The sequence below is a fragment of the Manis javanica genome, chromosome 3 (assembly GCF_040802235.1).
Source record: "Manis javanica isolate MJ-LG chromosome 3, MJ_LKY, whole genome shotgun sequence".
Classification (NCBI taxonomy): Eukaryota; Metazoa; Chordata; class Mammalia; order Pholidota; family Manidae; genus Manis; species Manis javanica.
Genome location: NC_133158.1, coordinates 98547153 through 99123868, shown reverse-complemented (window position 1 = coordinate 99123868; position 576716 = coordinate 98547153). Strand labels below are relative to the sequence as shown.

At 36.2% G+C, this 576716-nt stretch overlaps 2 protein-coding genes and 2 pseudogenes across 11 annotated transcripts; 3 read left to right on the top strand and 1 right to left on the bottom strand.

Annotated features, from left to right (window-relative positions):
- The first annotated feature begins 105577 nt into the window (after positions 1-105577).
- NRIP1 (nuclear receptor interacting protein 1) lies at positions 105578-197635 on the top strand. 4 transcript variants are annotated; one of them, XM_037012637.2, is made up of 3 exons: positions 147983-148106; positions 184111-184202; positions 190422-197635. In XM_037012637.2, exon 3 carries the CDS (start codon positions 190774-190776, stop codon positions 194242-194244), a length of 3471 nt encoding a protein of 1156 aa, XP_036868532.2. In that variant the 5' UTR covers positions 147983-148106; positions 184111-184202; positions 190422-190773; the 3' UTR covers positions 194245-197635. The 4 variants fall into 4 exon arrangements, with proteins under 4 accessions (XP_073087927.1, XP_036868532.2, XP_036868530.2 ...); XM_037012631.2 differs by lacking the exon at positions 184111-184202 and adding an exon at positions 149544-149593 and having other exon boundaries at positions 148029-148106; XM_073231826.1 differs by lacking the exons at positions 147983-148106; positions 184111-184202 and adding an exon at positions 105578-105707.
- Positions 105579-554047, top strand: SAMSN1 (SAM domain, SH3 domain and nuclear localization signals 1). Of its 7 annotated transcripts, none has more exons than XM_073231830.1 (19): positions 105652-105707; positions 122595-122675; positions 233151-233228; positions 260109-260226; positions 408490-408578; positions 426730-426861; positions 443325-443362; positions 446092-446129; positions 448222-448308; positions 454928-455007; positions 470035-470161; positions 471348-471700; positions 525844-525915; positions 529793-529942; positions 533917-534043; positions 536220-536371; positions 539372-539578; positions 541706-541853; positions 553177-554047. In XM_073231830.1, exons 5-19 carry the CDS (start codon positions 408537-408539, stop codon positions 553377-553379), a joined length of 1956 nt encoding a protein of 651 aa, XP_073087931.1. In that variant the 5' UTR covers positions 105652-105707; positions 122595-122675; positions 233151-233228; positions 260109-260226; positions 408490-408536; the 3' UTR covers positions 553380-554047. The 7 variants fall into 7 exon arrangements, with proteins under 7 accessions (XP_073087932.1, XP_073087931.1, XP_073087928.1 ...); XM_073231828.1 differs by lacking the exons at positions 105652-105707; positions 122595-122675 and adding exons at positions 148018-148106; positions 149544-149593; XM_073231831.1 differs by lacking the exon at positions 122595-122675 and having other exon boundaries at positions 105579-105707.
- On the top strand, positions 299241-349550 carry LOC108383688 (RNA-binding motif protein, X-linked 2 pseudogene; annotated as a pseudogene).
- On the bottom strand, positions 328806-332216 carry LOC140848424 (glyceraldehyde-3-phosphate dehydrogenase pseudogene; annotated as a pseudogene).
- Positions 554048-576716: the final 22669 nt, after the last annotated feature.

Genomic DNA, 576716 nt, shown 5'->3' with positions numbered 1-576716 from the left:
TCCAGCTGAGAACCGTGTGCCCACCTTGTCTCACTGTCCCAGCTGATTCTCCCTTGGAATTTCCGTGAAATAACAATGAGGATAGTAAAGGTCCATCCCATGGGCTTTCTTTCTTTAGTGTTTGCTATGAGACTTCTGTAACAGGACTTGGCCTTTTGTTTTCTTTTCATACAACTACTTACATTATTTTCTCCTTGATAGTAAAAAGAGAAATCCTTGGTTAGTTATCAACTTATTCTTATCTGCTTGACTGCATGTTTTGCAAGCCTCTTCGACATTTGGGCAGCAATTCAGTTTTGATTAACAAATTCTAATATATGGTTGAAGTAAAGATTAACTAATTTGTTAAAAATTATAGGCACAAAGTATTTGGGCTTTGGGGGAGCAGGGGGCCACAAGAATTGTTGATAATCACAAATTTTTGCATTAAAATTCTAACTCATTAAGTAATCAGCATGGGGGTGTCTGATTGGCTGATTAGATGCAGAGACAAATCATTTGTTGCTTTTTTAGGGAAATTTCCATCAAAGTAGTTCCATCTAGGGAATTTAAATTAATGTTATTTTAAATCCATGTATATTTATTTCCAACTGAGTTACTCTGCAGAACAAAGGAGTTGGGTTTTCATCCCAAACACCCACGGCTTCCAGCATGGTGGCAGGGCTGTAAAAAACCTTTTCTAAGCATTATTTCCACACGGAGCACCAAGTTGCTTCTCTACAGTTGCATTTAAAACAACCTCTCCCTCTCCGTCTCTCTCTTCTCTGTCCCTCAATGTCTCCCTCCCTTTCTCTCTCTCCCGCCGTCTCTCTCACCCACCGACCCAAATCCTGCATCCTAAAGTTCCAAGTTTGCCTTTTCAGGCCTACTTACAAAACACCTGGTGTGGAGTAAAATGGAAGAAGCAGGGCTCTGAGCGGAAGTCAAAATAATCTGTTAGTATTACTTACAATTCTATTTGTTGTTTTTTCTATGGCTTTATCTTTTGAATTTAGTTCAAGTCGTTTCAGTTGGCAGTAGTTCAACCAAGCAGCCCACATTTTACGTCACCCTTCAGAAATAAGGAAGTCTATCCATGGTGGCTAAGGAACCCCTTTGAAGGCACTTAGACACAAACTTCAGCAAGTCATAATACTAGTTTAAAATGTGGGCTGGGAAACGTAATGTACCCTCACCCCTGGCTAGGATTTCTCCCAAAGGTGTATGCTGTCAGGCTGGAAAGGGCTGTTGCCAAAGTTCAGAACCACCCCATTGCCCCAGGCCTGCTCACCCTATCTTACCTGCAGCTGCCTGAACTAGGAGCTCTTCAGAGGCACCAGGAGAGATGCCCACTAAGATTCTCTTTGGAGTCCTGAAGAAAAAAATCACAATTTGCTAATATCCTGACACCTCCGGCAACACCCCTTGGTGAGCCAACACTGGTAGGAAACAACTTTTTCCCTCTGCTCCACTTGGAACCTAGGAAGCAGCTAAGCCTACCAGACCTCACACCCCTGCTTATTCTCTTCCCTGCCTGATATCCAAGGCCCTTTGACCATCTACCCTCTACCCCACTCTTAGTTCCAAACTTAACTTCTGCCTTTCTGTTTCTTTCTCCCTGCCATTTTTAGCTGTGGTCTCTGCACTCCCCATTCTATGACCTGGAATCCCTCCACTGTAAACCTCTTCACAAAGAGCTTCTGCTGCCTTCCTGCCTTCACTGAAATCTAATAGAACCCTCAGGCCAGCATTTCCTTTGTAGACCTTTTTAATGAAGAGGAGTGCTGATATCTTCTCCTCCCACCATTGAAGCTTTCACTCTAAATCATTATCCTTCCAAATATCAAAAACCACCTTTAGGGGCTGATGCCAACTGCAGTTTGCCTTGTTAATGCCTTTAACTAACTTCTAATTGGGCACCTAGGCCACATATTTCCCTTCAACTTGCCAACTTCTTAACTTCTGCTATTACCCTGGGTAAGTTAAACAGCCATTTAGGTGATAGTTCCTAAACACTTTCCTCACAGTTTCCTCTTTAACTCCAAATCTTCTATTTCTGCTTTACTTAAACTACCTCTCACACATGGCTGTGTAGTAGCCCTTGAAATCATTCAGAAGTACTCCATGTTTCAAATCTTAAAAGCCAGTATCCTATTCATGCACCAGAACCTCTTATATGCCAACTCTCTCCATTCCTTAAACCCACTGGGCCAACTTGGACCTAATACAGGCCTATATTGCCTGGACCATTCCATGTCTTCCAATCAGCCAGCATCTTCCTGTCACCCCCTAGAACTTCTGATGTGATGTAGCTCAACTCAATAATCCATCTCCAGTGCCCTAGAGAACTGGTTTGTTGGGTGCTGCTGGAGAAAAGCACACCACCGTGAAACAGCACCACGTTGGATTTGTGGTCTCTGTTCTTGGGGTTCATGCTGCATGATGGTCGTTCAGTGGGGTCTTGCCAGTAAATGATGCCATGTTGCCCAAAACCTATTTTGTGCCTTCTCAGTTCTCCCCCTGGCCTAACATTTATACCTTTCCCATTGCCATACTTTCCCCCTGAAATGAAAACAAAATGGTTGCAGTGTCTCCATCATTTTCAGGAACAGGTTTTCATATGGTGAGATTGCTATGAATTGATCTCCAGATTCTTGTGTACTGGCCCATTAAAACTCCTCCCACAACAGAGGACTTTTTTAGTCCCTTCCTTGAACTAAATGAGTCCATGCAAGAAACACACAGACAAAAAAAGGTGTTTCCTACTCAGTATCTTAACAGTTACGGAAGTAGTCAGATGCCTGATAATATAACCCTGAGCCTATCCATTTCCCACATATGTTGTTTAATATATGTGTGTGTGTGTATGACATATATTATTACATATTATATATATATATAACTATGGAAATACATAAAAATAAATAAAATGCTTTAAACTAATACTTATTAAGCATTTATTAAATGCCATTCACATGAGAAGGTAAATGCTATAAGGTCAGTGACCTGAGTTTCTCTTATTGCTGTTTTTGTTCCCAGTGCCTATGGCTTATAACTCTGTATAGGTTCTAACATTATTTGAATTTTGAGGATCTTTCTTTAAATACTGTAAAAGCAGTTGCTTTTTCTTGATATCCTCAGCTATCTCAAGACAAAAACAAATCAAGAAATCATAATTTTAGGTTACTTTCCCCTCCTCTATGGTCTCCATCAAAATGAAGAAATCACATCTGTAGGTTGGATAGATCCAGTTTTGGCAAGTTTCAGATGTTTCTCTGTCCTGGTGTCATATAGTTGAGTGTTCAGAATGGTTCCCTATTGATGAGATCCAGTTCAAATGATGCAATAGGCCTTCTTCTAGAAGGCATATGGTTTTCTCTGCCTAAAGTCTCTTTCCTCTCATATCCCTTGGCTCCCAATGAGCCTAGGAGTAGCAAAGGTTATCCAAGACCTTGTAGTTAATAGTCACTAGCAAAATACTCTTAGGAAGCAGACTTCACTTGCAATCTTACTCTCTAAGGCACAGTATTCCAAACTTTGTGTCAAATGTCCCAAAACATCATGTAGTTTCTGAATCCTTTGAAGACTTTCCTTACAGATGAGATATAATGAGCTATTTGCTACCATGGTATATAATCATGGTATGGCTCTGATGAAGGACCCAGTTCCTCATTTCTCAAGGAAGTCATACATGAGCTAAACTCAAAAGGATTACCAGTTCATTTGCATTAATTTATCAGATATGCAGAAATGTAACAATACTAGTTTTCCAAAACTGACCTCAGCTGAACTATGAATCTCTCTTTGATTACTGACAAAAAATAAATAAATAAAAGATCATGTACCTTTAAGGCAGTTTATCCAATCACATCCTATTTAAAATAGTATCTTTGAGGTAAAAATTTATTCATATTCAGTATTAAACTTATTCAATTCATAGTTTATCTCCTTAGCATGGCTGTTCTAACCTCTCAGATCTCTTTGCCCTTTCTGCAGCTTACAGGATACATGAAGAATTCTTATAACATCACAGTGTTATCTGCTGTGGGGAGAGTCAAAGGAAGGGGTGTTCAATTTTCATTTCTTCCTCCAAATTGTCATTAGATAGCTTACTCGTCTTCTGCTGCATGGTGTATTGTTACTGGTTCTTGGCCTCTGACCTTGCTATATTTGCTGCTATAACTGTTCCTTCTTCACCTTCACCCCTAAAAATTGGTCTCTGCCTTGGCCTCCAGCCACAAGGACTGAATATTGTTCAGTTCTTATTTGCATCCCAACATCTTGCTATCCACTGGCCCCCTCAGCATTTTAACACCCCTACTAACTTCTGGAGCAGCTTATGAATCCCTTCCTTTTCTGCCACCTAACACAGGTCCCAGGGCAAAAGCATAAACAGAGGCCAAAATATAATAATTCTAAATATTATTGAGCAAAAAAAAAATTAAATAAATATATTCTATATTTTTACCTTGATAAATATATTTTTAGTGACTTAGGTCATTTGAATTTAGAAGCATGAGACCCCTTGTGATTCTGAAATGTGTTGATATAGGGAAAGCAAGGCCCAGCTTATGACCCACTTTCTATTCTCCTCCCACCACTATCTCCTTTCCCCATGGCCTTGAACACACCTATGTGGAAATCCCAGCCCACATATTTAAGCTCCCAACTATACCCCATACCAATCTACCACCCCCCCCAACACACACACACACTCTTAGACAAATAACCACCTCTTAGCTACCATCCAACCCTATGGGCATGCACACTGGTGGTATGATTTGTCCTGCAGAGACTAAACCCAGAAAGAGACATGCAAATCCTGGATGTAGGCTGAGGTCAATCTTGGCAGAATTTCCAGGATCCCAAGGGTACAGATTTTGACCTAGAAGAGTAGGAGTGGGGTCAGCTCTGAGTGGGCAAGTCCCTTTGGTTCCAAGGACTTCTAGCTCTGTAGGAGAGGACCTGGTCACAGAAAGTTCAATGTGCAGCCCTGTAAAGTATGAAGGCCAGGGCAGGGGTCTAAGGGCAGTATTGTTCTCCTCCTGCCATGAAAGACCCTGATAACTGAGGGGATAGAGAATGTCTCTAAAGGCCCTGCTCTCTGTCTCACACACCATTTCCACTCTGCTGTGGCCATCGAAGTTGTAGAGATGCTCTCAAAGTTGTCAGTAGAATATGGGACATATTCTACATTAATGCTAAGATTCTCAGCCATGGTCTCTACCTGCCCCCATGGCTTTCAAATTCATGAGGTGAGCCAGAGAATCAGCACCAGACTGGCCCCTCAACCCACTTGTTTTCTCTTCCCCCCTTTGCAGACTTCTCCATCTAGCCCCAAAGGGTGGTTATGGCCACCCACATAGCAGGAATCTACCCTTATGTTAGAGCCTGCATTGTTCTCTATTCTTCATGGTTAACTATTTATGTTGGTGATATTGTTGTTATGGATGTATTTGGATTTTATTTATACTTTCATAGTTTAAAGGGCTAATCAATTCTAGATCTAGATACTACAATTAAGCATAGCTCCATAAAAGTCTTCCATTTTCCTTTCTCCAGAGGCAATTTCAGTCTTTGAGCTTATTCTTTCTGTATTTGTCCATAAAATTCTAAATAGCATATTATGTTCGTTTGAATTTTCAGTTTTGAACATTAATCTGGAATGACTTACCAGTTTCTCCCCCATCTCTCACCATCCCCAAATACATACTTACATCTACACAATAAACTTCTGCCAGCAAAAATTCCTACTCTTATGCCATCCCCCCATCTTCTGCTTCCTTCAAGATTAGCATCAGTATTTACAATAAAAGCCTGGCAGGATTATGAAATGACAGCCCTGTCTCCTGAGCCAAGCAGGTCTCCAAGTTCAAAGGTTCCAGTCAAGGTGACTAAAAGGTGTCCTACCATGAAAAGAGAGTTGTATAAAGAGGAATTCCCCAGAGGAGAATGGATGCCATCTCTAAGTTAAAAGGGAGTCACTGAATCTCGTTTTACAGTGGCATTGGAATCTCTGAATTAAAGTGCTATTGTGGACTGTTTATGTTACACAGAAGCTGAATATCTGAAGTTTTGAGTTAATTTTCCTAAACTATTTAGAGGTGACAGCAGGGAAAAGAAGCAACAGTGTAACAGAATTGGGAAGCTATAGAAGCATGGGAGCTAAGTTTGAAAATTCATGGACTGATCATATCACAAATTCTCAAAGATCAAGATCCAAAAATCGAGTGTATTTAATGATTGAATTGTCACTGTTAGATCACAAATGTAGTTCTAGTAGGTTTGTGAAGATAGAAACAAGCCTGCAAGGGATTAGGGGAGTTTGTGAAGATAGAAACAAGCCTGCAAGGGATTAGGGGAGTTGGGAACTGTAGAGTTGAAATGAAGAGTGTAAGTTATTCTTTTGAGAAGTCCCCGGGTAGAAAGGAAGAAAGTAGGAAAAACAGGAGAGAGATGAGAGCAAAGCTTGAGATAATGGCAGGGCAAAGGGCAGGGTGAGCAGTGATATTTACAGACTGGAAGTTACCAATAGAAAGTAAGACACTGAAAATGCAAAGAATGTAGATAATCAGAGGCTCAAAGGGTTTAGTTTTGAAAAAGAAGACAATCTTACCCACTAAAATCAGAGGCAAAGATAAAAAGAAGCTGAGGAGATAAATTGAGAAATAACTCATTGTACCTGAGGTTGTAGAGAAAAGATGTTTTAATGAAGAAAGGAGAAAGATTAAAAGAGAAAGCTCCTATCAGATGGTTTGGATCTTCTTGTCCACTTTCATAGTTTAAATTCAGAGATATGGTTACCTGTTGAGAATAAGGAGTCCAAGGAGGTGAGACTTGGAGAGGTTAGAAAATTTGTTAAAGTAATGGAAAATTCATGGGGAAAAATTTTTCATAGGGAATCGATAAGAGGTGTAAATTTCCACAAAAAGAACATTTGTGGGATGTAAATTCCAGTCCTTTATTCTTCAAGGGTGTTTTAACCATAATACTCCTTTCAAATTGTCCCATATAGCTAGTCAAAGCCATAGCACAGCCAATGTGAATTTGATTCCCCAATAGAGAGATCTGAATTCCTTATGCTTTTTAGCTATTTTATTTTTTTCTACATTTCTTCATACTTTCCTATAGAATCATTGTGTATAATTTTTTGAGGCTCAAGAGAATCCATTATGGTTTACATAGGAATTGCCAAGATATGGTCATGTTCATAGGACAAAATCAGTTTCAGAAATGAGGGAAAGCATGGAGAGAGTTTGTGTTTGAGTAGGGGTAGTTGTACATTGCTAGGGGTGGAGAGAGAAGAGAGCAGAAAAATGAAATATGAGATGAAAGATCCATGATTTGTTTTGCGTCTAGTCTTTTGGTTCTCAGCTGGGAGCACTATTGCCCCCCACCCTCCCAGGAGATGTTTGGCAATGGTGGTCATGAGGGAGGATGATACTGATATCTAGGGGGTAGAGGCCAGGGATGCCGCTGACCATACTGTAATGCACAAGACAATGCTGCACCACAAAGGCTTACCTGGCCCACAATGGAAATAGTGCCAAGGTTGAAAAACCCTGGTCTGGGGACCCTGGAGGGAAGCAAAACTTTGACAGGCACAGTGTCTTTTTTATTCAGTGCCAAGCAACTGACAGTGATGGTTGAGGGCATTGATTTTAATTATAATATAACATAAAACATTCTCATTATTTTTCCAAGAGACATGATTGAGTAATGTTTAAGGATTTACTGGCCTAATTCAAAAAATTCTTAATTTTGAAGCGTGACAGAAGCCCATTTTTATATTCTGTCCATACTATGATGTTTTGGCTGCCTACCACATAGCTATCATTGAATGGTAGGTTGGCAGCCTATCGTTGGGGCATCTATTATCTATATTGACAATAGATATCATGTCATGAATATAGTGGCACATTGTACCCACTGGTTATACCCTGGCCTTGTGTTACTATCTAGGTGCTACCTTTAGGATGTCAGCTCTAGAATCCAATGACTCTATCTCCTTAGCTACTGCATCTTCTATAGCTATGTTCTTTTATTATGTCACAACTTCCATAGATCAACAAGAACAACACAAAATTCCAAAGTATTACAAGTCTAAACAGAAAGAGAAGAATTATATTTATTGTGGCCCAAAGAGTCTGAAGGTTTTAGCTTAAGGGAAAAGAGCTATAGGATAAAAAGAAAAAAAAAAAGAGGAATGGGAGGGGCAGAGAGGAGAGTTTCCATAAGGCATGTGAGAAAAGGAGGGGAATTAAGGATTGAGAAGAAAGAAGAAGGGCCTGGCAGCTTAATAACCTTTTCCAGCAACAGATTTATATTAGTTAGTGGTGCTTCAGGAAAATAAAGGAGTATGCCTGATGCCTTTTGAAACAGGAGTCTGTTCTCAGGTTTTTATCGTCTGTGCCTCCATTATACGTAAATTGGGTTTCATGGCATATTAGAACTGTGAAGATGATTTAATATGCCACAATGTATCAGGGATCATTTGTGCATCAACTCTGATGTTTAAAAAGTAGTCACTGAATTGAAACTCAAAACTTCTTTGCCAAATCAGGATTAACTCAAATGAATGTAGCTCCTCTGTCTGAAGAGGGCCACAGCTTTCCTCCACCTGTTCCAGGTGCATACCACAAATGCTCAGCATTTTTGTTTGTTTCCTTTGCAAGAATATGAATGAGACTAAAGTATAAATATTTTCTTCCTACAGTGTTGTCGATGTAGACCCTAGTTCTCTTACCATGTCATCTTTGCCTGGTCATCAGAAACAGAAGTTAAGATGAAATGCAGCATCTAACTACACTAACCTTTTCAGGAGCAACCTGAAATCTTTAATATTAAAGAATAGACCATTTACAGGAGAGGGAGTTCAAGACTGGAAATGTTGGACTGTTTCTTTTTCTTTCGCTCTTCCTTTTTTTTAACTTTAATTACCTATACTCCCATAAAGATGATTTGAAAACTCCCATGCACATGATTGCAAAAAAAATGATTGTGAACTAAACATGGTTTTGACAACTAAGCTTATTTTATGAGATGAATTCTTTGCTAACTATGCAATATCATTTGTACATACTCAATTACGGGTTATCATTGCAGTAAATCTAAGATGTTTTGTACACCTCGTGTTCTGCTTCTATGTCCTAAACCCTGATTTAGGGCAACGTATGAGTGGGAACAACAAAGGACTATTTCTCCAACATCTTCATCTCACTTGTGCTCACTGGCTACATAGCTAGAGGAGCAGTCAAGAGCTGAGGCCAAACATAGACAGCTCTCATGAACATATGACCACAACATGGAGGAAGAAGATGACTTTAGCTGGACAGCTATGGGGTTAATTAAGAGTTTCTCATATACCCTGAAAAACTGGCCCCAAAGTTGCCCCCATCCCTACAGTCATCAGTTTGTTGGCTGCTCAGTGATCATGGCAAAAACTTTGTTCTAGGAGTTTCTTTCCTGACTCCTCCTGGGGCTATTCCAAGTCTTGAAATCACACTAGCCATGACACAAAATCACACATGCTGTAGGTTGTGGTGGGGACAGAGGTTGGAAGGTCTGGATCAGAACAGTACAAGAGAAATTTCAGTGTTCATGAACATGTTCCCTATCTGTATTCTCTGAGACAGTAGCTACTAGCCACATGTGGCTATTAAGTATTTGCAATGTGCTAATGTGATAAGGAGCTAAATTTGAAATGTCATTTAATTTCAATTAATTTCAATTTATACAGCTGCATGTGTCTGCTGTATAGTACAGTCTAGTTCTAGATATTGTCCCTCCTCTTTGAATGTTTATTCACTTTTTGACAAGTATCTTCTTGCCTTAGACCCTTATAATTTACTATTTTCTTTCAATGAACAAAATACAGCTAATGTTCTCAACTTTATTTGGGAAACATATCTACTAGGGCATTTCTGTAATATTTCAGCTACTAGTTAATGAATGAACTATATAAATTGCTTGTATAAAACTGTTGATAGCTCTTGCAAATGGATTCTAATAAGTTTAAGTAATATATCAAGTCTCATTCTGACCACATTTAAATTCTGAGTTTTGAGCATACTTGGCAGATCATTTTGCTCTGAGTGTGTCCTTAGCTAGCCCAGTTTGGGCTCCATCCTGAGCTGAAGGATTAAGTCATCTAATTCTTATTAGCATCACTAGGCGTTACCTTATAGAAACCTTCCAAGCACTAATGAGAGGAGGTCTCCCTGACTCTTTTGGCTTTTAACTAATCAGTATTTTAAAAAAAAACTCTCATGCACTGTGTAACACCCAACATGCAAGATGCATCATGGTTCAGAGGTAAAACTCACGTTGCGGTAAACCTGAGTGTCCCTTTGTTCCTTGACTTGACATTTGTGCTGGTAATACTCTCTTACAGTGTTAATGAATTCCTCTTCTGAACATGCTGAGAAGATCTGCAGCTCTCAATTAAATTGTAGGCAGTGTGCTATTATATCACTGTGGTCATAAATACTAATATTAAGCAAATGTCCTTTTTTGATTGTGTCATATCATGTCAATGTCAATTAAAATTTGTAAAGTAAGAAGTGATAGAAATAAAATAATAAGCATAAGCATTATAGACTTTTCCCCATGATAGATGTAAATCTTGTTTACCTGATGCTTTCATGTCCTAAATGAGCAAAAGACAGTTCTTAGCTTCTAGACATCTTGGCTTCTAGACATCAAATACTGAGTTACGTGATACGAGATCAGGCCCTTAGAATACATTCAAATGGCTTGTCTAATAAAGGATAAAAAAATGTAATAGTAATATGAAAGAACACATTCACATCCTTTGAAGGATGGGTTTCTGTTTTGTTCCAGGTCCACAGCAAAATTTAAAGAAAGAAGCAGATAATTTACTCTACCTTAACTCATCTCTCCTTCTGCTTTGGCAAACTCTTCATCTCCTTCTTCATCTCAGAACCCAGATGACTCTCTAACTTCCAAGTTTTCTTTAAGACCTCCTTTCCCCATATCCTTTCTGGGGTCAAAACACACTCACCAAGTCTTGAGCCTTCAGTTCCTCCTTATTCTCTATTATGTCATTGATCTCCTTTGTGGTCAAACTGGAACTAGACCTAGTTGTGGCAATTTCTGCAGTTGTTTTCTGAAAATTCCTTTGCCCGATTAAAATACTTTTTTTCCAGATGATAAATGTTATTCCAACCATGCTATAGGCAGAAGGAAACACAGACCAATCCATTTAGAATATCAATTCTATTAAAAACTTTTTCATGTTGTTAGGTCAGATTTGGGACTGAGCCATTCTTCTCAGTAGACATCGCCTTTAGGGGAGATTGCATTGATAGTGAAGGACAAAGGGTGAGAGAATGGGAAAGATTAGAATACGGCTCTTACCTAACTTTGTCATCAGGGTTAAGAGTTAGTTTCCTTCTAAATATTCCTTCTCTACCCAATAGAAATTCCCCTTGTGTCTACTTAGCAGCTATTTTCTGCAAATACAGAATTGACTCACTCTCTTAGTGCATTCAGTCTGGTATATCAGAATATCACAGACTGGTGGTTTATAAAAAACAAAAATCTATTTCTAGCATTCTAGAGGCTGGAAATCTAAGATAAAGACCCCATTAGATTCAGTGTCTGGTGAGAAGTCCTAGTTTCCACTAGGAATGTTGCTTCCTAGTTCATAGAAAGCCATCTTCACACTGTACCTTCACATGGCAGAAGGAATGAGGAAATTCTTTGGGGTCTTTTTCATATGGGCACTAATCCCATTCTGCCCTTATAACCTAATTGCAGCCCAAAGTCCTCACCTCCTAATATTGTCACACTGGGAGATTAGGTTTCAACTTAAGAATTTTAGAGAACATAAACATCTATCTATAGCACTCACTTTATTGGGTATCTATGGTCTGCTGAGATTTCTCCCACCTACCACCAAAAGGTCTTGATTAGCTCTTACTACTTACGTCACTCAGCTCAGCCTGCCTTAAGTGGTAGGCATTACCCATTTATCAGCTGGAAAAATATTGATTGGATGGTGCTGATCAACCTTACATTGCTCGGTCATAATGCAAATGTTACCCTTCTAAAACAGGCCCTCTTCTATGAATTCCGCAGCGTCAAAGAGTTCAGTTTACAAAGGAGTCTGTTAAGATGCTCTAAAGAAAAGAGCCAGAAGACCTTCTCTTCAATAACACACAAACATTTTTCCTATGCCTTTTTGAGAATCATACCTTCTGTGGTGAATTTCTCCGTTTCCAGAGCTTTCCTTCTCTCATGCTGAGAATATCAGGCTGCAGAAGGAAAAAAGGAGCACCTGGCAGAGTTGGGGGAGAGAGATTTGGAGGCAAGCAGGTCTACATAATCTTAAAGGCCATTCTGTGTAGGTAGTAAGTTACTCATCTCACATACATGTAGGGGCACCACCTCCAAACTGAGGTAACTGTCAAAAATTGAAGGCAACAAAACTGAATAAATCATGTGAATGCAGGCCTCAGGTCCAAGTTACTCAGTTTCCTAAGTCAATTCCATCTGGCTTAATTTTGCCCTTAGAAGATGGTTAACTGTGAGAGGAGCCGTCAGAGCACCTTTTTCTTTTTTTCTGTGTATGTGGATCCTCGGATTTCTCCCACAAAGGCTGTATGTTTGGTGCTTGAAGACCACAGAGTGGCAGCCCCAGAACAAGTACGATCTCAGCACGGTGGATGTCAGCTGCCTCCCTTCCTTGTCAGGTTGCCCTGTGCCTCTTGAAGAATAGGCCAGAATATCCCTGGCTTTTCTCTTTGCACCATCTCATTGCATACAAACGGCAAACTAATTTGCTGTCTCCTGAATACCATACATTCCTTAGCTATCTCATTTTTGTCTGATTAATTTATCTTCATCTTTCTCACAGACTTTATTCATTTGCATTTTCCCTAAAGTTGTTTAACTATGTCATCTCCTTAGGTAGAGCCTCTTTCGATTGAGAGAAGCGGGAAAATGCAGAGGAGAGCAATGGCTCAATAACATTATTTGAAGCCTCATTTTTATTCTGTTAATGAACTCCTAGATTACCTCTGGAAAGTCAGTGGGCCTCTTTCAGCCAAAATTTCTTTACCTTGAAAAAAATGAGAAAAGAATAATGCACCTCTTGAGGTGACCATGGGGAACAATAAGCAAAATGAAATTAATAAAGTGAAAGTGATGTTCAAATCAGCATTTCTGAGGAATATGTTTCTTTCCTTGCAGATTAATTGCAGAATCTCTTATTTTGGAACCTGACCATTTTGATAGCATGTGGGGGAAGAAACCTTTTAACTTGTTTAAGAGTTTGCTGTTCTTCAATGCTTCAGAAGGACAATTAGTCAGCCAAGAGAAAGAAGGAAATACTGCCATTTGTGACAACATGGATGGACCTTGAGGGCATTTTTGCTAACTGGAAAAAGCCAGATAAGACATACAAACATTACAAGATATCACTGATATATAGAATGTGTAAAAAAAAAAGAAGTGAAACTCATAGAAACAGAGTAGAAAAGTGAGTTGCCAGGGACTACAGAATTGAAGGAAACAGGGAGAGGTTGGGAAAAAGGCACAAACTTTCAGCCGTAAGATGAATGAAGACTGAAGTTCTAAAGGCTAACATGGTGACTGGAGTCAACAACACTACATTATATAATTGAAATTTGCTGAGAGTAGAACTAAAATGTTCTCACCAAAAAAGGAAAACACACAAAGATAAATTCATGAGGTGATAGATTGTTAATTAACTAGATAGGAGAAATCCTTCAACAATGTGTACATATATCAAATCATCACAACATACACTTTAAATATTTACAGTTTTGTCAATTATAACTCAATAAATCTAAAAAATAGTCCATACTTTATTTGGATTTTCTTAGTTTTAACCCCAGGTGCTTTCTCTGTTCCATGATCCCATCAAGAATACCATATTACATTTATTCTTCATGTCTCCTTAGGTTACTTGTAGCTATGACAGTATCTCAGACTTTTCTTGTTTTTGATGACCTTGACAATTTTGAGGCATGCTGGTCAATATCCTGTGGAATGCTCCTTAACTGGGATTTGTCTGATGTTTTTCACATGATTAGACTGGGTTTTGAGGGTGGAAAAACCACAGAAATAAAGTGTCTTTCTCATCACAACCTATCAAGAGTATATACTATCAACATGACTTATCAAACTGGAAAGGTAATGCCCCTGTATAACAGCATAACTTCAGGGGGAACATCCCAGGGCAAAATACCTTCGAAACCAAAATCAGTCAAAGGGAGAAATACAGTTTAAGAAACCCATTTATTTCTTACAAGCAGTCGTCCTGTCTCTTTCTTGACCCGGCTGCGTCAGAAAAGAGCTCCACCCAACCTTTCTGGTCCAGATAAGCCCTTGTTCGCCCCCTGTAAATTACCTATTGATATATAGATGGGCCACTTCTCTCTATCCCTTGAAATACTTGTTGATATGAACATGGGCTACTTCTCTGCACCCCTTGGAAATCTATTGATATGCAGATGCACTAAAGTCAGGTGAGATATTCTGGAAATACTGCAATTTTACCCATAAACAGGCAACTACAGCGGAATCATGATGGCTACTGTGTGGGAATCCTGCCCAGTGTTGCCTGATCTTGATTTTTCAACATAGGCCAGAGATCTGTGTTTATGTGAAATATCCAACTTTTAAATATTCACAACTAATTCAAATTTAAAACACAATGGTTCTATACTTGTGTGGACCAAAAAAAAATATATCTGTGGGGCAATGTTAGCCTATGGTCACTGGTTTACAAACTCTTTTGTAAGTAAATGGGCATCATTAAAGTTTTCAAAGCAAGAAAGAAGCATTATCAGATTTGGCTGTTTGCTTCATGCTTTACAAACTATTTCTGCTAGTAATAGGAGGCAGAAAGGTGGGTGGATTGTAACTGGGGAGATCAAATCAACCATTGCTTTGTCACTACAAGAGATAATGGAGATTTGATCTCAGGTACTGGCAAGGGAATTAAGAGAAGGTGATAGATTTGGAGACCATGAGGATTGGTAATACATTGGATATACTGGGTAGAGGTGAGGAAGGCTTCAAAGATAACGTCAAAGTTTCTGGCCTGGAAGACTAAAGCAACAGAACGTCAGGGTCCAAGTTCCAATGTAGGGAAGGAGCAGGTTTGTAAGAGCAGATACAGGTGTCTCTGAGTTATCCAGTTGGACACACTGAATAAGCAACTAGAAATGCAAATCAGTATCTGAAAAGAGATGTTTGGGCTAGAGATCTAGGTGAGGTTGTGTCTTCGAAGTACAGGTGATAGCTGCAGTCATAGAAAGATATGAGCACATTTAAAGCAATGAGCAAAGTACATAGTCTTTCTTGTAGGGGGGTTCAGAGATAAGGGAGCCAATAGAAGATGACATTAAAAATGCATTTCACACAACCCTTTTCTCTCCATCATCTTGTGTTATAGAGATTAGGAGATCTTACTTGGAGATTCCACATTTTCTTCCTCTACTTCTTCACCAGCCACCTGCTGCCTCACCTGTTGGTTTCTCATCTCCATACCTTTGTGTCCAGAGACTCACATCCATCTTGCTATTCAGATTACAACAAATCTTTGCCTTCCTTCCTTTCTGATAATTTACTTTCTCCCCTTGGCTGGATTTATTTTTTTTTTCAATCTCTACATGGACTTTGGGTGGAGAACTGGCCTCAGATCCATGTTTTATTCTTTACAGGCTATATGGCTTTGGATGAATATCTTAACCTGAGTTTCAGTAGTTGTCTGTAAAATGGAGATAATACTTAATTCCCAGTGTGGATGCATGAATTAAAAGTTTTAACGTCTGTCAACCACCCATTCTTGTACCTGATCCTGAGCAAGCACTCAGTAAATAAAGACTCAATCCTAACTTTTATTGCTCTTCGTGTTTTGTCCCTTAGTGTTTTGCTTGTGTCTCTCCTTTTGTACCAGCTAGGTACATTTTTACTATTTTCTTCCTACTGCAGTTTAAGTTTCTTAAGGGTTATGAATGGAATGTATCTGAATTTATATTCATGCCCTTTTCCTAGCACACAGTGTGGGCACACTAAGTAACTAAGCAAATATTTATATGTATAAACATCAACAAGTAAATAGCTCAATAATTATCTAGAATATTGTAGGCCCTGACAGGTATCTACCAAAGGAATGAAACTTGCTGATATTCTTAAAAATTTTATTCTAATGTAAAGAAAATACGTGAAAAGGAACTCTTAGCTTAATTTTATGAATCACAAGCAGATCAAATCCTAAATTCTATGCCTTTGGGGCCCCAGTGTATCACCATTGGCTGTGCTCCTTCCTTTCAGAGGTAAAATATTAATCCATGCTATCACTGGGAGGAACAGTACCCTAACCAGCCCTCTGGGTAACTAATCTAAAATCCTGCCTCCTTGGCACTCATGGCCGGGAGAATGCGCATGAATCACAAAAGCCTGGTGCTAGGCCAACATTGGAGTCAGACTCTATTTCCCTAAACCCTTACCTGAAGCACTCTTTCAAATCCCATTTCCTGAACTGCCTGCCTTCCTATGTCTTATTTTGACTCTGTTCACTTCCATGAAGAAGAACTTTACTTAAAGAAAATTGGTGTCAGGAGTCAACAGTGGAGAGCAGAAAAAGTACTGAAAGGAAAGGTGAAAAAAAGATGGACTGTGTTCTTGGTTCTGCGGTATGTGACCTTTCTGACCTGGGGCAACTTGCCAGCATCTCTAAGTCTGTTTCCTCATCTGTAAAATGGGTTACTAAGTAATGTTTTGCCACCTTCCCAAGGCTCTTGCAAAATCAAGTCCAAAAATGGGAACTATTTTAAAAAATGAATTTCCCTCCTAGTTTTTAGATAAAGGAAAACAACTAAAGAGGGGTGTTCCATACAGAAATGAATTAATACTGATTGCTGTCATCTGGGCAAGGGTTAGCTCGATTCTCAAGGGTAAATCTAGTATCTATTTGATCTTTGATAGTTACAGAGGGAATCTCTGACCTGTCTTGAAATTGCTTTCACAAGTACTCAGTTCAAAGGGCCTCCATTTTATATGTCTACTTGGACCATAGTTATTCCTTGGAAATATATTTTTGACCTAGTCTTTCCTATGTCTTTATATCAATTGCTTTTGTACATACACAAATCCTTAAGAAATTAGTTGGTACCATTTAAGCTTGCATATAAAGCATAAGTGCAAGAATCTGGGAAAATAATCTGCCAGTTGTATGTAATAATCGTCTTAAATAAGCAGTTTGAGGCTTATCTAAAGCTAGCCCCTGCTAAACAAAGAAGGCAGTCAGCAGAGCCTCAGACACTGAACTCTGAACCCTGGCTGGACCTTGCACTGGGCAGCCTGGTAACAGGAAGACAGCAAGACACACTTTGAACCAAGGGTTCTGAGGCTGTGATGGGGTTATAGACAGGGTGACAGCTGCACTTTGCAGTCTGAACTTTGTACCTAGATGGAGGGCATTTAATCTCCATAACAGGCCCTTTGTTTCATTACTTATTAACAGCTCCTCCCTGAGTAAAGTTCTTAGTTAATGGAGCTTTAAAATACAATCCCTCTCCCCTTTATTCCTGCTAAGGGGATGGGCATTTGTTCGTGTTTGCACAGTCCATCCCAAACACGGGCTGATCTTTCCACAGGGAAAGGCTTTTCCTCTGTTCAAAATCGGCCCTTGTAGAGGTGCCACTCGGTAATTACTGCTCCAAAGGCCACATGCTCACTGCTGGCCAGTTTATACTTGAGAAGGTAACCAGGGTCCTGGTACCATTAAATGTCACACCAGATGTGACTGTGGTCACTTCCCTTCTCCCTACCACAGCAGCTCTTTTCCTTTTAGCTCTTTCTTTTCACCTATTCTTTTTCCTTCCCCATTTTTTCCTCCTCTCTTTATTTCTTTCTACACATTCAGCCTCTCAATGGCACTAGAGTTAAAGAATGGTGACCCCTGCCACATACATCATTTCCCAGGCTCATGTAGCCAAGATATGTTTTGTTGCTGGGAGTCAAGGCAGTTTAAGTGCACATTTCAAATACCCTCCTTCCCAGATAAACACATTTGTACTTAACTTCAATGCAACGATAACTGATACTTAGTAAACCTGAAGGGTTAGCTATTTAAAGAGGATCTGGACTCTAGAAAGGGAAAGTGGATTGTTGGCAAGCAAAGTCTTAGCTACTGTCTTTAAAATAAATACCAGTCCTACAGAAAAGATTCAGACTCCCATGCCCCCAAACCAGAGAATATAGAGACACTATCTCAATTGCTAAATTTTGTTCCGTACTGATCAATAAATAGGCTTTGGTTTCTGGGACTTAAGAGGGGGCAACTACAGACTATTTATTTAGTAACTAACAAAGACCAAGGAGACCCCTTGGAAGATTTGATTAAGGGTTTGGGGGCCTAGAAATTAACCTTTCACCACTCTGCTACTTTGTTTTAGGAATAGTTGAGTTTAGTTCAGACAATAATTCACTCTCTTCTCATTTTCCTTTCTAATGTGTAAAATGCCTGTGTGTCTAGTTTTCACTCACCAAAAGGTCAGCCCTGGAGTCAGCCCTGTCTGGGCACCAGGCATCAAACCCCCCTCACCCCAATCCTCCCTGGGCTTTCTCTTGTCCTCACGATCACACACACAACCTCCAGAGTGGCTTAAGCCTACCCACCTATCAGCCACCAAGTCCATTTATGCCCAAGCTGATTGACCAAAATTAATTTGAAAGCCAGAGCCTAAGTTTGCACATCCCCATCTTACTTTCCCCTTTTATTTTCTCCTTGTTTTTCCTCCTTGTTTCTCCTCATCCCACTCACTCACCCCTTCTCTTTTCTTCTACTTTTCTGCCCTTCATTTTTTCATTTTTTTAACTTGCTCACATACATAGTTTTCAAACTCATTGCTGGAGTGCAGATGAAAATGTACTGGAGCAAGGCTGGCTTCTGTAGGCATCTTGCCCTCCTCATCCCACTATATTTTTGCAGGCTTGCCACAGCAAGGGGAGGTGACTCAGTCATTTATCCTGGCACCTGAATTTGGATTATTTATAAGAAGAGAAGGGAAATTAAAAACAAAGATAAATCCTTTGGAAACATTGAGTCTCCAGCTTTTATGTTTCATGTCATTCCTGGATGATCCACAGACCCTATATATCTCATCAGGCTGGAAGGAGTGTCCCTACCCCCACACCAGCCAGGCCTTCGGTACTGAACTGCTGCCCAGGCGCCTGGGGCTTGCTTCCCCTGCAGCCCTGTCTTTGCTCAGGGCTTTCCTCTTGGAGTACGCCAACATCGGCTGAGGCTCTCCCGCCGCTCCTTCCAAAGTCTTGGATTAGGACTGCACCTGCTGGGGATTTACTCAATCTAAAAAATAGGAAGACTCCTCAAGAAGGCCTAACTACCTCTGGCCTGAGAGCAATATGGTCAGGTGTTTTGGCAGCACACTTAGGATGGCCAGGGCTGTAGGCATGGCCTCCAAATTCAGTCCCAGTCACCATAAACAGAACGCCAATTACCCTGAAAAGAATACAACAATATAACAAGTGAACCTTGATTTATAGCCCCTCTCCTCTCTACCACCTGCCTCCCAATCCCAGAATCTTGCCACCTGCTCCAGGCAGGAAGGTTTAGCAAAGTACAAGCAAAGGTTATTATAGTTTCCATGCTGACAGCTATAACAAGACAAAGTTACTCTGATTTATATATATAATAATCCAAGCTTAAAAATGAGAAACATGAAGTTTGTTGATCTTTTTGCCTTTCTTTCTTTTTGGGTAAAGATGAATTCCATGAAGCAAACATGATTAATCCCATTTGGTTCTAGTTCCTGACCAATGATTGAGAATTTACAAACTAATATGAGTTCAGTATTTCATGAAACTTGTATGTATCAACCACTCTTTTTGTCCATATCGTTCAGTCTCTTCCACCATGCACCACACCCACAGGAACGGGGAAGAGAAATGGGAAAGCAGAGTCATCTGGCTGTAGATTAGAAGGAGCGCTGGACAAGCTCAGCAAACAAGGACAAGTGTCCGCACCAGAATCTCTATCAGCCACCTGAGTGTCAGGGACATTCACTCACACTTTGGGTGACCATCTGTAAAATGCAGTCACTGGTTCCTGCACTGAAAAGTTGAAAGAAATGAAGAAAATGAAATTAGCAAGGAAAAAGGCATTGCCACACTGAAGGCAGGGAGATGAGGAAAGGAAACCCCATTCTAGAAGGTTGCTGCCAGTTTGCTTGCTCTGACCCATTATGTGAATCTCTCCTGTAATTTCTTGACAAATCCTCTTTCCTCTCATCATGTTCAAATTACTTCCTTATGAAAGATACATTAATACTATAACAACAACAACAACAACAACAAAGAAAAACAGGAATGGAGTATAGTGGTAGATTTTGCCAAGTACAAAGTTGGACCAACTAATCATTACTTGACATAATCAATCATCCCCCCAGCTCCCTAATTTCCACTGGCAGATTCTGCTTGGTGCTAATTTGGCATTTACCTTTGGCGTAAATAAAGATGAACTGCCTTTGATAATCTAAGAAAAGTTGCTCTGGGTGGAGAAAAAAGTAACATACCTTTTAAAATGTCATCTAGTTGCTGGTTCTCAATATAGGTGTTTGCATGGATGCCTAGTTCCTGCTGAACATCTTTCTTATTAGTTACCCTATTTCTAAAATAGTGCTCCAAAACTATTTGATATAAAAAGTCCAATCTCATATGTTTTCTCTTGTCGAGCTTCTTCATCCCTTATCTATCTTAAGTTGTTTTTACCAACTTCACTTTTAAACTATCTATTCCCTTTTGCAGTCATTTCTTCCATTTCTGAGGTCTGTGTAAATGTAGCTAATAGCTCCATTTCCTTTAGTGCATCCTTTCCTCACTTCAAGTCATTGAAACACTTATTTACTGACATATGTTCTTTCTACATATTTTGAAATGGTTTTTCATCTTTCCATATGTGGACTTAAATTTCAGTTCATTGCTGATAGACAGTGCTTTCCCTGAGATGTATCTGTCCATGCTGCAGTAGCAACAGTTCCTTGGTTCAGGCTCCATTTATTATACTTAGTAAGGGTACAAAGAAGGCAAAAAAAATTCGAGTGTGGGGTTCTGGTGGGGAGGAAGGAGTGAAGAGAAAAGCTGGACCATTGACCTACTTAAGCTTCAGAAGCCTCAAGAAGGATGGAAGAAAAGAGGAGTCCAGAGTACCCAGAAAGAAAGGAAATTTGCCATTTATTAAGCACCTCCTATCTAGCAGGCATTATGCTAGGCTCAAAGAGTTTATATGTATATTTCCACCTGGAGAAAGAAACCTAAGCCAGAAATCTGCACAGAACATATAGTGTTTACCAGAATTAGAGTTTTAGCCAAGAACCAAAAGTTATCTAAACTTTTAATCCTGGCATTCAAACCCCTCCACACTTCATGTGACTCATCCAAATTTATTACCCATCATTATGCATAATGTATCCTCCCTTCAAGAGACCTCATCATGACATTTTTTTATTTCTGTACTTATGCTCTTTTACAGTAGAAAATGTGATCTGTGGAGCCAGCAGAACCTGTGTTTGAGTCCTGCTTCTACCATTTGCTAGCTGAGACATTTTTGAGCCTCAGGTATTCATCTTAAAATGGGGCTAATGATTTAATGTAATGTAGAGGCTTAGAAATATACATAAAGGCCTTGGCCTTATATGTGGCATTCAGTAGACACTCATTATCTGCTATTATGTCATCATTATGATTAGAACCAAATGTCTTCTCCACACCCATCATCTTTTAAATTTTATTCATCAACAGTTTAATGCTCAAGTGTTCTTAAAACCATTTTACTTTTCCAGTTCAAATCAATATATTTATTTTCTTCACATATTTCACACTTAATCATATACTATTTTGTATGGCACAAACCTGATCTTAAATTCCTTGAATGCAAAAGCCAGATCTATGGGTCTCTGTTGAGTCTTGGCTTTCAATAAACGAGCAATAAATATTTGTTAACTTTTAACCTGTTCAGAGAGTTTGTACTTATTGAACTTCTTAGGATCTAGGATCATATTTCATAATATTGGATCATAATGTGCTACAAGGTCTTAATTTTAAATAAATTAAAATTATACAATGCATTTACCATAGAAAACATAGCATTGCAACATAATGGCTCTAATAAACTATTTTTTAAAAATACCTGATACATGGGTTCACATATTCTAAGAACTTTCTATACCTGGAATTAAAGTATACTGGAAATACGCCTTAGTAATCCTTCTAACAAAGCACAAAGCCCCACAATTAATGTAAAAAATGCTCCTTGTGCTTATTTTCCTCTTAACTACTCAGTGAAATGAAATAAATCAAAGGAATGTTCTGAGAGCTGGCCCTCTATATAAACAACCTGTGGTTTGCTTTTGGTTTAATACACTGATTGACACAGCACATGCAAGATTATAAATTACCTTTGGTAGATATAAGTGAACAGTTAGAAGTGATGACTATATTGCATAGTTTAAAGAAGGACTAGAAATATTTTTATTTCCACTATGGGGATCTTAAGAAAGGTTAAGGGGCAGTGATATATAAAGTCTAGAATGTAGATTAGTCTTCACCCATATCCCCAAGATTAACAAACTTTCCTCCCTAAACTTTACAGGTTTGATCCACACCCAAGAGACACACCCACCTCTACCTCTGGGATCTGCCCCAACCAGCTTTCTTATCCAGGACAGGCTGTAAGAAACTCCTTTTGTTCCTCTTTATGTGAATCAGTTTGTCTCACCATTTCCTGCATTTTTCAGAACTTACTTCAATAGGTTATTTTTAGGAGCAAGTTGGAAGTTGCCAGCAGTTATGACATTATCTACAAAACCCAGAGTCAAAAACTAAGGTGCAAAATTTACCTCTGATGTCAATCAACTTTCTAATCTATATAACCAAATTTCTATTAATCATTAACACTATTTCCTTTCTTTCACAATGTTTTGAGTTTCCTCAAGTCTTTTGCTAACTGTTCTATCTACATATCCTTTGCCACAAGTCAAATTTGGAGGGGGACGGTTGATAGGGAGGATTGGAAAGTCTCAAACTTCTCTGAAATATAAAGAAACATATGCTAAAAAAAAATCTATGACAGAGATAAGAGAACCTCCAAAATAAATTAATCTGAATAACTAATAGAATCCAAATGGTTTATGTTTGAGTAGCAAGTTTGGGTTCATACCCTCACCCAAGAGTGGTAAGAAATTTCAAGTACATCCACACATCATTGATTTGTCTTGTCCAGTTGACACAATATCTGATTAGAGTATCTTGCAAATGACAAAAATGCTACATGCCTAGAGCCATCCTCTAAATAAGGAAAGTTCTATGTCACCATATCTGTTCTATGTGAAAAGAAAGGGCAATGGACCAAATCAACACCTTACCCAACAAGTAGTACCCAGTATCTACTGTTCTCTGCATGCAAAGCAGTGTGCTCTCAGCCTGGGGCGCATCCAGACCAACACCGTGTGCCCATAGAAGCAGCTGCAATTAGGAAAGGCAGCGCACACCTAAAAGGCAATCATGCACACCAGTCTGCTGTGCTTTTAGAAGCTCTGAGTGAAACACCAGCCAGCTTCTGGTCTCAGTTCCATCATCTCAGGAATGACATTTAATTTCCCTAGGTCTCAATGTCATTCTTTTTTTTTTTTTGAGAGGGCATCTCTCATATTTATTGATCAAATGGTTGTTAACAACAATAAAATTCTGCATAGGGGACTCAATGCTCAATGTACAATCATCAATCCACCCCAAGCCTAATTCTCGTCAGCTCCCATCTTCTGAAGCATAACGAACAAGTTCTTACATGGTGAACAAGTTCTTACATAGTGAATAAGTTCTTACATGGTGAACAGTACAAGGGCAGTCATCACAGAAACTTTCAGTTTTGATCACATATGAACTATAAACAATCAGGTCAAATATGAATATTCGTTTGATTTTTATACTTGATTTATATGTGAATCTCACATTTCTCCCTTATTATTATTATTATTATTATTATTATTTTTAATAAAATGCTGAAGTGGTAGGTAGATGCAAGATAAAGGTAGAAAATATAGTTTAGTGCTGTAAGAGAGCAAATTTAGATGATCAGGTGTGTGCCTGTAGACTATGTGTTAATCCAAGCTAGGCAAGGGCAATAATACATCCACGGATGCAGAAGATTTCTCTCAAAACAGGGGGGTGAGGTTCTAAGCCTCACCTCTGTTGATCCCCAATTTCTCACCTGATGGCCCCCTGCAACTGTGCCTGTCTTAGGTTGTTCCTCCTTTGAGGAATCTTACCTGTCTCTTGCTAATCAGTCATCTTCCGGGACCATACAGGGAAATGTAAAGTTGGTAAGTGAGAGAGAGGCAATATTGCTTGAAAAGGTTAGCTTTTCACTTCTTTGCAGATTTATGCCCTGTGGCTTTTATGCCCAGTATTTGTCTTGAGGTATCTTTACCACTTGGAAGAATTATGATACTTGGTAAATTCGATATGAGGCACGAATTCTGTTTAAGGGTTGTAATTAGGAAGGAAGAAGAAAAGCTATAGGAGTAGCAGATGGAAGATAACATGGGAAGATTGATTATTTCTTTGACATATCTTCTTGTGCAGTAACTTAAGCATGTATAGGTTTTAAACTACAAATTAAATTGTGTACACACATTAACATAATAGGAATACAGTTACATAACCAAAGCAGACCTATAATTACCAGCCATCTCCAGTGAAACCAAGAAAACCAGTTAGGCACCCTAGTCATTTGTGAAAACTTATCTATGATATAGTGGATATTGTCCAACTGAACTTGAACAGTCTGAGAGAAATCAGACAAATTAAAACAACCCATTCCTGGGGACTGTTCACATCCCACATATTCTTTTAACAGTAGATAGTCTGTAGTTGTAAGATTTTGGAGCACTACAACTTGCACTTCTCCTAATTCTTGGTTGAGTTCCAACAGTATAGATCCAGTCAAATTTGTTGTTTTACTGTATGCACAGGCCAGCTTAGATATCTCCTTCTTCATTCCAATGGCAAGTCCAGGAACCGGTGGGATGAATGCAGCTACCATTGCAGCATCACCTGGATCATTGTTGAGGTTTTTTGATGATCATCTTCTGGTACGACTCTTCCAGAGAGTGCTGATGTTGGAAGTTCTTCTTCATATAGTATCTTAGTTCATTTTCTGGGTAGCCAAATTAGGCTTTGATCCTCTGTATAAACACAAACAGACCCTTTGCCCACACTTTGATATGCCCTTTATACCATTGTGTAGAACTCATTGGAGGTCACCACACAGGAACTGCTTTTTTTTTTTTTTTTAAGAGAAAGGAATATTACCAGAAAAATGTACCTCCATAGCCGATCATCTGACACCCTTTAAGTGATCAAAATTAAGGATATTTAAAGCATGCAATAATCGTTGATTTACATTTAGTTTTATCCTATCAGGGAGTAATCCCCCTTTTCTTTCTTTCTTTTTTTTTTGTTATCATTAATCTACACTTACATGAAGAATATTATGTTTACTAGGCTCTCCCCTATACCAGGTCCCCCCTATAAACCACTTTACAGTCACTGTCTATCAGCATAGCAAAATGTTGTAGAATCACTACTTGTCTTCTCTGTGTTGTACAGCCCTCCACTATCTCTATCCCCCCCTAGGCATGCTAATCTTAAAACCCCCCTTCTTCTTCTCCCCCCGTTATCCCTCCCTACCCACACATCCTCCCCAGTCCCTTTCCCTTTGGTACCTGTTAGTCCATTCTTCGGTTCTGTGATTCTGCTGCTGTTTTGTTTCTTCAGTTTTTCCTTTGTTCTTAAACTCCACAGATGAGTGAAATCATCTGGTATTTCTCTTTCTCCTCTTGACTTATTTCACTGAGCATAGTACCCTCCAGCTCCATCCATGTTGCTGCAAATGGTAGGATTTTTCCTCTTCTTATGGCTGAGTAGTATTCCATTGTGTATATATACCACATCTTCTTTATCCATTCATTTACCGATGGACATTTAGGTTGCTTCCAATTCTTGGTTATTGTAAATAGTGCGGCGATAAACATAGGGGTGCATCTGTCTTTCTCAAACTTGATTGCTGCATTCTTAGGGTAAATTTCTAGGAGTGGAATTACTGGGTCAAATGGTAAGTCTGTTTTGAGTATTTTGATGAACCTCCATACTGCTTTCCACAATGGTTGAACTAATTCACATTCCCACCAGCAGTGTAGGAGGGTTCCCCTTTCTCCACAGCCTCGCCAACATTTGCTGTCGTTTGTCTTTTGGATGGCAGCCATTCTTACTGGTGTGAGGTGATATCTCTTTGTAGTTTTAATTTGCATTTTTCTGATAATTAGCAATTTGGAGCATCTTTTCATGTGTCTGTTGGCCATCTGTATTTCTTTTTTGTAGAACTGTCTGTTCAGTTCCTCTGCCCATTTTTTAGTTGGATTATTTGTTTTTTGTTTGTTGAGGCATGTGAGCTCTTTATATATTTTGGACGTCAAGCCTTTATTGGATCTGTCCTTTACAAATATATTCTCCCATACTGGAGGGTACCTTCTTGTTCTATTGATGGTGTCTTTTGCTGTACAGAAGCTTTTCACCTTAATATAGTCCCACTTGCTCATTTTTGCTATTGTTTTCCTTGCCTGGGGAGTTATGTCCAAGAAGAGATCACTCATGTCTATGTTTAAGAGGTTTTTGCCTATGATTTTTTCTAAGAGTTTTATGGTTTCATGACTTATATTCAGGTCTTTGATCCATTTTGAATTTACTTTTGTGTATGGGGTTAGACAATGGTGCAGTTTCATTCTCCTACATGTAGCTGTCCAGTTTTGCCAGCACCATCTGTTGAAGAGACTGTCATTTCCCCATTGTATGTCCATGGCTCCTTTATCAAATATTAATTACCCATATATGTTTGGGTTAATTTCTGGAGTCTCTAATCTGTTCCACTGGTCTGTGGCTCTGTTCTTGTGCCAGTACCAAATTGTCTTGATAACTATGGCTTTGTAGTAGAGCTTAAAGTTGGGGAGTGAGATCCCCCCTACTTTATTCTTCTTTCTCAGGATTGCTTTGGCTATTCAGGGTCTTTGGTGTTTACATATGAATTTTTGAATTATTTGTTCCAGTTCATTGAAGAATGTTGCTGGTAATTTGATAGGGATTGCATCAAATCTGTATATTGCTTTGGGCAGGATGGCCATTTTGACGATATTAATTCTTCCTAGCCATGAGCATGGGATGAGTTTCCATTTGTTAGTGTCCCCTTTAATTTCTCTTAAGAGTGACTTGTAGTTTTCAGGGTATAGGTCTTTCACTTCTTTGGTTAGGTTTATTCCTAGGTATTTTATTCTTTTTGATGCAATTGTGAATGGAGTTGTTTTCCTGATTTCTCTTTCTATTGGTTCATTGTTAATGTATAGGAAAGCCACAGATTTCTGTGTGTTAATTTTGTATCCTGCAACTTTGCTGTATTCCGATATCAGTTCTAGTAGTTTTGGAGTGGAGATGTTAGGGTTCCTTATGTACAGTATCATGTCATCTGCAAATAGTGACAGTTTAACTTCTTCTTTACCAATCTGGATTCCTTGTATTTCTTTGTTTTGTCTGATTGCCGTGGCTAGGACCTCCAGTACTATGTTAAACAACAGTGGGAAGAGTGGGCATCCCTGTCTAGTTCCCATCTCAGAGGAAAAGCTTTCAGTTTCTTGCTGTTCAGTATAATGTTGGCTGTGGGTTTATCATATATGGCCTTTATTATGTTGAGGTACTTGCCCTCTATTCCCATTTTGCTGAGAGTTTTTATCATGAATGGATGTTGAATTTTGTCAAATGTTTGAATTTTTCAGCATCTATGGAGATGATCATGTGGTTTTTGTCTTTCTTTTTGTTGATGTGGTGGATGATGTTGATGGATTTTCGATTGTTGTACCATCCTTGCATCCCTGGGATGAATCCCACTTGGTCATGGTGTATGATCCTTTTGATATACTGTTGAATTCTGTTTGCTAATATTTTATTGAGTATTTTTGCATTTACATTCATCAGGGACATTGGTCTGTAATTTTCTTTTTTGGTGAGGTCTTTGCCTGGTTTTGGTGTTAGGGTGATGTTGGCTTCATAGAATGAGTTTGGGAGTGTTCCCTCCTCTTTTATTTTTTGGAAAATTTTAAGGAAAGTGGGTATTATGTCTTCTCTGTATGTCTGATAAAATTCCGAGGTAAATCCATCTGTCCCGGGGGTTTTATTCTTGGCTAGTTTTTTGATTACCATTTCAATTTCTTTGCTCGTAATTGGTTTGTTTAACTTTTGTATTTCTTCCTTGGTCAATCTTGTAAGGTTTTACTTTTCTAAGAAGTTGTCCATTTCTTCTAGGTTTTCCAGCTTTTTAGCATATAGGTTTTCATAGTAGTCTTTAATAATTCTTTGTATTTCTGTGCAGTCTGTTGTGATTTTTCGACCCTCATTTCTGATTCTGTTGATGTGTGTTGATTCTCTTTTTCTTTTTATAAGTCTGACTAGGGGCTTATCTATTTTGTTTATTTTCTCAAAGAACCAGCTCTTGATTTTGTTGATTTTTGCTATTGTTTTATTCTTCTCAATTTTGTTTATTTCTTCTCTGATCTTCATTATGTCCCTCCTTCTGTTGAGTTTAGGCCTCATTTGTTCTTCTTTTTCCAGTTTCAATAATTGTGATGTTAGACTATTCATTTGGGATTATTCTTCCTTCTTTAAGTGTGTCTGGATCGCTATATATTTTCCTCTTAAGACTGCTTTTGCTGCATCCCACAGAAGTTGGGGCTTTGTGTTGTTGTTGTCATTTGTTTCTATATATTCCTTGATCTCTATTTTGATTTGTTCATTGATCCATTGATTATTTAGAAGCATGTTGTTAAGCCTCCATGTGTTTGTGAGTCTTTTTTTTCTTTGTAGAATTTATTTCTAGTTTTATACCTTTGTGGTCTGAAAAATTGTTTGGAGAATTTCAATATTTTGGAATTTACTGAGGCTCTTTTTGTGGGCTACTACGTGGTCTATTGTGAAGAATGTTCTATGTGCACTTGAGAAGAATGTATATCCTGTTGCTTTTGGATGTAGAGTTCTATAGATGTCTATTAGGTCCATCTGTTCTAGTGTGTTGTTCAGTGCCTCTGTGTCCTTACTTATTTTCTGCTGTGTGAATCTATCCTTTGGGGTGTGTGGTGTGTTGAAGTCTCCTAAAATGAATGCATTGCAGTCTATTTCCCTCTTTAGTTCTGTTAGTATTTGCTTCACATATGCTGGTGCTCCTGTATTGGGTGCATATATATTTAGAATGGTTATATCCTCTTGTTGGACTGAGCCCTTTATCATTATGTGGTGTCCTTCTTTATCTCTTGTTACTCTCTTTGTTTTGAAGTCTATTTTGTCTGATATTAGTACCTCAACCCCTGCTTTCTTCTCACTGTTGTTTGCCTGAAGTATGTTTTTCCACCCCTTGATTTTTAGTCTGTGCATGTCTTTGGGTTTGAGGTGAGTTTCTTGTAAGCAGCATATAGATGGGTCTTGCTTTTTTATCCATTCTATTACTCTGTGTCTTTTGATTGGTGCATTAAGTCCATTTACATTTAGGGTGACTATTGAGAGATATGTACTTATTGCTATTGCAGGCTTTAAATTCGTGGTTACCAAAGGTTCAAGGTTAGCCTCTTTAGTATCTTACTGCCTGACTTAGCTCACTTATTGAGCTGTTATATACACTGTCTGGAGATTCTTTTCTTCTCTCCCTTCTTATTCCTCCTCCTCCTTTCTTCATATGTTGGGTGTTTTGTTCTGTCCTCTTTTTAGGAGTGCTCCCATCTAGAGCAGTTCCTGTAAGATGCCTTGTAGAGGTGGTTTGTGGGAAGCAAATTCCCTCAGCTTTTGCTTGTCTGGGAATTGTTTAATCCTGCCATCATATTTAAATGATAGCCCTGCTGGATACAGTATCCTTGGTTCAAGGTGCTTCTGTTTTATTATATTAAATATATCATGCCATTCTCTTCTGGCCTGTAGGGTTTCTGTCAAGAAGTCTGATGATAGCCTGATGCGTTTTCCTTTATAGGTGACCTTTTTCTCTCTAGCTGCCTTTAAAACTCTTTCCTTGTCCTTGATCCTTGCCATTTTAAGTATTATGTGTCTTGGTGTTGTCCTCCTTGGATCCTTTCTGTTGGGGGTTCTGTGTATTTCCATGGTCTGTTCGATTATTTCCTCCCTGAGTTTGGGGAAGTTTTCAGCAATTATTTCTTCAAAGACACTTTCTATCCCTTTTCCTCTCTCTTCTTCTTCTGGTACCCCTATAATACGGATATCATTCCTTTTGGATTGGTCACACAGTTCTCTTAGTATTGTTTCATTCCTGGAGATCCTTTTATCTCTCTCTATGTCAGCTTCTATATGTTCCTGTTCTCTGGTTTCTATTCCTTCATGGCCTCTTGCATTTTATCCATTCTGCTTATAAATCCTTCCAGGGTTTGTGTCACTTCTGTAATCTCCTTCCTGGCATCTGTGATCTCCCTCCAGACTTCATCCCATTGCTCTTGCATTTTTCTCTGCATCTCCATCATCATGTTCATGATTTTTATTTTGAATTCTTTTTCAGGAAGACTGGTTAGGTCTGTCTCCTTCTCTGGTGCTGACTCTGTAATCTTTGTCTGCCTGTAGTTTTGCCTTTTCAAGGTGATAGAGATAGTTTGCAGAGCTGGTACGAGTGACAGGTGGAAGAGCTTTCCTTCTTGTTGGTTTGTGGCCTTCCTCTCCTGGGAGAATAGCGACCTCTAGTGGCTTGTACTGGGCAGTTGCGCACAGACAGAGCTTCTGCTTCCTGCCCGGCTGCTATGGAGTTTATCTCCGCTGTTTCCGTGGGTGTGGCCTGGCTCGGGCTGCTGCTCCAAAATGGTGGAGCCCCATTGGAGGGGAGCAGCCAGGAGGCTATTTATCTCTGTAAGGAGTCTCTGTGCTCCCTGCTGCCCAGGCAGTTAGAGTTCCCAGAGATCCCCAGATTCCCTGGCTCTGGTCTAAGTGTCCCACCCTGCCCCTTTAAGACTTTCAAAAAGCATTCGCCAAACCAAAACAAGAGCAACAACAACAACAAAAAAATTAAATAAATAATTTTTTTTTAAAAAAAGAAAATCTCACGATTTTCTTTGTCCTCAGGCACCAGCCTCAGGCACCTGCTCACTGGTCTTGCTGCCTTGTTTCCCTAGTATTGGGGTCCCTGTCCCTTTAAGATTTCTGAGAAGCACTCGCCAAAAAAAAAAGAGGAAAAAAATAAAGAAAGAAAGAAAAAATGTCCACTCCTGTTTCTTTGTTCTCCAGTGTCGGCCTCAGGCACCTGCTCACTGGTCCTGCCACCCTGTTTCCCTAGTATCCAGGACCCCACGCATTCACCATGTCTGCGCTCTGGTGTGGATGGCTGGGTCTGTGTGTTCATCAGTCCTGGGCTCCCTCTCCCTCCCTGCTGTCTCCTCTCCTCCCACCAGGAGCTGGAGGGAGGGCACTCAGGTCCCGTGGGGCTAGGGCTTGTATCTTACCCCCTTCACAAGGCACTGGGTTCTCACAGGTGTGGATGTGGTTTGGATGTTGTCCTGTGTCCTCTGGTCCCTATTTTAGGAAGAGTTGTCTTTGTTATATTTTCATAGATATATGTGGTTTTGGGAGGAGATTTCTCCTGCTCTACTCATGCCGCCATCTTGGCTCCGCCTCAATGTCATTCTTTACAAAAATCAAGAACCCTATGAGGCAATCTTTCAAATTTCCTTAAGATTTGAAATTTTATGATTTTTTTAAGCAGAATGAAAGACAATATATAACAAATACTAAAATTCTGTGGTGCTTGAAAATAGAGAATCAGACTAAGGAATTAGACTGGTTTACTGTTAATCAAGGAAGGTCAGAAACCCCAGTGAGTGTCCTCATGCTCCTGTGGCAGCACCAAATCTTTGGGAAGATTAATTGAGTAGTGATGGTAGTAATGTCATCTATTACTGACACTGGGAAGCCAGAACTGGGCCTCACCCCATCATTTTCTTTGTCACTACTACATTCCTACCACATTGTTTCTTTCTGTCCCAGGAAGACAGAAATGCTCCTTTCTATCATGTCAGATGGAATGATAGATCCTCAAAGATGTCCACACCCTCAGGACTTGTGAATATGTTAACTTACATGGCCAGAGAGACTTTGCTGGTGTGACTAAATTAAAGATTTTAGATGGGGAGACTATCCCAGATAATCTGGGTGAGCCAAGTGTGTAATCACAGGGTCCTTAGAAGTGACGAAAGAAGGTAGGAATGTTGGATTAAGAGAGATTTGAAGATGTTGCCCTGCTGGCTAAAAGGTGGAGGAGGGGGCCATGAGCCAAGGAATTAAGGGGGCCTCAACAAGCTGGAAAAGGCAAGGAAGCAGGTTTTCCCCCAGAGCTTCTGAAAGGAAAACAGACCTATTGACATCTTACTGTTAGGCCAGTGAAACCCATGTTGGACTTCTGACCTCTAGAACTGTAAGAGGATAAATCTGTGTTGTAAGCTGCCAAATTTGTGGTAATTTGCTACAGCAGCCATAGGAAACTGATACACCTACCTTAAGGGCCTTTCTACTAACCATCCTCAGTCTCTGGAATGCCCTTTTGCTGGAATCTTTATATGGCTGGTTCCTTTTCATCATTCTTGTGTCAACTTGTATGTGGTCTTCTTTGACCATATAACCTAAGGAGATTTCCAGGCATTCAGCCAATTCTCTGTGTAGTGTATGTATCATCTTCCTGATTTGTTTATAATGTCAGCTCCATGAGAACAGAGACCTTGTATGTCTCAGTCACTACCCCATTTATAGTAACAGCATCTGGCCTTTATCAATATTTGTTGAATGTAGGGTTTAGGGAACACAATAAGGGTTCAGTGTATCTGTATCTTACAGAAAGTTTCTGGGACACAAACAAAGGGGTCACAACACCTATATTTTCATCATCTTTTAGTCACCTATATTTTTGCATCTTTTAGATTGAAAAAGCCATCTGTTACCACCAAAAAAAAAAAAAAAAAGGCAGGCCTTTTCCTACATTTTGATTCTCTCTCCACATCCCTACCTGTCTCACAGAGCCAAGTTAAGTAAATAAGACAGTGATCTGGACATTCCCAGAAAGCAAACTTTGGTATAAGTATGATGCCTAAATTTCTCTGGGTTTTTAAGGATTAAGTGGCACTATATAAATGTTAAAATACTACAATTCCCTTAAATTGAAAATTTGCATTTTACTTAACCATTTGATAACTTTGCAACATTGCCACTCCAGCAAAATTCTGTTGCAGGGGGAAAAAAGAAAAAGAAAAAAGGGGAGCACTTTTCTCCCTCTCTTGAAATTTATTAAAATGACATTTCCCTTGTGTTGCATTTCCTCAGACCTGTGCAAAAACATCTCCTCCCAAGATAGAAAGCAATGCGCAGCTGTAGCCCTGGGAAGCATAATGTTGTGCTCAGAATATCAGATTTTTAAATCTACCAAAGCTGGAAAAGAGATGAAGAGTTAAGGCTGAAAGTCTGCCTTTAATGTGCTCTATTATGCACCAGGCATTACAGTTAATATGTCCCTTCAGATTTTGATGGCCTACTTTTCCAGGCTTCCAGATGCGGCAGTGCCCATTAAGGACAGCAATGCAGCAAAGACTGTGGATTTCTTTACTGCCACTGATGGACCTCACACCCCTAATGTCCTGGTGATGTTTCATGTACAAGGAAGAAAGAGATGGTTGGTGAGGAAACAATGAGAGAAATAGAGAAGAATAAATTTGCATTTATATAATCACCAGAAATAATACAACATCAAAAGGGGGAAGAGAAGATAGACTTTAAAAAAATTGTCCATGATGTCTCAACCATGCTTCCATTTTTTTGTATTTCAGTATTTTAGCAATATTTTCTCTTTAATTGCATTTGAAGATTCCAATGGGGGTTTTTAGGCTTTTGATTTTATTTTTCCCTTGACTAGAATCTGCAAGCTGGCAGTTATTGGACAACTGGTTCTTATAGACATGTTTTATCCAGCTGCACCTTGCTTATTATTTTTTTTAATTCGGAACACCTTGAGGTGGCCATATCCACTCTAGTTCTAGTAGATTTGAGCACTCACCATTTCCTTCTATATGGCTGCTTCACACATTTACTTTCAGATCTTCCTGGCCCTAGTGCAAGAAACCCTGGTCTTGCCTATATCTGGCTCATAAGTGAATCTTGGAGCATCCTGCTCTAGATACCTCCATATATCAGCACCAGACCATTTATTTACTTTGTTATTCCTGTTAGGTATAACTCATATGCATTACTTATACATATGGCAACCTTATTTTTCAGTACCCAACCAGGATTTCTTCTAATTTAGGACTTTAAATAGTGGGAATATATTAAAAATTTAAAATTCAGATCACAATTAGATTTATTAACAGTTCACCTTTTTCCAGAAAGGATTTGGGATGGCTGTTAGATAGAGGTGTAAAAATCCATGATGAATTACTTCTATTTGAAAGCACAAAATAACATAAAATCTGGATAATCTTGGAAAATCCTGGCCATATTGATATCATGTGCCTGGCAGAAGTCAGGCATAAGAGATGGATTTCTGTGGAATTTGTTAGAAATGCAGTTTTGAAGTGGGAGGCAGATGTTCCATTTTCAAAGCATCTGACATGATTGATAGACATAAGATTTCACACTGAGTCAGAGAAGACTCTGGGAATTCATGTAGCAGTGATCAGCACACATCTGTTTCTAGAGTGAGTCTAACTGGGCAGAGGAGCCCACGAGAGACAGTTCTCCATAGAAAGTGCAGAGTGGGAGCAGAAAGGCAGGTGGAGAAAGTGGAGTGGGTGTTGAGGCTTCTGTGGAAACTACCACCCAGTGCAGAGTCAGCACTGATTCGTGTATACCAGGAAGGAAAACAGGCTATTTTGTAAGAGCCAGAAAATCCTGAAGAAAAGCACAACTCTTTCTCTGGAGTCCAGTTATTTTCTCTGCTTCTCCGGATCCAATTCATTCACTCCCCAGTTCAAAGATTAGGAAGTGTTAGGATACATGTTTAAAGGAAAACTAGGTCCCATCTATCATCATTTCATCTGACTTTTGCAAAGGTCTGTGAGCTGCTCTTCCATGCACAGCAGCCAAAGATGATTTTTCAGAAAGCAAATGCAGTCATGCCACACTTTTTCTTACACTCCTCCAGTGGATTCCTCTTACTCTTAGGATAAAGCACAATGTCTCAACCTGTTCTTCATGATTCCATACGATGATCTATCTATCCCAGCATTCTCAGCCTCAGCTCTATTGACAGGTTTAGCTCAATAATTCCTTACTGGGGGCTGGGGGGCTCCCCTCTGCATTGAAACATGTTAGCAGCATTCTTGGCCTCTCCCCAGTAGATGCCAGTGGAACTCTCTACCTCCAGTTGTGACAACCAAAAAATATCACCACACATTTCCAAATATCTGCCCCTGACTAAGAACAATCACTCTATCTGGACCCTGCCCTGACTCCATCCTAATTCTGCACCACTTCCCCCATCCCCCCAACCACCCCCACTACTCTCCTCTTCTGCAGCCACACTGTCTTCCTTTCATCTCTTCAAATGCATTTTTGCAATTTATCTTTGTCTTCTTAGGCTGCCATAACCAAACAGCATAGACTGGGAGGCTTAAACAACAGACGTTTTTTTTCTCTCACAGTTCTGGAGATTGGGAAGTCCAAGATCAAGGTGCCAGACAGTTCAGTTCCTGGTGAGAGCTCCCTTCCTGGCTTACAGATGGTCACCTTCTCAGTGTGTCCTCACAGGGAGGAGAGAGTTCTGGTTCTTCTTCCACCTCTTAAAAGCACACTGACTCTGTTGCTAGGGCGCTACTCTCATGATTTCATCTAAGCTTAATTACTTCCCAAAGACCCTACCTCCAAACACCATCACATTGAGGTTTAGGGCTCAAATTCAACATAGAATTTTGGGGGAACACAAATATTCAGTCTGTAAAACACCATTTTTCTATTTACTTGTTTTCTATTCCCCTACCCCTAACTCTGGGCATCTAATTCCTACTCAGCCTTTAAGATGGACTCTTTCCTGATCCTGGTCGTTACCCCCAGACCTTACATCCTTTCATAACACCTGTTCCTCACAGAGGGCTTATCATCATCGATGCTGCTTTTGTAATTAGTTCTCCCTCTTGTTCTTTCTGCCCTGAAAGGCACATCAGGATAAGGGAATTTGCCAAAGTAGAAGTAGCCATGATTTGTTGTTCACTTTCCTTTTCTAGCTCCTAGCACAGTGCCTGATGCACAACATTCTCAAATAAATGAAGACAGAAAAATTAGACAGAGTACTAAAATCCAAGAATGCTCAGAGAGGGATGTAACCACAGGTAATTCCAAAGCTGTCCACTTGGGGATTCTGGTAGATGGTGTTATAATGTCTAAATGGTTATGCCTGCAGTAATAGTAATAGCTAACATTGACTGCGTACTTAATTTATGCCAGGTACTGCACTATATATTTATTATATCAATGAATTTTTAAAACCATCTTATAAGGTAATAGCTATTAGCCTTCCCATTTTACAAAGAGGTTAAGTAAATTGACTAATATTACACAGCTCCTAAGTAGCAGAGTCAAAATCCACACACCCAAAGTTGGACCCAAAGGCTGTTTGTTATTCCACATTCCTTACTGTATTGCCTGTCATGAGTTAGGGAGCAAGCGGTTAGATTCTTAGCACTTCCTCAAACAGTATGATATGAGATTAAGTATACCTGAGGTCTACAGAGTCTCTGTACCAAGGTATATAGTCTCAAAAATAGAGATAAAGAAAGAAATCATTCAGAAGCAGAATACCAATTGCCAACTAATTTTCAGCATTCTTTGGAAGCTCATATGTGCACCCATGGCTGCAGATGTGTGTCCATGTGAGCATATGTGTGCATGCACAATGCATGTGAATATACTAATTATGTACCCTGGGGTCAGGCAGGGTAGAAATGAATGGGATAACTCAGAGAGGAGTTGGAAATCCATTAGCTTTGATAAGGCTACTAAATCCTTGATTCCAGAAAAGTAGGTGGGAGAAGGGCACTGGATATGAAGTGGAAAACTGCCAAAAGTAATTGCTACCCACTTTACAATTACTCCCAGGGCCCAGAGGCTGAGAAAAATCATCCTTAGGGCTACCTTTGGCACTGTAAGCCTGCAATAGAGTGTTCATGAATAATTCACTTTGCCAAAGTAGAAGTAACCATGGTTTGTAGTTCACTTTCCTTCCATTAATTTAATCTATGACTTTCATTTTGTCTATCTGTAAAAACAAAAGGGATACTAATATTTAGCTGTGAGCCAGAAAAGTAATTTATTAGGCAACATTTATAAATCATTATTTATGGCACACTAATAGTTGAGCAAAAGTCTTTTAAAAATAAGATTTTTACTGAGAACAGATTCAGGAGAAAGGTAAGTATTATGTACACAGTCAGCTGACTATATCTCTTTGGCAGTTAAAATTTCAACTACCCAATTTTGATGCATGTACTCAAGTGCCAGGAAAGGCTCAAATAAAGTCCACCTGTCTAAGGCAAGTTTGGCCTATCCATCAAATTTGTCATTACTTGGATTAAGTTGTTGAGATGATCAGCTTTGTGGAAGATAAGGAAGTGGAAATACCATAACAAATTATAGTGAATTGTAGGGTCATTTATAAATGACCCTATACAGTAGACATCCAAGATCTTGTTACCTGGACTCTCTTCAGAACTGTTAGAAAGAAAATATTCTCTCAAATGTGGTGCCTTCATCCCTTTGGCATCCTCCAGAGCATCCACCCTTGTCATCATGTTGACAAGGTGCCCAGGGCCTTGCCTATTAGTGCCCTCACAACTAATTAAAAACTTGCATAACAGCAATGTTAACGGCTCAGAGTTCTTCCCCTCTGAAAGCAGGACTCCTGGTTCCAAGCTTGGGGCTTGCTGATACCAAGCTAATTCCACCACATGGACGCAGCTATTTTGGGCCAAAGCCAACTCCAGTGTCTCACTCCCTTTAGCGGGAACAGGAGCTGACCTTGGCTGACCCAGGGTGGCCTGGACATTATGGCTTCTCTTGAAAAGTTATGCCGTGCAGTTCAGAAAACAATAAGGAGTGTTGTCTACAGAGGTCATGGTGATGTATAGCCGAAATAAATCTAGACCCTCTTAAGAAAGGTATTTTCACATCACACTAGGAGCAAAGGGCTTTACTTCCTTTCCTCCTTTTCTCTTCGTCTCTCAGAAGAGGGTGGTGAGATAAATGAAATTACAAAATTGATCCTAAGCTTATGCATGACGTAAATAACATACTGATCTATTTAAAAAGAAGTTTGGTTACTTGTTTAGTTCTGCAGGGAAGTCCTATGTGTTCCTGTTAAATAAGTTTTCTAAGACATGGAAAGGGAATTAATTCCCTTCTTGAAGGAAAGGAAATTGCATACTTAACTGTGTGTGTGTATTTATTTATATTTATATTTATATTTATATTTATATTTATATTTATATTTATATTTATATTTATATTTATATTTATATTTATATTTATATTTATATTTATATTTATATTTATATTTATATTTATATTTATATTTATATTTATATTTATATTTATATTTATATTTATATTTATATTTATTTATATCTCTGACTGGGTTACTATTTAATATGTAAATATAAATTATTTTATACCCAATCAGTGAAAGATTAATTTAGTTTAGGAAAATTTGCATCAACACATGATTATCAGACATTCATGCAAAGTATGTGCTATTTTTCCATAAAGGACAAAGTTTTAGAAAAACAAAATAAAGAAAGAAGGTAGTGAGCTATCACCCAATTATTTTCCCTCCTTTCCTTTAGTGAAATGGAGAAGTTATCCAGCAGTGCTGTCTCAGACCACTAACCCACCTTATTCCACATGTCATGTGGGTAAGAAATTAAGCAAGATACTAGCTATCTTTCTAAATGTATTCTGGGGGGTCCTGTCATCTCTCTCCTTATCCCTGCTGAAGTAAGGAGATGAATGGCTACAAAGATGACAAGGAAATCATGAAGATAAATGATAATGCAAGTTTCTCACTTTTATTTTTTATGTTATCAGATTCTTAAGGAAAGTAAAACTAAGTGATATATATACAGTTTTGAAAAACAGTGAAAAACAATAGTAAAGAACTTTTGTATTTCAACTAATTTGTGAATATTACCAAGGCACTAAAAGGATATCAAGACTGGAGTGATTATTTCCTAACTGTGTTAAGCCTAATAGATTTTAATTATGAATGGAAAACATGCTTAGCAATTTTGTTGTACATATTGTCTTTGTGGTATAGTTAATTGTCTATTTTTTTATTATTATATCATAATATTATTCAACAAATATTATTGAGCCCTTACTTTGTGTTCTGGATAATGTAAAGCATGGTATGATATTTAATATACCAGAAAGAAGACATGACATAATATACGCCTCTTACAAATGTTGTAAGAAACACAGTTTTAGGAGTACTACAGGAGTTAAAAAGATTACTTTCCAGAAGTCTAATCATGAAACCCTCTTTAAAGACAGCACTTAATACAAAAATATAATGGTTTTTTATATTAGACAAAATTTGTGTCGATGTCTTATCTCAACTACACCATAATCTTCTAGTTGCTAAACACTGGATATATTATACTTGCTTTTTTAAAAATTATCTTTTATTCTTTTAGGAAGAATCAACTACCTAGAAGAACCTTCATAAATAATTGTTTCTTAATACTTGCTAAATGGGAAGACAAAAGTCAGAACAAATGCCAAAAATTCCGTCTGCACCTTTTAGCTGACCAGGTTCCAACAGAGACTCTTGATGAACACCATGAGGTGGCAGATACTCCAGTTCCTTTCTTCTCTACTGTAAATTGGGAAAACTGGATTCTTCTGGCTCAATCTATGATGTGGATCAGGCTTCAATTATCTTACTAAAAATGCACCTGCTAACATCTTGAAGATTTAATAAGTATCATTTTATGTCTCAAAAGAGCTGTAAGGTTATTGGGAAAGACATTATACAAATACAAGATGCCATTATTACTACCACAACTTGAGTGTGATGTTAAGCTCGTTCTTGACAATAGCACAGAGATTTCCTTAGAAGCATGTTACCACTTTAATTTTTTATTTCACTTTTATGTTTCAGCTGGCTCATCTTTTTGAAGTCATTTTCCGTGTTTAAATAATTTTGTATTGTACCTTTCTCTCAAACTGGTTTTATTTTTGATGGATTTAGTTTCTCTGGGGGAAGCTGCATATGGAAAAAATCCTAAGAACCATTGAACTGCTAATAATAATTATCCTCTGCCCTTTCAGAGCCTCTTTTATCTGAGGATATCAAAGTACTTTTCAAACTGGTATCTATAATTACCACCATCATACAAAAGAGTAATTGGCAGTGAGGCTGAATGACACAGGAGGTTAGCAGAGGCAAAAAGCAGGTGCCCCCCACTCCATGTCCCCTCCCCCTTCCTCCCTCATCCCCCAGACTTCAAGACTCTTAGGGGGAATGAAGTCTGGCTTAGTCGGTGAGGAGATTCAGAGAAAAGGGGAGCAAGTCTTCATGACCTGTAATTCTAGTGGACACCTAAAGATGCTTCCCTGTGATGGCTCATAGCCCAAGGATAAAGGAACACAAATGGCACGGCATGGAATGAGAAGTCAGCCAGCGAAGGGAGAGGTCATTTTGGGGGAGAGGCAAAAAAAGGCTTTGTGAGGTAGAACCTTAGTCACCCTAAGCCAGTCAGTGGCTGGTTCTTCACACTGCCTTCCTTGTCTTTGCAGTTTTCTTTCTCACCTGGAAAAACAGAGTTTATATTTGGTAAAAGGCAGGGTCCACTTGTTCCTCTTCAGGCCAAGTTGAGGACAAGCAGGATGAATTTCTGGGTTCCCCTTAAGGGTATAATTTAGTCCCAGAGTTCACTGAGATTCAAAGTGCTTTAGCAATTGACCATCCATTCTTTGTAACTTTCAGATTTTCTTTCTGGGTTCTTGTGGCAGATAGAATGATGTTTCTCAAACTGGCAAAGTTCCCCTAAGAATAGGGAAAATGAATAATGTGAACAGGGATTGGTGAGCCAGGGCATTTCGGTTAAACATGGGATTTGGGAACTCACGGAAGTCTGGGTCTGACTAATGACAAGGAGGGCTCTAGGGCCTCCAAACTAAATGAGGAACTAGGGACCATAAAAGAGATTATGTAGTGAAGAGCTTCAGCCATCAAGTTATTCTAAAATTGGAGTGGGGCATTTTACATGTGCGAAAAGGGCACTGATTGTTATCTGAATAGTGCTAATATGCCCCATAGAATGTACTTGGAATGATTTTTTACTATTAATTTGAACAAGAGTGCTGAGACTCTCTATGTACAATAAAGCCAATTTCTATGTTTAATAGAGACTTATTTTTAAACATAAGAAGAATCAGAATCTTATTCAATTTTAGATCTGAATAAGACTTTTATAACTTTAGGATTTCTTTTCTGGGTTCTATTTGGTGATTAAAATGCTCTCATTTCAATCCCCATAGATTAGGTTGAATTTATGGTGTCACTATTTTTCTCCTATATATATCTTGGTTGCTTTTAAAATGTAGTGTTTTACAACAAACCGTTTCATGCATTCATTTTCATATTTGCTCTCATACTTTTAAGTGATTGCTAATGGCTTTATTTTCCAGATCAATAAGGAATTAATGTTGCTTGATTTTAAGGAAATAATGGCTATTATTTATGAAGCATTTACTATATGCCTGGACTTGTCTTAGGTTGCATACACTGTCATTTAATCCTTAAAACAGCAATATAAGGCAGGCACTAGTATCATTTGCATTTTTGTAGATGAGGAAATAGTGGCTCAGAAATTTAAGTCATTTGATTGATGCCCCACAACTAATAAACAACACAGCTGTCATTAAAACCCAGGTTTTAGGCTCTCCAAACTCACTGTCTTATAAGCTGCAACTTTAACCTGTTTCATAATTGATTCTTAAATTTCTAGTTCTATGACCTTCACTGTGTTTAGCTAAGCCACCAGAGATCGTGTGCCCTTACTATCTGCTCAGACATCTCCGGCCAGCATGTTGGATCAGTACCCCTGCACCTCATGCCTTCCTTGGGCTTAAGGACCCTCTGCATATGGTTTTCAACTTGAATAATTATAATGTCCTCTGGAAAAGAGATGACCTTACTAAGTGTCATTTCTTGGTAAATAAAGCTCTGCTGTTGTTGATTTTGATTCATCATCACACTGATATTTAGTGTCAGTCCAGTGTGCTGGATGAGGCAGTAGTCTTGAGCTTTTATAAAGGGAAACAGGTGGCTGGTCACATTGGCCATATTCCCTTTGGCAGAGGTGGGGAAACTGTAACTAGTATTTAGCATTTTAATTGATGCTAGTGTTTGCAGAACCACTTTTCTCTTTAAAATGCTTTTCAAATGAGAAGAAACCAAAATAGAAAGTATTATAACTTCTTCCTGTGTCATGTACATTTAGCTCCTTCAGAAGATGAGACTTCCCTTTTCTTTGACTCAAATAGAGCACACACATGCTCCCAAGCTAATACTCAGTCGTCGTCAAAACTAATACCTGCAGGTGTTTAGTATATCAGGGAGATAAATATTTTTGTCAACTTTTTACACAGCTTCCCCCACAATCACTAGCGCTCTCCAAACAGAATCTGCTGACTTCGATGGCAGGTCAGTGTTACAGAGTGACTCACTGCTGGATGGAACAAACAAGTTCAATAAAGTCTACTTCAAGACATAATGCTATTTCCTCACTGCTAGTGAAAGCTAGATTTTTTGCAAAATACAATAAGTCTGTGTTTGGGGGTTCCTGCTGTCTCAGATATCCCTGGGCCTCAAAAAATACACACACCCTCTAACAACTGTTCCCTCTTCTTCTCCCAACTCCTAGAGTGCACCAGATGCATTGAGTTCCTCAGTGGAAATACTGCTGAACCTGCTCCAGTCCAGCTCTAACCCACGCCACTTCCCAGAAGCTAGCCTTGCCAAGGTCTCCAGTAACATGCTCACTGCCAAAACGAAATGGCACTTCTCCATCTTGATGCTCCTTGACCTATGTACAGAATTTGACACTGCTGATAACCAATTACACAACTCTCTCCTTTTGGCTTCTGAGCCTCTTTCCTCATTTAGTCTGCCTCTCACCTCATCTGCTTTATAGACCCTTCACCCCTCATCTCCCAGCTTCCATTTCCCATGGGGTTACTTACCCCCACTGCTTTGCAAATTCATTATGTCTTGTATGGTTGTCTCATTGCTGGTAGAGGCTGAGCTTTATTCATTTTGGAACCCCAGTGCCTGGACAGTGCTTGCAAAATAACACGGGTTCAAAAAAATGTGTGATGAATGAATTTTCATAGCTAATAGATCAATTTCTATATTCACTACTATCTGCACATTGCATTTGGCTATATGAAAAGTTGCACGACCAATTCATATTAAACAGAGACTTGTCGTCTGTCTTTAACTTTTCCCATACCCCACATCTATGTCTGTCAGTAAAGAACACTGATAAATAATGATTCCCAAATAAAGCTCCTCACTGACTCTTGGTTGATTTTCAGTTCTATTTCCAGTTCCTAATTAAATCTGCTTTTTCACTCATGACATTTTTCTGAATTAGATTTGCCTTTTTTTCAACTCTTCCGATGGATTTTTTACATAATAAATTTTAAAAAGTACTTCTGTGTGCAATTGGCATTTTGTATAGTAACCACTTGCTCTAATGTATTGCAAAGAGCAACCAGTTAATATTTGTTGAGTGATGGCCACACAAACAACAGGATTATGTGTACTGTTTCTCAATTTGATCATTAAGGTGGCCCGAACAAGTGAATTAGCTGTTCCATTATCTTAATCATGGACTAAAATCCATGATTTTAGTCATTTTAATAACCGAATCATATTATCAGAGGTGATTTAATCAAGGTAAACCAATTTGTAATTTCAATGAAAAATAAGAATTTGACTCTATAAACCATTAATTTTCTCTTATGGTTTATAGTAATCCTTCCTCACCTATTTAGAGAACCATAGACTCATTTCCCATGTTACAATATTTCTTTCGTCAAGTCTTCAGTTCTTCTGCCAAAGTTATCTTTTTCACCTGTCATTGTGTATATGCCAGACTTTTCTGAGGCCATATAATTTTTTAATCTGTTCTATAAATCATGTGTAAGATCACCTTGCTCAACTGCAAAGTCTTTCATTCTAATTTTTAAAAATCCCTTACTAGTCATTTTCTCTTATTGTATGCCCTCTGATTGAATCACATTTTGTGTCTGCTTACTACCCTCCTATGACCATTTCACTTTATATCTTTTCCCATTGGATGGATAGATAGGTAAAGAAATTTGTTTCTTATAGACATTAGATTTGTTTGATAGAATCTGCTAGCACCAAAAACTTACTTTCTAATTACAGGTAAGATTTTCTTTTTATTCCTTCATTATAAGTAAATTTCTTCCATATTTCTAATGCAACAAAGGCACTTACATTTGAACTTTGTTGTATTTGTGGTTTAAAAGTTATCTCTCCTGTGTGCATTTTTCCGTTGTATTATCATCAGTCTCTGACTGTAAACTCCTAACAGGAAAAACTGATATTAATTAACCATATCCTAAATTGTTTCCAGCACTATAATATGAGGATCTAGGCAATTAAAATACTGTTTATATCTATTAACAAATTATCATGTATTATCTGAAACTATATAGGTATCTGAAAGCATAAAAGTCAATTAATTCCTCTATCTTTCACCAGTATATTCATTCAACCTTGCTAGAGGGGATATGTTTAAAAAAGAAAAAAAAAGGACCCCCTCCATGATCCAATGGATCTTGTTAGATCAGTAGTATTTTGCATTTAGCAAAATGTGATGTTTTAGGATTGTTCATATCAATCTGTATAACTGCAAGGGATTCACTTTGATTAACATGGAAGAGTGGTACATCATATGAAGCATCACAGTGAAATACAAGAGAAGTCTGTGATGACATTTCTAACCCTTCTGAGTTTCCAAGATAAATAATTTTAGGAAACTAAAGAGTACACATTTCCAATTTTCCTGATGCTTATCATTTCTTCTAGTTGATTTTGTTAGTATCTTTTAGTTATAAACTATGTACATTCCCAATTTCTTTCTCTGCTCATTGTAACCACACTCGTTTGCCCAACATTTTAAATCTTCAATAAAATATAAATGAGCAACAGTTTCCTGCTAACCACAAATCCCCCTTCTTGTTTTGCTTTGTCTAAATGCTCTTCTTGAATGCCCAAAGGACTTTCTCTTCCTGCTTGGCACAGTCTGAAATTAGTTTGAATCACATTATTCTTACATCCAGTGTACCTGCATTATGATTCCAAGGGTAATTTGTGTCCTTTAACCATAGTGTGCTTATCATCAGTGCTTCACGGGACTACAATATGGCCTTGATCTTACTCAGTTTATGAAGGCTGCTTGGGGGGTAGAGCTATTCACCGGTACAATATTGGTTTCATTCCTGACAACTCGAAAATCTATTTCTCAGAAAAGCCAATGATTTCTAACAGTGTATTTTCTTAAGTCACATTTACAAGACAGAGCTAATACAACAGTGTGCATCCATTTTTTCCCCTTAAGTTCAAAGCAAGCAATTCTTCTTACCAGCTCTCCTTAAACTTCAGTGCTGACCTAAAAATTCAGCCCTTGAGTATCAGCTAAAAATCTTCCTCTGCCTCTGTTACTTTTTTTAAAGAGTGTGTATTTCCTTTTAACTGTCTCATTATAAGATTAAGACATTCTATTATTAGTTGCAATAAGTGGGTACAGTTTGTGTTGCTTATTGCTCATTCATGCTTTTATCTTCTCCCAGCTAGATTACTCTAATGCTAGGTAGGTTGATCTGCCAAAAAGACTGATTATAAACCTTTCTTTTGTGCAATATCCCCAGTGTCTACAGGATGTGGTACAGCGACCTTCAACCATTCTGGAGCTGTCATAGCATTATTTTGCTTTTTTTGTGAACAAACAGGTCTACTTTAAGAAATTATTTGTGATCAACAAGTTTGTTTCACAGCCAACTATTTTCCATGTGTATTTCTGGGCACTAACCTGGTAGCTATCCTTTCAGCTCAGAGTCATCATCACAAATACACTGAAGATAGTTAACATTCTGCTAAATTCTTTGAAATCCCTACTTAATAGCATTTCTTACCTTGTATTTACCTCAAACAACTAATTACAATGTGGAAAACCTTGCCAAAGCCTTAATTTCACATCATGTGTGGAAAAATGTTTGTATAAATCATTTTTTTTTACTAAAGTCAATCAAGTCAGTTTTGACATAATGATAGTACCTCAGTAATGGAGAGATTTTTATCCAAAATGTGTAAGTGACCAAGTTGCCATTATACCAGCTTTGGAGATGGAAGTTTTCTCAAGAAACCAATCATCTGAAAGATCTCAAAAGATTTGAGCTCTAGATCAAACCTTGACATTCTTTAACAAGTTGGATGACACAAGGCAAACCAGCTAAACTCTTTGTGTCTCAGTTCTCTTGCTGTAAAATTGGAGGGTTGGATGACAGCAGCTACTATCTGTTCCATCTGGCAAAACTCAAGTCAGAGCACAGCATTCCAGTGTTGGCACCAGGTAGAACAGAACCAAACCCAAGCTTACATCTATCATGAGCTACTGCTGCCAGAGGAAGTGTGTGGCACAAAAATGTTAGCCCTCAGGTGCAGATAATCTCCAAGATATCTTTAAGGATATAAATTCCTCCACCTAAAGTAAGTTATTGGAATAAAAAAAAAGTTGACAACTTTTTTAAAGAGACTGAGTCTCAGAAATAAACCTGGGGCTATGCCACATGAAAAATAATACATCTTTGAGGGGATGGGATTACAGAACCTTGTCAACAAAACATATAAGAAATACTGTCACATTGACCACTTTCAATCAAAAGCAGTAGAACAGTGGAATATCAAGACTACTTTTCCAGAACATAGTCCCTGATGAGCGAAGCAGCATCCATCCTAGTGCAGGAGGCAAACATGTTTTCAAACAATTAAAATACATGTAATGCAAGTGATTGAGACTAACTGTGTAGGGGCTGGGGGAATCACCTGAGAAGGCTCTTGAAGCATGAGTAGGAGTCCATTAAGAAAAGAAAAGTGACATGGGCCTTACAGGGAAAAGAAATTGATTGCACAAATGGCCTGTGTGTTTGAAGAAAGAAGTTCCCTAAACCTGGAGAATTAGAAGGGTGGGGATACCATCAAAAGAAAAGCTGAACACATGGGTGGAAAGTAGGTTCTCATGAGATAAACTAAGGAGCCTGGATTTTATCTGAAAGGAAATAGGAATCTTTAATGATGTTTGTTCTTACAGTATTTATTTTTACAATTCACCTATTTTCTCCTTTTATGACTACAACTGCCTTCTAAGGAGGGTGGATCGAATAAAATGGAGGGCCATTTTTCTGTGTCATGATGGATTTTACTGAACAAGTTTGATGGGCTTTAATGTACATACATGAGGTTGGGAAGGGGCCAGCTGAATTACTCTGAGAAATGGAAGAAGAATTTGGAGCACTTAAAAAAGGAGATCAGGAACAGAGAAATAAGGGAATGTGAGAAACCAACAAGATAAGGAAGGGCAAAAAAATATCAGGTTCATAAGCGTATTGGTGAATACCAATACTTGGTGAATCAGTAAATATTCACCAAGTAAGGGTAAATGAAGTATATTTTGCGAATGATTCCTCTGTTCCCTTTGAAATGATTTACACTACTGTTGTTTAATTCACTCTTCAGGCTTTCTCCCAAATTTCCAAATCAATTGAACTTGTATTTACATGAGCAGGTATTTTAAAGTTTGTGAAATCAAGGGGTGGGCTGAATTAGTGTTAATATAATCCATTAAAATAGCAGGACCCCAGAGGCTGAGGTCACTTGAGAACTAAACTCTCACAGACTTATGTAAAATTCCCGGGGAAGGGTCTTGATCAACAGGTCATGGATTTGGAGGAGACAAAGAGTTTTTGCCAATTTTATCCCAAAGTCAAGTACAGGGTTGGTGGGGATGGAGGCCCACTGAATTTCTGCTCACAGTAGATTTTTCAGAAAGAGGGTGGCATGGCCAAATTCATTGTTATGTGGAATGCTTAGCAGTATGGGAATGAACAGAGACTATGAAACCTGAGACAGTGGGAGAGTACATCAAGAAGCAGTCCTGACATTGAAGCAATAGACAGGAGCATAAAAAACAAAAGCAGGCTTCAGTAAGTGCACCAATATGTCTAACTTGATAGATCTGGAAAACGGTTGCAGGTTTCCATTTCTGGAAATGTGTTTAATGAAACCTATCAATGTAATCATTGCTTTTTCTGTAACCCACAAAAGAATGAAGAGTTTGTCAACATACTTTAATCTGAATTTTCTTTGAAAGCACTGAAGCAATTAGAAATCATTTGAAATCACCTTTTTAGAAATTAAGGTACTTTTAAAGACATAATTTTATATATATGGTATGTATTTCATAGTAAGATAACAAAATTATGTAATTATAAAAGTGTAATGCTTGTCAAAACATTACTTTTTGGTGAGAAAAGCTAAAATGCTTGCAGAAATTGGTGGCAACTATGAGGACTAGATTTTATTAAATAAAAATAAGATACACTATTATTCAACTAATGATTAAATACTTATGCATGTTGCTATTATCGCAACAGAAAGGTGACTTTTATACATCATATTCCAATTTTTTTTCAGAAACTCCATTCCTACAGATGCATTCCAAACATTTATAATGCTAACAATTTATACCGACTTTTGAAAGCCCGAGAGGACACAGACCTTACTGTAATACTTTTACCTCTCTAAATCTCTAATTAAAATGTTTTTTTGTTATTTAGCAAATACAAAATAAGACAAAGGACAATTATCACCATGTAGATTTTGAGATATTTATTCTGAAAAAGATTGAAAATGGCAGTCACTACTTAGCAGTTATTCAATTATATCTTAAAATCACCTGAATTTGAATATCATTTGTTTGCATTATATATTTCTTCTGAAGAACTCAAGGTGTTTCATTATATGCATATTACAAATCAACAAATATTTATTGAGACAACAGATACAGAATACTCAGAGATAAAATAATGGAAGTGGTTATTTCCATTAAAAAGAATCAATAAATTTTCCCCAAATTTCACATGAAGCCAGTAGTAGAACTAAGTAAAAGAATATATGCGGCAGTCCAGTATATAATTCACTTCTAAGTTCACACTATTTCCAAATGTTTTATGATACATGTGTGAAGGATATACAAAATTTGGGAAAAGTACTCTTTTGGGAGAGAACTCTTACCATTTGATTAGTGTGAACAAATTCTCCAGAATGCAGTCTAAGCTTTTATAACAAGCACCTTTTCAGTAACCCTTTCATGAAAAGGTCATTGCCATTTAAGCTCACCCTTCTTTCTCCCTTATATATTTTTATGTGTTATTCAGAGCCCTTCCCCCTGCTTGGAAAGCTATCAAGAACTTTAATCTTAGGAGTCAGTTGCCAGTTCTGTTTAATGAACCAGTCAGCAGGATTCTTGAGAACCATGAGTATAAGCTTGTCTGTGCCCTTTTTCCTCAGACTAATGCCATTACCTCAAAAGCTAGCCATTGGGAAAAAGCCTTTAGAACTATTCACTGAAGTAACACAGCTTCGGAGCCCACCCGACAACCTGTTCCTGGGTATACAGATATTCTGTCTTAATTCTGTAAGTCTATTGACACATACAGGTTTAGCAAAGCAAAAAAAATCACTGAAAACTTTTCCTTTCTACTTCTTTGTTATCTTACCCAGTATGTGGGTACTGGAGATATTAAAATACTTTTGTTAGCCTACTGAGTGGAGAACAAAAATTCAGAGTCTTCAAACATCTTCTGTTGTTTCATTCCTCCTCTAGGATATTAGCATATTTGGCAAGATGGGGCTCAATTCCACTTACAATGATGGAATTAAACCGCCAGCCTGCCTAATGCTTGGAATCTATATGCTCATAGAAGCATAGTTAAATGTAATCAGATATTAGGTCATAAAATTAATAGTTCTACATTTGGAACTAAAGCAGAGTTTTGAGTTTTCATGGGACATTTTAAGAGTGAGTTAAAATAAATACACAGTAGAACACCAGGCCCATTAAATCAAAATATTTCCTAGCCATATTTTATATTTTATGGCTTTTACAGTGTTATAAATTGCTAAGCTATATTTCAAGTATATATTTTAAGTATATTAGTGTATGTATACAAAATGATAGGTAACAAAGTAAAGAAAGCAGTGTGGGCAATTGGAATTTGGGAAGAAGGTATAATGCCACAAATAAGGTTTATGGCTAAGGAATTAAAGAAAATATAAAGAGTGTGGAGTTGATGCTGTGGCAGCTCTTTTCAGAGCTCAATCATCCCTTAAATTATAACAGGAAGTTTCAAATTTTCTATAGCAGTTTTTCAATGAATGGAATATACATGTATTCAGAAAGGCTATATCCCTTAATTTTTATAAAACAACTTAACCATATTGTAGATTATCAACTCCAAACTCTAGGGATTGATTTTTTAATCTCATTGCTTAGCTACTTCATCATATATATTTTGGAAGCACTCTCCCTAGTCAAACTGTACCCCATCTCCTCCCAATCTTTCCACTCCAGTTTTACTACCAAATGCAATTGTTTGCTTCCTCTTGACAGTCTCACATATTTTAGGAAAAAGAATAGTAAATTTATGAGACAAAAAATCCTGAAACTAGATTATTAAATGGTTAAAAGTCCCTTCTTGCCAATTTTGATAAATACAAAATTGAAGCTAGTTTATTCTTAGCAATTTTTTATACAATTCTCAATTTCATGCATCAGTATATGACATTCACTCTAACATCACCAGTCATGACTTTTTACAGAGGAAGGAAAAATTGTGTAGTCATTCATCAAACAGTAGGCATTCATACTACTGCTTTCCTCCTCAATATGATGGTACTGTAACATTAACTTTTGCCTTTTCCACACTTTGCAATTTTCTGGAGTGAAAGAAAGTCTATCTTCTATTTTCCTGCATTCCTTGGAGAAGTTTTTTGTTTGATCAGTTGGTCGGTTTTGTATTTTATTGCAGTTGTTTATAAGATTACCATCTAGGGATCCACAATCCTATTAGGCATGGCTAAGAACAGAAGATAGTAAGGAGATAAAGAAGTGTATCTTCACTTTTAAGACAGAAAATCTTGGTTTTCTCAACATATAAAAGAGGCAGAGTGTGGGATGTACAATTCTTTATTCTGTAGTAGTTATGGAAGGGACACTAACCTTTACTAAGCACTGACCTTGACTGCCAATAGACACTGTCTTTATTCAGCTTAATTCTAAAAATAACTCTGTTAGGTAATATCCTGAGTTTAAAAAAATATATTCATGTATATTAATTAAAGAAAAATGTTAGCAAGTACTGAATAGAGGGGAAAATGTTTTTCACTAGTGCCATTTTAATGAATTTTTTTTCCAATTTACCATTTTAATGACTCCACTGTTTTATCTACAAATGGATATATAATTCTTCTGTAGTTTCAATAATCTAGTAATCATATACATTCACTTTTTCTTTACTCAACATGGTAAATATAAACTACTTCTGCATTATTATATTATTGACATATATAATTAATAAGTAAATAACATCCCTCAGTATGCAGTAAATATACAATTAACTGTTTCTCATAGATTTTAACTTGTTGCTAATTTCTCGCTATAGTAGATATTTCTAGAAGAAAAATCTTTGTCATAAAGCTTTTTCGTTTGTTTGCTTGTTTGTATTTAGGATTTTTCCTTAGCATAAATTGTCAACAATGAAATAAAAGAGAAAGAATAGTAAGATGCTAATAAAGTTTAAAGGATAAATTTAGATTTTCATTTTAAATTAACAAAAACAGTTGCTTTAAAGATATGACTAGTAAAACTATTACTCTTACTTTCATATTGTGCTGGTGGTATCTTAAATGGCACAGATCTTTGGAAAACAATCTGATATAAACGTTTATATCCAATGACTTAGCATTACATTCCTGAGAGTGTCCCCAAATAAAATAGTGCAAAAGTGAGAAATTTATCTAGTGCAAAAATTATCATTGCAGCTTTGTTGATTTCTTATTAGTTTAAATCTTACAGGTGAAAATTACTCTTTTATTATTACAAGAACAATACAAATTCATGGTAAACAACTTGAGTAGTACATAAGAACAAACCATACCCATCCCCTAGGTGCAGCTGTCCCTGACAGTCTCTTATGCAACCTTCTAAAAGATTTCTATTCAAATTTATGTGAACACATATATTTTTTTTACACAAGATCACACCATACAAATTCAATTAGTTCTTTAATTTACTATTTTCACTTACCAGAATACCTTAGGCATCTTTCCATTTCAGTACAAACAGCCTTAACTCATTCTCTTGAACGGCTTAATAGTTTTCCATTTTACAGTGCACTATACGTTATGTATTCAGTACTTATTCTAAGTTGTATGTAGTTTTCTCTATTATAAAGAATGTGGGAAAGAACATCCTTGTATGTAAGTCTTCCCACATTTAAAAACATAATTGTAGAATATTCTTAGCAGTAGAATGGCTAAGTAAAGGTATATGCATTTTATATTTGGGTAGATTATTGCCCAATTGCCCCCTGAACATTCAGTCTAAATTCCTAACAACAGTGTTTGACAAGACCTGCTTCCTCACACCCTTTGAAACACTGGATATTCTTAAACTTCTAAGCTTTTGCCATGATAGGACTTCATTTTATCCACAAACATTGTACTCATTTGGACACCTAGGGGGAATTCAGTGGGGACATGCACCCAGTTCCAAAGAGATAACCAATATAGCAGCAGACAAAATATATGTCATAAAATCGACACAACCAGAAAAACTTGTATCCTGAAGAGTTATTTAGAAGTGATTAGTTTCAAATTTCTCATCTATTACTGAAAACATAGCTTATTTATTAACTTTACACAAACACAGACACACACACACACAAACCTAGGAACAATGACAAACCACTTATACTCATTTCACAGATAAGGAGACTTCAATCCAGAAAGAAAAAACTTCCCAATGTCACACAACTACATGTAGACAAAATAAGAGCTTAAACTAACTATAAATACAATATTATTTCCAAGCCAACATACAAGTATAATGTGGCTTTATGTAAAGCCAGTGGGGGTATTTTATCAGTGGAAATCTCTTTTAACTCTTACAGTAATAACTGACATTTATAATGAAGAATTGACAAAAGATTAATTTTTCTCTCTAGTTTTTAGATTTATTTTTGTTTAGTTTAAATGCATTTTGCTCCAATTATTTGAAATGAATCATAGATTTGTGTCAGATTTAGAAACCAGAATGTGAATTTCCAAAGAAATCCCCAACTTTCCCAGATGCAAAGTTTTATTGAAAAAAATGCTGAAAGAAAGAGGAAGAGTGGAGAAAGAGAAAGGAGCCAGGAATTGGTCTGATACGAACAGGATGCATACAGTTCTGTATTCCCATTTTGTTATTACAGCATGAGCATTTTCTTATGCCATTAAATATTCTTTGAATACTTAATTTTAATGCCACAAATAAATTTATTAATTTATTAAATTCCCATATTGCCACAAATAATACTGCAAAGACTAATCTTATATGTAACTTTTGACTCTATCTCTAATGATAATCTTAGCAAAAATTCATGTAAGTGGACTTCCTGGGTTCAAAGATATAAAAATTTTTAATTGTCCAAATGGCTTTCCTAAAAGATAATTCTTAACTAAAATATGTACCAAGAGTATGTTAATGTGTTTATTTGACTTCACCCCTCCAAACATTGAGCATTGTCATAACATTGAAAGATTTTTGAAAGGGAACATCTGGGTAATAGATGTTTCCACTCTACCCTCCTCCCCCACTTTACAAACTTTCTATTTTGTTATTTTATTTTAATACTTAAATGGTTAAATTTGATTGGACATTTATGACTAAGACATGTAACAATTTGACAACCATTAAGTCTCAAGCTGCATGATCCTGGAACTGTAGCAGGAAATCGGTTAAAGAAGGTATCAATTCAATAGTAGGCTTCATAAGATGATCTTACACTATACCATACAGGATTGGTAGAATTCAGGTTGGCAAAGAAGAGATAAGGCTGCTTTCTGGGGACAGAAAATACACAGGCAGAGACCTAGAGGTTCAAATGAGCAAAACACCCCTTAAGAATAACTGTTTTGACAAACTGGATTACATCAGGACCAGTGAGATTCTAAAATCTCCTTGGTGTCTTTGTTCTTTACCTCATATAAAGTGCTACTCAAACCTTTGAGAGGCACCCACCTCCTCCCTCAAAATTATTGAATTAAATGTTATCAAGAAAGTGAATGCAAATGAAGTAGTAACATTTTTAATTTTCAAGACCATATTTCCTCTGGTAGGAGACCCCTGCTCTCTGCAGAGATTTGGCTTGATTGGAATTCTCTTAGTGTGTTATGCCATGCCTGCTGATTTAAAGAAAACCCAATACACTCATGCTTTCTCAGTTTGTTTTTCTGCATTCTTAGTCAACACACCACTAGGCAGAATCTTCCTTAGGTTGCAGAATCTGAGCTGACAGTTTTTAATTTGGTGCTTCCAATAAAATCCTTTTGCTAAATATAAGTTTTTTTCTCAGTGAACAGAGGGAAGAGAAGTTTTTATAAGCCTTTTTTTTAGAGATTATGTCTTAATTAGCTATCTACAGTATAGAGTACCCCCCAATCCATCTGTAAACTAGTATTCAAATATGACTACCTCATTATGTGCAAACAGTTAGATTAAAAAAATGGAAAATAAAAGGCAACCATCTGGATATCTGATATAACACCAAAAGTCAAAGTCCTTGAAATGCACTGGGTTTATATTCAGCTTCCTCTAACTTATTTATTCATTCATTTTTGCATTTTTGTAGTCTGAGTCCAGAAAGGGTTTCATTTCGATTTTTTTTGTAATAACCCCAAACTGAAAGTAACCCAGATCTTCTTCAGTGACATTTAATGGTTAAACAAACTCTACTTGCAATAGAATACTACTCAACCATAAAAAGGAACAAACTCTTTATACATGCAACAACTGTATGGGTCTCAAGGGCATCATGATGTGAAAAAAAGCCACTTGCAAAAAGGTTGAATACTGTAGGTTTCCATTTATATAACATTCTCCAAATGAGGTGATTAAAGAGATAGAAGACAAAAACGGGCAAGGACAGAAGCATCAGTGAGGTTTGGAAGGGAAAGCACCAAAGAGATCCTTTGTGGTAAATGGAACACTTCTGTACCGATTGCTGTGGTGGTTACACAAATCTTTACAAGCGGCTAAATTGGATAGACAGTGCTCACAGACACACATCACAAATGAATGCATGTAAAAACTGGTAAAAACTGAGTGAAGAAACTCAGGAATGAAATTAAGATGGAGATTAAATCATTAAGAAATACCATATCTGAAATAAAAGATACAATGGAGGGATTTAAAAGCAGATTAGATGTAGTAGAAGAGACGGTAAATGGAATAGAAATTAGAGAAGAGGAATACAAAGAAATTGAGGCACAGAGAGAAAAAAGAATCTCTAAGAATGAAAGAATATTGAGAGAACTGTGTGACTAATCCAAATAGAACAATATTCACAATTATAGGGGTACCAGAAGAAGAAGACAGAGAAAAAGGGATGGAAAGTGTCACTGAGGAGGTAATTGCTGAAAACCAGGCAAAGACAGCACAAAAAAAGAAAATTACAGACCAATATCCCTGATGAACATAGATGCAAAAATACTCAACAAAAAATTGCAAACCTAATTCAAAAATACATCAAAAGATCATCCATCATAATCAAATGGGATTCATTCCAGAGATGCAAGAATGGTACAACATTCAAATATCCATCAACATTATCCACTACATCAACAAAAGAAGGACAAAAACCATATGATCATCTCCATAGATGCTGAAAGATCATTCAACAAAATTCAACAATGATTTATGATAAAAACTCTCAGTGAAACGGGTAAAGAGGGCAAGTACCTCAACATAATAAAGGTTATATATGACAATCCCACAGCCAACATTATACTTAACAGTGAAAAGCTGAAAGCTTTTCCTTTAAGATTGGGAACAAGATAAGGATGCCCACTCTCCCCACTTTTATTCAACATAATTCTGGAGGTCCTAGTCACAGCAATCACACAACACAAAGAAATAAAAGGCATCCAGATTGGTAAGGAAGAAGTCAAACTGTCCCTGTTTGCAGATGACATGATATTGTACATAAAAAACCCTAAAGAATCCATTCCAAAACTACTAGATCTAATATCTGAGTTCAGTAAAGTTGTGATACAAAATTAATACACAGAAATCTGTTGCATTCTTATACACAATGATAAACTAGCAGAAAGAGAAATCAGGAAAACATTTACAATTGCATCAAAAAGAATAAAATACCTAGGAATAAACCTAACCAAGAAGGTAAAACACACATACTCTGTAACTACAAGACACTCATAAGAAGATACCAATAAGTGGAAACACATTCCATGCTCATGGATAGGAAGAATTAATATTGTCAAAATGGCCATCCTGCCTAGAGCAATGTACAGATTCAGTGCAATCCCTATCAAAATACCAACAGCATTCTTCAATGAACTAGAGCAAATAGTTCTAAAATTCATATGGAACCACAAAAGACCCCAAATAGCCAAAGTAATCCTAAGAAGGAAGAATGAAGTGGTGGGAATTATGCTCCCTGACTTCAAGCTCTACTACAAAGCCACAGTAATCACGACAATTTGGTACTGGCACAAAAACAGACCCATAGACCAATGGAACAGACTAGAGAGCCCAGATATAAACCCAAGCATATATGGTCAATTAATATACTATAAAGGAGCCATGGATATACAATGGAGAAATGACAGCCTCTTCAACAGCTGGTCTTGGCAAAACTGGACAGCTACATGTAAGAGAATGGAACTGGATTATTGTCTAACCCCATACACAAATGTAAACTCAAAATGGATCAAATACCTGAGTGTAAGTCATGAAACCATAAAACTCTTAGAAGAAACATAGGCAAAAATCCCTTGGACATAAACATGAGCAATTTCTTCATGAACATATCTCCCCTGGCAAGGGAAACAAAAACAAAAATGAATATATGGGACTATATCAAACTAAAAAGCTTCTGTACAGCAAAGGACACCATCAGTAGAACAAACAGACATCCTACAGTATGGGAGAATATATTCATAAATGACATACCCAATAAGGGGTTGACATCCAAATTATATAAAGAGCTCACACACCTCAACAAACAAAAAGCAAATGAGCCAATTAAAAAATGGGCAGAGGAGCTGAACAGAAACTTCTCCAAAGAAGAAATTCAGATGGTCAACAGGCACATAAAAGATGCTCCACATCACTAATCATCAGAGAAATGCAAATTAAAACCACAATGAGATATCACCTCACACCAGTTAGGATGGCCAACATCCAAAAGACTAACAACAACAAATGTTGATGGAGAAAGGGGAACCCTCCTACACTGCTGGTGGGAATGTAAATTAGTTCAACCATTGTGGAAAGCAGTATGGAGGTTCATCAAAAAGCTCAAAATAGAAATACCATCTGACCCAGGAATTTCACTCCTAGAAATTTACCCTAAGAATGCAGGAGCACAGTTTGAAAAAGGCATATGCACCCCTATGTTTATCACAGCACTATTTAGAATAGCCAAGAAATGGAAGCAACCTAAATGTCCATCGGTAGATGAATGTGGTACATATGCACAATGGAATATTATTCAGCCATAAGAAGAAAACAAATCCTACCATTTGCAACAACATGGATGAAGCTAGAGGGTATTATGCTCAGTGAAATAAGCCAGGCAGAGAAAGACAAGTATCAGATGATTTCACTCATCTGTGGAGTATATGAACAAAGTAGAAAAACTGCAGGAACAAAACAGCAGCAGAGTCACAGAACCCAAGAATGGACTAATAGTTACCAAAGGGAAAGTTACCAAATGGGGAAAATGGATGGGAAGGAAGGGATAAGTGGGAAAAAGAGGTATTACGATCAGCACACATAATGTAGTAGGGGGTGATACATAGAAGGCAGTATAACACAGAGAAGACAACTAGTGACTGTATAGCATCTTACTACACTGATGGACAGTGACTGTATGGGGTATGTGATGGGGACTTGGTAATAGGTTAAGTCTAGTAACCACAATGTTGTTCATGGAATTGTACATTAATAATACCTAAATAAAAAAAACTGAGTGAAGATTGTACTCTAGTTACTAGTGTAACACAAATGTTAATTTTCTGCACTGTTGATAGACTGCAGTCATGAAGCTGTCACCATATTATACCATAATCATAGGGTATCACGGTCTTGTGACATAGTCTATGTACTCTTTTTACAACTCCTTGTGAGTCTATAAGTATTTCAAACTTAAATGTTTAAAAAATACATGACAGTTTTTGTCCATGTTTTCCCTCTGCTGGAACCATTAATGCCCTGCATCATCCTTTGACCCCTGCAAAGAAAGTCTTGCTAGGCTCCCGAGATTAGATTTGTTTCCCACTGTTACATGTTCTTATGACACTTCATATTTCTTCTTTGGGCCGAGCATAATGGCTATTAAATACTTCCATTAGTGTAACATAGTGTTTAATACCTGCCTTTCCAGAGTATAAATTTTAAAACAGCACCATGTCCACCACTGTATCTTAAGACACTGTAGGTGCTTAGTCAATATTTGTTTCAAGAATGACACAGCACATAAGCAAGCATTTCTGTAAGCTACAGCTGGGGAATTTCAGTCTGAATATCAAGATGAGATCATGGGGAAAATCAGTACGAGCTGATAAGTAGTTCATCACATTTTCTACAGATGTCTGTTACCATAAATTAAAAATGTTAATGACACTATGCAAAAGGTTCAGTTCATTTAGAGCCAGTCAAATGTGGTCCTTTGAATATTTCCATCTTGTCAAGAACATTTTGACTATTTTCTAAAATGCAGTCTGCATCCATATCGTCTGTCCTTTAGGATATACTCCCAACAAATATGTTAGAACAAATTCTGATAATGAGGGCATTCCTGGCTTTCAGTGACTTTCAAAGTTGTTACTGCCTCTAAGGTCTTGATAAAATATCAAGAAGATAACTGGTCATTGGCACTCTTTCACCTCAGCCCACCTTCTGTCTTCAGGAATGTACTTTCTCTCAACTCACAGTGTCTCACTCTTTCATACTGTCTTCTAGCTATTAAATACCTCCAGTGTGGAATGCCCATGCACACATGCACACACGCACACACACACACTCACACACACACAGTACTGTCCCTCCTTACTTTCCCACCAAATCTTATTTTCTCAGTGTTCAGGTCAACGCACAGGAAGAAAGAATCTGACTACTTTGATTAAAGTAAAGAGCAAGCATAAATCCCAAGAACAGTGAGGAGAAGACATTTTTGAACAGTGGTGGTGGCTATCTAATCCAGCTTCCTGTCGCCCATTCCCTCATCAGACACCAGAAGAGGGATCGAGATGGCAGCATGGCAGCTTGTTTTTCAAAGTTTTCCAACCCATAAGCTATAAATCAAATGAAAAGTGCCGGAGACATCTGGACATCCAAAATTTTGCAATGCTAATATGTGTGTTCTGGAAGCAAGTACACAAAAAGACATGTCTCAGATCTCAGTCTCTTTCACAAAATTAGTTCAGAGCTGCACTGTGAGAATAAGGCTATCTGCAAAACTAAATGCCAAGCAGCACTAGGGAAATTCTACAGAATGTCAAGATTGGCAAGGAAATATTTCCAAAATAGGTTTTTATGTAAAAGAACTTGATTTTGCTTCATTGGTGGTTTAGTTCAGAGAAGCTAGATGACTATGCCATTATGTACTCACTACTGCTTTCTCAGACATCATTATTTTAACATCATACATTTGTGATGTTTGTATATGGGTATCACAATATTTGTATTGTCAGTTACTTGAATCATCATTCAGACTGTGGTAGCACCAGGTAAAAACTTGTTTTGGGTACCAATACTGTCAATTACTTTATGAAAGGAAAAATTAAAACAAATTTGTTACTTAGAATTTTCACCCAGAATAACAAATTGCCTTTTGTGTTTCATTTCTCACTTAGAATTTTCTTTTGAATGATACAAGGGTTACATCTGGAAATATTGCCGTGTACTGACCCAATTCTCTGGTTTTGTTGATCTCTTCACTCCAACTTAAAACCATTAAACTATAATCTCTTTCCAAGTATAAACCCTCCATCAGTCCCTTTTGTTATTCCTGAAGTCATTTTGGAACTCACTATTGAAAATAGAAATTAATATCTTTAACCTCTGTAGTAACTATCCAGGAAAAAAAATGAGTGTGAGACACTTAAAGAAAATGAAAACATCAACATTCATTCTCCTGCATTTATGACACTCATTGTCAGAACCAGAAAATTAACATAATAATAAAAATACAGACTCCAATAAGCAAATGGATCTTGTTTCAAAAAATCTTATTTGCAGATAGGTTGTTTACAACATTAACACTTATAATAGAAATAATGTTGTGTGAAACAGGACCCTCAGGAATTCCATGAATGCATATTCACTCCATCTATTTAGTCCAGAACCATGGGAATCCTAGTCACAAATGGGTCTCAGGATGAATAAGGAATGAAGAGGAAGAGAGAGTGTAAGAAGAAAAGTATGTTTCCCTCTATGGGACAGGCCAGAGCACATTTTTGAAATAACAGTTCAGCTTTGGCCTCTTCACAATCCCATCCATCTTTTGGTACCTTTAGGTTTTGGTTTCCAGATGCTTGGACCTTTATATTTCCATAAGATCCAAATTTCAGAAATCTGGACAGATTGGGCTGAACCACATGCTCTGTAGTAAAACATCACCTATCATCTGACAAAAAGGTCCGTCCTTTCAGGTGGTGTTTGTTTATTATTATATCCCCCACAGCTAGACTAATGCCTAACAGACATTAGGTGCTTAATAAATGTTTTTCAAGTGAATAAATGATGAGGTATAGCTGGCAACACCACCACGTGAAACAGGGATTTCTGAATCAGGGAAAACCTGTATTTGCTGGAGTTCCTGACTTTGTTGGAATTCATTTACAATTTATTTTGTTCTCACTGCATTATAGGAACTGGTATAAAAAGTTAGCCTATTTTCCATAGTTTAATAGTCATAGAATATTATATTCTGTTATCCATAATGGCTTTCTCAAATTCCCTTTTAATAATAATAACAATAATAATAGGTAACACATACAGCACTTACTGTGTGCCACTTTGCTAAGCGTTCCTCATAGCTTAATACAGTTAATGCCCTTATTAGCCCCCGAGGCATGTACTATTACTATTACCGTTTAGAGGTGAGCAGCCTGCGCATGGCTCCAGCGGTGTGCCACCCTCACACAGCTACTCTGGTAGTCAGGCTTGGGTCTGAGCTCCGAGCTCCTTGGCCTCTCTGGGCTGCTTGGGCCTCCTTTCCCATTTGCCGTTATTCATCTTGATAGCAAAGTTCCTTAATGAGAAGGGACCAAGCCAGACAAATAGGCTGTGTTCTGTTTGTTAGAGGCAGTGATGGTGTCACCACTGTACGGTGACGATCCCAATGACAACAGGGCAAAAAAAGAAAGTGAGTAGTGTACAAAAGAGGCTACTGTCAAACTTTCTAGCTTTCTCAACATTTTTCTAAGCACTGGATAGAATTAACTATTTCTGGACTGCAGCATTGATTATTGATACAGGAAAATTTTTTAAAGTGCTGCTTTTAATATTGCCATTTTTGTATCATCAATGCAGGCAGCTTGGCATGATGATTCTAGTTAAGTTTCTTATCAGTTATATTCCCATTCTTGGACTAACATTGAGATAACTGACTATCTTTAGTCTTGTAGACTGTGAAAACAAAATCCAAACTTGTATCTTCCATTACTAATAATTTCAATACGTTTTTTCTTTTATTTATTCTCAAATTACTTATATGTTATATGATAAAATAGGGTAATACTTCAGGGACATCTCTCTTGAAAATAATTTGGCTTTAAAAACAATAAACCACAAAAGCTATATTCCCTTATTGCTTTTTAACAATAAATTCCTTTATATATCTAAATCATCACATAAAGTCAACCTCTCAACAAATTTTTCAGTAGTGTCTGATAATCTTCTTGCTGCCAGGTAGTTATATCTTTATTTTGGTGTTCAACTTCCCCTATTTAAAAAAACAGCTATCTACTCACGCCCAAAGAGTATCTATTCAGCATAGCTACTTTTCTTCCTCCCTCCTTCTCCCTCCCTCCCTGCCTCTCTCCCCAACCCCCATCTCTTTCTTTCTTTCCTTCCTTGTTTTTCTTCAGCTACTTAAAAACACTCTACTGATTATTTTGGAACTTGGCTTATCTGTCAGCTCATTAATTAGCTTCAGCGCATTCTACCTGACACTTTTTCCAGTCACAGTTCAATTTCATATCTCATATGTTTCCCTCTGAGAGTTGCATGCCAATTTAGTGATTTAATTTTTAGAATATAATTGTTTGTGTCATGAAATAAATCAATTCTGGATTTTTAAAACAATCCCAGAAAGCAACAAAAAACAAAATATATACATATACATATATATATATATATATTTATTTATAAAAGCAATGATAACCTTGCATAATGCTATGTGAACCCAAGTTCACAGAGCTAAAGAACATAAGAAACTGCATGATTCCTCACTGAATTCAGAGCCATGAGCCTGCCCATACTCACTCTTGAGTTATCCAGATACCAGAGGGATGTTCCACCTGGGTTGTACAGTCACTTATCTCATTTCTCTTTTTGCCAATGTAGTATGAACAAACCAAAAGTATCAAAATATAGAATGCAGCCTTTCTCTTTAGCTTTAGAAAATATGTTAACTGAAGAAGGTTTACTAAAATACCTTATAGAATAAAAACAGGAAAGGAAAAGTCATGATAGGAAAAGGAGAAGGAATATTGTATAATGCCCTCTTTCCACTACCTTCCACTACAAAGAGGTCCATAAATGACAAAGAATGAATCTCAAGTCCAGAGACCAAGCCTAAAACCACTTAGTACAATATGGATACTTGGCATTTCATTGATGAATTAAATCAGTAGAGATACATAATCTATTTGAGTCCAGTGGATTTTAGGCAGGATGTTTATCATCTGGAAATTTGTACAATCTCCACTTTACCTAGGCTAAAGGAAAACAGTCAAAGAATTAGACTCCTTGAGAGTGGACACTAATGTGATGAGTTTTTCTCTGGATCTTTGAGCCTTTCTAAGATGATACTTAGCTGGTAGCACTTTTGCATCAGTATTCTGAGCATCAATAGTTACTGAATATCCAACACAACAAATGAAGAAGGTGCAGAGGATTAACCATGGACGAATCATAGAGTATAACACATGGCTTCTGTGAAGGACTTAAAAATCAAATTCATTATTACTGTTTGCTTTATTTGTCAAATATAGGATACAAACTCCTCCCAACTAAGGTTTCTGATTAATCAACTTCATGCTTATTCACTCTTAATGATATGCTCTCTGTCTTCTGTTTCAACAAATGAATCTTTGGTATTGTTTTGGTGTTGGATCTGTTTCATGATTAAGTAGTGAAATAGCTTTGGCTGATAGTGTCATCTATAGCAAGCACTATGGTATTTGTTTTATTTCATCAAAAGAAAAATAATGAACTGCTTGCTTCTAAAGAGGAATTACAAACTAATAGAATTTAAAATAGAATTTAAAAATCAAACTGCAAAAGTTTTGTGTCACTCACCATTTAATTTGGAAAAAAATTTGACTCAAACAAATATATCAGACTTTAAATAGGTTTAAGTACTGAATGTTACGACCAGTCACAGAGTTTTTATTGCTGCCCTCTGGGCAACAGTACCAATCTGTCAGCCTGGACTTTGACCCAGGCCCCTGGGGACTCATATTCCAAATATTTGACTGCTACAGTAAAGTTTGAGATTAGAAGCAAAACAGTGTAAATGAAAGTCACAAACTGTGGATGTTGGAAAAAAGAGATTTGTTTCCTGAAACAACAACTTTTTTAAGGTATTGTTTGTTTTGTTTTGTTTTTTTGTCATTACTGCTTTTGCCATAAAAGTAAAAACAAGTATTATTTCCTTTCAAGACAATGAGTAGTTTAGCTTCTTACTTTGGAAATCCTGACACTAATGTGCTGCATTAAAACAAATGTTTTCGTACTCAAAGACTGAAAAGAGTGCTAAGTGAAGCACGAATGGTTTATGGGTATTCATAAATTCTACATTAAATGTGAAGGAACAGCCCAACTTTTGAATGCCAGTGTTTATAACTGTTGACTTATGTACACAGTAAATTCTTTATTCTATCTTTTGGGTTTTAATTCTTAAGCTTGGTTATAAAATGCACACTAGACAATTTAGAAATATACAAAAGATCATTTTTTGGACTCTTTTTCCCTCTGTGTTTCTACAGTTAAATCATAAAATGGAAAAGATTAATGTGAATAGTCTAATCAAAGATACAGTGCAAAAGTCTCACTAAATTGATACACATAAAACTAATTTCATTAGCTGCAATGTAATTTGTAAAACATTTCCATTGGTATTCTAGGCCAGTCTCCTCAGTATCTGATATAATGGAAGGCTCTGGATAGATACTTGATCCTGCACAGGCCAGCAGCTTAGGCCCATAGAAAGAGATTGCATAATGCATGTAGAAGTTTTGCAAATGAACACAGTTGTTGGCAAGGTGGGGCTTGGAGAATGTGTATGGCTCTGCCTGAGCCTCAATCCAGAGTTCTTGGGGCTGTCAAACATGGGGCAGGCTGTCAAGGGAGTAGGTGGTGGTGAAAGCCAATCCATGTTTTACTACCCAAGAAACAGCCCAGATAGGGTGTCTTTTTCTAACTTATCCATCCAGAGGTACCCTTTTCTCTGAATGGTCTGCCTAAAGGTCAGAAGTAGAGCCTTTAGTAATACACACACAAAGATATTATGCCAATTGTGACCTTGACTGGGTCCACATAACATTTTCTACTAGAAACATAATTCAAAATGCATGTCATGAAAATGACAATGACTCCTCTTTTGAATTTAAAACCTGGTAAATTTTAAATATTATTGAAAATTGAAATATTTGGTTTAGCTTTAAACATACTTGAGTCTATATATTGTCCATATGAAATAATATGGTTAAAATTAATAACATATTAAATGTTAAGTAAATGTAATTTTGAAACTGATACTTCTAGGTAAGTTTATAGTTTATCATTTTAAAGGTTACTGTTCACATATCAGAGATGTAGACAAACTAAGGAAGCAGTTAAGAATGAAATCCCAAGAGTCAGCCCTGGGTTCACATTCCTGGCACCACCAACTGCTGGCTTGTAACCTTGGGTAAGAAACTTAGTTGCCTAAGCCTTTTGCTTTATCCAAAAATGGAGCTGACAATAGTATCCACCTCATAGAGATATGATAAATATTAAATAAGCTAATCCACATGAAGCACCTACCACAGCACCTGCCAGGCAAATAACAAGCACTGAATAGAATGTTGGCTAGAAGGAGGAGGAAGAGGAAAAGTGAGAGGCAGAACTTCTGAAATGGTCTTCAGAGTTGTCCTGCTTTAATCCCTAATCTCCAGAAACTATGAATTTGATAAGATATCCCTCCCATGACTATATGCTATATGGCACAGTTGACTTTAAGAATGGGAGATTACTCAGGAGGAGCCTGATGAACTCACATGAGCCCCTAAAAGCAGAAATCTTTCTCAAATGGTGAAGGAGATAAGATAAGAGAGCTTCCAAGCATAAGAAGGACACCAAGCAGCACTGCTGGCTCTGAGATGAAGAGGTACAAATGAGAAGGAATGCAGGAATAAGAGCAGATGCCTGCTGACACCCAGAAAAGAAATGGTGACCTCAGTCCTACAACCATAGGAACTAGATTCTGCCAACTTGAATGAGCTTGGAAGTGGATTATTTCCCAGAGGTCCACAATCCAGTCCAGCCAGGCCAGTGCCCTGATTTCAACCTTGGGAGACTCTAAGCAGAGAACTCAACTGTATCTACATAGTCTGCTGAACTTCACAAATGTGAGATAATAAGTGCATGTCATTTTAAGCTGTTAAGGTTGTAGCAATTTATTACACAGCAACAGCATACTAATGCAGGTAGTCTGAGGTATGGCTTGACATCTGGAAAGGATACCTGTTCTGTTAAGATTAATTTCCAAAAAAGAATTTACATTTTCATAAACATGAATCATCCACCCAGTGCAAAATGAAACAGTGTAAATGAAGGTCACAAACTGTGGATGTTGAAAAAAAGAGATTTGTTTCCTGAAACAACAACTTTTTTAAGGTATTGTTTGTTTTGTTTTGTTTTTTTGTCATTATTGCTTTTGCCATAAAAGTAATGTTTTTTTGTCATTACTGCTTTTGCCATAGAATCTTATGGGGGAATTTTAATCAATAATTAGAAGTACTGAAGAGTAACATTTTGATTTTCATAATAACATACAAAAAATGGTTTACTATAAAGGACAAGTGTCAACCTTTCTGAGGGTGTATGGCACTGCTATAAGTGGCATTGCTACCAAAAAAATAGACAAATAAGGGTTATATCTAGAAATAATTTTTCAAAATAAGTGTATAGTATAAAATCTTCACTATGGGTCCCCATAGAGGAAACAAAACAATTCTTTTGTATTTACATTTTGCTTGCCCTAGTCAAATACATTAAAAGAAAGCATAGAAAAAGTGTCAGATTAGTACCTAGGATATTACTACTCAAGACCATCTCCACACAGTAAACAGCTAATACTTTTTGGTTTGCCTGGCAATTTTTTCTCTGGGGAACTGCCCATCTTCCTGATGGGCCAATTACATGACACTGTTTCCTCGTTGACACTCGCTTCATATTAGCCAATCAGAAAACAACAAACTACACATAGTTAAGCTCTGTGCAGCGATCAGGTCACAGTTGTTCATAGTCCCAAGCACCAGTCAGGGAGAGAGAGGAAATGCAAACAAGCAATAAATACCCCTGCCCTCTGTGGGTAAGGGTTGATTGTATTGTATGTCAAACTGTTGATTATCCAGCCCCTGTTTAATCAAAGTTATACTCTTTCCTTTTTACTTCTTCCTACAACTTACTTTCTGGGATTTCACTATGCAATTATTATTTTACCTTCTTTTGAGGTTGGGAAAGGACAGGAAAAAGAGAAAATGTGTATTTTTCACATTGCCATTTTGAGTTTGGTGAGAGCTTACCTGGGAATTATGTGTAGATATTGTGCACAAATATTATTCCTGCATCTCATTTCCAGATAATTTAAACTGGCTAAACTACCCCTTCACTTGCTAAGTGAAGTCTCTTCAAATTGCCTATATTCCAGGAAGAAAAGCTTGGGGTTCAGCATCTCTCTGTGATTTGGTCACAAGTGAGGTGACTAGCTAATTTGGCAAATTGCTGTTTGAGCTTATTTTCAGTTGAACTTGTGCTGAGAAAAGAAAGAACAAGCAGGCAAGCAGAGAACATACTATATGCATCACTGAACTTATTGCTTATCTTTATTGCATTTGAGTAAATGCTCTTTTTTTTGCTGTTGCCAAGTAAGTCATCATATTTTAGTTCTGCACTGAATCCCTCAGCAGTAGACGAGATGTGAATAGATCCAGGGTACAGGAAATAAAAAGAATGCACATTTTGACTCAAATACTTGTCTCCCCAGCCTCTGTCTCACTCCCTTTATTGGTCACTTGCATATTTCATACTATTCTATGTGAGGCATTTTACAGAAACAATGGTGAGGTTTTATGTTGGTTTTAATCTAATCAAAATGTATCTTTATTCTGACAGAAATAATACATACTCATTGTAATATATATATATAAATGTACAAGGAAGAGAGTAAAATTTACTTCAAGCTCCACCTCCCAGAAGCCCATTAACATTCCAGGGGCCATCACTTCACATCTCTGTGTATATATACCTACATATTTGATATTATTCAAATATGATCATAGTAATATGACCTTTTAAAAATCCCATGAACAGCTTAATTTTTTTATTGGAGTATAATTGACATACAATATTCTACTAATTTTTGGTGTACAACAGTGATTCAACATTTCATACATTGTGAACTGATCACCACAATAAGTCTAGATGCCGTCTGTCACCATACAAAGTTAATACAATATTGTTGACGTTTTCTCCATGCTACACAATACATCCCATGACTTGTTTATTTTATAACTGAAAATTTCTCTGTTTGACCTCCTTTAACCATTTTGCCCACCCTTCCCAATTCCCTTCCCCTCTGGGAACCACCTCTGTTCTCTGTATCCATAAGTCTGAGTTTTGTTTCATTCTGCTTGTTTTGTTTTTTAAATTCTACCTGTAAGTGAAAATATGTGGTACTTGTCCTATTCTGACTTATTTCACTTCGACAGTATTACATTTTGTACATTATTTGCCTCCCCTCCTTTCTTTCCTCCTTCCTTCCACATCTTTCTCCCAAACATATGCAAATTTATTAGATTTTTTTTATCCCAAAATAGACTTATATTCCACATATTTCTCTGCACCTTGCTCTTTCCATCTAACCACACATTGTTGACATCCTTCAAGGGCAACTGGGATAAAATGAACACATTTCCTTTTAATGATTGTGTAATAAACCCTAGTGCAAACATAACACAATTTGTTCAATTACCACCCTATGTATGAGTATTCAGATTGCTTCCAGTTCTGCTGCTACCACAAACAACGATGCTATGGACATCTTTATAAGGTGGTGCTTTTATTTTTATAGAATAATGTCTCAAAGAGCATATGGGTATACGTAAACACAGATGTATATTTTAAACTACCAGATATTGCCAAAGTGCTTCCCAAGGTAGCCTAAACAATTCGCATGTCTTCAGCAAATGTATAAGGATGTCTTTTTCCCCACAACCCAATGGACAGCTGGATAGAAACCATTTGTTTTCACCATTTGATGTGTGAGCAGTGATATCACACAATTACTTAATTTTCATTTCCCGAGTGACCAGTTAGGTTGACAAAATACATTTTTCTCCCATGTTTACTGCCCATTTAGGTGTTCTTATCTGTAAAATGCCTACTCATTTCTTTTGCCCATTTTTCTCTAGGCTATCTTTATTTTGCATAACCATTAAAAATCACAATGACTGTTATTTGAAGAGCCTGAAAGATACTGTGTTCCCCATGTTTGTCTTTCCTGACATTACCCTCTGTTCTCATTTCTCCTTACATATGGCACAGTTGGCCAACTGCTGTCTCTTTAACTGTGTTTACTCTTTCTCTGAGAGACCTGAAAACCCTCCTACTGGGACAGCTTGTTTGGGCGAAAATGGCTTTTGCTCTTCTGGGCTTTGGAGAATATTGCTACATAGCAATTGTCATGAATAGACTATAAGCCTTTGGAGGAAGAAAAAGATTAACTTGCTTTGTTATAAAAACATTTTATTTCTTGTTTATCCAGGTATCTATCTGTAGGAGAACATAAAAAAATAGTTTATTTCCCTAAATTCCTAGAATAAGTTGTGAATAATTCCCTGATGCATTCCCAGCCTGGGATGGTGGGCTTTGGTGCTGTTATTTGCAAATATGCTGTGAAAAGGACATTGCATGACCCAGTTCCTTTCATTTATTCCAGGTCATTGGAAACCAGATGAATTCTAGTTGTGTAGAAGGTTTAGCGTCTGTGTAGACATGGGTAATATTTCAGGTCTGTAGCTTTGTTGGAAAGCATTATGTTTTTCAGCAAAGTAGGTGAAAGCTTGAGAGTTAGTGAGCAACAGAAATATGTGTGCATTTAGCTCTGTTTGTTCTGGCAAACTTCAATGCTCAGACTCGGCTTTCTTGGCTCCTAGCAGTGTGTGGCCAGACTTCACCTATGCCTGCGATCATATCTGACTCTTCATTTATCTCTCGGATGCCTCATTCTCGGCACTTCATCCAAGACAGAACTCATACTCAGCTCCTTACTGACAGAACTGACACAGTGGCTGATAAATCTTCAGTCTAAATGGCAGATTCAAAACAATATAGCCAGAACAAGTACGTCAGAGCTGGAAATATAATATGCTCTCTCGTTCTCAGTGCTCTCTGGTACAAGGTAGTACACACATATGCTGACAGCAGGGTAAGTTTTAAGAAACTTGGAGCTCTGCACAAGAAATAAAATGAGATCAGGGTTTTCTCAGGTATGCCTGTGAGTCACAGAACAGTCTGCACTCCCAGCCACATGCCGACTGTGGCACACGAATTGTGAGCTCCCCTCATTTACTCATAAATCTTGTTTTTCTTGAAGCAATTCTTTCCCTTGAAGGGATCTTTTAATTACCATCCTCTGGACTGAGTAACCAAGCTGCCAGCCCCCGAAGCTGCCGAGAGCCCTCCTTCCACAGCCGCCATGCAGCCTCAGCAGCTTTCCCTGCCTAGGGAAGCAATTTCCTTCAGCCACTTGCTGCCAAAGCACCGGACTGAACAGTGTGTTGTTTCAGATACTACTTCGTTATCCATAAGATGAGAAAACTCGAAAGGGAACACTCACAGTATCTGAAGATTGTCACAAGACTTTCACATAAAATAAACACAATAGACATCACAGGCCCTGGGGGGTTAAGAATAGTCTTTCCTTGTGAGGGGAATTATTTTGCTTCTCTAGTGTAGTGTGATGTTACTATAGGGAAAGTCATACCCGAGATTTGTTATGCAGAAGCAACCACGAATTTTCTAGCCTCACTCTAGCTGGGCTGCTCCTGAATCAAGACATAATATAAATTATAAATGGCAGTGAAATAAAGTAACACTATCCAATATTAAATTTAAACTCAATAGCACCCTACTCTAACCATTTGAGCAATGACCGCATTGCTGATAACTACAGATAAACATAGAAAACATTTGTAAATGAATTTGGATTATGTGTTTTCCCACGCTTTGTCAGTATATAATGGTGACACAAAGCCACACAGTCTACCAGTAAGAGAGAGTCAGCCAGGTCCAGACCGTCTCATCTCCATTAAGAAATGTTGCCCCAATCACTTGCAGGTTTAAGCTTAGTGAAAGGTTGTGATTACAGTTTGTAATAAGATGAGTCACTGCACCAAACTTAGTCATGAAACAGTAGAGCTAGAAGAGGCTTGTAGATGAGATCCCAAGAGATCAAACTTTTTTGTCTGTCTCCATGCTAAGTTAATGAAACCATCTAAGGCTATATTATTCACAGCATATTTCATGAAACACAAGCCAAGTTATACACTCTGCCAAAAAAGAAAAAGAAGAGAGAGAGAAAATAAGAGAGACAAAAATGATTCTGGATAACACGGAGATTTACAATAAATATTGTAATACTAAAAGCTTTATTATAACCTTCAGTACAGAAAATAATTTAACTTGACTTAGCGTAGTGTTTCTCAAGTGGATTTGACATAGAACCCTTCTTTTTACATGTGATCCCTGTTAATATCCCACAGAACCACTATAACACAGAAACACACTTTGAATACTGTTGATCAAATGATCATGATTGCCAGGAGATCTTTATGGAAAATTTTTAACTTTCCTTGAGAGAGTTGTACCATTTTTTCCTAAATAGTCAGTATTATTCTTGATTTCAAGAGAAACTTTCCTATCAACTTCCAATACAAGTTGATCTATGTATTAAGAAAATGGGGATCCCTGGTTCCTACTGTCGAGGGGAAGGGTAATGCTGTTCCTCAGCTCCCACCATTTTCTACAGAATGAAGAGCACTTGAGCCCCCCTTTCTGGAAAGAAGCACAGAGGAAGACACTTCCTATCTGTCTGTCTTCGTTACTGCTTTGCTTCTTGGTAAGACTAGGGCAAAATCACTGCTATTGCCTGGCCTGGTGTCTTGCTTCCCTTTTCCTTGAATTACACGAGGACAGCTGTGAACATCCCAGGGCCAGTGAGTAAGCGTAAGTAACTTGCTTTGTACATCCACCTCTGTCTTCGATTTGGTCCCTGAGTGAAGATTTGTGCAGTTGAACAGTGGAAATAGACTGTTAAATGGAGGAAAGAAAGTAAGCAAAGGAACAGAGCACATAACTTGGGTCTCAGCCCCAAGCTGTACCCCTGACTCAAGACTCCATGACTTCTTGGGGTAGTAAAGCCAATTCTATGCTTAAATTCTCAGCTGGTTGCTTGTGTCTGTTCTCAATTTGGTTCTGGAAATTTGGAAATTGGAAGTGAGGAGGAAAATAATTAATTGGCATCCTCCATCCCCAATACCTATTATCCTTATAATACCCTTTCATCAGTTGAAAATGATTATGAGGTCACCCTGCAGCAATTTCTTCTCCAGCTCAAATAATTCCAAGTTTTTTTCCCTTTTGTTCCTCATAGGTCCATTTGCCAGCATTAATTATTTTTGTTGCTCTTCTCTGGGTCATTTCCAACTTCCCCAATCACTTAAAAAATAGAGAGGCCCAAACGGGACAAATCTTTCTGTGGGTCTGGCTTAGTCTGAGCTTCTAGATGGCCTGCTGGCCACTGCAGCACTTTATGCTTAGTGGTGAATGCAAGTGTGTCCCATGTTATATCAGCTTTCATAACACTAGACTGGCACCACTGGCTCAACTCTGTGGCTTACTATAATTTGCAGTCCTATATTGTGAGATTGTTTAAAACCCATGATCTTATGACACTGGCACCAGCTAAACATTTCTGACTATGTACCAGTATTGCTCACATTTTCTGTGTAAGTGCTTCATACAACATGCTACTCAAGTGGATCCTGGCGTGGACTAGAAAATTTTATCATTCATTTTATTCTATTTTTTTAATAGAGCTATAGTTGATACACAATGTTATGTGGGTTTTGAGTACACAACACAGGAGTTCAATGGTTACTCATGTTATTAAATTCTCACCCCTCACTAGTGCAGTTACTCTCAGCACAGAAAGACATTGCAGCACCATTGGCTATTTTCTCCATGCTGTCTTACCATTCCTGTAATCAACCTATATTATGATTTCAAGTTTTGTGCCCCTTTATCCCCCTCATCCTCCCCACCCACCTTCCCAAGCCCCTCCCCCATGGTAACCTCCAGTCACTTCTCACTGTCTATGAGTCTACTGATATTTTGTTCATTTTATTTCATTTTGTTTTTAGATTCCACAAGTAAATGAAATCACATGCTATTTGTCTTTCTCCACCTGGCTTATTTCACTTAACCTAATACCCTCTAGGTCCATTCATATTGTTGCAAATGGCAGGATCTCTTTTTTTCTCATTGTTGAATAATATTCCATTATGTATATGCACATCTTCTTTACCCATTCATCTATTAATTGACACTTTGGTTGCTTCCATATCTTGGCTATTATAAATAATGTAGCAATAAATATAGGTTGCATATATCTTTTCAAATCAGAGATTTTGTTTTCTTTAGGTAAATCCTAGAAGTGGAATTACTAGGTTATACGGTATTTCTCTTTTAGGTTTCTTGAGTAACCTCCATACTGCCTTCCATAGTGGCTGCACCAATTTACGATCCCACCAACGGTGTAGGAGGTTTCCTGTTTCTCCACATCCTCCCCAAATACTTGTTTTTTCTTGTCTTTTGTAGAGTGGCCATTCTGACTGGTGCAGGGTGATATCTCATTGCGGTTTTGATTTGCATTTCCCTGATGATCAGCGATGCGGAGCATCTTTTCATATGCTCATTGGCCGTCTGTATTTCTTCTTTGGAAAAATGTCTGTTCAGGTCCTCTACCCATTTTTTAATTCATTTTTTGTTTTTTTGGTGGTGAGGTGTATGAGCTCTTTATATATTTTGGTTGTTAAACCTTTATTGAATAAATTGCTCACAAACATGTTCTCCCATATTGTGGGTTCTCCTGTTGTCTGTTGATGGTGTCCTTTGCTGTTCAGAAACTTTTTAGTTTTTTGTTTTGTTTTGTTTTGTTTTGTATAATTAATGTACAATTACACGAGCAACATTATGGTTACTAGACTCCTCCTATTATTATCGAGTCCCCACCATATTCCCCATTACCGTCATTGTCCATCAGCATAGTGGGATGCTATAGAATCACTCCTTGTCTTCTCTGTTATACTGCTTTTCCCATGTCCCCCCACACATTATGTATGCTAATCATAATGCCCTTTTTCCCCCTTATCCCTTCCTTCCCACCCATCCTCTCCAGTCCCTTTCCCTTTGGTATCCAGTAGTCCATTCTTGGGTTCTGTGAGTATGCTGCTGTTTTTTTCCTTCAGTTTTTTCTTTGTTCTTATACTCCACAGATGAACGAAATCATGTGATACTTGTCTTTCTCTGCCTGGCTTATTTTACTGAGCATAATACCCTCTAGCTCCATCCATGTTGTTGCAAATGGTAGAATTTGTTTTCTTCTTATGGCTGAATAATATTGTATTGTGTATATGTACCACATCTTCTTTATCCATTCATCTACTATGGACAATTAGGTGGCTTCCATTTCTTGGCTATTGTAAACAGTGCTGCGATAAACATAGGGGTGCATCTGTCTTTTTCAAACTGGGCTGCTGTATTCTTAGGGTAAATTCTTAGGAGTGGAATTTCTGGGTCAAATGGTATTTCTATTTTTAGTATTTTTAGGAACCTCCATACTGCTTTCCACAATGGTTGAACTAATTTACATTCCTACCAGCAGTGTAGGAGGGTTCCCCTTTCTCTACATTCTCGCCAACATTTGTGGTTGTTTGTCTTTTGAATGTTGGCCATCCTAACTAATGTGAGGTGATATCTCATTATGGTTTTAATTTGCATTTCTCTGATGACTGGCGATGTGGAGCATCTTTTCATGTGCCTGTTGACCATCTGAATTTCTTCTTTGGAGAAACATCTGTACAGCTCCTCTGCCTATTTTTTAATTGGCTCATTTGCTTTTTGTTTGTTGAGGTGCATGAGCTCTTTATATAATTTGGATGTCAACCCCTTATTGGATATGTCATTTATGAATATATTCTCCCACACTGTAGGATGTCTTTTTGTTCTTTTGATGCTGTCCTTTGCTGTACAGAAGCTTTTTTGTTTGATATAGTCCCACTTGTTCATTTTTGCTTTTGTTTCCCTTGCCAAGGGAGATATGTTCATGAAGAAGTTGCTCATGTTTATGTCCAAGAGATTTTTGCCTATGTTTTTTTCTAAGAGTTTTATGGTGTCATGACTTATATTCAGGTCTTTGATCCATTTTGAGTTTACATTTGTGTATGGGGTTAGACAATAATCCAGTTTCATTTTCTTACATGTAGCTGCCCAGTTTTGCCAATACCAGCTGTTGAAGAGACTGTCATTTCCCCATTGTATATCCATGGCTCCTTTATAGTATATTAATTGACCATATATGCTTGGGTTTATATCTGGGCTCTTTAGTCTGTTCCATTGGTCTATGGGTCTGTTCCTGTGTCAGTACCAAATTGTCTTGAATACTGTGGCTCAGAAGCTTTTTAGTTTGATGTAGTCCCACATGTTCAGGTTTTTATTTTGTTTTCCTTGCCTGGGGAAATGAGTCCAGAAAAAACTTCTCATGCTAACATTCAAGAGATTTTTGCCTGTGTTTTCATCTAAGAGTTTTATGGTTTCATGTCTTATGTCTAGGTCTTTATCTCATTCATTGTAAAACCTCCAGAATATTTAGTCAAATTTAAAATGGTAATTATAATCTTGAGTTTGTGATTCTATTTCTACATGTTGCATTGTTTTGCTTATGTATGCATTATTTAAGACCTTTACATATGTAATGTAAGAAATACTTTTATAGGTTTGCAGTTTGAAAATTGTTTTTATGACCATGTTCTCCTTTATTCTTTCACTATACAAATGCTTATTGACTATATTTCAGGAACTAGGCTGGGCAGTAATGGGATAAAGGTGAGTACAACATTATCACTGATCGTAAGAGGCCCACAGTCTTTGGGGCAATGATAACAACTGCAGTACCACATGGTAAGTGCATGGAAGTGGAAGCAGTGCTTTTTACATCAGATGGGAGGAACTTCTGCAGGGAAAAAAGCTGTGAGTGAAGCTCAGAGTAGAAAGATCAATAGACTACAATAGGGGAGTGAGGAGAAAAAGTTAAAGGAGACACAGATTTTGTAGGCTTTCATATGGTGAGTACTAACTCACAATTAGGGTGTGCATTATCCAGTTTTACAGATGACAAGTCTGTAGACCACAGAGACACACAAATCAAATGTTAGATGGAAAATTTCTAGTCTTTTCCTAAACCAATTCTCTTTTACATGAAATGTCTATGGTAAAAATAAATGGAAGACTGCAAAATGGTTATTATTTTAGTGTCCAAGATTTTTCTAAAGTTATTTTTCAACATAGAAATTAAAATGTGTTTATTGTAGAATATTTGCCAAATAGAGATGAAGAATAAATAATAACATTTTGAAATATTTCCTGCATCACTTAAACACATAAATATGTGCACATGTTTTATAAAATTAAAACTATTAGGCCTATACTTTATCGTATCCTGCTCTTTTCCTTTAACAAAAAGTATTATGAATATTTTCTTCTTGCAAATAAATATGCTTCCATACTATGATTTTTAATGACTGCAAAGTATTCTATTATTTTTAATGGTTATCAAATGCTCCATTATATGGAGCTAATGGCACTAATTTGGCCATTTCACTATTGTTGGACATTTAAGTAGTTTGTAATAGTTTGTATTATGAATAGCACTGCTGTGAACAATATGTTCTCATTTCTGCTTCTTTCTTTAGGATTAGAAATTGCTAGGTCAGAAAGTATAGTGCTATTAAGGCTCATGACACTTAATGGAAAATTGTCGCAAAATGCAATCCTACTAGAGGTGAGAAAAATGCCAGTTTCACCACCTTTGCCAACATTGTTCATAAGATAAACAACTTCTCTTTTTGCCAGCAAAGAGCTTTTGTATTTCATTCTTTACTACTTTTGGAGGACATGTATCTCAGAGGTAACAGGTTTAAGAATAGTATGTAAAGGCTCCTGGGGGAGAGGCAGAGGGGAAAAGCAAGGTGGGGATATGGGGCACGTATGTACTTTCCAACCACATTTGCATCTGACAGCAAGAGCCCTTCTATTTCTTACTATCCTAGGCCATTAGTGGGAGATGTCCATCTGGCATAACCATACAGAGACCAAACAAAGTCTGTGTCATCCACACCTGGCTGTGACAAGTAAACTGTCAGAGCATAAGTCCTCTCCCATCCCAAGAAGAGGAGCAATTGTCGCATGGCCTGGAGCAGGCAGCAGGAAGATCTCCTTCCAGGGAACACTGCTCTGCTAAAGGCTAAACACTCAAACAGTGCCCTGCCAGCATCCTGGCTAGCTGCCCACCCACTAGGTTCTCCTCACCAAATGCTGACCCCCTTCAAGGGCAAACTCCTGCAACCATCAGTCAGACTCACTCCCCAACCACCACCATCCACCAAGTCTTCTCCGTCTCCACCTGCCAAAACAGTCTCTACCTCCTCCACCCCGAAACACTTTAGTGTCTTCTACATGGTATTTGATAGCACTTTTAAAAATATATTTAAGGTCTTAAAATTATGAAACTTTCAAACATACAGAAAAGTAGAGATTAATATAATACAGCAAATACTCTTCTTCCCACCACCCAAATATAACAAATACTAATATTTTGCCAAATGTGCTTCCAATACTGTTTTCTTTTCAATAAATAGAATGTTACAAATACTGTTTAAGCCCTTTTATACCATTCTTCATTCTGTTCCTTTTCTTTCCTCTCTTCTCAGAAATAATCACATCTTAGGTGGTGTGGATCCTACTATAAACCAGGTAATAGTCAAAGGAAACTGCTGATTCTGCTAATTTTCCTTTTCTGGGTCAATCTTATTTCTTATCATTTATGCAGTTGAAGACACTAGGCACTAAAGAGAAGAAGAGTTTATTGGGGAAAAAAAGAGTTATTTTCTTACTCATTTGTAGTATCATCAAAATGAAATGATGGCAGTAAGCCCCTTCACTCTGGTCTTGACCAAATACCTATGATCAAGGAGACAGTAGAGCCATTAAACATAATAAATGTGAAAATCAGAACATAAATGGTTGGGGTGGCAGACTTACCAGAAATGTGAATGCAGAACAAAAATGAAATAAATTCTGAATGAAATCTTTAATGTTCAAGACAAAGAAATATGTAAACAAAATACAGTCAGTATTTTGATTATGTCATACAAACTATACAATCATGATTTGGAAGATTACTTAATAAGTATAAGGACATGCCCATACACAATTTTGAAATTTTAAAAAGATTAGAAAAAGGGAAAAATGAGTTTGTATATATAATGATTCATAAAATATATATACTATCCACATATTCAAATAAATAGACATGGATGCATAGATAAGACAGATAGGAGCCATTTTGTTTATTTCTGTATGTGCATGAGTTTATGCTTATATCTTAGAAAAAAGACTGTGCTAAAAAGCAAAATAAAATTTAATTGTTGAGTGATAGGATTATTGGTATATTTTGTTCTTTTTTCCTAAAATTTCCCAAGATTTTTCCTGAAATTTCTATAGGATTTTCAGGTATTTCTTTATATAACATGTATAGCTGTGTGTGTGTGTGTGTGTGTGAGAGAGAGAGAGAGAGAGAGAGACAGAGACAGAGAGAGACAGAGAGAGAGAGAAGTGAAGTTACAATAGGTCAAACATACTTCAATAGTAAAGGTAATTTTTGCATTCTTTTGAAGAAACCAGCTTATTTGAGGGCTTACTCCATGGTCTGCAGTCATGAAAGTGAGAGAATTTTGATAAATTTAAATGAATGGATGCAAAGTAGATATTTACCCTGAGTTATATGGAAGAAGACCTATTTACCAAAAAAAAAAGCTGATTTTGTGATTTCAATGGGTTTTTCACTGAAGCAGGGTTACTAAATTACCATTGTGATCCACTGAGCATAACTGAATCATCAAGATGGGAAAAAGAAAAAGAGATTCAACTAAAAGTAATTGATCCAGTAGGCACACGTAGACACAGAATCAATTTCAGGGTCAAGATAATGAGAAAATCAAGATAAGCATTTGTTTTGTAAAACCTATTCACATATGCTTGGGAACAATAATGGATAATCCTAATTTTCAATAGCGCAATTACTCTATTTCAAAATGACTAATTATAATGTTCCGTGACAGGTAATATGTTTTTAAAGTCCCCATTTTGACAGTTTTTATGGTTCTAATTTCATTTCTTCACTTTTGAGTGGTTGCAGGCTGCCAATCACTTTAGAGTATACAGCATCCTCCCTTTGTTCAATTCCTCACTAGTCAAACCACCAGAAATCTCAGTTGGGCAAGGAATTGCATGTTCCCAAAGAATTTTCTGTGGATGGGAGATTCTATTTCCTTATGTTCTTCCACTTTTATTACTGTTGAAATGATTTTTGCTCAGAAAAATTCAATTTCTGATAGCTTTAAGGGAGAAAGTAAACTAGCTTTTACTGAAATGGAATAGTTATTCATAAAAAGAAACTTAGGTTGAAAGTTATAATAAAAGGCATCTCACCTTGGGTAAAAATGAAATGTCTCAATAGATGAACACACATAAACACATTGTCATCCACTAACATATTAACAGGGCTTAGAGTGCATTAGTAAAATCACAGTGTCTTAGGGTAAAAAAGGAATTAGACATTATCTAAGTCAATTCCCTCCTTAGTCTTTTTTTTTTTAGGTTAAAAAAACAAAGCCAAGCATTTGATGAAATTCGGCATCCATTCATGGTAAAAAATCTCAAGAAAATGGGTATAGAGGGAACATACCTCAACATAAAAAAAGCCATATACTACAACCCACAGCTAATATCATAGTCAATGGGAAAAAGTGACAAAAAATTTCTGATCTTTCCCTGTAAGATCAGGAATAAGACAAGGATGTCCACTCTCACCACTTTTATTCAACATAGTACTGTAAGTTGTAGCCACAGCAATCAGAAAAGATAAAGAGATAAAAGGCATCCAAATTGGTAAGGAAGAATTTGCAGATGACATGATTATATATGTAGAAAACCCTAGATACTCCACCAAAAAACTATTAGAACTAATAACTGAATTCAGCAAAGTTGCAAGATACAAAATTAATAAACAGAAATCTTTTGCATTCCTACATATATATATATATATATATATACTAATAATGAACTAACAGAAAGAGAAATCAGGAAAACAACTCCATTTATAATTGCATCAGAAAGAATAAAATACTTAGGAATAAGCCTAACCAAGGAAGTGAAAGATTTTCACTCAGAAAATTATGAGACACTCATGAGAGAACTTAAAGAAGACAAGTAAACAGAAATATATCCCATGCTCATGAATAGGAAGCATTAATATTGTCAAAATGGCCATCCTGCCCAAAGCAATTTACAAATGCAATGCAATCCTTATCAAAATACCAACAGCATTTTTCAATGAACTAAAGAATATAATCCTAAAATTCATGTGGAACCACCAAAGACCCCAAAGAGCTAAAGCAATCCTGAGAAAGAAGAACAAAACTGGGCATGTTACACTACCTAACTTCAAGCTATACTACAACATTACAGCAATCAGTAGTATGGTACTGGCACAAAAACAGACCCATAGATCAATGGAATAGAATAGAGAGTCCAGATACAAACACCATGCATACATGGTCAATTAGTATATGAAAAAGGAGCCATGAATATTAAATGGGGAAAACACAGTCTCTACGGTCTCTTCAATAACTGGTATTGGGATAACTGAACAGCTACATGAAAGGAGAGGAAATTGGATTACTGTCTAACTCCATATACAAAAGTAAATTTAAAATGGATTAAAGAACTAAATGTAAGACATGAAACCATCAAACTCTTAGAAGAAAACATAGGCAAAAATCTCTTGAACATTATTAGCATAAACAATTTTTTCTGGACACATCTCCCCAGGCAAGGGAAACAAAATAAAAAATGAACATGTGGGACTACATCAAACTAGAGAGCTTCTGTACAGAAAAGGACACTATCAACAGAACAAAAAGACAACCCACAGTATGGGAGAATATGTTTGTGAACAATTTATTCAATAAAGGGTTAACAACCAAAATATATAAAGAGCTCATACACCTCACCACCAAAAAAACAAAAAACGAATTAAAAAATGGGTAGAGGACCTGAACAGATATTTTTCCAAAGAAGAAATACAGACGGCCAATGAGCATATGAAAAGATGCTCCGCATCGCTGATCATCAGGGAAATGCAAATCAAAACCGCAATGAGATATCACCCTGCACCAGTCAGAATGGCCACTATACAAAAGACAAGAAAAAACAAGTATTTGGGGAGGATGTGGAGAAACAGGAAACCTCCTACACCGTTTGGGATCATAAATTGGTGCAGCCACTATGGAAAGCAGTATGGAGGTTCCTCAAGAAACCTAAAAGAGAAATACCTTATAACTTAGTAATTCCACTTCTAGGATTTACCTAAAGAAAACAAAATCTCTAATTTGAAAAGACATATGCAACCTATATATATTTATTGCTACATTATTTTATAATAGCCAAGATATGGAAGCAACCAAAGTGTCGGTTAATACATGAATGGGTAAAGATGTGCATATACATAATGGAATATTATTCAACAATGAGAAGAAAGAGATCCTGCCATTTGCAACAATATGAATGGACCTAGAGGGTATTAGGTTAAGTGAAATAAGCCAGGTGGAGAAAGACAAATATCATGTGATTTCATTTACTTGTGGAATCTAAAGACAAAATGAAATAAAATGAACAAAATATCAGTAGACTCATAGACAGTGAGAAGTGACTGGAGGTTACCATGGGGGAGGGGCCTGGAAGAGTGGGTGGGAAGGATGAGGGGGATAAGGGGACACAAAATTCTAGATCATAATATGAGTTGATCATAGGGATGGTAAGGCAGCATGGAGAAAATAGCCAGTGACGCAGTAATGTCTTTCTGTGCTGAGAGTAACTGCACTAGTGGGGGTAAGGATTTAATAACATGGGTATCCATTGTACTCCTGTGTTGTATACCTGAAACCAATATAATATTGTGTATCAACTGTACTTCAATTTTAAAAAACATCCAAAAAAATGACCTGCTCTGATGGTAGCCAAATTTTCCTAAATCTCAATCTACTCTTTAAAAAATTATCTTCCAAATATTTGCATGTAGTTACCTTTTTGTTCAAGTTTCACACTGTCTTAATCCTGGGCTGTCAGCACCAAGCAGATGCATGTCACTAAACCAGTAGAGCTTTGGGGAACAGACATGCTCTGAAAGCTTCCCTGACCTGGGGACCTTCTTCCCATCCAGACCACACTGTAACTGACCAAGACAATTTAGTTTGGTCAGCAGGTGAATCTGGTGATGTTAAAAAAGAGAGAGCAAGAGACTACTTAAAAGCCTATTGCTTTCAGAAGGGCTTCTTTAATATTGGAGTCAACTATAAAATCGGTGATTATTGTATGTCATTATAGGAGGCCAATTTTTATGTGAAAAATCTATTTTGTTGATTAAATGAAATTCTTTTTAGTGCCATTAGGTCACATATAACATATGTCCAATCAATTATTTTAGAAGTAGTTGAAAATTTCTCTTTTCACAGCAATAATTTTTTTGGCAATCAACAGAGCTTTGAAGAAACATTTTTCTTGATAATGACCTAGATATTTTTTACTGGAGTTTTCCCCCCCCCCAAGATGGATAGAGTTGAGTCATGGGGAAGGGTGACTAAACATGCTTTATTGTAATTTTTCCATAAAGATCGATGGTTTTGCATTCCAAAATGATAGTCAGTATGAAACAATAGTTTTTAGAAACTTGGGATGAGTGAAAACAAATGTTGGCTTGATTTGACAGATGTCAAATAAAAATATCAATTCTAAAAAAGTAGCCATCCTTTTTTCAAGAAATTTCATCTCTTTCTATCTCACTTAGAGCAATAAGATGAATTTAAGTCATATCTAGAAGAGTCAACATTAGATAAGTGGGAATTTAGTTTCACGTCTAACTTCAACACACTGATTTTCTGTGGAGCAATCATTTAACTTTTAATTGCATCACAAATAAACTTGCTCATTTTTAGTTACCATTTGTGTTTATGGTATGGTAAAAAAAATGACATGTTTACTGAAAGAAATACTTTTATTTATAGATGATTGTTTTGCTTTCAGCTTGTGCTCAGATTAAAATAAATATTTCAGGGGTGTTTGTTGACCTGCCCTTTAGTTTATATATGCAATTTATACTGAATGGTATTTTCTCCTGAATGGGTTGAAGGACTTGTACTGAATGACTTAACTAGCAACCCCTTTCTAAACAATACTTAAATTGGCAGTTTGGTTAAACATCTCTGGCAAACCTGTTTGAGCATTATCACCTGTTTATTTATGACCAGGAAACCCTCATGATCTACCTTTTCCCTCTTCTTTTCATTCTCCAAGCAAGATACCTGAAGTTGTAACCAACTTGAGACCTATGGATTGTAGCACTAGAGAACAAAGTTAAATGTTAAAGAATGTCTTCAGGCTACCCTAATCGCCTATGCTAGAAGAGGTCAAACTGTTATAATGGACGACTGTGTGTGCAGGTGCCCAATGCAAGAGTCACCAAACCACTAAAGAAAGGGGCAGGCTAGAACTTCTCTCATATCCTCATCACACCCTGGGCAGAGCAGAGAGACACATGTTCTGCATCTCATGAAATTAAAGCTAGAAGGACCCACATCTAATTCTGATACTGGTACACTCAGAGGCACCCGATAGCTGCTTTATCCAAGAAGTGGACCCAGCAATTAACCTAAAACAAATCTGTTCCAACAAAATTTGGCAGTTTCACGAGGGTTCAAAGTTTAGAAATCTGGTAACCCAAACTAGGCATGGGAAACTATTGTGTGCAGCTATTTCTGCCCATTACACAGATTTTAGCTCAGCAAGTGTTATTCACTTTGTACATGTTTAGAATGAAATAGAGACATGCATTTAAAGCTAGTTAAGCTCCTTAGCATCCCTTTTGGCAAAGAAAAGAGAAGTTTGGGGGTTTCCCCCCACATTTGCTATAGCCTCTTTGAGATTCCCTTTTGGGACCCTTACCTATATTTGAGCCAGCTCTGTGGAGTTTGGGATCATCTGGCTTCATCTTATTCTTGCATCTGCAAACTGAACCCTTGATCTAGACACCAAATGGAAGATAGTTTTCCAAACTTTTGAATGCACTATAAGTCCAATACTTGTCCCAACAGCTGATTCTAAGGATTTGGGACCAAATCAAATTTTAAATGTTGTCATCTTGACATATGTCAGTGTACATATATCATTGTACTCCTTTCCACCATTTCTTGACTGAGACTGTTCTAAAAATAATGTAAACATATCATCTCTGCACTAGTAACAGTAACATGCTGAGAAGTTTGGAGGTAGAATTTTTAGAACAACACAAATGTCAGTTTTCCTGGAAAAGAAGAACAATCAAGGATATCTAACAATTCCCATGATTTTCTAGATACAAACAGTGGTTTGTGCCTTACCTTTTCACTGACCATCCAATAAAGACTTTCTCAGAAACTGAAATGGGTAATTTGGCCCAAAATAATGCCACAGCTTTCCAACAGCTGAAAACTCTGACCCTTATTCTGACACTGCCTAACTTTCCACTACCACTATAACTGATGCTACAAGAGCATCCTGGCAAGAGAAATCTCAGTGCCCACATGTCTAGAAACTTGGTCCTGCTTGACATCAACACTGCTATTGAGCAGGAAGTTCTGGCAACAAATGCCAAGTCTGAGTTAAGTCTCCAGGCAAGCAATAAGAAGGCATCTAAGTACAATAGCCTAGAAAAGTTGAGGCAACCAAAGTAGATAGGTGACATGGGCTATGTTCATTAAATGCTTCAACCTGCACACTGTCTAAATCTTGGGCAGTCAGCACCAAGCAGATACCAGGTCATACAAACCAGCAGGACTTACAGAAAGCTCTCCTGACCCAGGGAACTTTTGCGCATCCAGACCCTACTGTAACTGAGCAAGAAAATTCAGTCTAGACAGCATACAAATGCCCGATCATGTCACTGCCTAACCGAGGTACTACTGGTGTCTTTCCTAGACTTTACAGGATCCTTATTTTCTTACAAAAGTGGCTGCATGTCCCGGCAGAAACATAGGTATATCTCCTTATTCTGGGCATGTTCTGGGTCCCGAGCTAAACTCTGACCTATTCTTCTGCTCTATGTCAATCTGAAGATGTTTGCTAGCTTTGGTACCTGTGACCCTTATCATTTGGCAACTCTCCCCTCAGCATTTTGGACCTCAGTTTCCTTCCCATTATAGAAAAACTAAGGAAAGAAACACAAAGCAAAAATAAGAATCCCACCTCTCCTTTCAGAGATAATCACAGTAAATATGTTGGTAGCATATACTTTCAGATGTTTTCCAGGTCTATTTGTACAAATACACACACACACACACACACATAAGTCTGCATATATATGCACACATGAGATCATACATAAAAAGTGTGTATCTCAGTACCTGGCACACAATAAAATATTTATTGAACATGAGCTATTGTTCTATTTCTGATTTTTAACTTGCTCATATTACTCACCAACATATAGTGAATATACTGCAAGCTAAATAATTTTCCCTACATAATTTTTAACAGACCAAGAGGATGCACCATAATTTAATCTTCTGTTGTTAGATACAGGTTGTTTATACTATTTTGCTAGTATAAGCACAGCTACAGTAAACATTATTCTAGTTAAATTTTTATATTCTAGGATAAATTCCTAACAATAGCATTGCTGGGTCAAAGAGTTTGCATAGTTAAGTCCTTGCAAAGTGATAAAGTTGCCTGCAGAAGACAAGCTTATACCAGCTGACACTAAGTCTTCAGCAGCACCTATGGAATATCAATTCATTTATTAATTCTTTTATTCAACAAATGAATATCATGAACTATGATAAATGCTACAGATACTTTGGGGACCTTGCTCTTCTGGGTATAAGGCTTAAATGGAGGAGGTGAATGAACATTAAATAAATATCATGATCAATACAAATATCACAATGGTCACTTACAAAGCTTAACAAGTACCATAACTATTAAAAAAAACATGCTATTAGATGTGTATTGGTTCCATCTGTACAATTATATTGGTGCTATTAGATGTTACATCAACATGTAACAAACTGCCCCAAACCACAGTGGTTTAAAACAACAAACATTATCTTACAGTTTCTGTGGGTCAAGAATCTGGTTGCAACTTAGCTATATCCTCTGAAGAGATTTAATATGTGCATTTTAGAGGATGACAAAGCAGGCCTTAGTGAAAGATTAACATGGATGAGTAGAGAAACAAATCAAAAAACATTTCCGGGTTTTGGCTTCAGCAATTAACTATAGGTATTAAAGGTTTTATTATTACTAAATTTTATTGTTCTTATTATTTACTTATTCAATAGGTAAAAATTATTTTCTCATTTGATTTTTATTTTGCATTTTTTTCCATGTGTTTGCTGGTCAAGGGTGTGTTTTGGTTTAATTATTTAATGCCTACTATCATAGCAGTTATAATACTGTTTTTCCAAATTAATTCATATTAGGGTTTTCAACACCTTTGTTTGTAATTTAACCAGTAGAAAATTTTAAATGTATGTTAATAAGTGAAAAAGTAAGGTACATAATAATGTGCTTATAAATACATATATAATAATAAATTTATGTTGTAGAGATTATTATGTTTGCAAATACTTAGATTGTCTGTAGCAAAATACATAAAAATCTGCTAATAGTGTGTTTTCCTGTAGAGAAGAACTGGATAACTGAGGGACAGAGAAAAACTGACTTTCCTTGTATACTTTGTCAATTTTTTTTAATGCAGTTCCTTATGCAATATTATCAGCTTTAAAAATTGCATTCTACTAACAAGTCATATATTGTGGTTCTATTGAAGTAAACATATGACATTAGTATCCATTCTATTATCATGTAATGGCTCTTTGACCAAATGAGAAAGCTATATCCAATGTCCTCCAGGAAAATTCATTTTAGAATATGCTGGTTCAAAAGCATGAACTGTATCATTGTAAGAATAGAACATAAAGTCATTCTTGGTGAATGGTAGCTGGTAAACTGAGACATTAGTAACAACAGTATTCTGCTCTGTGTATCAGTGTCCTGTTTGTATACTGTCTACACCCAGATATCAATTATTTAGCACTCACAAGAGCTCGTGCATTATCTAGACTCCTTGGTTCACATCCTTAGCTCCTCGGCCACCTGCCTCTTAATCATTTTCTTTCTCATTAATAGCTCCAGTAGGCATAGTTTTAAAGGGGAGGCAAAACTCTAATAAATTTATTTGTTATTGTTAATTGCACATATAAAAAGGCTTTATGAGGAAAAGGTTCAGTTTTGTGATTAAAATGAGATGTTTCAATAATTTTAAATTATTTTTTCTTTTCATTCTTAATTTTTTCATATCTGTGAACTCTGCTTACCACTAAGCACTGGTTTATCTTGTCTACTACCAAAAAAATATTATTTGCATAAAAGACTATTTCAATGTTATTTCAATGTTGGCCACTCATGCAACATTCCAACATTTGTCCCTAAATCTAGGCAATTTAAAGTGCAGAAATAAATGCAGTAGCAGTTGTTGAAATAGGATGTTTCAGGACAGTAACCTAAGAAAACAACAATTACAAAATTTAATAATACATAAAAAGGACAAAGTAAAATTGTGTGGGCATGGCCCAAGGATGAATATAGAAAGGCCAAATGTAAGATGACTGCTCAGAAGCAGTTTCAAAGAAAACAGAGACTATTTAGTGTGCTTGCCAAAAAGAACTGGGAAAAGAAAGAAATGGAATATATCCAAAGATAAAAAGGAGTAAAATGGCTAACTGAAAGGGCACTCTAGTGGATGCATATGGCTAAGTAGGTGCCCCATATCCATTCATCCTATTCTGATAATTATTTCCGATTTATCTATTTAAGGATCATAAGTTTCAGTTCTTATGTCCCTGGTCAGAAAATGCTACCTTGACTCCAGAGATGGCACATGATCCAGGACTGGCCAATCAAAGCATCACATTTTCCTAATAGCAGTAATTGGTTCCCAGTGATCCCAGGTCCAAGTCAGGCCAATCAAATCCAATCACACTAATTTTGGAAATTTATGTTATCCTTTTGAGGAACCAAAGTTGTCCCTTTCCATTTGACTAGGAATTTGGGGGATTTAAAGTCAAGAGATGTTTCCACCATCTTGTCTCTGTGATTGAAGCTAATACTTTGAGGGTGGAGAGCTATGTCCTGCCAAGAAAACTGAATGAGAATAGTCAAGACCTGCAGGACATTGAGCTCTTGACTAAACCAGCGCCACATAAGTCCATCCCTAACCTGAACTTAACCGTTACATAAGCTCATCCTCATCCCCTTACAACAGTTTAGATTGAGTTTTCATTGTACAGAAGAGAATATAAATGATAGGTTTATTCACGTAGGGCACTGACGGAAAGAAATGTGGTCTCATTTTTGTCTAACTAATCGGTAGATACAGGGAGGAGTCCTGTGTTATGAAGATAATTTGCCATTCATTCCTTAAGAAAACAACCCAGTTCTGGTGGGGCCATGAGGAGAAGGCCCTTCTACTGGGCAATAATTTATAGTGGTTTTACTTTTATAGATTTAGAAAGTAGCAGACCCCAGTGCAGGATCTCCGAGAAAATATCTGACACTGTATCATCTAAAATTCTATAAAGGGGAATAGTGACTGTGAAAGACTGTAGTTTGTTTCCTTTTCTAAGGTTGTAAATTTGAGGCTGAATAAACAGGTAAATAAAATTGGAGGCAAAGAGATGAGAGAGTGAAATTCAGAGTAGAGGTGTGGGAAATGTACAATTCTTTCCATCCCTAACATAATTGAAATCTCTCTGAACCTGGCAGTATAACTGATGCCTGGAAAACATGGTGAATTTCACCGTGACATTGAAACCTGATGAACTGAAACATTTTTGCTTTCATCACACTTTGAAATCATCATCCTAGACCTGAACTTTTGGGAAAACTTGAACAAGATCAAAGACTCTGAGTCACTTATGTGATAGCTTGATGCCAGGAAGCAATGACCTCTTCAGAAAAATGGAACAATGACATCAATTTGCAGTGGGTCACTAGGTATTATGCTAGGTAGCAAGTTTTTGTGCACTATCCAGTAAGATACTTGCATAAAATATGAAACCAGAACTCTAATTCTAACAATGTTATGAACAAACCTATGCAATTAAAGTCTAGTGCATGACTGGAAGCAGAGATAAGCTAATAAGATTATGAACCACCTAAATAGATCCTGAAGCCAATGATGACATCATGAAATTTTAGAAGATACAGCTGGCTTCCAGTGATATTTCTGCAACTGAAAATATGTAGCATCTGGTTTTTTGATTATCATTCTTTGCTGAAGTAGTTGTCATCTTAAGTTTCTTTTTATCATGTAGATGTGTTAAATTTAAAAATAAAGTTGGAAAATTTGATGGAGAATTCCATCCAATTTCAAGTAGAAAATAAGCAAAAATTAGTTAGAATTTCATAAAGTAACTCTTTATAAGAGGCGGTGCCCCAAGCCTTTGCCCTTGCATTAAGCAATTTTGTACTCTTGGAGCACCATTAACCCAGAGAATGTCTCTTATGCAAGTGTAGAACAATCAGTCACTCATTCTTGCGTGCTTTTGGTATTGGGAGGTAGTGTAACATATTGGATGTAGGTTTCTTTGGTTCAAATCCCAATTTTGCCACTTAATAGCTGTGTAACTTTGTACAAGTTATTTAATCTCTCAAGTTCCAATTTACTCATCTGTAAAATAGGAATAATGGTAACTACTATGAAGTGACACAATATTGTAAAGTATTTTTGCACCATGTCTGACATATATAAGCTCCAAATAAATATTATTTATTATTAATCACTTAACAAATATTTATTGAGGTCTAAATATGGCTCAGACACTGTGCTAATCCCTGGGAATCCTTGTCCAAGAAGAAAGAAATAGTCTCTTAACAATTCACTGGTAAGCAGGGATCATCTCTGACATTTTAATAGTCTGATACCAATCTGTTCCAGTCCCTGACACTCAACTAAGAAGATTCTTGAAAAACTGTGTTTCTGGCATCTAGGGTTATAAATGGAAAGGATTCATCCAGAGAAACAGTGTTAGGTGACACCTCTATGGTTAAAAAAAAAAGAAAATTAGATGCTATCATCAAACATTTAATTCTAGGTGGTAGCAATGATGTGGTAGGAGGCACAGGAAAGCATTCTAGCTTCTGAGTCTGCTCTAACAGACAGACCTGAGGCCAGCCTCACTGATCTCCTCTGGCTCTCCTTCTATTACATATTCTCTGCTTCTTCAGCCCCTGCCACTGTTATCGCTGCTGGCAACTTTACTTTTGCCTCAGCACTAGCCATCCCTGCCATGTGTCTCTATTACACCCCCTTAAATGCCATCCCCACTGACACTGCCTTCAGCTGCTCCCATACTTGATAGGGTCTCTGCCTTCCAAGAACTTGGAGTCTAACAGGGGAAATCCAGCCGTATTCAAGTCTGGATGAAGTAAGTACTAACTAAGAAGTATAAAAAACCTAGAAAAAGGAGAGTTTTATGTAGAGAATGGTATTTGAGCTGACTCTATCTTTTGATAGACAAAAAAAATAAAAAAGAAGGCCATCTCAAGTTAAAATAATGGCAGAAGTTTCTAAGGTCATCTTTTGTTTTTCTTTTAATAGCACAAAACCCAAAATCAATGAAAGCTTTCAAACATGATGATCTACCTACTTATATCTTCTTAAAAGGCATGTCCAGATCAGTTCTTCCAAGTACACATGTGATGCTTCTGTATTTGGAGGGCGTCAGAAGATGCTCAAAGGATAGCTTTTTTGATTCGTTCTTGTCCACTGCTTACTTGCTTACTGTAACACAAAGGTAGAGGTTCACACAAAGTCCATTGTAATACGCGTGTTTGGGGATGCTGTATGTATACAAATATATACATATACACATACTTTTATAAAATTTAACACAGCAGTTTAGAAACAGGAACAATTTTGAATTCCAAAACAATTAGTGTAATTTTTATAAACTAATAGTATATAGTGACAAAATGAGTTATTTCTATTTCTTACTGGTATGAGCTTCTGGATTTATTTTGTTTCACATGGCAGAAGTATTATGTTTTCATTTTAACTACCATATGCTAATTCAAAAAGCATATACACAGTATTTGAACATTAATTACCAACTCTTTTTTTGTGATAACTTAACTAATATTGCTAACCTTCATTACTCACCTGAGCCATATAATCATGGTGCCTTTGATCCATAAGATGTATAAAAACAAGACATGACTAAATGAGACAGAGCAGCCTTATGGTATTTAGTTAGCTATGTCAATGAAAAACCTTTAAAGCCATCACAATAACATTTCTTATCTCTCTTCACCAGAGTAGAACACAACAGAGCGTGAGAAATGCATATGCCCAGGTTTTAACAAAGTGCCCATTACTAGATTAGACTTAGCTGTGCCAGTTAACTCTGAAGGATCAGAATACCAGCAAATGGTCCAATGAGTGCACTTTATTGCCAAATGTTGTCCAAATTAAATAGATTATTTTAGCAAATGTTTCATTAGTGTATGACTTAAGTGACAAACCACTATTTTCCCTGTGAGCATGTTTTAATCAAAATAGAGAAGACAAACAGATGTGGTTTGATAGTTTTCAAACCTATACTAAAATTTCTCCCACCATCAAATACATTTCAAGTTCTTTTAAAGGTGATATTAAGAATGCTTATGCTCAAATTATATAGCTCAGTTCACTTGAGAGATTTCTTGCTATTTTATGTCAGTTATCCTTCACATATTCAAACAGGATTAAATTACACATGCTTTAAACATACAAGGCATTGAAGTAGTGAAAGTCAGTCTGACTTCCCAGAAAAAATAATTAAGTACATCAGCTTCTTCCTGAATAGAAAAACATGTACATTTGATTCTTTGATGCAGAATCGAGCTACCTCCTCCAAAATGGACTGGAAAAAAGTGTTGATCATAGGTAGGGCTATCCTAAAATTGAATGTGTTGCTCACATTTTGTAATTGAATAAATTTGAAAGACTGACTAGCCAAAACTAGCCCCTTCATTTGGGCCTACTGAATATCTCAAATTCCCACTCTTCAATTCACCCCTTGTGAATTTTCTAAGACTCCTTCTGAGGTCCAACACATGAATTAGCCAACTTTTTAGCAGGGATTACCTGAGCCATGGTATATCTGTCTGGATAAAAACAGGCCTCTAGAAGAATGAATGAAATAAAAGTTTTCAGTATTTTTCAAGAAATGAAGCACTATGGCAAAGCTTTTTTCATAATACCCTGAAATGTTGCTGCAGTAAATCAAAAATGACTATATATGTTTTATATAAATTCAGTACCATATGGAACAAGATTCTAATATGGTCAAATGGTAGCAGAAACTAGGCTTAAATAAAAAATATATGAGAAAATTTTTTATTTGGAAAACTATGTGATAGTTGATTATTTTTCCTTGAAAATCTGGAATAGATAACCATTATTTGATTTTGAAAAGCAAAAAAACTTGGAGCATCAATATATTTGTAGAGCGTAGTTTGTAAACTGTTTGATTCAATTTTTCAATGGTTGAGGATAAATGCTAAGTAGAAGGCTGAGATTCATAGTGTAGGGCTGCGAATAACTAAGAAGAATGATGAGAAGTAGCATGAATTGGTGGAAAGATACTTGGATTTAAATTAAATACCCCAGTTTTACTGGAGTACCAACTGTACTCCTTATAAGATTTGTGTCATTGTGGCAAGTTACTTCTTTAGGGAGCATCCAGTAGTTCACTTGTAAAGTGAGAATCAATGACTCCCTGACTTATTATGATGATATTCCAGGCACAATGTATGCAAGAACACTATAGAAGTTATCAAGTAATTTAATATGTCTTTGATTCTATGTCCATACCACTGATTCAGTGTTTGATGTTTTAACATCTCTAAAATAGGAGTGTGTCTTACAGTTGCTATCTGTGAGTGTCATTTGCCAGTGCATCTACATCAAAACAATTTCAATGGAGCCTGGAATCTTGGGAAAATAGTCCTAGAGATAGTAGTAGAGTATTATTTTAAGAAATGCTGTATCATCAATGCTTCTTGATCCTTTCTTGATGGCACAAAATATTAAATTGTGTTTAAAAACAAAACAAAACATGGGCATCAATGATTGAGTCAAAAAGTGATTCTTGGAAGACAGATTCAATGAGAAACCTTTTAGCAATACCTTAAAGAAGGTATTTCACTTATATTGTCCTTTTATTTATACATAAGAGTGATAAAAGATTTTTAAAATTCATGTACAAGTAAGCTTAAAAGGGTTTTTTCCAGTAAGTATAAAATTAAAATTCTATGTGATAAAAAAGCATCTGTCATTATTTGATTGCAATCTTCCTTCTTAGCAGTACGTGAAACAATTAATGGTCTGTTGGAAATAAAATTGGTGCATAAATATACAATTTTATTACAAAGTTGTACTAAAAGCCAGTTAGAAAAAGGACATGTATTGGTACCAAAGGTAAGGTTGTTACATTTCACAATAGTGTTTAAGGCTGGTCTTGAGACCAAAGAAAAGATCATGGAAATGACAATAAACCACTGCTACTAAGGGATCTAAAAAGTTTTGATACATATACAAGCCATCTGGCTCTTAGAAAAACAAATTTTACCCTATGGGAGGAATCTGAATCTGTTTCCAATTGGTAAATACCATTTAACCCTACCTATTAACACACTGACAATATATGAATCACTGAAGCTTCCTTAACAGCACCTGCAAAATATCATATGGTGATGAGATGTTTTACTAAGTAGCACTTATAAAAGCTAATCAGTGATCACCTTAAGAAACAAAGCATGGTGGTAAATCACTTATGATCTAGTTCAATAATCCCTTCCTCAAAGGACAAAGCCTTTCCTTGAACCCCCAAATATGAACCAAAGCCTCTTTCCCCCAAAACACCCATCCTAACTATGTCTTTATTAAAGAATAAATCAAACTAAACATTAGCTGTCTCCTCCTATGGGTGTCACATAGCAAGCAACCATGGTTTGTTCATCTGATATCAAGAGAATTTGATATAGTGCACCGCAGAGTACTTACTAGGCAATCAATAAATAATTGGTGAAAGAATGAATATGTTTAATGTATTTTGTATATAAGAAACACAGGCATTAATTTACAGGCAGACAGTTTGTAAATAAGATTAATGATGCTGTTACAATATTACAAGTGTTAATTTATGTGATGTAAAGATAATGACTGTACTAGAAACATTAGTTTATTGATCTACCACACCCATCTTACCCTTCTAGTTTTACCAGCCCTATTCACAGGCTTGGGAATGTCAATCCTTTGTACTAAATGAACTTTCCCTCACCTCCACTCATGCCTATGGCTAATTAGACCAGGGGTGGATACACAATTGTAAAAGTAGTCCACTGGTTGGCCAATAATCAAATCAAATTTTCTCCTTGGAGAATTGGACTAGTAAACAGTCCAAAGAAGTGAAGAATAAAGGCACATTATTGATGGAGAACAAGGAATAAAGGTATAGGGTCTCCTGGGGGCTAGTGAGATAGCACTTTCTTAGATTTCATGTGTCTTATAATTTAGAAGTTCCTTTTTCTCAAGTTAATTGGCACAGTCTCTCTTCCTTAAAACCAAAGATGCCCTATCCAAAGTAAGGACATTTTTTTGTACCCCATCAAGATCAAGATATGATATACTAGTTAACACTGGACCAACTTTCCAGCAGCTAGAATACAGTGTAATTATGATTAATGAAAAATTTACCGAAATGTAATGATCCTTGGATGAATTATTGTTTATTTTACAATCTAAAATAGTTTATGTGCTTCAGAAACTTTGGGTCTTGCTCTCTACCAGAAACAAACCTTTGACCACTGGGCAATGCTGCAGAATGACACACTAAACACCACTCTAATCTTTTTCTTGCATGCTTTCCTACTTACTAGAGACTGGAAAGCTGAAAGTTATATACATCTCTCAGACTTGAGTGAAGCTAGAGTTTGCATGCAAACTGGATTCTGCCAACCAGAAGCCCCTAGATAAGACATGGAAGGTGGGTATGAACAGTGAGACGCAGAATCTAGGGGCTGTTTTGGTAAGTAAGGTGGTTGAGTGATAAGTTTTTCTATAGAGTTATAGTGGAGGCTCTAGTACTTAGTCCATATCTTCATTAGTTCTAACTGACAGATGGTAGGTGGACTTTCCACTTGCCTGTCTCATTGTACAGCTGGACATTTCTCCTGAGAATCATCTAATGTTGGTTTCTGGGTCCTAGAAAAACCATTGTAAATTTTTTATTATATTATGTTAAACCCTTTTCTACTTGAACTAGCAAGAGTTTATTTTGTTTCTGAAACTAAGAACTATGGTCTAGGTAGTAATTGGTACCAGAAATGAGATTCTGGAAAGTTCAGGTTAACACTGATTTAGTAGAAGGGGTTGGGTAGCAAGTGGTGAGGGTCTAGTTTCAATGTGTTAGCCAAATATTTGGTTCAACTATCATTTGCTTACCTTAAAAAGCAGGCTATTTGCTGACTGAGGCTATAATGTTAAGCTAAATAGCAAAACAAATTCATAGTGTTGGTGATAATTCATATCTTTAGAAAAATCTTCTGGATTAGATGAATTCAGACTGGAACCAAACCTCCTGGAAACAGAAGTGGAAAGAAGCAAAGATTTACTAAGTGAGGCATTCTCTGACCATACCTGCTAATGACACTGATGGAGAGCCCAGTGATTTGGACTTTGCCATTTTAAGAAAGTCACCTGCTTCTGTACCTGAACTTGAGTAAGTTTTAAGCTGTGGGCATGAAATTAGTCTTAGCAGGAGGTAAGACTCTTGCTTTGTCATAAAGTGGCAGTGATATTACTAGCAGGTGATAAATTGTATTTCTTCCCCATCTAAGCCTATTATTTTAGGTGATCTCAAGGCAGCTACCATTAATTTATGGGCCAGAAGGATGGGCAGAGCACAGAGCCCAGTAAATAAAAGATGAGACTCTTCGGGCTCAAAAATCATGTTGGGGCAAGACTTTGGCTTTGGTGGTTTGTACATGGAACAGAATGGAAACAAATTCAGTCTGCTGAAATGTTTGAAGGAATTATATTCCCACAGTAATTCAAACTTAGTCTGCAGCAGTCTGTGACTGTTAAAACTTTAGAATAATCCCTGTGCCCCAATATTTCAAAATCCATGAGGTCTCCAAGAAGGCATCCTCCCATGTGCCCTCCTCTGATATATTTGTTAAGGAAAATCAACACAGATGAACCTCTGAGGGGCAGATCCAGGAGGAACAGAGGGCAAAGCATGAAGGAAAATATTCAAGAGAAAAATTCAAGAGCTGCCAGGTTGGCCAACCAAGGAACTTCCTGCAGTGGTTAGGGCAGGGATTCCAGGCTGTTCCTGCTCAGTGGGTTTTGAGATTACCATGGAGTAGTGACTAATGTTTCTCATTGTCCCTTTCCAAAAGGACAGACTTCTCCACCATTGAAAACTTAAATGTGCTGATGGCTGAAAATGTGTCTTTAGTATCCTAGTTGCCAGACTACTAGGAGCCCTATCTGGAGAAGGGGAGAGAATGGCATGTCATCCAGAAATCTTAGGCAGTACATTTGATGCAGAAATAGGAAGATACTTACGTCTTGATCCCTTGGAGAGGCAGGGAGACCATTCTATGTATGACAACAAAGGTGTGCATGTTGATTTTGAAAACCAAAAGGGCAGATCATGACAGAAAATGCTAATCATCTACTGTGATGGTTTTAAACTATGTCCACAGATTATTTGATATCCTTTCTTCAAGATGAATTTCCCCTTAAGAGTGGAATTTACTTAGTGGCTTACTTCTAATTAGTAGGATGGAGGGGAAGTATCCTGTGTGCATCAGACCAACTCATAATGCACACTGTGACTCCATCATTACTTTCTCTTTGATAGCTCACGTGGTGGTGGTGGTGGGGTAGTCAGTAGCCACATTGTCAGGATCCTCAAGCAGCTTGTGGAGAGCCTCAGATGGCAAGACCTAAGGCCTACTGCCAACAGCCTTGTGAGGGAAGTTCTTGAAATTGGATCTTTCAGTTTCAAGCAAACCTTCAGATGACTGCAGACCCTGCCAATATTGTGATTGCAACCCCGTGAGAGACCTTATTTCAAAACAATCTAGCTAAGATGTTCCTTAATTTTTTATCTACTAGAAATATGGAATAATAGTGTTTCTTGTTTTAAACTACCATTTCTTCGGTGATATGTTACGCAGCATGAATAACTAACATACCCACTCAATATCAAGTCTCATCTTCTTCTTTATAAGCAAAATTTTTATTTTATTTGAGTGTTGTTCTTAGCTAAATACTCTACACTCCATACTCCTTCTGGATACATCCAGTGAGTGTTAGCAGGAGTTGTTGGACAGTCATTTCAGGAAAACTCCTTAAAAAGGTGGTATGCCACCCATATTCTTCCTGCCTAGAATGCAAACTTGATAGTTGGATCTCCAGGAACTGATTGACATAATGAGGCAATCTTTAGGATGAAAGCCAAGAGTTAACAATAACAAAACAAAAACAATCAGGGTGCCTAATGAAGATGACATCATCAAACCAGCTCCAGAAAAGCACTTGTGGACTTTTTTTACATTGGAGAAAAATAAACTTCTAACTTGGGTAAGTCATTGTTATTTATTGTCTCTGTTACTAGTAGCCAAATGTAGTTACTAGTTGACGGCCAAATGTAGTTACTAGTTGATAGTCAAATGTAGTTACTAGTTGATGCAAATTGGAATCAGACTTATTAGGTAGCTGGCTTTTGGGAAGTATATTGCACTGAATTACCCAACAGGAGTAATCATTTAGCTTTGTAGGAATAGTAATGGTTATAAATTACTGAGTTATGTTATCTGGTAAAAGCTGGCTTTGTGGAACGTGAGTGGTATATGCTATTTGTCCAGGATTCTCTTCCAAGGTCACCCCTGGAATTCCACATTGGCATTGCAGAAAGAACTCACACACACACACACACACACACACACACCCTCTTGGTATGGTGTACACTAAATTACCAACTCTTGATAAAACTGTCTTTCGCCCTTACTGTACTATGTGATATAAGAATCATAAAACAGCTGCAGTTCTCTGGTTTTCAGATATATATACTGACTTTTGACAAATCATATCAGGGGAAGAATAGTTTTGAATTGTAGCACTTTTTAAATATTTACAGACTTTGTTTTCTGATGCATGTCAGTAGTTTTGGCTTTTCTTAAAAAAATGAGAAGATAGGAAGTTTCTTTAGTGTTTATTTTAGTTTTCTTAAAAATATTTTATTTAGATGTTATTCATGTACCATACAACTCACCTATTTGAAGGCATACAATTCAATGGTTTCTAGTATCTCCACAGAACTGTGCAAATATCACCAGAGTCAATTTTAGGACACTTTAATCACTCCAAAAAAAATCTTATACCATTAGTAGTCAGTCGTCATTTCTTCCCAAACCTTACCCCAACCCTTGGTGATCACTACTTTACCTTCTGTCTCTATAGATTTGCATTTTATGGACATTTCATACTAATGGAATCATATAATATATGGTCTCTTGTGACTGGATTCATTTATTCAGCATAATCTTTTCAAATTCATTCATGTTGTAGCATGTATCAGTAGTTCATCCCCTTTTTATTGCTGAGTCGTATTTCATTATAAGGATATGCCACATTTGTTTATTCATTCATCAGTTGATGTATATTTGAATTATTTCCCTTTTTTGATTTATGAACAATATTACTTTTGTGAAAAATAATGCAAAAATTTCTGTCTGGAGATAGAGCTTTCATTTCTCTAGGGTATATACTTAGGAGTAGAATTTCTGGGTCATATGCTAACTCTATGCTTAACCTTCTGAGGAACTGCCAGACTTTCTTCCAAAGTGGCTGCAACATTTTAAATTTTCACCAGCACTGTATGAAAGTTCCAATTATTATGCATCCTTGCCAACACTTGTTCTTTTTTTTTTTTTAATTATAGCTATTCCTAGTGAGTGTGAAGTGATATCATATCATGTTTTTACTTTGATTTCCCTGATGGCTAACTGTATGGACCATCTTCCCATGTGTGTAATGTTTATCTTCTTTAGAAAAATGTCTATTTAGATTCTTTGCTCATTTTAAAAATTGGGTAGTAGTTTTTTCATTATTGAGTTTTAAGTGTTATTTATATATTCTAGATACAAGTCTCTTATTAGATATATAATCTGCAATTTTTTTCCCATCTTGTGGGGTTTTTTTTTCATTTTCTTGATAGTCTCCATTGAAGCACACAAGATTTTAAGTCCAATATATATATTTTCCTTTTTGCCCCTTATGCTTTTGGTGTTATATCTAAGAAGGCTCTGCCTAACCAAGGCAATGAAGATTTATTGCTATATTTCCTTCTAAGTGTTTTGTAGTTTTGTTCTTACATTTAGATCTATGATCCATTTTGAGTTAATTTTTGTGTATGGTGTTCATATTTGTGTATTTGACCCTTTCTAATCCAATTCTTTATTTCTTCCATGTGGATATCCAGTTGTCCCAGCACCTTTATTGAAAAACCATTCTTTCTTCATTGAATTATATAAAATCTAAGGGGTGTATGCATGTGTGTGTGTGTGTGTGTGTGTGTGTGTGTGTGTGTGTGTGTGTGTGTGTGTTTGAGGCTGAAGGTAGTTTTAGTTCAGTTATAAGAAAAGGTAAATAAACTACATTAAGAATTTTATGTTTCTTAAAGTAAACAAATCTAAAACAAATATGTCAGTCTGTCAATTTTTTCGAGGGTCAAACAATTGCACAAATGGTAAACATATGTCATGTTTTCTTTGTAGTTTTTTCCCTAAGATCTCTGAATAATTTGGGAGAACAGATACGTACTTCACTTAAGTTAAAGGTTATCTGAATAAATCTCTAAAAATTAATAGGATTATGTCTTATCCAGTTGATTTATTATGTGGATGTTTGTGAAAGACCAAAAATAAATTTTGTATTCATTTATGACTTACATAAATGATTGTATTTACATAAAAGAGATTGCTTAATGAGATCTATATAACCCATTTCTAGCCTATAAAAAGGATAGGATTCTGTGCAGTATTTATTTTCAATCATTTAGACATGTTAACTTGACACATCATCAAAACTGACAGATTTTCCTTAGATTCATTGGGATTTCTTTGATTTCTGGATCCCTTCTAGACTTCTCTTATTTGGGGAATGAGAAGGCATAATCCCCATGTGCATTTTACTGAAGTATCTGTCTTTTTCTTGCATACTTTCAGCTGTTTGTACACAATTATTTTCAGACTTCTTTTCTTAAGATCCAGTTTTGAGGATTCATTTTAGTGCAGAAACTGAATACCCTGGTTTTTCCAGTCCTTGGCACCCACCCCCCACTGACAATAAAAGGGCTCGATCTCATTAGGGAAAGTTGCAGAGTAACCTGCAGACAGGATATCTAAACATCTTCATTTAACTCTTCAGACTCTTCTCAGTACTTGGCTATGCAGCACATCCTTACTGCTGTAGCTTCAGGCAAGTGACTGCCTCCAACAAAGGCTGGGGTATTTTACAGTCCATAAGTAAGTGGGCATGAAGACTTGAAGAGCAAAACTCTGGGCTTCTACAGCCAGGAAGATGCTTGGCAGTAACTAGCATAGAGGTAGTTTGGTGTTTTAGGAAATACTTTTTTTTTTAAAGCTTATTCAACCTCAAATTTATAGTGTTTTATGTCTGCCATAAAGCCAGTTTATATTTACAGTCCACCACTGGAGTTAACAGGAATAGGAGTAGTCGTAACTACAGTTTGGTTAACTTAATGAAGACACAGTAAGTAAAATGTAAACTTTTCTGATTTTCTAATTGGCATAATAGTCTAGACTCAAGAAAGTTGTTTTTACAACACAATATAGATAAACACGAGTAATCAACACAAATGAAATCTTGGATTAATGAGATTAAATTTTCAGTTTAAGAAAATTTCCTTTAACTATATTATTAAAGATTTCATTGGTTCTTTAGAGCTGCGCTGTCCAATTTGGCAGCCATTAGCCCCATGTGGTTATTGAGCACTTGAATTAGACTGGTCCAAGTTGAGATGTGCTATCAGTGTAAAAGCTACATTAGCTTTTGAAAACTAGTGTGAATAAAAGAAATTATCTAATGAATAATTGTTATGTTGTCCGTGCATTGAAATAATATTTTGATTGATATATTGGGTTCAGTATATTATTAAAATTTAATTCTACCTGTTCCTTTGTATTTTTTTAATGTAGCTACTAGAAAATTGAAAAGTAGATATATAGCTTACATTTGTGTTCACTTTCTATGTTTTCATTAGACAGTGCTTCTCTAGAGGCTAAGGTACTCTAACAGTACAAATTACATCAAGTTCTATCTGTGTATATATTTTTGTCAAGTTGTCATAGTTCATGAGTCACTAGTTCATAGCATATAATGTGGGTTCAATACTTCTCAATGTATATTTTTGTTTTCTTCACACATCTCTACTGTTAAATAGTCTTTTCCTCTCCAGAGAACCCTTTTCACACTTTGCCTACTTGGCAAATTCTTTTTACTTTTTAATAGTCAGCTGAGGCATTATATGCTCTGTAAAATCTTCTCTGACACCCATACCCCACTTAGAAATAAAAACTTTGTCCTCTAGGCTATGATAGTGTCTTGACCAGTAACGACTAATGCTTACTGTTTGCTGAGCATAGGGGTAGGTGGTGGAATACAGACAAGGAAATACCCAGTCACAAGATGGTGTGAAAAATGCTACAATGGGAGAAATTCAGGGAATAAATCATAAAATTACCTTTCCCAGACTATGTCTTTTTCATGGATAAATATATTGAACCTGAACTATAAGTATCTGATGCCATAGGAACCCTAGGTTTATAAAAATACTTCTGTGTTTAGTATATAAACTAAAGGACATCTTTTTCACATTACAGTTGGTTAAAATGAGAGTTGTCTTCAAAATACAAATTACTGAATAGGCATTCTCATGTTACATATACACCCAGTATCCTTGCAATGACTCCCTTAGACAGGAAATTCAGGTATTGATTTTGCAAAAACAAGGAACAATAAAATAACCCCAACACAATTAGCATGATTAAGTAAAAATGTATTCCACTAAAGGTGTGCAATTAACACTAATACACTACTAAAAAGAGTTCTGGATTTCAATAACTGGATTTCTGTGGGGTTAAGAAGGCAGATTAATAATAATAAGAGGTGAGTAGCTTTGTTAAGCCATCTAACATGTGTCAGTGGCCTTTTTAACACTAGAGTTGGAGGGCAGAACCAATACTTGGCTTGTTGGGTTAACTGTGTAATCTCACTTATTACCAGGTTGTTTATCTACCAACCTCAGTGACCCAAAATCCAGTGAGAAGCAAAAAGAATGCTTTACAAAGCAACATTTAAGTAATTCATTTATCTGTCCTAGAGTCCATGCACTAAGGTTTATATATCTTACTCCGTGGTGAGCACATCAGTCCCTTACAAGAGGCCTATTTAGGTTTACTTTAGACTGAATTGTGACAAGTGAGGCTATCTGGATTCACAGTCTGCACCAGACTAGAAGTTGCTATTCAGAAGAGAAGGAAACTGCTAGAAACAGGCACGCTAGCAACAGAGAAAAAGGACAACAGATTGCCAGTTAGTGAATGGGGAGAAAGAGAAAACACAAAAGGCAAAGATAATCACTAAGTCACAGACAGTATCCTGCAGTCCTTCAGTGCAACCATTGATAGCTCACAATTTTCCTGTTCGCATCCCTAACACCTAGGAAGAAGCCTGATATAGAAAAGGAACTCCATGTGTTTGTTGAATCCACTACAACTTACTACAATAAATACTTTAAATAAAATTAACCTTGAAGTTTCAAGAAAAAGCCAAATGAAGTCCAATAAACAGCTTAGGAAAACAAAAACATGCATAACACATTTTAGAAAATCTTTGTATAACAGTTAAAAGTTTTTTGAAAAAGAAGTTTGACTCCTTAAAAGAGTGAGCTCCAATTATGTTGATCTTCACTTAATTGAAACAGTTCACTTTGCTTTGCATGAATCCTGGATAAATGATGCACTACTGAACAGCAGACTTTACTAAACTGCCTTGAGCAAATTTCAACTGTATATATACAAATAATAAGCTATCATATGAGGTTTAAGCTATATAAGATGGCAACAGATTGCACAGTTGCATCACTGGAGTGATGTAAAGTAACTGTTCTAAAATGCACCATCACAATTAGGCAAAATATTCCTACCATGTGCCCAGTACTGTGCTAGGTGCTGGACTTATTAAGCAATAATTTGAAAATATGCTTTCACTTTTAAGATTGTGAAGGTATTTCCTTATTCATATTTTTCAAGGTTAGGTGAAATTTTAAAAGCACAATACAGCCATTACAAAACAGGCACAGAGTACTGTTTTATGACGTGGATAGCTATTTTTTAAGTGCACTAGCAACTCTATTTTCAAATGCTATAGAATCATTACGGTTATGAAAATCTACATGTAAGAATGGAGTCCCTCATCCATTCATTTGTTGTGTGTAATGTGTTTTAACACAGGCATGCCATTTCGGAGTTTAGGGTGAGGCTAAATTGTACTTTTAGCGTCTTTGTATAAAGCAAAAACAATTTCAGCAACGGCTCTCATTTCCCCTGGTAATTTTTTTCATGCAGAATTACTAAATGATAGATGCTAGAGTGAAAAAGAAATCTGACATCTGGGGAGGTGTTGAAGGGGCTTTAATAGTTCTAGTTAGGTGTTTGGGGAGCAATGAGGATAAGATTTTAAAACACTAAATACAAGAAGGGGGAAATTATGGTTTCGAACGACTCTTTGGCCTGCACTTCCTCTCTTCACCAATCCATCTCCCCCCACCCCCGTGCCAATTTAGAGGCGGGTTCATCGAGATTAGGCTGCGGGGAACCGAGAGGATCCACAGCGCTGCCACCCTGGCTTCGTGATGTTATTGTTATTTCTCATTTGGAGACTGAGGCGGGGAGAAATGCCGAAGAAGTGGCAGCCCTGTTCCTTCTGCCTCGAGTTGTAGGGTCAAATTCTTCCCAGGGATGGAAATTTCGCTGACAGACTCCGCTGGAGACTTCACAGTGACAAAGCAGCTGAAGATAAACCCTGCTTCTGGGTCCTACATCCGTGCTAGGAGCTGAAAGGGGCACTCCTGAGGTCTCCTTCCCAGTTTGTCTTGGAGTCACTCCACATTTATTCCTGGGTGTCTACTACGTGCTGAGCGTGGAGTCAAAGTGACCTGGAGTTTGTGCCTGTGACCCCCAAGATTAAAGCAGGACATACAGATTACAAGGTGGTAGAAGTTCGGGGTGGGTGAGAGGGAGCCAAGGGGATGCGTGTGTGGGGTGAAATTGGAGGAGGGAGACGCCTAAGGCACCAGCCCCAAGGGGGTACCCTGGACGTCCCGGGCCCCAGGCTGTACCCCAAACGCGAGCCTTTGGCCTGTGTAACGAAAACAATCCTCGGGCTCGAGGGAGGAGCTGTCCAGGCGCCTTCGGCGATCGGGGGCGGCTGGGCAGATCCGGGAGCCCAGAACTGCTCGGGCGCGTGAAGCACCCACCTCTCCCGGCCGCCGCGATCCTCCCGCCTCCTCCGCCCGGCCACCGGGAGGGCGTACACAAGGAGGAAAACAACAAAACAGAGGTGGTTCCTCAGCTCCCGAGAGCTGCTGGGACACCAGCCGCTTCCGCCTGCCCGGTGACAATGGGAGGGAGGGGAAAAAAAGGGTTAAGAAACTTGGCTGAAGAGCTGAATGGCGTGGAGCGGCGAGGGGAGGGACTGGGCCGCGGCGGACTCGGCGGCGGAGGGAGGAGCGCGATTGCAGGCGGGTGGCGAGCGAGGCGCTCAAAGTCAGCCTCGCAGACATTGCAGCAGAGCCCCGAACTCGGGAGGAGGCGGTGGCGGAGGAGGAGGCGGCGGCCAGGCGGAGGGACGACGCGGCCCCGCGCCCGCCCGCCCGCGCGCGCCCGCCGGTGGCCTCGCGTCCGCCGCTGTGCTCGGCAGCGCTGCTGGTCAGAGGCAGGAGCTCGCCGGGGCGCGAGGGAGGCCGGGGCGGAGGGGCGCCTTCGTGGAGTGAGCCTGGAGCCCGCGGTTCGGAGCCGCGGCGGCCTCGGGTGAGTGGCGGCCGCGGCCGGGGGCTCGGAAAGCGGCCGCCTGCGCCTCCGGAAACGGCCCGGGGCGGCGTTGGCGTTGGCCGGCAGGGCCGCGGGGGCGTCGGGGCGGCGAGGACGCGCGGCCCGCCGCGGGGTGGGCTCAGCGGCGGGGAGGAATCGTTTCCGGGGAAAGCCCGCCCCTCCTGCCGGGTCCGAATCTCCCCAAGCAGTCGGGGGACCCGGGCGGCGGGACAAGCAAGTTGTGGAGTTGGCCCCGTGCTTACCCACTCGTCCGTGCCAGTGCTGGGCCGAGGGGCGGCCTCCTTGTGTCCCCGGAGGCGGGCCAGACACGGGTGGCCGAGCCGACGTCTCGCCCCGCTCGGCTGCCCTCTCGGCCCTGAGTGCCGGGCGCTTCTTGCCGCGCTGCTCTCGCTCTTGCTGCCCGGGGCGTCCTGGGCGGCGCTGGGCGCAGCTGCCCGCCTCTCGCCCGGGTGCCTCCCTGCTGTGTTGCTCGCCGGATTCCGGGCCAGGGAAAGTGAATGGGAAAAGGGCAGCGTTGCCGGTCCCCACAAGCGCTCCTGGCCCGGGCCGCCGGTACTTGTTCTTCCCCTCCCGAGAGGCTCCTTGGACCCGAGGCCTCAACCATCACTTTACCCCTGAGCCAGAAGCCGGGCTCACGGTTAAGGTGAGCCCCGTGGAGACGGGAGGTTTTGGAGGCTTCTTTTCTCTCCTCTTCTATCTGTTCCTTCCTGATTACTAGTGGAAATTGTTGTTTTATGAAGGGTTTCTCTGGAAATGTTCTACAAACCCTCCCATCTTCTCCAAAATAGTTTCCAAATTTTAATCAAGAGTTGCTGTTAAGTCTGAAGGAACAAAGGAATCAACTGTGTCTTAGAGGCGAACAAACTGGGAGCCTGTGACACATGTTGATTTCTGAAGCACTACAGGAGTTTCTGTCGTGTTTATCCTTAGGCATACTGGGCTCTGAAGATAGTAAAAAGACCAGAATAAATACTTTTGCGGTTTTAAAATTTTTAATAGGACAACTTATTTTGGAAAAAATTTATGATGTGCCAAGTTGTAAGGACTTTTCACCCGGTGGAACTGAGTTGGAGTTAGTCTCTATCACATGAACGTCTAAATGTGAGATTTTGCGGGATGGGGGAGACTATTTTAAGAGGAAGAGAGACCGTCTATAGGTGTCCAGAGTAAAAATGGTTGCCGGGTTATATGTGATGAATGCTCTTTACATTTTGGGGGCAGGGGAAATTTGTAAAGCAAAGGGCTTTGGTAATTTACTCCTTAAAGTTATGAATTGCATTGAACCTGCTTATTAGTGAATCAGAGGTTTAGCAAGTGGGTGGCATCTTCCTGATGTGATTATTCAATGTTTAATCACCAGTTTGCCACCTTTGTTGAAGAAACACTGAAATAAATGGACTTTTAAACAAGTGCTGCTTCAGCTGCCTGGCACCTAAGTGTATGTTGAAATGTTTTTCAACTTGAAAGTAAGTTGCTTTTGTTTTGCCTGGCAGTTTGGTAATGTTTATTGGTTTTAATTGGTTCAGAGTAGTGGCTTCAACCAATAGTTAACTTTTCTCTGCCTGAAATCAGTTCCTATAGACAAATACAACAGACAAATACCCTGCAGGCTGTAGGATTTGTTACACTAGTCTGTTTCATACACTCTTATGGTGAAAGACCTTTCCATACTTAGACCTGAAAGTGCCCTAGGAGTGAAAATAAAAAACATTATATATATATAAAGGATTGTTCATTGTTGGTTTTACTCAAATGAATTCTCTACGGTGCCTTTGAGGTAGTTGAAAACCAGGTTTAATGCCTTTGGGAAGACTGGACTTAGATCCACTTCTTACATCGCCAAACTGCAGAAATTAGATTTTGTTAATTTAAACACCCCAAAATATTGCAAGTTCATAATAAAGAAGTGTCTGAAAAAGAAGCTTAAGGCTCTTCTGATTCTTGCAGTTTTAAGAGCATCATGATAAAAAATAACCTATACTACCACCTAGAGTCTGTTTGTTAGTTTATTGCTCCTAAAGTTTGCTTAAATTGATGTATCTCTTGAGGTTCAGATACGGCCAAAAATGATTAAGAAGTGCTATCTTTCAGAAGACCAGCCAGGAGAACAATTATTTGTGTCATAAATAGCAAGTGTCATTGAAATACCACTGTTGCTTTAGGATTGAAAATTATGACATAGCAAGTTGAATGGCTATTCTCCAAAAGATATTAATTCAGAAGAATTTAAAACAGGGAGTTTTTAGTTTGTGCTCCAAGGTAGCTCTGACTGCTTAAAGACTTTTGTATTGTTACCAGAGATTCAAGAAATTGTACAGATGAAATGCGGGCCATTAGGACTTTTTGAGGTCTAGGTGAAACAAAAACAATGAATAATGAAAAATATAAGGGAGTGTTAAAACCCCAGAAATTCTAGAAATTCAGACGGTAAGAGAGAGTATAGGCTATAGTAGAGTTGTGGTTCAGAGATGTGAAAAATGAAACCAGTGTGAAATAAAGTGGTAATCTGTCTTGCTGGTAGTTTATACATAGAAAAGCAATCTGTTAAATGGGAGAGTTTAAGAAGGCAGTTTTGTTGCCATGTGGCTTATCACTCTGTCCATGGAGGAAGTAACTGTCCTTTAAAATTGTATAACCTGAGAGAAAGATAGTCTTCAAGATCTTTAATTAAATACCAGTTGAACAGAGAGAACTAGAGCACTGTATTAATTCTGTCAAACATCACTACTTTAGAACATTGAGGACAAGTAAAAATGAATTAACTCATGTCTGAAAGCAGAGTTTTATGGAAGGTGACAGTTGAGGCAAAATATGTCAATCTAATGGAACAAATAAGAAGATAAGGAGATATGTCATCCTTGGCTCTCTAGAAAGATGAGAGGGAAGAAGGTTATTACTAATTGTACAGATTTCAATGCAAACCAGTTCTAGAAGATGATGGCATAGAAGTAATTTTAAATCAGAGTTGCTTAGGATATATGACATTAAAGAGATTAGATTTTTAATTTTAATGCTTAAGATTGTGAAACTTAAAAGCTCATATTTTAAGTGTTATTTTGGAAAAGCAATGATATTTTTGTATATCAGGTTAAAAGATAATTATGCCCCAAATAAGTTAAAAAAATCTAATTTTTATCAAGAAAAGATTGTTTACTTTAAATTCTGAAAGGTTCAGTTTTACTTTTACTTTTTAGAAGATTGTCTTGTAGAGTTAGTTTTTAAAGTGTAGGTTTAATAGAGAAGAAGGAATTCTAATTTATCTGTTAATGATTTTGCCTCTCTTTTTATTGCTCTCTCACTCTCTCATCCCCTTTTCTAAGATTAGTAGCTTCTATATCTTTAGATGTTTTCTTCCATGAAAATTGCCTTCATTTGTAGCTTACCTTCTTGGCTGTGGTGGGGGGAAGGTTCTTTATTTTTGTGTGTTTTTCCAATTCGCCTCTTCAAGGGGCTAATACAAAATCAGGGTTGGTTTTGGTTTGTGTTAATAGTGATTCACTGTTACATAGATGAAGACTGGGTAAGAGCATTTGCCATTCTGCCAAAGACCTTTGTACAAGCCATGTTTTCCAGCTGGAGTAATGTTTTTTATGAAAAGCAACTTTTGATTACAACTGAAAAGTCAAAGAAACATTTTCAGTAGAATGTGAGGAAGATTGGGCTTTCAGGTTAATGAGTTGAAATCTGTGAATTAAATAGTTGGAGATGCATTTCCTTAAGTTGTGGTTTTCTGAGGGGACTGTCTGGGGGTAAAATGAGCAAACTCACTCTGTAGTATTTAGATAACACAGTTGGAGAAATACAACACCAGGGTGGTCACTAAGACTTGAGAAGGTAAAAATCAGAAGTGGCAGATGATGAAGTGGGCCAGTGGAATGAACTGAGGAGTATGTCCAGAGGTTGGAATGAACAAAAAGTAAATGGAGGAGAGGGATCTTGTTTCTTGATCCTATTTACATCTGATGCTGAAGCAGGGACATGACTTGCTGATGGTAATGGATTCCTCCTTGTGAGAGAAGCAATATTATATAAATAGTGGTTGTTTGAGGGGGAGAAATGATAATTCCTCATTTGTGCATTTGCACAATTCAATTCCACATTGCAAATTGAATTGTGCATTCAAAACACTTTGTTTTGAATGTCTCTTAGGTATGTCTAAGGTAAAGGATCAAAATTGGGTACCAGAATAGAAATGGTAGTTGCAGTTCATTTGGAAGAAAATGAATTAATAGTAGATCACCTTTTCTTTATTCTTTTAAGATCTTGTGTTTTCAAGGGTCATACGCAATGTGGAAAACAGTGCTGAGGCTTGGGTGGTGCACTGGAGAACTCCCATAGGATTTCTGATAAAAATAAGTTGATGTAAATAACTGCTGAAAGAATGTTTTCTTTAAGCATATTATCTTACTATTCAGAGGTGGGGAGAATATTGGAGCCAAAGAGTCAGGGTTTCTTTGCAAATTATAGTGAAGGTGCCCATCTTTTTGTTGTTATTACTGTTGTTCCTTGAAATTTAATTTTCAGTTTGATAGCTATGGAGTATTGAGGGTTCTAAAAATTAGAGTTCATGTAGAACAGAACTTTCATTTTGCTATAGGTATGAAGGGTAGTTTTAATTTTTCGTAATACAAGTATTGAGATAAGTAGGATGTTAATACCAATTGTCACTGTTACAGTACGTATTCTGTATTATGAACCTTGATTCCTATACTATCTTGCAAATATTACAATTGTATTATAAAATCTGGGCTATTTAGAGGTATCAGAACCCCTGAAACATAGATAATTTTTCTTAAGTTCATAAAATATTGAAAAGAATAAGAATGAGGAAAAATAAATGTGATACAGTTTACCATTGTATTAGGATTTTTCTAGCAGTAAAATGAAAATCAGATTTGAAGAATTTAGAAGGCTTGGCAGCTCAGAAATGTAGGAGGGAGTCCCTGTTTAGAGTTAAAATAAGGACTCCACTATTGTTACTTATACATAAAGAAATTTTAGTTCATCTGATTTGTTTTTTGGTTGATAGAAATTCAAAAAGAATTCTGGAATATGTTGAAACTTTGGCTAAGAGGGTGTTTGTGCCCATCTGTTCATCCATCCATCCTCCCTCCTTCTTTTGTTCCTTCTTCAATAAATAGGGTTAGGATTTAAAAAAAAAAAAGAGCATTTTGTTAAGAAACTTGGAAGTAGAGTTGCTTCTTTGACAGGGTTAATGGTTGTGCTTGAAAATCAAAGCTAACATGGTTTACTCTCCCAGAAAAAATTTTAACTTGGTACACCTCAGGGAATAAAAGCTCTAAATTAAGTCCCATCTTGCCTTTTTAACTTTATGTCATTTAGCAAAAATATCTTTTAAGGATGGGAGGAAGAGACACTTACTTGCTTTAGATTCCAGGTCACTGTGTGACTAAGCCTAGTGTTTCAAGAAATATTAAACTACAAGTCTGCTGGGATTTGAGTCATCAGTTTAAGATACCCCTGGGACCAGTACAACTCTGGTTGACCTGATGTAGGTGTTCATTCAGTGATATGGTGGAAAGGAGTCTGTCACTCTTGGACTTCTAATGAAGAAAGTTATTTTTCAGTCACCTGTTAAATGAGTCAGGGCTGCTGCTTTTTTAAAAATCTTTAACTGCTAGTGGAGTGAGGACAACTCAGTAACTAAGTAGTTATAGTCCTCTTATTAGTGGTATGCTTTGATTATTTTACTTTTCCCTTTACCAGCTATTTGAGGGTTCTAGGCAAAAGTCAGGTGATTGGCTTTCGGTGGATAAGAGAAGAGCTTAAGTCACATAGTGGCTGAGCTAGTTCTCCTTGTAGTTGTATGTTTTAAGTTGTTGAATTTGCCTGTACTATACATAATAACATGTGAATGTTAAATATGTTACTGAATTTTAGAAAGTCAGTAATAGATAGGAAATTATGTTTCTATGCCATCTTAAATGAGAATAGTATCATAATTGTTGTGTGATTTAATGACAAAATGTGGGGATAAGAGTGCCTAAAATATTACAGGACACAGTTTGAGAATTAGAAGTTCAGAATGAAGAAGGCACTTCTCTCTTGAGGAGTTTGACTAGAAATTAAGAGATATGAAATATGTAAGGGATGGTAACTGGTTTTTGAAAAGTATACTGCTTTAGGTTTTTTTTGATTCCTGAATTTGTGAATTTATAGTAATCTACAAGAGAGTAGTAGATTTATACACTGGGAATGAAACAAGTTAAGAGAAGGAAGAAAGACAGATGAAGGTGGAGAACATCAAGAAAAAGTATTTGAAAATATGTGAAACACTCCTAAAAGGGATATAAAAAACATTCTCAAAATGAGCTAATCACAGTTGCAGTGTTTTCCCTAAAGGGAATATTTGCACAGTGGGTCATGTAGGCTCAAGTTTGATTTTTGAAAAACATACTTTTTAAAAAGTATTTCTGTTTTGTAATTCTACACATACTTTTCTAGCTTGTATTCTACTACCTAAACAATGTATGATACAGATAAAGGGAAAGTATTTTTATCTGTTTGGATAACATCTATAGAACAAGGGAGTTAGATTTGATTTCTGAATTCTGAAACTCTCTGTACAGCAATATATACTATATAGTGACAGTAAGCAGTAAAGATTTCAAGCCTCTGTTTTTATTTATTTATTTATTTTTATTTTGATATCATTAATCTACAATTACATGAAGGACATTATGTTTACTAGGCTCCCCCCTTCACCAAGTCCCCCCCACATCCCCGTTCACAGTCACTGTCCATTAACATAGTAAGATGCTGTAAAATCACTGCTTGTCACCAAGTTCACAGTCACTGTCCTTCAACATAGTAAGATGCTGTGAAATCACTACTTGTCTTCTCTGTGTTACGCAGCCCTCCCTGTGCCCCCCCCAACACTATACATGCTAATCGTAATGCCCCCTTTCTTTTCTTCCCACCGTTATCCCTCCCTTCCCACCCATCCTCCCCAGTCCCTTTCCCTTTGGTAACTATTAGTCCATTCTTGGGTTCTGTGTTCAAGCCTCTGTTTTTAAAAGGAGTAGAGGTGAATATGTCCCTTTTGACCTATAGGTGTCATTTTCTCTATTTTACAGATAAAGAAACCTAGTCTGACAGATGCCTGAGGAACTTGTCTAAGGTCACACAGCTAATTTCATTGAAAATGATTTGCTTTTTCATGGGAATATGCCACTGGGATAATCCATCTCTGTCCAGTTTTTAGAAAGCCATCCAAAAAAACCTGCTCCCAACCTGATAGCCACAGAACTCATGCAACACATACAGCCCATACTGGATTTGCGAAGACCAGCCTCTCTGAGGGGACACACTGTTTGCAGCTGATGAGTCTGCAACAGTTGATGTTAGATCTCAGAGAGCTGATACCCTGCTCTCTGCTCTTACCTGAGAGAGGAGTCACCAGCAGCAGCCATGAAGGCTCCTTCCCTATGCAGACACTAGTCCTTGTGAAGTGTACCACAGAATTACCCTAGAACATGTTTCTTGATCTAATTCATTAAAAAAGCTTGTCATGATCTTAATCTGGATATTCCCAAGGCCAGTTATGTTTGCCCACTTCAAAGGGAAGTTACAGCAAATTCAGATCCATAGCTCTTCTCATTGAAAAGTTAAAACTCTTGACTATCATGGTTCTTAAAATGTCAGCACTTTTGTGAATTTGTTGGATGAAGTGGAAATAGGGAGATGAGGAGTATTCTACTCATTTTGGGAGTATACCATGGTCAGGAAAGACTTTTAGCTGGAGAGGTTTGTGGCCTATAGTGTATTGCAAGTTTACATTAGGCATGTTCTTTTATTTTTGAGGCCATGAGAAATGGAGTTATAAACCTCTCCACCTCTTTTTATTTGCCTCATTTAAAATTTATGGAATTTTGAACCCAGAAGAATCAAACTGAGGGTTCCCTTTCCATTAAAAGGCATAGTCAAATTGAAAATATATTGGAGATGCAAGGATGAGTAATAAGGCTCATATACATAATATTTCCTTGTGTGCTTTGGATTTTGAATTGCCAAGAAAATGTTGGAAAAACAAAAGGGTTTGTATAAAAGCTGCAGAGGAATGTTTTGCAACAATCTTTTATTAAGAGACTATATCATATTGGGCCAAACAAGAGAGAAAATATGTAAGTGAACAATCTGGGTGAAGAAATCTTTTTGGAGTTCAGATATGTGTTTATATTATTTCCCTAACCTGCCCATGCCTTTTAAAAAAGTTTAATTGAAATAGACTGGATTTGTATGAGGCCAAGGATTGAAGATAGAAATTGTTGATTCACCATCTGGTTCTTTTGCAATATCTAGATGTTTCATGTTATTGAGGCAAAACTCAAAGCAATGCATTATTAACTTTGTTAGTAAAACACTACTCTTACCTATCCTGGTGATTCTTAACTAACCTGAATTAATGTCACCTTTCTTCTGTATTTTTGCTTTTTTTTTTTCACACTTTGAATTTCTTTTGTTTGGCCTTTAACAAATTGAAGTAATTTCATAGACTCCTTAGATTTTCAGGTTGGAAGGGAATTTGGCAAAAGTTGTGGGTGCTCTGGGTTTACCCTTACTTGTTCTAGAGGTACCTTGTGCCACTTCCCCATTTTCCCACCAGTCTGTTTCTAGAGGCATCTTGCTTAATGGAAAAGTATATAGGATGGGTAGTTTGTGTGAACTGTCAGTCAAGTAGTGATAAATGCTACCATTTAACATTTATATATTTTTTTCTTTTCTCTTGATCCTTCTTCTTTCTCTTATTTTCTCTATTCCACTCTTGCCTGTCTTCTTCTTTTAATTGACAGGGGTATCCTTGTGAACCAATGGAATAAGTGATTACTTATCTTACAACATTTTTGTCATTGTTAGTTTTAAATTTCCAAACATTTATTTTTTAGAGAGGAGAAACTAAAGCCCCTAAGAATTTAAATAAATTTAAAATTCATACTGTTAGTAGTTGGGTAAAGCCAGTATAAGAAATGAAGTCTTGATTTATTGCGCACTTTTTGTTTGTTTGTTTTGCTAAGGCAATTTGAGAAAGAGGGGCATGTGTACTAGGTGTTAAGGAGTAGGTAATTACTTCTGGTGAAGGGTCTAGCAGTAAAGTCTAAGCTAACCCCTAGAAAGGGGCTATGACAACCAGAAGGACTGGGTCTTTAGAAGTGAAGTGAGGAAGGGCCAGCTTTATCACCTTGCTTTTGGAGCTGGTTATCTTCCCATGCAATTAAAATATTTTATTCAGAATAGTCTTATGATTCATTTGACATCTAGTACTGAGAATGTACTTTCTAGGCTGAAAATTTAAAAGAGAAGTTTTGCAGTACAGGTGTGCATCTGTTCGTGCAATGACTTTGTTTTTACATGTTATGTACATTTTGAGTTCTATTTAAAAATCAGTAGGGGAACTTTCTGTTTGTAGGTTTGCAGAACCAGGTGGGTGCCTTTAGTTGACTAGTGTGATCAGAGCACTCACAGGCCAGTAATGTTGTTAAGACCATTAGTGAAGGTGGTGATTGGGTCTATTGGCTCAGTTGGGAACAATGCAAAGGTTATGGACACCATTCCCATATTCTCCTATCTATGAAAGGTAACAAATAAGATAAGAGAGCACTGTCTGAGCTAGTGGTGATAATGTGCCCTGAACCAAGTACACCTAGGTCTACCCCTGCTGGGAAGAGAGCAAGAGAGAGAAGAAACTTAATGGTAGCCATTTATATGAGCCATAGGTTGACCACATTCTGACCTTGGTGAAACAAATTGGAAAGGAGTATCCTCAGACAAGTGAGCAAGAGGGTGTGGTGCTCAATGTAGACCCCAAACCTCTAACAAGATCAGATTTGTCTCATAGTGCTCTGTATCCCTGATTGCAGTAGTCACATTTGTTTGATGTCTGTCTTCCTCAGTAGATGGTAAAGCTGCATAGAGTGAGCTTATTCTTGTGTATTGTTGGTGCTGTAGGAGCCTGGCACAAAGAAAGCTGCTAAAAACATATGCTGAATTGAACTGTACCTGTCCCAGCTATTAGTAGAATCTGGCTTTTTTGGGTCAGGAATGGAGCCTTTATGTATTTATACATAACAGCTACTAATTATTAATTCTAACATGCATACTAGCTGCTGTTCTACATTTTTTTCTTTAGTCTATTTAAATTAGAACTTCTAAAAGGAATAACATTTCTTCCTTAAAATTGATCATCTTTTTTCCAGGCATATTAATTATGAAGGAAAAAGTGAAATTGTTGGTGTGACATAATAATTACTTGGCACTTGAAATCATTTTGTAGAAATACACAAATTACAGTTAATTAGAAAACATGTTCTGAAAAATCTATGGGGGCAACGCTTACATTTTTTCTTAAGGAAATGAAACAACATATTTCTAGAAGCTGTTAGTAGTGTCCTTTAGCTTCACTTCCAGTAGTCATAAAGGTCCACTAGTTCAGCACATTTAACTGAATTCGATTTGGCTAGTTGAGAAGATGGAGGCATTTCAAAATCTCCTGTCTAGAGTTAATTCTGCAGTTCAGTTATCTTAAAAGTTAGATGGTATCAAGAATGTCTTTGTGATTCAAAACCTATTAAGTTATAGAACTTAAGTAGTATATGAAACCTTTTTGTTATTTTTTTAAAAATTATTATTTGCTGTTCACTAGAAGTGGATTTTTTGCTTGTTAGAACACTGTTACGTTCAACTAGATTAATAATGCCAAAGCAGAAAAAATTATTTAAAAATGGACCTCAGGAATTTCTAGACCAGCAGTTTTCAGATGGTAAAGAAAATGTATAGATAACCTGGGATTTATTTACAGGATTAATAGAGATTTAACAAATGCTCTTAAAAAGTTTAACCCAGTTTCTTGCTTTGTGAAGACAAAGTTTTTTACAAAACTTTATGCACTGCTGCAAGTAGATGTCTTTTGTAAACAAAAAACAGCTCTAATCACTGTCTACATATTTGTCCATGTATCCACATGATTATAAATCATAGCAAAAGAAGAAATACAGGCTAATGAACACCCAAAGTAAAAGAGTAGAAAAATTAGCACATTTACTATTTATGTGTTATATTCTGTGTTTTCATCAACATTTACATCTTGCATATATGAACTGCCTTTGTCTTTCATTGTTCCTTTGTGTCAGTCAATGTGAATTAGAGTGCATAAATCTATATGATTTTCCTAGATTCATAAATCTAGTATGAATTTCCTACTGTTTAATTCCTTAGCAGAGCCCCAACTTAATTTCTCTTATAATGTACTGACTCTTGTAAGTAAGGCATGATACCTCATTTAAATTAACAGTATTATTCTTTGCAGTAAAAAAGGCAAATGAGACTCTGAATCATTGGTTTGCTGGTAGTTGTCCCTGCTACAAGTGTTATATTAGCTCTGACTATTACTCATCTATCCATGTATTTTACATTTTATACATCTTTGTGTGTATTCCTTCTGATAATGCCAAGAGATGTTTTCCTTTGAAGATATCATTCTAATAACATGAACACATTCACTTTGAGTTTTAAACTGTTGTTTCACATTCTCTTATTCCTCCTTAAATAAATAAATTCTGTCATTGGAATTACTCATCATTTTAGCACAACTACAAAGACTAAAATACATGATGATAGCATGTTACTTTAGGCTACATTCTATTTACAATCAATTTTAAAGTTTTTTGTTTTTATTTTTTGGAATTCTGATGAATGTGAACTGCAATCCATATACATATATGTGTGAAGAAAATACATTTTAAAAGATATCCAGCTGTGAATTTGTCCACTGGGAATAAATAATAAGTGGTAATTGATTTCTGTAGCTGAAGTCATTTTCTTTTTTGAATGCTTGAATGAAGCATCAGGAAAGAAAAAAAATATATATTTGTACACAAATTGCCTTGTGAGTATTGCAGAATTTAGCAGTTTTCAATGACTAATACTTTGAAATAGAAAAAAAATAGTGATGAGATAGAAAGCTTTGTTGTGAGGAGGAAAGGAAAAGTTCTTTCTAAACATTTTTGACATGCCCATTTATTTTGCTTTAGGCTATTTGTGTAGTGTATTCTAGAGGGTGGTGATAGGTAATAATTTGTGCTGAAAATATTAATATTCTTAATGCACTGCTCAATGGTTTAACTATTAATCAGAGATAACATGGAGAGTAAAGGATTAGAGCTCGAGATTAGATAGGTTTCAGTGTGGCTCTGCTGAAGCTATGAAATGAGAGTCATTTAATGTTTTCTGGCCTCAGTTTGTAAAATAAGGTGGACTAGAATGATAATTTGGTTCTTCTTGACTCAATGAGAATCAGTATCACTTTGAAAGTGAGGTTTTACTGTTGCATTCAGTGAGTAACGGTGCATAGAACTATGGGCTGGAAGGATGTGCCTTACGATTTTTTGAGCTTAGCATTTAATATTTTACAGCAAAGTTTTTAGTTTAACATAATTGAACTTGTACTAGATAGGGTTAATAGGCTAGAACAAAAGGTCAAAGCATAAGGCATTAGGCTTAATTAAGGGAGAGCAGGAGTGGCAGGAGTGTGTGACAGTTAAATGGGTTTCCCACAGACTAATGTCGGTTACAGTGCAACCATGCCTCAACTTAAGTGGGTTATTTTGTGCAAAGGGCAGCAGTGATTAGCAGTTTGACATGCCAGACACTTCTGGCCGATCCCATCTGTTTTAGAGGTTAAAAAAGCACACCTTTATGAGCTGATGGATTGATTTGTGTGCCGGTCTGGTAAAGATTAGAAGTCCAAGGCCAATGCAGTAAATGTCAGTTACAGAATATTGTACTTTCTTCGTTGGCTCATTGTTTTAACCGTCAAGTGTTTTATAATGGGGAATAACTGCTGTTTATGGTCTTGAATGCAGGAGGGTGGGGTAACAGGTGAGAGAGGAAGAAAAATGTTTCCTAGATGGAATTGTGAAGTGACATATTCTGTAGCAGGTGTTTGAAAAGGAGATAGGGCCTAGTCTGGATACCCTTGATTTTATGGAGTGGTTTCTACAATTTGTGTCACTTTTTTTTAGAGTGTTACCTGAGCAACCCTGTCGGTCCAGAATTTTACTTTACATACAGTATTGATGTTTAATTAGGTACTTTTTCAGACAGATGGATAGCTTATCTTCATACTGCTCTATAATATTTTAAAAGTGTAACATTTTGTTGATTGACCTCCTGAGGAAGAGGAACAGGAAGAGAAAAGAGAAAATAGGAAGAGGCATACATACATACACACACACACACACACACACACACATACTTGCTTTCTAGGTAGGAGTTACTACATGCTCACCTGAGGCTGATTCATGCCAATAAAATGAAGTGTGTTTGAGTCTAGACTCAGACTTATTTCTTTCTTCAAATTTGAAAGCTGTGTGATGCCATTAATGTAGTTGATTTTCAGTTCAAGATTGTAGCTCATTTAAAAGATACACAAAAGCTAACTTGTGGTATAAAAATTGGCTTTAACATATTCTGATATCCAAGGAAAGGAAAATCCTAATTTTTGTGGATGAGATAGAACTTTAGATACTGTGATCATAATCAATGAGCTTTAGGAACATAAAGCATTAAGTCTTTTGGATGGACAGAGGGAAGTGTTTGAGAAACAACAAGAAGTTATCTTTATCAGAAAACTTTCATCAACCTGAGATTTGAGTTCAAATAGAAATATGACCAGGAACACTAGAAATAATATTAGAAAATTCTGATTAGCTCCCATGCTTTTATCTTTGTCAAAGGATGTGAACCTCTAATTGCCTATTACGTATATATACAGATTATATATACCATGTTAGACCCTGAACTGTTTCTAATACAAAGAAAATTAAAGTATCTAAAAGAAGATATGGCCACTGAACGTTATAATGTGGATGACAATAATAACTAGTACTTTAAAAATTATATGTAAGAATTTATTTTACTACAGAGCCATTCCAAAGTGAATTGGCTCAATTTATAGAGAGAAATTGAGGTATATTCCCATTTAAAAACTACAAAGGAATAGCATTGTATTGGAGTTTATTTAGGAACATAAGACTTAAATAAGTGTGTATTCATCCTCTGTTCTTTGTGCAGTAGCATCAGTTGAAGTGATTTGGATCTGATACAGATTTACATGAAAAAGTCTTGCTCTTCTATGAAGAGAGGTAAAGAAGCATACATTTTATATCATGAGTTCTTTTCACCAAACCATTTTTAAATTGCAAAAGACTGGCTTGAGTAGTATAAAAGCATTGGGTAGTAAATTAAATATGGGACAGAAACTTCTTAAATGAATCTCCTAGTGATGTTATAGTAAACCTAAAACAAATATTTGTTACTCTACATTTGTACTAATATTATAAACATTTCTAAAGTACCCTAGATCCTATCCTTTCAGTTCCCTTCTCTTCAGTAAATTCAAGTGTCGATAATCACTAGGTTGTGTTAGAATTTCACAAAAGGGAAATACTGTGTAGGGTTACCTTGTTTTTGTGTGTTTTTATATATTCGGAGGTTTTTAAAGAATATGCATTGTCCCTTAAAATTTGTGGTAGTCAGTTTCTGTCAGTGTTCTGTATATTCTTACTTTTGCTAATGTGGTATTTTGGCTTTAAGACATAGAAAGTCTGCTCCTCTAAGCAAATTAGTTGAACATATGTTTGTTTAGGTTATAAAAATTGAAAGCAGAAACTCTTAATATTCTTAGGATGCTGTGTTTGCAATCCTTGTCCTAAAATTTGTTACAGCTTTGTAACTGGAATTTTAGTTGTTATAAATTTTTATGAGACAATGGAAAAAATTATAGCCTTATTTCATCTTTTGATTTTGAATACTATTAGGGCATAGAATTGCCCTTTAGGCAGATTGATTTTAATAAGAAAGCCATTAAATACGATGAACTTATTCAAATACACATTTTTAGTATATTTTATCTATATACTTATATTGATACAATCAGTGTTTATATGTGTCATATAGTTCAAATAGAGATGTCTGCACCTGTTGATTGCATTAAGCATTTGGTGTCTCCTATGGAGGGAAGAAGTTGCTACCACACTCTAAATGGATTATTCCTCCCTAGTAAATTGTGCACATTTTACTTTTTTGTATTCTGTGACATTTTAGCCGGTGACTTCAGCCCAGAATAGTTTCACAGTCATGTAAATGGATGCAATTAAGGTATTGCTTATCATCTTACATAGTTCAGATGGAACCTTATTGGATAGAGAGGTTTGTTTGTTTTATGAGGAAGGTCAAAATAAGGTTAAATTTTATCATGTAAAGTGATTTGGTAATGTTTTTATTTAGCTACCGAAAATGTAGTGTCCTAATAGGAAATGATGATTTTTTTTTTAATTATTAGGAGTTCTCTTCAGGGTTTGTTTTGGGGAACATTTTTCCCTCAGATATAATTCTAAGTATCTTTGATTTACACATGTAGATGTAATTCCCTGCTGTTGACTGGGGAGTAGTTTAGGAGCTGCTGATGTATATGATTACAGTATTTGTGTCACTTATCATGCTGGTTGATACAGGACCTCAGACAGCAGGACTAGAGTCCCAGTTCACCATGGCAGAAAGGAGACCTGCCTCCCAGCAGGGCTGATTGTCTATAGGGATTAGGAGAGTTCTGACACAGATAATAGAAGTCTTGCTGATGAAGTACTGGGGTGGGAAGTGGCAAGAAAATTAAAAGAAAGGCAAGTATTCTTTATTGTACTTTGGCCCATGTAACTGCCTTGTCATTTTATGGTGTTAGTTTTAATTCAGCATAATGTATTGATAAAGTCTCAGATTGACTGATTGATTAAGCAGACATTTACTGAGCATCAGCTCTGTGCCTTGCACCATAATAGGTATTGGGAGATTCAAATGTGAATGAAGGGATCACAGTCACTTAATTAACAATAAGCAAGATGCAGAGAAAGTGACCTAGAGGCATAGAAATTGAAGAGCCTGCTTCTCCAGGATGTTGAGAAAGCATCACTCAAAGAAATTTGGTACCAGTGTGTGGTTTTAAGGAGACTGAAGGGTGCTGATAAAATGAAATGAGAATGAAAAATATCTCCTTCATTTTGAGAGCTTTATGTTGAGGTTTATGAATTTATTTGTGGGCTAACCTATAATCCTTGAAAACTGTTCATAGGCTATGGGATAGAAATTGAGAATTCTAGAAACGTAAACCAGATACAGGTGCAGTGACTTGATATAAATGAAGTGCTGCTATAGAGGAATCAGAGTTCTCTCATGCCTTCATCATCAACTGCCTTCAGTGTCCATTGGCCTTTTGATCAATATAAAGATTCTTGCATCACCACAGTATACTTCAAAGTATAAACTATGTCTCTTATTGGTCAGAAACTTTTTCACCTTCTCTTTTGTTCCTGAGAGTATAAACTTTCCCACATGCTGATGTCATTCTGTATCTAGGATGGTTCTGAATTTAATGTTTTTTGTTCCTAGTGTTGTAGGGAAAAAAAAGGAAGTGTTTCAAACTATGTCTTGACTACCAAATAACTCTAATACTTTTTTCTCCCAGAATACTTCACCAGAATTCCTTTTCATAATAGACATTAGCTTCTCATTTCCTTGAGAATAAGTGATAGTATTTATGTAGCATAAAGATAGTATATTTTGGTAAATAATTTTATAATGCAGATTTTTCATCAGATGTAGTCAACAGCTGTGCCCAAGAAAGGCATGTATAATTAACAATATTTTATAATTAAGAAAATTACGATGTCTTTCAGTACATCGTTTTTTGTTTTTTTGAGACAGTTTTAGTTAATAGTTAAGATTCTGTTGTAAAACATGCTATTGAAATTCTCTGAGCTAAGATGCACTGTAAGTAACACTTCTCTTAATTTTCAGGGAGTGTGTCGATTGTGAGCTATTTCAGAACTCTGTTCTCAGGACTCATTATTTTAACATTTGGAAGAAACACATCCAAAGGTATTGTATTTTGTCTCATTGCTTCATTTTTAATAATATAGTTAAGTCTTTCCAATTATAGGAAAGAAGGAGTATTATTCCCATATTTTGTTACTTGCTTTTAAGTTTCAGATATTGATAAACTATTTTGACATTTGTAACAGAAGAGAGGGATATAGTTAAGTGTCAGTAAATTCTGAATTTTGTGTGAGCTAAAGAAATCTGGTGTTGATGGAACCAGATGTGCCTATTTTAAACATCTAATGTTAAATGTTTTCATTTCAATATAATAATGTATATCAGTTAATAATTAAAAGAAAGATTCCTGTTTAAGGCATCGTGAAATGCACATTAAATAATCAGGCAGTCTTAAAATACCTTCTGCCTAGGACAATTCTACCTTCTAGTATAGGTATCAGCTGCCATCTGTATTTCCATTAGTCTTTCGCCAAGATCCATGGACTTTTGACCAGGTCACTTGACTCTGTCTATGAATGTCCAGCTACTATCTGCATTATGTGGTTAGGTTGGTGTGGCATAATTATTCATCTGATTGCAGACCCTGAGTCTCAGGACCTGTAATGCATTACTAGGAAGGAAAGATATTACAGTCATCAGTTAAGAAACTACCTGTTTTGTGTTATTGTCATTTGCAATCCCGTGACCCCATGTGGCTACACCAGTTGATTTGGCTGAAGTCAGCAGTGAACACTGTCCCCTTCAAGGTTTCCTTCTTGGTGTCTACCTTTATACCTCCCCTAGGTCTTATGTTTTCCTTTTCAGAAACTTGCCAGATGTCTTGCTTAGAGTAGAAACAGACAAAGGAAGGACATATAAATATATTTAATAAAATAATGTGTTTATTAAAGTTGTGGTGAATAGGTCAACTTCTTTGAGTAAAACTTATTAACTGAATATCCATGGTTTATATTCACATGAAATAACACAAGTCAGTTTTACAAATTTTGTGAATCATTTCTTAGGCAGTATGATTTTCTAGGATTGGATGAATATAGTCTTTTATGTTTCATTAGCACATCATATCAAACTGTTTTGTGGAAACTGTTCAGGATTATTCACTTTTGGCAAAACAGCATTTTCTCTTTCCTCCTGTCTATAACGGAAGAGGCTAAGAGCAAATATAGTCAACATATGATAACAGATAACCATATATATGACTGTTTCAAAGATCATTTTCCTAACAGGAAGAATTCCAAGTTTTGGTTTCTTTTATTTTTCACCTTCCTCTTCCAAATTCAAGCTTTAGTACTTCATGATTGTTAGACAGTTACTGCAATAGCTTTCTAATTAGTCTTTTATTTTTTAGTTTGTATTATCCAACACATTCTACACTCTATAGGACAACAGAACTTCCTGATAAAATGTATCATACTCTGAACAAAGGTATTTGCTTGCACCATAAACCTCAAGTCCTATTCCTTATAAGCCTTATGCATAAGCTATTTGCCTTATCTATTTCAGACATGTTAACTGAGCATTCGTATACTGCTGCACTGTTTTTTGCCATCTTCCTCTGAGGTGTCTTGTGATTCCCACTTGTTTCTTTTACCATAATACTACCCATCCTGTGATTTTAATAATCACCCTAAAGAAAGGAACCTGTGCCCTCTTTCACTCTCCCTTTGTAGTTGATAAGTACCACTCACCCTGCATTTATATATTTATTTCTTCAGCAGGAATGTAGACTTCTAAAGGGAAGCGTGCCATACCATTTATAAATTTGTAATTTACAAAGCATCCAGCTTGATGCCTCACATATATAGGGTGTTAAATCAGGTGTTGAGGAGACAACTCCAGGGTCTATCCTGGAGCTTTAGAAACAATAAAAAAGGGATAAGAATTCATCCTCTGTTACATTATGCGTTATTTAGACATATTGTTCAATGGTTTTTGCATATGCTTTGTGTGAAGATAAAATGATAGCATGAGTGTTAGACTGAATTTGTAGGGTCCATAGTGTGATACATGTAATTTGTGATAGTACCCAAACTGCAGTTTGTTGAATACTTAAGTTCCTTTGGCTTAACTTCATGTGAAACATATAAAGTTCCTTACCTGAATAATGACAGGATTGATTTCAGATGTTAGCTGAGTGTTTACTATAATAAGTCTCTACTAATTCATCTGAAACAAGAAAACACAGATGCCTTCAGTGAAAGCAACAAATTATCTGTTTAGAATGCAACCATTTCAAAGATGAATGAATTTTTTAGTTTTGTTAACTTTCCAAAATTGATCCTTAATTCATTATACTGAATTACTTTGGGGTAAAATACATTTTTTGAAAGGTATCATTTCGCAGATTTCTATAAATTTCTCAAAGGTGACTCCATCCCTGTCAATTAAATTTCCTAGGAGTATTTAAAACTAAATAGCTTACCTGTCTAGTGGAGGTTCTAAATGGGAGTGAACTTGAGATGTTGAACTTTTTTTTTAAAATTTGATTTGGATATAGTTCTGGTGCTTAGAACAGTATCTAGGAATGGAATAAGTTTCTGACTTTGAGAAATTTTTTTTTCCCCCTTAAAAATAAAATCTGAGTATCATGTTTCCCTGGGTGGTAGGCTCTAAATTAGTTCATAGCAAGATAGGTTGAGGTTCAGGGAGGAAACAACTTTCATAGAACCAGCATCTTAAACCATGAATACTATCATTACACATAAAGTTGGCCCTGAAAATGCAGGCCTGTGTGGTCTTGTGTGTTTAAATGGGCAGATGGTGATACAAAGTGGTAACAAAGACTAAATTTGTAAGGAAGAGGCAGTGGTTGTGGTTCCTAAGTCTTCCTTACTCATAACAAAATATGTTACTCAGTTTGGATAATACTCTTTAGGCAACTAAACAGGTTTGGGAAGGGAACTTTATTATAGGCTACTTGGATATATTTAGGCAGTCAGTATCCAGAGCCCTTATTTTATTATCAAGGTCATAAAGTTTAGAAAATATGTAGCCTTTTTCTTTAATGGTGTCTGAAAAAGTCAATCCTGTGGTTTTACTTTATATTACAAACAAAAATTTTGAAAGAATGTCTGTTTACCCTAATAGTAAATGGGTATAACCTGACAGTGAATGTTAATAAAGTTTCTTTGACAAGTGTATGAAAAATATATGCTACAGTAGTGTAACCGCTCTTCATCTTGGTTACTGTAATATAAAATAGGGATCATCATGCTGACTTTTTTTTTTTTTACACCAAAATGGTATGAAACGAATTTATATAAACTGTTTAAAACAGTCTGGCATTTAGCTTTGTTTCTGATAGGCTCATCACATGATACCCAGTCATTTACCTTGTAACCTTGTATTTTAAAACAAATCATTTATTAGGGAAAGGATTCCTGTTTTTACCTGAGAGAAGGCAGGAGGATTTATTTTCTTAGTTTTATTTAAAAAAAAAATTTAACCCAAAGGATTTATTTCTTATTACGTCTTGTGTAGACACTAAGAGTAGCCATCATCATGGCCACATTTTAATAGTGATGTGTGAATGCTGGTTTTAGAATCATATGATTTATATTTGAGCCATAGCTTACACACAGTCTATTAGCAGATCATTAGCCTGAGCCTCAGTTTCCTGATCTGTAAAATGAGGATACAACCTACCTCACAGGAATATTATGCAAAGCAAATAAGGAAATAAAGTTTGTTGTCACCAGTGTAATGTTCTAGAAAGATAATATGTTGTTGACAATATTGTTAATTCTATAATTTCAAAAGAAAATGTTTTGGATGACTACTGTTTTATTCAGTAGCACACCCTTTTACATTAGGACCTTTTCTTCCACAAGTTTTTCATTTTTCTTTCTTAGCTTTTCTTTCACTTTAAGAGTTTTCACGAACTGTGGTCCATGGTTTTGAACTACTTTCAAGCTGGAACCAGTTAACATCTGCCACCTACTGACCCAGTTCTTTCTGCTTCCTCCATCTCTGCTCTCCCCATAAGCCCTTGCTTATTTTTGTTAGGTGGTTAAATTGGCCTTCGTTTGATATTTTCAAAGATCTAGATTAATTCAGCATTAGAAACAGAAGGTTCTGTATTTGTTTGAACTATAAAGCAAGGTACATAGGAGCCATTAATAACACTCTTTTTTTTTACCCTAGGGAAAACAGTTTTCAAAGGAAACAATTAGTAAAATCCCACGTGGTCTTGCTTTTCCTTTAATTGCATAGTGGTTACAGTATTTTAAAGTGATTTATGGCTACATATCAAGGGTAAAAAAGTTTTCAGTGTAAAGAGTATGTTCATCCCATAATGCAAGTACTTATAAATTAATGTCCTTAACTACTATTTACATTTTTGTAGATTTATAGTTTTTCTGACTTCATGAAAATAAACAGCCTAGTGCCAGTAGTTACTGGGTCAAGATTTTTTTAAAGTGTCAACATTTTTCTCAGCTTTTTGATGTTTACAAAACATCCTAGAGATTTTCCTGCAAAAAAAGGTTTAAACGGCTTTATTCCAGTAAGGACAATTCATGGTGCTGTCTTGGTAGTAACAAAAGCAATGTACTTGTTGAATTTGGTTATAGAAATTGTCAGTCCCCAGACTACCCTGGAGAAATATTTTTATTTAAAGAGGCTAGTGGGGATGGCAAGGACTATTAATTATATTTTGTCTTGTGTAATGTGCAGAAAATTTGAACACTGACTTAAACAGATGGTTAGTCTTTCATGAAATGATCAGGAGATGGATTTACTAAGGCAATTGGTCTGACAGTATGGAGACTTTATTAGGTAGTGGTTTCTGGAATGCCCTGTAACCTGAATTTGAATCCTGCGTCTACCCTGTACCTGTTGTATGACTTTGGGCAAGTCACTCTACCACTCTGCCTTAGTTTTTTCATCTGTAAAGGAGGATAATATTTATTTTATAGGTAATGATTGAGATAATATGTGACTTAGCACTGTTACCACTCACCAGTATTTACTTACCATCTACTATTACCCCTTCAAAAGATTGTTTTAAAAACTTGGATTCCATGTTGATAGTCATTAAAGTATAGAAATACATTTGAGATTTCTTAAAAATCTTTAGGATACTGAATTAGAGTCACAGTGTGTTCACAGCAGTGTTTACAGGTACATAGATTGAATTTGACAAGGATTGAGACACTGGTGTGGTGATTTTGAACAAGTGTGAATCCTAACTCTGCCATTTACTTAGTGACTGTTGACATTGATATCCACTAAAGCTCAGTGTTCTTGTCTGTAAAATGTGGATAACCTTATAGGGTTGTTCTGAGAATTAAAGGAATTAAACTTAATGCAGTTTCTAGCACATAGTGTTCATTAAGTATTAGTTATTGTTGTTAGTCCATAGATACTCTTTTGGACATGATCTTGAGTACGAAATTTAGTGCTGAATTTTTTTGGTGTAATGGTTAAAGTTGGAATTGTGGGATTAAATACTTTTTTCTTTTCATTTCTATAATGCTTATCTAGTTGACTTACATTAAAATACTAAAATATTGTGTATCTCTTGTAGTCAAAACAGCACCTTATTTATACTTTGTAAAAACAGGTTTTTACATTACATCTGTTATTATCTGAAAGTTTGTGTTGCTCCCAAATTCATGGTTGAATTCCTAACCCCTAAAGTGATAATATTAGGAGGTGGGGTCTTTGGGAGGTGATTAGGTTATGAAGGTGGAAGTTTTCACAAATAGGATTAGTGTCCTTTTAAAAAGACCTCAGAGAGATCCTTGTCCCTTCTGCTTTGTGAAGAATAATGAAAAGATGGCTGTCTGAGCCAGAAAGGTAAATTCTTACCAGGCACCATATCTGCCTGCACCTTGATCTTGGACTTTCCGGCCTCCAGAACTGTGAGAAATAAAGTTCTGTTGTTTAGAAGCCACCCTGTTGGTGCTATTCTGTTGTAGCAGCCCAAATGGATTAAGACAGCATCTATTTTTTTGGTCATTAATGTCTGTATACTTTCAATCCAGCCTTTATTCTTGCATCTGTTTTCCCTGCTGCTTTCCCTACTGTTTTCCTCATTTCTTGTATGTAGCTTGAGCCAATGAAGAAACAGTAGAGAGCATGAGGAGGCAAGGAGTGTACCTGAGGTCAATAGATAGCCTTACCACCAGATAAACTCTGGACTGAAGTCCTCAATTAATGACAGATTTTTGAAGTTTTACCAACAGAATAATTTTTATTTCTTTTGGTTGCTATTGTAGAATACGATGAGAAGATTTTAAAGAAAATCTCTACTTAGCAGTTTTTAATAATTTTTTTCAGAGCCATAATTCATTCAGTAATTTTTCAAAGTAACAGCTAATAAAAGATTGGTAATTAGATAGTTTCCATATTAAGTATAGAATTAAGTTACTTACATAGTAAGTTAATTTTTTATATCCTATCTTTTGGGCCCATTATGTCTAGAGTAAGTTATTTAATAACAGATTTTATAATTACTGAAGCTTGTAAGATTTATGTAGAGGGAGTGTGGTTTGGTAGGTTGTACTGAGAACTTGAAGAGTTATAGTTTCAGATAGTTGTAGTTTAGGTTTTGTTACTAATGGTTTAGGTTTGCATTAAAAATCAAAACCTGAGGAGTCTTAAGCCCTTTGCCACTGATACACAACTTTTCTTCCCTCCAATCTAGGATTATTTCAAGGATGAAGGGGAGCATCTCAGATGAATGAATGTGTCCCCCCCATCTGCCTTCCCGTGTGTGTACACACACAAAGGACACATAATTATTTAAATCATCATGTCCTGATTTTGTATGGCCTGGACCTTCCACCTCCCTCCTCCTTATCCCCTAACTTCCTCTCCCTCTCCTTCCCTTTCTTCCTTCCTTTGGATTAGTACTAGTATTTCTGCAGAGTCTGGTTAGGCATATGGTTTAGAGCATAATTTTACTATTTAGGTCATTTTAAATTCTGTATTTGGACTACCTTTGCTTTGGTCGATATTTTGAATTCTTAAGAACAAATTATTCCTATGAGAATATTCCACAGTGAGAGTTCTTGTTTTATTGTCATATGCATACAGCATAAAAAAAGGGGAAAAACACCTGGCATCCATCTTCATTTTAGCTTGACTTAACACACTTCAGTAAACTATGTGAATATTTGGAAAGTCTTTCTATGTTAATTAAAATATAATAGAAGACTTTACAAAATAGCGAGAATAATGAGGGGATATATCACACAAAAGGAACTATGGATTATAGGTGGTTAATTAATTGTCATAATGATGTTATCAAGAACATGTATAGTATAGTATTTCCATTTTCTGACTGCCATCTTGAGTGTTATGGCAGTGTTTGCAAGATGATCATTTTTCCACGCCACTTTTTTTTTTAAAGCAAAACATTTCCTTCTAAACATCATTGGCTGTAATTGCATCATATTCCTGTGCCTACAACTCTGATTGGCATTACTTGTCAGTGACTCAACCTAATCAGGATTCACCTCAGGGGAAGAGGGTGAGAGTGTTCTGCCACTGAGTAAAGCAGGAAGAGGTGTGTGTTTGACAAGGCTACCACAGTATCTGTTACAATTTGGGAAAAATCAGTTTTGTTAATTTCTTCAAACTTTCTTATGAGATCACAAAATATAAACAGCTATACCTTAATTCATTTAAAATATCATTGTTGAGTGCCTGCTGTATTCCATTTATTCTTCCTGGCCCTGAAGGTAGGACAGTGAGCAAAAGGGAAAAAGTATTGCCTCCCCCTTGGAGCTTACATTTTATTGTTGAGATAGACAAACCAGATAAAGCAACTCGATTTAATTGTATCTATGAACAAATGCTTAGTAAAAACTGAAGCAAAGAAGGGGACATGGAAGATCTGGTACAGGTCAGGGTGGGGCAGTGGCTGGTGGTGCATGAATTTTAGATTATGTTCAGGGAAGGTCTTACCTAGAAAATGATTTGAGTAAAGACTGAATTGGTGTAGGAATTAGTGATGCAAGCTATTTGTGTAGAAGAGGATTCTAGTCAAAGGTCCTGTGTCTGGAGTGGGGTGAATGAGGGAGATTCACAGCAAGTGAGGTCACAGTGGGGAGCCGTTAGATAGTTTTGAGAAGAGGTGTGACCGAATACAGCATTTTCACAGAATCACTTTGCAGTTGTGTTAAATAGACCAAAGGGCATTAAAACAAAAGCAAAGAAACCATTTAAGAGGTTACTGTAATAATCCAGGAGATGATGGGGGAAGTGAGAAGTAGCTGGATTCTGGATATTTCCAAAGCAGAGCCCACAGAATTTGATGACAAATTTTATGTGGGCTGTGAGAGGAGAGAAATCTAGGATGGTTGCCAGATTTTTGTTGTGAGCAAGTGCGAGAGCAGAGTTCATAAATCTGAGATCAGGAGGAACAGGGACTCAGTTATTGACATGTTACATTTGAGATGTTAAATAAACAATTTTTAGGTGTTAAATGGAGATGTCAAACAGTTGGACATATTAATATTTTTTGATGTTGGATCAACATATTTTTAAGAAGGATTACACTGGTCATTAATAATAGGAAATGACTTGTAAAAGAATGTAAATTCAAAAAGTAACAATAAAGAAAATAGGAAATGGATAAAGAAGGGGTGTTGTTTGTTCCTTTGAGCAAGAAATATTGGAGGTAGTTTTATAATAAGAGTGTTCAAAGAATCATTTATACACTGAGCATTTATTTACTGCCTACTATATATTCTAGTTTCAGAAGTTGCATATTAAATATATTTATTCTTTGAATCAATGCTTCATTTTGAAGCCCCAAATAGAAATATATATAACAAAAGAAGTATACCATGAGGATCTGTGGTATGGATATAGTTTATGTCCATTTCCTTTGTAATGAGCTCCAATGATCTCTCTAAAGGACATGTGTTAACAAATAGGTTACCTTTACCAACCCCACCTTCATCAATATTGCCCAGCTCAAGTTAATGCTCAACAATCTCATTCAATAGCCATCCAAGCTGAAAGAAAGAATTGGTATATCTTACGTATATAGTATTGATATGCATGATAATACTATATTATTATTAATACTAATAATACTAATTATTGCTATAATACTATATTATAGTAGTTGTATAATACAGTATATATATACTATATTATAGTATGTAGTATTGTTTATAATATATGTGTAATCATATGTAGTCATATAGTATATATGCTATTATATAATACATAGCATATATGTGTATTAGTATATACAGAGTAATTCCTTTTCAAAAGAAAAGCCATTCATCCTATCAATCCAAGATGCTTTTTAACCAGATTACTGTACTTGTTTGCATTTAACAAGGTTGCAGCACATAGCTAAGATCTTCAATCTGTGTGTATCATATAAAATACTACAAAGCACATTATTATAGGTATACTCAAAAAATACTTAGAAATTTTTATTTAAAACACCATTAACATTACTGATTTAAAACCATAAGTATTATGCTGCAAGAAGTAGATACCGCTTGATAATAGTTGCCCTACTTACAATGCAAGGTTATTGAGAAAACTGACTTACAATTGTTTTGTCAGATGAAAGTGCTATGGAATAAATATAAGGAATGATTTATTGAGCGAAGAAATTTTGCTCTTTAAAATGGTTTAGGCTTTTCTCATTACACTTCTGGCAATCAGGGTGCATACATGACCACTGGCCTTCATGACCAATGAGGGGAAACATTTATATTTAGAGGGGAAATACTGTCTGTTAAGAACCTGGAGCATATTGCATTACTTAAGTTTGCCTATTTCTCATGTTAAGTAATTTTTGCAAAATGACCACCTCCCATGAGAAAGTTCTGCAAATTTGCAGTTAAAATTAAGGCAGCATTTCTTCTAGTTTTATTTAAGACCTAATTGATGGTGTATATGACTTAGCCCTATTCTTTGACTGGCCGAGATAAAATTTTTATTTGTACATCTGTTTTTGAATTCTTTGGAGTTTCTCTCTTTATATACTCCTTTTGTTTTTAAAAAGGGAAGTTAGGAAAATCTCTTGTGTTTATTAGCATTTGTTCATATATGCAGATTAAGATGTTTACCTGAACAATATTCTTGTCAGAGTAAAACTTATTTACCACACTCTAACAGCTTATTTTTAATCATGTAAAGAGGAATATGTTTAAATTGTGAAGCACAATATCAAAATGATCTCCCAAGAACCCACTTAATACCTTGGGACTTAGAACTTCACTAATGAAGTCCCACCGATCAGTGTGGATTTCCTGCCTGTGCCTTTGCCCCTGCTACCCTCCCTGACCCCCAGCCATTCTTAGTTTGTGTTAAACATTTACTTTCTTTTTAATAATACTGGTTTTATCACATGGATTCTTAAATAAAATGCTGCTTGCTTTTACTTTTCTGTTGTTTTTTAAAAATTGAAGCATTCTGTATATAGTCTTCTGAGACTTTTCATTCATTTGGTTTTTTGAAGTTTATATTGTAGTTCATGTATTTACTGTTGAGTAATATTCTGTTATATGAATTTATTATTCTGTTGGTGGATGTCTGGGTTGTTGGGTGTTTTTGTTGCTTGTTTTATTTCTGATCTTTCTCTATCAGAGTATCTAGATCAATAAAGATATCTCTGTGTATGTATGTATATATATATTATTATATATACAAAATACATATATGTGGCTTGTACAGCATTGCTAATGTCAGAGTTTTCTATGTGTGTCTTGGTGTACTAGTGTAAGACTCTAGGATATATACCTAAAAGTAGAGGTATAAAGAATGTTGAATTTTACAAGATAATGCCAAATTGTTTCCCATAGTCATCGGATCAGTTTTACATTCTGTTAGTAAGATATCAGAAGTTCCAGCTGAGCCAAGTCATTGCCCAAACTTTCATGTTGTTACCACTGGTATTTTTCTTTAACAAATTGTTTATGCCTTTTATCTATTATGTACTTAAGTTTTTAAATAATAACACACTTATAGAAAGTTGCAAGGGCAATAAAGAGGAAATTTTTTTCCCTGAAGATTAGATTTGATGTCCCATCACCCCTGAATAAATGAGTATATATTTCCTAAAAACAAGGGCAATGTCCTACAAACCACAATAAAAACATCAAAATCAGGAAATTAACATTGATGTATTACTACCATCAAATCCTCAGATCTCATTCAATTTTCACAAGTTGTCCCAGTGAGGTGCTTTATGGCAAAAGGACCCAGTTTAGAATCATACCTTGCATTTTACTTGTTAGGCCCTCTCAATCACCTTCAGTCTGTAACAGTTCTGTAGGCTTTTTTTGACTTTAAAAGACCTTAGCACCTTCCCAAACTATTTAAGCCTGTCATTTTGTAGACTGTCTCTTAATGTTTGTCTGCTGTTTCCTAATGATTAGAAGCAAGTTTTGAATATTTGGCAGGAAAACCACAGATGTTATGCTGTCTTCTCTTTGTGTCTTATCAGGTCAACACAGTTTTCATTTTGATCCATTACTGTTGATGTTCATTTGAATTACTTGCTAAGATGATGTCTGCCATGTTTTTCTACTGTGAAATTACTCATTTTTCCCCTCTGTATTTAATAATTATTTTGTCTGGAGGTACTTTGAAACCATGTATATATCCCCTTCCTGATCAAACTTAATTTAATTAATGTATATGAGTTTATGAATCTGTTTTATTCAGTGAGATTCTATATTTTATTATAACCAGTTACAACATTCCTTATTATTATTTTTTAATTTTTTATTAAGGTATGATTGATATACACTCTTATGAAGGTTTCACATGAAAAAAAAAATGTGGTTACTACATTTATCCATATTATCAAGTCCCCACCCACACACCAATGCAGTCACTGTCCATCAGTGCAGCAAGTTGCCAGAGATCCACTATGTCCCTTCTCTGTGATAACTGTTCTCCCTGTGATCCCCCACACCATGTGTACTAAACATAATACCCCTCAGTCCCCTTCTCCCTCCCTCCCCATCCCCCTCCCACACCCCTCCCCTTTGGTAACCACTAGTTCATTCTTGGAGTCTCTGAGTCTGCTGCCATTTTTGTTCCTTCAGTTTTGCCTCATTATTGTACTCCACAAATGAGGGAAATCATTTGGCATTTGTCTTTCTCTGCCTGGCTTATTTCACTGAGCATAATGTCTTCCAGCTCCATCCATGTTGTTGCAAATGGTAGGATTTGTTTTTTTCTTATGGCTGAATAGTATTCCATTGTATACAGGTACCACATCTTCTTTATCCATTCATCTACAGATGGACAGTTAGATTGCTTCCATATCTTGGCTATTGTAAAAAGTGCTGTGATAAACATAGGGGTGCATATGTCTTTTTGAATCTGAGAAGTTGTATTCTTTGGGTATATTCCAAGGAGTGGGATTCCTGGGTCAAATGGTATTTCTATTTTTAGTTTTTTGAGGAACCTCCATATTGCTTTCCACAATGGTTGAACTAGCTTATATTCCCACCAGCAGTGTAGGAGGGTTCCCCTTTCTCCACATCCTCGCCAACATATGTTGTTCTTAGTCTTTTCGATACTGGCCATCCTTATTGGTATGAGGTGATATCTCATTGTGGTTTTAATTTGCATTTCCCCGATGATTAATGATGTGGAGCATCTTTTCATGTGTCTGTTGGCCATCTGAATTTCTTCTTTGGAGAACCATCTCTTCATATCCTCTGCTCATTTGTTAATTGTGTTATTTGCTTTTTGGGTGCTGAGATGTGTAAGTTCTTTATATATTTTGGATGTTAACCCCTTGTCGGATATGTCATTTACAAATGTATTCTCCCATACTGTAGAATGCCTTTTTATTTTGTTGATGATGTCCTTTGCCATACAAAAACTTTTTAGTTTGATGTAGTCCCAGGAGTTTATTTTTTGCTTTTGTTTCCCCTTTCTCGAGGAGGTGGGTTCAGAAAGAAGTTGCTCATGTTTATATTCAGGAGATGTTTGCCTATGCTGTCTTCTAAGAGTTTTATTGTTTCATGACTTACATTCAAGTCTTTAATCCATTTCGAGTTTACTTTTGTGTATGGGGTTAAACAATAATCCAGTTTCATTCTCTTACATGTAGCTGTCCAGTTTTGCCAACACCAGCTGTTGAAGAGGCTGTCATTTCCCCATTGTATGTCCATGGCTCCTTTATCATATATTAATTGACCATATATGGTTGGGTTTATATCAGGGCTCTCTAGTCTGTTTCATTTTGTCTATGGGTCTGTTCTTGTGCCAGTACCACATTGTCTTGATTACTGTGGCTTTGTAGTAGAGCTTGAAGTTGGGGAGTGTAATTCCCCCTGCTTTATTCTTCCTTCTCAGGATTGCTTTGGCTATTCGAGGTCTTTTGTGGTTCCATATGAATTTTAGGATGATTTTCTCTAGTTCATTGAAGAATGCTGTTGGTATTTTCATAGGAATCCCATTGAATCTATAAATTGCTTTAGGCAGGATGGCCATTTTGACAATATTAACTCTTCCTATCCATGAGCATGGGGTGTGTTTCCATTTATTGGTATCTTCTTTAATTTCTCTCAGGAGTATCTTGTAGTTTTCAGAGTATAGGTCTTTTGCTTTCTTGGTTAGGTTTATTCTTAGGTATTTTATTCTTTTTGATGCAATTGTGAATGGAATTGTTTTCCTGATTTCTCTCTCTGCTAGTTCATTGTTAGTGTATAGGAATGCCACAGGTTTCTGTGTATTAATTTTGTATCCTGCAACTTTGCTGAATTCAGATATTAGATCTAGTAGTTTTGTATACAAGTGAATTCTTTAGGGTTTTTTATGTATAATATCATGTCATCCGCAAACAGGAAAAGTTTAACTTCTTCCTTGCCAATCTGGATGCCTTTTATTTCTTAATGTTGTCTGATTGCCATGGCTATGTTGAATAGAAGTGGGGAGAGTAGGCATCCTTGTCTTGTTCCCCATCTTAAAGGAAAAGCTTTCAGTTTCTCTCTGTTAAGTATAATACAACATTCCTTATTTTGATGCTCATCTTGCCCTTGATTTAGCCAATGGAATCCCTTTTAAGTTGGTTTCTATGTCCATTTAACATGTTACTCATTGCTTTTAAGCTACCTCCAGTTTCATTCCCACACTGTAGAGTTAAATCACATTTTCTCTCCTTTTTTTGTACCTTCTTTTCTAACCGAGAAATTTATCTACCACTAACCTAAATTTATTTACTTATTTGATAAGTCTCACTGTATATAATCAATCTGCCATATCCATTGTATACTCCCAGTCCCCAATTTTTATTAGAGCTTTGAAGACCCTTTACATGGAAGCCCTCCTCACCTACTTGGGAACCTTATACAATGTGATGCATCTTTTCTTGGGCAGCCTCCTCCCCCTGCTCAGGCATTGATACCTACTGTTGAAGCAGTGCTGTGCAGAGTTCTGCCCAACTCAGACTACACTTCCAGAACCTGGTCTCTGATGCCCACACTGCAGTGTGCTCTCCACTCAAGGATGCCGCCTCATCCTGCTTGGACTCTGACACCCCTTATTAGAGGTACCCCCTTGCATTTTGCCCATTTTAAATTAAAATGTTATAGGATACACACACACATATTCTAGATTTAAAAACCATTGTTAGTAGTGTGGCTTGTGGTGATAAAGGTAGTCCTCTCATTTTTCTTTGTTGTATTTGTTGATGAACATAAATTTTAAATTATAATGTGGTTGAATTTATTAATTTTGTGATTTATAGTAGCTATTCCTGTGTCTTAAGAAGCCTTCCCTGCTCTGAATTCATAAAGATATTCTCTTATATTTTATTTAAAAAATATTGAAGACTTGCCTTTGCTACTTAAAACTTTAATCCATCTGGAACCTTTTTTTGTATGTTTGACAATAGGGGTTTAATTTTTCCCCTAAATGAATAACCAGTTGTTTCATCACTATTGAATGATTCTTCCATTCTTTAGTGATCTGCAGTGCAACTTTTGTCAAATATAATTTTTCTTATGTGAGAAGGTCTGTTTCTTACAGCAGTCTGTTTGTTTTCCAGGAGCACACTAACAGTAGCTTAATTGGTTAAGTTTTATAAATACAGCTTTATAGTAAGTCTCAATATAGGCAGGGCAGGTACCTACTATATTCCTTCTCTGGTTGGATAGTTCACCTGTTACGGACTTTTGCTGTTCCATTGTAAATTTTATAATCAATTTATAAACCTTTTGGATTTCCATTGGCATTGCATTAAATATATTCCTTCAGTTTGGAAATAATAATGATTTTATGGTATTGAGTCTTTCTCTCATGAACATGGTATGTCATCCCATTTGTTTAGGTTGTGTTTAGTGTTCTTCAATATATTTTTTCTGTACAGAACTTGGAATATTTGGAAGTTAATTTTATTCTTTAGATGTGTTTTGTTATTGGATATTAAAAAAAAATTTTATTTAATTTGTATATAAAAATACAGTTGATTTTTTTAAATAAGTGAATTATATTTATAACAATGAGCTAGATACTAACAAAGTTGTTCTGATAAATGTAAGATATGCTCAAAAGCAAATTGGATTAGAAGAAGTCCAGGTTTTTACTTTTGATATTTTAATAAATACTGTGTGAAGTTATCTTTGTTATATTTAAGAAATCTTTTTACAGCTTTATCTTTATTGAGATGTAATTCACATACAATAAAATTTACCCATTTACAGTGTTCCTTATACCCATGCAGATATGCAACCACCAAGACCATTTTAAACATTTTCATAACCCTAAAAGGAACCCCATACCCATTAGTGGTCACTCCCCATTCCCATCCCCAGTCCCAACCCTAGGCAACCACTAATCTGCTTTCCGTCTTTGTATTTGCCTGTTCTGGACATTTTACATAATTGGAATCATAGTTTTTTGTGACTGGCTTCTTTCACGCACCATAATAATTTCCAAGGTTCATCTGTGTTGTAACATGTATCAGTATTATTTCATTCCTTATTATGGCTGAATAATATTCCATTGTACTGAATATATCACATTTTATTTATCCATTCATTGGTTGATGGACACTTAGGTTGTTTCCAGTTTTTTGCTATTATGAATAATGCTGTTATGAGTACACATAATCATTGAAAAACTAATTTTTGTGTGCACATAACTTTTCATATCCTTTCCATTTATATGTAGATGTAAGAATTTCTGGGTCAGATCATACCTGTGTTCAACCTTTTAAGGAACTGCCAGACTATTTTCCTTAGCAGTTATACCATTTTACATTTCTAGTAGCCATGTATGAGAGAGGTGACTAGTCATCTTAAGTCTACTTCTGCATTCCAAAGAATAATTAGGTTTACCTTTAATTATAATTTATTTTAAATAATGAAATGACAGTTTATATCAGATTCATTTTGAAGCAGTTTATGATTTTGTATAGAGTCTGTCTGTTTTTTTTTTTAATAGTATTAGTGAGGTATAGTTTGCATATCATACAACTCACCAATTTTAACTGTTTAGTTTAATGATTTTGAGTCAATTTATTCAGATGTGCAGCCATCACCACGGTCCGGTTTTAGAAAATTTTTATCACTCCCAAAGAGTTCTTTCCTTCTCATTGCAGTCAATTTCTGTTTGTATCTCCTGTCCCAGGAGATGATCTGTTTTTTTATCTCTATAATTTTGACTTTCCTAGACATTTCACATACAAATGGAATTACACAACTAGGATCTTTTGTATCTAGCTTCTTTCACTAAGCATTATGCTTTTGAGGTTCATCCTTGTATGAATTATTAATGCATTTCCTTTTTTTGGTTAACACTTTATGCTTAGCCCTTCACCAGTTGATGTGTATTTACCTTGTTTTGTTTTGAGAAATTATGATTTATGCTGCTATGATCATTTGCTGCATACAAGCTTTGTGTGGACACATGTTTTCCTTTCTCTTGGTTAGATACTCAGGAGTAAATCTGCTGGGTCATATGGCTAATTGTATAAATGTTATGTTTAACATTTTAGGAAACTGCTAAACTGTTTTCCAAAGTGGCTATGCCATGTTATGTTCTCATCAGCAACGTTTGAGGGTTTCAGTTTCTCCCTATCCTCCCCAAACTTTGAATTTTTTTAGTCTTTTAAAACACTTTAAGTATATAATAGAATCTCATAGTGGTTTTATTTGCATTTCCCTAATAGGTAATGTTAATGAGGATTTTTGTGTGTGTTTACTAAAAACTTTTATGTATCTTTGGTGAAATATCTTCTCATCTTTAGCCCATCTTTTAAAAATTGGTTTATCTTCTTATTCTTGAGGCCAAAGGATTGTAATATGCTGGATACAATTTCCTTATCATGTGTATGATTTACAAATATTTTCTCCCATTCTGAGGCTTGTCTTTTACCTAAGTTATATCTGTTCAGTAATTTGATGGAGTCTAATTTTTCCTTTTTTTAAAAAAAAAAATTAATTTTGTTTCTGTTGTTTTATTTAAGAAATCTTCTAAGGTCACAAAATTTTTTCCTATGGCTTCTTCTAGAAGTCTTGTAGTTTCAGTCCCAATTCAAACTATGACCCATTTGAGTTATTACTTTTGTATGTTGTGAGGCACAGGTTTATACTTGATTTATTGCATGTGAATATCCTCCTGTATAAGTACCATCTGTTAGAAAGACAATTCTTTATCCATAATTAAGTGACCATGAATTTGAGAGTTTACTCTCAGCTCTCTGTCCTGTTTTGTTATCTATGCATTTATCTCTATGCAAGTATTACACTATGGTGGTTATTATGGCTTGCTTTATGGTTAAGTTTTGAAATTAGGTAGTTTAGTCCTACAACTTTAATCTTCTTTTAAAATTGTTTTGGATATTTTAGGTCATTTAGACTTTCATATATATCTTGTGACCAATTTCTACAAAAAAACATGATGGGATTTTGATTGATCAATTTGGGGAGAATTGCCATTTTAGCAGTATTGAGTGTTCCAATCCAAAAAATATCTTTGTTTATTCAAATCTTCTTTAATTTTCTCTTAACAGTGTTTTATAGTTTTTAGTCCCTGGTTTTGCACTTTTTTGTTACATTTACTCTTAAGTCTCATCTTTTTGCTATTATAGCGAGTAGAATTTTTCAATTTCGTTTTTGGATTATTTATTAGTATATAAAAGCAATTGGTTTTTGAATATGGATGTTGTATTCAGCATACTTTCTTAAAATTTCAAATTAATTTTAGTAGCTTTCTTGTAGCTTTTTTAGCATTATTTACATACAAGATAATCTTCCTGCAAATACAGTTGTAAGTTCTTTTCCAACCTACATATTTTTCAGTCTTTATATTTCTTACCTGATTACAGTGAGTAGACTCTCTGGTACAATTTTTTGGCTAGGGCAGACATCTTGCCTTTTTCCTGGCATTAGAGGGCAAGGCATTCAGTCTTTCACCATTAAAGTGTGGTAGTTGTAGGCATTTGTCCTAGAAAGAAAGGGTTGTTTTCATGTTGAAATAATCAGTTTCAACTTCAATAAGGTATATAATGTAATATGCCTTATTAATAGAATAAAAAACAAGACCCACACACATGTATCTCAATAAATGCGGGAAAAAAAATCAAGGAAACATAAATTCACAATTATTGAAACTGGAAAAAGAAGAACAAATGAGGCCCAAAGTCAGCAGAAGGAGGGACATAATAAAGATCAGAGAAGAAATAAATTGAGAAGAATAAAACAATAGAAAAAATTAATGAAACCAAGAGCTGGTGCTTTGAGAAAGTAAACAAAATAGATAAACCCCTAGCCAGACTTATCAAGAACAAAAGAGAATCTACACACATGAACAGTATCAGAAATGAGAAAGTAAAAATCACTATGGACACCACAGAAATACTAAGAATTATTAGAGAATACTATGAAAAATTATATGCTAACAAACTAGATAACCTAGAAGAAATGGACAACTTTCTACAAAAATACAATCTTCCAAGACTGAACAGGAAGAAACAAAATCCAAACAGACCAATTACCAGAAATGAAATTGAATCAGTAATCAAAAAGCTACCCAAGAACAAAACCCCCAGACCAGATGGCTCTACCGCTGAATGTTATCAGACATTTAGAGAAGATGTAATACCCATTCTCCTTAAAGTTTTCCAAAAAATAGAAGAAGACGGAAAACTTCCAAACTCATTCTATGAAGCCAACATCACTCTAATACCAAAACCAGGCAAAGACACCACAAAAAATGAAAATTATAGACCAATATCCCTGATGAACATAGATGCAAAAACTCTCAACAACACATTAGCACACCAAATTCAAAAATACATCAAGAGGATCATACATCATGATCAGGTGGGATTCATCCAGGGATGCAAGGATAGTACAACATTCGAAAATCCATCAACATCATCCAATGTATCAATAAAAACAAGGACAAAACCACATGATCATCTCAATAGATGCTGAAAAACCATTTGACAAAATTCAACACATTCATGACAACTCTCAACAAAATGGGTATAGAGGGCAAGTACCTTAACATAATAAAGACCATATATGACAAACCCACAGCCAGCATCATACTTAACAGTGAAAAGATGAAAGCTTTTCCTGTAAGATCAGGAACAAGACAAGGATGTCCACTCTCCCCACTTTTATTCAACATAATACTGAAGGTCCTAGCCATGGCAATCAGACAACACAAAGAAATAAAAGGCATCCAAATTGGTAAGGAAGAAGTCAAACAGTCACTGTTTGCAGGTGACATGATATTGTACATAAAATACTCTATGAAGAATCCACTCCAAAACTGCTAGAACTGGTATCTAAATTCAGCAAAGTTGCAGGATACAAAATTAATACACAGAAATCTGTTGCATTCCTATACAGTAACGATGAACTAGCAGAAACAGAAAATCAGGAAAACAATTCCATTCATAGTTGCATCAAGAAGAATAAAATACCTAGGAGGAAACCTAACCAAGGAGGTGAAATACCTATACCCTGAAAACTACAAGGCACTCTAGGACGTGAATAAATGGAAATTCATCCCATGCTCTTGGGTAGGAAGAATTAATATTGTCAAAATGGCCATCTTGCCTAAAGCAATCACAGATTCAATGCAATCCCTCTCAAAATATTGACAGCATTCTTCAACAAACTGGAACAAATAGTTCTAAAATACATATGGAACAACAAAAGATCCCAAATAGCCAAAGCAATCCTGAGAAGGAACAATAAAGCAGGGGGGATCTCGCTTCCCAACTTCAAGCTCTACTGCAATGCCACAGTAATCAAGACAATTTGGTACTGGCACAAGAACAGACCCATAGACCAATGAACAGAATAGAGAGCCAGATATTTACCCAAGCATATATGGTCAATTAATATATGATAAAGGAGCCATGGACATACAATGGGGAAATGACAGCCTCTTCAACAGCTGGTGTCGGCAAAAGTGGACAACTACATGTAGGAGAATGAAATTGGATTGCTGTCTAACTCCATACACAAAAGTAAACTCAAAATGGATCAAAGACCTGAATGTAAGTCATGCAACCATAAAACTCTTAGAAGAAAACATAGGCAAAACTCTCTTGAATATAAACATGAGCAACTTTTTCATGAACATATCTCCCTGGGCAAGGGAAATAAAAGCAAAAATGAACAAGTGGGACTATATTAAACTAAAAAGCTTCTGTACAGCAAAGGACACCATCAGTAGAACAAAAAGGCATCCTACAGTAAGGGAAAATATACTCATGACATATCCCATTAGGGGTTGACATCCAAAATATATAAAGAGCTCACACACCTCAACAACCAAAAAGCAAATAACCCAATTGAAAAATGGGCAGAGGATCTGAACAGACACTTCTCCAAAGAAGAAATTGAGATGGCCAACAGGCACATGAATAGATGCTCCACATTGCTAGTCATCAGAGAAATGCAAATTAAAACCACAATGAAATATCACCTCACACCAGTTAGGATGGCCAACATCCAAAAGACAAACAACAACAAATGTTGGTGAGGATGTGGCGAAAGGGGAACCCTAGTACACTGCTGGTGGGAATGTAAATTAGTTCAACCACTGTGGAAAGCAGTATGGAGGTTCCTCATAAAACTAAAAATAGAAAAACCATTTGACCAGGAATTCCACCCCTAGGAATTTATCCTAAGAAACAGGATCCCAGATTCAAAAAGACATAAGCACCCCTGTGTTTATAGCAGCACTATTTACAATAGCCAAGATATGGAAGCAATCTAAGTGTCCATCAGTAGATGAAAGGATAAAGAAGAGGTGGTATATATAAGCAACGGAATATTACTCAGCCATAAGAAGAAAGGCAGTTGGATTGCTGTCTAACTCCATACACAAAAGTAAACTCAAAATGGATCAAAGACCTGAATGTAAGTCATGCAACCATAAAACTCTTAGAAGAAAACATAGGCAAAACTCTCTTGAATATAAACATGAGCAACTTTTTCATGAACATATCTCCCTGGGCAAGGGAAATAAAAGCAAAAATGAACAAGTGGGACTATATTAAACTAAAAAGCTTCTGTACAGCAAAGGACACCATCAGTAGAACAAAAAGGCATCCTACAGTAAGGGAAAATATACTCATGACATATAAGAATATAAGAAGAAAACAAATCCTGCCATTTGCAGCAACATGGATGGAGCTAGAGGGTATTACACTCAGTGAAATGAGCCATTTGGAGAAAGAAAAGTACCAAATGATTTCACTCATTTGTCTGTTGAGTATAACAACAAAGAAAAACTGAAGGAGCAAAACAGCAGCAGACTCACAGAATCCAAGAATGGACTAACAGTTATGAAAGGGAAAGGGACTGGGGAGGGTAAGTGGGAAGGGAGGGATCAGGGGCTTAAGGGGTATTATGATTAGCACACATAACGTAGCAGGCACATGGGGAAGGCAGTACAGCACAGAGAAGACAAGTAAATGACTCTATAGCATCTTACTATGCTGATGGACAGTGACTGTAATGTAGTATGTGGTGGAGAGTTGATAATGGGAGAATCTAGTAACCACAATGTTGCTCATGTGATTGTATATTAATAATACCATAATAAAAAAAATCAAGGAAACAGAAAACAAAATAATGAAGTAGTTTAAACATAGTAAGAGGTAAAGAGGAAGTACTTTATTTACATAAAGCGATGAGGAACAGCTTCTCTGAAAAAATACATTTAAACTGCTATCCAAACAATCTGAAGGCCCTAGTCATGTGAGGAATACAATGAAGAGTAGTTCAGCATTTGGGATTGCACTTTTCTTGACTTTGTAATCCCAACACCTAGCGTAGTAGCTAGCCCCTAAAATTTATTCAACTGACAAATGGTTTATTTAGTATCTTGCTTTTTAGCATCAGATTCTGATTATTTTGCCATGTCTATCATTAAATATTCTTGGATCAATCCAAGAGTATTTTAGTGATTGTGTAATATTCCACAATATAAGTTATTTAGATGTTTTCTTATTCATAGACATACTTCCTGCCTTAATGATTTAAAACACATCTGGCACATTAAGTTTTATTGACTGGATTTAAGGCTAAGTTACCTATTAACATGAGGCAATACTTAAATATTAATCTATAAGAGTATTTTATATTACCTTACACTAATTTTTACTTAATATTCTTGTAATTTATCATTCACTTGGTCATGTTTAGCTCAAAAGGTTAAAATAATGCTTTAATAGAGAGCCCAGACATTAAAACAATTATAAAAAGATGTGGCAAAATATCAAACAAAAGTTCTGGGCTTTGGATATTTTTAACTCTTTACATAGAAAATGTAGACTCAAAATTTCCTATACCATTGCAAGTTTTTGGCACTGCCTGAATTGAGACCATTGTAGGTAGGTAATATTAGAGAAAAGTTCTGATTTATGTTACAGAGAACTGCCAAGGCACATCTTTCAAATATTTCAGAATTTGAATTCCATTTTCAATTCTTACTAGTGTTGTGGTTTGGGGTAACTTGAACTCAGTTTCCTCATCTATAAAATGGAGATACGAATAATAATCTCACAGGGTTGTTTTAAAGTTCATGTATGCAAAGGACTTAGTATAGTGCCTTACACAGCATAACTGCCCAGTAATGAGAGCTGTCTTTACCTCTTAGGTCTCTCCATGGTCCTGGGAGTGTTGTTAAGCGTGGTGACTGTAAACGTTCCTTATGCTTCAGGGCCTCATCAGCAGATACTGACCAGCTTGTTAATAATGTTCCTCTGAAGATGTTTACTTGTACTCTTGTCAGGAGTTGGCCATTTTTTTAATTAAATATGCCTTGCCTAGAAACTATTGTCTGCATGTATACCAAAAAGGATTTGACCCAAAAGATGGTATTTTAAAGTACTATTAGGTTAGATCTTTTGACACCATCTTGTAGGTCTGTATTTGCAACAGTCATAGATACAGTTATGATTACTTTCTTTTCCTGACTCAAAAGGTAATACTTTTATTTTTCAGGGAGGAAAGACAAGTAATTGAATACTCAGCAGTTAAATTCTACTTGAATTTCAGTGTTGATTTGGTAGGTAATGTTGACAAAGGGCAAACAGCCTTGGGTATGACTTCTGAAGTTGGGGACTGGGGATTTAGGAAATTTCCAAGGTCCCTGGCACATTCTAATAGGAATACTAATGTGATTGCAGATACAATTTTCTTAAGTTCACGTGTAAATCACTGCTTTCTCACTATAAATAATCAGGAAAATTTGTTCCCTACTCCTCTCAGAATTCCTATCAGGATTTATAGTCAAGGCCCAATTTGAGTCCAAAATCTCTATAATTTGGGGGGTATGATGCTTAACAGACCCTGCTCATTGTCTGTGTCCCCTCCGAAAAATGAGATAATGCCTTCTGGCTCATTTCACTGAGTTATGAAGATCAAATGAGGTCGTATCCATGAAAATGCTTCATAACTGATAAAGCATATAGCTTACTAATTATTGCTCCAGTTCATCTTGTCAGACCTGCCCTTTTTTAACTCCTGTTTGGTGGGTCATTGGTGGGGGTGCTATGCCCAGAACTCTGTACTGTGCACTACCTCTTAGGAGTGCTTGTTTTATACTTGTATTAGGGAGTGGATAGCTGTAGACTGTTGGTATTTTCAGCCTTCAAATTATTTTACTTATTACAGAAGTAATATATGTTTATTAAAGAAACTAGAAAATATAATCAACAAAAAGGAAAAATTAAAAAATACTTATAAATCTGGAAATAGTTGCTGTTTTATTTTTGTACACTTTTGAAACATACAGAACATAAGGTATTCCTATTTTATCATTTAATATGTAATAAGTTATATGATGCATATTATGACATTCTTGTGGCTAAATACTGTACATATCCAATTCTTTTTCATTATGATAAATCTTAGAACTGCTACATCAAAGGGCATATAAAATTTTAAGAAATTTTATTTTGTTGACAGCTTTATTGGGGTATAACTGACATATAAGAAACTGCACATATTTAAGGTGTACAGTTTACTAAGTTTCAACATTTGTATTCACACACGAAACCGTCACCACATTAATATAAGGCCCTTTGTAATCTCTCCTTCCTGCACTTTCCCACCCCTCCAACCACAGGCAACCACTAAGCTGTTTTCTTTCTGTGTAGATTAATTTGCACTTTTAACAATTTTATGCAAAGGGATCACACATATATTCCTTATTGTCTGGCTTCTAGCACTCAGCATAATTATTTTGAAATTCATCTGTGTTGTTTGTATCAATAGTGTGTCCTTTTTTGTTGGTGAGTAGTAAATACTCCATTGTATGGATATACCGTAATTCATTCACCTACTGTAGGTCTTTGAGTTGCTACCAGTTTTTGACTACTAAAGCTACTTTGGACATTGTTGTACAAGTCTTTTTATGGACATAAGGCAGTTGATATTTATGATAAATTTTTTGCAGTAAAGGTTACATTGGTAGTATTTTGATAGGTAGTATTTTGAAACAGAAAAAGCTTAATTTTATAAAAGAAACTGTTGCAATTTTTTTCTTCCTTTTTTCCTTTAATTTTTTGAAAATATACCTTTGGGAGAATTTAGAATTTTTAGATGTAACTTGGTTGTTAACTTTGACAGAAATTTAAATTAACAAAGGTTAATAAGCATATCCCAGCAACTATAAAACTTTATCACAGTTTGGTTTCTTGAAGCATATATTTTTATCAAGTAAATGTATTGTTTAGAAAAGAAAGATCTGTTGCTTTCCTTTAATGGGCAATTCATATTTCATAAATCCTATATTTCTCTGTCAAATGATGACTTCAACATTGAACTTGAACAAGACAAGGTACTGGGAAATGTTTACAGAATTTAACAAAAGATATTCCAGAATCTGGTTTGGAATAGATGCCAAACTTTCTTTTTCCTCTTCTTAAGATGCACACCAGACTGAAGGAGGAGCAAGGAATCTGAAAAGGCCAGATGACACCAGAGCTACTTTTCAACAGCCTCCTCAGTCTCCTTTCTCAGAAAGCAGAAACTCAAACCTTGGAGACAGATGGTGAGAATCTCTGAGTTCTTAAGGCTTAACCATTATGATTTTAATATACTTCAGACAATCCCTTCTTCATTATAAATTAGGTTGTAATCACCATATTTGTATTTTGTGTTTTATCTCTTCAGATTATTTCACCAGGCATAATGTGCTTTTTATGAAAAAGTAAATACAATCCTTCAGTTAAAGAATTTACAGGCAAAGAATAAATAGATAAATTTAATCGAACAGTAGAAAGAGGTTTAATGCCATAAGAAATACACAAAAATACTTCTGAGAAAGTTGGTCACAGGTATAGATTATTACTTCTGGAAAGAGGAATCAGGAAGCTTGAAGTAAGAAATAATATTTATGTTGATATTTCATTTGTTTTTACCAAAAACAGAGAAAATGGACAGTTAATACAAAACTTAAAATAGCAATCTGATTTCAGATAAAAAATTAATTACTATTTTGAGGTAAAATAGAACCATGTTTGGTTATTGTGGATTCATTTTGGTCTAAGGCAATTATTACTTTATGAATTATATGAAATGGTTACTTCTTACAAAGCAAATACTACATTAGCATTTCAGAGAAATGATAAAATAATCTGATTAAGTTAACACAAGTAGATGGGCAGTGCAACAGAGAAGAGTGAGCGCTTAATTCTACTTGGATTAACACTCCTGTTTTCTAGTATAGCTACAACCTGAATAAATCTGTCATGTCTTAAGCTCTTGTACTTTGTGCTACTTACACCTGGGCAGAAGCACTCCAACTAAACTGGGAAAAGACAAAGTTATTGATTATTGTGCTCATAATTAGTCATGAGTGGTTCACTTTCAATTAGCTAGCTGAAAAGTCTGGTCAGAAAAGAGACAGCAAATAGAATATCCCAAAATTCGCTGCGTTTTAGTGGACTGTGATGTTTGAAAAGGGGGGATGGCAAATTTTGACTTCTTTACTGCAGGCATAATATTGCTGGCACAGTAAATAAATCCCCTTTTCTTCACTGTTCTGATTATACTTCGAAGACCTAGTGGTGAAGTTTTAATTTTAATCATTCTACTTTTATTTTAATCACTCTGCTTATCCTTTCTTGTAATTGTAGAAAAAAAATCTTCAAAATGTTAACATTTATTTAAAAGACTGTAAAAATTATTAGTAATTATTTGGTTGCTGTCTTTTTTCACAGATTCATAGATTGTTTTTCTCTAAATTGAGATTTTAAATCAATTATACTTCTATTAAGAGTTCTTTCATTCTTAAAATTATATGCTAATGACTGTTTGATGGTCTGAAACATGCTTTTATATTTAATAAAACAGTTGATATTGAGCTCCAATTCTCAATTTTTAATTTTGTTAACATGGAAATTATAACCGTGCATATTTATTGTGACCTGCACGATACAATCTGTTTGTTGTTGTTCTTAGTTTGTCAACACCATTGTTTTACCAGGTAACCAGTAACTACTTGCAACAGTTGGATAAATCATGGATAGTCAGCTGGTAAATATACATAGCTAATAAGTTGTCCTTGAAAAATGATCAAATTTAGAACTTTTTCCCAGATAGAAAAGAAGATAATTTAAAGTGTATAGTGAACAACTTGGAAAGCATATAAAAATATTTGGAAAATAGTCACGTTTTATTTAAGTATAGTAATATCCTTCTGAATGAGAGGCCAAAGGGTGATTAGGAAAAAAAGGGAAAAGAATTTGATGACATGAATATTGCAAACCATATACAACATGAAGGGTTTATAAAGCTGCTTAGTGTGTTAGGCCATATTTTCTTTGCTCATTTGTCAGCTTCCTCTTTTGAAAGAACTAGTCATCCCATATAGCCAACAAAATAAAATCATCCTTGGTTATATTTTATAGGACTCCATATGCTTTCTGTGCTCTATTTCGATAAATACTGGTAATACAAAAAACTGAATATCTCAGGTAGAGTTAGGTAATTATAAATTAGCTTAGCCTCTTGAATATACTCATTTTCTCACTAAGTGGAGTTTTTATTATATCATAATTTCTCATTGGGAAGAGTTCTTTATTGTACATTTTTTTCTAGTTCAATTAAATTGTTGAGGACTTTTTCAACAGATGTCTTAAGTGTTAAAACTTGTATGTGAGCTATAGGAGTATCTGTATGAGGAAATAAAAATGGCCAGTGATTCAGCAGGTTCCAACATATTTACATACTAGGTTGGTTAAGAAAGGCTGATTGTCTACATGGAATGCCTTCCCCAAACTTTATAAAACACTCCTTAATTTTAATTTAAGAAATAACACTTTGAGAAAGTATTTAAACTCCTATACAGAGTTTTCAGGGAGAACTTGGTACTGGTGAAAACAAGATCAATTCAGAATCTGGTTGAGTCATTTTAGTTGGAATTAATTGCCATAAACCAGTTTAGCTATCTCACTAATAAGCATCCCTGGCCTCATAGACAACCCATGCAGGAAAATTTGGATGCTGGCTCAAACAGAGCATTGTCAGTTTTCCAACATTGTCTTTACCCACTCTCTAATTCCCTTTCCCACAGGCTGCATCTTGGTTCAGAGTTCATTTCTCATCTGGAGCACTTGTGCTACTAAGTTTCCTTACTTCTGTCCCTGCCACAGTCTCTTGCAGCCACCAGATCTTCCTAAAACTCCAACTTGCTTGTATTACTTCTCTGGTCAAAATAGTTCAGCCATCCCAGTAAGGTAATGACCATAGAAAAGTAACAGGTCTTCCTTAAACCTAATTTAGTGTTACATTGGGAAACATGAATATAATTAACATTTTTCTGAATTTAGCACCCTTAAAAATTGATTTTCCTTAAACCTTTTACTTGATTTATTAGTTGATATAACTAACAACATTTAGGGAGGAAAATTATCCTCCATGTCAACTCGGATTTTTTTTCTCTCCCATGAAAGATTTCAAATGAAATAATTAAAATAATTTTAAAATGTGTTGATCAAAGTGTCAGTTCACTTTCTCTTACACAGACTCTGGGCTTCCATTTAAATTAACTGGGGTGAACCTGATACTCTCCTTGATACTCAACTACAGCCATGTGGCCTGCTATTTGCACATCTAAAGTAGTGTGATTCTAACAATAGAGCTTATCAAGCATTTTATTTAGATAACTAGAACTACCCCGTTTATTTTTTTCTTTGCATTTGCTTCTAGACAGATTATTAGTTCAATCTATGCCAGCTCCTAGCTTAAAGCTTTTATCTCCTGCTGTTGTCACTCCTCCTCCCTGCCATCTTGTAGCTTGTTCTCTAAGCTTCTCACAATGGTGAAGGACCAGTTTTTGTTTGTTTTCACTTCATTTTTTAAAATAAATCACTTTCATTGTATTTTTTTAAAGTTTCTGTCTACAGAAGATTGGAAATTTAATAAAAGACCTATAGATTACAAGTCCAGATCTTTCACCATTAAATTCAACAGACATTAAATCACTGTCAAATTCTATAAAAGTTTCTAATTACAATTCATGGTTTTTGAGCAGATTACTTAAAGTTTCTAAAAACATACAGTGTGCTACTGTGCTTCCCTGCTGGGACTGATGACTCCTCCCACTGCTTAAAGGGTGCTTTTTATCTTCTTTTCCAGTTGGCAAAGCCTTGATTACTGCTCCTGCTAAGTCAATTCACATGCCACCTCCCAAGTGCCTTTACAGTGTTCCCTGCCTTCTTCCCTGTTCTTCCCAAGAATGTGCCCTTCCATGCTTCTTCCACTTTGTTCATGCCTTTTCTTACTGTAGTATCTCATTATGTTGCTGATTGTATTTTTCCTGGCAGAAATTTGAGGCCACTAAGTGTTGGTTTACAACTTAGATATCCTTCTGTCTTCAGCTCTCAACAAATAGCAGCTTTATAAATATTTGTAGATTGGTTACTTCTTGATGGCAAATTGAGAATAACAGTTACTGTGCAGAGATGGGAGATAGTTCATGTCGCCTTCAGTGTACTAATTTTTTTAAAAAAGTAATTCATTTTTTTCTCATGGGTTTTGGAGATATTTCTGTACAGTGAGCAGTATTTATCTGCCATAGTTAATAGTGTAAGTTCTTGAAAATTAAAACCAAGATTGTACTTCCTGACTTTACTTCAGTAGACCACCAACAGTTCTCCAACTTTTTGGTCTCAGGACCTCTTTAGACTCTTAAACCATTGAGGACCCAAGAGAGCTTTTGTTTATGGAGATTGTATCAACCAGTCTTTACCATAATAAAATTATAAACTGAGAAAAAAATTTAAAACAAGAGAATATACAAGGATGCATTCCATTAGTTATCATTGCAATGACACATATCATTAGTAGAGCCTCTGGACAATTCCAATGTCCATTCATGAGAGAGAGAGAAAAAAATAGCAGGCAACAGTTTAGTATTATAAAGATAGTTTTGATCTCATGCGCCTTCTGAATGGATCCATAGGGACCCTTGGGAACGGACCACACTTTTCTGAGAACTGCTGCTTTATAGGAATTTATTTGTCTAATTGCCAACAGAATATTCTGTGTTTTTAATTCAATAATGTTGTAACGAAGCTTATGTGTTTGTGGATAAGTGAATTGTTGGTTTTTTAAAATATCTGCAAGGCTTATATTATCCACCTTTCTCTAATGTCTAGACATAGAATGCGCTGGAACCTATTACCAGTAAGATGGAGATGCTTACTCAAGAAGGTGTAATTGTATTTGTAGATATTTGGTATGATTATTCCCAGTTGTGCCTTATCAGTACCCTGGCTTTCAAGTGCCAGCCCTATTTATGACTTGTCAATGTCCAAATACGTCTCCTGTAATGATTCCTCTTACTACAGAGTATGTAGAGGTAGTGATTTCACTGTGTAAAGTTTACCTCTTTAGGGGAGTGAGAAGTCTTTCCTGTGAAATCTTTGCTTCTTCTCTCCTTTGTTTGACCTCTCCCTCCAGTTGCCTTAGTCTGATTCCTGGTGCTGTCTCTCCTTTTCTGAAAGTACAGTCTGCTCTCTGGCAGATAGTTGCTTGGCCTTAGTGACTCCTGTTCTTTTTCACTCTCTACCCTCTTGCCTTGGCTGATATTCTGTTAAATTCTTTCTGAGGTCTTAGCAGGACAGTCAGTCTCTAGAGTATTTGACGACTATTTAATTGCATGGATACTGGGTCTTCCCAGAGAGTTCTGGGATTGCACTGTTCATGGGTCAGCTGCATGAGAATACCGAGATGGCTGTTAATTCATAATTAATTCACTGACAGCTCAATATTCTTTTTACTTATAGTCCTTTTATTGTGTGCTGGTGTCATGGTGTGAGCTATAATTTAGGGACTTAACAAGTTGTACACTAGAAGCACAAAGCTGATAGAATGTTGGAGACTTTATTGTTTAATACTGTGTCCTAAATATAGTAGGCTCTCAATAAATATTTACTGAGTTTATTTTCTTCTCATTAGTGTTGATAAAACTCTTTGCTGCTGCAACCACATTGGGTTTAAGTCAGACATCACTCTCTTATAGCCAAGGAAAGTATGCCCTTGCACTGTTCTGAAAAGGTATATGTTGCTGCCTTAATAAGTAAAATCCTTAACTACCTAATGAAGACTGTTACTAGAAATGTTCCAAATTGAAATCTCCAATAAAATTTGATTCTGTCTTTCTGTTAAATACCTCTATAAAGGGCTCTTAGTTTTCATGAACCTTTGTACAAATCATGTCAACATAGTGTTTTATAAACCTTGGCTTGAGATAAAATTATTTTCAATGAATTTGCTAATAAAAATGCCCTATTTTTATAGCACTACTTATGTTATACAGTTGTTTTCTAAATATTCAAACGAGCCTTCATTGTTTTTCAAAGTTGTCTTTGTCTTCAACTCTCTTGCCCTTGCTTCATTTTTACTGTATTTTCTTCTCTGCATTAATTCACCTCAATTTTTTCTCCCCTCCAGCCCATCAGCAACTCTACAGTGCTACAACAGCTGCTTTTGTTTTTGTTTTTAACATGCATTTAATCATACCATTGCCCGTAAACCTTCTACTACCCACCAGATAAAGGCCAGCTTCTTGGCATGGCCTTGATTCAAGGTCTTCAGTCCCAATTGTGTTTCCAGTCTAATCTCTAAGTCACATTGGACTATCCCCTTCCTGTATCACAGTCAGCTCTTCCCTGCCTTTCAATGTTATTCTGTAACCTGGAGTGGCTGCCATTTTCTTCTCCCTGGCCACCCCTTCCTCATTTTTTAAAATTATCACTGACCACTACCTAAGGCACATATACATATGAACTGAAAGCCTACTTACTGCCCTCTTTATGTTCTTAGAGCACTTTTTACAGACTTCAGCGCTAGCATTTAGTGTAGTATACGTTCTTGTCTCCTCTTACATGGTGACTCAAGAAGAAATTGATTTGTACTGTTTATTCTCATGTGTATTCTACTTAGTAGGTACTACTTGACTTTTCCCTGTCCCATTCAGGAAAGCACTGAAATTCATGTACTGAAAGTATGGTTGTTACTCAGTATAGTCTTGAATTTACTTAGTTTAATTTTTTAAGTGTATAATTTGTAACCTGTTGGACCTTAATAAATTCTTACCTTTCATTAAACACTCTTTAAAACTAATCATGACATGCCTTATGTCTGAGGATGACAAACTTATCATGTCATATTTGGAGGACCACTATGGAGATTTTAAGATACTGCCTTTTAAGTATTTTGGCGGTTTGTTCCCCTAGACTATTTCTGGAGAGCTGTAGTTACTAGATTAAACTTTGAGAGCATTGCCAAGGAAGAATCACACCCTCTGCTGACATTAGTATGTTCTCTTTGGGCCCATGCATTAGAAGTAGTACAACACGGTAACAAAGTGTTATTCTGATTTCTTATAACGAGACTTAGATTGCTTTGTCTTATTTTACTTCCACTATTTTGATTTTTTATCCCCCCTTAACAATTATCCATCATGTTAGGAATAAGGAATTTAGCAACAGAAGATGTGATTTTCTTTACCTGTTCTAATTTTAGTAAGCTGTATGTAATATGCATGAAGTTCGTGGCTTAACCACTGAACAGCTTATTCTTAAGTGGAAAAAAAGACAATTTGAGATGTTAATGTTGATGAAAATATTTCCTACTCTTTAAATCACTGAGCTACCAATCCAAAAGATAACAAAAAGACATTTAAGTTTTACTACACTAAAATATGGCCAAGAAATTTGATCCGAATTCTTTAATAGGCACAATGGAATGGTTTAGTTTTAAGGACTAATAGCTGCCCCATCCTTTGTGATTGCTGGCTTACATAATTTGTTATGAAAGAATGCTTCTAGGTAAACCACCTCTCCAGAATGCTGGTGATTTGTTTTATTCTGCTTGGGAAGGGTTAAGAGGAGACAACATCCTGTCAAAGACCTTGTTTTTAATTTTGTTTCTAACACTGGCACACATCCTGCTAAGAGCAGCCCAGATTAGTTCGGAAAACCTTTGAAGAGATTTAAGATGTCCTTCAGCCAGTTTGAAGGTTTTTGTCTTGCAAATCCAGTACAAGGGCGCCTGCAGGCATCTCGACCCTCGCTGTGCTGCTTATGCAGCTCAAGGTCACGCTAACCCGCCCTGTGACATTCAACAACAAAAAAATTATGCGGTGAAACTGCTTCAGTGTTTAGCCAACCAACAACTTCCTTCAGTGAGGAACTGAGGAAGAAGTCATTTTTCCCCCTGTTTCTTTTTTGGGGTGCTCTGTGAATTTTTGCTTTAGGAAATAATCCCGGATTTATGGTGTGTGTGATGACAAGGTCATTTCTTAATTAGAACACATGTAAAGAACAAAACTAAATGGCTTCAAAACAGCTTTGTAGTTGATGGAGAGGATTTAAATTATTTAAAGAGATAGTCACCCATGTATGATGGAAACTGAATTTTAAAGGCATTAACTCCTTCATTCCTGTCTACTTGCCATTTCTTTTTTTTAATTTCTTATGTTTGACTTTAGAAGGTTGCATACTAAACTTAAGGAATCTTATAAATGCCCATTTTTTAAAAAAAGGTGAAACGCAATTTATAAATCAAATTTCTCAGATAAACTTTTAATGGAGAAATTTTCAACCATGATATTAATCTTCTGGAAATTTTATTGAATGGCTTGCTTTAGGAACCAGGAATTATAAACTTTTCCCTTTGGCAACTGTGATTTATTTATAATTTGTTGGCGGAGGGTGAGTAAAGTGCTTCTTTATTGCCTCACCTTCTCTTCCTTTTACCTATTTGTGATTTAGAATTCTGCTTGAGCAATTTATTCTTACTTCTTTAGAAATTATAGCACATATCATTCAGTTTTCTCAACTTCCAAAGAATTGGTTTGGGATTTCTAAGAAAAAAAGTAATTTTGGTTTAAAATACACTTTCAGCAAGTTTTTTCTGAACATAGGTAACTTTTTTTTAAGGCACAGTGAAACCATGTTCATAAATACTTAATAAGCATATTAAATTCCCTTTTCTTTGTGGGGCTTGTTTCCCCTATTTTATTCTTCCTTTGCTGCCTGAGAGTGCCAACTACCAAAGACATTAGTTGGATGGAGTCCAAGTGAATTGGATTTCTATGCTTGAGACTTAATGCATATCACCTCTGAGGATTAGAGCAGAGTAAGAGAGTGATAAAGAGTTTGTATTTTCTTTATTTATATCATATAATAGAAGCACACATTGCAGTTATTTTCTTATATACAGAATCACATTGTACAGAGAAATTTAACTTCAATATTAGGATATAAGCATAATAGTTTTTTTCAGAATTCATAGCCAGCTGCTTTCTTAAGAGATGTTTCTTAAAGTGTGACTAAAGTAGAATCAGGGCAAGTACTTCATAAAGGTGGATAATATTTTTTTTTCATTAAGGTATCATTGTATGCAATCTTACGATGGTTTCACAAGAAAAACAATGTGATTAACTACATTCACCCTTATTATCGAGTCCTCCCCCATACCCCATTGCAGTCACTGTCCATCAGGGTAGTAAGATGCCGCAGAGTCCCTACTTGTCTGCTCTGTGCTACACTGTCTTCCCCGTGACCCCATACACACCATGTGTACTAATCCCCCCTACTCCTTCTCCCTCCCTCCCCATCTGCCCTCCCCCACTCCTCCCCTTGGTAACCGCTAGTCCCTTCTTCGAGTCTGTGAATCTGCTGCTATTTTCTTCCCTCAATTTTGCTTTGTTGTTATACTCCACAAATGAGGGAAATCATTTGGTATTTGTCTTTCCCTGCCTGACTTATTTCACTGAGCATGAAATCCTCTAGCTCATCCATGTTGTTGCAAATGGTAGAAGGTGGATAATATTTTAAGTGTGATTATTTGAACTAATATTTTGGATTGTTGGCCACACTTCAAATTGGAGGGAATAACATGATGGATTTTATAAGAACAGTTTAGAATTAACTAGACTTATTATTCCAAAGGATTTTTCTCAAGTCAAGAAACAGTTTTATCTGGGTCCTCCATGAAAAGTAAAAGTTTTATATATATATATACATACACACACACATGTAATGGGTATTTTAAAAGATTTTAGGTTTGCAAAAATAAAATGCTAGAAGGGAAATCTATGTGCAAGGAAATGGTTAGTGTGATTCTGGGTATCCCTGCCCTTGCCTGGAGTCTGGTGCCCTTATGTTATGTATGACCTAAGCTCACCTGCTAGTAATCTCTAATTTACTGTCCTAATTCATCGATTTGTTATCACTAATTGTTCTTCATTTACTTCTGTGTAGCTTCCAGTACCTAAAGGGTTGAAAGGTTGTTGTAATTGGCACCCGCAGCTGCTCTTTCTTTTGACAGGGGATAATTTTGCAGCCTATGCTTTGTGTGACAGCTGCCTAATTGGGCATTCTCCCCTTGTAGCAAGCCTGCCTCCTCCAGCCTCCCTGCTGACAAATGGTGGTGGATTATAGATGAGGACACACTGACCCATTCGACCTTGCTGAGACAGCGGGGAGGGGCCTCCTGCTACTTGAGGGAAGCTTTAGGTCATTTAGAGGACAAGGTCATGAGCCAGGTGGGGAAATGACTTGATATCATATGACAGTAGTCTGATGACATGGTCAGTGTGTCAAGGACAAATGCATCAGTATTGATTAAGCATTACTGCAATACTTCATTGAAGGCCTTAGTATTTCTTAATTATTACTGCTGATTTTTTTCTTTTTTTTTTTAAGAAAGGAAGGGTGCACATTAAGACACAAGTACGTTAGTAGTGTTAAAGTAATGTATACATAAAAGAAAATAAAACTAGGAAGCCACCTCATAAGCTTCTCTGGTTATCTAGAATATTTTATTCTTAATTATTGCTTAGTTTCAGCCCCTAAGCTAGCTATCTGTTATTTCAAGAATTATTTGAAAATTAAGGCAGGGAAATTAAAATGAGGTAATGTTTGTTGTCAAAAAATATTTAACAACTTCTGTCATCACCGTACTCAGTAATTGGCATACCTTTTCATATTTTGAATAAAAGAAAAATAAACCTTATGAAGATGCTTAATTGAAAGGAACCTCTCAGTACTCTGAATTTTTAAGACAAATGTACCACCATGCTATCATGATGATAAAATGTTAAAGATTTTTTAAAATAATTTTTGAGGCCTGAAAATAGTTTTTAAGTAACTTGGGGTTATACTTAATGTAGAAACATTAAGATAAATGATCTTTTGGACATATTTTCATTATTGGTAATGTACATGCTTTTCTTGAAGAAGTAGATGAGCTACTACAGTACATTTTTTAGTACAAAATATGAAGAATCCTTAGTGAGTCTATTAACCCTATATTAAAACTTGGAAGTATAAGTACATATAAACTGTCTTGGATAGGCCTATTAAGAAAAATACCATGTTTTAAAAAACACTGAACAATTTAAATCAGAAAATATTGATCATGATTCTTGTTTCTGGAATAACAGTTGTTATTGGGTACTGTTGGATCTAAGCCTTCAGTTCAACAGGAGGTGATTTTATGCTCCTGAGATAAACTATCAGTGGTAAAGTGTGATGAATTAGTTCACTGAAATAGATACATCTGTATTTTCATGGCTTATGTATGGTGTGTGTGCATGTTTGTGTGTGTGTGCACACGTGCGTGCATGTGTTTAATTTTGACAGTGCTATGCATGTGTTAGCTGCTTTCAAACCCAGACTCAAGCTTGGAGGTTTAATCCTGTGCCCTTGTACACGTAGACTTGATTAGTAGTTGTGGTTATCTCAGCAGAAGACATACCGCCCTCCTCCGTGTATTGGTCAGGACCCGTGCATTGGGGTGTCAAGGCAAAGGAGAAAGAAAAGAGATTTTACATTAGTATTCTATGAAAGCCTTACTGTCTGCAGAACAAATTGATTGCTCCGTTGTACCTGTGCTTGGCACCACTGCTGTGAAAGAAAGGTAGGGTTGTAATCTGTTTTATTGTATTACATATTGTGACACTCTAGGAATATTTAACATGCACTTTTTCTGTGGCACGTGCTATAAGTCTGAGTAAAAGAAAAAGGAAAGAAATGAATGGAAAGTATGCAAGAGCAGTTGGGCTACAGCTTTGTTTATGTCAGTCCATGAGAGTTCATTCAAATAAGATAATTTTGCAGAAAGCGTCAGTAGAAACATAACCTGATTGATACGGAAATCCTATAAAGTGTTCTGAGGCATTAATGTGCCTCACTGCTTGAAATGACTCAGGCAGAGATGAAATTCAAGCTAGTATTGTAAGATTTTTAACCACAAATGAATGGGAGAAGTCATGGAGATGGTTATGGACCTAATTAGCTTAAGGAAATGATTTTTAATTGTTTTTCCATACATTATATTGTTAAAGGTCCTAAATAATATGGTGCAGAGGGAGGAAAGAAATTTTCTTTAAAGAAAAAGAGGTAACCACTATACCACTTTAAACTATATTAAGGAAATTAAGAAATGTTACTCACTTATTCTTTTACTACTCATTTGCATAAACATTGAACTGTTTGATTCTGTTGTGGAAAAGGAAATTGCAACATTTGTTTTAGTGTTTTTTTTTTAATTCTGTGAGTATTTATCATACAGAGACTTGCAGTATAAAATTTAGGATTGCTTAGTGTGAATTGAATAAATATGTTAATATTTCACAAAATGATTGAAATATCTGTGATTGAGATTTGACCCCTTACCATTTTCTGGCATCTTTTAAATGTTGTCATAGTTGCACTTTTTACGTTACATCTAAATCTGGACTGTGAGGGGAGAGTAAAAATTCCTCTTGTCTAAGCTTCTTCCCACATGTGAACTGCAAGTACCTCCTCTGTCCCCATCCTGATGCTTCAATTAAAATGGGTACACTTGATTTAGGAGAGACAGTAAGCAAAATAGCTCACTGATGGAATTAAAGTTGTTTTCCATTGTTTGCTTGTATATGTTTTAAGTCATCATATAGCTTTACGCTTTTGGGTTTCATTTCATTTCCTTGTAAATGTGTGAATAATTGTTCTGTATATACTAATTATAGATTGTAAAAACATCCTGATACAGATCAGTGTAATCAGAGGCTGTGAAGATTAGTCTAGACTTGCTCACAGATACTTTTTTAGAAAATGGGTAAGTGGAGAAACATTTTTAAGCATTCATTAAATGACAAATACAAATATTCTAAGTCCTGACATAAAATATTTTTTTAAATTAACTATTTCAGGTCATGTTATCTAACAAAGGAAAAGGGATGTTTCAAAGAACTTTTTAACCCAATGGCAAAATTAAGACTATTAAATGTTTCTAGGTGAATATAAGCCATCAAAATGACTAGGGTCCTATTTTCTTATATACTTAGTTTTGTAGGAGGTTTTTTTTTCTTATTAAAGGAATCTACGTTGAGAAAATGTAGAGGAAAAATAAGCCATAGAACTGGAATCAGTATTTTATTTTCCAGAATAAAACATTCAAAACTTTTTCTGGTTCTTAGTTTTTAATTTTATAATTATATTACAAATTTTGAAAATTTTACAGTCTTTCATCCTTGTAAAAAAAAATACATGACTTGTATCTATTTAATAATTAGCCAACTCAGAATGGGAAGATAAAGAAGGGAATACCAAGTAAAGGAAATTGATATTTATGTTTTCTTTTTGTTACTGTAAATTTTTTTGGTGGAGTGGGAGGTGGTTTTTTGTTTACAAAGTATCTATAATGCTTAATACTGTAGCTGGCACATAATAACTGTTCAATAAATTTTTGCTGGGCAAATGAATAAAGAGCTAATCCCCCACCTCACCCCAGCCACACACAAATACTTTGTTTTTCCTCTCTTGTCTATTTACAGTTTCAATTTGTGCTGTGCTCATGCTCCTCTTCTGAAAGTATTCCAAATGTTGAAGGAATAAGACTTCAGTTTTTTAGAACCAGCCTAGAAACCACACTTATGGAATTGTTCAAGTGACTGACTGCCTTAAATTGTTCTTCCTCCAACAAACATAAACAAGCATATATAGACAAACTTAGAGTTCTTCACCTCAGATTGCCTCCATCTTTTTTTCCACATATACTGACCTACTATGATGTTGAGTTTTTTAAAGCTGTGAAATATTTCTTAGTAGATTCATTTTGTGAATCTAAGTACATTATGCTTATTTATCAATATCAACAAATTATTTTGAACATCCAAGAAAACCACATGTTAACTTTAGTTAGAGACCTAAGTATATTATTAAATCAGTGGAGAAAACAAATGTTTGGCATATTATTATGTCTATTAATTTAAACATGAAATGAAAGTCATTTATGAGTACATCTTTAAATATGTGGATGGCTCTTCTCTAAACTGAGTTTATGAGCAGATGTTTTTTATTATTTGGTGTTCAACATTAGCAAGGCTTGGACCCAAGTTTTGAAGCAGTAGGAAACTTAGGAATCAGTTAATATAAAGAGCACACTTAACAAATGAGAAAATTGGGCTTTAGATTGCTGCTTGGCCCCTGTTATAAAACTATTTAGTAGATGAGCTCAAGCTACAATGCAAATTTCCTAGCTTTATAAAAAGTAGTGATATTTTCACATGATATCAACTCTTTTGCCCACTTTTATTCTAAAATAGTAATTGTTATGTTTATATTAACCAAATTTTATAGTCACAGTAAAATTTAATATATAGCCAAATAAGATGTAAATTAAAGCAAACTGATATTAAATCACTTTATATTATACACATGCATACAATACGCTATTATGGATTGCTCCCTATGAATCTGGACACAGATTATTTGTATATGAGAAAGAGTGACAAAAAAGGGACAAAAAATATTGAGTATCACTAAGAAAGTTATTAAAAACTAAGAAACAAATCCTTGTATAAAATTACAGTGTCTCTATTAGAATAAACATAAATAGTACAATCACAAAAACACTAGTTTATTAATAATAAATATTTTGTGGCAGTGTTTTCTTTAATCGTGTGGGCTCTGCTGAGCAGAGAAAAGGGGCAGCTAACTGTGACTTGCTGTGTAGGGACTTCAAAGTGGAGGTACCAGCCAGGCATGGCCTCCTTCAGGCATAATTAAATGCTGAATGGCCAAAATCAGGAAATACTCTGATTCAGATTGTTCTTGGAAAGATTAGACTCCAGTGAATGGAGTTGGGGTTTGCAGATAAGTCCCAGCAGTATATATCAGATAGGCATCCAACTTAAAGACTGAGGTCTGTCCAAAAATCAGTATCTACAGGACTACAACTTGCCTTCTTCCAGCTGAGCTGAGATTCATAACCAGATTTTATTTCCAGTAGAGAAATGAACAAGGAGCTAGAGACACTATCAGAAAATCAAATTGACCAAACATGGAGGCAGTGGGGAAACTAGTGGGCAGTGTATGAGTTGTTTGGGAGTCATGGCTGTCTTATGCTCAAAATTAAGTTTATATGAAGCTTACAAGTCATAGAGATGGTAGTAAACTGTTAATAAGCCTTTCCCTCCCATTAGTGAAAAACATTTCCATACCTAACTGTTCCATACTTAACTTTTCCATATGTAACTATTTAACAGTTGGAAAGAGCAGTTTTCAGGCAAACTAATTAACCCCTCTCCAGAAACTCAGTTTGCCCATTTTCAAAATGGAGATATTATAATATTTACCTCTTTAGATTAGTGTGAAGACACATGTATAGTGACTGGACCATTTTATATATATATGATAACTATTTTTGGATGTGTATGTCTAAGACATGCATTGTCCTATCCAGATGTATTCTTTATACTGCTAGTGGTAACAGAGGATGAATAACTATACTACAACATAGTAAAACTGTTTGAGTATTTCAAAATGAATGATATAGTCTCTCCATCTTTTATATGCAGCATGGTGAAGCTGTATACAAACTCTTATTCCTTTTTTTTAACCTGTCAATTTAGTCTAAGACTTCAAAGTTTTTTAAAAATGGTTTGTAACTTTAGTGATGTGATCCCCTCTCAAAAGTACATACTCTTTGTCTTGATCAGTTATGTAATTTTTATTTGTATTGACTATATTAGATACGTATTAAAATCTGTGCAAAATTTTCAGTAACCACCTTTATACCCAACAATATAAAATGCCTAAGTGAATCATGGATCTCACTTTAATTTGGAAAATGAGAAGCTAAGGCAGGTAAGCTAAAGTTAATTTATTTAAAATTTAGCTAAAAAGTTTGGCTTTCTTCAGGTGCCACTTGTACTTTCCAGACTTTTCTTTTCTCCTTTTAATTGTAAAAATTACTTAACAATTATAGATTTTTATAGATCTGTAGGAGACTGGGGGGAATCTGAGTTTATAAGTGTGAATGCCAGTAAACAACAATTAAAACTACATTTTTTTTGAAAGTTTCAGAAAAAATAGTATTAGAAATGCTTTATGATTTTATCTGAATTTAAAATTGTATTTTTTCATTAGATAGTGCTTATAATTTTAAATGAACTGATTATTGCTTTTAATTCTTATAAAAGTATTTTTACTTGAAAATCAAAAGGATTTCTTAAAGTTTATATATACCTTGTAAGCATCTTTACTTGGCTTACATGATAAATTTAAATAATTGCACATGTTATTTCCTGTTCTGCCAACTGCTTTTCAGTATTATGAGTAGAATTAAGTGGTCAGAGAGAAACTAAGAATATGTATAGATATCCACTTATTTAACAAAAGTTCAACGTCTCTGGCATGCCTGTGGCAAACAATATTGTCCTCATGGAGCAATAGTAACAGTGTAGTGGTGGAAGACAGGCAATAAACAAGTATTAAAAAGCAAGGGAAGGCAAAAAAACATTACAGAATGAGCAAACAACTGTAATCTCCTAGGTGCTCTGCTAGGGAATAAAGGAGGAGACCTGTTCACCTAAGGCCATTGCGAAAGGCTTATTGTAGGATGTGACATATAAGCTGAGTTGGGGAAGGAAGCAAAGGAGCAGCCAAAGGGCCTTCCAGGAAGAGGGAACCACACGTGCAATCTGGAAGGCTGGAAAGAACTTCTATTCTAAGATCGAAGGAAGTCTGTATGGCATAGTAGCCATGAGCCGCACATGGTTGGTCTGAATTGAGATGTGCTCTAGCTGTAAAATACATACAATTGAGAAGACTTAGTATGATGCAAAGAATGTAAAATATCTTAAGAGTTTTATATTGATTTCATATTGATGTAATATTTTGGATTTATTGGGTTAAATACAATACACTCAGATTAATTTTACCTTTAACTTTAAAAAATATGGCTACTAGAAAATTTAAAATTATATTTGTGGTTCTTACCACGTATCTATTGAACAGTGCCTGAGTAGAGTATAATGATAACGGGACTAAATGACTGACATAAGATTATTTAGATTTCCTGGAGTCAGATTATGCAGGACCTTGTAGACTTTAGAGGGGAATTCAGACTTTATTTGAAGTGAAATAGGAAATCATTTTGGGTTTTTAGCCCCAGGGATTTACATTTTACAAAGAGCATTGGCTACAATGTGGAGAATGTATGGGGGTGGGAGAGCCAGTTAGGAAGCTAGTACAGGAGTAGTACACACACACAGCTAAACCAGTTATCACAACGGTTGTCAGGTAAAGTTGTATAAAAAATAGTCTGTAATTATCAATGAGTTTCTCAAGTCTTACTTGATGGAATTCCTTAAGCCATGGGAGCAGGCATTTGCTTAGGTTTACATATATAAGAATTCTCTTTCCTCTGTGTTCATGGTATATTAAAATTCTTACAAAATTAAATCTGTACCAGCCTCCCAGAAACTGTAATTTATAGAACTATTAGTATTTTTAAATCATTTATAACTTTAAAGAGTTTCAGGAGTTTTGACACCAGCAATTTTTCTTAATATTTATTGGTTCAAGTAATTATTTGATGGAAACTGTCAATATCACAGGTCCTGCAGGCTAGTACCATTCAGGAGGCCTTGGACCCCATATTTAAGAAATATCATCATACTGTACAGCCTTTAATCTCCCAACTATTCTCTGTCGTAGAGCTTGTTCTCACTCTTTTATAAGTGAAGAAACTTGAGACTTCAAGTAATTAAGTAACCTCCCAAAGTCATAGGGTGGTAAGTGACAGACCCTATGCTAAAACACAGATCTTTCAGATATATATTGTGACTTCCTCTTATCTAATTATTACTTTTGTGTGTGTATTTGTGTGCGTGAATGTGAATTAGATTTGCTATTTGTTTTATTTGCCTCAGAAGCTGTATTTGTACTACTAGTATTTAATTTGTATAAAATTGGAATAATTCTTAACCTTTGGTTTTTTACTGATAATTGTACCTCTGTATTCAGAGTACTTCAGGTTTCAGATTATTTTTCATAGTACTAAGGAAAATGCAAGATGTGTCAATCTAATATAGGTTTTTTTAAATTGTTCTTGGTTTTTTGCTATAGAGGGAAAATACGTTTTATTTGCTATAGAATCTGCTTCCACATATGACTCCCTAGTGGATGCCAGCCACAGTTCTGTGTACTTTGCATGTTTTATTTTATTAAGTCTTTTTTACATCCCTGTTTAATAAGTAGCGTTATAACTTCAAATCTCAGAAAGTTCAATATCTGAACTAAGATTTAAAGCCAGAACTCTTAGCTTCAGTGTTTATCCACTCTTAGGTATCTTCAAAACTAATTATCTTCACAGTATGCCTGTTATGGAGGCAGCATTTATACTGTCAGCAGTATTTTTCACTGTAAAAAACAAAGGTCATTTGAAATTCAAATGAACAGTTTCAGATTTTTAAAAATCATATTTCTTTAATGAAATTAAAGTTGACCCATGTCTTATCTCTAACAAAGCTGATAACTTTAGGTAGACTAATAGTTTTATTTCCTCTAGTTAAATAGAGATTTAAAAAAATCAAGTAACACTTAAGTAAGCTCTCACTGTATACATAAAAATCCAGCAGTTTTTAACGGATGACCTTACAAACAATGAGATAATAGACTTAGTAGGCCTGTTGTGACTAAGCAGTGTCATATAACTTAAAGAACCAAGTCATAGTAAGATGAATAATATCTGGTTCTATTTTAGATTCAGATTCTGTTAGTTAGAAATTAGAAATGCCAGATACTTGGGATGTGATATTATTATATGAAAGATTGTTTAAAGTACTTGAGAATCCAAAACATTGACGATATACTGCCGCTTATGTTAGTTTCCATTACACTTTTGATATTGAAAGGGATAGATTTGCCTAGATCATATAAAACTATATTATAGCAGTTATGTAAATTAACATCAGTATCTATTGGAGAAATAAGTAGTACAAAGAGGGGGAAAGTAACATTTCTTGCGGACTTGCTGTGTTGGATATTCTATATAAATACATTTTTTAATATTCACAACTATCCTGTTGGATAAATTGGTATCATACATATTAAACTGAAGCTCAGAGGGATTTACCCAGAGTCACAGAGCTAGTGAATGAGCCCCAGTGTTAATGTTTTTTAAAGCTCATGGTTTCTTTCAGAATTAAAATACAGTATTCTTGATTATACAAATTATTGTGTAAAAGAAGCTCTTTAAGAAATGATCTGTGGAAAATGTGCTGCTTAGATTTTCTTCATTTTAAATTGTTGGGATTAATAACTGGTGAATTGGAGTGGTGTTTAGTCCTGTGAGTAGTCAATACAGTAACATAGTTTATGAAGTTGAATTCCTCAGTTCTGATTTGTTTTTGTTGTTACTAGCCTCAGTTTTCGTTGGTTACTTTCAATCATCTTTTGTTCCCAGGCCCATCACCAATAACAGAAAGATATGAATCCTTAACAGTGCAAAATACAGAGATTACACTCCGCAATTGTAGAAGTGTTCTTCCTATTGGCATTTTTTTTTTAATAACTAAAAACTGGTAATTGAACAGAGGTTTTTAAGAAGGTTTAATTATTTTTAGCCCTTCCTAGTCATCATTGTACTAATAATATTTCACTAGTGTCAGCTATCTGATGACCATTTTTCCTGATTATGAAGTTAAAAGTAGAGATTCAAGGCACATTCTTAACCTAGTTTTGTTCCAGTATGCATGTTTTAATGTATAATTTTGTTCCTCCATTTGGTGATTATACAGAACTCCCACCTATCCCTTTGATTCTGAACATGTGTTCTAACCAGTTCTACTTGCTAATGTTCATGCCTCTGAATAATATATGTAGAACCAAAATATGGCCAAATTTGGGGCCTTTTTTTAGTATACTGTAGATGTTTTTAGTATATTAAAGGAGTTTTTTTTCCCCTGTATGTCACTCTTCCTGACGGTATTCCTATACTTTTTGAGGAATGAAAGAGGATCTTAAATTAACTTTGGTAATTGTAGCAAACCCATGTTTATAGTTATAGTTTTTGGGGAGAAAATACTGTTTTTAATTTTGAAAGTTTGAATAGTATTTGCTTATATAAATGGATTCAGAAACTTATCAACCATTTCCATCAATGTATCATAAACCACAAAACTCAAGCTAAATTTGTAGGTTAAATTAAATGATACCCATGCCTTTGTAATTTATTTCAAAAATAGGCTGAGTTCCTATTTTTAAGTACTTTAGGATACTCAAAATGGAAGAGAAAACATAGGTCAGATACAGGGAGGAAAAGAAAAAAAAATTATTAAAGGAAAAGATGCTTTTTAATCCTGGATGAGGTTTCTTACCACCTTAGATATACATGTACAATATTTTTAGTTATCTTCCACTTTAATACTGGGAGTATTTCGGCAAGTATTTGTCACATGCCTGGGCTTCTAAGAGTCTTGTGAGGAAAGTAAATAGAACAATGAGCACAGTGTTTCCTCTGATTTCTTCTTTCTTGTGAAAGAGTATATTAATTTTTTTATTCTGTTCACTTTTTGAAAATTTGGTATCATTTATGAAGGTACTTTCATTTCCTTTTGAATATCCATACTTACCTCTAAAGCTTAACTGCAAAAACATTGGAGTGATATTTATAAAAAGTCTCTCTTGTGGGTAAGAAGGAAGGTGAAAGAAGGCTCCATCTAGAGTGGGAACACATACTTATGCCTAAAAGGAGCATACTCCTAAAAAAGGGAGAAGAGAATAAAGGCAGAGTGGTTAAACTTTACTAAGAACATTCTCGAGAAAGACGTTAAAATAAGGAGCTAAAATAACTAGCACCTGGGGAGATGCAATAGAATCCTAAAGAAAATCTTGTTGAGCCTTCTGCTTCTAAGTGAATAAAGTGAGGCACAAAGAGATAGTACCACAAGGTCACTTTTTTTTTTTTCCAGTATCTCTCATAGCCCCAGAATTCTGGGAGTTGGTCCACGTTGCCAGATTCAGCATCTTCCCTTTGTTGATCCCACCTAGGTTCTGTTAATAGGAAGAGGCATTTTACATGAAATGCAGAAAGGAATTGAATTAGGAAGTACTTAGAGAATTTTAACAGTGGAACCTTCTGCTTATCTTCTCTTATTTATTCCACCATGGAATAATTGTTATTTCTGACTCCCTCCTTTCGACAGTCATTGTCAAACCATTTTGGGCCAAGATTAGGATCAGAAGCCACCAACGTTTATTTAAGAAGAACTGGAGACTGGTGGAAACCCAGTAGTTTATACAGTAGCAAAGGAAACAAGAGAAGCACCTGGAGCCCTTAGGTAAAACCTAGTCTTACCCATCTAGGATAACCCTGCTCCTTGAGCTTCACTGCAGTGTAACTGCAGGCACTGCAACAGTGTGGTGCTGTTTAGTGTTCCTGCCGTGCTCATTTCCCAGTGGAAATAGGGGCATATTTTGCTAGAGATGGTAATGGTTAGCTGAATCACAATCCCCTTATCTAATATTTTGCTATCTAGCCCTCTAAGCAAGAGCCATCGGGTCTTTATCGGCTTGCCAACTTCAACATAATCAATCCACCCTTTGCATTAGGTTCCACTTTAGGAATTCATTTTCCAGATTCTGCTCACATACAGCTTGAATATCAGTGTCTCCCTTAAGATTTCATCACCTGATTCCTGCTATAGCCATCCATCCCTGGCATGGATCCTTATCCTTTGCAAATTAATAGATACAGTACCTGAATTGTGTATTTTATTAGGTAAAGGCACTGCCTCTAAGCTTGCCATTCTTTTTCAAGGCTTTGAACCTTGCTCAAGGCTCATCATCTAGTGCCTTGGACAACCCTAGTCTGACCCATTCTTGGGCATTAATGCTTGGTATGTCTATACATGATTCCCAACATAGGAGCCTTTGTATTTCTGAATACCAGTAGTATTCATGAGTAAGACAGGTAGAATTAATTTGAGATTTATGAATTAAAAAATAGAAAAAAGAAAAAGAGAATAAAGCATCTGAGAGAATGGGAAGAGAGTAGAAGTAGTAAGGAAAATAGACAAAGGAATTAATTCATGGTTCCTTTTTCCTTGATTGAGACTAATATTTTAAAGAATAACGAGTATTTTCTAGTGGCCATGTTCTAAATGAATTGCTTTCTTTTGCAAGCATGAGAAATCATTTTTAACATTAGAAAATTTCATTCCTCTATGCTCACGCACATACATAGAGTATATGTGTTCATGTAGATTCCGTAATGTTGGAGTCAGTTAAACTGCTTGACTAGTATGAAAATAAAGATTTATCTACTTTTAAATTGAATAGAGTAGAAGGAAAGTAATAAAGCAAATTAAACTGTAAAGTTCCTTAACATGAGGAAGTTTCACACAGCTGCAGGAATAACTTGACCAAAGGACATGTTCATCCAGATGGCCTGTGCTGGCCTACTTCCCATTCCTGCAAAAGACATGTTATTCACTCCCAGGGTAGCACAGGGAAAGAACTGATTATGGAACTAAAACAACCAATGTCCAATTAACCCCTGTTTTGGTCAGTGTTTCCTACATAGTTTGGATAATTAGCATACTTTAGTTTCATCGAAGGAGACAGCTGGTTTATTGGTTATCTCAGGCTCCTGGGAATAAGAAATCTAAAATTCTGTTACCAACTCTGACCCTACAGACTCTAAGTATGACCTCAGACATCTTTATTTCTGTGTCATTAGCTTTCTTCATGTGAAAATCAGAGATACATGTTGCTCTTAGACCATAACATGAGGTGGAAGTACTGTAGGAAAGTGAGGAAAAAGAGTGTTTTGAAGAAGTCTTTAGGACCATGGATTAAATGGTGCAGTTTTTGTTTCACACAGTATTAGGACAGTATCTTAGGGATGCTGTGATTTCACAGAACAGGAGCCCGCTCACCGCCAAAGCTCAGGTACAACGGCATTTTATTAGAGGTAGGCATTAGGCTGTCCAGAACACAGGGATAGGAGGCATTACAGCTGCTTGAAACTGGAATACTGTTCAGCCACTCCTTGTCTCTTCTCTCTCTTCCTTTTGCCTTTCTCGCCTGTGCTTCTCTGTATGTGCCACATCATCCACTTCTTTCAGCATGTCTTCTCTGTATACTGATCTGTCAGATGTAGCCCCGTTAAAGCAACCCCAGAATGAATGTTTTCAGTCTCTGAATTCCAGATCCCAAGAGAGGAAATGAATTGATCAGTTTAGTCAGGTTCCCAACATTGATCCTGTGGCTGGTGGACTGGGAACAGGTTTAGGAAAGAAGATAGGCCAGGAATCTTTTGTACATGAAGTTATTTTTTGGCTTAAGTAAACATGTCTTACAAAATTATGAAATCAAAGAAATAAGTAGCTAGGTTATTAAATTATTTTACAGATCCATAGTGTTTTTTTGTTTTTCAGAATATACAGAGAATATGTTAAAGTATTGAGCAGACAATTTTGAGTGCCTCTGAACTCTCAATCATGGAGATACAAATGCAAAAGACAATCCTAACTATCCAAGAGCTTTATTTAGGGTGACTGGCAAGTAAAGAATATTATTTTGAGAAAGTCCTCTGGTCTGATGCTATGTCCATGAGTAATAGAATAGTTAACTTTAATCAAGTGCTTGGAAAATGCCAGGTATTGAATAAAGTATTTTACATACGTATTTCATTTAATACAACAGCTTTATGAGGAAGTTACTATTTTGATTCCTATTACACTTAAAGAATCTTAAGCCCCAGATTGCGTAGGTAACTCAACCAATGTCACCCACTGTTCAATTACAGTCAAGAATCCAAAGACTATTTTCTTAATCACTGTGCTTTGTGGCCTTTCTAATGAAAACAGACTTAAAACAGAGACGATTTTAGAATAGGAAAAATAACGTGAAGTTCTCAAAAGTGCTGTAAAACGTTTGCCTACCATATGTTTCCAAATTCACTTTTATTATCTGTGGCAATTTAATATACTAATAGGAAAGGCTCAAAGTCCCTCATTTGGTTTGGATGAGCTACTGACTGGCCAGTTTAGCCAATCACTCAATTTTTCTGAGCTTTAGTATCCTTGTTGTTAAAATGTAAATGAGGTTAATGTTAACCAACTCCATGAGAAACAAAGTATTTCTTGGTATTGCAGTTGGGAAAGAGGTATGGCTTAAAGCACTGAAGAAAAAGCAGGGCTTTTTTACAGTAAAACAAACGCTAGAGGAATCAACAGTCTGGCAGAGAGCTTTTATACATTATTTTGGCCACTGAAGAATCTGTAAACGAATTGCATCTTTGCAGCACCCACCACAGACTGGAACCCAAGAAATTTGTCTTCCTTTGTTTGCCCTTTGCTAGACTACTGTTAACAATGAAATTCGATTATCTTATTTAGACCTTCACAAAGTGATAGACTTAGTCAGTATAATATAGCAGCTAATTTCTAGTGTTTGAAGAATAGTTGAAGAATTAGCTTTGTTTTCTGTGGCCCCAAAAGAACCAGTGTCAGACTATAGGAAACATTATAACCCAGTGCTGGGAAGAATTTCATACTGTTGGAGTTGTGCAAATATGGCATGAATTCTTGGAATAATGGATAACCCTGTGAGCACACGCCCTGTGCCCAGCCAAGCACTGTGCTAAGCACTATGTAAACATTGTTATATTTACTCCTCACAATGTCTCTGTAAACTGGGTATTGGTTTTTGCATATTTGTGCATAAAACTGTCTAGAGTAGTTAATTTGCCCAGTGTCCAATGATTTACCAATTATTTGGTAAGAGTAATTTGATAAGTGGTAGAGCCAGAAATTGATCCCAGAACTGTCTGATTCCAAAAGATACCACCTTACTTTGGAAGGCAGTCCATGGTCATTAGAGAGTTTCAGAAATAAACTAGATAGTCAGAATTAGCAAATAGGTTGTAAAGGGATTTAATTTAAGCATTAGATGGGATGAGTGGTTAGGCATGACTTTTGACCCTCTTCTAACCTTTAAAATCTATGATCCAGTTGTGTTTGTAGAATTGGTTTGTGAGACATACTGTTAGGAAAATGACAGCTAGTGGTAGAACAATTATAGGGAAATAGGTTTCTCTTCATAAAAATTAGTTGCTCTGCTAATTTTATACAAGTTCTATAAATTTCTATTCTCGGTATTACGGAGGCTAGGATGTTTGTCAGCTTAGCTTTAAATAGAAGTCATCAGTCCAAGTGAATAAAATGTCTGCCAAAAAAAACCCAAAACATTTTATAATGATAGACAAGGAAATTTGATTTGATAGTGTGGTAATATCTTTGAAACAAATGATTAACTAGCTTTTAGAATACAGTAAGATGATTTTTTTTCATGTATTTTAAAGTGTCTTTATGTACATTTTAGAAAACTAGGTCTTCAAAATCTTAGCCATCTTCATCAAAGTTAGATTTTCTGGACCCACATGACTTCTTAGACTCCTTAGAGCAGAGAAACATTATTTAGGCTTAATGCCATGCCACGAAGGAAGAGGGGACCTGAAGCTTACCTCTTCATTTAGGTCAAAGGAGTAAATTTCATTTATTTCTGTTTTGCTACTAACAGCAACATGCAGATATGGTAAGAAGAAGAAAAGACACAGTAATGACATGTTAACTTTTCTTGCATCAGTTTTTTTCAAGACCTGCTTGAATAACATTTGTGTTTGTTTGGTTTTTGTTGGACTGGTTTTAGTTTTTCAGGTTTAAATCTTTAAGAAGTAATTTGATTACTTTCATATACTCTAATTCAATCACTTTATGGTAGGGTATGTTTTTATTTAGCTAAACACAGTGAAAACTCATACTTGTAGTTCTTCAGCAAATACAGGTTCAATGAAAATGATCATCCTAAGAATAGCTTTGACCAATTTGATATGATCTTTATCACACAATTTAAAGGGTTCACATTCTTTAGTATGTGATGATAACCTGCTTCAGTGATTGATTTTTTTAAATGGGTATAGAGAAACTGTATCTCAACTGTAGTTGATATGCTACAAAGTTAATTCATAAAGGCTTTCTTTCCCTATTTCAGGGCAACTGTTTTTTAGGAGAATTTGATTTGTCTGGTTTTAGGAGTAAATCTTTTGATGTGATACTTCATTTATCACTACATATCCATCATATGAGAATTTAAGAAAGTAATGTTTTAATGTTAAATAGGTTTTATTCAACATTCTATAGGATGAGTAGTTTGAGAGGGAAAAATGATGAAAAGCTTTATGGTACCAGTATTTTGAAACGTGCTATTCTTAATCTAGTCCATGGGCACATTAAATCTCATAAACCTTGATTGAGGAGACTCTCACTGGTTAAAGAAAACCAAATGACTATGATCAGTTTTTAATAAACATGCTAAAATAAAGATCCTCTTCTAAAAATATACATTTCTAAAACTTTAAATTTTGTGTTTTTCTAACAGAATACTAGTCACTCATGTTTTCCAAACCCACAGAGCTTCCTTCATAAGATAAAATACTTCATTACTCTTTAACTTTGTGATTTTTTATTAGTTTATATTTAGGGGGGGAAGATCTATTGAATTTAAAACCAGACATCATAAATAGCGTCATCATGCCATTTTAAATCTTAAGTACCTTGGAATTATGACAACCCACCTCCAATCTTACAGGCTGAGGCACCAAGAAATGAACTAGTTGCATGTTGTACTGTGAATGCCATCTCTACTAGGTACTGGGACATAAGGGGGACAAAGATGTAATCTTTGCCCATAAGGAGTCTACACTGCAGTTAAGGGCTTAGGCATAAACAAACCAAAATACAATTTTGTCATGATATCTGCTGAGTGCTATGGAGTCTTAGAGATGAAAAACTATCCTTAGCCCATGGAGTTCAGGGTAGGCTGTCCAAGGAGGGAGGGAGTTCTTAGCTGACATAGAATAAAGAAAATGTCTTTATTCATTTAACCTGATTAGGAATCCATTGCCTCATAGCCTGTAGGCAAATAAGGATTACTATATGAGTCAAAAACGCATTATTTGATTCATTTTTAAGTCTGATATTTTCATCAAATGATGATGATGGTAGGGATTAGGTGAACAGGGGAAGGGCACAGAGTAGAAGGTTCTTTACTGTCTTTGATACCACATTATTTCTCTCAGTGTTGTCTCATTCACATCCCCATGTGTAATGACAAGAATTAAAATATAAAGAAAATTATTCATTTTGTATAAATGATATAATTAAAAGCATGATAGGGCAAAGACAACAAAGCAGTATATAAACAGGAAATATTGATGTAAGAATGTAAGTGATATGAGTTGAATTAACTGCTAAACGAAAAAGTGATCACTGTTGTATATATGTGCCATTTCACATATCATAATTCTATCTTAAAAGCAATGATGTAGATAGTAGATTGAGATTCTTATAAAGCTAAGGTATATATTTTTGGTGTTAAAATGTTCTAGTTTATTAAATAATGCTAATAGATAGTACTTTTTAATGGTCTTAATTGCTAAAGTAAAAGTTGTTTTGAAATATTTTTAGTTCATAGTGAAGTTATAAAAGCCCTAACCATGTTAGGTTAGATTGTTATTTTTCTTGTTTCTTCTCCAGCTCATAGAAACATCTTCTAAAATCTCCTTAAAATGCCCCACTTGTCTGTGTGTGAACGTCAGGTATCTTGGCAAGGGCCATGTGCTAGCTGTCTCTCCTGCATAGACTGAATATGCATTAGACCTGGACAGCCCCAAAACTCGGTCTCAGATTGGCAGTACTGAGATTATTGCTGCAGACATTTGCTAATGTGTGTAGATGAATAAAAGAGAGGTCAGGGAAAAGTATGGGCGGCAATTTGTTCAATAAAAGTGAAACCATTTAAAGTAAACAGTCTACTGATGATGTACCAGTAGCTTCATCTTCCTAGTTGAAGAATGTATTTTAATGTCACCTGTTAATATTTAAAGACATTGGAATTCTCCAGGTACATTGTACACATTCTAGGTTTTTGTTCATTAAACCCCTGGGGTGAGACTCACTAGGGTTTACTGACTTCTTCCCTTCACAGATATTGTTAATATGTCTGTCTGTCCATGAATTATGTCTGTATTGATATTCCTCTGTCACAGGCTAACTAAAACCTTCACTCTAGAAAGCTTTGTGTTCTGGGCTATATGAGCAAGAATAATGTCATAATGTTTACCATTTCTGGAAAACCAAATCAAAGTTCATGGTCCATTTACAGAAGACAGCACTTTTACCTAGGCAACTCATAAATAAGAACATATTTTTTTAAATGATAAGTGATTTCTCTAAAAAAACTTTAAATTGCATATTTTGGAATGTTTAAAAAAACAAAGGAATTCTATTTGTTTTTAAAATAAAATATGTTGGTAAATTTTGTGATCAAAGTTTGATATACAAATTAGCACCCATTACTAGTAATTTTGAGATATACAGTCTATTTCTGCCTGATAAAGAAATTCCATTTTCAGTGATAATTAATTTGATAATTTGACTTTTTTCTTTGTACTTTGTTACTGAAAAACCAGCAATCTTTTCTAGATAGTACAATTCTGGTATTTTCGTTTAAGCCTCTTAATTCGTCAAAAAATAATTTTGCAAAATGAAAAACTGATAATTGAGATGATTTTTGTGTGCATACGTTATAATTTGCAAATTACATAAAGCTACAGTAGGTGATACTTGATTTAACGAGGCAAGTTTTTATATTATAAATTTACCCTAACAGCATTCTGTATCCTTAAAGATGATTTCTTGATCAGAATGTTTCAGTAATAACAATCATCATAAAACTCTTGGTTTCATAAATGTAATTTAAGATAAATTCATTATCTTGTTTGAACAACTGAAACAGAAGTCATGATTTTGTTAGAAAATTGCACTGTTCAATAATATAGCCCATTAAGAATCACTGTTTTTGATATCCAAAGCTGCTTCCTATATGTATAATTTGGAAGTTATCATGGAAGACTATGGATACATTATAAAACTTTACTATTTGAACCGATTTTTAGCAGTTAAATATGTGTGTTTGAGAAGAAGTGGTCTAAGATATTAAGTATACAATTAATTTCCATTTCAACAGAGCTTGGAGGTATGGGAGAGCATGGTCAATTCAGGGACTTGCAAGTTAAGTTAATTTCAAAGTTGTTGCATGGCAAAGATAGGTTATAACAAACAAATAAGAAAATAGACAAGTATACATATACATACACCTATAAAAATTCATGATTTTGAAACACACATTCACTAGTTTTTACTCTCATTCTATGATCCAGTGTAACAGTTTTAACAAAATATGCTTTATAACAAAAGTACATGAATATCTTGTCTTAAAGGATGGGGAACACTTTTAAAACAGTGTACCTTGTGAGTAAATGCAGAGTGTCTGGTAAGTGTACTAAAAACCCCAGGAGCTTTGATCAAATGCCAGCTGTTAAAACAGTTCTGTTGGTAATCTTTCTTACTGATCTGTGACCTTGACCTTTTTGCTTGTGTCTGTGTCATCTATTTTAAGGATGGGAGACCACAATTGAACTTAATAGGATTTATGCTTCAATCTCAAAGGATGTTCATACACACACACACACACACACACACACACACTATTGTGTATATGTATTTTTTTCCAACATATGTATTACTATATGTATATACTGTAAACAGTTCCATTAGAAGAAAGAACTATTTTCCATTATAGTTCGTATTTTGATAGAGATTAGAAAATACTATATTTTTGAAAATTGATAGAAAACCAGTTACTTTGAAGAGCTATTGGAAAAGGTTAGGAGAGCTATACCCTCTGTTCATTTTTGTATTTAAACCCTTTTTTTTCATACTTAGTTGCCACCGAAGTAATTTGTTAATGGTTATTTTGTGTTCCTTCAGATAAACTATTGTTTTTTTGAGAATAGTAGAAGGCAGTGAACAGATACTAATATTAATGCTAAATAAATGTCATATGTATTCTTAATCATATAATAATTCTCTTCCTGTTTCTTTAAGATTTTAGTTAGAATTAACTTTATATAACAATATTTTGTTTTTCTTTGTTTTCAAGATAATGCAACACAGCATCCAGGAAGGTAATGCATTTTTGTAATAGAAATTATTTGACAGTTAAGCTCTTTCTTTAGCTCCTTTGATTCTGTAAACCTTTTTAACTTAAAATCTCCAACTTTTTTTATCATAATTTTTATTTAAAATTAATTTTTTATTAACTCTAGAGGCAGACTAAAATGCATAGTAGATTTTATTGAATCCGTGTAAACCTTCAGGAGATATTTCAGAACAAAGAAGCTCTTTATTTCACTGTATCAGTTACAGGGAATTCTTGTTTCTGTCACCAGGACAGTTATTTTACATTTCTCATGCATTTGTCTCAAAGATCCTACATTTTCACTATTATATTCTATTCAATATATAGCTATTGTGAGATAAGCAAAAGCTCCAGCTTGAATATAAACAGCTATTTAGCTTTTAAATAAACATTTATTTGAAATTCTGTGACCCCACTGAAGAAGTAATGAAAGACTTTTGAGGGTTTGAGTGGGTAGGCTCTGTGACTATTTCAGAATCATTTCCTCACCCTAGAATTCACTAAAGAGACTATAAAGCATATTGGTCAGGGCTATTACCATAACTTTATGACAGCATATCATCTTACTAGTTAAAATGCTTATCATTTTTATCAACTATAATTTGATAAATTACTTGGAATCATAGAAATAAAATTTTAGAGTTGAAGAGGTCCTCAGATACATACGTCCTTGTGTTGAACACTTGAGTCAGTCAAGCACTAGTGCATCCTAGTGAGTCTTTTAATAGGGAATGTGAATGATGCTATTTTACTCCTGTGGAAGCAGCTGACAGCAAGTTAAAGCTGATGGACCTGGAAGTCAGGAGCAAATTTGGCCTTGGGCAAAAATATGTAAGTCCCTCTGGTTGCAATGGAAAGCAAATTGGGCAGCTGTTTTACTCACTTAGGTCTTAAGTGGTTTCTGTTACCAATCTCTGAAGACTATTTACATATAAAATGAGAACCTCAGAGAGAGGGCAAGAAGCTCTTATGGTCGGATTTCAGTTGAGTAAAATATTTTTGGTACCCATCAAATTGTATAATTTCACATCCATCTTTTGATAGAGATAATACAAAGAAAGTTACTATCTTGGAATTCAGATTATATCAAGTACATACACTAATTTTGATCCCTTTTTTGTTTTCTGCTCTCTAAATTAGAAATAGAATCTAATAAATGAAATTTCAGGTCTGCTCCTTTACTACTCACTCATTGTTCTCTGCTGTGAAATGGCAACAATTAAATGTTTCTTTTATTCCTTGATTATTTTCAAAAGCTGACCTTTTTATTTCTCATTTCTGTCACTTCTTCATTATGCTTCTGTCATAGTGGTAGTAAATCTGTTATACTTGGTTCTAGTAAGTTTACTTGTATTTTTATATAGAACAATTTTGAAAAGGACTCAACATCATGATCATAAATAGCAAACAATATTTTAGGCAAAATAACATTCATTTTTCAAATGTTTATGATCACTTGGAATAGAATTTCTTTTCCAATTTTATTGAGAAATAATTGATGTATATCACTGTCTGAGTTTAAGGCATAACTCATTAAAAAAGGCAGTTTGATTTACATATACTGTGAAATGCATTACTGCAGTAGGTTCTACTAACACCCATCTTTTCATACAGACAGAATAAAAAGAAAAGGAAAAAGGGAAAAAAATTTTCATTGTGATGAGAACTCATAGAATTTGCTCTTGTAACAACTTTCTTATGTATCATAACAGCAGTGTTAGCTGTAGTCATCATACAGTACGATACATCCCTACTGCTTATTTGTCTTTTAACTGGAAGTTCGTACTTTTTAACCACTTTCCTCCAATTTCCTACCCTACTACTCTCTGCCTCTGATAACCACAAGTCTGATCTCTTTTTCTAAGTTTGTTTGGTTTGGTTTTGGGGGATTTTTAGATTCCACATGTAGGTGGGATCATACAATTTTGTCTTTCTCTGACTTCACTTAGCATAATGCCTTCAAGGTCCATCTATATTGTTGCAAATGGTAGAATTTCCTGTTTTTTATGGCTGAACAATACTTCATTTTGTGTGTGTGTGTGTATGTCTATGTGTGTGTACATATATATGTGTGTGTATGCACACACTCACATACATACCACGACCTCTATCCATTCATTGATTGACACTTAGGTTGTTTCCATATCTTGGCTATTGTAAATAATGTTGCTGTGAACACAAGAGTACAGATCTCTTGAAGTTAGTGTTTTCATTTCCTTTGGATATATTCCTAGAAATGGAATTTTTCTGAATCATTTGGTAATTCTATTTTTAGTTTTTTTAAGGATCCTCCATACTGTTTTCCATAGTGTCTATACCAATTTACAATCCCACCAACACTGCACAAGTGTTCCCTTTTCTCTACATCCATACCAGCATTTATCTCTTTTTGATGATGGTCATTCTAACAGGCATGAAGTATATCTCATTAGTTTTAATATATCTCTTATCTCAAATATCTCAGTATATCTCATTTGGTTTAATTTGCATTTCCCTAATAACTAGTGGTTGAGCATCTTTGCCTGTACCTGTTGGCCTTTCATAAATCTTTGGAGAAGTGTCTGTTCAAGTCCTTTGTTCATTTTTTAATTGGGTTGTTTAATTGCTGTTGAATTGTATGAGTTCTGTATATATTTTGGATATTAACTCCTTGTCAGATACATGGTTTGCAAATATTTTTTCCCCACGTAGTCTTTTAACCTTGTGGATTGTTTGTTTGTTTGTTTGTTTTGCTGTGCAGAAGCCTTTTAGTTTAATGTAGTCCCACCTGTGTATTTTTTATTTTGTTGCTGTGCTTTAGATGTCATATCCAAAAAAATCATTACCAAGGTCCATGTAAAGGAGCTTTATTCCAATTTTTTCTTCTAGAAGTTTAATGGTTTCAGGTCTTACATTTAAGTCTTTAATCCATTTTGAGTTAGTTTTTATAAAAGCTGAAAGATACAGATCCAGTTTCATTCTTTTACATGTGAATTTCCACTTATCTCAGCACTTGCATTTATTGAAAAGACTGTCTTTTCTCCATTAAATATTCTTTATTCCATTGTCAATATTAGTTGATTGTATAATCTTGTATTTATTTTTGGGCTCTCAATTCTGTTCCTTTGGTCAATTTGTTTTTATGCCAGTACTGTACTGTTTTGATGACTGTAGTTTTATACTAACGCTTGAAATCAACAAGTGTGATGCCTCCTGCTTTCTTTTTTCTGAGGATTTCTTTGCCTATTTGGGGACCTGGGATTCCATATAAATTTGGGGAGGGTTTTTTTCTACATTTATCAAAAAATGCCTTTGAAATCTTGATAGGGATTGCATTGAATCTAGATAGCTCTGGTAGTATTGGCATTTTAACATTATTACCTCCTCCAATCCATGACCTGGGATACCTTTCCGTTTATTTGTGTCTTCAATTTCTTTCATCAGTGTCTTACAGTCTTCAGAGTAGAGATAGTTGATCTCCTTAAATTTATTGTTGTTTTTGATGTTATTGTAGATGAGATAATTTCTTTTACAGAAAATTCATTAATTTATAGAAATGCTATTGATGTTTTCATGTTAATTTTGTATCCTACAGCTTTACTGAATTCATTGGTTATATCTAACAGCATTTTGGGTCAAGTCTTCAGGCTTTTCTACCTATAATGTCATCTGCACATAAAGACAGTTTTACTTCTTCCTTTCTAATGCTAATACCTTTATTTCTTTTTCTTGCCTGATTTCTCCTAGCTATGACTTCTAGTACTATGTTGAATAGGAGTAGTGAGAGTGGGCACCCTCATCTTGCTCATGATCTTAGAGCAGAAACTTTCAACATTTCACCATTGATGAGTATGATGTTAGCTGTGGATTTGTCATGTATAGCCATTATTATGTTGAGATATGTTCCTTCTATGCCTAATTTGTTCAGAGTTATTATGAAGGGATATTGAATTTTGTCTAATCAGTTTGCTAGTATTTTATTGAGAACTTTTGCATCTGTATTCATCAGGGATACTAACCTGTAGTTTTCTTTCCTGGTGGTATCCTTTTCTGGTCTTGTTTTCAGTATAATGCTGGTCTTACAGACGGAGTTGGGGAGTGTTCCTCCTCTTTGATCTTTTGGATGAACTTGAGTAGCAATTGTTAATTCTTCTTTAAATGTCTGGTAAAATTTACCCATGAGGCTGTCTGGTACTAGGTTTTCTTTGTTGGGATATTCTTGAATACTTATTCAATCTTCTTGCTAGTAATTGTTCTATTCATATTTTCTGTTTCTTGATTCAGCCAGTTAGTAAGTAGTATGTTCCTAGGAATTTATCCATTTCCTCTAGGTTGTCCAATTTTGTTGACATATAGTTGTTCATAGTAGTCTCTTATGGTCCTTTGAATTTCTTTGGTTTCAGTTATAATGTCTCCTTTTTCATTTATAACTTTGTTGATTTGGGAAAAAGCTAACTTTTAATTTATAATAGAGGACTCACTGTAGTTTTGACTTTTCAATGAATCCCCAGGCTGCTCACCTGAAATGCTACTTTCCCAGTCTTGTTCTGAGAAATAAAGTGTTGGGTTTTTGTATTCTCATTTTTTATTGGCTCTTGATTTGGAAAGTTAATGTCATCCATCTGGATAAAATGTTTGGTGTTACATCCTCTTGATAAATTTTTCTTGGGTTTTTGTTTACTGCTCAACTTTTAAAACTTTCTTGCAAAGTCTCACCTTACACAAAACCAAGAGTTTTCTGAATTATTTAATAACTACCTCAGTTATTTTGGAATCTAATTGTACTTAGATATTATTCCTCTAATCCTTAATGAAACATCTTAATGTTTTCTTATTCTTTTGTATAAAAAGCATCCCTAAAATAATCCACAGTGTAATTTAGATAACATTGTCCAGTAGGAATTATTCTTGAATGGTACATTTAAGTAGCCTTTTGATTACTTCTGCATTTTGAGGAACCACCACCAAGAATTCAAGTGTTCATTAAAGCAGCCTTGCAGACATACCTTTAAATTCAATACTCAAAAATGTATTACTGAATAATGCAGAAGTAATTGGAGGAATATCTTGGAAACAATTAGAAGTTAGGAGGTATTCATTAGATATAATTTATACCATACAAATTGACTTCATAGATGTTTAATTATTTCAGTGTTTTTAATTAACAATTTGATTTTAGTAAAATACTGAATCTTTTCCTTAAAAACAGGGAGAAAGACCTTTCTCAACACTTGTTTATTCTCAGCCAAAACTAATCCCACATAAAAGAATCCTGTAGATGCATCCTTCATTTATCCAAGTATAATCTTATTATTTGGACATAACCATTTTAAGAAGTATTTAAAAATTCAGCAAACTTTCCCTTTGTTTAATAAACCATTTTCAAGTAGAAATCGCAAAACACATTGCAGAGGAAATGGTTTAACTACTTAAGAAATTAATTTAAGACCCATTTGAGAACTGCTAATATGCAGATTATTTACAACTGTCTTACTGATGAAAGCTGTGAAAAAAAGTTTAATTTCAACATGGTTTCATATTTTCAGATACTTTAAAAGAAAAGAAAATGTAGCTTTTAAAAAATACACTCTGAATTCAAGCAATATTCTAGGTATTTCCCTAAACTAGTTACGCATTGAAACTTGGTTCTTTCCCAAAATCTATGTATATGGTTGGATTCAATGGTACTTTTCATGGTTTAGTTTGATCATATTATTTTTTAAATAATTCTGTCTTACCATAACAATTTTTTTCACTATGTGCTGATGGACCAAGAAACTCTACATTTTGTAAAATTTTAAAGGTATATTTATGCTTATAGATAAGTTTAACTTAACCAAAGAAAGATTCAGTTTATAATTTTAACACTGTAAAGTAGTTATATATGAATTTCATTAAATTGCCATGAAATGCATTATCCCTTGGCATACTATCAGGGGTCTTTGGACCCAGTTTATGGTTTTTTTTTTGGCTCTGGTTTTTAAAATTTCATACTGGTGGAAAGGATTAACATGATTTTTATTCCTTTCTTAAAGTTTTGATGAATGTGTGTTTTATAGAAAACATATTTTGCTATTACCACACGTGTCCATTGAAACCTTTTATAAATCAAATTTTATATCTTAGTGATCTTAATTTTCCTGTATCTTTAAGCATTTTTCCATTTCATAATCTTAGGAGTTAATTCATCATTTATTTCCAACTGTGCCAAAGAAAGATGAAAATAATAGGCCAAAGGGAAGTACCAAGAAGGATGATGCAGTAGTGGAGTAAGTTATATTACTGTATCATAAGTTGTCTTATTGCATAGCCCGTTAATACTGTATCCTCTTTCAGTAATGTAAAAAAAGAAAGTCTGGAGACACTACCTTTGTAGTCTTTACATTTTGTTTTTAGTTTTTAATTTTTAGTAAACACAACAGAGAATTCAGTATTTTTCATTTTCCATCAGTAATGTCAGAAAGATAAGAAGTTGGCCTAGGAAGGTGCTTCAATTAGAGAATCAGGATGAATGTAGAGGCTGCTAATAGCACTCTAGACATGAATGACAATGGTGATATTGTTTAACACCATCTCTGAAGATTTTCTTTATATAACAATATCATAGATTAATTTTCTCAAGCTCAGGAATCAATTACTAAATAATATAGTTCTCTTTTCATACAGTTTTGTTGAGATATAATTGACATGCAACATTGTGTAAGTTTAAGGTGCACAACATGATGATTTGATATGGATATATATTGCAGAATGATTACCAGTTAATACATTGATCACCTCACAGCATTACCATAATGATATAAGTTCTAGAGACAAAAAGAAAAATACAGGATTTTTATTCACTTAGTTGCACAACAGGAAGGACTTCGTCACTCTGTTTTATGACAAGAACCTCAACTGTTGTTCAAACAGTGTATGGCAGTATTCATTCTTCTTTTATGATGTTGGCACTCTCAGATTTATTTGAAACAGTTCATAAGTGGACAAATACTGATGGCTGATCTGTAATAAATGAAACCCGAAGAAAATACTTGTCATGGAAATGAAATAATTCATCATACTGGTGATTGTAATTGGTGTTAATAAATCCAAAAAATTTTTTGCAATTATAAAACAAGGAAGACTTTTCTCCTCTCTTCATTATAATTATGAGCTGTTGAAGTTTTTCAAACCAGCACACTTTGAATTGTACAAGTACAAAAAGAAGACCCAAAAGTAATAATAAAGCTACAACCTCTTAGACACAAACGTATGTGAAATCTGGAAATCAGTAGTGACATGATATTTCTGGGTACATGTATTACCCTTGATGAGTTATCAGTTTCAAAGTGTCTTGCCCATTTTGGATATGTTGTCCTTCAAAACCAGGAAAATAAAAATTAAGAATTGGTTTGCTATCTGTAAATTCTAGTGAATTTAAATTAAAAATTCTAATGAAAGTTGTTTAACATTATTCCTTCATTCTCATTCTGTAAATTATTCATAAATTGACTTGATTATTATTAAACTGTTGGACCTAGGTGGTGAATAGTGAATGACTGCTTTTCTTGGTGTATGGAAGGTTAGATGAATTAATTAAAATTGTAAAAAGCTGATTTTGATATATGATGGTAAATCTAAAATCAAAATGTAAGTCACTTCTTGGTATATTGAATTTTACACTAAATGTTATGGTACCACTCTACTAAAATGACACCTATATTGACACAAACATTTTCAGTCAGCTTGTATTTTATCAATGGGCAGATTTTATTTTTCCCCTTAATATGTATGTATTTTTGGTGTTCATTAAGAAACCTGTCTTTACATTGCTTATCATATCTAAAAACCTAATATTTAAAGACAGGATATTAATACAATTTATTTCAGTTTCTAAACTAAATTTTTTCTTGTAAAACCTCATTAGAGTTGCAAAATTTGTGAGATTTTAAATTCATTTTTTTTCTGCCCCCTCCTTACTCTTACTCACTTTGGTCCCTATAAACCAAATGTCTTGGATAATTCTGTTCCCTTTACACAGATATCATTTAACAGGCATATATTACATAAGTAAAGTATCTCCCTTATCTTGTTTATGAACAGAATATCTTTAAATGGACATGTACATAGGCTCTACTAAAATCATTGTGGAACTTAGCAGCAAACCCATGCATCTACTGAGAAGCAAATGCATCACAATATTTTATTAAAATATTCCACTTTTAAATACACAGTGTGCAAATGTCTAAAGAAGTCCAATTTTTAAATATGTATTGATAGTTAGATATTTTTAACTGAATGTTCTCAAGCACAGGAATACCTCAGAGATACTGTGGGCTTGGTTCCACAACACCCCAAAGAAAGCAGATACTACAATAAAGTGAGTCAAATGAATTTTGGGGTTTCCCAGTACATATTAAAGTTATTGTTACACGACACTGAAGTTTGTTAATTATGCAATAACATTATGTCTTGAAATATAATATACATACCTTAATTAAAACATAACCTCTTTACTAAAACATGATAACTATCATCGGAGCTTTCAGCAAGTCCGTATTTTTGCTGGTAGAAGGTCTTACCTCCATGTAGATGGTGGTTGCAGGAGGTTGGGGAGGCTGTGGCAATTTCTTAAAAGAAGACAAGAGTGAAGCTTATTTCGTCACTGGGCTCTCCCTTCCAGAAATCATTCATCTGTCGCGTGAGATGCTCTGATAGTGTTTCACCTGCAGAAGGACTCTCAGAATTGGAGTCAGTCTCTCAAGCCCTGCTGCCATGCTGCTTTCTTAACGAAGCTTGTGTAATAAGTCTAAATTCTTCATTGTCATTGCAATGGTCTTCACAGCATCTTCACCAGGAGGAGATTCAACCTCATTAAATCACTTTCTTCACTCATCCATAAACAGCAACTCCTCTTCCATTCAAGTTCGATCATGAGGTCACAGCAGTTCAGCCACATCTTTAAGCTCCACTTGTAATTCTAGTTCTCTTGCTATTTCCACCGGGTGTGCAATTGCTTCTTCACATAAGTCCTGTATCCCTCAAAGTCATCCATCAGGGCTGATCAGCTTCCTCCAAACTCGAGCTCATGTTGATACTTTGACCTCTTCCCATGAATCACAAATATTCATAATAGCATCTGCAGCTTTCCAGAAGGTTTTCAACTGCCTTTGCCCAGATCCATCAGAAGAATCACTGGCGAAGTACACAATGTACTCCTTAAATAATAGGACTTGAAAGTTGAAATGACGCCTTGGCCCATGGGCTGCAGAGTAGATGTTGTGCCAGCAGACATGAAAACAACATTAATCCCAGTGCCCATCCCCATCAGGGCTCTTGGATGATCAGGGGCATTGTTAATGAATGTGAAAGTTTGAAAGGGATCTTTTTTTATGAGCTGTAGGTCTCAACAGTGGGCTTAACATATTCAGTAAACCAAGATGTAGGCAGATATGCTGTCATCCAGGCTTTGATAATCCACTTAGAGAACACAGGCAGAGTTGATTTAGCATAATTCTTAAGGGCCCTAGGATTTGCAGAATGGTACATGAGCTAACTTTGGCTTCAACTAAAAGTAACCAGCTGCCTTGGCCCCTACCAAGAGAGTCAGCCTGTCCTTTGGGGCTTTGAAACCAAGCATTCATTGACTTCTCCTCTCTAGCTATGAAAGTCCTAGATAGCATCTCTTTCCAATAGAGGGCTGTTTCATGTACATTGAAAATCTGTTGTTTACAGGGTTGCCACCTTCATTCATTATCTTATCAAGATGCTCTGGATAACTTGCTGCAGCTTCTCCATCAGCACTTGCTGCTTCACTTCACACTTTCACGTTACAGAAATGACTTCTTTCCTTCACCTTCATGGACCAACCTCTGCTAGCTTCCCACTTTCCTTCTGCAGCTTCCTCACCCCTCTCAGCCTTCATAGAATTGAAGAGAGTTAGGGCCTTGCTCTGCATTAGGCTTTGGCTTAAGGGAATGTTGTGGCTGGTTTGATCTTCCATACAGACCACTAAAACTTTCTCCATCTCAGAATAAGGCTCTTTTGCTTTCTTATTATTTCACTGAATTTCCCTCAAGTTGAAGAACTCTTTCTTGTATTCACAGTTTGGACGTTTGACTCAAGAAACCTAGCTTTCAGTGTGTTTTGGCTTTCTACATGCCTTTTTCATTAAGCTTAATCATTTTTAGCTTTCCATTTAAAGGGACAGATGTGTGTCTCTTCCTTTCACAGTAACTCTTGGAGACTACGTAGAGTATCAACTGGCCTAATCTCAATAATGTCATGTCTGAGGGAATAGGGAATTCCGAGGAGAGGGATAGAGACAGAACGACTGTCCATGGAGCATTCAGAGCCCACACATTTATCAATTTATTACCATCTTATATGGGCAGTTTGTGGCACCCCAAAACAATTACGATAGTAACATCAGAGATCACTGATCACAGGTCACCATAACTAAAACGTTTGAAAGAATGACCAAAATGTGTCAAAGTGACACAGTGAGCAAGTGCTTGTTGGAAAAAATGTTGCCAATAGACTTGCTTGAGACATGGTTGCCACAGACCTTCAGTTTGTAGAAAATGCAATATCTGGAAAGCACAATAAAATGAGGTATGCCTATAATGGTAAATATCTGACACTATTCTTTAGTAATACATATAAAAACATCAAAAAGCAAGCAAATTATATGTTTGTGATTCAAAAATAATGTGGTTGTCTTTTTGATAAAATGACTCAGGCTGATGCTAATTTTTAATTAAATTGTTTTAACCTTAAGTAGTCTTAATTATTAGGTGGCTATACTATTTTACATTATATCCTATTATGCACAGGTCCCAATAAGCTGTACAGTATGCAGGTATTATGCCTTCTTTTCTTTTTTTCTCAATTTCTTAACTAAATTCTGTACTATAGAAATGAGAAGGCAAGACTTATTAATGACTCCTCCCACTTCAGTATTTTGATGGATAGGAAAGGAAGTTACCTGAAGTAATTTGACCCACCCAATTCCCTGAAGTGTTTTCAGTAGTAGGGTCTGAGTGAATTTGGGCCTTAAGTAGTCTCAGAATTCCTTTCTCAGGCATTTCATTTTCTGCTGGAATGGTGGTATATGTTGCCGCTGAATACAGCCTGAAGCAGTATCTCAGGAAGCACAACCTTATGTGTACAAATTCATCTTATTTAAAAGCAGGTTTCTGTGAGAATCTCTTTTTTCCTCTCACAGCTTCATGTAATTGGTACTATTCATAGAATTTCTTCTCAAAAAAATTAATGAAGAAAGGAATTACTGAAAAAGGATAAAACTGAATATACTGATAAATAAAAAATGCAACAGAGAAAAAAAATTAGTGAAAATTAACCACCTTGACTTAGACAGGATTTTCTGGAAATAATTACTCATCTTCCCTCAGTTTCTTATCCATGGGATGATGTACTAGCTTAATAATGTACACACAGTTACACTGACACATATTATAGTAACCACTCTTACTAAACCAAAAATTGGTACAAGTACCCTAACATATTTGTTTAGGTATATGATTTTCATTTTAAAACTTTTGAAAAAGTTTTTTCAAATTACATATAGTATTTTAATTTATTTATATTTATAAACGAAGTCATACAAAAAAAGTGGCATGGGTGGGGATAAGGTTATTTTATGTTAGGAATGTTCTAGAAACTTCGGGTTACATTTTTGCTTGTAACCTGTCTCCTGCATGTGCTAGGAATGAACCTCACGTTAAAATTTCTACATAGAGCATATGAGTAATGATTTAAAAACAGACACATTAAACTTTTGATAGACCTTCATGAGAATGTTAAGAATCAGTCTCTTCTGTTTTTAATATTCATAGTGAAAACTATGGGTGAATAAGCTTGTGATTAATTATATTTAAATGCTTATGGATATGACTGATGATACATATTTTGTATGAGCCTATAAAATAATCTTATACTTGTTAGTGCTTCCACTTCTTTGAAAATAGAAATTCTATGAATTAGTTGTGGGATGTCTGAGGTTTGGAGGATAATGTAAGAAGTGAATCTGTTCCATATGCCTCAGTCCCATGTCACATTCATCAGATGAGAGATGTCATATGTTTCTCTTTTCCTTTCTCTGCAAGCTCCCAGTAATGTAAGAACACTCCTCCTAGCTTCCTTATAGAGCTATGTCGCCCTACAGGAGACTTAGCATTCCCATTACTTTGCCAAAAATGTGCATATGGAAATTCAAAAACTTGGTGAGCTTTGGAAGCTGGTTATATAACACTAAAGTATGTTCTCTTCTCTAACTTATTTGATTATTTTAACACTATGGATTAATCCATAGGATTTCCAGTAGAGATTTCCAATTTAATAGAAATAATGATCACTAAAAAAGTGGCTATAATGTATATGTGTGAACACATGTAAACTTTCAAGTACTATATTCTTTCATTTATAGGTATCATTGCATAATTGTAGTTCTGTACCTCCTTAACAATTTTTTATTTTTATTTTTTTAGAACACTGACATTTGCATTCAATGGGGAACAAAAGATGAAGAAGGAGAAGCAATATATTCACTAAGGATTATATCTGCTTGCTGCTTCAGCCCTGTGTGTTAAGGAATTCTTCTGCTTCTTGCTTAGGAGTTATCAGCTCTGTGGTCAGACTACATTGGAATTTGCCTGCCTTTTATTTTGTCATTGCCGGGAGAAATCCTGGTTGGAATATAACAGTACAACTCAGTCTAATTACTATGGAAGGTGATAAACTGACAGTCACTTATTAAAATAAGTTATATATCAGTCACCCACAGAAAACCATTCTTGAAAGTGAAAAGAAACCAAGCCCTTGTGAATACTTCTATTGAACATGACTCATGGAGAAGAGCTTGGCTCTGATGTGCACCAGGATTCTGTTGTTTTAACTTACCTAGAAGGATTACTAATGCATCAGGCAGCAGAGGGATCAGGTACTGCCATTGACAAAAAGTCTGCTGGGCGTAATGAAGAAGATCAGAACTTTAACATTTCTAGTAATACATTTCCCACCTGTCAAAGTAATGGTCCAGTTCTCAGTACACATACATATCAGGGATCTGGCATGCTTCATCTTAAAAAAGCCAGACTATTGCAGTCTTCTGAAGACTGGAATGCAGCGAAGCGGAAGAGGCTGTCTGATTCCATCGTGCATTTAAATGCAAAGAAGGAAGCTTTGCTGGCTGGCATGGTTGACAGTGTGCCTAAAGGCAAACAGGATAGCACATTGCTGGCCTCTTTGCTTCAGTCATTCAGCTCTAGGCTACAGACTGTTGCTCTGTCACAACAAATTAGGCAGAGCCTCAAGGAACAAGGATATGCCCTCAGTCATGATTCTTTAAAAGTGGAGAAAGATTTAAGGTGCTATGGTGTTGCATCAAGTCACTTAAAAACTTTGCTGAAAAAAAGTAAATCTAAAGAGCAGAAGCCTGATACCAATCTCCCTGATGTAACTAAAAACCTAATCAGAGATCAGTTTGCAGAGTCACCTCATCATGTTGGACAAAGTGGAACAAAAGTCATGAGTGAACCCTTGTCATGTGCTGCAAGATTACAGGCTGTTGCAAGCATGGTGGAGAAAAGGGCTAGTCCTGCCACCTCACCCAAGCCTAGTGTTGCTTGTAGCCAATTAGCATTACTCCTTTCTAGCGAAGCCCATTTACAGCAGTATTCTCGGGAACATGCTTTAAAAACACAAAATGCAAATCAGGCAGCAAGCGAAAGACTCGCTGCTATGGCCAGATTACAAGAAAATGGCCAGAAGGATGTTGGCAGTTTCCAGCTCCCAAAAGGAATGTCAGGCCATCTTAATGGTCAGGCAAGAACATCAAGCAAACTAATGGCTAGCAAAAGTACAGCATTTCAAAGTCCAACAAGTATTGTTCCTTCTTCCCAAAAAAATTCAGGGTATAAGAACTCACTGGAAAGAAACAATATAAAACAAGCTGCTAATAATAGTTTGCTTTTACATCTTCTTAAAAGTCAGACCACATCTAAGCCAATGAATGGACACAGTCATAGTGAGAGAGGAAGCATATTTGAGGATAGTAGTACACCTACAACTATTGATGAATACTCAGATAACAATCCTAGTTTTACAGATGATAGCAGTGGTGATGAAAGTTCTTATTCCAACTGTGTTCCCATAGACTTGTCTTGCAAACACCGAATCGAAAAACCAGAACCTGACCAGCCTGTTTCTCTGGATAACTTAACTCAGTCCTTGCTAAACACTTGGGATCCAAAAGTCCCCGATGTAGATATCAAAGAAGATCAGGATACCTCAAAGAATTCTAAGCTAAATTCACACCAGAAAGTAACACTTCTTCAATTGCTACTTGGCCATAAGAATGAAGAAAATGTAGAAAGAAACAACAGTCCTCAGGAAGTATACAGTGATGGGACAAAGTTCAGTACACAGAATTACATGAGGACTTCTGTGATAGAAAGCCCCAGTACAGATAGGACTCCTCCAGTGAGCACTCCACCAGTACTTGGATCTACCAAAGCAGAGTCTCCCATCAATCTTTCCCAGCACCCTCTGGTCATCAGATGGAATTCCCCACCATATGCCTCTGGCTCTCAGTCCGAAAAGCCAACAAACACTGCATCTAACCACTTGATGGACCTTACAAAAAGCAAAGAATCACAAGGAGAGAAACCAGTCCAGAATGAAGGTGCACAAAGCTCTGCAACTTTCAGTGCCAGTAAACTGTTACAAAATTTAGCTCAATGTGGAATGCAGTCTTCCACAGTAGGGGAAGAGCAGAGACCCAATAAACAGTTGCTGAATATAACCCCAGATAAACCTGTAGGTATGATTGATAGATTAAATAGCCCTCTGGTCTCAAATAAACCAAATGCTGCAGAAGAAAATAAAACATTCAGTAGTCAAGCAACAGGTCCTGAATCAGGACTTTCTGGTTCTGCAATAGAAAACCTGCTTGAAAGGCGCACTGTCCTTCAGTTGCTCCTGGGAAACCCCAACAAAGGGAAAAGTGAAAAGAAAGAGAAAACTCCTTTGAAAGATGAAAGTACTCAGGAACATCCAGAAAGAGCTTTAAGTGAACAAATACTGATGGTAAAAATAAAATCTGAGCCTTGTGATGACTTACATATTCATAACACAAATGTGCACATGAGCCATGATGCTAAGGGCGCCCCATTCTTAGGTATGGCTCCTCCCGTGCAGAGAAGCACAGCAGCCTTACCAGTGTCTGAAGACTTTACATCGGAGCCTGTTTTGCCTCAGGATTTTTCCTTCTCAAAGAATGGTCTGTTAAGTCGATTGCTGAGACAAAATCAAGAGAGTTATTTGGCAGATGATCTGGACAACAGTCACAGAAGAAATAGGGAACTGACACTTCTAGAATCAAAGAATCTTTGCATGGTTCCTAAGAAAAGGAAGCTTTATACTGAGCCGTTAGAAAATCCATTTAAAAAGATGAAAAATAACATAGTCGATGCTGCAACCAGTCACAGTTCTCCGGAGATACTGTATGGGTCCTTGCTTAACCAGCAGGAGTTGAAATTTGGCAGAAATGATCTTGAATTTAAATATCCTGCCAGTCATGGTTCAGGCAGTGAAAGTGAACATAGGGGTTGGTCCAGAGAGAGCAAAAGCTTCAATGTTCTGAAACAACTGCTTCTCTCAGAAAACTGTGTGAGAGATCTGTCCCAACACAGGAGTAACTCTGCTGTTGAGAGTAAAAAGAAAGGACACAAAAATAATGTGACCAATAGCAAACCTGAATTCAGCATTTCTTCTTTAAATGGACTGATGTACAGTTCCACTCAGCCAAACAGTTGCATGGATAATAGGACATTTTCATACCCAGGAGTAGTAAAAACTCCCATGAGTCCTCCTTTTCCTGAGCACTTGGGCTGTGTGGCATCTAGGCCAGAATCTGGGCTTCTGAATGGGTGTTCCACGCCCAGTGAGCAGGGACCCATTAAATGGGTTATTACAGATGTGGATAAGAATGAGTATGAGAAAGACTCTCCAAGACTGACCAAAACTAACCCAATTCTATATTACATGCTCCAGAAAGGAGGCAGTTCTGTTACCAGTCGAGAAACACAGGACAAGGACATTTGGAGGGAGCCTTCATCTGCTGAAAGGGTTTCACAGGTTACAGTCAAAGAAGAGTTACTTCCTACTGCAGAAGCTAAAGCTTCTTTCTTTAATTTAAGAAGCCCTTATAATAGCCATATGGGAAGTAATGCCTCTTACCCACATAGCGCAAATGGGGAAGTTTATGGACTTCTGGGAAACGTGCTAACAATAAAAAAAGAATCAGAATAAAATGTACCTACCATCCAGCTTTGGATCTTTTAAAACTAATTAGTATGAACTTGAGATGTATAAATAAGAGCATGATTTGAGAAAAGCATGGTATAATTGAAACTTTTTTCATTTTGAAAAGTATTGGTTACTGGCGATGTTTAAATATGCATACTACTTTTTGCTTTATGTTAGATGTAATGAGGAAACTATTGAACTTGCGATTGGTTCTTTTAACACTTCTGTATGCAGAGCAGCCTATGAATGAAATTCTTATATAAAATAAGAAATAATAGGCATAAATTAAAATGGAAATCTCCATCTGTTGTGGATTAATGCATTTTGCTGCCTTTATTACTTTATTTTGCCTTACAGAAGTCAGCCTGTGTAACACATTTTTTAAAGTCCAGATTGTTAAAGAACTCTTTAAAGAATAATTATTGAATTAAAAAACCTAGTGTTAATTCACTTCTCATTATTATCTAATTTAAAAATTTATTCAAAAAAATATGCTTACATTTTTCACTTTTCCTAAAAAGCGTATTTATTTTTAACTCTTGGAAGGGGTTTTGTGGTTCCCAATGTATCTGCCCCACCAAAGTCCTTTTCAATACATATTTCTTTAAACCTTGTACTACCTTGTAAAAAATTGATTACAACTGATGGAAATTTGATAGGCCCTAAAAAAAAAAAGGCAGATTTCCACTTTTGTATTTTAACTACTTTACTAAATTAATATTCCTCCTTTTGCAAAATAAGGAAAGTTAACATTTATCTTCAGGTAGTTCCCTGAATAGTTGAATATTTAAGATATTATTTTTAAGGTAACAAGCAAAATGGCTTTTCTTTGGACAGTTTTCACCATCTCTTGTAAGTTGCTTTCACCATCTGTGTGGTACCTGTGAGTTTTATGACCATAATTTCTTAAAGTTGAACTCGGACTACCTGCATTACAATCATCTAGAGAACTTGTTTTAAAATGCAGATTCCTAGGCAACATCTCATCTACAGAACAAGAATATTTCCTAAGTGGACCTGTGAATCTTCCATTTGTGTCTTAACATACTTCCTGGGTATTTCTGTTCACTAAAGTTTGAAAAACATTGATTTTGACTTTTCTCAGAACACAGGATTGTAAAAAAAAAAAAAAAAAAAAATTGATACCTGTATTTTCCCCAATATGATCACACATCAACTCAAAATTTGCAATATTGTAGTTCACATATAACCATTAGATCTTTGGAAATAGGGTTCAGAATACTTTTTATGACAAAAAAATTGGGTGGAGGGGACAGCTTTCATATCTGGCTCAACATCTCAGGAAAATCTGTGATTAGTGTTCTAATGATTAACATCTATGTAATTAGCCTTAGGAATAGAATAACAGGGCCACTTACAAACTCAGGTGATTCCAGGATGATTTGGAAACTTCTCCTGAATACATTCTTCATTCCCATTAAAATCATTGTCCCAAGAACAATGCTGACAAAGATGAAAGAAAGTATTTTATAGTTTCAAACCCAAGAAAGGCACTAAACTCAGATCGACTGAACAAAAAAATACATAGGGCATGTACACAAGACAGATTTGTACTCTATATTGGATCTATTATTTTAAAATAACGACTAAAATACTTATGTTGTCTTGAAAGAACTGGATATATTATTGAGCCACATGAGTTTTCAGTTTTGAAACAAGTCCATGTTTTTAAGTTCAGTTTTTATACTCCATGGTTCATTCACCAGATATTTTTGTTTTTAATTGTGTACCAGATAAGCAACTGACCTATCAAAAAATTGTTATGTAATCAACTACCAATTAGAAGGAAATCTATGTGAAGTTGTTTCTAAGATTTTTATATTGAAAATGGGTGGTATTTCCTAATATATAGAACCTTAAATGATTATTTTTTCTCAAGATGGTTTGTAAATAGTTACTGGACATATCATAAAATAGGAGTGAATATTACACTACATCATGGAGAGATGAAGGCATATGCTTATTCTGAAATGAAAATTCCACTGGCCAGTGAATATATTCTACTCCATCCCATATTTACTCTGTTGACAATCTTACTGTGTACGCTATATAAGAAGCTTTTAAGCGAGTCATTTTTTCCTGCCATTGGTCTGGAGCATTAGAGGCATGCTAGAGAAAATGTTGGTGTTCCCCCTTGATTAGAGGAAAATGGGTTTTTACAAGGGGATGAAATTTAGGTCAGGAAAGAAGAAGGGCCAGCATTGTTGTTTGTTCCATTGGTTGGTTGGTTAGTTTTGTTGTTAGTTACAAGAATGAGGATATGTGATAAGTAAATAAACATGACTACAGATTGATGTCTGATTTACTAGAGATTGTCCCCAATTTGTTTAGAATGATTTTTAAAGAGCACTGAGAAAGGGCATACATTCATAAATTCACTTTGTTTATGCATATGTATATACAAGGATGCACATAGATGCATTTTCAAGGACTATTTTATATATCTAGACAATTTCTTCCTATGTCATTTGTGAAAGGGTACTACAACAATCACTGACATCAGTAAGGTAGCATTACCCATTTACTCTGCTGCATCTTACAGAAGAGTAAACTGGTGAGACTATATATTTTATATATATATATACACACACATATATATATATATAATATGTATATATATATATATTGACTTGTTACATGAGGTTAAAATTGGTTTTTAAAGGTGATGTAAATAGTGATTTCCTTAATGAAAAATACATATTTTGTATTGTTCTAACGCAACAGAAAAGCCTTTTAATCTCTTTGGTGTCTGTATATTCCATGTATAAGTGTAAATATAATCAAGACAGGTTTAAAAATCGTGCATGTATGTATACAGTTGCAAGTCTGGACAAATGTGTAAATTAAACTTTTTATTTAAGTTGTGAGATTACTTGCTGCATGAAAAGTGCATGGGGGACCCTGTGCATCTGTGCATTTGGCAAAATGTCTTAACAAGTCAGATCAGATGTTCATCCCATCATGACAGTATTCCATTTCTAGACATGACTTCTGTGGTTTAAGCTTTGTGAAAGAATGTGCTTCAAATCCAAGGGTCTTAAGACTTTTTAAAATAAAGTCAGCCACTTTTCAACATAAAGTTCACGCAGCTACTCTCATGAATTTTTTAATCTTATTGGAAATGTAATATACCACGAGTATTCCAGTATACATACTGGCATTCAGGCACATCACCATTCATGGTATGAATTCTAGGGTTTACACAACCAATTTTGATGCGATCTCAGTAACATAACTTGTCATTTTTATTAGAAATTTAATTTCTTCATGTGATGTCATGAATCTGTACATACAGCAGTGTTGAGTTTTTTCTTTTTTTAATCTTTTAGTGTTTACTTCCTGCAGTGAATTTGAATAAATGAGAAAAAATGCATTGTCTTGGTTTGAAATGACTGTTATTTTGTGCACTTTCTCTGGTTTTTAGGTTTTCCAGAAACATAAAAAGTTTCTCGTGAAAATAGCAATTAGTCTTCAGGGATGATTTACCCTTCTCAGAAAAACAAAGGGGAAAACAAAGATGTTCAGCAAGTTAGTGTATCTAGTGATGGGCAATTGAAACAGCTCAAAAAGACAATCAGTCAATAGCCTGTCCTACTTATCTTTGAGTCTGTTGTTTGGTGTTTAAACAGAATTATCACTATTCAAGGGGAAAAATAATTTGTACAGTGTTAAAAAAAGAAAAAAACTATTATGAACTGACGGTCTGGAAACAATTTTACAAGTACATGTTAAGTGATAATTTAGAAGGAAGTTGTTTTCTCAAAGATGAGTTTCTACTTTCTGGTACTAAATTAGGTCTATTATAATCTACAAGTGAAAATTTTGCAGCTCCTAACAGGTTTGTAAGCATTACCTGAACATTATTCTAGTAGTAACAGAAATCTAGTTATTTTATGTTATTAAGATGAAAAGTTAGCTGTGCTGTAATGTACAGACACCATCATGAGACTCAGATGCACAACTATCTCTGAGTTTTGTTACTGATTTATATGGTGAAAAAGCATAAAGAATGCACTGAGTAATAATTGTCTAAGAGGGATTTTTAAGGAGAGAACCTTTATTCAGTAATTTTTGTCTATAAGATAGTGCCAGTGACTTAAATACAGAGTCTTTAATAGATCGATTATGATCACCCATGCTTTGCAAAGTTCTATTTCAAAAGCTTGTTAATGTGGAAATCTTGGCAAAGAAATAATTTTGAAAAGAAAATTTTCTACCACTGGTATCACTGAACTGTGACCTGTTTGATGATAGAAAATAGGTTTTAAATGTTCTTTGTTAAGTATGCCATTTTTTTATTCTGTAAAACTTAGAAATATTGAACACCTAATGTAAGAGTTGGAGGAGAAATCTATTTGTTGGCATCATTTAGCATTAATTTATTGTTCCATTTCTCTAAATGGTTGGTACAATATTTACAGCATTTTAAAGGTGCCATCTTAATAGGTAAGTTAAAGATATCTGCTCTGATAAACCAGAATTAGTGTACTCTCTTTAGTAGCAGAATAATTGGAAATAAAATTCAAATCTTATAAATTCTAGTCCTGGGAAAGTGCTGCCACACTTAGAGTGCCCTCTTTTTGAGGTTATAACAGCAAATATATGAACCTTTCTAGCAATAACCAAAATTGTAAAATAGTACACTTCTATAGTCAGAAGAAGAGGATTTTAAGACATTCTAAATAGTCATTTTACTACCTTTTTTATTGTCACAAATAGACAAGCTTCTATTTTCCAGTCTTTGCTTTTACCATACTTCATTGGTAGGTGTTCCGAACTTTGAGAAAAGTTTAGTCCTTGTGGACTGCCCGTATCACTCATTTTTGCTGATAAGCATTGACCTCAAGATCACATCTGGAAAAAGAAATAGCCTAACATTTGTGTAGGTGTTGTAGCTGTATTTTTTTTGAAACCACACAAACAGCCACAGAATAGAACCTCTTTGTAAGTATATTGTCTGAGATTGTATTTTCTTTCCCTTAGCTAATTGATATGAAATAAATGATGATTTAAGAGTGAATAGTTAGATGATTATCTCATAATTTAGAAAACTAAAAGACTGGAAAGTTCACCTCTGCAACCCATTATAGCTAATCTTGACACAAGCTAGCTGCAAATCCTAAAATGTATAGCACCCCATTGAGTGTCAGCTAGCTTTGTATGCAAAGGGCAGTAGTATGCCCTTTCAATTCTGGCCCTGCCTGCATTTTCACATTTTTCAGCTCCTACCATTTAACAACTTACTACCAATCATCACTAGTCATTCCAGTGTTCAAACCTTTCCAACAAGAATTCACTTTCCTGAGAACATCTGCATTCTTGGCATCACATGCCTTCAGTCATGTAACATTCTCCGCCTGAAATACTTCCCTCCTTTGCCTTATCCCAATTGCCAGCCTCTGTTTGCCTTTAAAACTTAGCGAATACTATGTCCTCAAAGAAGCCCTCCCTCTATGATTACCCTGGCAGAGCTGTGAAGCAGCCCTCTTCAGTCCCATAATGCCTTGCGTAGATATCTGGTGCACTGACTAGTTGTTAACAACATATCTTCTGTTCCTTCTAAAGACAAGTGTGCTTTAATCTTACATTCAGTACCGAATCTAAATCCTGATACATAGCAGTTACTCAATAAATGTACACCCAGTCAGAAAATAAATGAAGGGTAATCTCTTCACACTCACTGTGAAAGGCTACCTCCACTCCCTGGTCTAAGACATGAAGCAGTTTATAAGGTAGGGATGCATCCATTTGCCTAAAGCAATGGCTAATCTTCCAGCTACCTCTAGTCCAAGGGTTCATGATCTATGTGGTCCGACCCAGGCACTCTCCCTTCTGCCTTCTCTAATCTTCAGAAATGCTATAAGCTAGGAAATTTCCTGGTTAACATTAGCTAGTTTTGAAAGGAGAATAGGAACTGGGGATTTTGCCAATAAAAGTCTAATTTACCTGTTGTTCCATACCTTCCTACAAACAGCAGTGAGTGCCTTTGAAGCTGCCTTTTAGCAGGAAAGCTTTCAACTCTTTCAAACACCACTGTGCTGAAGTAGGCTTGGGACAGGAATTCATGGCCTCTCCTGCCCACCTCATGTTCCAGAGGGCTACATGCTCCTGAACTATCCAGAATCAAACCCAGGTAGAATGTGCTCTCATTGTGAGTATGACAACTATCTCCTCGACAACAAGACCTTCACAAGGGTTAAAACTGAAATTAGCATTAGGCTAGTTGAGATTCTCAAGGAAATCTGGATCCCTGTGGTATGGAAATGGAGGAGACCAGTGCCATACATGAACTAGTCCACTTGCAGGACCATTCATTAGAGGGTTCTGACAGTGGCAACTTAGCTGTAAGACCAAATTGCCAGGTTTGAAGAAATTAGAAAAGTAGTACATATGTTCAGTGATTCAATAGGTGCTTAAAAGTATTTTAAGTTGATGTGAAAGCAGAAGCTCATCTTTCATATGTGTAGAATTGGGCTGATAGATGACTTTCCTTTTATTCTGATACCATAAAATTAATATAAGAAGTGTTTTAATTTTTAACCATTGCATTTTATTTGACCAGAAAAACTACTTTCCTATACCCAATCTCCAAAAGAGGGAATAAGGTCTTGGTTTAAATCATGCTTATCATTTGTCCAAGTGGCAGTGAAAAGTTGAAATATAGAGAGGGCATATTTGGGGTAAGGAAATTAGTTTGCAATGGAGATGGAATAATTGAACTTTCCCTAGCCAAGTAGGACTGATAAGCATGTTTTGTTATGATTTCTGCCAATATAAGCCCGTAGGGAAGAAGTAAATGGAAACCACTGTCTTTAAGACTGTCTCTCAAAGACAGTTTCAAGTCGGTGTTTATGTGATTAGAGAGACCGTGGAGATAGCTACATGTATTTAGATTGGATGGAGAAGTTTGAAGCACAGTATCCGTAGTTTTGCTGAGGAAAAGGGTACTCTCCTTGAAGCTGTTCTCTTCCTATGAACTCTTTTCTAGCTTGAGCAAATCAGAAAGGCTTCTAATCTTAACCATATTAATAGAGAGCAATCATACTCTTACATTCTTTTCAAAGATAAGTTTCTACTCAGTCTAGACATACAAAATCAATTTTCCCATCATCTCTTCATCCTTGGATAAGGTGATAGACTTGAAGAACTGGGTTATGAAACCATGAAATAGAGTGATAAGAGGCCTTAGCAGCTTAACATTTATCCCCAAAACCAAATTCAACAGCAACCTAACAATCACACCGTCATAACATGCTTATTTACCCACCTGGCCTTAAGGATTAGCAAAAAGGGTGAGGTGATCACAATAAAGTTTTACTCCATGACTCGTTTTGCTCCAAACTGTAACTTAGTGTAATGTGTGTGGGAAGGTTCCAAGAAGCTTGAGAGTTTTTGAATGGTCAAAGAGCAGCTTTCTAAAATAATGATAATGATGCCACTAGGTGAATGTGGCAATATAGCACTTACTTAACAGCTGCTTTTGATCATGTTGTAGCATGCATCAGCATTTCATTCTCTTTTAATGCTAAGTAATTTTCTATCACATGTATATGCCACACTTATCATTTATCAGTTGATGGTTTTCATTTTTAGCTATTATGAATAATTGTGCTGTGAACCTTGTTTTAGTCATTCAAAACAGGACAGACAACCAAAATTTGGTTTGGATATTGCCATGCAAGCACCATGAGGGTATAAAGTCAATTTACTCTAAAGGTGAGGGCTTATTTCTGGACTCTCAATTTTATTCCACTAGTACCATGCCATCTCGATTACTGTAGCTTTGTAGTCATGTTTGAAATCAGAAAATGTGAGTCCTCCAAACTTATTATTTTTCAAGATTGTTTGGGCTACTGTTTTGTTTTTGTAAATTTATGTATGAATTTTAGAATGAGACTGTTAATTTCTGCAAAAGTAGTAGCTGGGATTTTGATAGGGATTGTGTTGAATTTGTAGATCAATTTGGGGAGTACCATCATCTTAACAAGATTAATTCTTCCAACCCATGAAAATACTATGTCTTCCCATACATTTAGATCTTTACTAATCTCAACACAGTCATCCTGGTATGATGTTGGTTTTAGCCCGGCTGTTTTTGACTTTCTCTTCCTCTGATCTCTGTTAAACTGTCTGTCTCCTTTGCAGTGAGACCGGCTGTTAGGCTCCACTAATTTCCCTGGCTCCTTGCTCTGTTGCTGTATTGACAGTGCCTTGGGGCACAAATAGTTTCATTGTCTGATCCAGTTAAATTTGTGCTCTTTTACAAGAGTAGTATTTGATGCCAGTCTTTAAGATTTGTCTGTTTCCAGAAGGGCTCTTCTTAGCCATTTCTTTTCCTGGTTCTTTCTGGTAAACTAGCTGCTCTGTGGTTTAGCTTATTGTTCACATGGCGCTGTCAGCCTCCTCTCAATGGTTTACCACCAAGACCTTCACTATTTTTGAGAACACTTTGCACTTGAACTCACTCTTTATTCTAAATGAAGGAGGAGCTTTAGAGCTCTTAGTTCTTACGGCCTGCCTTATCACTTGGGCAAAATTTCTGAGCCACTACTACATAGCTGAAGCAGAAAGAGGAGTCTGCTTCTCTCAGAGTAATAACCTTCAGTCTTCTCAGCTTACATTTCTGGTTGGGAACCTCTATTCTATGTGTGACCTGGAGTTAAGACAATCAAAGCAAAGTATTCTTGTCCTGCCACACTTAGAGTGGACTGTCTGTCCTCAGAGTGGAAGCTGGATAGAGGAAGGGAATCGTTGACTTACAGGGGCACTCACTTGGAATTTAACCTCTGAAACATATCTTTGCAGGGGTGAGAAATGCTGCTGACTTGTTCCTTCCAATGATACTAATGCCTTTAACTGGGAGCTCGGGAGAGGGATCCTCATCTTCTCAGCCACACCCAACTTGAGTGGAGCTTCCATCACACTAAGCTGTGGTGAGAGAGAAGGAGCAGATATGGCTTAAATGCCAGACTCTAACTGTTCTTGCCTAGATTTAATAGAGATTTTTTGCATAAATGTTTATTCATTTGCTATTGTGTCCTTAGGAAAATTTTCAGAGTATGCTTCAAAAATAACTTTTTGCTGGTTAGTTTTGCTGGGGATGGGTTTGCAGAGTTCGTCATGTTTCCATTCCCAAAGTGGATCCCTCCTACTTATCTTATTTCTGATCATCAAATAAATGTGCTCAAAACCACATTCCTCCAGGGTCACCAGCTTTAGCAGCATTATTTCTATCCAGAGGATGGCATGTTTCTGGCTCTGAGGACTAAATCACATGCTTTTTGAAAAACTCTTTTCCTCCCTGTCATTAATCATAATTTCTCTAAATCAATGCTCTTCTCTCCAAAAATTTCGTTTCATTTTTTTCATGTCCTGTCAGAATAATATTCAGATTCGTGACTCTTCTTGCCCACAAATGTTCCACATTGTACCCACCAGACCAACCTCAACATGACTACTGACCATCACATATTTAACTTATAATAATTTACATCATTAATAATGCTTTGAAATTTAACTTACTAAAATTGTTCATTGTTGTTATCTTCTTATTTAAATTTTTTGAGCAGTTTCAGGTTTAGAGAATAATTGAAGTACAGATATTCCCACAAGTCTCCATACCACCATCCCTCACAGTTTCCCTTATTATTAGTATCTTGCCTTACTGTGGTACATTTGATTATAATTGATGAACCAATATTAATACATTATTATTAACTAAAGTCCATAGTTTATATTGAGATTCCCTCTTTGAATCATACGGTCTATGGGTTTAATGAATGCACAGGCATACCTAATTTTATTGCACTTTGCTTTATTGTGCTTTGCAATGTAGCATTTTTTATGAAAAGGGGTTTGTGGCAACCCTATGTCAAGCAAGTCTACTGGAGCCATTTTTCAACAGAATTTGCTCTCTTCGTGTCTTTGGGTCACACTTTGATAATTCTTATAATCTTTCAATGGGGTGTTACTATGGTAATAGTTTGGGGTATCATGAATTGCACCAGTATAAAACCAGGAACTTGATGATAAATGTTATGTCTGCTCTGACTGCTCCATCAGCCAGCATTCCCCTATCTCTCTCTCTGTTCTCTCCCTCTCCTCAAGCCTCTCTAGTCCTTGAGACACAACATTATTGAAATTAGGCCCACTAATGACCCAATGATGGCCTCTAAGTGTTCAAGTTAAAGGCAGAGTTGTACATCTCTCACTTTAACAAATCAAATGCTAAAAATTATTAAGCTTAATGAGGAACATGTCAAAAGTCAGGATAAACTGAAAGTTAGACCTCTTGTGCCAAACTGTTAGCCAAGTTCTGAATGCAAAGGAGAAGTTCCTGAAGGAAATTGAAAGTGTTCTTCAAATGAACACACAAATAATAAGAAAGCAAAAGAGCCTTATTCTGAGATGGAGAAAGTTTTAGTGGTCTGTATGGAAGATCAAACCAGCCACAACATTCCCTTAAGCCAAAGCCTAATGCAGAGCAATGCCCTAACTCTCTTCAATTCTATGAAGGCTGAGAGGGGTGAGGAAGCTGCAGAAGGTAAGTGGGAAGCTAGCAGAGGTTGGTCCATGAAGGTGAAGGAAAGAAGTCATTTCTGTAACGTGAAAGTGTGAAGTGAAGCAGCAAGTGCTGATGGAGAAGCTGCAGCAAGTTATCCAGAGCATCTTGATAAGATAATGAATGAAGGTGGCAACCCTGTAAACAACAGATTTTCAATGTACATGAAACAGCCCTCTATTGGAAAGAGATGCTATCTAGGACTTTCATAGCTAGAGAGGAGAAGTCAATGAATGCTTGGTTTCAAAGCCCCAAAGGACAGGCTGACTCTCTTGGTAGGGGCCAAGGCAGCTGGTTACTTTTAGTTGAAGCCAAAGTTAGCTCATGTACCATTCTGCAAATCCTAGGGCCCTTAAGAATTATGCTAAATCAACTCTGCCTGTGTTCTCTAAGTGGATTATCAAAGCCTGGATGACAGCATATCTGCCTACATCTTGGTTTACTGAATATGTTAAGCCCACTGTTGAGACCTACAGCTCATAAAAAAAGATCCCTTTCAAACTTTCACATTCATTAACAATGCCCCTGATCATCCAAGAGCCCTGATGGGGATGGGCACTGGGATTAATGTTGTTTTCATGTCTGCTGGCACAACATCTACTCTGCAGCCCATGGGCCAAGGCGTCATTTCAACTTTCAAGTCCTATTATTTAAGGAGTACATTGTGTACTTCGCCAGTGATTCTTCTGATGGATCTGGGCAAAGGCAGTTGAAAACCTTCTGGAAAGCTGCAGATGCTATTATGAATATTTGTGATTCATGGGAAGAGGTCAAAGTATCAACATGAGCTCGAGTTTGGAGGAAGCTGATCAGCCCTGATGGATGACTTTGAGGGATACAGGACTTATGTGAAGAAGCAATTGCACACCCGGTGGAAATAGCAAGAGAACTAGAATTACAAGTGGAGCTTAAAGATGTGGCTGAACTGCTGTGACCTCATGATCGAACTTGAATGGAAGAGGAGTTGCTGTTTATGGATGAGTGAAGAAAGTGATTTAATGAGGTTGAATCTCCTCCTGGTGAAGATGCTGTGAAGACCATTGCAATGACAATGAAGAATTTAGACTTATTACACAAGCTTCGTTAAGAAAGCAGCATGGCAGCAGGGCTTGAGAGATCGACTCCAATTCTGAACTGCAGGTGAAACACTATCAGAGCATGTCACGCGACAGATAAATGATTTATGGAAGGGAGACCCCAGAGGGAAGCTTCACTCTTGTCTTCTTTTAAGAAATTGCCACAGCCTCCCCAACCTCCTGCAACATGGAGGCAAGACCTTCTACCAGCAAAAATACTGAGTTGCTGAAAGCTCTGATGATAGTTATCATTTTTTAGCAAAGAGGTATGTTTTAATTAAGTTATGTATATTGTTTTTCAAGACATAATATTACTGCATACTTAACAGACTACAGTGTAGTGTAAAAATAACTTTTATATGCACTGAGAAACTCCAAAATTCATTTGACTCACTTTATTCTAATGTTTACATTATTGTGGTGATATGGAACCAAGCCTACAATATCTCTGAGGTATGCTTCTGAAATGACATGTAGTCAGTCAACTATAATCACATCATAAGATTTGGTTTCATGTGTTTCACTGACCTAAAACTTCCTTATGCTCCTCCTATTCATCCCTTCCATCTACTTCTGTTCTCACCCTACCTTTACCCAGCCCCTGGTATCCACTGATCATTGATCACTGTCTCTATAGCTTTTGCCTATTTCAGAATGTCATAAAATTGGAATCACACAGTATGTGGCCTTTTCGGATTGGCTTATTTCACTTACCAATATGCATTTAAATTTTCCTTAATGCCTTCTTGTAGTTTGATAGCTCATTTCTTTTTATTGCTGAATAATATTCCATTTTATGTATGTATCACCATTGGTGGTTGCCTCCGAAGTTTTGACAATTATGAATAAAGCTGCTATAAACATTAGTGTGCAGGTTTTCTGTGGACACAAATTTTCTTTCATTTGTGTTTGATACGTGTTTCAGAGGGCAGAGCTTACCTTTCAGTAATTCAAAGTTCCCACCATTCCTGTAGTCAAGAAATCTTTCACCATCAATTCCAAGTCCATCAATTTCATTGGATGTATTGATCTGGATAGGCTAAGTAACATTGCAGTATCATACAACCTACACTCCTAGTGACTGAAAACCACAAAGGTTTGTTTCATATTCTTGCTACCTGTCCAACTTGAGTTGGCAGGGTCCTCTGTCATGGTCTTGCCCACTCTGGGATCCCAGGGTGGTAGAGCCTTCACTGTCTAGAAATGTCATTGGTTGTCATGGCAGAGGGGGAGGAACATGGTGAATGAGTACTGACTTTTAGAAGACCTAACACTTCCTTGCATGACCAGAAAAAAAGCTTTGGTCTGCTGAACTTCAGGGGAGCAGGAAATGTAGTCATATTGTACCTAGAAAAACAAGAATTAGAAATATTGAAGTGCATTCCATAATAACTACATTCATTATTCAATTTGCCTGAGCATAGACCAATGCTCTCTTGATCACTAAACTTGATTAGATTTTATTTTCGTGTCTGCCTTCCCTTATCAGACTATAGACAATAAGCTAGAAGCTAAAATTAACTAGTCTTAAGTGCTTGAACAATGTTTACTAACCCAAAGGAAAAGGCTTAGGTTGTAACACAAACTCTCTAGGCTTACTGTAAGGAAGTTAGCAGGAGTTTGAGCATGAGATCCAGAATGTGATTGGTGGTTGGCACTGTTGATACTATAGGACTCAAAATGAATGAGAAGGAGGTGTATTCATCTGTGCTCAGTATAACAGCAGATAGATACTCACTCATGGCATATATCCATATACACTTATTCATTTTATTATTTCTGTTTATTTATTTGATTAAAGCTTTTCTTCTCTTTCCAAAATGGTATATTCAGTTTGAATCTAAACATATTTTGAAGCAAATTTCAACTCAGAAGACAATTTTGGTTTAGGTCATTTCAAATTCATGTAATTGCTCTTGAATTCTTAAGCTAAATAGACAACTTTTTTTTTTTCAAGATTTGCTGGCAGTTTGACTTATGAGCCCCCTTACTGACTCTTTTACTAGTCCATTCCCAGAAACTTCTCCTCTTCCATACAGAAACTGCCATTCTTGGGAAAGTCATCTCTGTTTCCTTTCCTCCCATCTCTCTTGTTTCAGCATCACAGTGGTCAAGATCAAGACCTGTTCCTACCTGTGCATCTTGAGCCCATCTCCAACAGGAGCTCAGATCATCCCTGTACTCCCCCTTGTTCTCCAGGGCAACAGAATTTTCCCAAGTCCCCATCCCAAGCTTTTTCACCCTCATCCTTTTTGACCAGAACCTTTTCTGAAGCTTCTTAAGGTTTTATTTAATACTCCTTCTTCCCAAAAGCTTACCTCTAGAGCAACAGAGATGGCATAAACAGGGAAAAGGAATCAGTTTTCTATCGTGGTGATAATAAGGACCAAGAAGATGGTGTAAGAGACTCTCCCTAGAGGTTGTAGTATATTGGCTACAACTTCCAACCCATTTTTAAGGAGAAACCATGAGGACTATGCTACAATGGAAAAGAAGACTTTGGGATCAAAAGCCTGGAATTTGATGTCTAGATCTACCACAAACTAACAGTGAACCTGTCTTAGTTTCAGGTTCTTGGCCCAAAAATGAGTTTTGCATCTCTTGCCCACTGGAGTATTGCTAGGATCACATAGTATGTTGTATATGACAATGCATTAAGTGCTGTTCTCATGTTCTCTTTTCTAAAAAGGATGCTTATATTTTTACCCATAAAAATTGTATTTATTTACTCATAAAATTTATGGGGAATTCAAAAAGTACATGAAGAAGAAAAATAAAAATTACCTATAATTCTAGGTAAATACGATTAAGTTATCTCTGTTAATGTAACTTTCTTCTAATCTGCTAGGAATTAAATATTTGTTTTACCTTGTCAGGATTATGTTCTGTATATATGTATATAGCTTGTGCCCTTGTGTGGTAGACTGTATTTTCCAAAAAATTGCCACAAACTATTTTCTGGTGCCAAAACCTTGCCTCTCCATCAAGAGGTAGAGTCTTACTTTCCTTTCAGAGATAACTGGCCAAGGTTTGCAACTGCACTGATGAATAGAACGTAATGAAAGTGATGTTGCATGTCTTTTAAGGCTAGTTCATAAAAGGTGATACAGCTTCTGCCCTGCTCTCCTTAGGACATTGATCCTAGAAACCCAGCCACCACATTGTGAGGAAGCCCAGGTCACACGGAGAGCCTACACTGGGTGTAGGAGTGACTGAACCTTCAAATGATTCCTTGGAATCTATGAATGTCACCTTATATGGTAAAGTAAAATCTGCATAAGTTTAGGATTTTGAAATGGGAAGATTACCAAAGATTATCCACATGGGTATAAAATACAAGCACAAGAGTTCTTATTTATAAGTGAGAGGCAGAGGCGAGACTTGACACAGACAGAAGAAGAGAAAGTAATGTTACAAGGAGGCAGAAACTGGAGTGGTGCAGCCACAAACTACAGCAAGCCAGAAGCCCCCAGAGCTGGAAGAAGCAAGAACAGGTTCTCCCCTGAGGCTCTGAAGGGCCTATGGCCCTGCTAACACCTTAATTCTGGCCCAGTGTAACTGATTTTGGACTTCTGATCTCCTGAATAGTGGAGAGAGTGAATTACTGTTGTTTCAAGTCACCAAGTTCATGGTAATTTGTTACACCAGTCCTAGGAAATTTATACAGCACTTGCTGCTACATAGGAAATATATGAAATACAAGGTAGTCAATTTTAAGCTTCTGTACCTCAAATGTCTTCCTAGGATAGGTACAAGCTCCAGTAAGCATGCGCAAAACACATTTGAGATCTTTGTCTTTTTTATGTGTGGGTGAAAATTTGTTACATATCAAGTTCTTACTGTCCTATAGAGAATAACAAAGCAAAGAAGATTCTTGTGCTTGAGGTATTTATATTCTAAATTGGGCACACACACATACACACACACGCACACACAAACACCTGGAGCAGAGTACAGAGCCCTGTGTTTCCTCAAAGTCCACCTTTAGGTACACACTTTGAAGTATGTTAGAATTCAGAGCATATAAACATGAAAGTGTAGTTTGAAAATCCTCTCCCTTTGGAGACATAATCGCGATCATAGGAAAATAACAAGGAGTCACAGATAATAGGGTCCCAAAGATCTCAAAGAAATAGGTTAATCGCACTGTGCATCCTAGCATGTCATAAAACATCAGTGTACACTAGCTTCTCTTTCCTTTCCTTGGTTAAAAATGTCCCTTTATTGTCACAGTCTAAAAAAAGGCAAGACATAACAAATGAATCTGCAGTGATGTTTGAAAAATATGCCCTGACACATTTGGAACATACCCACTGTTCAAAATCTGCCAGCTAAGAGAAGCTGATTAGAACCCCTGATGGGCCGCGGGGAGTGCCATCCAGGTGCCTGTTACCTGCTGCTGTCAGCTCTGCCTTGGGCCAGCATGGAGCCAGAAAATCCAGTTGCCTGTCATCTTCACATAAACAACAGACCAGAAGGCAGCTACAGTTGCTGAATATAAACACGAAGGGAAGGTTGTACTGCCTGGAGAATATGAGGAGGCCCGTTTCTTTCTCTTTCTTGGTATTAGACTTTAGTTGGGCCTTCTGGTGATGAAAGCATCATCCTTTCTTCATGAAGAGCCTTGACTTTGGTGATTTTTGTATATCTCTTCTTTTGGAATCATAAAAGTTGCATTCTACACACTCTGCCTTGATGCTTAGAACCAAGAGAGATTTAAAATGATCATCTGTTGGTAAGTGGATTTAAAATTAAAAGGGCAAGTCTGAGGTTGGCCAAAAGCCTTGCATTCCATCTCCACATGGTGAATTTTAAACTTATTCCTCATCCACATCTCCTTCCTGACGGTGAAGATTAAAAAAACCTGCCAGATTTCATTTAGCATATATCATTTTTACACTGCAATATATTCTGAAATAAATCATTAATATGATTATAAATAATAAAGCATAGGAAAAGTTTTTTAGGAATGAAACAAGTCAAAATGGAAAAATTGATTCTGTAAGCTGTAGACAAAGCAGCCATGATCCATGGGGTAGAGAAATTCTCACTAGGAGAAAAATGATTCATACGTATATTCATTCATTTAACGAAACATGTGTCAGTGCCCACTCTAGAAGGCATTGAGTAAGGTCCTGAAAGTACAATAAGTATTAAGAGGGGTCTTGTGTCTGCTGTTAAGGAACTTAAAGACTAGTTTAAAAACAAGTAGGAAAGACAAACTGCAATTACCAGTTGGTACTCTGATAGGGTTGCAGGAGGAAAGCATGTAACCTAAACTTGCTGGCAGTTAGGCTTTGCAGAAGAAATAATATTTACCTGGAACTTAGAGGATGGAAACAGTATAATCAGTAGTTTGGAGGAAGAGTATAACTTGAAATGTAGTAAAAAAAACAGAAATAGGACCACAGTAACTGAGAGATGAGGCTTTGGAGGTAAAAAGAGACCTACCTATTCACAGCTTATAAATAAAGACAATGAAGTTATTAAATTATGTTAAGTAGCTTATTGATGTGATCCAATTTACCCTTTAGAACAAGCTGTCTACAATGAACAAGATGTCTATTGGAGCTATTGTAGTAAGAGGTGACAGTGGCCAAGCTACGGACAGTGATAGTGAGGAAGCAGATAACTGTATGATGAAAGAGATACTGAGGAGAGATAACTGTCACCCTTGGTGACTGAGTGGGCATGGAGTGGAAAAGGAGAAGGATAAATCAAGGTTTTCCAAACCAACAAGTAGCAGGTGAAGTGAATGAGCTGTTTCAGATGAATGAATTTAGGATGTCTAGGTTATGTTCAAGAGAAGATGTTCAGCAGATACTCGCATGCACAAGTTATTTCAGGAGAGAGATTTAGACCAAAGGTATAGATTTGGGAATTGTCAGCATGTGTTTGATAACTGAAGCCATTGGAGCTGAAGACATTGCTCAGGGAACCTTGTAGGTTAAAAAGAGATGATCACCTGGGACAGAACCTGAGAAATATGGTGTTTAAGGGATGAAAAGAAGAGAATACTGCAAAAGAAAAGAAACTACTGGGTAGGAGAAAAACTGGAAGAATGTGTTATCTGGAAGCCCAAAGAAGAGAGTGCTCTAAAAAAAGGATGACATGGTCACAAATGTTGAATGGTGACTTGAACAATATCCAGTGTATTTTTAATACCCAGAGAGGAGTCCCTCCTTCATATTGCAAAATTATTTTCAATCATCATTGTGTAGGAATCAGTAATCATCTTCATTTTCTTGATTTGTTCTTTAATTTAAAATGAACACTTCAGCTTTAAAGATATTTTTTAAGCTCAGTAGACTGTTTCATGTATGGATTAAAATTTGTACTTCCCAAGCAAATAACACCTCACAGTTCACACTGTTTTGCTGTTTTAATTTTAAATACAAATAAAAACACCTACCATGTGGCAACATAAAGTGACAGAATTAAAATAACTCAATTTCTGTTCCTTTGTCTTTACAATCTCTGGACCATCATGGTTTATTTTGAAGTTACTGATTAAACATAGAAATATGTGTACTGCAGGGCTGGAGAAACAAACCAACCCAAAACAAACCTGAATGATCCTGAATCATATGTATTTACTCTTGAAATGAAAATGCATAGCTGAGTCCCTGTGTGTCTAGAGGGAACTATGTAACTGAAGACTCCTGAAATTAGCTTTCATGTAGAATATATTTGTTAAAGGACAATTAATAAAAGTGTGCTTATTTTAATTTTGTATACATATACATATAAACATGTAACATACTATAATATACATATATAATAATAACATATATAGTATTAAAATGCAATAGTAACCATAGCAATTTCATAGAACTTAGATCAACAGAATAGTTACATTGTTCGAATTGATGGTTCATTGTGATAATAAAAAATCTAAGTTTTTATTATTACTTTTGAAATCTTTATAGAAAATGCACCCCCTTATTGCCTGTACTCAAGATAGACTCTACTTGCACTGCCCAGCCTCTGGTACACAACTGACTTAGATGATAAGGAAAATGAGACCTGAAAATTGTCCATGTATTCAATCCTAAGAAAGTAGTTTCAGGGAAGTGGTAGAGGTGAAGCCTATCACGTTGGACTAAGAAACTAGCGGCTGAGAAGACATTCAGACAGTGACCTACCTTACTGGCCTTTTTTCCTCCAGTTCTCTGGTCACTCTTTAACACTTCCCCTTCATCCTTGCCAATGCGTCCTGCCTTCCAGGCATATTGAACTTTTTCTCTCTTCCTCAATCATACCAAGGCCTTCTGTGCTTATTTGCCTTTATACCTACATTACCCCTTCTCAGAGTGCTCTTTCCTCCTGGTTAATTCTTATCTTCCCCTCCACTGATTCTCAAAGACAATGATCCACTGGAGGCTTCTTAACTCCCCTAGACAAAATTTCAGTTCACCCAGTCTGCTCCTCCACCTCTGTTTCCATAACTAATAGGGCATGGGCTACCTAGTTGTACAAAATATTTTGTTTTTCACATCTCCATCAGTTAGCATCATGCCTGCCTGTTCTACTCATAAAAGTTTGTTGGATGGATAAATGGAGGAAGGAAGAGTGAGTAAGAATGAATGAACAAGTGAATACAATGGAAGGAAACCTGAGACCTTTCATTCTCCTTGTATAACTGTGGGAAGGCTAAGGGGGTTAGTGGCGATGTGATGGTGAGCCACAATTACAGTGATGAGCTCAATCTAATTGTCAGACGATTAGCTCAATCTGAAAAGTACCATAATACTATAAATAAAATCATTCTAATAGTATAAATAAAATACTATAAATACAAAAGGCCTACTAGCACAGACCTTTAGGCTATGGGTGCCTCAGCGCTGCTTGGATCCCACAGCCCTTCTGCTGTGATTCCCGGGCACTCTAACCAGGAGGGACATTTTAATTCTGTTGGCAAAAGGTAGCAAGGCCAGGTTTCTGCAAGAGCAGTTTTGTCAGCTCAATCTTGAAAATCAGTTGAGCAAAGCAGGAGTTATTGTTGCTTTAATGTGACCTACTTGTCCAGGAAAGGCTCTGTTGGGTTTTCAAAATGAATGATTCAGATGCATCTAAGTATTTACATTTGTTTGGGAAAGATTGAGATTGCAGGATGTAATTTGATATGTACCTTTCCCCCAATACCTCAGCCTCTTTTTTCCTGTGCTTTGTTGTGTGTTCAATGACATGAAACCAGGTGGCACTTGACCCTCTAAATAGCTATAAGCAGGTCATTGTTGACTCCAAAGTCAATCATTTGCCAGGAAGGAAAGCTGAGTTGTGACTTCATTTCCTAATGCTTCAGGCTTAGGTTTTCCTCTGCCCTCCCCTTCCCTGTTTCTTAGTTCTTTTGTGGCTGTTGTTAAGTGTAAAATGGAATATTTATATGTCTTGAGCACAAACAATGTGAATTTAGAAGGACTTGCTGATGATGGGACTACTTGAGGCTGGTGTCCTGGGTGTAAAATTGGGCTCTTTATTCTGAATATTTGTTTGCAGACTGCCAGTGGAGCTCCCCAGCCTACTTATGCTGATTCACTCTGTCTCCAACAAGAGCCATTTAAATATTTGTAGTACAGTTCTCTTCAGTGAGTTCAATTGAATGAATAGTTAAATAAATAGTAAAAGGATTAATTTCTGTGAAGGCACAGTAATGTTCAATAATATCTTTTTAAGTATGGTAACCTTTATGACTTTCATATATTAGAAAATCTTTAAAAAGTGCAGCTGGTAAGTGGATGCCCTTTTGATAATTGAATATTTTTCTGGGATATAAAGCTCTAGATTTAACAGATGTCCGGTCAACAGCGAAAGCTATGCTCAGTTTGTGTAAACACTGACCTTTTCTAATCCAATTTTCCCCCTGAGTTTGTTGATACATGTCTGAGCACTCTTCTTTACTATGGCCTATCTAAATCTTGAACAAATTTCTGTTACTTACTAGCAACTCAACTAGAGTTGGACACAGTAATGCCAGGATGAGAATAATAGAATCTTGTTATTTGGTGATAACACATTGCAATTTGGTAATAATTTTCAAGGGAAGATATTCATGCTAAAATGAAATTTGGATATGTGGTGATATAATGGAAAGACATTAATTCCAATCCTGTTTTGGCCATTAAAGCTACCATGTGACTTAAGAGAAATTAACATCTCCGGGCCCCAGTTTCTTCCTTATAATGAAAATAGATTAGTTCACTAGTGTCCCACTGTGTCCCTAAAAGCTCCAAAGCTTTTCAGTAGATTTAAGTGGCTTATGATTTGTTTTCCCTCTCTTTTCTGCAGCATATTGCTTTAAGGGCTGGTATAAATCTTGGCCATATTCTGACTTTGCTATACAACTGATTGGTATGAATTCTATCACTACTTATAATACAGTCAATGTTCTACCTCTCACCCCCAACACCATCCCCACCTTCAACCTTATGTCTTTTTGATTTAGCTTAACCTGTATCCAAGGACAAACTCAAGAACTACCTCTTTTATGATACCTTTATAAATTTACCAAATTACATAAAGTGTTTCTTTTCTCTGAATATCAATAAAATAAATACTTTGTGTCTTCTTTTGTATAATTTTATTCTCTCTGTATTACTCTAATACAGAGTAATACAGTAAGTAGGTTGTAAGTTCCGTGAGAGCATGACTACAGCAGCCTCTCTTTGCCTCCCAAATACTCTTTGCCCTAAGATGCAACTTAATGGGTCCTCTGGGTAGGGTCTCATCTAAAGCTGGTGATTCATTATTGTTCTAAATCAATTATGGAAACCCTGTTCCCCTTTCTCAGGTTCCCAATACCTGAACTTGACCATATGACTTAGTTCTGGCTAGTGAGATTTAAACTAGTAGAAGTCTACAGGGAAGGTGAAGGGAAAGAAAGATTTTATTCTCTGGGGAAATCTGTTTCTTTTTTTTTTTCCTTTCTCATTCTTTCTACCTTGGCCACAGATAAGATACCTATAATAGCAGCAGCCATATTGCAACTTACAAGGCAACCAACATGCAGGAAACACCAATGAAATCTCAAGAGACAAAGGGCCCTGAACTTGTTAAACCATAAAACCAATGACAACAAGGTATCTCTGGAGTTTTCTTTTGCAATAAAACTTATTTAAATTGATGGTTAGAATTTCACATTTGCTTATTCATTCAACAAATATTTCTGATGCACTTATATCTCAGACATAGTTCATGAAATACATTAGTAAACAAAACATAGAAAGTTCCACTCCTCACAGAGTTTACATTCTAGTAGGGAGAAACAGAAAATCAGCAACAACCATAATAAGTAAATTACATACAATATTAGAAAATGCAACACAAGTTAATACTTTCTGATTCAAAATACCTGCCCAAAAAAGTAGGTAGTAATTATTTATATTTGACCTAGAAACTTTGCAGAATAACTGAAGGCTCTGTAGCATCTCATCCTTGGTCATTTTGGGTCCCCAAGATAATACTAATATTATATAATAATAAATGTGTATGTGCATGTGTGCCCTAGTTTAATGATGGCAGATCAAATTGGGTCAGCTGTCTACAAAGTGTGATACTGGCAAGGCACGTGCTTGTTGAAAAGACAAGGCATAATTCTAGATAGCATTTCAGTTTTCCATTGTACTGAATGAGCTTGTGCCATAAGAGTAAGGACAGTGATATAACAGCACTCAGGTATATGAGATGTACTTACGGGCTATTTTCAGGCTATAATGAACTAAATAAAAACTACAGGGCAAGCAAAGGCATTTGCAAGCTTTTTAAAGTTAAATCTGAGAAGAAAGGCTCATTATTAGATCTGTAGGTGAGAAAAAAGTTTTCCTTGACCCCGTTAGGGTACCTGACTGGGACTGAAAATTAAACTGACACATAAAAAGGAGAAAATCATAGAAATTTTATTGAATTTTTTCATGTGTTTGGGAGCCTTCCTAAGAACGAAAATCCAAAGAGACCAGAGCAAGAACCTTCTTTATATCTCGTAGACAATGAAACAATAAATTTGTGAATGATTGACAAGACAGAGGTGTTTGGCTGGGATTAGTAAATAGTGAAGAAGTAACCAGAAAGATAAGTGTTAGTTTGTACAGAGAAAGTTTGTACAGATTCTTGGCCCCCCAGTTCCCTGTCTCTGGTGATAAGAAGAGATACCAGAGTTGCCTTCCTTCTGTTCCAGGGAGGGTAACTTTCCCATGGAAGTTTTATGATCTGTTTCAGGGAAGAAAGGCGAGGTAGGTAGATCAGAGTGACTTTCCTATTTTTGCCATTTTCTCAAACTCCTTCAGCTTAAGATACTCAGTATATCAAGGTGCCATGTCTTGGGATAGTATGTCCTGAATCCTCAGATCTTTCTCAAAAATGCATAAATTCTGAATTAAATATTTCTGGCTATTCTCTATTTACTGATCCAAATACAGAGCTTCTTTCTGAGATATTTGGCTTTTAGTTTTGTTTGTTATGTATGTTGAATAGTTTTAAATTTCCCAATATTCATCCAATATTTGGAGACCACCTACTAGATGGTAAATTTAGCATATGCAGTGGTGACAAAGATGAACATGATCCCTATTCTCATTAAGTTTTTGTTTTTCTATTAAATGTCCATGGAATTTGTGGAAATGTTCACAAAGGATGCAGTGGGCTAGAATATGAGGGTTTTAGATCTGGAAGAAATCCTTACAATGTACAGATGATGAAGCCAAGCCAGGATGAGGAAGTCGAGATGGCTAAACGACTGGCTGAGGTGAGGTAGCAAGAGCCAGGAAGACCGTCCAGGTGTTCAATCTTCCATGCTCTATGCTCAGCATAGAGTTACGGTTCTTTGGAAAGAGAAGATAATGGGAGAAGTTAGGGGGTGGCGAATCTCTTAAGTTAGTTATCTAATTTTCCAGCAGGACAGATACAATTTTAAAAATTAAATCAAATGAATATATGAACATTGAAATGAATCTTGGAACTGACTCACCAATTTTGAGAACCTGTTTTAATGGTGCAACCTAGCATAAGTAATGTGAATCCTGCCCAGATGCATTCTAGTTTTGTTGAGCTGAGGCTCTGACCTCACTCAAGATACAAGATAATATCCACAATATGGCTTCTTCTGTGGCACTCAAATAGTTCCTGTCATGGAAAAAGCCCAGTCTTAATTCTTGTCTTCTACTCAGAGGACTACCTTATGGAGTATGTGCTTATGTCTTTCAATCTTGCTGAGAAGCAGTTTAGCACAGTGAGAGACAGAAGAGTGGCAAAACTGTAGACCTTGGAGGCTGCCTTCTGAGTTTGAGGCTTGGCTTTCCACTTATTAGTAGTGTGAACTTGAATAAGTGCCTTAACCTCTCTAAGCCTTAGTTTTATTGCATAACCAATGTGATTGTAATACAGTTGTTGGGAAGATTGAGTTAATATACCTAAACCACTGAATACTGTCAGGCACATAGTAAGATCTAAATTATGGCTATTTTTTGGAGTAATCACCAGCATTTATGCAATATAGATTAGGGCTACAAATAGATACCCATGTGACAACATTGTGTTGTGTGTGAATTGTGTGTGTGTCTCTGTGGTAAATGTGCATCCATGACAGATTCAATGTTTGAGACAACAAAGCCATTCAAAGTAGAAACTCCAAAAAGTATTCATTTTTTTTCTCAGTTTAAGCCTCTCACCTTTCTGTCAGATAGCTGGTAAAAAGCAAACGTTTACTGTGTACGCCACAAGTTAGCAGGCATGACATAATTTTTCTGCTTTATTAAAAAAAAACAACCAAAACCAGCCAAACGAACCCAGAAAACTAAAGTACCAAGGTGGTTCAAGCATTTTACACGGTGTTATTAAATCTAGGATTTCTGTTTTCCTTCTCTACATAGCAATGGATCTCGAAGTCTGGTATTGTGTGAGTTGTAAAATACTGGATCTTCCAGGGCCTGTGGATCTCAAACAGAAATTCCCCATGTCACCCCCGAGCACCCATGTCACACCATCCATTACACATTGCCACTGCCTGCATGCTCTTGTTCCCTGATTAAATTGTTTGCTATTGTTGGTAGAGTCAGTACTTGGCCATATGAGGGGGGCCTTGCTGGACGTATCAGTAACTCTGTTTCTAACCTTACCTCTTCTTTTCCAAGGGCTAGATTCAATACATGAAGAATCTTCCATTACAGGAAATTTCTGTGTGCTGTTTAACATCACTGAGTATTTGCTCATCCTTGTAAACTCTATTCTCTGTTTTCTTTAAGTAATTTCCAGCCCTTACAGGAGAACAGCTAGAGACAAATATTCAGTAGATTTCATCAACATATGCCTCACAAGTTGCTACTGATTTCTTAGGCTTATTAAAATAAATCCAGTGGGGAAGTTTTAGGGATTTGTACTCCACATAGATTTTATTAAAAATGATGCAAATTATAGAGAAACTGAAATAAATAATTTTGCCATTCACATTGTATGTATGAATGATACCTGTGAATATTCAGCTAATTAACAATTACATTTACTAAAATGTCAACACTGGTCTGATGATAACTTTAAGAGCACACATCTGTGATACAGCAACCATCTCTCAAAACTTTCCAAAAATTACCTTGAAATGTGTCCTTGAGTCACAAAAAATCCAGGTACAATGTACTTATATGAATAATATCTTTGAGCACCACAGGGGTCTAGTGTCTGCTTTCAAGACCACCCTCACCCCTCCTTCTGCATGACCCTTCATTGGACCAACTAGGGACAGACAAGCTCGTGTGAACAGCTGCATTTTATGATGTTATAATATATTAGCTGTGATTTTTCTTTCCTCATTTTCCTTTTTTTGTGTCTAAATAGACTTAAAGGAAGACTGTTTTCTACATATCAGGATACATTCCTCATTTATGAAAAGCATGGGATGCTTTCCAGATTTGGGTTTATACCAGAATGCATGAACTGGATTTTGCACAATCCAGAGGATGGTGTTAGAGTGCAGCACTCCAGTAATGGCTGGTATGGGAGGGCTTTTTTTTTTTTTTTTAGAGATTTTTCGAGTGCACTGCAGTGGACCCACTGATTAAACTTAGCTTGAAGAAAGTTGAAGACATATGGCAGCCTGTATGTACTGCCTAGATCTAAAAATCTCCTGTAGTTTTAGAGAAGTGTAAATTATCAGGGAATTCTTGGGCATTGTGACATGATGTAGCATATATTGCAAAATAATATACTAATGGACAAATAGCCAGAAAACATTTCAGCAACAGTACTGCATTCTTGGCAGAAAATGACTGCATTTGGCATCAACCTCAAAGGTACAAGAGGAAGACTGAAAGCATGATCATTTCAAGTTGGTATATTTTTCTAAGATCCATTTATTTTTACACTGTGATTGAGAAGCTATAGATCCTATTCTTCTAATATGTACTCTTAAAACCTTAACATACATTTAAAATTTTATATTTTTCTATTGGTATTTAGGGTTAAAAATTATTGCCTATAATCTGTATATGCTCCCCCGAAAGAATAAGAATCTTGTCTCACTTTCATTTTCTTCTTCTCCACTCACATTACCACCTTTCATACTGAGTTTAACTGGAATTTTTTTCCCAAGTGTTTATTTTGCTTTTGGTTTTGCATTGCACATCAACGATTATTTGTCACTATAAATTTGCTACTACTCTTTTGTGTATTTAGGACCACATCATTCCTTTTTTTGGATTCATTGCTTATTGTTGGTATGCTTCCTCAACTGTTTCTTTCAGAGATGGCTTAGCTTGGTAAACACTCAGACTTTGTTTTTCTGAATATTATCTTTCACTTTAATGCTAATTTGGGTGAGTATAGGATTATAGGTTTGAAATAATTCTCCCCTTTAAACTGAAAGACAGTTATCTTTATCTTGTAGTATTGTATTGTACTCATGAGAAGTCATGTTGATGGAAGGCTGATTTTTCAGATTTTTTTTAGGTTGTCCATTTTTCTCTTTTTTTTTCTCTCTAAAACTCCCTAGGATTTTATTTATCCTTGAAATTCTGAAATTTTACAGTGATGTACGTGGCTTTGGCTCTTTTTAAGTTTAGCTTAGCACTTTAAATTTGAAGATCTATGCTTTCTTCCTGAGAGTTTTTTTTTTGCTTGTATTTATTTGATTATTTACTTCTCTGCACTTTCTCTTATTTTCCATTCTATAATTTCCATAATCCAGATTTTGGAATCTCGGTTGGACTCTTCGTATCACTTAACTCTACAGTCAAGTTTTCCCTCCTTTTGTTCCTATGTTCTACTCCATGTGAGAATGTCTCAACTCAATTTTTCAACATATTAATGTGTTGAACTATAAAGTATGTATTACTATAAAGTACAGATTACTGCTATTATTGCCTATCTATTGAAATCTTCATTTCTGTTTTGTTTTTATTCTAAAAGCCCTAGGAAATGTATTTCATAGATGCAATGTTCTTTCAAATTTCTAACTATATACTTATTCTAATCCTTTTGTTAGGTTTATTAACTCTTTCCTGGAAGTTCATTCTTCCAGAACTCAATAGGTACCTGAGCCACTACAAGATGTCTCCAACCCTGTTACCCTTCTTCAGCCAGTTGTGGAAGCCCAAATAGCTCAACAGAAGGAGAAGGGAAGAAACTGACAAAGCTGCTGCTCCAAATTCTGCTAATTAAGCCTCCTTCTAAATGTTCCAGGGTTTTCCCTTAAATCTTGGAACTGTTGATACTGAGCTTAGAGACTTTCAAATTTAGAGACTTTTCAAACTTCCACCCCTGGCTTCTCCAGATGTTTTATGGTCTACAGTTTCCTCCAATTTTTGTTTTGCTGAAGTTCTCATTGTATATACCCTTTATATCTCAGAAATTCAAAAACAAAAAAAAAGTGGCTCGCTGTTACTAGTTTCAACACTTAAAAATTTTTTATACTTTTAAAGATGCTTTTACTTTTTTGTGTTATTTTGTGTGATTTAGAGAGGGATGATATAAATGTATGCTCAGTCTACCCTATGTCAGAAATCATCTTTATGAGAAGAGCTTAGAGAAGTTAAATTATTTCTGCCAGGTTTAGGGTAAATACTTCAATTCAAGAATTTATTTGGCTGTCAATATACAGCTTTCAAATATGAGCATGGGCAATTGTATACACTAGCAATCTTGGATGGAAATTATTTTTTAGGTCTTTCTGTGAGACAATAAGGTGAAGAGAAGGTTCTTTCAATTCTTTTTTTGACCTCATAACCTGCTATTTAGGGATATTTTTTCCTAGCAATGTTCTCATTACAATAAAGTTTCACCACAATAAATGTGAAATCTCCTTACCATTTATTGTAACTGGTTGAGATATTAATTTTTAATGGAGTTCTTATGAGGACAAGGAGACATCCTTTGGGATCATGCAGTGGTTTTATCCTCAGAGAAGATGAAGTCATATTGAATATAGAGCATCCTTTAACTTGCTTAATGGAATCATTGACCAATAACTTTCTATCAGTGACCTGACTTGACTTCAGTGCTAAGTTGTCTAAAATATATGCAAGACTGTGACATTTAATTACAACACAATTTTCAGAAATAGTATCATTACATGTTAGCCCCTGGATCACGTACCTTTGGCAGTGGATATGGCTAATTTCAATGCAAACTTCTTTTTTTAAACCACAGTTACAGATAAAAAGCATAGAAACTCTTTGTGCTACTCTAAGTGGCTATAATCCTAGAACGAGAAACCATTGCAATGGTTGATAAAGTAATGCTAAACATTAACTCCATAGTGATTCCCCTTCCTTCTTTTTCTGTCTACCTCTTTCTTAGAGCAGGTTGTGGATACCCATGTTTTGTGTCTTTCAGCATGCTTCTTCAGTAAAGTATCACACTTTATGAAATTTGGAAAGTCACTAGAAAATTGAAAATAATTTCAGGAGTCCATATAGTCTTTCATGTGATTGGGCGCTTCCACTGTCTGTCTCTTCTAATAACTCAAACTTAATACTTTCTGATTTGTAAGGAGATGAGCCTATAGCAGAAAAATGCTGATTTAATAATTGCTCATTCAACATTACTGGATTTAAAATATGAATGAAAAAGATCAATCTAAGAAGAATATTTGATTTTCTTACCAAATATGACTTTGACTTTCACATTCAGTTCACCCAGAGCAAGTTGTGCTTCTCCTACGTGCATGTTAGTTCTTTAATGTTAAGTCTTCCTTAGTTTACATGGAAGTTGTGATTCTTACTCTATTTAGTAATGAGATGAAAAAGTTCAGTACGTTTACCCAAGTCATACCATCAGTCATGGGGTAGGTCCAAGGTTAAAACTGAGGAATTCTGGCAGAAATGCAAAGTGACTCAAAAATCTAGTTACAAGGCTATAAATCAAAAGAGAGATGGCCCATGGTTCAGAAAGCTGGAAGCTAGGTGCAAATTACAAAGAAATCTCCAGAGTATCACTGGTGCTAAGATTCCCATGCACAACTGAAGGGAAATTCCTGATCCAGTTTCAAATAATTTAAAACCAGTGGTGAACTTAATCCAACTAAACTTACAAAAATATTCAAACAAAGCTTAATTATAGATTAAATTGACCCACCTCACCAAACTTGCACTCTGACAGAAAAAAGGTATGAATTTTCTGTGAGAAAATAATGTTTTACTTTAGTCATTCCTATTCCTTAGCACACAATGTCCAGAATACAATAAGCAATTATGAGGCAAATGATGAAAGAAGAAGCATAATCCAGGTTAAAGAGAGTACATCATCAATAGGAGCAAATACCAAGGTGTTCCAGGAGTTGGAATTGCCCAACAGAGACTTTAAAGTAACTATGATCAATATGTGGAGAGGATGGATTACACATGTGACTAGATGGGAATGTCATTAAAGACATAAACATTTTTAAGAAGTCATATAGAAATGCTGTAAATGAAACATACAATACAGGAAATGAAGAATCCATTCAATAGGCTATTGACAATTGCCTGAGCAAAGAAAAGAATTGAGGAACTTAAAGATAGGTCAGTAGAAAATATCCCAAATGAAACACACAGAGAGAAAAATACCCAACATTGAAAATAAAGGAATAGAGTATCTGAGATCTACCATATGTGTAATTGGTGTCCCAGGATAGGAAAGAGAAAATGAGTGAAAGAAATATTGAAGATATAATGAGAATTTTTCGGAGTTATTTAAAGACATCAAAAAAGCACAACAAGCCCTAAGTGGAGTGTATACAAAGAAATCTCCACCTAAGTACATTATAGTCAAACAATCATAAATCAAAAGTAAAAAGAATATCTTAGAAATAGGCAAAAGAGACAACTGCAAACAGAGTAACAATGATATGAATAATAGCTGCCTTCTTATCACAAACAATTAAGTCTAGAAAGGAGCAGAATAATATCTTTAAAGTGTTTCAAAGTGCCAAAAAAATTATTGGACTGAAATTCATATCCTATAAATATAGCTTTCAAAAATGAAGATAAAATAGACAGTTTGAGAGAGAGAAAAGTTTGAGAGAATTTTTCTGAGCAGAACTCTACCCCAACAGATACCTAAAGAATTTCTTTGGACTGAAGAGAAATTATACACTGTGGAAATCAGGATCTGTAAGAAAGAACAAAGAGCACCAGAAAGAGAAAATATGTGGATAAATATTTGAATGGCTTTCACTACTTATATTCCACATTGTACAGGAAGTCTCACTTACTGCAGTAAGGCCAGAAAAAGAAATGAGACACAAAGATTAAAAAGGAAGAGAAAACTCTCACTATTCAAAGATGACATAACTGTATGTGCATAAAACTCCATGGAATTCACACATCAAAATAACAACTACTAGAATTGGCAAGTGAATTTAGCAAAATCTCAGACACAGGTTCAATATTCAAAAATCAGTTATATTTGTAATTATTATCATTGGTAAAATGAAATTTAAAAATCCCATTTCAGTAGCCTCAAAAAATCTTAAATATCTAGAAATAAACCTAATAACAGATGAATAAATTATAAAACATAACTGAAAAAATTTTGATATACCTATCAAATTCATGAATTGGAAAACTTGGTATTGTCAAGATGTCCATCTTCCCCCTGAATATTTGTAAATTTGATGCAATTTCAATAAAAATATCAACAGGCTTTTTTGAAGAAATTAGAAGTTAATTTAAAAATGCAAAGACCTAGAATAGCCAAAGCAATATTGATAAAGAAGAACAGAGTTGATAGATTTACACTACTTGATTTCAGGACTTAAAACAATGTCACAGCAATCAAATTAATGTTGTATTGGCATAATATTAGATAAATTGTAGATGCAATAGACAATACTGAACAGATTGATGGAACAGAATAAAGAACTCCAGATGTAGGCAGATATACATAAATGTGATATATACATGCATTATTTGATATGCAGACATATATATGATATATACATACATAAATCTATTGATAATCTGACCAAAGTGGCAAATCAAATCAATAAAGAAAACTCTTTGAAACATAAGGTAGAAACAACTGGATATATCCATTAGAAAAAAAAATTGAATTTTGACCTTACCTCACTCAGTACTCAAAAATTTATTTGGAGATGAACATGAATGAAGGGTGGCAGAATATGCCATCCCAAAATATGCTACATTGGTATAAGGATTATTTTGAGCTCAAAGCATTTGAAAAACAGCAGGTATGAGAAAGGCACTTTAACCTCCCCTTTTCTTCCTGAAAGCAAGAGATAAAACTCCCATGTGAAAGATGCCCTTCTTATACCAGGAGGAAAAATGTCCTTATCTCCAGAGGGGGAATTGAGGCTAAGAGAAATCTGTGTAAACAGACTTGTTAAGATAACTCTTATCTTCCTTCAATTTTCCTATACATTTATGTTTTTTGCAATTGTCTCTCTTTGTTCAACCTACTGTATAAACATTTAGGCCTAGCTACTTCTTGGAGTCTTAATTTTGCAATGGGGTTCCCATGCATATGTAAAAATCTGTGTGCTTTTCTCCTGTTAATCAGTTTCATGTCTATTTAATTCTCAGAACTAGTCAGAGACTCTAACAGTGTAGAGGTAAAGTTTTGCCTCCCCTACACAAACTCAAATATAAAAACTTTAATAAAAAAACTTGTAAAATTTGTGAAGGAAAACAAGTAGGAATATATGTGCTACCCTGGGGTATAAAAAGATTTATTTACAGATTTTAAAGGATACCATCTATGAAAGAATATTTAGAGTTCATCAAATTAAAGAATTTCTGAGCATGAAAATGAAATAGGCAATCAACAGATTGGGAAAATATTCTTATCATTTCTATTTCATGGCTAATTCATACCTGAACATATAAAGAACTTCTACAAGTCAGTAAAAATTTTAACAGCCTAAAATGGGAAAATAATTTGAACAGACACTTCACAAAAGAAAGCGTAAGAATGAGCCATTATACATGAAAATGAGGGCAATGAGCACATGAAAAAAAACCCTCAACATTGTAAGTCATCAGGGAGATGCAATTTAAATATAATGAGATACCATTTCACACTCACTAAAATGGCTAAAAGACTGACAATACCAAATGTTGGTGAGATTGCGAATCAACTTAAATATACATTGTTCAGTCACATACAATGTTACTACAACAGTTTTGGAAAATGGCTTGCTAGTTACTTAAAAGCTAAACATTTTATGTATCAGGAGTTCTACTAGATATTTATCCAAGTAATGCAAAAACATATGTCTACAAAAAGGCTTGTATAAGAATGATCAAAGAAAACCTGGAAGAAACTTGAGAATCTACATTCATGAAAATGGATGAGCAAATTGTGGTACAGTCATACAGTGAAATATTACTCAGAAATGAAGAAGAATGAACTACTAATATATACAACTACATGAATAAATCTCAAAAACACAATATTGAGCAAATGAAGCCAGCTATAAAGAACATATAGTACCTTCCTTTAAGGAAGGCAAAAATAATCTGTGGTGATAGAGGTCAGTTTAGTGGGGCTTAGCTGGAAAGGAGCATGACGAAAATTTCTGGGGTGGCTGAAATGTTTTATATCTTGTTTTGGGTGGTATTACATTAGTGTGTGAACCAATTGTCAAAACTCAAACATCTGAACACTTAAACGTGTGTGTTTTATTTTAATTTTAAAATTACATAATTTTAAAAAAGTTAAAGAAAAATACCACCAATAACAATTTCAGGCATCATGATTCCTTACAAACTGTCATTTTTGAACACTTGGTTTTTATCTAATAAATGTGTTTTAAAACACTAATATTATGATGAGTATAGGATGCTGAGTTCTCTGGTAGAAGGAAAAGGTCAGGTTGGCACCACCTGTTTTTGGCACTTTTCTGACTAGACACCAGATTGCCTACTGGCTTATTCCAGCTTTTCTGAACACAGGGAGAGTGGCAGTAATACCATGGAGACTTATGCTAGCAAGGTGCACACCATATGTTTTTACTATCATTTCATAGCTGTCCTCATCTCTCTTCTGCCCTTTTATCATCTGGGGTCTGGTGACCCTGAAAAATTTAATATAAGGAGACACCATGAATGAAATGTTAATTTTTTTAATCAAACATGAAGGGGAGACTTATATGTGTTTGCTCCATTCAATTGTCCAATAGCTGTTACTTATACAGTTACTAAAACTTCCAAACTATATCTTAAAGTGAACATCCATGCATTATATAGACAGCTGTGAAATTTTATTAAGAATTTCTGCACATATTATTTAAAGATATCATTTACACATGATAGGAATCCTAAAGAAAATATACTGTCAGAAAAATAACAGCATGTGGTAGAATTTTCAGAAAAAAAAACAAATTAATACTCAAAGAATACATGCAAATAAGTAAATTACATTTTTAAGGGGATGGTGAAAGGTTTTCAAACTGGGTCTTTAAAATGACTGGATTAGAATTTAATCACAAAATAATTTATGCATAACCTGAGATCTCAAAGAGTATTGCTGTTAATATAAAATGGGCATTTCTGCCTTCCTTTGACTCCTTTTGTATGATTTCAGAAAAATTTATAGGCAAAACTTTGTGCTTTTGGCCACAGGCCATCTGTTTACAGTTCTTATCCTGGAAATATTTGAAGTGCCTGAAGGAGGAGGGTGGGAAGGGTTGTTGTGTGTGAAGGGTGATAGCAGTAAGGAAGGACAGGAGGGCAATATTTGCAGACTGGTTCTGTGGGCTTGGGTAAGTTTTAGAATTTCATTCTAAGTGCAAGCCCACAGAAACATAATACTGTCAGCTACATTATTATTATTTTTTCAAACTGCCCCTTATTTTTGAGGTAATTTCTCAGCCACTAAAAACCATTACTTGCCTCTTGAGCCATCCACTGTAGTAACAAAACAATGAAATTTACTTACCAGGAAAAGAATCTGTATGTAGCTTTAACACTACATTTAATGCCTACAGTTTCAGAATTTCTGTGAAGGAAGAGAAATCTGCAACTGTTTTTCAATCTACTGGCATGTTTAGTGTGGGAAAGCCACCTCCCCCAAAGCCTTAGGAAATAGCTTCTCTCCCCCACTTGATACATAGAAATTACTTGTCTCACTTTATTGTTTTATCCTATCTCCTTTCTCTCTCTCTCTTTCTGTGTCTCTCTGACTCCTACTTTTTTTTTCAGCCCACTCTTACTTTCAACTTTTTGATGTGTGTGATTATAGCTATTTACAATGTTCAGCTTTGGGTCATTGTGCTCTTAGGTGGTTACAAAATATGCTGCACCCTAGAATAGTTAGTAAAAAAGAGTGATGCCACCTGAAAATAAATACTATTTGGAAAAGAAGAATTGGAACCCTGAGAAAGTTTCCATACCTCAGTCGCAAATATTTGTGACTGTGATTCAGATGGAACATCTAAGTTTCCCTGTGCTTTTCTAGTCTGCGATGCCCAGCCTCTTACAGCTAACTAGAAGCAGCTGGAATGTAAAAGCCAACATGTGTCACATAGCTTGCATTCACATGCACCATATTCCCATATTTCTAACCTTTGATAAAGCAGCGCTCCCCTTTTGCTATCAACTCTGGAGGTTGGATTTTGTCAGGGATCACAAATTTAGGTGATTTGTGATAATTGGCTAGTTCCCCCTCCCCAGACACTGCAAACTTTCACACAGTTCCTGTGGCATTTACTATATGTGGAAGGCTGTACTTATTAAAATGTCAAGAGTAGAATAACTGGTTTTGTACTTGCAAAGCCAGAGTGAGCTTCTCTGTACTTTGTCCCTCAGTATGATTATCATCTCTATTAGTCAGGTATTTGTGAGCATCAGGTGTGTATGTAGTGAGTTTTTAAACTCGTTGATGCTTTCTGCTTGCTTATCTGGTTGCCAAGGAAATTGGAAGGCGACTCTGAGCTCCTTTATTCACTTTCTGTCAGTTTGTTTATTATTCAAGGTTTGCTTTGCTCCAGAGTTTGTTTTATGTTCTATAAAACCTGATACTTCTCAGAGTGAATTTTGAAGTTCCTCTTTTGTTGCTTGCCTACTAAAATCCCAAGGCTGGGCAAGAATAGACCTGAAACTTCTGTTAGCATAACATACAGAATTGGGCTTGTTCTCAGGGTATTTGAAGTCTTACTAGGTGCTCACTCAGTTAACTCAGACCTATGTCCCCTGCAAATGCCACCTGGCCAGTGGTACTGTAGCCGCCTGGAGGGACTGCCTCGCAAATGTAACAAGCTGTGCTTGCTTTGGCCTGGCCTCTAACAATCCAAAGGTATTTGAGATACTTCTTTACTGATGATAATTCTGCCCCACTTATTCTACAGCAACTTTGTTGCCTTGATATGTAGCAAATATTTGAGATACACTTTATAATGTTAGTATGTGCTTTATTTAGCCATGTTAAAAATTTTATTGTCTATAACCAGTACACTTTTCTTCTTGTGAACATTTGGGTCAACTGCAGGAACAAAGGTTCACAGTTTTCAAAAAAATACAAGAATTTAGGAACATAGTTGATAAGAAATTTATTACATGGATTAGGATATATTTCCTTAATCCTAAACTACTTATAGTAAAACACTAAACTTAAATAAGCAGTCCATGACCAGATGTAAACCTCTTCTGTAACTTACTGTCAGAAACTTATTTAGAATATGGAAATGGTCATTCTAAAGCAATGGTTCTAAACTCAGGAGCGGTACTGAGGGAAGATTTTTGTCCCTAGGGTGTACTTAGCTGTGTCTGGAATCATTTTTGGCAGTCACAAGTAGGGGTAAGGATGTTAATAGCATCTACTGGTTGAAGGCCAGGGATATTGCTAAACATCTTATAATGCTCAGCATGCACCCACCCCACCCCCAACCAAGAATTATTTGGCTCAAAATACCAATAACGCTGAAGTAAAGCAACCCTGCAAAGGAGACTGCGTCGTAGAGAAATAATTCCCTCTTTTGTCTTTTGGCAAAATAACTACATTAAATACAATTCTGAAAGAAAGAGACCTTCACCCAAAGTCCCCCACCTTATTGCAGCCATGTCTCTTTCTGTGCTGCCTTTGTTCCCTTACTGCCCTGCACATGTCCACTGTATTCCAGCTGTAGTGCTCCCATCACTTTTGACTTTGATATGGTTTGACTTCTGAAACACATCCTCTCTATTTAGAAAAAACAAGTTAAATAGTAAGGAAAGACTTAAGACTCCAGCTGGACCATGGTAAACCTGAAAGACAGTGGAATGTACCTCCTACAGCCTCTCTAGGCTTTAAGGATTTATGACCCACATTCTACAATCTAATATATTGAATAATTATTTCAGAAGCTACAAAACACCCAAGTCAGCACTCTGCCAATGAGCACTGTGGTAGGAGAAATATTTTGCATAATTAAGATTGGCTGAGTTGGTATAATTTAAAGGCTGGTGCAATGGTTGTATTATGTCAAAGTTCTAAAATATAAAGCAAACATTATTTTACTGCATTTGGTGTAAATAAGTTCCCATACAGATCGTAGGGGAAAAAATGTACAAATACTAATAGTTACAACTGAATAGCATAGGAGTGGTTATAAAACAATATTTTCAAGAGGAAAAAAATCTTCAATCAAATAATATGGTACTATAAACATTATTAAAATTCCTGCCAAACTATCTTGCAGAGTGGACCTTTATGTAGAAGATAGAAAGAATTAGCTAAAAGAAATCTCATTTTGATGAATCTTTAAAAAATTGTATGTTTGAGTAGTTGCAAGTATTAGTTATTAATGGTGGATTAAACTATATCTGGAGCAAAATTTTTTTCCTGCTAAATGTAAATGATTTAATTTAGTAAATTCTCTGTTTTTGCCCTCGAATGAAACACACAAACAGACATTAACCCATTCTCTTCATTAGGAGCCCAATTCAGGATGTTACTAATTTTGAAAGTGAAGGGAGCAAAATCATCTCAAAAACACTTGAAAGTATGAGGTATAGCAAAATTAGTAGCTCATAAAAGGTAAAAAAAAAAAAAAAAACCCTCAGAATACATCCAGACAAAGCTTTTCCAATGTTCATCTTACCTTTTCTTTAATGATATTGCATGATTTAATTATTTCCTTGTTTTTAAGATTTACTTTTGATTTACTTTTGGTCATTTCTAAATCATATTTATACTCACAAGATGAAGCTACATTACCACATGGACATTCAAAAAAGTGTGGCACAAAAAATGAGGGCCCTCTTCAAAAAGAAACCTAAACAATATTAGAAGCGATGGCAGCCCTCTGAGAGTAAGCATGTGGTCCCCTCCGTCCTTTAAAAGCAACAACACACACTTAACGTGTGAATTCGGACTTTTTGAAAGTCATGCCCAGTTTATGCCTCATAATTTTGCTAGTAGTGACATTTCTTTCTTGGAATGTTTACAGAGAAAAGTCTGCCTCTTATCCCACCAACAAGTATGTTTGCACGCACACACATGCATGGAATTTAGGAAGGACACTTTCTCTTTTGTAAGTAGGCCAACACAATATTGTGATGTCTTGGAAACATCTTTAGGTACTGACTCCAAAAAAGAGGATGGCACCAATTCAGACTCCATGAAAGCAGCAGAACCTGATGATCCAGTCCGTGTTTAAGATATCAATCATATCTCTGTTCACTTGATCAGAAATTTTCCTCTGAAAATAATAAGTCTCGCATCTCCAACATGGTGAAAAACAGGACTCAGAAGATTTTGCATTCAGTGTAGATATTCATCTCTATTTTGAAATAATTAAATATTTTTAATTACATTGTTTTAAAACTACTTTCCTCTTTGCACTGATTGACCATTTATAGTGCATATATATATATATATATATATATATTAAGTTCTTCTTTCTGGCAAGAGAATCATCATTTCTAATACGTATTCTTCCTTTTCAACTATTGTGACCTTCAATTCAAACATCTATTTCCTTTTCTTCTGTTTTAGCTCCCACTTTGCTAGTTGTTAATAGAGCCACTCCTTGTCCTGGGTCACCCCTGGGTCATCTCACTATTTGGTAGCACACCTGGAACCAGTGAACCGACTCAATATTTCTGTTGAAAACTCGTTTTTTCCACTTCCAAGTTCCTTGTACTCTATATGCCATGCATAATATCAGATGACATAAAATTACACTAGTAAAACAGATTATCTCCTGTTGTAGTAATAAACCACTTCAACCAATCTCTTTAATGTATAACACTTAATTCTCTCAGTGGAGTTCACAACTGGTCTTTATTCTACCGTTTCTCTCTTTCTATCCATTCCTATTCCATCTGTTTGACAAGATGGAAATCTTTCTGTTTGCCATTATTTTCTGGGAACAATATCACTTGTCATTTTACCTAGCCAGCACAAAGTTTTGCCCCTGGTTCAGCACATTTCTATTCAAATATTTTGGCAAGCTTGGAAAAACTATGATAGTCTTAATGAAAATACAAAAGACTAAGGTATAAAGGTGACTGCATTTCATCTTTATTAACTATTGTAGTCTGGTGTCCCAAAGGAACAAATGTAAATGTAGATTGTGGTCTCTTCTTAGCCTACACTGAGAACAGCTTTTTGGATTCAGCAATCCCCGTAGGCGTGTATTTGCATGTCTGATTTGCATTTGGAGAAGCAAGGAGAGGGGAGAAGGGAGGAAGTTTTGTGTCTGAAGACCTGAGAGGGCTTTGAGAGATGAGAATGAAAGAAATACAGAGGATAATGTATTACCTCATTGCTGTCAGGAGTGGGGGCAATGAAGAGTTCTGAGCCCTGTGAATTCAGGAATTAGAAATATTTACCCCATTTCTGCCTTTCAGGGAGGACTGAAGGGAAGATGGTGCCATGATGACACAGTGCTGTGCAGCACTGGGGACACCAGAAACTTCTTGGATAAGGTATTCATTCTCCTTAAGGATCAGCAGCCTAAGACAGGCAGACATGCTGATGCTTCAAAGGACTGTGGCAAAAAGCCACAACAAAAAATTGGCACAACCAGCTGACTTCCCAAGAGTCAAGTCACTGGAAAAGTGCCAGAATTTCTTGGGTGGTAGGAAAGTCTGCCTGAGAATCTTTACATGCAGGTAGCAGAGAAGCCTGTAGTTTTATGTGCAGATATTAATGTGCCTTCCTGTCAGTTGTAGACCAAGAACTGAGAATCTTGGAGTTTCATGTATAAAGAAAGAGGAAGAGAATTTGGGTCCATTACATGGGGGGAAAATAAGATCAAACTGGAAATATGTCAATATACAAATATCTAAGATAAGGGAACATGCTTTTCAAAATCTCCTTTATTTCCAGTGACATATGACTTGCAGCTAGAATATGTTGTGCATCCATTAGTCTCAGTTTGGAACTGTATTGGAATTTCCAGAAATAATACTTTTTAATAGTTCTGAATATTTTCAATTTTTCTTTTGTAACTTAAAAAAAATTTTTTCTGGGCCAAATCTGATTCTTTTCTCTGGGCCAAATGTGATGTGCTATATGGAAAATCATGGACATGATTTGGGTTCTGTCTATACAAAAAATTATTAAACAAGTAATAGGTATCCTTTTTGACTATAGCAAGAACGTCTCCATTTGCCTTACCTTTGGGGGTGAATTGTTTGCAGTCTTCTTTTTTTCTTTTTTTCTTTTTTATGCCTTCTCCTTTGGTATTGGTACGACGGCATGGGTAGTAAGAAGTAACAAGTAATTCTTTTCTTATTATTCATTATTGATTGATTGATTGATTGATTTATTTATTTATTTATCATTAATCTACAATTACATGAAGAACAGTATGTTTACTAAGCTCCCACTTCACCAAGTCCCCCCACACACACCCCATTACAGTCACTGTCCATCAGCATAGTTAGGATGCTATAGAATCACTACTTGTCTTCTCTGTGTTGCACATCCCTCCACATGCCGCCCCCCGACATTGTACATGCTAATCGTAATGCCCGCTTTCTTTTTTCCCCACCCTTATCCCTCCCTTTCCACCCATCCTCCCCAGTCCCTTTCCCTTTGGTAACTGTTAGTCCATTCTTGGGTTCTGTGATTCTGCTGCTGTTTTGTTCCTTCAGTTTTCCTTTATTCTCATACTCCACATATGAGTGAAATCATTTGATACTTGTCTTTCTCTGCCTGGCTTATTTCACTGAGCATAATACCCTCTAGCTCCATCCATGTTGTTGCAAATGGTAGGATTTGTTTTCTTCTTATGGCTGAATAATATTCCATTGTGTATGTGTACCACATCTTCTTTATCCATTCATCTACTGATGGACACTTAGGTTGCTTCCATTTCTTGGCTATTGTAAATTGTGTTGCGATAAACATAGGGGTGCATCTGTCTTTTTCAAACTGGGCTACTGCATTCTTAGGGTAAATTCCTAAAAGTGGAATTCCTGGGTCAAATGATATTTCTATTTTGAGCTTTTTGAGGAACCTCCATACTGCTTTCCACAATGGTTGAACTAATTTACATTCACCCCAGCAGTATAGAAGGGTTTCCCTTTCTCCACAACCTCGCCAACATTTGTTGTTGTTTGTCTTTTGGATGGTAGCGATCCTTACTGGTGTAAGGTGTTCTTTCATTGTGGTTTTAATTTGCATTTCTCTGATGTCTAGCGATGTGGAGCATCTTTTCAAGTGTTGGTTGGCCATCTGAATTTCTTCTTTGGAGAACTATCTGTTCAGCTCCTCTGCCCATTTTTTAATTGGATTATTTGCTTTTGGTTGGTGGAGGTACATGAGCTCTGTATATATTTTGGATGTCAATCCTTTATCGGATCTGTCATTCATGAATATGTTCTCACATACTGCAGGGTACCTTTTTGTTCTATTGATGGTGTCCTTTGCTGTACAGAAGCTTTTCAGCTTGATATAGTCCCACTTGTTCATTTTTGCTTTTGTTTCCCTTGCCCGGGGAGATATGTTCATGAAGAAGTCACTCATGTTTTTGTCCAAGAGATTTTTACCTATGTTTTTTTCTAAGAGTTTTATGGTTTCATGGCTTACATTAAGGTCTTTGATCCATTTCGAATTTACTTTTGTGTATGGGGTTAGACAGTGATCCAGTTTCATTCTCTTACATGTAGCTGTCCAGTTTTGCCAACACCATCTGTTGAGGAGACTGTCATTTTCCCACTGTATGTCCATGGCTCCTTTATCAAATATTAATTGGCCATATATATTTGGGTTAATATCAGGAGTCTCTATTCTGTTCCACTGGTCTGTGGCTCTGTTCTTGTGCCAGTACCAAATTGTCTTGATTACTGTGGCTTTGTAGTAGAGCTTGAAGTTGGGGAGCAAGATGCCCCCATACTTTATTCTTCCTTCTCAGGATTGCTTTGGCTATTCGGGGTCTTTGGTGTTTCCATATGAATTTTTGAACTATTTGTTCCAGTTCATTGAAGAATGCTGTTGGTAGTTTGATAGGGATTGCATCAAATCTGTATATTGCTTTGGTCAGGATGGCCATTTTGACGATATTAATTCTTCCTAGCCAAGAGAATGGGATGAGTTTCCATTTGTTAGTGTCCTCTTTAATTTCTCATGAGAGTGTCTTATAGTTTTCAGGGTATAGTTCTTTCACTTCCTTGGTTAGGTTTATTCCTAGGTACTTTATTCTTTTTGATGCTGTTGTGAATGGAATTGTTTTCCTGATTTCTCTTTCTATTAGTTCATTGTTAGTGTATAGAAAAGCCACAGATTTCTGTGTGTTAATTTTGTATCCTGCAACTTTGCTGTATTCCGTTATCAGTTCTAGTAGTTTTGGAGTGGAGTGTTTAGGTTTTTTATGTACAATATTATGTCATCTGCAAATAGTGACTGTTTAACTTCTTCTTTACCAATCTGGATTCTTTGTATTTCTTTGTTTTGTCTGATTGCCTTGGCTAGGACCTCCAGTACTATGTTGAATAACAGTGGGGAGAGTGGGCATCCCTGTCTTGTTCCCGATCACAGAGGAAAAGCTTTCAGCTTCTCACTGTTCAGTATGATATTGGCTGTGGGTTTATCATATATGGCCTTTATTATGTTGAGGTACTTGCCCTGTATACCCACCCACTTTGTTGAGACTTTTTATCAAGAATGGATGTTGAATTTTGTCAAATGCTTTTTTAGCATCTATGGAGATGATCATGTGATTTTTGTCTTTCTTTTTGTTTATGTGGTGGATGATGGTGATGGATTTTCGAATGTTGTACCATCCTTGCATCCCTGGGATGAATCTCACTTGGTCATGCTGTATGATACTTTTGATATATTTTTGAATTTGGTTTGCTAATATTTTGTTGAGTATTTTTGCAAGTACATTCATCAGGGATATTGGTCTGTAATTTTCTTTTTTGGTGGGGTCTTTGCCTGGTTTTAGTATTGGGGTGATGTTGGCTTCACAGAATGAGTTTGGGAGTATTCCCTCCTCTTCTATTTTTTGGAAAACTTTAAGGAGAATGGGTATTATGTCTTCTGTATATGTCTGATAAAATTCTGAGGTAAATCCATCTGGCCCGGCGGTTTTGTTCTTGGGTGGTTTTTTGATTACTGCTTTAATTTCTTTGCTCGTGATTGGTTTGTTTAGATTTTCTGTTTCTTCCTTGGTCAGTCTTGAGTGGTTGTATTTTTCTAGGAGTAGTCCATTTCTTCTAGGTTTTCCAGCTTTTTAGCATATAGGTTTTCATTGTATTCTCTAATAATTCTTTGTATTTCTGTGGGGTCCGTTGTGATTTTTTCCTTTCTTGTTGGTGATTCTGTTGATGTGCGTTGAATTTCTTTTTCTCTTAATAAGTCTGGCTTGAGGCTTATCTATTTTGTTTATTTTCTCAAAGAACCAGATCTTGGTTTCATTGATTTTTTTCTATTGTTTTGTTCTTCTCAATTTTATTTATTTCTTCTCTGATCTTTATTATGTCCCTCCTTCTGCTGACCTTAGGCCTCATTTGTTCTTTTTCCAATTTTGATAATTGTGACATTAGACTATTCATTTGGGTTTGTTCTTCCTTCTTTAAATATGCCTGGATTGCTATATACTTTCCTCTTAAGACTGCTTTTGCTGCATCCCACAGAAGTTGGGGCTTTGTGTTGTTGTTGTCATTTGTTTCCATATATTGCTTGATCTCTATTTTAATTTGTTCGTTGATCCATTGATTATTTAGGAGCATGTTGTTAAGCCTCCATGTGTTTGTGAGCCTTTTTGCTTTCTTTGTACAATTAATTTCTAGTTTTATACCTTTGTGGTCTAAAAAGTTGGTTGGAAAGTTTTCAATCTTTTTGGATTTACTGAGCCTCTTTTTGTGGCCTAGTATGTGGTCTATTCTGGAGAATGTTCCATGTGCACTTGAGAAGAATGTGTATCCTGTTGCTTTTGGATGTAGAGTTCTGTAGATGTCTATTAGGGCCATCTGTTCTAGTGTGTTGTTCAGTGCCTCTGTGTCCTTACTTATTTTCTGTCTGGTGGATCTATCCTTTGGAGTCAGTTGCGTGTTGAAGTCTCCTAAAATGAATTCATTGCATTCTATTTCCTCCTTTAGTTCTGTTAGTATTTGTTTCACATATGCTGGTGCTCCTGTGTTGGGTGCAAATATATTTATAATGGTTATGTCCTCTTGTTGGACTGAACCCTTTATCATTTTCTAATGTCCTCCTTTATCTCTTGTTACTTCCTTTGTTTTGAAGTCTATTTTGTCTGATACTAGTACTGCAGCAGCTGCTTTTTTCTCCCTGTTGTTTGCATGGAATATCTTTTTCCATCTCTTGACTTTTAGTCTGTGCATGTCTTTGGTTTTGAGGTGGGTCTCTTGTAAGCAGCATATAGATGGGTCTTGTTTTTTTATCCATTCAGTGACTCTATGTCTTTTGATCGGTGCATTCAGTCCATTTACATTTAGGGTGATTATTGAAAGAAATGTACTTATTGCCATTGCAGGCTTTAGATTCATGGTTACCAAAGGTTCAAGGTTAGCTTCTTTAGTATCTTACTGTGTCACTTAACTTGCTTATTAGGCTATTATAAACACTGTCTGGTGATTCTTTATTTCTCTCCCTTTTTATTCCTCCTCCTCCATTCTTTATATGTTGGGTGTTTTATTCTGTGCTTCTTTGTGTTTCCTTCAATTGCTTTTCTGTGTAGTTAATTTTATTGTTTGCCTTTAGTTATTGTTTGGTTGGTCTGCTTTCTTTGCTGTGATTTTATTTTCTCTGGTGACATCTGTTTAGCCTTAGGAGTGCTCCCATCTAGAGAAGTCCCTCTCAAGTACCCTGTAGAGGTGGTTTGTGGAAGGTAAATTTCCTCAACTTTTGCTTGTCTGGGAATTGTTTAATCCCTCCTTCATATTTAAATGATAATCATGCTGGATATAGTATCCTTGGTTCAAGGCCCTTCTGTTTCATAGCATTAAATATATCATGCCATTCTCTTCTCGCCTGTAAGGTTTCTGTTGAGAAGTCTGATGATAGCCTGATGGGTTTTCCTTTGTAGGTGACCTTTTTCTCCTCTCTAGCTGCCTTTAAAATTCTGTTCTTGTCCTTGATCTTTGCCATTTTAATTATTATGTGTCTTGGTGTTGTCCTTCTTGGGTCCCTTCTGTTGGAAGTTCTGTGTACTTCTGTGGTCTGAGCGATTATTTCCTCCCCAAGTTTGGAGAAGTTTTCAGCAATTATTTCTTCAAATACACTTTCTATCCCTTTTTTTCTCTCTTCTTCTTCTGGTGCCTTTATAATGCTGATATTGTTCCTTTTGGTCAGTCACACAGTTCTCTTAATATTCTTTCATTCCTGGAGATATTTTTATCTCTCTCTGTGTCAGCTTCTATGCATTCCTGTTCTCTGGTTTCTATTCCATCAATGGCCTCTTGCATCTTATCCATTCTGCTTATAAATCCTTCCATAGTTTGTTTCACTTCTGTAATCTCCTTCCTGGTGTCTGTAATCTCCCTCTGGATATCTGTAATCTCCCTCCAGACTTCATCCCTTATCTCTTGTGTATTTCTCTGCATCTCTGTCAGCATATTTATGATGTTAGTTTTGAATTCTTTTTCAGGAAGACTGGTTAGGTCTGTCTCCTTCTCTGGTGTTGTCTCTGTTATCTTTGTCTGCTGTAATTTTGCCTTTTCATGGTGATAAGAGATAGTTTGCAGAGCTGGCACGAGTGACGGCTGGAAGAACTTCCCTTCTTGTTGGTTTGTGGTATGTACTGTGTCTGTGCTCTGGTGCAGATGGCTAGGGCTGGCTATTTAGCAGTCCTGGGCTCCCTCTCCCTCCCTGCTCTGATTCCTTTCCTCCTGTCTGGAGCTGGGGTGTGGGGCGCTTGGCTCCTGCCGGACTGGAACTTTTACCTTACCCCCTTCATGAGGCGCTGGGTTCTCGCAGGTGTGGATGTTGTCTGGCTGTTGTCCTGTGTCTTCTGGTCTCTCTTTTAGGAAGTGTTGTCTTTGTTGTATTTTCAAAAATATATGTGGTTTTGGGAGGAGATTTCCACTGCCCTACTCATGCCGCCATCTTGGCTCTGCCTCCCTGATATTTTTCTTAATAAATATCTTATATTAATGGTGAAATTGCTGTGGTTGTGAATATCTGTCTGGGAGGCAACAAATAAGAAAAAAATTTTGAACAAAAATCTAGGAAAACAGCATGAAATGTACAATTGTATTCTCCATTCCAATATGGTTAGGCAATTAAGGGATAAATAACCAGCTCAAATTGCAAGTTCTTCAATTTTTCCCTAAAATACTACTGAGTCATAATAATCTATCAGTGATAATCATTAAATTATTCACTCAAACTCTTCATTGGAAAATGCAACCATTCTGCATGTAGTTTTCTCTCCATTCCACTTTTAAATCCTTCCAGAGATTGTTTTCTTTCTGTATTCTCCCTCCCTACTTTGTCCATTAGCTCCTGTATTTTTCTCTGCAGCTCCATCAGCATGGTGTGACCTTTATTTTGAATTCTTTTTCAGGAAGATTGATTCAGTCTATCTCTCCAAGCTCCTTCTCAGAGGTTGTCTCTGTGATTTTGGTCTGGATCAAATTCTTCTGCCTTTTCATGGCAATAGAGGTAGTTGTGGGAAGCTGGTGTGTGTGTCGGCTGAGAGAACATCCCTTCTTGCTAGTTTGTGACCTTCTTCTCCTGGGAGAACAGCGACCCCTAGTGCCTTGTGCTGGGAAGCTGCATGCAGAGGGGATCTGTGATTCTTGCCTGGCCGCTGTGAAAGAAGCTCTTCCCTGCTGTTGTGGGCATGGCTGGCCTCATGCTACTGCTCCACTATGGCAGAGATGTGCCAGAGGGGGAACAGGCGGGAGGCTGTTTATCACTGTGAGGGGCCTCCGAGCTGCACTGCCACCCTGGAGGTTAGGGTTCCCAGAGTTCCCCGTGATTCCCAGCTGCTGAGCTGGGTGTGCTAGGGCACTTCCATCCAGCTGTGGGGTCCCTGTCACTTAAGACTTTCAAAGGGTACTCGCTTTTCTTTTGTCCCAGGGGCGCCAGCTATGGGGACCCGCTCACAGGTTTTACTGTTCCATTTCCCTAGTATCCAGCACCCTATGCACTGTGTGTCTGCGCTCCCGGTGTGGATGACTAGGGCTGGGTGTTTAGCAGTCCTGGGCTCCCTCTCTCTCCCTGCTCCGACTCCTCTCCTCCCACTGGGAGCTGGGGTGAAGGGCACTCACATCCCACTAGGTTGCAGCTTGTGTCCTACCCCCTTCATGAGGTGCTGGGTTCTTGCAGGTGTAGATGTAGTCTGGGTGTTGTCCTGTGTCTTCTGGTCTCTCTTTTAGGAATAGTTGTATTTGTTGTATTTTTAAAAATGTATATGGTTTTGGGAGGAGATTTCTACTGCTCTACTCATGCCGCCATCTTGGCTCCTCCCTCCTGTTTGCAATCTTATTGCTTGAGTCCCAGCAGGAAACCTTATAACCTACTTTTCAAGCTGTTTTGCTAAATCTTAACAGAATAAGCATTCCATGAACAAAATTACCAACTTTCTGTATTCTATAAGTGATCAGGTCACCCAAAGATTCCTTACAATCTCACATCCTCTCTTAAGCATAACTGTTCATAGATCACAGTCTCAGGAGCCTTTAGTTCCTAACCAGACACACTGCATGCAAGTAAGGACTCTAGGGTCTGTCTCTTCATGGAATATGTAACCTGTTGCCTTTTCTTAATGAGACTCTCCAGAAACAAAGTATGGTAAGCCACTGACAGTGGGTTGTGGGGGGTGCTTCTGCTGCAGTTGCTTCATCTTGCTAGGTCTAATTCCAAGTACTTTTGGGATGAAAGTCTGAGTGTTCCACAGCAAACAGTTTCAGATCATTGAGGTCATTTGGATGACCTAGATGTGCAAATTAAACACTGTAGCTAGGGGCAAAAAAAAAAAAAATACAAACTACCCAACAGCCAAACACATACCAGGGGTTAACTTTCAAACAGTGAAGCCCCTAAGCTGTTTTAACAAAGCACTGAAAAAAAAAAATGCTGGGCAGTTTGATCAACTATGTGCTAAAAAATTCTGTTCAACCTTGTCCTTGCATTGTGAACATGAACAGCTGGGTAACTAATTCTTTTTAGAACTTTCCAATGGGGTTTGGGCCTTGCATAAATGCTACATTTGCAAAATTCACATAAAAGCTCTGTAAGACTGATGAAATATTTCGCTTCAGTAAATGTTTCCATTGGTAGCCCAAAATATTCTCTTCAGAGTTATAGATAGTATTCTTACATGCTTATTTGAATGGAATAGAAACTCACAAGTACAATGAATTGCTTTTTCCTCTTGGAATTACTGCAAAAATCCTATGAATGAATGTGAAATCTCTTAGCATAATTTCTAAGCCAATATCTATATTATTTAAAGCTAAGGATAGACAAATTACAATGGGAAAAATAATAAATTATTGAAAGGTTAGTGTTTGAATTGGACTCTTTTAGTTGTAAGGAATAGAAATTGGCTCAAAGTAGTTTAAGTGATGTCTCACTGGAATCTGTATAAAACTGAACACTGAAGTTATAAGACTAAATCAGCTCTTCCCTCAGAATAGGTTCCTCCCCCCTCAAGTTGTCTCTCTTTCAAGGACCATGTTTTTCTGGATTTCTTAACCTGCTTTTATCCCAGTTGGCTTCTGCTTATTTTCCACAGGGCCACAGATGGCTGCCTTGGCCTTGATCTTGGATGGCCACAGGCTCCAGTGCAGTTTGTCACAACCCTCTGAGTCTCTTAGAGTTAATTCCTAAGAGGGAGAATCTGATTGCCCAGCACATGTGAGTCACTGCAGTTTGAGCCTCCAAGACCACCAATATTATTATTGGATAATTGGGTTTTTTACCTTTCCATCTTTTCTACACCAACTCAATATAGTTCCTATCATGTGCATGAGACAGAGTGAAAATTGAAATGTCACTTGTGGAAGATGCCAACCAAGTGTTGGACAACATCCTCCAGGATCCCAAACAAGATTTACTTCTTCTAAAAATGTTCATTTGTTCATTTATTTATTCACACTTTCAGTTACTTGTATTTATTGAATATTTAGTATGTGCTGGACACTGTGCTAGGTGCTGAATTACCTCTCATCTCTAGGCCATTTAGAATTTCTTCTACACAATTTAGTGCTTAAAAGAATATAAGGCAGTATATAATTATGTTTCCTGATTGCTAATCTTGTACTTATAACTGGATTGTTTGTTTCTCAGGGGCACAGGATATCATAATTTATATTCTAGGACAGACTCAGTGAACATCTACTAAATAGTAAATGTTCTTGCGCTGGCTCTTTACCCATCTTCTTCTTTGTCACCATGCTTTCAAGATTAAAGCCTTGAGAAAGATAAGGTTTAAATGTTTCTGAAAATAAAGTCTGATTATAGTTTCCTAGAGTGGCAAGTAGCCTCTTTTCTCTTTTTTCTCTTCATGCCACTGTTCCATTTTTCTAGAAAAATTTTCTTTCCTTTGTCTTGAAGTCTGAAAAGAAGTATACTGTAAGTGAAGATAATACAGTATTCTATCTGAAATCCGACTCCAAAAATTAAGTCAAATTTTGTCTTACTTCAAAAGAATTTATTCTGGTCTTGGAAAGATCAACATGATTTTTTTTACCATACCATAGAAAATTGCACTTGGAAAGTTCTTGTATGTAATATTAATCTAAAACCACTACAATCCTTCATGGATATTTTCTTTCTCTTCATTATGAGAAGACATTTCTGTGCACATTATGCTGGGTACAGGGAAGGTGTGGAATGTCACAGGTAAGAGACCAATTTAGAGTATGAACTCCTGAGGTTGATTATTAAAATTACAAATCACAACATGTACATCCTAATTATGGTTTTGGTCATCGCTGAACTTATTTATTAATTAAATACATATGGAGCATCTATTACATCATAAGCACTCTTCTGGGGATATACTAGTGACTGGGACAAGAAAAAAATACCTTTTTTCATGGAACATGTCTTCTGGAAGATGAATTTCTGAAGCTTTTCCAAATATATGATATGTGTAAACAGCTATTCCAAAGCAAGATGTAATCTTTAAAAAACTGCTTAGTCATGCTCATATGGATGTTTAATATCTGAACTGTTTTTTAAAAAATTATGTATGTGACCTTTCATGCACATCTATTATTTACTAAGTGCCCCTTTAAGAATGCAGCTTTAGCATGGTCCAAAGAAAATCCACACCCCATATTGTTAGAATCGTCTTCAAAGCTTTTTGTGGTGATTCTTAGCTTCTATTCACTTATTTAACTAGAACTTGGGAAACAGGGAAGGGGGTTAGTGAGAAGGTTACTAAGTTTATTTTAATTAAATACTTTTTGTATATATGTATATGTATCTGTGTTTTTTATTTTGATCTTTTAAGTCATGGGTTTAGGCTTATTTTCATCCTGAAATAAATGGAATGTACTCAGAATTTACAGATGGAAAAAGTTTCAGTGCTGCTGGTGCACAATGTTTTTTCTGTTATCTGGATTTTAAAAATTTACCTTTGCATCACTGGGTGACTCTGGGCTTTCTGTTCAGTTCACTGTATCTAGTGACCTTTTGTGGAGTCTGTTCTTTCAAAGCTTTTGAGATGGGAACACACAGCATGTTGTGTTCCACATCATGTCAGTCATTACTCTCTTTGACTTTACTTGTGTTCTCAAGTCAGTATGTTCCAGATTAATGAGGCATTTGTTTTTAAGGAACTGTTGAATACACTTTTAATTTGAATGACCCATTTATGATTAATTTTTTTTACATGCCCTTCTCATACTTGAAGATATTTCAGAGCTGCTGTCTTTCCCCTAAACAATTCCCAAATGCCTGGACACTGGTAGTGGCTATGACCCAGTGTTCTCAAGGGACTGAACAAACACTTATTGATTTCCCTAAGAAACACCATTCACACAGTCTCCCTAAACTAAAAATCACTTTGAATAATAATTTTAAAAAGCAGCAGTTAAGTAAACTACATGGTTATACATTATATATTTTTAATGTATAACCTTTAAATGTATAACCTTTAAATGTATGTACCTAAAGAGGTCCTACTGTTTTATGAGGAACAAAGTCAGAAATAGTTTGTGAAGTAAACTCATTTTCCCAACTGATCAAAATTATGCCATTAGCTGATATAATTAAAATTTACTTTGCTGATTAATGTTTTCTTTTTTATTTAAATAACTGACAGGTTTGTGTCTGTGCATGAGCATGTTATTTGAAGCTACAAACTAAGTGATCTCTGACTTCTTAATAATAAGAGGTAACATCTATTGAATGCTTACAGTCTAACAGGTTTTGTTCCAAGTGTGTTGAATCTATTGATTCATTTATTATTCTCAACTACCAACTGTGGGGACTGTGAATAAAATGAAAGTTCCTGTGGCCAGGATTCTCACCTGGCCCTGGTTGGCTAGCTCACTATAACTCTTTCACCCCAAGAATGTCCTACTGTCATTTCTTTGGTCACACTGAATCCGTAGTGAACTTGTCCGGAGCTGAAACCCATTGGCAAGACAATTGGTGACAGTTGGCAGGGTTCATTGGTGACCAAGGAAAAAGAACAGGCTGCCCTCATGGAAGGAGTGTTTCAGCGGGCTGGACGGGGAGGCACTTGAGTCTCCCCCCCTGTGGACATGTGGTACATGTGGACATGTGGACAAGAGAAAGCTGACCAAAATGGCATCACTATGAAGTGCTGTGGCCCGAGAGGAAGCAGCCCGAGAGGAAGCAGCCCGAGAAGGAGCAGCACGCAGGCTGCCAGGTGCTGGGGGGCAGGTGAAGGATGTAGCAGAGCTGTCAGCCCTGAAGTGGAGGAGCAGAGGTTTGATGAACAGGTGGGTGTGGAGGCCCTGCTGGTGCCGGAGTCATCAGCCCCTCCTCAGTTGAGATGCCACCTGGTAGAGAGCTGGTGGAAAGCCCAAAGGACATGGCCACCGCAGGTTCTTCCAGGAGAGGTCCAGCTCCCTCCCCAGGTTGTGGCATACCCCATGCTCTGCTTCTGCCCCAGGCTCAAGCACAAAACAGGATGTGGTCTGCTTCTTGAAGGAAGAATTTAAAGGACCCTGTGAAGGTTGTGAGGACCCAGATGTGGCTTGGTTTGAAAAGGCAGGAGCAGACAGAAAGAAATTAGATGACTGGAGCAGCAGTTCCTGCTGCTGAGAACGAACAAGGCAGAGATAAAGCAACAAGATTGGCCTGTGTGTCTGCAAGACTTTTGCTGGAGAGGCTGGAGAAGGTGGGAGTTGTAAGGCCCACCCATGGTCCTTTCGTTTACTCCTTTGAGTAGAACTGGTTTAAATACATCCAGGATGACCACTTGGTGGCAATGGATCTCCTCAGGCTTGAGGGTTATTGTAATTTGTTGTAATTTTTGTTGTTTGTATATTGTCATAGCCTCTGTTGTTGTTATGGAATTTGGTTACAGTGCTCCAGCTTTCTGGCACAGGGACCATTGCAGAGGATTGAGGGCACATAGGTTGAGAGGAGAGAATCCTGGAGGGGTGGAATGTGGATAAAATGAGAATTCCTGTGGCCAGGATTCTTACCTGGCCATGGTTGACTAGTTCATTGCACACCTGTGGGCAATACTTGGCTGTTGACTCTATATAAAGAGCTCTGCCAAGGGCTCTGGGCACGACCCGGTGGCAGAGTTGCAAGGCTGCAGGAGAGCAGAGCAGAGGCCAGAGGCCCAGAGGATGGCTGTACGGGCAGAGGGACCCAGAGGCAGAGACTGGCTTGCTGCATGCAGACTGGCTCTGAGTGAACGGGATTTTAGTGACTGACCTGCCACTGTGGAAATAAAGTTGGGTGTAACCCTTTCTCCCTAAGAATGTTCTACCGTTATTTCTTTGGTCACACTGAATCCATAGTGAACTTGCCCAGGGCTGAAACCCATTGGCAAGACAGGAACAGAGAGCTCAGAGGCTTCCTTCCTTGCTCCCTCCCTGCTTCAGTCTGTGTCCCTCCTTCGCCCCAGGCCCTGGGGTGGGCTCCTCTCAGGCCCCACCTTTCACTGACTGACAGCTCATTCTTCCCAAGCCCCTTCCGCCGCAGGTTGACGCCCTCTGTTGCCAGTCTCTGGTTGGTAACCTTCCCTCTGTTTTCTTAAGCCTGACAGCACTTCTCTCTCTCATGGTGCTTTCCTTAGAGTTTATTCCTTTGGCTACTTTATTTTTTGCTTCTGGAATTCTGATCATTTACAAGTGAAGGAACTGTGAGAACTTTGTGTGTGTGTGTGTGTGTGTGTGTGTGTGTTTGTATGTAAAACACTATGTATAACATGTATGTGTGTGTATGGGAGGCTGGTGAATTTAAAATATGTAGGTCAGGTCAGCTTGGCAAGCTGGAAACTTGGGCAGGAGCTCATCTTGCAGTCCTGGGGTAGGATTTCTTCTTCCTCAAGGAAACCTTAATTTTCCCATAAGGCTTTTCAGTTGATTGAATGAGGCCCACCCACACTGTTGAGAGTAATCTCCTTTACTTAAAGTTAACTGATGGTAGATGTTAACCACATCTATAAAATATCTCCACAGCAATACTTAGATTAGTATTTGATTGAATAACTAGGTATTATAGTCTAGCCAAGATGACATGTAAAACTAACGATCACACCAGGCACATTAGGGAGAGAGCTTAGAGAAACCAAGAGGAAAAGTAAGCTCTTTGAACTGCCAGAGACAGACTGGGAAGGAACCAGACTTGGGTGATTAAAAAAGAGATCTGGTGTAAAATAATTGACAAATAAGATACAAAATGGAGAAGATCCTCTTCCAAATATCTGTCCAGATGTGAGGTGGATATGTGGATGTGGAGAAGCTTCCTACATTCCTCAGTGTGGCTTTGTGGTACCCAAGCCTCTGTCCGTGCTCTGCCAATGGGGGAAGGCTAACATGAAGGTGCAAATCCTGCTATTCTAGTTCCAGGAGGAAGGATGGGAATGGGTTTATGATTTTGTGAAGGAGTTCACAAGGCTTTGAGAGTAACGCTGTGGTGTGTGCACTACTATTTCTGTTTAATACATTTTTCTCTCTCTGGAGTTTTTCATGAGTCCAGTATCATCTGGCATCTGTCCAAGGTTGCTTTATTTTTTTGCTCTTTTTTGCCGTAGAGGTCATGTGTTGTAATTTGGACTTTGATCTGCAGTTCATGTTACAGCATGTGCTGTAAATTCAGTCAACAAGCCTTTATTGAACAGAAAGTACTTTGAGCATTGTGTTAAGAACCCTGAACTAAGTATTTCAATTGGGAAGTCATTGACTCATAGAATAGCTCTAATCTTTATAGGCTCCAGATTGTTCTGTCTGTGAGCACTGGGCTGGGTGGCAGGAGGTTGTGGACCAAACCCTGGGAGAGTTTCAGACAAAACCTGAGACAAGGCTTTTGACCCATGTGGGTCTAAAATTCCAGTGGGCCACACAGATGAAAGCCAGGGGAAAAGAGACTGAGCCAGAGGAATCAGGAAACAAAGACAAAACAGTTATAATTAGCAAGAGACAGAAGTTAGGTAAGGAAGTGGATTTAAGGATCAGGAAATAAAAAACAAAACAAAACAGTAAGAATTCTCCAGTCTCAAGGCTAGTGCTTCTGGTGGAGTTTGGAACCAATGTGAGCCCCACTATCTGGAGATTTAGAAGATAAGAGCTGGCTTGCCCAGGGATTGAGAGACAAAGCAGATTCCACCCTCAGCTTCCTTTACAACCCTCTTGGCCTGTTGTATTTAGAATATTTTAGATGAGCTTTGTTTGAATTCATCTGAACTCTGACCAAAGCTGACACTTGTCCTACCCCTCAGGACATTCTGAAACAGCAGATGTTTCTGAAGTAGGTTATGCCATCACCCACAGACCAAGAGATAATCAATGTCAGACACTAAGCAGCATGCCTGCCATGTAGTAAGTGCTCACTAAATGTTAGTAATGATGATCATGTGATTACGGTTTCTTTTTTTATTGCTGGTCCCAGTTAGATGCTGCCGCACCAAGTGTAAGTCATGCGAGAGTCAATTGCTTGTGGCTCGTTCAGACTTCCTAATTATTTAGAAAGTGCATGTGAAATAACATTTTCATTCCAGACTAGATTCCAGGCACACTGTAACTAATCTTTTCTCTGACCTACATACACTACAAATGATTCTAATTTTAGCTAGTTTTAGATGCAAGAAAGCATCTATTACTTCATTCATTTCAAACCTTTTGAAAAGCCTAGCACATGATGTTGCTCTCCACTACTCATTATCAATTTCAAGGTTGGACAATTACTGCAGAGTTGATGGGAACCCCTCGGATTTAAATCCCAGATTTTATTTAGTACTGTCTTCAGACATTTTGTTTCCCCCAAACATTATCCTAGCACCAAGACAAAATTCACTTGTCTGAATTCCTCGTATCTCTTTTGGTTTCCTATTTAAAAAAAAAAAAATAGACATTGTATTAGAAATTGGGCAATCTTCAAGAACATCTGCTATTTTTATGAACATAGTATATGTCCTCATCAATGTCAGCTGATTCACACCTTATTTCCTTCAGAACACTCAGATAAAGACCATCTGGCCTGAGTGCTTTATTGCCCTTTCCTTCTTCCATTGCAGCATATCTTCTTCATTGGAAACTCTCTCTCTCTTTCTAGTGAAAAGCATTCTCAGAAATTAGAATTTCCCCATCGTTTCCTAGAGTCAAGTGCTGCCAAAGAAACAAACAAACCCCCGTCTCTCTGGCTTGCATTCCTCTAACCTTATCATTCACTCCTGACTACCTACTGCACCGACCAGCAGTTTATATGCTAGTGAATCTGTTATCTGACCAAGCAGGATTTCTGCTTCAGAAATCTGGCTTTTATTCACAATGCCTTAACTGTCCTCTTTGAAGAGTGGTTCTGTTCCATCTTCTGGTTGTCCTTTTGGACTCTTTCCTTTGAGATACTCATGTCTCCTTTCTCCCGGTTGTCTGCTTTTGATGAACAACCAGTTAATTTCTTCGGTTGATATTTTGGGTAGGAAGAACTAGAGGATATTTAAGCTCTCTTTGCCCCTCAGATTCTATGGTTCTGTAACTTTTCAATTCATGTAATTTTATTGCTTCATTCCAAATAGTTTTGGTTAAATAGGACTAGCATCACTGGTAGATTTTTGGATCACATTTCTAGATTATCTGATTTGGGATTTTGTCCCTGCTACTTCTAGGTGGTATGATACTGGCTGAATTGTTTAACTTCAGTTTTCTTATTTGTAGAATGGGAAAAGTAAAATTACCTATTTGTTAGGTTGTTATGATAATTCTTATATATTGTACATTATGACTTAATAAACAAGATGCCTAGAAGGTGCCTGACACATTTTAAGTGTGTAACAACTGTTGATACTATGTTACTACCCTTGATTCAGAGGATGTTAGATTAGTCACAATCAAATACTGCCTGTCAGAAAGCTGATGTCTTGGATGTAAGATAGAACAATGTCATGGTGACAAAGGAAAGTCACTTTGTACAAATGTGAACAGGAAATCAGACATATCTCACAATATTATCAAACATAGGCCATGACTAAGAAAATTTGGGAGATAAATTTAGATGACATTAAAACAAAAATAATGCATGCAAAAGGCATTATATAGAGTACTGATAGGTAGTAAATTTTCTAAGACATCTTATACAATATCTTAATGACCTCATCGTTAAAATCATGAGTGAAAAGATATGGGCTTAAATATTTATTTGGATGATATGAGGACAGTTCTTCTCTATTCCATGGTGACTATGTACTCCTGGGCAACTCATTTTACTTAGTAGTTCTTTCTGGTAAGACAAATAGCAGCATTTTGGCATCAAATCAGATCTGTCCCTTGGAGGCCTGAAAGCTCATGGAAAGGAGTCATACACAGCCACCTGTGTCTATTTTTAACCTACTCTCCCTCAGCCTGGGATCTCTGGTTACACGGAGCCTGGTGTCTTCAGTCTTGAAGGCTGATCTCATTCCGGCATGGATAGTGAGAGAGCAGGGTTTGGAGAGTCTGTAGCTGCCACAGAAGGATTCATTTGAACCCTCAAACTCTTTCAATGGCTGGGTTAGTCATAATGAGGGCAGTCCATGGACTCTGACATCTAAGGTGGGAAATACTGTTTCCAGGCCATTCTGTGTCTAGCTAGAGCTCTACCAGTATAGATAGAAGGGAGGAGCTGCTGCTCTGGAGGAAATCTAATACCCAAACATGTCCTTTTTTTTTTTTTTTTTCCTGTAGTGAATATTGGCAATTACAACTTCCATTATTTCAGAAGTACAGATTAGCTTTGCCAGTAAAACAACTGAGATGTTAGTTAAAATTCTGGTTATGTGAGGAACTCTTTGACTGAATGGTAACCAAGCTATCTGGGATGGAAAAAAAGGAGAAAATTAAAAAAGCTTTGTGTACAGGGTGAAGGAAGAACAAAGAGGTTGGGGAAATACTGCTTCCCTGCTGCTGGCCTGAAGAATGGCCATTAAGGCCCAATTGAAGGAGGGGTTAGCAGTAGAATCCAAACGATCTGTTTCAATGTATAACTAAAGTTATGGTGATAAGAATGATGAATACGAAAATATTAATGACTATGCCATTTGTTGAGTGCTTACCAACTTATTGCACTATGTTAAGCACCCAGTATATTAAGACAGTATTATTTAATCCTCACAATAATCTTACAAGGAAGGAATTATCATTTCTATCATATTGAGGAAGTAAAAAAATAGAACTTCAGTTTCAGTAAGGCTTCATTTCTTGCTGAAGGTCAAAGAGATAGTAAGAGTCAGGGACAAGTTTGGGATCTGGATGTCATTTGACAGCCAAATTCGAGAGCACCAGATTACGGTGCTCTGCCTACCAGTTAACAAAGTGTGGCTCAGAAGCTGGGGGAGGGTTTATTCTTAAACTTTTTAAAACCCTCCCTTTCCCCACTTACACCACTTCCTGTCACTCCCTCAATCATCTTCTCCCAGCCCCCCCCCCACTCCCCAAAAGACTCCTGTACAGCAGCAGCCTGGAGCTCTTCCAAAGAAGATGGTAGTGCCCAGGGAGGGCTGTTCTCAGGGGGGCCGGGGCAGCTACAATGTCAACTGGCTTGTTTCTGAGCACACAAGAGCTCATGCTGGGACTTCCTGGAAATAGTTAAAGAAGACCATAGGAGGGGATGCAAGTTCCTAGATGATTTGGGTGTTAAGGTTGGCATTTCCTCTGATGAGGCTTAGAACCAACCAGTTACATGGGTAATTGCCAAAGACTGCACATTCCCCAAACTTTTCCCAAACGCTTCTAGGCTGTACAATGGAGGGATTGGATGATATGACCCATAACATTTTTTTCTCTAAAGAACTACAAAAATGTAATTAATTTCCAGCTGGAAACAAAATTGGGAGAGGAGGACTAAATGCTTTTATACTGATTATGATTTTATGAGGAAGAACCAAAGGCCAGTGTGAAGGGAGGAAAGGACAAATGGAAAGCAGTAAGAGCTAAGGGATCACCTAGGAATATTAGCATTATTCAACTACAACATGACTAGAATGTTTTGCTTCTATTTCTTTATCTAGAAAATCCTAACATAACCAAAGAAATCACGATTGCAATCCTTTTACCTGGGGACACCTGCCCTGGACTGGAATGTCTAATCCCTGCCAATACTTTAGGATGTTGGGTCTCCAACCTCTGGAAGATGAAGATAAAAAATATATAATGGGGAGATATTCCTTTTGATCAGTGATGAATATCCTGAAAATTCCCACTGATGTTAAATAGATGGATTTAATTTATATAATCATCTCTCTGTGTGTCCATCCCTCTATCTACCCTTCCATCTACATATTCAGTTGCCACTCACTTAGCATCTACCATGTCACACACTGTGCAGGATATTACAGAAAGTGAGTCTAGAGGAAGATACACTTTCTGCCCTTGGGAATCTAAAACAATTCAATATAAGAAACAGACAGGCGCTAGTTTTAGCTGGTGTGTTAACTGCTATAACTGAGTGGTGACCCAAGTCATGTGCATCCCAGAACAGGAGCACTTGATAAAACCAGAGGGACTAGGAAAGGCATTCAGAGAAGGGCAAGCCTGAGGTCAGTTTTGAAATAGTATGAATTACTTGGAGAAATATGAGGAAAAGCATTCTTGGAAGCAGACACATAGGAAAAGAAGGGTTTGCAGGGTATACTCAGGCAATAGCAAGCAATTTTTGGCAGACACATAGGAAAAGAAGGGTTTGCAGGGTATACTCAGGCAATAGCAAGCAATTTTTGGGTCTTAAGTACATAGATATTAATAAGGAAGAAGTAAAATATGGGACCATTTCATGGAGAGGCTGAAGTATTATGGCAGGTCAAGATGGTTGACTTTTATCATGAGAATAGAGAGCTGCTGAATCAGCTCAGATGGGAAAAGTAACTTATTCCTTATGAGAATTATGAAAAATAAGGTACCCTTATACTGACAGTCCATTTGTGACTCCCAATGACAATCAATGGTAACTTCCAGAAGCTATTCCCATTTAAGAGCATCTTCTGTGCAGCGGTCCTCATCTTAAGTTCTGACCATCACAAGTATCACTTGGGATCATTTTAAAACCTTAGCCAAGATCACAGGAAGATGGCGGCATGAATAGTTCAGAGGAAATCTCCTCCCCAAAACATATATTTATGAAAATATAATAAATACAACTATTCCTAAAAGAGACACCAGTGGATGCAGTACAACAGCCAGGATACATCTACATCTGCGAGAACACAGCATCACATGAAGGGGGTAAGATACAAGCCATGGCCATGCGGGACCTGAACACTCCCCCACCCCAAAACCTGGTGGGAAGAAAGGAGTCAGAATGGGGAGGGAGTGAAAGCCCAGGACTGCTAAACAACCAGCTCTAGAAATCCACACCCGGAATGCAGACACAAGGTGCATGGGGTGCTGGATATTAGAGAAACGGAAAAGCAAAACCTGGGGGCAGGTCCCCACAACTGGCACCCCTGAGACAAAAGAAAAGTGAGTGCTTTCTGCAAGTCTTAAAGAGACAGGGACCCCATAGCTGGATGAAGTTGTCCCGGCAGCTGGGAGTACCGGGGAAACTTAGGCACCCTAAATGGAGGCAGTGCAGCTCTGAAGCCCCTCACAGGACAAGGCAGCCTGCCAGTCATTCCTCCAACTGGTGCAGACCCCAACACACGGGCCCAGTAGCAGGAGAGTGGCAGTGCGCACTGGGGACGGAAGCGCTAGAAGGAATTGAGAGCAGATCCGTGTGCTGCAGGGCTAGCCTGCAGCGGCGTGACCAAACAGCCTGGGCGTGGCTCTTGTGCACTGGTGGCAGTGAAACCAGAGCCCGGTAGAAACCTGCACAGAAAAGCCCCGCGTGTACCAGCAGCGGAGCCAGAGGGAGCGGGTGTGCTCCCAGGAGCCAACTGGAAACCCAGCCCAATTCACAGCCACCCGGGCCAGACCCAAAGGCTGCTGCTGCTACACAGCTGCCTGGCAGGGTACCGCTAGCACAGAGGAGTGCACCTGCCTTGCCTGCCACTTCCTGTAGGGCTCCGTGCTGCTCTGACGGACACTCTGCCCACAGCAGCTTAGGAGATTAACCCGGTGGCTGTTCCAGGAGTGCAGGTAGCCATCACAGGCAGCGGAGAAGGGCAAGGCATCCAGCAAGCAGGAAAGGACTTTCTTCTCCCAGCTGACACAGCCACAACCTGCCTACAGCCACTGCAATCACCATGAAAAGGCAAAAAAATCTGGTCCAGACCGAGAGAGCTACACCTGAGAAAGGATCTGCAGAGGCAGACCTAACCAGTCTCCCTGAAAAAGAATTCAAAATAAAAATCATGAACATGCTGACAGAGCTGCAGAGAAATATGCAAGAACTAAGGGATGAAGTCCAGAGGGAGATCACAGATGTCCGGAGGGAGATTACAGAAGTGAAACAAACTCTGGAAGGATTTATAAGCAGAATGGATAAGATGCAAGAGGCCATTGATGGAATAGAAACCAGAGAACAGGAATGCATAGAAGCTGATGCAGAGAGAGATAAAAGGATCTCCAGGAATGAAACAATATTAAGAGAACTGTGTGACCAATCCAAAAGGAACAATATCTGCATTATAGGAGTACCAGAGGAAGAAGAGAAGAGAAAAAGGGATAGAAAGTGTCTCTGAAGAAATAATTGCTGAGAACTTCCCCAAACTGGGGGAGGAAATAGTTGATCAGACTACGGAGGCACACAGAACTCCTGAGAGATGGGATACAAAGAGATCAACACCAAGACACATAATAATTAAAATGGCAAAGATCAAGGACAGGGACAGAGTATTAAAGGCAGCCAGAGAGAGTTGAGATCATCAGACTTCTCAACAGAAACCTTACAGGCTAGGAGAGAATGGCATGATATATTTAATGCAATGAAACAGAAGTGCCTTGAACCAAGGATACTGTATCCAGCACGGTTATCATTTAAATATGAAGGAAGAATTAAACAATTCCCACACAAGCAAAAGTTGAGGGAATTTGCCTCCCACAAACCACCTCTACAGGGTACTTTAGAGGGACTGCTCTAGATGGGAGCACTCCTAAAAAGAGCACAGAACACAACACCCAACATATGAAGAATGGAGGAGGAGGAAAATGAAGGGAAAGAAATAATCATCAGACTGTGTTTGTAACAGCTCAATAAGCAAGTGAGGTCAGACAGTAAGGTAGTAAATAAGCTAACCTTGAACCTTTGGTAACCACAAATCTAATGCCTGCAATGGCAATAAGTACATATTTTTCAATACTCACCCTAAATGTAAATGGACTGAATGCACCAATCAAAAGACACAGAGTAACAGAATGGATAAAAAAGCAAGACCCATCTATATGCTGCTTACAAGAGACTCATCTCAAACCCAAAGACATGCACAGATTAAAAGTCAAGGGTTGGAGACAGATATTTCATGCAAACAACACAGAGAAAAAAGCAGGTGGAGCAATACTAGTATCAGATAAAATAGACCTCAAAATAAAGAAAGTAACAAAAGATAAAGAAGGGCATTACATAATGATAAAGGGCTCAGTCCAACAAGAGTATATAACCATTATAAACATATGTGCACCCAATACAGGAGCACCAATATATGTGAAACAAATACTAACAGAATTAAAGGAGGAAATACAGTGCAATGCATTCATTTTGGGAGACTTTAACACACCACTCACCCCAAAGGACAGATCCACCAGACAGAAAATAAGTAAGGACACAGAGGAACTGAAAAACACGCTAGAACAGATGGGCCTAATAGACATCTACAGAACTTTACATCCAAAAGCAACAGGATACACATTCTTCTCAAGTGCACATGGAACATTCTCCAGAATAGACCACATACTAGGCCACAAAAAGAACCTCAGTAAATTCCAAAAGATTGAAATCCTACCAGCCAACTTTTCAGACCACAAAGGTATAAAACAAGAAATAAATTGTACAAAGAAAGCAAAAAGGCTCACTAACACATGGAGGCTTAACAACATGCTCCTAAATAATCAATGGATCAACGAACAAATTAAAATAGAGATCAAGCAATATATGGAAACAAATGACAACAACAACACAAAGCCCCAACTTCTCTGGGATGCAGCAAAAGCAGTCTTAAGAGGAAAGTATATGGCAATCCAGGCATATTTAAAGAAGGAAGAACAATCCCAAATGAATAGTCTAATGTCACAATTATCAAAATTGGAAAAAGAAGAACAAATGAGGCCTAAGGTCAGCAGAAGGAGGGACATAATAAAGATCAGAGAAGAAATAAATAAAATTGAGAAGAATAAAACAATAGCAAAAATCAATGAAACCGAGATCTGGTTCTTTGAGAAAATAAACAAAATAGATAAGCCTCTAGCCAGACTTATTAAGAGAAAAAGAGAGTCCACACACACCAACAGAATTAGAAACGATTAAGGAAAAATCACGACGGACCCCACAGTAATACAAAGAATTATTAGAGAATACTATGAAAACCTATATGCTAACAAGTTGGAAAGCCTAGGAGAAATGGACAACTTCTTAGAAAAATACAACCTTCCAAGACTTACCCAGAAAGAAACAGAAAATCTAAACAGACCAATTACCAGCAACAAAATTGAATCGGTAATCAAAAACTACTCAAGAACAAAATCCCTGGGCCAGATGGATTTACCTCAGAATTTTGTCAAAACATACAGAGAAGACATAACACCCATTCTCCTTAAAGTTTTCCAAAAAATAGAAGGGGAGGGAATACTCCCAAACTCATTCTGTGAAGCCAACATCACCCTAATACCAAAACCAGGCAAAGACCCCACCAAAAAAGAAAACTACAGACCAATATCCCTGATGAACGTATTTGCAAAAATACTCAACAAAATATTAGCAAACCAAATTCAAAAATACATCAAGAGGATCATATACCATGACCAAGTGGGATTCATCCCAGGGATGCAAGAATGGTACAACATTCAAAAATCCATCAACATCACCCACCACATCAACAAAAAGGACAAAAAACACATGATCATCTCCATAGATGCTGAAAAAGCATTCGACAAAATTCAACATCCATTCATGATAAAAACTCTCAACAAAATGGGCATAGAGAGCAAGTACCTCAACATAATAAAGGCCATATATGATAAACCCACAGCTAACATCATACTGAACAGCGAGAGGCTGAGAGCTTTTCCTCTGAGATTGGGAACAAGACAGGGATGCCCACTCTCCCCACTGTTATTCAACGTGGTACTGGAGGTCCTAGCCATGGCAATCAGACAAAACAAAGAAATACAAGGAATCCAGATTGGTAAAGATGAAGTCAAACTGTCACTATTTGCAGATGACATGATATTGTACATAAAATACCCTAAAGACTCCACTGCAAAACTACTAGAACTAATATTGGAATTCAGCAAAGTTGCAGGATACAAAATTAACACACAGAAATCTGTAACTTTCCTATACACTAACAATGAACTAATAGAAAGAGAAATCAGGAAAACAATTCCATTCACAATAGCATCAAAAAGAAAAAAATACCTCGGAATAAACCTAACCAAGGAAGTGAAAGACCTATACCCTGAAAACTACAAGACACTCTTAAGAGAAATTAAAGAGGTCACTAACAAATGGAAACTCATCCCATGCTCCTGGATAGGAAGAATTAATATCGTCAAAATGGCCATCCTGCCCAAAGCAATATACAGATTCGATGCAATCCCTATCAAATTACCAACAGCATTCTTCAGTGAACTGGAACAAATAGTTCAAAAATTCATATGGAACTGTCAAAGACCTGGAATAGCCAATGCAATCCTGAGAAGGAAGAATAAAGTGGGGGGATCTCGCTCCCCAACTTCAAGCTCTGCTACAGAGGCATAGTAGTCAAGACAATTTGGTACTGGCACAAGAACAGAGCCACAGACCAGTGGAACAGAATAGAGACTCCAGACATTAACCCAAACAAATATGGCCAATTAATATTTGATAAAGGAACCATGGACATACAATGGGGAAATGACAGTCTCTTCAACAGATGATGCTGGCAAAACTGGACAGCTACATGTAAGAGAATGAAACTGGTTCACTGTCTAACCCCATACACAAAAGTAAACTCCAAATGGATCAAAGACCTGAATGTAAGTCTTGAAACCATAAAACTCTTAGAAAAAAACATAGGCAAAAATCTCATGGACATAAACATGAGTGACTTCTTCATAAACATATCTCCCCAGGCAAGGGAAACAAAGGCAAAAATGAACAAGTGGGACTATATCAAGCTAAAAGCTTCTGTACAGCAAAGGACACCATCAATAGAACAAAAAGGTGTCCTACAGTATGGGAGAACATATTCATAAATGACAGATCTGATAAAGGATTGATATCCAAAATATACAATGAGCTCACATGCCTCAACAAACAAAAAGCAAATAATCCAATTAAAAAATGGACAGAGGAGCTGAATAGACAGTTCTCTAAAGAAGAAATCCAGATGGCCAACAGGCAAATGAAAAGATGCTCCACATCACTAATCATCAGAGAAATGCAAATTAAAACCACAATGAGATATCACCTCACACCAGTAAGGATCGCCTTCATCCAAAAGACAAACAACAACAAATGTTGGCGAGGTTGTGGAGAAAGGGAACCCTCCTACACTGCTGGTGGGAATGTAAACAGTTCAACCATTGTGGAAAGCAGTGTGGAGGTTCCTCAGAATGCTCAAAATAGAAATACCATTTGACCCAGGAATTCCACTTCTAGGAATTTACCCTAAGAATGCAGCACTCCAGTTTGAAAAAGACAGATTCACCCCTATGTTTATCGCAACACTGTTTACAATAGCCAAGATATGGAAGCAACTTAAATGTCCATCAGTAGATGAATGGATAAAGAAGATGTGGTACATATACACAATGGAATATTACGCAGCCATAAGAAAAAAACAGATCCTACCATTCCCAACAACATGGATGGAGCTAGAGGGAATTATGCTCAGTGAAATAAGCCAGGTGGAGAAAGAGAAATACCAAATGACTTCACTCATATGTGGAGTAAAAGAACAAAGGAAAACTGAAGGAACAAAACAGTAGCAGAATCACAGAACCCAAGAATGGACTAATAGTTACCAAAGGGAAAGGGATTGGGGATGATGGGTGGGAAGGAGGGATAAGGGCGGGGAAAAAGAAAGAGGGCATTACGATTAGCATGTATAGTGTGTGTGGGACACGGAGAGGGCTGCGCACCACCGAGAAGACAAGTAGTGGTTTTACAGCATCTTACTACACAGATGGACAGTGATTGTGAAGAGGTATGTGGGAGGGACTTGGTGAAGGGTGGAACCTAGTAAACATAATGTTCTTTCTGTAATTGTAGATTAATGATAGCAAAAAAAAAAAAAAAACCTTAGCCAACCTGCTGTATCCTGGTTCGATCAATTCAAAATTCCTAGAGCTGCAACCTAGACATCAACGATATTTTAAAGTACCCAAGTAATGTCAAAGCTCAGCCAAATTGAGAAATGCTGTGCTGATGGTATTCTGGAATACTGCAGGACTGCATGATTTCACCCTGTGCTACTCCTTGTTGAGTCTGAGCTCACCTTTGCCATCAGTTAAGGTACACACCTAATCCTGACCCTGCCAGGTTTCATTCTGTATTTCTGATAAAAGACCTCTCAGGGAATTACATGGGAGTCCTTTCCCTCAGTTTGATCATAATTTATTGTTGGAGGTAGAAAAACTAAACATTACAAATGTGGTTAGATAGTTACTCTTATGTTACTCTTTACACAGATGGCTGCAAAGAGGAAGGGGGAGATGAAATGTGAAGGAAGAGCAGTACTGAGGCAGAATATAGAGTTCCAGGATTCAAGGAGAAGAGGGATATTCCAGGAAGAGGGATCAGAATAAGGTAAGGAGGCATGAGAAAAAAATGGCAAAGACCCAGGGTTCTTATGACACTTTGTTCATACCACTTACAGTATAGTTCTCACATTGTTGTATATGGTTGACTCTATAAGGGATGTAGGCTTATTTCTATCCTAATAAAACATAGAGGGTGGGTATGCCCATGACACAGCATGGTCTTACTCTTAGACCTCTTAGAAATTGAAGAGGTTTGCAGGAAAACAAAAAATAGTTAATAGAGAATTTAGTGAGATAGATTGAAAACAACCAGCTCAACTATGAAGAGGTGACTTAAAGATAAAAAGGAAGAAACACAAACATCTGTGGAAGTATATTCACAAGATGAATTGAAACCGTAAGTTATTTTCATGAATGTAATACCAGTCTAAGTGTCTGAGCAGTGTCCAAATTCCCTTTACCTTTACTTCCTACTAATCTGATTTAATACTTGATTTTCCTTGAATATGCTAAGTGTAGTGACTTCCTCTCAGTCAACATCCTAATCAATATGATCACATCTTTCAAAGTTCATCCCTCACTTTGAAGTCACGCTTTGACTCATAAGGAATTTCCACCCCTCCTTACAGTTGTTGAGAGGGGAGTCCGAACAAGAGGAACTAGCCTCATGTGCTCTTCCCACTTCCTTCCTGTGGCTGTGTGCATTCCTGGGTCTGGGTCATCCAGCTGCATCCAGAAGTCCCAGAGGATGTCCTGAAAATTTCTTACAGGGTTAATGGGTATAGGTTACAACATCTTCAGAGCCATATCCTCTAGCTTTGATTTGTATTAAAATTAATACAAAAATCTAAGAACTTAACTGACATTGTCAAAGCTGACATCAGTGAAAAATATTTATTATGAATGTGTTTATTATATATCTTTATTTCAAGGTTCTCACCATTTCTCTATTTCCTTTTCAATTTTTTACAAAAATTAGTAAGGTAGAAAAGCAAGTGGTATTATCACCATTTGTATAGATAAATTATGACAAAGGTGCTTTCTTAAAAACTTTTTGGAACAAATGTTGATTCTAGGGTAGGACTTTATTTTTACCAAGTGGAAGCATTCCCAATAGGTATACATTGAAAAAAATGGACACTTATATAATTTACTTTATTAGAAAAGAACACTTAGAGGTTGAATGCAAAAACACCTTCATATGATGGGGGCTAAGAGAGCTTTTCTAAGCAAACTGATTGGCTTGGGTTAATATTCAGTTGATGACTCTTCTATACATCTTAAATTTACTACTGTCATTTCAAGAAAGTTAGTCTTGTCCTTAGTAAATACATATTTAGACCTTGGCAGCTGTCCTCTTGGTTTCTTATTTGAGCTTTAACATTTGAAAGTTCTCAAATGTAGTCCATTCCTTAGTCCCATGAGGTTCATTGGGTTCATTCATCCATTTCTTCATTCTGTCCACATCCCCAAGCATTTTCAGTGCACAGCTCTTAATTGTGATTTAAACCACTTTATTATTCTTGAACTCCTGTTTGAGCAAAACAAGTAAACAAACATAAATGGTATAGAATTAGTTGTAGAAATTGCCTTAAGACAAGACTTCAAACACAACTATTTATAAATGTCTTAGGTTTATCTTTTCCAGATATGCTGATCTCAGGGCAGAGTAGGTGAGGAAAGAGGTTTTGTGACTGCTCTTTCTCTGAGATTCAAAAAATAAGAAAGTTAATTTGATGTTCAATTCCAAGGCAAGTGATAAAAGATCAAAGACGCATTTTATTACAATATTTTCATTTTTATTGAACAGATTCACTTTGGGTCTTGGCTTGCATTTGGAATGTTTACCTTTTAATAAGTGATCTGTTTAAATGTGAATCAGAGAACAAGGGTTTCTGTTTTACAGTTCAACTTTTGACCTTGGGGGATGAATGGGTGGAGGCTAAGAGGAAAAGTCCACTGTGTTTCTACTGAACTTTTTACCCTTAAAATAAAAAAAATTAAAAAAAAGCAAGTTTAAAGTTCACACAGTGCACAAGAGGTCTCCACTGGGGATTTCTGGTATTATTAACTTCCTGACCTCAGATAATTAAAAAGAAAGAGCAGAGCCACCTTAGACTATGACTCAACTTTGAACTTTTAACCTCCCAAGTAAAGTATTTAAATTGTAAATGGTAGACCCTGCAAGCTTTCTTATTGCTATTAACTTTCTTCATCCCTGGTCATGAAGTTGTAATTTAGGCCAAAAGCATAGCCTGTTCTTCCTTTTTTATTTACTTAACCTTTTTTAGCAGAAAGGACTGAGAACACTATTTACCTAGAAATGACAGGTATTCCGGTGAAAAAAGTTAAGCTTAAAGGGTCATTGAATTTTGGAACTAGAAGCAACCCTAGATGATCTGTCTAGCCTCTGCAGTTGTGAAAGAGAGAATGCTGAGAACCATAATCATGATCGACTTTGTTAAGGTCAGACAATTAATAGAAGACCAAAAGAGCATTTCTAATTCATTAGCTGTATTTGTTTCAGTAGTGGAGGGATTCAAGCATGACTGGGGTAAGAAATATTTACCTGTATAGCATAGGGGTCTAGAGGATCTGTGGCTTTTATTTTACATTAAAATTCATAAAGTGGAGGAAATCGCTGGATAGGGAGTCAAGAGGCTTGGGTCCTATGTGAGCCTGTTCACTCTATTGGTTATATAACCTTATGAACTTGTTTAATTTTTCCAAATCATGATTTGCTTGGTTACAAAATGGAATATAGTTGGGAGGAGGCAATAAGCATCTAAGACTCTTTTCTGTTATAATATTTTTTGGTTCAAGGAGTCTTGCTGAGATTCATGTTTAAACACTGTATAGAATAGATATACAATTCTCAGCAACAGCTGGGTTTTCTTAACATGGAGGATAGGACTAGATGGCTGTCATTTTAGGGTAATTGGTTATATTACACTGGGTTGACACTGATTATGATGTTCTTACTTTAAGAAAAGACAGAAATCCCAAGGAAAAGGGAATTGTTGTGTAACCAAGGCACAAGACAAGGAAGAGAAGAACAAAAGAATCAGGACAAAGAAAGAAAGGATAACCAGGAGAATAGGTATTAGAAAGGAGGGTGACAAATTGCTGATAGACCCCTTAGTTGAATGGGGACCTAGCCAATGCCTATGATACTGAGAAAGCCAACAAGTACATTGTGACTGTGCCAGAGCCACATGCTGTTAATACCAAAGCTTAGACAGACAGCTCTCACTGGCATGTATACAACACACAGCATGTAGGAGAGCCAGGAATCGGTGGAGCCCACTCTTCTCTCCTGCTATTTGCTAACACCTTTATTGCCTACCGTTAGTTACTCACACCATTCTCATTTCCATCTGTTAAGTAGAGTTCCTTCCAACATTCTGTTCTCCTTTTCTTATATAAAAGGAGGGTCCCTCCAATGTGGCTGCAAAACCTGGAGCTGATACCAGCTCTGAGAAGAGGAAAGTTTGGAGTGGGTGAGCAACAATTTTTTCATTTCCTGGTCCCAAGAAGTGAGGGAGATGTGACTATAAGATCCTGCCTGACACCCTCATACAGAGATAGCTGGAGGGGCGGGAGAAAGTGATGGCTGGCTGGCTGGCTAAAGACCTGCCTGCTTGGCCTGAAGGCTAAGGGTCCAAGGTCCCTGCCTGGTCAAAGTGTTAACAGCTATATTCAACTACCATGCACCACAGATGTTTATCCACCTACTTAGTTACTTTAAACTTACAGTTGCTTAATTTAGTTGTACTTTACAACCTCCTCTGCTCCTTCTCCCTCCTTTGAAGGCCAGCCAAGGCAGGTGATTACTATTGGAGCAAGAGACTGCACTAATGTGAAATACTTGATCAGGTGATTAACGTTGCAGACCAGTGGGCTGCAAACAACTGTTAATCGAGAGTTTGGGTGGGCAAAATTACTCAGTTTCTCTCTGCTCAGTAAGTCATATTCATTCATTAAATTCCACCTGTATCTTCTAGTCTTGAGTACATTCTTTCTGTAGAGTCCAGTGTACAGTTATGCTAACCGTAAGATCCCCTAAGGAAAGAGGTCACAGGTCACAAGCAGAGCATGACTGTTACGAAACAACTCTTATAGCCTCACTGACACTTACTTTCATCAACATCTAGACAGCAAATAAATAAGACTGGGTTTTGTCTGCCAGCTACCCCCACAATGGAAAACATCATGATACAAATAATATATGTTGCACAAATGAAATAAAAATATCTAAAGGTTTATGCCAGTATTGTTAGTGACGGGCTAACGCAAATTCTAGGCAGCTCCTTGAGGGCAAAGAACACAATTCTATTTTTTAAGAATTTATTTATTTTTTCATTTTTAAGCATCTGCATCTTAACAGAAAGTTAAGTACAATCCAGAGGCCAGTGCCAAATAATTCAGTATTTGAATTATGTATAGTGAGGTCCCTCCTAAAGCTGAGCCCCATCATCCCCACTGGAGGTGGGAGAGTGTGAGTACTGTGACGTGTAGCCAAGCCCTTCACCTCATTTCTGAGATTCTCCAGCCCTACTGTCTTGCCAATGGATTTCAGCCCTGGTCAAGTTCATTATGGATTCAATGTGACCAAAGATATGATTCTTGGGGTGAAAGGTTTATACCCAACTGTCTTGCCAATGGGTTTCAGCCCCAGGTAAGTTCACTATGGATCCAACGTGGCCAAAGAAAATTGACAGCGGAATGCTCTTTGGGGCGAAAGGGTTATACCCAACTTTATTTCCAGGTGGCAGGTCAGTCAGTAGAATCCCGTCCACTCAGAGTGAGGCTGTATGCAGCAAGCCAGTCTCTGCCTCTGGGCCCCTCTGTCCACACAGCTGTCCTCTGGGCTTCTCTCTGCATAGCCGTCCCAAACAGCCATCCTCTGGGCCTCTCTGCCTGCACAGCTGTCCTCTGGGCCTCTCTGCACAGTCGTCCCTCACAGCCGTCCTCTGAGCCTCTGTCCTCGGCACTGCCACCACTCCAACCTTTGCTCTGCTTTCCTGCAGCCTTGCAGCCCTGCCACCATGTCATGCCCAGAGCACTGGGCAGAGCTCTTTTTATAGAGTCAACAGCCATGCAGTGCCCACAGGTGTGCAGTGAGTTAATCAATCACAGCCAGGTGAGAATCCTGGCCACAGGAACTCTCATTTTATCCACACCAACTTTATTTCCATGGTGGCAGGTCAATAACTAAAATCTCGTTCACTCAGAGCGAGTCTGCATGCAGCAAGCTGGTCTCTGTCTCTGGGCCTTTCTATCCCTGCAGCCATCTCAGTCTGTCCTCAATGCTGCCCCACTCCAGGGCTCTCCTACAGCCTTGCAGCCATGCCACCATGTCACCCAGAGCACTGGATGGAGCTCTGTATACAGTCAGTAGCAACGTATTGCCCACATGTGTGTAATGAGCTAGCCAACCAGGGCCAGGTGAGAATCCTGGCCACAGGAACCTTCATTTTATCCACATTTACCCAAGGTAAGTAGAAGAGCAGGGTGTAGCAAGTAGCCTTTGGTGACTCAAAATATCTACACCCCCACAATCTCAGCTCAGCTGAGAAGCTAAGACCTTGCTTCCAGAAGCAGCCAAAGGGTGATGGATTCTCTGCAGTTGTGTGTTGTCCCTGGAAATATTACCTCTTTTGGCATGAATATTTGACTTTATGATAAAACTGGTAAAAAAAAGTTTGGAAAATGACAGCAGCAAAAGCCCCTTTTCTCTGCTTCCTTCCTTCATACATTTAGATAAAGTAGATCACCATAAATTTGTCTGATATTATTCTTTTGGTTTGATGTACCCAGCTGGCAAGAATGTCACCTTTGGTGATTAAATTTAGTAGAGTATCCATGCAAGAGCCAGGAGCTCCAGAGCCCTTAATGGAACTTTGGCAGGCAAGACAGCAATAATTATATAGCAGGTAAAATGGAAGTGGGAGGCCGAGAGTGCAAAGGACTGTAATCTTCTCTCTTCTTTTTTGCCAGCAGCTCTGAAAGTGAACTAGTATCTAAATTAGGTGTTACTTAGATTACAGCTTGTCACAACTAATGGAAGTAACACCATCAAGCAGCCAGATGCCAGTTGGGAATTTGTTGATATCTAGGGATGGCAATTGTTGGCTCATTTATTCATTCAGTCATTCATTCAACTTACATATACCATATCCATCAAAACGGTGTCAGTCTCTGGACACAGGGATCTTTTGGTGATCCCTGAGATATAAAAGAACAAGTTAGGAATTATCACTGCTAAATGCCTATTTATCGAGGACTGCTATGTAGAGTGCATGCTCCCAGAGAAGCTCTGACATTCTGTGCAATATTGAAAACCAGATTTGATTCTCCCTGTGGAGGACCAGAAAAACTGGTTCACTTAACTTCTGAGAGGAAAATTAAAATGTTCACCTTTAAATTTATGGAGGGCCACTCTTTACCTCCTACCACTTGGAGTTGAGGTAGGTACAGTAAGAAGCCCAAAATTTTACTAATTTCTGTATTGAATGTCTACCAAATGCAAGACATCAGATGGGTTAAGAGATAAATTAAACATTTTAACCCAAAGGGAGAAAAACTTTTTCATACATAACTGTAATATAAGGGTAGTTCTAGTATAAAGTGTATGAAAAAATGATCAGCCTATGGTAAGTTGTTTATAAGAATCTCCAAGAGAAAAGTTATTTTTTGAGCATGAGAAGATAGATATAAACATATATTGAAAATAATAATAATAATAACTATTATATGGATATTTTAAAGTCACAGGCACTGCATTATAAATACAGGAAACCAACTGAGGCAGGAATATTAAAAATTGAGCAAGATTAACTATGCTAATGTAGTACATAATAATTCCTTAGACTCTTAAAAATGGTAGGTTATTTTTTTTAAATTAAAGATTCCAGGAAGCCAGAGACTTCTGTGTAATGTTTAAAGCACTGGGAATTGATCTGACATTTAATGGTAAAACGTTGACTCTCTAAAGCTGTAACAAGGTCAATGGGGTCAGAGGACCTCCATTACCAAACTTAGCTGTCCTCTTTATACTACATATCAGAGTATTGATCAGGATTGTTATGTGGGATTAGGCATAGAGTTTATATCCCTATTTTAATGTTCTTAAAAAACTGGGTCTAGCCAATATATTGTGCATTCTGCTATGAGCTTCATTTTTGTGTGTTCCCAGTGAAGGAATTCTGTTCTGTCTCTTGTTTATCTTCCTGCTTTGATTTGTCTGTCCTTCAGGGACAAAACTTAAAAGTCTCATCAACATTCTGTATCCAGGGTTCATTTATGGATGGCCTTATCATTCTCTAGACTTCCCCACTATATTTTGCCTTCAAACTACACTGATCCTCCAAATCTTCAGTGATGCTGCCAGAATGGTAGTCATTTTGGTGTTCTTAGAGCTGTGACACTGAATGACTGAATAAAAATGGTTGTCTGTATCTCTAAACCTGCCTTTATTTCTGTGGCCCATTGTCAATGAAAGCGTGCTAGTTTGTCACTTACATGTATTCTTTCCTTGACTACGTTCTCCTGTGTGGACTCTATTTGAGGATTAATCGCTTTCTCAGTTTACCGGTTGGTCATTATATTTTATTTGATTATAGAAATGTTAGGCATTGGCTTTGTGGGCTCAGACTAACTCCTTCTTTGATTTGATTTGAACAAGGGAAAAATAATTCAATTTAATTTCTAATGCTATAGAACTATAAATTGCTCTCAGTTTTTCCAAACAGCTTTCATATGTATTTACTCATTTTTTTCTAACACATTTGTGAAATAGGTGTATATAATAATTCATTAAGCAAATACATTCCCCTTGAAAATGGATGATACAAGCCAATAGGAATAGTTTGTTCTGCATGGGACCCAGCACAATTGATTCTTGTGCCTACATCTTATCTTCATGTTCTTATTAAAACCGTGAAAGGGCTTAGAAGGTGTGGGGGAGATCACAAGCTGTCCACCAAAATTTTTGTTCCATTGTTTCCACAGTAAGATAGAGTCATAATGGGGACAGAGCTGCCCAGACACAGACTATATTTTTCTGCTCCCTCTGCAGCTTGTGGGCATAAGACTAAGGTCTCTCCAATGAAGTATGAGCAAAGGTAATGAAGAGCATTCAAGCCTTGCCTTGAAAACTTGCATACTCACTGCTGCAGCTCTTTCTTCTTTCCCACTGGCTGAAATAGTGATGACAAGACAGACCTTAGAAGCCACATGCTGAAGATGGAGGGAATATCCTTATTCTGGGTTGGGTTCTTGCATAACTGAGTGGAGCAGAACCCCGACTCAGAGGGTGACTTGAGAGATAAATCCAATGCTATTTTATTTCAAACATTATATTTTCAGGGGTATTTACTTCAGTAGTTTAGTTAATTAATATGTATGACTACTTGATTTTACTAGGAAAAACTTTAAGAGCATTAAAGCCAGGGTTGGTGATGAGACTGTCTTCACTCCCTTTCTCCATCTGGTATTTGACAGGGAGAGGAAAGGTTAGGAGAATAAGAGAGAAGATAAAAGAGGAGTAGGTCAAGGGTGGAGGAGGCCATCTGAGCAAGAGTTATACTACAGAAATATTTACATTTCCTCAGAAATGAGAGTTAAATAAAAACATTAAGAAAATAGAACCAGAAAAATCCCCCCCAACCACCCCCCTTTTTTACCACATGAAGACTTTTTTGAGTATTCTGAACTTGTTAAATATTACCAGCTAGTGAATTCTAAATTATTTGTGTTTGATTTGCTATTCACTACAGTGAATCAAAAACAGGGAATTTAGCAAGGATTCTAAAATAAGCACTGGAGAACAGTAACCCTGGACATATCCTGCAGAAAGTAACCTCTGTATTTTCTTCTAAGTCTTTTCCAATCAAATCATGTTTTTTCTCTTTAACACTTGTCACTTAGATCTCTATCTTAGTAGGTCATCTCAAATGTCTTGCATTCTAGAATCCAAAGAAATAGAGATAAGTATCACCAACATTTATTGATGATACAACTACTTAATAACTTGAGGTACTCACACATCCACATCCACATGAAAATGGCCGAGAGTAGAAACTTTAAAGGGATCTCACAGGAGAAACTATGAGGATAGTGTGTGCAGTAACCCGCAGGTATCACTGCTTTAATAGTAACTGATCAGAATCTGGCATAGCTTCAGAAAATGCCATGTGTTCAGGCTAAAACAAGAATGAGAAAAAAGGAGAACCTTGCTTTCTTCTAATGTGGTAAATAGGGCATGAAGACATTATAGTTTGCTAGTAGAACCAGTTTTACAAGTTCTTAATTACCCATGGTGCTTAGTCTTAAAGGAGGAAAATATTATTATTCAGAAAATACCTTAAGACTTTTAGTAAACTATTTAGATTTAGTATCCAGAATAAAGAACTGCATTAAAGTTGTTATGTCCACATTTATTTGGATAATGTTTGAAACTGAAACTATTATATTTTAAAAGTTTTTCATGAGTGCAATACTTCCCACTTCTGTTTTTGACATGAGGAAGTGATAAAAGAAAGCTTACTTTGTATCCTCCTAATGTGTCCATTATTATTAAGTTTTTGGTAGATCCCTCATATTCATTTAAATTGCTATCCTATATTGTTCATTTTAAATGTCAGAAATGATAATGCATTTAATAGATCCAGGTCTTGACTCTTCTCAGTTTGGAGAGGAAATAGCTTTAAGTAAGAAATTCCCACAAAGTATCAATATGCACACCCCTCAGGATGAGTATCTATCAGAGAACAGCTAAGCCCACAGCTGGCGGCAGAGAATGTGACACAGAGAGAAGAGACACAGACACTGTGAAGTTTTAAGTTTCAGGATCTCTCAGCAGAATTCAGTTGCCTTCTCAGTATGGTTGCTACTGCAAACAGCACTTGGGGGAAAGCAAAGCAAAAGACAGATGAGGAGAAAAAGAATGTATGTGTTTTGTATGTAAAGTTCATTGCATTCATTCTGCTCCTAGTTCAGTTAGTGGGAAGTATTCTCACACTGATTCCTTCATTTAAAAACTTGTCTGCTTGACGAAGACAAATCAACTTCAGCTTTTTGTGTCCCTTAGGGAAATACTCTAGATTTAATGGTAAAACTGATAGATTTTGTTAAAGCAACTGTGAAATATGTTCCCCCAGAAGAAAATTGTATTTTTCTTCACTGAAGACTGCATAAGAATAATCTGAATAAATATTATCTGTCATATTCAATTTTAAAAGATATAAATAGAGAGGGTGCAGAAATGGTCTTCAAACTGCAAATTTGGAACTCTATATAAATACATATACATATATATTGTATTCCTAGTGGATAATACTAATAAAATTATGAAGATTTAATAACAAGTGTTTTTATCCAGTCACAAATTAAAGTTTACATTGCATTTAAACAATATTTTTTCTGAATGAGGAGCAAAGTGCTTTTCTTCCTTCACTTGAGAAGCTGAAACAAGTTTTCATTCTTTTATCTTAAAAGTCTGACTGTGTAGCTGATAGCTGGCTTACCAAGATATCCTCACATCCGCTTCCACAAAGACCTCTCTGATATTTTAAGTCAATCCTGTGCAGCAGTTTTGAAATTCTAAAGCAATCACAAAGTTTTCTTGTCTCTGATGATTCTCCAGTACTGAGAGAACTCAGGTATTCCAGAAAAGCATTTGGAGGGACAAGAAATACAAGCATTGGCTTTCTTCCATTCAAATTAGAACAGCTACTTTACTGCTATATATATATTTTAACAGTAAAAGCTGTTTCTATGTTTTTCCTATCCCTCAAACATCAGCCTTCTGGCTCACAAATAATATGTGACAATCCTAATAACAAACAGCCCATATTTTTATTATATAACTGGAAGAAAGTAGAATTGATTCCCTATTACCAAAAAGAATCCATTGTCAAAATAATAAGTGACCATTTGAGCAAGAAGGAGAAATTCAGCTTGTTGCCACCATCACTCAAGGTGAGGCTGCACTCGGCTTAAAAATTAAAAAGAGACAGTTGAAAATGAAGATTTTATATATTCTTTGGTCATCTACTCTTCTCTCACTCTCTCCTAGGAAGGAGAATGTGTTTCTCCTTCCAAGCAAGGAGCAGCAGGGGTTATCTTTTCTTGGACAAGCTAAAATCTGTCTCCTTGTGAGAGGAGACAGACGAGGTTGGAGAGGGCTTGCCTCCCAGAAGCAGAGTGCAGAGCTGTGGTTCTGGCTCCTGACAAGAACTATGCGTTCTCGTCGAGAGGGCAATCAAGCAAAATGCCATCTCACCTGCTGCACTGCAAATCTGCAACACTGGTTTAAAAATTATATATAAGACTCTGAGCCATACCAAGGACCCTTTCCCATTCAGAGGTAACTAGTGGTTCGTTTGCTTGTAAAGTGTAGCATCTTTTTTAAGAGCCATGAAACTAAGCAAAGAATAGAAAGAACATATTATGACTGGGGATACCACTGCTCGAAAAGCAGAAATGCTTGTGTATTAAATATGTGTCAAGAGGGATTAGGAAGAGTAAACTATTTGAAGCAGAATGAATGTGATTGGAAGTGTTTCTATATGTCTTTTCCCTCCAACTTCTTATTTTGAAAAAAACCTACAGAAATTTGCTAGTACCACATGCATATATCCTTTATGTAGATCTGTGCTAATAGGGTAGTCACTGTCCATATGTGGCCACTGGCCACTTGAAAAGTAGCTAGTCGAAATCAGGTGTCCTGTGCCACATACCTTTCTAAAATTAAATAGTTCCTAAAGTTTTCTGAAAAGTGAATAAAACTTGGGCCATAAACCAAGCAGATTTTTACAAATGTATAATACGAATTTATGTAATATACACAAAGGACAAGTATATGTGTATCTCTGTATGCATGTTTACCCATGGATCTAGTCTTCATTTTCAATAAATCACTCAGAGAAAAGTGATTGTTTGGAGAGGCGGAATGAAGGTATAGGCATCTAGCTTTTAAAATGCCTTTGATGTTTTCCCTGAGGAATAGATCTAGGCCTAGTAAGAAGTTTATTTATTCTCACATGAAATATAGAATAAGTTAGAAATAACAGAACCTTTCTTTTCTAATAAAACAAAATAAAAACATAACTTAAAAATGGAAATCTTTAAGATGTTTCATTTTAGTGATTGTGATTTTACTAAAGACCTTAGATATAAAACTTACCTGTTTGAAAGCTGCTTTGTTTTTCTATCTACTCCACTGAAAGGTAAAAAATAATATAAAATTATTAATGTTTATGTGAGACAATTCTAAATCCAATAATCAATATCCAAAGGTCCACATTAACAAAGCTGTGAAGTTATTTAAAAAAGTCTAAAAGCCTGCAGTTAATGACTTTGAGCCTCTTTCAATCAACTCTCTTATAAAGTATGACCAGATTGTTGATTTAACAAGTAAATAGAACATACCCAAACAGGTGGTGTACACTCCTAAGTACTCCCTCCATTTGTAGGAGGATTCTCTCATGAAAGTGGCTTTTTTTAAAAAGCATACTTCTGTTATTACCCACAGATATTTCTCGCAGATCTGGAAGCTGTAAAGTCCAAGATCAAGATGCTGGCAAGAGAGGTTTCATTCTGAGGTCTCGTGGCTTGTGGGTGGCCGCCATTCCACTGTGTTCTTTCATGACTGTCTCTTGGTGTGTGAGGAGAGGGAGAGGACAGGGAAACAGGGAGAACTCTCTTCCTCTTCTTATAAGGCCACCAGTCTTGCTGAATTAGGGCCCCACCCTTATGATCTCATTTAGCTCTAATTTCCTCCTAAAGACCCTCTCTCCAAATGCAGCCACATAGTGGTTTAGATTTCAATGTATGACTTTTCCAAGGAACACGATTCAGTCCATAACACTATCTGAATTTCTGACTCCAGAAAGGGCACTAATTGTAAAAAACAAGGCTAGTTTTATGCATTGGTGTGTTTTTACAGCTTAAGCCCAGAATATACTTCCAAAGGAAAGCTTCAAAAATATTCTATGGTGTGCCAGTACTGTTGGAAGAAATATATTAACCACTTCTCTTTCTTATATTTTTAATCAGTAAAATATTATTTCCTTTGAAGAAAATTTGGAAAATGAAGGGAAAAAATGAATAAAATTGAAACTATCATACATTATTGAAATTCTCAGAGAATCATATTTTTCCAGTACCTTTCTAAATATATATAATATATATATATATGTAAAGATTTTTTTTTTACAGACTCGGAATGGTATATCTGAGAAATGTTATGTGTTCTGCTATTTTCCATTTAAAATTATATCAGTAGCAATTTCCAAGTTAAATAATTTTTTAAAACTCCTCTCCTTGAGGAATTTTGTTGTTTTCATTTTTCACTGTTGTTCATAAGGCCATGGGTTAATCCTTGCTCTTATTTGTTTATCCTTGTATGTAAATGTTTGTTACAGGTCTGATTATTTTCTCAGGATAATCCCTAAAGAGTAAAGTTTATAGGTCAGAAGATATTAATAATTTTTAGATATTTACTTTATGGTTCTGAATAGCTTCCCAGAAAAACTTTATCACATGAAACTCTCACATGATACTTGAAAGGGACAAATTCATTTGCCAACACTGGTCATTATACTTAAAAACTTCTTTGTCAGTTTGTAAAGGAATCTGCATCTGGTTTTATTTTGCAAGTGAGAATTGGCCTTTTTTTTTTCTTTTGGCTTATTCATCTTTTTCTTCAGTTTGTGAATTGTCTATGCCATCCTTTGCCGACTTTTCTTTTGAGGAAGTGAAAGCTAATTTTTCTGTTCATGTATTATTATTCAACCCTTTGTTATATAACATTGCTTTTTTTTTTAAAAACAGGTTTTCTTTTGACTCCTGATTTTGTATATGTATATTTTAGAAATAGTCACATCTGTAGTAAATCTATCAATCTTATACTACCTGACAGTGATTCTCAAATTTAATGTGCATCAGAATCTCCTACTGTATTCGTTAAAACACAGATTTCTAGGCCTTACCATCAGGGTATATTATTCATCAACACTTTGGTGTATATTTGGCAACTGTTCTAAGCAAGTAACTTAGCTGATTCTAAATGAAGTAGTTAATAAAGCACACTATGAAAATATATTTTGCAATTTTTGCTTTGGGTTGATACTTAGGGCTTCTCACAGTAATAGCACTTGAATAGCTGTCTATATTTTCTTTCATTTTCTCGTGTTTTCATTTTTCTACATCCATCTAACTCAGCTGAAATCTATTTTTTTAATATGGTTTACCCCAAGATGTTGAACCATTTCTCCTTGCACAATTTATTAACAACACATTTCTTCAATAAGTTACAACTCCAACTTTCATCACTTAGTATAATTTTATTTATATTTTAGTCTATTGCTGAGCTTATTTTTCCTGGCCCAGTGATTTAGCTATGTAACCCAGAATATTGTTTTAATTACTACTATAGCTTTTGAATATTGCTGATACTATCAGTTAGTTAAAAGAATTTTCATTAATAGTTTAATGATCTGTACTTTTTGTTTATAGAATTCATATTTAGCCATTGTTTAACTCTTTGTTTGGGCCCTGCACCTATCAATTCTCCTACCTGGCATGGCTTAAAACAAAAAAATAAAAACCCTGCTGTTTTTGCATAAAGTGCATTTTTTGGATGCCAATATATAGGAAAAGGTGTTTTTAAAGAAACTACTTGGTTTGGAAGCTCTCAAAGTAGAGAGCTGGATTACCTCCCAATGTTGCAGTTTTTAAAAACTGTTAAGATTGACACTGTCCAAATCAAAATTTGTCATTGCTTTCCCTCTATCCATTTATGATAAAAAGAGTTCATTTGGAAAATTACAAATAAATAAATGCAAAAAGATTTTTCCTAATAGTTGAAAACTTTTTATACCACTGCAGTTGTCCCACAGCAGGATAATTTTTAGTTTAAAGCTGTAAAAGAAAGGAATTCTGGATGATGAACATTGATGAATCCCTTCCTGGTGGCCTCCAGGGCAGACACTCTGTGCTTTGCTGTTTCCTCATCTCAGTCTCACCTACAGCCCTCCCATAGGCATCTCATCTGACTGGTCTCCTGCCAAAGAGAGGGAGAACACTTGTTCTCATACTCAGGCCCTTTTGAAACAATCCTGGGGTTCAAGAGACATCATGTTTCAGTTGCAGTGAGAGCAATGGGGGAAGGGAAGGGAATACATGCCAAATTTGTCAGTTTTTAAGACCTTTCCAACTCACCTTTTGTCAGGGATTCACAAAGGTGTATCTCTTGTTCTTAAGGATATTATGAAACTTGTTACAGAGGAAGTGATCAGCCTCATTGCAGAACTCCCAGGGCACATTAGCCTTAGGGACAAGGACGATAGAATGGTTAACTCTTGATGATTGAGGCTTCTGAGTATTAATGAGTGTGGTGTGCTGCAGGGAAAGATGGTCAGTCGATTGGCCCACAGAGCTTTTGAGAGGTTTGAACTGAAGATTCGAACTTAAGAGGCCCTAACATATGGGTGATATGTGAGACTACAGGGTTGTTTGAATTCTCTCAGGGAACATCAGAACGTGAGGGGCAGTGAAGAGTCTGAAATATGTAGATGGTCTGCTGGAATAACATGTGCTGAAACCTGTGGATCAAAGGATTATAAGAAAATGTGGTCAAGTGAAGGTTAACAGTATCTATTAGTTTCCTGAGGCTGCCAAAACAAAATACCATAAACTGTGTGGCTTCAGATAACAGACATGTATTGTTTCACAGTTCTAGAAGCTAGACATCAGAAACCAAGATGTTGGCGTGGTCATGATCCCTCTGCAACCTGTAGGGGAATCCTTCCTTGCCTCTTCCTAGCCCTGGTGGTTTGCTGGCAATCTTTGGCTTGTAGCTGCTTAATTCCAATCTCTGCACTTGTTGTTACACAGCATTCTTCCAATTTATGTGTATATGTAGACGTATATATATAGTTATTAAAATTTTAGTAAATTGGGATATTTTTTCTATTACTATAAACCCACAAGCTATTCCAATCAGTATCAAAACACTGATACTGATATGTTTGTTAAATTCTCTCTCTCTCTCTCTCTCTCTCTTTATATATATATAGACTTACATACATGTAAATATAAATGTTTTTCCATTCTTTGTACTGTTTCCCAAGATTCCTAAATTTCATAGTTACTAAGGCAGGCAATGTGGTCGTAAGATGAAGTTCTGAAATGAGAAAGGCAATTTACAGTTTATAACCTGTTTTTCCTTCAGAGTTTAGAAAATTATGTTATTTGCTTTTTCTAGCATTAAAATCTCTTTCATTAAAATTCTCTTTCCCCCCAAACTTTCCAGAATAATGAAGACCACTGAAAAGTTTAAGATTGTCTCTGCCAAGCATACTGCCTATATTTAAACATTTATGAGTATATACTGTATGTGTACCCTCTAAAACACAAATAGAATGTGTTTAATAATTTATTAATGAATATTTTGATGAATTAAAGATAATGAGAATTGTACATCACTTTAGGGTTGTTTGATTCAAAATATTTGGTTTCAGTGATACTTAAACCAAATCATCATGAAAACACTTAAAAATGTGATCTTATTTCCTTCTCATAATCTCTCTTCAGGAAAGTAAACAGGAACTGTTTAAGTCGCACCTTGTGCTCTAGGGGCTACTTCACTGGCTCAGTCCCACTTTCAAGCACACTGACATTTTTCCTGTTAAGGACGGTGAAGTTCTATCTGTGAAGGCCGTTGTGCCCTGCACAGAGAAGCCACAGCCAGCAGGAAAGCCATCCCCTGACCAGGTTCAATATTGCCCCCATCAGGAGCATCTCTGTAATGGACGGTTTCAGTTACCATCCACCAGTGTAAGGAATAGGGATGCAGTCAGGCCAGAGAGAGAGCCTCTATTTTTATAAATTACAGAACAACAAATATAATACAGAGAAATCATTTTTCCCTATCTAAACCGGAGGCCCAAACAAATCCTCCCTGGCTTAGTGTGCTGATTCTGGCTTGACCCCCACATCCTTCCTTGATGTCCTTTCCACACAGCCGTGGGGGCGCTTTCTGTTACTGTGCGTGTCAGCTGCAGGGACTTTTCTAACTCGCTCATGAATCTTGAATCTTGGGCAACTTTGTCGTTTCATTTGGCTTTTAGCTCTGCAGGCTAAAGCCTTTTAGGGTTAGCTTTCAGAAACTGCCCCCTACTGGGCTCCAGTTGGTAGAACTCCTGAATTTAGGTAGCTGCTGTAGTTGCCCCTGAATGGACCCTGGACTTTGGAACTTTCTGGATGACACAGTTGCTTACCATCTTGTTATCTATCTGAAAACCTAGTCAAGTGATACACTTCCAATCCCCTGACTGTCTCATGACCAACTTGTAGGTATTAGGCAAAGTTTAGTCCAGAAGGACTATCATAAAATTGTTGACTGGGCTCTGTCTCAGGAAAGGTTTAGCATGTCCTGGCAACCTTTATGCTTACACCGCCAACTCTGAGAGGTCAAGGGTATTAAATAGAATAGTAATATTCTTAAAACTGACTCATGAACTGGGTTGTGAGGAACCAACTCATCCCTGGACTAACAGAGACGATGTCAAATGGCCCAGCAATGAATTTGCTCGAAGGTAATGACAACAGGGATGAGGAAGGGGTCAGTCACACAAGAGAAAGCCAGAGTAAAGGCCTAGTTGATAGCAAAGAAGCTGTCAGTCTCTCTACACTTTTCACACATGCCCAAATGTTCCACTTAGCAGATACTGGAGCGACATGCAGTTAAATGTTGTATGTAGTTTGTCTATAACTCTCAGTGTCACAGAGCACAAACTCTCTGTGAGAACACTTCTGTTTCACTAATCATGCTTTCTTTTGAAAATGTAACTCAATGTAAGTGATATCATTTCTACTGCTGCTTTTAACATTTCTACTGTTTACTTTCCTGAAGAGAGATTATGAGAAGGAAATAAGATCACATTTTTAAGGCAGTAAATTGAGGATTTAATTTTGTATGATAGATGTTAATACTTCTGTGTTGGACATGAGAAAGGTCATTATAGTATGCAATTTAGTAAGATATTTGTTTTATGTAAAGGGAAATGCTCAATCATTTTTATTGACATTCCTGTGCAACTTGGGTCAGGATGCCCTAAGGAGTTCTGTTTTGCAAAGAAGTCTATGGAGTGACTGCATCAGATTTAAGCTACAGCATGAAACAAATACAGTCTTAGGACTTTTGCTATGCATGGTACCCTTAATTTCCTAGAGCAAGACAAAAGACAGTTATTATAAATATTTTGAATCAAACTCTTATTTATGATTTTGTTTTTAAAGACCTCCATAAGTTTGAAATAACCAGCACAGACTTTTTGTGCTTTAAGAAGAAATAACAGAAAGAAATCTATTATTGATATAATTTTAAATGAAACTTTAAAATGAATATATATTTTTGACAGACTTATTTTTTTTTATGATCAGAGAAATACAAGTTACTGAATTGCCTTTAGGGAGTTATGTTGATGTATATCATTTATTTCAGTTAAAGAGATATTATTACATCAAAAATAATAATAGAAGGTTAAGTTATGTCTAAATTATAGGTAGAAAAGAGATTTTATTTCTTTTTTTTTTAAGGAGCAAATAGGGTAGAAATTAGAGTGGCCAGCAGGGGGCTCCTTTTAGGTTTCTTTTCTCCTTCTAAGAGCTAAGCTGAAAATGCATTTTACTCTTTATTTTTATAAGTAAGGAATAAAATCTAAACAAATCATTTTCTTCTCTTTAGCTTATGGTCCTCTCTCCTACTTCCCTTCCCACTCTGGTTCTTTCTCAAGACCTGTAACATGTGATCCCTGCTGCTCTGTCCCCACCCCCAATTAAAATTCTTTGCAAACTGCCCATGGGGGATTTGGATGATGGACTTCTCACCAGACAAAAATTTAAATTAATTTAAGAGCAAAAAAAGCATATTCTGGTTTGATTATTTAAATGGTAGTTACAGAAACCTGGTTTTACCGCGAATGATTTGGGAAGAACTTTCTGAAAAGATGGACTTGAATAGTAGTATGAATGGAAATGAATGGCTATGAAGCCTTAGGACATTTAAAGAGTGTTATGTTTTCTCAGGCATTTGAGAGTGTGTGAAAGGCCTCCAGAACTCACAGGCAGATTCTGACCCATTTTGGAACATAGCTCCAAACCATCTTCTCACTCTTTTGACTTGAATAAAGTTTACCTACTCTTTACTTCCTTTTTAGGGCCCATTTCAAAAATGTAGGCACAATGCCTTCAGCAATGGTGCCAAACAATTCACCAGATAGTAACTTGGAAGTTAAAATTGTGACATTTATGTTATCCAAGTGAAATCTCAAGAAAAACTGAATCTGACCTCATGTAATTTTTCAAATAAGAATTGGGTCCTGACAGAGGAGGTATGCAAGATATCTATAATGATTCTGAAGTCAGTAATTCCAGGTTCAATACCCAAAACCACAAAATTATATTAGGATTTTGCTTCAATTTAGAGAAAGTGAACTCAATTGCCAGGATGGTACAGATAGTACAGAACAGGCTGACTTGGAGTCAGGTTTCCCAAACTGGGATTCGTAGCAGTGAAATGGGTTACTGACACTGCAACGACGGGCCTGCACTTTGTACTGTGCCAATTTGAATCAGGATTTGGAATGAAAGAAGATAAGTCATTTATCTGGCAAAAAATTTCAAATGCTTTCATGCTACAGTAATAGGGCCATTTTATGAAGTAGAATATAAATTTCAAATAATCTGTCTAAGGTGAAATATGAGCCTTCAAATAATTTTGAACATGCAAAAGGCCCACTACAGATTGACTCCGCCCCTGCCACCCCAGGTACATTACTTAGATAAATGCTTTGGAAGCCAAGCTATCAGATTTCTCATCTTGGCATGGTGGTCAATTGATGTCACTTAACTTTTCATTCATCAGTAAAATTGGTCACAGCTTTTAACTCGATGAGGAACTCTTAGAAAATTATTATAGAGTAGAATATTATCTTAAGCTATTTGCATGGGTAAGGGTATAAACACCATGATACATGTGTTTTGTTCAAAGTCTTGGGATCTACCTGAGAGGAAAAGTGGAGAGGGGTTGGAAGCAGAGATATCACAACTATTACTAAAACATAGTTGTGATTTATTTGTGCTTGTATAGCTTCTTCCTCTACCATACCTTAATTCTCAGGGTTATCCTTCAAAAAGGGAAGAATTGCGTTGTTATTACTGGATGATTTAACCAGTGACCAAGATTATGACTTAAAATCTTGGATTCTAAGATTGTCTATGGGCATAATTTGAGTCTGAAATGTAATAGGTTCCCTCTCTGGTCCTAAAACAAGAGGTCAATAAACAAAGAATTCTTTTATTTAGATGTGGTTTATAAAGTAATTTCTGGGACTGACATCACAGTACAACTTACTTGGTCCAAACTACTTGTCGATATCTGCCAGTTCAAAGACTCCAAAGAAAAGATGTTCTTTGATATTAAGGAGACTCTGATGAGCATCAAAGGAAATGTGCAAAAATAAGACTCTTTCTTTTAAAAATGCATCATGGTGGTTAGGACCACCATGATTTGTATTTGCAGCTGGTATTTCACACAATATTGGGGAAATAAATTCCTTAAATTCTCAATTGTGCATAGCTTTGCAATAGCTAGAGGTATAAAAAGAGTTAATAAAGACTTTTTTACACGACATTTTGATATAAACAATTCTGGATATTGAGAATTCTCTGTAATTATCATTATAGGTTCTGATAATATAAGTAGCTGGCCATCCCAACACAAACTAGGTTAGAGGAGCAGACTGAAAGGCATAGAATCTAGACCAGGCTAGGTCAGAAAGATTTCTCTTCCCCTTTCTTGACGAAGGTTTTCATCATCTGCCTAGTATAAGGTTGAGGCAGACATTGCTAGGGCTCACAATATCCATTCTTTCCCTCCAGGTTCAAAGGAGGGTACACTCCCCAGCAACTTTTCAGTTAGGCAACAGCATGTGACTTCCTGGCCAATGAATCATAAATAAAAGTGACATGTCACTCTCTAGACTGAAGTATGGAAGAATGGGTCTGAAATCTTCATGTACTGTTCTCCCTCTGCTGCCAGTAAATCTCAAATGGAAACTCTGTCAACCCAAGTCCTTGACTGACCATATACAGAAAAGCCCCTGTACTGTCCAGTGATGGACCCGTAGCATGTCTAAAGTGATAACTCTTTTTAATGTTAGGACTCTTTGTCTTAGTTTCCTATTGCTGCTGTAACAAATTACCTCAAACTAAGTGTCCTAAAGCAATGCAAATTTATTATCTTAGACACGTGAAGATCAAAAGTCCTAAAAATCAAAGTTTTCTTAAGGCTGCATTCCTACTAGATGCTTTTGGGGAGAATCTGTGTTCTTGCCTCTGCCAGATTCTAGAGGGCACCGGCTGTGTCGTTCCCTCCTGCATCTTCAAAGATGTCAGCAACACATCTTCAAATCTCTGTCTCCCTTTTTTTCCTCTTGCCCTCTGTTCTCTGCTTCCATCTTCACATTTCCTGCTTTGACTCTGACCTTTCTGCTTTTCTATTATAAGGACCCTTGTGATTACATGGAGTCCATTCAGATAATCCTGTGTAATTTCCCTATTTCAAAATCCTTAACTTTATTTGCAAAGTTTATTTTGCATGTAGGGCAACATATTCTCAGGTTGTGGGCATTAGAGGGTGGACATTATAAGAAACATTTACCGCATTTTTGGATTTAGGGGTTTATGTGTTACTGTAGCATAGCTTAGTGAATACTGAGTAATACAGAAGCTAATGGAAGTTAACAATAGAACCTCATTGTGCATGAGTATGCTTAAATTTGCTATTAAGCAGTATTAACTACAGGGGCATGAGTATGCGTTAATTAGCTCTTTAGTGAGTTCAGCTAGTCTCAACCTTTATCTTTATGAGGTTGCAAATTACAGAATTGTTGATGAAAGCTATGTACAGAATGCACAAAACTGATAATTATGTATCATTCTCAGGTTTCTGGTTTTTGGAGTTACCAGATAAACACCAAATAATACGAAAACAAGCTTCATCACTGTTTGGGTCTTTTATATTACACAGTACTTGTTGTATAGATGCACCAGAAGGAATTATAATTTATGACGTTATATGAAATGAGTGTATTTTAAAATTTCTGAAGTCTATTTAAAATTTTTCCTAAATTTTTCTGCAGTCTATTTCATGATAGTAATAACTGTATTTTGTTTATTAGGTTGTTTTCCTATCTGGACAAAATAATGTTTAATCTGCACATCTCTTATGCTTGGCTTTTCATTATGTAATTACTTTCAGTAGTATTATTTTATGTTCTACTAGGTGGTATCTTATGATATGGAAGGACTCATTTAAAAAAAAAACAGTATTTTCATGGTAGTTATGTTCAGGATACAAGCATACAAGGACTGGGGTTAAGGCAATGTCTCATATAAGAGGAACCTAATAGGTGTGGGGCTTGCCCTAGTGTTTTTTTTATCATTTTGATTCCAGATTATAAATTCAACCATTCACTTATTAATTCATCCATTTATCTTTTCAACATTCCTTAGACATCCACTAGGATGATATTGTAGTTCATTTATAGGTTACAGGCTTCAGAGACAGACTGACACTTATGTTTTAGTCTCAGCTTCTCCACTTACCAACTGTATGGAGCTGGGCAAGTTTTACAAGGCAATGGAGCAGGATAAGGGGAGAGAATGGTGGCGGAGCTCTGAACTTTTCTCCATATGCCTGAAGGAGCTGGGAAGAGCATTGCACAGTCAACACTTGTTGTTAAGTAATCATAAAATGGTAATTGTCTGTGATTGTTTAGGGCATTCATTTGGAGGTATGGCTCATTTTTTCAAGAGACATTTACAGAGAATGTGTTATACGACTAACACTGGGATAGATGTTTCCACGTTTACACTATCATTTTATCTGAAGGTAGGTCTTTGATCCCAAAGGGAGATATAACAGTGGGGCTGCAAAGCAAATGTGGGGATAATCTTTTGGGAGGAAAGGCCTCAGAATTTCTTCGAAGTGCTTCTTGGGGTGCAGGTAGGCTGGCGTGTCTCCCACCTTGGAAAATGGCCCACCCAGTGTGATCCATGTACATGGAGATGTGGTAGTGGTGGAGGACCATGTAGAATTCTCATGTTTTGGGGACTCCAGGTCACAATAATTATCTTTGCTTTAGGAATTTAAACTTAACAGCTTTGAATGCTCAACCTGTCATCTTCCTCAGGCTGTTCTAAAAACCACTCATACTGGCAAAGTGCATTAGAAAAACGTAGATATCCGTAATGAATGATGTATGTACCATGCAGATGAGGACCAAGGTTTCTTGTTCCAGGTTCATAATTCTTCCCATAAGGTCACAGTCATCTTCATAGGAGATTCAGTTTGAGCATGAAATGACAAAGGTCTGCTTTGGGGAATTTCATTCTCATTGTGTTAAAACATTTATGAATTTTCTCATTCTACTGTTATGAAAGAAATTAAATACAAATTAACTAATGTATTTCATAGATGAGAATCCTACTTCCTAAATAGCGTTTGGGCTAACACAAATTTTTCTTATTCCAATATTTACTTTTCAGTGGTCAATGTAAGATAAAGAATTTGTTTTAGTTCACTGAGCCTTACTCTGCCATATCTATTTATGTAATAGTCTAAAGCTTGTTTTAATATCAACCAGAGTGCCCTGTTTCTATTGACTTTTCACCTTCTCTACATTTGTCTTCAGCTCAGTGTCCCTTTGTCTACTTTCAGCAGGCATCCTCTTTTATTTAGGACCTTTAAATCTGCCAGCACATTCTTTTTGCAGAACTAAGTGTTTAACCACTGTGCTGCAGGATTCCGTGTTGTCTTTTCCTCTATTCACTTAGGTAAATGGCTAAAGTTAGGGACTTTTGTACCTAACTTAACAAGGGAAAGGGAAGTGAGAAAATACTTCAGTGAGAAGAACAAATGGGTTTCTTCAGGAAAGATAAAAGGGTTCTTAGGGAAACAAATGGGAGATAAGAAAGTTTGTGATAATGTTTGTTTATGCAGGTGTGAGGGATCTTTTCTGTCTTCATGTTCATGGCCAATGAAACTCCCCCAGAGAAAGGATTGATGATAGTTGAATTCTTTGCGGAGGCTCTGCTTTTAGGAAGATAAGGAGAGTTCAGAAAAAGATTCTTCATATCCCATAAAATGGATCCCTTAATTTTTCCTGTCTGAAACTTCCTTATAAGTTTCACAGATAAGAAGCTGAGTTGTTTGACTGTTGCATGTCTCATTGAACGAGTCTCCCACTGCTGGGAACAGGTCAGTCTAGTTAAATAGTTGTGTCTCATTTCAGGAGTCCAGGGTGCAGGTGGGGTTGGGCCACCCACCAAAGTTAGCCCTGTATATGGTACAAACAATTAGGTATTCAATGAGGGATTTTCTGTGTAAATTAAAAAAAAAACGGTTAAGGTGGCACACACTGGCAAAACAAGGTTTTTGTCACTTTGTTTTGTTTTGAAGTTCACTCAGTGCTCTTGATGTGCTGGAGTGAGGATGGCAGTGGTGGTGTCACAGTCATGGTTGTTTCCCGAATCAGAGTATGGAAGATACAGGTGCCCCAGCGAATTTCTGAGTGGTTCCGACTGTTACAGTGATAAATACTTTGTATTAAGTCATCCAGCTTCAGATTTCAGGGCTTTGGGGAAAGAGCGGTCTTAGTCCTCAGTGATGCCAAGTCAGGAAGGTGGGTGCAAAAATAGAAACAGTAATTGCTGACAAAATATACAAGATTGCAGGAACAATTCAGAAAGAGGTAAAAAAAAAAAAAACAGTTCAAAAACAATGAACAGGACTAGAATCTGTTACCCAAAAGGAGGGGTAACATTGAAATAAATTTCTTCTCTATAATCACTTCTATTTTGATGACAGAGTCAAAGTAAGATTACTGACAAAGGGAGTCTAGTATCATTAAATTTGGCTTAATCCTTTACATAAATGGAACAAAAATGGAAATTAACTACATAGACCTTTTGAAGTTTACTTTGCTGGGATTTTTAAAAGGAATCTCAGATTGGATTTTTAAAAGCCTCTTGAGGCTAAGAACACAAGCCAAGAACTCACCATCAGACTTCACTTGCTGTGTCTATATTTTTGGATGAATTCATCCCTTCTTGGGGTCCCCAAAATGTTCTGTTTCCTGAGCTTCTCAGGAAGTGATTCTCCTTGCTCACCTGTAAAGCTTGTAATCCTATAAACCAGATGCAAATCCAGTTTTTACAAGAGGGCTTTGTAAGCATTGGCTTCAAAAAGTCAACCCAATTCCTTAAAACTGTCTGGTCATGTCTGATTTTATACACATCATTCTCAAATATGATATCATAGCCAAAGCCTTGGTAAATAACCAGTACTTCTAATTATGTCTTGTTACAGGGTATTCGTATTGAACTTACACAAATAATAATATTGCCAGAGTTTCTGAATTCTGGAGGGATGAGGTAACAAGAAAAGATAAATGCTTCATTTTATTTACAAAGGTATATACTCTGTTAAATTGTTGTATATAGATAGCTTAAGAGAAAAGACAACCCTTTGTTCCTTATCAATAAAACAGAATATTAAAGAACCAGCAATATTCCGAGAAAAAGTCATGAAAGAAATTATATTCATTCTTGATTAGTTCATTCAGTCCCACATAATTAGTTCTTTCTCTGCTTGATCTTAGGTTAGTGACTTTATGAACTCATCAGCTTCTCCTTTATTTGTGGAAATCTTTACTCAGTTCAGTGTGTGAATTTTAAAGTTACCTAATGCCATCTGAAGCTTGTAGCTTAATATACCTACCATAGTCCCTTCCATGAGTTTCTGAGACAGTCCTTTTTGTTGAAAAGGAAGCACTTTGGCCCTTAAAGTAAAATGATAACTATCTCTGAATGACAAAAGGCTTAAAATGGCTGTGGTTAAAGATGAGTCAATATAATAAAATTGAAATGGAAATTTGATTGTTTTTGTTACCAGTGTTTCTGACACCAGTGTTAAGACAATAGCTGTTATGACTAATAGCATTATACTAAGATATATCATAGACAGCAAGGACATCATCAAATTTCTAGGAACTTTACTTAATGTCTGAAGTACTTATATTAATAATATTGTGGGTAAAATTACAATATCTCCAGAATCTCTCACCTGGCCTTAGTGCATCTCATATCAATAGGTGTTTCCAAGGGATGGAGAGTAGTAGTCGTGTCCATATCAGTAGGTGATTACAAGGGGGGGTGGAGAGTTGAGCATGGATCAGAGAGGGTTTTTGTGTTCTTCCCAGCCAGGAAGGAGAGAAACACAGGTGAGCAGGAGTAGGCACTTCTTGTGAGCAACAAACAAGTTTCTCCCATGTTATTTTTCCCTTTGCCTGATTTTGGCTTCAAAGGTTTATTTGCCCTGGGCTGGGAACACATTTTCCCTCTGGTAGTTACAAGCCATACAAATATAACCTACGAAGATTAAGTATTTCTACTTATTTGGTAAAGCTTCCTATGCAATTTTGCATATCAAATAAACCTAATTAGTTTAACATCTCTTTTTAGGAGGTGAAAGAACAAATCCTTTGAGATTTTCCAGGGGCCTCTGGGATAACTCAAAGTCAACTTAAGGTCAAGAAGACTTCATTAATAATTTGATTTTGGGAAGTCATTGAACATGTCAAAAGCTTGAATTCTTTTGACTTAAATAGGATCAAAGATCATTATGAAATAACAGTTATCTATTCAAAACCAAACTTTTAATAAAAGATTTTAAAAGTAAATACAGGAGGTAACATGATCATAAACAAACAAACAGGCAAACAATGAGCTCTTTTAACAGTGAGAGAGCTCCATAAGATTTGACATAATTATTGAAGACATGATAAAGGTAACAATAAAGCCCAGGAAATTATTTTGATAAGACACAGAATCTTTGTTTCCTAGGTGGGTTAGACATTAAAGTTCATTTTAAAACCTTATAATAAATCCATTCAATCTTAGTGAGTTTGACCCATAAAGTAATCTTTTTCACTCTCTTCTCTCTCCTATTTCTTTTCCGCCAACCCTTTATAATTTCCCATATCCCCTTAGCTTTTTATTCATTTTCTTCTTTCTCATCCTGGAAATAATCTTTTAAAAACCTCTAAATAATTACTTTAGGACAAGACTACTCTCCTTTTTTCCTTAATAAAAACATTCTACATGCTTTGAATACCTTGCATAGAGCTTTTTTTTCATTTCATTAATATTATTCCTACTAGTTTCATATACATTTATTGATTAAAATGTTTAACTCCTAGTATCCTTAATTTCTAGAGAAAAAGAGAAAGTGGACAATGTTAACTATCTATCACAAACCAGCACTCTGTTGTAGATTGGCAAGTTTATGAATACACCATTTCATAATTTCTAGAGGCATGTGTTTCTTTATAGTACAATTTTTCAATGCGGCAAAAAGAACATTTTTATTGATACTTTTTATCTCTGTAATATTAAGAAGCCAAAGGTAGATAAACTTATGTTTAGTAATTAATGTTTCAGTATTTTATCTTAGTCAGGAATGTTGTAGACAATGAATATTCATCATTTAACTTAATGTAACTTTAAGGTTTCAATTTACCACAAAGATTTTGGAAACTACTTCTTAGCAGCTATAGTATAGAACACAATTACTGTTGAAATTAAGTCTGTCAGAACAATGACTCAATTTGATAAAAACCAAATCTATAAGTTTTATAATCTTAAGCTTCTAATAGATATGACATGAGCTTACTTGACTAGTAAACCTAGGTAGAATAAAAATTGCACTTCTATATGTAATTAGCACTAAAGACAAGTCATTTTTGTTAAACCAGTAATACCAAACTAGTCTTATTTAAAGATTTTTTCAAACCATGTGCACTTGAAAAACATTTATGTTAGCTTCTATATTTCTGAGAATTTTAGGAATACTTCATATAATAAGCACTTATGGTTGTCATTTTTTAAATAAGCATGGAGGGAGCAGAGGAAATTCTTTGTGTTGGGAATCTGCAGTTTTTATAGACCCAAGACTGCAGCCTAGTTGAGAAGGCCCGTAGGAGAGGAGACTGAGGCTCAGGGCAATTATTTTTTATGTTTTCCTTTCTTGTAAGTGCAGGATGGTCCTTTTTCCAAGGTACTGTTTTTTTTTACAGTATCTTGAAGTACTCAGATGAATGGGGAAGGCTTCGTGGTTGGTAAGAAAGATGAGTAGGCTTTGTCACCCCAGAAGTTCTATTTGTGTCTCTGCAAAGACCCAATTTATATAGTGAAAATTATTTATTTTAATTCCTTATTTTTATTGTTTTCTTGCAAGCTGTTTTCAAAGAATTGGGTGGCAACCTCAATGATAACACTTAGGGGCTGACCTGCCCATCCAACATTATTTTGAGTTTTTTTTTTAACATTAGGAAGATTTCCAACAAAGCAGAAATAAAAAAAATTATGTGTTCTGAGGCTCTTGGATTTAGAGCTGTGTGACTTTGGAATGTTTATATAAATCATTTGACAAAGGCGTTAGGATATATTTCCTCCTCCTAAGTACATAGTTCCATTTTAGCTCAAGTAGAATTTGGAAGGAAGGCTTGAAAATAGTTCCCATCAGGCCCTGAATATCAGCCTCCAACTTGACCAACTTTTGATCATTTATAGGAGGGCCTGAAAGAGAATCTGACCATTTATTATCTTGATGAGGAGGGTTTATTTTTTCAGGGGCCATCTAGTTTGTTTAACTATAGCGTAACTATTGGTAAGAGGGCTTATGGTGGGTGGGTTTGGATTTAAATTTTTGTTCTAAATTTGATTCCTTCTCTTTAAGTCTGTTAAGGGCATATTTTAGGTTAGCCATAGTACTTTTATCTTTCTTTCAATTTGATCCTTGTATAGGTACCAATAGGACATTCATTTAGGAAAAGATCTCTCTGTTTTCTAAAAGTCCTTTTAAACATAAAAGCTTTTTCAAATCGAAGTATACATCATCTGGCCATTGATAATTTAGGGTTTCCAAAGGTATAACTGTTCCAAAATGTCTCAAAACCAGTAAGCCTTGTGTCACAACCATGGACCCAGGAGACACTGCCCAAAAAAGATTCAGAAGATGCAGCCCATATGATCCAGAGTTGCTCTTGGAGAGTCAAAGAGCAAGGCAGAGACTTAGATGATCAAACTTGAGAGCTGGCAATGGTCTGTAGGTTGCCTACTGTAAATCCAGGCTACTTACTTTTCTGGCCAGCCAGCTGTAAGATCTCAGGGCCTTCCAATCTGATTGCTGGCACCAGCACAGACAAGGATCTGTAACAAGAGTACTCAAACCAAAAGTCGAAGTGCTCAAAGTACTAATTCCTTTTTGTGTTTTTCCTACTAAAACCTAAATCTTGGAAAGAAAAGACAAAGAGAGTTCTTAACTGCTGTTGCTCAACTGGGCCCTGAGCAGAGATCCAGGAGTCTAACTGGTAAGGAAATTTACCTTCTCCAGCATGACCAGAGGTTCCAAGATCTCAGCTGCAGCCTCCAGAGAGGATGAGTCCCAACCATCCCATCCTCATCACTCAACTGTCTGGGAGGAAAAAAATTTTATTCTACCCGCTTAGATTATGGGACAGGGGTCCTGTACATTAAACTAACAAAAGACAGATTAGAAGAGAAAAAGAAAAGTTTACTCATATGGAGCACACAAAAGGAGAGGCTCACTAATGGCTAAAGGTAGGGGCTTATACATCTAATTAAAAGGGGAAAAGAAGGGAAAAGAAAATTCTGGGAAAAACAGTTACTTTAAGGAAGAAAAGTATGTTCCTAAAGGAGCAAATGGTTAAGAAAAGGTTGTGATAATGTTTGTTTATATAGGTGCAAGTGTTCTTTTTCCATCTTCTTTATGGCCATAAAACTCTCCTGAATAAGAGTTTTATGATGGTTGAATTCTTTTGGAAGGCTCTGCCTTTGGGCAAATAAAGGGAATTCAGGGAAAGGTTCTTCACATTGGAATATTCTGGATCTCTTTACCACAATCCCATTACTGCTACTATCCACCTCTGCTTCCAAGATTGTCTTGCTGCACTATGCAAGACATAATTTCTGAAAGCCTCATATCTACTATCAGTGAGGCCTTGTGTATTAAATATACCATATGTTATGTGTTTTTAAGCCCCTGGGTAATTGAACTAATTAGGTTTTTAAGTTATATGTATTTATTTTTAAACCACTATGTGATGTAGGAAGTACATGAAAGACATCAAAAATCTGACTTATGTTCCATTTTCTCACAAAGTTGTATATTCTAGAGTTTCTTCTTTGAAACTTTTTCTTTCATATGTAAAATGGGGATAAGAAAACCATTCTTACAGGATTGATGAAAGAACATGAGCTAAAGACGGATGAAAGAACTTAATATAGTGATTGGTACATACTAGGCATTCAATAAATTTTAGTTGATTCCAAATCTGGTGGAACCCCACTTTTCGTGACAGCAGTGACCTAACCCATTATATTTTCTCCTTGTTTCCATTTATTCCTTGTATTACTTTTAACAGAGTTTTCATTATATAGCAAAGATATAGTAGTGTATTTTACTTTTTTCACTAGATTATCTGATACATAGTTATATGTTAGTATGATGCTTATTCCTTTTAAGGTCACTATACCATGTTGTCACTAAAAATCAGTCAAGTGGAATTACATAGTAATTTGAAAGGGCTAGTTATATGTTTGGCAAGGTAGAAGCTTATAGTTTTACATCATAAATTAATGGATAAGATAATTGTCCTTTTTTAATTAAGAAAAGTCAACTAAGCATAAATGTTGATTAAACAGGTGATGGTACTGAGAGCAGCATATAGGTAATATATGTTACACAAATTACTTAGCTTGTGTCCCTCTGTGAAGAGTAAAGAGGGAATCAAGGTGATTATCTGAAATATATAGGCATAGAGTCTAACAACATGGTATTTATTTCAACCGTATCTGTGAATTTTTCAGGAATTATCTGTTTAATTGCTTCAGTAATTCACCAGCTTCTAAAAATTTTATCTAAGCCCTCTTTGTTTTAGTTATTAAAAGTGATTATATTTTTCTTCACTATTTTATACATGTAAATATTGAGACAATAAATAACAAAGAGTGACTGATTACTAAGCTCTTTATAGGTGGTACTAAGAATAAAGGCAAAATGTAAAAATAAAATTTTGAACTGCTCACATTATTTTAGACAGGAATTTCCTACTGTTCTTGGTCAGTATTTCTTTGTCTTGGGACAAACTTTAAGGAATCAGCATCCTAAATAATTTTTATGGGGTGTAAATTTATCTGCTGTTACTCCAAATAAGTTGTTTATTTTTAGAGAAAAATCAATGTTGAAGTTGAAACTTTATTAGGGTAAAAGGCAGCTTAACCTCAGTGATGAAAGTGCTATCTCTTATTTGCCCTCTATCAATTCACATTCAGGTATCTGTGAACCTTTAGGTATCTTTGCTTTTATCTTTATCTTCCTGCTAGTCTCATGGTCAAAGAGAAAAGGAGTATAGTAGTTGTTGTATAAACATCAAACATTAATTGAATTGTTTAATGGATATAGATAAAAATGAGGCATTTCATTTCCCTCAAAGAATAAGATAGCTTGCACTCCATCCATTTGGTTTTCTACTCCATTTAGTAAGTACTCTTTTTCTCTTGCTCTCACTGTTTATGTTCAAACATTTAAATGCATTTATCAGATTGCCTTTGGAGACTGCCTGTGAGACAGAGATTTGCATTCACTTTCAAAGATCACGGTATCTTGTTATAGAAAACATTCATACTGCTATGAAAAGCAGCAGTATAAAAATATACTGTATATGTTTATATAAAAATACATAAGTGTCACTTGAAATCTAAGCTCCTAAATAAGAAGGAAGACATCTGGTCAAAATCCTTGTGCTCCCTATAATCTCACAGTCTGGAAACTTGCAGAAAATTTTCTAGGCAAGTCACCAAAGAACTATGCAGTACAATAAAATCTCACTAATTTATTCTCTATTGATAAAAAAATATGAACAACCTTAAGGAGGTGAAGTTTAGTTTCGAGTCTTAATTTTGTAATGAAAACTTCTAAGAGTTTAAAAAGTATGAATAAATGTTAAATGAACAATATCATCAAGGACTTTTGCAAAACTTCTAAGAAAATGAAATAGTACACAATATTTTAAAGGATTCATAATTCTGACCTGTTCATTGCTTGGGAGTAGATGTCTCCTGTAAGTTACTCTTGATCAATCATATTTACAAAGGACTTTATTATGCATTTCATCTTCTGCCTGGTACACTCTTTTCCCCAGATACTCATGTGACCTGCTTCTTTATTTTCCTTTTAAGTCTCCACTCAAATTTCAACTAGACACAATAGCATCCCCACTGTCCCCAGGGCACATTCTAGCTCTTACCTTGTCCTATTATGTTTTTCTCCTTAGCTCTTACCACCTACTTGACACACTGTATATTGATTTGTTTATTGCCTTTAGTCTTCCACTAAAATGTAAACTTTATGAAAGCAGGAACTTTACTGGTTTTGTTCATTCTTTGTTCTCAGTGTCTATAGTAGCTCCTGGCACATAGAAGGTACACAATAAATATTTGTGGAGTGAAGGAATAAATGGAGTGTGCTTGACTCTGATGCAAAAGAAAATTGATTAAGGAAAGACACGAATTGATAAATAACTGACAGAACATTAACACAGAGAGAAGACCCTTTCTATTTGTGCCTGATTTTCTTGAATCTATTTGTTGCTTGTTTTTTTGCTGGGCTTGAAATATCGGCATTCAGCCAGGAGGCTCTATGCTGACTAATGAGCTAGAGATACAGATCTAGCCTAGCAATATTCATACATTCTGTATGCATTCATTTTTCTCCAGTGACATTTTAATATATTTTGGTGAAGATATTCCCCAGATAATGAAGATATGTCGAGTGAGCATTGAAAGTGATGAGTCTTTTTTTCCATTATCAAAGACAAATACAGGTGTGTAATATATGCAGAGACTGAAAATAGAGAAAGAAAATGAGAGAATCCCAAGTAATGAGAAGAAATTAAAGCTCTCTAGTAATGAAAAGGAAGGCCAAACTGCAAACATAAATCCCTAGACTCAGCAAGAATTTATACTGATGTGGAGAGCGGACCAATGACTTTCATGATGTGATTCATTTTGAAAAAATGTCATTGCTAATGCCAAGTAGAGTTCATGGTTTAGTGAAAACTTCATCTTCAGTCCAACCACATGGGCCAGATTCTGGCCCATATATACTAATATGAGAAATGAATTAATTCTTGAGTTTTTTTGTGAAATTCTAAGAATAGTATCAAGGAGGGGTGGTCACAGCTAAGGTGAAATCTTCGTATATTTGCATTAGGCCTTACGCTATACACTGGAACTTATGTGTAGCATGACATTAATAGCATTAAGACCATTTAATTCAAGACTGCTTTAGACTCATCCAAATGGCTCAGAAGAGGTCAACTCACTTACAATGCAGTCCTAATGGTCAGACCATAGCATAGGTGATCACAAATTATTTTCAGCAGAGACTGAGAATAGCAAGGCAAGGGAGAATCTAAACAGGTGATTTTCAAGCATGACCAAATCTGAATCAATCCAAAGAGATATCACTACACTGGACTGTAAAAAACAACCATCATTGATCAAATTTTTTTTCTTTAATTGAGCATATTGCAGTAAATCAAATTATCACATCTTCTCTAAAACTAGCTATGTAATAGCAAAATTAGGGCAAGAAGTTCACATAATTTGTACCTGAGGGTGTTGATGATTAAAATGAATGCAGCTATTTTATTGGGAGGATGGGCAATCTCTCTGGATGTTAAGTTAGGCAGCAATAGCTAATACAAATAATATTCACATAGTGTGAGTCATTCTACATTGGTCCACTATAACTGGATACCATATATTATACAGTAAAATTTTATTTCAGTCCTTTTCCAAAAATTGGGATTGGGCTGTTTAAGTCAGTCACTTATAAATTGCTTTCCAATTTTCCAACTCTAGTTGGAGTAGGTGAATAGTTTTGTAGAAGTAGAGAAGAATAAATGGAAGGCAAAGAGTAGATATAAAGACAGATGTGCAGGGAAGCATAATGGTGGTGCTTGTTGAGCTGAGATTTAGATCAGGAATGGGAATGCTTAGTACTCGTCCAGATGACAGCAGCCATATACATGGCCTTCTGTTGAAAAATTGTCTACTCTATCATATGGGAAGTGACTAAAAATCACACAATTCTGTCAGCAGCTTTTTTCAAAACTCAGTAGGTAAAGTTGTCACACTCAGGAGGAATATATTTAAACAAGATTGTTATAAATCATGGTGTCACCTCCTTGAGAGATCCTCTATATGTGTATCTGCCTGCAAGTCTCTCAGTTATTGTTATAGATTTACCCAGGTTTTGTTCATTTGTTTGCAGAAAAAGGTACAAATGGATGTAGGAAAATGTCACTTGTTTCAAGCCCTAGCCAGTATTTCCATTTACTCTACTCTGAAATCTCCCAAAGAGGTCAACTTCCAAAAGCAAATATAGAGCATTTAATCATAAATCACAATCTGAAATACAACATATATTTGAAAAGCTTATTCTTTTATCTTATTACAGAGTGGAACTTTTGCAAGATAAATAGAATATATTTTTGAATATGATATTTAATCAGTATAACATTCTTTTTTTTCAGTCAAAATTAATTTAGCTATATTTTTATTGGAATGAAATGTGCCGAATGCGGAATAGAAAACAAAATACATTTAGGTCTCAATGAACTTCCAACATGGCTTTCTCTAATAGTTGCATAGAAAAGAAAAAGAAAGCTATACAAAGGCTTGTTTTCTTGAAACACCATCTGTTATTTTTGTTTTGAGTTAAGCTCAGTGCTCTAAAGGTTATGAGTTCTGTGCAGTAATTAGCACCATTATGGGAAATGTTGTTACTTCTAGGTATTGGACGTCCCCAATTATACAAGTATAAAATTCCAAAACGATCTCTATTATCAGAGCTGTGACTAAATTTCTTGCTTGCACTATATCAGTAAAGTAATAATGCATTGTCAATTTGCTCACTCTAAAATGCAAATAAAGATGAGCTTGTTTTGCATATTTTCCACCCTAATTGTTTTCTTTATGTCACATATATAGAGACTTCCAAGAAAGCAGTCAAGTCACTATCAAATATCTATAAATTCTATTGATTTCTCTCTACATTAGGGAAATTAGTTTTCTTATAATTAGTAAAAAAATTCAATTCCTTTCCCCAAAGGAAAGTCAACAAATTTCAAGTATCTCTGTATACTGTAAAAGTATTAATACATGTTTTGTACATCATTTTCCTCCTGTTCTTTGGGAACAGTGGTCCAGAAATTATTAATTGCATAGCATTTGGTTATTCATATTTTATATGGAAGTTATATGTGTTCTTTAACTCACAATTAAAATGACAATTTCAAAATTAATGGTCCTCAAGCATTGCTCTCAAAATATTTTTAAAAATTTAAACTTGAAACAAACCAGAAAAGAAACTACTTATACATAGGCAAAGCACACTCAAATTAGGGTTTTTGTCCTGACTGTGAATTTCAAGAAAGTAGACAGTCACTGAAAAGGCAGTGAGTGGTCTAGCCTGGGGTCCGGCACTGGTCTGACCATGAGCTTCAGCAGGGCCAGTGCTACGGCTCTGGTTGCTCTGGTCAGTGTCAGGGATTGCCATCTGGTTAATTCACCTACTGATGATGATAACTAATTTAAGGGTGCACGTGGTATGTACTGAATGCTTTACATGAATTAACTCATTCACTTATGACAGCAAACTCCTTACAGTAGGTACATTATTATCTGCATTTCACAGGTGAGGAAAAGGAAATAACACACTCCGTGGTCCTGGGGAAGTAAGTGGCAGAACTGAACCAAGCTGGTCTTAAGTCTGTGCTGCCAACTCCTACCCAAAGAAGGCAGTCAGCACCTGAGGTTTGCCTTATGACCATCTTAAATAGTAAACTTCATGGCAGAAGAACAGTGCGTAAACAAGGGCTCAGTCTCTACAATAATGACAAGTCGTTTGATGGCACTTGCTCTGTGCTGAGCACTTTACATATATCAGTTAATTTAATCTTCATAACACCTCAAAGAGTAAGGTACTCTTTGTAGTTTTACTTTATAGTTGTAGAAACTGAGACTCAAAGAGTTTAAATAGCTTGCCTACAACTGCGCTATAGTGGCAGAGGTAGGCTGAGAACTCAGGCAGTTTGATTCTCGATTCTGTGTTCTTTCCTGTTGTGGGATATTGTATCATACTTTGAAAATTTAAGACCTTAAGTGATTTATAAAGAAAATTCAGCTTATGGGAGCCAAGTTTAGGAAAAGGAGGAGAAAACATGTAAAGCAACTTTTAAAATTAAAATTCAATAGAAATGGAAGAAATATGTATTAAAAAATCAATGGCAATAATACATGGGCATTCTACAATTTAATTCACAGTTACCATCTTGATGGTACTTGTTATAGGTTGAATTGTGTCCCCCCAAATTCCTGTGTTACACATTTAACCCTGAGTACCTCAGAATGTCACCTTTACTTAGAGATAGGGTCTTTACAGAGGTAATCAAATGAAAGTGAGCTTATTAGGGTGGGCCCTAATCCATTATGACTATTCTAAGAAGAGGAAATCTGGACATAGACATACATCAAGAAAGGACAATATGAAAGGATATCGAGAGAAGATAACTGTCTAGAAGCCAAAGGGAGTGGTGTGGAACATAGCTTTCCCTCAAGGCCCTCAGAAAGAAACCTGATAATGTCATTCCAGACTTCTAATCCCCAGAACTGTGAGGCCATACATTTCTTTTGTTTAAGCCTGGTATGGTGTTATAGCATCCCTAGAAAACTAATATAATACTCTTCAATTCAAAATAGTAGGAAATAATTTAAAACAGCTTAGCCAGAAAATAGAATTTAAGAAAGGATACTGGGAACTTCATGGAATCCAGGAAAGCCTGGACAACCAGCCTTCAGTATACAGAGACCAGAGGGCACCAGAATTCAGGCAGCAGATCCAAATGTCATTATCCCTGTCTCACAGGCTACATCCCCTCTTGTTCTTGCATTTTTTTGCACGTATGACTACACCAGAGCCTACAAGGGTACAGGTCCCTACAAACTAACAAATACTTACTAGTAAGTTTAAATCTCAATTTTAAACTCATAATCAGAATCTGATAGGCCTGATAAAGGTAGGTCAAGTATTTATCCCTATTTCAATCAGCTATGGCCAGGGAGGCAGGGCTACATACTATAAACATGGCATTTGGGAGTAGGGCCATATTGTGACTTTGCTGGGCTGTAGGTACTTTTGTTTTCATGGGCCTCATCATCTCTTAACAAATCATTAAAAGTTATATTTCATGACTTTATTGAAATAAAGATTATCACATAGTAAAACATATTTTTTGATATAAACTTTTTTGATTCTGGTTTTAAAGAATTAAGACATTCCCACAACACTCTAAAAGTACTGGGCCCTAGGCACTGGACCTGATATGCCTAAAACGGCTTATTTGTGAAGTGGACTTTTTAGAGAAAGAGGGAATCTGTATGGATAGCTACATGTTCCTATAAGCTCCTAGACACAGCTGAGTATTTTCAAATACCTTTTCCAATACACAAGGCTATATTTTATCATCTATATCCATGATAACATCTCACTGAAGCATATACCACTAGTCCATCTTTCAAAAGTAAAATAAATCAAGAAGCCCACTTATTCACTAGGAAATACATATATTCTACCTTTAAGATGACATTTAATAATGGGTCAAAATGAACAACTGTAGAGGTGTGTTTTCTGTGATAGAGGCATGAAGAGGCTTCTAAGACTTAACCAACTTCTCTAATTATTATGCGCCACTTTAGAGTCCTTCCGTTTTTGCTGGCAATAATGATAGAAATAACAAAGCCAGGATGACAAGTGTACAGTTATTTTCCAAATTTCAAATCTAACAGGTAGAACATATGACATTGAATATGAGCATTACACCTAAATGACTATTTCATGGAGCTTTCAAGTGGGACTACCATCATGTAACTTGAAAAACCCAGTGAATCACACCTTTGGGAAAAAAATTGCAGTTCTTATAGACTTGCAGGTTCAAGAAATAGCAGTAGTTTCACAGAAATTGCATGGCTTGTTTTGAGAAATGAAATCAAACTAAGGCTCTGCAAAGTGCCACCAGAGCTGCACACTAGAGTCATTACATATGTTAGTAGGTATTGGTTATTCATCGCCATTTTAGGCTATATTCACAAATGTGTGTTGCATAACTGCCATTGTTGAGAACAAATGATCACGTTGTACAACAATGATATACTTATGAAAAGGCAAAGCAGAATTATCACTGGCTTGGGGACTCTGGAAACATGTTGGGTATGATAATTAATCGTATGTGTCAACTTGAGAAGGCTACAAGGTGCCCAGATATTTTGTCTAACATTTTTTGGGTGTGTCTGTGAGAGTGTTTTTGGATGAGAGTAACATTTGAATTGGTAGACTTAGTAAAGCAAATGTGGAAGTAGAGCCTCCCTAACATGGATGGCCCTCATCCAATCAGCTGGAAGCCAAATAGCACAAAAAGACTAATTCGTCCTTCAGTCAGAAGGAGCTGTTCCTGCCTGACTGCTTTGAGTTGGGACGTCAGTCTTTTATGGCCTTTGACTGGAACTAAAAATCAGCTCTTCTTGTGTCTTGGGCTTGCCACCTTTCAGACTGGAGCCACTCTATCAACTACACCATTGGCTATCCTGGGTCTCCAGGTTGCTGACTGCACATCTTGGGACTTCTCAGCTTCTGTAATCACATGAGTCAATTCCTTATATTAAATCTGTTTATATATAGATAGGTATATGTCTAATCTATCATCTATCTATATCCTATTGGTTCTGTTTCTCCGGAGAACCCTAATACAATGAGTATCTATTAAGTAAACCTCAGTCTAAGTCCCTGCCGTGTAACATATCAAATATTTACTTTTTATAATTAGGCCAAAGTGAAACTAGTACTTTGTAGGGTCTCCAGGTGATTTATTATAAGGAAAAAAAAACCAAACCAAAACAAAAACGACAACTTCCATGATCAGACATTTCAGAACAGAAGCCTTTGTTTCAGCCTAGTCATCCCATTTTGTAACTGAACTAGATAAGGTTTCAAACTAGTGAGCAGTAACACACTTCTGCATGGCGAATGGAGTACCCTGAAGTTGAAACTTACAGGGCAGCAGAGGAGGTGAGGGGAGGGAGGTGCACACTGAAGGTCTCGCCGGAAGCAACGCCCTCCTGCCTCACTTCCGGGGGAAGTGAGCTCTGTGCTGTCAGAGGAGCGCCATTGTGCAGTGCACAGCCCATGGAGATGAACCCGTTAACCACGGTGAGACTGATTAGCAAGCTGAATGAGTGGGAGGCCAAAACAAGCGTGCCAGCTAAGGCATCATGGCACTCCGTGTACAAGGACAGTGCCTGGATCTTTGTGGGAGGGCTTCCGTGTGAACTGACCGAGGGAGATATCCTGTGTGTATTCTCCCAGTATGGGGAGATTGTCAACATTAATCTCGTGCGGGATAGGAAGTCAGCGAAGTCAAAAGGATTCTGTTTTATCTGCTATGAAGATCAGAGGAGTACAATTTTGGCTGTCGACAATTTTAATGGCATTAAAATCAGGGGAAGAACCATCCAAGTCAACCATGTATCTAACTATCGCCCCCCTCCGGTCTTTGAGGATGTGGATGGCGCCACCAAAGAGCTCTGGGAGCAGGGCTGTGGGCCGCAGACCCCATCGAGTTCATCTGAAAGTTGCGATGACAAAGCACTTTCCCAGCAGCAAAGACGAGGAAAACGGAGCAGAAATAAGATCAAAGGGAAGGCTGTACGAGTTAAAGACAAGTAGGGACCTACAGAGCTGCCATCTTCCTGAGGCCAAATTAAAAGGAAGGATACACTTCCTAAACATACCAAGGTGAGGTTAGACTCGAGAGAGGGCCAGAAGCCCTAACCCAACAGCTCTGATGCCAGAAAAGCTGCTGCAGGGGACAGTTTCCAGCAGGGCACAGAGGGGTCTGGAGAGGGTACTGAGGAAAGAGAATCCAGGGTCTGAGCCCAGCCCTTTATCAGAGGCGGGAGGGAGAAAGAGGCAGAAAGCTCAAAGAGGGACAGAGGTTGAAGTTCAAAGATGTTTTAGGTGATGGGAGATGCAGCTATACACATTTTCCAAGCCCGTGATGGCAGGTTGGACCAGGGCTGCTCAAATCCTCATATTTTCAAATCAAGTGTAGTATTTAAAATGCTATGGGCCAGAACTCGTTACTAATTTGATGATTTCTGTAAATAAAGTATCTGGGGCAGAATTTCCTTAAAGTCTGAAATGTTTTTTCTACAGTCATTCAAAATTTTGCAATAGTTGAAATGACATTATCCTGCCTAAATATTACCATTTTCTATGTGACGGGATTTGCAAAAGTTTAGAAGCACTGAACTAGATGATCTCTATAGTCATTATACTTCTAAGCTTCTCAGGCTATGATGGGAGAATTTCATCCAGTATGGAGGGGACTTGCTGCTATCATAGAATATTTCCAGTAAGTAATAAAAAATATTTAAAATATTTAGGTTCCTTCTGTATGATTTTATGCTTCAGTAGTAATAGAAGTTTTTATTTTTTTTAAATTTTTTGTAACAACTAACTAAATGATAAAAGGCAAAGGGTATTCTTATGGAAAGTAGTATCAGTAGAGGATTGGAAACTAATTATAGGGGATTGGAAAGAGTATTTCTGATGGCACATTCTTGCTGCTCTTCTTTACTTTATATATATGTGTGTGTGTATGTGTGTATGTGTGTGTGTGTGTGTGTGTGTGTGTGTGTGTGTGTGTGTGTATACATAAAATTTAAGAAAGCATGATGTTTTATTCTCTGCCACAAGAAGTTGTTTTATCTGCTAGGGGGCTTGGGATATGTAAAGTGATATAGCATAATTGGAAATGCAAAGTATTTCCTGGATTCTGTTAGTATTTGATGTTTGATGAGTATTTCATTCCCATTTCTAATTTTGTATTCTGTATATGAACAGAATTGCATATATGAACTTACAAAGCTTGCTACTTAGGATGAAAACCTTAAGCTAATGTTTTGGAAATTGCCTGTCTATTTTAGGTAAGAAAAACCCCCATGATTCTAGTATCTTGAATTATTTTGAATATTGTGACTTTGGGCCAATCATTCTTTATATAAATATATTTGGCCTAAAGGTTTTCTTAGAAAACCTCTACTGTTTTGTACTAGTATATACAGAGGTTACTGGTTAAAAAAAGAAATGAGAGTATTGCTAATGAGCATTCACTCATCAGTGGAAATTTAGAGTAGGCATTTACTTTGGATTTTAAAGATCTTTATTTATTGTAATTTTTAAATAAAAGTAACTGAAAATAGGATAGTTATCAAAACTGTTTTCATTTTCTCATATTTATGTCCAGTGTTTGCTCTCATATACAAAGTTTCATGTCTTTCACATATTCATTTATTTAAGAAATATTAAATGTTTCTAATAAATAGTAGGTGCTATAATATAGTTGGGACTACAAAAAATGTATATGACATAATGTCTGACCAGGAGAGGTCATAATATAATGGAAGAGATGCACATGTAAATAGTTAAATTAAGAAGTATGTGAAGAGTGTGCTAGAATTGTAAAAGGAGTCATTGGTGAGTGAGTGGAGCAAATGAGATGAGAAAAGAGATTACAGGCAGGGTCTCCAGTATGTGCAAGATCTAGGAGAGATGTAAGTAGTTCAGTGTAAGTGGGATCACAGGATATTGCACATAAAAATGAGAAAAAAGGATGTTCTTCATGCTATACCAGCTATTTGAACTTATCTGCCTTTGAAGGAGTCACTGATTTTTCAAGAGAAAATGGCATGAGGAGAAATATATTTCCAAAAAGAGCACATGGTGGAAAGGCAAGGATGAATTAGGCTGCAGAGGAACTGGAAGCAGAGAGATGAATAAGAAGACAATTGCAGTAGTTTAGAGAGATCATGAGGGCCTCAAGTGAGGCAGCTTAGTGCAGGAGACAAAGAGGAACTCAGGGTTTCCACAGATACTTAAGAGAGAATATTAGGAGAAAAGGGAGGACCCACAAATTTCTGACAAAGGAATGTAAGAAGAGGAGCAAGGTGTATGTGAAGTGTGAGTGAAGTACATGTGGTAGGGGAGGAGTGGAGGAATGGAGGGAGATTATAGAGAAGACGGAGTTCACTTTGTTTCTTGTTGAAGTCAACCATAAAAACAACCATCAGGTTGACAGTGGCACAGAATTTAACAATTAGGAAATTATTGGAGACCTGAGTGTGAGCAGTTCACAAGATAAGTGAAGGAGAACACCATATAGCATAGCCCTGAGAGATAAGCAGATATAAACAGCACTTCAAATATTGTCTTTTGCTTATTTTATATAACAGTATAGTATCCCTTTGCATAATTTCAGTAGCTCAAAATATGCCGTATAATGAATATAGAATAGTAGACATGTAGAAGTATTTTCCCCCTGAAATAGTGCTTTGAGCATGTTCATGCATATGCTTATTTTGGTGCTTTTGTTTTTTTACATTATCTCCATAGGATAAATTCACAGGAGCTGAATCATTGGGTCAAAGAATATGAGTGCTTTTGGCTTTTTGGTTTTTCCAAGCCATTTTATCATCATTTATACATATGGTATTAGGGAATGGAGTCAGTCAAAAATAATTTGATGAGTGAAATAAAATGACAGAATTCTGAACTGAAGTTCATAGCCTTGAAGAACATGCCTATATATACCAGTCATTTGGTTTAAGGCTAATGTGATTGTGGAGAAGTTGGGGTTCCTATGGCCAGGATCCTCCTTGAACTTAAACCACCTGAAGATATAACTGGCCTGTTGCTGGCCTACTGCTTCCACACCTTTAGGCAATAAGCTATTATTGTGCTACGTAGAGAGCCCATCCCAGTGCTCTGGGCTGAGCCAGAGGCGCTAGTGCTCAACCCACGGCTGGGAGAGCAAGCCGGGTAATAAACCCTTTCATCCCAAAGAAAGTTTTGCTGTCAATTTCTTTGGTCACATTGAATCCATAGCAAACTTGGCCGGGTCTGAAGCCCATTGGTAAGACAGTGATTTTTCTCAAATATTATACATTCAAAATAAAGTTGGTCTAGAGCTAGTGAAACTCCCAGCAGATGTTGTTTCTTGACTTCGTAATACTCTTGCATAATTACTTTTCATAATTCTCTTGACTTTATAATATGTAATCAACAAGGATGACACATTTATTCATTTATTTAATAAATATTTAATATTTCTAATAAATACTAGGTGCTGTAATATAGTTGGGAGTACATTTATCTTGCTATTTATTTTATTTATCTTGTTATTTAAAATTCTAATAGAAGGAAGCAAATACTTATCAATTCTCTAAGTTGAGAGTGAATTGTGTCATTTGAAGCTTCCTTTGTGGAGTCCTCAATGGCTGCCTACATCTCCTCACAGTAAACTGCCTCTGATTGAAAGAGTTAGCAGGTTACATTTGTGATGCTTTGTATTTATGTGGAGGAGTCCATTTATTGCCTAAAACATGTGACACTAAGTAACCATAGATTCAAAATTGAAGATAAGCCATAAGTTAAATAACAGTATCTTTTATCAAGATGATCACTTTATAGGAATACATAATTTTGGGTGAATCTTACATAAGATTCAGTAATTTGTGCTGACATAATTAACTTGCCTTGAGAGGCCTAATGTTGATTTTACTGTCTATTTTCCCTCAGTGTTTTTGCTTTTCATTTGTACAAGAGAAGAAGACACATGATACGAGTTTGGCCTAGGTGTCTGAATATGTCTCCTTAGGGAAGTTTTGATACAGCTGAAGTTATTGCTTTTTAGAGACCTTTTATTTTGAGCAGCTGCTTTAACAGCCTTCATTTTGTTACATCACATGAGATAAAATGTATCTCTATAGTAGGAAGAAAGCTATGACAGCAATACTGTGACTAAAACCTAAAATTGCAAAACCAGAAGCAGATGTGGATGTTCCTGAGGTTATATTTTTATAATATATGATAGATACACACTTTTCCTATCTACTCTTAAACCATTCCCAAAACCCCCACGGGGTTTTGTTTTGTCTCATTCACGTAGTCGAGCTCTTTGTTTGCCATAGACTATTGCTTTTTGGCTCAGTAATATGAATCCTTATCCAGAAGACATCTCGAAGGGCTCATCTAGAAAAAATAGATTTCAGGGCCTCACATTCTGAAGGACAATTCAGTGCTTGCTTTCCTTTTGTGCTCTTACATGCAAATAAAGAACCTGAGTTCATCAGCTGTTAATGTAATATAAGGGATAAATTATGCTTGTTTATCTAATTGTGCTTAGCCAAAGACCTAGGATGGAGACAGCCACAGATTTATTTGTGAGATGTGGCAAAAGTGGCTTTTCACCCGTAATACTTAAGTCAGCTGGAAGCATAGTTGATGGCATTGTCAACATCTTTTAAGCATTTTTCATGCCTTTGAATTTAGAAATTCATAGGTTCTATAAAAGCATCAGTAGCATACAAAAGTAACACATAGCATTCCAAACTACATTTACATAATTGCAGTGAATATGATTAATATCAATTACATTGATGCTTGTTTGACCCCTTATGTCTGATTGACTCAATTTAGTAGTTGGTATGTTGCTTTGTATATTCAAGAAATGGTTCAGATTACCTTTTCATTTCAATTAAGGAACTAGTCAGAGAAAATACACTTTGATTTGTTGAAAGAAGTTGTCTTCAGTGACAATCTCCTTGGCCTTAAATTGAGCTGCAATGTATTTTTTGATGCTTTGCTTCTTTTGCTTCTTTTATTCTTTAATTGAAAGCCCATCTTTAACTGTAATACAAAGAAGACAAAAATATATTGAGCGTAGGAGTTTGGTCTGCTCAGTGGATGAGGACTTCAGCTTTTCCCCTGTAAACATTAGTTTGGAAAGAATAGCATATAATAAATGTAAGAATAGAAAATAAAACACGGAAAATGTGGACAGCAACTCTGATAAGATACTGCTTGTGCCCTGTAGTCCAACACAAAAGGCTAAGCAGTATTTCAGTGATGTGTCCTTTCTTTTGTGTCCACTCCAGTGAGGTGGACCTGGAAGAGGGTAGGCCTAGAGAATCCTCTTCTGACAGGACTTTCCTTTGAGGTTTGCTTGAAGACAGTTTTGTTAGTAGCTAGAGCTTGAATAACAGGGTAAGTTTCATAGCACCGTTTCATATTTACACTCCAAAAAGTTTGACACGTTTAAGTAAGCTTGAACATAGATTGGACTTGGACAGGGAGCTGAGTTACAGGAATAAAATCACAGAGCAGTAATAGATTTGGATGTGGTATTTTTATATTTTAAGTAGTTACTTCTCAGGATTAGTATTGTTTCATTTGACTTAATATGTAATGAGTAATATTAAGAATAAAGGTCTTATAGATTTAATTAAACTCTTAACCACATTTTTCATAGGAATGGGCATTGTTTTGTCTTTAGAATTTTAGTAAATAATGATTAGCATACGGCATGGTAATTGTTGAAATACTGTGTGAGTGCCGATAACAAAGCCTTCTTTTAAAATGCTAAGAATTTACTGTGTAGAATTCCCACTTTTTTGTAGAAAAGTTTTCATCATGATGTTTTTGACGTATTTCTGGCATGTTCAGCATCTTGTTGGATTTCTGTCGAGTATTTTTCTGTATTTGTGTTATCATTGATATAGGAAACAGCAGATTGTTGTTAACATTAAAATGTTACTGAGATTTGAAAGATGGAGGACATGATCTTGTCTTATTTTTCTTACTAATGCAGTGTTTTCAATGTAGTGTTCCCAAAATAATAAGCATTTTTTGGGGAAATAAATTTAGTAGATCTCCAAGTAATTTCACATATAAAACTGATAAAGAAAGGTAGTGTTATCAGTACAATAGTAGTTACTCACTATATTGACCAATCAGAGCTTATCCATTTATATTAATGCTGATCTAGCTATACATGTTCGGGATAAAGAGAGATTGTCTTCATTTTTCTATTGGTTACAAGTGGAAGTCATTAATATTTTTTTTCTGACTTTCATCATAATGGCTTGAAATAGAGTCAGATGCATGGCTTTTCAATTTCTTTTACTACTTTATTTTATTACTTAGTTATTTTAAGGTCAAAAGATTTCCATTTCCAAAATACATAATAGAAATAATAAAGCAGTAAAATTTGGACTTAGATAATATAGACATTTTTCTTAAAAGTGTCAACATGATTTATAAATTATTAAAAAGGCAGTAAAATTTGAACTCACATAGCATAAACTTTACCTTAAACTGTCAGATACATAATTTAAAAGTTATTTTATTAATGTATCACTAATAATTATTTCTCTTAACAGAGAAAGTGAAGTAAAATCTAGTTACCTAAGAAAACATTAGAATTGGAAACACTGGATGTTCATGTGTAATTTGTGGATTATTTACCTAAAGCCTTTATTTCTTCTGTGTTATCTAAGGTCAAGTATATATATAATCAAATTGCTGAAGGAAAGGTGAGAGGGTTTCCTAGTTAATCAAACCCCAAATATCATTTTTATTTATCATTTGAGAATTGACTAAAGGTTTCTTTTAAAGATGTCTGTAAGAGATAATTGCTTCAGTTTTTCATTTAGAGTCATCCTTACCATAAAATCCTCTTCTGTTGAATTTTTCTTCAAAGCAGTGTTCCAAAATCTGCTAAAGCTGATCTTACAATATTGCCGTGTTCAGCTCTCCACAAATAACCATTGTGGCACATATCTATGGGATTCATTGAATGATGAACTCAATGCTTGTACAATCATTTTATTTGCCTTCTCCTTTAATACTATCAGCAAATCGGGAGGCAGAACTTTCTTTTGTGGTGTTGCTTAAAAGATGAGGATTTTACACTGTAAAAAGTGCTTTCATATCTTACCCACTGTCTATTAAAAACACAGCCAGTAATATTGTGTCGTGTTACAACCATTTTCTAAATCAAAATTATTTTCCAGATCATTAGCAGCTATGTTAACATTGTCATTGCCTTAAAGTATTTTTAAAAATTGAGTTGAGGGAGGCTGAGTGGATAGAATTTAGCAAATGATAAAAGGAAAAAATGACCTCTTGATTGTTAAATCAAATGTAGTTGAATTTTGATCTGTGTTTGATGGCCTTGTCAACAGTTAATGACTAGATTGATCTATTTTTTGTTGCTTTGGGGTTTTTTGGTCAGCTTTAAAGATCAATTTTTGCCTTATTGCCCAGGTTGTCATGTGCTTTATTTGATTTTATCACTGAAAGATAAAGGATTACTCACCTGTCAAGCTGGGATGTATTTAGGTAAAGATGGACAATAAAGAATTTAGATCCTTGAGTTAAAGAAATCACTGATGTTGAGGAATACACTTTTTTAGTGTTTTGTTTAACTGGTTTGGCTATTTTATCAAATTTTGTAGCTAATGAATGATTTGCACATTACTTGTTAAATGCCTCTTGGTATATGGTGATGATCTAGAGAATATGCCAAGTGAGGCAAATAACCTCCTAGCTTTTGATTTATAAATTAGGACAGAAAAAAACAGCGTACTTTTTTTTATTAAGGTATTATTGATATACACTCTTATGAAGGCTTCATGTGAAAAAACAATGTGGTTACTACATTCACCCATATTATCATGTCCCCCCATATCCCATTGCAGTCACTGCCCATCAGTGTAGCAAGATGCCACAGAGCTACGACTTGCCCCCTCTGTGCTACATTGTCCTCCCCATGATCCCCCCCCACACCATGTGTGCCAATCATAACACCTCTCAATCCCCTTCTCCCTCCTTCCCCACCTGCCCTCCCCCACCCCTCCCCTTTGGCAACCTCTAGTCCCTTTTTGGAGTCTGTGAGTCTGTTGCTGTTTTGTTTCTTCAGTTTTGAAAACAAGCATACTTTTAAAATATAAATTTAAATATTATATTTGTATGTGGAACAAGAAAGAGAATTGCATTTTGGGTTATCAAAAGTTAGTTTAGGAGTTTACTTTGGCTTCTTGTTAGTAAATTAAGTTATCAATGGGGCACATTTTCAAGAGGAGTTGGGAAGAGAGGGAAATGGTGTTGGTAGGCTTTATTTGTGATAAAAAGAACATTCTTGGAATAGACTTTAATATGGGAAAGTACAGACATGGAATGATAGCACTGGAGAGGCAAAGTAAAATGTGGATGTGGCAATAGATATAAGTAAATAGAAGGTGGAACTAAACATTAAGGACTTTCTTTAGTCTCTGAATGACAGTGATCTTTTAATGAAGCCAGAGTGCTATGGAGACTCTATTTGCACCTGGAAAAAAAGGTACAGAATGTGTTACATTTAAATTAAAGTCTCTTCCTGTATCAAATTAGTCATGAAGTATATTCTAAAACACTTTACTAACCTGTCTAAAGTACCTGGAAAACAATCATTAAAATCTCATTTATATTTGGTGATAGGCAGATGATTCCCTAGAACATTGTCTAAATGCTGCTGAGAGATGTAATTTGACTAGTAAATTAATGGTTTCTGGTGATCTTAATGTTAACATAACATTTGGAGGCCTTGCTCATCAGGGGTGCAGTATTGTGTTTCACAAGATGCACGAGACAAAGGCACTTAATGAGTTTTGGCTGTGCCGCAAGTATTGCACACAACTCTGTTGAGATTGTTACAGGCTTCCTGCCAAGATATGTAGGAGAAATTGCCTAAAAAATTAGTAGCTGGGAAAGTGGTCCCATCCCCTGCTGTGTTCCCTTGTGATTGGTTTGTCAATAGCTGGAAAAAATTTGGTATAGATAGTAAACAATTAGTGTCAGTTCATGGGAACACTGGACCTCTGAATAAAACTTATGAAAAAGAAAATAGTGACTCTACTATAGTATTTTTTTTGTGGTAAGTTTTAATAGGTAACAGCTACTCCTACTATTCATGTTCATTCACATTTTTAATAAATATTTCCTGCAATCAATTCCATTTGATATACTTATAGAAAATGAAGGGCTAGATAAATTGCAGGCTTAATATTATATATATGTAGAAAAAATGTAAAATTATATCTTCATGAAAGTTTAAACATAAATAAATAATAGTTAAAGTTGTCCATTAATAGTCTGCAAATAAAAAGTAGCAAAAGCAGTTTGCTATCCTACATGATCTAGTGCTTAGAGGACATACATACATAAACATTATTCCTTTTTGTAGAGTTATTATACTATGTAAAGTAAGTCTTCTATAAAATTTTAAAAATATATAACTGAAGTAGTTTTATTAAAAATTTTTTTTGCCAAATTCTTTAGCATGTTATCTTTGCTGGTTATCAGCATTTTTTATAGTAATTAAAAGCATCCCTCTTTATCAGCATGTAAATACTTTACATAGTGACAAAACTAAACTTTTTTGCTACACCATTACAAAACATAAATGGCCAACATTTATTGAATGCTTGCTGTGTAGCAGGAACTGTTCAAAGCACTATACATATATTAACTCATATATTAACTCATAACAGTCCTAAGAGGTTATCGACATTATTTTAGAAAGAAAAGTGAGATACTGGTAAATTAGGAAGCTTATCCAGCCTTATAGCTGGCAAGTGGTAAAGTGAAGATTCAATCCAGGTAGTCTGACTACTGAGTCAGTCCTGTTGACCATGTGTATATTATATTTTTCAGATTACCTGGGAATAAATGTTCAAGGTTGGTGGAATTGAATTGTAGAATATTTTTAAATTTGAGGATCTTCTAAAGAGATTTTCTCCTTTGAAAAAATAATGGCCAAACTAAGATTTGAAATAATTATTTGCATTCAATACTATTATCTTAACCAATTAAAGTATTACAGTTCAGTGACATTGATACATTCATATTTTTGTGCAACCATTACCACTGTCCATCTGCAGAACTTTTTCATAATCCCAAACTGAAACTCTGTGCCCATTAAATAATAACTTCCCACTATTCCCTCCCCTCAGCCCTGGGTAACCACTCGTCTATTTTCTTTCTCTGTATTTCACTTTTCCTTTCTATAAAGTGATGCTAATAACAGTAATTACCTCTTAGAATTATTGTGAGTTAATAATAGGGTTAGCATAACATCATCTCTCTTCCGAGCTATGTTAGACTGCAAGGGAGTCACTGGACAGTGAAGTTCTTTTAAGATGAACCTGCCTTCATTTGAATTGCTGCTATTTCACTGTTTTCTGCCCAAAGAGAAATGCCTCCATGGTTCGTGTGTGTGTGCGCGCGTGCGTGTGTGCATGTGTGTGTGTGTCAGGGGCCCCGGGTGAGGGGAAGGAGGTATAATGGAAAGTTTGAAGAACCTACTATCAGGAATGAAATAGAACCAGTCTAGGAAGGATCAGTGGACCCAGGACTGAGGCCATGAGGTATAACCTGTAGATTTATCCATGAACACATAAACAGACCCATGAAAATAAGCAAAAAATGAGTTATTTTTTAATGTGTTCTAAGACAAAAATTTACTTTTAGAGATTTGATAATTTTATTTAGAAAAATTTTTAAAGTAGATCCCTATGATTCATTAGATCCCTAATTCAATTATTCTTTTAGATAGCATTAAAGAAACATGTCTTGAGTACAGTTCAAGCAGGGTTGCCAACTTGTCTTGGTTTCCCGGGACTTTCCCTGTTTTAGCATTGAAAAAAATCCTGTGTTTCTGGAATGCTTTAGTCAGTGGCTACTGATGGTGGTTGGTCACCCTAAATTCAAGACTTTATGATATACATTTTTAATTGTATTTTCCTACTGTGTTTTGTCTATTTTCAGCTTATCCATAAGAATAGTAGTAGTAAAAAATAAAATAAATTTTCTTTAAATTACAAAACTATAGTTTTGAAGCAGACATTTTGCCTTCAAAAATGTTAGTGAAAGCCATTGAATTTAATGTTTAAAGTGTTATTTCCTAAATTGGATGCCTGGCTAGTGATGAGATGTTCTAGGAATGCTTCTTAGTTGATTATAATGTCTGGCTTCAAAATGTACATGCATGTGTTTGGAAAATCTTCCTTAAGATAATTCATTCTGTTGGAAAGGAAGAGAACACAGGTGATAAGGTTATTGTTCTTAGCTGATTCTCTTCAAACCCTTCCTTTGTTTTCTAATCTAAGCACTTTGCGCTATGTATTTCCCTCCAAGCATTGCTTTAGCACCTGCCCACACATTTGATACATTGTTTTTATTTTTATTCAGTTCAAAACATGCTCTGATTTTCCTTTCAACTTGTTCATTGACCCATGTGATATTTATTTTATGTATATATATATATTTTTTGTTGTTTTATTGAAATACAGTTGAAATACAGTATTGTGTTAGTTTCAGGTGTCTAACATAGTGATTCAACATTTACATATATTATGAAGTGCTCACCCCGTTAGTGTAGTTACCATTTATCACCATATCAAGTTATTACAGTATTATCAACTATAATTCTCATGCTGTACTTCATATCCCTCTGATTTATTTATTTTATAACTGCAAGTTTGCACCTCTTAATCTCCTTTACCTATTTCATACATTCTTCCACTGACAACCACCAGCTTATTCAGTTTGTTCTCTGTATTTATGAATCTGTTACTGTTCAGTTTTGTTTATTCATTTGTTTTGGTTTTTAGATTTCACATAAAAGTGAAATCATATGGTATTTGTCTTTTTCTGATTTACTTCATGTAGAATAACACCCTCCAAGTCCATCTATGTTGTCACAAGTGGCAAGATTTCCTGCTTTTTTATGGTTGAGTAGTATGTGTGTATGTGTGTGTGTACACGTGGATACATTCACACATCCAACTCCTTATTCTTCTATTGATGGATACTTAGATTGTTCCCATATCCTGGCTATTGTAAATAATGTTGCACTGAACAGGGGTTGCATATTACTTTTTGAATTAGTGTTTTCATTTTGGTGGTGGGTAAAGATCCTGAAATAGAATTGCTGGATGGTTTGGTATTTCCTTTTTTTTTTCTTTTTTGAGGAACTTCCATACTGCTTTCCATAGTAGCTGTAACAATTTACATTCTAACCAGCAGGGCTTTTCCCTTTCCTCTACATTTTCTCCAAAATTTATTTCTTGTCTTTTTGATACTTGTCAATCTGACAGGTGTGATGCAATATCTTACTGTGGTTTTGATTTGAAGTTCTCTGATGATTAGTGATGTTGGGTGATTTTCATGTGTCTATTGGCCATCTCTGTGTCTTCTTCGGAGAAATATTCAGGTCCTGTGCTTATTTTAAAAATAGATTATTTTTTGGTGTTGTATGAGTTATTTATATATTTTGGATATTAACCCCTTATCAGATACATCGCTTGCAAATATTATCTCCCAGTCAGCAGATTGCCTTTTTTATTGTTGATATTTCCTTCACTGTGTGAAAACTTTTTAGTTTTATATAATCCAGCTTATTTTTGCTTTTGTTGCCCTTATCCAAGGAAAAAGATACAAAGAAGTATTGCTAAGACTAGTGTCCAGAAGTTTATTGCCTGTGTTTTCCTTTAGGAGTTTTATGGTTTCCGATTTTATATTTAGGTTTTCAGTCTATCTTGAGTTTATTTTTGTATATGGCATAATAAAGTGGTCCATTTCATTCATTTACATGTAGCTGTCCAGTTTCTCACACTACTAATTGAAGAGACTGCCTTCCCTGTTGTATATTCTTGCCTTCTTTGTCAAAGATTAACTGACCATACTTAGCATGGGTTTATTTCTGGACTCTCTATTGTGTTCTACTGATCTATTTTTCTGCTTTTGGGCCAATACCACACTGTTTTAATTACTATGGCTTTGCAGTAGTTTGAAGTCTGGAAATGTGATACTTTGAGCTTTGTTCTTTCCCAAGAGTACTGTGGCTATTCAAGGTCTTCTCTGGTTCCCTAAAAATTTTAGAATCATTTGTTCTAGTTCTGTGAAAAAATGTTATTTTGATAGGGGTTTCATTGAATGTGTAGGTTGCTTTGGGAAGTATAAACATTTAACTATTAATTCTTTCACTCCATCAAGATGTCTTTTCATTTATTTATGTTTTCAATTTCTTTCATCACTGTCTTATAGTTTTCAGAGTATGAGTCTTTTACCTCCTTGGTTAAATTTATTCTTAAGCATTTTATTCCTTTAAATGAAATTATAAATGGGATTGTTTTCTTGGTTTCTTTTTCTCATAGTTTATTAGCATTTAGAAATGCAACTGTTTTCTGTATATTGATTTTGTATCCTGCCACTTTACTGAGTTCATTCATCACAGTAGATTTTTGGTGGAATCTTTGGGGTTTTCTATAAATAGTGTCACCTCATCTGCAAATAGTGACAATTTTACTTCTTCCTTACCAATTTGGATGCCTTTTATATTTTTCTTGTCTTATTGCTATGGCTAGGACTTCCAATACCATTTTGGATAGAAATGGTGGGAATGGGCATTCTTGTCTTGTTCCTGGTCTTAGAGTCAAAGCTTTCAGCTTTTCACCATTGAATATGATGTTAGCTGTGGGTGTGTCATATGGCCTTTACTATGTTGAAGAATGTTCCTTTTATACCCACTTTGTTCTGAGTTTTTATTATGAATAAACACTTTACTTTTATCAGATGCTTTTTCTGCTTCTACTGAGATAATATGATTTTTATCCTTCATTTTGTTAATGTAGTATTACCATGTTGATTGATTTGTGAGCCATTCTTGTATCCCTGAAATAAATCCTGCTTAATCACAGTGATTGATTCTTTTAATATATTGTTGAATTTAGTTTGCTAACATTTGTCAAGGATTTTTCCATGTGTATTCATGAGGGATATTGACCTGTAATTTTCTTTTTTTGTAGTGTTTTTGTCTGGTATTGGTGTCAGGGTAATGATGGTTTCACAGTGAATTTGGAAGTGTTCCTCACTTTTTAACTATTTTTTTTGGAATAGTTTAAGAAGGATAGGGATTAACTCATCAACTATTTGGTAGAATTCACCTATGAAGCCATCTGGCCTTGGACTGCTGTTTGTTGGGAGTTTTTTGATTACTTATTCAATAGTAATTGGTCTGTCCAGATTTTCTATTTCTTCCTGATTCAGACTTGGAAGACTGTATGTTTCTAAGAATTTATTAATTTCTAGGTTGTCAAATTTTTTACCACATTTTTTTTCATACTAGTCTCTTATATCCTTTGTTTTTCTGTAGTGTTGGTTGTAACCTCTTCATTTCTGATTCTGTTTGAAACCTCTCTTTTTTCTTGAATCTGGCTAGAGGTTTATCAATTTGATCTTTTCAAAGAACTAGCTCTTAGTTTCACCGATCTTTTGTAATTTTTTTTTCTCTTTCATTTATTTCTCCTCTGATCTTTATTATTTCCTTCCTTCTATCTTTGGACTTTGTTCTTTTTCTAGTTCCTTTAACTGTAGGGTTATATTGCTTTATACTACTTCAGTAAACAAGAAAAATCTTAAATAGGTCCATGGAATGTTTTAGAAGTATATTGTTTAATCTCCCAATATTTGGAGGCTTATATATATCTTCTTGTTATTTATGTATAATTATATTATGATTGGAGAAGATACTTTGTATGGTATCAGTTATTTTCAATTGATTGAAATTGAGGTCTTTTTTATGGCACAGATTATGGTCTGTCCTGCTGAATGTTCCATATTCACTTGGAAAGAGTGTTTAATCTGCTGTTACTGTATTAAATCAGTTGCTATTGTTATTTCAATCTTCAATATCCTTAGTGGTTTTCTGTTTGTTTTTTTCTATCACTTGCTGAGAAAGTTGCATTGAAATCTCCATCAATAGCTGTGGAATTTTATTTTTCCATTTAGTTCCATCAGTTTTTACTTCATGTATTTTGAAGCTCTGTTGCTAATTGCATATATGTTTAGGATTTTTATTTCTTCTTTGTGACTCTAACCTTTATCATTATGTAATTTTTTCTTTGTGACTAACCTTTATCATTATATAATTTCCCCCTTCATCCCAGGTAAGATTCTTTCTTTCTTACAATTTGTATTTGCATTGTGTGTGTTTCCCATCCTGTGTTCCTATTTATGTCTTTATATGTAAGATGAGTTTCTTGTAGACAGCATACATTTGGATCTAACTTTATTATATGATTTGATCATCTCTGTATTTTAATTAGTATGGTTATATCATTAACCCTTAACATAACTGTTTATGTGGTTTACTTAAAATCTGTCCAGCTTGCTAGTTATTTTCTGTGTGCCACTTACTTTTCTCTTCCACTTTTCCTTTTTCTGCCTAATTTTCAATTATTTGTTCTGATTCCATCTCAACTTCACTGTTGGCACACAATTTATACCAATTTTTAGGGTTTCCCTATGGTTTACAATATACATCTTTAATCATAGTTTACACTTAAGTAATATTATACCACTTGATGTATAATGTCAGAAACTTAAAACGGTGTATTTCCAGTTTGTCCTCAATTTTTTGATATTGTTGCCATTTTTCAGGCCTTAGAAAAATACAATCCTTAGGCCAAAGCTTCATTTATGTATAACTAATGGCTACTTTCATGCTACAAGGACATAGCTTAGTAATTATGGATAGGAACCTTGGTTCTCAAAGCCAAAGATATTTACTGCCTGATCCTTAAAGGAAAAGCTTGATGACTTCTGCTTTAGATAATCAGTTATCCTTTTTAGTGTTAATAAGAAAATAATGTATTTTATATTTATCTTTATTTTAACCATGTCAATTTTCATTTTTTTCTATAGATCTAAATTTTTGTCTTACGTCATATTTCTTCTTGCTGAAGAACTTTACTATTTCTTATAGTTCAGGTGTATTGGTAATGAATTATCTGTTTTATTTAATCTGAAAAAAATATCCTTTATTTTGACAGTTATTTTTGATAAACGTATTTTTTTCTGGCTGAGCAGTTATTTTCTTTCTGCCACTCCATTCTTTCTGCTACTGACTTGCATAGTTTTTGTCAAAACTTCTATAATTCTCACTTTTGTTTCTTTGTATATAATTTCTTTTTTTCCCTCTGGATGTCCTCAGCGTTTTTGCTTGTTGTTGATGTTCAGTTATTTGAATTTGATGTGCCTGGGTGTGGGTTTTTTCCCCTGCCCCTTTTTCTCTTTACTCCTTCTTCTGGGATTCCAGTTAGGCTTATGTTAGATTATTTTATATTTTCCTATTGATTTTTGATGCTCTCTTTTGTTTTTGTTTTTCATTCTCTTTTATCTTTGTGTTTGAGCTTGGATTATTTCTATTGATTTATTTTCAGATTTATTGATTCTTTTCTTGACCATGTCATATCTATTGATGAATCTCTCAGTCATTCTTCAAAACTATTACCATTGATTTTTATTTAAAGCATTTCTCTCAACTCTTAAAATTCACATTTCTTTTGTTTGCTGAAATTCCCCATCTCTTTGTTCATGTTTTCCACCTTTTACACTAGATGCACTAATATATTAATCATTGTTCTTTTGTTTGTTTTTTGTTTTAAAAAAAGGCTTTTATTAAATTCTGTTGTTTTTATTCATGCTAAGATTTTTACCAAGAATGGTAGAGAACATTTTATGTTAATATATTAGTTGCATTTCAAATGAAATTGTGAACTGTTTTACTTGCTTCCCAGAAATGTAACATATTTTGTTTTCATTTTTACTTAGTTAATTATATATTCTACTTTCCTTTGTGGTTTCTTCTTGACACATCAATTATTTACAAGTATGGGAAATCCATATATATTTTTAAACAAAACAATATTAATCATTGTTTTTAAAAAATTCTGTCTGATAGTTCTAACAGTTCCAGTGCTTCTGTTTGGGTAGTTTCTAGTGCCCACCTTTTAAGTTTAATGATCCTTTTCTACCAATTGTCTAAATGTGTTCTATAGAATACTTTTCATTTCTCTGTTGAGATTGCCTATTTGTTTACTAATTATGTGTATATTTTACTTTAAATCCTTCAATATATTTTGAATCACTGCTTTACAGTCTTTTTTTTTTTCATTTTGGGATCTGTGCCTATTTACTGATTTTTCTTATATACATTGTGAGTGATTTTTTATTGGATGACCCATGTTGCTGGGCTTACACTACTGAGTGTCTTGATTTTATGATCATTGTTAATAGAGTGTTGAATTTTGTTCAAGTTGTTAATTTTCTAGAGTATGTCATTTGTAATTCTGAGGCTTGCTGTTAAGCTTTATTAGGAAAAATTGAGGCTTGCTTTTAAGCTTTATTAGGAAAATTCTATAGAGGAATTTTTTGTAGGGCTGTATTAGTTACTTTTCATGTATGATTTTTCATAATTCTAATAAATACCTAGCATAAGTTCAAAAAGAGAAACGTGATACATGTTAATAATTACAGGATTATAAGTATTGGCATTAGGAAGTTCTTAGTTAAGTATCTATTTGGAGGAACCATGGCATCTTCGTTCATTCATTCATCCATCAATTATTATTCCCATGAGGACTAGGAAGCTATTAGCGGGAAGAAGCAAATTCTTAGATTTTGGAGGAAGAAACATACAAAGGATTATGGGAATTCTGAGGAAAGAGTGCAGACTTCTGGTGTCAGGAGGTCGTGAAAGTCAGATTCATGGGGGAATTGACATTTGAATTAGACCTTCAAAAAAGGAAGGATCTACAGTATGAGGTTTGATGGAGGAAAATGCATTTCAGGCATAGCTAAGAGATAGAAACAATTTTAGAGAACTAGTAAAAATCAGTTTGTCAAAGGTGTCAACTGTGTTAGTTAAATGGGGATAATTATATGACACTTAATATGGTTATTGTACATTTAAAATGAAATAATGCATGTAAAATGCCTAGCAAAATAGCTGTCATGTGACATATTAAAATATTGTTTATTTTGCAGATATTTGGAAGGATGTTTTTAAGTGGGTTGGTAAGTTTGTATATTCATTAAAAATATTAAATGTGAATATTACTTTTTAACATTTAGAACTGTCATTACTTTTGTTACTGAAATTATTAAATATTTGGTAAATTTTTTAAATTAGTCATTGAGGACCTTCTATAAAATACAGGCATTTTTATCTTCCTTCTTTAATACTGGTTATTAGTCAGTAATTCATGTCATAACAATGAACAGAGAAATATGCTTTGAGCTTGGCTTTGAAAGGCTTAGATCAATAAGTATCTGTAAAATCATATGAAAATAATTTTCCACTTTTTCAGTTATATATAATTTACATTTGAAACTTGCAACTGATCTTTGTCATGTTTGGTGACCTTAACTTTTTGACATCATTGCCAGATATTCAATCACTATTATATAGATTCATATTCTTGTCAAATGTCTAGAACTGACCTATTCTTTATTATGTTAAACCTATTTGAATTTAGAAGGATGGGCTTCTTCTTAATTAACCTTACCTGTTCTGATAAGATTATATTACAGATTGACACTGGCAGTTTATTTTATGACATTGTTTATTTTGTGCTTAGGAAAGCACTTAATCATTTTGTCTTGTAAACTGTCAAATAATAGATGGTTCTGGAAGTCAGAGTTTGACTTTGAAAGTTTTTTAAGAACAGATTTGACACAAAATTAGAGAAATAATCATGAAAATCATTAAGTACCTGGGAACTAAAATTCCACTTAAATAGCATACATACATTTAGTAGAAAATTACAAAAGTTTCTTAGACCTTAATATTATATATAGCAACAAATCAGTGAAAAAGATGCATTCCTATAGTGAAAGAAATAGAAAAACAGAAAAGGGGACTTGTGATAAAGTCTACTAATATGGAGGCTAGTGTTTTATTCCTTTGTAAGTTAAGAATCCATGGACAATCTGTAGTATTTGTTGAGCTGCTTCTACTTTTGTAGGTAATAAGCAGACATTAAATATAGCTCTAGATTTCAAGATGCTTACAATTAGGTAAGACATACTTGTATGGACTAATAAAATGAAAAAATTACCTTGTTAAGTCACCTTACTTTATAAATAAGGAAACTGATACTTCAATGATTCATAGATATGACAGGATTTTATGGCAGAGTTGGGGCTCAATCACAGATTTTTTAAATCTCTTCTTTCTACATTAATCTATAAACTGTATTTAGTGCTTTAGGAGTTCAGATGAAAGAATGATTTATTAGAATGGAGAAGCAGACTCTCAGCTATCCAATAGAAGAACACAGTCTAGCCTAGTAGTTAAAAGGACTTCTAGAGCAAAACAAATTGTATGTAAATCCTCTGCTATTTACTAACCATGGACAATTAGTTATAATTTTAAAAGCTTCTGCTTCCTCCAATTTTTAATAATAAAGGCTGTGCTAGAGTATGTCTAAGTGCACAAACATGGTGTATCATAACTCTTAACCAAACAATTTGATGAAATCTGACAACTGGTAATTGAGTCAGTATAACCAGAGGAAAAGTATATTTAAACTATCTTATATTGTATACATAAAGCTAAATTCTCAAATTTTTGTAACATAAGGGTTAGATTTTACCAAGGTTATAACTGAAACTTTAGTATATCTTAATAACAACTAAAGTATTCATTTTGCCATTTCTTTTCCATTTTACTTTCAAGCTGTTTTTGTCTTTTATATATCCATGAAATAATCTTAATAAGAACTTTTTGCTTTAAAGAGTTACCAAATGTGATTAGATCAAAATAATCCTGATAATTAACATCTGGTGGCATAAATATTACACTAGATTTTTTTCTATTGCGATTGTTAAACAACTGAAAAAGTTTGGTGCCTGTTGTGTTAGTCTAATGGAAGCAAAAAGAACAGTCTTATCATTTCATATTAAAGGCTAATTGCCAGTAAAGTGAATTATGTATCACTAGAAGCAGAATTTTAACCTCCCACTCTACAAAGGGAAATTTTATAATGATAGATATTGACCCTGGTATTTTCATGTATATACATACAAGATTTCTAATGCTCTCAGAAATTACAAAGGTATATATTATAAAATATTGATATTAATTTGATGCTAAAGAAAAATTAGAAGCCAGAAAGTAAAAAAGTAAAAAGGTTCATTTTTTTCCTTTGTCCTTTGAAGAATAAGGTTCAACAGGCCCAACTTTAACAGTGAAAGTATATTAATTATGTACTGCTACATAAATTACTCTAAAACCTAGCAGCTTGAAAAAACCAGACATGATTTAACAGGTTTTGAGCATTAGAATCTAGGAGTGGCATAGCTGGCTGGTTCTGGCTTAAGGTCTGTTGTGTAGCTGTGTCAGGCTGATGGCTAAGGCTACAGTCTTGTCTTAAGGCTTGAGTAGGGTAGAGTTTGCTTCTGATCTCATGCACATGGCTTCTAGCATGTCTCAGTTCCTGACAGGCTTTTGCATTGTTGGCCAGAGTCCTCTCTCAGTTCCCTGTCATATTGTGCTCTCTACATGGCAGCTCACAACACAGAAGCTGACTTCCCCTAGATTGACCATTGACTGACCCAGGAGGGCCCAAGGCAGAAGCTATAAGATTTTTTAACTTAATCATGTAAATTACACTTTATCACTGCTGCTGTGTTCTGTCAGTCATACGTACCAACTCTGGCATGAAACAGGAGGAGATTTTACAGGGGTGTGAATGGCAGGAGGCAGGAATCATTAGGAGCTGTTTTGGAGACTGGCTTCCACACAGGGAAAGTGGTTATCCTTACTTTTTGACAAACTGAGATTTGTTACCCTACCTTATTTCTTGGGGATAGAGCCCCTGCCTTGGATGGTGATTTCTGTGATACTAGCCTATAAACACAATAAAAGTTCTTATTTTAATGATTACTTAGTATAAATGGCAGAAGGTCCTGGTCTAGGCAGACATTTACTTTTATTTTCCAATGACTTTCTCCTTAAAGCATTGAGCCTGTTTGGCCAGTCCTTCAAGGTTCTGAATCTCTCTATAGCAAATTGGAAGGAGGCCTTATTGAGGATATTTGAAAAGGTACTAGAATTATTACTTTTATGCCATTTCATGTCTAGAGTGCACCTTTACAAAGCTATTCATCTGCATCCAAGGCTGGGCTTTAGAACTGTTCTTTCACATTTAGGACTCCTCAGTTCTCTTGTTTACAAAAAAGAAATTGGCTAGAACTGGGACTGTTTGCAATAGACTGTTTAAGGAAGGTCACAGTTGGGTTATCTCTATGACCAGTTGCCATGTATAATAAGATTTGAAGACTTGGTAGAAGTAGTAAATTTAATATATCAATTAGTGGCTTATCAAAGTGATGACACTTAGCTAGCTGAGGAATTTTGTTTCATTTAAATTGTGTGTATTTTTCATTCAGAACAGAAGAATGAAAGAGTATTTAGGCTCTTTTCCTGATTCACCCAGATTTTTTTTTTGCCATCCATCCAGGCTCCAGTATTTGCTGTGTAACTGATTCTGGGCATCTGATGAATGGCAGGCAAGCCACAGCCCCAAGTTCTCTTTCCAGAAACTGCCTTATTATCTCTTTCCATATGTGTTTAGCTTGCATTTTGGAGTTGAATGTACTTAACTGCTTATGCAGATATATTAAAGGAGTGATGATTTCTTTTTCCCCCATGTAAAGCTATAGGTGGCTTGAGAAGAGTGGCAGGAGAGACCATAGTTTGGCTCTGCAGAATGGGGCCACTCTTAGTTATACTTATGGTGGTTTTTTTTATTATTGTTCCCAATTATGTACCCCCTCCCCCCAAGAGATATACATCCATTCTTTTTGCCATGTAACAGCCAATACTTCCCACTAGGCAAAATGTACTTCACATGTCATTGTCAAGGCTGATCACGTGACTTTATCTGTACAATAGCAGAAATAGTTCTCCATCAGCCTGGGTCCCAGAGTAAGAAGATATGTGTATGAGCAGAGCTGAGCAGAGTTGCAACAACCATCAAACCTGTGAATGAGAAATGCATGTTCATCGTTGCAAACTATGTAGATTTTATGGTTGTTTGTTTCCATAGTAACCAAAGCTAATCAGTACACCATATAAATTTTGAAGTTGTTGTACCCTGTAATGGACGATGTGGGTACATGTCATGGCTGCCAACTATAAAATAGACTGTTGCTTGCATCCCTATAAAGAAAAGACTGCTGGCACCATCCATTATTTCACACACTTGAAAGTAATATGGAAGAAGAATTTCAACAGTGAATAATATGCATAAATGTATATATTTTCTATTTCTTTATAAACAATGATCAACAGACTAGATGGTAATGAGGAGCTTAAGTTCAAAAAGAAAATACATGATTCTCTTACCTAGAATAACAATTCTCTTATGTAGACTACAAGTGACATGTTAATCCATAAGGGTTTGACATTAGAAAGTTCTCAGGACAAGTGCCGGTTTCAAAGAACCATAGAATCTTCATTCATCCATCAATTATTATTCCCATTAGAACTAGGAAGACATTCACAAGAAGCAGCAGATTCTTGGATTTTAGAGCAGGGAATATACAAAGGGTTGTAGGGATTCTGAGGGAAAAGTACAAACTTCTGATTTAGGAGGTGGTGGGAAGTCAGATTCATGGAGGCGGTGACATTGGATTGGAAGGAAGGATTTACATTATGAGTTTTGAAGGAGGAAAAGACACTCCAGAAGATCAGATCCATGAGCAAAATGTCAGAGATGGAAAAGCATAGGATGTTTATGAGAAACAATGAGTATTTTAATTTTAATGCAGCATAAGACACATAGACGAAAGTAGGCTTAGGTGAGAATATAAAAAGTCTTAAATGTCAGATGCTTGAGTTTAGGCTTTGATTTCTAGGAAATGGGGAAGCACTGAAGATTTTCAAGTAGGAGCTTGTATGCTTATTGTTATTCCTCAGAAAGATACATATGACAGCAATAAGTATATTTGTTTTTTTTCCTTTTTTCTTCATTCCCCTTTTCTAAAAACATTATATATGAAAATAGATATTTAGGAACCTTACCAAATCGAGTGCTTCTTGGAAAATTCTGATCTCTGGAAAGTAATGTTATTAAATTTTGCTTTCATCATTTACCTATCTATTTAGAAATTTTAAGTCATTCATTTCTTCCAGTGTATCAGTTCTAAATCTACTGCCTAGTTGCAAGCTTCTCTATTAGATGCATGCAATATACTATGATGCCAAGATTTATGTATGCTAAGACTTCCAGTATGAAGACATGGAATCCTGCAATGGATAAAAGAGTAGGAGATGACAAGAAGGATGTAATAGACGATCTGAAATTCTGGCAACCATGAAAGGTAATTTTGCTCATCTCTAAGGAGGCAGCCCAGCCATATTATATCTGAAGCTACTTGCCTATGGTTCATATACATAAGTGCCAGAGATGATGTACTTCAGTTAACCTTTTAAATTTCTTTAATTTAAAACCTTTACTACATCTGATATTTGAGGGAATAAGAATTTACCGGACATAGCAGAACATACCAGATACACAGAAAGACCAATATCTACTAACTTGTCCTAACATCCAGGGCACTCAGCACTGGACTGATTCCAAAGGTAAATATTTAGCATCTTGCTTATTACTTAGATCATTTACAATAAACCTTAGAGTGAATAGCATATTTCAGTACTCCATGAAAAATTTGATAACTACATAATTTTCTACATTCTTGGCTATCATCACTACTTCTCTTTTCTTATAGGTAAGTCTAATAAAAATGGGAAACAAAACAAAAATAGGAAAACAAAAAGTGCTCTAGTCTATTTGAGAATTAGGGCAAAGTTGAGATTATTTATACTTTCCAGAGTGATCTGGGGTCAGGGTTTGTGGTGATGGTAAGATCATCACCATACCTGGGAATGTGAGAGGCAAGGAATGCCTTCTTAAGAGAATAAGGTCAAATGGTAAATACCAGGAACATGGGAGGAAAGATAGGAGTTTTCTGGGAACTGAAGTGAGAAGAGGGGATTAGATAGATGATCACAAGGTTGGAGAAAGGCCTCCTGACTGTTTTTTTAATCCCCTTCACCTTTTTCTGAAGTATAATTTACAGGCAATAAAATGCACCATTTTAATTGTTTAGTATAACAAGTTTTAACAAATGTATAACTCATGCATACCACCAAAATCAAGACATTGAACACTTCCATCATCCCCCAAAAAGTACCCATGTATCCCTCCAGTAGTTCCTCTTACTCCTGTCCCAGGCAACCAGTGAAATACCTCACAGTAAAATACCATTGCCTTTTCTAGAATTTTACATAAGTGGAATTAAAGTATATGCCATCTTCTGTGTTATCTTTTGCTCAGCATATTTTCATCTATGTTGTTATTATATCCATAGTTTATTTTTATTTTTATTTTTTGCTGCAGACTTGTACTCCATTGTATGTGTATACTGCAATCTGTTTGTTTACTTGTGATTAGACATTTTGGTTCTTTCTAGGCTTTGAAAACTGTGAGAATAAAGCTGCTTATGGACATTCAGGAACAGCTCTTTGTGGACATATATTGTCATTTCTGTTAGATAAGTACCTGTGACTGGAATTTTGGGGTCACATGATAGGCTTATGTTTAACTTTTTACAAAACTCTCAAACTGTTTTCCCAAGTAGGTGTACCATTTTATGTTCCTACCAACAGTATAGAATTCCAGTTGTTCTGCACCTTCCTTATCACTTGGTATTGTCTTTTAAATTTAGTCTTTCTAGTTTATGTAGTCAGCTTAGTATTAAGCGTCTTTTCGTAAAAGTGCTTATTGGCCGTTTGTATATCTTCTTTCGTAAAGTGTGTATTCAAACCTTCTGGGCATTTTTAATTGTGTATCTATTTATGTGTCCTTATTTTTAAATTTAAGAGCTCTTTAAATATTCTACATACAAGTTTCTTGTCAAATATGTGTATTATCTGACTAGCTTGTGCTTTCATTTCTTAACAGCATTTATTGAAGAGTTTTTATTTTAAATGAAGTCAGTATATCAAAATTTTATTGTAGTTCATTCATGCTTGTGTCCTATTAAGAAATCTCTGCCTTCTCCAAGCTTGCAAAGATTTCTGCCTGTTTTTTTTTTCCTAGAAATTTTGACTTATTTGTGTATGGGTGTCAGGTGACAGTTATTTCAATTGTTTCCATATGGATATCTAGGTGTTCTGGCACCATTTTTTTTTTTTTGAGAGGTCATCTCTCATATTTATTGATCAAATGGTTGTTAACAACAATAAAATTCTGTATAGGGGAGTCAATGCTCAATGCACAATCATTAATCCATCTCAAGCCTAATTCTCGTCAGTCTCCAATCTTCTGCAGCATAATGGACAAGTTCTTACATGATGAAAGAATTCTTACATAGTGAATAAGTTCTTACATGGTGAACAGTGCAAGGGCAGTCATCACAGAAACTTTCGGTTTTGATCACGCATTATGAACTATAAACAATCAGGTCAAATATGAATATACCTTTGATTTTTATACTTGATTTATATATGGATCCCACATTTCTCCCTTTATTATAATTATTTTTTTTATTTTTAATAAACTGCTGAAGTGGTAGGTAGATGCAAAATAAAGGTAGAAAACATAGTTTAGTGTTGTAAGAGAGCAACTGTAGATGATCAGGTGTGTGCCTGTAGACTGTGTGTTAATCCGAGCTAGACAAGGGCAACAAAACATCCACGGATGCAGAAGATTTCTCTCAAAACAGGGAGGGTGAGGTTCTAAGCTTCACTACTGTTGATCCCCAATTTCTCACCTGATGGCCCCCCTGCGACTGTGCCTGTCTTAGGTTGTTCCTCCCTTGAGGAATCTTACCCATCTCTGGCTAAACAGTCATCTTCCAGGGACTGGCACCATTTTTGAAAATACTTTCTTTCCCCCATTTAATTACCTTGTTACCTATATTGAAAATTAATTCACTATGTATGTATGAGTCTGTATCTGAGTTTTATATTCTATCTTTGTTTTCCAAAATTGCTTGGCCATTGTCATTTCTTTACATTTTCATAAAAATTTTCAGATTACCTATAGACTGACTAACCTTCTGGGATTTTGACTGGGTAGAACTGACAATTTAACAATCTTGAGTCTTCTATTCAGCTAACAATTTTTATCTCCCATTGTGTAGGTCTGCTTTTATTTCTCTGAGCGATCTTCTATAGTTTTCTGTATACAGGTCTTATATATTTTTTTGGCATATTTTCCCAAGATTATTTCATATTTTTGAATGGTATATATTTACATATATGTATTTCATATTTTTAACATAAATTTTTTAAATTGCCAATTGTTCATTACTAGCATACAGAAATATAGTTGATTTATATATTTTGGCCTTACATCTTTAATTCTTGTTAATATTATTAATTAGCTTTTTAGGTGATTCCTCAGAACTTTCTCCATAGATGATTATATCATGTAGACAGCTATATATCTTAGGTTTTTATTCTTACTAGAACTTACAATATAATATTGAATTGAAGTGGTGAGAGGGGCGATATTTGTCTTGTTTTAATATCATGGGGAAAGGATTTAGATTTTCTAAGTATGATAATTGCTATAGGTTTTTCAAAGTATTCTTTTGTTGGGTTGAGTAAATTTCCTATTTCTATCTGCTGACGGTTTTTTTTCTTTTAAGTCATGTATGGGTATTGGATTTTGTCACTTCTGCAACTGTTCAGATGATCATATACTTTTTCTCTTCATACATTATATTTAAGTGTTTAATCAACCTTACATTCTTGGATAAGTTATCCTTGGTTGTGGTATATTTTGACATTGCTGGATTTGATCTGCTCACCTAATGATCTAAATGAAATTAGGATTTTTTGGAACTGGAATTCTCTTTGTAGGAAGATTTTAAATTACAAACTCTATTTTCATAAATAACCCAAGTATACTTAATTTTATTATTTATTTTTGAGTAAGGCTTAATAATTTGTGTCTTCCAAATAATTTTCTCATTTCATTTATGTTATCAAATTTACTGGGTAAGATTGTTCATAATATTCCTTTATACTCCTTTCTAACATCTGTAGCTTCTACAGTGATATTCCTTATTTAATTTACAAAATAGTGGTAATTTATATCTTTACTTTTTTTTGATTGGCCTAGGAAGATGAATTTAATTGATCCTTTCAAATCTTTCATCAGTTTCTCTATTTTGGGTTCATTTTCTGTGTTACTAATTCTCACTCTTAGCTTTATTTTTTTCTTCTTCCTACCTCATTGGATTTAATTTTCCTTTTTTCTCACTTAGCAGAAGCACTGGTTATAGATATTAGGTCTTCTTATCTTATATAAGCATTTAAAGCTGTAGATTCCCCTCTAAACACTACTTTAGCTGCAACTAAAGTTTTGCTAAGTTATACTTTCATTTTTTTAGTTCAAAATATTTTCTAAATTCTCTTGTAATCTCTTCTTTGACCTGTGGCTTATTTAGACATGTTTTGTTTAATTTCCCCATATTGGGGGACATTCTGGCTATCTTTTTGTTATTGATGTCTTATTTAAATCCCTTATTGTCAGAGAACATAATTTTGATTTATTTTAATATTAAAATTTTAGTAATGTGAATGTACAGTGACCTACACACTTAAAAATGGTTAAAATGGTAAACTTTGTTATGTATACTTATCACAACCCAAAATGTTAGCTGTTGTTAACTGAGTATAAAATTTGAATCTATCAAGAAAATTGTTGAGACTTATTTTATATCTGAAGTCTACTTGGTTTATTGGCACTAACTTTTCCAGTGCCAGTATATATTCTGCTATTGTTGGTTAAAGTGTTTGATAACTACTGATTAGATCTAGTTCACTGAGAATGTTGTGTAAGTTGTTTATATCCTTAGTGATCTTCTATCTAGTTTCTTATGAATTGCTGAGAGAGAAATTTTGTAATTTCCCAACTATAATTGCAAGCTTTTCTGTTTCTCCTATCAGTTCTGATATTTTATTTATTTATTTTTTTAACTCTGTTCTTGGCTGTGTGTCCATTGAGGATTATTATATCTTGCTAATGATTTACCCCTTTATCAACATGAAAGGTCTGTTTTTATCTCCTTAATGATATTCCTTGTTCTGAAGTCTATGTTGTGTGATATTAATAGGGCTATTCCAACTCTCTTATACTTAATGATTGATTGCTTAATATATCTTCTCCCCATCCTTTTTTAAAAAATCTATCCATTACTTTTTATTTTAATTATCTGCCTACTTATCTTTATTGTAACTATCAATGTGACTGGGTTAAATCTATGATCTTGCTCAATGTTTTCTACTTGTTTCAGGATTTTGTTTTGTTTTCTTTTCCTATTATCTTTTTGGTTGAGTATTACTGAATATTGTTTTATTTCAACTCAACTTATCATCTACATCTCTGTTTTTTTAGTGATTGCTCTGTGTCTAGTGTTTATATATGTTACATAAGTTATTACAGTTTACTTTCAAATATTACATCTCTTTTTACTTTATGACAGTATTCTGCCATTCCTCCCTTCTATTCTTAGTGTTGTCTGCATCATACACTACCATAAAACTTACTAATCCCAGCATATTGTTTTTATTTTTTTTGCTTTAAATTAACCTTTTTTTGATGTCATATACTGATGGCATATAACAATATAGGGCTCTCTAATCTGTTCCCTTTATTTAAGGAGTATGGGATGGAAATAATATTGAGGATGGAAGATTCTCAGTGTGTTAGGAGATTGAGTTGGGGCAAGGATTCCCTTGCAGCTGGAGTTGTCTCTCTTCTTCTCATGCTATAACTAAGAATGGTTGTTCGGGGACTTTTACTCTTTAGAGGCTATGCAGATCATGATACACCACCGTGTTTCTGTAATCAAATTTATCATCATATTAATGTCAGATAAGTTTGATAAAGTGGTCATATTGAGGGCATGCTACCTTTAGCATCAAAGGTTGAAGAGTAGTTGTCATTGTCAAACTTACAGGAGATATCTTAGTTCTTAGTGCAGCCCAGGATTCACCTGAGAGGGCCCTCTGACACTTGTTTTATCACCTTCTTGATGTCATCATACTTGGAGCTTTATCCAAATGGTAGGTCAGATCCATAACCAACACATTGTGGGTTGGGACACAAAGCCCTGCCAATAAATTTCCCATTCAACTTAGGAACAATCTTACCTACAACCTTGGCAGCTCCATAGATAGAGGGAATGTGTTTTGGGCAGCCCCACACTGTCATGCCAGTTTCCCAGATGGGCTGTCTGCAGTCTGAGTGTCAGTGACTCTGGTCCCTCCATGATGCTATGATCCTAGATGACTTTTTTCCAGGAGGCAAAGCAATGGTTGGTACAGGAGGTATCGCTGATAATCTTGAGAAAGTTGTCATTTTACTTTCCATGGTTCAGGGAGTCTGGGATGGAAACTGTTGAGGATGAGATCATCATAAATATGCAGACATTAGAAGAAGGGACAGAAATGATTATACTTTTTGGCTCTGTCTTTCAAGTGAGCCCTACATCCAGTGGATTCCACAATTTATTCAGCACTAGCATCATCCCATTTGTTGTTGGCAGCATCTTGCTTCTGAAAGACAGATGGCCTTCCCATTGTTGACAAGCTTCTCATTCTCAGTCTTGACTGTGCCACTGAAGTTACCATGTGTGAAATAACACTGGAACATCTAGACCATGTAGTTTAGGCAAAGAAGGAGTCATTGATGATGACAGTCTCCTCTTTTGGAGTTAAAAGCAGCTCTAGTGTCTAGGTAGGCACCCAACATGGACAAATATGTTTATTCTGACCTTAACTGCCATGTGTCTCAGGGATGAGGCTGGCATTGCATGACAACATATGGCTGTATGTGGAACAGCGAGGAGCACAGGACCAATATTCTTTTAAGTGTCTTAAAAATGAGTACAATTTTTTGTTATATTTACTCATGTACTATTTTGGTGATCTTCATTCCTTTGTGTAGATTTGAAGTCTCCATCTGGTATAATTTTCCTGTATCCAAAAATTTCCCTTAAACTTCCTTTTAGTGCAGATCTGGTGGAAAATTTTTACAGCACATGTTTATCTGGAATCTTGGTATCACCTTTGTGAAGGGTGTTTATGCTGTGGCCCCAGGGTCTTAACCAGCAAAAGGACTATACCTCTCCACAATTTGGGATGAGGGTAGATGCTAAGGCAAGTTCCAGAAGACCTCCAGACTCAGTGAAGCTGCAGTCCTGATTATGGCACTGAATTTGCAGAGGAGATTGTTTTCAGTTCAAGGCTTACCAAGAAAAGAGAACAGTTGCTCTCCATAGTCTGCTAGATAAAAATATTACTAGGAAGTAGTAATAGTTTACTTGAAATAGGTCAGTGGGCATTTGTAGTGTCATTCAAATATTGACATTTTTTTTTCTAGCAAGTTTACTTGTGAGTTACAGCTTAATTTTCATTCCTGGCAAATAATGGTCTAGGTTTGCTTTCAATGTAGGTCTGTTTATCCTCTCCAAGGCAGTGCTTGCAGTTCATGTTTTCACTCTTGAAAGTGGCCGTGCCTTTTAATGTTGGCTAGGTAGTTACTGTCCTGTTAAGATTTGACCTGAGTACCAGAGTAGTTTATCACTTGTCTGAATTATATCCTATTATTAATTTCAGTTTTGGTATATGAGCAATTTGTTTTACTTATAAAGAATCTTGTAATTTGGTATGAAGTAGAAAGACTTTCCCACCTCTAAAAACCCATGAAATGTTTTATACACAAAAGCACCCAAACTCTGTAATGATAGGTTCTTGGACAGAGCTTATGTTATATAGCAATAGAGTTAGTAAGTTACCTCTTGCCAATATATATTCCATTAATGTATGGGAACTCCTGAATAATGATGCCACTTTCCTTCATCCTCTATCTAATAGGCAAAACTTTTATTATATTTTGAAGTTAATCACCATTACAGAGGCAGTTGGATAGCCCTTGAGACACCCAGTTCTGTTAAATACTGGTTGTGTGACTTTGGCAACATATTGAATCTCTAAACCTTGGTTCCTTTTCTGACATATGATATTGTGGGATAATCATAGCATTTATCTCATAGGGTTATTGTGAGTTTAGTGAGATGATGCATGTAAACCACTCAGTACAGTGTCTGCCACACTGATGCAATAAATGTTAAGGATTTTTTTAATTGGCTTTCATTTTCAGTCAAAGAAATATATGAAATTAAATAAAATGGAATCATTTTCATTATATAGATAATTCAGAAAGCATGGAGAGAGTGCAAGAGAAACAGTTAAAGGGATAAATGCTAATCGTTTTTTAACTTAATGGAATGTCCTATTAACTCTGATGCAAACAGAATGAATATAGTTGCTTGAGAAGTTTTCTGCTATAAACCAGTACTAATGGAACTTTTAGGTTGAGAAGTATTTCCCCCAGCTTTATAAAAGCACTCACATTCATTTAACTTCAGTTTATGCAGAGTCTTTCAGGATAAATGAGATTTTTTAAAAAGATAATTTCTTTAAGAAAATAGATAGCATAACAAATAACAGAACAATTGACACCAGGAGTAACTATCTTGTTTTTCACTTGTTCTAGATTGGCTAATTTATTTTCACTCCTCAGGAGGAGTAAGGAACACTGAGCATGGTCTTAATTAAAGTCCTGTCACAGGTGTCATGGTAATTTAAGCCTTGCTGAACTCTTGACTCCAGTTGCAAGTTTAATTGATCTAGCCCCTGCCCACCTCTCCAGTTCACCTTCTACCTCCACATGGAGCCACACTGGCCTTCTTGATGTTCTGTGAACAGTCTAGGTTCCACTGCCCCAGGGCCTTCCTAGTCTGTTTGTTTGGAATGTTCTTTCCATAGAAGAGTTCATGGTTTATTCCCTCACTTTCCGAACTAGCCACAAAGGGCTGCTCATCACAGTGGAGTTGTTTAACCACACCGGCTGGAAGAGTGTGTTCCATCTGCTGCCACCAGCACTCTTATGTCCTATTGCTCTGCTCTTTCTTCATAGCACATACTCTTATACTGTATTACATGTTTATTTTTTATTTGTTTTCTCCTTCCTCCTCAACCAAAGCACTAACTATAAGCTCCAGGAGGGGAAGGAACATGCTCATCTTGTGTCATCAGTCTGCTCAAGTGCCCAGGACATCCCTGGCCAAGTCAATAGCCAGAAAATGCTGTATTTACCGAATGAATCAATTGAATGTGTGGTTGTAGTAACTTTTGTTTACTATATTTGATCTGAATAAAGCTTCTCGTGGAACCTAAAACCCAAGCAGAAGGCTAATCAGATTAATGTTTTTTTGTCTTTGTTTTAAGTAGCTGACTGGAAATTCCTGGGATAGGGCAACACACAAAAGTGTGTTGAGTATGCTTTCGAGAGTGTGCTATGAAAAAAAAAGCGCTTTATATTGATGGCATTTTATTTCAAACTGTAACATTTCACACATTATTGAATGTCTATAACAGTGTTGGCAACTGAGGCCACAAAGTATAATAAAACATGATTTCTTTTCAACAAAATGAAGACATATAAACAATGTTAAAAATACCATGTAAGAGGTATCAACAAGATGTTTTGGGCTTCCCAAAGAGATTGTGTCAATAACCAAGAGAGGCCTCAATTAGAAGATAGTATTTGAATCTGATAGATGAACAGGGGTTTATCAAGCAAAAACATCAGCGAAAAGGCAGGCCATGCACAAAGGGTAGCACATATCAAATCAATGAATTGGATTTTGGTGCTGACAAGAATTTTGGTTTGGAGCCTAAGGGATGAGTGACCACTTGCACAGGTATGCCTGTCAAGGTTTGTTCAGGAAAACCTCAGCTACTCCCTATATTGCAAGTTTGAAATGTTTAATTCAGGGAATTGGAAGTTTATACTCATATTGGAAGACCTTAGGGAGATAAAGACTATCTCATGCAGAATATCTATGGAATGGTTATCAAGAGCCCACTCAGAACGTGCTTCAAGTCTCATGGCTACCCAAACATCTGCTTGCATGTTTGAGAAATAATGCTCTCTTTTTATATTTACCTTCCAAATCTTGTGTGACACCAGTCAATGGTAGATTCTAATTCAACACCACATGGGGAAGAATATTCCCAGCGTTCTCTTTGTTTCCAGCTTCTTCAGACATTAGTGAGGCTAGAGTGATGCTGAATTGATGGCTGACAAACAAGTTCAGTGAGAGGCAGTTAAAGTTGGCTGGAGTCCTGTGGTAAGGCTTTCCTGAGGTAATAGGCTCTTGTACTTTATCTTAGAAAAATTGGGAAAATTGCTGAATGTCTTAACATAGAGAATAAAATGATTAACTGAATATTAGAAACATTAATCTGTTACTTGTATTACTATAAAACTAACTTTATAAATTTAAAGAGGAAAATATGATGAATGAAAGAGAAACATACAACATTTTGTTAATTAAAGTTTGGATTAAGGGATATTTAGAAGGCAGATGGGGCAGTTGTTTCCCAAGCTCTTTCTTTCCCTTAACAGCCAAGTTTTGGTTCTGTGAACATTAAATTAGCACTTGTACACCATCCTTGTGCTTCCAGAAAGAGAAGCACTATAATAATCTCCACTTCCATATTTGTCAGTCCATGTTCAACTAACTAGAAACAAAAGTTTATTTCTACAGTAGTCACCCATGACTTCTGAGGCAGAGAATGTTAACTGTCTACAAAAATTTGCATTGCCCTTGTATAGGGTAAATGTTCCTATGATGTAGCTATGCAGCCATGGACTATTGTTCCCAGCCCCCTTTGCATCTGCATTGGACCATGTGACTGAATTCTGTGGAATATGAGTAAAAGTGAACTTTATCCATTCTAGGACTGGTGCATAAAAATCTTCCACATCTTCCAGTGAACTGTTCCCATCTGCTGGCTAGATGACCTTGGAAGCCACATAATAGAAATGATAGAATGTTCAAAAACAAGTCTTAGAACCACCTTTGCCTCTATATCACACTGCCCCTGCCACCACCAACTGGACTTTATCTGAGTAAGAAAAGTACTTTTTCATTAAACCACTGAAATTTTCTGTATGCTACTCTGTTGTAATAAGTACCATCTCTTAGTGCATGATCCCAGTGGGCATTTAAACGAGAATGTCTTTTGGGTACTTGAAATTCAGGTAAGGAATTCAGGAGAATCTGAACATAGAAATTGGGAGTCATTAGCATACACCTATGTGTGTGGGTAAGTTGTTTCAAGGAAAATGGGTAGAATGATAAAAGAAGGTGAAAGTAGAAATTTTTGGAGTTGAGCAGAAAGGGTACAGAGAAAGAAGTAGGAGCAAAAAGTGTAGTCAAAAAGAATATATTCTGTCCTAGAATTCATGAGAATTCAAAAGAAGAAAGACTATGTCAAAAGCTGAGGATAAATAGTGTTTCACTAGAGTGTAGAGAACAAAAGCAAAATTGTGCACTGAAGAATAAAAAGCAGTGAAAGTAGAAACAAACTGCAGCTCATTCTAGAACTATAGCAGTAAGGGAAGGATATACATGCCTTCAAGGACAGCAAAATAAGCTGATGCATTTTAAATATAAGGGGTTAGTTAAAAAGGTTTGTAAGGTGAAAGGGAAGAGCCACTAAAAGGATATATTAAAAATAAAAAGGAGGTGAGTGTTGAAAAGGAGGCCACACAACAAAACGGAAAATCCTTGAGGAGAGGGGCTGTCTTAACACTTTATCCACCTGCTTAGAATATCCTGCTAGAAGGCACTCAATAAACATTTATTGAAAGAACACATAAAGAGAGGGAGGTGGGGAGGAAGGAGAAGATGAAATCAAGCATACAGATAAAGGTGTTATCTTTGGAAGGAAAGCAAGGCAGCCTCTGAGACAGAAGGGAAGGAGAGAAAGCTCGGGAACATGCAGATAATAAAGGAGGTAGAGTTTGTGCTATTTTCTCTGTGAGGTAGGAGGCTAGGCCATCTGTTAAAAATCAGTGGGAGAGTCCAGCTACGTGATTTAAGGAAGAATGGTAAAGACTTGTAATAGCTCCTGGCATGATTAAATATGGTTATTTAGTTGAGATTAAAATACTGGACAATCCTAACAATGCATGAATTGTGAGGATTAATTAACTCATTTGATATTGTTTAAGGAAAGATTTACAGAACACAAACCACTGGACCACCGGATATATTTAATCTTTAAATAAGATTGGGGTTTAAGCTTCAAATATGAGTATAAATTTGTTTGTAGATTTTCCAGGGCAAGGTTGATTACCTGCTATGTATAGTCCACAATCTCAGACACTACGGTAGTCTTTTCCATGAACTTTAAGGTTATATCTTAATATATTAGTAGCTTGTAGCATCATGAATTGAGAACTTTATATAGGAATTGAGAAAATTATGGAAAAATGAAGTTGTTCTTAATTCTCTGATTCAGCTAGCAAGTCTTAATAACGCCTTTTATGAAGAATACATATGTGAACAAATTCTTTGTGAATACTTACAGATTTTATTGACCGAGACTGTCTGAATTTGTAGATTTCATAATGCTGAGCATCTATGAATACTTCAGTAATAAAGAACTGTTTTCTTAGTATTTCAGTATACTGTCACGACATGTACTTTTACTTGGTTACCCTTTTCCAAACTGGATACTTCACTCATTCATTCATTCAAGGAATTTTCACTGAACATTTGCAGAGCACTGGGGACAGAGTGTATCATATGGGAAAAAGACCTCATGGAGATGAATAAACAAACATTTTCATAAGCCTTACCATGAGCTCTTCCTAATCTCCCCATGAACCAGAGACTCCTACCTATTCACAGTTTTATTCAGAGTTCATGGTGACTTCATTTAACCCTATTTATGTCCTTAAAGATCCCATCTCCAAAAACAGTCACATTGAGGTTAAGCTCAACATATGAATTTTAGGGGGTCACAATTCAGTCCATTAGAGGTATGTTTGGTCAACTTCCTTAATGTTTGAATATAAAAGCCAGTCCATTTGGCTATGATGAGATTAAATGTATCATAGTACATAAAGCATTTCAGAACAGTGCCTAGCAAATAGTAAATATTTAATAAATAATAGATAAAAAATAGTATAAAAAACTGATGGTTTACATGGACATTGTATACATTAATTATGATACACTACTGAAAAAAATAGCTTCTGTAGCAGAATTTCTAAGCTGGGTGTCCTGTTAATCCTAACAATTTTTTAGAAAAATTAGTATTTAATAGAAAAGAAATATATATTAATCAAGTCATCCAAGATCATACAATGAATTTACAGCATGTTTATGAATTTGAAAAATGCTTCATGAGAAGGTACATCCTTCCAATTCCTTTGAAATTAAAATGCTGAGGTCCTCTGAAATATTTTTGGTGGGTAACATGATTTCTCTGGGCCTACGTATGCATAATGCATTTTCTCATTTGCTGATTTCTTTTTCATGAGCTTATAATCTTTTGCTCCCTCTGGTGTCTGTCTGTACTACTGTAAGTTCTGTAGTTGTAGAGTAACAAGCCATTCAGCTCTCCCTGGTTCTCAATGAACACTGGGCATTTCAGGTATGCCAGCTTCCTGTCAGTACTCGGAGTCAGATACCAGTCCATTGGGCAGCCCCATGAAAAGCCAGAACCCTGGACACACACTCCACTCTTTTCTCTCCCTCTTTAGGGAGAAGCCTCAGATTGTGGAGCTTCTCTTGCTCATGCTGTGCTGTGCCACCCACAGCAAGCCACCCATCTCTTTCTTATGTTCTGAGCAGTCCCTAGACATCCAAACTATGTCAGTTATGTCAGTGCTCCAAATGAGGTGAGAAAGAAACCACTCCCTTTGGGAGTCCTCCAAAGAGCTGAAATGCCAGACACAGGATACACTCCTCTCCCCTCTCTTGAAGAAGAATTCTCAGTTTGTGCTACTTCCCTAGTTGCATTGAGCTATTCTGGCTGGAACAAACCACCTACTGCTTTCCTGTGTTTACAGAAGATCCAGGCATGCAAAGTATACCGGCTTTGTCAGTCCTTCAAGGGGAGTGAGGTAGAAACCAGTTCCTCAGGCAGATCTCAAAACAGGCAGAATATTGGAGACACACTCCTCTCTTCCCTACCCGCGTGAGTAGTCATGGGCTGAGGCATTCTCTCCTGGCATTGAGCTGTGTTGTCTTGGGGGTGAGACTGATGCAGGTACAGTGAACTTGCTCTTCTTACTTGTTTAGTGTGGCTGTTCTCAGCTTTATTCTCACTTAGGGCATTGCAATTGTTAATTGGATCCTGGAATTCTCATAATGGTATTTTGGTCCATAAAACCATTGTTAATTAGGTTTCTAGGGTAAACAAGGCCTGGGCCTTCTTGCTGATATCACTCCTATTATAAATTATTTTGAAATGTTTCAGTATGTAAATAATCATCTTGAAAACATGCCATTTGATGCCATTGGCATCCAATAGTCAAGAGCCAACTCACTGTGGAAAAAACTTATTTTTAATTATTAGTGTCTGGCTGTGCAGTCAGTCTCTCACTTGATACTGGGAAAGTCATGTTTACATTGAAATACAATTCTTAAATAGAACATTGGTATGTAAAAAGTTGGCTGCACTCTGGGTTCTTCACTTGGAAGCTTAAACTCCAGCAATCTGAAATGACTACTTATTGTTCTGAAGCCTCCCTTTCCTGGAAGAAGATCTGGGGAAGACATTCTGGAGAGGGGATTTTTTTACTTAAAGATGGTATAGATAATAGTTCAGCAGCATAGTTCCAAACTTTCTTTCATTTGCAATATGGGATTTTTTTCCATCATTTTAGTGGAAAAAATTCAATTTTATACCCAGATAGTCAGATATTAGAAGAATTTTTTGTTTTTTCTACTTTGCTCTCTTTCCCCTGATAGTCTCCATATTTATTTCCTTCCTATTTTCAGTGTACTTGTTGCTCTCTCTTCCTGTTGAATGCTTTTATGCATTTTATCTTCTCCCTAGTAGATGATCATTCATATACTGCTCACCAGTTCTCATTTATCTTCCTTCGCCAATGACCAGTATTTTCTCTCTCAACTTTAACTGACTCTCCCTTTCTCTTTTTTGGAATAATTGTTGCTTGCAAGGAGTGCCTTGAATTCTAAGTCTGTAATTCAGACAATGATTTTTAAACAGAATCCAAAGGTCAAATTTAAGGCCAGTTCAGCTGTGTATCTACCATATGCCACTGAAATAATCCATTGTTTATTACTGTTTAATTGTGTTCTTATACTGCTTGGTTATGATCTGAACTGTTAGCTTATCCACTTCAAAATTAACCAAGCCAGCTGGAAGACAGTAATTTAGAGGAGTAGCACATGGATTTGTGAATGCAGGCATCCTGAATGTGCTCTGAAGCACCTCTTATCTTTCTTTATACCCTAATTTCACCTAAATTCAGTCATAATTATATGAGATGGATGAGTACTTTTCTATAGAAAAGTATTACTTTCTTATAGAAACACAAGATTTATTTCCAAGGAGGTGGCATTTTAGCTGACACCTAAATGACAAGAAGTAGCCAGTCGCAGGGGGACCTGGGGCTCAATGTTGTGGACAAACAGTAAATATGAGCTTTGTAGGGTTGAAGGAACATATAGCAAGCCAGGAGCAGTCAACAGAGGGAAGAGTGGGAGAACTTTAGGTTAGAGCACAGGGTTCTGTTCATGTAAGGTGATGAAGGTCATGAGAAATGGGCTAGATTTTATTCCGATTTAACCAATTACTAGAGTTTTAAGCAGGGAAACAATATGCTTCGATTTATGTTTTAAAAAGATCACCATGGCTGCTGCATAACAAGTGAGGAATGCAAAGAATGGAAACAAGAACTGAAAAACTCAAGCACAAATGCATTAAAATGTTTTGTCCTAGAATACAAAGTGAGTCACAGAAGTAGAACCCTTGTCTCCCGACTCAAAGTCCAGTTGTCTTTATCATTTTATTAAATCAGAGATATACTTTGTGACCTCATCATTTTATACTTATTTTTCTGTCCTTTTGCCTCCCAGACATGATCTTCCTTCCTTCCTATCTTCTCAGATTATTCTAACAGTTATTCAGTTCTCTTTTAATGTATTCTTCTCATGGATTGACCTTGCTGTAGGTTATAGAAGCATGTTGTACTGTCTTTATTAAGGTATGCCCTTTGGTGAGGGTATGCTTAGTGCATATGTTGTGTCTTCAATTAAGTGTAAAAATAAGGTTCTGGGATAAAATTGATCAGATTAATACCTTCCCTACTGAGAAAGGACACTAAGAAATAGGGAAGTTATGGAAGAAACTAATTCTTAGTGCTTTTAAGTGCTTTTCATCAATGGCTTCCACTGATTCTATTTAACTTTCCAGGGAAAAAATGATTACTTTTGTAAAACAAGTTGTCTAGAGAACTTTGAGTGTATGTGTGAGATAATTCATACATAGCTTAAAAAGTGGCAATTGTAGGTAAAGAATGTATACTATGTATCCATCTTAAAGTGGAACAGAAAAAAACCATTACTAATCTCATTTATTATTTTTCCATTAATTTGTTTATTAATTCAACAAATCTTTATGGAGTAATCTATGTGTACCAGAAGTAGATGCTCTCACATATCTTTGATTTCTGAAGTGCTAATCTTTCTTGGTTTATACATTTTTCTATCCCTTGGAATGATTTCCATCCCTGACTTCTTTGTGTGTTCAAACAATTTAGTTATGGTGTTGTATATTTCTGCCATATTGAACATTTTAATCATGTTTCTTCCATGTTAATTCTTTCCCATACATCCCTGTATCCTTATCCCCATGCTCCTCTTCTGTATTTATTGGAACCGCTTTGTCTAGGTTATACATGCATTCTAGTCCAGTACATTCTCTGTACTTGACCTGTCCTTAGTCTGTGGGTATATAAGGAATCTTCCCTGAGTAACCCACAGGGCACAACATCAAAACTCAACCTTACAGCTAGTCCTGCTTGTAGTTCCTTTGCTTCTGATTTCTGAAGATAACGCTTTTTCTTTTGCAAGTGAGCAGTTTTCTACTTGAAATCCTGCTTTTCTCCCAAGTAAAGATACTTAATTAGTCTGGGAATCTTAGCCTTTGACCATAATCTCATGTCTGGACCACACTTCTCTGTCTAGTCTTTGCACATTGCTTACTTTGGATAACTTCTGTCTCTATATTTACTTCACATCACAGAATATCGCTTCAGGTGATGAGATATTACTTAATGCCTATATAAACCAAGAGAGAGTCTAAGCCTTTTGAGACATCCATCTCCTACTCAAGGGAACTCACTACAATCTGTTCATTTTCCCAGTCCCCCACAGTGTATACACTGATATCTCTAAAGTCACCAATAATTTTCTGTTTGTTGTATTCAATGGGCATTTATCAGAGGTTGCCATCTGTCTTGATCCTTGGCACACTTATCTTCTTTAATCCAGTCTTTTGCTGGTTCTCACATTTCTTCTCTGCTTCCTTCATAGGCTTCTTCCACATGACTCATTCTTTAAATGTTGGTGTTTCCCAAGATTTTATCCTTGACTTTGTCCTTTGAAATACTCAGTGGATGATCTTGTCCACTCTCTTGTTTTAGCTGCCATATACCCCAGCCTTAAAGTAACCTCATGATCTGGACTCAGCCAATTTTCTGTTAACCATTCACCACCACCTTGACCCTAATATTTTGAAACTGAATGTGTCATCTCCCAAAATTGCTCCTTTCTCTAAATTTTCTGTTTAGTCTTTTCCCATAGTTCCATACCTACCCATCCATAATTATAATAATTTTAATATTTAAGTACTTCTTGACGTTTTCTGCCCCTTTTCCTTTTATGTCCACTACCTCAATTCTGGCTGGACCATCCCCAAAATCTCCTTACTGGTCTACCTGCTTCTAGTTCTGTCACCTAAGAGCCTACTATGTATAGAATTGGCAGAGAGAGATCTGTTGAAGTTGTCATTAACACTAAATCAGGCTGCATGTTGCTCGAGTTAAAAGAAATGAAAGGACAGCCCACAAAAAAGCTTCTGCCACCACCAGATTGATTTTTCATTGAGTTTTCAGTTGTTTGGCCTAATGTATCAAACTATCTGTTTTTTTGGGCATCCTGTGGACACTCTAGATCTCCCACCTTTTATTTGATTTGTGATGTAGCACCTGCAATTGATTCTGAGGTCTAATTTTTCTCTTTAAGACACATAGAACTATTTAAAACCTATAAATATCTTCTGTTTCTGTCCATTTTTCATAACACCTTGGGATGAAAGTGTAAACTAGGAAATCTTAGGCTTACCAGTTCTCAATCCAGTACTTTTGACATTGGTTGAAATGGTCTGGATTTTGTTGTTATTGTCATTCCATTCGAGTTTTTGTCTTTTGTAGGGGCATCAAGGTTCATTTTAAGGTATCACAATAATTGCTTCATCAAATATGCCCTTAAATTTCCTTTCTAATCCATTGTTGATTTGTCAGTTATAAATATTAATCCCCAAATATCTACTGTATGTTTCCTCTCTAGGAGGAGTTTTTAGAGATTGACAATCACTGTGTAAAGTATATTACTAACCTGTCAATACGTCTATGTGTTCTTTATGTTTAGTGTCCTGGATGTTAGGAGATACCTGTCTTCCTTCCATCAGAGTCATTCTATATAGAAATTACATCTGATATGCCAGGAACTAGGGATTCAGTACTGAATGTAATATGATCCTGCCCTCATGGAGATGATGTTGTAGTGGAAGGACAAACATGATTTTATGGACATAGATCCCATTCTTCTTAGTTTTCTCCCTGTTTCAGTCTTCCTTTTTGGTAATAAAATCTTTTATCATCTCTATGAAAATTTCTCTGAAGATCCTGAAATATGACTAGTAAGACTCATTTAAAATATATGCATTTGTGATTTTTATTGTAATCTACTTTTTATGTGCAAATGTCTTTTTTCCATAGCTAGATCTAAGGGTGTTTCTACTCTCAAAACTTCTGAAACTAAATTGTGAGTTTTTTCTTCCACCCATCAACCAATACTCTGATTCTCTGGACATCAGTTAAATGTCCTACAATTCAGTTCAATTCTGACACTTATCTACTCAGTCAGCACAGATCCTACAAGTTAAGGGCTCAGTCCTACAAAACTGCCTCCCTTCAGATGCTAATTCTAAGTCTCAGATTTCCCTCTGTACTTCTGACCAACCGGCTTTGTTTTCAGGGTGTTCTCACAATCTCCTCCTTGGGTTTGGTAATTTCCTAAAGGGCTCATAGAACTCAAGAAAAGTTGCTTCTATTATTAGTTTATTATTAAGAATACAACTCAGGAACACCCAGGTGGAAGAGATGTATATATAGAACAGGGTATGAGGGAAGAGGCACAGAAATTCTGTGCCCTCTGCATGTGTACCACCCTTCCAACATCAGATATGCTCACCAGCCTGGAAGCTCTTCAAACCCCGTATTGTGTGTGTGTGTGCGTGTGTGTGTGTGTGTGTGTGTGTGTGTGTGTGTGTGAAGGGTCCATTATGTAAGAATGATTGATGAAATCTTTGGCCATAGGTGACTGAACTCAATCTCTAGCCCCTCGTCATTCCTAAGAGGTCAGGGGCTGGCACTGAAAGTTCCATCCCTCTAATCACATGGTTGGTTCCTTTGTAAACCAGTCTCCATCCTGAAGCTATCTAGGGTTCCATCAGATTTCACCTTATTAACATAAACTAAGGTATGCTTAAAAGAGACTTTTTATGAATTACAAAAGATACTCTTTTCATCCCTATCACTCAGAAAAAAATGTGTGTGAGGAACTGGGGACTAAGATCAAATATATATATATATTTTATTATCACACTAGATTTTTTAATTTCCAAAGGCAAAGATCACTACACACATTGCTTTATTTATAAAATTTTTTTTAAATTAATCTTCTACACAGAAAATGTATAAATGTAAAGTGAATGCACGTGCTCACCACACAGCATAGCAAATGAAACATTATCTGTGAAATTGAAGTCCCATTTTCTCCTCTTTGATCATGGCCCACCCCTTCCCCTGCCTCTAGAGAGAGCCACTGGTGTTTATCCTCCAGTGTACTTCCAACACATTAATTACATATATCCCTAAGTATTATAAAATAGTACTCTTATGTTTGAAAATGTATATAAACCATTTCATTCCAATATGTTCTTTGTTCACTTGACTTTTCCTTTCAACATTTATATTGATGAGAATCCTCCATGTTGATAAATGTAGCTATAGTTTACTCCTTTTTTCCATAGTATTTCATTGAATGTAGCACAATTCATTCATTTTATTTGTGGGCATTTAATTCTCTTGTAACTTTCTACTCTTCTAAGTCTTTATACCCCATAATGTCTTATAGGTGGAAGGTAGTAAACATGTTATATGAATTTTATTCCAAATTATAAGTCATCATCATATTACCTTTGTATGGAAACCAGTCCAATTCATTTAGTTGATTGTATGTTTTTCAGTTTCATTATGTCTTTCATAGTGAATTTTTATAATGCCAAGGTCAGCAACTTTCCCCTGCATTTTCCAGTAGTCAAATTCTAAGCTAAGATCACAGACAGAAAGGTTGATAGCTAGAATAGAGGTGAACTTTTCAGAGTCACTTTAGTAAATTAAAGGCCCAAATAGAATAGGTTTAGGAACCTTATGATAGTGCTCAACTTGTAGTGAAACACGGCTGCCAAATGCCCTTTCTAAGCACACAAACACTGAGATTGTACAGTCTCTCTGCACTGACATTCTGGACAGGACTTATAGTGTATAATAAGTGATTCAATGTTCATGGCTTTTTTCAGTAAAGAAAACTTCCAGAATTGCTTTAAATGCAACCGTGGCTTATGGCTGTTACTATTTAGTGCTCCAGAAGATAGGCTCCCTGTAAGTGCTGAAGGCAAGGAAGGCTTGCTGCCCCTCCACTACGCTGTAGATGGGTGTATGTTTGTTTAGCTTTTCTCCCATGGTTTGATTTAACCTACTGAGCAATCCACTCAGTTGGCTTAGGTCTGTTTAAGTCTCTCAATATTGAGTATAAATGGTGTATAAAATATAAAAGTGCCAAGACAAAAATATCTTCATCAACAGCTAGTTTCTCCCTTCCCCTGTATTTCCAAGTTAGACTGTGAAATAGACAAATGCAGAAATTCAAATGCCTATGTGATTTTTTTGTTGTTTGGCATTTATCTCTGCAAATGAGGAGATGATGTCATATCACAAGAGAGGTGCAATGATAAGTGCGAGGACAAGTCATCCCTTAACAAGGGAAGATTAATGAGCTGTTCTAAAATGGAACTATTATTATATGTGCTGTTTACTCAAAAGAAGTATGAAAAGTGAACAAATGGAGCTGTCAGACAAAGTGCTGATGACATACAAATATTGAAATAAACAGCTGATGATGCACAAAGCATCGAAAAACACATTGATACCTCCTGTTGGCTCCATTGCTCATTTATTTCTATGTGATTGTCCTCTTCTGAATGTGATACAGTCTTTGCTCTGCTAATAGTCTTTCAGATTGGGTCTTCAGAATAACAAGGAGTCACTGAATTGGGCAATTTTCCATTGACTGTAAAATTATTTAGAGTTAAGAAATTAAAATAATTCAAAAATGGTTAATCAAGTCAATTATGGTTTATAAGGAGTTGTTTTTAAGTGGAAGTTAATTAGATAAGTGATGATTATGTAAGTGACTGGCTAGCTACTCAGAAACCTGTTCCTTTTTCTATACACACAGGATGAACACATTTCTCAGTATTCTTTTGCATTTGAGTTAGGGCCATGTGTCTAGTTTAGACAAAGACTATGTGAGTGAAATTAGATCCAGGCATAGTGCCTAAAACCTCTTCTGAAATTCTTCATTTGCTTTCTGTATGTGTCTGGAAGTAAAAGACTCCAAAATGGTGGAACTACATAATGGATATTAGCTTCCTGAGTTATCAGTTAAGGAAGAGATAGCCATGAATGCTGCCCTATGCCCTGAGCAAGAAATAAAACTTATTTTGTTAACCCTGAGATATAGGTATTTGTTAGAGCAGGTAGTATTTCTATCATAATACAATAATCAGTTATGTTGAAACTCACGTTTTTGTCTTACATTTGTATAATCTATTAGCTTTTAGATTCCTTTAGTTAATGTAACTTTAATTAGATCTTCCTACAACTAAATGGAAACAAATCATGAAATAATGCATTTTAAAATGAATGGAAGATGGATTTCACTTACAGAAAGGGAAACTAATCATTCACTTGAGAATTTTGATTTCTGTTTCTCAGAAATCATACAGTTTCTTACCATTCAGATCACTCATTTGTAAATACATTTTTTGTAGTTTCTAGATCATTTTGGCCCCCAAAATATAACAAAATTGGAAGTTCATGGTATCTTTAAAACTTTTTCTGATGGCCCTAAGAAAAAATTATGACTTTAAAAACCATAAAAGACTTTTAAAGATTCTAACATGTTACCTTGTTTTTTGATTCCATGGATTCTCTGTACCTGTTGTTGTCTTCGAGCATTTTACAGTTCTTTCAGTTGCAGTTCACTAATCAGTGCACATGATTCCTATTCATAGAATTGCAAATGAATTTTGCCTAGTGGAAATACAATTGATCTCCCTCTTTATATCCATCCCTCCCACAGAATAAGGCAGTTTTGCATCTATTTATAAATTTATTTCAGCATTACTCCTTTTACATGTGTGGCTCTTTGATTAATATTTTGAACCAGTTATAACATTCTACTATTTCCCTCATTAATTGATGAATTAAATATGATTTTTGTCATGTGTTCATTTTATATTTGAATGAGAGTCATGACGATGTCCTCTTTTTACAATTACCTTTTAACAGTTTGAACGTCCTAACAAGAAGCCCAGTGGATTCCCCTACCGTAGTCTGGTAATCTGCATTGTCCATGTACGCCTCATAAGCAGCCTGAGCCCGTGCACCTCTTTCTTGCTTGACACCCAGAGGTGAATCCCAAATGGCAAGAGAACTATAACTTGTTCTCTTCTGTTGTTTTTGTTTTGTTTTGTTTTTTCCTTAATATTGATTTTGTTTTGGTTTTGTTTCTGGTTTTGTACATGGCCAATGTGTGAGCTATGTGTCATTGGTGACAGCAATTCTTGAGGTTTTGGTTTTATGATCTGTTTGTGATCTCTGTAGACGGTATATAGAGATCCATTCTCTTTTACTAAGAGCCGATTGCTTATTGATTGTCTATTTTCCAGCTCAGATTACTTAAGAATTTTGTGTTCACTGAGAAGTATAGCTCTCTAATATCTGTACTGTTGAGATTTTTGTGTTTCTCTGATTATAGCTGACTTGTGGCTAAATTTTAAATCTGAAGCTATAAGCACTTTATGAATCCGTGTTTCTATATTTTTGTGGATCAAAAGGCTTTTACTTCTGTGTTAGTGTAAAATATCTTCCTAGAGGATATTTAATATTGTAGTTCTCTCACAGGAGCTTTGTTCTGATTAAATTTTTAACACATGCATTGAATATTACTAAAATTTTTAGAAAAATAATATTGAATTTCTAATATTTTAAATGTACTTGACTGAAATAATTCTTATATTAGAAACCAACTTGAAATATTTAAGATTTTAAATTTATATAATAAAGGTAAATTTTTTTGTAAAAGAGACTAGGTCAATAATTTTGGTTTAATAAAAACAGCTATGTCTTCTCTAATTCATCAGTGCCAGGTAAAATATAAGCATGTATTTTATTCAACTTAGGTTTGTTTTCCTGAACTTATATGATGTAACTCGAGGGGAAAACCCAGAGTAAAATACCTTTGAAACCAAAATCAGTCAAAGCGAAAAATGAAGTGGGAGAAACCCTTTTATTTCTTACAAGCAGTCCACTTCTGCTCTCCCGTGTCTCTCATGACCCGGCTGCAGAAGAAGGGGCCCCACCCAACCTCTTCAGTCCCTCCCCCTTGTAATTACCTATTGATATGGAGATGCACTAAGACCAGGCAAGAGATTCCAGAAATACTGCCATTTTACCCACATATGGGTTTACTGATCAGATTGGCCAATGTTACTTTTATGTAATGTTTAAGATTATGAATAAGTAAACTTGTGTTCACTGAAATTTTTTTCTGACAAAAATTTATTTTGATTGCAATAATGTTTTGTAATATGTAAGCTTGAAGAAAATTTCCACGCTCTGTAGTTAACTGAAATCTTGGATTGATATCAAATTGAGTAGATAATCATTGAAGGCCTAGAAAATTTCTAAGTACATAGTTATTTGTTCCTAAGCATAGTTTTAAGCTTATATACTTTATTCTCATTTATATATACTATTGAGGGGCTATATCTTTGATGCCTATTAATTAATGTGCTCATTTTTTTTACTTTAAGAAAATGTGAAAGTATTCCTTGGAAATAGAAAGTTGTGTTACACGTATCCATAAGCTTTACTCATCTTATAAAATGCTTGTATATGACCCACAGTTCTTATGAATGAGTCAACCTCCCAATCTGTTTTCTCTGCGATTGTTACACGTTGTAATTAATATGAGTGACTGAAACTACACTGGGAGCAGTGATTAACAGCAAAATGGAACTGTGGGGGTACTCTTTTTAGAAAAAAAGTGTTTTGTTTTAAAGTAGCAGTTCTCAGGTTTTTGTTTGTTTTTTTCTCTCCAGAGTCCATTACACTCTTACTCTCCTGGGACTCACTGAGGGTCCCAAAGAGCTTTTGTTTATGTGAATTATAAATATCAGTATTTATCATATTAGGAATTAAACCAGAAGTTTATGATTTCAAATTATTTTAATGGTCATTACAATGGTTTTATTGAAATAAAAGAATAAAAAGCCAGAAATTCAAATAAATTTTGTTGATTCATTTTAAGATAGCAATGATGAATGCATTGCATGTAAATATAAATAATATCCAGTATTATTATGAAATAAATTATTACCTTAAAAACTTTGTAAGATCGGTCCTGAAGTAAAATATTAGTTTGCTCAAATATATAAAAACACATTTGTAACTCCGTGGGGAAAGCATGTTCCCAGCCTGGGGCAAGTAAAGCTGTAAAGCTAAAATCAGTCGAGGGGAAAAAAATCCCTTTATTTGGAGGCCTGGCTCCGTTCACCTATCCCTCACCGGCGGCCACTCTCGTCGCCTGCTTCCCTTTCTTTCTCTCCAATCCCAGCACACTCACCTCTCCACCCACCCCTATAAGCACCTATTGACACGGAGATGGACTAAGGCCAGGTGAGAGATTCTAGAAATACTGCAGTTTCACCCACAACATTAAAAAAAGGTTGAAATTAAGAAAGTGGTTTTCCTTTGTCTTGGTTTATATTTCTGTCTGAAACAAGCTATGAAATAGGTTAAAATTTTTGCAAAATTTACTCAGTCTTAATGAGTTTATTTCCTTAGTTTACTGATTGTCTTCACCTATGATATGAAAGGTTATTTGTTACCATCTGTGTAATCCACATGGATAGCAGAGATTCTGTATTTTACCAGAATAATTTTCTGTATATTTCGTTGACTTAATTTCTTCATACAAAATGGAAAAAAGAAAGGACAAAGGTTCCTCAGTTATGAAAAAACTAAACTTTCTACAATCATGTTACATTCACCTAGGTAGAGTAAAACCAGATTCCACACACAGCAATAAATAGTTAGCATCTTTCAGGCCAGTTGGTCCCAACTGGATATGAACATCAGACTTAGCCATAGAGCTTTCCATGTGTTTCCCTACTTCAGGCTTGCTGAATCTCCTTACTGGATATTCTTGCTATATCCTTGGCATATTATGTATGTTATCTCTCAGAATTATTGTATGCTATAGCTTAAGGTTTTTTCTCTTTAAATTGTTCTTATATTTTTATAACCCAGATATACCATTTAATGAAAAAATAGACTTAATCATTACTCTTAAGGAATTTTTTTTGGAATGTCTATTATCTTTGTTTTTCATGTCACAGAACAATCATACACTCCTGTCAGTTGCATTATTCATTACAGAAACCTCACCAAATTTTCACACATTTGAAAATTATCAGTAATAAATTAATCCCAGCCATTAATTCTCTGTCATCTACAGATGGTATTCACTTTACTCTGATATTTGCACGGAAGCTTTGCTATAAGCTGTGGGAAGAGTTTTTGTCTTCAGCAAAGAAGGAGCGTTTCAGAGCCTCAAGAAGAAGGACTGTACTTCAAACCGTTGACATATCAAAGCTGATCTTACATGGCTTGCAGCAAGAGTCAGCCAACTATGGCCAGCTGGCCAAAAATATCCACTGCCTGTTTTTGTAAATAAAAGTTTATTGAAATCCAGTCGTGCCCAGTTATTTATGTACTGTTTCTACTTCTGCATGAAGTAGATGGCTTCATGAAACTGGTAACCCAAGATCTAGTGGATCATGAATTAAATAGGTCTGAGTGAACTGAGAAAAAATTTTATTGAAGTTTTTTGGAATTTGTTGTTGTTCTCTCTTCTGGATAGGTGAGGAAATCTATCCTTGTATAAAGCTATTTATAACCCACAAGTAAATGCTGACTTCATAAACTAAGAAATATTTTTAAATGATAGGTGATGCTTATTGACTTTCTGGAATTCCAAAGTTCTTAGTAAGTATCTTTACTTTTGATGGGAACATAGTTATGTGTACAGATTCAGTAGGAATTTCTCCTCTGCTTTACCAGATTATAATTGACAAATCAATTATGCAACGAATGCCATGCTTGAAATGTCATTTTTAAAAATAATACACATTCAGTAAAATGTGAAATGTCACTTTTTTTTTTTGAGAGGGCATCTCTCATATTTATTGATCAAATGGTTGTTAACAACAATAAAATTCTGTATAGGGGGGTCAATGCTCAATGCACAATCATTAATCCATCTCAAGCCTAGTTCTCATCAGTCTCCAATCTTCTGAAGCATAACGAACAAGTTCTTACATAGTGAACGAATACTTACATAGTGAATAAATTCTTACATGGTGAACAGTACAAGGCATTCATCACAGAAACTTTCGGTTCTGATCACGCATTATGAACTATAAACAATCAGGTCAAATATGAATATTCGTTTGATTTTTATACTTGATTTATATGTGGCTCCCACATTTCTCCCTTTATTATTATTATTTCTTTTATTTTTAATAAACTGCTGAAGTGGTAGGTAGATGCAAGATAAAGGTAGAAAACATAGTTTAGTATTGTAAGAGAGCAATTGTAGATGATCAGGTGTGTGCCTGTAGACTATGTGCTAATCCGAGCTAGACAAGGGCAATAAAACATCCATGGATGCAGAAGCTTTCTCTCAACACAGGGGAGGGTGAGGTTCTAAGCTTCACCACTATTGTTCCCCAATTTCTCACCTGATGGCCCCCCTGCGACTGTGCCTGTCTTAGGTTGTTCCTCCCTTGAGGAATCTTACCCGTCTCTGGCTAACCAGTCATCTTCCGGGGCCATACAGGGAAATGTAAAGTTGGCAAGTGAGAGAGAAGCCATGTTGTTTGAAAAGGTTAGCTTTTTACTTCTTTGCAGATTTATGCCCTGTGGCTTCTATGCCCAGCACTTGTCTCGAGGTATCTTTACCACTTGGAGGAATTATGATACTCGGTAAATTCGATATGAGGCACAAATTCTATTTAAGGGTTGTAATTAGGAAGGAAGAAGAAAAGCTATAGAGGTAGCATATGGAAGAAAACATGGGAGGATTGATTATTTCTTAGACATATCTTCTTGTAGAGTACCTTAAGTATGTATAGGTTTTAAACTACTAACTAACTTGCACACACATATTTACATAATAGGAATACGGTGACATAAACAAAGCAAATCTATAATTACCAGCCATCTCCAGTGAAGCCAAGAAAACCATTTAGGCACCCTAGGCATTTGTGAAAATTAGTCTATGATATGCTGGATATTGTCCAACTGTACTTCAACAGTCTGAGAGAAATCAGACAAATTAAAGCAAACCATTTCTGGGATCTGTTCACATCCCATATGTTCTTTTAACCGTAGATAGTCTATAGTCGTAGGATTTTGGAGCGCTACAACTTGCACCCCTCCCAACTCCTGATTGAGTTCCAACAGTACAGATCCGGTCAAATTCGTTGTCTCACTGTATGGACATGCCAGCCTAGACACCTCCCTCCTCATTCCAATGGCAAGTCCAGGAAATGGTGGGGTGGACGCAGCCACACCCGCAGCATCGCCCGGATCCCTGTGGAGGCTTTTTGATAATCATCCCCAGGCACGAGTCCTCCAGAGAGTGCTGATGCCGGAAGCTCCTCCTCATATCGTATCTTAGTTCATTTTCTGGGTAGCCAAGCTAGGCCTTGATCTGCATAGAAACAAACAGACCCTTTGCCCACACTTTGACATGTCCTCTATACCACTGTGTAGAACTCATGGAGGTCAGCACACAGGAACTGCTTTTCTTTCTTTCTTTCTTTCTTTCTTTTCTTATTAAGAGAAAGGAATAATATCAGAAAAGAGTACCTCCATAGTTGATCATCTGACACCCTTTAAGTGATCAACATTAAGCATACTTAGAGCATGCGTTAATCTTTGATTTACCAATTGTTTTATCCTATCAAGGAGGAAGCCCTCTTTTCTTTCTTTCTTTTTTTTATTTATTTTTTATTTTTTTTAAATATTTAATCTACACTTACATGAAGAATACTATGTTTACTATGCTCTCCCCTATATCAGGTCCCCCCTAAAAACCACCTTACGGTCACTGTCCATCAGCATAGCAAAATGTAGAATCACTACTTGTCCTCTCTGTATTGTAGAGCCCTCCCTCCTCTTTCTCCCTCCCCCCCATGCATGCTAATCTTAATACCCCTCTTCTTCTTCCCCCCCTTATCACCCCCTGCCCACCCATCCTCCCCAGTTCCTTTCCCTTTGGTACCTGTTAGTCCATTCTTGGGTTCTGTGATTCCGCTGCTGTTTTGTTCCTTCAGTTTTTCTTTGTTCTTATACTCCACAGATGAGTGAAATCATTTGGTATTTCTCTTTCTCCACTTGGCTTATTTCACTGAGCATAATACTCTCCAGCTCCATCCATGTTGCTGCAAATGGTAGGATTTTTCCTCTTCTTATGGCTGAGTAGTATTCCATTGTGTATATGTACCACATCTTCTTTATCCACTCATCTACCAATGGACATTTAGGTTGCTTCCAATTCTTGGCTATTGTAAATAGTGCTGCGATAAACATAGGGGTGCATCTGTCTTTCTCAAACTTGATTGCTGCGTTCTTAGGGTAAATTCCTAGGAGTGGAATTTCTGGGTCAAATGGTAAGTCTGTTTTGAGCATTTTGATGAACCTCCATACTGTTTTCCACAATGGTTGAACTAATTTACATTCCCACCAGCAGTGTAGGAGGGTTCCCCTTTCTCCACAGCCTCGCCAACATTTGTTGTTGTTTGTCTTTTGGATGGCAGCTATCCTTACTGGTGTGAAGTGATACCTCATTATAGTTTTAATTTGCATTTCTCTGATAATTAGCGATGTGGAGCATCTTTTCATGTGTCTGTTGGCCATCTGTATTTCTTTTTTAGAGAACTGTCTGTTCAGTTCCTCTGCCCATTTTTTAATTGGGTTATTTGTTTTTTTGTTTGTTGAGGTGTGTGAGCTCTTTATATATTCTGGACGTCAAGCCTTTATCGGATCTGTCATTTTCAAATATATTCTCCAATACTGTAGGGTTCCTTTTTGTTCTATTGATGGTGTCTTTTGCTGTACAGAAGCTTTTCAGCTTAATGTAGTCCCACTTGCTCATTTTTGCTGCTGTTTTCCTTGCTCGGGGAGATATGTTCAAGAAGAGGTCACTCATGTTTATGTCTAAGAGGTTTTTGCCTATGTTTTTTTCCAAGAGTTTAATGGTTTCATGACTTACATTCAGGTCTTTGATTCATTTTGAATTTACCTTTGTATATAGGGTAAGACAAAGGTCCAGTTTCATTCTCCTACATGGAGATGTCCAGTTTTGCCAGCACCATCTGTTGAAGAGACTGTCATTTTGCAATTGTATGTCCATGGCTTCTTTATCAAATATTAATTGACCATATATGTTTGGGTTAATTTCTGGAGTCTCTAATCTGTTCCACTGGTCTGTGGCTCTGTTCTTGTGCCAGTACCAAATTGTCTTGATTACTATAGCTTTGTAGTAGAGCTTGAAGTTGGGGAGTGAGATCCCCCCTACTTTATTCTTCTTTCTCAGGATTGCTTTGGCTATTTGGGGTCTTTGGTGTTTCCATATGAATTTTTGAATTATTTGTTCCAATTCCTTGAAGAATGTTGCTGGTAATTTGATAGGGATTGCATCAAATCTGTATATTGCTTTGGGCAGGATGGCCATTTTGACGATATTAATTCTTCCTAGCCATGAGCAGGGGATGAGTTTCCATTTGTTAGTGTCCCCTTTAATTTCTCTTAGGAGTGACTTGTAGTTTTCAGGGTATAGGTCTTTCACTTCTTTGGTTAGGTTTATTCCTAGGTATTTTATTCTTTTTGATGCAATGGTGAATGGAATTGTTTTCCTGATTTGTCTTTCTATTGGTTCATTGTTAGTGTATAGGAAACCCTCAGATTTCTGTGTGTTAATTTTGTATCCTGCAACTTTGCTATATTCCGATATCAGTTCTAGTAGTTTTGGAGTGGAGTCTTTAGGGTTTTTTATGTACAGTATCATATCATCTGCAAATAGTGAGAGTTTAACTTCTTCTTTACCAATCTGGATTCCTTGTATTTCTTTGTTTTGTCTGATTGCCGTGGCGAGGACCTCCAGTACTATGTTAAATAACAGTGGGGAGAGTGGGCATCCCTGTCTGGTTCCTGATCTCAGAGGAAATGCTTTCAGCTTCTTGCTGTTCAGTATAATGCTGGCTGTGGGTTTATCATATATGGCCTTTATTATGTTGAGGTACTTGCCATCTATTCCCATTTTGCTGAGAGTTTTTATCATGAATGGATGTTGAATTTTGTCAAATGCTTTTTCAGCATCTATGGAGATGATCATGTGGTTTTTGTCTTTCTTTTTGTTGATGTGGTGGATGATGTTGATGGATTTTCGAATATTGTACCATCCTTGCATCCCTGGGATGAATCCCACTTGGTCATGGTGTATGATCCTTTTGATATACTGTTGAATTATGTTTGCTAATATTTTATTGAGTATTTTTGCATCTACATTCATCAGGGATATTGGTCTGTAATTTTCTTTTTTGGTGGGGTCTTTGCCTGGTTTTGGTATTACGGTGATGTTGGCTTCATGGAATGAGTTTGGGAGTATTCCCTCTTCTTCTACTTTTTGGAACACTTTAAGGAGAATGGGTATTAAGTCTTCACTGTGTGTCTGATAAAATTCCGAGGTAAATCCGTCTGGCCCCGGGGTTTTGCTCTTGGGTAGTTTTTTGATTACCGTTTCAATTTTTTTGCTCGTAATTGGTTTGTTTAACTTTTGTGTTTCTTCCTTGGTCAGTCTTGGGAGGTTGTATTTTTCTAGGAAGTTGTCCATTTCTTCTAGGTTTTCCAGCTTGTTGGCATATAGGTTTTCATAGTAGTCTTTAATAATTCTTTGTATTTCTGTGCAGTCTGTTGTGGTTTATCCATTCTCATTTCTGATTATGTTGATTTGTGTTGATTCTCTTTTTCTCTTAATAAGTTTGGCTAGAGGCTTATCTATTTTGTTTATTTTCTCAAAGAACCAGCTCTTGGTTTCATTGATTTTTGCTATTGTTTTATTCTTCTCAATTTTGTTTATTTCTTCTCTGATCTTTATTATGTCCCTCCTTCTGCTGACTTTAGGCCTCATTTGTTCTTCTTTTTCCAGTTTTGATAATTGTGATGTTAGACTATTCATTTGGGATTGTTCTTCCTTCTTCAGGTGTGCCTGGATTGCTATATACTTTCCTCTTAAGACTGCTTTCGCTGCGTCCCACAGAAGTTGGGGCTTTGTGTTGTTGTTGTCATTTGTTTCTATATATTCCTTGATCTCTATTTTGACTTGTTCATTGATCCGTTGATTATTTAGAAGCATGTTGTTAAACCTCCATGTGTTTGTGAGCCTTTTTGTTTTCTTTGTAGAATTTATTTCTAGTTTTATACCTTTGTGGTCTGAAAAATTGGTTGGTAGAATTTCAATATTTTGGAATTTACTGAGGCTCTTTTTGTGGGCTAGTATGTGGTCTATTCTGGAGAATGTTCAATGTGCACTTGAGAAGAATGTATATCCTGTTGCTTTTGGATGTAGAGTTCTATAGATGTCTGTTAGGTCCATCTGTTCTAGTGTGTTGTTCAATGCCTGTGTGTCCTTACTTATTTTCTGCCCAGTGGATCTATCCTTTGGGGTGAGTGGTGTGTTGAAGTCTCCTAAGATGAATGCATTGCAGTCTATTTCCCTCTTTAGTTCTGATAGTATTTGTTTCACAAATGCTGGTGCTCCTGTGTTGGGTGCATATATATTTAGAATCGTTATATCCTCTTGTTGGACTGAGCCCTTTATCATTATGTAGTGTCCTTCTTTATCTCTTGTTACTCTCTTTGTTTTGAAGTCTATTTTGTCTGATATTAGTACTGCAACCCCTGCTTTCTTCTTACTTTTGTTTGCCTGAAATATGTTTTTCCATCCTTTGACTTTTAGTCTGTGCTTGTCTTTGGGGTTGAGGTGAGTTTCTTGTAAGCAGCATATAGATGGGTCTTGCTTTTTTATCCATTCTATTACTCTGTGTCTTTTGATTGGTGCATTAAGTCCATTTACATTTAGGGTAACTTGAGAGATATGTACTTATTGCCATTGTAGGCTTTAGATTCGTGGTTACCAAAGGTTCAAGGTTAGATTCTTTAGTATTTTACTGCCTAACTTAGCTCTCTTATTGAGCTGTTATATACACTGTCTGGAGATTCTTTTCTTCTCTCCCTTCTTATTCCTCCTCCTCCATTCTTCATATGTTGTGTGTTTTGTTCTGTGCTCTTTTTAGGAGTGCTCCCATCTAGAGCAGTCCCTGTAAGATGCCCTGTAGAGGTGGTTTGTGGGAAGCAAATTCCCTCAGCTTTTGCATGTCTGGGAATTGTTTAATCCCGCCATCATATTTAAATGATAGTCGTGCTGGATACAGTATCCTTGGTTCAAGGCCCTTCTGTTTCATTGCATTAAATATATCATGCCATTGTCTTCTGGCCTGTAGGGTTTCTGTTGAGAAGTCTGATGTTAGCCTGATGGGTTTTCCTTTATAGGTGACCTTTTTCTCTCTAGCTGCCTTTAAACTCTTTCCTTGTCCTTGATCCTTGCCATTGTAATTATTATGTGTCTTGGTGTTGTTCTCCTTGGATCCTTTCTGTTGGGGGTTCTGTGTATTTCAGTGGTCTGTTCGATTATTTCCTCTCCCAGTTTGGGGAAGTTTTCAGCAATTATTTCTTCAAAGAGACTTTCTATCCCTTTTCCTCTTTCTTCTTCTTCTGGTACCTGTATAACACGAATATTATTCCTTTTGGATTGGTCACATAGTTCTCTTAGTGTTGTTCCGTTCCTGGAGATCCTTTTATCTCTCTCTATGTCAGCTTCTATATGTTCCTGTTCTCTGGTTTCTATTCCTTCAATGGCCTCTTGCATCTTATCCATTCTGCTTATAAATCCTTCCAGGGATTGTTTCACTTCTGTGATCTCCTTCCTGACATCTGTGATTTCCCTCCAGACTTCATCCCATTGCTCTTGCATTTTTCTCTGCATCTCATCCCATTGCTTTTGCATTTTTCTCTCCATCTCTGTCAGCATGTTCATGATTTTTATTTTGAATTCTTTTTCAGGAGTACTGGTTAGGTCTGTCTCCTTCTCAGGTGTTGTCTCTGTGATCTTTGTCTGCCTGTAGTTTTGCCTTTTCATGGTGATAGAGATAGTTTGCAGAGTTGGTATGAGTGACAGCTGGAAGAGCTTCCCTTCTTGTTGTTTTGTGGCCTTCTTCTCCTGGGAGAATAGTGACCTCTAGTGGCTTATGCTTGGCAGCTGTGCGCAGACAGGCCTTCTGCTACCTGCCCGGGTGCTCTGGCGTTTATCTCCGCTGTTTCTGTGGGCTTGGCCTGGCTGGGGCTGTTCCTCCAAAATGGTGGAGCCCTGTTGGAGGGGGAGCAGCCGGGAGGCTATTTATCTCTGTAATGGGCCTCTGTGCTCCCTGTTGCCCAGGGGGTTAGAGTGCCCAGAGATCCCCAGATTCCCTGCCTCTGGTCTAAGTGTCCTGTCCTGCCCCTTTAAGACTTCCAAAAAGCACTCTCCATACTAAAACAACAACAGCAACAATGAAAGAGTAAAAAAAAAAAAAAGGAAAAAAACACGCAATTTTCTTTGTCCTCAGGCGCCGGTCTCAGGCACCCGCTCACCGGTCTTGCTGCCCTGTTTCCCTAGTATTGGGGTCCCTGTACCTTTAAGGCTTCCAAAAAGCACTCGCCAATAAAAAAGGGAAAAACGCGCGGTTTTCTTTGTCCTCTGGCGCCAGTCTCAGGCCCCCGCTCACCGGTCTTGCTGCCCTGTTTCCCTAGTATTGGGGTCCCTGTACCTTTAAGGCTTCCAAAAAGCACTCGCCAAAAAAGAAAAAAAAACTGCTCCGCTGGGAGCCGGGGGGAGGGGCGCTCGGGTCCCGCCAGGCCGGGGCTTGTATCTTACCCCCTTCACGAGGCGCTGGGTTCTCGCAGGTGTGGATGTGGTCTTGATGTTGTCCTGTGTCCTTTGGTCTCTATTTTAGGAAGAGTTGTCTTTATTATATTTTCATAATTCTATGTGGTTTTGGGAGGAGAGTTCCACTGCTCTACTCACGCCACCATCCTGGCTCCTGAAATGTCACTTTTAAGAAGCTAAAGTTGATTTTATGTATGTAGCCATTGGCTTCAAAGCCCTCTCAGAAATATCAGCTCATAGGATTATATAGTATTACAGGTGGTAAGATGTTACTTCCTTGCAGGATAGGAGCCTTAAAAAATTGGGGAATCCTTAGAAATAGAGGAATTCTCTCAGATTTATAAGGGACTGCAAATGCAATCTGGAGAAGATATTTTCTTGGGCTTTGTTTTCTATTCTTAGCAGAAAAAACAGATGTTTATAAAGGTCCAGTCAGAAATTCCTTATGAAAACTTGCAAACAGAAGTTTCAGCCTCAGTAGTTGACATATACAGCTCTAGCTTTGCAGAACAATCTTTAAGAGGTTTCTTAAGCACTTTTGCTATACCTTTTTTGTGATAAAGAATAATTCTTTGATAAAATCACTATCTTAAAGTGGAGGGTGTTTGGAGATTATATTAACATCCTATTGCTGCTGTAAAAAAATCACATATTTAGTAGCTTAAAACAGCACAGATTTATTTATTGTCCTATAGTTCTGAGGTCAGAAGTCAGAAATGGGTCTCACTAGGCTAAAACCAAGATGCCAACAGGCCTGCATTTTACTGGAGGCCTTAGGGAACAATCTTTTCCTTGTCTTTTCTGGCTTCTAGAAGGCTGCCCACATCCCTTGGCTCATGGCCAGTCTCCCTCCATTTTCAAAGCCAGCAATTGCTTTGTTCAGTTCAACCCTGATTCAATCATGACATCTCCTTCTCTGATTCTGATTCTCTTGCCTCTCTCTTTCATTATCTGTGTCCTTGTGATTATATTGTGTCTCCTTGGATAATGCAGGATAATCTCCCAACCTTGAGATACTCAGTGTAATTACATCTATATAATTTACTCTTTTACCAGGTAAGCTAATTCATCATTAGCTCTGGGAATTAGAACATGGACATGTGGGGACCTCTATTCTGCCTACCACAGAGACTATAGGAAAATTGTGAAGAACTTTGAAATGGCTGAAAAGATAACTGGTTATCTTCATTGAAAACGAAATGTTCCTTAAACACATTCTTTTAGGTCATCTGATTCTGTAGCATTTCTACAGCTTTTATTGCCTTTAAACAACTCTGTAACAATTGCACATAACTGATATAAGGCAGAAGATTATTGCATATAGACATGTAAATGCATTTTGTCCTGTGGAAATACAATTGATTCCCTACCAGTACCACCACATTCTCATGAAATAAACCAGTTTTGCAGATTCATTTCGGCATTACATACACTTGTAAAGGTTTAGCTCTTTGAAATCTCCTTTGAACTAATTGTAACATCTTATTGGTTTCCTCATTAAATAATAAATTACAATCTTTGAAATATGTTCATTTTATTGTCTATGGAAGTCATGATTATATCCTCTCAAAATCTGCCCTTTAACATGGATACTTGTAATCATACAATAATAGACAGCATAGTAAATGAAGTTCCATCACTCAGCCCCAGTAAACACAGCTAAGGTCAGTCATCCTCTATCCATTTCTCCCTCTCCTATTACTTTGAAGCAAATTCCAGAGAACATATTATCTTACCATAAATATTTATTATGTCCCTTTAATGAAAAAGATTGACTTAGCATAACCACAATATTTAAGTCACACCTAAAATTAATGTTTTGAGATAATCAAATTTCCAGTGATATTTTCAAATGACATATATGTGTTCTTTTAGTTGTAATTTAAAAAATCCAGGGCACAAATAAAATCCATACATTGAGATGTTTCTTTTCTAAAATTTTATTAATATATATTCCATAGATGCAATAAATTGCACATGTTTTAACTGTACAATTTGATGAGTTGTATTTTAACTTTCTTTTAATCTATATGTTCTCTTTCATATCTTTTTTTGTTACATTTTATTTGTTTAAAATAATAAGGTTGTTTGCCTATAGACTTTCCCAGAGTGTGTATTTGGCTTATTGCTACTCTGTGGTATAGTTTAACACATTCCTTCGTCTTCTACACATGCTGAAAATTGGTATTTGGTGGTCAACATCTTGTTCTGTTAGTTCAGAGTTTGCAAAATTGTGAAATTCTAATATATTGTCCTGTGGGTAAAATTATAATATTTCCAGAGTATCTCACCTGGCTTTAGTGCATCTGCGTATCAACAGGCATTCCTAAGGGGTGGAGACAGGTAGTTCATCTCCATATCAATGGGTAATTACCTGGGTGACTGAGGGCTTATCTGAACCTGAGGGGTTCCAGGGAGGTCTTGCTTGCTTCTGCCAGAGCAGGAAAGAGACGGCCCCGGACCACAGTTTGTAAGCAATAAACAGGTTTTAAACTTTCTCCTTTTGACTGATTTTGGTTTTAGAGATATTTGCCCCAGGATTTCCTCTCTCTGGAGTTATACCATTTGTTATTTATTAGCTAGAATATTTCTATACAGAGAAATATCTCCTAATCACTTACTTGATTATCCAGTAGTATGGTTCATATATAGGAGAAGCAGACAAATGATGAATCCTTTCTATTGATTTACTGGGTTTCAAAGCATATCAATAGATGCCAAAAATCCATTTGGTAAAATTTAATATTTGTGAATTAAAAGCAACCATTTTAAACAATGAAACAATAGAATAATACTCTTAAAATACTATAAATAGAAGTATGCTTTTTAAGTCAAAGAGCTAAAAATATACTTAAAGGTGGAAACATAAATGAATTTCACTACTGCATGTAATAGACAAATTTCTCAAAATCCAAAAACGAAAAGGTGTTCACCATTTTCATTATTATTGATTTTAAATTTCTGATCAACATAGATGTAAAGCTGAAACAAATCATTTACATATGATATGCATATAACTCTTCAAGACTAATTTTAAAAAGTATTATGTATAAGTGACAGATAATACCAATGGCTTTTCTACTTACTAACAACTTGTTAACAAAATATGTGGATTGTAACACATTTATGTGAAAACAGATTCTGTTTATAGTAGCATGAAAAGCATTATATAGCTACTAATAACTTCAACAAGTTACATAAAGAAAAACACAAGATTGACCAGGAAATTTAAAAAAGAAGACTTAATTGTACATTGGAAAGATTCAAATAGTATATACAGTTAATAAAATAGATATAAAAGCCCAGTTTTTTTAAACAGGCTAAAATAATTCTAACACATATCTGAAAAAATTAACCTATAAAAAAATTTAAGAAAACTGAAAAAGTAAAACTAATAGGAACTTACCTGTTAGATATTGAGATTGCTTATAATAGGGTATATATTATAATAGGAAGATACTGACCTGAGTAGATAAATAGAAAAGTTCCATATGATCAAAAACAGATCTCTACATACATTAAAATTTAACATTTGATGATGACATTATAAATTAGGTCATAAGGAGAGATTTTGAAAAAAGAGGTAGAAATCTAAATTTTTTTTAGGGAAAAACAGCATTATAAATACTTTATTCATACTGTAGGTCAAATTAATTGCAGATGGTTTAAATCATTAAGTGTAAAATAAAAATCAGAAAAGCTAGTGAAGGAATGGGAAAAAGATACACAGATTATAAAAGATATAATATTTCTGCACATTTAACAACTTTATAAATCATACATTTCAACATTACCAAAGGCATAGACTTATAAAATATTTATAAAATTATTAGAAAAACCTAGTAAGAATACAGTAGACAAATGAGAAAATTCACGAACAGACATTTTGCAGAGGAATATAAATTATTGACTAATATATGTAAATGTTTAACCAATGAGAACTATAAATTCAGAAAAAAAGTTGCCAAAGAAAGCTGTTTTAAAAATGATTAATATCCTATGCTTGCAACTTTATGGTGAAACATTCATTCCTCACTGTTTGTGTGTATGTAAATTGGTACAATCTTTCTGGACATAATTTGGCAATATTTACCAAGAGCCTTAGAAATGTTCACATACACTGTTTGACTCAGAAGTTTCATATAGGGGGATTTGAAGATTAAAAGAGCAGAAAAGGAAAACAAAGCAAACTTCTAAATTGGGGAATAGTTACATAAAATACCATGTTACCATAGAATGTAATCTCCCATGATCTTGAAAGAGTTTTGTGCATCTCTCCCCAACTCTGCATTCAGTGACATATTAGCTTGAAATAAGACTACAATAGGGTATTTACTCCTTATTAATAAGCATAAGAGCTTTTTTCATTTTAGAGATTTGGTTGTTAACTATTTACCAGCATATTACTGATTACAACTGGATTTAACCTTAGGAATAATGCAATTTTGTTATTTTATTAATTGTTATAAAATACCCAGTCCCAAATTTGCACAGTGAATTAGTGTCAGAATTAGTGCTGTAATTTTGTCCTCCAGTTTTCTAGGCTAAGAACATTTTTACTTTTAACACTTTGCCAGGAAATTATTTGTTGCTTGTTTTAAATCCCCAATCTGACATGATACTCTTGACACAGCAAATTCCAGATGAAGCTTCAGATGAAATGATGCTTATCTGATCAATTCTGTCAATAGTTTCTGTCCAAAAGGCATGAATTAATCACAGCTGTTTATACTTGGGACTCTTGCTTTAGATTGGTCCTGGCACAAAGCATCCACACTACTCGATGTACCTCTTACAGGTATCTATATACATAACCTATGAGACTGTCTAGTGTGTGACATATGCAAACACTTTAATGGTAATTCACAATTGGATTTGTAGAATATCTTTGTGATTGAAACACATAAAGTCACATTTTCCAGGAATATCCATAGCTGTAGTTCTCAATATACTGACACACTGAAAAGACCCAGAATTTCCATTCATCCACCACTCCAACCCATCCATCATGCAACGAAAATTTTTTGAGGACCTGCATTGGACTTGACCCAGTGTTTGTGATCCCTGCCAGAACTCCAGAGTTCAGCACCCTTTCTCACTCATTTTCCCTAATGATTTCTCACAGGCTGTTGACTTTCCATTAGAGGACTTGAATTCCTCATGAGCACTATTGCATCTTAGCTGGGAGAGAATCTGTCTTCCTTCTTAGCACTATTGAGATCCCCTCCAATTTCTCTAGATGCTACCAGTGCTATTTTTTATTCTTTCCAATCGTTCTGTTATTCTCAGTCACAATCCTGGTCAACAGTGAAGTTGAGTTTCTGGGGTCCATGTAAAGGTTTCATGATTTGAAGACTTAGCTTCTATCATGGTTCACCATTTTAAAAACAGAGGCATGCATAAAACTATTTTGTGAATTTTTTGTTGTTGTTAAAACTCAGTTTACTAACCCTTCTCCTCAGTTCTGATCCAATAGATGTAGTATGGGTCAAGGAATATGCATTTTGGAAGTCCAGGCTCTCCAGGGAAATCTGATGTAGGTGATCAGAGGCTTACTCTGCTGGAAACTTTTATAAAAACTCCCTGGTAGATGATTCCAAGACACATCGGCAGAGAACTCATATGTATGGAGAAGCCTGAATCACCATCAGGTGAACCACATACTCATAATCCCTTTCACCTCACTTTATGCCAAGTCTCAGGCTAGAAAAGATTAAATGCATATAAAAATGGATTATTAGATCCTTCTAGGGAGGAATAGAAGGTTGCTTCTAAACGGCTTTTGAATTTTTCATCAACCATAAATATTCTTGGATGTGGTATGTCCCACATGTCAGTGGAATTCCTAATGAGGAGGGAATCTCAGGACCTAATTGCAAATCATCCAGGGTGGCCTGTGTTGGTAGTTGGCATAGCCTTGAAGTAAATATCTTGGGCACTGCAGCATCCCTTAAATTAAAAGTCTACAGGCCAGTTTGATTTGTAATGTGGAATTTGGAATGTTCTTGGTTTTCCAATTAGTTGTTTGTCCAATTTCTACTACATTTAAAATAGAAGTCGAAGAGAATGACTTGAGAAAAAGAAGTCTTTAAAGTGTTCAAAAATAATTTTTTAGACTTTCCTAGTTGTCTCTCATGTTGATTTTAATGCCCATTTCATATATGTATGTATAATTTTTATTCATCATATTCTATAATTCTAATTAATTTTTAGATTTTAAGTTAAAATTAAGTGAAGATAAATTCATTTTGGTGAATATCTGAAAATTATTTGCACACATATTTTTATGGATTTTTATGTTTTTTAACCATATTTTTGTAAAAAGTCATATTTAAGGGTTTTTATGCATATTTTTAGGTAATATAGATTTTTATCCTCAGCAATTTCACATACTTATACTTTAACTTAGTGATATCAGAATTCTTTTTCAATCTGACTTTAAGTACTGGAAATCTTTAGGCCCTAAGATGACCTTAGTGATAACAGTAATGCCAATAAGTTTAATTTTACATGATGAACCTGACCTATTGGGTAGACACATGTACAGAAACAAATCGTAAGTATAAGCTGTGGATATTCATCAGCTATTCAAAGAATATTAAACACTTGGTGGAGTTAAATATTCCTATTATTTATTTGAGAAATGACAATATCTGTATGTTAATGAAGAACCTATAAATTCACATATTAGGACATATGGATTCACAAAATGAAGTCAACTGGTAGGTGTTGCCGTCCTCTTATTTATACATCCCTCTTACCTATTTAACATCTACTCATCCTTTAGGTTTCAGTTTAGACAGTACTTCTTCCTTTCCATTCCCTGCTTACCCCTCTCAGAGCACTGCTCCCATTCATTTCTAACTGCCTCTTTTTCCATCATCTCTATCTTAGATGGAACTGTATCTCTGTGTCTCCTACAGGTCAGGATTCTTCTCTAGTAAAGGTAAAGTACCTGGCCTGTAGACTTTTAATTTAAGGGATGCTGCAGTGCCCAAGACATTTACCTCAAGGCTATGCCAACTGCCAACACAGACCACCCTGGATGATTTGCAATTAGGCCCTGAGATTCCCTCCTCATTAGGGATTCCACTGACATGTGGGACATACCACATCCAGGAATATTTATGGTTGATGAAAAATTCAAAAGCCCTTTAGAAGCAACCTTCTATTCCTCCCTAGAAGGAGGTTGAGGATTAGCCAGACCTAATTAGCATAGAAACCGCACCCTTCCTGGTCCTTTAAGACGGTACAGCATCATCGACAATGGTCAGTAGATGTGTTTGAATTAGTGGTCACATGCATATGGCCATATGCCCAGAAATTTGGGCACTACCAGAGATGCCTTTGGGGATAATGACCTCTCCCTGGCCTTGGCTTCTAATTGCAAATGGCTATAATTCCATTTGATCAAAGGTCAGAAGACTGATGGGTGAAGTTTTCCATAGTGCAATTGCATTTTTGTTTTTCTTGGCAATGACCACAAGCTTCCAGTTGTGCCATATTCACTTAGTGAGTATGATTTTTGAGTGACCAACACCAAAAAGCACATATCACCTGTACCCTAAAATGAATTGAATTGGAACTTATAATTATTCTGGGTAAGAAACCAATTAGCAAACTTATTTTAACTGCTATTGTTTTTTTTTAAATTTTTTTTAAGTGTTAAATTCAAAATTAGGTGGGCAGGGTAGTCATTCTTAATAGGAATTGCTTGGCTAACTCCCTATGTCTCACTGAAAATTTATATCCTAATATTAGCTTTTGGCTAATGCATATTCTGTGAGCAAGATATTAGTTCTATTTTAGTAAGGACCCCTGCTGAGGGGTCCCTCCCCTGCCACCAATTCTTATTCACCCCTTAGGTACTATATGCAAACTGAAATATAACCTGAAGAGATCAAATGATGAAGGATTAGAAAAGAGGGAAAGGTTAATGCATAATATTGTGTGTGAGAAAGAGAATATTTTGCCTTTTTCATCATGCAAAGAACCAATATAGGCGTTTCTAAATAATGACTGGTTCAACAAAGAATGTGTTCCTTTAATAGTGACAGCCATATTTTTGTGCTGTGCTGGCTCACCACACATTTAAAATTGACATACATTGGAGCCACTTAAATTTATATCTTCATTTTGGCTATTCATTTAGTAGGTCAAATCATCATTATATTTCACCAGTATGGTGGATTTTAATTCATTTAACATTTTAATCTTTCATCAGTTTTTCATTTAAGAGGATTTCAGAGCATATATGGGATTTGTATAAATTTGTGTGCAGTAAATTTATTCTAACAGTTTTATTCTTTCATCAGAAATTCATTTAAATGGATTCCACTATATATCACTTCCACTTCCAGTGCAGCTTTAGGTCAGGCTGTAATTGATGCAAAAGCAATGAGGCATTAAAAGAGAGAGAAAATATCTGAAATTGGAAAGAGTTCAAGAAGTGGGCTATTGTAAGGACATTACATTCCTCAGATAAGGTGGGGGTGGGGGAGAATCACATATCATTTGATCTGAAGCTTGCATGCTTTATAATTTGAATTCTCAACAAAGTAAAAAGTACCTATTTTATCTAAGCTTATGTCTTTAAAACAAAATTAACTGCTTCAGTGTCCTAAAACAGCCCCCATATGGCCATGTGAATGTGCACACTTGTCTTTACCATCCATTTGAATTAATGGCACAGCTTCTTTCAGTGAACATTCTATCTCCTCCCTCCCTCATGCCGACATTCATTAAATGACATCCAAGTGACAAACATTAATATAATAAATACAGTATCTATGGAAATAACCCTGGGAAGAGGTGCATTCTATCATGTTTTCATGGAGAAGTAGATGAAAATCACCAGTAGTGCATTATAGTTGGTGGAAGCTAAGTGCAGTCTGCGAGCTGCCTCTACCAAAGAGCAGAGTTGTGGGTTCTCGCTCTGTGTGCATCAGGAAAGTAAAAGGTGACCTTGAGAAAGTCCTCCTTGCTCTCTAGGTCACTGCAAAGGGAGTTACTGCTTTTATGATACCTACTGTAGGGGGAATTGATGTTTTCAATTGGTGAGTGAAAGGTGCTATAGAGCAATGATAGGTGGAATCAATATTTATTTTATTAAAACCTCTGTGGAAAGGCAAAACTTTAAAAACGAATGTTCTTATCATACACCCAAAAGGTAATTTGGTGAGATGATGGAAGTGTTAAGTACTCTGTTGTAAACATTTCACAATACATATGTGTGTCAAATCATCACGTTGTAAACCTTAAACATACACGATGTGGTATGTCAATTTTTATCTCAATAAAGCTGGAGAGAAAAAAGAGAAGGGAGGGAGGAAGGAAAGGAAGGGAGAAAGAGGAAAAAAGGAAGGAAGGAGTGAAGGATTTACCTCATGACATTGTCATTGTATTTAATAATATATACTCTTATGAGAATGAGGGCTACTTCTGACTTCCTCTGGTTTATTGGCACTGTAGAATATCTGTCACATCAAGTGTCTAGTAAGTGGCTGTTGAATTGAATTGGATTCTGAACTGGAAGAAGAGAACTTAAAATGCTGGGAAAGATGATTCATCCTCTACCCCATCCCCCCACAAGGTCATAGTATAATCAGGTATTAGAAATAAGAAATCAGTTTGTTTATCACTCAGTTCATAGAGTATATCCCTTTCCTGAATATGGCTTCGGAGAGAATGTGGCTGAGAGAAACAGATTGCACTCAGACTAAACATCTAAATAGTATTTCTAACGCGAATGAAGATTGGTCATGAAAGATTGCAGGAGAGTTGTTGGAGGATCCTACCCTATTTCCACTCTAATGTCATGCTGAGTTCTCTCATGGCTCCTCTTATGAAATTATGCAGGGCCTAGTTCAGAGCCATCTGTATATCTATGGCAGCTTTTATACGGGGGGTTTAGAAGTAGGGACAATCACTGGATTTCCCAGTAGGTTCAAGGTAGCTCTAGATACCACAGGACATCCTAGAATTGAAAGCAATATAGAAAGTCTAGTCTATTCTCATCTATGTTCAAAAATAAAAACTCTTCATTTTTCTGCAGTGGTCTAGGGGAGAAAGGAACAAGGAAAAGGACAAGATTTCTTTTTCTCCAGGGCTTTCAGCACTTCAGTGAAACTACATGCTGTCAAGTCTGGTCATAATTTTTTTAGGTCCATTTGGGTGAGGCTCCTGGTCCTCCAAAGGGCAGGGTATGTACCAGGAAGTTTATTACAGTAATGTGAAAACATCTTACTGAAGGCTAATTTTATTTGGATCTAACTTATCAACCTTGCTGTCAAGTGAATTTCCCTGTGTGGACAATTTTATAACCTTTCAAATGAAAATTGCCTGAATTTTTATGCAGACACATATTGATGGAGACTGACAGATGATGAAAAGAGCAGAACCACAAGCCATACAATAAAACTGAGGATAAAAGTCATCTTTCCAATTGTCCCTCCTCTATTGCTATTTTTGTGATGCATCAAAACTCTCTCTCAAATGCAAAATATGAAGCTGGGCTCTCATTTACCTGACTGATCTTATATGTGTGCTTCCTTTAGCTTTGGATGGTCTTCCAACAAGCAACGTCCTGCCAGCAACTTGAGTGTGTTCATCTAGATGTTTTCTAGTTATTCCTTTTTTATTATGTTTAAAATATAAGAATAAGAATTATTCTTTTAAAAATATATATTATGAAGATCTTGACTTAATATTTGAGTTATCTGAATCAAGAAGAGATAACAAGTTTGCAAATCTGTAGTTATCCATCAATTTCACAAACACTGAGTCCTATCATATATTAGAGTATTTGAGCATCATGAATATGTTACTAAAGATACAAATTTTTTCTGAATTTTTCTTTTAAATTTATGTTCACATGGTGCATCTTTTTCCAGCCCTTTACTTTCAGCTTACCTACTTTCTTTTGAAGTAAGTTTCTTGTAGACAGCATATAGATGGGTAATGTTCTTTATCCACTGTGCCAACTCTAAGTGGGGTATTTAGATCATTTATATTGGAGTCAATTATTGGTATGATAGGGCTTAAGTTTTTTAGGATACCATTTTGATTTTTAATGATTTTGAAAATATTTCTTTATATAGTTTTTAAAATTTTTTTATTAATGTATTATTGATATACACTCTTATGACAGTTTCACATGAAAAAACAGTGTGGTTACTACATTTAACCACATTATCAAGTCCCCACTCGTACCTCAATGTAGTCACTGTCCATCAGTGCAGCAAGATGCCACAGATCCACTATGTGCCTTCTCTGTGCTACACTGTTCTCCCAGTGATCCCCACACCATGTGTACTAAACATAATACCCCTCAAACCCCTTCTCCCTCCCTCCCTACCCGCCCTTCCACACCCCTTTGGTAACTATTAGTTCCTTCTTGGAGTCTCTGAGTCTGCTGCTATTTTGTTCCTTCAATTTTGCTTCACTGTTATACTCCACAAATGAGGGAAATCATTTGGGATTTGTCTTTCTTCTCCTGGCTTATTGCACTGAGCATAATGTCCTCCAGCTCCATCCATGTTGTTGCAAATGGTAGGATTTGTTTCTTTCTTATAGCTGAACAGTATTCCATTATGTATATTTACCACCTCTTCTTTATCCATTCATCTACTGATAGACACTTAGGTTGCTTCCATATCTTGGCTATTGTAAAAAGTGCTGTGATAAACACAGGGGTGCATATGTCTTTTTGAATCTGAGATGTTGTATTCTTTGGGTAAATTCCAAGGAGTGGGATTCTGGGGTCAAATGGTATTTCTATTTTTAGTTTTTTGAGGAACCTCCGTATTGCTTTCCATAATGGTTGAACTAGCTTACATTCCCACCAGCAGTGTAGGAGGGTTCCCCTTTCTCTGCATCCTTGCCAGCATTTGTTGTTCTTAGATTTTTCGATGCTGGCCAACCTTACTGGTGTGAGGTGATATCTCATTGTAGTTTTAATTTGCATTTCCCTGATGATTAGTGATGTGGAGCATCTTTTCATATGTCTGTTGGCCATCTGAATTTCTTCTTTGGAGAACTGATAATGGAGCCATGGACATACAATGGGGAAATGATGGTCTCTTTAACAGATGGTGCTGGCGAAACTGGACAGCTACATGTAAGAGAATGAAACTGGATCCTGTCTAACCCCAAACACAAAAGTAAATTCAAAATGGATCAAAGACCTGAATGTAAGTCATGAAACCATAAAACTCTTAGAAAAAAACATAGGCAAAAATCTCTTGGACATAAAGATGAGCAACTTCTTCATGAACATATCTCCCCGGGCAAGGGAAACAAAAGCAAAAATGAACAAGTGGGACTATATCAAGCTGAAAAGCTTCTGTACAGCAAAGGACACCATCAATAGAACAAAAAGGTACCCTACAGTATGGGAGAATATATTCATAAATGACAGGTCTGATAAAGGGTTAACATCCAAAATATATAAAGAGCTCATGCACCTCAACAAACAGAAAGCAAATAATCCAATTAAAAAATGGGCAGAGGAGCTGAACAGACTGTTACCATATAATATTTCATAGTATTCTCTAATAATTCTTTGTATTTCTGTAGTGTCTGTAGTGATTTTTCCTTTTTCATTTCTGATTCTGTTTATGTGTGTAGACTCTCTTTTTTTCTTGGTAAGTCTGGCTATGGGTTTATCTATTTTGTTTATTTTCTTGAAGAACCACCTCTTGCTTTCATTGATTCTTTCTATTGTTTTATTCTTTTTGATTTTATTTATTTCTGCTCTAATCTTCATTATGTCCCTCCTTCTATTGACTTTGGGCCTCATTTGTTCTTTTTCTAGTTTCATTAATTGTGAGTTTAGACTACTTATATGGGATTGTTCTTCTTTCTTGAGGTAGGCCTGTATTGCAATATACTTTCCTCTTATCATGGCCTTCACTGCATCCCACAGATTTTTGTGGTGTTGAATCATTGTTGTCATTTGTCTCCATATATTGCTTGATCTCTGTTTTTATTTGGTCATTGATCCATTGGTTATTTAGGAGCATGTTGTGAAGCCTCCATGTGTTTGTGGGATTATTCATTTTCTTTTCGTAATTTATTTCTAGCTTCATACTTTTGTGGTATGAGAAGCTGATTGGTACAATTTCAATCTTTTTTAATTTACTGGGGCTCTTTTTGTGGCCTAGTGAATAGATCATTCATGAGAATGTTCCATGTGCACTTGAGAAGAATGTGTGTTTTGCTGCTTTTGTATGTAGAGTTCTGTAAATGTCTGTTAGGTCCATCTGTTCTAATGTGTTGTTCAGTGTCTCTGTGTCCTTACTTATTTTCTGCCTGGTTGATCTGTCCTTCAATGTGAGTGGAGTGTTGAAGTCTCCTAGAATGAATGTATTGATTTCTATTTCCTCTTTTAATTCTGTTAGTATTTGTTTCACATTTGTTGGTGCTCCTGTGTCAGGTGCATAAATATTTATAATGGTTATATCCTCTTGTTAGATTGACCCTTTTATCATTATGTAATGCCCTTCTTTGTCTCTTGTGACTTTCTTTGTTTAGATGTCTGTTTTGTCTGCTACAAGTACCACAATTCATGCTTTTTTCTCCCTATTAGTTGCATAAAATATCTTCTTCCTTCTTTCATAGTTTTCTATAACTTATGTCTTATAGTCAAGTTTAGCATACAGATCCTAGCCTACATGTTTGAAGGCTACAGTTGCACTGACAAATTAGTTTTTTGAGCCTTTGTAATGTGTTTTGGTCTCTTCAGTTTGCCTGGTACCATTTGGTCTCCTGATGACTCTTTTTGGTGCCGGCCACCACCGCAGGCCACCTAGAGTCTTGAGGTGATGGAAAGAAGGGAGACTTATTCTTATGGACACACAGAGTTCCATAGGCCTCCTGTTGTTAGCAGGGTTCTTACTCAATCTCTATCTGAGAAGGTTGCCTTGTGTTTCTGAGTTTGGAAGCAGCTGTGTGTCTTGGCTATAGTGGTGGAGAACAATTCTGATTAGTGTTACTCTTCTTCAATCTGGGGAAGGAATCCACTTACCTGGAGAATGTTCTGCCATTGGGTTAGTGATCATAAAATGTTGGGCCTGATTTTCCTTCTACTGGTACAACTGGGGTTGGGTGGGTCTCAGAAGATGCTAAGCCAGTGTATTATAGCTTCATTCCTGGGGCCTCTATCTAGTCTCACCTTCCTCTTTTCATCGGTCAAGGTTGCCTTGGATTATTTTCAGCATTTTTACTTGTACTTAGTAGGAGAGGATCAGAAAAAGATGAATTTCTACCCTCTTATTTCCCTTCTACATTTTAAAGTGTTCTTCAATACATATTTTGACAAGTCAGAAGTCATCTTCTATGTTTTAATTATAAACCCCTGTGCTTTGTAACTTTGAATTAAATATTAAGAATGAACTTGTTAGAAAAAACAATGAAAAGAAAACTCATCAAAAATTTTTAGTGACTTTCTTTTAGTTGGTGGGATTATGGATGTTCTTGTTTTCTGTATGTTCTTAGCTTTTAAAATCAATGAACAATATTGCTTATATTATTAGAAAAAATGTTACTTATCAAAGAGAAAAAAAGAGGCATGAGAAAGAACATGCATTAAGCACAACGAGACTGTAAAATGCTGAGGGAGAGTAGAAAAAATAGCATAAATCATTTTAATGTCTAGAAACTGGGCTCACGGCTTTTTCAGCATCAATACTTACTAGATAACATGTTAAGACCTCCCATTAGCCAGCTAAAAGATAAAAGAAAAGGATTTTCAAAATCACAACAAAGGTAACCCTAGAGAGCAATGGTTCGGAAAGGATGGTCATTTTAATGAATGGTATTGAGTCAATTGAATATCCATCCACAGAGGAGTGGGGAAAAATATATATATATAATGTACATATCTCCCACTACACACAAAAGTCAACTCTAGATGAAGTCCAGATCTGCATTTAAAAGGTAAAACAATAAGTCCTTTAGAGAAAGCATAGAAGAATATCTTTTTGATCTTAGATTAGGGAAATATTTCTTAAACATGACCTTAGAATCAATAGCCATAAAATAAAAATTAATAAATCAGACTCTTTTAAGAATGTCTGTTCATATCATTTAGAAAATGAAAATCAATTCACAATTCAGATTAAAATATTTGCAAATCAATAATAAAAAGAAAATCCAAACAGAAAAATGAATGGGCCTCCAGGAAAAAAGATATCAAAATAACCAATAAACTAAAAGTGTTCAACTTTATTAGTCTTCAGAGAAATCAAGTTATTTTCAGAACTTTATACAACTTCAAGCCCATTTGAATGGCTAAAATGATAACATAAAAATTGGTGAGGATATAGACAACTAAACTCTCATAAATTGCTGGAGGGAGAGGGAGTGTACATTAGTATAACTACTTTGTTAAATATTTGGTAATACTTATTAATGTTGAACATAGATATAACCTATCCTAACAGTTTCCGTCTTATTTATATTTTCAAAAGACATTTTTACATATGTTTACCAAAAAAGAATATGAAAATATTCCTAGCAGTACTACTCATAAATAATAGCCCAAAACTGGAAACTACCCAAATATCCATGAATTGTAGAACTGATACATACATTATAGTATAGTTACACAATCAAATTCTATACTGCACAATGAATAAGCTACAACTACAGCCACAATATAAATGCATTGCATAAATATGGCATTAAGTGTAAGAAACAGACACAAAAATGTACACATTATACTATTACATTGTATAATTTTGGAAATAGATAAAATTTATTTACAATGTTAGAAACCTGGATAGTAGTTATCCTATGAGGGAGGAAGTACTTAGAGGAGGGGACAAATGTGGTTGGTTCTGGGATGTTAGTAATATTCTCTTTATTGATCTGGGTTCTTGTTACCTGAGTATGCTCACACTTGTGCAAATGAGTTAACATTTATGTTTTATATTCTTTTCTGTAAATAAGTTATTGTTTAATATATATATGATTATATTTTCACATATAATACAATTTTATTAAAAATAAAGTCATGTAAAACAATAATATTTTAGACAAGATTTGTAATCTGTTTAGCTTTTTATGCAATTTCTGCTTTGCCAGGCCACAGAAAGGAAGGTGACAATAATAGCGATGTAGGAGTTAGTAATACATGTTCCTCATTCTGTAAACCATTACCCTAGAGTGAGGTACTGGCTTACGAATCATATCTCATGCTTCTCCTTTACTTTGGCTTCCAAATAAAGTCCATTTTGTTTGATATTAGTATAGCCATTTTGGCTTTCTTTTGGTTACTGTTTGTATGTATACTTTTCCATCTTTTTATTTTCAACTTATTTGGCCTTTGAACCTAAAGTGGGTCACTTACAGACAACTGGATCTTCTTCTTTTCAATCCATCTACCAATATGCCTTTTGATTGGAGTGCTTAATCCATCCTCATTTAATGTATACCCATTTAATGATACCATAAATTATCATATAAATCTTATTTTTGATATTCGTTTTATATGGTTTATGACACTTTTGCTCCTGTATTCCTCCATTATTGCCTTCTCTTTGTGTTAAGTAGACATTTTCTATTGTACTATTTTAATTCTCTTTTTATGTTTTTACTATACTTCTTAGAATTTTATTTTTTAGTGGTTACCCTAAGGATTACAATGAGCACTTAATTTAAAACATCTAGTTTGGATTAATGCCGTGTTAATTTCAATTATATGAAAACTTTGCTCCTAATAATTTCTATTCCCCCACCTTCCTTTGTGCTAATATCTTTCAATTTATGTATTTATGCATTACAATCCCATCAACACAGTTTTATATTATTGGTTTATGCAGTTGTCTTTTAAATTAGATAGGAGAATAAAGGAGGTAAATTCAAAAATGCATAGTTTTATATTTACCTGTATGGTTACCTTAACCAGTGTCCTTCCTCCTTTCCTTCTTCTTCTTCCTTCTTCCCTCCCCCCCTCCCTCCCTCCCTCCCTCCCTCCTTCCCTCCCTCCCTCCCTCCCTCCCTCTCTCTCTCTCTCTCTCTCTTTCTTTCTTTCTTTCTTTCTTTCTTTCTCTTTTCTTCCACCTTTCTTTTCTTTCTTTCTCACTACTACTGCCACCACATCCAGCAAAAATCCTTGTAATCCTATCATCAAAATATACATCCAATATATATTAACTTAATGGTCTACTTCAGCACTCTGGGAGATGGGAAAATGGAAGGCCTAAGGCCTGGCCTCTTTCTGGTACAGTCTAGCTCAGTAGCATGGACAGTGTAGTATTTGACAGCTCTTATATTTCCTGTGATTCCTATTGCATCACTTAATCTTAATTGCATTTGAACCAGAATTTTGGCCTATGGTTTGTAATGTGAGAATATTAAATGTGTGTCATGTGGAAAGTATCTAATGTGTTGTTGTGCATTGTAATAAGCTACCAAAGATTCAAGCTATGAGAACCATCTACAACTAGTGGTATTTGTAGAAATTGTTCTAAGAACATGTAGCTGTTTAATCCAATTTTTTTCTTTGTGATCCTTAAAGAAAAGGAGAATATATACAAAGCACTTAAATCATTAGCCCCCCTTTTCTCATGACCTTTTTTTCTTTATTTCTTCATGTATGTAGATTCAAATTTCTGTCTAGTATCCTTTCGCTTCAGGCAAAGGACTCCTTCTAGTATTTCTTGTAGCAGTTGATGAGTTACTTCAGTTTTTATTTATCTGGGAATGTCTTATTTTTAAAGGGTAGTTTTTTGGGATATAGAATTTTTGGTTGAGAGTTTTTTTCTCTTGCCCTTTGAATTGTCATCCTACTGCCTTCTGAACTTGGTGATTTCTGATAAAAAGTTAGCTGTTAATCTTAATGAAGATTTTTTTTTTTACACAATGAGTTATCTCTCATTTTTGTCAGAAATCTCTTTGTTCTTCAACAATTTGGTTATGATGTATCTAAGTATGGGTGTCTAAAATTGCAATGATACTTGGTTGGCTTTACTGATTTTACTATTGAAGTAAAATCTGTTTCCAACAAAGTCCTAGCCCTTTCCATTAAGTAGCCTCCCATCCCCTTAAGTGTGAATATATATGTATCTTCTTTCAATGACATGTAAATACTGTCTGTCTCATCTGACCACACCTTTTTCCCCAGGATGAAGGCCAAGCCTTTTGATTTTTACTTACCACCTGGGTTACTCTCCACATAAAGTTAGGACTGCTTTTATTTCCTATTTTTTGAGTTTCAGTAAGATGTTCTCCAAAGAGTTCTTTACCATTCTTGTAAGGAAAATCAATTTTCCTTATGTGAATAAAACTGTTGGGGTCATACTCAACATTATGGAGGTGTGCCTAATGACTTGACTTTCCTTCCTATCACAGACCACCGTTCTTCCTTCCTTATTTCCAAGTTCTACCTTAGTTGGAGGAAGATGGTAACTTTAAGCACTAAGGGAGCTATTGATATGGTTGTGAGTCCTGTAACTCAATAGGATATAATTACTTTTTGGAAGAGATGAAAGTGTGCCACAGAATTAAAGTGACATGAATTATGAAGAAAGACAGGGCCAGCTGTTTTGGTCTTCATTATTTGGATTCCTTTCCTCTCCTCTTACCAATAGCAAAGCTCAGTGAGGTTATATTCTGGTGAATGATCTTTCAAAATAACTGTGCTAAGTGATTCAACTTTAAGATCAACTCTCCTATTTGGAAAGAGATTGGTGGTAGTAAGATAGTGGCGTGGAACTTTGAACAAAAATGATTCTTACAAATAAAAAAACCCAGATTTTGATAAATTTCACACTAAGCCTAGATCCCAGGCATTAGTTTACAAAGAATATCGTTATTTTTAACTTTCCTTGGGGAGATTGGATACGTTCAGATGACTAGTATTACCCATATATCAGGAAATTTCTACTACAAGGGAGAGCAAACAACAACCAGGCAACTGTATGAGGAAGGTGTCATGATATCTCTCTCTTGTATTTGACCCTTTTGTGTTTTGTTTAATTTTGATTTTGTTTGTTTTGTTTAATTTTGTATATTAATAGTCACTATTTCCAGGAACATTAAATGGCCATATTATTGACAGACTAAAATGGGACAGTAAGAAGTACCAATCAGAGGTTACCACACTAACACAAAATCATAAGTCACAGTGATTTTGTGTTCTTTTACTAGATTCAGGACTGTCCCATAGATAGATGTGATTACTGAGGGAGAGGCCTGATATGACTGAGGACCAGTAGTTCTCATACTGGGGAGACTTGTATACAAGTTTTTATAATTCTGCTACAGTAGGTTATCTAATATTATGGCATGAATCTCCTTACCTTCTGTTGTTAGTAAAATACTTTGTTGCCAAAACTATCATCTTTAAACAGAACCTGGTCCATAAGGTTGGTACCTAAACCAGAGAGATTTTATGTACTGTCATAACTGACTAGAATGGCTACCCATGACTGCAATTGGTCATTATAAAAACTATAGATCTGCCATTTATAAAGTTGGTGTTTGTCATGAGATTAAGGTAACATTTCCAAATACAGGCAAAAAAGAGCATTTCTTATAATATGTATTCTAGTCCTTCATCAGACAAATATTATGGGTCATTACATTGATAAAGATGTGAGTAAACTGAAGAAGGCATTGAAAAGAACTATGAGGGTGATTAAAGAGATGAAACAGATCTTAAGTGTAAAGATTAAAGGAATAGGGCATATTTAGCTTAGAGATGAGAAACCTAAGAGAAATCTTGATCACTACTTTAAAATTTATTAAAGTTTTTATGAGGAGCACACCTACTGGTTATTCTCTCTGCCCACAAAGGACAGAATGAGAAAACAGATTTAATTCCTTATTTTATATTATTATTATTTTATTTCTGATTAACTACTTTGCTAGATATTAATGGAATTTATTTTCCATTACCTAAATCACTACCTGGCAGTAATTTGGACCCTAAGCCTTGTACATTAATATTTTCAGAGCCCAGGGGCCCCATTTAATGCTCTTGAGCAATAGCACTATGTACTAAATAGTGCTGGTGACCTGTAGCTGGCTCACCGCTCATTTAGTTATACATCAAAAGTGATTTTAAGAGATCATCTAGCCCAGGCTCCTGAGGAGAATAATACATCATATAAAACATAGTTTTTATTCACATCTTGAAGCTTTCCAGGGATGGACACTCCATACCCTTTCTCATTGAGGAGAAAAAAAACACACAAAATATTAACATTAGCAACCCACTGATTCTTTTAAAAAATGGACACATTAATAGTGAATGTGAAGGAAATAATTTATGAAGTTCATACATCTAATTTTTAGTTCTTTTCACATAACCCAAATTTGTATAAATGCTTTAATAAACTTTCATTCATAATTAGTTAAAAATCATAGTACTTGTATGTCTGCATAGCTCCTCAACTGGTCAAAAGGACAGATTAAATTCAAACAGCAAAAATCACTAGTGTGATCAAGATTAGTAGCAAAGTTTTAAGGAAACTGGTAGATCCTCCTTCTGAAGAGAGGTGAACCACTGTATTTCATGTTATAAATCATCGACATTTCTGTTTTTTTCCAACAAGATAAATGCAATACTAATTTTTGATACAAGAGGAAAATGAGTCCTGGTGAATTTTGATATCTTCAGTCATAAAACAATTTAAAAAATTTAAAGTACCATTTGGAATCTTCTGCACCACGACTTGAAAATCAGTGTTCTGTACCATCATTATTTTTTCTATTTATGAATAAATGTAGGTGGTATGTATAATTCCAACTTTCTGTTTGGGGAATTACAGCTCCAGGGTGATATGCCATCTAAGTGTGTCAGAGAACTAGTTCTCAGCTTGCTGCACTCAATTTTTCTGACAGCCAAGATCTTTGATTTTTATAATGAGGTGTAAATCACAGAAAAGGGTTGTTTATAAAAGACTAAAGTAGAGATAAGAGCAGGAGTATAAGAGTTTATGTCAATGGTACTACAGGTTAAAAAAGAATATCAGAATGAAGGACAACACCAGAGATTAAAGGGGCTTCAGTTTACATATATATCCTGTTTTTGTATTCAATATACAGTGATGGTGAAAATTAACAATGGCATATTTCATGTTTGAATCAGTTTTCCCTATGATGGTAGTTAAATGGGCTGTCTAATGGACAGAAGCATGGCATAATGCATGTGATAATCTTTGACCTCCTTCTATGACTTCCCACAAGGCAAAGAGAAGGAGATAGGGAAATATTCTTCTCTCCTGCTCACCCACACTTGAGCATAATCATTCACATCGCTATAAGGGCCTCAGCCATGTAGAATGAGAAGGAGAATTTAGGATTGTGACATAAAGAGAGTAATATTTGTTGATATGAAAATGTTGCTTGTATTCTAACTGATGGGGAAGAGAAAGGTTTTATTTCTTAATTCAAATGCAGTATTGGTATTTTTGGTATTTAGCCAGCTTCTTATTCTTACCATTGCATACTTGTTTCTGTGTAATTTCTCAGAGAGTGGTTAGAAAGAACATGAGCTGTACATCCAGTCAGTGTCCCCATTCTGCCCCCTTCTATAGCCTCAGTGAACTGTTATCAGGTAATATTGGTTTAGCAACTACATGGGGTCAACATAGACCTGAACATTCTTACCTTTAATCTACCAATCAGGCAAATTGTAATATTTATTCATAAAAATATATGTGACAAGGTCATGGATATATAACATTATAGCTATATAATCCTAGAGAGCCAGACAAAAAATATTGGTCCAAAAGAATATTCAGGTATTTGTTTACAGAGTATGAATCATTCATATGAGAATTATAAATTCTAGTTAAATATCTGGATGTTTTATTTATCTAACACCAAAATCCAGATATGTAAGAAATATCCAACTAACTGATTGGATTTTTCTATATTCTGTGCAGATATTTGGCCATGTTTATTAATGTATTTGCTCATGTAACAATTATATGGAGATATGCAATCCCTTATCATTTCAGATAAGTTTAAGTAACAAGAGGGACTTAAGTCTTAGGAAACTATGCATTTTCTCTTCCCTCTATATGTTTTATATGTTTACAGTTATTCTTGCACCATGGCCAAGTTTTAAGATTAATGGTCTGTCAGTGAAGAGTAAGGCTGATGTAGGAAGTGGAAGGGGATCATGAGTATGAAAGCATCTTCTATCTTCTGTCGGACTTACTTTACCACTTGGACACATTCCAAGCCCATTGACTTGGATGCTCTATCTATAGATATATTTGACTCTTAAATAACAGTCTGAGAAACTCTAACATTGCTGATGAGGCTTACAATGATAATTCACAAGAAAAACCTGTTTGTTTCTATGTGCTTGTTTGCACATCATTCCTCCTGTTGGATTAGTGAGCAGAAGGAACTGTAAAGCCACAGGGGAACAGCTTAAATTGGATAATGCAGATATTAGAGAATGATTAACAGTAATTTTGCAAAGGTGGAAGTAAGTTGCTCATTTTTATGGAATGGAACAAATGTTTGGAATGAATAACAAAGTAAGACATGAAAAAATAGAAAAACGAAGCCACTCAATTCTATTTGGGTAATAAGCCATATGATATATAAATTCAAATTCTCCCCCAAATTCACATACTTAACATTACTCAATGTTAAACGTCAGCTAGACTGTGGCAGACAACTGGCACAGAACATAAAAATCACAGGGCTTATATGCCAACCATCCCACTCAGTTAAAATAGTGTTTATATGATGTGTTCTTTTCTTGAATTTTTTTTATCCTATGTAAGCCAGCATAACCCAATGTTTAACAATAGCTTTTCAATAAAGCCTAAACCATCTTCCATAACTAATAGGTCAGACAAGTCACTTAAGTCCTGAAAGCTTTGAATTATCTTGTGAGATAAAGAAAATACATCCATTCATTCATTCCCCATATATTTAACTTCTGTTCTATGCAGACAGTGAAGATTGCAAGTTGTGAAGATTGCAAAAGAATCTCTATAAAGTGTTCTATGGAAGCTGAGCAAGGACATGCCTATTCAAAATAAGTTTATTACTGTCCAGAGGTACTTGTTTCTCCATCACTTAAGCTAGATTTGGACCAGCTTTACTTTCTGGAGAGCTGCTACAGTTATTTTTCTGAAACAACTCCAAGTATCATCCACCCACCTTTTCCTCTTTGCTTCCTTACCTCTGTTCAGGGGTAACTGGACCCTAAGAAGTGCCTTGAAAGCATTGTCTCTAGACCTCTCTGGCGCAGCACCCACATCATTAGTTTTGATGCATTGCTGCCCTGCTCTGATCTATGGGTCTGAAGAACACAGTGAGGGTGCTGTGGAGCTTTGGCAGCAAGAGGGAGGTTCATTCCAAGGAAGATTCAGATTCTTGTTGAACCTTAAGGCTTGCTAAAAAGAAATGTGGTCCCTGGACTGGTAGCATGGGCATAACCTGAGAACTTCTTAGAAAAGCAGAATCTCAGGTTACACATCAGACATACTGAGTCAGAATCTGCATTCATGAGCACACTGAGGTTTGAGAAACACAGTAATAAGCTACCAAAAGGTAGTGAATTGGAAGAGACCTCCTTTATATTCTTAATTTGATCTCAGATCAGTTAAGGCACAGCTGGTCACAGTATGATTTAATGAAGTCTGTGTTTGATACCTTGCAGGCAGTTTAGGACTGGTATTATATCTTGCAGCAATGTTTCTCAAATGCCCAGAACATACACACTAAGTAGACATACGTTGAGTGAGTTTATATGACCTGTCCAGCATCAAGTACACAATTCTTTCTGTGCACAGTAGATTTGCATATAGATATTTGGTATTTCAACCTTCATTTCCCAATACTTAAAAATCCATTACCTTAAAGCTGATGAATGCTTCCATAAATGCATTCTATTCTGTAAATCTGTAGTATTCACTGAGTTTTACAAGTCCCTTTGTCGTAATTGAGAATTAAAGAATGAAAAGAGATTTTCCTTGCCCACAGGGTGTTTATAGTCTAGTTCATTGGCAATTATAAAAAATATATGCTATAATAGAGGAGTAAATAACCTACAGCAGAAATGTAAAAAGATAATTTAGTTTTTCTGGAGTGCAACAAGAATGGCTTCACAGAAGCAATGTTTGGATTGAGACTCGATGGATGAGTGGTACTTAAAGTCAGAAAAGTTTGAGAGCACCTGAGGTGAAAAAAATCAAGGTATAAGTGCTTAGGAAGTAACTTATTTTTGGTGTTTGTGTGGACAGGATAAGAAAGGGCATTTGAAACTGCCCGAAAAGGTGATGGTCTGAGCAAGCAAACCCTTGCACGGCTTGCTAATGGGTCCGTATGTCACTGAGCTGGTAATGTGGGAGCCATTGAAAAATTCTGAACAGAATGTGAAATGGTCAGATGAATATTTTAGAAAGTGTGGGGAATGGAGAGCTCTGATTACAACCAGAGTCAGAGAGACTAATTAGGAGACTATTGCAAAAGTGCACATTAGAAATGATGTGAACTCAGATTCTTGCAGTGACAATAGGAGGAGAGGACAGAAAGACATGAAACATTGAATTGCTCCTGGCAGAATTATTTTCACTGCTGTAATGAATAATTATTTGCATTTTCATCAAGTAAGAAGAAACATTGGCCTTCTGATTATCAAAGCTATGTTTGGTTAAGAACCTAGAAGATAATTCTAACAAGAGTTTCAAAAGTGACGTATAATGGAGATAGATACCCAGGTTACTCTTCATGAAAATCTAGACAGAGAAATTGTCCTGAAATGGACTATAATATAAGAGAATTAATTGGCTTTAAATTTTGACTGATTTTATTACCTTTCCAAAGAAAGTAAATATGAGCAAGACTTTCTTCACATGTAGATAGATTTGATTATTGCTTCCATGATAGAATTAAAGAACAACTTAAAAAAGCCTTTCCTGTTCCTGTCCTTACTGATGTCCCAAATTTTCATCACTGTATAAGAGCTACACATTTGGGGTAAGAAGTTGTCCATCTCAGGAGAAGACACTGAAGATATTCCTGAGCTCTTGAGACGCAATGAAGAGTCAGGAAAAGTGCGGTCAGGTCTCATGGGGAATTACAGAAATGGGTATGAGGAGCCCTTTCTCTATATTTCCAATTACAGTGCGGTTTAATTAGAGGATAGCTAATCAAATTATGGCTTAGTGAGGTTACTCAGAGCCTCTCAAATGTTAATGTCCTTACCAAAATCTGAGGATCTTATGAAAATTCATATTTTGATTTCATAAATTTGAGATGGGATGCATCTCAACAAGAGATGCATTTCTAACAAGTTACAGATGATATTATGCTGCAAATACTTGTTTAAAACAAGATACAAGGAAGTGAGGAGTAAGGTGACTAGAAATTAATAAATGAGTTATTTCCCAGGGCTCTGAAGGAGTAAGACACTGTGTGAAGGACTAAGACACTTGGGCAGGTAATTTGGGGTTGGGGTGGGGATGGTGTGGATATATATATATATATATATGCTTTCATACTTCCTTCATATAAAGGATGCCTCTGAATGACATTCATCTATATGGCAAAGAAAAACTGGTTCCTTTTAGCAATGCTTTATTCCTTTGAACATAGCCAGCATATTGTGTAGGTCATACTTGTCATCCTGCGCTCATAGAAATCTTCACTTTTCTGAGTGGAGGGTCTAAAGGTACAGATAACCCTGCTATGCATGGTTAATTTGTAAACAAAGTTCCTTAAGATGATTTAAAAAGGATCTGCAGCCAGGTTCACAAATCCACAAGCCAAGAAAATAAAATAAAGAGGAACATTTATAAAAGGAAGATAGAAAACTGGTGGTGATTCAATAGAATTCCCATCTCAGAAATACCTCCTTCTACACCACTTACTTGTGTATTTTCAGCTGAACTTCCTTTTTTTTAAACAATTTAAATAATTGCCCACATTTTCCACTTCATATAGATACATCCTGATTGTAATTAGAGGGAAAAAATGCATCTGGTTGAATATAATCCAAATCATAAAGCTGAAGTGAAGACATTAGATATAGATGACAGAACACTTTAAGGTACAATTAAAAGATTGTCTCTGGCTATACTTATCGTTGTCCCTCTTTGCATAAATTGTATTCTAATGAAGATTAAATTTGTACCAAGTGTGGACAGTTTGGTCAGCAATGATATTAACAAATGGAATTTGATCTGGCTTGAATTCAGCCTTGAAAATACTCTTATTCATTGGTTAAGTATAACAATTAATTTATCTGGGTCCATTTATATAGTTTTTTCATATTTTAAATAGATGAAAATATGTGACCCCATAATATTACCTGGCTTTGAAAATTAAGCCCATGGCTCTCCCTCCATTCCTGCTGTATCACAGTTCTCTCGACTTGTTCCACAGATAGACAGGTGTAGTATAAAGAGAGCATTAAAACTGTTTTCTGTATCCTCAGCTTTATCAGGGATAACACAGAAATATCCTTCATTCATACAGCCTAGAGAGTTGTAAAGCAGTAACACTTGATTTAGAGAGTTGTAGGTTTTAAAAGCTAGAAAGCGTATATTTTTAAGCCAATCACTGGATCCAACCATAATGCAAAAAGTTGTATTGCAAGTTTGGTTGGTACCATTTCTGCTGAATAAATAAAACAGGGCATTCTCTTGGAAAAGCTGGCTTCCACTTAACTTGACAGTGTAAGCCCCATTCAAAGGGGTTAAAAATGGTATTTGGGGAAACACACTGCTTTGCAAGAAAGGTACTATCTTTGATATGTAAATATTAAATATTTTCTTTTTTTTTTTTTTTGAATTTGTCAGGATGAATAACATAAGGCACTGGCTTTTGCAAGAAAAAGTTGTTAGTAGCAGCTGTTCTAGTCATGTGTGTGTGTGTATATGTATATATATATATACATTAACTTCTATTGCAGTTTTCCTAGTTATTTCACCATCCTTTATCATTTGTCCAGAAGAACTGCTTTTAAGACCTGAGTTCAAACAGGGTTCGAGGGCTGGCCCTCAGCAAACTGTCAAGAGGGAAATCTTCTCATTCAGGACCTGCAGTCCTTCCCAACTTTTCCCTTTTCTTCACTCTTTATCCCTTAGTGTATGTCTGGGGTAGGAGATCTATTTTTCTTTATTTCTTATGCACAAAGATTTGTTATGGGAAAGAAAAAGCTGTTTCTGCCAACATCCATACAATAAGCTAGTAACAGGAAGCATCTCTTAAAACCAAATTAATACTTGACAAATCTACTACATTTTCTTCAGGGATCATTATGCATATTGCATAACAATTGATTGTAATTAATGTTTTATGTATTATCAGTGAATTGGTATTGCTAGAAATACTATATTTTTATAAAAGTATCTCCCAAAAGCCTGGTTAAAAATTTTCATTGCAAACACAAAAAGTCAATATACAAGATGAAAACAATCATTTGTAAAACACAGAAAATGTGGTAACAGAAAAATAACATTAGGTAAGCTGAATCTCTGTCTCCTTCCCTTCTTCCCTCCCTCCCTCCATTCTTTTTGAAATTCTTAAAATATCAAAAAGATGAAAAAGAACAGCCAGATGAACACAAAAATAGTCAAAAGGAAATAGAATTTTAGATGAAATGGCCACTGAGGAAACTGACCAATGGTAGAAATGATTTTAGGTGACTAGACTTAAGATACTGCCTGGATTCTAAGAGCATGGTCTGAGACCTTCTTGCCTTAGAATCACTTGCTAGTTTATTGATATGCTGATACATGAGCCCTGTCACAGACTTCTGAGGCAGAGTCTCTGGAAGCTGGGCCTTTATCAGTGTTTAAAACAAGCCCCTCTGAAATTCTTATATACATCATAGTTTGAAAAATTCTACATGATTGGATTTTAGAATCAACTGACCTTGTGTGCTTGACAGTGACAGTAGCTAAAGCTAATGGTCTTTTGCATTTTAGGTGTGCAGAAATGTCCAGTTGCTTTGAAAAGTACTAGACAATTGTTTACCTGTTCTCATGTTATCTGTGTATGAAAACTCTTTAAGAACTAAGAATGTGCAACTCAGCTCTCACCAAAGGTTCTCAATTTCATGAATTTGGGCCCATTTTTGGGGGTTATGCCTTAAATCATATATCAAGTACTGACTCTTTAAAAAAAAAAGTACAAAATATGTTGACAAACAAACCTGAGCTTATTAACCTACTAGAATAATTACAGGGGAGTGCTACATGTTTGAGTCTTGTGTCTCAAGGAGGCAAATGTCAAGAAAGGATATTTATAGTGTTTGGAGCCTGAGTTTAAGCAGATCTTGGAGTGGGTGGTTCAAGGTTGGGAACTGACTGAACCTGTGCAATGTTTATGATATAATAGCTTAGAGTTGGTGGACTCAAGAGAGCAGGGTCTTAACATGAATCTTGGTAAGTAAACTGAAGTTTGATAACAGAGTCGTTTGCCCAGGTGAACAATCTATTATCTTGATAAGAGAACAAAATATTTGCCTAGACAAGTTGGTTTGCAGGAATTTTCCTAAAGCAAACAATAAAGTTATTTATTGATTTATAACCTTATCTTCTTGGGCAAGAATTTCCTGAAACATATAGTGAAGTCATATTAATACAGATATCTTCAGTTCTCAAGCAATTGCCCAGGCTCTGTAAACAGAGGTGGTCTTACTTGTCAAACCAAGGAGGGCCAAAGATGCCTTTTCTGGAATCAATTCACTCTAAATTCTTGGAGAACTTCATTCAACAAATATTAATTGAATACACAGAAAAATATGGAAAGTGCCAGGCACATGTACCGTTATCGCTGCCCTCCACCCTTTCGACCCACCCCCACCCCCACATGCTGTCCTTGAGAGACACTATTAATAATCACTTACAGCATTCCTTCCCACTCATCCTGAGCTTGTTCTCATGATCTTTGTCAGTGCAGCATTTAAAGCAATCATTTTCAATTAATCAGAGTAGTCATTTAAATTGCAACCTAAGGGTCTGTGTTAAGCATTTGGAGAACATGAAGGTGAAACATGCATATATTGTATTTGTAAAGAGTTAAATTAAGAAAAGGACTGCCTTGAGAATACTGTTGTCACATGTTTGTTTAGAGCAAAGTGTACATTAGTGTGAGTAGTAAAAGTAAGTCCAGACAGAGAGTTGGTGGCCATTATAAGTGACCTTTAAGGTGAGAACAAAATGTGTGACACTTACATGATTGGAATGGGGAATGACTGAATCAGGAAAAGCTAGGAATGAAAGAATCATAACTGTTCTTCAAGATTATTAATCTGAAAGTAGACAAGAAACTCTGCAAATGCAGAAAACATGTAGAAAGCTTTTGCCAGAATTTTGAAAGAACATGATCTGAGAACAGATTAGATGAGTTACAGGTAGATCGAAAGGAAGGGGTGGGTGGGAAAAACACATTACAGATATAGAACTAGCAAATTTTGACTGCAGTGTTCATTGTAGGGAAGAAATCAGAGGAGAAGAAAGACATGACTTTTAAAAATGCACATTTTGCACTTTGAACAACAAAAAATTTAAATAAAAATTGTTGAAGTTCAAACAGAAAGAAACAGTTTCAATAAAAATTCATTTCTCAAAAGGAGAAAGACCTTAAGAGAGAGATGTGACCATTGCAGTAGATATTTCTTTGTTCTGCCTGCTCAATTTCTCTTCTTGTAGGAAATTACTTGTACTCTTCTCCATGTGACTTTTATGGAATACAAAACTCCAGACCCAGTCCCTTTTGACCACAGGGCTGCCACATAATCCCACGCAAGACCAATTATTGGCACTCTCTTTGGCATTTGATCCTTAAGGTGATACACTGAAGACTGAAACGTTGTAGGAATCTTTAGCTGAGTCTCCAGATGACAATACCCTAAAGAGACTTTGTATGTGTTTGAGTTCCCTAAGATACCCTAGGTCTCATCCTTTTGGAGATCTGGTTATTCAGTTCCCCATTGAGTTTGAGTTGTTCAATCAGAGCTGAAGCCAACATAATTCCCTGTCCCTGTGTTAGGCAATACTGGGATCCAGCAAATGTTACTTAGCTATTTGCTCCAGGACATAATTGTTCCTGGAATACAAGATTGTGAAACAATTAAAAACAGGACCAACAGCTTATTTTTCGAGGTTCATTTGAAGGCCCTTGCCTCACTGTGTTCACTTAATCTAAAACTACCATATTATAAATTCAGCACAAATCATTCCCCTCTTGCTGATTTGCTTTAGAATTGCTGTAGTCAGTCATGCCTTGAAATCCATAAATGTTCACCTTCCTTAGTGCTGTAGGTATAATAAACTGAGATTTGCTTGATCAACAGGTTTCCTTTGTGGTCTTCTGGGGAAGACAAATGTCAGTACTAGTAAACAGCCAGCAAATCCTTTTTTATTTCTGGGGAGATTAGATAGAGTTAAATTTTCTTGCTTGTAAGTGAAAATTGCTAATTATATCACACATTATCATACATGCTCATAGAATGTCATTTTGTGGGCAACTTGTCCCATAAAATTAAACTGTCAGTTTATGGAATGCAAAAAATTTGTCATATTGGAGGTTAATATTAAATAATGTAAAATATAAAGAAATAGGGGTGGAGCCAAGATGGCAGCATGAGTAGAGCATCGGAAATCTCCTCCCAAAAACATAAATATTTTTGAAAATACCACAAATACAACTATTCTGAAAAGAGAGACAAGAAGATACAGGACAATAGCCAGACTACATCTACACCTGTGAGAACCCAGCACCTCATGAAGGGGGTAAGATACAAGCCGCAGCCCAGCAGGACCTGAATGCCCCTCACCCCAGCTCCCAGCACGATGAGAGGAGTCGGAGCAGGGAGGGAGAGGGAGCCCAGGACTGCTAAACACCCACCCAGCCCTAGCCATCTGCACCAGAATGCAGACACAGTGCATGCATGGGGTGCTGGAAACTAGGGAAACAGGACAGTAAGACTTGTGAGTGGGTCCTGCAGCTGGCACCCCTGGGACAAAGAAAAGCAAGTGCTTTTTTGAAAGTCTTAAAGGGACAGGGAACCCACAGCTGGACGGAGGTGTCCCGGCACAAACAGCTCAGTAGCTAGGAACCCGGGGAACTCTGGGCGCCCCAAACCCCGGGCAGCAGTGCAGCTCTGAGGCCCCTCATGGAGATAAACAGCCTCCCACCCATTCCCCCTCCAGCTCCACTCCACCATAGAGGCAGTGGCCATGCCCACAGCAACCGAGTGCGGAAATTCCATCACAGTAGCCAGGCAAGAATCAGACACCCCATCTGCGCACAGCTGCCCAGCACAGGCTGCTAGAGGTTGCCGTTCTCCCAGGAGAAGAAGGCCACAAACTAGCAAGAAGGGACGTTCTCCTAGGCAATACACACATCAGCTCCCCGCAACTACCTCTATTGCCATGAAAAGGCAGAAGAATTTGATACAGACCAGATTAACCCAGACAGTCTCCCTGAAAAGGAATCTAGGGAGATAGACCTAACCAATCTTCCTGAAAAAGAATTTAAAAGTAAGGTCATAACCATGCTGATGGACTTGCAGAGAAATATGCAAGAGCTAAGGAGGGACAATACAGAAATAAAACAATCTCTGGAAGGACTTAAAACCAGAATGGATGAGATGCAATAGGCCATTGATGGATTAGAAACCAGAGAACAGGAACGCATAGAAGCTGACGCAGAGAGAGATAAAAGGATCTCCAGGAATGAAACAACATTAAGAGAACTGTGTGACCAATCCAAAAGGAGCAATATCCGCATTATAGGGGTACCAGAAGAAGAAGAAGAGAGAGAAAAAGGGATAGAAAGTGTATTTGAAGAAATAATTGCTGAAAACTTCCCCAAACTGGGGGAAGAAATGGTTACTCAGACCACAGAAATACACAGAACCCCCAACAGAAGGGACCCAAAGAGGACAACACCAAGACACATAATAATTAAAATGGCAAAGATTAAGGACAAGAACAGAATTTTAAAGGTAGCTAGAGAGGAGAAAAAGGTCACCTACAAAGGAAAACCCATCAGGCTATCATCAGACTTCTCAACAGAAACATTACAGGCCAAAAGAGAATGGCATGATGTATTTAATGCAATGAAGCAGAAGGGCCTTGAACCAAGAATACTATATCCAGCATGATTATCATTTAAATATGAAGGAGGGATTAAACAATTCCCAGACAAGCAAAAGTTGAGGGAATTGGCCTCCCACAAACCACCTCTATAGGGTATTTTAGAGGTACTGCTCTAGATGGCAGCACTCCTAAGGCTAAACAGATGTCACCAGAGAAAATAAAATCACAGTAAAGAAAGCAGACCAACCAAATAATAGCTAAAGGCAAAAAATAAAATCAACTACTCACAAAAGCAGTCAAAGAAAACACAGAAGGGCACAGAATAAAACACCCACCATATAAAGAATGGAGGAGGAGGAATAAGAAGGGAGAGAAATAAAGAATCATCAGGCAGTGTTTATAATAGCTCAGTAAGTGAGTTAAGTTAGACAGGAAGATATTAAAGAAGCTAACCTTGAACCTTTGGTAACCACGAATCTAAAGCCTGCAATGGCAATAAGCACATATCTTTCAATAATCACTCTAAATGTAAATGGACTGAATGCACCAATCAAAAGAAAGAATAATAGAATGGATAAGTCTCAACCATATGCTGCCTACAAGAGACTCACCTCAAACCCAAAGACATGCACAGACTAAAAGTCAAGGGATGGAAAAGGATATTTCATGTAAACAACAAGGAGAATAAAGCAGGTGTTGCAGTACTAGTATAAGACAAAATAGACTTCAAAACAAACAAAGTAACAAGAGATTAAGAAGGACATTACATAATGATAAGGGGGTTAGTCCAACAAGAGGATATAACCATTATAAATATATATGCACCCAACACAGGAGCACCAGCATCTGTGAAACAAATACTAACAGAATTAAAGGAGGAAATAAAATGCAATGCACTCATTTTAGGAGACTTCAACACACACTCACTCCAAAGGATAGATCCACCAGACAGAACATAAGTAAGGACACACAGACACTGAACAACACACTAGAACAGATGAACCTATTAGAAATATATAGAACTCTACATCCAAAAGCAATAGGATACACATTCTTCTCAAGTGCACATGGAACATTCTCCAGAATAGACCACATACTAGGCCACAAAAAGAGCCTCAGTAAATTCAAAAAGATTTAAATTCTACCAACCAACTTTTCAGACCACAAGGTTGAAAACTAGAAAGGTACAAAGGTATAAAACTAGAAATAAATTGTACAAAGAAAGCAAAAAGGCTCACAAACACATGGAGGATTAACAACATACTCGTAAATAATCAATGGATCAATGAACAAATTAAAATAGAGATCAAGCAATATATGGAAACAAATGACAACAACAACATAAAGCCCCAACTTCTGTGGGACGCAGTGAAAGCAGTCTTAAGAGGAAAGTATATAGCAATCCAGGCACATTTAAGGAAGGAAGAAATCCCAAATTAATATTCTAATGTCACAATTATCAAAATTGGAAAAAGAAGAACAAATGAGGCCCAAAATCAGCAGGAGGAACATCATAAAGATCAGAGAAGAAATAAATAAAATTGAGAAGAATAAAACAATAGAAAAAAATCAGTGAAACTAAGAGCTGGTTCTTTGAGAAAACACACAATATAGATAAGCCTCTAGCCAGACTTATTAAGAGAAAAAGAGAATCAACACACATCAACAGAATCAGAAACGAGAAAGGAAAAATCACGATGAACCCCACAGAAATACAAAGAATTATTAGAGAATACTATGAAAAACTGTATGCTAACAAGTTGGAAAACCTGAAAGAAATGGACAACTTCCTAGAAAAATACAACCTTCCAAGACTGACCAAGGAAGAAACACAAAATCTAAGCAAATCAATTACCAGCAAAGAAATTGAATTGGTAATCAAAAAACTACCCAAGAACAAAATCCCTGGATCAGATGGATTTACCTCGGAATTTTATCAGACATACAGAGAACATATTATACCCATTCTTCTTTAAGTTTTCCAAAAAATAGAAGAGGAGAGAATACTCCCAAATTCATTCTATGAAGCCAACACCACCCTAATACCAAAGCCAAGTAAAGACCCCACCAAAAAAGAAAACTACAGACCAATATCCCTGATGAACGTAGATGCAAAAATACTCAACAAAATATTGGCAAACTGAATTCAAAAGTACATCAAAAGGATCATACAGCATGACCAAGTGGGATTCATTCCAGGGATGCAAGGATGGTACAACATTCGAAAATCCATCAACATCATCCACCACATAAATAAAAAGAAGGACAAAAACCACATGATCATCTCTATAGATGCTGAAAAAGCATTTGACAAAATTCAACATACATTCATGATAAAAACTCTCAACAAAATGGGCATAGAGAGCAAGTACCTCAACATAATAAAGGCCATATATGATAAACCCACAGCCAACATCATACTGAACAGCGAGAAGCTGAAAGCTTTTCCTCTGAGATTGGGAACAAGACAGGGATGCCTACTCTCCCCACTGTTATTCAACATAGTGCTGGAGGTCCTAGCCATGGCAATTAGACAAAACAAAGAAATACAAGGAATCCAGATTGGTAAAGAAGAAGTTAAACTGTCACTATTTACAGATGACATGATATTGTATAAAAAAAACCCTAAAGACTCCACTGCAACACTACTAGAACTAATATCCGAATTCAGCAAAGTTGCAGGATACAAAATTAACACACAGAAATATGTGACTTTTCTATACACTAACAATAAACGAATAGAAAGAGAAATCAGGAAAACAATTCCATTCACAATAGCATCAAAAAGAATAAAATACCTAGGAATAAACCTAACCAAGGAAGTGAAAGACCTATACCCTGAAAACTATAAGACACTCTTAAGAGAAATTAGAGAGGACACTAACAAATGGAAACTCTTGCCATGCTCCTGGCTAGGAAGAATTAATATAATCAAAATGGCCATCCTGCCCAAAGCAATATACAGATTTGATGCAATCCCTATCAAATTACCAACAGCATTATTCAATGAACTGGAACAAATAGTTATAAAATTCATATGGAACCACCAAAGACCCCGAATAGCCAAAGCAATCCTGAGAAGGAAGAATAAAGTGGGGAGGATCTCACTCCCCAACTTCAAGCTCTACTACAAAGCCACAGTAATCAAGACAATTTGGTACTGGCACAAGAACAGAGCCACAGACTGGTGGAACAGAATAGAGACTCCAGACATTAACCCAAACATATATGGTCAACTAATACTCGATAAAGGGGCCATGGACATACAATGGGGAAATGCCAGTCTCTTCAACAGATGGTGCTGGCAAAACTGGACAGCTACATGTAGGAGAATGAAACTGGATCACTGTCTAACTCCATACACAAAAGTAAATTTGAAATGAATCAAAGACCTGAATGTAAGAAGAAAACATAAAACTCTTAGAAAAAAACATAGGCAAAAATCTCTTGGACATAAAATGAGCAACTTGTTCATGAACATATCTCCACAGGCAAGCGAAACAAAAGCAAAAATGAACAAATGGGACTATATCAAGCTGAAACGCTTCTGTACAGCAAAGGACACCATCAATAGAACAAAAAGGTATCCTACAGTATGGGAGAATTTATTCATAAATGACAGATCCAATAAAGGGCTGACATCCAAAATATATAAAAAGCTCACACACCTCAATGAACAGAAAGCAAATAATCCAATTAAAATATGGGCAGAGGAGCTGAACAGACAATTCTCCAAAGAAGAAATTCACATGGCCAACAGACACATGAAAAGATGCCCCACATCGCTAGTCATTAGAGAAATGCAAATTAAAACCACAATGAGATATCACCTCACACCAGTAAGGATCACCACCATCCAAAAGACAAACAACAACAAATGTTGGCGAGGTTGTGGAGAAAGGGGAACCCTCCTTCACTGCTGGTGAGAATGTAAACTAGTTCAACTGGAGTCTCTATACTGTGGAAAGCAGTATGGAGGTTCCTCAAAATGCTCAAAATAGAAATACCATTTGACCCAAGAATTCCACTCCTAGGAATTTACCCTAAGAATGCAGGAGCCCAGTTTGAAAAAGACAGATGCACCCCTATGTTTATTGCAGCACTATTTACAATAGCCAAGAAATGGAAGCAACCTAAGTGTCCATCAGTAGATGAATGGATAAAGAAGATGTGGTACATATACACAATGGAATATTATTCAACCATAAGAAGAAAACAAATCCTACCATTTGCAACAATATGGATGGAGCTAGAGGCTATTATGCTCAGTGAAATAAGTCAGGCAGAGAGAGACAAGTATCATATGATTTCACTCATACGTGGAGTATAAGAACAGAGAAAAACTGAAGGAACAAAACAGTAGCACCATCACAGAACCCAAGAATGGACTAACAGTTACCAAAGGGAAAGGGACTGAGGAGGATGGGTGGGAACGGAGGGATAAGGGCGGGGAAAAAGAAAGGGGGCATTACGATTAGCATGTGTAATGTGGGGGGAGGCACAGGGAGGCTGTGCAACACAGAGAAGAGAAGTAGTGATTCTACAGCATCTTACTACGCAAATGGACAGTGACTCTAATGGGGTTTGTTGGGGGGGATTTGGTGAAGGGTGGAGCCTAGTAAACATAATGTTCTTCATGTAATTCTATATTAATGATACCAAAATGAAATTAAAAAAATAAAAAAAAACAAAAAAGTAAGTGAAAATACAAGTCAGACTATTTACAAATCGTGTATCTGATAAAAGACTTGAATCTAGAATATATAAAGTTCTTAGAACTCAATAAGAAAACCCAATTGAAAAATGTTCAGAACATTTGAATAGACCTTTCACCAAAGATACACAAGTGGTTAACAAACCCTTGAAGATGTGTTATCTTCATTAGTTACCAGGGATGTAGATTCAAACCACGGTGAGACATGACCACCTATCGTGGAGTCAGGGTCGTGGGCAGAACTGTTCCCCCAAAGATCTGTGCATTCAAGTCCTAATTCCCAGTACCTTAAAATGTGACTGTATTCAGAGATATGTTGTATTAAAGAGATAATTAAGGCAAAACGAGGTCATATAGATAGGCCTTAGTCCATTCTGACTGGTGTCCTTGAAGAAGAGATTAGGACTCAGGCACATGCAGAGGGGCGACCATCTGAAGACACGGAGAAGACAGCATCTGCACCTCAAGGAGAGAGGCCTCAGAGGGAACCAAGCCTCCTGACCCTCGACAGCAGGCTTCTAGCCTCCAGAGCTCTGAGGAAATAAATTCCTGTTGTTTAAGCTGCCCCCCCCCCAAAAATATATATATATAAATAGATAAATTTCCTACTTTGTGTCATCCCTTATCTCTTAGTTACTAACATATTGCCTTAATAAAAGTAGACATACAATATTTTTTTTGTCTGGCAATAGCTCTGTGTATTGTGCAAATTACACAAGGTCTATAACTTTTAAATAAAACCCTGCAGTAGACATTTCCTCTTGGATCCTTTTTCCATCTCACTGGAAGGCAGCCTATGATTCCCAAATAACCATTAGCATTTCTGTTGCAGGGCTGCTTTTGAGAGTTTGTTATGGGAGCAGCCCTGAACAACTGTTGAGCCTGGAGGGATAATTGCAATTCTGAATCTCTCAAGAGGTTAAATTTTAGTCATCCAATGTGGTAACTACCTTTATGATACATTCTTTATTGGTTGCTCTATTAGCTCTCCACTCCCTCTATTAGCTCTCCATTCCTCACTTGCAAAGGGCCAGTTCTACACAAAAATGATGCTTCTCAAACATGCCATAATTTAGTTTTGTTTGCAGGTAACAGAAATTGATTTTGCCTACTATACCTAAATAAAAGTGACTCCTCAGATGGTCAGCAGAGACAGCTGTTGATCAAGCACGGTCTGCTTCTGGGGAAGGCCCAACAAACAAATAGATTTTTTTTTTAAGAAAAGCATGTTCTCTTCATCCTTTCATGGTAAAAGTGCTCCTAGAATTGTACATGGGATAACTTTTGGTGAAGAGACAGCTAGATTGTCAACTCCCTTGCAAGAATGGTGTCTAATTTGTCTTCATCTGTTGTGTGCCTAGTAAAGTGAGTATCACAGAGTAGGTAATCAATAAACGTCTGCTGAATGAATTGCTGTGGTCTAAGTAGACTGGCCCCAGGGCCAGATAATTCCAGGAATATGACAATCACAGCCAACTAGAACTGAACCATGCTGAAGGATGAAAAAGGCATTTGTTCAGCAAGTGTTTTGGTCAATCCAAATCTCTTAACTAGGACTGATCCTCAGGCAACAGGCTCTGTGATTGCTGGACCAGTTGTCCTTGGTTCTTGTCCATTCTAATGCCTGCTTTGTCTGTTCAGATTGGTCCATGCCCATGTTTTCCTACTTGTTAAATATTCTCATATTGTCCCTGTTCATACCCATTTTTATCAGCTACTTTATTCCAGATGTGCTTGAATATTGCTCTTGAAATCTGGAGAGAATGCTCTCATATTCTTGCATGTTCCTTATCTTAATGTCTTTCCTCACCAGCTCTTTAGCATTTCAGAGAGACAGTGTCTTGGCCAAAATTATTGCTTATTTGCGTACTTGATCATGCACCCATGCAAATATTTTTCTTCCTCAGGAATTATATTTTTATCATCATTGACTGCACTGACCTAGTGCCAGTCTACTCTGTGCCCTGTTAGACAGCATTAAATAATAGTTTTGGTCAATATTTGTGGAACATAATTTATGATAAACTGGAGAGTCTAAACTCCATGCTTAAAACCAATTAATCAGAAAATAATGTCTTAGTATCTAATATAGGTAAAGTACTATAAACGTAGAGAAGGGTACAAGTATTTCAGGAATTATCTCTGCCTTTTAAATACTTGAGACTCTAATCCAGGTCTGGTGCACAGGATTTATATAGTCCTAAGCAAATATTTTGTGCCTTATTTATTCATATGTAAAATGATAATAAATATTGTGCAGGTTTGATACAAACATTTAAACACATAAAAGCTCCTTAACACATAATAGGCACTCCAAAATGGAACTGTAATACTCTTCAGTCTAACTGTAAAGTTGAGATGTAAACACACGAAATACATAGAATGTCACCTGACAGATATCAAAAGACAGGGTAAAATTTTTGACAGTACTGTGAATTCAGAGGAGGCAGCCATTCTGGGCTGGAGATATCAGGGGAAGCTTTTGAAAGGAAGTGGAATTAGAATTGAGCCTTGAAGAAGAGGTAGAATTTGAACCACATACTCACTGTCTTAGGATGAGACAGTGCAGGGTGTGTTAGGGTGGCTGGGACAGGTGCTCTGACCACACTGTATTAGGTTTCAGGGCTGAAGGGCTGGGGTCCAGAGCAAAAAGTACCTATGATTCCTGCCCTAACCATGAGGAGATCAGGCTAAAATTTGGCTGTATTCATAGTGTAATGAAGGTAAAAATGAGATCATATGGGCTAAATTTTAAAAGGAAACATGCAGGGTAGGGGCAGAGGCTCGGAACTTTGCTGATGAGGGCATGGCTAGTTCAAAGATGAAAAGCGTACACTCAACATCTACTTTTTGAGAATCAACACTTCTTTCTTTCCACTCTTCCTGAATGAGCATATGTAGAGTGGTCAAAATAAATGTTAAAAATTACTTGCTTCCATATTTTTTAATTTATTTTAAAACAAGATATGATATCATTCCTTTCATGTAAATGAAGAATCATTTTCCAACTCTTGTTCATTTCACACTGGCCTTTCATTTCTTCCTGCCTCAGCTGTATTATTAGTAAAAGAAGTCTTATAACTTATTCCTTCATGGAAGAGAGAAAATATTTCATATTTCCTCTTTTTCAGTTATCTTAAAATTGACCATATTTTTAAGAAAATGTACTCATACAGAGTCTACTTCTTAAAAGAAAATTTTAGAAATTTGGGTAATATAAAAGAACAATACATTCTAAATTTTTCTTAAAATAATCAATGCTGTGTAGAGATGAAGGTGTTAACTTTGGCCATCAAGTCCATTTTTCTGTTACCAGGCAAAACCAAAGCCTCCACTGAATTATAGGTACAAAAGCCATTATCTCCCAGGAGCACCTTGAAAAAGAGATGTCTAATCTCAATAATGTGAATTTCTGCATTAAATAAATGCCCCATGTTCAGTAGTTCTTTGTTCCTTAAAGAGAAAATGTCATATCCATACCCCCTTTTCACCTCTTCTAATCTTAAAAAGGAAAGAATCTCAAAGAAATTTGAATTTTTACTAACTGGAATTGATTTTGTTTCTTTCTACTTGGTACTCTTCAACATACCATGTGTGTGTGTGTGTGTGTGTGTGTGTGTGTGTGTGTGTGTGTGTGTGTGTGTGTGTGTGTGTTATGTAAGGGATGAATAACTCAAGAGAATCAGCTTGCTTGCCAAATGTTTGCCATAGAAACTAATTTCCTTCCTATTGACTTCATTCGTCATTTCTTACACTAAATTATATGCTAATTTAAAAAAAAGCGATTAGGCTAATATGCCTAGTTTAGGCAACACACCTCTGAGGCAATACTTGAGCAACTCCTGAGAAAGGCTTTAACTAGGATTTTGAACCACTCAGGGGCTTCCCCTTCTGCTTTGCAGATGTGTTACATTCCAGGAGCATCCTGACGAGCCTTTATTTTCTTTTTTAAAAAGTCTATTCTATGTACTTTTAACTAGTTCTACACTAATAATAACATGTGACTAGGCATTTGTCAGTAAGTTTCAGACCAAAATCTGTTCAATTTTGGTATCAAGCATCTTCATTATAACTGCATGAGATATGGTTGATGGATTATTTACAGAAAAATCATTTGAGAAAAATTGAAAGTGAAGAGAATTCTTTTTCTCTAAATTTAACTTTAGATGACTTCTTTCTCTCTTCACCCAAAGCAGTGCATCCACCCCATTCCACCCCCAGGTACATAATCTCTTCAATAAAATAGAAATAAATGTTGATTTAATAAAAGAAGAAAGAAAAGTAAACTGCATCTTCACATTAGCATCCCCCCAACCAATGTCTTGGTTTACTGAGTGACAGTAAGTTTTTATTTTCATTTTACTTACTTATATCTTTACTGGTATGGAGAGGCATACAATTCATACTCATACACACATGGCAGTAATGGAAAAAGTTAAATATTACTAAATACCTAAAATTCAGAGTTTTTTTAGATACAAGTCCTGTATGAATGGCATAAACCTAATTTCATAATCTAAATATGAAATTATTTAGTTTCAGAAATCCAGAGCTAAGGTTCTCTAGAATCAGAACTTTAGATCTAGAAGTGATCATCATTATTTAGACTAACTGTATCAGAACAAAAGACTACAGTGATAACCAGTGCTAGGTCCTAATTAAGGGTAGAGATAAGACTAGAGTCCGTATTTTTAGTAAGCTATGAAGTGATCATTCTTTCCCTTTAATCAGTATCAAAATACTATCCTCTCATAGCAGTAACTTTTCTTTTAAACACAACATTACAAAATCTTAAATATTAACTGTGAAGGTCCTTGACCAATTGGCACTACCACTTGTGCCCGATGCCACTCTGGTGCTTACTAGCTCTGCCTGGTAACTATTAATGAAGATTTCTTCATGTTTCTTGACATGCTGTTCTTCTGTTAGTACAGTTAAGGATTGTGTTTCTCTTAGTTACGGTGTCATTGTATTATGCCAGGTTTCAAGTGGGGTCAGCTCTGACCTCAGATGCTTCTCTGGCTTAGACAAATCAGTCTAGCTTTCCCTGGATATTTTTTTTCTTCTTGCCTCATTGACAGGAGCTGTACCTAGCGCTGTATTATTACTTCATCTTATTTAGACCCAAGAGGCTATTTCGGCTTATAAAGTTCATGTCATATTTTAGCTGGTTTTAGCTAACTCATATCCATCAGAACATGAATTAGCAGATTCACTGAAGACTTTATCTGTACAATGACCAAACTTCTGATTGATTCATAAAACATGAAAAACCATTCCAGTCATTTGTTTGGCCTTTTTGAATTAAACAAGTGATTAATTTATTGTGTTGCTTTTCAATAATTGTGCTGGATTGGTAAGAAAAAAGATTAATATTGTATAAAGGTCTGATATAGGTGGAATGCCACCAGAATTTTGACTGTTAGGATCAGAAATACCCACTAATAAGACTCTTCCTTGGGAGTGACCCTTAGCAGTTTCATAGTCACCTGCTGATAATTTGATTTAAATCACATTTCCTCAATCTGTTGGGGAGTACCATATGCCATTTGGGATAGGATGAAGGGATGTATTTTGGTGAAACATATTGTGTCTATTTCCTTCTTTAACCTAATAAGTTTTTCAATATAATAGAAAAGAATATTTTTGCAGTTTTAGAACTTGGTGTTTGAAAGCTTTTTAAAATGAAGCTCAACAGTTTTTAATAGAAGCCACATGGTCAACAGAAAGCTGTAGTGAGTAATTTGAGCATGATAGAAAGTGACGTTCTTTTAAATAATTGATAGCAGCTAAAGGTCCCCTGCATTATGGGGGGAGCTGGGAGAGAGAAGACCAAATTTAATCAGAGGATTCAAGAAGGAGTGTTGATGAGAGAGATTAATCAAACTAGAGCATGGTCATATAAGGGACAGAATCGGATGATTCACTCACAAAAATGAGTAAGAGCATAGGAAGCAGGGAGTTGGAGGAGGATGACAAGGTGGAAAAAAACCACATATGCGGTGGTAGTCAAACGTCAAACCTCATTAAAGAAGTTGTCCAAAACATCTCTAATGAGCTGGAAACAATGTGTGACTCACCTGGTTAGAGGCATTTTCGCACAAATTCAAACTCAGGCCAGGTTGCTCAATGGGTCTTCGGAGAAATTACAAACACTGGAGTGAATCCTGGCCAAGGAGAGCTGTGTTACAGCCTTTCCTCAACCACAGAACTTTGGCACTTGACACTAAGATAAAGACACCTTCCCTCCTTGAGGTAATACTGCAATTGGCTTCACTTATATCTTGCCACTAGTAATTGCTGCAGAAAATATTAGGATTAAAGAAAGTAAAATAAGAGCAACAACACACAATGCAACACAGGTTTTCTACAGTGTCAGGATCAAGCAAGGCTGGGGGCCAGCTGTCAGTGTGCTATGGAAGGATTTGATGGAAATCTGTGTTCCTCTGCCAAAGGAGTTAACTACACTGAGCCACCTAAGCCATCTGTATATGCAGAATGACCTTGGCAGAAGTGGAACACATTATTTGTTTCCATGGAAGAAGGGCTTTTTTTTCAATCAGGCGACATGGTCTAGTGCAGAAGTGTCCTCACTTTTCCTGCCAAGAACTCCTGGGCATCTGATGAAATGTGAACTTCTTTCAAGTTTTTGATCTAAGTTTTTCCTCCATGTATGCTTTAAAATTAATGGGTTAAGAAAGTCATCAGACCTCAACTCATTTTTTTCTCTTTTCTTCCTCCAATTTTAAGTGGAAGGTGTGATCTGCAATCGTCCTTTGATTGTGTCACTCTCTTTAAATAACTTTAAGAGAACTCTGAGTTTTAATTTGCATCAAAATAAAATGTTCTGACTCCCTTCCTGTGTCCATCCTGTACCTTCCTGTTCTTATTTTGCTGTGCACACTGCTTTCTCCTCCCTTCTGCAGCGGAACATAAACTCTTTGCCATTTTATGCCCTTGTTATTTTCCTCCTTGAAGATTTGCTATGGTCCTCACTCAAAACACCATCCATATCCCTTTCCGTTAAACTGAGTCATTTATTTCTAGAAATTTATTGCAACTGACTTCTGTTGTGTGTGTGTCTCTTTCTAAGTTCCTGGAGGACAGGAACACTTTAACTATACTCCTCTTTTCTGGTCATTATCTTAGTGCAAGGCTTATCCATGTCAGGTCAAAATTGGTCCCTTTTCTGTACCAGTAAATACCATGCTCTTTTGCTTTCCAGTCAAGCTTGGGCAAACCATATTGCTTTGTTCTCAGGTTAATCTTTTCCATTTTCTGTTTCTTCAGGTTTCTATCTCAAATGTTAACATGTTTCCCTTGAAATAACAACAAGAACATTCTCTGATCACACCATAGATGGATTCAAGTGTGCTAGGTCATGCTTTGGAAAGCCTAGAGAATATAACATCAGATGCAAACCCAGGTACTTGACTCTGCGTTTATGTACATAATGTTGGGCTCTTATTATTCACATACTTATGAGTGGCCAGTGTGTCTGTTATTTGGTTTATATTATGAGCTTCAGAGTTTTCACTTTTCTATTGATTAATTTACATTGTCTAGTTCTTCCCAGACTCTCATAATTACTTTTTGATGATAATCAAACCACTAAACATATTATCTTTAACAAATATTTCCAAAGCAGAAAAACAAGAACAAAGAAAAAAAAACATATGTAAATGGTGGCATTTTCCACATAAGCCTCACTTGAATCTCAGCCATGAGCTTGTTACTTGCTCTGAGAGTCAGATGTCCGGGCAAAAAAACGCCCTGAGAACAATGATTGAGACCACATAGACCTTTACAAGTAAAGGATTTAGGCCCATACATGTTCGTGCACATGTGTAATACCTGTTTCTTTTCAGGATGTTTTAAATTGACCCCAAACAACCTTTTTGTGGAAACCACCTCAAGGACTAGGGTTAGTCATGTACTTGGCCCTGCTATCATCCTGCCTCTCAAGAGTGTGAGCTTGGCTCTGACATCATTATACTAATTTAAAATATTTGGAAACCAACAAAAAGGAAGGTGTGAGGATGTATTGACTATGCTTCTCTTCCAGGGGGCCACAACTTTTCCATTGTGCTGAAAATGTCAAATTCGGCCCTTCAGTGTTTCTCTAGATAACTCTCTCCAACCAAGTCTCAATTGCAAAAATAAATAATAATTGAGAGAGAGGAGAGTTATGATGGCCTGATGAGAATATTGCTCTAAAGTTTTGTTACAGCTCTAGCTAGGAAAAAAAGAGCTGTAATGTTGGTGGGATTCCTGGGGCATGTGAGTTAGACAGTACTTGTAAGAGAGCTTGTAAAGTGTGCATAGGTAGGGAAAGTTTGGGTAAAGTAGTGAAGAAATACGACAAATTCATCTGGACCATTATTTCTAATTTGAACCTTATATAAGGCTGCCTCCCTCACATTCAGGAGTTGCTTGTTAAAAATGCTCCCCACTAGGCCAGCTGGGTCAACCTCTTCTGGGGCTTGTATTCAGGGAATCTACCTTCTTAACAAGCTATCCTAAGTGATTTTCATGTTCAGAGAAGTCTGAGGGCCACTGTATATACTAAAATAGTAAATAAAAATATTTGTCAAGGGCTGTGTGCTGTGCTGAATACTAAAATATTAGAGTAAATAAAGCAGACTCCCTTCAAGAGTCCCCGAAGGTAAATTGTAACACCATAGCAAGTGCACACAGTAGGTACTCCTGTGGAGTTTATTCAAACTGTCAAGCTTGAGGACTGAGTTTTTAAGTAGGTTACTTGAAGCTACTTTAAATGGAAATGCATTTCCTTAGCAATTAAATTAATCTAAATAATTTATTTAAGACATCCTTAAAATGTTCTAGCTGTTATAGGCAGAAAATTTTGAAAAGTTATTTGCCTAAACCAATCTAGGATGCTTTGGCAGTCCTGGTGGGCAACGTTGTATCTTCTCTGTCTCTAGCACTCCCCTGAGTTTGTTCAAGGCTTCTCTGACCTCTAATGCTCTCCTGTCAAAACCACTGTAATGACATGGATATAATGGACAGTACTAAGCTGGTAGTCAAGAGAAACAGGTTGCCACTGTGGCTCTAATACTAAATAAATTATATGGCTTTGAGCAAGTTCCTTGAACTCTCTGAATTTCCTTATCTGAAAAAAATAAAGGGTAGGGTTTTAGGAGCTTTGATATTCTTTCTGATCCCCTTTCTATGATTCACTGGGTTCTCTGTGTATTCTACTTCAAGATGGAAACTGAGGTCTACATTTGGTGAAAAGAGAGACTTCATGGAGGAGTCTGGGTTGAGTTGCTCAAGACTGTTGGAGCAGGGATCTGAGCAGGGCCCCTTGGAGATAGTGAGGAGCCAGTGCCCTGCATTTGAATGAGCGCAGCTCTAACCCTGACTTGGTATGTTAGAAACGAACACATTCCTTGACTTCTCTGTGGTGAATTTGCCTGAGATTGGGGGTAGAGATAGTAATAATAACTGTTCTCACAGTGTCATAGGTGATGTTACCAAGGCGATACAGTTGACATTACCAAGGTGATGAACAGACATGTTCATCATTTAAAGCACATGGTGGGTATTCCATACTGTTTCTTTATTCACTATGAAGGTGCAGTTAACTCAATGCCTCATTTTACCTTCCCAAAGTTGGGCTCTTTATTTAACAAGTTCATACGGGGCTCCTGATGTTCCAGAAACTGGTCTAAGAGCTTCATTTTAACTCTACTAATCCTTGTAACAAGCCTGCAAGGCACTATTATTATCCTATTAGAAGATAAGGAACCTAAGGCATACACTTGTACATGGTCAACCAGATAATAACCCAGACAGTCTGGGTCCACAGTCTATGCCTCAAGCATTGTTCTTCCAGCCAACATGGAAGGTCAAAGAACAAAAAATGGAGTGAAATGTGGGCAAGCCAACCATTATTATTTGTCAAAGACTGCATACATATGGTATAGCCAGAAGTTATCATAACTCAGAAAACATCTAATATTATAAGTGCTAACCTACAAGAAGTCCAACCCACTGATGCGGCTTTTGAAGAGATAGTCTAGCATCAGGAATATTTACAAAGCATTTTACCTATTTATTTATTTAATGTATGTTTTAAATTTTTTATTGAAGTATCACTGATACACAATCTTATATTGGTTTCAAATATACACCACAGTGGTTCAACAGTTACCCATATTATTAAATCTTGACCCCCCCCCTACTAGTGCAGTTACTATCTGTCAACATAGAAAGATGTTACAGAACCATTGACTATGTTCTACACACTGCACTTCCATCCCAGTAACCAACTTATATTATGATTGAGATTTTTGTGCCTCTTTATTTCCCCTAACTCACTCCACCTACCCACTCCAATCCCTCCCCTCATGGCAACCACCAGTCACTTCTCAGCATCTATGAGTCTACTGTTGTTTTGTTCATTTTGTTTTGTTTTATTTTCCAATTCCACAAAGAAGTGAAATAATATGGTATTTGTCTTTCTCTGCCTGGCTTATTTCACTTACATAATACTCTCCAGGTCCACCCCTGTTATCACAAATAGAAGAATTTCTTTCTTTTTTTGGCTGAATAATATCCTGTTGTGTATATGCATCACATCTTCTTTATTCATTCATTTATTGATGGATACTTCGGTTGCTTCCATATTTTGGCTATTGTAAATAAAGTGGCAGTAAACATTGAGATGCATATATCTTTTTGAATCAGAGATTTTGTTTTCTTCAGGTCAATTCCTAGGAGTGGGGTTACTTTTTGAGGAACCTCCATATTGTACAAAGCATTTTAAATCTTTATGGCTATCTCTCACAGAAAAACCAATGGGTGACGGCATATAGAACCTTGAAAGAGATGTTGCAACATTTCTTATTTAAACATCCACTCGCCCACATGTCTTCCTATCACACTGCTCTTAGAAATGGAAACTCAAATGGAAAGTCTTCCCTGTTCTACTCCTATCTCCTAAAACTTTCTCCAGCTCAGCAGAAACACAGTCCACTTGCAGCCACAGGATGCTAGCCTTATCTTCTATTATTTAGATCATTATACATTATATTTTTTCTTTGTTCTTTTTTCTTAAATAGCTTTTATGTGATCTAAGACAGTACAAATGTAACTTGTTACAGAAATAACCACTGAATCCTGTTGCTTGCCTGGTTTCCCTCATTCTTGTGCCTATAATCTTGACTGTGACAGGTTTTCTTAAACTGGAGAATTCATTAACCAACAAAATGATTAGTTAAGAACGTACAGATTGAAAACTACTGTGTCTACAACTTAATATATAATAAAATTCAGCATAGTTATTTACAATAAACTAAAAAATAGGGATTCCCATTTCCAATTTCCAATCTTGTGAGTAAATGGTCATATTTAGCCAATTAGAACTACGAGAAGAATTCTGCTCAGGATTGGTGTCCACTGCTCAAATTCTGGCAAAGTTATTAGGTAACATGAGATTCTACTTTGAGGTGTTACTTTCTTATTTCTAATTCCTTTTGCAATATGCAGACAATTCTCAGAATCCACTTATGTAATTATTCAGAGCATATTTTAAATAAAATACTTTCTATCATTCATATTTCTAAAGGGATTCACTCCCAGAAACATGTCCTGCCAATGCCTGCTCTTAATGCTTATTGTCGGGAGAACAGTTTCCTTTGACTTCAACATGGCCCTGAAGCTTCATGTCTCCATCTGAGTTCTCCATCTTTTTGCTCAGCTGACATTATGTTCTTTCACTCGTCAAACATTGACTAAGCACCAACTCATCCTAGATACTGCTGGGCACTGAGATTACCAATACAAGTACAATGCAACCAGTGTGTTCTGGAAGCTCCCCCTTCACAGTGGGAAAGCTGTGTAGGCAGACACCTATGACATTATTTGATACGTACCATGGTAGAGATATCCCCAGCTACCATGGTAACCTATAAAAAAAGATATCAATGGCATACAGGCAAAGTTGGGGAAGAGAAGGCCTTGCAAAAACAGTGACTTCTGAGTCAAGTTTGGAAAGAGAGTTGAAATTGGTAATACATGATGTCAGAGAGGTCATGGTACTCTAGAAGGAGAAGCATCATATGCAAAAACATGAAAAAATTATAGTTGGTACATTTAGGAAACCAAAAAGTTTGTCATGGCTGGATGTATGGTCTGCAGGACAGGCAGTGACACTAGGATGGCAAAGGCCATTGGTTCTGGGTCATAAATGGTCTTGGACTTCATGCCAAGGTATTTAGCTTTGTCTTGGAGATATTAACTTGGATTAGATTCCAGGCCTGTTTCAGAATCCAATGGAAACAGAGCAACTTCCCCCCAAAAAAACATTCACACAGTTAAACCCAAATTCACACAGATTTTGGGTAGCTTTCAACTTCCCAGATAAGCATCCAATACTTAGATGAAGAAGCAGTGTTGACTCAGGTGGGGGATGGCATGTCCAGACCAGTTCAGCAAGAAAAGGGGTTTGCTGGTGCCAGATAGTCATATGCACAGGATACCTGCAGCACAGATGCTTAGGGAAGAGATGGTTGCAGGGAGCCTCGCAAACACTTCTGGAGTCATACACTAAAACATTGGCCATTGAAACTGAGGCAGGAATGATGTTGGCCTCAGATTGGAGGCTTATTACAGATGTCGTATTACTAGAAATTATTAATTAATTGGATATAGTGGAGAGTGAAGTGGCTCAGATAAGAGGAAGTGGGGAATTGACCGACTTGAAGCCCTCACAAGAAGTCAGTTCAGTGCAGCCCAGGCTGAGGCCTCAGACATTCAGAAGCAGAACACAGGCCTAGTGTTCTGATAGGTAGCATTATGTGCTGGTGTGTTTTGTTAGATTTTTGCCCTTCATGCATTTAAGGAATGGATTCCTCCTTCTTCCTTTCCTTCCTTCCTCCTTTCCTTTCTTCTTTTCTTTCTTTGTTTTGTTTTTTTAATTGTCCCTGATAAGAGAAGTAACCTACAGATTAAACTAAATTTTAGCCCTGTCATTGCATAAAATTATGGCTTAAAATGTTTTAATGACCATCATCAAGGCAAGTAATTCTAAATATTTAGAGACACTCCAGTATTATGTATATGATATATTATTGTCTTACCATATGCTTTTTTTCCCCTACTTGATCCACATTCCATAGGTTTCTACTTTCAAGGCAAATTCAAGGAACCAAGGATATTTATGTCAGTTTTCCAGAGAAAATTTCCATAGAAACGTTTAATCTAAACTTCCTTCCTTGATTTTATGGTACATAAAAAGTATAAGGTTATGAACAAGTTTATCGTATTTCCTTAGGGAAGGAGCAATCAACTGTGCCAAGGGCTACATAGATATGACATCTCAGTGACTCTGTTGGATTGAGAAACGTTGAATCATTAATAACGTTCTGCAAATCATTTTCTGTAGAATGACGGGGGCAGAATTCTGATTGTAACAGATTGATGAGTAAATGAGGTGGCCAAGTGATTATAAACCAGTCTTTGAGAGGACTTGGCTGTAGAGGAAGGAGAGAGAGAATGATAGTTAATAGAAGGCAACTCAGGGTCAGAGAGAGTGTTTTTGAAGGCAGAGATGACTTGAGCTGATGTATGGACTGCAGTGATAGAACAAGTACAGGCAAAAAGTCTGAACATATGTTAGTTAGTGTATCAGGTTTTTGTTCTAGAAGATCTAGTGTGGTGGGGATGAAATCATGAATATAGTAAGGAGCTGAACCTGATATTGTCAAATTAAAGAGAAATTGTTTACCTGCCAGACACATGAAGGAAGTCAGGAAGCTGGTCTAAGAGGGCTGTTATATTCAATGTCTCTTCTTCCAATTGTTTCTATAGGTGTTCATGAAAACTGAACTCATGAAGGAAGTCAGAGTTTGCTGCAGATGCAGCCCTGGGTCTTCAGCTGTGTACTACAGAAACAGAAGGTAAATACAACCACGGATGGGAACAGGGAAGGAAGAGAGCCATTTTGGGAAATGGGACTGTAAAGTTTATGGTGATAATTATTCTCAAACATTTTCAGAAGCAATGGAACAAAGTATGCAAAGAAAATGAGCTTATTTTCTAAAATGCATGTTTTTAATCTTGCAATTTCCCCTTGCTAATGTCATTCAAAGTGTGTCATCTAAACTTCTGTATTTTGAAAATACAGGGACTGCATCATGTGTATGGAGTACTACTCATCCCTCCAGCAGCAAACAAGTTAATGAACTCTCCAGGTTTTAGTGAAGCAGGTTGTTACTTTACACCAGCTTCCTAACTTCTCTAAATTCTACCTAAGATGTACACGTTGATCATTCTAACATCCACCCTCTTCCCAAAAAACAACAGAAATGAACTCAGAGCTCTCAATATTAATCCTAAATATGGCTCAATTCTACCTAAGATGTACACGTTGATCATTCTAACATCCACCCTCTTCCCAAAAAACAACAGAAATGAACTCAGAGCTCTCAATATTAATCCTAAATATGGCTCTGCCTCACCTCTATCTGCTACACACAGACTTAGCAAGGTTTAGTTTTTCAGACCTTCTTTTTGGTGGCTGATTTCCTAAAGTCCAAAGGACAACTGTCTGGGGCCTGAGAGCTAAGATGATGAACATGCAGATATCAAGGAAATGGTTTCTTACAGCAACAACTGTATTTAGACCTGAGCATTTCCTCATTCTTGTCTGACTGTACAGCTTCATAAGTTGCAATTTGTGCTAAATTAAGACATGTTCTTTCTTACCAGTGGGGGTGGTTAGGGCTAACGTATTTAGCCTGGTTTAATTTAAACAAGGCAAGATCTAATTAAAGTAATCTCTAGATTCCAGTAGTTTGACATTTCAAGTGTGCATCTTGTAGAAAAACAAAGCATACAGATATTTGTAAATTAAACCAATGGAAAAATATTAAAACTTTTTTTAGTATTCAAAGAAGACTTGTTTTTATTTCTGGGCAATGATGCTTTCTGTTTTAGCCACTATTTCCTCATTAATCTGAGAAAAGTAGAGCATTCTGTCTTCTCTAGAAGCTGGGCTTTCTATTAAGAGTATGCTACCATTCTGCATAGTAAAACAGGAATTACCGTTGACTGGTTGACTGATTTCTTTCTCTTAGTGTCTGCTTGACAAACATTTGGGCTTCATAAAATTGGTTGAATCTTTATGGTCCAAGTGAATTATAAGATGAAGCAATTAACCACTTAATGTAAACTATGTTAACAGTCATTCCAAGTAATTCTAACATTGGGCACTTTCACATCCTGACTTATTGATGAAGACAAATCTACAAAGTCGAATATTGGTGATAAACAAATGATAAGCTGGGTCATTTGAGACATGAAGTGGATGGTTCAGTTTCAACATAGAGTATTTGTAATCCCTCTGGATGACTTACATTAATGTTGTTAATGGCTAAACTAGTAGTTTTTGATAATTTCCAACTTGCAATACTATAATGTTGTTTGATTTTATGACATCCTCTGTCACTTCTCTCTTCTATATAGCATTTTTTCATTTTAATAAGTGACCTTATGTTTAGCTAAACAACTACATCCACTTGCAGATTTATTTTTTTCCTCTGAATTACCTAAAAATTTTCCAAATGCCTTAATGGTAGTTTGGGAATCATTTCATGAGAAATGAGAGAGTTATAAGGAACTCTAGGGAGCATCTGGTCTACCCCTTATTTTAGAGAAAAGGAAACTAAGGCTAAGGGGGGTAAGGTGAACCGCCTAAAGTCAAACAGTAGTTATGTGTTGTGGTAGACCAACTACAAAATGGTTGTAATTGTTCTTACCACTTCTGTGCACAAATACATTGCAATATGATTTTGCCACTTCTTCCATTAAAAGGAGGCATCTACTTCCCTATGCCTTAAATCTGGGCTTGCATTGTGCCTTCCTTTGGCTGAAAGAGTACAGAAGAAATAAGGGTGCCAGTTAGGCAGCAATAGATAACTAATACATAATTTTTTATTTTTACCTTAAATTCCCAGAGTATTCCAGAAAATCAGCAGTACTCAGAGAGACTTTTTTTTTTCTCATTTGCTACCTCCAGCTACTTGGCAAATTTTCAAATGTTTGCATTCTTTGCTTATATGTTGTGTAATTTCTTTTACATCTTCTACCTCATGAAGCTTTCTAAGTGTATTCTTTCCTTTTATGTTTTTGAGTTTTAAGGAACATCTTCGGCTGAGGTGGAATTTTTTACTATGCTTTTGGGCATCACTTATGGCACAAAGTTTGAATCCACTTAACAGCTTCCAGCACATTTATTTTTTTGGCAGGCAGGTGATGCTGTCAGCTATGTCCATACCAGCCGGCAAATTGCAGCAAGAAAGTAAGCCTTGGAATGAATGAAAAAAACATCTTTAACCAAGGGGGAGGTCAACTAGCTGTGTTTGATTAATTTCAGTTCTTTGTTATCTGAAGCCATGCCCATTAGCATAAGACATTATCATATTTGCAGCCTGAATAGAATTGTACTATCTGAAATCCCCTATTTATTTTGGATGATTTACTCATTCTTTTCTAAGGGACAGTATGCTATAATAAAATGAACACTAACTTTATTATGATTGGAAACCTGAGTTCAAATTCTAGCTCATCTAACCCATTAGCTTTGGAACTTTGGGCAACTTGAACTTAAATTCAATTTTAGTTTTAGTTTCCAATTAACCTTATTTTTTTTTAAGAACAAGGTGAAGTAATGTAAAGCATTTTATAAACTGTAAACTCTACTCTTTACTTCTCTTCTGAGCTCTACACACTTACAAATGCCTATTGGACATTCTTCTGGATGTCCCATGTCTAAGATCCATCTCAAAACGCACTACTCATGTTTCATTTTCTCGTGACTTCCATAAGTCTATTAAATGGTATTAACATTTTGCTGGATACCCAGGTTTCAAATCTCCAAATAAGTTTTTGATGCCTCTGTCTCATTTACCCCACTTGTTTACTTTTAAGCATAAAAGGCATTCATTTGTTGATTAATTTATATACCTGGAAAGTGCTAGTTAATCACCTGCTCTGTTTCCTATTGCTGCACACCTTTCCTTCTTACAGTCCCGTCTCTGTGTTTCAGATCAGACTTTGCTCCATCTAATCTATTTAACTCTGCTTCTCATGACTTGGCATCCATCTTGAATCTCTCAGCCTAGACCTTGACTGGATTTTATTGCTTCTCTTATAGTCTTCTCTCCAGCCCCAGTGTCTCTCGTCTTTGGTAAGAAGAATACCTTGTTTCCAGTTTCTGGTCCCTCTTTAGGACCTGCTTTCTTACCCCCCAGTGCCAGCTGTGTCACTCAGTCAATTTGTTCCCATCCCCTTCTCCCTGATGGAAGAAGAGACTCAGACACTCTAATGACACTGAGGGTGCTACTAATTGTAACAAATACATCCTCATTCATAAAATGAGAGAGATGCTGACTCCCTCACTAGGTCATTGTGAAAGGAGAGAACATATGATTGGCACCAAGGAAGCACTCATAGCCTGAGTTCTCCCCAAAGGCCTGGATATGACTGCAGAACAGCAAATACGATGATCCTCATCTGACAATTCAAAATAACAGCAACTTACACACTTCTCATGGTGACCATGTGGTCAGGTATAAAACTATCAAATCACAATATTGCACACATAAAACTAATATAAAATTGTATATCAACATAATTAAATAAAAATAAATAAAAGCAGCTTAGAATGTAATTAGGGAGATGAGAATGAAGTGTTTAGTATGACTTGTGTATATAGATGAAATGTGAAATTCAGTGTAGGTGGATGAGTACAAACTGAAAACATAAGTATGAAATAGGATTAGTCAAAGAAGACAAGCAGGCAGTGACTCGTAAAGAAACTAATGGATGGGAACTGGTGAAAGGAGAGTGGGAGAGTATTTCAGGTATGGAGAATTACATGGGAAAATGCTCGAAAACAAAACAGAGTGTGATATTGTGGTGCTGGCCTAAATGGAGAGCATGGATTTTTAAGTTGAAGAGGTGGAGAGACACCAGAGACTGCAGACATACATTCTTGTCCCAGTAACAGAGAAATATGTACGAGCCAATGTTTCTAATTTATCTAAACTTTATTTCCAAAAGCTTTGCATTTTGTTGCCTTCTTCATAAAGTCAAGTTAGGTACTTAATATACTTGTAAATCCTTTGATATTAAATAAAACAAATGGTCTCTAAACCCACTTATGAATGCATTACTTTAAATGTAAAACAGTATTTGTGGAGAGCACATTTGGCTGCATTTAAGCAACCATCCATTCTTCCAAGGGAGATTCCTCATGTTTTATTTATGAACATTAATTGCCTTCCCTTTCTGCATGAATTGGGCTAGAAAATCAAAATGCAAAAGTCTTTGGGTGTGTCTAATCCAGGCTTTGCATATTTCACATATGAGGAGCAGAGAGAAGGACGTAAATATATTTCACAAGATCAAAGCTAGTCTGTGGTCAAGATGAAACTTAAACTTCTCTCTAGATTTTCAATTTGATTCTTTAAAAAATATACTGAATGACATAGGATAGCCAAGACAGTATTAAAGAAAAGGAGCAAAATTGAAGTACATCCTCCACCAGAGAGCAAAACTGGCTCTAAAGCTATAGCAATTAAGAAAGTGTAATGTTGGAACAAAGATAGACCAATGGAATATGATAGAGATTCCAGAAACATATCCACACTGGGGCTGTGCCTTGATATGGCAAGGATAGCACTGCACTTCCATAGAGGATCATTGGTCTTCTCAATAAATAGTGCTGGGCTAATTGCATTATCAATGATAAACAAGAAAATCCCTGACTCCTTCCTCATACTAAATACTGATATTAGTTTGCGATGGATCACAGACATTGCATATAAAAGCTAAGTCAATCAAGCTTCTAGAATAAAATAAGAATATCCTCATGACTTCGAAAAAGGTAAAGATTTCTGAACTTAGACTCAAAAGCCACTAAAAGGCACAAAAAAGAAAGATGAATGAGTAATTAAGTTTAATTATTTAATAAATAATTTTAAAATGTTCATTAAGTGATAGCATTAAGAGAATGAAAAGTCTAGCCATGAGCTGGGAAAAGATTTATGTAATGTTTATCTATATATATTTGTCAAAGTTTTCATCAACAGAATATAAAGAACTTTAACAATTAAGAAAAAAGCAGACAACTCAATTAAGAATGGGTGAAAAGAATAACATTTCAGTGTCAAAATTGCTAATGTGAAAAAGAGCTCAACATTGTTAAAACCACAATTAAAACACATATGCCCAAATAACTAAAAATTAATAATACCAAGTTTTGAAGTTGATATGAAGCAACTAGAATTCTCCTTCATTGTTGATAAGAGTGTGTATGGGTACAACCACTTCAAAAAATTACTTGCTACCAAAGCTAAACATACATCTAACCTAGACCCAATTTTATACTCTAATTTATATATCAAAGAAGAATAAGTGAATATGTCTACCAATAGACCTGTATAGGGATATTCAGAGGAGCTTCATTCATAAAGACTGGAATGGGAAAAAAAACTCCATTGTCCATCAACAGTACATGAGTAAATAAATCATAGAATATTTACATTATGGACTATCACCCCATGGTGAAGAACAAATTATAGTATGGAAGCAACTTACAGACTTCATATTGAATAAAAGAAGTCAGGTAAAAAGAGTACATTCTGCATGCTGACATCTATATTAAAATAGAAAACAAGAGGAACTAATGTATGGTGATAGAAATCTGAGTGGCAGTGATCTTGGTTGGAGGTGAAGAGGGCACTCCCTGGAAGGGGATACAAGGTAGCCTTCTGAAGCACTGGGTGTTGATCTGATCTGGGTTGTTAATATATGAGTGTACATATATGTAAAAATTTATTGAGCTCTATTGTATGCTTACAACTTACTGCGTATAAGTTATATCTGATCTGTTAAAAATCGGCAATGATATTATTCCTTGAAACCATTTATCATTAGGAAGTCTTGGAGAAACTTATGCCTCATTTCTTTTAGGCTAATGTGTGTTTCAGACATTTGATCTTGCCACCCACTGCCATAGAGTCTGGTCTCAGCATGGCAGACACAATGTTTGTCTCTCTATGGCAGACTGAGACTTTACACAGCCAGAGAGACAGGTCTGGAATCTCTAGCCCCTCTAAGCCCTGTCTGGTGGCCTGGAGGCATATCGGTTTGGCCAGTCCTATGAAAATATAGACTTTTAAGCATAATCAAACAAAATATTGGCATAATAGCAGACACAGTCTGAGGTTGTACTGGGTAATGGTACTTAAAGACTACATAAAAAGTTCACTAAGCAGTCACTGATAGCCCTTTCATGGCACATATTTCCCTTGATACTAAATTTGTACTGTGCCTAAAGCAAAAAGATATCACAGTAAGTAGCCGCATGCATTTCCTAGTGCCAAGAAATCTTATCAAGGAAAAGTATTTCAATTTAGGTGAGAAAATACAGTTTTCCAAAGTCATCAACTTCATGAAACTCATATGGATCAGGCCTTCTCTTGAAACATGTTGGGTGGAAAATACTAGTTGTATTTACTACTATCTACCTATATATTTTTCATAAAATTAAACTTTAAAGGACTACTAATGAAAATAATGACAATTGTATTTGTAGTCAGACAGCATTCTTTTAAATTAAATACATTTTTTCATTTAGTTTAGTTTTCTCAGATACTTCAAAACTCTGATTTAGTCCACTTTGTTTACAAAGTTCGAAGCCGACTTTCATGCATAGTAGTTTTCTACAGGAATTCAGAAAAAAGTTCAAGAACCTTGAGATTATCCAGTCCCATGCCATATGTGATACTGACACATAGAGTTATCATTTGTGGACTCTTACCCCATTGGAATAACTTTTAAGAAGCACTTTTATTCTGTACCATATCTGCAAATCACTACTTCCTAAAACAAATTTGTTACACTTCCTAAAGCCTTATTTCTTATCAAATTCTACTTTGATTACAAGAAACATGGAAAACCTTTACCAGATAAAGCTTGAAAGTTTAGCATTTCAAAACAACATATTTCTGTAAACCTCTATCTACCAACCCTAGCTCTACCTAGCTTTCCTTCAAAATCAGTCCCTGAAAAAGATTCTTATTGTCTGTCACAAAACTGTAGATAGTGTTAGAGTTGTTTGTTGCACTCTATTTCTTCTCCCTTTATTTTCCTTTGATACAGTATGCTTAAAAATGGGAAAACAATGTTTTCTGGGTTGACTAGCTAATAGATAATGATGGTAATCTTCACTATGAATTATTTTTAAAAAATAGGTATTTTCGTGTTCCACTCTTTAAATACGCTTCTTCAAAATTCATGACTTTATATCTTTCCTCTGTTTATGACATTTTAGAAATGGACTTGAGACAATAAACTATTATTTATTAAGCTAAGGTATTCCTTTTCAATGAAAAGGACTGTATGATTTATAATTATTTAATTCAATTTAATTTTAAAAAGTGTCACCTGGAGATATGGTGGGGTTTCAGAATTGTCTAGACTATAATTTCATGTAACCAGTCCACAAGATTTAAATATAAAGATTAGATTTACCTCGATATGCTTGAAAGGTTCCTCTTCGCTCCCACTCTAATGTTACTATTTGCTCTGCCCTGAAATATCCATCACAAAAGTATCATGAGGTACAGTGACTTCATATTTCCTACAGGCCAGAGGTTCCCAACTGGTGTGGTGACATACTGACAAGCCAGGAATGGTTATAGATGTGTAGAGATATCAGCTCCTTGGGACCCGAAGTGACCAATGGGAGCTAGAGAAACTTCCATTTGTTTTTTGTTATGCTGTGTGAAAAATGTTGACAAAAACTTATTCTATCTCTTTCATTTTGTACATGAAGCTGAAAATCACTTTGCATATGGAAGGCTCTGTTACAGTTTCTTAGTTCTTGGGCTGGGTATCACATTCTCATCTCATGGTTTTTGTTCTGATGCACTTTGGCCACGACACACTTCCTTCCTTCTCTTGCAATGAGACAGTAAAATTCAGTGGCTACTCTTGGTGTGCCCTGTAACTGTAAGAAGTGATCAAACTAATTCATAATAATAGTTTGCTGAGTTGTCCCTGGAATCCGTTCTACATTTATTGGTATCAGTTTATATTAAAAGACCCAGTAAGACAGATTCTATCATCACTTTTTTATAGAAGTGGAAATTTGCATTCAGAGAAGTTAAGTGACTTGTCACATAACATACTAGGTTATTGAATTCAAATGCAGATCTGCTGGCTCCAAAGCTTATTCTCTTTGTACACTATCATGATAACTACCTGCTGGAATGAAAAATAATTGTTCTTTTACAATATACAGAAACTCTGTCTGCAGAGGAAGATAAAAGATAGTTAATTTCCCGTATATGAGAAGAGAAGGATGTGAGGGGAGGCAATAGGGCATTTGCTGTGCCTACCAGGACCTATTCTCTTTGAATTCATAATGGCTTTTGGGGAGTGGATGTCCTGGTATAATTTAAAACACCTCAGAGACCTTTTACAAAAAGAATTTTAGGATAGGGTTTTTGCTTCTACCAGACACGAGAGTCAGGAAAATTTCAAGTTGAAGAATAAGAACAAAGACACAAATTTTTTAAAGATTTAAAAAGATACTATAGTATTATCTTTAGATTCTTCCAGTATCTCCCTCCTCCTGGTGGCAGAAGTCCATGCAACAAAAGGACTATAAGGAGTGATCTGTGATCCTAAATTTTACCCCAGATAGGTTGCTTGAAGAAATGAGTTGTCTAATCATCACATATACATGGAGCTGGACATGTAGGAAATAACTGGTATCTTAAAATAAGCTAATGAGAATCAGAGGGGAAAAAAAAGAACAACAGAATACCATGGCACACAAATTTGGCCTTTCAGAAACTACCGAAAGATTCTGGGCTCTCCTTAGATGAATAGGTGACTCTAGATCTAAGGAAGAAAATAAACAAAATGAGCCTAAGACATTCTGGTGTGCTAGGATTCAAGTATCTCACAGAATAAGAAGCTGCTCTTTGCTAGAATGCACTTATTTGAATTGCCAACGATAGGATGAAATTTGGCCTCAAGAAGAATATGGAAGCATTAGTTGAAACATATTATATATATAGAAGTCCCTAAGTTCATAATGTCATGAGAAAGAGAGGAAGAAGGAGAAGGAGGAGGAAGAAGTGATGGAGGAGGAGGAAGAGGAGAAAATAATAAACAATCCATGGATACCACTGAAAAAATAACTAGAGCACTAATTTCTTGCTCTGAAATGGCCACATGTCCTGCCTTTTCCTGTAAATACTGTCTTTTAGGTTAACCATAGCATTAGTTGATAAGACACATTTCTACTTGACAACATTTTCCAGCTAATTAATGTGGGATGATTTACACAGTTTAAAATAAGCAATGTTATTTTGTAATTTAAGTTTGGGTAATCAATAGATAAAACTATCTTAGTAGCAGCAAAAGTGGGAAATATTGAGTGCCTCCTGACATGATACAGTGTACAGCACCCAGTTCAATGTTTGCAATGTTCCTGCAAGAAGTTAATTCAGAATCTAACCAATTTTTATTTGTAGGGAAAAATTGTTATATATGTGTATATATATATATATATATATATATATATATGAAATATTCGAGATAGAAGAATCTGTTAAGTGATATACAAAGAAGCAAACTGAATTCTGAATGTGATATATTTTACAGGACCTAATTAGTGGCAAAGAGGAGAAAGAGATTGAGAGATAGATGATGATGATGATAGATACATATAGGTGGGTAGATAGATAGACAGATGGAAAGGTAGATGATGAAGGAAGGAAGGAAGGAAGGAGGGAAGGAAGGAAGGGAGGGAGGGAGGGAGGGAGGGAGGGAGGGAGGGAGAAAATTTCATTCTATATTAAAGAGACTAGAGACAGATGACAACCAAATGTGACACGTCCTTCTTTGGATCGTGATTCAAATGAAGCAAAAGATAATGTTTTTTTAAGATCTTTGGGCAATTTAATTACAGAAAGTGCTTTGGCTATCTTGTCGCATAATAAACCACCCTAGAACTTAGTGGCTTAAAATAATAATTTATTTTCTCACAATTTTGCAATTACATCAAGCCTCAGGAATAGCTCTCTGCTCTGTCTGTGTAACATGGATGATTTGTCTGGGACTTGAGGATTTATTTCCAAAATGGCCACACAGGACTAGCACATTGGTGCTGGTTGTCAACGGGGAGAGCAGCAGGGCTGTCACTGGAACCCTCAGGGTTCCTTCATGCAGGTCTCTTCCCATGCTGCTTGTGCTGCTTCAAAATAGGACAGCTGGGTTCCAAGACAAAGGAAATGGAAGCCAACAGGCCTCTTAAGGGCTAAGCTTAGACCCAGCACAATAATGCTTTTTACTGTATTTCGTTTATCAGTTTAGTCACAGCTTCAGCCCACATTCAGGGGACTGAAGAAGTGGCACAGATGTCTGGAGTTATCAAGGAGTAATTTTTAAGAGTGGCAATGGGACTCTGATTATCTAAGAAAATGTCAAAAAATTTTAGAGATACAGAGTGAAGTGTGTAGGAGTGAAATGGCATGATGCCTGGCATTTAAAATACCTCATCAGGAAAGGAAAATGGTAAGGATAAAATGGAATAGATGAAACAGCTGTTGCAATATCTTGGTAATTTTTTAATGTAGGTGATGGGAATAGGAGGGATTATTGACCTCTACTTTTGAGTACTTTGAGTGAACATTTCATAAACAACTTTTTTTTAATATTGGGTTTTGAAATAATAAAACTCCTAACAGAGGCTGTAAGGAAGAGACTCAAAGTTCAAGTTTCATCTGGTTTTGATTTTGATTGAATTTAATGTTACATCTTCTCAAAATATACCTTACTAATACTCCCTAGGAGTTCTAACTTGGGAAAGTGTCCAGGATAAGGGAAACTTGCAGGAGCTGCAGCTGCTGGGAGGAAGAACAGACAGGCAGCCAGCATGGAGGGCTGCTTGACGTAGGTGTAGATGCTGTGCTCCTTTCATCTGAAAGCAACTGTGTGAGGACTTCATGCTTTGAGCTTCTATATCCGTCTTCTGACCATGAAGGGAAGGGCAAGGGAACTACAGACGGTGGCCGTGACTGACCCTCTGCCTTGCTTACCCTCTGCCTTGATGGCAACAATGGTTAATCCACAGGCCAATTATTCCTAAGAAGAAAAACTCTTCTTGAGTTAAGCACTCTTGGTCATGGAGTCTTTTGCTTGGAACTCAACACACTGCTTTAACTGCTACTGCTCTAAAAGCAGAGGGTGGCAATGTAAAGCTCCGGCTATTCCCAGTTAAAGAACAAGGGACAACTGTAGATACCTATTTCAAAGGCATTAGAAGTAAACACTATTTAAAGGAAAAATAAGCCCAGAACCAGTGGAAGAAGCAATGTATTTGCAAGATCTAAATTCATCTTTAAAGCAATACCACTTCTGGGCATATACGCAAAAGAATTGAAAGCAAGGATGCAAATAGATTTTGGGCACCCATGTTCACAGCAACAGCATTCGCAATCGCTAATGGGCGGAATCAACCCAAGTGTTCATGAACATCTGGATGGATAAACAAAATGTGGTATATAAATTCAATGAATATTATTTAACCTTAAAAAAGAAGGAAATTCTGACACATACCACAATGTGTGAGCCTTGAAGATATGCCAAGTAAAATAAGTCAGTCATTAAAGGGCAAATATTATATGATTCTGCTTATAAAGAGGCACTTGGAATAGTGAAATTCATGGAGATGGAGAGTAGAATGGTGGTTGCCAGGGCTGGGAGGGAAGAGAGAATGGGGAGTTGGTGTTCAATGGGTGCAAAGTTTTAGTTTTGCCAAGTTGGAAAAGTTCCAGAGATGGATGATGGTGATGGTTGCAAAATAATCTGAGTATACTTACTGCCTCAAAACTGTACACTTAAAAATGGTTAAAAAGTTAAGTTTTATATTATATATATTTTACCACCATAAAAATGTGCTTATCTCAGTATCTTGGCATATAAAAGGGCCAACTTTTTTTTTTAGTTAATGGAAGGAAAAGAGGGATGGAAGAGAGAAGGCACACGACAGAGCCTTCACCTACCACTTTTTAAGGGAAGGTGTTACTGTTAAATTGAAGGATGATACTTTCTTCAGGGTTTGCTTCATATGTTCAGTTTAGTTAGCTAGGCCTATGATTGTTCTCAGTGCATTTTTCTCCCACATTTTAGGAGTATTATTACCACCTTTGAAATCTGTTTACATGGGTCATGATAAGTGTCATCCTTTCATTTTATTAATTTGGGTTCCTCATTAGTTTAGAAAACTGTCCAAGAAAGACCTATCTCATTTGGCAATGGGCTCTGAATCCCTTGGATTATGGCAGGGAATTTACTCTGTGATAATCTCCCAAGAGAACTGTCCAAACAGCTGCAAAGGCAAGAGAGAGCTCCAAGGGGCAATCATATTCTTTAAAGCACAGCAACAAGGGACTGAAGCTCACCAAAATGAATCTTTTCTGCTTTTCGCTGGTAAGTTTCTTTACATGCACCATTTATATCCTCATGTTTATTTTATTGTTTTGACTGAAATGGATAGAATTAGAGTATACCTACACTTTGTACATGGCAATATTAATATATTTAGCATCTCAGGAAAAAGCCCACATCAGAAAGAGAAGATGTTTTTATTAAAGCACCTAAGTCAACTCTTTTCAAAGGCAAATAATATTTAAAAATTACATTTATCTGCAATAATTACTAGTTCTTTACTATTTTGATGCTGAATTTCTAAGTATAATATATAAACAGTATTTTAGAAGGACTATTTTCTTCTATTTATTATGAGGATGAGAAAATTTTTTGCAAAATATTCTACATTTGGGTTGTTTGCTTAGCTCTGAGACATCCTAGGAATCAAAATTTCTTCTTTATTGTTTGAGTAATGAATTCTGTACAACGTTGGCTTTGTTAAACTACCATGGAGGCAGCTTTCTGAGTTACACAGTGCTGTAAATGCAAGGTACAATAGATTAATCCAGTCTGCAGATGTGCTCATTCAAGGGTATAAGCACCTCTCAAATTCTTTTTTACATTATTACTTTTTTTTTCTTTAGCCTGAAGTGTATCAGTGAAAGTTAGCAGGTAGTCACAGATCTGGAAATACTTTATAACTCTAACCTGCAATTGTGACCATCTGCCAATGCTAAAAGTGGATTTCAAAAATTATTTTATTCATTTCTGTCTGTGTTTAAGGCAGGTCCTTGTGCCTTTTCATTGGTTTTTCAAGATGTCGATGGGAGATCCCTGTCATTTGGGGAAATAAAATGGTTTACTTTGATGTTTTCTTTCCAAATTGCAAATAAGATTAACATAAATTCTAGAGATGGTGCTGACATAGGTTGTAATACCTAAACAGGAGGCACTTTAAGAGAAGATAAGGGATTTAATCTTAGAGCATCTTGAAAAATAAAATGCAACTGTTGAGTTGTGGCAGGCTGAATCATCGAGTTTGGGCTGCCTGTAGAGTCCCAATTTACAAAATAATTGTCAGTGCTCAACTTTGCTTTTTGCCATATAAATCTGACTGGAGAAATCCCATTTCAGGTGATTTAAGTGGTATTGTGCATTCTTTTCTAGTTGATCTGAAAGAGCTATATGTGGTTTATATGAATATATACTTCCCATGGAAATCAGCAGCATAGCAGCAGAGATGACAGCATTCTGAAATCCCTCTGAACGGTTCTGTAATCAGTATGCTAATGTTTCTGTAACAGCATGGCTTGGTGTAGTGCGGCATATGCTTGTAATCCTGCTACTAAAGACATATAACCATGTAATGAGTCTGATTGTCTTTCTCTGTAATACAGGGAAGGAGCACAGACAGATTCACCAAGGATTTTGCTTCAAGGCCATGCCTCATGGACTCAGTTTGACTGCAACTCTTTCTTTTAAAGGCGTCTTTAAAAAGTTATTTGCTCAGAAACGTGTTTGATTAAACTGAAACATCATGAACACTGAATTATTTTTTCAAGCATTCTGAAGTTTGTATGTTATCATAATTAATTTCTTTAATAAGAAAATGTCCATGAGGTACTTATAAAAAATCAAAACTATTTTAGGTGTTTTTTGTTTGTTCTTGTGAGTAAATAAATAAAATAATTTAGTGTATGGGCTCTCAACCAGGGTCTTGTGACACCCTACTGTGTTATAAGCTGTGAAAACAGGGTGGGATTACAGCTTTTGCTAGGAGTTTGTGCATACTTCAAAACATATTTTTCTGTGTTTATAGGAATGTGACCATATGGGTCACTGCATTTAGAAAGGAGAGACTAAAAACCACTGATTTAGTGGAAAGAAAGATTGCTAAATATATTGACCTTTACATCTCTAGGAAGGAGGTGATTTTATAGACGAAGTATCCCATGAAGATTACCACTAAGGGAAGCCAGTGAAAGAGTTAAACATTCTCTTATTTAAGTGTAGGGAGAAATTGTAAATCTTTTCATAAATGAGGTTTTTAAGAGATATGTAAAGGCAAACTTAATGAACTACCCATTCTGAACTAAGGATCCTATAAATAATCCATTAAAGGTGATTGCTCTTATTTTGGATCTATAAACTTGAAATGGGGTCTATCTTTCAAAAGGGAGGCACGAATATCCTTTTATGTGTGCCATTCTGACTCCAGAGTTTTTCTTAAGATTTTATGTTGTGGAAAGGCTGTTAGACAGCTTGCTCATTAGAAGCAAGATGATTTTCTTGTAGAGCTCATCATATAGTTACTGAGTTTAACATGACTTTGTCACCCAATAAGGTTTCAGATCAATTATCCCTGTGCCATTTATTCAGTGATCTGAAATGCTGCCTCTGTCTTATTGGAGTTTTTCATTCTATTCTGTTGGTTTATCACTGTCCCTTTCCTTATCTCTGTTCTTTGACATACCTGTTCAGATAATTTTAATGCCAAGAAGATATCTTACTCAGAAGAACACCATCTTTGTCCTTCATAATTTGGACTTCTGTGTTTTGTGCTTCTATATGAATTTAGGATCATCTTGTCAAAATATATGAAAGTCTTTGATGAGATTTAGATTAAAATGGATTTGAATTTTACATCATCTTTAGGGGAAGCTGACCTCACTATGCGGTTGAGTCCTCCCCTCCACTGCACAGCTCTTCATTCATTCTAATCTTCTTTCATAGCCTTTAATGTTATTTTCTAATTTTCTCTATGAAATTCTTGCACGATTTATTATGAAATTGTCTTACTAAATTTATGGTGAAAGTCCTAAGAATTTTCGTTGCTGGGGTTTTTTTTTTCCTAATATATTTTGCTGATTTATAGATACATTATTGATTTTTAGGTATTTATATTGCAAATAAGTAGCTTAGCTGAATTTTTTAAAATCTGGTTTTTAGTCCAGGGTGATTCTTAGATTTTCTATGCAGATAATCTGTAAGTTTTTCTCTTCTTTAGCAATTATACCATCTCAGTTTCTCTCTTCTATGGCATTGACAAGTCAGAATGGTGTCATGGCAGGCATCCTAGTCTTATTTAATGTTTGTGTAATTGCTTCTAATTGAGTCTTCCCTGGGGTTTTTGAATAAATAATCCTAGTGAAGTTAAGGAAGTTCTGTCTCTTCCCAGTTTGGTAAGATTTTATCATGGATAAATAATACTTTTTTCAAATGCCTTACAATATTGGTTGAAATAATAAACTTACTTTTTAATACTTTAATGCATATTTAAATGTAACACCCTTATATTCCTATATTAAACACTTGATTGGCAATGGTATATTTTTGTATACAGTATTAAGCTTTATTAACATTACATTTAGGATTTTTTTAAACTATGTTATAAATAAAATTGGCCTATAGTTTTCATGAATAGACAAGAAAATTCTGTTATTTTACTTTTCTAAAATTCCTATTAATTCTATGTTGTGATATTTTAATACACCCTCTACACTTTTACCTAATGTTTAATGTGTTCGCCATTTATCTTTCTAAGCTGAACTCTTCAGAATGTTCTAGTTCTTTTGAAAAGGTCTAGAGTTCACTCCAATTTTTTATTATGTAATATACATTTCTGTGATTATATTAATTCATTTTCAAGACTTTTTAATTGTTTTTTTTGCTGTTTTATGGTTTTTGTTGCATTTCTGTCTATTTCATCATATCATAGATTATTTTTAATCAGATACTACTTTTCATGTAGCTCTCTGAGAATCATAAATATTCTTTCTTAAATTATTTCTCCATCCATTTAATGACTTTAATTTCATCTGGAATGAAATGGTTTCATATTGTCAACTCAGTTGACTCAGCATTTGATCCCTTCGTGTGTTTTGGCTAATGTTGGGCAATAAAATTCTTTTCCTCTTCTCTCTCTCTGTCTCTGTCTCTCCCTCTCCCATGCCCTCTCTCTCTCTCTACCCACTAATCCCTACTCTCCTCCTCTTTTTCTCTTGTGTCTGGCCTCTTCACATTTCTCCAACTAGTGTGAGGCATAAATCTCAAGTCTTTCTGAGCCAATTTAGAACCAAGGCTTATATTCCTGGTTTAAGAATCTCATCCCAAGGTGACACTTGGTTTACTACTGACCCTGTCGCCAAACTGTCTGGCAGCTTGTTTCAGATCCTGGTTTGCTGGCTGTGTTTTTGAATTTTGTTTTTCTGGCCTAGAAATTCCTAGAAGCAAGAGCCCCAGCAGCTGTTGGAAGGAGCTTTTGTCAGCCTTTCATAGCCATGAATGCTGCTGTAGCCCCTGGATTTCAGCTCGGAGTTTGCTTTATGTGGAGGACATCTATTATGAGTTATCCCATAAGACCCAAGTTCTGGTCAGTACCCCGTATTTGTGGGTATGTGCTTAACAGGTCCAGAGCGTTACCTTCATTCACCATTTTCTTTCTGTTACTTTTTCAATTTCCCTACATGTTCATGTATTTTAGAACACACATGTCTTAGGTCTTACTTTAGGCCTTTTAAATTTTACCAATAATTTGCCATGTGTTTGGAGCAGAGGTTACGTAAAATATGGAACTATAGAGCATACTGGTTGAAAGTTCTAAAAGTAGACAATGTGAATGCAATTCAACCTTTACTTTGTTTGTGTCTTAATAAAGTACATTTTAAAGATGAGAAAGTTCTCAGTGCAACACTACACTTTTTTACTCATTTCAAGCAAATAACCTTTTTCATAATCCAACAGATCTTTATATTGATGACATTATCAGCATCACCAGTTACTGTATCTAGAAATTTTCAATATACTAAGTGTATACCTTGCTCCCTTAAGATGTTTTCAGAAGATGCCATAACTAGACCAGTTATATCTCAAAAGGAACAAAATACAAGAAGTCAATTCATTTCTTAAGTTTGCTTCCCAAATACAAAGAGGATTTACACTATAGTTCACAATGGTTTTAAATACAAGCTTATACATTTTAAAATGCATTCTTGCATAGAAAGATAAAAACAAATAAACAATATTATTTATTAATATAAATACTGAAACAATATTAATGCCTTTATTGGACTTGTGAAATACTTTTGCTGTTTCAAAGCATAGATGGTATTCATTGTATCTTGACAGTTCCCCTGTAAGATGAGTGAAACTGCCACTTTACAGTGAGGAAGCTGAAGTCCAATAGATTGTTTATTATACAAGGATGTAGTACTAATTAAAGGGATATATATATCTAAAACCTGTGACCTGACACCCAACACAATTATTGGTGTACAAATAGGCTCTTACTTAGTACCTTGAATTTGATGTCTTGAACATCATGCTTCTTGAGAAATTGCCTCATTTTGTGTAAGACTCTAAGTTCTCCCCAATTCTTAGTGTCTTATCTGATTCCTGGCTCTGTGATAAGTGATAAGAATGCCTTTCTTTACTGTCTTATTCATTGTTGAAGATTGACATGCCATCAACTCTTAATCCCTATACCCAGGATAATTTAGATAGGTTGCTCTATAAAGGTGGGTAGATAAGCTAGGTGACTTTTCAAAAACAATTATCAATTTTGTTATTCTTGCTTTTTAAATCTCTTTATTACAGGAGGGCTCTATGGAAAGCTTGTATGAGCCAGTCCCAGAGCAACAAGCTAACCAAGGGAGCATCTCTAAAAGAACTGGTTCTCTTATCTTGCCATTTGGAGAGAGTGGAAAAGTACACAACAATCTCTTCAAGGTGAGTGAAGCATTGAGTTGAGTGGATTGCTCCTCTATTACATATTTAAAATAATTTGCTTATTACAGCAAAAATTCACTGTCCTCAGGGAATTCTTTATTTACTTTTAGTTTCTCATTGTCTCTTCACTGTCATCTCTTTCATGATTTTGCCTTCATAATATGAACTACCATTTGTAGAATATGTATTAGGTGATTACATAAGTTAACTCACTTAATTCTCAAAGCACCCATATAACAAAGAAATAATTCTGTCATTTTCTAGATGAAGAAATTGCAGAAGAAAAAGGCAAAATAACTTGCTGAAGGCTATAAACCATTAAGTGTTAAAACTGGCAATTAAATATGTATGTGTCTGCCTCAGCAGTTTATTAGTAGTTTCCTGGTAAACCGGGTCTTTGGGGTGGATGGGAGACACCCTGGATCTGTAGCATTTGCCAGTTGCCATGGTGTAAATGCTCCTACCATAGTCCATTTCAAGCTGTCAGTGGTTTAATGACAGGCTTACAATGTCTGGATATTTAATTACTCATTCCCTCCAGTGCCAGCCCCAATACACCACTGGCTGCTTAAAGTCTGTGCTAAGCACTTCACTGAGCTTTTCTTAACTTCATGGACACACATCACCCACTTACAAAACACAAGTAGTACAAGAAGGCAAGTGAAAATAGTTTTTGTGAATTGTCTTTATAATTGCTAGAGGCACAGAGTTCTCCATGCTCTGCAAAATTGGCCCTGTCCCTGTTTAACAGTGCTGCTGTTCTCTTGGTCATTTGTGCTGTACTTAAATTAATCCTGTACTAATAAACTTATTTTGCTTCTATTGTGGCTTGGGGCAATACAAAACATCCTATGTCTGCTGCAAATAAAGAACTTCCCTATACTTAAAGATTTAGATGTCACCTCTTATCTGTATAATCACACTTTTCCCCAATAACAACACAAAAATTACTGTGAACATTTATTCAGTGCTTCCTTTTTTGTAAGGTACTGTACTAGGTGAAGCTATATATGAAATGATCAATGTTGATCCTCACAAAAGTTTTAGAAAGGTTTAGAAATGTTCATAAAGGCTAAAAAAGCCTTCCCAGTTAAAAAGAAGATGACCCATGATTCAAACCCACATCTTCTTTTGCTCTAGAGAAAGGGGAACAATAAAGTACCTTCGAGTTTTATACCCATCTTCACACCTACCTGTTTTGTTCTTTGGGGATATTGAAAACTTATTTACATAGCTTATAGATGTAAAAAATGTAATGTTAATTATTAAACAAGTTAACTAATAAGAATCAATAAGTAAAACAATCCAAAAAAATTTCGTGCAGTGGAAACTCTTCCCTCAACTCTGTGCCCTTTTCAACATCCATAAGATGTTGATGCTGACACATACGCATAAGAGGAAGCAACAATACATTTTACATATTGATGTGAGCAGGGAGTCCGTTCACATGGAGACTGTCAATTGACATTACAAAATGTTTGCACATATTTTTACTCAATAATTAAAAAGAAAAACTGAATAGGCTGAAGAGCCTGAAGATATTTCCTTAAATGTGTGAGTTTAATAAGTATGCATGAAAAATAAACAAGTTCAGGGACAGCCAGTCTAGAATTTTTATTGAACTTCACTTATATTGCAAAAGTAGATGAGAATAACAAAAACATTAAATGTAAATTGCTACAGCTCTCTCTCTCTCTCTCTCTCTCTCTCTATATATATATATATATATATATATATGTGTGTGTGTGTGTGTGTGTGTGTGTATATATATAGATATATATATATATCACCCTTTTTTGTTCCTAATGAAAATATGATTCCACAGCTTGGATAAAATAAAGTCACCCTTTTAAATGAAATTTAATGATTTACAACTTTCTCGACTTTCCCTTTAAGCCTATGAAGAATGGATGGATGCTTTTTTTCTCCTAGTAGTCTTACTTCCTTTTTTTATTTCCTAATTCAAGGAGAAAAGATTCTGGACCAGTCAACAGTATTGGAAAAAGATTATTCTTTTTGGACTCATGGTCTAACATCCTATAAAAACACTCCTAAAGTTAATGGTGTTAACATTAAAGTTAAGGCCTCAAGCTCCCAGTCCTCAACCCAAATGAAATTGTAACTTTCCTGGACAGGAAAGGAGCTGCCCTACTCAAATTCTTCAGAACCAACCTGACAGCATATCCCATTGTTACAGTGGAAGTTACAGCCCATATTCAAAATACTGTCATTTGCCACATGAATTGAAAAATCAAAATGAGAGGACTCCTAGGCTTCTTGGCTTCCCTTAAAGATATTTTATTTATGCGTATCTATTAGGAGTTTTAGTATTTGGAAAACACTGTTCTAAGCAAGGTGGGGACTTACATAGATGAACATAAGATGTTCTATAGTCTAAAGGAAATGATCCAGAATAGACCAACTGCAAAAATAAGAGTAGAAGAGGTATTGAATGGAAAGAAGCTAATTTGGGGATTTTTAAAATGAAGAACATCAGAAATATCCAGCTTACATTTAATTGCAGGAAGGTGTGGTAATAGAGACCTGATCCAAAGACAAACTGATTTAAAATATGAGATTTTATTTACTGTTGTAAAGAGGAATAGTAAGAGATCCACTCATAGTATACTAACAAAACCAGAGAGTTTTGGAAAACTACTGCAAAAAAAAGTGGGTAAAAAGTTGTGTAAAGTGAATAATCATGTAACTAAGGAAATATGCTGAAAAAAATATACTAACACAATAGCCTAACTAAGGACTGACTAGTCATTATTATATTAGTTAAAATGCAAGTTGCTACTGCTTAATTCTCTACTTAATTTTAGTACCTCTTTATTATATCTGAAGCTAATAAAATATCTGGAATTAGAAATAGGGTGAGAACATAAAATGTTTGTACCTTTGCCAATTTGGGTTAACTGGATCAATCCTGAATTATCTATAGTGATTGAAATAAGCAAATAATTGTCAATTCTCCACTTCATTTTTCATTTCATAAATTGATAAGAAATTTGAGTGTTTTCAAAAATGAGCTAAAATGTGGGGCAGGGGCAATGTCCCTATTATTTATATGTTACACACATATTCATTCAATAAATATTTGCAAGCTAAATGAAGGGATCAGTGAAGGTTCATTAATCAATCTAAAGAAGGGCTTAATAATGGGGCCTGTATGATACAGTGGCTTAAAGCATGGGCTTTAGAGTTGGACAAAAATGAATTCTCATTTCTAGATTTGACCTGGGAAAATTATTCAGATTTCTAGAGCTCAGTGTCTTCCTTTGTAGAATAAAAAAAAATCTTCTGTATGGGTTCAGCCGAGTTTGATTGTGAAGAAGAGAATCTCTTGCAACTGAAAACCGGAAGGATTCAGCACAGAAGTTAGGGAACCATGAGAAGGGCTGACGTGTCACACTGGAGCTGAGGATGCAGCTACATACTGAGATGGCCTGTATTTGTAGGGTCCAAGAGCTAAGAACAGCTTTTACATTTTAAAAAATTTGTTTAAAAACAGAAACAAAAATAAGGAAAGCTATGCCATAGAAACTGTATGTGGCCCACAGAGCGTAAAATATTTCTATCTGGCTATTCATAGAAAACGTTTGCTGATCCTTGCCCTATACGCTGCTGTGCAGACACAGGTGGCAATCAAGTGATTGAGAAGTGGCTAGTCCAAATGTGGGATGGCAATACGGATAAAATATATATTGTATTTTAAAGAATTCATATGAAAAAAAGTGTAAAATAGCTTATTAATAATTTTATATTGATTATTTGTTGTGATAAGAATATTTGAGATAAATTAGGTTAAATGGAATCTCACTCATTTCTTTTGTTGTGGCTACTAGATTGTGGTCTCCACTTCATATCGCACCATTTCAATGTCACATGGTTGCTTATGTTCTGCAAATTCAAATTGTACCTGTTATCCAGGCTTCAGGGAACTTGTGGACTGTGGTTTTCAGCCTTCCGGCCTTGAAAGAGGAAGTGCTCATGTGCTCTATCTACCACCCTTCCCTCCCAGGGTCTTTCATCCTTTAGGCTTGACATCACCTTATTATGCAAAAAACAAAACAAAATAAAAGCAGGCTCTCTCACCTCTGAAACTCCTCTCACTTGGCAGGGGGGATGGTTGGCTTTCTGAAGGTGGCTCTCCTTTGTCTCTGTAGAAAATAATTTGTATCAGCCTTATGCCAGTCTTACAGTTTTATGCTAACATTTAAAGTAAGTTAAATGTAACAGCTCTTCTGCAGTATTGGGGTATTATATAGTGGTGATAAATTGGGATATTTGATTTTTGACAGTTAAGATAGAGAGGAATTATCAAAAATAAAAAAAAAACACTATCTAATGCTATTATATTAGAAAGTAAATCATAAACAAGAGTTGCTGTAAAAAGACTTTGCTACAACTTCTGTCAGTTCTCAACAGTGGCCAAACTTCAGGATCACCTGAAGACAGATATCCAAACCCTGCTCTGGACCTACTACATCAGTGAGAAGAGATTAGAGCAGCTTTGTGAGATAGAAATTTAATGCAATCCAAATAGTAAATTTAGATTTTCTTGTAGTCACAATAACATTTTTAAAAAAGAGAAACAGGTGAAATTAATTTTAATAATGTATTTAAGTATCAATATCATGTAATTAATATAAAAAAATTAATGAGAAATTTTATATTCCCGTTTTTAAAATAAGACAATGAAATGTGGTGTATATTTTATACATCTCAGTTTAGATGTTAAAGTATTAATGATTAAAGTTAAATCTGATCCTAGTGAAATAATAAAAAATACGTAATTTTTTTATTCTGCTTCAGCTTTTAAATCAAAATTAAGTTGACAAAATTAAAATTTAGTTCTTCAGCCACACCAGCCAAATATCAATTGCTCTACAGCTATATGAGGTGAGTAATGGCTTCCATACTGAATGGTGTAGGATGAGACCCTTGAAATTGCTTGCAGGGTTGAAGCATCAAAGCAACCAAATAAAACCATTTTCCATCAGGGAAGTATGAAGACACTTGGTGGTAAACTTTTAGTTATATACTCTGAGGAAGAGATAAGACTTTGGGGAATGGGTGTGTTGACCAATGTGCCAGCTGAGATTAGTGTCTTGTCCCAAGAGACAGGTGGAGACAAGACTGGAGTTCTACCCTCCCAAATCTTCATGTGGCATCCCTGCCACAAGTGCCTGTGTGCTCATGTTTGTGTGTGGTATGTGTGTATGTGTGTACACGAGTTAGAGTAGGCAAGGGCTAAGTGCGAGAGTGGGATTTTGGGAGATGAGATGTGAAGAGCAGGGTAAGATAGGAGCATAAAGAATCCAACCTTACTATCTGCTAAATACAATCTGATGCTATAGGGGGACAGAGCAGAAATAACTTGAGGCAGGCAATACTGTTAATAGACTTGAGTTTTATTCCTGCTCCCCAGGCAGCTGAAAATTGTATATCCTTGAGAATGTTATTGAACTTCTCTGACCCTAAGTTTCCAGAGCAATAGAATATGGATAAAAATGTCTGACTCTTGGTTTGCTGTGAGGATTAAACATTATAACATGAGTTAAGCACCTGGCATAATGCATATTAATGTTCATTTTCCTTCCTTCTGCAACCCATCACACCAGGGCAGAGTGGTCCTTTAATTTAATATATCCTTAATTAAATGACTTTAAGTCAAACTCTCACTTGAGCTTGGATGTCGTTTTAAAATAACTGCTCAAAATAATTTGTAATCAACACTCCTTACCTAAAAGCACTGATTTTTCCCTGACCGGACAAGAAGCAACAGGATTTATTGTTGATGTACATTAGAAAACCCAAGATTTTAATCTCCACAAATTGCCTCAAATTATGTACACCCAGGTTGAATGTAAGGTTTGACAATTCAGCCCCACATTCCCCACCATGTGCAGACAGCAGTAAACAAGAAATCTATCACAGTGGCTCTTGTTTGCTTAATTCATATTTCAGGGTGTGTTTTTTTTGTCTGTTTTAAGTAAAATATATTTAAAATGCAAGTTTAATTTTTTTTAATACTCATCAGCATTCTACACTGATAAAAAGTATTGGAGAAATCAACTAAATTGTTCTCAGCTAACAGATGTTAATGAGAGAGTAATAAAGCAAATTCAAACATAGTTTTAAAGACAAACGATATGATGCAGGTATAACAGTTGGTTAGAGCCGAACACTAATGAGGCCAAGGTCAGGGGTTTAATCCCCTTATGGCCAGTTATTTTTGCTCTGTTCCATAGTCACTAGTAGCATTCATGACCCCAGCCTGCCATCTTGGTTGTGAATGTCATTGATCATTAAGGAATCTGGGTTGGAGGGTGAAGAGGCATCGGAAAAAAAACAATACTTACTAGAGGAAGAGCAGCTCAAGAGAAGAATAACCCTGCTGTGGGTGGTTTATTTGGCCACAAAGATTTTTCTTCACAGTCTTGAGGCCATCAGTGGAATCCTCAGCTTTCATTTTAGAAAAAATTCATAGAGTAATGGCAAAAGCATTAAGAGAGAAAACCAAATTCTTGCCCTGGCTTTGTTCCTAAATAGCACTGAGTAAGTCATTACTCTATTTGGATCTCAGTTTCCACTTCTATAAGATAATAGGGTTAGACTAGATGAGCTCTAAAGCCTTTTCCTGCTCTAAAAAGTTTGAATACATTTTCAATTATTTTGGAATGGGAAATGTTGTCTAACATCAAATACTATTATTTTCCTTTTAGAACTGTAGAAGGAAAACTTCTAAGATGGCCTCTAATAAACCATGCTGTATTGGTTATGGTTCTCTCGAGAAAAAATAGTAACAGGATGTGGACATTCAGAGACACAAATTTATTTTAAAGAACTGGCTCAGGTGATTATGGAAGTTGGCTGGTCTGAAATTAGCAGGACAGGCTGGCAGGTTGTACACCTGGGAAGAGATGAAGTTGTAACTGGAGTCCAGTGGAAGTCTAGAGGCAGGACTCCCTGTGCCTTGGGGGACCACAGTCTTTTTGTGTTAAGACCTTCAGTTGATTGGATGAGACCCACCCACATAATGGAGGGCAATCTGCTTTACTCAAAGTCTACTGTTTTAAATGTTAATCTTATCTAAAAAATACCTTCACAGTGACCTCTAGGCTGGTGTTTGACCAAATATCTGAGCACGGTGGCCTAGTCAAATTGACACATATAATGAAAGGTGACAGGAAGTCACTTCCATAAAAAGATTATAAAAGACACGGATTTCTGTGTTACTAGCAGACTTTCATCATTGCCTTCATGGCTTGAATATTATGATGAAGCTAGATACCATCTAAAGAGGTCCACGTGGCCAGGAACTGAAAACAGCATTTAGTCTGTAGCCAACAAGGAACTGAGACCTTTATATCAACAGCTCTCAAAAGAGTAAATGCTGCCAACAATCACTAAGTGAGCTTGGAAGAGGATTTTTCCTTGAGCTAAGTCTTTGATGAGACATCAGACCTCTGGACCAATAGCTTAATTGCAACCCTGTGAAAGACCATGAAATTTTGGACCTATCTAAGTTATGCCCATATTTCTGATCCACAGAAACTGTGAAATAATACATGTGTATTGTTTTAAGCCATTACATTTTGGTTTAATGTATTTCACAGAAGTACATAACTAATACAGGAACTAAAATTAATTTGACATACTATTGATCAAGGTTATTTGCAAATAAACAAATCCATGCCAGCTAATTTTAACAGAAAGGAATATACTGTGGATTAAAGAGAACTCAGAATTATTGAGAGGCTAAAGACAGATACTCTAGCTGAGTTTGCAGGAATTACTCTGAGAAGTACACCACAGAAATGCCGCTCAACAGTTCTGCTGCTTTTGCCACAATCAGAAAGTGGTCAAATCAAGAAGCCACAGCAGGAGGCTCCAGAGCCACACTGTCTCTACCAAGATTTGTTACATTTAAAATGGGTGCTCACAGCTTGTCTTTCCACCATGTTAGTCAGTTTTGTATGAGTGTCTTAAATTGGTGCGTATGATGGATAGCACCTAAACCAAACATCTTATTCTAGTAATAAGAGATGTCTGTGCTTTCCTTCTCTATTTATTTTCTCTCTCCTCCCTCCCTCCCATGCCCCCTTCTTCCCTCCCTTCCCTCCCTCCTTCCTTCCTTCCTTCCTTCCTTTCTTCCTTCCTTCCTTCGTTCCTTCATTCCTTCATTCCTTCATTCATTCGTTCTTCCCTCCCTCCCTCCCTCTCTTCCTCTCTCCCTGCCTTCCTTCCTTCCTTCTTCCTTTCCCCTTTCCTTCCATCCTTCCTTGTTTTTTTGGATGAGACCTCAGACCTTTGGACCAACAGCTTAATTGCAACCCTGTGAAAGACCATGAAACTGAGGACATCATTCTACAATTTGATTTTAGGATCAGTGAATGACATATACCAACTAAGCAACAAATATATACACCTAAAATATCTGGAGAGTAGTGTAAGTAACTATGTAATTAACTTCTGTATTATAATTACCAAGCCCAACTTTAAAAGCTCTCAGAAAGAATTTCAAAAAAATAATATATTATGGTTGTCAAGAGTATACCATATGGTGGTCAAACAAACAAAAATCCCAGCTTTGAATTTACCCAGTATGTTTCTTAGACAAGTTTCTTAAACTCTTCAAGCCCTGTTTCCTTTCCTATAAAATGAGGAAACCATTCATTCCTCTTACTAATCATTTGAGAATAAAAAGTGACAATATAATTAACATTATTAATGCACTGGCTAGCACAAAGTAAATAATCAATAATAGGTGTTATCTCTAAGAACACATCTGTAGTTTGTGGTTTAATGGTGCAAGTTCCATAGAGAAGGTGAGTTTAAACTGGACTCAAAAAGAAGAACTAAGTTAAAAATGGTTAAAGGGAAAAGAACGTTGTCACTGCACACTGTCCTAGTATCTATCACAAAGGCCTTAAAAAACACTTAGAGCCAAGTGTCTTATAAATGGATAAATGGACACATTGAAATGTGGCATGTCACCTTAGAATAGGTGAATAATGGAGAAGTCAAGGTAGGTGACTCCCAGGATGGTATTTTAACCACTCAACTGCCATTCTTACTTGCCTCCAAACTACTAAAATTGGGTGTTTTTTTGTTCTGTCTCCACATAAGCATCAGCATTGACATGGCTATTAATACCATAGACACTAAAGGAAGAAAATGAGATTAGCAATGGTATCCCATCAGCTGGGTCTGCATCAAACTATGAACAAGACGTGTCAGTGTCAAAACAATACACAAATCCTCTCCTTGATTTCTACACTGCAAAATAACTCGTAACAAGCCAACATATAAAAAAGGTTACCTTCACTAACAGACTGCACTTTTCTTGCATTTTTATTTTTTTACCCATTCTATCTATGATCAACAAGCAGCTATTTTCCTGCCACCGATTCATGTGTGGACACTTTCTGGTGGCTTTAATTAGTTACTTCTTGTAAATAGAGACATGTTAAAATAAAATGAAATCAATAGATTAAGGTTAATTATGCCCTTTTCTCTTTTTTATTTCCCAAGCTTATGATACAATTACTAATTGAATCTAATGAAAGCCATGGTTGTCTCTTTAATCAGGTTTTAAAGAAAAAGCTATAAAGCACAAAAGCTCATTCCGACTTTAATTTTCTCCTAAAAGCTTTTGTCATCCCTACTGGCTTTGGATTGAAATACTGTAAATTAGGGACCATAACTAGTTTCTACTGGAAAAGATTTTGAAGTTCTTGTTCACCAAACTTTATGCCATAGATGAAGTGACTGAGGTTCTGAGAGGGTTCTAGGATCTTACCCAGCATAGAGCAGGCCTGGGAAAGCAAATCAGGTCCTGGGGCACCAGTTCAATGTTTTCATTGTAGGGATGGAATTTGATATTTTTACCCACCTAATATCCCATCATACTTATTGTAAGCTTGTTTGGCTTGCTCTTGTTCCATTTGTGGCTCTGAAGATTAAGTAAGATAATCATATAAGTGGCAGGAAACAGGAATCAATAAATATTAGTTGTCTTTCTGCATTCTAAAGCCTTGTGTAAATATAATTTCATAAAACACACCACATTGAAGGGTATGTAAGAAAGCTCTCTATTTCAAGAAATCTGGCAAGGAATATTTTTGAAAAGGAAGAATGTTTCATAATGTGAATATCCATCCCCTGTTTTGCCTTCCTGGATATTTAAAGTGTTGTGAGGCGGCGGGGTGTGGGGGTTGTTAGTTGGGGATTGATAGAAAACTCACTTAGCACATCAGTAGACAAATGGCAAAGTTCCATGTGATTTACCAGCTCCCACCCTGATGAATTAGGTAGGATACCTCTGCATTCTCCAGGCGTTACAGCTGTATCATCTGCCCTGGAGACAATGGTCCATGTGGGGATGCCACACACTACCTGCTCCTTTGGGGAAACCGGAATTCATTAGTACATAAGGTTGTTACTCTTTGACAGGAGTTGGAAAGGCTGGCAAGAAAGTCTACTTTTCTGATTAGGATGAGCTGACGTTGCTTCTTCCTCTTCGTTGCATTCTCATAGGGGGATGAAACCTGTTTTCCCTGAGAGCCATGACATTGTTACAGTAAAATGCTGGGGGGGGGGGGGCCTCCAGTGTGCATACTGTCATCTAAATTCACTGGTTCCTGAAGTGTCTACTCTTAATTAAATATGCTGTCAAATATTAACGGGCGTTCTTTGATGATGATGATAGTATCCACGAAATGATTAATGCCTTTACAACACATACATGTGCTGCCTGTACACTTACCTCAATTAATACTAAATCATTAGAATTAGTGCTTTGATTAAGGTGTGTTTTCTGAGTTGTTTGTTTAGTAGTGGCACATTGTATTACATTTTCTCGGCTTTTTCATAGCCACTCCCCTTTCCGGCCAACAGTACTCATTTGTGAGATCGCTAATCTTGATGAAAGGTGGGTTCTGTATCAGTGAACTCAAGTGTAAAAGTAGTGCTGTGTACTAGGTAAGACATCAAGGATAAAATCCCAGTTTTACCACTAATTATATGATCTTCAGCAAGAATCTCTACCAGTCTGTGCCTTGGTTTACTCGTCTGTAAAATGAGGATAATTATAATAGCATCAGTTTCACAAGATTGCTCTAAAGATTAATGAATTACTACATATAAAGGGTTTAGAACTGTGTTTGATACTACATGAATGTTCTGTCATTATTATTCTGCAAATGTATTAAATCAAGAAATTAGAAAAGCAATAGTATTTAAAGCTTGGTTATTCTTAACAATTTATTTTAACCAGCTAGGCTTAGACTAGCTACATTTAAATATTCCTCTTTGCTGTGTGATCTATTTGATAATTTAGGAGATTTCTCTTTCATGGGATTTTTCACCACACATTTGAAGTCAGGGGTAGAGGCAAGGTGGATGAGCTTGTGGGTGGTAAGACCCCTTTATGTGTATTATATATATATATAAAATCTCTCTGGTGGTTTTAGGTACACTGTAAGATTACTCTCCATTAACTTTGAAGCATCACAATCATCCTCTTTCCAGATGTCTGCTAGAAATTTTTTCTTAAAAGGAACTTCTGTTACCTTCCATGTTTTCTTCCAGTATCTGTGGGAACTTTTACGAAGCACAGGAACCTAAGAATATCCAGAAACATACTTAATTCAGTTTGGATGTGGCATTCTTGGCATTACTGTATTTGAATATTAGTAAAACCATTTTAGTTATGCAAGTAAATAATCTTCATTCTTGCAAGAGAATGAATTGGATAAAATAGTAATTATTGTAACTTATTTTAATGAGAAGTTGTGTGTGGGGGTTGTATTTATGTTCAACCCTAGTCTCAAAATCAGAATTCTATGTAACTATTAATAATTAATCTAATGAGACATAAAATCTGTAAGTATTTTCAATGTGTTTGTTGTCAGGTAAGGACTTTATAAATGCTAGCTCATTTAATTTTCAAAGTTAAGAAAACCATGGAATCCAACAGGATCCCAAGATCAGTAGTAATTGATAGTAGATATTTGCAAAAATACTTGTATTCTCTCCTTGTAATTCTTCTCTGCAACTAAAATAGTACCTGGTACATAGCAGATGCTAAATAAATGTTTTTTGAATGAACTGTGAATGTGTAAATGAAAGATTCATATGAATGAATGATAATAATTCCAAAAGAATATATCAGAATGAAAAAATGACTGATTTTAATCAAGCATTTTATCAAGGTAAAACATTACACACATGACTCTAGACAAGTCAGTTTACCATTTAGGACCTCAGTTTATTCATTTGCAACTTAAAGGTCAGACCTCACCAGCTCTAAAAATTCACCATGGGATTTACACCATCATTTGCTGCCACTCAGGTTTCTCTGGTGCTGAAACACCTATCACATTTCCATTAATTAAGCAACAACCTCTGATACATTGTTTCATTTTTCCTTTTGACTTTGTGATTTGAAAGTAATACTTAAAAACCAATAATGCGAGAAACAGACACATATTAGACTCAATCCCAAAAGACAGTGCACTGTAACCACGACATGAGAATAGAAATATGGCATGCGGTTTCCAAAACTTTTCTCTAAGTGTCATCTTTTCTTTCTTCATTTCAAATCACTTTTTTTAATTTGACCTGATTTGATTTTGTTTCATAATTATATGAAAATGCCTAGCTCCTAGAACCTACTCTTATCTATTTGCAAAATAACACAAGTTACCCAGTTTGAAAAAGACATATGCACCCCTATGTTTATCATAGCACTATTTACAATAGCCAAGAAATGGAAGCAACCTAAGTGTCCATCAGTAGATAAATGGATAAAGAAGATGTGGTACAGATACACAATGGAATATTATTCAGTCATAAGAAAAAAACAAATCCTACCATTTCCAACAACATGGATAGAGCTAGAGGGTATTATGCTCAGTGACATAAGCCAGGCGGAGAAAGACAAGTATCAAATGATTTCACTTATTTGTGAAGCATAAGAACAAAGCAAAAACTGAAGGAACAAAACAGCAGCAGACTCACAGAACCCAAGAATGAACTAATAGTTACCAAAGGGAAAGGGACTGGGGAGGATAGGTGGGAAGGGAGGGATAAGAGGAATAAGGGGCATTGAGATTAGCACACATAATGTAGTCGGGGGGTGGTCATGGGATAAGCAGTATAGCACAGAGAAGACACAAAATGACTCTATAGCATCTTACTACACTGATGGACAGTGACTGTAATTGGGTATGTCGTGGGGACTTGATCATGGGGGGAATCTAGTAACCACAGTGTTACTCTAAATAAATGAGAATAAATTACATTTGCATCACTGGAAAAAAAATAACACAAGTTGAACATACTCTTAGTTTCTACTGACCTATTTGTAACAATTTGTTTACCTTTCATTTCTTATTTTCCCAACAATTGCTGGGAGTAAAAATTAAATTAAATTACAAACTCTCTAATGAATGAAAGATGAGACTAATGCTTAGTGCTTCATTTAGAAGATAATGAAATGAAGGATCACAGGAGCAAGTTGTGCCTGGTATTTATGTCAAGTGTCAAATTAATGGACTAGGCAGAATGATTTCATTGACTCTCTGAAATGATACCTTCTTGGAGTTCTGAGTATCACACACACACACACACAGAGTTCTAAAAATAAAGCCATGTATATAGTCTTTCTTTGACTTGCCCCTCTAGGAAATAAAGAACCCAGAATCTGAACTCTGAAGTACATCACAGTCTGCTTACGTAAGCAGACGTCATAATGGAAAGCAGCTGGTTTTGAATCTGGTACAAACAGTACTAAAAATCGCTTAACCAGTTCAGTGGTAATCTACAAGGCAATGCCTAGGAAATGGATGTATTTTCTAATCAAGTAGATGTTGCCCTTTTACTCATATTCACACTTCAGACATCCATTTAATGTGCTTCCCTATCTTCTTGTAGGAAACAGGTTGCTGAAGAACTACATTCGCTCTTTCATTTTAACGGGGATTAAAAAGACGTTTTAGCTCAAAGTCTTTTCTAAAGTATTCGGTACAAGAAAACTTAAACAAAAAATCCCAAACCTAAGCTGATTTACCATAAGCAAAATGTAGATGACCTGGATTCCAGTAAAACAACAAAATAGACAGTCGCTAGAGAATTTGTGACAATATATGTCCCCAAAATAACTAATCTCTATCTATGGTCTGAAGAAATCCCTACAGTTTTGGTCCAGATGATTCCAAACCTCAGCCCAGAAGCTAATTGTGCCCCATCCCACAATCAGCAGCCACACATATGTAACTAGTTTTACGTGGGTCCAACATCTTGATAGCATTTACTTAGCCAAGACATCCCCCAGGTGAAACAGGAGATTGTGCTTGAATAACACCCCCTACCCCTATTCCAATTCAAACACTTAGGTTTCAGTTGCACACAAGTTTTGTGAATCTCCTGGAGTTAATCTTTTTGGTAGCATTTCCCATGCACCACAAAATAAACTTTAGTATGTAAAAACAAAAACCATTCTATAAAGCAATAAACAAGTGATATAATAAGTTAATTCAAAAGCACTGATTCAAATGATTAAAAATACAAAAAAATCTAATGTTTCCCATCTTTCATATCACAAATCCACCTTTTGTGCTGCTGAACTCTAGACTAGACACCTCCTCTCTTAATACTCCAAAGAAATAGAACTTATTCTGAGAAGTGCAAGATTAATAATCCAAAGATATTTATCTAAACTCATACAGCAAATGAATGGAACTCAAGACAGTGGATGCTGAATATTGAAATATATTTTACCCAGACTTCCTAGATGATATGAACCTGGAGCTTGCACTTTCCTAGCCAAATTCCAAGTATAAACTACAGAAAAATATTACCACAAAGGTGGATGATCATCCTCTTTCCTGATGACCCTCACAAATCTGGTGTGGCTGCTGATTGTGGTGAAGGGGATACAATTAGCTTCAGGACTGAGGTTTAGAGACATACAGACCCAAAATGAAAGAATTTTATAAAAAGACCATGGATAGAGGTTGATTATTTTTGGGACACATGAATGACAAAGCCTAGAGAATTGAAGGAGTGGTCAGTCTATTAATACCTCGAGAGTCTGTTGCTCTCCCTAGCCACCTCAGGGCTCGGCCCATGACTCCCGTATCTTTACCTTCACCCACGTCTGTCTCCTACTAGTCATTGCCCTCTGGGTAATTCACAGAACATTTTTGATTTGGTAAAACTTGTTCCTCAGGTTTGGGGACTGAGTGTCTCAGCATATGGGGTCTTCAGTGATGCTACTTAACTTGAAATAGGTAATTCAAATTGTCCTTGAGTAAAAACACAGTAAGAGTTTTTATCCACATCTTCTTTATCCATTCATCTACTGGTGGACACTTAGGTTGCTTCCATTTCTTCGCTATTGTAAATAGTGCTGCGATAAACATAGGGGTGCATCTGTCTTTTTCAAACTGGGAAACTTGTGTTATTTTGCAAATAGATAAGAGTAGGCTCTAGGAGCTAGGCATTTTCATATAATTATGAAGAAAAACACATTGAGAAATGTCCCTCTCAATTACCATGTGGGAGAGAGGTTATCCTGGATTTGACATGCTCAGTCTATCAACCCTTGGATTAATAAAATCAACTCTAATTTTCTGATTTTCATTCACCAGTCCTGCTGTCTTTGCACTTGTGATTTTCCTCCTATGTGGAATATTAGTCCCAACATTATTTACTACACAAATTCCTCCCATGGCAAACAAACCTCTCCAGAACATGGTCTGTTGCCTATCAAAAAAGCACTTTGAACATCAAAAACATACTTGATTTTTGAATGAAGTAGTGCGTAAACCGTGATGAGAATCTGAAGGGTTCTTAAAGGTGTCTGGGAGCTGTTTAAGCCCTTTCAAAGATGGTGAAAGATATGGCAACATATTCTTCCCAAAAGTGTAAGGGACTTTACACAACATTCAGTTGCTCTGAAGAAAAAGGCCAGATGAATCACAGGTGTATTTCAACATACCAGGGTATTGTAATAGGCTACTTTCCACCCTTCTCAAAGGAAGGCACCATACAATGTAATGCATATGCCCTGGTATGTATCCCTCCCCTCGGCCTTGGTGGGTTGATGAAGGCTGGAAAGTTGAAGTTATGAGGATTTAATTGTCTGGTTTTATTTTGAAGATTTACCTTATTAACTGGGAAGAACTTGGAGTAAGTTTTAAGTTCTAGTTAATAAAGGAGGCATTCAACATTTCTCAAAGTTACAGATACGAAAGAAGAAAATAAATAAGAACTTTAACCAAGATCCTATGACATATTACTGAAATACAAGGGGGAAATATCAGTCATTTTACTAGGAAAAGGGAAAATGAACTACATTTGGATTATACTTAAAGATGAACTAGAATTCTCTTCCTGATTTCCTCGAGTAATAATATTTAATTTAACTTTTTTCTTTTTTTTTACAGGAACTCTCTAATTTTGAGAATGCAAAATCAAAAAGAAAGTAAGTCAAATTTACTTTAAAAACTTTAAGTTCTCCTAATTCTGTAATGCTAAATGGAATATTTTAGTGGGTTTCTTGTCAAAGTTTTAAAAAATTGTTATGTACATATCTAGATGTTTTATTCTGCCACCATTTGTCTGTTTATTGATGTATAGGAAACCTGTGTTGTGACATTCCTGTAGACAGGGATGTGAAAATTAAATTTTCAGAAGAAGAAACACGTATTTAAACTATGCTCAGATTAAAGTGGGAGCCTACTTGAAAACATGCTTCTATTGGTGACCTATTAATCTTCTGAAGAGTTTTTCTAATCCAAATAAAATGTGTTTGCGAAGAGATTTGGGTTATTTAGGTCAGGGTTGGCTTTACATTCAGCACATCAGGAGGCCAGAGGACTTGACACATACGTGTTGCATAAGGCAATGGGATTTAACTAATAAGCAGGAAATACATAAGGGCAGGAAGTTGGTTTGTGGGGAAATTTCCAGACTGGTTGCAGATGATACAGAAGAATGGCTTCCTTGCACTCTGGAATGCTCTGAGGCCAAATTGTTAATGTGAAATTCTTTCTAAACAGTCTGTCCCAGCCATCTTTGCTCCTCCCTTCTCCTGTCCCCCTCCCTCAAGGCACTTTGTGCTTTCATATTCCTCCTTCCCTTTCCTGCTCAAAGGTTTCTCCCAGTAAGGATATAAAATACATCCATAGTAAGTAGGTAATCAGATGATTAACAGTTTAGAGGACGTGACAGCAAGGGTAGTTGCATTTTAGCCACAGTTAACAACTTAGACTACAACAGGGACATTTTTAGCATGATATGGGGTAAAGAAGGGGTTTTTTGGCCAGGCTCTTCTCAGTCTTAAAAATCACCCATCCTATGTAGCTGCTTATTCGATCCACAGAGGAGGAGCTCACTAATTCCAAATCAAATACTTACATGAAATTACAACTGTTGGCCTATTATTGATGCTTCTACAGATTAGAAGATACCAGAACATGGAGGAGCAGAAGGAAGATGAATGAAAGGGAAAGTACCTGATGCTGACTGACTTAGGATTTTTCAAGCACAAACTAGATCAATTAATGTGCTTATCAGATTCCAACCAATTAAAATAAAATTGAAGACTCTTTTTAGTTCTTTTGTCTGCCATTCTCCTGAAGGGAGTAGCATCTCATGTTCTTATATACCTGCTTCACTTTCTAATATTATAAATAGCCTTTTTGGAACACTTACTATTTGCCAAGAGATGTCCTAAGCATTTACCATTAAAAAAATTATAAACAAATAAAAATAAAATGGTTAAGAAAAAAAGAAACATTACATATGCAGGTTTTTGTTTATGGTTATAAGCTTAAGAGAAGGTGAACTTGGCTTTAATTTAATGACTACCAAGAATATAAGTACTGGAGAGTACTCAAGCTATAACCAAGTGAGTTATATGCACAAGATATGTGTGTGTTCACCCAGCACATAAATTGATTAACTATAGTTGAGTCAGCATAGCCCTATTCTCTGTTTCTGTTAAGACATTTTATTATGAAAATTTTCAATTATACATAGAGGAAGAGATAAAGCTGAACTCACATTGCTAAACTTGAACAAGTACCACCTCAGAGCCCATCTTATTTCATCTCTACGCATTTGACTAATCAATCCCCCACTCTCACTGGGTTTTTCTAAAGCAGTTCCCAGATATACAATTTCATGTTTCAATATTAATCGTTAAAAGACAAGAACTTTAAAAAAATACATAACCACAAGACCACTACCGCACTAGAACAAAATAAGAAAAATGACATAACATGACCAAATATGAAGTCAATGTTAAAATTTCTCTGATAGCTTCAGTGCTTTTCTATAGGCAGTTTATTTGAATCACAACTCAAACAAGCCGTGCAGTGCATTTGGCTCATGTCTCTATTTATAGGCCTCTCTCTCCATTTTCTGTTGCAGAAACTGGATTGTTTGTTCTGAGGAATTTTCCATAATTTTGAATTTCGCTGATTACAACCTTTTGGCATTAACAAAACAAAACATGTTCTATCCTCTGTTTCCTGTAAATTAATTAGATCCCAAGGCTTGATAACATTTAAGTTATATATACATATGTATAGTTCAAAGTAGGTCATCAGTGACTGTATACTTCCTGTTGAATTACATTGGAAACCCGTATATCTGGTCATCTCTATTTTTGACTCAGAAAATTGCTTTGCGGGTTCAGATGGTGTCAGGCTGATCCATGTAACACAAAGTTGCCCATCAGCCTTTCCATTAAAAGCTTTAATAGCAATTGGTGATTATTGCTCAGATCTATTATTTTTTAGGGATTGTAAAATGGTTACATTCAATTTGCATCATTCTGTCTGTATTTATTGAGCAGAATTATTTGAAGAACAACTTTGTATATTAGATATTTGATGATCCTGAGATGCATTCATGCAAGAATGGCCCAGTCCTTGTGTGTGTGTGGTGGGGTATGGGGGTGGGGGTAGGAGTTATGAATGTTTCCACATTGCATGGAAATTTCCAGGCCAAGATTATATTTGTATTAACTGTATCTTGCCACCTAGGGCTAGAAAAATTCAGGACCATATGTAGACCTTAGTTAGAGGTAAAATTTATTACTGTTCTTAAAGGCATTGCACACGTCTAAGTGATCTAATTTTTATTTGATTAAAAATACTATTTATTAAATCTAGACTACAATATCTGTTTCTTTTATTCTTTTAGGTCAATCTGGAGCTCTGTATCTGAAAACAAAGGATTTGGTTAGTAATTCACAAGTTTACTCATGCAGATGATACATTCTGTTTCCCTAGAAGTTTTCTTCTTCTACTACTGACATAAAACAACAATAAGTGATTAATGAAAGTCAAATTGAATTGTCTGAATTCTATAGAATAAATTTTTTTAAAATGTAGTTCCATTCTAACTTTAAATGGCTAAGGCAAAGAAATCATTGGTTTATTCAGAATAATTTCCTTTTATATTAAAAAAAATTCTCTTTGGTGGTTTCTTAGTTGATTATCTTCCAGCTTCCCAACTTCAGCTTGGCTGATCATGGTCAAGGTGACCTCCTAGACATTGTTCCAGATCTACGAATATTGGAGTGACTAAGAAAGAAATAGAAAATAGTTGGATTGCAAAAGACTTTTCCACAGCATTTCAAACACCAGGCTTCTTCAATTTCTTTGATTATAGTATCCATAGCAGTAGTAAAGGCAATTGACTTGATTTGTATTTTAATTCTGAAGTAAACATCTAATTCTATTAAGTACTTTCAGAAAGCTAATGGATAATGCCTCTCCTTCCCTTATAGAACGCAGTGTATCTAAAAACATTCATAGTGGCAAAACATCTAAATTATTCAGTCATTTTTTTATGTAATTTGTCAAATTTGGGGATACCCTTTCTTCTTTCTTTCTTCCTAGTATAGTCTAGGAATCAGATGATCAAAGTCCTTTCCCTTTCCCTTCAAAACCAGTTTCCTGGATAGAATCTGAAAAGCTTCATTCAGACCAAGGTGATGATTATCATCTTCTAAGGGTGTCTGCACTCAAGTGGGTCTAATATTCTTACAGTGGCAGCATCTATAGGGGCTGGGTCCCATCTCATTAGTCAAGGCCCTGTGGGCAACTAGTTGTTAAATAATTTGAGTATCAGCCCTGATTTGAAAAGTGTATAGTCTTAAAAAAAAAGAAAGGAAAATTTTTATTTTTCATCTAGATCCATTCTCATATTTGTACATACATAGAAAAAGAAGGGCAAATTTTTATTTTTCATCTAGATCCATTCTCATATTTGTACATACATAGAAACAGGTATTTCTATCCTGCTATAATTCTTGATGATCAGCTGCCATCTCTGTAGTCAAATGTGAGAGTAAATGGTTATTTTAAAAACAGTACAGTATGCTGAATTTGTTCCATGCTATGCTTTGGCTGCATTATTTAAAATTTACTTTATTAATACTATGATACCACATGTGAAATGATTAGTCTTTGGTAAGTAGATTAGAAGGGATTCTAATTCTTCGTTTTGGTACAGTTCAGTTCTTCATGTCATGTCCAGGCCCTGCTCTAGGTATTAGGAGGACAAGGCTGAGCAAATCATGGTTCTTCTACTCAAGGACCTTAGATTTTCTCAAAAGTATCACAGCTCAGTGTTCTCTCTACTCACTTCATCATTTTGTTAAAAATGATGAGGAATGTGACAGGTGGGGATACTTTAACTTGTACATAAAAATGAATTTTTATTAAATCAAGAAAAACACTTTAAATTACAATGTAATCAGACGCTATCAAGGGTATTTAAGTAGGATCATTCTACCATATATGTGTGGGTGCTTCTGTAGTTTATGGAGATAAATGGGAGCCCACAGGACACCTGGGAGTGTCGATCAGGGACTAGAACTCCCCAGAATGGACCACAGAGCTCTTTTATCATGTCACCAAGTTACAGCCCTGTGCTGACCTTATTTTGATTTCAAATTTCTTATAATTACTGGACAAATGATACTCTGAATTTGTGGGGAAGTTGGGGTTCCTATGGCCACGATCCTCACTGAACTTAAACCACCTGTTGATGTAATTGGCCTGTTGCTGGGCTGCCGCTTTCCCACCTTTAGGCAATAAGCTATTATTGCGCTACATAGAGAGCTCGGCCCAGTGCTCTGGGTGGAGGCAGAGACGCTAGTGCTCCACCTACCGCCAGAGAACAAGTCGGGTAATAAGCCCTTTAACCCAAAGAACGTTTTGCTGTCAATTTCTTTGGTTGCACTGAATCCATAGCGAACTTGCCTGGGGCTGAAACCCATTGGCAAGCCAGAATTCTGCTAACCAATCCTCTGCTTTACTTTAGAAAGGAAAACAGTGAATGACACAATTTGGTGGGAACCCAGCAACCCTGAGAATGATTCCCACCTCAGAAGACTCTGTCAGCTAAAAGGTAATTGCTAAATTTAATTCAGCTGACTTTGCATTTTCCCAAAGTAGCTTAAAGGACAAGTAAGAAAAATTTACATCTTTCACCAATAAAATAAGCAGGGCATGTGGACTGTTTAAAAAGTAAAAACAAAATAGAATATAATTTGTGTATAAATGTATATATAATTAATAGAATATATATGTGTGTGTGTGTAGATACTTATAGATATACAGCAGGGAAATAGAATTTAAGTTGCCCATTAAAGCAAAGAATCAATTGTAAATAATATTTGAAACTCTTTACTGTCTATATAAGAATTAAAAAGTGTATTAAAAGTCAGCACATAGGAAAACTCTCCAAAATAACATCAGTATATTACCAGTTGTTATATTAGTTTTCTTTAAAAATTTAAGACAAATAACTTTGATTATTAATGTAAACATATCATTTTGTAATTTTAAAATTCACGGGAAGAGCAAATTAGCAGCTAGGTATTAGAAAAATTATTAATAATAAATTACTTCATAATTAAATTCTCGACAGTAGGAAGCTAATGAATAAAACAAAGTCTTAAGAATTCTCAAAGACGAACAACAGCTAAACGGTTGATCTGCTTGGTATTCTACCTCCAGTGTTACTGGAACAAGAAATAATTGATTTCATTAGTTATAGATTATTTAAGAGTTTCTAATTCTTAACTAAAAAAAAGATTTTTAAATGTCTTGCTGTCTCACCTGAGGGTTTCAGTCCCCAGGCAAGTTCACTCTGGGTTCTGTGGGACTGAACAACAACATATCTTAAGGGGTAATATCCCAGCTTTATTCTCAGGTGGCAGATTGAGTGCTAGAATCATGTCTGCCTCTGGGGCAGTCTGTATGCTGCAAGCCTGGCTCCATCTCTGCTTGGGGGCAGAGTACTGAGCCGAGCTCTTTTTATAGTAATGGTGACAATAATGGCTCATTGCCAATGGATGTGTAAGCTGTAGCCTAACAGTAAGTCAGTTATCAAGTAGTTTAGGATCAGGTGAGGATCCTGGCCATAGGCACTTCCATTTTCCCTACACTTGCAATAAAGGGAATGGTGCTATATTTTTATAATATATTTTTATAGTCAGGAATTTAATGGTTTGATTTTATATTCTGTTCAAATTTTGCCTTTTTTGAAACAGAATTCTTAGAGTTACAAATTATGAAAATAATAATTTTCATTTGAAATATTTAAATTTTATTCATGATTACATAAATAACGCTTTGGTGAATAATTTAACTGAACTTTTTAACTGTTCAGTTTTCTGTATTGTAAATAAATAGTTGAAACATTTTGGGATTATTTAAGGTATTTTCTTTTATTATGACATAGGAAATGTTTTATACATATCTTCTTTTACTTGGACACTATCTTCACCTCATGGATGCCAGCTATCTTCATGTACACACTCAGTAGGTTAGTCAACATTCATCAATGTCATCCATACATCACTACAAACACAGGTTATTTTTAGATTATTTTATGTTGATCTATGGATAAAGAAAGTATAACTGCATTATAGGTTTTTTAGTTATGAATTTTGCCATAAATCTCTTCATGTATTCTACTTTAAAGCTGTGTTTTTGTGGACTGTTTTTTAAGTTTAGATGTAATAGGCAGATAATTCTGTTATAGCTACTCTGACAAAGCACCAAAAAATCTTGGCCAAAGGTGAGATGCTTCTGATTAGGGCTTTGTCCTTTGTCAGAGAAGAAAAAAGAAAGCCTTTGCAGAAACCTTCTCAGCTTAGATATTTTCAGATGCTTGAGTGACCATGTGTTCAGAGTGTGTGCGTGTGTGTTTAAGAAGTTCAGCCAGCATTTCAGCCATAGCAGCTGAGTCACAGGACATTTCCTGGGGATTAATGCTGTGCCAGGAAGAGCTGATGGCCTGAGACCAAGGCTGTCAGTGCCACTGTAAATTCAAGGGAGAAATTCAGTGGGGGAAGGACAGCCACAAGTTGTGGACTTGAATTTTATGGGTGTAGTAGCTTCATTTGGAAGGCTTAGAGTATTTCTAAGTAATTAGTGCCCTACATATCAACCCATAATATTTCTTTCTCATTTTAAACACTACGTTTTAACTGTTAATTGCATAATTAAGAGTGGTTTACTGTGCCTGAGGATAGACAGTCTGTGAAGTTTACTGAGTTGAAGATCAAAAGGTGCTTTATTGTGATCATGATCATCCACAGCCCATGATTTTATTGAACATCGTGATGGAATTGTAAAGACAGTGTCAGTAAAACAGAAGAAAATATGCTATAGGGAAGTAAACAGTCAGAATGACATTAACACCTAAAGAATCTGTTACAGACTCCAAGACCCCCCAAATAGGATATTTCTCTCAATTTCGATTTCAAAATGTTATTTTTACATAGCACATATTAGAGTAACAGCATTTTAGTCCTGAAGAGTACTGGAGCCTGATGACAGAAATCTCCACAGGCTATATTTAGCCAAGGATTTGTGCCTGGTGTTTTAATCCATAAAGATACTCATATAGGTTGATAACATGACTGTGTTATGTCAGTTAAGACAAAATTTATCAGCATAAGTTGAGTGCCAGAAGCATAACATTTTTAGTTTATCTAGTCCATTTCCTTTTTCTAAGAAGACTTTTATCTAAACCTACATCTATGCTTTTAAAAGAGATTACATCTGTAAAATAAATGTAGGCTAAATTGAGTGCACAGGACTTTACAACTGAAAAACTGGCATAGTTATACACCAAAGAAAATAAATCTGTAATTCACATTAGTTGTATTTTCATCATCTTAAGCATGCAGAATATTCATAATATTTATTTTAGTAAATTAAAATCAATTTTTAAATCTTCATATTTATTTTGGCCTTAGTTTTATGAAAAAAACAAAAAGCCTGAAAATAAAGCAAACTTTGAAATCTATGAATTGGAGTCTATGTAAGATCAAGTTATGATGTAAGTAAAGATAATTTCAAGAACAGCATTTTCATATTTTATGCCAGAAAGCACAAAGAATAAAAAAAGAGCAATTTTTTAAAAATACAAAGGAAACAAAACATATTCGGAGATTAATAGATTTTTTAAAGTGTGACTGTGACAGACTATTCCATAAGACAAAAATTATGCAAAAAAAATTGACATATATTAGTAAAGGAAGTAAGAGACTGGATAAGGTCAGGAAATATGGTTAGTAATGAAAGGAGTTTAACTCCATCCATACTGCTATAAAATTATTACTTTTTTAAATCCTCTTTTCATATGGTTTTTGAAGAAATTCATTATCAAAAAACCCATTGGTAGAGAAGAGATGTTGTAAGGACCTTCCAGTTTAACATATGAATTGCCACTGGTTTGAAACCTACTTTCCTAAATTCTAGTCAATATTATTATTTGCCAGCCACTTCATTGTAAATATTTTGGCTTAATTGTTCCAGACTTTATTCTTTTTTCTTTATTGGCTTGGTGACCTCACTTTCAAAATGGCAAATGTATGAAGTCACAAATGTATTTACTATTCTGTTTAATTTTCAAAGGCCACAATTTAACTTAAAAATAGTTTTCCAAGAGCATGTTATTTAACTCTGGTTAGACTGGAGGAACAACAGAGACAAGTCTTATCTCAAACCTGAATATTTGCTTATGATGTGGGAATAAACTCCCTGAGCAAAGGCTGCCTGCTGAGTGGACCCCTTATATTTCCAAAGAAGGCTTTCGAAATTGAAGGATGATTCATATTAGGATTATAGTTACCCGAGTATGGTCAGAAATATCTGTTAGAAACATCTAGAAGCTGATTAGAATTAATTGCTTTTTTTACCTAATCCCATTTTTTTTCCACATTGCATTTGAGGGACAGTTTGAGTCTGAACATTTACATTGGATGGTGCATTCTTATGTATACAGTCATTTGTGAGCCACTTATGTAGTTCATTCAGGTTTTGATAACCTATTGCTGTGAACAAACCACCCCAAAACTTAATGACATCAAACAACATTTTACAAAGCTCATGGATTTTGTGGGTCAGGAATTCAGTCAGGGCAGTGCTACATGATGTCTGAGGTTTCCTCTGGGAAAACGTGCCTGACTGGGGAGGATTTAAATGCTTGGTGGCTGAAATCATCTAGAGACTTACATGTCTGTTACCTGTTCTGTTTGAAGGCTGGGCTCAGCTGGGACTGTCAGCAAGAGAACCTATGTGTGCTTCTCCATTTTACTTAAGGTTCTCCCAGGCTGAGGGGGAGTGTCCAACATCACACTAGGATATATCTGGAGAGTAAGCATCCCAAAAGATCAAGGCAGGAGCTGGAGCTGTTAAGGCTTCTTTTGACCTAGTCTTAGAGGTCACACATCATTACCTCCTCTGCATTCTACTGTGGCAAATGAGTCACTAAGGCCAGCTCAGTTCAACAAGGGAAGAATTGAACTCAAGGAGTGCCAAGTTACATTATAGAATGTGTGGTATGAAAGATATTTTTGTGGCCATCTTTGGAAAACACAACTGCCTATTGTCTAATGCAACAATTACAGCTTTATTGCTATTTAGGATGAAATAGCTTCTGTTTTTATAAATATTCTCTTGTAGGGCAATATTTGGGAGATTACAAAAAAAATTTGTGTAAAACCACAAAAAATAGCTAATCTTCATAAAATGCCATTTTTATGAGTCCCTCCCTTAGTCTCAAAGCCTCAAAGGTCCTTCATTTTCTGCAGGATAGGGCCACGATTTAACTGAATTTATTCTGAGGAAAAGTTTGTTTGGACCACACAGTATTTTAAAAATCAGGGCATTCTACATTAAAATCCATGTATTTATACTATCTTGAAAAACATGAGGGATACTAACAATCCTGGTCTCAAAGTCTGAGATGAGTTGGGTTGAGTGAGCTGAGAGCAGCGGCTGCTCTTTTTAGCAATGGTAGCCCTTCAGCTAACCACAGACCTCCCATTGTCTCCCTGACAAAATTCACCTCATTTAGTTAAGTTACTTATTTGGCTCCTATAGATATTTATATTTGCAACATTAGCCAAGTGGGTCATGCCCAAACTCCACCACCTGGTACTCAAGGCCATTAAAATTTGGCCTCATTATCTACTCAGCCGTACCTCCTATGCTATAGTCGCAATTGCCTGTTGCTTGACCAGTCTCAGTTTGTACACTTAATTATACATGTTGTGCTCACTCTACGCTATAGACTAGTGTTCATAGCACTGCTGCTATATTTGTAATTTTCCTTTTCTTCTACCTTTCCAAACCATAGCTATTTTTCAGGCTTCCACTGGGGCCCTGCCTGTTACACAGGTACTCTGGGTCACAGTGATCTCTCCCCATAGCAGCGTCTGAATCACTCTTTTTACTACCTTGCATTGCTCTGTGAGTGCTGTAAATGCATGGTGCATTTCCCTCAGCTACTTCTAGATTCTAGAGTGCCGGTGACCACGTTATTGTTTTGTTTTGTTTTTTCTGTATCCAGAAGAATAATTGTAGGAGCTCTCCAAAATTCATCTTAAGGGGACCAAAAAGGGGAAGAGATGGAAAGGAATAAAGGAATAGGACAAAGAACTTGCTCTTCTAAATACAGAAAAAAAGCTGTAAATACTGCTTCTAGCATCTTGGTCGTATGATGGGAGATCTTTCTTCAGAGTCAGATCACAAAATGAGCTCATCTTAAAATTTAAGTATTTTTTGTAATTCTCTAAGATGGTTTCTCTGATTTTAAATATTAACTTGTTGATCTAAATAATTCTGAGACTGAACTGTGAATTGAATGTATTGTTTAACTAAAACTTTTATGGAGATTTGGAGAAAAGCCTGCACCTTCTTTTCACTGTGCATTGAGGGTGGGCCTTGCCTGCTCCTTTCTCCCCCACAGGACAGGAGAATGAGTAATAGTGGGAGTGGGAAATTGAAGCAATGATTAAAAATGAAAAGAAGTGACACTGAAAGGAAGTCACTGACCTGGTGGCCAAGTGACTTCTGTGGGTCCCAGTATCCTCATCTGGAAACTAAGGGGCTTAGATTAAGTGATCCATACAGTCCTGTTCTCTTTTAGCACATTGTGTATTTCAGATTTAAATAAATAGAGCCCCTTCTATAGGACCTGAAGGGGAAATGCTACTACCTCTTGAAAAGAATTCATGTAGCTGCAAGTAAGTAGATGCTACATTCCAAAGCTTTTACTAAAGTATGCAGAGAACAATTTCAACATAAATAATTCATGTTGAGAAGACATAAGCTAATGAAGCTCAAAATGCCAGAGGTGGAAAGCTTAGTTTAACAGAAACAGGTGTGGTGATTTACTTCATGGAAATAATAGCATTTGGAGTTAGTGTGGCTTCAGTATCTTTATGCTAGTCTTTTATTGCATAGATGGAAACTAAGTCCCAAAGAGGTTCCATGGCTTACTCAGATACACAGCTGGACAGTGGCATTCTTTGTTTTATTTTGTTAAATTTCTATTTTATTTTTATCTGTGTCTTATAAGAATAATTTATCTTTAAAAAGAGAAACATTTATGATCTAATCAACATAGTACCTTAATAAATTGAAGAAAAACATGAGCATCTGCAATTAAGCTTAAATCTTTTAATTTTTGATAATCTGTATATAACATTTATCCCTTTTCATAGATCTAAATGAAGATGACTCTCTTTTGAGTAATAACCTACATACTTTCCAAGGGAAAAAACTTCAAGGCATTTCCTATCAGGTAATGTGAATAATCAACACTTGCGTGGTGTTGTGAAAAATCATCTTGTTATTGAGCTCTATAATATGCTAGGTGTAGTGTACAATACTTAGCCTTGTAGCTATTTTGTATTTAGTTATTGTAGGTTGTTTTGTAATTGATATGCTTATGTCTCTGTGAATTGGAATATAAATAAAAAAATCAGATGATGACTTGAGTTAATAAACCATTTTGGTTATGCAAAACATCATGCTCTACAGCCTTTTAATAAGTAACTCTGAGCCTGTTAAATTAATATACAGGGATTTTCTCCGACAAGACCTATGCTAAGTGCTTAGAACTATTTGACAACCTTCAGTGAGGGGCACATCCCTCATGTTTTTACATTTAATATAAAAACATAAACTCTGATTCCTGACATATCTTTTTTAAAATTGCATTAATTAACCCAGGAGTTCAAGCAATTAAGAATGTCTGACCTTGGGCCTCTGTAATAATAATAACATAACATTCATTAACAACCAAATCATTGCTATTCACCCTGTAATGAAAAATAGTATATTAGTCAATAAGACCAACTCAGGCATCATACAGATTTTTGATATTTTTCTGACAGCAATAGGGATCTCTTTAATCATCTGATAGCTGTATTAGAAAATTTAGAACTGACCTTCCTCAGTGCAGTAGATCGACCAGCAGGCAGAGGGTGCACAGCGTATCAACTGTGAAGGGCTGATTTGGTGAGGAAAGGGAGCTCACGTTTCTAAATCCAGCCTGATTTCTGGGCTGTTGAAGCCCTCCAATGAACTAGACAGTGGATCATAACTTCTGATCAAGAGCGGTTTCTGCGCATCACTGAGCTGTTCAAGAACCAGTGGGGTCTTCGGCAGAGCATGGGTGACAGCTCTGAAAACAGACTGAACTCTGTTTCAATCTTACTTTGGCTCTTAGTTTTGCAACTTTGGGCAATTTACTTAATCTCTCTCTCCTTAGTTTTCATTGTCTGTAAAATTGGTCTATAAAGAACCTTTATCTCACGGCTGTAATGAGGATTAAATGAGACTCTTCATTAAAGCACTTAGCTTCATGGCTGGCATTTAGGAGATTTTTAAAAAGTTCAGTTGTTGTTATCACTGAGGTGTGTCTCTTATTTTCTCCTCACCTTGCTGCTCCTCTTACTCTTTGCAAGGGCTTCCTGACACTCTCAAAGGCACAGAGGGCAGATTAACTCTGAAATATTCTGTCTCAGTCTCCAAGATGTAGTATCTAAGTGAAACACTGTCTGATAGCCAGAAGGAAATGATGGCTGGTTTACGGCAACAGCTCCCAGACATGCACTGTGCCAAGAGAAGTCCTTTAAGTTTTTAGTAGAAAACTTGAAACATCTCTTGGAAAGAAAAAAATGATGTAGAAAGTTCTTAGAAGAAAAGGATTAAAGATTAATCTTCACTCTAACAACAATCTGTCTGGACATCTTAAATGGCCAAGAAATGATCTTTCTAGAATATAATCATTCAATTGTACTAAGTAGTTTATAACTAAAGATTAGTTGAAATTCATACCCAGTGACAGACAAGCACGAGCTAACATAGAAGTCTTCATTGGGGAGGAGGGGTTGGTCTTCCTTATCTTTAATATTTTATCCATAGTAGGCCTTCCATTGAACTTGAGAAGCACTTTTTCTCTATGGCAGGATACTTTGGTGTAATGAAGTATTTTAAGTATAAAAAAGTATTATGCAAATTATTCATCTGTAACCCCTTATGACTGAGGAAAAGTAGAAGTAGTTAACCCTTTGAAAGATGGGGCAGAGAGGGAACCATTCTCTGGTGGAAATGGGGGACTGGCCTGTCGACAGAGTCCAAAGAATGAATTGAGGTATGGAATGTGGTGTCCCATCAAGTGAGCAGATGGCTTATCAGAGCAATGTTTCTCCAAGTGTGGCCTGGGGACCATATGTATCAAAATCACTTGGGATGTTTGTTTAAAATGCAGACTTCTGAGCCACACCCCAACCCAACTGAATTGTCATGTGTGGAAGCCAAGAACAGGTATTTTTTTATGTAAATTTCCAGAGGATGCTCAGTACATGAACCATGGGACGGACTCTCTGGCATCCAGACAGTTGGTGGACACCTGTTTGCAGACAATGATGCCCCATGCATATTCACTTTACAATCCCAAACTTGGCTCAGGTCAGGTCTGGGAAAACAACAGCCTCTTGGAAAAATTGGAGTTGATTTTTGTTCTCTACCTGAACATTCATTATAGAACTTCTAAAAACTATGTAAAAGTAAAGATTAAGGTAATGAATAATATCTAACAGGGTAAATATTTTCATATGTTTGGTCATTTTACCCAATATCATTAACATGGGATAAATTTCAAAGATGTAAAACATATTAGTAGTTATAATTATCATATGACCATGCCTACAAAATATATTTTGAGCAAAAAAAAAAACATTCAAAATAAAAGATGTAAGCATTAACTGAATTCCCAATCAGAAAATACTCAACCAGACATGTTTCCTTCATGTTCTCAAAATAAAGTGAGAGATCTTAGGCACAAAGATGGTACAAGGAACCAAGTGCCAGGAACAGGGGAAGGTGTTTAAGAAATGCTTTCTCCAATACTGACTTGACTCCGTGAATATTTCTGACTACTTGGCCTGGGATAAACTTGCCAGAGAACCAGGCTTGCAGGAGAAGTGCTGATGGGGAGAGTTTGAAGCAAAGCAGGCTGCCTGGTACTGCGATCATTACAGCGCCCATAAAGAACACCTTGGGGTAACTCAACTCCCAGCATTTATTTTTGTATTCTTGTTCTTGTTTGTTCTTTTCTGTCAGCATTCAGTTGATGGCTCAAACCTTTTGTAGCATATTGAAAAGGATATAAAATATGCAGTAATACAGGCTTTGGGCTAATATATTTTCAAAAATGTTTCATGCCTCATTTCTCACATAAATTCTTAGGTTGCATTCAGCCTTCAGAGCATCATTCATATTCATGATAGAAACGAGTGATAACATTTATTACTTTCAGTGCTGGTGATATGAGGCACTGTCAAGCACCCCACCCAGGACTGAACCAAAACATTTTCTCACTGAGCTCCTTCAGAGGAAAAAATGTTGCTGAGTGAATTAATATTTTTCAATGTATATATGCATATGTATACATATACCTATATCCCTCAGACCTTAGGTCCCCTTCTGTGGCAGATATTAATGTACTCAAGGTTAGATCACTTCACACCCATTTCAACCAATTTCTTTTTTGAAGTCCTCTCTCTGGAGACTATAAAATGAAGTGTTTGAATTTTCAGCCTCCCCTGCAGTTAGGGCAGTCATGGAATCCAATTCTGGCCAATGAGATAAAGTCAGAAATGCCTGGGGAAGGCATTTTCTAGGAAAGAAAGGAGGAGCAACAAAGCCTCATGAGGAGAAAACTGTCCTCTGACCTTCTTCTTGTCTGGTGCTGGGGCAGGATATTGGGCGAGTTAGCAACTGTTTTTCAACTATAAGGGCAAAAGGCACATATGTGTTCAGGATGGTAGAGGAGGCAAATGCACAGAGCCTGAGTCATTAACAACATTTGTGAGTAACAGAACCAGCACTGGCTGGCCGGCCTGTGTCTTGCCTTCCTGTTGTGTGCAAACATAAGCTCCATGACTATTCAAGCCCCATTGCCAGGTTTTCTGTTCCTTCAGGCTGAATGTATTCCTAACTGACAGACTTTACTTTTAAAGCTGTCATTTTTGCTAATGTTAAACTCTAATTACTCTAAGATACTGGACCAAACTTTGCTCACACAGTTGGGTGGGGTCCAGACTGAGCTTTGATTGTGCAATCTAGACAAACCTGCTTCAGTTCTCATACAGTGTAATCAGCACCTAGAGTTGAGAGCCAGTTAGTCCTTAAGATGAAAATTACATCAGTAACAAAAAAAACTATTAGTTAAATGCAGACATAACTATGTCCAGTGCAGCACACCATTGTGGGGAAAGGTGGTTAGATTGCATCAAAGTGAGATTGGTGTTTTGTGAGCTAAACTGAGGTCAGAGCACCAGCTGACAGGGAAGAACTTTAAGATTTAGCTGTGATCCATTAACAAGCAAGAGATATAAGTCCCTCGTTAGGTGTGAACAAACTATTGGGCAGGAAAAAAAAAGGTTCAAATGATAGATTATTTAAATAGTACCAGCAAGTATCAACTAAAAAATAATTTTATGGATGATGTGATAATATAAACTAATTTGTTAAGTGTTTTCTTATTTTCAAGTACATTCTTATCCATATATAACTTTAGCAACTGTATTAGTCATTTATTTCTACATAATAAATTAGCCCAAAATTTAGGAACATAAAACAGCAAGCGTTTATTATCTCACAGTTTCTCTGAATTAGGAGTCAGAGTGGTGGAGCTGGGTGATTCTAGCTCCGGGTCTCACATGAGATAGCAATGAAAATGTAATCTGAAGGTTGCCTGTGGCTAAAGATCTGGTCCAAACCCCCTCTCATGGCTGAAGGCAGCTCCTTGCTGGGGGCTGTTTGGAGGCATCAGTTTCTCACCATGATGGCCTTTCTACAGGGCTGCTTGAGTGTTCTCACAGTGTAGCATTTGGCTTCCCCCACAGTGAGTGACCCAAGACACAAAGTAAGAAGGAAACCATAATGCCTTTTAAGATCAAACCTCAGAAATACTTCATCACTTCCACTGTATTCTGTTTGTTAGAAGCAAGTTATTAAACCCAGTCATACTACAGGGAGGGACATTATGACCCACCTTTTGAAAAGAGCAATATAAAACAATTTGTGGACACATTTAAAACCCACTAGAGCTATCTAGTAATACTTTGAGGTTATAGATGGAGGAGTTTTCCTATATCCCAAGAGCAAGATTATAACTTATTTTGCAGATAGAATGAATATAGAGCTCTATTTTTTTTAACTAGAGGAAGCATGTAAGCTCATTTTTAATTTTAAAGAGTAGCTTTGGTTGGTGTTAAAAGAAAAGTGAATGTTAATGTGAAATCTACATGTTTATCTCGGGTGAAATAAAATTAAAATCAGATTAGGTTTTCTAAATTCATTAGTTAAAGTTATACTGTCTCTACCTTTGTGTCTACATTTATATCTATATCTATAAAATAAATAAATGTATAGATAGCAAACACATTCTGGTCAGCTTTTACTGTGCCAAGCACTAGTTGACATCTTTAAAATGTAAATACAGCACACAAACAAAAATGTGGGCCTAGTTCTGTAAAAATCCACATCGTAAACATAGCAAAATAAAATCCATCACTCAGTGCTGGCTTCAGGCATCTCAGCTACTCTGCCAGTTTCTTCTTCGCGCCTCTAGGTGATTTGCTAGAAGAACCAAGGCACTTGGCTTTGTACGTTATGATAACCAAATTTGCTTTAAATGAGTCATAACTCTTGATTTTGGACTGTTTAAACTCTATGTGCCTCAATTTCCTTATATTTAAAATGGTGATAACAAATATTTCTTATGATTGTTATAAATATTAGATGAAGCAGTTATGTATATTGCCCCCATAACTGAACATTTATGTGCTCTCTAAACTCCTCTTAATCCCACTGTAGGCTTTATCCTCAGAATAAAATTTGAAATCCCCTTCTATTCTCAGTTATAAATTCCACCTAATCCCTAGAAAGAAACTGGGTTTAATAACAGGTACATGGATTTTTCAAAAGAAATAGAAGATTTCCAGGATACTCATGTGTATCAGTCTTGTAGTATCACAGCTTTGAATAAACTCTAAGTCCTGTTTGCAGTTCTTTTTCCAGATTGGCTTTTGGGAACACTATAAGCTAAATTATACAACTTCATTTGGTTGCAATTTCCCAAAATGTAATATACATTTTCAGATTCTGTGGCAAATAACTACCTTCAACAAATCATGTTTATGTAGGCAGGAATATAATAGTTTCAATATACCACCATTCACAGCCCTCTCTTCCCAAAGATAATTAACATGTTAACATCTAAGTTTCTATAATAGTTTTCTTTCAACAGTTTTTTGCGTAAGGGACGGTAGTAGCTATTCTAGGTAGTAAGAAGTGATGGAAAGGTACTATTTAAATATTACTCTATTCCCTGAAAAATTGCTGTACTCTGCCTTTGCCATTTCCCTTGCCTTATAAGTTGTTAATAGTTAAGTATCCAAGAGGTGTTGGGAAAAAACAACTATCAATGAATATCAAAAGAACCTCTGAAATGAAAATAAAGCTCTGCATTTGAGAAGACTAAGAAATAATTAAACACAAAATCAAGAAAACTGGGTCAAGAGACATGAAGATGCTACTTTCTGTGCTTATAGACTACTGAATTCATATTTCTGTGCCTCAGTTTCCTCCTTTTTGAAGTAAGGTGTTGGACTAGATGAATACAAAGGCTTTTTTAAATTCTAATAATCTGTAATTAATAGTAGCTCATTCTTACTTTTTCCTTGATATCCTTTTGAGGTCCAAGTGTTTATATAAAATAACAAAAGGAAATACTTATTTACTCTAATGTCCCTACATTGTTATTGGAGGAACAATGAATTTCTGTGATCCAACTCCTCATTTTATAGAAGCATAGAGAAATGAAGCAGCTTGCTTATTAAGTTCACGTGTTTAGTCACAAAGTGTCAGCATCACAGCAGAGTACTCGCTTATCTGCAGAGCAGGACTGCTTCTTGTAAACCATGTTGTCCTGACATATTTTGATTGTTTCTTGTATATATTAAATTATAATTTCTAGTTATAAGTGTTGTATTTTTTTTATACCCACAGCTCCTTGTATTGCTAGGCATCCAATAAGTGCTTAATAAAATTAATTAATTTGTAGACTGGCTCATAAATTTCCTATTGTCCTTTTTTTTTTTACCAACTAGAGAGTGTATGCAAAAAGAGAAATGTTCTTAAGAACAGTTCTAGAAACTTCTTTAAAATTTCAGAGCAGAGGATATTACACAGGAAGTAAGAAAGATGTTGCTTCTGTGGCCTTTCCCCTTAAACCAGCAAAAACTCATTGCATCTCTGATTTGTGTAATCTCTGTAGCTTCCAGCTGGCTTGGCAATATCTCACCCTGAAAGACTGACCCCATGCTCTGGGTCAAAGAGCAAAGAGCAGTCTTGGCTCTTCATACAGAAGTGGGGAGAGATAGCCATGAAGCTGTAACTTCCTTGCACCATGGAAATAGAGCCTCTGTGGCACATTATTTCCAAGAGCAGATTTGCATGCCCAAAATCTGTTTGAAAGGAGGGAGATGGAACCAGAAACCTGTATTGGGTCTTGACTGGGTGATCTATATTTATATAGTGGGATAAGACTGTTACATAACGGGCTTTGTTAGACATGCTAAATTACACCTCTTAGCTGTTGAAATGCCTGCTAATCCTCTAGGCAAGTGCATTTCCCTTTCCCTACTTTACCTGATGGAATCTTTCTCTCCTGTGAGTAACCATCACATTTTATTTGTACTTCTCATATGACACACATTAACCTTTTCCTTCAAATGTATTTTTGACAAAGTTGACTGTTCAGTTCACATTTATTTCCTGGGCAATAATAAAGACCAGGTTTGAGAAGTACAAAACAGTTCTGGAACTCCAGAGCTCACCTTTTAGCAGAGGGGACAGGCATGGAAATGGAAACAGATGACTATTTTGTTTTGTTTCTTAATCACTGATATTAAGCAATGAACATCACAAAGCAAACAAAATGTCTTACTCTCCTTTTTCTCTCCCACAGACTGGGTGCTTAGTAAATGTGTGTTGAGTGAATAAATATCTTACAAGTCTTCTAGAATATATTTTAATTAATTAAGTAAGTAAGTTGCCCATTTATTCAATGTTTTCTTATTGTTCCCAACCTTATTTTAAGTATTGTTCCAGTCTTTGTTTAATTTCAATTTCTATAACTGAAAAAAAGTAATAAATTTTGTAATTATATAAGGATATTTAACATCAACATGGCAATTTTTCCATCATTTCTTCAACCACTATTTCATTTGTCTAAATGAATTATTTTCAAATTGTCTTTTTAGTTAATTGTAGTTCCAAGAAAATGGTAAAATAAACCCTTGAAATGAAACCTCTTTTTTTTCATGTATTTGCATTGATTGATTTTAGGCATATAATCCTCTCAGTTTTATTACTGTCCATTGAGTTATTAGATGTTAACTGATCCTTGTGACCTCAGAAATTATCTTTTCAGGGTGTATTTTAGCTCTTAAGTAGAGATCGTCACTTTCAAAAAGAAGATAATGGAGATACAGCTTTGGGCTTTTAATAATCTCACTATTTAAAGCTAATTCTTGATTTTTGTATTTACCATAAAAACAACTTTTCCCCTTTTATCCAGTCCCTAGGTACCTTTCTTTTCAAGTGGCTAGGAATGATTTCACAGCAGAAAAACTGGGCACTTCTGTTCTGTTTGGCAGAAATAGATTTGATTTCAAAATCTGTATTCTGAGTACACTTTTTAAATTATGGAATTTCTCCCAATTATAGGAGTAATACATCTTTAATGGAGAAAACTTGGAAAGTGCAGAGGAAAAAAGCCAAATAGTGTGGAGCTTTTACCTTTTATACAAATTGATATTCTGATTTTTTCTCTTAATGCTGTATTGTGAGCATTAAAAAAACCATTTCTAAAGCCCTAGGAATTGGTAAATCTTTAGTAACTAAGTGAAGAGTCATAAGACTAGGAAACTCAGTAAAGTTGTCAATTCATAACACACGAAACCTGAATTTGACTTCAGGGCAGTCATTACAATTTTCTTTTAAAATAAATCAAGATACAAATTTTTTTTTTAATCTCTATTTCCCTGTTGAAGAAATAATGTGAAGTAGACATCAGGTGATCAGACTTTTTCTGTCTGAATATTTGTCAAATAGGTCACTAGAGAGGAAAGCTTCTAAATCAGAAATTAAGAACAAAGAATACAATAGGAAATTATTTTACTTCATTTGAGGTCTATCCTCTTACTTTCCAATTTCCTTTTCATTAGTGGAATAAAGAGAACACAGTTCAGTCAGGTGATCTGGATTCAGTTAGTCTCCATAAGCCCAAGTTTCTCTCCTGAAAAAGGAAGAGATAGTTTGGAGGCGATTTAAATTCTTTTGTAACAAAACATGCATATGAAGGAGTATATGTATATATTCATAAAAGAGGTGTTATGTATATAACATATATCTATATGTTATTTATATTTAAAAAGATATATATATAAGAAGACATACATGTATGTATGCATATATATACATATAAGGATTTTATAAAAGAATATCTATATAATATACATATATAAAAGAGAATAGACTTGTAAATCTGAGAATGTCTACCTGATGCTTATCCTTTTTATTGGAGAATCATATTTAACTTAAAAATCAAAACCCTGAATTTGGTTGGTTTTAATTTGGCTGTCAATACTATATAGACAGTAATTACGCTGGCTGCTAAAAACTTGTGAGAAAGAACATTAGATTAAAAGTCAGAATACTTGATTCTTACTCTAGCTCTGTTATTAATGAATTATCTTTCCCTGAATAAGCAAGTTAGCTTCTCTGGGCTTGCTCATTTTTTAAATAGACTGGTAGACTAGATGTCTAATAAGTTCCATCCCAGCTCATAAAATATGATTGTAGAACTAATCTAGTTCAATAATTTATTGATGCTATTGTCTAAAAATTTTTCTATCATCCTAATAGTCAAGTAAACTGTCAAAAAATGAGGCATATTAAATCCAACACTTCTAACAAAATCTTTACATTATTTAAGGAATGTGAGCAACATGAACTAAAAGAATGCACATTTATATATGAAAGATATAGTCTATGCTTACTAAAATATGCCTATTTAATATATTTAAAATATATTTAATTGAATATTTAAATATTTACCAAAATATCTCATTTATTTTCACACATAGTCACAATTTTGATGGAGAAAAATAATAAACTAAATACAATAATTTTTTATCCCCTCTCATTTCTCAATTCCTAATTCTGTTTTTTCATTAATTATGTTTCAAAGAAATTAATTTTTTACCAAGTGAATTCCTCATTCATTTATTCATTCATTCATTTCATATCATTATTGCAACTAACTCATATGGAGTGCCAACTATCAGCAATGTTATATGTGCTAAGGATGCTGTGCATATGCATACGGGAGAGTATGGTTTCTGCCTTCCTTCAGTTTAGAGTCTATTGGGGATGAAATATATTTAACCAGTGGTGACACAAAATTATAACTTTGAAATTGTGGTGAGAGCCAAGAAGGTAAAAGAATGGAGACCCAATGTGGACTTGGGAGTCAGGAAAGTGCTCTTTGAAAACAGTGACATTTAGGCTGAAGCTCCAGAGGTGAGTAGGAATTAACCAGGTTAAGCATTCCAGGCAGAGGAAGCAGCATACACAAAAACACAGAGAATGGAAAAAGTTTTGGAGATTGGGACCCTAAAACTCTGCACCTAGTAATCCTGAGGGAAATCTGGAGACCTAGGTCTCCTTATAGATATAGTTATGTGTTTCAGATTTTATTTGAATTTTTACAGTAATTTAAGCAAGATAGAAATATCATCAGATTTACGTCTTTTAAAGAGAGCTCCAACATCATATTGTGAATCAACTGAAGAAGGGCAAAAGTGAAAAGAAAACCATTTAGAGACTTGTCAATAGTTTCAATGAGATAAAATTAAACTAGCATGGTAGCAGTGGAATGGGAGAGAAAGAAACAGATCCAGGATACATTCTGTAGCACAGAACAAACTCAGTAATGGAATAAATTTTAGCACACGAAGGAAAGGTAAGTGGCAAAGGTGACAGTTTGATTTGTGGAATGTGCTATTGGGTGGATGAAGATGGCATGCACTGAACTGAAGAAGACCAGATGAAAACCATGTTTAGGGGTCTACAGGTCAGTCATGATCATGCTTATAAATCATTTTAAAAAGACAGTTGTATATGTGAGTCTGAAGCTCTGAAGAAAGCCTTGGAGAAATAAATTGGGAATCAGCAGTAGAGAAGTGGTATTAAAAGCCATGTGTGTGTGTGTGTGTGTGTGTGTGTGTGTGTGTGTGTGTGTGTGTGTGTGTTGTGTGTGTGCGTAGAAGAGAACAAGATGGTGAAATTTGATGCTGACCCAGAGCTAGCTCTGAAGGAATTTAAGCACTTGATTTTGAGAGAAAAGAGGTGTCAGCATTTAGGAGTTAGAGAGAACAACAGCAAAACAGGTGAACACAAAACCAGAGAACATGGTGTCAGAGAAGCCAGGGGAACCAAGTGTCTCTTGAAGTTCATCATGGTCACTATTGTTGAATATCAAGTAGTAATGGAGTGTGAGAAAGATTCACTGGACCACAGAAGAAATTTAAATGGGGTAGTAGAGGCAAAGCTGATTGATGAGTACATGTGGTGGATTAAAAAGATGAAAAATTAAAGGAATTAAAAGAAACATATGCAGTTCACTTTTTTGAGAAGCATGTCTTGGAAAGGGAATGGAAGGAATGGTAAATAAAAGCTGGTGAATTAGAGATATATAAAAACAATGTCTGCATGCTATTGGAAAAGTCTATTAAAAAGGAAGAAGGTCAAAATCCAACTGAGAGGGAAGATGAATAAAAATGTAAGTCAAATTGTGATACTCTCCTGATTAGAATAAAATACATACTCCTCAGCCTGCTGTACAAAAGCCTTGAAGGCCCCTAGTTAAATCTCTGGTTTCATTTCAAGATACTCTTCCCTTCTTTGTCTTCCTTGGACATGCACCAAGAATTCTTCCAAGAATTCCAGTTTTAGAACCTTTGCATAAACTACATCCTTTTCCAGAAATTCTCCTCCCTCTGCTGTTTGCCTGGCTGACTTTGCTGTCATTCAAGTCCCAATGGAAACGTTCTTTCTGCCTGTGTACTGAATCCAAAACCATCTCCAAATGTTCACATGTCTGGTTCCCTCTTGTCATTTAGACCTCATTTTCAGCATCCTCAGTGTAACCTCTCCTGGTCACCCAATGTAAATTAGTAACCCCCCCCCATCCACACTTAAACATCCCGTTAATCCCTATGCAGCACTCATATGTCACATTTTCTTGTTTATATACTTGTTTACATGTTGATGGTATGTCATTTCCCTCTAGATTAGAGACTATGAAAGGGATCTGATCTGACTTGCTCAATGCCATATCCTCAGAGCATGTGATAATGCTTGGCTTACAGTAGGTGTTCAATAAAAGTTTGTTGATTGATTGAATGCTAAATTTAATTTATGGGTCAGTCGTAGAAAATATCTAGAAGTTAAAGGCACATTATTGTACATCTTAATCATATTCAGTATAAATGTTCAGGTTACAGGGAATTGTAGTGAATAACATTATTCTTTTGAAAATTTCTAAAGAATTTCTTTTTAATCATTTTAATGATTCTATATATCTTATGATGATATTAATTCTAATATTCATCTTTCAAGAGAAGGTTTTCCAGAAGTATTTTGCTATTAGGAAGTAGCCAGTCTAATATAAAAAAATGTAGTATGGAAAATCCATTTGGTAGATAAGACATATGTATGAAATCGAAAGTGTATTTACATTGAGCAAACATTTATTAAGCCATGCACTATCCTAAGCACATGGGATTCAAAATTGAATAAATGCAGTAGACTGATCTCTATTAACTCAAAGATGAGTGAGTAAATGAAGTTATAAAAAGTAATAATACTGTGCTTTAAAAAGGCTATAATAGAGTTTGAACAAAATAATGAGAGGTCAGTTTGTTTTAACACCTCTGGGCCGTGAGATCTCACTCATCTTAAGTCAGACACAATACAAATGATTTCATTACTCCTAGGGGCAAATGAACTTCAGTTATCCTGGTATATAACACCTTTCCCCGTATCAAATGAAAGTCTTTCTCACAAAGAAGGGGAAGAGAAAAGGCTATTTTTGATGTCAGTCTTTCAATGGAGCAATTAAGCTTTGCCTCTAACAGGAGGAGGTTGCCATAAAAAAGAAGCACAACAAAGAAAAATATCCTGCTCTATTGTTGTGCAATGTCAGTTTATTATTTCTGGAAGGGGCTAAGGATTAGAAAACATCTCTTCTTGAGTTACAGGGCCTGTAAAGCTGAGTAACTCAGAAAGTACTGAAAAGGAAGAGAGGAGAAAATAATAGAATAATAAAGAACAATAGAAATGGTGTTGAGCTGAGCATGACCTTTACAAAAAGAAGGAAGATTCTGCACATCTAAGAAAATCTCATCACAGTCCTCTCTGGAAGATTAAAATGATTTCAATTTTTGCCATTTATTTAATTTAAAAGTATGTCTTGCTCTGACAAAACATCACATTTCCAGAGATGAAACATAGAGTTTATACTGGTTGCTCAAAGTTATTCTTAAAGACCAAGAATAAGAGCTGGATATAATGATTGGAAATGTTTGCATGAACTCTGTGGGGAAAATATGTTCCCAGCCAGGGACAAATAACCTTTGAAGCCAAAATCAGTCAAAGGGAGAAATAAAGTGGGAGAAACTCATTTATTGCTTACAGCAGTTGTCTACTTCCACTCACCTGTGTCTCCTGTCACCCAGCTGCGGAAGGGCCCCAGCAAGCCTTCCTGGTTCCGATGCACCCTCACTCCCCTGCCCTTGTAATCACCTATTGATACAGAGATGCACCAAGGCCAGGCAAGATATTCTGGAAATATTGCAGTTTTACCCACGTCACGTAACAGAGATCCTTTTCCTCCAAGTATTTCTTTGGGTTTATAGTGTCTCTCAAAGGACTGGAAAACACTATTATAAATACATCTACTCAAACATTTATGAGGAAGAAAATCATTCACCTTTTTGAAAATTGTAGTATTTATTTAGATTCCATTTATTGGTTGTTCAATGGAAAGAATGAGGTAGAAGCAAGAGGATAAATATTTCTGAGTCCAGAGCTTTCTGGATGAAAAAGAAGTATTCCTCTATGTATTACTTTATATCTAGTTGGAACAACAGAATACAATTAGTATAAAATTTGCCACAGAGTATTAACTTCCAAAATATTTTTAAACAAAAGTAAGCTACCCTAAACATAATAAGGGAAATATAAATACAAATTCACCAATATTAAGCTAGCAGGAAATATTTCTGTATCTTCTAAAGACATTTTAAAAGTCCTTAATACAATGTTAGTTCTTTCATTGATATTTTTTGCCATAATAAACCAGTGACACTTTTATACTAAAAGATAATATGGAATGCAGTTGCTTGTTTTGTTTTTCTCAGTATGTATTTCTAGAAAGCAGGAGGCTAGTTAAAGAATAGTATATTATTTGAAAACACTCCATGTGTGGGGTCACAGAGAAGACAGTGTATCAGACAGTGTATCAGAGAGAGGACAGGTGGGGACTCTGTGGCATCTTGCTGCACTGGTGGATGGTGACTCTGGGGAGGTGTGCAGAGGAGCTCCGTCGGGGTGAATGTGGTGGCCACACTGTTTTTCTTGTGAGGCCTTCATGAGAGAGTGTATCGGCGATGCCTTAATAAAAAAAGAAAGAAAGAAAAATAAAATACTCCATGCTTGAAATAAAATGCTGTTGTGCCAGAAATTTATGAAAGGAAAATGAAAAAATATGAATTCAGCTTTTATTGCACACCATCCATCTATTCCAATGCTTCCTGGTAGCAACTTTATACAACTTGTTCCATCTATGTTATGCTGCAAAGACCATGTTCTTTTCCACTATTTCACATTGAGCAGGAGCAAGTCTTTTATAGATAGCTCTGGATTCAATCCTTCTTGCTGAATTTTGAAGTACAAAAAAATTTTGATAAAAAATACCCTGCTTTAGTATGGCTGGCCAGTTATAATGTTTTGCAAGTTTGAACCCCCAAAATGTGGTGTGCTTTCAAGCTACTGTTTAAATTGTCTCAGGCTACTTGTTTTAAGATCACATTATTAATTTTCCCACATTAATGATCTCAAACCTTTTATGTATTATCTTTTGTGAAGAATAACTTGTCTTTACCTTGAGCTGTGTTTGTGCTAGACCGTAGAATCAGGTGGTGACCCAGCAGACTCAATGGGGACTTTTAAAAGAATAAAGAAACTGGTTTGGACCAAGAAAGCCAGGATGCCAAGTCTGAAGGACATGAAACCTACATTAATAAATCTCCGTAAGTAAGAACTCAATGAGCAGCTAAAATTGCTTTGAGGAAGAACTGGGGTAGCATATATTAATGAAGAACATTTTGATAAGACCTTAAAATAATCATTAACACTGAGGGTTTCTTTTTTTCTATTTCCAAGTTATTTGTGAAACAGATATCCCTCCTCTATTTCTGAATTTCACCTTATATCCCATTTCTTCTTCCCTCCAGACCAGACTCAGGAATAGAGTTAAGAGAAAGCTATGGGTAAAGCTCAGCAAGGGAATAAGGGTCAGAATTGTCCACTGTTACCATTTCTTATCCATAGCAAACAAAAACAGTATTTTTCAGTTTTGATGTGAGGGCAGCAAATTGACGTGTCGTAACATGCAACTTTGATTTTCATTTATTTATTTTAAATAATGCCCTCTTAATTGTAATCTTTTGTTTACCCTAGTTAACATTTGGACTTAAAGTGACTCAATGATATGGTACAATTTACTATGGGTAACATATATTTCTATGTTCTCTAACTGTGTTTATATACTACTGAAAATTTCATAAGACCCTTCATTGCATGCAGATATAGACAGGTCTCACTAGCCAATTTTATAGTTCTAAAGATAGGCTTTTTTCTTTGTTTTCTCTGTTGTGCTCTTGCTTTTCCAAAATATTTCACTCTAAGATGCACTGCATACATAAATCTCTTTGCAGATTGATATGAAAATTTTGTTTAGAATACCAATAGGATTTCAGCCCATATACACTGAGAGTTCACTCTTTTAAGTGACGCAAGGTTTCATTTGCTTCCTGATGATGCTCTCTTATACACATGACCTCAAAAAATTAAAAAGATTTAAGAACTGAAGGACACCGTATCATGCTTATAAGATGTGGGAACTTCTTTTTTTTCAATGTGGCTTCATTTCATTTGAATGTGGCTTCTAGTCATTCCAGTCAATCTGACTTTAATCATTATTATATGGCTTCATATATATATTTTAGGTAAATCTCTTTTTACAAAACAAATCATTTAATTTATACAAGACTTACTCTTTAAAAAAATGCTATATACATTATTTTGTGAAATTAAATGACTTCCTGATTTATCCTCTGGTTTCCATTCATCTCTACTATGTAAAGGGAAGTATAATATTCATAATTTCTATATGTACATAATTATTATATTTACTTATTTTTCTTTATCATTCAGAAGATGAAGATGAAACATTGATTTCCTGCATGAAATTAGCCAAGTCTCAAGAAAAGAAAGTTAGTAATGTTAGCACAAGAAGAAAGGAAGCAATAGAGGTTAGATTGGATTCTCTTTCTGCATCACTGGTTGAATCCAGCACTTCAACTGGATGCAGTTTGGCAGAAATGTTATCCCACAATGAAAGTAAAGTTCAGATGTGGAATAGCTGGAAGCTGTTTCCAGAAAACCTGCTCTGGACGTGTGTGGATTTCCAAACTACCCACACTGGACCCTGGGGAAACTGTCCCCACTGCGCTCACCATGCACGTCTCAAGTCCTCTTGTACAGATACGGACCTCCTACATTCATGGGTAAGTTTGTTAACTATGGAAATGTATCATCTTATCTGTTTGTTTGCACTGGAAAGAAACAGAGAACTAAAAAGTGCTGATCAGTTACATTTATCAGTTAGGAAAGGCACTTGAACTAGAGCTGTCTTTCTAAAAGGCAATGCAGCCCTTGTGATTTTTGCTATCATGTTACTATTGCATATTTGTGTTCAAATAAACTACTACATAATATTTTCCAGGGATATATTATCCTTTTTAATTGAAGTAAAACTTTGGGTGTTAATCCAGATCAAGAAGATGTACATTGAATTGTCTAATTTATTGCTGTTGTCATGAAGTCCACTGACAAATAATAGCTAACTTAAATGAGCATTTTCTTTGTGATTGCCATTTCCATAAGTACTTTACATGTATTATTTCATTTAAATTTTACAATAACCTGTAAGATAGAGAGTATTATTCTGATATTAATTCCCCATTTTACAATTGAGAAAAATGAGGAACAACAAGTTACTAACAGGTACAATGTCTCAGAGCTAAAAAGAAGTGGAGCCAAGATCTAGAACCTGGACAGTCTTATGCTAGGAAAGCTGCTTTTAACTAATACATTATAAGTATTTTCTTTATGCTAAGCTAGGCACTAAGGCTATATGGTTGTGAGAGAGTGCGGACTTTAGTATTAGACAAATTTGGATCCAAGCTCTTCTACTTGTTTAGCTTAGGCAAATTGTTGAAACCTTTTAATCTTTATTTTCTCAATTATAAAATGAAAAATAATAATATTAAACTCATGAGTTAATTGAGAAACCAAAATTAAATAACGCAAATATTTCAGGGCTTAAGAGTATCTAATTTTTTTTTCAACACATGATTGTAAGTTGCTTAAGGCATGTATTGTACCTTTATTTCCCTACAGTTCATGGTCATTTGTGTTTGTAGTGAATGAATGGAACAACTCTGTGTATCCAGGAATCTCACTCTATACCATTCTGCACTAAGAATCAGTCTCATTATACAGAGGCTATGTTTCATGGTGCATTTAAAGCTCTCGGAAGAGGTTTATTCTTTCTTGGAATTCATTCCACCTTTTAAGATTTGTGTATTGTTAGATCTTTGCAGACTAGAGCTAAAGGAATCTTTGTTTAAAGTACCACATTAAATAGTTCAGGTGTCTAGTAGCAGACTTGGAATTGATGGAACTGTCCAACATTAATTTTTTTTAGGACTGTCTCCCCACTTTAACTTAATCTTCTTTTGGGGGCTGCTGGACTTTGCAGCCTTCTTCTTGGAGCAGTTTCTTAGAAGGCAGCTGGTAATATAATTAAGAACTACTTCTGAAGACACGGACAGCTTCAGAGTCAGGATCAAACACAAATATTTAGAACTTCCTTTGAGAATAAAATCTGGACTCCTTGACTTGATGTTTCTGGATTTCAGCAGCTGGGGCTCAAATCTAACTTCTCAAGCTTTGTCTACTTCTTCTTCCTCATAGATTTTCTATGCTGGACTGCCAAACCAAATGATTTGCTGTTCCTAATGACTGTCTTGCATTTTCTTGCCTCTCCATCTCTGTGTTTATGTATTGGCCTCTGCCTGGCATGTTAGTTTAACTTTTAAAATCATTACCCCATCCCTTAAAACCAGATCAAATATTTTTTCCTCTAGAAAGCCTTCCTGGCTCATGCCAGACAGAAGTAATCTTTCCTTCCTTTGAACTTTTAGACCACTTAAGGGCGTAATTCTTGCATTTTATATTCATCAAACACATATTGTCATCACTGTATGCCAGTCACAATATTAGACACTGGAGATACAGAGCTAGACAATACATACGCTGCCTCTGTCATCATGGAGCTTATCATACTCTACCCTGTAGTGGAATTAGTTGGGCATTTGTTTATTTGCTATAAGTAACTAATCTTTGTATCCTCCATAGTCCCGAAAATGTTATGGCATGTTTGCTGACTAAATGAATAGAATTTTAGAAACCAATGAACTTTGTTTCCATTTATCTACATAAAACATTTCTTCTTTCTTATAGCTGTTCTTATATTAATTCAGAGTTATAAATAAACTTAGTTATTGTGTGAATTTGTGGATATGTGGTTAGATTTAGGTATATATATATATATATATATATATATATGCATAGTAATGTTTTCCTTTTTATTCATGTAGTCTTGTCTGTTTTAGTACATAACTAAATGATTAAGTAAATGACTTTTATCTGCAGAATTGTGAGCTCAGAATTTCAAATGATAATGTTTAGCATTTGTGACAGGAAAACCTCACTGGACTTTGGAAGAGGGTTCAAGAACATGTTAGAGTTAAACAGTTTTGGTGAACTTAATGAGAGCACTTGCCCTCAAGGATCTGAGACATAGAGTGAAAGAAGGTGGATGAGTGCAAATCATCATTTTTATATTCTACGCATATATTCTATAATAATACCAAGTGAAAATACCCAGTATCATTTTAACATAGCTGATATACTTTTGGTAATAATTGTAGGTATATTATTTGGGTTATAACTTTTCATTCTATAGAAGATATATAGGCAGATAGAATTGAGGGAAAAGATGTGCTTCTAAAACGAGCGTTAGTCCCAATGACAGGTAGTCGGAGGTGATATTATTGCAATTTTAAAGGGTCAGAGTGTGACCAGATTTTGTTAATGTACCAACATATGCAGATATGCTGCAGCTGAGCTTAGATCCCCACATTTCAGGGGGAATGAAACCAATCAACAAAGATGCTAGTTCCTCCTTAACTTCAGAAAATTGCAGCAATAGTGGGTTCCAGTGTCTTTGATGTTCATTTATCAAATCAGTTTGATGTGGCTGGAAATGAATTGTCTTCCAAAAAGTCCTTATTTACCCATGTATGGCTTCCTTCTAAGCCCACTTCAGGGTCCCACTCTTAAGGTTGGCTCTCAGAGAGCTGAGCTTAACGCCAACTCTGACATTCCCAGCAGAGTGAGCTTGGACAAACTCCTTACTCTCTTCAACCCACTAATACCAGTTCTGTACATTGGTTTCAGATGTTAGTCATCCCCTTTCCTCTGAAAGACTCTCTGCATACTAAAAATACCCATATGTAAAACAAGGTTATAGATATCTACCATACAGGGCTAAAGGGAAGATTAAATGAAATAGTGTTGGATCTCAGTCAACAGTAGGTAATATTTATAGCAAAATCAAAGAATCCAGAGGCTCAGAAAGAAGCAACATTTTATTCAGTTGAGATGTCATGAGCAAACTGAATCCAGACAGGGAAATGTATTATTTGTAAGGGGCTCTTCGTGGAAGTCAAGGGAGGAGAATGAGACACACACAGATATTTGACATACAGTTTAGTTGTTTGTAAGATCTGTGGGATCTGTGAAGTGAGGAAAGATATGTGATAATGGAATTGATATAATTGTGAAAGGTAAAAGATTAGATTTAAGAAAGCACATACTTCATAAAAGAAATGTGAAAGGAAAAACTACTTAAGGATGTGGGTCTTTCCTAAGATCAAGATGAGTGGTGTTGAGAGGGGATTTCAGATGCATTAAGAAAAGTAATAGTGGAAGTAACCAAAAATAATATTTAAAGCCAAGTGTTTGTAATCAATTTACAAGAAGAGTGATTGAAAGGTACTTATGAAGCTTTGCATGCTAAGGGCTTGAAACACCTTAACAAAAAGAGGAAAGTGAGCCATAGGCTTGGTTGGGAATAAGGGCAAGAAAGAATAAAGTTTGTATGCTGCAAAGGAGATGAGACTTTACTTTAATATGATATTGGGATAACTTTCAGACTTATAAGGAGGATAAACAAATTATTTTTACAAAATTAGGAAATGGAAGTAATTGTGACTTGAAAAGGGGAAGCAAATATTCATGTCACCATTCAGCTGTGTCAAATATTTGAAATCTGTTTTATAAAAATAATGTAATATGTTTAAAAAATGATTTTAAAAAAGCTCCTTCAGGAAGAAGGAAAGTCAAAGTCATGAAAGAACGAAACAGAGACCCAAGTATAGAAGAATTCACATACAGTATATCTAGAAAAGATCTTGCAGACATAAAACACATTTTACATTAAAAAAAAAAAGAAGTAGTAAAAGAAACACTTAAATTATGAGATAATATAATAGGGAAAAATTTCAGAAGTGTGGAAATTATTGAGATTGAGTTTGAGGAAAGTAAGTTATGAGTGTGTATAAAAGTTTACAAGTCTTTTCTAATAAAATCTTATATGATAAATATCAACATAAAATGAGAAAATGTAATTGTTTTATAATTGTAAAATACTATTTTATAAGTCCAGGATGACCAGAATAACATTAAATTAGAATTTTGAGAGAGATTCAAGATAGCGGCATGAGAGGTGAGATGGAGAATTCCTCCCAAAACCAAAAATAGTATGAAAATATAGTTAATTGCTACAACTAACCCTAAAACAGCAACAAAAAAGAAGGCTGAACCAGACTGCATGTAGACCTCACGAACAGAGCAGACCTCATGAATACAGGGTAACGTACGAAAGCCTTAATCCAGTGGGACCCAAGCCCTTCCCCCACACCAGCTCACTGGCGGAAGGAAGAGAAATGGAGCAGGGAAGGGGGTGGAAGCCTAGAACTGCTGAACACCAAGCCCTGGAGGTCTGCTTTGGGAGCAGAAACCTACACTGTGTGGTGCTCTGGATGTTGGGGAGCTGGGACAGGCAGAGTGCTTGAGAGAAAGATTCTGGCCATTTGTGGAGGGGGGATCCACACCCGGCCGCTCTGGGACAAAGGAAAGGCAGGCGGTGTGAGAGGCTTCCTAGCAGCGAGAGGGTTGCTGAAGGAATGGGGTTTGCATGGAGCTTGCTGCGCTGGGAAGGGGAGAGCTGGACAAGGTTGTCTCGGCGTGCTCTGCCCAGCTGGTAGGGAACCTTGAGGAGCTTCAGGCGCCCCATCTCCTGGTTGCCTACTCAGTTCTGAGGCCCCCCACTGTGACGTGCAACATGCTGTGCCTCCCTCCTAGCCTGTCCTCACCGGTTCACATACCTACAATCACTGCACTGGCATCAAGCCAGCCATAAGGAGGCCCTGCCTACAACAGCTATAGACGCAAAGCGCAGAGGCTTACACCTGTGTGCTTGGCCCACTGGCTCTGACACTTGAGACAGGCACTGCAGATGGGAATAAGGAAAGAGATCTTTCCTCCCCACAGGCACTAGCTCCACTCCCCTATGACCCCCAGCCTCACTCTAGAGGTTGAGAAGCTCCAGAAACTAGAGCTTCTGGACACTCGTGGGCACCACACAGAAATATGAAATGTCAAAAGATCATGGTTCAGACCAAAATCTCACAAACCTCAGAAAAAGGGCCTACTGAAACTGAACTCACCAATCTGCCTGACAGAGAGTTCAAAATAAAAATCATAAACATGCTTGTGGAGGTACATAAAAATATTCAAGAACTCAGGAACAAATTAAAGTTGGAGATTCAATCATTAAGAAATTCCATATCTGAAATGAAACATACAATGGAGGGATTTAGAATCAGATTAGATGTAGTAGAAGAGACGGTAAATGGAATAAAAATTAGAGAAGAGGAATACAAAGAAACTGAGGTACAAAGAGAAAAAGGAATCTCTAAGAGTGAAAGAATATTGAGAGAACTGTGTGACCAATCCAAACGGAACAATATTCATATTATAGGGGTACCAGAAGAAGAAGAGAGAGAAAAAGGGATAGAAAGTGTCACTGAGGAGGTAATTGCTGAAAACTTCCCCAATCTGGGGAAGGAGATAGTCTCTCAGGCCATGGAGGTGCACAGATCTCCCAACAGGAAAGACCCAAGGAAGACAACATCAAGACATATAATAATTAAAATGGCAAAGATCAAGGATAAAGACAGACTTTAAAAGCAGCTAGAGAGAGAAAAAAGATCACATACAAAGGAAAACCCATCAGGCTATCATCAGACTTCTCAACAGGAACCTTATAGGCCAGAAGGGAGTGGCATGATATATTTAATACAATGAAGCAGAAGGGCCTTGAACCAAGAATACTATACCTGACAAGGTTATCAGTTAAATTTGAAGGAGGGATTAAACAATTTTTAGATAAGAAAAAGTTGAGAGAATTTACCTCCCACAAACCACCTCTACAGGGCATTTTGGAGGGACTCCTAAAGATGGAAGTATTCCTAAGGCTAAGCAGATGTCACCCAAGGGATAGACAAAGAGCACAGAATATGATTCATAACATACAAAGAATGGAGGAGGAAGAAAAAGGAGGGAAAAAAAAGAAGAACCTTTAGGTTCTGTTTGCAATAGCACACAAAGTGGGTTAAATTAGACTGTTAGATAATAAGGGAATTATCCTTCAACCTTTGGTAACCACGAATATAAAGCCTGCGATGGCAATAAGTACATACCTGTTGATAACCACCCTAAATGTAAATGTTCTGAATGCACCAATCAAAAGACATAGAGTCACTGAATGGATGAAAAAACAAGACCCATCTATATGCTGCCTACAAGAGACTCACTTCAAACCCAAAGACATACACAGACTGAAAGTAAAGGGATGGAAAAAGATATTTCATGCAACAAACAGGGAGAAAAAAGCAGGAGTTGTAGTACTTGTATCAGACAAAATAGACTTCAAAACAAAGTAAGTCACAAGAGACAAAGAAGGACATTACATAATGATAAAGGTATCAGTCCAACAAGAGAATATAACTATTATAAATATATATGCACCCAACACAGGATCACCTACATATGTGAAACAAATGCTAACAGAATTAATGGGGGAAATAGAATGCAATGCATTCATTTTAGGAGATTCAACACACAAATCACTCCAAAGAACAGACAACCAGACAGAAAATAAGTAAAGAGACAAAGGCACTGAACAACATATTACAACAGATGGAACTAATGGACATCTACCAAACACTCCATCCAAAAGCAACAGGATACACATTCTTCTCAAGTGCACATGGAACAATTTTCAAGAATAGATCATATACTAGGCCACAAAAAGAACCTCAGTAAATTCAAAAAGATTGAAATTTTACTAACCAGCTACTCAGATCACAAAGGTATGAAACTAGAAATAAATTACACAAAGAAAAGGAAAAAGCCCACAAACACATGGACACTTAATAACATGCTCCTAAGTAATCAGTGGATCAATGACCAAATAAAAATAGAGATAAAGCAATATTTGGAGACAAATGACAATTATAATTCAACAACACAAAATCTGTGGGATGCAGCAAAGGCTGTGATAAGAGGGTAATATATTGCAATACAGACGTACCTCAGGAAAGAAGAACAATCCCATATGAACAGTCTAAACTCACAATTAGTGAAACTAGAAAACGAAGAACAAATGAGGCCCAAAGTCAGTAGAAGGAGGGGCATAATAAAGATTAAAGAAGAAATAAATAAAATTGAGAAGAATAAAACAATAGAAAGAATCAGTGAAAGCAGCAGCTGGTTCTTTGAGAAAATAAACAAAACCGATAAACCCCTAGCCAGACTAATCAAGGAAAAGAGTCTACACATATAAACAGAATCAGAAATGAGAAAGGAAAAATCACCACAGACACCACAGAAATACAAAGAATTATGAGAGAATACTATGAAAAATTATATGGTAACAAACTGGATAACCTAGAAGAAATGGACAACTTTCTAGAAAAATATGACTTTCCAAAGCTGACCCAGGAAGAAACAGAAAATCTGAGTAGACCAATTACCAGCAGAGAAATTGAATTGGTAATCAAAAAACTACCTAAGAACAAAACCCCTGGACCACATGGTTCCACTGCTGAATTTTATCAAACATTTAGTGAAGACTTATTACCCATCCTCCTTAAAGTTTTCTAAAAAGTAGAAGAGGAAGGAATACTCCCAAACTCATTCTATGAGGCCAACATCAATCTAATACCAAAACCAGGCAAAGACACCACAAAAAAAGAAAATTACAGACCAATATCCCTGATGAACATGGATGCAAAAATACTCAAGAAAATATTAGCAAACTGAATTCAAAAATACATCAAAAAGATCATCTATGATGATCAAGTGGGATTTATCCCAGGGATGCAAGGATGGTACAATATTCGAAAATCCTTCAACATCATCCACTACATCAACAAAAAGAAGGACAAAAACCACATGATCATCTCCATAGATGCTGAAAAAGCATTTGACATAATTCAACATCCATTCATGATAAAAACTCTCAACAAATGGGTATAGAGGGCAAGTACCTTGATGTAATAAAGGCCATATATGACAAACCCACAGCCAATATTATACTTGACAGCGAGAAGCTGAAAGCTTTTCCTTTAAGATCGGGAACAAGACAAGGATGCCCACTCTCCCCACTCTTATTCAACATAGTACTGGAGGTCCTAGCCACGGCAATCAGACAACACAAATAAATAAAAGGCATCCAGATTGGCAAGGAAGAAGTCAAACTGTCCCTGTTTGCAGATGACATGATATTGTACATAAAAAACCCTGAAGAATCCACTCCAAAATTACTAGATCTAATATCTGAATTCAGCAAAGTTGCAGGATACAAAATTAATACATTGAAATCTGTTGCATTCCTATACACTAACAATGAACTAGCAGAAAGAGAAATCAGGAAACAATTCCATTCACAATTGCATCAAAAAGAATAAAATACCTAGGAATAAACCTAACCAAGGAAGTGAAAGACCTATACCCTGAAAACTATGGGACACTCTTAAAGTAAATTAAAGAGGACACTAATAAATGGAAATTCATCCCATGTTCTTGGCTTGGAAGAATTAATATTGTCAAAATTGCCATCTTGTCTAAAGCAATCTATAGATTCAATGCAATCCATATCAAAATACCTAAAGTATTCTTCAATGAACTAGAGTAAATAGTTCTAAAATTCATATAGAACCACCTCTCAGCAATCCTGAGAAGGATGAATAAAGCAGGGGAAATTACACTCCCTGATTTCAAGCTCTACCAAAGTCACAATAATCAAGACAATTTGATACTGGCACAAGAACAGACCCATAGACCAGTGGAACAGACTAGAGAGTCCAGATATAAATCCAAGCATATATAGTCAATTAATATATGATAAAGGAGCCATGGATATACAATGGGGAAATGACAGCCTCTTCACCAGCCGGTGTTGGCAAAACTGGACAGCTACATGTAAGAGAATTAAACTGGATTATTGTCTAACCCTGTACACAAAAGTAAGCTCAAAATGGATCAAAGACCTGAACGTAAGTCATGAAAGCATAAAACTCTTAGAAAAAAAATATAGGCAAAAATCTCTTGGGCGTAAACATGAGCAACTTCTTCATGAACACATCTCCCCAGACAAGGGAAACAAAAGCAGAAATGAACAAGTGGGACTATATTAAACTAAAAAGCTTCTGTACAGCAAAGGATACCACCAGTAGAACAAAAAGACATCCTACAGTATGGGAGAATATGTTCATAAATGACAGATCTGATAATGGGTTGACATTCAAAATATATAAATAGCTCACACATCTCAACAAACAAAAAGCAAATAATCCTATAAAAAAAATGGGCACATGATCTGAAGAGACACTTCTCCAAAGAAGAAATTCAAATGACCAACAGACATATGGAAAGATGCTTCACATTGCTAATCATCAGGAAAATACAAATTAAAACCACGGTGAGATATCACCTCACACTGGTTAGGATGGACAACATCCAAAAGACAAACAGCAACAAATGTTGTCAAGGATGTGGAGAAAGGGGTACCCTTCTACACTGCTGGTGGGAATGTAAACTAGTTCAACCATTGTGGAAAGCAGTATGGAGGTTCCTCAAAAAACTAAAAATAGAAATACCAATTGACCCAGGAATTCCACTCTTAGGTATTTACGCTAAGAATGCAGCAGCCCAGTTTGAAAAAGACAGATACACCCCTATGTTTATCGCAGCACTATTTACAATAGCCAAGATATGGAAGCAACCTAAATGTCTATCAGTAGATGAATGGATAAAGAAGATGTGGTACATGTACACAGTGGAATATTATTCAGCCATTAGAAAAAAACAAATCCTACCATTTGCAACAACATGGATGGAGCTAGAGAATATTATGCTCAGTGAAATAAGCCAGGCAGAGAAAGACAAGTATCAAATGATTTCACTCATCTGTGGAGTATAAGAACAAAGCAAAAACTGAAGGAACAAAACAGCAGCAGACTCAAGAACCCAAGAATGAACTAACAGTTACCAAAGGGAAAGGGACTGGGGAGGATGGGTGGGAAGGGAGGGATAAGGGGGAAAACAGGGCATTACAATTAGCATCCATAATGTAGGAGGGTGAGGACATGGGGAAGGCAGCATATACAGAGAAGACAAGTAATGATTCTATAGCATCTTGCTGCGCTGATGGATGGTGACTGTGATGGGGTGTTTGGGGGTACTTGGTAGTGGGGGGGATTTAGTGGCCATAGTGTTGTTCAAGTAATTGTACATTAATGATATCAAAATAAAGAAAAATATTAGAATTGTGAGGTAGAACAATGTAGATCTAATTATTTGGGTTGATGTTTGGCTTTTTCCAATTATAGTAACAAACCTGTAATCTAATTCTAGAACTGTTAGAAAATCAAAGAATCCTTTTTCATGAATTGGTCTAAGGGTTTTGCACCACTTCTCTCTTTTTTGTCAGGGGAGGGTTTTTGTTTTTGTTTTTCTCTGTGCTTGTTTACTCAAGTTCATCAAATAAAGGAGAAGTCTGAGCTGATATGCCACAATAAAATCTTTTTAAAATCATCATAATATATTTGTCATCTATAATAGTTCTTGTTATAGTGAAAAAGGATCCATGATCTCTTTGGCTTATATAAGAAAAGTTGGCATTTGTTTCACTGGACCCTCAAATGGTAGGAGGAGGCCCAGTCACACTCACTGACCACTGGAGACCCCCATCTCCTCCTTATTTAGAGCCTAACTCTTTTGCACGGTTCATCAGAATAAAACAAATCACCAACGCAGGACATAGACCTTTATAGGAGTGGCCTGAATGTTAGAATATTTTATATCATGAGCCCTGGAGAACACTCCAAGTGCTGACAGATTTTCTTTTGCAGCAGAAAAACAAGCTCATAATTCAAATATTGCTAAGCAAGTTAAAGACAAAGTCATATTCTGAGTGTGCAGCATGACGGATTAGAAGCTGTGTTACATATCAAAGGAGCCCAGGTTGGAGCCAAGAGAGACACGTATGAGCTCAACTCTGTCACTTACTAGGATCTCTGAGCCAGGTTGCTTAATCTCCACGGTCTTCTGTCTCCTCATCTTTAGAATAAAGTGACAACCATCAATGATTTTTAAGATTCTTTTTACCCTCAATGGTTTGGACTATGAAAATGCACTGAGGAATATAAATTATATGAACAGAGATAAGTAAATAAAGATTTTCTTTCAGCTTTTTCAAGGCAGCTCATTTCTCTCACTTCAAATGACCATTTTTGACCGTACTTCTCTCACTTTTTTTCTTTAAATAAGCTATTTTAGGTTTAGGGCTTGTTTTTGGTTTGGTTTTGCTTTTTTTCTGACCAACTGCGCTTCCTCTGTCCTGGCTACTTCCTCTCTTCTCTCGCTCATGTATGAGTTAACTATGCATGTGAATGGAGACTTCACTTGGAATACAATCAGGTCCTCCTGGCCATGAAAAATTCTTAATGAACCAAATGTCTGTGTTTCCAGTCTCAGGAGCTAAGAAGGCTTGTGCCACCCAAAAAGAACTACCTTTAAAAATCTGTTTGACTGCCATTTCAGAGGGCTAAATTCTGCTTTGAAAAATGGGTGGGTGAAGTTTAAGTAAGATTGTAGAGAGAGGCAGAAAAGCAGGGGCTATGCAATGTGAAAAGTGTTGGATAGAAGTAAGACATCCTCTTTTTGGCACCGTCACCCACCACACACACACACAGACACAAACACACACATACACACTAGATACTACCTTGAGTGTTCATGTCTTTGAGATCTTATTCTGATCATGCAGACATGTCGATATAATGATAACCATGGCTTGCATTGCTGTAGCAGTTGGCTGTATTTCAGGTGCTTTTATCTATGCTATCAGTAAGGTGGTATTATCAACCCCATTTTATTAATAAAAATATGAAGCATGAAGAAGTTAAATAATTTACAGATTTTTAAGCTCCAGTCTATTATAAAGAGTCCAAAGTTTTTCTGCAAAGATTGTGGTTTTGTAACTTTTGAGACTAGGCTAGTAACCTATCTGTATCTCATCTATAAAAATCAAAACATTAGTTCCTGTCTTGCTGTGTAAAAATGAAATGATTCATGTGAAAGTTCCAATTCAAGGTAAGGGCTTAACAGCTTAATAAAGGGTCCCTGCCTTCGAGGTGCAATATAACTTTTCACACATTTTATCTTACACTAGTACTATAAATTAGGCAAATGTTATGGTCATTTTACAGATGGAGAAACTGAGGCAAATGAAGACTGAGTGAATTACCTGAGGTCCCACAGCAGATGATGGCAGAGATGGTACTGACCATAAACCTCCTAACTCTTAGTCCAGACTTTTCCTGTCAGTGTTTTTTTTTTTAGATTTTCAGCAAAAGGTAAATAAACTTTTTGGTAAAGAGGAAGTGTACATGGTAGAAACTCCATGAGTGTCAGAGCCAAATAAGCCTGGCCTTGAATTGTAGCCTTACTACTTACTGTCTGTGTCACTAAATTACTTGATTTCTCTGAGTTTCATTTATTTACCTGTTAAATGAACACAATGAAGATTTCTTTGTGGAGTTCTTATAAGAATTAGACATAAAGTGTTGGATTGTATATCTGACATCCAGATGGAACTTAATGAAGAAGAGCTACTATTGTTAGTGGAAATTATTACTACTTAATTGCAATTTATAATTATGTGTTCATAATTATTTATCCTTCATTCAATGAACAACAGCATGTCTTCGTGTATCAGTTACTGCACTGGGCTGCTGTGGGGCCACAAAGATAACTAGGATATACACTTGGCATTGCAGTATCACCATCAGTAATCCTCAGCAATTTCATTTCACATGAGATAATGTTGTATTAATTACTAATTTTCTCTGATTTTTCAGATTTTTTAAATAGAGTTTGCCCAGTTTTCTCCCTGGAGATAAGCCAGAACTGCCTCATTCAAAGTACACAGTACATTTGTAGGTAGACTCTGCCTTTAGCTTCCAGGAGGTGTTCCTGTGACTCTCCAAGGCATGCAGACAAAAAGAAGGTGGGGTTGGTAGTGTCTGTGCTGGGCTCACCATTGCCCTTTTCTGACTTCCAAAATAATCACCATATTTTTATTTAGCATAGTCTTATGTATGTAAAATGATTTTACCTTAATAAAACTCCTTTCATATTTTTATCATAGCCTTATCACATATGCATTTTATGATACTTTATTTCTGAGTCAGACTATAACTCTCAGGCATAACACACCTTTTTCAGGAAAGAATGAAAAATGATGCAAAGAAATTTATATTCCCTCTCCTTCCTAGAAAGTTGTAAAGCAACTAGTTGAATTCACTCTAAAAACCATTGTGAATATTCAGTGTAATATCTTTATGCATCTCATGGTCCTAGCTATTAAATATAACCATATTGATGTATAATTGGGTTAGAAATATGGCCTTACTGCAGCTCACCTTACACCCAACCCAAATGGAAGCTCACATTTCACTCATAGAAAGGGATATTTAGCCAGGGCACAAAATGGATTAAATTCAAGAACTCATTTATTCATTCACCCAGCAATTTATTTTGGAATATTTACATTGAACCTTATAAGGAGGATAAAATATTTGGCAGAAACAGACCCTATGTATCTCATAGTCCAAACAGAGACAAAAATATAAATAATCACACAGCTAAATGTGAAACAATAACTTTGATAAGATCCCTGAGAGCTACATGGATCTATGAAGGCCTATAAGAGGCATATTTGAGCTATTCGAGAACTCAGAAAACACTTTCAGGGGTAATGATGACTGAGCTCAAATAGCAGTCAAGTAGCCCAAATGAGGGAGAATGAGAGAACAGCCAGGGTGACTGGGAAAGGAAAGTGATGTGGCAAAGGTAGGTCTGAGGAAGAAGTCAGACCACTCATGGCCTCACAGGTTCTAAATTGTGTTGATTGGCCCCTAACAGCAGTGGGAAGCTTTGCAAGAAGTGCTTTAGGCTAATGGCTGGGTCTTATCTGTTTGTTTGTTTCTTATTTGTTTGTTGAGGGTGCAAGATACGTGATCGCTCTCCACAGTAGCAAGAATATATTGGAGATGGTGGGGGCTCAAATGATGGTGGTAGGAGGAAGAAGATGAATGAAAATCTCTCAGGCTCATAGTCTTATGTCCCCAGCATACACATTTTTTCAAATGAAAGAAACATCAGTTTGAAAATCATCTCTTGGAATTCAAAATGAAAAGCCCATTCACTTTAGAACATATGGTCACAGATGACAGCAGAGAAGTGACACGATGACATGCCTGCACATTCCAAATATGTCTTTTAATTTTTAAAACTCACAAATTCATCGCTACCACAGTGACTTAATGGAATCATTACCAATGGATAAAGGAATGTCATCCATTTGCCTTCCCTGATTCCACTTGGACATACGCCATTGTTTCTACAAAGAGTGGCTTGGAGCCATGCAAGGTTTCAAGGGAAATTGGCCTTTCAGAAGGGCATATGAATAGATAATGCATATTGCCACTGTAAAATCTCTAATGAATATTAAGGGTGGCTTTTATTTGGGGTGATTGAAATGAACTCATAAATTCTCTCTCTAGGATACGGGAATTTTTTCCTCCCTGTGGAGAGATTTAATGGATTTGCGGCATTCTGAACAATTTGGCAAGAAATCAGAGATACCTGCGCAGTCACCCACAAAGGGCGCTTAGCTTCTTGCATGTGATAGTCACCACCACAAAATGTTTTCTGTAAGAGCCCAGAATGATTGATGCAACCCACCCTAAGCCATGACAAGGTGTCAACTGAAAAACTGGAAAAAAAGAAGTGGTTAAAGGCACGGCAGCTTTTTGACTTTTAGAGAAGGGTTACTTCCTTTGAGATAAGAAGTTAGACCTGCCACCTGCAAAATTTACATCAGTTGTTTGTGGCAAGCGCCATGATATTTTGAGGCCACTGAAAGCTCCGACTGCCCTCTGTATGGAGCAGATTAAAGGGTTCCCACACAGTGATAAATACATCGCAAAGAGCCATAACAGGAATACAGTAAATTGTAGCAGCTAATGGTACAACTTCCAGTTAAAACAATATTCTTAGGATTTCTTTGGCCAGTTCCCATTTTATGTGTGCTATTTCTGATAAGTTAATTTTTCACATTTGAAGAATCAATATCGTTCAAAGCTTTATAGGACTGAAGAAGAGAATTAGAGGCAAAAGTTCCAGAGAGTTTTGCTAGATGTGTGGGCCTAGGTTAACAAAACACATTCTATAAAGTGCAAAAATAATCTCTGAAGACAGTAGATGAGGAGTAAGATTTAAAATATCATCAGCTCTCACTTTTCTTTGCATGAGGAAGGAAAATGGGGAAAATGACCCAAAGCAGCAATTATGCAAAAGGCATTCAGATTTTATTATAGAATGTGGCAGAGAAGCTATTTTCAGAGGAAGTAACTTTTTAATACTTTTTAATGCTAAACTTTCTGTCCTTGACTTCCACAAGTCTAAAAAGAGTTCTGGGTAATTTTGTTCTGTTGAGAGAGTATTCATAGAATGAACCCATGATCCTGCTTTCTTAGCCCATGAGTTAGATACTCTGAAAAAAGTTAGCCCAAATGTCCTGCATTCTATTTATGTGAAGGAATTATTGCTATTATTTAAGACCCTGGGTTGCTTTTTGATACTGGATACCAATGTTTGGTTCAGTAGGGAAATTTTTCCAAGTGTAGAATTGTCTTTCAGTTAGGCTTCTTTTGGGTGGCACGCTTCTCCATTTGTAAAGATTCTGGGTTGGAGAACAAGTCAGATGGTATGGGCTGGGCTATAATTTCCTTGTAAAACAAATCAATAAGACTAGATGACCACTGAGACCTCTTCCAAGAATAAATATTCATGAATCAACTTTGTGAAGGAATAAATATCATTTGTGGCATTAAGCTATCATCTGGGAGAAAAGACCTGATTCCCATGAAAATATCCCCAAACTCAGAGCCTTATAGTCTAAGAGGTAAAATGTTGAAAAGCTTTCATTACCCAACTTTAAATAATTAGGCAAGAGGCAATGTGTATTGTTCTTCTTACTTGGACGTCTTACCAATCTCACAATTAATAAAAAATGCCACTTATGTGAAAGGTTGATATAGTCCTATTTATGAGGTAGATTTAGGCAGCTCATTCTAGATGAGAGCCAGAGCCTTTGGAAGCCTGAAGGTTTGAAGGAGAGAAGTGACATAGGAAGAAAGAATCATAGTGCAACTGATTCCAAATAAAACAATCTCTGTTTCACAGTTTGGCTAGAGTATTATGTTCTAGAACTGTATTTCTTAATGTTTTCCCATGAACCAACTGTGTCAGAATCACCTAAGACATTACTAAGGTCTGCCTACTCCAGACTTACTGAATCAGAATTTCTACAGAGTCCTTAGGTTATATTTTTATGTTCACTGAAGTTTGAGAAGCACCTCTGAGTAGAAAAAAAAACAATTCATCATTCCCTAATTTTTCAATTTCATTTTCACCTATCTGGAAGTCCTTTTGAGAATGTATTGTGTGTATATCACTTTCACAAGTTATTTACATCTAATAAGCACAAACACCCTGTAAAGTAGATAATTTTCCAAATGCGGCAATGGGGCACTGAGGATTGAGGAAGTTGCCCCAGCCCTGTTTCAGGGCCAAGCTGGGATTTTAGTCTGCCTGCAACCGCCTTCATGTAAAACAGTCCCATCACCCTAGGGACTTCATGCTGTGAACACTGAAGGCAAACACCGGCAGCCCTTGGGAACTCTCCGTGTTCGATGCCCTTATGATCAGCCTGTATGAAAGTGCTTCGAATGGGGGCAGCTGATAAATCCCTAGAGGCTGTTTTGTGCCTTCCAAACTGACTTGTTTTAAACTCTCATCAGAGAGTGTTTGGGGCTTTTGCTCACAGAGCAAAAAAAAAAAAATCCCCAGACACAGGGTATAAAAAACCACCAGACCACTTACCATATGTCTTCCAGATTTTATAAAATGCTTTTGAGTATACATATAGCTCTTATGATTATAACATAAGCACTATTTTCTTTAGTAACTGTGTAAGTGGAATTTGATTTTCTTAAGTGGGTCATTGTTCTGTTCTTTCAAACTTATCATCCAAGCTAGATTAAAAACCATTCACCTGCCTCATTTGTGCAACTTTCTCTAGTTTATGGGTGCCTTTTTTATCATCTATGCCGTCATTTTTCAACCTTCTCTTCTGCAACTCCTCCTTAGTAAGGACGTTTTACTGGGTTGCCTCCCTGTGGTTCTAGTAGCCGTGGAACTCTCCTCCAACACTATATGAATAAAGGCTACTAGCAGTCTATGCAATAGACTAAAGAGCAAAAGTCATCCTCTCTGTTAGAGGGTCAAAGAAAATGTCCAGTTTTGCGGATTAGGCAGCCTACTTACTTTAGTAAGAGTTTCCAATATCATTTGATCATGAGCTCTAAATCCTAAGATGTTTAAACCAAGCTGGTGCATTTGAAAGGCAACTCGACACAGGGTGTGTGTGTGTATGCATGTGTCTGTGAGTTCCTTTGCATCGAGTATCGGCTATCACTAACATAATTCAAAAAGGAATAATTAAAAAAAGGTTTCATTTGATTCACTGTAGCAAACTTCATATGCCTTTACTTTTATTCAAAACCAGTAATTTTTAAGTGGTGTTTTATGGTGACCACATATGTTGCAAAGGGTTTTTTTTTTAAGGTTCCTATAAATATCAGAATAGGTTGTGGGAAATGGAAATCATTGATGCTGAATGGTAACAAAACAGATGATTTTGAAATATTTATGTTAAAAGGCTTTTTGAAATTGAATACTTAGCTTCTGTAATGCACTTTTCCTGACAATCTGCAACCCTTAGGTATCCTTATTCACCACAATTAGTAAATTTGATAGCCGTATTTATTGTACATTAATTCAGTTCAGATGAAAGTGTAGAAGAATCTCCCTTGACTAAAATAAAACTGAATTTAAATTCAACCAAAGGAACCACAGTGCAAATGTGGTTACTGCCAATGAGTTTTCAACCAGAGCAGCAGTCTGTCCTTTGTATCTGGGCAAATGAGATTGTGTCTTTACCAGTAGCAAAAACAGAACTAATTAGGTTAGTTTGTATACACAGGATTGGAAGTGAACAAACTATGATATATGTCCCTGTTCTTTCCATTATCTAGATCTATGCACCACTCCCCACCCCACTGGCAGGTAGACACAATACATTGGCTTGCCTTTTGAAATTAAACATATCAACCAATCACCAAGATTTAATAAGCTCCTAACATCCATAGAACATTTTTGCATTTTTAATGAGGCTAGCACTATACTCACCATGTGGAGAAGTTTATGCAGCATGGTATGTGAGGAAGGCCATTGGACTTTAAAGGAAGGAATCCTGAGTTTAAATTTGGAATCCATGGCATACATAGTCATGCTACTGTCTGACTCCCAATTGCTTCTTCTGTGTGGTGGGAATAATAAAGCCTTTCTTCCTGACTTAGTGTTAATACTGTAAGAGATAGTTTATGTGAAGGTTTTTAGCTCTCTGCCTGGCATATAGATGGTGGCCCCAAACCCCAAGAACCAATGGTAAAAGGAAAAAAATACAAATTTTAGAAAACTGCATCTCAAAATCAGTGTGACAGTTATAGATTCCCATGTAAATGAAGCATTTTGTTGAGCTCATTGACTCACTTTTGAACTTTAATACTGTCTCTAAACTTCTCTGTATGTCTCCTAATATAAATATTAGCATTATCAGATGATCAGTAGTTGAAGATATTTCCCATACATCTTTGGGTACTTGTATATGATATACATAAACCAAAATGTGTTTTCTTCTTAGCTTCACATGTGTCCCTACTGTTTTATCCCATCCCCTCCTCCATACAATTTCAATTACCTCCCCAGGGGCTTTTCCCACCTTTTGAAGCCTGCACACATCAACTGTGTGCTTGTTTCAACTCCTCCCCCTGGGTTGATTTTGAGTTATAAAACCAAGGTTTATATGTGCAGCTGGTGGCTAAAGACATGAATGGGATTGCTTTTGGTCTGCAGGTTTCTCCATTACTTTGCTTATGAGTTTTCGTCTACATAGGGTTTAGCTGTATAATAGAGTGGAGTCAGACAGCCCTGGGTTCCAATTCACTACTTGTTGGCTTTTTTACTTTACGTGAGTTATCTGTTTCATGCTTGAGTTTCCTCTTTGTAAAATAGGGGATAATAATGCTTTTTACAGTCCTAAGAGGACTGAATGAAATGCAGTGATCTCTAGCAGGATATTAATAACTGTTGGCTCCTTTTCTTCTTCCAAGAAATCTTTCTTCTTCTCCCATTTTATACTTTAATAACAAACTAGACTGAGCATGTGAGTATGGAGAATAGTGGCTTTTAAACTTATGAACAATACTGTGTCTGTATATCCATATAACTCTTTTTCCAAGTCAGTGTTTTGGAGGGATCCGAGTTCCTCTATTAGATTACCTGATTTGAAACCAATTGCACAGGTTCAGAACTAGCCATCTTCTGCCTTCTGAAATCCAGATAATATACACATTTTTTAGATGGAGCTATTTCCCAATTGCTAAGCATGCACTAGGAACTAAAAATAAAAAAAAATGGTGTTTGGAAGAAGGAGTTAAAAAATGAATGAATGCCAGTGGGCAAGTATACCTAACTCTGCCACTTCCTGTGATACAGGCATTTTTTATTTCCTTTTGCTACTACTCTTAATTGTGCCTATTATTGCTTGTTCAGTATTTTCCTATCTAGGTAATTTAACCACTCCTGATACTGACACAAATATCAATCACAGAGAGACAGGGCACCCTGTTATTGATATCCATACCCACGGTCCCTCCCAAATATTTTATCTCTGTTCTTTCTTTGGAGAAAACATGTTTTCCAAGATAAGAAACTGGCATGCAATATTGATTAAGGCTTCCAGCCTCTCTAAATGTCATTCTGTAGGAATCACTAAGTACAGAACCCCCTGTTGTTTGTGCACCCACAGCTTAATCGCTGTGGAAGGTCACATGGCAATAGTAGAGCATTGCATTTGCACCACAGATCAAGACTCAGGCTCTAGGTCCAGTGGTGCCCTTGGCTATTTCTTTTTCCTGAAACCAAGCTTCCTCATCTCTCTGAGTCTTATTTTTCCCAAATGAATATTGCAATTTTACATATTGTGCCTAAGACATCTGAATACCAAACTGTGTACCCAAGTTTTCATGTTCATTCAGGAAGTCTTAATTTAAAAATCTCATTGATTTTTAAATTTATTATAACATGTACTTCATTTTCAAAACAAAGGGAAGTCATGTTAAATTGCTCCTTCAGTATCATCAGAAACATACATTTTTGATTCTGCCATAAAATTGGTATCTTGTAACATTGTCAGTTATGGTATTCAGTAAATGAACTGAAAGATATTGAGACATGTTTTATATTCATTAAATTATTTACCCGTATATGCAAGTACAACATGTGTCTCAGGAGGTTATGATGAAATTGCAGAATGTGAATCAGAATGCCTTAACAATGTCTTCTTGCTCTCTAGTGAATTCTGTCACTTTAGTAAAGATATATCACTTGTAGGGTGTGTGTGTGTGTGCATTTATGTTGCTTGAAATATTGAAAACATGCTCAAGTCTTCCATATTTATAGTAGGATCTATTAAAACTATTCAAGATTAGAAACAGCTAAAGAGTATATAGCTTTAGAGGTGTCAGAGTTTGCATACCGCCTACCCCAATTAGAAAGAAGTCATGTACTTTCATCAAAGCTGCCAATTACCATCACAATTCATGACACTTCTAGGAAATATACCTGACAGAAAAAGAGCTGTGCTCCAGCATCCTTAGTATAGATCTTAATGATATTATGTTTCTTAACAAGTTTTTTACTTGCATGGGAATAGACATTTCAAGATAGTTTCTCCAATTAAGATAAAGACCAAGGAAAAGAATTCTGGGAATACAAATGGATTGCTACTAGAAAACTAATTTTATTTATTTCATGGCTATGAGATTTTCAATAGAATTATTTTTTATCAACATCAAAATATCAATATCAAAATCATTTTAAGTGTCCATATCATAGAATGAGTACTCTAACTTTTCATTGTGACATTCCCATCACTAAATAAGGGTGGTCTAGCAGGACTGGATTTCAAAGTATACCCCTTCCTTTATCCAGGTAACATTATGCAGACAGGAGAGGTCTATCACGACCTTTTGGATGAAACTAAGACAAGAAAAAGGGTGATTGTTTCTGTATCCTTTTTGTTTGTTTCATAGATAAGGAAATCCTGAAGGATTCTACTGGCCAACAAGCTTTGGAAGTTTTTCCAATTCTTTCCATTCCTACCCCGAGTCTATGCTCCACATTTCAGCCAAAGCTTTTTGTCTAACAAACAAATCTGTTCATCTCACTCTCTTGCTTCAGCTACAGTTCTTCAGCAGCTTCCATACCACACACATGTATACCCGTTACATTCAAATCCACACTACTTAACATGGTATATTAGTTTCTCAGGGCTGCCATAATAAAGCAGCTCAAACTGGATGGCTTAAAACAACAAATATTTATTGTCTCAGTTCTGGAGGCTAGAAGTCTGGAATCAAAGCACTGGCAAGGCCAAGAAATGGGAGAGGATTCATCCTTGACCCTCGGAGCTCCAGGTATTGCCTGGCTTGTCACAATGTAACTCAAATGGTCTGCTTTCATCTTTACACGGTGGTCCTCTCCCTGTATGTTTCTACATAGTTTTCCCTCTGTGCATTTGTGTGTCCAACAATTTACCTCTTCTTTTAAGGACGCTGGTCATGCTGGATTAAGGGCTCATCCTGCTCCAGGACTAATTACATCTGCAACAATCCTATTTCCACATAAAGCTACATTCTGAGGGACTGGAATTAGGACCTAAACAATCTTTTTGTGTAGGATTCCACCCAGAGCACATGGCCCCCAAACCCTTCATTGTCTAGCTTTAAACCACTTGCCAGCATCTGTCTTTCTCCATGTTTACCACATACTTGCTGTAGGTACTTGTTCCTTATTCCCAGACCACACAAACACTCTCTGATCCCATCATATTCTCCTCTCATTGCTAGAATGCCCCTGCCTTTCCCTTGTGTGACTGGCAGATTCCTATTTGACTCATTATTAATGCAGGCATTGCTTAGTGAAATATTTCCTTACTTCTTCACAGTAGTAATTTTCTCTCTGTTCTTTCCCAGCTCACTGCAACTTGGATCGATACAGAACACATTACATTGGATTCTCATTGTCTATTGGTCTGTCGGTCTTTCCATTGACTGTAAACTCTTAGAAGGCAATGTCCATACCTTCTCATCTTTGGACACCTGGCAGAGTGCCAGGCCCACAGTAGCGATGCTATGTGAATAAGACAGGGTCCCTCCTCTGTATCTTGGAATACAAGAGTGATGAGAGAGGCCTATAAGCAACATCTTCTGCCGGTCGTGCATTCAAATCCCACTCAGTTCTCTGTCTGACTAATAGAGGGATTCTGCCAAGTCTTCCTCATCAGTGCAAGATAGTCAGTGACAGGAAAGACCTTAAAGGAAACATACTTCGACCAAGCTGCTGGTCAGAGCTGCAGTGACTTAAAGACCAGCAACAGACTTACCCAGTTCCCAAATTGGCCTCTTCTCAAAGTGCTGCTGAGTAGATTCTGTTCACCAACTGATTGCCAGAAGAGGAGATGACCTTTACTGGCTGATATAAAAAAGTTGGCTTTGCATGAACCATATGACAGATTTACCAACTGTGCCAAGAACCAGAAAAAAAAAATTCCATGTTTTTCCCCTAAGTATTTATCAAATTATAAAGAAAGATTTTTTTCTCTTTAAAAGAAGAAGTGTTAGTTTTCCAAAGTACAATCTCCACAAAGATGAGTTGATAAGTCCAGCTCTAATAGTAAGAGAATTTGTGGGGTCAGGATTTTAGTGCAGATGGGACCAGTATAATTTTTCAATAAGTAAGGAGATATTTCATTTGAATGGATGCTTTGCAGGAAAGCTTACAGGCATAGAATTAGAAGTCCTGAAATCAGAAACTGAGTTGATGGGAAAGCAAATTCAAATAATTAGTTTCCATATGCATAAAATCAGGATAAGGCCTTTTATAGGAAAGTTGAGTAAAATAATTTATGTTAAAAGGTGTTCAAGCCTTGGGAAAGAATGTTATATAAATCAATAATAGGTCATTATCATCATTAGGAAAATGTGTTGACATGTCTTAAGGATTTCTCCACAAAGGAGAAAAGTATTTTTTTAACATGGTTTATAGTCTGTGTGTTTCAAACTTTTTGCAAGACTTTTTCTGTTAATATCTAGTAAGACTTTATTGTATCTGCCATAATCCCCTTTGGTTTTAAGGGGTATGAATTCTGAGATTTTTATCCCAGTGCTTTTTAATCCAAGGAGATGCAGACCACAGAGTTGAGTTTACTCATCTATGCAACAAACAGTTCCTGAGCCTCTCTGTGCTCCCCTCTATGCTGATGCCAGCCTTTGCTTCCTAGGTAACCCCAAACCAATGAACAAACAAAAAAATCAAAAGCAGTATTCACTTGGAGAACCCCCTCTGTGAAGTTGACATGTAAGCTAATACCTTAAGGATAAGAAGCCAGCCATGTGAAAAAGGAAAGGGAGAGCACTTCAAGCAGAAGAAAGAGCTTAACTATAAACCCAGGAGAGGAAAGAACTGAATGGTGTCTAAGCACAGAGAAGACCAATGTGACCAGATCAGTGAAAAAATAGGAAAGTGGCATAGATGGGCAAAGACCAGAGATCTTAGGCCTTCCTGGCCATGGGAAAAGTATAGAGCTTGTTCAAAGTGTATTTGCAAGTCCACAGTTAATTGCTTATGCCCAAATCTAAGTGAAAGCAGAACTGAAATCCCCTATAGAAATTTCCCCTAGTTGGTGGCTGGGGATAAAGAGCATATTCAAGTATCATTAAGCATGTGACAATGAGAGAACATCAGGTTAAACTAGCAATGACACGTGTACAAGGTTTGGAAATCAGACATTGGACATGTTACCAGGAAGTTGGGTCACATTGTGACCACATCCTAGAATGAGAGTAGGGCTTGAATCCCTAGGAATCTTGTGTTTTTCTACCTTTGTATTTGAAGGAAGAAGGATTAAGCTAGCATTTATTAAGACTTTCTCTGTGTTAGAAATGTTATACGTATTTTCTAATTTAATCCCAACAACAATCCTGTGAGGGAATATTATTTTCCCATTTTACCAATAAGGAAATTGAAATTTTGAGAGGTCAAATGTTGGGCCCAAGTTTATGCAGCTTGTCTGAATTCAAACCTGCATCTGACCTTCAAAGTCCAAGTGCTCTCATCACACACACACAGCCTGCACGGATGGGTGGTGCGAGGAAGAGCCCGGCTTGCTCGGCAGAGGAACAGTCACCAGAAGCTTCCTCAGTAAAGGAACAGTCACCAGAATGTGTAGCTGCTGTGGAGGTTACTTCAGGTGGTTAGAACTCCATACCCTTGAAAATAAAACAAAATCTGATTTTAGTTAATTAGTAAGTGATCATGGGCTGCTGGGCACAGATGCTAACTTGACTATCTGGTTCACCATACTATTGATTGACAAAGAAAACCAGACTTTTATTTCTCACTAGGACAGGTGAAAATGTATGGGAAGTTTTCTTATTAGAGAGGAAAATGGAGTTGAGTTGTGGGTAACATACTTATAAAATCCTATAAATGATTACCTGATTTTTCCCTTCCCAGAAATGATAAATACAAATGCTTTAAAATCAGAATGCAGGAAATTGTCTGAGGAGCAGTGCCTCACTGTGGCTTCACGGTTTATGTGGAAACCTCACTTGGTGTTTGTTGGGTCAGGGAGGGCTATGTGTACCTATTTACCATATACCTAGTCTCCTAAGAAGCTCTTCTATTACTCTTTTCATTAAAAGATACTAAAGGCACATATGTATACATATATATATATACATATACACATACACATGTGCATATATATTTGATGTGTGCATAAATATGTGTATGTATATATACATGACATTAAGAAATTTGATTTTCCTGTGGTAAACATTTTTGAATTAAAAACATCTACCACAATCATTTTCTATTCATTACTTTTGTAATTAAACTGATATTCAATTAAGTATATCTTACATCTTAGAGCATATCTTATATGTAGTCAAAGTTGAGTGAATAAATATCACATAAGAGATTTGATTGTTTAATTAAATAGGCTATTTGACTACTATCTCATATTGCTTTACAGCATTAGTGTAGTTTCAAAAAGGTAAGAGCTGAAAAACAATCTGGTCCCTGTTGAATCTGATTTAAATTTTTCTGAGGAGTGAAGGTATAAAGGAAATAGAAATGATTTTGTTCTTGTTCAAGGATAGCTTTTCTGAGGAAAGGTAGCTTGTGTGTGTGTGTATATATATGTATATTAGCAATATTTTACTAATTATTCTTTCTTAAGAAGGTAAGGACAGGAAATCATGGTCTATTGATCAGCCCAGTCTACCTTCCTCTGGTACTTCTTGGGAAAGATGTATGAATTAAGCAGGGGATTTTAATAGTACATGTGAGGTATACTGTGTTCAGATGAAAGTTAACAGAGGACACTTGTACAAAGTTAGTTTGATTTGTTTGGCCAGTATTGTCTATGGTCAGAATATCCTTTCAGCCTAATGAAGTATGATTTAGGTGGTACTGAATTATATACTTAGTTCAAAGATTACTTTGAAATTTTTTAATTAAACAAAAGTCTTTTATTGTGTTTTACACTATTGATAAAGAATTAAAAGGCAAACTGTTTCACAGCCTACTATAGTTCTGTGCTGGTGAGAAGAATATGAAATGTCGAGAAAGCACAAGTACTTAAATGTGAAAATGGACTTCCATGGAAAAGATTCATGCTTGGGTATTGTCTTCTCCCTACTGTGTCATGCCAGTAGCCACGTCCTATGTCAATCTTAAGAATTCTAAGGTAGTAGTACTAGTGATAGGAGTCAGCTTTATGTAAATAGCTGTATGTTCCATATTATTAAGAGCTTAGCAAATAAGATAGATACAAACATTTTAAAAAGCAGAGTGAAAGAAGAGAGTCAGAAGTGATGAAAATATGAAGAAATGTAGTTGGCAAAATTATACTTTGCTTAAATTATCTACATGCATTTACAAAAAAGAAACCCACAGAGACAAAGACTTTGGAAAAGTGTCTGAAGAAGGGATACCTATCAGTGTTTGGGTGGAAGGTGAGTGGAAAGGTTGGAATAAGTGGCAATTGAGAACCTGCAGGAAAGGATGCTGTGGGGAAGTGAGTCAGTGTGCACCTAAGACCCCCAGCGAGTTCAGCATTTCAAGACTGCAAGGAAGCTACTCCCTCTCCTCCACAGCCCTCCCAGGACATGGGGAGATTACTACCTGTAAAACTTGAATAGTCTCAGAGCATGGAATTCCAGAAACTGCCATTTGGGGTCTTTTGATGAAAAAACTTCCTTGCTGCCTGATCACGTAACAAGCCAGCCTGTTTACAGAGCTTCCAGTCAAAATTTTCATACCTTGTTCTTGGTGATGTATCAACAGTCAAGGATCACTAGACATTTGAAGGAAGCCTCAAAGATGCAAAGTGTAGATCAAAACAAATAGGAGAAAGAAATCAGAGAGAAGTAAAGACCATGAAAGGGACAGAAGGAAAATTTTAAAATGATAATTAATAACTTCAGAAAAATAAGAGAACATATTTATTTAGCTCTTAGTGTTAAGTATATGTCAGGCATTCTTCTACTAACTTTATAATAGCATCATATTTAATCCTCATAGCAATCACTTTGAGGTAGTTACTACCATCATGTCTCTCTCATAGAAAAGGTTAAGTAACTTGCCAAGGACATCCTAGAATGGCAGAGCCAGGATCTGAACTCAGGCAGTCTGCTACAAGTCCACGCTTTTATCCATTACATTTTACTTTCTAAGAATTAAGAAAAGAATGCTCTTCAAGGCTCACTTTTCTTTAGTTTTAATAATACATTATTATTAAAATATACCCCAGAAATAAAAGCTAAGACCTCTAAATATAACTTATATCTGTTTATACTGAACCCCCATCAAATCCCCTGATTCCTTCCACCCAAGTAATCATTATACTAAGTGCTATGTTCCATGCCTTCATTTTATTTTTTAAATTGTGTATGTATGTGTGTGTGTTTTTAAAGAGCATCACACTATCTGTATGCTCTTTTCACCTACTATTGTATTTTCAAGACTCCTCCATACGTTGCATATTGTCAATTGATTTCATTAATTTTTACTGCTGCATTGAAAATAAAAAGAACAGAATGTTATGAAAGAGTTCAAAGAGAACTTTGCAAAATAAAATCTTACAGTTAAAATATTTATTAGAATTAGAAGAAAAAGTAATGGAATTTCCTAGAAAGTAAAAAAAAAGTTATAAAAAAGTGGAAAACAGAGAAGTATAAGAGAATGAGAGTATCACTTTGGACATATAACTTTGGACTAATCCAAGAAAAAGAGAACAGAGAAAGAGAGATGAAGAATTTATCAAAGAAACATAGACCTGAAGGCTGAGTGTTTCCATTCTAAAAGAGCCACTGAGTGACCAGTACAGGGAATGAATGAATAATTCATATCATGGTACATAATATGACATTTTAGGACATGCCAAGGATAACAGGAAAGAGCAGAGAGAGAGAGGAGGTCCCATACAGTAAACCAGGAGTCGCCATGGCATCAGACTGCACAGTAACCATGGAAGCCAGAAGACAATGAATGGATAGGCCTCCTAAGTTCAGAAGAAAAATGAGGCTAGGCAAGAATTCTATTTCAAGTCAAAATAGCATTTAAATTTTGAAGAATCTACAAGGACCTAGAACATTTCCATTTGGGAAGCGTGTTTCTATAAATGAGAAAATAGACAAAAATGATGAGGTGAGACTCAGCCCAGAGAGGATCCAAACTAAAACAAGATCGAGAAGAAGTCCCATTTTGGCCTCGGCAGAGCACACAGAGAATAACCAGAGGAAAAACAAGCCCACATGCTTAAGCATTTGCAATTACAAGTATGATGTGTGTACTTAAATATTCAAAAAAAATCAGTTGATAGATTTGTTGGGGCATTTATTTGGGGTGTATTAACAATAATACATAATGAACCAACCATAAAAAAGGCAAGCAATTATGAATTCCAAAAATGGACAGGAAAGAAAACCTAAAGCACTGAACACAACTTAGCTGTGAACAATATTTACAAAATCATAATGACTACTGATTTAACTAAACAATTGTAAGTTTGTTGGGGAGTGAAAAGAGCACAAAATCCTCAAGGATGAAACAGAAATCCACAGATAATGTCTGTTATGTAAACCAAGAAAGTACATACCTATCATGTAGAAAAATGAATCTGAACAATGAGTAAAATGATTTTAATACTGGAGGGATCAGAAGAATTGAAATAGGAAGTCTGGGAGTAAAAGGGAATATGACAGGAGATTTTATTTAATTTTTTAAGGTAAGCATTTTAATTTTTACAAAATTTAAGTGACATTTAGAAGTGTAGAAGGGAAAAATATGATAGAAAAGTAAAGACTATGAACATAATTTGGATGTGACAATGAGGCAAGCAAAAACTGGTAAAATTAAGCATTAAAGATTAAAAGAATAATAAATGCATCTTAGAAACATAAATTGGCTGCTATAGCTCCAGATCAAGGAAGGAGGAGAATATGCTTATAGTAGTAACTTCACAGATAATATCAGTTTTTCAGTACTTTATCAAAGGCCATCATCAGGGAACTTCAGAACCTAGGGAATTTCATAACATGTGGACAAGTCTAATTTGTGATCCTACCCTCATTTTTTTTATAAGCATGATATTACAGAAAATGGAAAATGATGATTAGAAATAGTATTAAGGAGCTCTTGACTCTCCTTAGGGTCACAACAAGGTAGCTTCAGTTGGAAAAGTAAAATGAAGTGGTGGCAGGTCTGGCCCCATGGTGCTGAATCTTAACTAAAGAAGAGGGCTCTAGATGAGCTGCAGGCTTTCTGGTTTCAAATTTTGTTACACAAGTAGTGACTGAAATGCGCTCGCAACCAGTAGCATTATTCCCTCCCCAGCCCTTCCCATTCCTGATCCTAACTCCCAAATGAATCACTCCCATTTCATGACAGGCCTGTGGGTACTTTCAAGGCAGACACAGTACAGAGTGATGGTTATGAGCTGAGGCTTTGGATTAGATCCTATCTCGACCACAACTAGACACACTACCTAATCTCACCTAGAAGTTGAGGATGATAACATTAATGCCAGTTCATGAGGATTTGTAAAGATTACATGGGAAATATGTATGAAGCACACAGCACAATGCTGGGCATATAATGAGGACTCAAAAAGATAGTATTATCATTATTATTATTATTAACTTTGAGAATAAGATTGTTTCATGAGTATTACATCTTTGAATAAATAATGGATTTTTTGTTGTTACTTGTGGCAACCACTTAAAAAGTATATATTTATAATTCATTGAAATATTCTGAGTAATTTGCATTTACATTGAACTCAGACCCTCTAATTTAGTCACTTTTGAACTGTTATTCCTCATTTTTCGTTTTACCAAGTTTTCTCTCATATTGTTTACAAATATCTTGCCATGCACAGAAGTCATCCAAGAAGTTCTTAGTCTCTTTCAAGACAGTTGATTCTTGAGATTCCCAATTCATCTTAGAGCACTGGTCCTTCTTATTTATCTATTTTTTCTACAACTAAGACAATGAAATAATGTGCTACATATCTCTTCAGAAATTTAAAATAAGTAATAATGTCACAGGGGCTGACTCTCTCCCAAGAGGCTTCCTAAGATACGTAGGGGCTAAGCAGCAGATCTCCTCTCTCAGAAGCATAATGTTTTGAGCACAACAAGAGTGAATTCTTTTTTATTAATTTATAGCAAAAAATAGCAATTGCAAGGTTTCAGGGACTTGATGTCCATATGAATAATGCATTCTCTTCCTGCAGACAGACCTGCCCAAGAAACCAAATCCTCATTAGAAAGTTATCATAGAGCTTTAAATCCAAACGAAGAGTAGTAGTTGGATAAATTTATTGTTTATTGAAATCCAGGAAAAATTGCTTGATGCATGCATCATCATATGATGGATTATCTTGCCAGGAGAATTAAGGTACTCCAAGTTCACTGAAGCTCTGTCTCTTAAACCTTAAACCTTATCTGCTTAAATTCTTGAGCAGATCCTATTGATATGTGCCTCTGTCACCCTCCTTTTTCTATGCAAGACACAATGAATTACGGTTCCCCTGCCTTCCTTGGTGGGTTGGTCATGGCTCCGTCACTGTGAGTGTGTGAGAACTCTGTTATGAGACCCAGGCAAGATACCAGATCACAAGGAGAAATTAATAGGTGAAACATTGATTTCTCATGTAGACTTGATATAGGTTTTTGGAATAAAATTAATCTTTGTGATACATGTGCTTTGTCTCAAACCTTGTAGGAAAAAAAAAATCTCAATAGCTCCCATCTTCTTTATACCTCCTCTTAGTAGGATCAGAATTTTTCTCTCCTCCCAGTCATCATCTCAAAAATTTGGAAGTTCTTTAGTCTCTAAAGCAGGTAACTGGGCAAAGCAGAAAAGCAGCTTGAAGGCTTTTTAAATTAGTAGGACATTAAAAGGGATTTAAAGAATTTAGAGAATGGGGTAGGTCCCTTACAGAAAAGGATGATTAAATAGGGTCTTCAGAGACTGAATGGGTAAATGACTTCAGAGAGTTAGGAAATGTAAGAGATTCAGAGGGAAGCTGTCATCCCCCATCCTCTTCACCCCCATTTCTCTGTAAACCCCCAAGTCTAAACAAGGAGGTGTTTTATTCATCATAGGGGTAGAATAAGCTTAATATCTAGAGGGTAGAACACCCAAAATGTTATATATGGCTATATGGCTTTGAAACTACCATGTGAATCATAGCACTATATGAAACTTCATCATATCCTTGAGTGGAGGTAGGATTTGTATGATAGTGTAGGCTCTCCATTTCCAGCAAGTCATAAACAGGCAAGAACACAACAACCCCTTCTATAAATGTGCCTTCCCCATTCTGTAGATAGCAGCCTGCTCTGAAGAGCCAGGAAGAATAGTGGAACTATCAAGGTTAAGTTGCTCTTTTGATTGACTCCTTTTCTCTATTATAAGTGGCTTAATTTTGTAGATCTGACTGAAACACAATCCATCCTTTTCCATAAGATAATTATTCTACCTTATATTAAATGTTAATTTCAGAGTTGTATTCCACAATAACAATCTCATTTCCCTTATTTTTCAAGTTCTTGGAAGATGTTTCTCTGCTGTCTTCCTCCAACAATGCACTTGAGGAATAATTATGGGTATTTAGATTAGCATTTACTGTAACAGCTCTTGGTCATGGTTGCCCCAGCAGTACACAGAGGCATAAGATTTGCTGTGACCAAGTCTACATTGTTGGAGAAGATGTAAATACTAAGGCAGCATGGGGATCCTGGTCTGATTTAAAAAATTTGGTTTGAAAACATCTTTCCATTGAACAAATGTAAGCATCCTAAAATAACATATAGACTAATATTAATCCAAATATAGCTACCTAATTTTACTCTTCAATTTGATGACAGGGAGCAAAGAGATACAGATGGAGGTCATCAGGCAATTAAGATGTCAGAATAAAGACATCAGACAGCATTTTCTTATACCTATACTTTTCTGATATCTATGATTTGAATTCGATAATTCATGTTTTAGTGATCCACCAATAAATATTTGTTGGACTACTGAAAAACTTGTTATTGCTCACTTTACTTTCTCATAAATTACAACCCAATAGCTGTTATTTGCAATTTCTTTAAAATATTGACTCACCTTCTATGACGCAGAATAGTAAACAAAACATATGCCACAAAGCCCCAACCTTGTTTTACCCTGCTTAGGTTGTAAAACCTTTAAGATGATGTGTGAAAACAGAGCACTAGATTTTGCTCTTTTGCAATTTCCCTGTTTTGGAACATATCTTAAGCAACATGTGGCTTAGTGGTTTAGTCATGATAAGGAGTTAGGTGTGCTCTGTATTGACTCTCTGCACCATTCCTGTTCTCTCTATTTGAGTTTTTATTTTGCTGGGTAACACTTGAAATATCTCAGTGACTTCAGAATTTCACAAAAGAGAAGACAACTGATAAAACATTTGCTACCTTGTCACAGGAGAGTTTTGCTTCTCCCATCTGTAATTCTGAGGGAAAGATTCCAGTTTTATTTACATTTGTAATATTTCTAATAGTGTTAAAGCCTAGAGATCATAAGTTGAGATTTTATACAAACTGTTTAAGAGTAATACTTTTAAAACTGCATGTAGTTCAGCTATGGTCACCATAAATGTGAGCATAAATAGAGCATTCTCTATTCGTTAGTTATCATTATAGAAGTATAACTTATAGCAAACATCACTCCAAGCAGAACTACTTGAAATTTCATGCCTCTTTAGGATCCACAAATATTTCTTGACATAAAACAGTACTTAAATGATAAATCATAATGTATGTTGTTTATTGATATTTCCTTTTATTTTCACCAAAACCCTATCCTGTAGTAAGTGCAAGTATTTTCATTCCCATGCTATTGATTAAATGCGACTCTTAAATTTCTCTTCACAGAGGAACAAATGTGGGCAAAGAGGGTGCAAGCGTTTCAGTTAAGAAATATGTATTTTTATAACTTTCAATTCCTGAACAAATGAAAAAGAAATTTACTTAGGCCACTGCCTTAACCAGGGCCCAGAAAGAAAGTTTGAAAGAAGGCCTACTTATAGGGAATTACCCAACCTTGGAGTCCTCAGAATTTTCAGTGTTGTCTTCTGCGTCACTATTTTGAAAATGAAAGACTAGTAATTCCTGAAAATACTATTCTTCTCCTATTATCTAGTAGAAGAAGTATGTTAACCATAATCTTGACAAGTGTATTCCTTCAATTCTATTATACAACATAAACATTTTTTTTTAGCTGGTCAGGAGGCCTGATATACTGTCAAAAAGCACATAACAGACACTCAATATTTGATAAGTGAATCAATGAAATTTGAATGCTAGGACTGTACCTCAGGGAGGAGGGGCTCAGGGATGTCAAGGAAGACAGAAGCAGAGTCACTTGATTTGTTACCTAGAGAAGCTGCTTATTAAGAATATGGCATTACTGCTTTTCAACCTGGGGATTTATAAATAAAATCTAGGTTGATTTCCTTAACAAGCCTGTGTAACTGAACCAGCATTGAGATATTCCACAAGTCTCTCTTTGGTAAATCCCTAATTAACAAGAAAGTTTGAACTTCTTGCTTTTACTTTCTGAATATCTTGGTTTTGACATTATAATAAAAATGTAAACCCTTTAGCTTGATGAAAAAGCTTTCTAAGCCATATTAGCTCTCTTCTAGGCCTATTACCTAAACACTCTGGATGCTTCATTTGAAGGTACATTGATCCATTGGATTATCACTGGAATAGCAATTATCAATAAGAGGGCATTGTAGTTTGTAGCAGACAGATATCTGGTTCCATATTAACAAGGGATTTATAGCACAGTAATAGACATGACAACTCTACAGGGCTTTTACAGTATAACAATGTGTTTAAAGTAACATGTATAATCATTCACTTCAAGAATCTTACTCCCATTTATTTATATGCATATCATCCATACTCAAAACATTTTTAAGTATATGCATATGTGTTTTAAATAGGATTAGTACTGTATAAAATCTAGTGTATTTTATCTTCTAACAAAGTTTACTTAGAAATGTAAAATTCAGTACCCTGAGTATTTTTCTCATTCTTTTAATACTAAAAAGCCTATATCTTAAATTTTATTTCATTTATTGGCTCAGATGCTTTCTTCTCTCTGTCCATAGAAGGTGTTATAGAAATTTATTTTTATATAAACTGGAAAAAAAAGACTTCCTTGGGAAATCTTTATGGCCATTATGATAACTGCAGGCATGGTAAAGTGTGAGACTTAGGAATCTACCTCATATAATATAGCAGGAACAAAAGATACAGAATTACCAAAGAATTACTGTTAAAAAAGAAAACTTTACCCATGTAGATGTGAAGTCATATCCTGACCAAAGGAGGAAGTAGCAGATTACTGGTCTAAACTTATCTGCTGCTGTATATCACAGACCGCATACTGCTATCGTCAGTTGTTTCTGTAACAACAGAAAGTTCACTCGGAGTAGTCTGAATTCAAAATGCTGAAGAGAAAGCCATCTAATGTTTCAGAGAAGGAGAAACATCAAAAACCAAAGGTAAGGTAAATTTCATACACAGTCAAACCAAACCAAACCATTTAATAGAATACACACACACATGCATGCACACACACATATATACACGTTATCTGTCAGTCATAAATCTATTCAACCATAAGGTTGAGTGCCTCATGGCAAATATAGAAAAAAATTGAATTGCAAAGTTAGATGTTAAATAGTACCTGACAATGATTGTCTATGTAATTTTATCAGTATAGTGCATATATTTACATCTGTAACTGAAGTTTGAGCTCAGATTACCAACTTCATGGAAAGCATTTTGGTGGCCTATGTTTGAAAGGTTAATATTATGAAATCTTCCTGAACATTTTTAATGACTACAAAGTTGTCAATTTATTTAACAATCTATCAAATGCATTTTATCTCATAAGTGCTCAACTGTTCCTAATACATAATACAGAATTATGAAAAGGTTGCAAAACAGAGATGCTTAAATATTTTATATTTCTCAATTTTTTCATATTAAAATATCACAGCTCATTGGAAAGATTGTTTATCCTACTCATACTCTTCAACAAACACTGTAACTAGAGAGAGGATTGGGTTGTGTTTGGGAAACATCAAAACCCCATAAATTGATAGATTATCAAATTGTTTCTATTTGGAATGTTAGTCTGTTTTTTGTCCTGATAATAATTAACACTTAAAAAAAATTAGGCCATCTGATAACAAATTGTGTTGTACTATAACACTCAAAATTAGTTTCATTAATACATAAAAGAAAATACATAGGACACAGCAGTATGCAGTGTCAGAGAATTTCTCCAGTACTTGTACACTTCTTACATTTCTTAGGCAAATAACAACTTTAATCTGTTTGTGAAAAAACAGTAGCTGAGTTCCGATGTCTTTTAAAGAACTGATTTATTATCTGTTATTGATCTTTATTTGCTTGGTACCTGCTCTGAGAGAAAGGAACTGGGAATTGATTGTGAACTTTTGAATTGATGTGGCATTGAACAACAGTCAATATTTTATAATTCGTTGCCAGTTACCATGCAATCTCTGAAAGAAACTAAAACTAAATGATTTCCAATCTTCGGAAACTAAGAATAAATGACTTTCAAAACTAATTCTTTCTGACACAAATATCTGATAAAGGATAGACAAGCATCTGTAGTTAGAAATGCAGCTGAATAACGTATCATGATTTCTGTCTCTTTTGCTAATATAATAAAAATTCAATGTAACATTCCCCAACGTGCAAAAATGTTTCTGAAAGGATCACTTAGGCTTTCTATATAATTTTATATGCAATTTATTAAATGCAACTTGATTTTATTTATTAAATGAAACTTGGTTAAATGCAACCAAAACTGAATTGTCAAAGTAGGTTTTAGGGAGACCTCAAAAGTCAACATGAAGTAGTGGTTTTCCCCTAAGTATTTAAAAATCTGAAACTAGAGTATCTTAGAAAGACTCCACTATGTAGTGAGTTACTATCATATGTATGTCACTGAACTATTTTCAAAATGATATCTCGCGCTATCATCATTTGCCTTAATTGCAGGAATTATTGTAATGTAAATGGGGTATTTGTGAATCTTACTGACTTCTATATTCATAAAAGTAAAAATATATTTGATAAAATATATATCTTGGAACAAAACATATCACAGAAAATAGTCATATTGGAAATGTATTAAAATCTTTTGTGAGTGAATTAACGTCTTCTGTAGATACATGGTTTAATTATATGAATTTCAAGAGGTGTGGGAGTGTATATGTGCAAGTGTGTTTTTCATACATTATAGATCAACTAAATTCTTTCCTTTAACATACAGGTAGTATTTTTCCAATAATTAAAATTATGTTTTAGAAACAACTACTTCTTAATTCATATTTATTTTACTGGCTAATTTGTATATTTTATGGGAAAAAAAGCAGAATCCCTGAGAGACAGCAGAGGTGTATGTCATGAAGATCCTTATGAACAAATGGCTAGTAGAATGAGGAGCTCAAATTGTTTCATCTACTAGAAAGGTACTTAAGACCTGTGTCTAGAAAGATAGAATAGAACCATCAAGAGATCAGTCTGAAATATAGGAAATCGCTATCTGCACTGGTTAACTATGTACCAGACAAGAGTTCACGGCTCCTGACCCAGAAACATGCACTGTGCTACACTTGTATCCGTATGCTATTCTTTCAGAATTTCTGAGATGGCCTTGTTTTTTATTGTTAAGTGCTAAAGTAGGTAAAGTGCAACAACGTTAAAAATGAGGGAAGTATTCTTTAATCATGTAGCTCATGTTACTTCCTGTAGATTATAGTTTAGGTGACCTACTACCCAATTCAAATGCTAAATGCAAATTATACTTAATATTACCTCAAAAATTATGAAACTGTTCTTTTGAGAAGGAAATAAATGGAGATGAGTATTTTTAAATAGTTTCTGCAGTTGTGAGAAGGTTCAAAATATTCATGGATATAAAACATGGAAGTAGATTTTATGAGTTTTCAAAATAATTTCTTATACTCAGAAGACTTATCAATAAATATATCCATGAATTGAAAAATAATAAATCAAAACACATGTCAAAATACAGTTTCATCATCTGTAATTTTATCATTAATGCATCCTCTTTTTCATCCTTTATTCCTCTGTTTCTCCATTTTTGGTATGGGCTCTTTCCTTCAAATATCTCACAAGTAGGGCCAATAGTATTCATATCTATTCTGAGGTTTACGTAGAGGTTAAGAGGGAGAGAGTAGAGATATTTCATAAGGGAAACTGACAAAGTCTTGCAAAATTATCACAAAAGAATCCCACTATGGAATGTTAATGCATTCCAACAAGCTTAATTTGTGTCTCAGAACTCTCGATGGTGTATAATTTTCCAATTACTAAAAAACTTTGATGATTAGTGGTTAAGTATTCTACATTTATGTAAGTTAATCACAAATAGGCTTGCTTAACATATACTTGAGGTACTATACTTTCCTTCTTGAAGTTTACCTTCTCATCATTAGTGCCCACGATTGATTTTGATTTTCAAAAATGTTTATTTTAGTTTTCAGTGTTTATTGTGACTTTATTACATGCTTGTTGCTGTGTTCAGAGCTTTTTGTACTCTGGTTAACTTAACATTTGTAACAACTCTGTGTGAGAATCACTCGTATTTAGCTCACAGATGAGCAAGAATAGAGGTCATAACTTGAGCAAAGACACAGTTAGATGAAAAGTGAAACTGTGTGATGTGAAATACATGTGTCAGTTTCCAGTGTTCCTGTTCTGATTATGCTGCTATTACACACAGAGGGACTATAGAAATCATTTCTATTTCTGTCTTAATTACCAGCTAAATTTTAAGGAAGCAAGGGAGAACATATCTTTAAGAGCCTCTGTAAATCGAGAAAGAATTTAGAGGTCCTCCATTCCTGGCTCTGATTAAATGCAAGAATTCCACACACAAAATCCTTCCAGACGTCCACCCACACTTTAATACTTACAAATGTAGAACAGTAACAACTTTTGTAATATTCAAGTGTTCAAATTGTCAAAAAAATGAACTAATATTGAGGTTAGTATAACCATGTATCTTCTTCCTGCACCTAGTATAACACCTTCAATATAGTAGGCTTTTAATATTTGTAAAGTTAATGAAGTTTTTTGAATCGACTATATGCAGCCTGGTTCAAGTATGAATACTCATTAGTGCTGTGTACTTTCATTTTTCTTGGTAGTTAGTCTATTAGTGTGTACATAAAGTTTATATGTATATGTGTAAATATAATAATTTACATTGTAGGTCATTTAAAATTTTTATTTCAAGAAGAATTGCAATACAACAGAAGTGCAGAATCCCTAGAGAGGCCCACTGTTACTCAACAGTAGACCTTTACTGCAGGTCAGGTAATATGGTAGAAACTTTGAAAACAGAGAAGGAATAGACCCTGCCAATGACACTGCAGTTGTAATTAGAGCAACTTTATTTGGCTGAGATTAATTATCTGTGTTAAAAAAATTTTAATTGAGGTTTTTCTTTGAGCAAAGGAGATTCAAATACCACTGTCATTTTAAAGGGAAACAGAATAATGGTGGTTCTGGAAATAGCATTTTTTTTACCATATTTTAAAATCTAAAGTACATGCTAAATGAGACACCATTAGTGTCACAGATGCTAATTTTCACTAGCAATGACTGAAGTGGCATTCTATCCCATTTGCATTTGATCCTAGCAATGATGAGAGGTGATGAGTTGATTATGAGCTGTTTTCACTGCACTGCCCGCTGTGCAAATTTATGCTCCTAGACAAGGATGACACATAGTTGTAGCATTAAAGGGCTTTCTTCATAGCTTTTCCTATCAGGACTGCCAAGATACATTTTAACTCTTATCTAACCAGGTATAAGAAAAGGAAAGAAGAATTTACATGCTTACTTTAGGCCAGGACTTGCACAAGGAAGTTATGGCATTATTTTTTCCTTTTATTTAGAGGAAAGGAAGCAGTCCTGTTGTTGTGAAATATTTTGCCCAAGCTATCATAGCTAGTAAAAAAAAATGATTTGGGATTACATGTGACAGTTTTTCTTCCTCTAAATCTGTGGGTTTCCTCCCACCACACTACTTCTTTTTGCTTCTTCATCTGGGGTATAATTTTCATACTTTAATTTAGATGAATTCAGGTGAATGTTTTGGCATATCAAACAAAATGATCCCACTTAAGGTTTATGCTATGTAATGTACATATTATTTTATTTATTTATATATTTTCATTTTTATTTTAAATCGAAGTATAGTTGACAATGTAAGATTTTAAATTCACCTTTCCCATTTAAAAAATAGTGGGTATAAATAAATATTTACTTTTGCTTTTCATTATTATTCCCCTCCACACCCAAGAAAATCTCTCAAAAAGTTCTCATTTATATGTTTAGTTAGTATTTATGCCGTGTTTGTTTTTCAAGAAATATTTAAAGTAAATGGTAATGCAAACCTAAAGCCAGGTTAGACAAGTCATGAGGTAAAAGAGTACAGACCATGCTGAAATGCATCAGAGAGCCCCCAAGGTTGAGGTGAGCACGGATCTAAGGAGGTGCTGCTCAGCGTGGTCCCACAGACTAGCAGCACTGGCCTTCCAGGACTTTGTTAGAAATGCACCCCAGGCCTAGTACATCAGAATATATATGTAGTAAGGAGATAACCAGCAGTTCCCTGAGCATTTCAAGTTTGGAAATGATGTTCATATTGATGGTTCCCAACTTAGGTTGCACGTTTTAATCACTGAAGATCTTGAAGAAATGCTAATTATTTGGTTCCATCTTCAAATATTCTGATTTAACTAATAAAAAAAATGTGCCTGAACATCAGGAAACTTTAAGGTTTCCCAATCAGGAGAAATTATTTTCTCCTAATCTTGTCAAAAGACTAGTTCATTAATCCATTAAGCCATTCATTTATTCCTTTCTCAAGGCAGCAAATATCTACTGATTGCTTACTATGGACAATACAGACCATATGTTAGGAATACAGCAGTGAATAAAACAAAGATCCCTGCCCTCATAGAGTTTACATTTACTGGAAATGGTAGACAATGAATAAGATAAATACGTTAAATATATAAGTGCCAAGGAGGGAAGAAACAACATGAAACTGAAGGGATCAGGGAAGACATGGTGAAGAGGACATTTGGAAAAGGACCTGAAGGAAGCAAATTAGCTGGTTGTGAGGTGGGCTAAGGAAGCCGCACTCCAGGCAGAGGGACGAGTGAGCCTTAAAGCCTGGAGGCGGAAGTGTCTCTAGTGAATCTGAGAAACAGTGGAGTAGAGTGTGGAAGGGGAAGAGCAGTCACAGAGGGCCGGATCACAGAGGGCCTTCTAGGTCACTACAAGGGTTTGTACTAGTATTGAAAGAGTACGAAAAGAGAAGAGTAGGATTTAGCTTACATTTTAGTGGGCTTATTCTGTCTTTTGTGTTTCAAATACATTGAAGGGAGTGAGAGAGTAACCAGGGAGATGAGACCAGGTAGGAGGCCATTACTAAGCAAAAGAGGGTGAGACAAATGGAGTAGCAGGGTGTATGTGGAGAAGATGTTGACGTTGGGATCTATTTGTACATATTGTAGCTATTCGAATATGTACAGGAAACTTGTCATATGTGCTTGAAAGATGGTAAACAGAGGCTGCCACTGCCCTGCACTGTTCTTGCTTCCAGCCAGTGTAACAAGGAGAAAGGGCCTCATTCCTCTACTCGCAGCCACCAGAAATTCATCCCAAAATTGATGTGCTATTTCGGAAAGGTTTCTGCCTCTTTCTTCAAAATAGCATTTTTCTATTGGACCTAATTTCCATCTCTAGGAAAATCAGAAAAGATGAATTAATAATTTGTTCATGTCACCAGGTTTAATTGTTTGGAAGAGTGGAATAATCTTAGCTTTCCAAACTTTTCTCCAAACAAAGCACCAATTCATTTTAGTCTTCCCATTTTATAGAATATGAATCTATAATCAAATTTTATCACAAGCAAGTTGCAAAAAGTTTAGGGCCAAATAGATTGGCTATACTTGACAAAAACCCACAGGACCCAGACAGTAGACAAGTCCAGGAGACAAATGGCTGAGAGAAATGATGAAAAGTGTAACCTGCCTTTATTTGGGTATTTAGATACTATATCCTGCAGGAAGAGTATCAAGTCACTACCTTGACTACCATTGCACTGGATTCTTAAAATTCAATTTAATGAGACACTTATCTTTTTAATCTTTCTTTGCCTTGCTTTGGAGATAAATGGCTTCATTATCCCTGCAGACTGTGTCTTTTTAAATAATGGAACTATGTCCATACTCTATATATCTAAGTTTCCAAATTTAGAATTACAAAACTGATCCATTTCTCTTCCTTTGTAGTGTTCAGGATTTAGGTGAACTTCAGGAAACAAGACATTCATAATTAGCTTCTTAGGAGAGAATAAAAATGTCCTCCATTAAGAATTGATTAATAAGAATGGAAGAGGTTTTTAAGCTATCTCTGGTGGTAGATGAAGTGATTCTTCTATAGATAAACCCATTTGTCAACACAGCTGGCTATGTCCCCTTTCTCCCCTTATGTAAAGAGCTTTGAAGTTTGCACCTAGTCTGTATTAGTTTGCTAGGGCTGCCATAACAAAATATCACATGCTGGATGGCATAAAAAACAGAACTGTATTGTCTCTCAGTTCTGGAGGCTGGAAGTCTATGAACAAAGTGCCTGCAAGGTTAGTTGCCTCTGATGGTCACAAGGCAAGGGTTCCAGGTCTCTTTGCTTGACGTACAGATGGCTGTCCTTTGCTGCCTCTTCCCTTGGTTGTTCCTCTGTCCATGAACACCCCTGGTGCCTTTCTTTGTGTATCCAAATCTCATCTTCTTATAAGGACATTTGGAAAATCCTTATAAGGACTGGATTAGGGCATACCCTACCAACTTCATTTTAACTTAATTACCTCTTTAAAGGCCTTCTGTCCAAATAGTCACATTCTGAGGTACTAGGGATAAGGACTTGAACATATGAACTTGGGGGAACAAAGTTCAGCTTATAACATAGACCATGAGGATTTGATTTTCAGCTGCTTCCTTCTTTCCAGTTACCCTGGATGTCTCTCTACTTCCAGCTGAGCAGTACCATCATTCAGCCAGCCCCACATCTGACTCACTGCAGGGGCTTTGTTTTACCTACACGCTCCCACCTTTTTCTTTTTTCTTTTCTTCCTCCCACCCAAACTGACCTCTGCTACCTCCTACTAGGCCTCTATTAAGAATCGTTTAAAAACTAGTTATCTGTTCTACCCACTTGACAAGAGGCTTTCTGGTTGCATATTAAAATCATCTGGGGCACTTCACATAAATTCCTATGCCTGGGTCCCTCAACCATATATTCTGGTTTGGTTGATCTAGTGAGGCTACTTGTTCCTGATGCTCTGACCACTCTCATGCTCTTCTGTCTGTTCTTCCCTTAGCTTAGAATGCCTTTCCCCATTTTTTTCTAACATATTAACTCATATCTATCTTCTCATATTTAGCTGGATTGTCACTCCCTCAAGAAATCTCCCCAGTTAGCCCAAGGCAATGTGTCAGGGAACTGGCAGAGAAGTAGGGAACATGAGCTAAAATCATACAGACCTTAGTTGGGTTTGAGGTCCTATTTTGTCATTTCCTTAACAGAGGACATTGAACATTTTATTAAACCTCTTTTGAGTCTCAGTGTGCTTAACTGAAGAAGGCATGTATCAGAGTATGCACAAGGATTGATGTGAGAATTGAGTTACTTATTGGATGTAAATTTCCTAGTACATAGTACCTGTTTCACTAAAAATCTCTCCATCTGTTTTCACAGAGCTTGTTCCATACTTCAACTGTTTCTCTTACCACAGTTTATTTTAATATGTCCTCCCAACTAGAATCACCATCAAGAACGGGATATGTCATATTCGTATCCCATATCTCTGGAAGAAGTAGTTCATATTGAACTCAGTCTGTCTGACTTTCAGACTCCATATACCTTCTATTACACTTTAGCTACCACGGAGAACATTTATAATATAGAACATAGTTGTGATTTCTCAATGTATGTACAATGAGTGTGGAATGACTAATGGATAACATTAGTCATTTAAAGAAGTAATCTACTCCAGGATATAGTTTATAAATGGGTCAGTTGATAAAGATCTGGGGAACACCTACATAAAACAAGGTAATCATTCTTAGAATCAGAATGTAATGAAGCAAAACATAATCAAGCATAATAATCTACCTTAAGGGGAAAAAAAGCATTAGCAAAAGGGATCACTTTATAGGGAACCTAGAAAGGAGTAAGAGTAGAAATTTGCTGCCATGTCTGCAGAACCAACAGATTGGCTGAAGCAAATATTCCATTTGGCTCAGCAGACTTGCTCTCTGAAGTGAGATGTACTTCAGGCTATTATAACTTAATGTCCCTGGCCCTTTATACTACCTAATTCACTTTACTGGGACTTGGTACACAAATGAAACTTCTAACAATGATCTTGCATCCCACAGTGTTTCCACCAGGGAGGGAATTTAAAGAGTCAACAATTCATTCTTGTTGGCAGTTGGATTTCTCATACCTAATCTGTACTTGGTATTGCCTTTTTTGGTATCTTACCTGTTTTTTAAGTGAGTCCCTCTGAGATTGTTTATTTCTGCAAGCTTGAAAAACAAAAGTCCCTATACATAATGAAATGAGTGCCTGACATTGGCGAAGGAGGCGGCTTCCTAGAAGAATGGGCCTGAGTTCTCAACTGCACCACATTTCCTCTTCACACGTAAAATGAAAGCACCTAAGTAATGAAGTTTCCTTTCTGTATTTTTCAAAATATTTTAGTAATTTAAATTCCTGGAGTAAGATTCAAGGCAAATTTACCTTGCACCAAATTCTATTTTATAATGCATAGTGATATGACATTAGTCTGGATATTTGGTTAAATATTTCCTGAATATTTCACACAGTTATAGATACACAACTCTGTTCTTTTAATAAAATAAGTACTTAAATATATATATTTTGTAATGCTTATGGGTATATATTCTTTTTTTTTATGGTCATTACACTATCATATTTTCTAAAGTCATTCTACAAATTTCAAATTAATTTAAGATTATGAATCACTACAATTATCAATTTTAAGGCAGCATTACTAATTAAAACAAATATTTATGATTTTAAAAAGAAAATTCCTTCAAAGACAGTCGACAGTTATCAAACACTATATTGTTAGTTTAGGAATTATCATAAACTGAGTTCATTTCTACTACTACTGTTACAGTTCAGCATCACTATTAACCCCTCAATATAAAATATTGATAGAGCCAGATCCAAATTTGCTGAAAGGAAAATGTAATGAGGAAGTTCTAGAACCCAAATATCTTAGCATCAGCTTACTACTATTTTTTTCCAACCATTCCTTCCCTGTTTGGGATTACATACTGTATATTTGCCCCACATAAACATGTCTGTTCTTACTAGGAAAAAAAACCTTTAAATTCCTAAGCATAGTGGCAGTGGGTGCTGCCTAAGATGGGAATGTTTATAAGCTTTATGATATTAACTGCAGCACTCAACCTCAGGTGGCATAAAGCATGCAAAAAAGAACTTTCTGTCAGTTTTATTATTTCTAAAAAGGTTCCCCTTGAAGCAGAAGAGTGACCTTGCTCTGCGGAGCTGACATATGCCACTGGATTAATGGTCGAGCTCTGCCGGAGGGAAGCTCTCGGAAACATTGCAGCTCCCGAAGCAGGGCTGGCGGTGACCATTAATCAGGGGGACCAAAATCATGCATCACGCACACTCATTTAAAAGTAGTAAAAATGACTTAAAAAAAACTTTGTGAGAATTAGCTTATTGTTTGTCATCACTTGTGTTCAAGGAGATCACTGCATGACTAAAATATCCCTTGGGGAGACCTGTAGGAAAGGTTATTATGTCCCAAGAAGCCAAGGGAATGCAGAGGACATTTAAGACTAATGGAGGTAACGGGGTTTTGGTTCTAGAGATTAAGATGGATTCTATGTTCCTGAGTTAATTTTTGCTCCTTTATTTAATCATGATTTTAACACAATGGGTACTTTGAATGTTTGCCTCTTTGTGATTATTTTATTTTTAAAACAGGAGTAACTGGGTGTAGTGGTATAAATATTTGACTGGTAAACCTGTTAGGAAATTGTTCAGGAACCTAAGGTTTGAGTCAACATATTTAACTATTAAATAGGCTATGAAGTGTCTTAATGGGCTTTAAATTATTGCACATTTTTCCACCATGTGTTATCCAATGAAATATTTTCAAGACTTTCTCTAATTATTAAAATTAAAAAAGGCAAGAATGTTTAGTTTAATGTAGCTGACTCTTGCTTTTTTCAAATCCCTTTGATGATAAAATTGAATAGACAAAATTTCTTTTATATATTTAATTGTTTTTTAGATTAATGATACTACACATAATGCATATAGTATAATTTCATTAATAGGTAGAACAAATAGAAGAATCAGGCATTAAATAAGAAAACCAGAATATTTAATACTGAAGACTATGGTCAATGTAGTAAAACCTATTGTGATTAGCACTTGAAAGTTATTCTCCTCAATAACTGTTGCACTCTTTTGCCTTGATATTCAATATTATCTTCTTTTGAAAGCTATATCCTACACAGAAAGTTATTTAATTATTATAAATAACTACACAATTATTTATTTACTTTTGAAGCCTAGTTATAGATTAAAATAGTTGATAATTAAGTGATCACAGTTAAATATTATTTAATATTTGGTTGTAAGTAGAAAATAATCTAATATGAACACAAAGGAAAGTTAATTTCCAAAGTTATGGGAGTATAATACATATTTTGGTAACTGGAAATTTGAATCATCCACCCTTGGTGCCACCTTCTCTCTTTTAAGGTACCTAGAAAACAAAATTACTAATGAGAAATTTGCTCATGGGAAGTTATTTATCTTAGGGTGAGAATGGTAAATGCATGAAACATGTCATCTATGATTCCTCATTTCTCTACCCACCATCTTCCCTAAGTCATATACTACCTTCTGTAACAACAGTGGACATAGTTATCATGACTTAAAATTTAATTGAGCCTGAACATGGCTTCAGAACCCTTCTCAACCCAGCTTTCTATGAAGTTTTTAACAAACTTCCTTGGTTTTTAAGCAATCACCATTTTTGGATTGGGTGATTTCTAAAGAGTTTATCAGTCAATAACTGGTTATCTCTTAGGGTAAATAATTTTGTAAGATAACTAAGCAAATTCAAAGTATTGATTTCAGCTAATTTCACTTCTAAAATCTGTAATCATTTTAGTGTGCCTTTCTTTAGACTGACTCAAAATAATATAGACATATGAACACAAATTGCATTTCATGTATTATGTAGTCAGTACAAATAAGTATTTGTCAGAGGATGAATATAATTTCTAAGCTGACATCTATTATACATTATGAAGTTCATTTATTTGCATATAAATATAATTTGCTTTTAAGAACGACTTCCATATTTGTATACCATTCATTTGTATATGGCTCTATTTAGCTCCTATGGGTTGAAGTCATTTGGTTGATGGCACCAAGAGAGTTACACGTTTTTCCAGGGTAGATTCTTGTCTTATTCATACAAACAGCCTAACCCCAAGTACAGTGTTTAGCCACAGAAGCCATTTAGTATATATATTTATGTTGGACTGCATAATGCAGAATATCATGGTCTTTAAACATCCACAAACCATTTTCCTTGCCTATAATGTGATTAACTTATAATTTGCTTTTTGTGTAACTGTGAAATATATGATTTGGGGGCATATAACTTGAAGAGTAATGTGAGGATTTTCTTCTGCTGCAGTTTTCTCTAGACACAATTGTAGGGTTTTTTCCCCATAGGTACCAAGGCACTTAAGAGCAGGAGCAATCAATGTGTGGCAAAATGGTGAAGCATCAGCAAGTGATCTCATAGGGAATGTAAAACTTGATCCTGCCCTTGAAGAATGGGCTGGATTTGAGAAGGTGGAAGAAAAGAGGAAGGACATTCTTTGAAAGACAAACAAACAAACAGCATAAGCAACAGCTTAGAGACAAGTGTGTCCATACTGGTCAGCAAGAAGTGTCAGAAATTCTGGCTAATCCTATTCACTACTACTGCCTCATACCATGGGGAACTGAATGTGCAAAGAGCTTGGGCTTTACTTTGCTGACTAAGGAAGAAGTGAAACTCTGTACCTCAGTTTTCCTTATCTGTAAACTGGAGAAATCAATACCTAGCTCAGAGAGGAACTGTGTTTCTTTGATGAAATAATTATAGATAAATTACTTGGCATGGTGCAAACTCTCAGTTACCATCATAGCAATGTAGTACAAGATTTACATTTTGAGAAGAATGAAAATATGAGAAGTGGTATTTTAGGAAAATTAGTCTAATGGTGTGAGCTTAGATGATTAGACATGGAAAAGTTTGGGGACTAAGTTGCTGAAAGTTAGTGCATGGGCTGAGGAATGGGATTATAAACATGTATTTGAGTACAACAAAGATTTGGAGTAAGGACTGAGCAGATGTGGAGGCGAAAGACTGTGTGGAGAAATTCTTGAAGATTTCAAGGAAGCAGTGGTATAGTGAAGCAATTCCAGGAGGATCAAGAGCAACCATTTAGTGTAATTATTTACAGTTTTAGTAGTTAGAGAAAGAGAAAGAAATGAAATAGTAATATAGGAGTGAGTGAGTGAAGCAGAAGTTTTATAGTAGAGAAAAGAAGCTGAGCAGTTCAGGAGAGCCTAATCATGACCATATTTTAAAAAGCTTTTCCTCCCCTTTTTTTATTCTTATATGACTTTGTAAGAATGGTGATATCAAGTGACTAAACTTTTGCCACATTATACTTTTACCTGAAAAAAATATATTTAAGACATACCAATATTATTTTAAGAACCCCTTTCAATATCTTAAATTTATATTTAACTTCTAAAACTGCAGCATGACTTACTCTGTGGATGCATGTAAATCTTGCTAAATGGTAATAAATCATGTAGAGATGTAGTTGAGGACTTTAAATATTTAAGTCTTTTTTACTCATAAAAGTTGTTTTGTTACATTAAATAGGCTGATATGAATAACTACTTTTTCAGGTTATGATCATACTACATTGATTTTTGAAGTTCTGGTTTCTTTCCTTTGAGTAATTTATTTGAGGCAGTTTCAATTTTCAGAAAACTTCTCTAGTAGCACATAAACTTCTGAAAGGGAAGCTTTAGCATGGAAAATTTGACACTTTAAAACACCACAGTGGAGAATGTGCACTTCCTTTAGAAATTTTGCTGTCGATGGAAAAGATACTGAACCAGAGGGATCAAGTAGACTAACTTCTGTTCTAAGAGTCTAGATATGCATTAAAAATACTTAGAGCAATGACATATATTTGGGCATTGCATTGCCTTTATGCAAGGTAAAACGTTAGTGTTAACGTTAGTGTTTCATGCTCTGGTTGTCTTTTAGTTTTCACCCTCCTAACACCCCACACAACAGTCTCCCATTGACACCACATGATAGCGTAAACACTGAGGCAATCCTAACAGATTATTTTAAGTGAGTTAAATTTGTTTTACACTCTTAAAGAGTTCAGCACCTGAATTAGTTAGAACAATTATATCCTCAGATGTCTTTGGATAAAGGCTGACAAGTTTATTGAGTTTTAGAATGCTTATTCTAGAATATTCATGCAAGTGCATAACTTAAAGAGAATTCTGATCTTCAGTAGCATATTACTAACCAATGTTCGGTGTGCAATATTTAGAAGTTGTGAGAACTCATTGGCAGGGTATATGTAATTTTTAATTTGCCAGTATATTTTGAAATACTGCGGATGTCTGACTCACATATGCAAATTTTTTCTTTGAAATAGACTGTGAAACTTTTCCACCAGTGCCTTACCCAAATATTAAGTCATGTTGGAGATAAGATTTTATTTGAAGACCTCAAAATTTTGTGGGTGGTTAAGAAATGAAAATAAGGGTCAAGTTCTTTTAGTTTTGGTCAAAAGGTTGATTTACATTTCAAAAAGGAGACCCCCTTAATTCTCCTTCAAGTTGATAAATTTAGGCTGGTCATTGTTTTCAGAAACCTATTCAGTTCCATTCCTCCTATCAAGCTAACGGTCCACACTTTGTAGCCTGCTCAGATAGCAAGTTTCTTTGAAAACAGAAGACACATCAAAACTTTGTAATAGTTTGGCATAGTGGAGAGTTCATCAAGATGCAGAATTGAAAAAAGGAATGTTTTTTTTTTGCAAGTTCTAGTTCCTGTAACAGTTTCCTCATTGAGGAGGAGTCGATGATTTCCAAGAACACTGGCAGCTTTATATAATGAAATGACATTCTGTAATAATAAGAATTGTTATACTAAAGAAGAATTGTGACTAATAAAAAAAAATCCTCTAAAGTTCTTTTATATTATTCATTGTTTTGTGTAAGGATACACGTACACAACTGTGTTCAGACACTCCAAATGATGCTTGTTCAGCACTGTTTTTTTGTGTGCTCTGTGGAAAAGGTAATTTGCACCATGTGCTTGTAGATAGACTTCAGAAGCAGTCCAGCAACATGCATCTATATCAGAAGGTTAGTTGTCTTAAGATAAATTTATAAAGTAAAGTTTTATTTTCTCCTTAACTATGTCTGTTCTTTCAAACAACTATGACCTAAGAAATATTAATGATATTATTATTGATTCCTTAGAAAATTATGTGACCATTAATTCTTTTTAAAAGACCAATTTTAGAGCAGTTTTAGGTGCATAGCAAGATTGAGAGGAAGGTACAGAATTTGTCCCTATGATCTCTGCTCCCACAAATCATTAACTCTTTGTAAATTATTTTTAGCTATTAAAGAGGTACATTGCTTTTTTTTAACCCAGTATTTTATTGTGGAAAATTTTAAGGGAACATAAAAATAGAGTAGCACAATCTACCCCACATATCCATCATTCAGCTTATCATCAAATAATGGCCAGTCATATTTCCTCTTTATTGCCCACACCCTTGCTGCCCCTCACTAGATTATTTTGAATTACAAATAAAAAATAATAACAGTCTTCCCTAAATATCATCAAATAAGTAGTTACTTAAAAAATTTCCTAGTTGTCTTCTGGATGATTTGTTACAGTGGATTATTTCATCTACATCTAAAGAAGATCATAGATTGTATTTGGTTGTACACTCTTTAAGATTCTTAATCTATATTTTCCCTCTCCTCTTTTATTTCTTTCCATTGATTAGTTGAAGAAACCAGGTTATTTGTCCTGTAGATTTTCCATCTGTCTAGATTTTACTGACTGCATCCTCTTGGTGTCATTTAACATGTCATGTAACATGCTTCTCTGTCTCTGTATTTCCTATAATCTGGTAGTTAGATACAGAAGTTTGGTGTGATTGCTTTTTTTTAAAAGAATATTTCATTGATGGCATTAGGCACTGTCATTATGAAGTACACATTCTGGTTCTTTTTGTAACTTTAGTAGCCATTGATCATCATTGCCTAGATGCACTACTGCATTAGGAGTTTACTAATTGGTGATCTTGTAATTGAATCATTCTTAACTTATTAGCTAGAATACACAACACACATATATAAAGAAAGAAATTTTCCCTATTTATTTACTCTGAAATATATTTCACAAAGAAGGGTAGACTAGATGTTTGTCTTTCCCTTTACTTGCCAGTTTTCACATGTTTTCAAAGGTGACCACTCAATTTTTTCTTTTTAGTATCATCATGAACTCATTAATTTTGATATATTATATGTATTTCAATATAGTTCAGTTATTCTTGTTGATACTAAAATTATGCCATATTTGGATATAATCTTACCCAGTGAGAATTTTCTCAACTTGGCCCCTGTGTCATTTTGACATGGCCCCAAGAGTTTTTGAAAGCTTATGTGCTTTATAGTATGACAAGAGGAGAATTTTGACTCATAAATTTTTACTATACATGTCATTAGTATCATTACTTACTTCAATTGCTACCCAATGTTGACATGATACCAATATTATTAACAATGTGATTACTGAAAACAGATTAAAATTTAATTTGACATGATTTTTTGTCCTTTGAACAAATTACTGTTTTTTAAAATCACTGACAAGTTCTTCTCTAAGCTAACAATTCAGTATGAAATTAAGTTCATTTGTTTCACTTTTATTTGGATATTTAGAGATTGTTTTTATTTTTATTTAATTTTGTTTATAACTATGGAAACAGTTACATAGTGTTAAAGCCAAATCTACAAAACACGATATATTCAGAAGTCTATTTTTCTCTCCTTTCCTTTTCACTTTATTTTCCCGTATTCCTCTAAGAAGGAATATATATATATATATATATATTTGCCTGTATTAAACCCACACATGTATTTACATCTGTAGATAAGTGATAGCCTACTATGTACATTTTTCTCTACTTGACTTTTTTTACTTATACTATGTCCTGCAAATAATTCCATAGCAGTATAAAGTGATATATTAAAATTTTTTACAGCAGCTCACAGTTCCATTGCTTGGATTTACCAGATATTATTCAATCAACCCCCCTCTTGATGAAGAATAGAGTTTACATCTTTTTTATAATATAAAGTTTTTATAATAAATATGGATGTGTAAATCAATTTATATCCAAGTGTATCTCTGGTAGAGATCCCTAGAAATGGAACTGCTGGGTCAAAGGGAAAATATATATTCAATTTTGCTGGTTTTGCCAAATTACCCTCTACCAGTGCTGTGCCATTATACAAAAACATATCTAACTGTACAGGGAAAGGTTGTATATGTGTATATATATGTTCTCATTTATAAAGGTCTATTTTCTAAGAAGCCAACTTGCTTCCACATGATTCACCTTTACATTAGAAACTTAACAGGAATAGAAACAATAAATATGTTCATTGTGCCTACCTCACAGTAGACATTAACACTTTTTCATTATAAGCTGTAACCTAGACATTATAAAACCATCTCAGAAAGTCACTAGTGTTTGGACTAGAGAATAATGAAATTTTAAAAATGTCATTTAAATACTTAGATTTCCTTCTTAAGTGAGTCTCAGCATGAATTGACATTATACTCCTTTGGCTTAAAGCTGTTGAATGATTCTCAATGAGATGATGGACAAAATCCAAAGTAACAGTCCTGAAAACTTAAACCACTACTCCTAAATCCGCTTCCCTTTATTGATATAATGAGGGGAGAATTAATTTCATAAGGTGGTGACTATTGATTACTTAATGGCAGAAGATAGTGTAGAGAGGTGCTGAAGTGAGCCTATTCTGTGCCCTCCTGGGCAAAATGACCCCTATTACCCAGTGGTAGAAAATGTGCTGTAACCCTAATTAATATGTAATAGGAAGAACGAAGGCTTGATGTAGGTTACAAAACTGCTCTCAGCATAGGCTCCAATAGGCCATGAGGTGTTTCAAGTATGTAAAAGGGAAACAGATTTCTCTGTATTCAGATTGTTTATAAGCAGGACTGGGCAACCTCGTGGCAATGCCTACTAGGCAAGTTAAAGTGATTAATAGTCTGAGAAGTCACTCTAGGTTAGACTGAATTTCCATGAGACATGGTTCTCAATTTTAGCCCTTTTCTTTCCCTTCTTTCCCTCCTCTTGCCACAAGCTGAAGGACTTGTTCAGCAGGGGTGGCAAGTCAGCAAAAGGCGTTAATTGTGTCTAACACAGCAGTCATCCTTGGGGTGATATTCTGTATCACACTGTCTATCAAGCTATCCCCTTGTCACATGTCAGGTTTTTTTATTTCAGCTCATTTAAAAAGGAAACAAAGAGTTTTAAAGATAGTTGGTGGAGAAACATGAGCATAAGAGTGCTTATAAGAATGAAGAGCCTTTTAAGCTGACTTGAACAAAAATGGGTTATGACTTCTGAAAGGACAACCCGAGGTTGTATAGATTACTGACTCCCATTATTAACTTTTCAAATTACCAGGTTATTTTTCAGTACCATCAGCTTATTTTGAAAAATATAAGCTTGAAATGAGATAAAGTACTTAAGATGGAGCATATTGTTGGGGTTTATGGGTACATAAAGGGCATAATATTGGATATTCGCCATTCCAAACAATGCATAAAATTAGATAGGAAATAATCAAGTTTTTGATTCAATGAATTCAAAGATTTTTAAAAATGTTTTTAGTAGAATAATTTACTTTGTAACATATTAGGTATTTATAATTACCTGTCTATAAAAAGATACATATGAATAAAAATTTAGCTTTCTGGCAAAACGTATCCAAGGGAACACATCTTCTATTAACATATTGAGCCTTTTCTCAAAACTCAGAGTGAATGAAATTGACCCAGAGGTCTCATTGTAATTCCACGTTAAATGTGGAAACATTCAGTTTTACTCCCAAGCTTAGACTCTGCAAGCCTAAATGCTGCTTCGATTTATTAATAAATCTATGTGTATACCTTCTTTTTCTGACATTAAGTATAGAGTGACAAATGATCAAGTTAGTAATGAGAAATGCATTTGTGTTCATTTTTGGTTTTTTGACAATATGATCTTCCTGAGGCAAATAGATCTACTCAAATGCTTTTTTTGTTTTGTTGTTATTTGTTTATTAGTTTGTTGGTTAATAAAACATGACATTCCCTCATGGAAATAAGTTTGTGGTTACCTCATTCCAAGAAAGTTCAGTTTAGAATTCATAGATTCTTCAGCTGCCATTCCCAAAAGCAAAAGTAACACCATAACACCATAAAAATAATTTAATAGACTTTCTTAACACTATAACATAAAACATATGAAGACATTTTAGCAACTATAAATATTATATTGTGAATACCAGTTATACCTTCAGGGCCATTAGATATTCCAAAGAAAAGTTTTTTGATCCTATATCTGCAAGAGACTGATGCTTATTGAACCATAATCTAATAAACTTAGCTTTACCAGTAGAAGATACAAATCCTAAATTTCCATTCCTTTACCTTTCCTATTTTACAGCGCAGCAGCAGTTTTGGGAATTTTGATCGCTTTCGGAATAATTCCTTATTAAAAGCAGATGATTCAACTGAGGTTAGTATTTCATTCTGTTTTTATGAATGTTATGCAAATATATTATGAAAAATTATGAAGCCAATATCACTTTTGCAAAGTCAAGTAAGAAAAATAAGTATATTTAGAAATCATAGTCCTGCGTATATTTTTGTGATAGGTGAACAAACAGTTATTTAGTGTCCAGTATCAAGCTGGACATTAAAAGTAAAAAAGCTACCTAAGAAGCCTAACAAAGTTTTGGAACAGGAAGAACATGAGCTTAAGAAAAGAGTTACAATTTAAAGTTGACACAGGCAATCCCAAATTTTCTGAGCATTTCCACCATAAACAATTTATATGTTAAATTTTATGTAAGCTGTAATTACTTTAATTTAGGTGATAATTAAATGGCTTAATAGTAAATTTGTTAATGAGGGCAAATGGTTGCTGAATTGCACTCTCACACTTCTACCGCATGCACTGAAATGTCTCATAGGTGACCGTCGCATACACATGTGCAAACCATGAATACTTTAAAGGAAGCTTAAGAAAAGCTCCCAATAAAATTAAGTTTGCATACTAAAAATAATGATAATAACAATATCTACATTTTATTGAGCACTTATTATGATGTAAGCTCAAGGCTAAATACTTTACCTACCTATAATGTAGGAATTATTAGTATTCCTATTTTACTGAAGAAGAAATATGTTTCACTGAGTAAAATAACTTTCAGTTAATAAATGATGAAGGCAGAACTCAGCGTCTTGTCTGACTCCAGCGTTTGCCATTCCGTTATACTGACTCATAAACTATGAGCCTTCTTCATGAAGCCTAGAGTTAGAGGGAGAGACAAATCTTTAAAAAGCGACAACTGTAAATAAGTGATTAATGAAAGGTATAACAACTAATAAAATAGTAGAGAGGAAGGATATATATTGAGAAAATTAAAAATATGTATTTATCATTAAACCTAATCCAGTGACCCTGCATGGGATACATTTGTTTTAAATCAGTAAGTTTTAGATTTTATGTACTTCTTATTCATTCTAGTTAGTATATCTTTATTTCTTTATAAAGAATTTTCCCTTTATCATATTTAATTTCTCTAGATACTTTTCAGATTCCCATATTTATCTATCTATAATATTTTTAAATTTTTTATTTCAATAATGGATATTCTGGACAAAAGAAATGGAAATAAAATGACATCTATTATTACTTTATAAATAACTCCACTAACACATATGCACATTTGTGTATAATATATCCCCTTTTATACATATGTATAAATTATGCATATATACATATTTTTCCCTTTTTATCCATCTATGTATTTATATACAAGTGCTTATGGATAAACATATATAGCTATATAGTCTTTCTAAACCTACATAATTTTCAATAAGATGTAATATGTATAAAGTGACAAGCCCTATTTAATTTTAGCATCTTCCATAAACTTTTAAATTTCCGTAATCATACATAGATATATTCTATTGTTTTTTAGTTTATAATTTGAAAGTTAAACTAAAACTAGCTCAGGCTCATTCAAGTTCATCGATTAGTAATGGTGGCTTAGTAATCTGTGAAAGAATTTAGTGAAGCTGATAAAGTAACTTACAAATTTTTCAGCAATCAACATTCATTTATTCAATAAATATTTATTGAATACCAACTATATGACAGGATATCCATTAGGCACACAGAAATTATTGTGAGAACTGATGAAAATTCTTACTTCATGAAGCTAGAGTTAGGGAGAGACAGATCTTTAAAAGGCAACAACAATCATAAATAAGTATCTAAATGCAATTGTGATTTTGGCTATGAAAGACAGTACAGAAAAACGTTATAATTAAAATATTTGAGGTAGTTTCTTTGAAGCTTCTTTAAAGAATGATAGAAAAACCTGAAATTAAAAATATTTGTGGTACTTTTTTGAAGCTTGACAATGGTAAGTTAACATAGGTAGTAAAAAAATTATACACTGTCTTATTTATTTTAGTTTTTAATTTTACAATGAAGATAGAGAAGATTTAAGAGAAGGTTTAAAAGAGAGAAGAAAAAGACAACTCTAAAATGTTTAAGTGTTTCCGAATTATAATTTATTCAGAGCTTTGAATTTAAAAAATCTTTGCCTTTATAACCTTGAATGTAGAAATTAATTAAGAGCAATGAGGGTTTAAACTGGCTGTCTATTCATATTTATCAAAGGCAATTTGAGGTAAGATATGAAGCAAAACATAATATTGATTAATAATGATGTTACCTATGTGGTTAATCCTTCGTATTAAAATATTCAAGTTCACTAAAGAGAAGTTTCCTATGATTTTTTACATTCAGGTAATGCTGACTTCCCACCTAACAGGAAAGGGGGGCAGTGCTAGATTAGAATACCTGTAAGGGTCCTTTCTTGCCAAGTCTGAGATATTAAGGATGTGTGACTCAAATAAGTCCTTCAAGAAAAAAAAATCACTCCAAAGTTCTGCATGAGAAACTTCACTTATTCAGAAAACATTGAGGCTCAGTTATGTTCCTGGAAGTATTCTAGACCCTCAGAGTAAATAAAAAAGATAAAATCTCTATTCTCATGGGACATACATCTTAGTGGAAGAAGCAAGCAATAATCAAATGAACAAATACATTATCAGGTAATGTTGAGTGCTTAGAAGAAGAATAAGTCAAGGTAAACTTCCAGAGTATATGGACAAGTGTGGGCTCTTTTAAGTAGTATGATCAACCAGAAAATTTCCCTCCTACTACTTGGCTTGTGAGTAGAAACCTGGGTGAATGGGAGACATTTGTAGATATCTAGTGGAAGCCAATGGCAAAAGCAAGTACAAACCTTGATAAGAACATGAAGTAGAAACAGCAAGGGGGCTAGCATGAAAATACTAAATTACAGTCGTATTCAAACTTTAGCAAGTATCAGATTCGCTTGAAGAGTTTGTGAAACATGTGTTGTCCCCAGGTGATGGAGATGCAGCAATCTTGGGCCACATTTTGAGAACCACTGCTACAGTGGACAAGGGAAATCTAAGTAGTAGCTAGTGGGGAGGTAAGGAGTATATTTTATTTCACATACACTCTATGTAATGTAATATGCATTACATTATAATATATTATATTATGTCACATTATTTTATGTTATGTTACAGAACCTTGTGAACAAAGTTTTATTCTGAGACCAGGAGTCATTGGCTTTAACAAGATTTCTTAATAAACACAAGGCAGAAGCAGTCCAGATAAAAAATTTGGTTAGTATAGTGTGTGAATTACATGAGGATTTCTGTACTAATGGCTGGACCAGTTCATATTTACTACTGCTTGAGAATGTAGGAAATGTACATGTACACTCACCTGCAAGATGAAAAAAAAACAGTGTCTTGGTGGGTTTAATAACCTCCAAAATTTCTTTAACAATAACCATGACCATTTCCATTTCTTTAAGAAGTAAGAGGGTATCTTAATGCCTATTCAGCATGATAGGTTCCACAATCTTTCTAAAGCCTCCAATAAAATATCTCTCATCTAGGTAGACATAATCACTCATTATGCCTGGCATTTAATTCTACCTTGTCCATCTTAAAAATTGGAAGGACTAAAGTGGTTCTACTATTCAGCTATAGTATAACTCTACAGTTAACAAAACAGCTAAACTTCTCTAAAATATTTCAGATGTGAAGTTCAGGTCCTTCACCATCACCAGTTTTACCTTCTGAGTTTGTAACACACGTAAGCAAGTCTTGACAACTTTAAAAGTATGTATTATGAACAAATTCCTTGAAATATTGGAGAGTGCTGCACAGGAAAGTTTGGAGTCCACAAATTTGGAATCTTTTCTCTAACATTGTTTCAGATTGGTACTTTTTGTTGCTTCATAATTTTGTCTTTTGTAAACAATTCCAACTAGGTATGTGAAGGAGAGCCCATAAATGAAAGTGGAGAACAAAATAAAACTTCAAATAATGGAGGAAGTTTGGGGAAAAAAGTGAGAGCTATTTCCTGGACAATGAAGAAAAAAGTGGGTAAAAAGTACATCAAAGCACTTTCTGAAGAAAAAGTAAGTGCACTCTGTAAATCATTTGTATTTTTCTATTAAGCCGTTCTTATAATATCCAATAATTTCTTCTAGACAAAAATATCCTTTATGGAGGACTTCAACATCTAGTCTTCCCTTCAATAACTGTGCCCAGAAGTTAGGTGGAATAAAGTATCATTACTATTTTAATAGAGGAAACTGAGGCTCAGAAAGATCACAAATGTAGTATGTGAAGAATAATAAGCCATTTGTATTGTAGCAAACATCAGTACTTCATCACTCTACATGGCCAAATAATATTTCATTTTATAGGTAAACCACATTTTATAATCCTTCCTCAGTTGATGGACATGTGGATTGTTTCCACTTTGTTCCAACCTACTATAAATAATGTTGTTATGAATATTTATATGCAAGTTTTTGTGTGGAACTATTCTTTCCTTTCTCTTGGATATATGGTAAATTTGTCTGATATTTTGGGAAACAGGCAAATTGCTTCCTAAAGCAGTTGCATCATTTTGCATTCCCACTAGCAACATCTGATGGTTCCAGTTTCTCCACATTGGTCGACATTTGTTATTGCCTGTCTTTTTGATGATAGACATCCTAATGGGTGTGAAGTGGAATCTCAGTGTGGTTTTGATTTGCATTTCCGTGATGACTAATGATGTTGAGAATCTTTTCATGTGCTTATTAGCATTTATATATTTTCTTTAGAAAAATGTTTATCCAAATCTTTTGCCTACTTTGTAATTGGGTTATTTGGCTTTTTATTATTAACTTTTAAGCTTTTAAAAATATATATTCTGGATGCAGGTCCCTTATTAGATATACGATTTGCCATATGATATATTTTCTTGCATTCTGTGGGTTGTATTCTCACTTTCTTGATAGTATCATTTGCAGTACAAATGTTTATAATTCTAATGTAGTCCAATTTATCTATTTTCTTTTCCATCACTTCTGCTTTTAGTATCATATCTAAGAAACATTGCTCAACTTCATGTTACAAAGGTTTACTTTTTTGTTTTCTTCTAAGAATTTATAGATGTAGCTCTTAAACTTTGGTGTATGATCCATTAACTTTTTCTATAGGGTATGTAGTAGGAATACAACTTCATTCTTTTGAATGTGAATATACAACTATCTCAATACTATTTGTGAAAAGATACTTATTTCCCCATTGTATTGTCTTGGTACCCTTGTCAAAAATCAATTGATCATAAATATATGAGTCATAAATATATAGATTTATTTCTGGACTCTCAATTCTACTGCATTGATCTATATGTCTATTGTCCATTCTCATTTCAACCCACTTCAATAGCACTTCTGTCCCCAATATTCCATTAAACAGTTGTCATAATCAGCACTGACCTCTGTGTTGCCAAATCCAATGATCATTTTTTTTTCTTCTTACATTACTTTTCTGCTGTATTTGATGCAAGTGATGATTTCATTATGTATGAAACATTCTCTTTATTGGTTTCTTTGGGCGTTCTTCTTGGCTCTGCTTTCTTTCATGTGCCTCTAAATATTGAGTCTTACTGAGGCTTATTCCTAGATGCTCTCTTAAATCTACACTCTCCTCCTAAGTCACCTCATCCAGTCTCATAACTTTGTTTCTCACAATTATAATTCTAATTTTGATTTCTCTGTGCATCTATTGTACTTTTGCAACCAACCAACTGCTTATTTGATATCACCACTTAGATGTATAATAGATATCTGGAACCTAATATATCCAAAACCAAATTATTGATTCTACAAAAACAGATTTGCTTCTTATCCAGTCTTCCCATAGCAATAGCACTGTCATAATTTCTAGATGCTGGAAGGAAGAAAAGATGAGAGGAAGGGAAAAAGAAAGAAGAAAGGTTTTTTTGTTCAAAATCCCTTCTCTCTCACTTTTCACAATTCATGATTATATCCTCTTTGTTCTAATTCCTAAGTATATTTAAAGCCTAAGTATAATTTTTAAGTATATCTAGTTTCTCCATGTAATCTATTCCTCTTTAGACTAAATAACTAACCTCTCTTGCCTAGATTACCATAAGAACCACCTAATTGATTTCCTTTCCTCCACTTTCCTCCATAAAAGCTAATCTCCTACTAAAAGCCAGAAAGATCTCTGAAAAGTAGAATTTGGAACCCCAGTTAAGATTTTACAATGTACTCCCTTACTATGGTTGGTTATTCCGGTATTCTGAAAAGCAGATACTGAGAAGGGAACAGACACACCAAAGACTTATTGGGGGAAATGCCTGTGAAGGATAAAGAAGAATGTGAAGGAAAAAGAAGAAATGGGCAGGAAAAGCCTCTAGATTACAGTGCAAGTCCTGACACCTATAAAGGAGAACAAGACAGGTCCAAGTTTCAGATTTCAATACTGTTCTGAGAAAGCTTTGGCCAGATTGATGGGGAGTCCTTGAACCAAAATTTTCCACTGAAGAAGCCCCACATCCCACAAATGGACTCAAATGGTACCCCCACTGTTTCAGTCATTGGCAGAGAGCGTGGTATCTGGGCAAGCAGTGGTGAATACAGAAGGGCAGCACTGGAGCTGTCAGTAAAGAAGGTTCTTGCAGCAAGAGATCTGAGTGGCACATTCCCAAGGCCCCCACACACTGTCTGTGACGCTCTTCCTGACCTGCCTCCAGTCTCCCTCTCTGAGCTCATTTCCTCGCATCCTCCTTTCTCTCACTCAACTCACGTTACCTCAGCCTTGTTGCTTTCCCCTCCATAACCCAAACACATTCTGAGTTTAGTTATTTCGTTCTTGCTGTTCTTTTTTAGGAAAATGTCTTCAAATCCTCACATAAATTACATCTGCTTATCATTCAGGTCAAGAATTCAGAGCATACATATTTTATAGAGGAATCATGTGGAAGCTCCTCCATCTACATCAGCCAACCTTCCCCTAATCCTAATCCCAGCAGCTAATCCTTTCATGTTACTCGGTTTCATTTCCTTCAGAACACTTATTCTCTGAAATTGCCTTGCTCATTTTGTTTACTCATTCCTCCTCAAGCTGTACACACACACACACACACACACACACACACACACACACAACCTAGCACACTTAAATGTACCTCATTAGAGCAAGGATCCTGTTATCTTGTTTACCATGGCATCCCCAAGTCCCAAAAGAGTATGGGGTACTTAGATGGTGTTCTATAAACTTGTGTTTAATGACTGAATAGAAGACAGGAATGGATAAAAGCAGAGAATCATACGTATGAGTGTATATCATATGTATATTCTAAAGTTTGATCAATGTTTAGAAATGTTTAAAAATGAGGAATATTAAATTACATTTTGATGATTAAGAAAGTTATAGGTTTTGTCTAAGTTGTCTAAATATGGAAAACGTTTTAGGTGTTTTGAAGCAGATGTAATTTGTTTTGAAATTGTATGTCTTTCCTAATTTTATGCAAGATTTGCTTTTCACTTGACTAGATGGCGAGCACGGTATGAGATTTGTAAAGCTTCTTAGATAAGCTTGCTTTAGAATTGCAAAGTGTGCATGCTTTATTCATATCTAGTGATCTGGTGGGGTGCAAATAAATGACATGACACAACTATGCAGTTTAAACTTATAATACTGGATCTCAAAGGATTAGTAATGGTAGTGACTTGATAAGGAGAACACAAAGAAATCAAAATGCTTTAAGAGATAAAGCATAGATGTTAATAAATCTAGCATTTCTGATTAAATAGTAGAATATTCATCCCAATGTACAAAAATGAACCATTGTAATTTCAGCTGAATTCTATAATGTGGACTGTTTCATCTAAAGAATTTTTCCAAGTATACTATAAAATGTTTTGCTAGAAATTGGACTAAAGATTAATGACTCTTACATTTTATGCTGATGTATTCTTAAGTATTTTATTGCTAAAACATGTCTTGTTTGTTAAATCAATGCACACAGCGAACATCCCCACGGAAATCAGTCCTCAGCACTTACCTCTGATGTGTTTTCCTGAAGGATGAGGAAGATGATGGTGCCCTCCCATATCGGAACAGTGACCCCATGATTGGAACCCGCACAGAGAAGATCCCGCTAAAAGCCAGTGACTCCATGGACAGTCTCTACAGTGGACGGAGCTCATCAAGTAAGCCACAGAAAAAGGGACCAGATCCCAGATGGGAGATTTGGGTTAAGTCAATTAAAAACAATTTTTAAAAAATGATTTGCTTCTCTGGGGCTTGTTTATCAAATTAGCAGCAAAGTTCCAGCTACTTAACAGAAATAGTGAAAATGTATGTGTTGAATCCATAGAATTGCTGTTGATTACAATGATACATAACATATTATATAGAATTATGTATTATTTTGAAACTTTTCACACTCTAATTGTCAGGGCTCTTGGGATATGATTCCATCCAAGATCATTTTGTGTGATTAAATCTGCATCACTAAAATAAAATTGTATTCTGGGGAGAATTAGCATTATTTTGAGTCAAAATTTTTAAACTGATTTGAAGTATTCAAATAAAATCCTTTTCTGTCTCTTCTTTCCTCTCTCTTCTCTCCCACCCTCAGTCCTTCCTCTTTCCTCTCCTGCCCTTTTTCACTTTTTCCTTCCTTTCCTTCCCTTTTTTCCTGAAGCATTCTGAAAAAAGCAGGACATTTGCATCAGTTCTGACATTTACTTTCTAGGTCTCTATCCAGCACTAGTGAGTAACGGGTGAGTGACGTACTATGTAAATACTAATTTACATACTAATAGTAAGAATATCACCAATTAGGCGACAAAAGGAATCAGTACATGTTCAACAAGGATTTTTCTAAAAACATTGTTTCTAAGAAGAAAATCACTCAGATTTCAGTCACGCATCCTGCTATAATATTTGGATGGAATTATTGATACTGCAAGGTGCCTTATATAACTTTTTATATGTACACTGTTATATCCCTGTAATCTTTTTAGGGCTTTTAAAATGTTTTTTACAAAGTTTATTTTCCATTTCCTTTTAAATCAACTGCTTCTGTTATTTGAAGATGGATTGCAGAGACCAGATGTTCCAAATACCCTGAATTTTATTCCTTTTTTTCTATTGGCTATAGAACAGTTATTTTGTGAAAGAAAAAGCTAATGCAGAAACATTCAAAGAATATATTTTTGCATGTGTGAAATTTAGATTTCATTAGTATTCATTGCTGCTGTAAGTTTTAAAGTTCCAAGTTGTGATGCTGAATGTGGGTAGAATTTTATTGTCTAGACTGTATACCATGTAGAATGTACTGCAGGGCTAGGGGTAGTCGTGGAAGGGAGTGTGTGCAGAGATGGTGGCCCACTTAACTGTTATCATGTATAGTGTAACTTCTGTGATTAGATGCAACTCATCTTTCTTTTATACCAGTTCATATACAATGTGGAGCATCTTTAAAGGTCTTTATTTCCATAATTATTTGAACGAATGGTGGAGAAAGCAGGACTGTTTCTTCATCGAACAGAGCACCAAAAGGCCACACTGAAGGAAAAAGTGAAGACCGCCAAATATGTTGGGGAAATTAAGAGTTACTTCTGCTGGAAACTATTCTCGCTCCCAGGCAGGCCAGAAAAATTGAACCTCTTTTCTCATTTTCCTGTGAGGTTCAAAAAATCAGAAAGGCAGAGGACCATGGAATAAGGATTTGGAGCAGTTTAAAAAGCCCAGTTTAAAACGTTTCAAGACACTTGAGAGTACAGACAGAGGAGCATACTTCCTCCTTCCCTCACATGTGCACAAGCAAAAGGGCCACCTTTTATGTGTGAAGATGCTGCCTCAGAGTGGCTTTGCATTACACAATAGGAAGTCTAGAAAAGCATTCTGCTACACTGGGGCTAAGTTATAGGGAGCCTTGTAGTCTTATGCTTTGACCATTCCTAATCAATAGCACACAAAGATCAAACTGTTGTTATAGGTTTCTGTCTTTGTTTACATGTACAAAATTAATTATATGGCTTGTACGGGGAGTTAAGTCTATACTGTCTGCTTCTTTAGCAAGTGTCCAATGCTCCAAACATTTCACTTGCTACTGTATCAGATTAGGGAGACTGAAGTGCGAGTGTGTTTGGGTTAGTGATTGAGGAAAGAGTGGCCAGATTGGAGTGCTTAGAGAAAGGCTCAGAGCACATGAACGGCTCATAGGACAGAAATCCTTTAGAGAGAGTGACCAGGAGGCAGAAACTTAGAACCCCATCAGGAGGCCATCATCCAATGCTTCAGCCGTGTCCAGATGATGGTTCAAAATGTTAGGAACCTTAAATGAGAATTGTTAAACCTCTACTCTGTCTTCATCAGGTGGGATAACAAGTTGTTCAGATGGTACAAGTAACCGGGACAGCTTTCGACTTGATGATGACGGACCATACTCTGGACCGTTCTGCGGCCGTGCCAGAGTACATACTGATTTCACACCAAGCCCCTATGACGCTGACTCCCTCAAAATCAAGGTATGTGCACATCATATATTTCTGTATGGTTTATCTAGTGCAGTTGTACGATCTGTTTACAGAGGCACAAGCAGCGGGAACTGAGGAATGAGTGTGCTCTCTCCAGCAGAATTGGGGACTGGTTTACTGTGGCATGAATTTGAACAAAACATGTGAGGTGGAGTAGAGGGTCACTCTGTTGAGGCTATTAGCATAAGTGGCTGTTATGTATATAGTGAAGAATCACAGCCTATCAGGAGACAAAGAATTGTCTACATTTTTCTGAAGACCAAAAGCCTCACAGATTGCTACAGGTGTCCAGTTTTGCCTAATACTTACTGGGGTAACAACAGTGAAGCCAAGGAGAGGGACAAACAGTGGAGATAGCAGACAAGAGTGCAGCAGAGTAGAAGCCTTGGGAACCAGATTTGGCCAGGCAACTTCAGTGCTTAAGTTGGTTGCCATGCATAGACAGACATCTTTCTTCCAGTGATATTCCCTCTCCTTGCTCTTATCCACTGCATTCACTTTCTAGAGCAACAAATCACCACAAATTCAAATTCAGGGGCTTCAAATCACACAAATGTATTATCTCAGTTCTGTAGTCACATGTTTGGGTATGGTTCAATTGGGTTCTCTGCTTAAGGTCTCACGAGGCTGAGGTCAAGGTGTCAGTTGGAACTGTGATCTCACCTGAGGCTCAGGGTCCTCTTCCAGGCTCACTGGCTATTGGCAGAATTCAGTTTCCTATGGTTGTAGAAACCAAGCTCCTGCTTGGTTGCTGGGTATCAATGGGGGCCATTCTCAGCCCTTGATGCTGCCAGCCGTGGTCCTCTCTGTAACTTGGCAGTTTGCTTCTTCGAGGCCTGCAGGAGAAGGACTCACTCATGCTTCATATCTTTTAATTTTTTAAGTTCCTCTACCTGATTAAATGACAAACAATCAGATAATCTCCTTTTTAATTACAAAATTAAGTAATTTGAAACATTAGTTATATCTGCATAGTCCCTTCTGTTCTATAACAGCGTATTCATGGATGGTAAACCCATCATTTTTGTAGTCCTGCTTACACTAAAGGAGAGGAGCTTACACACAGTAACACAAAGAGAAGGTTTAGTGCTAAAATATTTCATAGATGTTAAATTATTCCTTTTAGTAACAAAAAGTACTACAGCTTAAAGGATCATTATAAACTTTCTATACTGTCAACACCAAACCAACGTTAACCAATCATTATAAGTTAATTAAGGACTGATACTATTAATAACATTTAAGGCACTCAGCTCTTCTTCCTCTCCCTTGTATGGTACCAAATCAATGTAAACTCAGCTGGAGAATGAGGAAGCCACCGTTCCCCACACTTAGCTCCTTAGTCGTTCCATGACAAGGTTTGAAGTCTACGTTTAAGTCTTGGGGAAAGGATGACACTGTAGCCTAATAACCATTGTTGGGGAAGGGCAGTAGAAGGGAGTACACTGAACACATTTTGACTCAGCACTGCTTTTCATCTTCCCAATACCACACCAGTGCACCTCTGCTGGTGCTAACTAGGGTGATGTTTGTGGAGCTCTTGTAGGACACAGTAAGAACCCCTCAGTTATAACTGGAGATTGAATACTATTGTCTCCACCAAGAGGAATTTCCAAAATGAAATTGGGTCTTTGCTTGGTGACCCTTGGGCCTTCCTGGAATGCATACGTTTTACAAATTCAAAGGATAATTGGAAGAATGCAGAGGAGAGCCGCCATGCTTAGTACATTTCCCCTTGAGTTTTGGGGAATTTTCCAGGTCTACTTGGCTGATCCCACTTAGCCCAGGATTTGATTCCTTATAGCTAAAGGCAAGAAGAATTAGGTGAACAGCTCATAGGGTCAGACAGGCAGACAAATCACAAGTCAGAAAGAACAGATCTTTTAATTGCATTGATTCCACTATTACAATATAGTATGTGTTTTAGGTGGAAGTCTACACATTAACAGAGCAGCAACAAAAATATTTTAGTAGCAGATTTAATGCACCATTTGTTTGAGAGCATACCCCAAACATGGAAAAAAAATATCAGAATCTATGATGTTCTTTCTAGAGTAGGAAGTTATAAGTCTCAAAGGAGTAAATATGACTCTTAAATGTAGTCACTGTATTTGCATTGAAGTCAGTGTTCTTCACAAAGAAACACCACTGTGGGATTTTTTAATCTTGATAATAACCAACAGCCTGTTGCTAATTAGAATTTTAGATGTGAATAAAGAAAAAAAGACCATTGGTTTATCCATTCCAATGTGGTTCATTCATATTTCAATTCAAACTCTGCTATGGAGCTCAATCTAAACATTATCTTCTCTAGAATAATGAAGTAACATAATTTATCCTCAGTGCACATGTACTTTTGTTAACTAGTTTGTATACAAATATTTTTGAACAGTTTCATTATTTTAGGTGGACTCAATATTTTAGATGGATTTATTTTATATTGTCTTTAGATTAATTTTTCAGATGAACTAAAAGCATGGACAGAGTCACAGACTTATCTTTCTTCCCCATCCACATTTGGGAGCCCCTCCCGAAATGATGGCTTGAGCTTTACCACATATATATCGCTTTGACAGGATGAATGAAAAGAGCGTCATTTTTGAGTTTAGACAACTTAGGCTTGAGGTCTGTTGATGCTATTAATTTAACTTCTAAAGCTCTTTGGAAGTTATTTAATGTTTGTGTATGCAAAATTATTTTATAATTTATGTTGTGCTCTATAAATATAAATTGGTAAGTTGATATGATATAAAAATCATAAGCATGTCATCAAATGCATGTAGGAAATTTTATTCAAGCATGTTGAAGTTCTCTTCATTATTATTATTAAGTAGTTTCCTTGAAATTTCTACTTAAATTTATTTCTGTTATCTCTGAACCCCCTTAGCATATGCTCTCATTATTCTTATTTTCTGGGATTTCATTCTTTCTACCAATTGTTATAGCACCAGAGTTCTCTGAAATCTGATTTGTGTCTTTCTTTGTTCTTAGAAAGGAGACATCATAGACATTATCTGCAAAACGCCAATGGGAATGTGGACAGGAATGTTGAATAATAAGGTGGGAAACTTCAAATTCATTTATGTGGATGTCATCTCAGAGGAGGAAGCAGTCCCCAAGAAAATGAAGGTGCAGCGAAGGGGTGGAAAGGAAAACCCTAAGACTTTGCAAGAGTTCTTAGAGAGGATTCACCTTCAGGTTAGTAAACCTGTGGCCTGTTTAATTTTAGTGGTGTATAGATGGAATGATTGAGGAGAATAGTTCAGTGTTTGTATAGTGTTGTTAAAAAATATGACTTACAGCAAAGGAAAATCTGTTTTCCAAGAACAGTTCTTATTTCTCTTTATTACTTTTATTATGCAAAGACAGATCTTGATATAACATCCCTTGGACTAAAACCTAATGGTACTTAGCAATGACAGTAGAGATTAATGTTCAGAAAGTGCAGTGAAAAATGAAAAATACCTATGAGAACAAAAGGCCCAGAGAAAACATCTAAATGATAATGATGAAAAGAGTATGAAAAGTGAAGGTAAAAATCCAGAAAACTGAAAGGAAAAATGAAATTTTTATTTTTTGTAGGGCAGAGATCAAAATCAAGTCAAGAGAATATAACTTAGTAAAATTGTTTTAAAAGTAATTTTTTAGGAAACAGTGATCATTCTGCCCCCATAATGACTGTGTTAAGGAAGCTATGTTGTCCATATTTATAATCCAGTTTTCTACTTGTTATATTAGCAAAATATTTATGAAATATCTACCTTGTTAAATTGTGTGTATACACAATACACGTATCCTCACCCAATTTACTGTTTTGCAGTCCATTTCTAAAATTAATGCAGCAGTACTTTAATAGTTCTCAAAACTGATCAAGGCAATAGCCTGCTAAATCTTCCTTAATAGTTTTTCCTGATTTATCTAGTTATATTCCTGTCTGTAGACACACTATCTAGTCCTTCTTATATTGCTAGGATTGGTGCACCCCAAAATGGGCTATTCTTAGAAGGAGTACAGGTTTGAATTCTGCCTCTCCTACTTTGTTCTCTGACCTGTGAGAAATACAAGGTCTAAGGAAATGAAATAACTTACTCAAGAACCCATAGTTAGAAGGTTATGTCAGGATGGGAATTTTAGTTTCTCTATTCTAACTTAGAACTCCTTCTAAGACACATTTTCCAAAGAATTGCTACTCTTCTATTGTAAGAAGGGGCTGGTAGTAAGTTCTTCCTGATTACTTAAAACTTTTATACTTCCTCTTATTTAATTTTAGTAAGCAAAATAAGGATATTGAAATTATGATTAAGTAAAATGGAAGGAATTTTTGAGGAAGTTGAAATACACTCAACTACAATTTACATTTTTACTGTTACAAGGAACAGAGGTTACATAAATAACATACAGACTCTTAAATCAGAAGCCTATGAATTTTAAACTAATACATATTGATGCAAATGATGGATAAAATATACTTGTTGAGAAAAGGAAACAATACTAACCACAGTGCTTGTATGCTTAAAAGATCTATAGTTCATGATGCATGATCAAAACTGAAAGTTTCTGTGATGACTGCCCTTGCACTGTCCACCATGTAAGAACTTATTCACTACTCAAAAACCTGTTCGTTATGCTTCAGAAGATTGGAGACTGTTGAGAATTAGGCTTGGGTTGATTAATGATTGTGCATTGAGTCCCCTATACAGAATTTTATTGTTGTTAACAACCATTTGATTAATAAATATGAGAGATGACCTCTCAAAAAAAAAAGATCTTTTAATTAAACAAAGTCTGGAATTCCTTAGGTTTATAAATGTCTTTCAACCAAAATGCTAGGTGAATTCTTTATATAGAATTGCATCTGTTTTAAATTCATTTTTTAAACTACCCAAGAAGTTAATGAAGATAAATATTTTTGTAATTAAGCAAAATGAGATGTAGATTCAGAAATATTTATTTACTCTTTTAGAGGCATTTTATTGATAGATGTAAGAGTATACTAACTTTGTCAACTATTTGAGAAGTAAAAATGTGACAAATGGGATGAATGATCCAGCTAATTAATTGGTCCATGATTTAGCATTGTATAGTTTAAGGTAATTATTTCTTCTTTCATTTGTCCTTCCAGAAGGCGAGAATTTTACAACATATTCTTTTAAGTGCCCTAGAGTTCACATGTGGAAAACTAGCACCATTAAAACAAAGTTAAGCAAAAGTTCTACTGGCACTTTTGGTTTCCATTTGCATTTCTATACTTTCTTTAAATCTAAGGAGAAGTTAAAATATTTAAATCTGATTTACTTTATATTATACATATTTTTCTCCCCACAGGAATATACCTCAACACTTTTACTCAATGGTTATGAGACCCTAGAAGACTTAAAGGATATAAAAGAGAGTCATCTCATTGAATTAAATATTACAAATCCAGAAGACAGGATGAGGTTATTATCAGCTGCTGACAATCTCGATGAAGAAAGTAAGTGTGTTGCTACTTTTCTCCATAGCTGATAATCACTACTTAATGGAAATAGTAAAAGTCATTAAAAACAAAGCCTGAATTTTATTTACTGAGAATCATACAAAGCAATATTTCCCATAAAATAAGTGTTTTCTTATTTATTTGGAAAAAACAACTGATCAAGTCTATAATTAGGAAAAAGACTTTTTTTTCCTTATTGGACTCGTAAAATCAAAAAACTTTTCTAGGCAATTCATTTAGATTCTGCAAAGCTATTAATTTACATGGAAGTGGATGCCTGCATTCCCAAGAACTGAGAGAGTTAGAGACAACTATTTAGTGACAGCATGAGCCATTAGTGAGAAATGTCATCCGCGACTTCAGTAGAACAGCACAGAGCATGGCTCTGAGCTAATGAGCCTTTGAGCCACACGGAAAATTCATCTCATTACCATACAGTCACATCTTGTGTGTGTTTATAGTACTCTTTCAAAATGTTGTAATAGCTTGCAAAAATATTCAGCATTCACTTTTATTTCCTAAAATGGTTCTCTGTATTTGTAAGTATAAACTGAAGATGGAGTGACACATGCATTTTCACCTGAGGCAGAATAATTGACTGCACCAACTGGTTTTGAAAGAGGATACCTTTTGTTTTTACAATTGCCCAATCAGAAGCCTCTTTTCAGTAAATCTGGTCAGGCTCCCAAAACCCTAAACTCAGGGTGTGCCAGACTCTACAAAGAGTATTTTTTTAGGGAAGAAAAAAAGAGGGAGGTGCCTAATTTTAAGAGATAGAAAGGAGTTTAGATCTTCCAATCCAACTTTCTCTTTCCAAAGTAATATTCGTAATAATCACTAACATTTTTTTATTTTGGTATCACTAATCTATACAATTACATGAGGAACATTATGTTTACTAGGCTCCCCCCTTCACCTAGTACCCCCCACAAACCCCACTACAGTCACTGTCCATCTGCGTAGTAAGATGCTGTAGAGTCACTACTTGTCTTCTCTGTGTTGCACATCCCTCCCCCCACATTATACATGCTAATCATAATGCCGCCTTTCTTTTCCTCCCCCCTTATCCCTCCCTTCCCACCCATCCTCCCCAGTCCCTTTCCCTTTGGTAACTGTTAGTCCATTCTTGTGTTCTGTGATTCTGCTGCTGTTTTGTTCCTTCAGTTTTTTCTTTGTTCTCAATACTCCACATATGAGTGAAATCATTTGGTACTTGTCTTTCTCCGCCTGGCTTATTTCACTGAGCATAATACCCTCTAGCTCCATCCATGTTGTTGCAAATGGTAGGATTTGTTTTCTTCTTATAGCTGAATAATATTCCATTGTGTATATATATACCACATCTTCTTTATCCATTCATCTACTGATGGACACTTAGGTTGCTTCCATTTCTTGGCTATTGTAAATTGTGCTGTGATAAACATGGGGGTGCATCTGTCTTTTGCAAACTGGACTGCTGTATTCTTAGGGTAAATTCCTAGAAGTGGAATTCCTGGGTCAAATGTTTCACTAACATTTTTGAACATGTTCTCTGAGTAAAACTTTGAGCCAAGGTTTGTATATTAATTATATTCTTTAATGCTTTCTACAACTCTGTGAGCTAGATGATACTGTTCCCCATTTTTATGAGAAAGTGGGAAGGTAAGTAACTCATCCAGCTCATGCACCTTGTGAACTGGAGAGCTAGGGAGCAGCATTTGCAATGCTATGCTACGCTTTCTATACTTCCTACAAATTACAGACCGGATGGAGAGGAAGGAGGACTCAAGCCTCTTCACAGTCCCTTCTTGGGCTTTCCTACATCCTTTCTCATATGCCCCACAAACTGGGCATAGTTGCACAGCACATGCTTATTACACATTGGCCTTTTATCTAGTAGCAATTTACTTTTTAAAAAAATGTACCTCACTTTATTCTTACTTGCTGTCTTGAGTTTGCACAGATCTTCATCCTTTTCAAAGAGTTTTCACAAATTAGTTTCAACTAATTTGACACCGCAGAATTGATTTTACCCTTAGGCCAAGGTGTTTATATGCATTCTTTGAAGTTATGGAGACTAGGAGATGCAAAATAGAGGGCAAAGGGGCCACAGAGGCAGACAAGGTCAAACTGAAGAAAGTAGCCAGTTTACTTAAGAGATAAGCCTAAACAATACTGTTCGGTGTAAATATCTTTACAGTTGAGCAGCAATCTTTCAGGTAAATGAGGCAGTTTCTTTCACATCTTGTTATTTCAAAACATGGCTCCTCACTAAGCAATTTTTAGGCTAAGAAACAGTTGATTTCTTGTAATTGATAATATTCAGTATCATTGTCAATACATTCCAAAATAATTTGATGCTGAAGTAGAGGGAGGGAGAAGAGTATTTTTGAACTCTTGTAAATAATAGTTTTTCTTTTACAAATACCATTCACATAGGTATTTTGCCTATTTTACAGATGAAATATATTTCAGAGATTAATTTCAAAGAGGTCAAACAACTGATATGTAGCAGAGCTGCAATTTTAATCAAAGGCACTCTGCTGTAAAAATCCAAGCTCTTTCTTTCAATGTGCAAACTGGTAAATATGAAAAAACAATGAATATCTGGAAATGGAAATTTTCTACTACTTCACCAATTTTCTCAAGAGCTTCAGTTCAGCTTTCCATTTCAGAATGTGGAAGTTAATATTTAAGTGTGAATAGAATCCTTGCAATAGTGTGACTCCTGACAGGGAGGAAGCTCTGGCTGCACTACAGTAGAGTTCATGAATCGGTAGGGGTGAGGAAGCCTGGGTAAGCAAGGCTTTCACCCATAAAACAGTATTCATTAGGGACCTACCCTGGGAAGACAGGGGCAGGGCCAAAGGATCGGGCCACTTCAGGCATCCATTTAATTCTTCATTCCACCTCCCTCATCACCCATCTACTTTCTGTGTTAACAAGAACAACAAAAAGTAATGATTTGTAGATATCATTTTAGAGCCAAGTGTAATTTTAAAAGCCATCTGACCCAAATTCTTCCTTTGCAAAATGGGGAAACTAAAACTAGAGTAGCTAAGCGGCTTTCTCAAGGTCACATATCTAGAACCCAGTCTCCTAAATCTATTAGAAACACATTCTACTATGCCCTGATCTCTGATAACAAAACACATTATCTCCAAAGCACGACATGACTTTCAATGTTTGATATTAAAATGTACAAATCCCCCAAATTATTTTTGTTTCAAAGCTTTGAAAATGGCACATGAAGGCCACTAGAAGGTGATCATTTTATAATAATATAGCCAGAAAGGTACAAACATACATACACTGAGCTGAATTCTGGGAGATGAAAAATGGAAAAAATGCAGATTCAACCAGTGTTTGTTGTCAACACACAACACCGAGATTTTTCTTATTTTAATCTTATAGTCTAAAGTAGTACTAGAATATACATGTCAAAAAGATGCATATTGCATGTAAGACTATTCTGACTGAAAGCTATTTATCTTATATGAAACTGCTTTGCTCAAGAAATAAAGAAGAATGACTTCTATTTGTTGATAAGATGCTGAGTTTTGATGATTCGGCACCATGCTGCTGTATGCTTATTTTTATCTCTACTCTGCCCTGTGAATCATATCTTCTACAACCATGCTAAAGATTAAATGTACAACCTTCATGTACCTTGAATAATAAAGATCTTGGGTATATGGTTATGTAAAACTATGATATTATTTAAAAATATGCATGTCACAGTCATAGGTTAAAAATAGTTAGCTGTAGTGTGTGTGTGTGTATGAATGGGGTATGAAAATTGGCCGGGATTATATATATGCATTTTGTTTTGATCATTGAATCACATTTTTGGGGAACATCAGTAAATTCCTGGTTTAGAGCCTCATTGCTTGTTTGGCTGGGAACTGGAAAATTTTGCTTTGCGTGCATTCAATATAAAAATTGAGCCAAGTGGGCACCTGTTTTGAAACAAGAGCTAAAATTTTGAGATAATACAGAAAAAAGAAACATAAGCCCCAGGTGAACCTTTAATACATTTACAGGAACCAACTGGATGAGAGATGGGACGGGGACAAAAACAGACATCTAAGACTTAGAGCAAGCAATTTTCTTTTCTCTTAGGCCGAAATAGATAGATAGCATTGTACCCAATTTGACCTTGAAAATGTAAACTGGATTAAACTTTTTAGGTCACCACTTGACAGGAGGTAAAGATGCTTCTCCAATAAGCTTATAGAAGGCTGGCTGGCTAGTGGTGTTCAAGCTGATTACAGGATTACCTTTGGACTAGGATAGCAACATCAGGGTTCTGCAATCCCACTAAGAGCAGTACAGAGATATCCTGGATTTGCTCCCAGGTTGCATTAGAACTGAGCAGAATTAGGTCACTGGCTCCCTTGGTTGGAATCTAGATGAGGTTAGAGGAAGAAAAATTGGGGTGAGACTAAGCTCTTGAAGGAGCAAAAGAGCAGAATCTGTTTGTTTTGTGCATTAGGGATTCTGTTAACCATCTGAATTTTAAAATGGTTGTTTACTTTGAATAAATATTCCCAGCAAGAAGAGAGAATATGTATGTGGGTGTGTTGTTTCATAAATACAACCTTTAAGACCCCTTTGCCTTGCAGAGAAATGCCTCTTTAGAATAGTAAGATAGTTAACTGCTGTTTATAGTAAATATTTTCTCTTTATTCTGAATTTATTCCTCTTTTCCCACATTTAGAAGCACTTTGATGTGTCTTAAAAGTGTGTCTATGAGAATGTGTACTATGTCCTTGGGGAAAATGGGTGATGGAAATATCTTGTTCTCCCTATAGCACAGGGATAATTAAATTTTAAACTGAAGAAAAAAAATAAACAATTTAGAAACTGAATAAGCAAACCATACTAGAATCTGCACATAATATATTTCAGGTACTGGCAAACTGCAGTGCTCAGTGAAGAGGAAACGGGGAGGCTGGGTTGTGTGCCAGACTTTCTGCACCAGCTGTGGTCACAGCAGCCCCTCATTGCTTAACTATCCCCAGTTGTGCCTTCCTGCCTGCCTACCTGCCCAAACGATGCAGGGCAAATGGCAAGGCCCAGCCAGGAGCCTGGAACATGAGGTGCCAGTAGGGGAGATTTGTGCTTATGCCAAGCAGCAGTCCAGCAGTTGGCCTGACAGTATGCCAGGGTAGCCTAGTGCCCTAGCCCCTGACATGCCTGCCTGGTGTTACTAACCCACCTACCATATGACTTGAATCTAGATTCAAGAAATGTACAGCCATTAAGAAAAGATTTGCTAACTATCTGCATATACAGAGAAAGCACACAGGCATATTACATTTATGCATTTTTAAATATGTATTTAATATTGATTTCTAGTCATAGCTATTTAATTTGTTCAGATTTCTTTTTGGTTTCATCTACTAAGATTTAAGTTATAGATGTCATGTTCTATATAATACAAAAAAACTATAAAATGAAATATAAACATTTTTACTCTTCTACGAGAGAGCAATTCTCAGAGAAAAGATTTCACAGAATTTTCACTTTCACCTCAGTCACCTAAGGAACTTATAATGCCTGCATGTGGAGGGCACCCCTGTGCTTGTGTTTGTATTGCACTGCAACTGTGTACTAGGTACGGCTTTGTAATGATCAACCTGACCAAACAAGACTGAATCCTCAATTGCCATGTACCTCCCTAAATATTGTACTGTGCCTTCCAGTGAGCAGATGGTTAACAAATGCTTGTAGAATGAATAAATGTTGAGTGAGGGAATGAAAAGATTTGCAAATAGCAAGCAATACTTTGCTAATTATAAAGCTTTAAGTCCCCTATAATTCCACCTCACATTTAAAAGTTTTTTAATAGGCAGGTGGTTGTTGGTATATATTGTCATGATTTTTTATGCATGTAATAACTATGTGTACATGTGCAAGAGTATAAATGAGTACATTTCTAGAAGGCAATAATGTAAAAACTATCAAAGTTTAAATTGTGCTTACTTTTGTATCCAGAAGTTCCAGTTTTAGGAATTTGTTTGAATAACTTGAATATACAAATGCATAAAAACGCTAGCTAAACTACTAGTAGTTTAGTTAAAAACTAAAACCAGTGAGCTTCCATCAATAATTAATTTGCTAAATAAATTAAGATATATGCACACAATAAAGTAGTATGAAAATAATTAAGAAAATATAATGCACCCTGACACTAATTGATGTCCATAACACATTAAATGGTAAGAGCAAATTGTAGATCAGTAACATGTAAGGTAATCCTATTTTTGTCAAGTAATACATTTTAATTATTTTAAATAATAAATTTGGATTTTTTTACAATATCAAGTACACGGGATTAATTTAACTTATAAGAAATATGAAATTGATTTCTGAGGGCTCCTAAATAAGCAATGTATTATGATAGTTTTTAATTTTATTTGCTCACTACCAAAGTTGTCAGTCTAATATGACAACGCATCAACTGAGGGTAAAATATTTTGGGGACCAAAGCCTTCCACAGGGGTGTGCGCAGTTGGGTGGAGTGGCATCTTAAAGTGCTGTCCATACCAGTGCTGCATGATTGGATCTCGAGGGCACGTGCCTCTGCCCTGGCCAAAACAGCCAGCACCAAGGAAATGGAGGTGCTGTGGGTGGGAGTGAAAATATTTGCTCTCCAGCACACATGTCATGAGAGGGTAGACCACCATTCTAGGATGCAGAGAGGTATGCAAAATGAGGGAAAGTCATTCAGCTCCATATTCTCCTGCCTCAGGAACTCTATAGTCTCAGGAAAGCAGCAGCAACTAACTGGTAATCCATGAAGGGGGTCCTGTTTTTCATTTATTATTGTTATTTTTCCCAAAGGTGGGTCAGCATTCAAATGAAGTGAACACCAAATATTCACCTCAATTGGAAAATATAAGCCTCAAATGGGGCTACAACATGAGGTGAAGTATTAAGCTCTCCTGAGATATATATAAAACCTGGGTTTTTCTCCTATGGAGATGCCACCAAGCTAGGAAAAAGAGGAGGATAATTCAAAGAGCCACGTGGTACCTTCATTTGAATTTCAACAAAACCCCTTATTCAGTCTTCTTTAGCTCATATTTCCTTTAATTAATCTAAACATCACATTCGTTTTATTTTTAAAAAATGGTTTATAGAACACTTTTGCTGGCCAGGCATTGTCCTATGCCCTCTAGATTGCATTATTTTATGGTACTTGGCCCAAAGAAACAGAAGCTTCATACCTAAGGCAAACAAGACCATAAAGTTAAAATCTGGAATATTTGAGTAAAGAAAACTGGGAAAGTCAAGCCAAAACTAGTAGTTTGCATTTTTATTGCAATCTTAACTTTCTAATATGTGAATATGGGACAAATTTCCCTCCTTAGACTTTGAAAACTTTTTCCCAGAATTTGGATCTAGTTTGGTTCCCTTCAAACTTTCTTCACCTTTATATAATTGCCTATACTTAATTAGTTAAATGTTAAATTCCAATATAATTATTTTATGAATAAATATATTTGCTGTCTTTCTAATATAATTATTTTATGAATAAATGTATTCACTGTCTTCTGTTTTAATCACCATACTGCTTTTTAACTCCATCAATGTCTATCTTCACGTGTTGAACTATGCATGGGCTTTATATAATTCCATAAGAATTTTGGTAAGAAATAAAATATTGTAATAAGAAACTAGTTCTTCATGGCAGTATGATTCCCAAATAATTTTTTCTTAACATGATTATTTTATTTTTCTTACATAAGAATACAGAACAAAATGGGGGCTGCTTTCTGGACCTCCCACTAGGCCTATGTTAGCTGGCAGCAATAAGAAATACCCTTTTTCAAAGTACTTAGTAATTCTCCAATATAGGCTTAAATTAATGAACTCTAATTCCACAAATATAGCCTTTGCAATATTTGCAAAAACCATTCAGGGCCTTTTATTGAAAAACTGTACCATTTTAATATGTTTTTTATTGTAGACAATCTGAGAAATACAGAGGAAATCTATCAAAACATGTAACACTTTCAATTGTGAATATGTGCATATGGCTATATGTTTCTACATAATTATAACAAAAGAAAAATTAAGTTACATATACTTACTTTTCAACTTAGCATATTATTGGAAACATTTTGGTATAAAAAAGATGCACTCAGGTGTCCTACAGCAAGTCTGTAATTTTGGAGGCAAACTGTTTCTTATTCCAATGTGTTACTTGCCTGGTTAGCTCAGATGACTGGACCATGGGACAAAACTGAATAAGGTTATAGTTTCAATTTCTGGGTAGGTCAGTTAGCTTTACTGTGTTCCATGGCCACATGAATGGATTAAATGACTTAGAAAGAAAATGTCGATGTATTAGTATGAATTCATCCCCGCTGTTGGAAAAACCACCCATAGCACAAGACCTAAGTTTATGCCAATTACTGTCATTAGCATCAGGATGAAAAACACAAGAGGAAAATCTTGATTCTCTAAATACAAAAACTGAATACTGTAATACTTTCATTTCCATAATATAACATAATGGCCTGCCTTTTCTTTTTATGGTTACAGTTGAGGGGCTCCAGCTGATCACCTGCCTGAAATTATTGCAGGCCTGGTGGGAAGCATTTGAGGAGGCATAGTCATGTTTTCATTTCACTAGGAAATCATTTAGCAAATTACTGCTGTTCTGTAAATTACTGTGCTGCATAACTTTCATACTGAGAAACTATTTCCTTTTTCCATAAAAATTATAGATGAAAGGTTTCTACAATAAATAACCAGTATTTAAAATAAACCCATTCCTAGAATTTAGAGAATGTGATATAGCATTTCTTAGGTGAAAATAAAAACAAATAACATTTTATTACTAATATTAAAAAATGACATATTCTCTGTTAAAGTAAGACTTTTATTTATTGTTTGTGTACTTTGTTACTCTTAGAAAGGTATGTATAGAGGCTTTGGAGGATGAAATAACATGCTAAGTACTTTTTTTTTTAAAGAGAAAGAGCTAATTGAATTAGAGTTCATTAAGCCTAAATTTTATATCTTGAAAAAAGCCCCACAAACAGCAATCATCCTAAATAGAACACAGTATTGGGAGCAATTTTTATTATGCTAAGGCCTGTTTAGCATGTCAGTCTGAAAGGAAGTAACTCAGTTCTTTTAATTTTGTGTTGAGGTGACAGACCCAAATATAATCTGGGGAAATACGACTTTATCCCCACAAAGATTCTAAGAGGATCACACTCCAAATACAGTGATCACTGCTGATGTGGCAGGAAGCATTAGAAAAGGACTAATTTCTCTGGCCTTTTCCAGAAACACTTGGATAATGGAACACAGAGCTGGCTCTTCCACTTCAGTGGCAATAGGTAGAAAAGCAGAGGCAAGGGAGAAAGCTTTTCCTCAAAAAATGAGGTACCGTTTCATTTCCACCTTTTCATAAAAGAAGGGCTTGGAAGCAAAAGTGAATGACTAATGCTCAAGAAAAAAAAATCACTATTAAGTAGATTCCCCCTAAACCTAAAAGTTGTCATGACTAATAAAGAGAAAATCCTTCATGGTAGCTAAAACTTTAAAATAAACAATCACAATTGGTGCCTATTAAAGTTAAAACTCCTTATGCCTAAAACTAGTTATAGCATGGCTAGACTTAAATATCTGATACTTGAATCCACTGTTAAATAAAATTGTGGCAACTGTAGAGAAGACTCAGAAGAATGGCATAAAAGTTTGCAAATAAAAGTTTTGAGGAGAAGGGTAAAAGAACAGTTTTGATTCACTTTGAAGATGAGTAGACTAAGAAATTGTTTTTATCATTTTTTTCAATCTTTCTCAACCTGTGTTCCTCATCTAAACCAAGGATATAGAAAACAATTTAATTTTTTCTCAATTCCTCCATGAATGGCCTATAAATAGTACCATTTTAGATACACCCAAGAGAAGTTAATTCATTATATACAAGGATGCCTTATGGCACCGTGGCTCAGTTCTCTCTTGTAACAGAGGTTGATAACAACTGGATACACAGTGGGCCATAAACTAATGTTGGCAAGATATCTGGAGCCTAGAAAATGCATTTTAAAAGTAGGAAATATGTAGACAAAATAAAGGATGTCTTTCTTAAAGATAAATTACTGGGCATTATATCAGTCTATTAAGGAAAATTATACAATTTCCTCCTGCCAAAGATTTTGAAATTGGGATTTCCTCTCTTCTTATTGGAGTGGATGAAGTATATAGCCTCTGAAGGCAGAAATCTTGTTCCACCCTGAAAGGTCTGCATTCAGTTCTTCCAATGTGGGGCTATTCAAATGTCCGAAGTGGGAAAGCCCCAAGGTTAGGAGGTGAAAAAACAATAAATGCTAAAACAGCTGGGAGGTGGTGGCCTACAATCCATCTCCTCTCTGAGGAATACATCTCATGATGCAGAGAAATACCCACTTACCAGCATCAGGGAAGGCAAAGAAATTTTACATTGACAAAGATAATGATGATGCTCAAGGATTCTTGAGAAGAGTATAACTTTACAGGCTGCTTAGATTCTTTATAAACATCTTTTCTTACATCCCTGATATTAATTTTTTTTCAAAGATAATGTCTGTTGAATCTAAAATAGTGCTTGGATGACACAGAATTACCAATCTGAACATGAGTGAAGGTTATTCAGAACTACAAAGATATAGAAAACAAACCAAATAAGGCAGATTCGATGGAAGTGGTGGTGGTGTACAACCAAAAAGCAACCTGGTTTCCATGTCTACTTTTCTGATGAGGGCAAACATGGGAAAACTCTGGATACTTTACATTTTATTAGCTAAATTACAAGTAATTGAAGTCCTGCTATACACTGTTGCCCATACTTATCTTTTATTCATTAACCCACTTTATCATGATTCTAAAATTGTTCACAAAGATCATTACTGACTTGGATTGTACATTTAAACTACAAATGACTTTTTCTAATGTTACCTTAAGGAGTATTTGGACAAGGCATCAGTCACACTGTGGATACAATCTGCTGTCTCTGGCAACTTATCATTAATGTAAAATGAGAGTCATATTGATCTTTGCATATGCAAGCAGTTCACATGAATTCCATGAACTGCAAGTGAGCAACAAAGGGCAAACTTTGTCTTCTAAGAAAACAGTGACTTGAATATTTGAGTGTTCTTTTATAATAAATTAATTAATTAATTTTAAAAAATCTCTTTTATAATATATGTATCATTTACTTAGAGAAGTTTCAATTGTAATGAAATCAAGTTTGAAACAGATAGCTTGAAGATGCATACATGAATAAAACTTTTCTTGGCTTTTCCTAACTGTTGCCCTTTTTTCGCATTTATAGCTATTCAAGAGCAAGAAATTGAATCTGTGCCCCTATCCTTAAGCCCAGACATCTCCTTAAATAAGTCACAGTTAGATGACTGCCCAAGGGACTCTGGTTGTTATATCTCATCAGAAAATTCAGATAATGGCAAAGAAGATCTGGAGTCAGAAAATCTGTCTGACATGGTACAGAAGATTAGTATCACAGAGCCAAGTGACTGAACACACTTCTCAACTCTATATCTGCAGATGTATTCTATTTTAACTCGTCTTGAGTGAAAAGATCAAATAGGAAAGGAAAAGAAGTGTTTGCAGATACTGGTAAAGTTACAGTATTTTCTTCTGAATGTACATAAAAGATCATATTTCTAACATTCCCAATTATTGTAAGTAATATGTATATTTATTATCCTAAATGCTACATGTTAATATTTCACTTGCTTAAGGAAAGATATTATGTAAACCTTTGGTATGTGTGACATAAACTTTATTTGGCTTCATTTTACAAGTGCAAAGTGATCAATTCTGCAGAGAAAATCCTCTTTTTTTCATACTTGCCAGCTTTGAATTTGTGTATATTATTAAATGAATAGAAATGTAGCATGTGTCTGTTTAGCCAATTGTCCAAGAAACATTTACACTTATACTTCTGTACTTACAGGAGAAGTGGAAGTTAATACTGGGGGACATTTTATCCTGATCCACAGTGGAGTTTTAGTAATTGTCTTTTCTTGATTTTTTCACTGTTATCTGGTATAAAAATATATTATCAATTGTGGTTTAGTAAAACTAATTTTAATAATTGTACAGATGTTTCATCTTTAAGTGTAAATATTTTTATTTTGAAATAACCTAAGTTTAATAATAAAAAGAACTATGTGCATTTGGTATTTTCCAGACTAGTGTTATTTAAGATATTTTCATATTAAACCTTTGGACAAAATATCTCCTACCACAAGGTTTTATAGTCAGTTCTCACTTTTTTATATATTAAAGACACCCAAATAAACTCCTCAGTCTGTCTCCTGAACCCCAGATCTATATTATTCAACTTCCTAAATACTCCTCTGTATTAGTCAGCTCAGGCTGCTGTCACATAATACCATGGACTAGGTGGCTTAAACAACAGAAGTGTATTTTCTCACAGTTCTGGAGGCTAAAAGTCCAAGAGCAGGTCGCCAACGTGGTTATGTTCCAGTGGGAGCTCTTTCTGGCTTGCAGATAGCTGCCTTCTCACTGTGTCCTCATTGTCAGACACAATCTCTCTGATGTTTCTTCTTATATGGGCACTAATCCAATCATGGGAACCCACTCCCATGACTTCATCTAAACCTGATTATCTCCCAAAGGCCCCAACTGCAAATACCATACTTTGGGGGTTAGGGCTTTAAATATGAATTTTGGGGACGAGTGGGCCAATTCAGTCCATAGCACTCTAGGAAGCTTTGACTCAACATACCCAAATCCTTGATTTTTTCCACAAATTTGTCTCTCCTCTTTTATTCTCGGCCTACCTCTCTCTTTAATGGTACCTACACCTGACCAGTTATCCACCACAAAAAATCATTTATTGCTTCATCTCACATATACATATCCTCCTCACACAGATTTAGTAAGTAATCAAGCCCTATGGGCCTTATCTCTAAAAGTGCTTTTATATTCATGGTTTTCTATCCATTCTCATGATTGTCTTGCTTTGGAACTCTTAACCTCATGTGTGAAAAAGTGCAAAAGTTTCCCAACTGACCTCTGTTCTACCAGTGCCCTACCTTCTAATCCATCCTCCACACAGCCTCCAGAAAGATCTTTCTGAACACACAAATCAAATCATTACCTTCCAGCTTGAAAGTTTTTGATGGCTCCTCACTGTCTGTAAGTATAATATTTAAACTTTCTTCAAGGATCTATAAAGTCCTTCTCAACCAATTTTAACTACTCTATGAATTATATTTTTCCTCCCCCATCTCTCACTCTACACTCTCTAACCATAACAATCTACTTTCAATTTCCCAGATTCACTCTTCACTTTGTGACTTTTCTTATGCTATGTATTTTGCTGGAATGGCTCCTGCTATTTTCTACATCCAGAAGCCTCCCTCTGTTTTCTGTCTTAAGACATCACAAGTCACTTACTTTGTGAAGCCTTCCACTATTCCTTTGGTGTTCTCATTGTGTTTCCATGGCAACTGTATCTCAGAGCATTTATCATATTATACTTCATCTATTTGTATGACACTTTCCCTTCCACAAGACTATGACCTCCTCGTGACAGAGATTATTTTGTTTAGCCTTTTAAGTCCCTAGTGCCTGGTATGATAGTGGATACAGAGTGGGAATTCAGGAAATGTTTGCTGGACTGCATTGAACATAATGATTATTTTCATACAGCATATTTATATTTAAATCAATCTACTCAACCTATAAGGCAAATAACTTCCAAAGTGACCTAAAAGATTTTTTTTATATAAATAAAACATAATACCATAGGAAAAACTGGGAAACACAAAGTGTTATTTCAAATGCTGGGGACAACATTACACTGTTAATCTCTAATATATTTTTCCAAATCCATGAAATTTAATCTCATATGGAGCACCCACATCAGTAGTAAAGCCTCCAACATGCTACCTCCATCACAGCCTCACCCCAAATTGATTATTTGAGGGCCTCCTTGAACACAGCACAGCTATTGATCATAATTTTTAACTTTAATCAACCTGCTGCTTCAGGGAGTTCAAGAAAGTACACTTTCCTCATGAAAATGCCAAGAAATTGCTTGAAGATGATTAGGAAGCATCTAAGGAACTTGCTTGATGTAAAACAGTGGAAATGGCCTGTGAAACATATTCAGCCACAACTTCAATCCAAATGAAGATCTGGTACCCAATCAAGAATTTAGGGATGTGCTTTTGAGCAGAAGTCCTACGGAAACTTTGAGGAGATTAAAGCAGAGGAAAAGAGATTGGATTGTTGCAAAAAAGAGAAAGAAGGAGGAAGGTAGAGACACCATGAAGTTCAAGGTGCCTGAAGGATGGCCTAACCCTGGGGCACAGCACTGAAAAGCACATGGGTGTAGCATAAGCGCACACCTCGTTAAGGGAGCACTGCGGCCTTCACTTCACCTACTGGAGCTCTACAACTCTAGCCTCACCTTCCCTCAGGTTTCTCTCAGCCACGCAGAGGTGGGTAAGAGGAGTAGAAAGGCTAAAACAGTTCATCCAAGGTTGTGAGGTAGGGACTTAGAGCTTTACTGCTTTTTTCTGGGAAACAGACAAGTGTCTGAGCTTCTTAAGAATGTATGTGAAGGTAGTTAGAGGATTGACAGTTTTAGATGGTCACACTGGCTTTTTGTTTCTAGGTTGAAACCTGGTAAGAGTCCCAGTCTCAGTCATTTGGTTATTCACTCAACAATATTTGAATGTGGAATATATATGCTGCCCAATATTATGACAATCATGGGTCTTTGGATCAAATAATTTGCATTAGAGTCTTGTCACAACCTCTCCATTGGATCTAGTAAGTGTTTCAGTATGGAAGGGTTGTGAAACTGTTCTGGGATACAGTGATTATTGTATTACACAAAGATTCCAGGGATATTCTATATTGACAAATTCGAGTATGTTGTAACGGTATGCATGGTTAGAGGAATTTTATTATAGGTTAATAGATAAAATCCATCAAAATACCAACAGCATTCTTCAACAAACAAGAAAAAATCATTCTAAAATTCATATGGAACCACAAAAGACCTCAAATAACCAAAGCAATTCTGAGAAGGAAGAATAAAGCTGGGAGGATTATGCTCCCCAACTTCAACCTCTACTACAAAGCCATAGTAATCAAGAAAATTTGGTACTGGCACAAGAACAAACCCATAGACCAATGGAACAGACTAGAGAGCCCTGATATAAACCCAAGCATATATGGTCAATTAATATATGATAAAGGATCCATGGATATACAATGAGGAAATGACAGCCTCTTCAAAAGCTGATGTTGGCAAAACTGGACAGCTACATGCAAGAGAATGAAACTGGATTATTGTTTAATCCCATACACAAAAGTAAACTCAAAATGGATTAGATTTGTATGTAAGTCATGAAAGCAAAAAACTCTTAGAAAAAAATATAGGCAAAAATCTCCTGAATATAAGCATGAGCAACTTCTTCCTAAATGGATCTCCTCGAGCAAGGGAAACAAAAGCAAAAATGAACTGATGGGACTACATCAAACTACAAAGTTTCTGTATGGCAAAGGACACTATCAACAGAACAAAAAGGCATCCTACAGTATGGGAGAATATATTTGTAAATGACATATCTGACAAGGGGTTAACATCCAAAATATATAAAGAACTTAGATGCCTCAACACCCAAAAAGAAAATAACCTGATTTAACAAATGGGCAGAGTATATGAAAAGGCAGTTCTCCAAACAAGAAATTCAGATGGCCAAGAGGGACATGAAAAGATGCTCCACATCACTAATCACCAGGGAAATGCAAATTAAAACCACAATGAGATATCACCTCACAGCAGTAAGGATGGCCAGCATCGAAAAGACTAAGAACAACAAATGCTGGTTAGGATGCGGAGAAAGGGAAACCCTCCTACACTGCTGGTGGGAAAGTAAGCTAGTTGAACTATTGTGGAAAGCAATACAGAGGTTCCTCAATAAACTAAAAATAGAAATGCCATTTGACCCAGGAATCCCACTCCTAGAAATTTACCCAAAGAATACAACTTCTCAGATTCAAAAGGACATATGCACCCCTATGTTTATCACAGCACTTTTTACAATAGCCAAGATATGGAAGCAATCTAAGTGTCCCATAAGTAGGTCAACAGATTAAGAAGTGGTACATATACACAATGGAATACTATTCAGCCATAAGAAAGAAACAAATCCTACCATTTGCAACAACATGGATGGAGCTGGAGGACACTATGCTCAGTGAAATAAGCCAGGCCGTGAAAGACAAGTGCCAAATGATTTCCCTCATTTGTAGAGTATAACAATGAAGCAAAACTGAAAGAACAAAATGGCAGCAGACTCAGAGACTCCAAGAATGAACTAGTGGTTACCAAAGGTGAGGGGTGTGGGAGGGCGGGTGGGGAGGGAGGGAGAAGGGGATTGAGGGGTATTGTGTTTAGTACACATGGTGTGGGGGATCACGGAGAGAACAGTGTAGCACAGAGAAGGCTCATAGTGGATCTGTGGCATCTTGCTGCACTAATGGACAGTGACTGCATTGGGGTATGGGTGGGGACTTGATAATATGGGTAAATGTAGTAACCATATTGTTTTTTCATGTGAAACCTTTATAAGAGTGTATATCAATAATACCTTAATAAAAAAAATTTTTTAATATAGACAAAATCCTCCTAATAGTTTTTTTGATAAGAGCAAAACTCAAGTCTTTCAAATTCTGGTCCCTCCCTCCACCCCCACCATTCTGTTGATGATATAAGCAAAAATATATCTCCACCCTTAGGTATTTCATCAAAAGCTTTTGTTTATCAACTAAACTGCAAAGAGAATTAGTTAAGAAATAAATTAATTTTTATAACTTCTAAAGTGATAGGCACCTGGAGATTATCAGGTTTTAGACAATGTACAATTCACTGAGGTTAGTCAAACACTTTGCATCTTCCTGAGTGAGGCCAAATTGATGACATTTTATATTGAGAAACTTCCGTTACATAAGTTCTGAGAAAAATAATATGAAGAAAGTTCAGATACTCTGTGACCACCCCCCCCACACACACACTTCCATAGCCTCAGCACTAACAAAGAAAATTGTCGAATCAGCATGCATACTTCAAGTACTCCTTTATAAAGTGGGAAGTCACTAAAATTATGTAAAGGTTGAGAGAAAAATGAATAGGTACTAAATATAGGTAAAAGAACAGCAGTTTCTAACCAGATTTTATGCATGTAGAAATCAGATAAAAGCAATGCTCACTTTATGTTTCACTGCTGAATTCATCTGATCATACCCAATGTTCACAAACTCATAAATAGGAGGTCCTTGTTTGAGGACTGTGTGACTTTGGGCAGGTCGCTTATCTTCTGAGCTTAGTTTTTCTTTCCTCTATGAAATGTAAATAATTATAGTACTAATATTCCATGTGGCTGTTGATTAAATGATATAATATGTGCAAAGCGCTCAATGCAGTGCATACAATATGTGCATAAGGACTGGTATCTGAACATAAAATGGAAGCAGAGCACCTACTACAATAATATAGGTATGGACTTGCAGTAATTTGAAACTCTTCAGACACAAACTGTTTGAGGACTAGGACAGCTGTGTTGTCCAGGACCAATGAGAGTGAATCAGCTGCTTTAATAGAACTTTGCAGATAAATGACAATTTTGTCATGACAGAATATTTCTGTTTACTCCTGAAAAATTAGGAAGAAGCTATGTTGTATTTTTTTAGCTTTGATTCTCCACTGGCACATAATAGGGTTAATCATTTTTGAAGACTGAATGATTGAATATACAAATAAATGCCTATATGAATGAATATAAAATTTGGGATTATTACTGCACCTTGGGCCCTGGTCTTTATAATATAAAGTCACATTGATTATGCTATAGTCTACAGACAAGCCCTTAGGAAGATAGACTAAATGCAGATATTTACATATTTGAGAAGCTTACAGGCATTTAGGCAAATGATCTGCCAAGGAAATCAAAGTGCAGACAGGCTTCCTGGAAAATATGAGCTTTTAATTATTCCCTCTTTCCTTCTTCATTATGTAAACTTCTCACATTTGAATTACCAACAATTGGAGTATCCTTGGTTTGTATGATATATGTTATGAATTTGGAAGCCATTCTTTTAGAACAATCTAAAAAATAACATTAGCATGTTTAGAGATCTCTCTTGACCCTCTGGGGCCCCTGGTAGGCCTGAGTGCAGAGCGCCATTTCCTCACAGGGAAGGAGTGGAATCCTGATGCACAAGGCTAACAGGATCGCGTTCCTCTCTGAGTTCCTGGGCATTAGGCCAAGTGAATGGGCAGGAATCATTACATTTGCAGAGCAAAATGGGGTGAAAAGCACTTCTGGCACACTTTATCCATATAAATTATACTTGTTTGCAATTCATCAACTCCTTCTCTACTTTATATCCATATGTAATGTAAATGATCATCTTTCTCTGAAGCTCCATAATGATGCACAGCTCAAAAATGTGATATAATCAGCTAAAAGAGAGCAGATGGAAGTTTTTTACCCAATATGCATATTCATAAAAAAAATAGAGAATTCAACAAAAGGAGATACATAAGTACTTGTACTCAGGGGCTGCATAGACTTATGTAAAACAGTAGGCTGGTTTTCTGCAATTGTTCATTCTTGAAACCTTTACTCATTCATTCCTGGAGTAATCACTAAAAATACTCTGGGAAAAAATCTGTTTCTCTGTATAACAACAAATGTATTTCCCTTTGGATTTTTATTGCGCCTTAGGATCCATGATTCAGGAAGTAATGGTTAAATATTTTACTAAAGAAATACAATTAGGAGGCAAACAATATGAAAAAGTAAAGACTTCAGTGTTCTTTTAGCAATACATACTACAGACATTTAAAAGGACACTCTTATACTGAAAATAGCTATATAGGGAGAATAATGAACTGGCTGGATAGCATTTAGCTATTTTTAAAATATCTGATTACTCAGAGGCTAAGATGGTTCTTGTGTGTGTACTGGAGGAGCAGCATTACTACTAGAAATTTTATTAAGATAGTGAATATAGACAGCATCAAGAGATAGTGTGGAAGAAATGCACTACAAAAGAAAATAAAGAAATGGTTTAAAAAAAGAAATGTAGAAATATGAGTTTTCAAAGAGGGGCTATGAATTGTAGTTGCATGACCAAAGAAGTGGTATTCATACCAAAATTAGATGTTTCTGATTCTCCATGTCTCCCTCCACATCCATTCCCCACATGTGAAACTCTAGTGTCTGTTCAGGGAGGCTGACCTGGACATCCTTGAGCTGTGCCCTCAGGTTCCTGTTGTGCTCAATGGGTCAGAAGCCCCATCAGGAAACTGAAAGGAGAGAGGAGACTGAGGTCAGGGTATTTGTTCTTCCCATGAGACTACCCTGTGCAGGCTGTCTCCCTAAGTCAAAGGTCACCAGTCCTCTAAAGGTAACTTTTTGTGCATGACTCTCTTTTCTTCAGATTCTGGTAATCGTTCCTTTCTCTCATCTCTTACAGCTTAGAATTAATAAGAAGTCTGTGGCTGTTAGCTCTCACTACTTGCTCAACCCCTCATGGGTCCTCTACACTCCACCCTGCCCATGGCTTTGAAATTACTCACTTTAAAAATAAGCCTGCCTTGAATTATCTTAATTTGATTTTGCCATCTGTTTCCTGTGGAAGCCAGACTAGTGCACTGAGCCACCATCACTCATGACTACAGTTTCTTAGGTCATGTTCTTGAGTTCAAGAGTTCTTGAGTTCACTGCCCTCTGACTCCAGCATAACTACATGGTCTCAGGTCATTTCTACCTGTTTCACTATCAGCCTCATCCCTACTAATAATCAGATAGCTTCAGGGTAAAGCATTTCCACCAGCACTCACAAAATTGATGCCCTTTTCCTCTTTAAATTCCTTATTCATCTGTTTCATGGGGCCCACCCATATCCAAGGAGCTAAGAATCCCTGGAATTGGGATAACTGGCAGCATGCAAAGAGAGGTTTTTGCTGCCTAGTTCAAGCCAACCTGACTGCAAACCTGAAGTCTACTTTGCTATGAAATGTAGGGTCATATCTATTGGGACAACATACCACATACCAAAATTAATGTTCATCCACCAACTATGTAAAAAAATATAAATAAGAAAGTGCATATTTTAGCTGCTTGCTAACTAATCAGAAGTATCAAACATTAATAGCAGTTTGGGATTTTTATAAATGTGATATAACATAGATACTGAAATTTTACCAGCAACTTTTCCTTCCTTAAATTCTTTGATCTTAAATTATTCATCTACAGTATCACTCACTAACATGGGTCTCACATACAGAAAGTCTTAGGCCTCTTAATCTCAAAAGAGGTTATTGTAAAATATGGATGCCCAGATAATTTGCATGATTAATGAAAATATGTTTTAGAATATTAAACATTTAAGATGTTAGCATTTAGTAGGCTTTCTGACAGAAGTTAAAAGACTATTAGAATGACTGATGAATTGCTACAGTACATTAGCCCTCAGAACAGGAAATGTGCTAGAGGACATTTATGTAACTTCTTAGCCTTCTTGTTTTTTTCTTTTTTACTTTTCTCCCTCCAACTAAGCTGTCCCTTTGTGACATTGGTTCAGTTCTAATTGACCAAGCATAGGACTCTGCAAGTTTTGAGGAATTTGAAAATTACATGGAAAGCTATTTACAGAGAAAGAAAGCAATTATATTATCCAGGGCTTTGAACCTAATATTTGGTACATAGTAGGTGTGGGGAAGTTGGGGTTCCTATGGCCAGTATCCTCACTGAACTTAAACCACCTGATGATATAACTGGCCTGTTACTAGGCTACTGCTTCCACACCTTTAGGCAATAAGCTATTATTGCGGTATATAGAGAGCTCGGCCCAGTGCTCTGGGCGGAGGCAGAGATGCTAGTGCTCGACCTACCGGCAGGAGAACAAGGCGGGTAATAAACCCTTTCACCCCAAAGAATACTTTGCTGTCAATTTCTTTGGTCACATTGAATCCATAGCGAACTTGCCTGGGGCTGAAACCCATTGGCAAGACAAATGGTGAAAGTTGGCAGGGTTCATTGTTGACCCAGGAGAAAGGCTGCCCTTCTGGGAGGGGTGCTTCAGCGGGCTGCCCCTGTGAATGGGGTAACAGTGGATTGTCCCCCAATGGGTATGTGGTCTGAGGTGGCTTGCCTCCCAGAGGACTGGGCCCCACCCCAGGACTGGAGGCAAGCGGAAGTGACACCTGAGGCAGTAGAGGTAGTGCTTGGTATAGTAATTAGGTCCTTTGAGAGACAGAGTGCCCATGAGGCAGCGGGGACTGTGGGTTGGCTGCTTCTCACTGTATTGAAAAAGTCTACAGAAGAGAAGGACATGCTCCTGAAAAAGATCCAAGAAATGGCAGCATGAGAATGTGAGCTGCAAACTGCTGTGGATTCCTTGAAGAAGGAAATGGCATTGATGCGAGAGGAGGCAACATGAGAATGCCGACAGCAGGGTGCCATTGAAAAGGTAAAATCCTTACAGAATGAGACACCAGGGCTGCCAGGTGCTATGAAGGAGGAAAAGGACATCAAGGAAAAAGATGAACTCCTGAGGGAAGCACAGGCAGAGGTGGCAGGAGAACACCAGCCGCAAAGCATGGAGGTGAAGGTAAGAGAGCTGCTGAAGACTGAGCAAGCATTTCTCGAGGCACAGTAGAAAAGGTAAAGGTTGTAGCAGAGGAGGCACTTAGGGGAGAGGAAAGAAAGGTGCCATCAGCCCCAGAAATGGGGGAGCTAGGGAAGGATGAAGAGGTGCTGCCAGCGACACTGGCTCCTCTTGTATTGAAAGCATGCCCAGTGGTTGTAAAGAAAATAAAGACCCAGCAGCTGAAAGTTCCCCAAGGAGAGGAGCAGCCCCCTCCCCAGGTCGTGGAGCACTCTATGCTCCGCCCCTATACTCAAGCTGAGATGGTAGATTTGGGCTCCCAGTTTAGGTAGAAGCCCTCAGAGTCAATATCAGCTTGGCTCCTACATCTGTGGGACTTAGGGGTGTATGGAATTGTTCTATTGGGATCAGAGATGGGAAAGCTGGCTTCTCTGACAGTGCAGCCCACCTTGAGGCAAGGATCACAAAATGCACATCAGACCCCAAGGAGTCACTCCCTCCTCGACTGGATTATGTCTGCACTTTGTTCTCTGTGGCCCAATCAGGGTGATCTAACATCCTCTCCTATTAGATGGCATATGTATGCAGAGCTCCAACAGGTGTTCAAGAGCTAGGTCTGAGAAATGCTATCTATAGTACAGAGAATTATGGCCCAGATGAAGAGATTTTCACTACTGGGATGAGAAATATTGTGCTTCAAATGGCTCCCACATCCCTCTTTGCATTTCTAGTGGCCATTCTTTCCCCTCACTAAAGGCATCCCATAAGCGAGGTGACACATACAGTAGCAGACTTAGGAGAGGCTAAAGCAATGAGAACCCAGAAAGAAATAAGATCTACTTCTAAGAAGAATTTAAAGGGCCCCATGAAGGTTAAGAGGACCCAGATGTGCGCTGATTTAATATGAGCAGGAGAAGATGGAAGGAAATTAGATGGGAAGTCAAATAGGATCTTACTAGAGCTATGGCAACAGCTGAAACCAGAGCAGCAATTCCAGCCATTAAAACCAAAGAGGCAGAGGTCAGAGACAGAGCCACAAATCTGGCCTATATGTTTGCAAGACTTCTGCTGGAGAGCAAGCGAACCTCACTTGAGCCCACACAGAAAGATTGGGGAACATGGTTTGACTGAGGAAAAGGTCAAGGTATCTGCCCTGAAGGACCAGGGGGGACCAGAGGCCACATGTTGAAATAGCTATCCATTGGTCCCCAATGAACATACAACATGTCCTGGTTCTGGTGGACACAGGGGCTGAATGTTCACTGATTCATGGTAACCCTGAGCAGTTCCCTGGGACCTCCACTATCATAGATTGACACAAGGGTAAAGCTATGGGAGTGAAAAAAGCCCAAATCCCTTTGGGAATAGGGTGTCTACCCCCAAAAGAGTATACTGTGTATATATCTCCTATCCCTGAGTATATTTTGGGGATTGATATCCTGCAGGGTCTATGGTTGCAGACCACTGCAGGTGAGTTCAGACTGAGAGTATGTGTGGTGAAGGCAGTTCTGAGGGGACATGCTAGGCACCCGCCCATAGTTTTGCCTGTGTCTCGGCGGGTGACTAATACCAAACAATACAAACTTCCTGCAGGGCATAAGGAGATTGGAGAAACTCTCCAGGAGCTGGAAAAGGTGGGTATTATAAAACCCACCCATAGTCCTTTCAATTCCCCAGTGTGGCCAGTATAAAAGCCACATGGCTCCTGGCATATGACTGTGGATTACAGAGAACTGAATAAGGTCATGACCCCTATGCATGCTGCTGTCCCCTCTGTTGCAGGCTTGATGGATACCCTCAGCCATGAACTAGGAACATACCATTATGGGGTAGATCTTGCTAATGCCTTCTTTTCCATTGACATTGAACAGGAAAGTCAGGAAGAGTTTGCCTTCATGTGGGAAGGATGGCAATGGACTTTCACCATCCTTACACGGGGATACCTCCAAAGCCTCACAATCTTCCATGGACTTGCAGCCCAGGACTTGGCTACATGGGAGAAACTGCCAATGGTTCAGCTGTACCATTACATTGATGATGTCATGCTCACGTCCGATTCTCTTTCAGATCTAGAAGGTGCAGCACCTAGACTGTGGCAACATTTACAGGAGAAAGAATGGGCTGTGAACAACACCAAGGTTCAGGAACCTGGTTTGTCTGTCAAATTCTTGGGGGTTATCTGCTCGGGTAAGACCAAAGTTATACCAGAAGCAGTTATTGATAAAGTCCAGGCCTTTCCTACCCCTACAACTGTAACATTGCTACAGGAGTTTCTAGGACTTCTAGGCTATTGCAGAGTGTTTATCCCACACTTGGCACAAATTCTGAAGCCCTTATAATGGTTGGTACGAAAGGGCATCACATGGGATTGGGATGAGACATGTGCATGTGCCTTTACTACAGCAAAATGGGCAGTCAAGGCCATGCAGGCCTTGAGTGTGATAGACCCATCAAGGCCCTGTGAGCTGGATGTTCGTGTGGCTGAAGACAGTTATGGCTGAGGTCTTCAGCAGCGGCTTGAATGAACTCACCAACTCATTGGATTCTGGTCACAACTCTGGAAAGGGGCAGAGGTACAATATATTTTGATAGAAAAACAACTGGCTGCTGTGTATCACATGTTGTTGGCTACAGAACCCATCACTGGAATGGCCCTGATAAAGGTAATAATCACCTATTCCATCTTGGGCTGGGTACAAGACTGGACCCAAAAGCCAAGGAGTGGGATGGCACAAACGCCCACACTAGCCAAGTGGAGTGCTTACCTACAACAGCGTAATGCTCTCTCTAGTAGTCCCTTGACTGAAAAACTCCAATGCTTATTGGGGCTGGTGAAAAGCAGGAACAACTTGCTTTTGAACCATTAGTAGCAGAGAGTCCCTTTCGGGAGGGAAGAGCCCCTATATCCAAAGATGCATGGTACACAGATGGCTCCAGCCATGGGCAGCCCCCAAAATGTGGGGCCAAAGCTTTCCATCCTAAGATTGAGACAATATGGATGGAAGATGGTGAGGGGAAGAACAGCCAATGGGCAGAGTTGCAGGCTGTATGGCTTGTGATCAGCCAGGAGCCCTCCCCTATAGTTGTCTGCACTGACAGCTGGGCTATCAGGGCTTGATCCTGTGACTACCAACCTGGTACTGTGCCGACTGGCTGGTTTGTCACCAACCCCTTTGGGGGCAAGAATTGTGGTAAGACTTATGGGACTGTGGTCAGACTAAAATAATTACAGTATACCATGTGACAGGTGATTTGCCACTGGCATCCCCAGGAAATGATGAAGCAGATGAATTGGCCCAAATACATTGGTTAGAAGGACAGCCTGCCTCTGATGTAGCCCAATGGTTACATCAGCATTTGTTGTATGTGGGGCAAAAGACAATGTGGGCTGTGGCCTGTCGGAGGGGCTTGCCTTTGACCTTTGAAGAAGTTAGTAGAGTCCAGCAGGAGTGTGTCATGTGCTCCAAAAGGGACTTACACTGAGCTCCACAGCATCATGGGACAATAGCTAAGCAGCCTATACCCCTTTTTAGGTGGCAGATAGACTATATTGGGCCTCTACCTGTGTCAGAAGGATATCGGTATGCTATGACATGTGTGGACACAGCTACTGGACTTCTGGTTGCTTTTCCTGCCCGTTGTGCAGACCAGCAGATGACCAAAAGAGGCCTGGAGCATCTCTTTGCTGCATATGGCCAACCACAGGTGATTGAGAGAGATCAGGGCACCCATTTTACTGGAAATACACTGCAGGAATGGATGCAACAGCTGGGAATCAAATGGAAGTTTCATGTGCCATACAATCCCACCACAGCAGGCATGATAGAGAGGCACATGCCTTGTTAAAATCCAGACTAAAGTCAGATACCAATAGTCTATGGGGACAGTCAGTCCGCTTATGGACCGAGCTATGGTGTTTGAATGAGAGACCCTGAAAGGGAGTCCTGAGCCCTGTAGACACATTAACACGTATGGCTGCCTCCTCTATATAACTGCAGCACAACCAAGTAAGAATCACTGAAGCCGAGTTTTGGCCACCAGAATAATATCTTGCTGCCAGCACCAACTGCACTGAACTCCGGAGACTCCATTGAGTGGACGTGACCTTGGACCTTTCAACACATGGACCAATGATGGCTGGCTCTCCTGGCACCTTGGGGACAAGGCCTGGAAGCTGGCCTCCTGTGTATTCCTGGAATAAGAGCAGAGTGGCTGCCAAAGTTCACAGTAAAATATCCTGAACCGCCAGAAGATAAGAGCATCTTACCAGGGAGTTTTGTTTTATCATTATGGCCAGTGCATGCACCTCCAGTAGCACTATATATAGACCCTTCAGTAACCCCCATGGGGAGAGGAGTAAAAGTATGGTATACTAGACCTGGAAGGGACCCTGTTCCTGCTACAGTCCTATCTGAGGACCACTCTCTTGCATGTATCCTGCCTGATGGACAAGATTTGCCTATGTTGGTGTCATTAAAACATGTGTCTTACCACTCCTAAAGTCTTTATGGATTGGGAACCTCCTTTGGCTTGAGGATTATTATAATTTTTTTTACCTGTATCAAAATCTTGTTGTATTTTAATTTTTTTATTATCTCTAAATTGTTGTTATCCTCTGTTGCTATTGTGGAATCTGTTTATAGTGCTCCAGCTTTCTCACACCAGGATTATTGCAGAAGATTGAAAGTGTGTAGATTGTAAGGTGAGAATCCTGGAGGGGTGGAGTATGGAGAATTTGGGGTTCCTATGACCAGGATCCTCACTGAACTTAAACCACCTGATGATGTAACTGGCCTGTTGCTAGGCTACTGCTTCCACACCTTTAGGCAATAAGCTATTATTGTGCTATATAGAGAGCTTGGCCCAGTGCTCTGGGTGGAGGCAGAGACCCTAGTGCTCCACCTACCGCCAGAGAACAAGCCAGGTAAATAAACCCTTTCACCCCAAAGAACGTTCTGCTGTCAATTTGTTTGGTCACATTGAATCCATAGCAAATTTGCCTGGGGCTAAAACCCATTGGCAAGACAGTAGGAAATGAATAAGACTGTGTTGAAGGAATGAAACACCTTTCATAGTTCATATGGTCTTAACTGCAATAATGGAAAAAATGAAATAGAAAATTCCTCCCTGGTCAGGAACAAAGTCACTGATAGTTTAGTTTTTCTTAACTGGGGAATGTAATCAACTTATTATTTCCATTTGTTAGTAACTGTTTCCAAATGAAGCTCCTACTGATGAGACAGGGACTATAGGTTTAGACAGAGTAGAGTGAGGGCCTCTGGAAAAAACAAAGCAAGATAAACCATTGTGGGATTTGCTTTAGCCTGCTGGGAGGCCCAGCTTATTTTTCTGACTTTACCCAGGTGCTGCTTTTCTTCCTACAGCCCTAAACAAATTTGCAACCTGGGCAATGTAGCAAGCAAGCCCAAAACAAAGTAGTAAAAACAGGAAGGATTCCATCTTGAAAATAAGATTTCATCTTAAAAACCAATTTCTTACAAAGGAAGTTTCTTAACAAACAGACAATAACTCAGCCCACCTTGGGAGCAAAGCAGGCAATCTTGAATTATATACTCCCAGACCAGGAAGCTGCTATCCTGGGAGGAAATCAGAGCAGTAAAATTCTTGTAAATAACCAGGAAGACTAATTAGAAACTTAATGTCTCTTCAAAGATTAACATTTTGGGACTAATCAGCAGGTGTACATCCCTAGCCCTTTGTGTCTCAACTGTCTGTAAAACCCCTAGACAATGCACTACTCAGAACTCTCTTGTCCCCTCCGGGCTTGAACCAGGAGCTCTGTACCAGGAGCTCTGTCTTCTTGCTTTCTCTCTAAATAAAAGCCTCTGCCTTGCTCCCCTACCTTGAGTGTTTGCAAAGTTCATTCTTCGGCTCCGTGAACAAGAACCCTGGCATCACTGACATCTTTCTAGAACCTTTTATTTTTTTACTGCTGCACAGCTTATCAGGACAAATCTGACCATTTATTCCCCCTTTTGTTATACCAAGAGATAAAATATACTGGGAAGGATTGTCACAGAGGAATTTATATCCCCTCTGTGTAAAAAGTAAAATATTGAAAAGGTAGGACTACAAGAAATAGCAAAATAAATTCTTAAAGTAGGTGCAATAAACTGCTTAATGGCCTTGCTATGGGGGAGACAATTAACATTAGTTTAATTTATGTAAGGTATGATCATGAAGTTATGAGCTCCCTCTCTAAGCCCTACTTATCAAAGTCTGCTTCTTTAGTCAGCATTTCCTTTATAGTATTAGAAAGTTTATAGTTCTCCAATACTCACATAATTACACAACACTCTTATTCTTCTGCAGCTTAGAGAAAAGTATCCTAGTACACATTATCTACAAACCTGATTCCTGTGCATGAATGCAAAAGTGGGCAGGGCAAAGACAGATCTGAATCCATGGAACCTTGTAAATATTACCTTATTTGGGAAGGAATCTTTGCAGATGTGATTAAGTTAAGGGTCTTGAGAGAGAGATCATCCTGGATTACCTGGGTGGGTTCTAAATGCAATCACAAGCATCCTTATAGGAGAGTTAGAAAGAGAAGTGATTCACAATGAAGAGAAGGCAATGCAAAGACAGAGCCAAAAGAGGTTTGAAGATACTGGCTTTGATGATTCAAGCAATGTGGCCATAAACCAAGGAATACTGGCAGCTACCAGAAGCTGGAAAAGGCAAGGCACAGATTCCCCTCTAGGTCCCCTAGAGCAAGTGTGGTTCTGCAGAGAGTCTTTGGATTTTGATGCAGTGATACTGGCTTAGGACTTCTGACCTCCAAAACTAAGAGAGAATAAATTTCTGTTGTTTTAAGCCAGTAACTTTGTGATAATGTGTTATAGCAGCCGCAGGAAACTAATACAGTAAGCAAACCATTTCCAGCCTTAAACAAAAGGTAGTGACTCATATTCATGGTCATTACTAGTAGACTGTGGGAAAAAAATATTTTTAGCAGCAAATTTAATACAAAGCATATCAACATATATGTCCTTTGAAACCTATATTGTTCTTCTTATACATTGTTATGTGAATGTACTCAAGCTACTCAAGTTTTAACAGGACAAAAATCTCTAACAAGGTAATGAATTTATGAATATGAGAGTTAAGTACATGATATTTTTACCCTTCAGGTGTTTCAAATTTCATTAATACGAGTATGCTTTCTTTCATCCCTTTCTAGAACACAGCTGTAAAGGACTAAAGCATAATATAAGTTTAAAACATTCTGCAAAAACAAAAATACCTGGATTTGGGTTTTACTAAGACCAGAAACTTCTTTTGACTTGGAAATATATATTTTCTTGAAAGAAAAATGATATTTTTGTTATGACTTTATTTATTCCTTCATTCCTTCATCAAACATTTACTGAACATGTTCTAGGTGCTTGGAAACTCTACTAGGCTCTGGGAATAACAAGATGAATGGCAATAGCGCCTGTTTTCGAGGAGCTAAGAGCTCAGTGCACTCCTTTGGCAAATGTGTAAATAAATAAATCCTTATGATCCATAATATGCTAGAGTAGCAATATCTACAAGTGATATGGAAACAGGATTTAAAAATAGATAGTTCATTTCAGAACTAAATGATTCTATGTGCTTTAGAAGAGTTAAATTGTACCTAGGTATTTGTAGTACAAGAAGAATTCAACACATTATATAGGAAAAGTTTCTTATTCCTTTTCTTGTTGCCAAATATTAGGGACTTTCATAGCCAAAATCATATTCAATTAAGGTATTATTGATACACACTCTTATGAATGTTTCACATGAAAAACAATTGTTTACTACATATTCAAGATTATAGTAGACAAGATTCAACATCTTCAGATTCTAGATAACAAGAATTAGCAAATTATAGTAGTTTTCTCATGGTTTCAAAAACAACGATGTATACAATAAAGGTTGCTTAATTAAAACTTACCCAACTGAAACGCCCATTTATCTGAAACAAATGTTTGTCCTATGGACATCAACCAACTCTTCACTTGAGTAACTAACAATAAACAATGGATTGATGCTTGATGAATATCAATTAAAACAAATTGTTCCCAATAAACTTTGTCCTAAAAAAGAAACATTCCTCCCTGGGTACATATTTATGTGCATGTGTGTGCGTGCACACACACACACACACACACACACACACACACACAAACAGCTTTGCTATTGTACTGTATCATCTTTAAAAGATCAATTAGCATTAACTGCTTTTTAAAGATCGTATCTTCATTTTATCATTGAGCCCAGTTTCAGTCTCTGATAAGACATCAACAGCAGAGAATTAAAACAAATAGGGGGCCTGTGTGAGAGCAGAGCCCTGTGCAACAACTCAGGCCCTGGTTTCAAGTACTTCTTTATCAACAGTCTCCATTTGGCTTTCCCAAGGACCATACTACGGATTATGAAAATGAAAATAACCTGTCTGAAAGTCACATTATGGCCATATATTCTTTGCATAGACCTATATTAACTGTGAAGGTATTGCTGGGCACACATTAAAATTCTATTATGATCAAAGTTTTTCAGACTTGATTTTGCTTTTCACTGATCTATCCAGCCTTACTCACATAATCTATGAGGCAGAGAAAATGCTATGTGTTCACCAAACTGTGTCTGTTAGCCTCCTGGAACTATAACCAGCTATTTTGCTTTCAGGCCTGGCTCATTTGCTTTCCTTTTAGGTTCATGTTGTCCCCTCACTAGGTTTTCCTTACTCTTTCCTGTGCTTTTCTATTCCTTTACTTAGCTGGAAGCAATGATTTTAGATTGTGGAGCGCACTATAGGAAAAGCTTGACACCCTGGGTCATTTTTGGAGAACATTCCATTTCTGAATGCTACTTTACTCGTATTAGAATGTCACATTAAATTAAACTTTATTGTCTGAAGCTGCTTATATTACCCAAATACTGTATGTTTGGGTATGATAGTATGAGGCAGAGAACATAGGACTCAGTGCAGTATCAAGTCCACTGAGTGATTCTGATATACTTTTTGAGAAATATTGCTAAAATCATCTTTTCAGTAACTATAAATCAATGTGCCAGCTAATGGCTATGGAGTTGTTTACATACATAATAGCATGCATTCATACTTTGAAAAGCACTCCTTCCTATGCATTTTTAGAGGATTCTGAAACATTGTAAATGCTTCAAAATCCATAGTAATTAATTGTCAGGAATAGAATGACCAATAGCAATAATGACACTTGGTAAGCATCCCCTAAAACCTCACAAATCATTGCTTGTCCACTTGTAGGACTTGCAAACCTCAAAAGTTCAAATTACCCATAGAAGTATTTGAATCTGAGAACCTTGGAATCTGGGAACACTGTTCTTAGGAAGCTTAGGGCCTGGTATTAATGGGAGGGACAAAGGGAGATGGCCAGCATGCTTAGAATAATAGCAACTGTTCTTTTCCCTTTGGCTGCAGAATGTCAGCATTTATGGGAAAAAGTCGATCAAGTACTTACTGGATCTGCTTAATCAAGCATAATTGTCATCATGTGACTGGCAGTTATTGGAAGCTCCTGTGTGAGACAGTGCCAGAAACACTATGCAGAAAACTACCTATATTTTAGATAGTAAAAGGGAAAATAACTTTCGCTCAACATAGAAAATCAACATGACACAATTTCAGAGCATGGAGTTTTGGAATGGGAGAGATTTGGGATCAGATTTAGTTACAGCACTTATTTGCTTCAAATTCTTAAGCATATAAGCTCTAATGTATTCTAATGTAAAAGAGGCATTAATGCCTACATTACAATTGTAGCTTAAACAAGCTTACATGAGTAAGTCACCTGGAATGATTTCTGCAGCATTTTACCTCTGTCAGATTCATGATTTATATTAATGATATTATTATTAATAATACTTGAAGAATTAAGAGTAAAAAAATGCTCCCATCAGGCACTTTCAAATATATATGTGCAGAAAGTGAAGCTCCCTGTGGCCAGGATTCACACCTGGCCCTGGTCGGCTTGCTCACCACACATGTGGCAATAGTGTTATCAACTCTATATAAAGAGCTCCCCCCAGGGCTCTGGGCCACATGGCTACAGGAGAGCAGAGACTGGGGTGGTGGCAGTACCCAGGACAGAGACTGAGACAGCTGTGGGGGCAAAAAGGCCCAGAGGCAGAGACCGGCTTGCTGCACACAGACTTGCTCTGAGTGGATGGGATTCTAGTGATTGACCTGCCACCGTGGGAATAAAGTTCAGTATAAATTCTTTCACCCTGAGAACGTTCCATTGTCATTTTTTGGTCTCATTGAATTCATAGTGAATTTGTCTGGGGCTAAAACTCATTGGCAAGACAGTACACCATAAAAATCCTACTAAACATCCTTCCAACCCACTCTAAAATTCAGAAATTATTTTACCCAAACTTTAAAAGATCTATAGTATCAAGCATTTAAAATCATCCATATCCCCACACAGCCAGACATATACTCATATTCCAAACAAAGCTTCATATTGTCCAAACACTTATGACTTGTAGGAAATAATAATTCATTAAATGTTTATGAAATATTGAGCTATCCTATTCACACCAAGGGATTTTAATGAAATTACTTCCTTATCCTGAATCTTAAAAAGGACTCTAGGGACCCTGATATAGATTTTCTTAGAGTGTCCTTTCTTTTTATGCTGCCTTTATAAATGTGTTGTTTACTATGTTTTAAAAAGTCAAGGATAGTTTCCCCCTGAACAGAGCCCCCAAATTCTTCAAAACCTAGGTAAAAGATATGAATTTAAGGATTATTTATAAGTGCATTTCTGAGATATGAATCAGCAAATAAAGTTCTATTAATAAACATATAATATCTTTTTTCAGTAATTAGAAAGTTGCCTCACATTTTAATGTATACTGAATGTTGATAAGGAAATGTTCAATTATCCAGCAAATTGTTATTTTAGAGGAATTAAAAGCATTTAAAATATTGAAATATCCTATGCCTACATAAAATACCAGACTGAACTCTACAGTATTATCTAAAAGACCTAAATATATTTTTAGATACAAAGGGAACAGAATAACAAAAATTGGTAGTAGTCAAATTAATTAAAGAAAAATAGCTAATTCTACATTAAAGTTGTTTCATGAATTTGGAAGTTCAATAAGTAGACTTATGTTTGTTGATTTTATTCTGCTTGCAATGGACAATGTCCTATTGCCCTACCTATAGGATTCCAGCAAATATTCAATTGAACACTTTCTAGATAAGTAAAATTTATAAGACACTTAGAACACAGAATCATAAGATGAAGAGTTCAGAGAAGGATGATGGTCCTAAAGATTGGTATGTTCACCTTCTAATCAAATATTCTGGTTCTCAATTTATAGTTTTAAGAGGGGGAAAGAAACAGGTACCTCATATATCACTATATACCTGGTAAGCTATTTGTGATATAGAAACTACTTAGCTGTATACAATATGATTTATGGCGGTATTGTCAATAAAAATATAACCACTAATTCATCAGCGTGGATTTCAGTTTACCGCAGCAGACCAATGATCCATTTCTACATTCTTTTTTTATTGAGTTTTATGGAAAATCATTTATGGTTCAGCTATTAAAAAGAAATCTTTAGCCTATATAATTTTTCAAAAGCTTTCTTAGTAAAAATATCATGTCCTATAGTATATTAAGTGATTAGTTGTGTAGCTAAATGTTAAATGGTAAGTGCTAGGGATATTTAGACCTCCAAAATATACTCCCAGACCTTCAGGGATTTATCATCTAGCTGGGAAGTCAGGATTTACATATAATACAATAAAACAACGTGGGCATATGTTAAAGTCCAATTTAGTCTATTAGAAACAGGCCTCTCAGTGGTTATAATATTCCCCAAAACAAAAGAAGCCGTTCATTCCCATTCTAATCCTGAGTCTATGAATATGGAAATGATACCGATATGTCCTTCTTTGATTTCAAATTTTCAAGATTTCAATAAGAATACAAGACAGGTAAATAAGGGTGAACTCCTGGGAGAAGAGTTCCTAAATATTAGTCACTGGAGTGTCATAAATAATTATTTTTTACAAAATTATATACTAAATGCTTAGATGCTGATGATTAATTCCTCAAGTGGAGGGACTCCTGTCATCATGAAATCACAGATGTTAGAAAAGGAGACTTAGAGAGGGTCATTCCAATGCTACCATATTGTAGAAGAGATTTGAGAGCTAGAGTGGTGAAGGGATCTACCCATGGTCATGCCTATTCACAAATAAGAAGAGTTGGGATTTGCACTGAGATCTTCTGAAATTAAGCCCAGGCTTCTTTCCTTCATACTTCACTGCTTTTCCATAGGAGGAACACCAGGCATTGGACAAAGTAGGATATTTAACATAATATTGCTGGTTGAAATTAGGGCTAATCAAGGAAAAGCACTTTCTATCACCCTTATAAATCCTCTGAAATTTGTGCTTCCTCAATAACATTATAGTCCCTAAGTAGGAAAAAAGTAGAATCATTAATCCAGATATCATTGACCTTAAGTAACAGCAAAATAAAAGATAACAGCAATATTATGTTTGCTTTGTAGAATCCTTGTTAGAGTGCTAATCTAGAATAAAATAATTTACAAGCCAAAGGAGGCTTTACAAATCTTTCCCATGACTTCTTGTAAAATAAGAGATCTATGCCAGCCAACTTAGAGAAAAATCATACCTCCTAGATAATGTCTTGAACACCATCAGAGCCTTGTGAAACAACATTTTGATTAGCCAAGTAAACATGAATCACAATTATTGGCAGAGTTGTGCTACAGTTTTACTCAAACCAAGAACAATTGGTTGAAAAAAGGTGAAACATCAAGAAGAGAGATTCATTCTATGCTGCATTTTGATTAGGCTCCTGGATCCTTACATTTAAGACCATCCTTTTACCAGCACTCATCATCGCCTGATAATTACAAAGGTATGGTAATTGAAGGCTTTAAATCAAACGTGCATTGTAGATCTGCTGTCACTGCAGGAACCATCTTACTGCAAGCTGGCAGGCAAGGATGTGCTTGCCTTTCAACCAGCAGAGCCAGCCTCCTGGCTGGCACAGCAACCAGCTCTGCCTTAAATCTTCCTGTGCTATGCCCTGTTAGAGTAATTTGGCTAATTGAAAATGTCTGTCTTTGGAGAAATCTTTCATAATGTTAGTATCA

Excerpts from the sequence above, each read along its gene's own strand:
- NRIP1 (XM_073231826.1), top strand. The coding sequence starts at position 190,774 with ATGACTCATGGAGAAGAGCTTGGCTCTGATGTGCACCAGGATTCTGTT.
- SAMSN1 (XM_073231831.1), top strand. The coding sequence starts at position 408,537 with ATGCAGCCCTGGGTCTTCAGCTGTGTACTACAGAAACAGAAG. Across the intron at positions 408,579-426,729 it reads GTGTACTACAGAAACAGAAG|GAGGGCTCTATGGAAAGCTT; the intron begins GTAAATACAACC and ends TCTTTATTACAG. Across the intron at positions 470,162-471,347 it reads ACCTACATTAATAAATCTCC|AAGATGAAGATGAAACATTG; the intron begins GTAAGTAAGAAC and ends TTTATCATTCAG.